Source organism: Syngnathoides biaculeatus, chromosome 17 (assembly GCF_019802595.1).
Source record: "Syngnathoides biaculeatus isolate LvHL_M chromosome 17, ASM1980259v1, whole genome shotgun sequence".
NCBI classification, from domain to species: domain Eukaryota; kingdom Metazoa; phylum Chordata; class Actinopteri; order Syngnathiformes; family Syngnathidae; genus Syngnathoides; species Syngnathoides biaculeatus.
The window spans coordinates 15315633-15860181 of record NC_084656.1 but is presented as its reverse complement, the minus strand read 5'-3'; the positions used below and the strand labels follow the sequence as shown (position 1 = coordinate 15860181).

General features: G+C 41.3%; 18 protein-coding genes, 2 long non-coding RNA genes and 1 pseudogene across 47 annotated transcripts in view; 9 read left to right on the top strand and 12 right to left on the bottom strand.

Moving 5' to 3' along the window:
- Positions 1-4946: 4946 nt before the first annotated feature.
- On the bottom strand, positions 4947-7595 carry cldn23.1 (claudin 23.1). The gene has a single exon (XM_061801457.1). It carries the CDS (start codon positions 7551-7553, stop codon positions 6720-6722), a length of 834 nt encoding a protein of 277 aa, XP_061657441.1. The 5' UTR covers positions 7554-7595; the 3' UTR covers positions 4947-6719.
- Positions 7596-12057: 4462 nt separating this feature from the next.
- tnksa (tankyrase, TRF1-interacting ankyrin-related ADP-ribose polymerase a) lies at positions 12058-82394 on the top strand. Its single transcript, XM_061800639.1, has 29 exons — positions 12058-12691; positions 13495-13610; positions 16235-16343; positions 22801-22896; positions 41675-41711; positions 45386-45461; positions 54118-54212; positions 55665-55731; positions 55836-56022; positions 57851-57972; positions 58062-58153; positions 58548-58626; positions 59216-59387; positions 60602-60681; positions 61473-61618; positions 61728-61893; positions 64302-64521; positions 66762-66871; positions 67367-67555; positions 68697-68777; positions 69413-69602; positions 70593-70672; positions 72893-73013; positions 73590-73687; positions 74766-74840; positions 74967-75072; positions 77052-77238; positions 77328-77484; positions 77756-82394. The coding sequence occupies exons 1-29, from the start codon at positions 12235-12237 to the stop codon at positions 77840-77842; spliced, it is 3798 nt and encodes a 1265-aa protein (XP_061656623.1). The 5' UTR covers positions 12058-12234; the 3' UTR covers positions 77843-82394.
- A 125-nt stretch (positions 82395-82519) lies between these two features.
- dusp4 (dual specificity phosphatase 4) lies at positions 82520-95002 on the bottom strand. The gene is made up of 4 exons (XM_061800640.1): positions 94166-95002; positions 92870-92997; positions 90100-90319; positions 82520-86326 (listed from the first exon to the last, which is right to left on the bottom strand). Exons 1-4 carry the CDS (start codon positions 94533-94535, stop codon positions 85938-85940), a joined length of 1107 nt encoding a protein of 368 aa, XP_061656624.1. The 5' UTR covers positions 94536-95002; the 3' UTR covers positions 82520-85937.
- Positions 85040-85157, top strand: LOC133491295 (5S ribosomal RNA; annotated as a pseudogene).
- A 16214-nt stretch (positions 95003-111216) lies between the features above and the next one.
- LOC133491224 (putative cytochrome P450 120) lies at positions 111217-131600 on the bottom strand. Its single transcript, XM_061802174.1, has 11 exons — positions 131163-131600; positions 128682-128759; positions 128391-128475; positions 127534-127569; positions 126903-127042; positions 126320-126443; positions 126086-126230; positions 125377-125487; positions 120995-121122; positions 116876-116963; positions 111217-114700 (listed from the first exon to the last, which is right to left on the bottom strand). The coding sequence occupies exons 1-11, from the start codon at positions 131347-131349 to the stop codon at positions 114539-114541; spliced, it is 1284 nt and encodes a 427-aa protein (XP_061658158.1). The 5' UTR covers positions 131350-131600; the 3' UTR covers positions 111217-114538.
- A 3438-nt stretch (positions 131601-135038) lies between these two features.
- LOC133490901 (sorting nexin-18-like) lies at positions 135039-155775 on the top strand. Of its 3 annotated transcripts, none has more exons than XM_061801586.1 (5): positions 135039-136318; positions 138179-138472; positions 138884-139103; positions 139171-139266; positions 145101-145242. In XM_061801586.1, the coding sequence occupies exons 1-5, from the start codon at positions 135579-135581 to the stop codon at positions 145107-145109; spliced, it is 1359 nt and encodes a 452-aa protein (XP_061657570.1). In that variant the 5' UTR covers positions 135039-135578; the 3' UTR covers positions 145110-145242. The 3 variants fall into 3 exon arrangements, with proteins under 3 accessions (XP_061657570.1, XP_061657569.1, XP_061657568.1); XM_061801585.1 differs by adding an exon at positions 155715-155775 and having other exon boundaries at positions 135040-136318; positions 138884-139266; positions 145101-145308; XM_061801584.1 differs by having other exon boundaries at positions 135041-136318; positions 138884-139266; positions 145101-148777.
- LOC133490900 (chondroitin sulfate proteoglycan 4-like) lies at positions 150486-168606 on the bottom strand. The gene is made up of 22 exons (XM_061801582.1): positions 168414-168606; positions 164804-164967; positions 162420-163526; positions 161952-162347; positions 161718-161836; positions 161512-161620; positions 160084-161409; positions 159661-159753; positions 158869-159360; positions 158661-158795; positions 158262-158450; positions 158007-158189; positions 157261-157437; positions 156557-156755; positions 156348-156479; positions 155937-156112; positions 155656-155848; positions 155069-155240; positions 154590-154968; positions 154361-154513; positions 152902-153483; positions 150486-151613 (listed from the first exon to the last, which is right to left on the bottom strand). The coding sequence occupies exons 1-22, from the start codon at positions 168475-168477 to the stop codon at positions 150486-150488; spliced, it is 7668 nt and encodes a 2555-aa protein (XP_061657566.1). The 5' UTR covers positions 168478-168606.
- A 10550-nt stretch (positions 168607-179156) lies between these two features.
- LOC133490400 (uncharacterized) lies at positions 179157-189659 on the top strand. The gene is made up of 3 exons (XR_009792197.1): positions 179157-179282; positions 182143-182208; positions 189103-189659. It is a non-coding gene; the product is annotated as an uncharacterized LOC133490400 (long non-coding RNA).
- A 572-nt stretch (positions 189660-190231) lies between these two features.
- On the top strand, positions 190232-211678 carry LOC133515317 (ras-GEF domain-containing family member 1B-B-like). Of its 2 annotated transcripts, none has more exons than XM_061847774.1 (13): positions 190232-190360; positions 200570-201072; positions 201159-201281; positions 202593-202730; positions 202838-203053; positions 203408-203482; positions 206244-206336; positions 206414-206516; positions 208101-208180; positions 208304-208495; positions 209222-209345; positions 209770-209842; positions 209940-211678. In XM_061847774.1, exons 1-13 carry the CDS (start codon positions 190282-190284, stop codon positions 209971-209973), a joined length of 1833 nt encoding a protein of 610 aa, XP_061703758.1. In that variant the 5' UTR covers positions 190232-190281; the 3' UTR covers positions 209974-211678. The 2 variants fall into 2 exon arrangements, with proteins under 2 accessions (XP_061703758.1, XP_061703759.1); XM_061847775.1 differs by lacking the exon at positions 190232-190360 and adding an exon at positions 192826-193087.
- Positions 211679-212049: 371 nt separating this feature from the next.
- Positions 212050-212959, bottom strand: LOC133490398 (uncharacterized). Its single transcript, XR_009792195.1, has 2 exons — positions 212343-212959; positions 212050-212256 (listed from the first exon to the last, which is right to left on the bottom strand). It is a non-coding gene; the product is annotated as an uncharacterized LOC133490398 (long non-coding RNA).
- On the bottom strand, positions 212958-233416 carry LOC133490392 (anthrax toxin receptor 2-like). Of its 8 annotated transcripts, XM_061800397.1 has the most exons (18): positions 231885-231972; positions 224684-224950; positions 223105-223176; positions 222410-222481; positions 222193-222274; positions 221705-221809; positions 220756-220824; positions 219219-219299; positions 219071-219131; positions 218906-219001; positions 216755-216824; positions 215843-215921; positions 214542-214637; positions 214407-214457; positions 213604-213699; positions 213355-213525; positions 213201-213281; positions 212958-213075 (listed from the first exon to the last, which is right to left on the bottom strand). In XM_061800397.1, exons 2-18 carry the CDS (start codon positions 224806-224808, stop codon positions 213043-213045), a joined length of 1440 nt encoding a protein of 479 aa, XP_061656381.1. In that variant the 5' UTR covers positions 224809-224950; positions 231885-231972; the 3' UTR covers positions 212958-213042. The 8 variants fall into 8 exon arrangements, 7 of the variants coding, with proteins under 7 accessions (XP_061656381.1, XP_061656380.1, XP_061656376.1 ...); XM_061800396.1 differs by lacking the exon at positions 224684-224950 and adding an exon at positions 232567-233416 and having other exon boundaries at positions 222193-222481; XM_061800392.1 differs by having other exon boundaries at positions 222193-222481.
- On the top strand, positions 227143-235592 carry LOC133490393 (progestin and adipoQ receptor family member 3-like). The gene is made up of 7 exons (XM_061800400.1): positions 227143-227608; positions 228145-228382; positions 228463-228625; positions 230205-230360; positions 230453-230650; positions 231820-231910; positions 233428-235592. Exons 2-7 carry the CDS (start codon positions 228210-228212, stop codon positions 233550-233552), a joined length of 906 nt encoding a protein of 301 aa, XP_061656384.1. The 5' UTR covers positions 227143-227608; positions 228145-228209; the 3' UTR covers positions 233553-235592.
- A 3368-nt stretch (positions 235593-238960) lies between these two features.
- slc26a1 (solute carrier family 26 member 1) lies at positions 238961-248013 on the bottom strand. 5 transcript variants are annotated; one of them, XM_061801241.1, is made up of 8 exons: positions 247771-248013; positions 243740-244223; positions 242995-243195; positions 242497-242743; positions 242178-242409; positions 241518-241701; positions 241139-241426; positions 238961-240672 (listed from the first exon to the last, which is right to left on the bottom strand). In XM_061801241.1, exons 1-8 carry the CDS (start codon positions 247842-247844, stop codon positions 240097-240099), a joined length of 2286 nt encoding a protein of 761 aa, XP_061657225.1. In that variant the 5' UTR covers positions 247845-248013; the 3' UTR covers positions 238961-240096. The 5 variants fall into 5 exon arrangements, with proteins under 5 accessions (XP_061657225.1, XP_061657228.1, XP_061657226.1 ...); XM_061801244.1 differs by having other exon boundaries at positions 241139-241351; XM_061801242.1 differs by having other exon boundaries at positions 243740-244220.
- Positions 248014-252254: 4241 nt separating this feature from the next.
- Positions 252255-294172, bottom strand: si:dkey-247m21.3 (5-hydroxytryptamine receptor 4). Of its 2 annotated transcripts, none has more exons than XM_061801856.1 (7): positions 293874-294172; positions 280743-280824; positions 280137-280310; positions 279053-279253; positions 278817-278970; positions 274729-275396; positions 252255-254222 (listed from the first exon to the last, which is right to left on the bottom strand). In XM_061801856.1, exons 2-7 carry the CDS (start codon positions 280763-280765, stop codon positions 254129-254131), a joined length of 1314 nt encoding a protein of 437 aa, XP_061657840.1. In that variant the 5' UTR covers positions 280766-280824; positions 293874-294172; the 3' UTR covers positions 252255-254128. The 2 variants fall into 2 exon arrangements, with proteins under 2 accessions (XP_061657840.1, XP_061657841.1); XM_061801857.1 differs by lacking the exon at positions 293874-294172 and adding an exon at positions 292787-292910.
- A 2426-nt stretch (positions 294173-296598) lies between these two features.
- Positions 296599-300208, bottom strand: LOC133490728 (SOSS complex subunit C-like). 2 transcript variants are annotated; one of them, XM_061801152.1, is made up of 6 exons: positions 300160-300208; positions 299834-299921; positions 299733-299773; positions 298622-298718; positions 297101-297188; positions 296599-297004 (listed from the first exon to the last, which is right to left on the bottom strand). In XM_061801152.1, the coding sequence occupies exons 3-6, from the start codon at positions 299755-299757 to the stop codon at positions 296906-296908; spliced, it is 309 nt and encodes a 102-aa protein (XP_061657136.1). In that variant the 5' UTR covers positions 299758-299773; positions 299834-299921; positions 300160-300208; the 3' UTR covers positions 296599-296905. The 2 variants fall into 2 exon arrangements, with proteins under 2 accessions (XP_061657136.1, XP_061657135.1); XM_061801151.1 differs by lacking the exon at positions 300160-300208 and having other exon boundaries at positions 299733-299902.
- A 186-nt stretch (positions 300209-300394) lies between these two features.
- Positions 300395-316746, bottom strand: LOC133490726 (solute carrier family 46 member 2). Of its 2 annotated transcripts, XM_061801147.1 has the most exons (9): positions 316114-316746; positions 315221-315391; positions 314871-315083; positions 314510-314681; positions 313531-313614; positions 313270-313426; positions 312660-312811; positions 304981-305059; positions 303443-304798 (listed from the first exon to the last, which is right to left on the bottom strand). In XM_061801147.1, the coding sequence occupies exons 1-7, from the start codon at positions 316591-316593 to the stop codon at positions 312724-312726; spliced, it is 1365 nt and encodes a 454-aa protein (XP_061657131.1). In that variant the 5' UTR covers positions 316594-316746; the 3' UTR covers positions 303443-304798; positions 304981-305059; positions 312660-312723. The 2 variants fall into 2 exon arrangements, with proteins under 2 accessions (XP_061657132.1, XP_061657131.1); XM_061801148.1 differs by lacking the exons at positions 303443-304798; positions 304981-305059 and adding an exon at positions 300395-300529.
- On the top strand, positions 300409-312416 carry snx30 (sorting nexin family member 30). The gene is made up of 9 exons (XM_061801150.1): positions 300409-300543; positions 303220-303432; positions 305495-305605; positions 305683-305841; positions 306375-306564; positions 307528-307727; positions 308463-308552; positions 308728-308880; positions 309971-312416. Exons 1-9 carry the CDS (start codon positions 300409-300411, stop codon positions 310046-310048), a joined length of 1329 nt encoding a protein of 442 aa, XP_061657134.1. The 3' UTR covers positions 310049-312416.
- A 2126-nt stretch (positions 316747-318872) lies between the features above and the next one.
- On the bottom strand, positions 318873-444286 carry LOC133490490 (PALM2-AKAP2 fusion protein). 9 transcript variants are annotated; one of them, XM_061800628.1, is made up of 20 exons: positions 443992-444129; positions 437697-437782; positions 394010-394175; positions 393555-393832; positions 385351-385402; positions 375841-375921; positions 370139-370260; positions 359318-359432; positions 358878-358899; positions 358038-358166; positions 355300-356127; positions 347892-347965; positions 330065-330286; positions 326313-326675; positions 325687-325785; positions 325495-325587; positions 323846-325295; positions 323122-323300; positions 322563-322601; positions 318873-320421 (listed from the first exon to the last, which is right to left on the bottom strand). In XM_061800628.1, the coding sequence occupies exons 4-20, from the start codon at positions 393635-393637 to the stop codon at positions 320308-320310; spliced, it is 4065 nt and encodes a 1354-aa protein (XP_061656612.1). In that variant the 5' UTR covers positions 393638-393832; positions 394010-394175; positions 437697-437782; positions 443992-444129; the 3' UTR covers positions 318873-320307. The 9 variants fall into 9 exon arrangements, with proteins under 9 accessions (XP_061656612.1, XP_061656614.1, XP_061656613.1 ...); XM_061800630.1 differs by having other exon boundaries at positions 394070-394175; XM_061800629.1 differs by lacking the exon at positions 437697-437782 and having other exon boundaries at positions 443992-444116.
- Positions 430577-459294, top strand: plppr1 (phospholipid phosphatase related 1). 3 transcript variants are annotated; one of them, XM_061800636.1, is made up of 7 exons: positions 430577-430643; positions 441005-441193; positions 448834-448966; positions 451747-451997; positions 453230-453406; positions 456597-456728; positions 458908-459294. In XM_061800636.1, exons 1-7 carry the CDS (start codon positions 430584-430586, stop codon positions 458950-458952), a joined length of 987 nt encoding a protein of 328 aa, XP_061656620.1. In that variant the 5' UTR covers positions 430577-430583; the 3' UTR covers positions 458953-459294. The 3 variants fall into 3 exon arrangements, with proteins under 3 accessions (XP_061656620.1, XP_061656619.1, XP_061656621.1); XM_061800635.1 differs by having other exon boundaries at positions 457514-459294; XM_061800637.1 differs by having other exon boundaries at positions 457100-459294.
- Positions 459295-461099: 1805 nt separating this feature from the next.
- Positions 461100-497492, bottom strand: grin3a (glutamate receptor, ionotropic, N-methyl-D-aspartate 3A). The gene is made up of 10 exons (XM_061802019.1): positions 496770-497492; positions 490644-491362; positions 479023-479692; positions 478009-478392; positions 475697-475842; positions 474752-474867; positions 471494-471645; positions 466120-466281; positions 465785-465855; positions 461100-463001 (listed from the first exon to the last, which is right to left on the bottom strand). Exons 1-10 carry the CDS (start codon positions 497475-497477, stop codon positions 462425-462427), a joined length of 3705 nt encoding a protein of 1234 aa, XP_061658003.1. The 5' UTR covers positions 497478-497492; the 3' UTR covers positions 461100-462424.
- Positions 497493-524992: 27500 nt separating this feature from the next.
- LOC133490696 (ephrin type-A receptor 5) overlaps positions 524993-544549 on the top strand; it is a 125743-nt gene continuing 106186 nt past the window's right edge. The window contains exon 1 of the mRNA XM_061801083.1: positions 524993-525252. The gene's annotated coding sequence lies outside the window, so the exon portion shown is untranslated. The remainder of the gene's footprint in view (positions 525253-544549) is intronic.

Below are 544549 nucleotides of genomic sequence, written 5' to 3'. Positions count from 1 at the left end.
TCTCTCACGGTACAGTAATGGTGGTTTACAATGACAGCACTAATAGATGCCGTCACACAATTAGTTTCCGGGTGTGTCATTTACTTTCAACGCCTCCTAGCCAGAAAAAAATAAAATAGCGTAAGTGTAATTATCTTCACGCATAAATGCAACTTTTAACTCCCAGATTACTGAGTTAAGTGCTCAGCATGTTTGAACATGGCAGCAGCCTTACTGTCAACATAAGTGGCCAAATATTTTCCGGATTCATTCCTTTTTATCTTAATCCAAACCCGGATTTATTTTTATTTTTTCATTTTATTTATTTTAAGTTTCCCACTGGGGCCTCCACTCCCTGAGAAGGGTTGCGTCAGGAAGGGCATCCGGCGTAAAAATTGTGCCAAACATATATGTGCGTTCATCTGAGATGACACGCTGTGGCGACCCCGAAAGGGACAAGCCGAAAGAAACCCATTTATTTTAAGTTTAGCCAGCCCAGCTGATATACAGGTAGTTGGCAGCCTACTCAGTGTGGCCGCCATTTGTTTACGTCACAAATGGTAGAGGTGCCTTCAGGGACACTGCGTAAATAGTAGTGACTTCTATTGTACATTTGTATCGGAATGTTTTAGTTATAAGGCTCTACAACAGTGTGGATGTTGTAATATGATTTGCTTTTGTTATAAGACTAGATGAATATTTATATTTTGTCAGTATAGTCAACCAGCGCTGTGAGAAATTCTCATTATTCTATCGCCATCGTTCCTGGTATAGTGTGCTCGTATTTTATTTCCCCATTTAAAAAAAAAAAAAAAAAAAAAAAATCCTTATGTTTTTGAGATTGAGTGAAAGTTCCAGTTGGCTACTGCTGTGGCCCGGATGGGTTGCAACATTGGAGAAATTCGGATAATAGCCTGTCAAAGCAACATATTGAGGTAAAAGAACTGTGATCTTAGTTCCAAATTTAGAATTATAAGATATGAACTGAACCAGGCGGCACGGTGTCTTAGCTGGTAAAGCGTTGGCCTCACAGTTCTGAGGTCCCAGGTTCAATCCCGGCCCCGCCTGTGTGGAGTTTGCATGTTCTCCCTGTGCCTGTGTGGGTTTCCTCCCACATCCCAAAAACATGCAACATTAATTGGACATTCTAAATTGCCCCTAGGTGTGATTGTGAGTGCGGCTGTTTCTCTGTGTGCCCTGCGATTGGCTGGCAACCAGTTTAGGATGTCCCTCGCCTCCTGCCCATTGACAGCTGTGGATAGGCTCAAGGACTCCCTGCGACCCTCGTGAGGATAAGCTGGATGGATGGATAGATGAATGGATGGAACTGAACCAGTTCAATTTTGGAACGAGGAACTGAACTTTGAAAGAGTTCCCATAGAAAAGCCGGTTTCCCCAACACTCGAAACTATTACTACTAAAAATACAAATAGTAGACACGGTGTCTGTAAGAAAGAAGTTAACAATGGTAAAAGTGACATCATTTGCCTTACAAATGAAATGTTGCATATGAACACCGTTAACCCAGACCTTGTTTTACTTCCTCAAATTCCTCCAGAATCGTGACATCATTGTGACAACACTCATCTATGTGCGATGAGCCTCTCTGAGTACACAAATACCACCTTATTTTCGCAATGGTTTCACGTCACCGCTGTAAATAAGGGCTTAGGCGAGTTGTGGAAAAGATGATTCACCCACGAGTTGACGTGCACTTGTCATGGATGCTTCAATTCAATTGTGCACACGTCTGTGCTTTTAGTTGTGCCTTTCTGATTGGGATTAATTTAGTTCCTTCTGAATTAACAGCTGTCTTAAAAAAAAGTACCGTAATTTCCGGCCTATAAACCACAAATTTTTTTCATACGCTTTCAACCCTGCAGTTTATGTGGTGATGTGGCTAATTTGTGCATTTTTTTCTAACTGCCACAAGTGGGCACTCGAGCAGAAAAGGTAAGAGTGAGACCGGTGGAATATATGTGGCGAGGAAGTAACTTTTGCCAGTCCAGCCTTGTTAGCGCTGTGCTAGCGTGTTACTCTCCGTGTCTCCGTGATTTTTACCAGTATGTTTTTTTAACCGGCCCTGTCGCGCGGTGGTGCTAGTGTTAAACTCTGTGTACTGTCTTTCTTTGTAAATAACTTGTTTCAATGTGGCCACTTGCGGCTTTTCCACGGCTACGGCCCATGTATGTACCAAATGGTATTTCTTTTACAAATATACTGCGTGAGGCTTATACACAGGTGCGCTCTTTATTCTTGGTTTGCATGTCAGAAGTCATGGAAATTTATGGCACACAAATATTAAGTATCTAGTTAGTGGGGTTTTTTTTTTTTTTCCCCCCCTTCTTAAGAAGGGATTGGGTGAGGAAATAAAGGCCTGGAATATCTGATAAAAGTGAGGAAAAATTACTTGAGAACGAAGCCATTACCAAGTAACTGAAGTCAACACTTCAATTGGTTTGGTGGGCTACATGGACCGGATGGCCCTAACCCAGATCTTGAGTCCGTGATTTAAAGTGACTCAAAATAAAGTTCTGAGGTATTAATAGGCTTTTCTTAAATTATTTATTTTATTTTTGCTTCTTAGCATAATCCTCAGGACACTGAGAATAGGCGCTGTAGAAAATTGAATAGATGTCAACTTTAAAAGATTTTACTCTCCTGTTAGGGGGGGGGAAAAATATTTGTGGGCCCTCTATTGTCTAATACTTTATGGAAATGAATGCATGACAGCAAGGTGAGGTGTGGTTACTTCAACGTGGCTGAAATTGCAGAATGACTTGCACTTTTTTTATGATAAATGGGAAGTGTTTACTCACTGATCCCAGTGCATAACGCCCATAATCATATAACACTTATCTTTTCCAGTTATTACCCCCCCCCCTCCACTTACCATACATCATTTTAATGGCAACAACGCCACCCATCTGGAAAAAATATGTATAAATAATTGCGAATCTCTATTAAGTGACTAAGGTAACGCGACTGTTTAATCAACATGGCAATACATGCGGTTATTTCAGAGATAATCAAAATGTTTATGGCGAAGTTAACCATTCCTTGTCACAACCCCAACCAATTTGTCCTGGGGTGACTTTAATGGGATGCATTACAGCTTTTGTCAAAGTGCTATTTTAAACCTCTTTCCAAACCTTATTCAGCTTTTTCTGACGTTCTGTGTGTTTGTTTGACACAGCGAAAAAGAACTTAATAGATTTCATTGGGTTGGGCGAGAGTGAAGAATGAAACAAAATGAAGTTCTGGGGTGGGGCTCATTCTGCCACTTATGGGCCAAAAATCTGAATTGGATCATTTCGACCTCACAGAGGCGAAGACTTGCTGTGTCCGTGATTTAAAAACCTCACTTGCTTTTCCCTTCAAGCATCTGCTCACCTTGGTTGCAACACCCTCACTTTACTGGTGTTTGTCATGGTAACCGCAAGCCATATTCTCCATTGACCATATTTGGACAGGATAGAATCGCCGATGGAAAATCGAGTGCTTCAACGAGGGTGTTATGACCCTGTAATATGAATTCTGTTTCTCAACCTTTGAAGAGGATTGCTGAAAACGGATTGAAAACTCCACTGTGCAGTATTCAATAGTAGATTTTCCAAAAATTTTCAGGCTGTGTGTGGCTAAAACAGCGTCCCACTCATATCTGTCAACTCGTACGGTTTAGCCATAGTTCATGCGGATTTTGTGGTGAATCTTACTTATACGGCCGTATATCACAAATCATACGGATTCTGAAAATTTCCGTTTGCTTTCGCCCAGAATGGCGCTAGTCTATTGTGGGGAAAACCCAAAGCTGGGGGAATCCAAACGTAGCTTGTATCAAAGATTTTTGTCGCAGCAGGCATGATGTTTAGCGCAGCGGCAAATGTTGATTTAGATTAGCAAAATACTTTCATTTCCGGTAACATTCCAGTAAATACTTGGCCCGGATCGAGCACCGCCGAGCCGGACACCTCACTACGGGAAACACGGAGGCTGCGGCCGAGGAGCTGCTGGCCGGCTCTTGGCTAAGTGTCACAATCTATCAAATCGTCTCATTATGGAGAGCTACAAATAAAAATAATTGAAAAACTGTTTTTTCCTTCCATTATTTTGACACATAATTTGCTTCGGTATGTTATACGGATTTTTTGCTCTCTCTAAGGATTTTATTGGTAATTTATACAGGTTGGCGCTCCAAAAGTTGACAGGTATGCCCACTTCAACTCTGGTATGAGTTGCCCCTCCCTCGCTGCATACAACTTGAGCACTCTCATCGAACCCATTTAGAATGTGCAGTTAGCCAGCTAGCTATGACGAGACTCAAAATGCATCTTACCTTCGGGTAGTCTGCCTTGATGGCCAATTTAGAGCGACTCGTTGATGGCCTTGAGTGCATCTATGTCACAGTGGGGAAATGTAGAATCCCAGAAAGGAAGAGGTAGAGGTAGGGGGAGACAAAAAAAAAAAAAAAAAAAAAAATCACATGAACATCACAGTGTGAATCAAGCTTTAGATATGAGTTGCTTAATTTGCATTCCACATCTTGAACGTCTTGGACGTTAACACGTTCTACAAAGGGGCTCGGAGGAACCACAGAGGATTGTACAAGATGGCGTAGTCTTGTTTGAGATGAGAAAAGAGTTTCAGCTGACGAGCCAATGTTGCCAGACGAGAAAGGAGCTATCCGGACCGGTTAGGTGACATTGTCTGTATTCTTAACTGCTCGCAAGTGAACAAACAGGGTGGCGTTCACGGGGAAATGTCAGGCGAGCCAAACCGGAGTGCCTCTTTGAATTGTCTGCTTTCCAAATTGTGGGTGACACTGCACAAATGTTTGACTCCTCTCTCTGGCTTTTTTTTTTTTTTTTTTTTTAACTCAATGATCAGCCTCGGCCGTTTGCTCGTCCATTTTCCACATGAGCCGTTAAAGCGGTCCACCCCCCAAAAAAAAGTCGGACTCAACCCAGTTGGCAAGAAACACAGTGGACAGTTTAATAAAGCTCTTGCACAGCAGTGAGAGTGTTCTTTGATCACATTATTCAAGTCATCGATGTAAAGTGCATATAGGAATATTTACATTGTTCGTTGTCCTAGTTAGTCATTCCCGAAAGGTTTAGTTAAGACTGTACAAGTTAATGTTTACAAGACAACAGCAATAACAACAAAAAAATTCACTTAGCTGATTTTCTTCACAAAAACCTCGATTCCCCTGCAATAAAATGTTTAATTGCATTGCTTTTTGGCGCATGTAGCTCCAAAAACCTGTAGATATATTAAGCGGCATTTAAAAAACAAAACAAAAAAAATGACTCCTTCATTGCAATAATACTCAAGCAACTTTGGCTTCAACGACATAAGCATATTTGATCTTTTAGACACTTTAACCATCATTTAGCATGAAAAAAAAAAAACAAGGCACTCTCAGTCGACCATGGTGATTCCCCCCCTCCCCCCGCCTTCTTCCAACATCTCCTAATATAACATTACAGAATGTTATCATGTGGCCATCACCAAGAATGTCCCGTTCCCAACCCATGTGCTGTGGTAATTGTTCAATGTCACTTAATTGGGTCAAAATAATATATATATATTTCTACTGTATCTATGCCAACTAATTATAGTTACAGACATCAAAATGGAATGCTTTTCAACTATAGATTTCAAATAAGCTGTGGAGCTTCTTTTTGACATTCATACAACAGAATACAGTACTGGCTTTACATCCAATGAAACACTAACAGAGCAACTTCATTTGTGAGTAAATGTATATAAAATGTATAATCTGGACAAAGTAGAAGTAGTTGTTCAACTCCGTTAAGTAAATGTGGTGGAAGTAATTATTTACCAAAGTTGATTCAAGGTAAATGGATTTTACTTGTCTGTTTTCTGAAAGCATTCAAAAGTAGTGTGTGGAGTTATTTGTAACTTACTAATAATTAAGCATTGTCTTTTTTTAATGAAAAAAAATTAAATACATTTTTTTTGTGTACTCCTCTCTGCATTTCTTTTTTTTTTACATTGCTTCCTCAGCACAGGTTTTTAAAAAGTACTACTTTTACAGTTACTTTCGACCAAGTAAGGAGCAAAACATACAAATATCTTTCAAATATAGTGTTCAAATTGAAAAAAATAATCCCACAAATTATTCCCCAAATAAAGCATAAATACACAAAAAGTCTGCATTGACACCTGAAAAATGTACTTGGATACAATAAGGAAGTATTTGTACTCGTGAGTTACTTCCCCAAAGGGGCCTATGTGACCAAAATAAGGAGCCAAATTGGTGCTAAGAGGAAGTTAAAGTAAAAAGCTGTCAGGAATAAAATACTCAAGTAGAGTACACACAAAAAAAACTTTGTTCTGTGTACAAAAGACTTGGCAAATCTACTTCTGTAGAGTTACATGTTGGTACTTCATAGGGAGTTTATGTAAAACATTATCCAAAAAGTACATAGATTCTCGTTCATAAATCTAATTCATTACAGTATTTGTACTTAGTTACTTCCCAAAAAGAATTTTTTTTGCCAAAATGTTGAAGTACAGATGCAGTCAATACGTGGGCGTTAGGGGAAATAAATACTGGGATAGGGAGAAAACTGCAAATCTACTTCAGTGGAGTAATGAAGTATTTGTAGTTGTAGTTTAAAGCTTTCTCTCGTGTAACATAATTTTGTGTCTTGGATCAACAAAGGTCGGGAAACACTGCGATTAGAAAGAAAAAGAAAACTTTTCCTCCGCCCTCACAAGTCCGCATCGTAGGGCCTCCCGCTGTACGACGTGTTGATGGAGCCGGGCCCGACGCTCTTGGCCCTGGGGAAGGACACGTCGTCGTCCAGGGAGTTCCGGGAGTAGGGCACGCTGCTGGGCGCGGGGCTGCGGTCCCGTCTCAGCGAGGGCACGTCCACGCGCCTGGGCTGCGCCTGCGGGCGGGCGCTGAAGCGGCTGCGCCCGGTCTCCTCGACCCGCACCTCGCCGCGGTTCTTCCCGCCGCAGCAGCGGCAGATGCCGATGAACATGACGAAACCGGCCAGGATCTCGAAGATCCCCCCGATGAAGCCTAACACGATGCAGTAGCCCACACGTATTTCCCCCAGCGGGGTCACCGTGCTGATGTCCTCCAGGATGTGAGTGTACCACGAGATGGGGATGATGGCCAACACTCCCGAGATGAAGATCAGGAGCCCCCCGAGGCCAGCCACCACCCAGTTGGGCCTCTCTTTCCAGCAGCGGATGCCCGGGATGGCCACGGCCAGGCCCACGAGGGTGACCACCAGCGAGGCCACCATCAGACCCTGGGCCACCTCGATGATGTCATTACCGAAGTACAAGGCGTCATCCAGGCCGCACGTGGACGACGTGGACGTGGTGACGGAACGGCAGATGTCCCAGATGCCTTGCTCGATGAACTCGTTGGTGGGCGTGTTGGGCACGTTCTCCACGGTCCTCCAGTTGGGGGCCACGGTGGCGGTCAGGTTGAGCACCCAGCCGCAGGGCGCCAAGACCAGGCCGAAGATGAAGATGCCCGGGGTGCGGAGGGACAGGCGCATCCATTCCTGCGCGTTTCGACTCGGCATCTTCCCGGTTGCTCTCTTTCCGCGGGTGTGTGCGTGCGTGCGTCTGCTGTGCTGTGCCGTGTGTTTGACTTGAAGAGTGGAACAACTGGCTCTTAACAACACGTCTGCTGTGGGCGTGGACTTGGGCCTTACCCGCCAGCAGATCTCCAAGCGAATCCCTGAGTTTCGACTTAACGGTGCTTTTCAAACTTTTTACACCAAGTAAGGCTGCCAAGTGGCAGTTCTGGGCGGGTACACTGTACTTGCCCCCACCCACAGTTTCCTTTCGTGCCAAGAAATGTCCACACCGACGTGGCTAAATTAAACTCTGTGAATTTTTGTAAAATATTAGATCGTTGTAATGTGAATAACTCTATAATAACTATGAAGGTGTGTTCAAGCCATATTTTTTTAGGGCGTGTTCAACAGTTTTATTAAAAATGTAAGCAATTGGCCAAAAACAAGTGCCAATAAAATAACCCATTTGCTCATATCTAATATTAAAAACGAATTCATGTGATATATTAGTGCATTTCAATAAATTTAAATATCATGGAACATAGAACATTTTGTTTTTCTTTTAAACACTTTTATTATGATAGCTTCCAGCTCAGAGAAATCCAAAATTGATAAACTGAAGAAGATGGAGTGTGAGGTAAATGATCCAATTGATCATTAGTCTATTGAAAAGTGTGTTACTGTGTGTTTAAGGAATTTGTAAATGTGAGTTTTTCTAGAACAATCTCATTTCAGATGCACCTGAAGAGTGTAAATATTACTATATATGTTTTCAGGTCAGAAAAAAAGTCCCCTCTGGGAAGGTCACTGATTTAACAGCAACAAAAAAAAGGAGATCAGTGAGAATCTAAGTGTGGATCAGATTTAGGAATTCCTTTTAAAGGCTGTTCCGAATGCCGTTCTGCCGGAAAGTTCTCCTCAAAAGCGTTTGCGGGCTGACTCCTCCTAAAAGGTTTGCGTTAGAATCTCTTCCGTACTCCAGTAATTCATTTCAGAAAACGGGAGCTATTGCAGAGAAAAAGTGGAGATGTTTGCAACCCCTGTGGTGTGGGAGTTGTATACAAGGCGGGGGGTGAGGTTGGGGTGGGTTTGGGGCGCACTTTCATGCTTTTGTATTACGGCCTTCAAACTAATTAGCCTAAAAAAGAAGACAGTCGACCGTTTTGTGAGGAAATAAACTGAGAAAAGCCGGTGAAACTCACACAAAACCTCGTCTCATTGCGAAAGTGGTTTCAGATGTGTGTGGGAGTTCAATAATGGTGACCCGAAGAGTTGTGGGGGGGGGGGGGCTATTCTGACCGCCGTTTGCCCATCTCGGGGTGGAGACGGGGGGAACTATTACAAGCCAAACAAAAAGCAAAACAAATCATTATGCTGGTACCTCATGTAACAACATACATGCAGGCAATTGAAATGCAGAATTTTTGGATGTCACATTTTTCCTTAAAATTTGCGTCACCTTGGGGACATTTCCCCGTTGTAGTTTTTCTTATACAGTATTTACATTGTGAGGCACTGAAAAAGAACTTACTGCTCATGTCGCTTTCCAGCCAGCATGTTTGTTTGTTTTTGTTTTTTTTAAAAACTTGTTTTTATTTGAACGGACTGATCTCCGACTGCGATTTGTTTTCATTTGAACTGGCACACAAAAGAAAGCGCTTCTAACAGGTATGACAATTATGTCAACCGACCAGACGCCATTGGGCGTCTTGACCCTGCCGATTTGTGATCACTTCCCGTCTATCCTGTCAACAGAAGTCACACGAGACCTGCTCTGGCCAAAAGGCAACTATCGTGATCAGAGGGTTTTCAAAGCGTTCTTTTTTTTTAAATTACCAAAATATGCTCACTAGTGCCCAAACATTAAATATGGTGGACCTTTTATTACAAATAACCACCTTTTTTTTTTCATAAAAACAATAGGCGGCATAGTGGATCAGCTGGTAAAGCGTTGCCTTCACAGTTCTGAGGACCCCGGTTGAATCCCGGCCCCGCCTCTGTGGAGTATGCATATTCTCCCCGTCCCTGCGTGGGTTATCTCCGGACACTCCTGTTTCCTCCCACATCCCAAAAACAAGGAAAATTAATTAGACACTCTAAATTGCCCCTAGGTGTGATTGTGAGTGCAGCCGTTTGTCTCTATGTGTCCTGAAATTGGCTGGCGACCAGTTCAGGGTGTACCCCCGTCTCCTGCCCATTGACAGCTGGGATAGGCTTCAACACTCCCCCCGACCCTGGTGAGGATAAGCGGCAAAGAAAATGGATGGATGGATGGTTTTACAGTGTAAGCTTTTGCTAGCAAATCCGTGTATTGTCTTCTTCTTCTTTTCCTTTCGGCTTGTCCCGTTAGGGGTCGCCACAGCGTGTCATCTTTTGCCATTTTAGCCTATCTCCTGCATCTTCCTCTCTAACCCCAACTGCCCTCATGTCTTCCCTCACCACATCCATAAACCTTCTCTTTGGTCTTCCTCTTGCTCTTATGCCTGGGAGCTCCATCCTCAGCATCCTTCTACCAATATACTCACTCTCTCGCCTCTGAACATGTCCAAACCATCGAAGTCTGCTCTCTCGAATCTTGTCTCCAAAACATCCAGCTTTGGCTGTCCCTCTAATGAGCTCATTTCTAATCCTATCCAACCTGGTCACTCCGAGCGAGAACCTCAACATCTTCATTTCTGCCACCTCCAGTTCAGCTTCCTGTTGTTTCTTCAGTGCCACCGTCTCTAATCCGTACATCATGGCCGGCCTCACCACTGTTTTGTAAACTTTGCCCTTCATCCTAGCAGACACTCTTCTGTCACATAACACACCAGACACCTTTCGCCAGCTGTTCCAACCTGGTTGGACCCGTTTCTTCACTTCCTGACCACACTCTCCATTGCTCTGTATTGTTGACCCCAAGTATTTGAAGTCGTCCACCCTCGCTATCTCTTCTCCCTGTAGCCTCACTCTTCCCCCTCCACTTTTCTCATTCACGCACATATATTCTGTTTTACTTCGGCTATTCTTCATTCCTCTCCTTTCCAGTGCATGTCTCCATATTTCTAATTGTTCCTCCGCTTGTTCCCTGCTTTCACTGCAGATCACAATATCATCTGCGAACATCATGGTCCAAGGGGATTCCAGTCTAACCTCATCTGTCAGCCTATCCATTACCACTGCAAACAGGAAGGGGCTCAGAGCTGATCCCTGATGCAGTCCCACCTCCACCTTAAATTCCTCTGTCAAACCTAAGGCACACCTCACCATTGTTCTGCTGCCATCATACATCTCCTGTACTATTTTAACATACTTCTCTGCCACACCAGACTTACGCATGCAGTACCACAGTTCCTCTCTTGGTACTCTGTCATAGGCTTTCTCTAGATCCACAAAGACACAATGTAGCTCCTTCTGACCTTCTCTGTACTTTTCCACGAGCATCCTCAAGGCAAATAATGCATCTTTGGTACTCTTTCTAGGCATGAAACCATACTGTTGCTCGCAGATACTTACTTCTGTCCTGAGTCTAGCCTCCACTACTCTTTCCCATAACTTCATTGTGTGGCTCATCAACTTTATTCCTCTATAGTTCCCACAGCTCTGAATTGTACATAAGATTAAATGACAAAACGATGCACGTTTATGTGGCGCTACAAGTCAAAGCTCCAACAGGCAGCACACATCCATTTATGTACTGCATTTATTGACATCCAGTTGAATTTGTCATTGTTGTCTTAAAAAAAAATACCTTCATGTGTAGGTGTATGTTTTGTTGCTCTTTGCTGATCTCTTACCGTGCCATCATGAATCAGCCTCTTTATTGTTTACATTCCTTACAATCAGCGTGTGACCCATTTAAGGTGCTGTATTTAGTTTCATGGTAATACATAGTTCACTAGTCTCATAAACACTGCCATCGCACATTGGTAGTAGCACTGCCTGCCTCAGTATCCCTGTCCTTTCCTGTCCTGCTCAGTCCCATCCGATCCCGTTTTCCACTTGTCACCCCTCTACTCTTACTGATACTGTTATGGATCTCTATTGTTTGTATTCTGCTTGCTCTCAAATCTTCATTGTGACCAACTGGACTTCCTGGGGGGAAGCCATCACTTTATACACTAAATCACAAGAGAAGGAATCTATTAAATCCAATTAAAAATTTGACCCTCTGAAAAGGTGAAAAAGTTTAAAATACTATATCTCCACAATTCAATACACCTGGTTGACACACACGCCCTTAGATGTGATTGTGGGTGCGACTGTTTTCCGTCTCTATGTTCCCTGCGATTGTCTGGCAACCAGTTCAGGGCGTACCCCGCCATCTACCCGCTGACAGCTGGGGTGGGAGGCTCCAGCACCCCCGCGACCCACGAGAGAATAAGCGGCTCAGAAAATCGTAGGGTAAATGGATATTTTATTTTATTTTGTAACAATTACTGTGATGACCACTGGAGGACAGTGTTGCTTTTTACTGTATTGTAATTTGTCTTGACAGTAATGTATGTACCGTATATATTATTTAAGGAGCAAATGTTACTCGGTCACTTTTGGGCCCCTATAAATAGATGCTTAAAAAAAGCAGTAGACCCAAATTAACTGTATAGTTGTGTGTTCATGTGATTAAAAAGAGCAACCGGAAGTTTGACTTGACAGGAAGTTGTCGGTAGTGTTTGTTGCTACTGGGTACTGTTGTGTTGTGAAAATGGCGATGCCTCGTCGCTCCCCTCAGCTTCTCTCTTCCCCACCCAGAGTTTCTTCGCTTCCCGTCACCACGTCAGGCTCCCCCCCGTCTCCGTCCGACGATGCCGCGCTTCTCCCTCGCGAAGCCGTCGCGGACGGTGAGGTTTCCCCGGCTTCTCCTCCGACCACCAACAGCACCCCAGCTTTGGCCCTTAGCAGCAGCGCTAGCAGCAGCGCTAGCTCCCCGACCACCACCGAGGGGAGCGGGACGAGTGCAGCATCGACGCCCGACACGGGTGATGATAACGCGGGCAGCAGCAGCGGCTGTGCCCTCGGTGGTCCGAACGGAGCGTTCAGGGAGTTGTTCGAAGCCTGTCGTAATGGAGATGTTGTGAGGGTGAAAAAGCTGGTGGACACGACGAATGTGAACGCTAAAGATATGGCCGGACGAAAATCCTCACCTTTACACTTTGCTGCAGGTAATTAAGATGACGTTTTCCTACAAAACTACAAAGTGTACAGTTTTTAAACTCCCCACCCCCACACCTGAAGTGTACAGTTTTTAAACTCCCCACCCCCACACCTGACAAATGGTGGAGGAAAAAAACCCCAACACATTTAAACACCTTGTCAGCTTTTAGTGGTTACTTGCTTTAATTTTGAAGCAACACTTTTAAATAACCATAATGTCTAAAGTACAATACTGTTCTGTATAGTGAGTGTAATTCTATAATGATTTCATTTCACACCTCTCATTTATTTTATTTCCCAAAAAATATGATAGTGCTTAAGTACTAGCAGTGTCAAAGGCATCCTAATTTTATATTTTACTAGACATTTTAGTGCCATAATAAAATTAAAAAAGGAAAGAAAAATGTATCACGGTGGTGGGTAGGTGTTAAGCTTGTCTGCCTCTCAGTTCTGAGGTCTGAGGTTTGAATCTTGAAGTGCGTTTTCCTTGTGTGGACTTTGCATGTTCTCACCATGCTTGTGTGTGTCTATTTATTTCCTACTTACATACACTTTTTTTCGACATTCTAGAACTGAAAGAACCTAAATTGTCCATAGTTGTGAATGATTGTGTATCAGCCCTGTGATTGGCTGTCTGCTCAACCCCCTATTTAGGAAAAGCGCTTAGAAAAATGGATGGCTGGATGGAGGTTCGAATAAAGAAAAGTTCTTCTCTCAGATTTTTCATTTGTCTTTTAATTTGCTGCAAGGGGAAAAAGTGTGAATTGTGTAATTTTCTCATTACTTTTGCTCTTCTTTGACCTCTTTTCAGGTTTTGGGCGTAAAGATGTGGTTGAGCATCTACTTCAGACTGGCGCCAACGTACACGCCAGGGATGACGGCGGCTTGATACCGCTACACAATGCATGCTCCTTTGGCCACTCGGAGGTGAGAATGGTCACATTTATTTGCGTACAAATTAGATGCTTCAGTTTCTGTGATTGTGGGAAGAAAAAGTACTGTTGAAGTTTGATTTCAGTCAGCATTTTAGGCTTTTAAATACCACTCTGTTGAAAGGAATAGGTCCACCACTTTTTATAGGCATGCCAGTATACGTTATTAATTGTTTGTAATTAAGACTTGGTTAGTGATAGACTATGGCACATTTCAATTGCCATAGAAATTCGAGTTACATTGTTGCCATAGTAAACACAAGAACCGCTTTATTAGTAGTTTCCACTGTGGCTTAAAAATTATTTACAGTTGACACATTTGGTTGTAGGGCGCGGCATCTTACATTTCCTTGATGTTTATTCATTTGGAAACTTTAGTATATTGAACAGGGCTGGCTTGCCCATTAGATGAGATTAGCTTAAGGTAAGGGGGCCATGGTCTCAATTGGGTGCCCAAAAATCAGGTGAAAATTCACCTTCAATTTAAACAATATTAAAATGAATTTTTATGATAAACTCTTATTTTCTGGTTGAAATGTTTCCAATGCAAGGGAAGGAGAGTACATTGAAATTAACATTAACAATTAAATAAAAGAAGAATAACATGTTGAAGTCCGTATGTAAGTAAGTATGTGTTTCTGATTGGAGCAAAAAAAGCATCAATCCTAGCTATAGCTGAAATCAAACGGGATGTGAACAAAAGAATGCTGTGAGCCCTGAGTGGGATAGCGAGGCAGCGCCTTTCTGAAGCCACTACAACAGAGCGCATTGTACAGGACTTGAGAAATTACACTAGCCGTAGAAAGACATTAATTGTAGAGGAAGGCAGAGCAGCGCTTCCACACTGTGCGCCAGCGCTGTGTTGAAGTTATTCTTGAGTAACTGGCTTAGTTGCTGTATATTTCTAAACTTGGGATGGTGGTTGTGCTGTCTTATAACTAACACAACTTTTTAAGTACTAATTTTGACCTTATGAAACATGGATGTCTTTTAACACAAAGACGGGGAGTGGTGGTAGTTATATTTTAAATGGTATTTGAAACTAAAATGACACTATGATTAAGCAATTCATGGGCAGGGTGGCAATTTTTTGCCTCATTGAGATAAAAGTCTCCTAACAGGCCACAATCAAGGAAATAAGTTATTTTTCGTTTATGGTTAACTTATATGATAACTTTACTAATTTGTAATCTTGTTCCAAAAATGGGACGCTGCGCGCGAGAGGGTACTTGGGTTTTCTTAGTAGATCGTTCCAAAAAACAGAATCAGATTAAAACACTTAAATATTTTGATATACCGAAGGATATAATGCACGAAAATTATGATGTCCCAAAAATGGGACTCTGCCCACAAATGGGTTAATACATTTAAAATCTATTTTTATATTAGCTTGAATATTTTAAAATTATTAATGTGATTAATACATTTCAAATGATCTATTTTTAAAAAATATTCAACAACAAACAGTGCAATAAGAACATGTAAATACAATACAAATACATGACAGCCTCATTTGTCCTGGAGAAATGTGAAAATATGAATAAATCTAAGGCTGGTGCTTGATATAGAAAATAGCCTAAGGTTAATACACAGTCCTACCCCTAATTGCATTTTTTACAAATACTGTAACTGGCATAATAATTTCTTTCGGTTTTTCAGTGTTCGGACTTTGTGTCCTCATTTCTGGTTTGGTTTCAAAGGATTACTGATGTTTCCTCCGCTAAAATCTTTTAAGTCCTCAACATTGGCATATAAAATGTATTATAAGTGGACCAGGATGACAAACTAAATGGTTAACCATGTTTCAGTCATTCGTTGAATATACATGTACAAATTCTTAAGTGTTTTATTTTGGGCAGCATTTAATTTTAAAATCCCTTAATTACACAACCCATGGTAAAACTGCAACAAAAGCCTGTAGTAGTTCGGATGTATTTGTCAAATGCTAGCCACATTAAGAGAATTTTGGTGGTTCGACACCGTTTTTTCGACACTATACGTATTTAGTCACTACAAATATGATTGAGTTGGAGCCTATCCCAGCTGTCTTCAGGGTAGAGGAGGGATACCCCCTAGATTGGTCGCTGCACCTTCTTCAATCAACCGAAGATTCATTTTCATGAAATGCCAGAGAAAACTAGATTAACCTCCAAAAACCCTTGCAAGCACATGGCGAACGTACAAACTCCACACAGGAAGGCCAGAGTTTGGGTCCCAACCCCAATGTCAGAACTGTGAGGCAGGTATTCTGGCCACTACATGACTCTTAACAATGCTATATTATTTCACCTGCAACAATATTTATCATTTGTATTTAGATGGAACTTTTTTTTTCGTTTATTATATTTACTTTGGTGCGATTGGCTGGCAACATCCTGCCCGATGGTAGCTGGGATAGGCTCCAGCACTCCCATGACCCATGTAAGGATAAGCGGCTCAGAAAATAGATTTTTAATTTGAATAATTACTTCAACGAATGGATTGCATTAGATATGAATGTATCCACAGTCTTGTCTTGTAATACCACGTGCGTCCTGTAGAGTGCATAGAAGCACATCTTTGTCTGCATTTCCTGTTTGTAGCTTGATATGGAGAGTAAAGAATACTCGTTTCTTTCAGGTGGTGTCGTTGCTGCTGTGTCAGGGTGCCGAGCCAAATGCTAGAGACAACTGGAATTATACACCTTTACACGAGGCGGCAATCAAGGGCAAGATAGACGTCTGCATAGGTAAGAACCCTCACAGTCACGGTTTGAATACTTTAATTTGAAGGTCAAATTTTTATGTGAAAGCCAATACAGAGAACAGAATACAAGCAAGGTCCTGTTATCCCCATTGGTGGGCCGTTTCTTGCATTGGAAAATGTTATCCAATACTGTGGCAAACTTGAACACATTTTGTATTCTGTTTGGGCTCAGAAGTGGCGGTGCACATAATCACACAGTAATTGTCTGCAATGAGCCACATGCTGCGAGCTATTATTTTTCAGTAAAAATAGAGGCAAGCAACGTATAATTAGCAATTATTGCATCACTGTTTATTACAGAACGTGGCAACATTACACTTTGAAACTGCAAGGATACTTGTTGCTCAGAGAGATTGTCTTTACGATTCCAATATAAAAGAGCTTCATACACTTTGTAATCACAAACGATAGTTTGTGTCACCTTGCTCTTAGTGCCAAGCAGTCATTTCGGGCAATAGCGTTCTGCAGACTCTCCGGCCATGACTGTCTGAGTAGCAGCTGCAGAGTTGAATGCAGAAGATCCCAAACAACAAAATGAAGGCTGCTTGCAGTCAATAGTCCCTGATAGACGTGTGAGTCAATGAGTTCTGAACTCTTTGGATTTTGTGACAAATAATTGCCATGACACCTGGCAAACAGAAATCCAATTACCATTCATTTCATTCAAGACCTCTTCACTTCTTTTACATACCCATTTTCCAATATATAAACATTGATGTTTTTTTGTTGGTAGAACTGTATCGCCCACATATCTAAATGTACTAAAACCTGTTTGGTGGATCCTAAACAATCTTCAATGAGTTCAACGTTTTGCCATATGAACTAGAAATGATCCATTCCAGGATCCAGCTGGGCCCATCATAAAACCTTTGTTAACTGTGCAGTCAGTGATTAAAATGACATGTTTAGTGTAAAAAAAAAAGGGAACGACTGTTGTTAATGTACATGTTTGCTTCATTTCTTTTTAACATTTTTATCACACATTCATATAAGTGATTGTATGTCTATTGCATAGAGAAAATACTGACAATGCAGTCTTGCTCCTTTGAATGGCAGTACATGGTTCTCCTCGTTTTTCCTCTCAACACACTTTGTTGGTTCTTCTGCTTGTTCAGTAAATGTTGCAAAAAGCCACATTAAAAAAGTTAATCCTGCAATGCCAAACATATCCACCCAAAAGTTGGTGGATATGCTGACTTCAGTCTTGCAGAAAGCCTGCCTGTCTTACAAAAATAAAAAGAAAAATTAAAATATACTCCAAAGTTACATTCAAATAACTTAATGGAAATATACTGTTACTGCACAAAAAATAGTATGTTCTAGACTCCAAAGATATGTGTTTTGTATTCCTCAGAGCCCTGCCAATCTCTTTCTGCCATTGTGCAATTAACAATTGATAGAACCATTATGACATGGCTGCCATTCAACATGGCCACCACACAGACATGGAATGGGATCTGGTCATATTGTATATTGGTGACCCAGAAATACATCAATCCAATTCTCTGACTGCATTCCCCCACTGTGCCAGTAAACAGCGGCCAATTCTGGAACTAACAGACATTGAAAGTGAGGAATCGAAACTATTTTTAGACACATTGTTCAGTCCCCATGGTCCTTTTTATCCGATAGCTGTTCTCCTGGAGTCTGTTTTATCAATCTTCCGTTGTTAAATCTTTCATTTTCTGTATCCAATGTCCTCCTTTGGGACACAGGTGAGCTGGATCTTATTCCAGTTTACTCTGGCCGAGAGGCATGCTGGACCATGGACTGGTTGCCAGTCAATCAAATCCCATTGACAAACAATTAGTCACACTCACAGTTATGTGCAATTTTATCTTCAATTAACCTACCATGGATTTTTCTGCAATGTGGGAGGAGGCTGGAGTAACTTGAGAAAATACACACCATTTTAGGAAACTCCACTTCTTAGCCCAGTAGCTCATCAAAAGCAAGGTCACATTTGTCAGAAAAAGATATTGGAAGACCTAAAGTATGATTGACAAAGATTTTTTTTCACATGTTGATGACAGTGAGGGCGGGATGTGATATTGCTGCTCACAAAATATAGTCCTAGCTATCAGGTTTGCTAAATGCCGTTAGAAGCCAAGCCTTTTCTATAAGCCACTAAGCCATTTTCTATAGTGCTTGTCCTCTCTGGGGTTGTAGATGAGCTGAAGCCTTTTCTAGTTGGCTGTGGCTGAGAGGTAGTAGACTCCTCACTAGTAGAGACAAAGGTATTTTTGACTGTTGTCTTCCTTTTTGTTGAGTCGTCAACCTTAACTCGGGCAAATGAGGCCTACAGTTCTTTTGAAGTTGTCCCGAGTTTCTTTGTGGCCTCCTGCTTGAGTCATTTCTGTTCTTTTGGGGTTATCTTTGAAGGCCGGCCACCCCTGCTTCAGAAGGTTCGCCACTGACCATGTCTTTTTTCTGTGAATAATGGCTCTTTCCACAGAAATGGCTTTGTAACCGCTTTCCAGACTGATACATTTCAACCACTTAATTTTTTCGTATTAACACGCTCACAGTTGAGTTTCTGGGTTTGAATGTTGTCTCAAGCTCCTTTCTGCAATGTGGATGTTGTGTGTACGCTTTCCTGTGGTATCTCTGGGTGCTTCCTCTTCCTTCCACATTCCAAAAACATGCATCTTAGATTAATTGAAGACACTAAACAGTCGGTATGTGTGAATGAGAGTTTGAATAGTTCTTTATCTGGGCCCTGTAATTGGCTGATGAGCAGTCTAAGGTGTAGCTTGCAGAAGGGTCCAACGCACCCTCGGGTAAAATTAGGAAAACCACAATAGAAAATGGATGGATGGGCTTAATTATTTATCCATCACCGTGGGTGTACTGTTCGTTGTTCGGTGGGTATCGATGTGTGTTTGAGTGGGATCTTTGCTATGCCAAAATAAAATTTTGTTGAGAGGTGAGTGGGTGATAGTAGGTGTGCGTCAGTGCCCGGCAAAGGCACGCATGCACATGCACACACACGCCTCAATGATTCTCTGCTACAGCTGAACTCGATAGGTTGGCGTGTACACTTGTCAAAGGGTGCTGGCTTTGGGAGCGCCTCAGCAGTCACAAGACTGGGAAGCGACTGAGGCCAAAAGGGTTGCAATATCGACTTTAGCACTTTGGGAAACAGTGTGCTCAGATCTTTGAGATTTGTTAGCTCATTTAGGAAGCAAATGACAGAAGCGTGTTTTCTGCTTTGTGAGTTGATTTGAATGTGGTGTACAAACGTATCGCATCACCGATTTCCCCCTTTGTGATAGCCTCAAAGCAAGAATTGCATTATGAACATTTGAATTCATTGATTAATTTTAAATTGGATGAAGATACCACATTTCCCCACATAATGCGCAATAGTTTGATCAAACACCAAACACAAATATGCCCCACCACCAACCTAGATGAAAATTTGCGTATGCGCTATTTATCAGAAGCTAATACTATTAACATTTTTATCTAATGCTACGTTAACACTGTGGTTCTGACTAGCCTTCAGCTTGACTGGACAGTGCGTCTATTTCGTCTGGCTCGGTCTGTAATGAATACTTGAATGTTTCAAGCACTTTAAATTCAAAAAGAGCTACAGGAATTTTCTCTGCCTCTGGGATCTGCTTTTTTAACCTATTCACTTTACACTGTATCTGTAATTATTTGTATATGCCTTCAAGAGGGTGGGCAGGGGTGAGTAGTGTGTCAGTCTGGGATAAGACGCTGTGGGCATAAGTATAGCCGGCAGCAACTCGTAACTTTGTGATGTTCTTATGTTGCCACGAGTTGGATAAAGGGATTTCTTCCTTGACCACTTCTTACATGGCATTACAATACTAGTGGTATACCGTCGCTGCCTGTTAATGGCAGGAAAGCATAAAAAAATGCTTATTGCAAGTGTCAAAGTTTGTTAAAAAAAATATTGAGATAATATTTGTTTAAATGTATTTATTTTCTTGCCTCACTTAAAATATTTGTAGAAAGGAAGGACTTAACAGACTGACAGACAGACTGAAAGGACTGTTCAGTGTGAAATTCAGATTATTTCAAAAAAGAAAAACAATTCCTCTTTATTTTTTGTGTGAAATATTTTTTTTTTCGTGTATTTATAATTGTCCCTTAACAAAGGAACAATATAATTCCTCCAAATACAAAGTACTTCCTTGGTTTTCTATTTGTTCACATGACAAATGAACTGGCAGGCACTCCACAGACAACTATTTTCAGCGAAGCAATAAAAGGTCGAATTTCCATAATAATCCCTCTTCAATAGTAACACCGTCTTTGGTTTCTTAGTTATTATAGGTTTCTTTCAATATTCTTATTTTTGCAGTTGAATTCACCAATCACCCTTTCAAGAAAGCAGCCATAAAACATTCTGCCTCACATTCTGCCTCACCCTGCAGAAGAACAGTTAGCAAGCCGTTAATTATAGCAACATGCTGAACATACAATTTAAAACCCTGCCACATTTAATGACGCACTAAACAGACTCCGAGTAAACAGTGCTGCAGAAACACAGACAAACAATGGAAAGGATGTTGACACCTTTCATTACCACTTACTTCTCACACCGTATTTGTTCATCCTAAATGTTTTGCTGTGAATAGTCATTGATTTGAAGCTCAGCTGATTTTAACATGAATGTAGTGCAAAACATCTACTGTGGTTTACAGTCTAGCCTGCATCATCAAAAAACAAATATTTTAATGAATCACTTATGTATTTATTAATGCAACTATGACTTGAATGTAACTCAATGAAGTTCCTTGCCAATTCGTTAATTATACATTGATTGTCTGATATTTACTACTTTTCTTGAGTATGTAATATTGTGCGCTTTGGTTTAATATAGCTTGCCAGCTATCAGTCACGATTCATCTACTATTCTTAAAAAAAAAAAAAAAAAAATTGACAACCAGGCACAGCATTATAGATCAACAGAGTTTTTCCAGATTCTTTTTCAGATTGTTGTTTTGTATTCAAGACATAGAAGATCATCGAGTTGAAGTCTCAGCTGCCTAACTTTGCACATCTTACATGACAACTCGTTTGGACTCCAAGTTTTGTCTGACTTGAAGCTTATCTTCCCGGAAAAGGTTGTGATTGAACTCCAAATTGTGCTGCTTTAGTGACATTTTGATTATCATTGCACAATGGAACTTTGGTTTAACGGACCCTAATTTAACGGACTAAAGATTTAATGGACATAAAATAGTATCCAATTGAAACTTAAAATGACCCCTCCAATGCATCAGCAAGCTAAATTTGAACAATTTTTAAATTTTGGAACATTTTAAAGCATTTGTAATATTTAATTTCCCGAGTATTTTAGAACATGAAACAACTGCTTAAAATTATTGAAAAGCTGATTTAATGGACCCCCTGATTGGTCTGTTAAATTTAGGTTCCGCTGATTCACGTTTTATCATTTTGTGTATGTTGTTATGTGAAAGGAGCTTGAGGGATGCATTTACAATCTTTCTTACTTTTTCCTTGGTTACATGACGGTTGTGAGGCCACTTGTTGCTAGGCAGACCTGATAGAAACCGGATGTCAGACAGGCACACTAGAGAAATGACTCCAAAAACAACACCATGAGGCATGTTTAATTATACACGTTGGTTTCTTCACAGCTCTACATTACATGTAAAGGTCCTCATAGCATTATGCAATTTTACCTGCCTTTGATCACATTTGTTCAACTCAATCAAAAATTATTCCATCAGTAGTTTCATTGTTATTTAACAATCTTAAAATCAACCTACACACGCACTGTTTACCCCATAAAACTGGCTTGTTTTGCTCTCTCTCCACTCTTCTCACCCTTCCTCTTCCATCCTCGCTGACTCGCAGCCCTCTCACCCCCCCCACCTCTTTCATCTTGCTCTCTGCTGCATCTCTCACACAGTCAACGAGAGCAAGAGTCTCTCCACTCGCGTAGCCTGCCTGCCTGCCTGCCTGCCTGCCTCCTTCATCACCACTGCCACCTCGATTAGTTGTAGCTGTGAGCTTTCTTCAACCGGACTTGTTTTTGCATTGGTTTGCTTCTTCTTCCCGGTCTACACGAGTGCGATGTGTTCCGTAGCTGATCGGGGAGCCTCTTTGTTTGGCCCGTTGTTTATGTTGCGTTGTGGCGTCCCCATGCCTCCGCTACATTTGTGGTGACATGTCTGTTTACATCACCAGCATGGCTCGTAGGACAGGGGCAGTTGGGGGCAGGCGAGGGAGCAGCGCTAGCAACAGAGGAGGAACAGCTGGAGGAGGAGAGAGATGCGAAGCAGGAGGGATAGTTCAGGAGCAACGGGGAGGTCCAAGGAGAGCAGTCCTTGGAGCAAGATATGGTTCAGGGGGAGGACTAGGTCGAAGTGTGTGTCAGGGGGTTTGCGTTTCAGTCCAGGAGCTGAGCTACTGTCTGTGTCTTCCCTGTTGTTGCACAGTCTTACTGCAGCATGGAGCTGACCCCAACATCCGCAACACCGACGGAAAGTCTGCCTTGGACCTGGCTGAACCTTCCGCCAAGGCCGTGCTCACAGGTCAGTGCCACTTTCCTCTCAGTCTGTTAAACGCCACACACTCTACTGACTTATTTTACACACTGTGTTTATTCTTGTTATTCTGGGGAAGCTTCCACCTTCATCACTATTTGACTTCAACAACCAGCACTCATTGTCCAGTCCTGTGGACAGTTTCCTTTCCTAGAGAACTTTGCCAAAGGCAGGTTTCTCCACCCCGATACAAAAATAAATAGTCCTCGGAGAGGATTTAGTGGCCAGATGGCTACATCGAATTTTGAGACTAATTGCTCGTTCCTTCTACGTTATTTGCTGTATGAGGTAGAGGGAACCAGAGGGCGGACGTAACGGCAAGTCCAAATGGCAAATTCCGATTTAATTGCTATCTCCGTTTTGACTGTGTTTCAAGTGACACATCCAGTATACTGCATGACAACACATGAAATAACCAACGTCCAAATTGCACTTAAATAACCACACTGGCATCGACACCAGACGCTGAAAACACTGAAGTAAACAAAAGAACATTCATTCATCATCCGAGCCGCTTATCCTCATGAGGGTCCCAGGAGTACTGCAGCCAATCTCAGCTGTCATTGGCGTGAGGCAAGGTACACCCCGAACCGGTTGCCCGCCAATTGCAGGGCACAGAGAAACAAAAAAGCATTCACACTCACAATCACACCTAAGGGTAATTTAGTCTCCAATTAATGCATGTTTTGGGGATGTGGGAGGAAACCGAGAACATGCAAATTCCACACAGGCAGTGCTGGGGTTTGAACCCTGGTCCTCAGAACTGTGAGGCTACCGCTCTAACCAGTTGCACCGTGCCGCCTACAAAAGAGCGTGTAATACAAATGTTAAATATTCTGTACTAAATAATTGACCTGGGCTAATTCTTACCCGTCATGAATTTGAGTGAGAATAACCTCAAGATATGTATCACTACTGTCTGCATGTATTTTGCTTTTTTTAATGATCGGCACACAAATAATGTGCATTTATATGTTGTTGTATATTTTGACCATATTTAAGTCTATATTTTGCTGTGTTTAGAGATACATGTTTTTGTTGTTTGGGCAGATGAATTGGTCTATATGTCAGCGATTTGGTGTATTTTGATAACATCAAGCTCGTGTTCATGGTATATTTGATCTTTGGGTTTATGCCTATTTTGTCTTAGCAGATGTATTAAATATTTGTCACATTTGTATTGATGTTTGAAAGAAATCTGATTCTTATTTGAAGATATCCAATACCATGTGGTTTTGTCTATTTTGCTACTATGACACATCCAGTAGTTGTAACAAAAGAATACAGGTTGTGTGCAGCCCTGTTTTCTAGGAGAACATATCTGAGTTTTTCTCCTTTGGTTATGTTCATCTGGAACTCTTCAACAAAAATTGGGTATTTTTTGCAACTGTGTTTTGGTGGAGTCCAATTGTACTGTATGTCCCTGAAGCGCTGTGTGACAAACTGTTATTGTTATTTGAACTACCTGTTTTTTGCAGCTCTCGAGCCAGAGCCTGTTACGCGCTGTGCCAAGGCTAGAACCTTAGTGGTCGGAATAACATGATAAATTATTCAATTGTATCCATCATCTGCAGATTTTGAAAGAAGGGAGGAGCATGATGTATGGATTTAACGTTTCACAAATAATTCTGCCTGAAATATTTTCTGCTGTCTAATCAGGTGACATAGGAAATCAAAATTGGAAATAAAAATGCATGCATGAGCTGTCACGGTAATGTACAACTAGAAATGCATGGTCGATGAACACAGAATAGTACACCGCCCATCTTCCAATTGTTTATGACTGATATGTACCTATTCAATAAACCACCAGACATTCAATTACACAAAATGTTGCTTTCTAATAATATTGTGAACTCAAATTACACTATCCTTTCAATGACATTGAATCTTTAAGGAAAAAATTCACAACTTGCTACAAAATGGAAAAAAAGAGATTCCATATGTAGTCCATGTTGCTATCTTATGTTATATTTATTTACAATTATTATATTTACAAAGTTTAATGCCGACTTATCTCAACGGACATGAATTCTGTGTTCAAAAACTCGAAAGACTTCACTGTGGAAGGACACAATGTATTTAACGTTCTTTCACAAAAAAATAAATATAAATAGTAACTTGGGCAAACAGATGAATAACAATCATTTTTCAGATTTATCAATCAATGAAATTTATATAATACCCATTCAAGACCAAAACAAAATGTAGTTTACAATAGCCATTTTTTGTCTTTTTTTTATTCTTTCCATTCACCAAGCTATTCTCACACATTTTTTTCCAGTTATTTCAGCGCTCACTTTCAATAAGCAATTTTTTTGATTTTGCTGTTCTCTCATAGCATGATTTTTTTTTTTTTTTTTCAAGATTTCATTTAAAATCTGCAAAAGTTGAATAGAGGCAACTCGATCTGTTAGTGTTTCACCTTTAATCTGAAAGGCTTCACCAGATCTCAGATGAACTTCCATGACCTTGATGACAGAGAATCTACACAGAGATGTTCATTTCAAATCCTCTCATCTGTTCATTTCCTCACTTTGTCTCCCTGGGAATTGATGCAGGCTCTATAACAGTTTTGACTGCCGCACCTCAATGTTAACACTGCCTTACATCATCAATTCCCCTCGTCAGGCTCTGTGGTTAATGAGATAAACTTTGATACATGGTGAGGAGGGACATTGTGTCAAAACCTTGAGGGTAATTTTACTGCTGCGGAAATAATAATGCCAGATGTGAATGCAGTGTATTTTGTTTGGCGGAGGATGGCTGCAACATGTATTCCTTTTGCTATATTCGTGTTTGTCTATCTTTGTGGTGAGGTGCCACTGAAATTATATTCTGTCCACATACGCAGCTTTCACACTTTGCATTTATTTATGAGTTTTCTGTCTTACCATGAGCCAAAGGTCGCAGCTCATCAGTGACCCGTTGAACCGTGGTTGATTTTAAAATTTGGAAAATAGGTCTGAAACAGATATGAGGCCCCCATTTGCCTGAATTGTTAACCCTCTATAGTGTGAAAATAGGATTGTGTGCTCATTTACATGAAGGTGGGGACTGTATTAGACAAATTTCAAGGCAGACAATTGCACTTACATGCTCTAATTAATATCCTGTATGGAGGCTAATAATATAATTCTTTAAGCAATGTCACATGACCGACATGCATAACACATTTTCCAAAAAAGATTTGAATTCTACCTCTTACTCTTCTGCTTTTGTTTTGCCTATTGTGAAAACACTTTAACTCAAAATAGTAAAACAAAATGTTTGTTGAACATTTTCCTGCATCCAGAATCACCATCATCATCATTTTCATCATTTTTTTTTAGCTTTTAGTTGTTTTATGATAAATGCACACACAATGTTAAAAAATATATGTATTTGTGGAACTGGAAAATGTTTGTAAATCGTGGATATTTTTGTGGATTTAAAAATGTGTAAATCATGGATGTATTTAAAGAGCTAAAAAATGTGTAAATTGAAGATATATTTGTGCAAATAATTTAGAGAGAATCTGTCTCCATAGAAAAATGGCTATTGTGTCCAAAATCATGGTCGTTCAACTAAGCCTCCGGTTGTAGCAAAACTGACTTTTTCCTCACTTCTGTATAGCCATTACACTTATTAACTACCACAATGAGACAGGTGCGAAAATAAAAGGTTTGCAATTGTGTGACCAAAGACGGGTTACAACTGGCAGTAAAGCAAAGGCACAGTTTGACAAATACCATGAATATGAATATGAGCATAACCTCAAAATCATACTTTTATCATTGCCAAACATCAAAATGAAGGAGAAAGAGGCAAAAATTGTGGGACTGAAATAGAGGTTCACGTAATTTTAGCTGCCTGTTTTTAAACTCATGTTATTAAAGTGACTTATCGCCAGGTCTGTAACACTGCCAAGCCAAGTTGCACCTTTTCTCCAGCCACGAACAAGATGCTGCTCTTCCCCCCTCTTATTGAAGTTTCAACACTCATAAACACCACTATGGCAAGCAGTGCACTTTGGCTCCTTGTCGTCATGACAACAACCCAAGGTGGACGCACACTGTTGACACGATGACGCTGGTTTTAGAACCTAAACGTAACTCATTCGTAGTGACGATTTAATGCATGTCCCATCCTATCATTTCCAACTAAACATTCATTAATAATCTACTGTTTCATATTTGCAGTATAGCTTAAACTTATACCTAAATAAGAAATGTAGAAGTAAAATACTTTAGATCATGCTGGAAAATTATGACAGTCTATCATTATTGCAATGTCTTTGTGTACTGTACCAGTTCTACTGGCAGTCAGACAAGCCCCACAGCATGATCCTACCACATCCTTGCTTCACAGTTTTTGTTTATTGTGGCCTGAGAAATCTCCATAAGCTCTATCTCATCATTAGTAATAGTATTTGGGCGCATTCACTCAGCTATAGACCTGTGTCATATCTGAAGGTGTCAGTGAGTCCCTTAGTTCATGATGTCGATTTGTGATTGTGTTTCAAGCGGCTTCCACTTTTTGGCTGGCCAGTTATTCTTGGAATAGTTGGGACCATCTGAGCTAATTTCCTTTTTTTCATGAGCTGGACCAGCGGGTTGTTTCTTTGGCTTCCCCAAATCCATGTTCTTCTGCTGATTAATTTTTTGGAAGAACTTCCCAACTTTCACAGGCATCCGGAAGGACCAGATGGCCATATTTACATTTGAACAAGTAAGATAATACTGACATATTTCCAAAATGACAGTAAGAAATTAAGCTTCTACGCTCAAGTCTACACACTCTTGTTTGAATGCCATCTTTTTCATGATATAATAAAATGATACCAAGCTAACGCAATTTCTCGTGTATAATGTGCACCCGTGGATAATACGCACACCTGACGTTGACCTCAAAATTCTAAAAAAACATTTTGCATTGTTTGTAATGCATTTTTACAATGCGTGATTTTGCTTCCACCCATATAATCAAACAAAGTACATTATTATCTGTATTCTGAAGTTGTTGGCACAGTTGGCGTCACGGTGGTTTAGCTGTAGAACGTTGGCCTCACAATTCTGAGGACCAGGGTTTAAATCACGGCCCTCCTGTGTAGAGTTTGCATGTTCTCCCCATGCCTGCATGGGTTTTCTCCGGGCACTCCGGTTTCCTCCCACATCCCAAAGACAAATGGTCTGTCAAATGCCAAATGGCTGTCTCCCCTCATGTGCCCTGCGATTGACTGGCAACCAATTCAGGTTGTACCCTGCCTCCTGCCCGATGACAGTTGGTATTGGGTCTAGCCCTCCCGTGACCCTTGTGAGGATAAGCGGCTCAGAAAACCACCAAGTTAACCACTTTGAACACTTAATAATTGCTTTTTATTCCTGCATTCATTTATTTAAGAAAAAACATTTATCGTGAAAAAAACATAACCCTGAAGAAATTAATGAGGGTTATTTTTCAGCAAATTACTCATTAAAAAAAAAAAAAAAATCACAAATTGTGTCCGGGTGTGTAAACTTATAAGCAAAACTATACATATATGCAGTCATACATTGTACATCTTTCAGATTGGAATGATAGTGTAGGCTCTTTTTTTTTTTTTTCTTTTTAAATCATAAAGTGGCATTGGCAGATTAGAATGAAAGTGCAAATCTCGCATGACCACTCGACTCATTTTCCTTTGAAAGTCATGTCACGTTATTATCCAAGCTGCTTATCCTCACAAGGGTTGTGGGAAAGCTGGAGCCTATCCCAGCTAGCTTTGGGTGAATGGCAGACTACACCCTGAACTGGTCGCCACTCAGTCGCAGTGCAGATATCGACACCATCACTGAGCGGGATCGATCCCACACTGCCCGCACCAAAGGCAGGCGTGTGTACCACTACACCATCAGCGACTCCTTGCTTTGAAAGTGCAAAGCTTTTTCCATAACCACTACATGTCGACATACATTTATAAAATGTGAGGTTTTTTTCCATTTGCCTCTATACCCATGTATAATGCTCACTAGTAACTTTCAACGATTATGGGGGGGGGAATTCTCATTGTACATGAGAAATTATGAAAAATTATTTCTCCACTATGAATGTGACCTATAACCTTTACAACTTAATTGAAACAAAACTGAAAAGTCAAAATAAACAACTGCAAAAACATAGCTGTTCAAATGCGCAGAGCTTTTTTAAATGAAAATATGGCTGTGTTCCAAATTATCCAACCACATTCAAATTAATGTTAAATATGAGTCAATGTATGTCACCATTTAAAGCACCTCTGTTTAACCCCAACTAAATTCACCTGTTGTAGTACGTTTTTCCTGTGATATTCTCATAGCCTCATTTTACAGCGCAAGCCATGGTCCACCAAGAGCTTCCACAGCGTCAAAGGGATCGTACTGCTTCAACATATTAGGAAAAGGCTTCATCATCAAGTTTAGAAAATATAATACAGCAGTGACATTACTAAGAGCACAATGCCTCGCTAAAATTAATGAAAAGACCAGAACACAACTGGTCAGGGAGGCTGCCAAGAGGCTGTCAGCAAATTGAAAGAGCTGCAAGAATTTCTTGCAAGTACCGGCTGCTGAGTAAATGTGACAACAATCTGTTGTCTTCATATGCCTATGCTATGGGACAGAGTGGTAAGATGGGAGGAAGCCTTATTGTGTTCCTAAGAGGGGTGTCCACAGTAGGTGCCTTCATGATCTGACAGACTTGGAGCATTTTTGCAAAGAAAAGTGGGCAAATACTGCCACATCAAAACATACTCCAGTGATACCCTCACCTAAAAAGACTGAATGCTGTAAGAAAAGCCATAGGTGCTACAACGTATTAATTGTGTGTAACGGTGTCCATGTTTTCAGAACCGTTATTGTATAATTTTCTTTTAATTTTTTTTTCTTTTTTTTCCTCAAAAGATTGACTATTACGGGTGATAGGTCTCATTCAAGGTGGAAAAAGTTAGAATTTCTTCTTTTCATTTTTTGCAAAACAAAAAAATGGCATTTGAATAGGGGTGTGCAGACTTATAGCCACTGTACATTTATATTTTAATCTACTACACAGGTTTCTCTGGTGACAGCCTGCAAAATTCTTTTCCCTCCATCCTTTATGTTCTACCACCTTGATTTAGAGGTTCAGCTCCTCGTCTTCATCTCTGCCGCAGGCTAGCACAGTTTTCAGCTCCTGTCAGTGGTGAGGGAAGCTTATATTGACCCATAAATTAGCTCTATGGCTCTGTCACATACAAACTGCTTTGATAAATGGTAGTCTGTTCTATGTTAGCTGGAGGAGAGAAAAGGAAACGCATTCCTTTTTCAAAAGATACACATTACAAAAGAAAAAAAACAATTTTATTGATGATAATTACGTGTGTAAATGGGTATTTACCCATTATAGGCTTTCTAAAGGGCTTTGAGCACTTGGAAGGTGATAAAGCACAGTAAAAAACCATTGAGGAAAATGTTAAACGGACAGTAGAAGTCAAAATGACTGCTTAAGGTTTTTTTTTCACATTTGCTTTTCAGAAATAACAGAAATAAAACAATCTTGTTTCAGTTCTTCATGAGATATTGCTCTTGATGACACAGCAGGGGGCACACATGCAACAGACACTCTGACAGCCGTTTCCATGAATGCATTATACGTACACTATATATAGCATGATTTTGAGCAGTTCTCACAAGAAATTGCCATCCACAAGGACTCTGAATTCAAACAGGTAAGCATCATTTTTTGGAAAAACTATCCACTTCTTTGCCTTTTTTGTTACAAGAGGTTCTAAAACACCTTGGGGCAGCAGTGTAAAGCTTATTATCAATGCATTGAACTTATAGTTTAAGTCTCCCTGTGCAGTTCAGTAAAACAAGTCTGCAGTGGATTGAAATGTTTTTATGTCCCCCTGTTTTTTTTTGGTACAGCTTCTGCTGCAAATAGCCAAGTGGGTTTGCAGGGAGCAATGGCCAAAATATCTACACTACAATTCTGACTTTTGGGAAGTTTTTGTATGAATAGCTCAAGATCATCATAAATCATATGAAGAAAATTAAGTTGTCACACTTATGCATTCATATTAATAATGTGTTACGATATCAATAGACAAAAGTACAGAAAAATGAGAAGTACTGAGGAGGAGTTAAATACATTTTAATGCTAAATAATTGCTCTCTATCGCTATAACGTTAGTCTAATATAAATTTTTTCAACAGGTGTAAATTGAGAGCTATGTTATTCAATTAGTCAAAATAATGATTTTTCTCATTTACTACTTAGTAGTAGAAATGAAACTGTTTTTTTCAATTCATATCACGATTATAGAACGCAATAACAATTTGTCACAATTGCCAATATCTCTAAAAGACAACATATATGCACCTAATGCATTAAAACGAGCAAGTAAGATATACTTTTTAAAAACAAAATTGTTTTGCTCATTAGTAATAGCAAACAATAACTACCATTTTCATGTACTGTATGCGAGACCAACAAAATGACGTTGAGAACAGTGATGACTCAAAACATTGAAGGCTGGCACCTTTTTCCATACCGGGAATTTTTTTCTCGAAAATTTCACCTACAAAGTAATTGTCTTTAAAACACCTTGTAAAGGGGAAATAAAATCTCGAAATGAATTCGTTCCGAAAGTCGTTTCGCAACATTAATTTTTTGTAAGTAGCTTTTTACATACATGCATTTTACATTTAAATAGCCTAATCCGTTTATAAACCCCCCACCCCCACTCGTATACAGTGTGTATACAGCTTTATATGTAGATATATACACACTCAGTCTTATTCTGTCAATTAAATATGTAGCTCAGTGTAGGCACAAATGAATATATATCCTGTCCCATTGTGCTAGTTTAAGGGAGACAAAAATGATAATGCATGGATTAATTACAAAAGACAATGAAAAAAAAAATAAACCAAACTCTACAATACTTTGATTTAGTACCTTAGATTTGTCTACTAAAGTTGACTGCAGCTAAGCAATGGGGGAAAAAAAATTACCCATGTAAAAATGTCTCCATAGCGAGTTGCTTTGTGGAACAAAACAATCACCATGAGTATTTTTTTCGTCTTCACCGTGGTTCGTGTCATTGCTCATTGATCCTGCTCCAGTCGCAAAGCACTTATTAGTTCACTTTCATCTGGTAGTGTGTGCCCTTGACTACTCTCACACACTGTTGTTTAATGAAATCGCAAGTGCAACCAGCTCACCATAATCCTTTAGTGTCACTCACCTGCCTTTAAACCCGTCATCTATACACGTTGTCCTCTTGCCCCCTGCTGTCACCCGTTCGTTTTTTTTCCCCTCTGTTTGTCACCACCTTTTCACTGACTCGTCTCAGTTATCTGCTTGAATTCACAGTTTGCATGCATACTTGTATATCTTTATCAATTAAAGGGAGAAATCTCATTTTAGCAACCTTAGTCATCGCATCATAAACGAAGATTTTCCATCCCTGTAACAAGCCCTGGAATGGAAGTACTAAAACAGATAAACATGAGCACAGTGAGTCAATTAACTATATTAATTACCTCTGATTGCTATTCGTAGACGAGCTTCTTGTGTCTCGGAGATCTTTTTTTACTGTGTAACCCAGTTAACACGTAATTTTGCATGAAACGTTTGTCTTTTTTTTCCCCGAAAAGTTGCGCATTTAGTCATGTTTGAAACTTTGTTTGACTTGAAACATTCATTAGCCGCTTATCCTCACAAGGGTCACGGGAGTGCCGGTGCCTATCCCAGCTGTCAACGTGCAGGAGGCAGGGTACACCCTGAACTGGTTGCCAGCCAATCGCGTAACTTGAAGCAATTTAAAGTATTAGTGATTGATGGATATTAGTGATGGCATTTGTGTTTGTTCTTGTACTATCCACATTACCTCGTGCCTTATTGTGTGATGTGCTTCAAGTTAAGCACCCAGGTTGCTGTGAATAAAAATAATGGATCCTCAGACATAATATCGTTAACTGTATCCTCTATTTTTTGTTTATTAATCAATATTTGAAAATTTCACACAATTTTTCATACAATTTAGTTTCTGATCAAATGGTACATTCACCCTATACTTAAAAAAAATACAATACACTGGCAATGTATAATGATTCAAGGCCTATATTTCAAGAAGATGGTGTTGGAAATGTCTATTTTTGTAAAACATTGTCATTCCAAATGCTTACCCCTCTGTACATCGCCACTGTAGCTCTCCTTACTACTGTGTGAATATTTTGCAAGGAAAGTATCATATGACTTTGCCCTTGAAAGAAATCTAAGTTGGGGAATTGGGAGTGAAGTTGGACTTCTTGGCGTTCAGATGGAAAGGCCTCTTTAGGGCTGGAGCATTGTGAGGCTTACCCTGACTACTTCTTACACGGCAATGGATGGTAACGCCGCATCAAACCACAGGGAAACCGCAGGGATCCAGTCAGAAGCTACAAAAATACAAAGAGATGACCACACATTGATGCACAAAAATGTCATCGTGTGTGTTCTCCAGCACATTTTCTTTTCTTTTGAGTATTCCTGAGTTCAGGTCAGAAAGTGCAAGGCAATCACTGTGTGACATTTTTAGCATTCTGCTGCTGATAGACTACTGAGTAAAGGTCACAGAAGCTCTGCTCGTCGAAATAGTAGGCCATAGAATAAAGTGAAATTGTTTAAATCCACATTGCAAATGTCCCAATAGGCCAGTTTAATAAGCAGTGGTTTGAGGAACAAACTATCGCTCCATCATTCTTTAGTAAAATATACACGCAATATTCCTGGAGCCTGTAAATAGACAAAGTCTGCATAATTCCTGTGATGGAAGGAAAATGGAAATTAAAAAGTACAGCAAATGCCCAATATTCACGGGGCATAGGAACTAAGCACTGATGTGACAAGCAAAAAAACTAAATTAATGGCCCCAATAGTTTTGTAATTGCCTTTATTAATATTTTAAACTAAGTATTTATCGTTTCAAATTTATCTCACATTTCCTTTAAAAGTTAAATGGTTCACAGACTTTTTTTTTTTAATGAAGCAGGAAAACATGCAACAAAAACTCAGTACTTCTGCTAACCCAGGCACCACCTCATAAAAAAAGATGGTAGAACACTTGAAATGTGAAACACACTTCATTGATACCCATCCTTTTCTTATTAGCTAGCGTTTTGGCTCTTGTCATTTTAATAGATTACAAAAAGAGCCCAGTAATGTACAAGATTCTGTAAATAGGTGAGTTTTTCCAGCAAATAACTGAGGTTTCAGAGAGGAAAAAAAACAATTATGAATTTGTGACGAGGATCATCTGGTATACTGTCGAGAATTTGTAAAATGTGTACACTGCTGCAGTAATGTTTTCTCAAAAACTTACTGGAAGCTATAATTACCGGTGTATTCTTTGTGAGATAAAGACTGGTTGGGGTAAAAGGATAACTTTTGGATCGCTAAAAAATGTGTTTCTCTCTTGGAGTCAGTTACTACTTTTCAAGTTACTGCTGCTCAACTGAAGCTTTGGGGTGACACACATTTACACATTGTTTGAAATATGTAAGTACAGTAAGTAAATACAGCGTTTTTGAGTTGTCTTCCAGAAAAATAATAAGTAGTGGGTAGTCTCTTTATTTTTAGACGGTTTTCTGAGTCAACATGCCGGAATTTGGAGCAAGTCTTCAATCCCACAAATCTTTTCTGGTGAATAGTTTTTGCATGATTTATTTATTTTTGTGCACTTGTTTTGGGCTCTAGAATTTTATATATAAAGCATTTTGTAATGTTTGTATTGTCTCTGCGCTAATGTTATTCTGTTTCACCAGATAAAAATGCAACTAGAATCAGGAAGATAACCAAGTTCTCATGTTTATGTGGGATTTTTTGACTTACTTAACCCTTCAAAGCAGTAGTAGCCTCTTAGCTGTGTGCATATTTTCTCTGTGATTAAAAAGTGAACATTTATTTTTCACCGGGGCACAGGCGAGTAACTGGCATCATTAGAAAGGTCAGGTCTTGTTTTTTTTGAATTGCTATGCAAGCTAACGGGCTCTAATGAATACTTCATGAGCCAGAGGGATAGGAATTTGGCCGCCATTCACATCTGTAGGGCACTCAGGCCTAAGAAGTGAGAGTTTTGGGATTATTGACATCCAGAAAAATTGGAATGGAGATGCTTTTACTGGTATACTCATTACAGAGGGGGCATTTACCACACATAGTTTTCAACCAAGAGTGCATTAAAAACTTCTTTTTCCTTGTGAAAGTTTTTGAAAATTAGCTAACGCACTTGGTAGCTCTGGAATGATGCATTATTTTTTCCTCCAGTCTTCAATTTACTGCAGCAACTTTTTTTTTTTATGGCTACTCTCAGTCTCCTCACGAATAAATGTACTTTCCTTACCATGGTTAACACACTATGAAGTAAATAAAGGAGATCCTTGTACTTTATATTGTTATCAGTACTGTAAAGTGGAGAGCAGCAAAACCGAAACGGAGTTTTCCAGTCGTTTTCTGTTTTTCGTGTCTATGATAAATGCAAAAGGACCGAAAACCTTGTACTTGTTGTGTAAATGTATTCTCAAGACTTGAGTGAATAATATACTAAAGAGGCAGAGGGGAGAGGATGTCATCAAGATAAAGGGTAACCAGTCTGAAGTCGTCTGTCTGATAACAGCAATGGTAGCAAATGGCAAGCTTTCACCTTTGCGGACCAGATTAAGTGTATTCCTGCATCCTCTAAAGGCCAAGTGTGCATCCTTCTTCGCCTAATCAGTGACACACTCATTGATTACCATTGTGACTGATATTCGATTAGTGTCTCGTGATGAATGAGTTGGACTTTGTTTCCGCTCAGACTCTCTCAGGCGCTCACACCTCAGGATCAATAGATTATTCGGATTTGTTGCTTTCTAATCTAAAACAAGATGAAATACCTGGGAAGAGAAGCTACATATTTATGTATGTACGCTGTGTGCAGATGTGATGCACTTCTGAGGTTGGTCACCATTTTAGCACATTTCCTACAGCTGAAATTGCCTAGTTTTCCACATGGATGCTCGGCTCCACAACACGATGGGATTTAGTGAAGGCAAGCGGCCACTCTGCAGTAGGCTGACAGAATTTGATTAATGAACTCAATCAAAACGGGAGGAAAAAGCAATGACTAATTTTGTTCACATCAAAATGGAAAAATGAAAGCAAATTGAATTACCATCTAAAATCAAACTCGGCCTTAAAATGAGTGTGCAAATCATTATTGGCTAAATCTGCTATTATGTTACTGTATGGCATATGTTGAAGAAATGTTTTCATGATTTTTAATCCGGATGAAAAGGTGAATATTTTTTTACTGTAGTGACGTCAGCGTGCTAAATCAAACAGAAGCCTATACCAGGTAAATCAAGTATTGCTCCTTTCATATGTTTTGTAGAGACTGTCAAGAGTCATTTGATTGTGCAGACTAGACCTAGCCTAACGATCTTACCACAGTAAGGTGTTTGGGTCTGCTGTCTCTTTTGTTTACTTCTGTGCATGCTTCATTCAGGACAGCAATATTATGTACTTATTTTAGCTGTAGTTGTTATCTGCAGTTAACATTTTCCATTTTATACAGCTGTCTGAAGTCCCAAGCTAATGATGTTTTGTTAAATGATATCACAGATTAATACATTTTTATGGTCCCCAAAAATTTCATGGCGGGTGCACTGCTTTAGGCATTAGAGGAAGGATCCCAGGGAAGAAAATGTTTCTAATCAAAGTATTCTAGATAAAGGCGCTCCGCAGCATGGCACTCTACTTCTAACTCATTATTGACTGTGTCACTATTATTGTTGTCATCCCATGGTAGTATTTCTTCTTTGGAGGGTGACTGGGCTGGGCTATGCTATATAAAGGTAATTGTGCAGATGCATACCCATCTACCTCATCTTAGTCACATGTGCTCTGTAGAATAAGACAGGGTAGGACTAGGTCCCCAGAACACACAATTATTCCCAGTAAATGTTTGATTTACTCAGAAATCATCCTGATATTTCAGAGAAAGGAGGGACCAACAGTCCAGCAAAACTAGAACAAGATCAGTTGTTATCTCTTACTTTCTAGTCTATTTCTCTACTAGTTACCAGTTATTGTTTTTTGCAGCTCTTTCAGAAGCACGGCGCTAATGAGACAAAGACGAAAATGGCAATGACTACTGTCGGTCTAAAAAAGAGCTAAAGACAGAGAAATTAACTAGTTACTTAGGTGTTTTTTATTCTCAGCAGTAGCAACGCTAAAAGGTTACATAAAACTGGGATGAGAATTTTCCGCCGATCGGCGGATTTCCGACTTTTCCAGACCAAAATGACCATTCTCGAGATAAGTGCAAATCCGTTGAGAAAATTTCATGGGGGGTATCGTGGGGCTGCCTGTCGGTGGTGGGCTCCGAGCTGCAAGTTCAGCTTAGTGGTAGCACAAGCACGACTATCATATGCCGTTCTAACTTGCTCGTTAGTGTAAATATTTGCATTTTGCGACATAAACATTAAAACTTGATTGCGGCAGATTACTCGATTGGACAACAGAGTTATACAGTATAACGATCCAATCGTTTTAGTGGTTAATCGAGTTTCACCATTGCCAAGTACATGTGTTCTCGGTTCTCAGAAATCGCAGTGTAACTTGTTAGTTAGCCAAGTAATGACGCGTGGGACTTAGCATGAATTGAGCGACGGTGTTCAAAGTTTTACGATGGCGAAAGTGTTAGAAAAAAAGGATGAAGATCGAGCGAGGGCAATTGCCAAGGATGCTGGAATCAAAAACTGTTTCAGACGGGCATGGCTTGAAAAAAGTGTAACTGTGCAGATAGGACCGAAAACGGTATCAACATGTCTAACCGAACACATACAATAATTGGACATTCCCGGCAAAGTGCTGTGCACTCTGTGTTCCAATAGGAGCATTAAATATCCAGGAGGAAACTCAACACCCCCCCCCCCCACCCACCTCCCCATCGACATCGACAGACATTTTCAGTGTTTTTCCAAATTGGTCATTCTCATCCCTGATAAAACATTCCCCTTACAGTGTTTCAACATTTTCTGATGCCAAATGATTAATTCCATTTTCTTTACTTCTCATGCTGAAAATTAATAAACAACAGACTACTCTCTTTTCAAGTTCCATAGGCCTAATATCATTTCCAGGATAGATGATAATACACGTTATTTTTTTCCCCTTTCTGTAAAACAGGAATATGTCGTAGATTGCACATATAGTAAAATGTTGTTTCTCCAAATACATTGATAATATGCCATGTGTGTATATGTTTATGTACAGTATATATTTGTAATAATACCAGTTACTTGCCTGTCACCTGCCGAAAAAGAAATGTTCTGGCTAAATGCAGAGGGGTTGCGTCAGGAAGGGCATCCGGCGTAAAAGATGACACGCTGTGGCGACTCTTAACGGGACAAGCCAAAATATATAATATAGTCACTGTCATTTGACAGGCGCGAATGCGCCCGCGAGCCATCGCACTTACAAATCTGCACAGTCGAGGATGAATAATCATGTGTGAAATTTGTTACAAGTAGAAATACATAGATATTGAAAGACGTCGCTTATTTTGTGTAGTCTTGATCAATGTTTCCTCTAAGCTGCGCCACTGCGCACTTGTCGCACACTCTCAGTGCACATGAAAACCGATGCAGCATAGTGAACCACAGCCTGACGTCTTTTTTTTAACATGGAAGCACACGGTCTCTCACAACGACCTGCTGCTCAGCCTACTTCTGCTTCCCAGTTTCCTGACACCGCCCTCCTCTGGTCTTAAAGGGGTACACTGATAATTACAAACAGAACAAACACCCGCAACTTTATATCTGCGGACATGACTGACCACACCTGTACGTTTTTCAAACATGAGTGACTCTATACACATAAATATACACACACAAAGGACAAAGGGAGAAAAATAACTTAAAAGACCCTGTGATTTTGCAAATTCTCCCATATAAGTGGGATAGTTTAAAATTCACATCCATTTTGCAGTTTTACTTTGTTACCTTCATCATTATGCATTATTCCTTTGCACTGTAAATGCAGAAACTCTTGCAGTCATTGGTCAGTCTGCATGTTAATAATTACAGATGGCTGACTGATTTATTCAGTCATCCAGTCATCATGCAGACATTGGTTAGTTTACATTTGATCGATGTAATTACCTTCGGCACCAGTACATAATTTAATGTAACAAGGTTTTCTTCTTAATACAACATATTGACATTATTTGGCCAAAAGGTAGGCTATGACAAAACATGTCAAAAGGAAAGAAAAGACTTATACTTTACACTTGTCCTAGAAAAATGTCTACTTTTTTTGATAACCCTGCTGTCTAACTAATGCAGCACTCTTTAAACCACATGGTCGTGTAATTGAAACAATGTTTTCAATACTAAATACAAATCAATGAATCGTCAGTTTCATAGAATGCAATTACCGATATTAAGTATATGAGAGAGACTAACTGTATCCCAACAGTATTATAGCCCAAGGAATAATCTGGATTCATATTCATTTGCCCTTTCCCTCTGCCAAAGTTTTTTTTCCTACACATAACATTCATCACAGTTGGACTTGAATTTTAAATTTTGCGTTTTTTATTTATTTATTTATTTTTTTGGGGGCTTGGCAACTTGAATTTTGATGGCTTGTGTAATGCAGTTGATTTCACATAAAGTGCGGTAATGCCCTGCTTGCAGTTGATTTGTGTGTAATCTCATAAACTGGTTAAAGAAAAGGGAAAGGCCCGTGTGACCAACCACTAGGTTGCACTCAGGTGCCTTAAGGAGATTGTCTCACTGTTCAAATGGCTTCCACACCATGTCATCTAATTTGGTTTCTTGATCTCTCGCTGTTAATTTCCTTTTTGTATTCGTAGTTTTCAATTTCTCCTCTTGCTTTCCCTTTCTCCCAGTCACACTGTTCCGCCCTTGCCTGGCTAACACCAATTATACTGTGTCAAATCCATGCATGTCAGTTTCCAGATCCCTAATCATCTCTTCTCTCTTTCATCTGCAAATCCTTTGTTCCCCTCCCACCTCCCCCTTTCCCTTCTCTATAACCTCGCGCTTCTGCTTTCCACCCTACCCCACCAGTCTGTCTGCTAGGTAAAGCTCATACTCCTCAATCTGTTCTAGTAGCTCCATTATATTTGCCTCTCTAGCTTTCTTTTTCTTTTTTTCTTTTAACTCACTTTTTCAGTTCTGTATTTTGTTCTGCAAATGTGACGGAAAGTTTGTTGTTTCTATCAAGCAGCATTTTGGAAAGATCACTAATAACTATGCCCAGTCTCAAACAGTAGAAGTAGTATCAATAAGTGATCATAAATGATTAAAATAATCAAATAAGGAAGAACGTGTGGTGGTCATCACCATTGCTCGAGAAAGGATGTTCAGTTACAGATTACTTGAGGTATATTCACATACCTTTAATATGATATGGCTCGCATGCAGGCAACAAAACTTTCTGTAGCCTAACACGCTAGTGCTAGCACTAACGGTTGTACATCGACATGACATTGTTCTGTCGAATCATGCTCTAAAGTTTCGGTGTGTGATGAGTAATTTAATTTCACTAAGTGAGCACCCATTATTTCTGTTGTGTTGTAAAATTGGTTTGACCTTAGGGAAAACTTAAACTTATGCCAGTGACCAATCCTTGACTGCCCCCTAGAAATAATCTTTTTTTTTCTCTCTAAAATGCTGTAGAATACTTTTAAGACACTCAGTATACAGTACACAAGTATATAAAGTAAATGAACAAGTCATTTAAATAGACTCATTTTGTGATCTGAGTGGTGATCAGCCCCAATACATCTTGATTGTGTACAGCTTATTTTAAAGCAGTGAGCCATAATTTTTGTTCGGTGCTAACTTTGTATTGATTTGTGGTACTCTTTGACACTTGAATACTAGTCAACTCGTATGATTTGTTATCGTGCCCTTTCCATATGGCTTTCTTTTGGCTTCCACACAGCTTAATCCTTCTGAGTTGACATTTTATGCTAAATCAAAACAGTCACATTAGCTTTAAAACTTTGGGGTACATTTTGATGCTCTCCCACACCCAAGGCTATTAGTATCAATTCTTTTGTAATTGCTGACAATGCATATTACAATAGTCAATCACAACAGGAGAGCTATTTGGTTCACACACAGATGAAGCAAGTGATGCTGCAGATTCCCTTGGACAAATCACATATGGGATGTCGATTATGTTATGACTGTCAGAACGGAGGGTGGGGGGGTGCATGGCTGCGAGGGAGCGCGAGCTGGAGAGAGGGTAAGGGAGGTAGGGGGAGGGGTTTGTTTATCTCTGTTGTGTTTCCTGACGGTAACGGCGCCTACGGAGCCCACGGGGGGGTTGAGACAAAAAGCAGGGAGACGACGCGTGCGAGGGGGATGATGGGGAGCTTTGGAAGACGGTTAGCGATACCAACGACCAAAGGGGACACGAGGGATGGATGGACGCACAGACGGATAGAGGCAGAGTGTGTGTCAGTCGGGTTCTCCTCGCCGAAACAATGAACACGCTGTGGTCCCTGCCGGCAACACATCGTCACGGCAACCGGAGCCAGAGGGGTGCGCACTAAGCGGGAATGTGGAAGTAGCAGAGAGCAAGAGCAGCTTCTTTCAGGAGATAGATAGATCCTTCCTATTTACGTGTGTCCGTGTGTGTATCTTTGTGTGCATGTTCCTAGCATGATCACACAGATTTGTGTGTTGGGAACCAGTTCATGACACCATGATCTTCTGTAATCATCTAGGTGAATACAAGAAGGATGAGCTGCTGGAGGCAGCGAGGTGAGTACCAAAGATCTTTTGTTTTCATTCCTCCTCCTCCACCTCCTCTTCTTCCCCTCCACCTCCTTCTGCTTCCACCAACTTTATGGCATCCATGCATGGTCTCCTCTCCTCTCTTTGAGTCTTTGCCGCCCACCCTCACATCCCTTCATCCGACTCATACTTTCTTCCCCACGGTTCTGTTGTTTGTCCCCCATCTTGTATCCTCCCTTTTCTCCTCCATCGTTAGCTTCTTTTTATGGCTTCCACTTTTCTCTATCGTATTGCATTTCTTCACATTTTTCCCTGTGTCCCTTCCATTGCTACACTGTTCCATTCTCTTCATTTATTACCTTACTCTGATTTGAGCGCTTGTTTTAACACCATCAAATGGCATGTCTTCTGTCATACGTAGGATATTTAGACCCACACAGAAAAGAAAAGAAAAAAATACAATTGTGTGAAAAGACTATAATCGTAATGAGACAAAAATAGTCTTAACAACTTGTGTTACCACACCAACGTGAATCCAACAGCCTGGACCAAAAACCTTTGTTCACTTTGGAGACCTTCGATATATATTTAGCGTTAATAATCAATATTTTTTTAAAGGCAGTTGAGTGGTTGATGATGGAACAAACCAGCAAAAAGAGGTAATTACTGTGCATGTTAGGTCTTTATCAGGAACAGGCACAAATCTTTACAATCACATAAAACTTTTCATATTCATAATACCGTTGATGTGACAAAACCTATACTAAAATATAGCATTGGATTTTCATCCCAAAGATTCTTTTCATCCTTGTGTGGATAAGCCACTTGGAAAATGGATGGAGGGATATTTGCACAATTTTTTTTTTGCGTGAACTTCTATACAAGCTATAGTTTCAGATGCTTACATCACATTTAGTCATAAACAATTAAATATCAGGAAGAACAAATTATAATTTTATTTTTTTGCTTTACCTATTTGGCAGCATGGCGGGCGACTGGTTAGCACATCTGCCTTACAGTTCTGAAAACCAGGATTCAAATCCCAGCCTCACCTGTGTGGAGTTTGCATGTTCTCTCCATGGCTGCATGGGTTTTCACTGGGTACTCTTATTTCCTACCACATCCCAATTACTGGCATGGTAGGTTGATTGAAAAATCTGAATTGTCATTAGGTGTGAATGTGAGTCCGAATGTTTGTTTGTTTATTATATGTACCCTGTTATTGGCTGGCAACCAGTTCAGTGTGTACCTTACCTCTTGCCCCAAAAATAGTTGGGATAGGCTCCAGCACACCCGTGACCCTAGTGACAGGATAAGCGGTATAGAAAATGGATGGATGGATAAATTTACATATTTGTGTGCCGCTACCATTGGTCGTCTCACACCATAGATAAAAGTAAAGGGGAATTGCCCCTTGGCAGGTTTCCAGTTTTCACATTAATTGGAAAGGGAAAGTGTTATTTTAGGAAAGAAGTGTAGCCCCGCATCAGTTTATAAAAGTAAAGAAAAACTAAAATATTGAACAACAAATGTTTGATTTTTGCGGCATGTTGTTGCAAACACAGTCCAAACTGTGAGTAGCCTTCCATTAAGAAAGAAAACCCACTATGGAGATGGGAAAAAAACTTAAAATTATAATAACTGTAATTTACCAAAATGCATATTGGCGAGCTTCATAGGTTCTGAGAAAAGGAATAGTGCAAAGAAAAGACTGCCTTTAATATGAAACATGGAGCACGCTTGTTTTTTTTGTTGGGGTGCTTTCATACATTCAACACAGGTTGTCTTGAATCGGTGCAGGGTTTAAGCCATTCTGGAATTAAATGTTCTGTCTAGTAGATAATGACCCAAAACACAAGAATGGCTCATTAAAACATCAAATTATTGTGAATGGTACTTCAATGAACCCTAATCTAAATGCTTTCGATCTTTGGAAGGATCTGAAACGTGCAGTCTTGAAAGGGAACATTTTAAACCCAAAACAGTTCAAGGTGTTAGATTGCTGTTATTAAATCAAAGGTTTGTTTTACAAAATATTACGTAAAGGGTATCTCACGTTTGTCAAGAGCGGTTTCATTCGTTTTCGTCAGTATTTCTGTTGTGCTACAAAAAGAAATGTCTTTTCATCAGTATATCCAGAAGAAGTGAAGCTGTCAAAATGTTTCTCTTGATACTGCAATGTATAATTTTTTTTTTTTTTAACCCTTTGATAGGAAATCCATTTATATTTAATTAAGGCTTCCATTTTCACGTTACTGTTGTTGATTTTTATGAATGCCGGCTTTAAGTATGTGTACGCATGTACATGCTTACATGTTTGCGGTTGTTCGTTTTGTACATCTGCATCCCAGTGTGGGTGAATGACCACTGTATTATGGTGTTAACAGGTTGTTTCAGGGTGTCATTCCAACAGCTGAGCCCCTAACTGGCCTCCCTAAATTTTTTTGAGTTTTCCAGAGGAACCTTTTTTGTTTGTTTGTTTGTTTGTTTTTAACTTTAATAGTTTTGGGAGCGTTGACTCCCACACATGCCTTATGGTATAACATTGTTTCTCCGCCTTTTTTGAGGATTGAGGTGGGCATGTACCATCACTGCACCAAAGCTTGGAAGTATATATGGCAACTCATAACATAATTCAGTTTAATCAGCTCACACAGTCAGGTCAGGCTGTTTTGTATCAGTTCCTCTGGAATGTATTAGCATACAAGACTACATAATAGCTTCAACACTTAAAATGTAAACTAAATGTAGATTTACATGATAGGAACACTGATAAGTGTAACTTTACAATGCCATATCATTCTTCTTTTTCTTTCTCTTTCGGCTTGTCCCATTAGGGGTCGCCACAGCGTGTCATCTTTTTCCGTTTAAGTCTATCTCGTGCATCTTCCTCTCGAACAGACACATGTCTTCCCTCACAACATCCATCAAATCTCATATTAAAATCCAGATCAAAAAGATTTTAACATTGATAATGTGATCATGTAATGTGTGGTTAAATAAAACAGGATGCCCAGTATATGATAAATCTAGAATAAATGTTGAATCAGATGTTCCTGATAATTATAACTGCTCATGTTGTGGGGGTGTTAAAATGTTGTAATTTGGCAAAAGAAGGAAGAGGCTAGAATAATAGCTTTCGTTTGCGGTGAATAAGAGGAGAGGGATTGAAAATTACATCAGATAATGCTGCGTGGAATGGTGGAGGAAAGCACGAGGAGTGAAACTTGGTTTTGAGATAATAACAACAAAGACAAGGTTGAAGGGTAAGGACAAAAATGATAAGGTTAAAAGAGTGATGCAAAAGTCATTTTCTTTCCTTCTGACAGCGTCGTCTTTCACAGCTGTCCAAGAAATCCTGGTTCAGTTGGTCGCTGCCATGGCAACTCTTCTCACTGGTTATCCAATGCCAGGGCAGTAAACCCACAAACCAGGAGACCCATCAAAAACAAGAACATACATCTTCAATTCTTCTAGGCTTGTCTTGTGGAGCAGGCTTTTTTTGCAGTCAGTTTCACACTAAAATACACACGCACACAAAGCATGTCAGTCTGCAAATGAAAATTCATCCCTTCATTCCTTCAGGCTTCTTATCTCATTGTTTCCACCCCTCCTACCCATCCCTCCTCTCCTGCTGGGGTACAGCACTAATCCTCTATTGTGGCAGATGCTTCCTAATATGTGCTCATGTACATTCACAGGAGTGGGAACGAGGAGAAGCTAATGGCTCTGCTTACACCACTTAACGTCAACTGCCACGCGAGTGACGGCCGCAAGGTAAGAACAAATCTTTGCCACGCACAACGAAAACACAGTGAAGCATCACAAGAAAAGTCATTAGGATGACTCGGAGATCTACCTGATGGACTATGCTTATTGGTGCAGGCCTTGGGTGTACCAATATTTCAATCATCAGTCAACTTTGGCAGGCTTTTTAGTAGCCAGGCATCATCAGACAACTAATTTTCTATCACTCTCCCGTTGAATGAATGTGAGCTGGAGCTGGAGATCAGATGACTTTAGCCAAAAGGCAGGAGACGTTGTGGACTGTGTCACCAGCATAACATTCACACCTATGGACAATTTAGTCTTGACTCCCACTCCCTCCTTACTCCCACAGAAAGTGATCAAACTTCCTCCCAATCCTGAGCGAGTTAAAAAAAAAAAAAATCCTGCTCGCCCCTCTCCCACAGTGATTAATCCCGCTGCCTCAAACTTTTGAATCTTTAAAAAAAATCCACTCACTCTCAGATCCACTGAGATCAATCCCTCTCCACCCCAATCTCGAGTGTTTAAAAAAAAAAAATAGTCCTGCCTCCTCCCACTCCCACCGAGATGAATCCCATTCTCTCCCAAACACTTTCCAGAATCCCACTCCCATCCTGCCTTCCTGCCCCCTTAACTTAAATGTTAGGTGTGTGCACTGGCAGTGTGTTAGATTTACATCCAAGGTGTGATTATTGTTTGTTGGAAATAATACCAAATCCCCACGTTTTGACAGTATTGAGGTATTTTAAGGTGTAGTATCAGAGTATGTGAACAATCTAACATAACCCTTTCTCTTATATAGCCTAAACACAAAAAATAAGCGAGTCCGGGATAATTTGCTTCATGAATTCATTTTAAGAGTAGCAGTGAAGGCTGGCAACAAGTATTTCTTGCCTAAATGAATGGTTCAAACACCACCAACATTTTTAAACACTTACTGTAAATAGAAACCAATTTAATGGTTCTCAGGAGTTCATTTTCAGTTGATAAGGAAAAAGAAACAACACGCACTCATTACTAGGTCAGAACCACAAAAGCCAAATCCTTTTATCTATCCCAAAAATCTAATGCACAAGACAGTAATGTGCTTGAAGTTTCAGTTCGTACTGAAAGTGTTACCATCAGGTTTAGACAATCTCACACAGGAATAAGGAAGTACACAGACTAAATACTCTGAAACTGGTGAGGATGATTGAGGTGAGGCGGGTCACATACGGGCAGGGTCAGATAATCATAAGGGTGGAACACACCCAAGCATACCTGAAATGAGGGGATAATTAAACACTAAATCGAGGAAATAATTATAGATCCAAAAATATTCCTTCAAAAATCTTCAGCCATTTCCAACCACATGGAACTGAGGTTTGATTTTCTTCTTCGTCTTCCCATCTTGAAACTCCCAGCCAATGACAAACAAGCTTGAGTACCTTCTTTTGATCTTGCATACTCTTCTGAACCCTGTCAACAGTAATGTTTCATTAAAACTGTTCACCAGTGGAGTTTAGAGACTTGACAGCCACTTTCTCTGACCTTGACTTTGTAGTAGGAAGACAAGAATTACATTAACCAAAGGATGCTTTTACACCTGTTACTGCTTTTCTGTGGTCTTTTGCTGATTAGGGGTTGCAAACTTAGTCCCCATCAGTTTGCTTTCTTTTCAAGTGGCAAAACAAACAGTGTGGGTACAACATATGAGAATACTCTCTTCACAAGGTAGATTGGTATCTAGGTAGGTGAGGAGGTAGACAGACAGATACAGGGCCACTGAGACAGAGACAGATAGCGGGACAGTCAGATAGATTTCTCGGAATATCATGAACTCCTGTTTTAATCTCAGTGTTGTATTGTACAGAATAATAATGTGACAGAGAAGTTCTGCATTGATATAGTTCAACTTCTCTTGAGTGGTGATGTGTTTTTCAGCAGAGTATAAGATAGTTCAGACTGAATCAGTAGTGCCTTTGCTGGTTTCACGAAAGTAGTGCACTTCATTTGCCCTTAATTGCTTCAAGGCATGCTTATTCAGCAACGAATTCCTCACTCTTTGGGCGAGAGGCGGCTTACACCCTGAACAGGTCGTTAGCCAATCGCAAGGCACATAGAAACAGATAACCATTCGCACTCACATTCAGACCTATGGCCATTTTAGCGTCTTCAATTAACACAATTGACAGAGTTCTTAATCCTCGAAGCAGTCGATTTTTCTCAATCCTTAGTAATCTCTTTCTCCACTGCCTGTTACAGTGAGTTCAGTTTTCAAGAGGTAGTAGTTATAACATGCATCTGTTTTGCAGTTAGAGTGGATATAAGGTGGAGCTTTCTCACTACAGCTGAACCACACTAGAGTTTGTATTTCACAGGGCTGAGACAACCAGGTAATTTGTTTCATTTATGTGTTCACAACTTCACATCTGACCAGACAAACCGCACCAAGAGGGAAAACAAGCAAGAGTTAGATGAAAATGAACTAAGGACTGCTAATGTGAACAGCCCCAATGAGTTGTCTCCTATAATTACAGGTACTTTAGAGCTCAGCAGAATGATCTTTAGCAACCCACTTGCGTGACATCACTGTCGTACCCTTATTTGTGTGAGAGGATCTCTGGCCATCATCCTTTGGGAAGTGAAGGCATTAGAGCCATAAAATTCTCTCAAAAATGCAAAACACAAACAAATGGGACCATGAGGTAAGGTGAAACTTAATGATGCTGAAATAGACTACTGAAGGATATTCAACATATCTATCCAGTCCAAGCTTGTTCTAAAGTGACCTCGTGGCGTTGTTTCCATTGCTCTTTAAATTACTCTGACTAAAAGCAGCCAGGCACGGTAGATGGAATATATTTTCACGCCAGTGCAATTTTATCCTTGTTATGGTCTTGTGGATGAAATTAATGTCTTGATGGGGATTACTTTCCACTGCTAACATGAATTAATGGACAAAATCCTCCTTAATGTCTATGGATACAGTGTTGAAAAAAAAAAGACACTTGTCATTCCACACTTTATTAGCAGTTGGTACGTACATGCAGCAGATACACACGTTCATAGATATATTTTTACATATACTGTAAATTTGATTTGCCAGAATTAAAAAGTTAGATAACAAATTGAGCAGTGGATCCTCGTCTTCGGTGCAGAGGAATTTTGTCCACTGTTTTGAGGTCGCTTGTGTTTATGTTGACTGGTGTGTCATTTGGGGCATTTCCCCAGATAAACAGAGCAACAGTTATGTCTTAAATATCTGTCATCTGAAAAACAGAAAATGGAATGACTATGATTTGGATCTTAAGTCTCAATTGCAAGAGAAATAAAGACCTAACTTGGATTAAAACTGTGAAGATTGATTAAAATTACACATTTATATTGCATATAGCAAAATACAGTAAGATTACACACATAATTTCCAGCCTGATTTCACATTGACGTTTTTAGCCGTTATAATTGAATTTGTTCTGGTTTCAAATTCCAGCTCCAAGTCTCATCACATTCCTTCAAACACAAGCATCTCCATAATGTAGAAAACAGACAAATAAGCAGCATTAATGAACCAAAGATTTTCACTGGAAGCTCTTGTTGAAAGACTCTTTGTCCTATTGATGCAATCGTATTTCTCTCATTGCTGGAAAAGTTATAGCTGCATTGAGCTATTGGACCATCAATATTGTGTACGTGTGTGAATATGTGACTGTGGGCACTCATGTGATTGAGGGCCTATAAGTGAGGATATTATTAACACAGCTGAGTAGAGAGTGTTGTGAAGTTGCCGCTCTTGAATTCACCCATATGCATACATACACCCATTGCTTCTTCTGGAAATAACCCTTTTGACTGAATAGTCATTGGGGTGCACACACACGCAATTTCATTAATATTTGTTTTGTACAATAGTTATATTCCTTTTGAAAAATGACACTGGTAGACTCTTTGCAGATTGTATTTAGTCATCATCAAATACATCCCATCTTAAAAATCAAATCTCTTGGAAAATAGAGATCTTGCTTTAGCGAAAAGTGTCTTTATGGCAGATGATTGACAGTCAGGTAGACAAAGAAAGAGAAAACGGGGTGATTGAAGACGTTTAAATGTTTATTATGAGAGATTAGAATATCTTCCAGAGACCACCAATCAGAAATTTAAGTTTGATCATCTTTATTGCCTGGGAAATTTTAGTATTTTTATTCAAGACGATGTGCAGTCTAATGATTTTTTCTTTTACTTTGGATAGGTTAATGTCATCACACGTGAGGTATTATGCACACAGTTAAACACAAAAACAATATTGTCCCAGTCATTGTTTACCTTCCAAGATACATCTTGTTGCATTGTTCTGACAACCACTGACAGCTAGCAGTCATTGTTGTCATGGGAACATCTTGACATGAATATTTAACAGAGCGAATGACGAGGGAGAGTAAGAACAATGCAGTGGCACTACAAAGCACGTAGTAACAGTGCAATAGTTTGTCATTTATATTTTCGGTAGCTGCCATTTTCAGTTGCGCTCTTGGAATTGTTGCACTTCTTTGCTTGTGTGAATCGTCACAATGGCTGCATGCACGTTTCTGTCGAGAGACAGCAAATGGCTAATTTTGCGCATAAAGGCAGAATGAGAAATTAGTCTTTTCAATTTGGCTGAAGCTTACCGTTCACATCGTTCTCCTGCTGCCTTTATTTCATCACTGTGTGTGCTTGCACAAAAGCTTTTAGATGATTAAAAACAACAAAGTTGCAGTATTACCTTTGTTCACTTGCAGTCTCACGATGTGTGTATTTAAAATGTAGCCACCAGGACATTGTAGAGTGGCAGTATGGCATTTAGGGTAGTTGAATCTTAGCAGTTTACTGTAGCTCAGACATTTCATTCCCCATAGACAATGTAGCCTTTCTCCCCCCACACAACATAACATAAGCACCAGCAAGAAAATGTCATCTGTAATTATTCAAATATCCGTTCAAAAGTAATTTATATCCAGGCTTGTTCTCCCGTATCATCTGTCATCCAGATTTTCCTCGTGTATTTTATTTCCTATCCACTTGTTCTAAAAATCCCTCTCAGGATGTTGTGTTACATATGTTTTTGCAGGATGAGCACACATTATGTGGTCTCATCATGCAAAAGAATTGTTAACAGCTTGAGCTGACCTTAATCTTGCCATCTGCATTGTTGTGGTGGCAAGGATACTGTGCTTATATAAACTAAACACACACACGGTCATCAAAAAAAAAAAAAAAAAAGCTTGTGGTTCCGATTTCTCGACCAACCCTAAAAATTCCCACTGACCCAAACATTTGTACACCACATAATAACCACAGCGGGAGCTGCTACGGAAGCAGAGACTTTAGTTGGGTGTTTGATAGCATCTGCACCGAGCGGCGGCTTTGCGGTGTGGCACTTCCTCGTGCACAGTGCTGCACCTTGATTACTATTGGTTGCCAGGTCGTTATTGCCAGATCGTTCTGTGTATGTGCATTCACGAGCGTCAGCTAGCATAACTGCTTCATCCCATGTTAGCGTTACTGAGCCATATCAAGTCAAGTCACATTTTCATGTTTTGCCATGTCCGATTTTTGACATTGTTTCATGTATTTTTGACCAAGCCTTTTGCCTTGTGATTTTTGTACCGCCGCACGGTTGGACTGCCTTCCCTTATATGACCTCTGCCTGGCAATAAAAATTCGTAATGCCTGCATCCGTGCGACAAAATCAAGTTTATTTATCATCTCTGCTAATATTCCGGTGTTTCGCAATGCGAGACGGCATCATGAATTTTGATCTCGTTATGCATGAGAGAACGTGAATTAACGAGAACTCCATGTCCTGGAGACGGACTAGAAATATTAAAAAAGAAAAATACCGACCCTAGTCATGAAATGTACGAAATCGGAACCACAACTTTTTTTGGGGCGGCCTAATGTTGCCTTTCAATTTGACATTTTCCTTTATTAAATAATCACTATGAACACAAGTAAGAGGCTGTTGCTATGAAGAAATGTATAATATTGGATGGTCCACCCAAGGCAGCTTTTCTTCATTTCAATACACATACATACTGTGTCCCACTCGTATGACAAGCTTATACTATTCATTCTGACATGGCCATGATCCAAGAGTACGTGTGTGTTGCTAGTATCTAACACAAAAATATGTACCGGTAGTATCTCAGAATCTCATTAAATCTTTACATGCATTTGTACATGCTTAGTTTACAACAAGGACATGGCAGGAAGGCGAATGCACAAGCTCACGCAATGACACTGCATTTACAATGAGGATGATGACTAACGTGCCCTGCTTCTTCCAAATGCTGCTGTCAGAGCTTGTACAAAAGGGCCTTAACCCAACTTCGCCTTACAGCGTGCAGTCACTAAACACGATGCATGTTTCAAGAAGTCACCAAAATATAAAATGCTTACCTGGACCATGTTCCAACAAAAAATGGCCAAGTTCGCATCAAGTGTTGTTATTGTCTGGTTAATTTAAATAAAGATGTACGGATACCTCTTTTTGCACAGACCAGGTGCGAGTACAAGTACTTAAATTTTGAGTACTTGCGAATACCAAGTACCAATACTTAATAATGCTGCAACTTGTCGGGTGACTGGCTCCTGAGCATCATCCATTTTTCAGAGCACTTGGCTTTATTGTGGTCATCCGGGTTCATATTTATAAATATCGTATACGGTATAAATGTCAGACTTATCACTCAAGTGAACTTAAAATGCATAGGTGTATATGTGAGTGAGTAATTTTTTCTTTTTTTTTTTTTTACATGTGCCCTTTGATTTGCTCGCAACCAGTTCAGGGTGTACCCCTCCACTCTCCCGAAGATAGCCGGTATAGGGTCCAGCAAACCCCCAACACCCCAGTGAGAATAACCTGTACATAAAATGGATGGCTGCATGGATTTCATTTATTAAGGGGAAAAAAGCTATTCAAAGTTATCTGTCCCTGTGTGAAAAAGTAATGGGCCGCTAAACTTAATAACTGGTCGGGCCATCCATAGAAGCAACAACTGAAATCAAGCGTTTTCTATTAATGGCAATGAGTCACACCTCTATGGAGATATTTTGGTCAACTCTTGCTTGCGGAATTGTTTGACTTCAGCGAAAATGGAGGGCTTTCACTCAGAAAACGTCCTGTTTAAGGTCATGCCACTGAATTTCAATTGGATTCAAGTCTGGACTTTGACTGGGCCTCTCGCAAAACTTCTTTTTTTTTTTTAATTTTTTTTTTTTTTAAGCCATTCAGAAGTTGACTTGCCGGTGTGTTTTGGATCATTATCCTGCTGCATAATCCAAAGGTGCTTCATCTTCAGGTGTACTAATGGCTGTGCATTCTCCTTCAGGCTTTTCTGTTAAAGAGCAGAATTCATGCTTTCATCATTCACAGCAAGTTGTCCAGTTCCTGAACGTGAGAGTCAACCCAAGATCATCACACTCCCACCGCCATATTTGACTCTTGGTGTGGTGTTCTTTTTCTTAAATGCCGTGCTACATTTATGCCAGATATAATGAGACACACATCATAAAAAAAGTCCAAAAAGTATTCTCACCAAAGTCTTGGGAATCATTTTCCAAAATTAAAGTCAGCATTCAATTTTAGCTAAAAAAAAGGTTAGATTTTTGTTCATTCTTGGTGGCTTGATAAACTCGCCAGTGTAATTTTTCAAAACTGTAAAAGTGACCACTGCAGTGATTATTGATTATTGCAAGACATGCGTATTTACAGAGAAACTGTGTGTGTGTGTGTGTGTGTGGGGGGGGGGGGGGGGGGGCTGAAAATAATTTCATCTCCAAAAGTTGGACGCTGTAAAATTGGGGAACCACTGCAGTAGTGACATAATAATAACTAATTTAGTAGTATAATGGTTAACCAACTTTACCATGTTTATTGTTCTCCTTTCACATGTTGTATAACACTTGTTGTCGATGGTCCGAAACTCTTGCAAAAAAAAAAAAAATGTCCACAAAAGGCAAGGAACAAATAAAACAGATTTTTAATCCTTGCTGAAATGAGAATGCTGACATTGTGCATTGGACCGTAGAGACAGACATGTTGATCAGAATCTGAATTGTACAACTTTATGGGTGTTTGACTTAAAGAGCCACCATAGAACAATAATCTCAGATACCTGGAACATTGCAGTGTGGAATTTTACAGAATAGCAGGATTATCAATTTAATAATTGAAGCAGTTTATAATCACTTTTTAGTCTTTGGGTACCTGTAAAATTTGTTTTATATGACTATTTTCATGACTTTTTACTTTGATTGAATCCTGGGTCTTGTTTTTTTCCCCCATAATTTCCAGTAGTGTCCTGTATAAGGGAAGAATGACTTTTAGTTACAAAATGCACAGCCAGTTGAAGTGTCTCATTTCCATGGCCTCTTAAAGCATTTATTACTGCAGCTTTACATCACTTTAATGACGGAAGTCTACTCTTTATTGCTGCAGTCTGGTTCAGGCATGGAATAATAACTTACTGGCTGCAGGATTTTGACATGAAAAAAACCTGACTGATAGTCCAAAAATCAGGAGTCTTTGCTGTTGTGTGCCAATGCACAAATCCTTGTGAACATTACCAAGTTATTTACAAAATATCCTTGTATGTTTCTAAACCCCTCCTCCTAGTGACCTTGCCCTCTCTTTGTGCCTCTCCAGTCGACTCCTCTCCACCTGGCAGCAGGCTACAACAGGGTGAGGATAGTTCAGCTGTTACTACAGCATGGAGCAGACGTTCACGCCAAGGACAAGGGGTACGTCCAGTACTGTGTATATGAGGCCAACAAAGCTGTGGAATGAACTACATTCAAATTAAAGAAACTCAAAACTGTCAAACTTGTCTCTCTTGCAATTGGTAATGCTGAATGAAGAGGATCTACGCCATTGAGGCCCCTCCAAAACTATGGGAACGGCAAGGTCAAGTCTGTGTTTGAACAAAAGTTCCTATGACCGAAGATGTTAAACACATTTAGATGTGAATACCATTAAATAAAAGCAGGTGTTCTGAACTTTTGTGTCATATTCATCTCTTGATCTGAAAGTTTCTTCAGTACGCAACAAAAACAAAGGAATTGACCTTGCAGTTCCAATACTTTTAGAGGGGACTCTATAGGGATAATTCATCACTGTAAGTCCTCCCAAGTTTCTATTTTGAGCCACCGTGGGCCAAAAATATTTTCAGCAACAATATCTAAAAATGTTACCTTTTAAAATATCAGTGTCACAGCCATGCAGATGGTAGGTAAGCTCGGAAAAATGAATAACTTCTCGGTCAACCTTGCTGTTCTGTAATATTGGTAGACTAGACATGACACATCGTGTGTTGTGTTAGCACAAGTATAAGACTCAGTGGGACTTGGACGAACCTTGCAGATTTTTAATGATAATGGTCAGACAACGTTAATTTTAGGACCTGATGATATTACACCGATACATTCGGTTACCTATATTAAAGGTCATGGAGCCTAAAAGCAATTAATTCCTTCCCGTTACTTTAATTATTCAACTAATTTTCCTGAAATGATTTGCCCATTGCTATATTTAATACATACACATCAGTCAAACCGCTAAGCACGTCTAAGATTGGCCACAGGAGTTGATATGCTAGTACATCTGCTATTAATTAGGAAACGCACTAACAATTATCTAACTAGTTCATGGATGTTAATGTTAAATGTATTGTGCGATTTAATGTGGACATCAACATGTATTTGAGCAGTGGAAAGAAATGTTTTTCCATCAAGAAAATTATTTTGCCTCATTGTACAGAGTCTCTTAGATTGCTTAATTTATGTTAACATTTTTAAAAATCATCTAGGAGCAGGGGGCGAGGGATCCTCTCAGCCCCCCATCCGCCTACAATCTTTCTTGTCTCTTCCCCCACCTGTTTCATACCTTTGAAGTTTGGATGTCTGTTTATTTTCCTGAATGATTGATTGTATACAAATACTAAAAGTACATGCGTCATTTACACATTCTGCCCTCATGGTGATTTTCACTGAAATTAATATAGTTATTGTAGTTATCTGCAAATTTCAATGTACAGTATGTGTGGCAGAATTGCTGCGTTATGAAACATGAGCCTGTCAAGCTTCATCATAGTCGTCATACAAATACATATTATAAATGATAAAAGAATGCCTTTTGGAATTGTGTATGACCATCCATATGTTACTTTGTTGAAGCAGTTGTTTTGTGTGTTTCAGTGGTCTGGTGCCACTACATAATGCTTGCTCCTATGGACACTATGAAGTTACAGAGCTGCTGCTAAAGGTGACATGAACACATGTCAAAGTAACCATCCTGTAGATGAACACGAAGCCCCCCAGATATAATGTATATTTAGAAAAACTCATATTCTTCCACCCATCTGCCAGCACGGTGCCTGTGTGAACGCTATGGACTTGTGGCAATTCACCCCGCTGCACGAGGCGGCATCCAAAAACCGCATAGAGGTTTGCTCCCTTCTGCTGAGCCATGGTGCCGACCCTACCCTGCTCAACTGCCACAGCAAGAGCTCCTTGGACATGGCGCCAACTCCTGAGCTCAAGGAGAGGCTCTCATGTGAGTGTGGAACTTCATTTACATTTAATGCCCAACGTTGTTGCTCTTACAAATATTTACTCAGCACTTTTGGGAAGGTTTTACTTATACAAGCCATTCGATAGGTGAGCACACGTGAGGCCAAAGGCACATTAAAAATGTATTGTGTGGTCCTGGATGAGTTTAAGCGGTCAAGATCAAGGTGCTTTTATTGCCAATTCTTCATTGTGCGTAACACATAAAGACGATTGAAGTTACGGTTTATAAGGGCTCGCTGTGCTCCAAAGACGGTACAAATTATATCAATATAAAAGGATAACTAAAACTATGGTATATAAAGTATAAAAAGTATTAATTGAATGTTCAATAAGTCTCCAGCTAAGTCATTTTTTTGCATTATAGTTTAAGATTAAGTTTTTTTTTTTTACATTGGTCAGGTGACTAATTGGAACAATACAAATTTTCTAATATTTTTACCGTCCTTGTGCATCTATATGTGACTTGTAGTTTAAGTTCATTTCTGTGCTACGTCTTTTTTTTGCATGCAGTACGAGTTGCAACAGTCAGACTGAATGTCTAGTTATTTTCATTTGGACATAATTTCCTTGTACGACTTGAAATTAATGAATCAGCTGTTCTTTCACATTTTTTTTAATTATAGATGGAAGTACATATTCAAAAATGTTTTTTTCAACATGGATTATTTAATTTGAAGAATATTTAGATTTATTTCATTTTATTGCACAAAAATGTAATAAACGATGCCTCTGCTGAGTCCAGTCAAGTCTTGCCCTTGTCATGACACAATCTACTGAGAACCAAGTTTAAACAATTGAAAGAAATCTTTACAATCAAGTAATTCACTTAATGATCTTATTCTCATCCATCTCATGTTATTGTTGTGTTATTAATGTTTCCTTGGCAACAAGGAGCTGTAGCTAATAATTATTTTGACGCATTAAGGTTTCACTTTGCTCACGCAGATGGTGACTGCACTTACGTCACTGCAGCTATTCCGTGTGCAGTTTCCTTTTATACTCGTGCGAAACCAGTCTGCCCAGTTTTGAGGTGTCACTACGGATGTTTTGGCTCAGACACCACTGCATTATTGGCCATTTCCATTAGCCATTTTGACTTCCCTTTCCAGAACAAGGAACAAAGCAAGAACAACACCGACCGTTGAACAGTGTCTGCTAGAACAAATTAACCTAGATGACCCGATGATACATTTAACTATGCTGCAAAATCTTTCTAGACGGCCAACACAGCATGTGACTAGAATGGCCCAAGCTACAGGCAGCAACAACCTTTGGCATGTGCGCGCCAATTGACGCATAGGGGCTCGGCGTCCCAATACCTCGGTCATGCGGTGCAATGCCAGCGCTGTCTGCTGTGTGAGCATGGCAGTATAAAGAGGCCTTTAACCTGTCATCGCCTCACTTTATTGATTGGTTAGAATGGTTTGACCCGGGCTTTACTCCATTTTATGTCAGTTGGAGTTCTTATATTGGTAATGTTTCGGGCCCGTGGGGATGATGACTTGTTTCCGCTCTTGTTGTTGGCTCTCGCACAAAACTTTGAAGTTATGTTTGTGAAATATGGGTACCCTGCAGGATCATTGCAATCCAAAAACATAGTGTTATGGTTTTGTTTGAACTCATTTTTTTCTGACGTTCTATTATGTAGTGCTACACTATTTTGCAGCCCTCTGCAGTCCACATTGCAATAAAGAGTTCAGATGAACTTGAAAGTTGCTCAGAGTTACAAGATGAAAACCTTCAGAGTTTTTTCTTTTATGCTGACATGTTGACATTTACTTCTGTGTGTGTGGATGTGCCTGCACGTGTAGATGAGTTTAAGGGCCATTCACTGCTTCAAGCCGCTCGGGAAGCTGACATGGCCAAGGCCAAGAGGAGCCTGGCGCTGGAGATCATCAACTTCAAACACCCTCACACACACGAGACAGCGCTAGTAAGACACGCAACAATTACACTGCACGGGCTGATCTTTACACCACTGCAGGGATGTTCAAGTCTCTGAGTGCTGGTGTGTGTTTTCAGCATTGTGCAGTAGCATCGCCACACCCCAAGAGGAAACAAGTGACAGAATTGTTACTGAGAAAGGGGGCCAATGTCAATGAAAAGAATAAAGAGTGAGTTCTGCACAATTACAAACAATTTATTTGATGATGTTGCTGGGAATAAACACATATATAGTCCCATGTTAAAAAGCAACCAGGTTTCTGGTGTTCACTAGATACCATTCCAACTGTTATCCGTTTGTGTGTGTGTAGAGGATGTAGGACGAGGAAAATAGCAACAGGCAAAGCACTCGCTAAAAAAACTTGCAATAAGACCTTGGGCTCAAACAACCTCAAGCACCTTAGGTGTAGTGTAATTCCTGATCCTGGACCATGATATTTTATCAAGGCAATTGGGAACTGTTCTAATTTGTAAAAAGAAATGCAGGATATGTATCTCATTGTTATTTTGAATGTGGTTGTTGCAACGACAACTGTAAGAAATCTTACTTGTCCCCTATTGTAGTTTCATGACACCTCTCCATGTGGCAGCAGAAAGAGCTCATAATGACATTATGGAGGTGCTACAGAAACATGGCGCGAAGGTACATTTTTATTTATCGGTCTGTTTATTTCATTACTCTTTTATTCACTTTACTTTACTTTACTTTCACTAAGACTGACTTCTGCTAATCTCAACACATGTAAAATGAGTATGAGAATTGTTTCTATTTTGGTGTTTAGTTACATGTCTGCAGCATGCACCCATTAGAAAATGATGGCTGTGGGGTGAATGATTTTCAGTGGATAGGAAATCTATACTGTTGTGCGACCTAAACACAGACGCATCTCAGACAAATGCAAGTTTGATCGTGCTGAAAATGTGTAATGATGTAAGATAATAAAATGGTTGCTTATGTATGAGAGGTATGGTTACTTTTGTGAGGTATTGAATGTTGTTCCCTATGATAATCCTCATGCCTAAATGTACCAGTTGCTTTAAACGCTGATGTTCTGTGTGTGTGTACATATATTAATGTAAATTCTGGAAGGAGCATTTGATGTCAATTGCTGGTAAATGTAGCAAAACAAAATATCCAACAAATGTCAGTTTTGTTTCCTTTGTGCTGACTCTTTTGCTAGGCTGTCTTAACTATGTTCATTAATCAAATCATAACACGGAGGTTTTTGCAGGTGAATGCTCTGGACACACTGGGTCAGACGGCATTGCACCGTGCCGCGCTGGCAGGCCATTTGCAGACCTGCCGGCTGTTGCTAGGATACGGGGCAGACGCCTCACTGGTGTCGCTGCAGGGCTTCACCGCTGCTCAGATGGGAAATGAGGCCGTTCAGCAGATACTCAATGGTATGCTGGTGAGATTGTGTTTTTGTTGCCATGCCAAAGTTCAATAAGAGATAAACTTGAAGGTCATTATTGTCATGAAACAAAAATAATAAGTTCTACGTATTGGTCTACTGCAGTTTTTGCATATAAGTACAAAAATATGCAGGGTTCATTGTTTTAAATATGAATATCTAGGGACGTACGTGTCCTAAGCCAGCAATTAATCAAGTAGGACTCGTGGTAGAAATATAAAGTATGAAAATGCCATGAACATATTCAAACCAACATAGCTTTTCTAATTGATTTTGCTACGCCGAACAAATGTTCAATATTCATGCGCCGCCTGTGGCACGACACACATTTTCCTTTTTTCCTTCCACTTCAAAATGTTTGTGCCACATCATATCTGATTTCCAGTTCGGTGTATTTCTTTTCAACTTTATTATCTTAGAGCATTTGCCTCGCAGTTCTGAGAATCAGAGCTCAAGCCCCCGGTCCCACCTGTGTGGAGTTCGCATTTTCTTCCCGTGCCTGCCTGGGTTTTCTCCAGGCACATCCCAAAAACATCTATTAATCGGGAACTTTCAATTCTCCTAAGCGGTGTTTGTGAGTGGGAATGGTTACTTGTTTCTCTGTGCCCTGGGATTGGCTGGCACTCCCTCAATGCTTGTGAGGATAAGCATCTTAGATACAGGATGTAAATTTTCTCTACATGTTCCTGTTTGGCTATATATGAGCATATTCTAACACAATGCTTTTCCCTTGCTACTTAATGGTATAGTTTGCCTTGGAGGAAAAAAAAAAAAGGAAAACATTAAGCATATAATGTAGTTTTGGACATCTCATTTAAATTTGAGATTATTTGAAGGACAGTTGTCTGTTATAGCACTGTATTTGGGGGGCGGGGAATATCTTATATATAATATAATGGGGAAGTTATACATTTTTCCTATAGATTAATTGTCAGTCAAAAGACAGTTATATTTATGTAAAGTATAATTCTTTTTGTACATGATATACACTTGTAAATAAGTGCAGGATTCCCTGAGGGATACATTTTGATTGTGAGAATCAAGTGTGGGTATTATTTTTGGTTTCTTTTCAGAATCAATGTCAATAGACTAGAGCAAAATAGATACACTCTCCATACTTGCATTCTTTCTAAGAAAATATCGTGTTGATTTCGTGACATTTTAAGTGTATGCAAATAATTCTTTTTTTATTCATCTTTGTAGAAAATGTCCCTGTCAGAAACTCAGATGTGGACTACAGACTTCTAGAAGCTGCAAAAGCGGGGGACTTGGACACTGTCAAGGTTACTCAGTTTGTGTTTAGTTTCAAATAGTGTCGCTTGCAAATTCATTTCAATTAGTAAGCATAAATTTATGTCTATAAAAGCCCAGGGCTATTATTATGTGTGAAATCCCCAAATCTGTTCAACTCAAACAAAATATTTGTAACATCACCTTATTTTCAATTTATATCTTTCTATATTTGCTAAACCGCTGCCAGTAGGGGTTAGCGCTGTATGATGAATGAATAAAATTTAAGGAAGATGTTTTCTTTTCAGATAGTATCAAATATGATGGTTACACAAAGGGAATCGTCACAACCCTTACTAAGTTGATTTGTAAATCAGTCAGTAAGATTTAAGAAGAATCCATAAGCAGTTGGGTTCCGTGATTTGGATGCTTTCCTTTAATTTGTTCTTCAAGATGGGTTTAAAACTTTCTGCACTCTCCAAATTTTCAATTTCATGGAATTGATTTTCCATCTCGAGGATTTGGCTATGGAACAAAGTAACTCTTTTGTGTGCATGACTTATTATCCGTTTGTACTGTTTGTCTGCTTTGATGTTAAATTAGGAAGTTATTTTTTTCGGGAAGGAGACAAAAATTCAAATTTATAATTCTGTGGCTGGTTACTGGGGTCAGTATGATTAAAGCATCAACGTTTCTTGTTCGAGACAAGTACTAATTATTCCGAGGAGAAAATAATGACTTGATTCTCTTCCCCCATTTTTCTATTGCTTAGATTTTAGCTTGTGACTTGGAGTAATAGTATTTACTTAGCATAAAATGATTTGTTTTCCTGCTCTCCCTGCAGTCACTGTGCACAGCTCAGAACGTGAACTGCAGAGATCTGGAAGGACGACACTCTACCCCTCTTCACTTTGCTGCTGGCTACAACAGAGTGCAGGTTGTGGAGTACCTGCTGCACCACGGCGCCGACGTGCATGCCAAGGACAAAGGGTCTGGCACCAAGTCATAAAAATAAAATAATAAATAATGGAATAATTGCCATGGATGAGATCGTAGCTATAAATTAAGATGAGCTCAATAATGTCTCTCCCTTTGGCAGCGGTCTAGTTCCTCTCCATAACGCTTGCTCATACGGTCACTATGAGGTGGCCGAACTTCTGGTCAGGCATGGCGCCTCGGTCAACGTGGCCGACCTGTGGAAGTTCTCACCGCTGCACGAAGCTGCTGCCAAGGGCAAATATGAAATCTGCAAACTGCTGCTTAAGGTAGATTCAAACTTAACACACTAAACCCACCTTCAGTTGCACGGTGATTAGGATTTAAGCCATTTTTCTGACATTTATATTACATGGCTCAGGTGACCCATTTTTTTCCCCTCATGTGGCCCAATTAGAAAATGCGTTAGGGCAGTGAGGGCAGCAAAACACATGGAATTGTCCCACCCGTCCATTTTCATTGCTATTGCCTTCATTAAGGTCGCAGGTGAGCTGGAGATTATCCCATCTGATTTTGGGAAAGAGGCGGGGTACATCTTAGACTGGTCACCAGCCAATCGTAGAGAACCTATAGACTAGAGTAAATGTAAGCACAGAGATATTGAGTTGACAAATCTCGATTAAACAAACGCAATAAAATTCAATACAGCCCATTCATCCATCCAGTTTCCACTGTTTTCTTGTTCCAGGTCACTGTTGAGCTTTTATCTAAGATGACTTTGAGTGAGAGGTGGTGTGCGCACTGTCAGCCAGTCAGACTGTATCCACAACCTGCTTTTCATGCAAACAAACAACAAAACATTAAATTAAATTAACCCAACTGCCATTTTTATTATTGTGGGAGGGAGACAGAGCACCTCGATAAAACCTATTCAAACATGGGGAGAACATCATCAGTTAAATGCATCACTGTTACTTTTACATTCTTGGGATAGAGTCTGTGATTCCTGACATTTAATCAATTTCAAGATTAATTTGTAAAGTGTACTTTGTTTCAAATTGCACACTGTTAAGCTTCCGCTCTCTGATCTAAGTTAGGGCAAACAGTTGTGTAATTTCTGGCAGCCATATCAGTCTGAATGAGTAATGCAAACAAGTGTGCAGTTTCCCATCCAAATGTGTTTTTTGTTGTTGCTTTCATAATCACCTCCAGACAAGCTTACATCACCACTGCAATGTTGCCATATGGAGCTGCATGAATTATTATTAGAGCAAGTGAATTCAAGCAGGGCAGACATGGCAAATACACTCTGAGCAAGTTTTGTGCCTCAAGACTTGTCGTTTTGGAATTGCTTCATTCTCCTAGAACTTGATGTTCTTGGTGAAATGTAACCAAACAAATATAAGATATCTGCAAAATTAGGTAACAATAGAGTTATTAAAAAAATATTTTTAAATATCCAGTGAAAATAAATAAAACTAATATTTTTACAAAAATAATAGAAAATAACGGGCAAACGTTAACATCTCTGTATGGTCTCGTGGGGCACATCTCCTCAGAAACGCATCAAGTATAACCTTATGTGAGCTTTGCGGTGTAATTCTACTTTCTAAATGACATTATTACAGACACATCAGATGCCTCTTTTCCCCGAAGCGCCAGGGTACGCACATATTCACGCTACAAGTGCTTGTGTTAATCCACTTGACTCTGGATGTTCTTTCTTTGAGTTCAGCGATGGGTTTTCCTTTGTCTCTTCTGTTTGTTGTGATTTTTTTTTTTTTTCATGTTCTCTTTTGTGTAGAAGTTTTGCTCGGAATAAAGCTGCTGCTTCCACTTGAATTACAAGTCCAGTCTTGGAAATTGCCCAAACACATTTGGGGATGTCACAGTTATGAAAAAACCTGGCAAAGTCCCAGACTCCAGAAATCCTGTTTTCCATGCCTGGAGATCAAATATAATCACAGACACCACCATAACTGACAAGCAGTCAGTAGAGTGCAGACCTCCACCAAGGACAAATTTGGAAAAAAACAGTGGCACTTAATTGATTGATCGTCAGCAGTTTGATAGGTCCACAGAGTCTGATTTTGGGTGTTTTAAATGGATGGTTGATGTCACTTTAATTCTGGGGTCCACTGTATATGTGATTATCATAAACCCGAAACATATTTAACTATCTATCTCATCATACATTTGTTGCCACAGTGTCACCCAGAAGCTGTCTACTGACAAGTGTATTGATTCATGCCGTTCTGTTTTTTTCCCCCCTATATAAAGTGAATCCTGAATGTTTTTCTTCTCAGACACCCTTAAATGTTAAATCCATAGTGGTGTTCCTGACTGCGTTTTAAATGTCTCTTCATATGTTCCCTAGACAGAGAATCAATATTAAGGAGCTAGTAAATTATCATGAAAGCAATCACAGAAAAGTAGGACAAAAACATTATAGCAAATACTACAATCGAAACCTTATTCATCAACATTTTACAGCTAGGCATGGATCCCAGAGGAAGTAATCCCATAACATCAGATTTAATGATCAGATTTCAAAGTGTACATATAAATGACAAATTCAAAGTGTCACGTTGGGGACGTTTGAACTATCTTCTTTCAACATCTACAGATGATGTGGTCCCTTCTGTCCTGTCTATTGGGGATGATCTTCATCCTCATGTTTTTCCTTGCCTAATTTAGGCATTAATTTTCACATTTTGTTTTTGCATTCTGTCCACAGCACGGCGCAGACCCCAGCAAAAAGAATAGAGATGGAAACACTCCCCTGGATCTGGTGAAGGACGGTGACACGGACATCCAGGACCTCTTGAGAGGAGATGCTGCCTTGTTGGATGCGGCCAAGAAGGGCTGCTTGGCCAGAGTGCAGAAGTTATGCAGCCCGGACAACATCAACTGTCGGGACACGCAGGGACGAAACTCCACCCCTCTGCACCTCGCAGGTAACAGACATTTCGTCAACGTCAGGCTTTTAACCTTGATGTTTTGCTTTGTGTTGAGTTGAGGGAGAGTTTTTGCTTATTGCCATATTTAAAATCTCTTAAGTACTGTATACGTCCTGGCAACAACAAAAATTAACCATCATATTAGAAACACCCTACGATTAAGGGCAAACTACAATCACAATATGAATCATATTGTTAAATTAATACCTCAAAATGTTGAATTACAGTCCAAATTGAGTGTCTTTGTAATGACAGAATTATTATTATTATTTTTTTGATACAGCTTTTGCATTGAATCACATTCGCATATGCATGTGTACGTACAGTAATATGTAACTGGTGATTATGTGCTCTAAGGTAGTGATAGCGATGTCCTTGGGGCTTGTATAAACCTTTTAGCAGAAATAATGCACACTCTGAAACACACATAGACAATCATCATATAATCTCCAAGTAGTCTTGAGAGGCACCACTCTGCTACAATACCTCAGAGGCACAAACACTTGTAAATCCCTATTTCATGCAGGGTGTTCTAATATATTCAGCAGTGTTCACTAAAACATGCTGTGCTAGGATCATATGAGGCAACATGGGCACTGCATTATCTTGCTCTGTACTTTCCTAGAAGCTTACCTTGAAATCTGATAGTTGGATTTACTTTTTATCTCTTTGGTTTCTGTTCTTATCATTATCTATCAAATCTGTAGGTGTTGGCCCGATTAGGTTTTACCTTATTCGCATTTTCATGTGTGACAAGATCAGGTTTTAATTTGGGCAAGAACACCGGAGCTCCGTCTCCTTCATCGATGTCAAGCAGTTTCTCACGATGACCCTTGTGAACCTGTTCTAATTTCTCAAGTAGCAGTCTGTCATCCATGCTACGACGAGCCTACGGCTGCATTGTTCATTATAGAAGTAGAACTCCATTGTGTTTAATATTAATTGTTAACCGAATGGGGTAGGAGAATTTTTCTGTATTTCAATGCCTGTGTCAAATGGAGCAAAGAAACAAAGCCTTGAGAGTAGTAAGAGGTCACACACTTAAATCTGTAAAATATCAGATCATTGTCCAAACAATCTGTCAGTATCATTCTGTGTTTTGCCCGCCGAGATGTGCACAGTTAGCAGATTCATATGAACTACTAACAAGGAAAGTTTCACTAAAACATTAAAGTGTATGCAGCGATTAGGTGTTGGCCACTAAAAGTGTAAATAAACACACATAGAGGTTGTAGGGAAAAGAACCCTGCAGACAAGTCCCAGGGCTGTAATGCGTTTCTGCTAGAAATTTTTTTTTTTTTTTTTTTGCAGTTTTTAATGTCTATTAGCATTATACCAGGCAGCCAAATTAATTGAGCAGGTTGCAGTACAAATCTTGGCGTAATGTTAATTTTTTCATGTTAATTTATTCTGTTTTTCGTAGTGTTCGTGCCACAGTAGCCAATGTGTTTCTACTGTTTCTACCATGCTTTGACATAACTTCATCTTGCTACTACATGTTTCCATAAAGACCAAACTAGATGCTGTTTAAATCCCGATTCACTATTCGCATTAACATGGATGAATGAATAGCAAATCAGAAAACAGGTTTTTACTCCTTGAACTATTCAACAAATTCAAAATGTAATTTATTTGAAAACTATATGTAGCCCTCTATTTAATCCCTGGCTTCATATTCCTGGGGTCCCATATTAAGTCAAAACAACGTAAAAGAAAGCATTTGCATGTGGAAAAGAAGTTGCCAAAACGCTATGATGCGTTGCTGCTTCATCTTGGGCTGTTTTGTGCTGGTCTCAGCTTAGTAAACTTTGTAAATCCATGCTGGCTTGCCAGGAACATCTGCTGACTTCAGATATTTAGCTAAGCTACTAGTTAGTAGCTGTCAGGAATCATTTGCCACGATATGGTGAGTGAATTTTCCTTAACTTTGTCTAATACAACTGCCGCGGTCGCAGTCTGGGGTGAACATTCGTGCAGCTCCTCCACATCAGACGCGTCGTTCCATGGGGATTCTCGTCTTGGGGGACGACTACGTGCGTCCAATACGATGCAGTGTCTACTATACAACTGTGTGGGCACAGTTAATCAAAATGACGGTGAAAGTCTGAAGGATGTGGCCTGATGACTTCACGTCATTGCAGCCCTTATCAAAATAAAATACACAATTTTAATTTGTTTCACCTTCATTTCTACTATCTGGCTAACTCCCTTTCTCTTTCTCCCGCTGTGGCTTCTAGCTGGCTACAACAACCTGGAGGTGGCAGAGTATCTCTTAGAACACGGAGCGGACGTGAATGCACAGGACAAAGGAGGTCTGATACCTTTGCACAATGCTGCTTCATATGGGGTAAGACGCATGAAATCACATTTTTAAAACTGAGCCAAGGAAAAGGAAAAATTTCATTTTTCAAATCTTCAACTGTGACGACTGACAAGACCGGGCTCTTCTCCAATAGGTTACAAATTGCAACTTAACTAACAATTAAGGGCCAAAGATGCCTCACCACAAAAAGTTATCTAATGTTGAGGAAATATTAAAGTTTTAAGTTAAAAACAGTTGTAATTACTTGCATTTAAAGTTATGTTATTTACATTCAATGTATTAGAATGTGTTTTTTTTAATCAGTGGAAGAGTGTTAAGAGAATTATTAAAATGATTTTTAAAAATTGAGGTATTTTAGGGGGCTGGATGGATTAAATCGATTTCTATTCATTTCAATGGAGAAAAATTACTTTAGATATGAGTTTTTAGTTATTTCCTCACTTACTTCCTCCCCTGTCAGTTTTATTTCCTGTGATTGTAATCTTTTCTGTCTTCTCTGTCTTTGTCCATCACATCCAGCATGTGGACATAGCTGCTCTTCTTATCAAGTACAACACATGCGTGAATGCCACCGACAAATGGGCATTTACGCCGCTCCACGAGGCGGCGCAGAAAGGGCGGACGCAGCTCTGCGCTCTCCTTTTGGCTCATGGAGCCGACCCTACCATGAAGAACCAGGAGGGACAGACACCGCTGGACTTGGCAACAGTACAAAATGCTTGCTTAAGCCACTTTTCCACCCAGCAATACAGTTTTGCTATCTATATTCTACAAGCTTTTGCCCTCTCTTGTTGAATGACTGACTTCACTGGTAGGATACATACATACATACATGCATGTTTTAGAAAAAGTTCAGGACTTGCGTCACAAAACATATTTTTAAAGTCCAAACTTAATCAAAATGGATATTGACGACCTGCTTTGAGCCTGTGTAAGAGGAAAAAATTCCCACAGAGCCAAGTCAGATGAGTAGTGAGGTTACTCAAGCATGGCAATGGCCTTCTCAGCAAGAAACTCTCTGATGCTCAGGGTATTGGTAGCAAGTTATCCTGCCACAATTCTCGCCACTTCTAGTGCACTGAACAAAGCAAACACCAAAGGATCTCTTTGTAGAGGTGCTGTTTGATCATCTGGCCCACATTGAAAGGAAGACCGTTTAGTTTGGGTTTGCGAAACGAGTCATAGAACGTTTTTGACATTGGCAAACATGGAGACACAGCTATCTTTTATTAATTTACAGAAAATTACGCAACAATTTGAAATTAATACAAAGAATGCATGCCCTGTGATTGGTAGTCCAGTCCAGGATTTAACCCGCCTCTTGCCCAAAGTCAACTAGGATAAGCTCCAGCTTGCCCATGTCCCTAGTGAGGACAAGTGAAATAGAAAACTGCCGGATGAACAGAAGGAACACAAATCTCTCTCAGACCTCGTCTGCCTTCTGTAATAAAGAGGCACATGCCAGCAACACAAAATGCTGGATATTTTCCATTATTGTCCTTTACTGCATCGGTGGGCTATTTAAATTTCTGAGGAAGCAATCACTTTAACAGCACAATAGCAAAACACAAACCAGATTATGTGTGTAGTTTTCCAAACTACACTATAGCAAACTGGACTGTGTCACTTGGTGGAAAGGTGCTAGTTTTTCATGCAATACTGATCCTGTTTACCTTATTTCTGTAAGATGCTGAGAAAAGCCCTGGATAGCTGAAATTCATTTTCTCCTAACCACTCAGAAGGAAAAAATGTGGAGGGAGGGAGAAAGAGAGGGATTGGATGGATTGAATGGATGGATGGAAGTTCATAGTACTGCACGAATGCCATTTCAAATGAATGTCGGTTGCAGGCCGATGACATCAGAGCATTGCTGATAGATGCCATGCCACCAGATGCCCTGCCCAGCTGTCTGAAACCACAGGCCACTGTGGTTAGTGTTATCTTTGATTAGCAGTGAACTCTTTCAAATACCACAGCAAAAGCTATATTGATTTTATATTTCATTTGACTTACCATAGCCTTTGGCAAAAGACTCATCCTGTGGTGCATGTTCATTGTCAGCAATCTGCCAGGGTCTTGAAATTATGCTTTAACAAAGCAAGATCCCTGTTGATATTAAATGTTATCTTATCTAGGTTTGTTGAGCTAGATAGGATTTGACATTTTCTGTTGGCTCGCTAAACACCTGAAAAAGTCAACTGATTTTCACTTGTACTTATGAGTGGGCTACTCACAGCATAGGGGTTTTCAATGTTCACAAGAGGTTAAAACGACACATATTTGTATGTGTTTATGTATCTTTTCTGTTTAAATAATGTCAAATGCACAATGTCGAATACAAAAACTAATGGTGCTCCTGTTTATGGAAATTTGTTTACAAAAATCCAAAACAGCAAAGTCTGCAGCATAGAATTGTATTTCAATCAGTGAAATGTAAACTGGAAGGAGTAGTTGAAGCAGCTGAGCAAAACTGTTTTAGTCGTTATGGATGTAGGTTTGGAAAAATATTATTAATTATCATTAATATAAATTCCTCAACCCAAATCCTGCAATTCCCACTTCCAGGTGAGTGCCAGTGTGGTGACAGGTGGCGCCACAGGGGGCGTGGTCATCTCTCCATCACCATCGCCGTCTTCTTGCCTGTCAGCCGCGAGCAGTATCGATAATTTGAGCACGCCCCTCGGGGACATCACGGTGGGCGGAGCCACTGGGACGGCAGATGGAGCGTCTGGCTCGGACAGGAAGGAAGGAGAGAGTATGTCTGCAAAAAAAAAAAAAAAATGGGGTCAGTTTGGGGCCTTTTGAATGCATCTACTATATCATGTTAAACTTTATGCACACACGATTTTTTTTTTTATCTGCTACAGTCCCCACACATAAAGATAAAGAATTGTCCATTCAACAGTTTTGGTCATCGTTCGTGGCATACTCCAAGAATCTCAACACCGCTCACCACCAACACAAAGAGTCTGTTCCACTGCAGTACAAATCTCACGTGATCTCACAAATCCAAAGAAGAAGAAACACTTCCAAATACGCGCTTTTGTTTCTCGGGTGTTCGCGAAGATTACTGGAGCCGAGAGCCGTCTAAAATGCAATGTTCTCAAAAAATTAGCTGCTCTGGAAAATACTTCCTGCCATCTGCGGAACCCACTTTTTACATAAAACCACTTTGCGTAAGATGCTTTTTTCATGCCAGTGTTTTTCCATGTTCTTCAGCCTTGGGTGCTTCTTTGATTGGATACGTCTTGTTCCACGTCACAGGTGTCATGGCTCATCTAGTCCGCGTTCAACACATACACATGAAAAGTTTTGTTTGTAAATGTTGAAAACTTACCTAAGATAGTTTGCCTCGACCTGTTTCAGACCTAAATATCAGGACTAATCCATTCTTATCAGACATCACAAACAGATAGGATAATCTTAATTACAGTGCAGTGGAAAAAGTATCGGCTCCCTACTCAAATTCCAATATATTTGTCTGGCTTCCCCACTTTAATCTTTAAAACCATCAAACAAATGGAGATATCAGCCATATATAACCCAAGTGAACTTAAATGTTGTTTTATTAAGGAAAAAAATATTCAGTTATAGTACTCTGTTTGGAAATACTATGTAAAAACGTATAGCATTTTCACGTCCTGAAACATTTGACGTGCGTAGTTGGGAAGGAGCACAATTGGCACAAAAACAGGCTGATTGTATTTGCGTGTACTGACCTTTACTGACACTTCACCTTTTCCAGCGCTACTGGACATGACCATCAACCATTTCTTAAAGAGTCTGGGACTGGAACACCTCCGAGACATCTTGCAGAGAGAACAGGTACACATCACGTTTGCTTCTCACAGAAGATCAAGGTGAAAGGAATACGTGAAGAATTGGTCAAGGGAGGGAGTGCAAAAGAGCAGAGAAAAAGTGTGGCATAGTCAACATCTGAAGACAACAGGGAGATGGCGAGAGAGAGAGAAGTCAAGAGAGAGGAGGAGGCAGACAGACAGAGAGAGGCAGAAAGACAAATTGAATGTGACAGCTGGCTCAAGTCCAAGCTCTGAAGTCAGGAGTGGATGCAATATGCAGCCTGTGTGTTTCTTCTAATTCCCCAAAAGGGAAGCATTGTCTGCATTGATATTCTAAGTGGTGAGATGGAGGAACATTTTCTCTGTGTGCGGAGAGAAAAGAATATTTTGAAGCATAAACAACCACTCTATTCAGGAAAAAATATATATAATTTCCACTCACTTCACACTATCTGTTCATTTCATATGGTTTTACACCACATTGATACTTGTTGTGGTTGGTTGAAACGGGACACAAGGAGCTTGTTTGCGCAATACAGAACTAAAGTCTTGACTTGCACGACTGATTTAATCCAGTGGTTCTCAAGATTTGTCCAAAAACTACCACTTTTAAAAAATACTTCTCCCCAAGTGCCTCCCTCATAGCCAACATTAAAATTCTCTTCCATAGTAATCTTAAAAAAAACAAGGCAATATAATTTTATTGTAATCCACTGTAACATTAAAATAAGTTGTGACTTGAACACCGCACATAAATGTATTCAAATGATAAAAATGTATTTCAGTAATGTTTCATTAAAACATAAATTAGATACAAATTGCAGCTAATGCTTGAAAACAAATCGTATTTCAAGATTAAATGCAAATGTATTCTACTTGAAAGGTACCAGTACAACAACTGAGCTGCACCTGGCAAATAAACTATACTGTATTTAAAAAAAATGTTTAGGTCACTGTAACATGATGTACAGTTTGATCATTTCATTCAGTGATCTTTGCTTATACAACTAGAGGGAGCCCACATAGCACGCTTTGGGAATCCCTGATTGAATCAATAGAATTCGAGTAAAATCTAAATGCATTTCATGAAGATCCAGCCATCCATTTTTACTCCACTCACCCTTTTCAGGGTCGCAGGGAGCCAGACCCCTAACCTGTTATGCCGACAGCCCACACGGGTCACCAATCAATCACAGGCCACGTATAGAAGACAGACAGCTCTTACCATATTTTGTAGGGTGCCTGTGGATGACATGAAAGGTGTCCCTCAATAAAATGTTTTTTTTTCCACAATATAACTGAGTGGGAAGTGAACCCACGCTCTCTATTCTTCTCAAAATATGATCCAAACTTAATTTAAAGGACTGCTGTGTCTGAATCAGACTTACTTTCTTCTCGAGTTTTTCTCAGCACATCTTTGTGCATTCAGGCCGCCGCTTTCAGCCCCCAAACTTCGATGACACCAACCCAGACAAGAGTAGATTAAGGTTACCATTTAAATTGGAGAGTTCACTTGCCTCCTTGCCGCTCTTCCGCTGAACAAACTTCCAAACCTCACTGCTATCGCTTTGATGAGTTGCTCCATGACCGTCGTGCATTCATTGACCTTTTCTTTGCGCCGTGCCGGACTGACTCTCATGAATAGTTGTCAGCCGTTGCCTCTCCGATAGGACTTCAATTACCTATCCAATTATCTACTGCTTGCTTCAGATGAGTTCTTGTTGTTGCGTGCCCACTTGTTTTAAACAAAATAAATTGTTGGCTTTTTCGTTCGCCGTTACATTATTATGGTTTGGTTATAGTTACAGCACAATAAAAAAATATATGCGACACAAGACCATATAGCGTTCTTCGACTTTGGCACTCACACCTTTCTTTATACCTGAGTCTATTGTCATCATTTGTCATTTTTTAACTAGAAAGGATTGATTTAGCATTCTACTTCTATGATTATTTTTTTAAGCTTTCTTTAGGACCAAGTTAAATCCAAGCCATAGTTTATTTTTAGTTTTAGTTGAAAAATTATTTATAACTAAAACACTAAAACTGTCATTTTTTATTTTGCCATAAGACTGAACAATAATACTATATTTGTGATTTTATGAAAAAACCCGTGATGTTGGAAGATGTCTGTTGGAATTTTTGGTGATATATTCTAACATACTTTATGTTTTTATATAACTTTGTACATGTCCAAATAAGGTTTATCAGAAAGGTGAGGATTTATGGTCTGTTGTCCGAACAGATATCGTTGGATGTGCTGGCAGACATGGGCCACGAGGAGCTCAAGGAGATCGGGATCAACGCCTACGGGCACAGACACAAACTCATTAAGGGCATCGAACGGCTCCTGGGAGGTCAGCAAGGTGAGACAATTTTGTACAAGTGTTCATTTGACTGTCGGGGAGGTTGCTAAAGTGATGAAGAAACGTTCCACATTACCACTACGACATCGCTTAGTTATTGTTACATGTCGTTACTCCTAAAATTCATTTGTCAACCCTAAAGATGCAGCCGATTTAAGTTTTAATACTAAATTGTAATTCGAAATGAAAGAACTTCCACAAAGCTTAATCCCGGACCCCCCACAAAAACTGTAGACTTTTTACCATAATGGATAAAATAAAAGGTCAGTTCCCTAAGGTTCCTGGAACTTTTGCGACTACTGCGCCCCGAGCAAGGTTTTCTATCAGCCAGGATGAATAACCTTAGAACTGTGTATCCATTCATTTTCTAGCACTCATCTTATTCAGGGTCATGGGTGAGCTGGAACCCATCCCAGTTTTCACTGGGTGACCACTCAATAATAGACCTTGGGACTAAATTTAGATACTATTTCTTGTGGTTAAATGTTCCTTGGTCCAAGTTAAAATTCCTGTGGTCCAAATAATATAGCATGTAGTTACGCTAACATTATAATGGGGTCTATGCTGTGTTTGCAGGTGCCAATCCATACCTGACGTTCCACTGCTCCAGCCAGGGCACGGTGCTAATCGACCTGGCCCCTGACGACAAGGAGTTCCAGTCGGTGGAGGAAGAAGTAGGCACACAGACACACCTTGACACTTAAAAATGCGGCTGAACCTACAGTAACGCCAACATTTATGTGCATGGGTCTGCGTGTTTGTTTGCACGTTCATCCATATAATCAATCCCACGCCACATTTTTTCGTATCTGATGACACTTCAAATTGTTGTAACTGCCCAAGTATCTGTCAATGAAGGCAGTAATTGAAGCAGACAGCAGCTTATCAGTGATAATGATTCTCATGGTAATGAGCCCAGTCAGATGTAAATGAAAATGTAATTATTCTGTCTGATCAGACAGATACCAGTCCTTTACCATTATTGGGTCAGTCTTTTGAAGAGATCAGTAATATACATTGTTTCATTTAAATGAAAGAAAAACATTTCAAAACATAGACTAAAATTTAAATATCCACTCATTCAGCCTTTATTCAATTAACGTAAACCAATTTTAAAATGTAACATTACAGAGTGTGTTTGTACTACGTAATGTACTAAAGATAACGAGCACAGCACAAATAAATGTCTTGTAGTACCAAGACTGATCTGTGAGGGGCAGAATTGTGTAACAGCCTATTCAGATTGCATAGTTGCTAACTGAACTGGTGTGGTCATTTCTATTGCGGTGATTGGCTTGGGAATTATACAAAGTCTTCCAACCAGGCCTTTTTGGACCTTGCTTTGTGCGTTCGGTCGTCCATTCCCAGTCATGCAGGAACCTTCCCCATATAATTTACCACTGCCACATTGTAGTCACTCAAAATCATTCAGGTTTTTGCATTCCTCTAGCAACAAAGGAGACATCTCGGATAGTATGGATAATAGGAAATGTTATTTTTTGATTTTGTTCATTAATACCAGCACAATAGATTTTTTTTCAGTCAAGACTCTTTGAAAGGACTCTTTTAACTTGTAGTGTTGCCTTTTAATTAGAAATTCAAATGACATTTCTGCTGTCTCTAAAGGAAAACACAGGGGTACTCAGACACAAAGAAAACAGTTTTGAATTTCATCAGCATGGTTTTTTTTTTTTTTTTTTTGGTCCCAACAGCCTCCTTTTTAATATCTAAAAAGCTTTGTCGTCTTCTCAGCTCCAGAGCACCATCAGAGAGCACCGTGACGGCGGCAATGCCGGCGGCGTCTTCAGCCAGTACAACATCATCAAGGTGACACCTCAAAAAACACACTCGCCCTAGGGACCTCATTAGCCCAACAGCGATACCACTTTAAAGTACCGGTCCCTAATATAAAATACATGTAACGTTTCATTTTTGATCATGCTATATGTGCAGATTCAGAAGGTGGTGAACAAGAAGTTACGGGAGAGATACTCGCACAGACAGAAGGAGATTGTTGATGAAAATCACAATCACCACAACGAGCGCATGCTCTTTCATGGTAAAGGAAGAACATTAACTGCAGAGTACCATTTTGTGGCACCCTAATAGTCATTCGGAATATGATACCTGAAGCGCAGCGCTAGACACACTTCACTCCTTTGATTGGTCAGCAGACGACGGCCAGATTGGCGCGACATAAGGAAGGATAACCCCCAGAAGGAAGAATACAAATTGATAGATTTAATTGCAGTAGTCGTAGTGTAATCGTGTGAGAGCAAATTTGTCTTCCGCGTTGTTTTTCAGCCGTCTCATCTCTCCCATGCAGTTGTTGTTGTTTTTTCATTTAACTTTATTGGCTGTCAATTATTTACAGTTGTATGCCAAAAGACACCCGAGAATGCTAAAATAAAAATCACTTTTGTATTCAAATATACAGGGCACGATCACAATGCAGAGTAAATGAGTTTTGGGGAGCCAATCAATGATATCATTGGTCAGATCGACAAACTATGACAAAGTTGATCTACCGATCAACATAAAATGCTTATAACCGTGAGATCAGCCAATACTGATCCCACCAGTCAAATCAGCGTAAAGTCTAGTTCCAATGAATAACTCAGATTCAATATAATTCTTTATCCACCACTTATCGATTTAGAGAATATAGTGTGGCATAACCACAGCTCTCAATCAATGTCAAACCCCATACCCTAAAGTCTGATCACTTCCAGTTCTCCTGTTTCAAGATCTGGGGCTTTTTTCAGGCATTCATGACATAAAAGTCGGTTTCAATAACAAAATGAGACTGCAACATTTCGCCATTATTCTGTTGTACTACCGGTCACTTCTCTTTCTCTGCTTCTCTTCTCAGGCTTTTGTGTAGTACACTGCTGTCATGGTTGGGTCACGGTGTCTCTCTGCTTCTCATACAACTAGAGATGGTGAAAAATAGAGCAAAGAATCAATTTGAAATTTTCAGGTCAAGCCCAACAACTGAGTTTCTTATACCGCGGCCAATCTGTGACAACTCTGCATCAACTGGTTCACTCTGTCAGTGTTCACAATCGTTCTCATTGTGGACATCAGGCAGATAGGCCCATCCCCATTTTCACCGAAACTGATTGAATTTTGCACAGTGAGCGAGGTTCTCACATTAGCTTTCATGACTGGCTGACCATTGGCCACTGGATTACCTGTGATTTCAAATGTGAATTGCTGTCAAAAATATCACAATGTTGCTGATGTTTCAGACAATTTAAAAAATGCCCAAGCTTTTTTCAAGGAAAAAAACAACAAAAAACTGTCTGGATTATAAAGGTCCCATATTTGGGGTATTTAGCCATCCATAAAAGGGGGTCTTTAACATGGACTTCGTATAAAAATCTCAATTTCATTAAAAACAAAACAAAAACACCTGGGTTTTTTCATACAAGTGACCAGAAAAGGCCCCTCTGACAGCTAGTTGTGTTTGACCCAGTTTTCTGACCACTTTGTCCACATTTGCCTAAGTCCAAACAAAGTTTGAAACAAAGTTGGATGCGCCCTTTCAAGTTTATAGTTCATAGTTGGCTTGTTTTGGTTACCAATGTATTTTTTTGTTTGTTGACATTTTCATTGTAAGTTTGCAAAAACACAAAATTGTTCCTAAAAATGTTCTGAACGGAATGTAAATGCTGTAATCTGAATCTTTGAATGAGGCGTGTAACTTCAATGGATGACACTGATCTGACCACAGTGCATACGTCTGATGTTGCTCACAGTGGTCAAAGGAGGCGCTCACGGCCTTAGTGTGTTTGCTCAGACACGTAAAAAAATTAGAGGGAACGTTGCTGCTAAGTTGTGGTTTTGGAAAGATCATGCTAACGCCACATAGTTAGGTCCAGAGCTGAGATTCAAACCCCAAGCGTCAGAACTCTGAGGCAGACATGCTGCCCGCTAGCTAACCGTGCTGCCATCACTGACTGAGTTCGCCTTAGAATGCAATCGTATAAAATGGATCTTTCCAGCATCATCTGAGACTTTTTGGTCACCTGCCAGGTTCTCCCTTCATCAACGCCATCATCCACAAGGGCTTCGACGAGCGCCACGCCTACATCGGCGGTATGTTCGGCGCCGGCATCTACTTTGCAGAGAACTCCTCCAAAAGCAACCAGTACGTTTACGGGATAGGCGGAGGCACGGGTTGCCCCACCCACAAAGATCGCTCTTGCTACGTGTGTCACCGGTAAATTTCCGCCGAGTTCCTCCCACACAGGAAGTCCTTTCTCCGACGTGTAGACTCATTCTGTATTCGGCCCGCGTGTTGCCATTTAGGCAGATGTTGTTCTGCAGAGTGACGCTGGGTAAGTCCTTTCTTCAGTTTAGCGCCATGAAGATGGCCCACGCGCCCCCCGGACATCACTCGGTGATCGGCCGGCCTAGTGTCAATGGACTGGCTTATGCGGAGTACGTCATCTACAGAGGAGAACAGGTGTGCACGCATCTGATTTATTTTACATTTTGTCTCTGTATGTGCCCTGTGATAGGCTGATTCCCAGTCCAGGCTAGTAGTGTCCCCATACCAATATTCTGACTCTGTTACTGTACCTGCAAAGAGTACCTCAATACTTGGGCTTATATACTGTACATTGCTAACATACGTAAATATATTACAATAGAATATTTTGTATGACTGCCTCTCAGCATTTGTTGTGTTTAGATTATTTGACGCTAAAGAGGTATTGTGTGTTTGTTGTCATCAGGCTTACCCAGAATACTTGATCACGTATCAGATCGTCAAACCAGAGACCGCGGCAACGGCCGCCGCCCCGGCTGAGCAGAAGTCCTAACACGTGCTCGGGTCGCAGCTCGGATCCGGAAGGTCGAGACGTCTCTCGTAAGAACCCTCACCGAGCGAATGGTCTTTTTTTGGCAGTTGTGGCCCAAGTGAGTGTGGCGGACCGGGACGCTGACGACACGAGGCGACATTTTTCTAAAGGGCTGAGTCCGAAGGGGCCATTTGACTTTTACTCGTTTTTTGAGCAGAGGGTAAAAGCTTCTTATATGAATCATGACTCTTCAGATGAATGTCAGACCAGACTACAAGGGACCAAGACTTGAAACCCCAAAACAAACACAAGGACCACAACGCAGTGCTGCTGCTGACCTGCCACTCACTCTGGACCTGACATGTCCACGTGTAGATCAAGAACACAGAGAGGGACAAAATGGGCATTGATGTGTTCACAGTTAGAAACTTGGAACTGGCAGCACTGGTGCCAGAACATTTGCTGCCTCCTTACATCAGCAGTTGGTCCCTGGCGCCGTTTTTAAGCACCATTTTACAGCAGGAAACTAAAAAACGATCTAGGCTTGGCGTGAGACAAAGCGGGCCCTCATAGGCTGCAGTCATCCCCTGCAGATTGCAAACTGAGTCCTGCCACCAATTGAGAACTAACAAACACCCCAAATTGACAAGTTTTGACCATGAGTAATACTTCATTTCGCCACTTCAGTAATACGTCATTTCAACATGCAGTGGTGCCTTCAGATATCAGTTGAGTAAAAGTAGTACTTTATGATGGACCGTAATTTCTCGTGTATAATGCGAACCGATGTTTAATACGCACCCCACAGTTGACCTCATTACTCTGGAAAACACTTTAACCTATGTGTAATGCCTTTATACAGTACATGATTTTTAGTTTTTTCAAAGAATTCTTTTGAAGTGAAGCACTTTAATACCTACAGTAACGAACTAGTACAGGGAGTCCTCGGTGTACGACTGAGATCCGTTCCTACAGTAGCGACTTAACTCGAATTGCGACTTGAGTCGGATTCCACTAATAAAGTCAGAATTTACATCACAATACCAACAAATAATAAACAAGATGATTTACTTAGCATTAGTGCTGAGAGGTGGATGGAGAAGAAGAAGGGGCGGCTGTGCTTAGCTATTCCGAAGGAACCTGGTCTTCAACCCTCTCCATCTCAACAAGTACCAAAGAACCTTGTTTTGTGATCATTGTATCCGACAGAGGAACGGAAGCCTTCACATGCGCTGAAATACGGCTTTGTGTTTAATAATTGTCACTATGGTCGACCGACTGAAGCCTTGGTCGTGTTGGTGTCTCTCCTTTCTCCAATCTTTTTATGATCTTGAGATTCGTTTCCGTGGTAATGGATTTTCTTTTGGCTGCAGAAGCATTGCTAAAAGACGCAACTTTCTTCTTTGAGGCGATGATGTCTAAAAAGGAGGGCAAAAAATGCGAAGACACTCCCGGCGTACAAACACGGACAAGCATTAGCCAGACAAAATGGTTGACGGGGGACGGGTGTTGTAAAGTTGAAACGTCTTAGATCGAGAATGTTTTAACCCGAGGACTCCCTGTACTTATTTTTATTTACTTGCTCTTCTTTTATCATAAACACTTCTTAAGTGGAGTCAGTTGTATATCAAGGCACCATTGCAGTACTACCTTCCTATTTAGCCAGGGCATTGGTGCCATATTCTGTCATGTAAGAATTGGGACCCCCTCAAAAAAAATGCCGTGACTTTTACGCAAAATAGCACAGGATCGGTTCCACATAATAAAAAGCAAATGGGCGAGTTTGTGAATTGCGAAGCGTAAATGTGCAGGGGAAGGACGACGTCGCCTCGAAAGTTTTGTTACATGAGGTCGTGACTCCGTTCCAAAAGCTCCTCGTTTCTTTGTCGTCACTTGTGAGCGCTCGACTAGGTTGTTGTTTACAAGTGCTTCCTCACGGCACATTTCACACTCTGCTTCCTTTCTCTAACCTCATTGTGAGTTTCACAGAGGTTATTGCACATCCTTGTGCTCAACACTACACCACACAAGTATAGTGGGGCTATTTTTTTTTTATTCCATTTTTTTTCCACAATGGTCTATGGAAAGCCACGAGAGCATTCAATATTTCTTTTATATCCAGCTGAAGTATCCCAACACTGGCACAAGTATTGCAACTCCCGGCCTACGGAGCGCACCTGGTTAAAAGCCTCACCGAGTACATTTGTAAAGGAAATACCATTTGGTACATACATACGCCGCAGCTGTGTAAAAGCCGCAAATGCCCACATTGAAACACGAGATATTTACAAAGAAAGACGGTACACAGAGAGTTTATTGCTAGCGCGCTGGTAACGCTAGCGCTAATGCTAACAGGGCAGGTTAAAATACAACTTACCGGTAAATATCACTGAGGCGTGCCAGTAACACAGCAGCAACACGCGAACGCAGAGATAACCGGGCCGGTAAAAGTCACTTCCTTGGCACACATATTCCACCGGTCTCATTCTTACCTTTTCCGCTCAAGTGCCTCCCTTGCGGCCGTTGGAAAAAATAATGCACAAATTAGCCTGTCAAAGGGTTGAAAGCGTATGAAAAAAGTCGCGGCTTGTAGGCCGGAAATTACGGGAATCGAAAAAAACATTAAGCAGTCAGACAGCCGAGGGACTGTTTGCGAGTGCACCCGAAGTTGCTGAATTGTCGTACAAATGGGTATACTAGTGCATTAAAATCAAGGACCCAGTGCTGGAAATCAAGGATTTTGAATCGGTGGCTTTCCCTTTTCATGACACTGTTCTGACAAATTGGACCACATGAATTTCAAGTCCAAATTCTTTATGTTGCGCATTTACTAAATCCAATGATAAGCAAGCAGATAAAATATTATATATTTGTGTCTGTAAATGAAAGGAACTCACCATGATGGAAAATGCTAACACAGCAAGCGCATTTGGGAACATTGTGACTTGTCAATTCATACATTTCCTGTGAAATAGGCAGCTAAAAAAAATTTCATACAAATATTTGTGCCTCGTGTTGATTTTTTGTCACCTTTTTTTTTTCGATACACCTGACTGCAACCTATATGTATTATTCCTAAATTATTTAGATGTGGCAGACCACGGAAGAGCGAGTTAGTGTCTAAAATGGCCGTTATCAGAAAAAAATTGTGTAAATCTAAAAAAATCAAATAACTATCCTGACGTTTAACAGTAATACACAATTTTAAATGCTCACAGAATTAAAAAAGAAAAATGTTCAGAATGTCTAACTTCAAAGTGCATTTCATAACAAATTAAAGAAAAAAATGTACAATATTTCAGTTATCCAATTGACAAAAGTTAAACTAGTTTCTTATATAAATTCCTTACACACAGAGTGAGAATTTTCCTGATTACATTATGATGATATCTTAAAGGTAACAAAAGCCCCAAATTAACCATTATAATAAATCATGATTTTTTTTTGTCAGTTGCAATATGCCTGAACCCATATCACAACTGAATTTCATTTTTGGAATTGAGCTGCTGAAATATTCAAACTTTTGTATGATATTCAAATGTATTGAGACACCTGCATATCAATGAATTCCCTGTAAAGGAATGAGAAGTAATATTCATGTTCAACTGAAATGGAACATTAATTATATCTCTGTTGAATGAAGCCACCTGGATGAGACATTTCAAAAAATTTTGTTTCAACATATTCTCAATGTTTTGATTGGTCCGTTTTTCAAGTGCCAGAACCATTACACGTTTATAACCTCCACATAAATGTCTTTCTTAAGGATGCACCGATATCACTTTTTTTTCAGTTTCATTTAATCTTGTTATTTGGATGTAGTATATATTTTATTTTATTTTTTCAAACAGTTGTGTAAAACTATGGTTCCAAAACAGCAACTTCTCTTGAACATGGATGCCACAGGTGTCACTCAAGTGCAAAAGAATTGATGAGAGCAATTTAACAAATCAAAGTTTGAAGTTTGGGCTGAATGTTTTAAAAGTTCGTGTTTGTGTAAAGTACCTTCAAGTACTACATACAGTCACGTTTCTCCCTGGAAGGGATATGTCAGGCTGAGGCAGTGGTATCGGTGCATATTTACGGGTTCATGTACAGTATCGTACAGTATCTGCACCAATACAGTAGTCGTGTCCAGTCTTTCTGCGGCAGATTCAGGAAATGACGGCCACAGTGGAGAATGTACAACGTGTGACTTTTTAGTCTCACGCTTTGCTCCCGATGGAGGACTTTGCAACAAAATTTTGATATACGATATATATATTCAGTTTATGTTTGAGCTGGTATACGTGGAGGTCCAGCCGGCCTATTTGTTGTAAATAATTTGGAGCGCTGTTCAATTTTGAGCTGCTTCATTGAAAGAAAGAAAGGAAGGAAGAAAGAGAGAAAAAAAACATGTAAAATGAAGTGATTTCTTATTGGTTGTGTTTGTTTGACTTCCTGTTGTAGAACTGGTTGTACATAACTGCTATCCACTCACGTTGTTGTACAGACCCCCACCCCCCCAACCCCGCAAAAAAATGGAATTAAAGAACTCCACAAAACCTCTGTTGGTTTTGTATTACAAGTCAAACCATCACTTATTTTTAATTTTGCAATTATTGTTTTCCCCACATACTGGGAGACATTTCAGCACAACGAGACAACTTTGCAAAGCTAGTATGACAACTGCGTGTTAATTGTGAAGCAAAACTATAATTGTGAATTTGAGTGCTGCTAGAAGTCTCACTGAGGCTACTAGTGGAAGACTCATGCCTAGAATAACAGTACTTGGCCCATCTACCTTATACTAATGCTACAATCCATTGTTACAAACATAATGATTGTGGTACGCATTGTTGAAGCCAGTTGTGTACTGGACCTCTTTTTAATCCTTTTGGGCAGCTGGTATATAGGCTCCAGCACTCCCTGCGACCCTTGTGAGGATAAGCGGCTAAGAAATGATTGATGGATGGATGGAGTTCAATCTTAATTCCGATTAGTCTCGCACGGGGGTAATTCACTAGGTATCCACTAGAGGGCGCGCACTACACATTTACAAATGGATCCGACACAAGTGCTACGGTTATAAATTATTTAAACCGTAACACCAATAATATAGATATAATAGTAGATTAAAAGGTCATTTTTGAGGTCGGTAATGACATTTGTCTCGAGGAATAAGTGAATACAGACCACTGGTCTGTGCTGTAAACCTGCAATTCGTTGTCGCAACCAATTTATTGAAGTGTAACAAATGTTTTTTTTTTTTTATCTAATTATCAAATGCCATATTTAATTTGACCAGAAACCTGGTTCTGAAAAAAAGAGACTACAATTTTTTTTATTTTCGTTTTGACAATTTTTAATTTTCAAATACACACTAATTGGCAATATTTTATTTGGTTAATCTTTGGAATTTGGGGGATATGTTGTCAGACAACAAAAAGTTTATTTTACTCAATCATATACTTAAGAAAATATGAGCTATTCCAGAGCTATAAATATATGTTAATATTTACCAAGGAATAAACTACTGAATGTATTATTTTTTATGTCCCTACTTTGTTTGTAGTTCAATTCAAATGTATTTTTTAAAAAATGCAGTGAATGTACATATTATAGCTTATTTCATGTATTTTTATACAGTTTTGACATTCTGTCACCATAGCTAATTAGAATTACTAAAAATGTACAGATTCAACAGAGGCTTAAATCATCATTTCACCCCACTGTCTTATAATTATTATAACTATAATAATTTTGTTTTAGACACCATTGTGCAGGAAAAAAAAAGTCAGTTTGCTTAAGAACAAGTTTTATTCAACAGTGTGTTTTTTTCCATAATAAATAAATGCACAGTTCATTCATTCTACACAATATGACTGAAGGGAAGTCGATGGACACACACGCGAATGTTTGCTATTGCCATATACAGTAACGGGTCGACTGCATGGAGCCGGCAGAGTAGAAAGAGATGAACTCACACAGACAAAAGTATTGCAGTTTTTTTTTCCCGCCTCCGCTGATTGGTTCTCACTTTCCATCCTTCCTCTCCACGTTCGATAAAGAATAAAAAATAATAATAATCTACTGTTACTGTGATGAGCAGAGCCAGCGTCAATTACAAATACAGTATTGCATCACTTCAAAGTGCTACGGAAATAGGTGTCGACAATCTTTGAAAAACGGGAAAAATGTACTTTGCAGAAGAGCGTGGAGTGCAGTCTAAAAAAAAAAAAAAAAAAAAAAGACACCATTGTGACGTTAAAGAACCGAAAAACTCCTATCTATTGCCGCCATCTTGAAAGGATTCATAGTTCGGGCGCAGGGCTCACGTGCCTGACTGAAGCGAAAACGGGCCTTCCTCGGTCGTGACAGCAGCAGCGTTGGGGGAAAAAAAAGATCAACAAATGAACAAAGTAACCTGAGTTTATATCCTTGCTGAGGAAAAGTAGATGAAATATTTTATTATGAGATATTGGTCATCGAAAACGAAATGCGCAACTATTGCATGTGGCGAATCGGGAATATGTCGCCGTGCTCTAAACAAGCAGACCCGGCGAGTGTTTCCTGTCCTCTTGTCGGTGTCTTATTATTCCGATTATTATTTTGCTCCTGCCACCTCCAAGGGAGGAGATGAGCAACTGAGAAGCGGCAAAGATGAGAAGAGGAGATTAAGAGGAGGGTGGGGGGGGGGGGACATGAAAGGAGATGAGAGAGGCCTGTTTTTGTGTCAGCGCGTGTGAGGAAGAGGTTAGACAGGAAACTCTGGTCGGCCTGGCAGCGGAGCACCTGTCACCGACGAGGGTCTGCTTTCTATCCCCCCCAACCCCCTTCCCCGCATCCACGTCTTTTGTGTGGCGGCGGGATGAGCGCCAAAAGGAGGAAGGAGCGGGTGCTTTGAATTCCGGATCCCTTCCTGTGTCCATCTCCTCGGCCTCAAGAGTTGTCATCTCCGTGGCAACCAGGGCTTCAACATTATGGGTCGTTTTTAAAGATGGGAACTTTTGAAGGGAATTGACGGGAAATTGATTGGGGGGGATTGAAAGTTCATTTGCATACCAAATTTTTGGAACTGGAGTGTATTTTTGTGTTTTTTTTTAAAAAGCGTTCGAAAGAATTAAGTTCTACATACAAATACATTTACTGTAATTTCGTTTCCATGTCATGCTTTTTAATGGTATCATTCTTTATGTTTTCTTATGTTGGAAAAAGTATTTATATTTACGGTTGAATGCTTACGGCCACGCTACCCTGAGAACGCCCAGTCTCGTCAGATCTCGGAAGCTAAGCGGGTTTGGCCCTGGTTAGTAGTTGGATGGGAGACCGCCTGGGAATACCGATGCTGTAAGATTCTCTCCCCCGGCTAGGAAGGGCATCCGGCGTAAAACTGTGCCGAACAAATTCGCGTTCATCAAAGATGACACGCTGTGGCAACCCCTACTGGGACAAGCCGAAAGGAAAAGAAGATTTCATATATATCATACCATCCGTCCATTTCTTATACCGCTCAACCTTGTGCTGTAGTAAAGGTGCGGTACACCTTGGACTGGTCTCCAGCCAATCACTGTTGACAAAATGTCTGATTCTTACTACATTTTCGCTGGTATTCCTCAGGGGTCAATCTTGGGGCCCATGTTATTGCCCCTTTCACAAGGTAACCAGACTACAACGGTCAATTTAGGATCTTCAATTAAATTAGAAATGTATGTGGAATGCGAGAAGAAGTACACAGTAAAACCCCACACAAGTATGTGAAGGACATGCAAACAACGTTAGAAAACTGGAGCAGATGTGCTAATCACTTATCCACAAGAAACTGAATGATTGTTTTCCCCCCATTTAATTTACCTTAGTTTTCGTAAATCCCATGGAAAATATTTTCAAAACTCACCAACTTAACTGTTCGTGTACATTTTCAACCCCTTTGGAAACCTGATGGCAATAGAACCCATCTTCACACCAAGCGTGCTCACTCGTTAGTTGTGCGTGTTGTCAGTGTGTATCTCACCCGCAAGTCCAACACACAAACCTGCTCGAAAGTCCTGTGGTATTTTTTTTTTTTTTTTTGGTCACTTATTGGAAGAAGCTGGTTTTTGAGCCAGGAAGCGTTCAGAGCGTCACCGCGTCACCATCAGCAGCCTGGCGAGGTGGTGAGGGGGCTGTGGTGCAAGTAGGCGGAGTTCACCACTGACACGGGGAAGTTGAAGATGAAGGGCGAGGTGGGCGTGGCCGCGGCCGAGGCCACGCCCGACGACGTCTTGGGCGCCAGCAGCGGGCTGGCGGTGGCGGCGGCCTCGGCTGAGCACGAGGTGGCGAGCAGCTGGGACTCGAACTGCAGCAGCTGGCCCATGAAGCTGAAGTTGGGCGAGATGATGGAGCGGCGCCGCCGCACGAACTCGAACGCCTCGTCCAGGCGCACGCGCTTCCTCTTCATCAGGTAGGCCAGGCAGATGGTGGCCGAACGGGAAATGCCCGCCTGGCAGTGGACCAGGACGCGACCGCTCGAGTCCCGAACGGAGTCTGAACACGCACACAAAGAAAAATAGCACTGCAGTGAATGAAAACATAAATACAGTACAGTACAACGCAAATGAATACATTGCTCTTATATATTGAAATTACTGTATATTGGGACAAGCTGAAAGTCACAATTACTATGGTCTATGTATATCTAAGGGGCGTGGCCTAGTAAGTGCGAGTCCAGTTGGCCCAACTTGGGCCTCCATTTACAGTATGAAAATCTGAGCCTAAATTCTACACAACAGCAGCTCCTTACAAATGTTTTCATTTCATATTTTCGACTGACTGAAAATTCATCAGCGAGTGTTGCCGAACCTCGTGACTTCATTTTGATGTCGCAAAATAAACGCCGCATAAATATTATTTTCTGTACATTTTATGCTTGCAATCTGTTTTTGTGCTCAAATGGATCTAAAAAGTGAGGTTATTAAGTTGAAATGTGTTTAAACCACTTGAGGTGGCAAAAGGATATCATGAAAAGTGTTTTCAAACGGTCCCTTCAGAGCAGCATATTCCACGTGGGTAAAAAAAAATGTACTCCCTGCAATAAATGGGGGAGTCTTTCTGTGTATGTTTACTTTTTATGTTCACATTTTCCAGCGGTATTCCTCAAGGGTCAACCTCAGGGCCAATCCTTTTTGTGCTCCGCATGCTTCCTGTCAGAGCTGTACTGAATCATATTGATTGATGCCCCGTAGTAAAATGAAGTAGTGGGTTCTTACACCCACGTAACCAAGAATTTTTTTAAAAATTCCGTTCTCTTAGTCAGAATACCCTCAGATTGTTAGTTGTTTATATAAACGAGAATTTGAAGTACAAAGGATAAAGTAGTACAGGGCTCAGCAACCTTTTTAACGCTAAGAGCACCGATCGTATGAAGGGCTCTATGACCTGTTTGCGGCAAATTTCAGACTTAGTTCATTACACGTGCATAAAATATTTTTGTTTGAATTTATTGTAGTAAATGACATTACAGGTATTTAAAATTTTTCATTAACGTCAGCAAGTCAGATTCAGAATTTAAAGCACAAAAAATGGTAACAATTTGCGGCCTATGGTATTTTTAGAACATACCTCGCGGGCGCCTTATACGGTCCTCGCGGGCTACCGTTTGCCCGCGGGCACCGTGTTGGTGACCCCTGAAGTAGTAACCGAAACACTAAATTAAGAAAAATAGCAGCTAGCAAATGTCTTTTCGGGGTTCAGCTATTCTATTCATCTACAAAACACAACCCCTAACTCACTACTGAAATATTAATGTTTGTATGGAGGAAACAACCGTTTGCTCATATTAGCTTGCGCAATATTTGCTTCGCTACTTAAGAATTCGATTTTTGGCCGAGCTTATGTGGGCAAACACAGGAAACGGCCATATTTGAGTATTTCTTCACACTTCCTTCCTCCTTCATCTCTCCTTCTTTCAGCGAGGGTGCTTGCTCTCGCTCGGCTCCCGCCGGTAACCCCGTTTGAATAATAGCCCGATTAAAGTGTTTACGCAAAATTCAATCCCCCCCCCCCAACCTCCCCGACGGCGTCACCGCTCGGACGCTCGTGTTAAATATCCCGCGGCACGTGAGGGCGCCTGCCACCAAATTAAAAGCCGCAAATGAAATTGGGTGCTTTACTTCCCTGCGCCGATTGTGTCCCAATTTTTAACGACACTCATGTGGAGGAACACTAGTTCGTTTATTAATTTTAATAGGTGTAATCAGTACACTGTGTGTTATTTAGAATGGAATAGTATATTGTGACTAGTTATCAGTGCGTTGAGATCATTTCTTTCTTGGATTGATTCATTTTTCATGACCACAACGTTCGCTTGGGATTGTTCACTCTCGACGCGAGCAGCGATGTCAGGTAACAGAGTGTGTGTTCGCCCGGTAACAGCGCGGATGAGTCACGATCCGCTCCCACGGCAGCCAACTATGACACATACCAGAATCTCCACACACACGCGTACCCGGCGCAGTGCATGACGCAAACCCGCAAAGCGCCACCGCGCTGAAAATGTATGCAAAGCTCAAACGGGGAAATCTTTGCAAAGATGTTTTTTTTTTTTACTTCTTTTTGATTTTTTTTTTTTTTTTTTAATGAAGAGTAGGAAGAGGTCCCTTTGATGCGTGACTGCGACGCATTGCTCCAAATCAATGTCTGATCCGATATCATCTCGCAGCAAAAAGTGCGACTTATATCTTCTGTCCCAAATTATTAATACATTGCCTCCCGCTCATTGATGATGATGTGAGATTCCACACTGAGGCTGTTTTATGGGCAATATCTTGAAAAACATTCAAAAGGATTTTTTTTTTAAACCCAGTATCTCATAAGCAAAAAATAATGCCTTTGTTTATCCATCTACGCCAGTGACATACAGTGAACTGGTGTTAATGAATTAATTAACAATAAATAAACCATGTTGTAGCCTATTAAATTTGATATAGAGCCGCAAAAGGTGCAAATAAATTAACTTTCACCTCATGTTGGAGTTTGTTTTTTGAAATTGTCCGTGAGTGTACCGTAATTTCCGGCCTATAAGCCGCGACCTTTTTCACACGCTTTCAATCCTGCGACTTATGCGGTGATGCGGCTAATTTGTGCATTTCTTTTTTGTAACGGCCGCAAGGGGGCACTCAAGCGTGACGCTGGTGGAATATATGGGCCAGGGAAGTGACTTTTACCGGTATGTTTTTTTTTTTAAACCAGCCCTGTTAGCGCTGTGCTAGGGTGTTGCTGCTGTGTAACTGCCGTGTCTCAGTGAATTTTACCGGTATGTTTTTTTTTTAACCGACCCTGTTAGCGCCACGCTAGAGTTAGCAGCGTGCTGGCACTAGCGTGTTGCTGCTGTGATACTGCCGCGTCTCAGTGATTTAGGTATGTTTTTTTGTAAACCGGCCCTGTTAGCGCTGTGCTAGCGTGTTACTGCCGTTTCTCAGTCATTTTTACCGATATTTTTTTGTTTTGTTTTGTTTTTTAACCAGCCAGGTTAGCGCCACGTTAGAGTTAATGACATGCTAGTGTTGCTGCTGTGTTACTGCCGCGTCTCAGTGATTTAGGTGTGTTTTTTTTCTACACCGGCCCTGTTAGCGCTGTGCTAGTGTGTTGCTGCTATGTTACTGCCGTGTCTCAGTGATTCAGGTATGTTTTTTTTTTTCTTTAACCAGCCCTGTTCGTGCTGTGCTATCGTGTTGCTGCTGTGGCTGTTTTTTTTTTTTTTTTTTTTACCGGTAAAGTAAGTTTCTTTCGCCTTGTCCCGTTTGCGAGTCGCCACAGCGTGACATCTCAGATGAACGCTCATATTTGTTTGGCACAGTTTTTACGCCGGATCCCCTTCCTGACGCAACCATTCTTGGGGATTACAGGGCCCCAGTGAGATACGAACTCACCTGTTTGTGTATGTTAAGCTAAGATAAGATGTTAAAACTTTGAAAACTCTTTCTGTACACGTCTTTTTTTTTTGTAAATATCTCGTGTTTCAATGTGGGCGCTTGCGGCTTTTACACAGGTGCAGCTTATGCATGTACCAAATGGTACTGGGTGAGGCTTATAATCAGGTGCGCTCTGTAGGCCGGAAATTACGGTAAATGTTTTATTGTCTATATGTACACTCCGATAGGGTGGCTACGAGTCCAGCTGAGACCGGTTCGCGTCCGCTGTCATTGGGACCAATTGGTGCTGGACCACAAGGAAGTGGAAAAAAATCCAAAAATAAAGCCACAAGTGGCTCTTTGGATTTGAGTATGACCTATTTAAAAAAAATAAAGTACTGTACTCACCGATGAACTCAATGGCCTCCAGAAACCAGCAGCTGATGTCCTCTTTGTGGTTGTCCTCCACGGGGATGCATTTGTACTGGTACGCGCCTTCGAAGTGGTTGGGACAGTCGGACGACACGTTGAGCAGCGCCGAGATGCCGATGGCGTCCAGGACTTCCTTTTTGGAGGCGTGCAGGGCGCTGCCCAGGTAGAGGAACGGGAGGATCTCGACGGGCCCGGCCTGGGGGAAAAAAAAAAAAAGGTTTCATTAGGTTCACCCGTCCAATCATTTTACAAGCCGCTTATCCTCACAAGGGTCGCAAGAGTGCAAGAGCCTTTCCCAGCTGTCATTTGGTCGCCACCCGATCGCAGGGCACATGGAGACAGACAACAATCACATTTACATGCCTCCACAGGCGTGAGGATAGGATTAGAGTGTCCAATTAATGTTGCGTGTTTTTAGGATAGTGCGGGAAACACCTGGTCCACCAACACACACACGATTTAGGCACGCAATCCATAATTGGCACAGCAATTGCAAATATTGCTGCCGTCATACGCAGGTGCATCCAAGTGAATTTCAAGATGGTATTTCACGATTAAATTTGTACATATTGTAACTTTTAACGCTAAGGAACATGCCGTCTTAAAGGGGGGGGGGGGGGGCTGAGTGCGACGACAAAGAACTCTTTGTGTGTGACTTGGGCCATCTCGAGTACAAGGGTGACTCCACTTAATGTATTGGGGGTAATCGAATTAGTTCCGGCAGTCCAACAACTCGTGCTTGGGGTCACCGGGTGTGTTGGTTTTATCGCCGTGAAGGAGCATAAAGGAAATGTTAGTGGACTTAATAACGATCCATTTGAGGGAAATGGGAAATTATATGGGCACCGCATGTGAAAGTCACTTTTGGTAGTTATGAATTTGTGTGCCACTCCAGTCATGTCATGTTAACTGTTAAACTCGGTTATGATTAAAAAAAAAATGACTGCGATGATGGAAAATGATTATTTTGGATGTGCTGGCCTTTTCATATAACGCTTATCTTATAAAATATGCACAATTTTCCAACTGAGTGTACTCGTTGCACCCGAAACAATGAATAATATTTGGTAATCTAATTTTAAGTGAAAATGTCCACTGCACACAAAACCATGTGATTTTGCCAGCCAATCAGCTAAAAGAGGCAATGACGACAATTCAAATGTCATATCATACTGGTAACGCTAAACCTATTATGATTATACATGCATCCATTTTCTTAGCTGCTTATCCTCACAAGGTGTGATTGTTAGTGCGGCTGTTTGTCTCCATGTTCCCTGGGATTGGCTGGCGACCAGTTCAGGGTGTACCCCGCCACCTGCCCGTTGACATCTGGGTTAGGCTCCAGCACTTCCGCGACCCTTGTGAGGAGAAGCGGCAGAGAAATTGGATGGATGGATGGATGGATGGATAAACATAACATGGATGAAAATTATTGCCATCCTTATTGTAGCGAAATTTCAGCATTGCATAGCGCAATGTATGCAGAGAACCGCACGACTTCATCTTTGCTACAATACTCATCCATCCATCCATTTTCTTTGCCGCTTATCCTCACAAGGGTCGCAGGGAGTGCTGGACCCTATCCCACCTGTCAACGGGCAGGAGGTTACGTGCCGCCCGGTTACGATTAAATAATTTTAATTAAAAAACAAGTAGAAACGAGTATTCTGCAGTGTCATGTGACATCTACAGAAATTCATTAGCAATAGTGGTTAGCGTTTTATAACCACCGTGTGAGAGCGGAAGAGTCCCCCCCCCCTCCCCCAACCCACCATTTATCAGCAGATCGGTGGTTCCTATTGACGAGGCTTCTGTTGGTTTATGTCACTGCTGTCAGAGTCAGGAAGTGATCAATACTGTTAAGAGATGTAACGTGAGGAGGGGGACGACGGCGGGGGTGGGTGTGTGTGTGTGGGGGGGGGGCGCTAAATTATCTTATCCTGTCTGCGGTTTGTACGCCGCCACCGGAAGTTCCGAGACGCCTTCCAGTGTCCACCTGACAGCGCGGCCATGACTATCTCTTTTCTTCAAAACGGCACAGAGGCCCGATTGTCCCCCCCCCCCGGCCCCCATCCGCTGGACACGCTCGCGTTCCGGGCTGAGCCGCATGTGACTGCGAGAGTGGCGTGAAATCGACACAGATAAACAAAACGAGCTCACAGGAAGTGACGGCGGCCGGCGAGGAGAAGAAGCGGCCGAGTGTGGCCGGGGCCCACGCCGTCATCAGGCAAATACCTCGGCGGAACCCAAAAAAACAAGGCGCCGGGGCTCTGGGCGCTTTCTTGTTGCCACGCAGCTGGGACAAATTAACTCGGGATAAATGTGGGAAACCAAATAGTGGTTGAGATGCCCTTGAGCAAGGCAAATAGACAACAGCTGCTGGTGTGTTTGAATTCAACTGTCACTTAAATGGTGTGTTTGTCTAAGTACTGGTCGCTGCTATTAATGTTGTCATGTTGTCATCTTTTTTTCAGTTTTTTATCCTCGGGTCACGCCGTAGCGGCAAAATAAAACGTGCAAGAACAGGGAGCGGATCCATTTTTTTTTTTTTTTTTTGCCACTGGGGCCAAGCGAGCACTGAAAGTCCAAAGTAAAAACTGAAGTGAAATCAGTATTTCCAATTGAAATGAACTAAAACTGCATCAACCCGTTCCACCGTGACCCAAATTTTTCAAGCTAGGACCGAAATTTCAGTTTTGCAAGACTGTAAAATCCGGAATTCAAGCACCCCTGCGATGACCCTTACCTGGTCGTGGTGCGGCGTCCCGCAGGACGAGCAGGACGAGTCCACGCTGGACTGGCTCGTGAGCGGCGGCAAGGATTTTGCCTTCAAACAGAACTCGGGGTACTCGGAGAAGAACCTGTCGTAGCCGCCTGGGGAAAAAAAAAAAGAAGAAAAGCGAGAGAAGATTAGTACAAATTTGGGTGCTTCGTGGAGTCGGCACAATTCTTCCAGGAATGTTTTTTTTTTAAGTGGTCATTTGAAGATGTGTGGCGACCCCAGCTCGAAATGATCCGAACTTACTGCCGTAGTGGATCTGAAACCATTTCATCAAGTCGTACCCCACCCGCCCATTCTACCCCCTTTCTTTTACACCCGACCACGCGACCCTGCACCCTGTTCCCAATCAGATTGACTGGAAAATGTCATCTTCAAAACTCCCCCCCCCCCCCCTCCCACGGGGAAATGTCGATTTTCCACGTTCGCGCTTCCCTTCTGTCATTTACCCGACTGATCCCTGCTTCGGAAGTGATCCTGCGAGTATTCTGGAAGTCCCTCTGGCTTTGCGTAGCGTTAACGCGACAGCATTAGTACCTCATGTACCCGGATGCGGGCGGCCATTGCAGTGTGTGTCTCGTGTACTGTAATACAGTAGCGAAAACACATATAGCAGAGGCACAGCCGGCGATCTTACTTCTGCAAGCGTGTCAAATATTCCAAGATTACATTTTTTAACAAAAAATATGTGCGCTGTCATTTCACACAAATCCAATTGAAGATGATATATAATGAAACTATAAACCAAGAGTGTGTTGTACATTAATTCTGCAACAAACTTAGCAATTGCATTTTATCGAAGTACATATTAAAGTATATTAATTCAGATCCATCGTCCAAAAAAATTATTTTATGTGTATCGACAGCAATCTAATAACGGCAGTGTCGCCTATTTGCGCATCAGTTCAGATTATATTTTTTAATTATGCATTTGGCAAGTGCAAATGTTAACGTATCAATGTAAAAATCAGACCGATAAATGCTTTTAATCGTCATTAACGTCAAACGGAAATTATCGCAACAAATCGCTTTATATTAAAAAAAAATTACCCCAACAAAATTGTTGATTGAATGAATTAGTAATCCATTTAAGAACATCAAAGTCATAATGTATTTCCACGTTATCGCTCCCCGTTTATGTATCAATGGTACCGCTCGAGTGGAAGTAGTCGTGATAATATTGCAGTAAAAAGGCTTTTTCAATTTGTATTGATTTGTCTATTTTTTGGGCTGGATTCGGGAGAGGAGGCAGAATCTTTTCACCTTTGAGAAAGTAGATGCGCGTGGCCGTGGCGTCCCCGCACAGCGCGTGCAGCACCAGGCTGGCGGTGCTGTCCTCCTTCACCGCGTCCGGGTCGGGCGTCCTCTCGTCGTACAGCACGACCGCCGAGTACATCCCCGAGCGCAGGCGGGCCCGCACCTCGTCGTCCCCGGCCAGGACCTGGTCCAGGCTCAGCACGGAGCCCTTGGCTCTGCGGCGCACGATGGTGTTGCAGCGGGCGTTGACTGCCCCGCGGATGTGCCCCGAGCTGTAGGCGAGGAAGGAGCGGCAGTCGAGCAGCAGGCACCGGGCGTCGTCCTCCTTCAGGAGCCGCTTGAGCACCGGACACTCCATCTCGCACACGTCCTCCATAGCGGCTCGCTCGTCTCGTCTCGGGGCTGCAGTGCAACTGTTCTTCGGCGGACTCGGCTGTGGCTGCACGGCTCGCCTCCGGATCCCGCGTGGATTGCCGCCCACCCCCAGCACCCGCAGCGCCTCTCCTCTATGCGCGCATCTCGCTCATTGTTGCCGCTCTCACTCCGGCGTTCTCCTCGCGATTGTTTCCACTCGTTTCCTTTCTCCTTTTTTTTTTTTTTCCTGATGAATGAAGAGTATGGCGTCACGGCGGACGTGACGCCACCGTCATCGTCCAATCACAGGCCGGGCAGTCCCGCGCCCCCTTCCTCCCCTGCTGTCCATTCATAAAAAAAGCAACACGTCAATGGAAGCGCGCTGAATGGCTCCAGTCGGACTTCGACGTTGACCCGAACACGTTTTAAAACAACAACATAATCATAATCATAATAATAACGCTCATTTCAGATTGGCACCGTCACAGAGCTTTTCATTGAACAATTACTGTATGTTCATTATTGTGCTCAGGGGTGTTTCTACACCCCCCTGGGGATCCCGAGGCAGGAAGAAATTCCCTCCCCCAACAAAAAAGATCATTAAATACAGTCATAAAAAATATATCTATATATATTTTTTTTTTTTTCGTGGGTGACAGGGCTGCTGATCGCCCCAGAGTGTGTTTTATATCACCTTTAACAGGAATCTCTGCTTTTGGGGTTTTTGATAAATGATTAAAAGCAATATATAATTGCTTGGTGGATTGTTTTTTTTTTAACAATTTTTAATAAAGGGAAAGAATTTTAACGTCACCATTGCATCCTTGGATTTTTCTGTTTGGCAAAAATATGGATGACTCTGAGCTAAACTGACCAAAAAATTACAAGCATCTCCAATTGTACACCACAGTCATGAATAAATTAACACTTCAATGATGTGTTAATCAAGAATATTCATTTTTATCTGTTTATGGCATTTTTCTTTTCATTCAGCTCTTGTATTGGCTCTCATTAGATTGTGCAGTTGCACCAATTAGTGTGCGTCTACACGGCATTACAATATCATTATCCGGCTTATGATGCAATACATAAAAAATAATAATAACAGTCAATCTAAATGTATCTTCCAAGACATTAAAAAAGCAATACTCTCACATTAAAGGTATAAGTTCAACTACGACACATCATTGGAGTGAGGTTGTGCGCAATACGGAAAGTAGGAGTGCTTTTTTTGCATGTGGACACGTTTGTGCGTGTGTTTGTACAAGCGGAAAAGCAATTTGCATCTTCTATCACGCAGCCTTCGTTGCGTATGCGCAGGTATTTGCATGTTGTGCTCATTTCCATGGTGACAAGACCAAATAGCGCAGCAGAAGAGAGAGAGAGAGAAAGAGAAAAAGGCAGATTAAGACTGTTTGTACACAAACGACATTCGTGCTTATCACACAAACAATACTCAAATTGCAACATGGTGCGTATAAAAAGTCTACACACCCCAGTTCAAATGCCAGCATCGTTTTAACTTTGACCTATCATCCGTACAACTCAAGTGAAATTAAACAAAAAAGAAGAAGAAAGTTCTTTTACTTCCCTGTTTCCAAAGATTTAAATTTGTCTTTTTTTTTTTTTGCTTTTCAATTGAGCTGTACAGGATACAAGTCTCATTAAGGGTAGAAAAACTTGAAACGATGTATCTTGCTTTCACTTTTCTATCATAAAAAAAGCTGGAATTTGAACATGGCTGTGGACTGTCAAACTCAAGACCCGAGGCCCAGATGTGGCCCGTCACATGATTTTATGTGGCCCACAAAGACAAATCATGCGCATCAACTCCCATGATTTTTCTTAAAATATGGACCAAAATTTAAAATTGCCATATCATAAATGTTGACATTGAGCTATTGCGAGCATTTTTTTTCTGTGTAACCAAACATCAACAGCAGTTGAAAAACCCATTACCCTTGATTTCTGATTCCAAAACTAGTTTGATAAATCTAATGTATAAATATGATGGATTTTCTCGGTTTCAGTCACACTATAATGTGATGTGATAGATAGATAGATAGATAGATAGATAGATAGATAGATAGATAGATAGATAGATAGATAGATAGATAGATAGATAGATAGATAGATAGATAGATAGATAGATAGATAGATAGATAGATAGATAGATAGATAGATAGATAGATAGATAGATAGATAGATGGAAACTGGTTTGACACCCCTGGTGTAGACTTTTAATATGTATTTAATCTCATGGAAAATCAATTTATGAGGATCAAGTGTGGATAGTTTTGGATTTGCAGTAAAAAGAATATAAGATGTCCTCGATGAAACTGTTCCCCGGGGGGCCGGGGGGGTGGGGGGGGGCACATGCATCATTCTTTGAACATTTTGACGATGCTTTTGAAGGCCAGCGTTTAATTCTGCGGCCGACCTGCGGCGCCTTCAAATGGCCCCCGGCATTGACCCCGGAGATGATGTGACACGCTTACGTCAAGGCAGCATCAGTCACTTTTAAAGCGTCGGCGCGATCGGCCATAAACTCGCCCCGAAATCCTGTTTATGCGGCCCAATTGGATTTTGATTGACCTTGTATGGCGCATTAACTGGTTATGCAGTTTACGGTTGTGGAAAAGACTGAGCGAGCGATGATGAAGAGCGGGCAGGCCTGGGGTGAGCGGGGAGGGGCGGGGGCAGATGACATAGTAAGCAGCCATCACGTGTGCTGAATTTGTCGCTTCACGTAAACACACGAAAGCACCACAGCGTATTACTACCAAGCCCAAACAATGGACCGCACAGGCGGGATGATACAGCTGCCGTAGCAACAAGGGAGAGGTGAGGGGTGGGGGGAAGGAGGGGCGTAGACGGCGGGTAGCCAGATCAGAGCCGATTGGTCCGGGGTGGACTCTGCGCTGATGTCATCCATCCCTCTCCCCTCCCGTTCATTCATTCATCCCCTCACGTCTGGAGCCCGCACGCATGCCGTCATCCGTCAACACGAGTGGGGAGGAGTTCATTTAGTAGACGCACGTCACTATTGATAAATATCTCTTATAGTCCCTCAGCTTTCCGTCTTTCTGTGCACCCCACCAGCATATTTTATGCTGCATTTCTAGCTTTGCAAATCTTTTCCACCTAAAGTCGCCTGGCAGTGCACTTTACTTAGTATAGAGCTCGTGCACCGACGTCACCGAAATCCCGTTCTTGGCCATATTGACAGTCTAGCAAAGCATTCTTCAAATCTAAGTCGGTCTTATAGCACGACGCCCAGAGTTTTGTCCGATAGCGTTAAACATTTAGAAGGTGATAATAGACAAAGGTAAAGTAGTAAGAAGGTAAAATGAGAGACACTTGGCATAGAGGACTCATATTTAATGCCGAAGTCGATATTTTCGCCGATAAGAAATTGGACCGTTAACCTGCTTCCGCTCGTCTTGGACAACTGGAATTACGCATGCATCTGGTGAGTAAGTCGTTGAGATATACACGGAAGAGTTTGAAAGGGTAGAAAAGTCTGAACACATACAAAAACTTCGTTGCTGGATCTGTTCTCAATCAAGAATAAATCCCACATAGTGATGGAGCCACTCAGATTTTTTTCAATACAAATAGCAATATTTAAATAAATGACCCCTGGTTTTACATAAACTCGCATTCAGTAACTATGGAAAAAAAAAAAAGACAGCGAGTCGGCTCCTCCGTACACGGAAGCGTGTTGCGGCCACACGTTAACCTACGTAATCATCACTGTGACCGACGGTTTATTTTATTTTTTTAAATACGCATTGGACTCATTTTAGAACAATGTATCTGTCGGGGAGAGGTTTACCAAAGTTTAATGTGTGGCTACAACACGCTTCCGTGTAGATTGCAGATGATTCCCTGCCTTTTTTTTTTTTCACGCGTTGTTCTCAAATGAGCCAACTTGGTCGTGTGTATTTGGTTGGGCACCATCCATCGCGTTTAATTGCCGAAATCCATCAATCTTTTCTCATCTTTTCAGCTGCTATTTTATAGAATGATCTCTTTGAATATCTGTCTTGTCTGTTGTAACAACCAACAGTAGAACAAGTCTCAGGCATTGTGAATATCCTGCTCCGGTTCAATGTCCCCCGCACTGTCGAGCAGCTCTTTTTGACCGGCAATATGGCGCCGTGAAAATGGTGACGTCACATGCACGATCTCTATAGCATGGAAGCAGCCGGCCGGCGTTTATTACCAGAGTGTATTTTGAATGTATTCTGAGATATTGCGATGATTGCCATTTACCTTTTGCACGATGATGTAAAACTACACAAAACTACTACCACTTTTGGCTCGGAAACCACCCGCCCAACCACCTCAGCTTTTGCTTATTATTGATTACAATCAATTGATTTCGCCACACACCACAATCAAACAGTGGGAAAGTTCCAACATATTACATCATCCTCACAACCCCGCACATTACGATTTCCGTGATTGAGTTAGGCTTGCCGCTACTTGTGCTTTAATTACTTATAAGAGAGTGAGAAAAAAAAAATCATTTTAAGCGCTTCCTTCTTGTCTTTTCATTCAACCCAAATGTCTCTGGGCTTCAGCTTCTTTCACAAAGAAATGTGAACACAGCCAACTTTTGTTACATAATTCTTACATAATGGTCCATATTGTTAGACAGGCAACAAACAGCCCACATCTTCTTACAAGTGAGTTGCTTGTTGGTGGTTTGCCATGAAAAAATGATTGCGGAGCTCATCCTGTGCCGCCACCGGTGCTGGTTTGTACGCTGATTTTCAACGACCTGTTAGTAATGAAGATAATTATACATAAAAGGATGTCGCATCTCCATCCTGGGAGCTTCGTGCGATCTGACTAAGTCAACAATTGCAGTAAAAGAACGCAACGTACAGTAAAAAGTGAGCAAACACAATTTCTCATCTTTATGGGGCGTGAGCCAACTCCCGAGCACAAACTGTCATTTTCCTCCTCTGCATGTTCGCTGCCTCGACGGGCAATTGACAACAAAGTTAATGTTGCGTGTACAATTAATTGCGAATTGCTATTGTTAAGTTTTCATTTCGAGGGCTTTTACACTTGCGTGAATGTCAACCTGTTCCTTCAAATTTGGCCTGCACAATTAACATTAGTCACATGGCAGATTTTATTTCACGAAAGAGAAACACGAAATATAATAAATGTTTAATCACTATAATATGTGCATATATTGTGCATACAAAATACAATCTATATAATAACATACTGTATACAGTATGGGCCGCATGGCGGAACAGATGGTAAAGCGTTGGCCTCACAATTCTGAGGACCCAGGTTTGATCCCGGCCCCTCCTGTGTGGAGTTTACATGTTCTCCCCGTGCCTGCGTAGGTTTCTTCCGGCCACTCCGGTTTCCTCCCACGTCCCAAAAACATGCAACATTAATTGGACACTAAATTCCCCCAAGGTGTGATTATGAGTGCGGCTGTTTGTCTCCATTTGCCCTGCGATTGGCTGGCAACCAGTTCAGGGTGTACACCGCCCCCTGCTCGTTGACAGCTGGGATAGACTCCGGCACTCCCGCGACCCTTGTGAGGATAAGCAGCTAAGAAAATGGATGGATGTATACAGTATCATGAAAAACGACACAGATTGGTACGATGGTACATGTGCATATAGGCACTCAATCTGTGTTACCTGCTAATCCCATAATCCACTGATTAAACATTGAGCGGGTACCGCTGCGATTCCAGCACTTCTGTGGCGTCCGTGTCAACATATGCACTCGTGTGCAGAATACGGTAGAAGGAGATGCAGTGAGAACTAAGAGGTGACGCGTTTGTGGCAATAAAGAGGGAGGGCGAGGGCAAGAGGGCAAATGAAGCAGCGGAAATGAACAAGCGCCGTAGTGAGGACGCATCCATATTTTCTCCGTGACGTGGCCGGTGACTCGTCATCTGCGATTCACGGCGCAACAGGAAGAGAGACAAAGCAGATTAGTACCAGCCACCCGGCGATCAAAACGACGGAAAGCGGCGAAAAACGTACTGAACTTCAAAATGATGACCCAAACCTGCGTCCGCTGCTTATTTTAAGATCTATAACGTATCGCGCTTGTCTCTGCTGTGTGGTTTAATCAGTAATAAATACCGACAAGAGGAAATCAACGGAGCCGTGGAACAAAAACACGTGCGAGGTCATCGAATTGATGCCCTCATCGTCCGCCATACGATGACTACACACACTCGCATGATTTACAAGTTAGTGTGAATTGTCAGCCTCATATATTGTGTCACTTCCTACCCCCCCACTGAAAAAACTTGGAAATACACAAAACACATTTACTACAGCTGCATGTCTAGAAATCAAAATTTGTTGGACTCGAAGACAAATAAGTGAGAAATAAAAATGACTATAACAAACTGCATGTCAACAGATCATAGCTTCGTGTGGCAATCTATGATGGAAAAATCTGGAAAAACTAAGGCCCAGCTCTGATGAACTTTAACCTTTAGCCATCAAACGCACGTACCGTAATGTCCGGCCTACAAGCCGCAACTTTTTTTACCCGCTTTCAACCCTGAGAGTTATGCGGTGATGCGGCTAATTTGTGCATTTTTTTTCTAACGGCCGCCAGGGGGCACTCGAGCGGAAAAGGTAAGAATAAGACCGGTGGAATATATGTGCCGAGGAAGTGACTTATACTGGCGCTGTTAGCGCTTTGCTAGCATTAGCGGTGTGCTAACCTGTCTCAGTGATATTTATTGGTAAGTTTTCTTTTAATCTGCCCTGTTAGCATTAGCAGTAGCATTAGCGCCACACTAAAATTAAACTCTTTATATGTACTGTCTTTCTTTGTAAATATCTCGTGTTTCAATGTGGGCACTTGCGACTTTTACTCAGCTGTATGTACCAAATGGTATTTTCTTTGCAAAAGTACTCGGTGAGGCTTGTAACCAGGTGTGCGCTGTAGCCCGGGAATTATGGTAATGCATGACTCTGATGTTCCTAATGAACTTAACCACAAAAAGCAGAATATGTGCTCCGAATGAAAGCAACCGAAGCAAATCTCAAAGTGACCTTTAAAGTTATATCTGGGGTCGTTTGAGCCCAGTCTCTTTGATCAAGTGCCATTCTAAGAATAGTTGGCACGGGAATTTCCCCTCAGTCTCTTTTGGCTGATATTTTTCTCTTATGTACTGTTTCAGTGTTGATGTTTTTTTTTCTTTTTTGCAAGTCATTCACAGTTTCAGGATTGAGATGGCAAGAGATGTGTTGAGACAGCCCGTTAGCCAATCATACGTCAAAAAAGTAATATCCAGCCAACTATTGTCTCCCGTGAAAGGTGAGGAAAAGGTCTTTTAACCATCGGATGTCGATGTCACTTACTCTTGTTATTTAATGTTAATGTTAAACTGCTTGCACTGTACTTGCATGTACGTGACTTTGTCAGACTATGAATCATTGAAAACAAGAGACATTGCATTCTAAATTTAAAAATGTAGGACATCCATAAAGTTAAAATGAACTTTTTTTATTTCCATTTTCTTTCAGGTTTCACTGTGACAGACACGGGGCCAGCAGAATTTGATGTCTTTGGCCTTGCGGTGTTTGTCGAAGCGTGCTCACGACTCACCAAATTCCCATTTGGGTACTGTTGAAAAATTGCTGCCTGGCAGCGTTAGTGCTAGCTTTAGTGCGGTGCTAGCGTTAGCACTAGCGTTAGCGCTGCGCTAGCGTTAGCACCGCGCTAGCGTTAAACTCTTTCTGGTCCCGCCTTTCTTTGTAAATATCTCGCGTTTCAATGTGGGTTTCAATGTGGCCACTTGCGGCTTTTACACAGCTGCAGCCTATGTATGTACCAAATTGTATCTCCTTTACAAATGTACTTGGTGAGGCTTGTCGGCCGGGAATAAGGGAATATAGACTTTTATGTAAAGTCCCACAAAACTGGGCCCACAGGTGCTTGTGCAAAACGGTGAACACACACTATGTATTCATAACCTCACACTACTCTCTTAACAATCAGGAATTTATGTGTTGACAAAAACAGACACACACACAGGCACGTGACTTACACACACGGCCTCACACTCTCCTGTTCAGTCAGACATTTCGCCAGAAACTGTTGAAGTGGTGGCTATAACACAGCATGCACGGCTAATTTCACAACAGACACACAACACAAACACATGTGCTGCGCACACGTTTGCGTAGACAACAACAAGCAGGCTCGAACTCAAAGATGACCTTTCTCTCTTGTCTGTTCTTATCCCTGAGGGGGAAGAAAACAAAAAAACCCCAATAATTAAACGACCAGTGATGAAGTGTGCAAGGAGGGGTAGGGGTCATGAGGGAAAGCTATGGTGAGGAGGAAGGAGGTGGGGGGTGCAATGGAAGGAAGGAAACGGAATGTCCTTGTTAATGAGACACGGTCACATTTTAAGTGATTGAATTTCCTCCGTGTAGTGTGTCGCTATTAGTCAATTGCCCAATAGACTGACAAGCCACAAGAACGTACGCGACACTAAAGTGAAAAGTCTGCTTGCTTCCTCGCCTAACCCCCCCTCGCAGCTCCCCCGCCCTTCGCTGGGCGCTCGCTCAGAGGCGCACAACAACGCACAAGCCTTGAAGTATTATCACAATCTGCCACATTCTCAACGCTTCTTAAAAAAATATAATGAAATCTGCTGCAACTTGGCATCTTCCTCGCAACACTTCCTGCTTACGAGTCACGCTGCGTTTGCGAAAGTGAGAAGTCGGAAGGGCGCTTTCAAACCCGATTAGAAACAAACCATCTCAAAATGACTGTTTATGGCCGCTTTGGAGCGAAATCAATACAGCTAGCATGAAAGGAGCTCGGAGCCACTCTGAATTTGGACAAAGTAGAAAAAGGTGGCAGTGCTGCTTTGATTTCCCTCCAATTAATTTCATATTTAATACAGAGTAGTCCTACTTTTACATTGAAGAATATAAACGAATAAAATGTACTTTATTTCAATTCGATTTTTTGCCTTCTAACATTCTAGTGAGCATAACTGGAAAACATCCATCCAGGGGTCGTGGGCGTGCTGAACTGGTTGCCAGCCAATCGCAGGGCACATATAAACAAACAATCAATCGCACACACATTCACACCTACGGGCAATTTAGAGGCGCCAATGAATGTTGCATGTCTTTGGGATGTGGGAGGGAACCGGAGAGCCCGGAGAAAACCCACACAGGCATGGGGAGAATGCAACCACCACATAAGGGAGGCCAGGATTTGAACTCCGGTCCTCAAAGGTGTGATGCGGATGTGCTAACTAGTCGGGCGCCGTGCCGCCAACTGGAAAACATTTTGTGGAAAGGTTTCACTAAAACTTACAATTTCATTATATTGGATATTAGTAGGCTAACTCAAATGATGAACCCCAAATAATTTCAACTGTTCCAGTAGGCTTTTCTTGACAAGAGGCCGACCGCAACAGGAGCTGGAGGAACTCCCGGCAAGTACTGACTATTTAGTACAGGGGTGCTCAATGCGTCGATCGCGGGACGGTGTACCAAAAAAATTTTTTAAAAAGATGTCAGTCAACGTTCCCTCTAAACTGCCCGTGTGCGCAATTGTGCACTGCTGATGCAGTCTCTTCGCAGATATTCTGCGTTGCGCCCAACAAAAGAAAATAATAAGTTATTCAGTTTGTGGCATTTTGAAATGTGATTCAATGAGTGAGGGATGACCGGTTGTTACAGCCAATGGCACAATTCACATACATACTGTAAAAAATGAAAAGAAAAAGCCACTGGTTTCTTTTAGGCAGCACACGGAACTCTCTAGAACAACGACCGCTGCTCCGCTACACTCATTTTCCTAGTTTACCTTAGACCCCCCCCCCCGTTCTTAAAGACGTACACTCATAATTACAAACGTTACAGTACTTACGCAGCCCATCAATGTGTTTTATAATGACATCGTCAACCACCGCTGCTTTAGTTAGCAACACAGTCTGGGCAACATAGAGCAAAAACGAGCTAGACATGCTGCTTATGTTTACTTTCGATATTAATGGAGAAAGTTAAAAAAAGAAATGCTGTTGTTTTAAGATGCAATGACTGTCGGAGTATGTGAATTATCGAAGAAAAAGTGGTTAAGATGGATGAGATTTTCTCTTTTCCGAGTGGGAAAGGTCTGGTCTGAAGCCAAAGTAGAAAATGCAGAATGAGATGGTGTATAATTTTAAAATTACACCTTGGCACAGTGCACAAAAAGCTAATTCTGTATTTTAAATATAGGAGGCAACATAACATTAACCTTAAAATGGTTTGGGGGCATCATCATCATCTCCCGCCCGCCGTCGTCAGTAGCTCGCGAGAGCCTGGCTGCTTGAAAACTAGATCTTGGGGTAAAAAAAAGTCTGGGCACCCCTGATTTAGTACATGCGAGAAAAATCACCCGACTTCTTGTAATGCCGCGGGCAAGTGTGGCAAGGTTTATCTTATGAAGAAAATCATCCGAGTCTGTCTGTATTTGGCAAAAACACACTAGAAATCTGTCATGGTCCGATTAAACCCAGATTAAATATTTTGTTTAACTTCTTGTAAGATTTCCCTGCTTCAGCTCCACAGTACACGGACTGTTACATGTCATTATGTCTCGACATTAACGGGTCGGGTTTGCGGACCTCTCATTGTTTCCTGGCTGATGTGGCGTGATGTCTTGCTCTTTTAAAGTTCATTTTTTTCTTCATCCTAATCGACTATGCCACAGATACTCATCATGTTTGTCCTAAAGCACTCCAGACTGCGCCCTTTGCTTTCAAAACAAGTGAGCCGGGGCCTAGCCAAGCAGACGGTGCGCGAGAGGTAGGAAACCCGAATTGGTCGTTGTTTAGTCATCCTCGATTCCTAAACTGAGATGTTGACGGATTAAAGTGTGTTACTTTGCAGTTTTAAGGTTGGATCCTACTTTGTAAGGGTGAAAGTCATGAAAAATGCAAACTCCCAGCCTCATCTATATTAGATGTGGCCGACTAACCGGCACTCGGTGTGTCTGGGCCAGGCCTCCTCATTCGCAGTAATTATTCTGATAGCCTGTCACATAATTGCAGCAGTAAAACCTGCCAAAAAAAAAACTAGAACAGCGCACAGAAGATCGCAGACTGTTAACAAAGCTGGTTTGTGTCCATCTGTATGTCGCTGCGTACTTCCTGGCAGGAACGCTGGAAGGGAGGAAAATGCGAGGGCAATTCTAAGGGTTCAGCGCTAAAGACTTCGAGCCCCCTTAGGCCTTGACGTGGATTAGCACGGAGGGGCCCTTCCTTTGTTTTCCCAAAACCAGATCAGTTCAGTCACTTGGGATAAGATTTACGGCGTTTCGGAAACGAGCTCCTGCTCATCCCCGTAACAAAGAACTAAATTCCAACTAGGCTATATTAGACTGCCCCACAAATATAGCATCATGATAACTAGATAGCAACCATAGGTACCACATATATCTAGATATATTTGATTTTGCAGCCTAGCTGCTACCTACCCTATTACGGTCGTTCATACACAATTGAAGGGCTTTGGACCCTCTGGGTCACTTTTTGAGTTCATCTTGCATCATCTTGTTCTCTCCTGCTAGCGTGTAGCGTGGTGTGCGACAAAAATACACAACATGAGGTAAATTGATTTTGTATAGTATAGAAAAAGACGACAAAAAACAGTTTACATTTAAATCATATTTTGTAACTCTTGTGTGATCTTGCTCTCAGGGGAACGGGGAAAGTATGGTGAATTTACTTGTCCAAGTTGGGTCGTATTTATAATTGTTTTGAAGATATCAATTAAGGCAGTTTTATTTCATTTTTATGTTTAAAAAGCATCATCAGTTTTAAAGGCAGCATCCACAACCTTGTAGCCGATTGCATCTGATGGCAATACTCGCTCACTGCCAGTTTTCTTATTGCCGTACTGTATCTGGTCCAACTCCCTACGCGTGAGTCATGCTTTCAATAAAGGTCACTTGGCCATTCCAAATTTGTGAGCACGAGGAAAAAGCTACGTACAGACAGCTCCGAATGTTAGATACTCTTTTTCGATTTCAAGAAATGCATTACAAAAGCTCTTCACAAAGACAACGCTTTCATTTTAATTATTTTAATTGACGAGTCCAAAGACGGATTCATTTAACAAAAAGGTTTAGTTGTAGCTTTGTTGCTATCAGTGTTATAGACTTTAACGCATCGAAACAGGAGCTGTTCTGATCTTTTGCCTATAATGACCATTATATTTTATATTCGACTCCATAAGAAGGGGCAGAATGTACACTTTATGTATTTACCGAGCACCACATAACTTTCTCTGGAAAAAGTCCAATATCTTAATTCTAACAAAACACAATAGAGAATAAACCATAATCGGGCTACGGAGCTAGCATCAATGTCACGGTGTAATAATCCCTTGAGAAAAAGATGCAGGACTACATGTTGGGAGACAAAAATAATAATCACAGCCGTATATCATTTCTCCTTTCACGAAAAACGACCGATGTTACTGCAGCTTACTGAGAACTTGTGACCGTCTTTTTCTGCATATATATGTACTACATTGCCTCCTAGCGGCTGAGGCACAAACACCAGAAGGTGTTACACGATGAATGCATGAACTCATGATACACAATGTTTAATCCTTTACACTCTATTTTTTTTTCGTGTTTTTACTTTATAGAGTACTATTTTCTCAATAAAAAAATTAATGGGGGTGTTTTAGAGACATGCGATCATCTGGTAATGGACAACACGTCATGTACATCATCAAAAATCGAGCTTTACCTTGAATGACGGTGAGGAGGCAGTTTGTCAGTCAAATGAAAGTCACGATCCAACCGCAGTCGGCCGAGTTGAGCAATGCAGGAAAGTGTGGTCGTGCTGCACAGGAAGATAAATGAGACAATTAAACCAGGCTTGATGGTACCTCAGTAACTAATGATGTTTCCTTCCTCGCCGTCTGAGGACACACAAACACACTTGCGAGCGAGTAACCACCGAGAAGACTTTCACGGCTTCACTTGCTATTGAGACAAATGGGCCGAGGCATCTGCGCAATAAGCCCAATAATAGTGCCGATGACTAATATACTTTCTTATCCGCTTTCTCAATAGTAAGTGAAGACATTCGCGAAGTTGATGTATTAATCGTTTATTGAAGGTTATTTGAAGACTTTAAATTGCCTGGCGGTGTGAATGTGAGTTTGAATGGTTGTTTGTCGATGTGCCCTGGGATTCTGTGGCGACCAGTCCAGGGTGTACTGCTTAGATAGCAGGGAGAGGCTCCAGCATGTCCACGAGCCTAGTGAGGATAAGCTCTGTGGAAAATATATTAATGGATGATTAATGACTGATGAAGCGCCACGGCGGATCAGCTGGTGTTCAATCCCGGCCCCGCCTGTGTGGAGTTTGTATGTTTTCCCCATGCCTGCGTGTTTTTTCCCCCGGGCACGCCGGTTTCCTCCCACATCCCAAAAACATGTAACATTAATTGCAGACTCTAAATTGCCCCTAGATGTGATTGTGAGTGCAGTTGTGCCCTGCGATTGGCTGGCAACCAGTTCAGGGTGTACCCTGCCAACCTGCCCGTTGTCAGCTGCGATAGGCTCCAGCATTCCCCACGACCCTTGTGAGGATAAGCGGCAAAAGAAAATGGATGGATGGATAAATTTCCCATAGGTGTGATCGTGAGTGCGGCTGTTTGCCTCCATCTGCACTTCGATTGGCTGGCAACCAGTTCAGGGTGTACCCTGCCTCCTGCCCGTTGTCAGCTGCGATAGGATCCAGCAGTCCCCACGACCCTTGTGAGGATAAGTGGCTAAGAAAATGGATGGATGGATAAATTTCCCATAGGTGTGATTGTGAGTGTGGCTGTTTGCCTCCATCTGCCCTTCGATTGGCTGCCAACCAGTTCAGGGTGTACCCTGCCTCCTGCCCATTGACAGCTGCGATAGGCTCCAGCACTCTCTGTGATCCTTGTGAGGATAAGCGTCGAAGAAAAATGATGGATGGATAGATAATAAAGGTGAATGAAGGTTATTAGTATCTATGTTCACAAAGGGGATCATTTACAGGACAGGACTTCATTGCAGGAAAAGAAAAATGCCTATTAAGATAAATATGACTCAGTCCCAAAATGTACACTCCATCCAAAAATACCAACATAATCCCATCCAAAATGTTAAATAACAAGACTTCAAAAAATAGTTGTGTTGTTATCCAGACACGAGCCATGAAGAAAATAAACTTTCAGCAAATTTGTCTTTAAACTGACGACAAATGTACTATACATTTATTACACGTTCACAGGTACCCACAGAGCCAAATGTAGCACACGTGACGTGTTGGCTATGTATTTTTCTAACTTCCTGTTGTGATAAACGTGGGAAGGAATGGAGGCCCACGTGTTCATTAGCTTCCCTCATTAAAATAGACATCAAGCGTTGTTGTGCCATCTGGAGCCGCTGCCCTACCTCCTGTTGACTCGTCTCGTCCTTGTTTCTGCACGCCACACCTTTATAGCGGCGTGTGTGTTGCCAAGTACCGGAAAAACTGGATGTCCCCGAGCGCCCACAAAAATAGACTTTTAATTCCTGTCTTCTAATCTTGTCGATACTACACCCCCCAAAAAATCGATTTAGTGATCATTCCGACATTTTGGACATTTTTAATGTTTAACACAGTACATAAAAAAAAAACAACTTTCAATTGTTCACAGTCATCTCGTCAATGAATGAATGCGTCCATAAATGAATGATGATGTGCACAAAAATGAACACTTGCACTTTCACTTGCTTTTCAACGAGTCGCATTATGTTGCTGTAATTCATGCGTGTGCAAGTTAAATATGACCTAAACCACCTCTGCTCGCCACATTTTTCGCATAATTGCATTGTACGCCAGTCACAAGGAAGCTCACACATAAATAACGGTTTGTATATTTACATGAATGCTGATGTCGAAATCACACGCCTTGAGGGGTTTCAATTTGAAATGCTCTCCTGATGGATGGGGCCACGGTGCCACAGCTATATATGTGGCTTTTGAAGAGATTGAAATTCAATATTATAATAATATTATGACAGTGGTGATTCATGCTTGAAAACAGTTCATTTGATTCAAAGAAGCTGAAAGCAGTTTCCAGGAAGGAGTTCTCGATCTTCGTCAGCTGGTGAGTCACCAGGTAGCGCTCAGCCACGTGTCGGCGAGGCTGGGTGCTGAACTGTCCGGGATGTCTTTGTACCACACACAAGCAACCGTCAGGGTTTCACAACCACAAAGTATGGTCACAAGCCAGCGGCACGGAGGTGGACCCAAAATGCAGGACTCCGAGGCGAGGGCATGATATTAAGAGTGGTTTTATTTCCAGAAGGAGGTCGAACACGAAAAGGCCGTCCAAAACAGGTGGAAGCACAAAAACGCTAGGCAACAGGCAAGATTCTAAACCGTGCACAAGGTCCGATGACTATGAGGCAAACTAAGAAACTGTCATGAGGAAGATTTGGCCACCGCCAAGGGTGGCGTGGCCACGCCACCGCTCTGGGCGGTGACACCTGTCACTGCTCACAGCTGTTTCACATTGGGAATGTAATTACGCAGGTATTTAAGTTGGAGTTTTTGTCACTGGCATTTGCCAGTTCGTTGTGCCATCAGTTAGTGAGTTGTATTCGCTGACAGTAGGAATCGCCACCACTGGGAATAGTGTAGTGTTGAGTTATCCTCATCACAGCATTTCTGTGCCACCACAGTTTAGTCCTGTTTTAGTTTATGTTTCATAGTCATAGTCAAGTTGTAGTTCATGTTTCCTAGTTTGTTTCCTCGTCATCAGACCTCGCTGCATGTCTTTTGGATCCTGCCTAGCGTTTCTGTACCTCCGCTTTCTCGGACTGCTTACACCGTGTATGACCTCAGCTTTGAATAAAACTACGCCTAACATCATGCCCTCGTCTCGAAGTCCAGCATTTGGATCCAGCCCATACCAGAGGTTCGTAACAGAAACGTGGACAAGACGGGGTCATACTAAAGAGGCACAGGCTCGCTGTGGCAAAGGATTGCTCGACACTAGACTTGTGAACTTACACACAGAAGCGGAGTATCCCAGGATGCAGTAAAGCATACGCGACGAACTGGCAAATGCCGACGACACATTTAGTACTTAAGTGCTTGGTTCATTAGTTTCCCAAATGTGACACAGCTGTGACACCTGTCCGAGGTGGCATCGTCCAGAGCAGTGATCTGGCCACGCCCCTCACAGGAAGCGCCGCCCACGGCAGTGACCAGACCATGCCCATGACAAGTGTAAGTGTAAAATGTTACGCGATTGTTAATAAGACACACAATGAACTACTGTTAACAAACGCGCACATAGATGAAAATAACGTAAGATGAGAGTTCAGCATTGCATGGCGCAAGACAAGCTGGGAACCGTGCGGTTTGACCATCACAACAATAACTTACTTTTCAATTGTTTTTTTTTTTTTTTTACGGTTGTTAGAGTTCCAAATGTAATTCTAAATTGAAAGATTATGGTCATGTTGTAAAAATACTCAATTTTACAAGTGTGATAAGAATCACACTTCACAATGTATGTAATTACATTGTAATTGTATGGAATGAGTACGTTTTCATTTAAAAAAAAAAAAAAGGCTTGTGCTGTAAAAACATGGTAGGCAAGAAAGTACAAAGAAAGGAAAATCACGTTTTGTGTCCACACAATGTTTTATTTGGTCATCAAATTAGAAAATTATTCAGTCAGACGGCTTTGTATTGTGAAAGAAAAAAAACATTCACACTTCATTGTGAAGTCACACTTTTCAAACAAACTGCAAACGTTCTTTTTGCCCATCAATGGCTATGATTCACCCAAGTCCAAATCTCACTGAAGCTTCCCTTACAACACTTATGACAAAGTGTCGAATGTTTTACCCGCCATTGTGCTCGCCCTCTTTTAAATCGATCCAGCAGGATGAAAGAAACAAAGGAAAAAGGCATGATAAAAAGGAAAGGGGGGGGGCAAAAGGAAGAGTGGCTGTGGCCCGCTGTCGTCAACCGTCGTGGGGAGATGCTGCTGGTGGACGGAGGGCAGTGAGTCATCCTACTCTTAACAAGCGGCCCATTTCTGAGGCGGACGCAGCGTGATGTGCGACGTCTGCGAGCACGTGTCCACGGGTTCGTGTCTGCAGTGATGTGGTCGCGCAGAGCGCAAGATAGGGCCACTGAAGCGGCAAAGCGCAGGACAAAAATCACGTTTTTGACAGTGGAAGATGTTTAATATTGCTGTTCGGTTCTTTTCTTCCAGTCTTTACTGTTCTAATTTTGAAAAAAATAATCTTGATGAAGAAAATATCACAGCCATTATATAAATATATATATTTTAGGATCCAAATCCCAAATGAAAACAACTCGACCAATTCAGTGATAATTAAATAACTTAAAACAATATTAAAAAAAAAACTAAACATCTATACAAAATAATTTCACATCATGTTATAATGAAACAATAAGTAAGTGACAGAGTGATGGATGTTGTGAGTGAAAGGCATGTAACTTGACCCGCAAATTGAAGTTTAATTATTGATTCTTAATCCCTAACTGGTGGACCATCTACACAAGCGGAAAGGTTTGGAGTCTACGCGTTTCCTATATCTATATTTTTTTTCCTGGTACTGATAGAAACACAACATTATGCTTTATAATGTGTGCTAACGTGCGGTTGTATTATAGGAATATGTACTCAACAGTTCAAGAAACTCTTGAGCCATGACAACATCGAACCTGTGAGTTTTATATGCTTATGCATGCTGTTATATGATATATATATCTTTTTTATGATTATTTAACTGTTTCTAAAACCGTAATTTTGTTGTGTCTGCACCTAACAATTACAATAAAAACAATTCTAGGTTTAGCGCTTTTACAGGTTCAGTTGTTTTTCAAAGTGCTCAAAGATAAAGCCGCGGAAATCTACTTGTGAGTACACACAAACCTACACGTATGTACTGTGAAACTGCATTTGGCTTGATAAATTAGTTCAGGATCTTTTTTTTGCATTGCTGATACTTGGATGACTATATCATTTATAATGGTATTACCTGCACGTCATTCGCTGTAACCTCGTGTACAGTGAATAAAATGAGTATTTGAACACCCTGTTATATTGCAAGTTCTGCCACTTAGGAATCATGGAGGGGTCTGAAATTTTCATCGTAGGTGCATGTCCACTGTGAGAGAGATGACCTAAAAAGAAAAATCCAGAAATCTCAATATATTATTTTTAACGAACTTTTTGTGTGATACAGCTGGAAATAAATATTTAAACACCTGAGAAATCCAATGTTAATATTTGGTACAGTAGCCTTTGTTTGCAATTACAGACGTCAAACGTTTCCTGTCGTTGTTCACCAGGTTTGCACACACTGCAGGAGGGATTTTGGTCCACTCCTCCACACAGATCTTCTCTAGATCAGACAGGTTTCTGGGCTGTCACTGAGAAAAACGGAGTTTCAGCTCCCTCCAAAGATTTTCTATTGGGTTTAGGTCTGGAGACTGGCTAGGCCACGCCAGAACCTTGATATGCTTCTTACGGAGCCACTCCTTGAGTGCTTTGGGTCATTGTCATATTGAAAGACCCAGCCACGACCCATCTTCAATGCTCTGACTGAGGCAAAGAGCTTGTTCCCCCAAATCTCACAATACATGGCCGCGGTCATCCTCTCCTTAATACAGTGTGGTCATCCTGTCCCATGTGCAGAAAAAGACCCCCAAAGCATATCTTCACAGTAGGGATGGTGTTCTTGGGGTGGAACTCATAATTCCTCTTCCTCCAAACACGTTTAGTGGAATTATGACCAAAAGGTTGCATTTTGGTCTCATCTGACCACAAACATTTCTCCCATGACTCCTCTGCATCATCCAAATGGTCATTTGGCAAACTTAAGACGGGGTTGACGTGGTGGTTTAAGCAGAGGAACCTTCTGTGCCATGCAGGTCTCTGATGGTCAGAATTCTAGCCGATAGACAGGTGTTCAAATACTTATCTGCAACTGTATCACATAAATAAATTGTTAAAAAAAAAATCATACATTGGGATTTCTGGATTTTTCTATTTAGATTATCGCTCTCACAGTGGACATGCACCTCCGATGAAAATTTCAGACACCTCCATGATTTCTAAGTGGGAGAACCTGCAATATAGCAGGGTGTTCAAATACTTACTTTCTTCACTGTATTTCCAGCAAACAGTGAGTATACATTGAGTTTGATGTTGTCATATTTATCACTACACAATATTCTGGGGACTGGAAGTTACCACACCTACTGACCCCAAACATGGAAGAGCTGCGTGGAAAGTTAATTTTTCTTTTTTTGCTAATTGTCAGTATGAAATATGGATTGCATTGATCTCACTCGGGCGATGATTCATGAGCTGAAAATAATCTGTTTTCTTTTTTCTTCCAGGTCATTTCATTTGCAACTGTGAAACACATTCTGGCATCTTTAGCATGTGATTCACAATACCAGCACCTGAATCATTAAAAAAAAAAAAAAAAAAAAAAAATCAGGTTAGTGTGTTTGTACGTGTGTGTGTGTGTGTGTGCATACTAAAAGGAAGCAAGTCCGTGTCGGTATGACGAACTGTTGCTAAGCAGCGCTGGTTGCTAGGTGGTGAAGCGTGGAGAAAAGGAGGGGCCGTTGGGGGGGACACTTTTGCAGTCACTGATGGAATCTGAGGGTTTACCCTCAATGTGCATGTGTGTTTCTTTTTTTAAAATGATTTTTTATGGACTACTACACTACTGCGAAAGGATACGTGAAACAAAGTCTACGGTGACTATCTCTGGTGGCAACTATAGTTTGGATTATTTTTGTAACCTTATTATTAAATAGTGACATGTACCAGTCAACGTTGTATCGATCTTATTGCACACCCTTGAGAGGGTAACAGCGAGCGAGAACTTTCCCATGACGCTTCAGGGGAAAGCTCTTTCGGGTTGGCTTTTGTCCTACACTGTGTGATGGAGATTTTACAACACTCTACGGGGCGTTGTTCCCGTCGGTTCTGGCCTGGTCCGTTCGAGTGAAGGAGACCGTGGGAGGGTTGGCGGGCCGAGACACGGGCAGCCATTTGTAGTCCAGGTTTTGAGATGGCGGGTCCAGACACCAGTCATAGTGAGTTAAGAGGAACGTGCATGCTTCCTACATGAAAACACACAACAACACGATACGTTCGTTCACATAGCTTGTCTTGATTTTCTGACTGTGTTCTTAAAATAGGAATGCATTTCAATACATTTTCTGACAGGACTTTTCTCCAATGCATGATCCCCTTTTCACAGTGATGTCATATTTATGCCCGACATCACAAGAACCCGCTTGAGCTAGTTTTCTTCCCCGCACAAAGTGCACGCCGAGTATCACGGCTGCCGATATCAAAGCCACGACTGCCTACTGATTCATATTCAACCACATCAAGATGCTACACTGTGCAGACAAACACAGTTGGCCCATCACCCTCTGATTTATGAATGAAGATTATCCCTGATAGAGGGGGAGGGGTGGGACGGACACGCCGGGGGAAGACGAAGGGGGCGAAAGAAGTGATGGAATGGAAGATGAGGACGAGGGAGGATGGGGGAAGGCGATGAGTCACATCCATGACCTAGATCCCTGCGGTCTACTTTTCATACTGGTCACGCCCTCGCACACACGCGTGTGTGTGTGTGTGTGTACGTGTAGGGATTCTGTCTGTTTTATCGCCACGACCTAATAGTGAGAAACAAGTGCCACATTAGTGCCGTTCAAGCTTAAACAGCGTACACACGTCAAATAATCTGGCCAAATTTGATAATGAACCTTTGAAATTACAGTCATAAAAGGATTTTTTTTTAAAAGATGATCCTAAGATATTATGCTTATCCTGCGGTGTAAGATGTGTTAATTTTTTTTCCCCTTCCCAATCCGCTTGGAAAATTGTCAGGGTTGACAATCACAAGTGTTAAACCTGTTCAACCACAATAAAAATGAAAAGGACAAGCGTGTGAAACTGCAGTTACCAGATGATCTAAAACACAGGCCAGATCCGCCCCGCCACGGGATTTTGCGTAGCCCGTGAAGGCAGCTCATTTGTGTCGACTTTCATGATTCTTGTCAAGATTTTTACAAAAATTTGAAATTGTCATGAATCATAAATAATAATGTTGAGATATTATAAGTATTTTTGTGTTATCAAACATGAACAATAGTTTAAAAACCATTAGGCTTGATTTCTGATTTTAAAACTCGTTCAAAACTTTAATGTGTAAATATGATGAGGCGGTTTCACAGTCGGCAACGGCCCTCTAAGGGAAACTGGAACAACAATGTGGCCCGCGACAAAAATTAGTTTGATACCCCTGATCTAACAGTTCAATCCTCCCCCCTTCATATGAGGGGTTTGTCACATTTTGAAAAATTGGTTGAGATGTTCATAAAAATGTATACAGTATTCCCCTGTTCTTATAAGGAAAGTCCGCAAATAATGGATGCAGTATTAATACTTGCTGGTTACACTGTCAGCATACATAACCGCATGTGTTTTAGTGTGTATGTAAGCTAGCATACGATAGCGCTCACGGGGCAGTGAGGAACAATCTGTAAGCAGAAGAAGCTTACATGGCCCCACACAACTGCCTGTGTACGTAGGTCATTACTGACGATGTTGTACACACACACACTGTGTCACATTGAAACTAAAATGATCACACCGCAGCAACAAAATCTCATAACTGGCAAATGATAAAACAGATAAAAGAATGACTCGCAAATAATTGATACAAAACATGCGCTACTGGCACTAAGCGTGCCGCAAAGCATGCTGAATATGTGAGGCCCCGAATGCACACACAGACGCACAGTTTTTCTATAAATACGCAGAGGCTTAGCTTGTATTAATAATCACTGCAGTGGTCAGTTTTACAGTTAAAAAAATTACACTGGAGAGTTTATCAAGCTGCTACAAATAAACAAAAGTGTAAACTTTTTTTTCTACTAAAATGTAACATCTTTCATCCTTTTATTTAACATCATTTCAGTGCCTGGTGTTTGCGTAGTATTGTGTACATGTTGCTACATCTCCTGAGTATACAGTCACTGTGGCGATGGTGAATGCACCCTTTGGGATTGGTTGGGTGATTTTAACTGGAAATTGTACACCCGGGAATTCGGCCTTGCGGCCTGATATCGACGGCACACACAATTTCATCAGTCCCATTAACTAAAGGACAAATCACTCTCGGGGTTCCCAGGAGCCTCACAATAAAACATCAATTTGTTTTTCAGTCCCCGTGATCAAATTAAGAAACAGAATCTGGTGCATTTTCGGCTCTCGCTCACCTTCAGGAAGACATTCGTAAGTTTAGCACCAATGCAGTTTCGAGATCCGCTGCCGAAAGAACAAAGGAAGTGCTTGTGGTCTGCATTCCTATGTAAAAAAAAAAAAAAAACATGTTAAATGGTTGCACAAAAATGCAAAATATGTGCAGAGAGGGTTAAAGGACAAAGAATTCAACAGTTTTCAAGACACGAATGCCCACGCCGGAATTGTGTTCGTGGCAAAGGACAGAACAATGATCGCTTCACACTTTGTGACCGTTTGTAACAAAATAATTACTAAATCACATATTTCATTTCATATTTGAAACATCACTGAACAAGATCATATTGGGTACCACATCTGTAACACAAATGTACACTACAACTTTTTTTTTTTTTTTTTTTTGGTCAAAAATGCATTTAACATAAACAGCTGCTAACAGCAGGTTTGTCAACAACATGCTGATACAGACCACCCCCACCCACCTCCCCACCCCGATCCCTACTAATGCATCCTGAAACCTGAGCTCTGATTAAAGGAAAACAGGAAGCATTAGTGGGTCCTGTGTGTGTGTGTGAGGAGGCGTGAGTGTTCATTGCTGCAACCCTCAATAAGAGTTTTAATGTGCCAAAAGGCTGATCGTGAAGCAGCACCGTGGGCAGCCAACAAATCTGAGAGCCTGAGAAGAAGCGATCAAACGTGCCGCAAGGGGCGGAAGTGATAGACGCCTATTCTCTTGTAAATTATAAATATCCTGAACGCTGACAAGGGTATAATATACTGTATGAACAAAAGCATGACTGTGCAAGGTTCATAAACTTGGGTGTTATTTGACAAGTATGGTGGACCTTTAAGGTCAACTGTCTTCCCTATAAACGTTCTAAAATAGATATTGTAATGAAAAACACATATAACATTATTCACTTCAATGTGTATACCAGAAAATAAATATGAGTGGAGAGGGCGTTATCCGTGCGCAAAGTTGCGGAAGTCTCATTCGACATCCAAGTGGTCGCCATATTGGCTTCATCTTCTGTCCGTGACGTCACACCGCGACATTTGCCATTGACAACACGCTATGCCACCTACTATGGGAGACGAACACACCCTTTCTGACATAGAAGCTCTTTTCGAAGAAGAGAACATCTCACAACCCTGTGAAGTGACTGGGGCAATATTACCCCTTCGTTTCGAGCCATATTTAGATGATATGAGGATCACGGCCAAACTGCATGCAGCTAAGCCACTTCCCCGCCCGATCCACCTCCGTGTGGGAATGATAAAAACAATGCCACCCGTGAGCGACGACGACGGCGTAACCAAACCGCCTCCCTGTCCAATCCACCTCCACGGCGGAGATGAGCCACCACGTCCGCCGATCACGGCTTCGGCCGGGGTGGCACATCGACATATATAGCACCCCGAACTTACGGATTACGTCCGCCCCCAACAATTATTTTTTTTTGTAGCTGTATACACACCTACCTGTCATTTGGAACCCACGAAGCTCTCATCCTTTGCACCTGTGCAAACCATTTTTCACGACGAACCGGGTCTTTGGAAAAGTATGGAGAGGGAATCCATCCTCCCGAGTGTTCGAGCAATATCCACCAATACAACGAGCCGGCATTTTGGATAACACAACGAGCTACCTTCCAGCAGGGAAAACTACTAGAAACAGCCGAGAGCACTTGAGTGCGCTACTGCCCTGTACGTCACTTCCTGTTTCTTGTCGAAAACAAATCCCTCGAGAGGATTTTCATGGCAGGAGTTTCAAAAAGCCCTATTCGTCAAAGTGAAAAAATGGATGTGTCCATACAGAGGGCCGTTTTTCCATTAATAACATCCTAAAAGTCATCCATTTTATGACAGTGGACCTTTAAGAGACATCAAAAATCCGTGGGTTGAAAAGCCAGGTCAACTCTCAGTTTCAAATTTGTGGTTTTATCCATAATTCGAAAAGGTTTGTTTGTTTCAGTTTTTTACTTTTGCTTCCCATCTCAAAAAAAAAAAAGTTTTAGGTCACAGCAAAGGTGGAAAAAGATTTGGTGTCTAATTTCTATATCACAAAAAGTTAGCATTTGAACAGGGGTGGGCAGACTTTTGATATCCGCTGAATGCATATGAGGTGTTCTTTTTAATATCCTTTTTTTATTGAAGGGAGGCATGTGACTACCTACTTAGAGGAAACTTCCTGTTCTAAGATCTAAAGTAGATCCCCAGCTGCAGTAGCTCGATTTCTTATCAGCGTATGGCAGCATTTCCGACTCTTGTATCTACGTACGGCGTCTGCGTGGGCGTCCGCCTGATAGGACGATAATGCAGCGACTCTTCTTTTTGCTTCAGACTGGAAAAGCACATCTACACAAGCCGATGATGCATACAGGGACACACAATACGCGCGCCCATCTTACTCAACGCAAAATGTGGCTCGGGTGAGTTCTAGTAGGTGGGCTCGTTATGTAAGATGACTGCAGTCGCTCAAGCAAACGGGCAGGTGGCAAGAAAAGGAGCCTGGCAACTATCGGGGCAGACGAGCAAATAGTCTCCCGGGACGACTGACAGATGGACAAGCATAGACGGCGCACAGTGGGAGGAGGAGAGCGAACTAGACGGCGAGAACAATGGAAGGATAACTGCATCAGTCATGCTGTTTTGAGCCGATTCATATGAATATCTCGCTGTTGTTGTCAATCATTGCTGATCATTGTTCTTTTTAGCAAAGGAGGAATTTGCTCGTTGCAGGGCCCTTGAATGTAATTGCGTAATACTTTCATTCGCTCTTGCTTTTGATGGTCTTTAAAGTATGTGGTATGATGAAGAGCGCCACCAATCATCATCATCACAGGTGTCTTAGACGTTGACCAAATAATAATGTGAAAAGGATACATTTTCTGCCAGAATACACACAGAGAACTCGGGGAAATCCCCGTTGGTAAAAGCTGTTATAAAGTGGCCAGTTACTATGGCAGCTGTATTCATTCCATTTTTCCTTCCCGTGCAACCCAAAAAAAAAGTACATTCATACTATGAAATGAACTGAAATTTTGGTTTGCATTTACACCTCACAATTACAAATACTGGTGCATATAAAACCTCAAAAAGATCATGATCAATTGTCTGAACAAAAAATGGTCTGGACCTTGGATTATTCACATTAGGATGGGGGTTTATTAACAGATAAGGGAAATCCCAAATTAATGGAGGACATTTTGCAGAAATTACCCTATTTTCATTCTAAGCTGTGCTCACAAAAGGGGGAAAAAATGAGATAAGATCAGCTCTGACTCATTTTTCTGTATCCCATCCCATTCCACAAGCCATTATGGGAGAGAAAATGAGAAATGGCTTCTCCCCCTACACCCTGTGAGCACACACACACACACACACACACACACACACACACACACACACACACACACACACACACACACACGCACGCACGCACGCACGCACGCACACACTGGGGGCATCCCTATTGGAGGACACCGTCAGGTGATCTGCTACCATGGCAGCGGGTCCCTGCACTGACACATTCATAGCTTTTGCCCCTTTGCTGCGGCTGAATGAAGCCGTATGAATGAAAATAAACAGGTGAATGGCGGCAAAGAATGAATGGAAGCGCTGCAGACGGAGACGCTGAAGCGCCTAACGCAGCGGACCAGCTGCGGATGGATGCCGCTGTCTCTTTGTGTTTCTTGCCTTTATTCGGCATGCGAGTGCATTATTGTGAGGCAATCTAATTTGAAGTCTGTCTGCACGGATGATGACTGGGTCAAATTTGTGTGTGCTCGGGCGATGTTAATCTATCTGCGCTGGTTCCCATGGAAACTATGTCGTTTAACCGGCGTTCGAGACAGTTTTAAGACGTTGAGCGTTGGAGCTTTGATTACTGCCGGAGAGGTATGAATTTCACGCATATTGTAGTTTGTTCTGAAGAACTGCCCTGCGTCACACAGAGTGGTGTAAGAGAAAAGAATCACAACAGGCCCCACTTTCATCTGTCACATGCACATGCTTTAGGACTTCAAATACCAGTAACCGCTATTCACATGTATTCCCTGGCTTCAATGTGCTTTTTAATAAAATACTAATGTCGTCTATGAGATCAAACTCTTACTACTACTGCTAATACTAACCTCCCGCTCCATCTCTCCGGCAGGAAGCTGTCGGGCTGCTCAAACACCTGCGGGTCCCGGTGGACGGCGTGACTGATATAGATAGCACCATATCCCTTTGGGACGTGAAAACCTGCAAGGGTCGTGTCCTGCACAAACACACATGCACAAGCACACTGAAACAGGCATTGCGCTTTATCATTTACAGAGAAATATAGGATGTTTGTATACATCGACTATACCGTACTTTCCACACTATAAGGCGCACCGGATTATAAAGCGCACCTTCAATGAATGGCCAATTTTAAAACTTTTTTTCATATGTAAGCCGCACCCCATTATAAGGTGCATGGAATTGATGCTACAGTAGAGGCTGGGGTTACATTATGGGTCCGTTATACGAAGCTGCGCTAAAGGGAATGTCAACAAAACAGTCAGGTCAGTCAAACTTTATTAATAGATTTTACAAACCAGCGTTCTGACAACTCCATTCACTCCCAAAATGAATAAAAAGCTGTTTTATTATTTTCCCAGAGGTAAAGTCAGTGACGTAGTATTTTATTATTAGTAGTAGTAGTGGTTTCGGAGTCATTTTGGGTTCTTTATACAAACACGCAAATGGAAATGAAAGGGCACGCTTCGCGCAGTCATATATCCCAGCATGCACTGTTGCGGCTCAATACTGATCCATATATAAGGCGCACTGGATTATAAGGCGCACTGTCAACTTTTCAGAAAATTAAAGGCTCTGAGGTGCGGAAAATACGGTACAATATTGTATATTGTATACTGTTAAGGTCATACTTCATATTTCTAATTGATATATAGGAGCACATGATTAGACAAGTCACATTTATCTGATCGGACAATTATATTCATCTCATCAAGTTCATCTTTAATGGGAGACCATGAAAAAGAGAACTTAGCACATGACAAATTCTGTAAAAGAAAGGAGACTTTTTATGTATAATTGAACTCCCATTTTTCGACAAACTTTCCTGAGGCCCTTTTTTTTTGCACTGGGCTCTATTGAAGAGTCGCCATGAGGCAAAAAGTCCCCTCACCCGGTTTTTTACCCTCCACATTCACCTTTTCACTGCATCCATTAGTTGCTTCACTAATGGACTGCCACCCGATATAATCACTTTCCTTTTTTTCTCCTCGCCCCTTTTCTCATTTCTGCCCTCGCCTCTCTCTGCTGGAGTGGAAAATCGGCTACAAATCTGTTTCTTTCTCCTTGTTCTCGCTGCGATATGACTGCCCTTGTGGTGTTCATTCACTTTCCCTCCACGCACGCACACACACACGCATTCTTTCAAGTTTGGATAAACTGTCGCATATTTTAGTTCCAGCTGATGGTACTTCTACTTTTTCCACGTGATAGTGAATACTAATCGTCACTTAGCCACCTGCGCCACCACGACAAAAGCTCATCATTTCACTTCTGATGCCTCTATGAGTTTATAAGACACTTCCCTGATGTACTGTAGTGAGAGGGCTTGCTGAATGTTATAAATTATGATTTGACAGTTAATGCAGCTAACAAATAGAATGCTGGTGTTTTTCATGTACAGTATTTAATCCTTAATTCCCTAAATCATCACTGTAGGAATGAATACATTTTTTATATACAGTGAAGAAAATAAGTATTTGAACAAGCTCCTATATTGCAAGTTCTCCCACTGGAGGGGTCTGAAATTTTCCTTGTAGGTGGATGTCCACTGAGAGAGAGAGAATCTAAAAAGAAAAATCCAGAAATCACAGTGTATGATTTTTTTAACAATTAATTTGTGTGATACAGCTGCAAATAAGTATTTGAACACCTGAGGAAACCAATGTTAATATTTGGTACAGTAGACTATGTATGCAATTACAGAGGTCAAACTTTTCCTGTAGTTGTTCACCAGGTTTGCACACACTGCAGGAGGGATTTTGACCCCCTCCTCCACACAGATCTTCTCGAGATCAGACAGGTTTCTGGGCTGTCACTGAGAAACATGGAGTTTCAGCTCCCTCCAAAGATTTTCCATTGGGTCTAGATCTGGAGACTAGCGAGGACACACCAGAACCTTAATATGCTTCTTACGGAGCCACTCTTTGGTTTTCCTGGCTGTGCGCTTCTGGTCATTGCCATGTTGAAAGACCCAGCCACAACCCATCTTCAATGCTCTGACTGAGGGAAAGAGGTTGTTCCCCCAAATCTCACAATACATGGCTGCGGTCATCCTCTCCTTAATACAGTGCAGTCGTCCTGACCCATGTGCAGAAAATCACCCCCAAAGCATGATGCTACCACCACCACGCTTCACAGTAGGGATAGTGTTCTTGGGATGGAACTCATCATTTGTCTTCCTCCAAGTATGGTTATTGGAATTGTGACCAAAATGTTTCATTTGAGTCTTACTGATTGTATGGGGTGGACAGGTGTCTTTATGCAGCTAACGATTTCACACAGGTGCATTTCATTCAGGATAATACATAGAGTGGAGGTGGACTTTTAAAGGCGGGCTAACAGGTCTTTGAGGGTCAGAATTCGAGCTGATAGACAGGTGTTCAAATACTTATTTGCAGCTGTATCACACAAATAAATCGTTACAAAAAAATCATACATTGTGATTTCTGGATTTTTCTTTTTAGATGATGAGAACTTGCAATATAGTAGGGTGTTCAAATACTTATTTTCTTCACTGTAGCAACCTACAGTATGAAAAGATGTGAAGTGGATTTGGTTGTACATTAAAAGAAAAGGCCAAAGTCAACTGGAATCCTTAAACACTAATTGTGTCCTTTTTTTAACGACCAAGCAAAAAATACATTCTGCGTTTGTGCTTGATAACACGTAGTACACGTTTGTGCAAGTTCCTCCCCTCTCCAAAATGAACCCAAAGCCCTTACGTCACGAGTACGTGTTCCACAGAGGTCGCCAGCAATCAAAGAGTACTGAACCCTTTCCTAGAAGGGACAAATGACTTTCCGCTCGGCTTCACAGCATCGCTGGCGCAGATCAGCCCCACCAGCAACCGCTCTGACTTCCGTCCGGGGGAGCGTGCCCGATCAATCGCATGGACGGATCAATGCCTCGGATAGTATTGTTGGATAAACCCGCTTGATGAGGTCGTCAAAATCAAAATACAGCTGGTGCACGTACAAAAATGGTGAAAATTGTTTGACCACCATAAAATGGGTTATTAGTATTTGCATTAATTTCAAATCCAAAGAAATTACAGGTTGGTCACAACTTGGACCTTGGACTACAATGTACACTGACTGACAATAAAGATTCTGTCCAAATAATCCTTGTAAGGATAAGCGGCTCAGATAATGGATCGATGTCTGCATAGTGTATCACTTAAAACAGTATAAGCTACATATCGAACAATCAATGCTTCATAGTTTTTAAAAACAGTCGTCATGTAAAATTCCTTTGTATATTACGAGCATAAATGTGGAGCAACTAAGAGCCGGCACGGTGTTAAATTCACATTATGAGTGTTCTTCCTTGTTTGCTTTTTTTTTTTTTTTTTTTTTTAATTACAAGCTGGCACGGTAGGGAACTGGTTAGCACATCTACCTCACAGTTTTGAGGATTCAAATCCCGGCCTCGCCTGTGTGAAGTTTGCATGTTCTCCCCGTGCCTGCGTTGCTTTTCTCCAGGTACTACAATTTCCTGACATATCCCAAAAACATGCGTGGCAGCTAGATTTAAGACTCAAAATTCCCAGTAGGTCTCAATGTGAGTGCGAATGGTTGTTTGTTTTTGTGTGGCCTGTGACTGACTGGTGTACCCTGCCTCTCACCTAAGGATAAGCGGTACACAAAATGGATGAATATTATTACAAGTACTCCCCCTCATATTTTATCGGCTCTTGGAGGTTAAGCCCCCTGATAACTGCATTTTCTGCAGTAGTTCGCCATCTTCAGGACAGTAATGTAACAGCACAGTAGGGAGCCTAAATAATTGAAGTGACATATTACAGGAAAGAGACTTTTTAATTGCCTGTCTACAAGTTTGGAATCGTACAAGAATCCAAATCATTTTGTGAGCTGTCCACTTTAATTATGAGCATTATGTAAGGGTCTTCAAAGTTTTTACAACTTTTGGCTTGTCCCACCAGGGGTCACAAGAACGACTTCCTGGTTTTGCACAGTTTTTACGCCAGCTGTCCTTTCTTATACATTTTCATTTTCTGAGCCGCTTATCCTCACAAGGGTTGCAGGAGTGCTGGAGTCTGTCCCAGCTATCTTCGGGCAGGAAGCGGGGTACACCCTGAACTGGTCGGCAGTAAATCTCAGGGCACAATAGTTTTACAAAGAGGAGGCACCCCTATTTTCCCCACGTTAAAATACATTTAAAAAAAAACCACATTTTCCCAAATAAGAGTCAATATCTGGGTGATTCTTACCTTTTCTGCTATCCTGCGTCCCCCAATGAAAGGAGGCCAGAGTCTCTGCACCTCCAGCAGGACGCCTTGCAGATAATCAGCATCCTTCAACGCTCGTCGACGGGTTTCTTCCTGCAAAACGGAAGGTTACTGGAAGTATTTGGAAAAAGGAATATAAATAAAAGTTCATCTCTCAACACTTTACAAAGAACATTTGGCTGTGGCTTGAATTGCCACTGTGATGTGCGTAAGAAAATGGCAAGAGCTGACTTAATCACCTGACTTCTGCACAAGTAACACTATAAAAAAAGATAACAATGACAGACAGACATCCAGAATTGTGTTTGTTCTTCCTGATATGTGGCTATCTGTAGCTTTTTTTTGTTTTTCCCTATTCCATCCTGCACCAATGACAAAATTACCTGTTGACTCCTCAGTAGACTGCAAGATGTCTACCTCCACCCGGATACTACACTGATCAGATACTAGAGTTGATAGCCTTCGCAAAATGAAAACACCAAAATATGTGGGCCTTAATAAAGTGAATCAAACTACTGATTGGAAGAAACAGCCTTCATGATATAATTTCTATTACTATACTTAAATAGCTAAATAACAACAAAAATAGCTACATAGTAACGTGCATAAACTAAGCCCTAAGCATTGCGTGATCAACTTTTTTAAGACTATGCACGCTGTTTTTTTTTTTTTTCTTTTCATGTCAATGTACCTGCTCTTTTCCACTGAGAGCCACAGTGAACGAGGTGAGTAGTGATGCCAGAGCTTTGGGGATGAGGGCTGAGATGAACAGAAGGAGATGCTGGGAAGCACAGCTCGAGCCGGGCAGCGGCAGAGACCTCAGGGAGCCCACAAAACTGAAGAGAGAGAAGCGAGAGCAACCATGACGAGCAACATTCGGGCAAAAGTCACTTGCCTGGACTTGTTTTTGATACGTTCCACACACCCCTCTGTGTCATTCGCCAGTTTGTCTTTGATGATTTCCATCAGCTGGTCTCTGGCGTCCAAGGCCACGGAAAATCCAGATGACCATAAAGGGACCTTTACATTCACTGGAGCAGAGATCAAACCTGCAGGAGCAAACAGGTAGAAAGTGTTTTGTAATCAATATGAAAAACGTGGTTTTAGCAATACCGTAGACATGGCCAACGAAAGTGACGGACTAAATATGTCAGCCAGAGAATATAATTTTTAAAGACTAATTCATTCTCTTGAGCCCAGGTATTTTTTTTAGCTATAATTATTTACTTTACACTGCACAAACAACCAATCTGCGATTCATGATCAAACTAAACTAATACTTTGGAAAACAGTTGAAGTCTTGTGGGTCAACAAAATTACCGGTATATTCTATTTCCTATTCTTTGTCGCATCACACTTGTTGTCAGAATTCAGTCCAATAAAGATTTCACACCTATTGTAATCTTAAACAGTGCACCACTGTCCGATACACACAAAAAAATAGGAAGTCACAAACACGCAGGAAACGACTCCAAAAACAGCACTTTTAGGAGTTGATTTGTTCTAACCATGCCAGTGCTGAGTGCAGAGTTGTGTGATTTTCTGGAAAAGTTCCGGCTGCTCGTCTGCATGCACATTGAGAAAAAGACCCAAAACCAATTCCGTCCCAAGTTGCTTGAATGCAGTGTACACACACCGTGGCTCGTCGCTGCACAAAAACACACAAATCATGCATGTTTGGCATCAATGTGTTCTTTTTTGGGGGGAAAAAAAAGTGACGGGAAATTAAATTAAAATTAAAGTTTATAACCTGACAAAGGCAACAAATAAAGACTAGTGAGTTTTTGTCCGACAGTAGATTGCAGGGCACACTAACCGTAATGTTAAATTCCTCTATTCTCGTTGACTTCTTAGTGGCATAAATTATGCTTTTAATATTTCAATTTCACATACACAATGTAAAATCCATACATTGAAACTAAGCAGGTGATGGGCTTGATCTGAGCCCATCAGGGCAAAAAAAAAGATATGCAGGGTGAAGTGATTCATGCCAAGTACCTTAAATACAAGAGTAAGCGTGTCGTGTTATCATCGTGGTCTGTTTCAGATTCAGCCATATTATGTGACCCCATCAATAGTTTTATTCCCTGATTGGCTGTGCAGCATTTACTAAACATTCAAAATAAAATTACGGATTACCTGTGGATGAGATCCTTCAGACACTGTTCACACACCCTGGAAAAAAGGGGAGAAAATACATCTCTAACATGATCAAATTTCCCCTTTTCCTATATACACTTGCACCCAAAATGTGTAAATTATATGTATTCGCAAAGTACTGCAATTTCTCGAATATAATGCGTCCTGAAGTAAAATGCGCACCCCCAAAGTTGACCTAAAAAAAACATTAAAAAAATCAGGGAAACCCTTCTACGAGGAGGTCATAGAGTTCAGGTTGGGGGCGCATATTACTGTAATAAATATAAATGTGTAACATAAGACATCGAATACTACATCGAAATGTATATGTATACTTTTTTTAAAAACTCTATGTACCTGTATACGACTATACAATGTGATTGGATTTTTTTTGTTTTCATCCATACCAAATATAATGCACTCTATTAACTTTTTGAAAATATTTTTGGAAAAACATGCGCATTATTTTCAAGAAATTGCGGTAGCTTGATTGAAAGTGGCTGCCCATAAAAATGTTCGTTTAAACCATTTGAGTTGTTTTTATGACTCAGTCCAGTACGTTTGGATTCTTTGGAAATACATATCGACGAGGATGGCTGCAACATTCTGAATGAAAAAAAAAAAAAAAAAAAAACATTCCTGTTTCACCTTGGGACTAAAAGAGCAAGTCTTATGTTCCAAAACTTTTATGGACCGCTTCTTTAAAAATTAACCTTTGACTTGAATGACAAATAAATGCACTTTGGCCTTTTTTTTTTTTTTTTTGTCTTTTACCACAAATAAGCTATTCTCTCGCCACGGGAAAGCAATCAATACAAAAACTGCACTTTGTGTCTAGATGTAGAATTCTAACCTACCTGGTGATGTAACCAATTGCTGAGTGTAAACAACTTCCTGTAAACAACCTGGTGAGAGACAGACGGAGAAGACACGCTTCTTCGCCTGAAACATGCAAATATTTATGTCAGTCAACTTAATTAAACCACTGTTGTCCAGCTATAGTCGTAAAGTAATGTCGTCAAGTCATAAAACTGCACCATTAAAAAAACAGTGACTCATCAGAGCTTTCAAGGAAATGGGAAGCTGTTTCTTGATAAGAGTTGAGCTTTTACGTGTGCTTGTGAATGTGTGTGTGCAAAAATGTTTACCGTTTGTGGTAACAATGGTGTCACCGTACATATTGGTCATCAGATCGGTCGGATCCTTCAGAAACACATTGGACTTCTCTGAAACGAAGCAGAAATGATTACTGCACACGTTTATCGGCAAGGTCCAGCTCTCGTGAAATTAACTGCGACAAAGTCCAGTGACCTTCATTGACTTGATCGAGCACGACCTTTCTATGCGCTGACGTAAATGCTGCATATACATGCTCGGCACTTTATTAGGCACACCAATCCAATGTGATGAAGTCCAATTTAGTACTTTTTATTGTCTTTGTCTGGCAGCTAATTTAAGAACAACTGTATTGTTTGCGAAGCATCACGGTTAACTTGTGGTAAGTAGTTCTGAGGTACGGGCAGAGCTGCGTGGAATTTGAATGGTTGCCCAAATGTGAATGTGGACGCTTGTTTTGCATTTGCCCTGCAAGGATGTACAGTACACGGCAAACCAATATCAGCTTGGATAGACTACAGAACACATGTAATATAAAATGGAGCTGTATCTGCAACATGATTTTCATTGTGCATATTTTCATCATTTAAGTTAAGAGTGATTTTTTTGTTTTGGATATTAACAGTGACATATTTTTAAAAGGGGCAGCACGGTGGCTCAGCTGGTAAAGCGTTGGCCTCACAGTTCTAAGGGACCGGGTTCAATCCCGGCCCCGCCTGTGTGCAGTTTGCATGTTCACCCCGTACCTTCCTGGGTTTACAACGGGCACTACCGTTTCCTCCCACATCCCAAAAACATTAATTGGACACTCTAAAATGGCCCATAGGTGTGATTGTGAGTGCGACTGTTTGTCTCTATGTGCCCTGCGATTGGCCAACAACCAGTTCAGGGTGTACCTCGCCTCCTCCCCGTTGACAGCTGCGATAGGCTCCAGCACTCCCCACAACCCTCGTGCGGTGAAGAAAATCGATGGATGGTGAGGACTATTTTACTTTTATTGCACTTTCATTATTTGCTTAAATATGACCTTATACTGTACATTTAATCAACAGATAAAGTGTTGTCCATTTGCTAATGAGACAAGGATGTGTTGTGGAGCCGGTGGTTGTCCTTGATCTTTGTACGCAGAAAACCGGCTGGCGGCATCCTCCGCTCCCAGGCGTTGCCGTGGAGACGAACGACACCAGATAAAGAGCGGAAAGTTACCATCCCGGCCCAGGACCAGACTGCGGGGAGGCAGACACTTTTACCGTTGACCCATACATATAAAAAGTTTGTGTTACTGGGCAGCTTTTGTCTTCTTCTTGGAATATCCTGCCAGAAGACACGTCTCGTGTGCGGCAGATAAGACCCAGACGTCTGTATTGCACATTCCTTTGGAATAAATCAATTTGCTGTTAACTTTTTCTAATCATTGGTCATATCTTCCTCGACTCGTGAACACGCGTAGGGTCCAAACTCACAAATCCCTACAATGGATATTGACAGTGACATATTTTTAAATGTGTGTTCAATTCTGAAAGATTTGACAGTAGCAACTCTTACTTTAAAACATTTGACAGGAAACATTTGACAAGTCGGCTGATGTCATCCACAAGCCGCGCTTAAAAAAATAACAATCGGATGGGAAAGTTTGGTTTCTGAGTAAACTGAAGGTTGACTAGTGCCCGAGAACAACTGGAATTACTAATGTTAATGTATTCTACGTTCAGTAATTCTAAGATCACATTGGGCAGCATGCTGGTGGAGTTGTGACCATGTTTGTCTTGTAGTTCTCATATTGGCTCTGGTCTTTATCTGTGGAGTTTCCATGTACACGCCGTACTTGCATAGATTTTCTTGGTTACTTCGGCTTCCTCCCACATTCCATAAACACGCTTCTTGGGTTTATTGAACCCTCTGAATTGCTCATAGGTATGAATGCCTCTCTGGAATATTTTCCTCTTTCCCAAACACCAAGGGACCATCAAGGTCACCCGTTTAAAAGATCTGGATGACGTCAAGGTACGGAGGATTTCGGAAGAATCTTCGCAGCTGTGCCAGAGAAAGCTGGGAAACTGCACTAGACTCCAAGCGGATTACTTCAAATGGAAACACTTGTTGTTTGCAGTTCCAACACGCCTCATACATAAAATTCTATCAAACCTTATATCAAGGTGCTTCAGTTTGTGACAGGTTTAAGTTAGTTTGATTCTATATATGGGGAGTAACATCAATATAACAATAACAATAACGTCCTCTTCCCCCCTGCAGCAGCATCACGAGTTTCTCCCATGGAGGATCACGCTAATAAGTGGGGGCAACTGAATTTACATTTTTCTTGCCTCAATTTAAGAACGCCGAGATAGGAGATGTGGCGGGGAACGACACAAGGTCACCTGGTCACTCGCCTTCAAGTTAATACGACTCCCAAAGCACGTGTTCGATCGTATTACATCTTTATTACGGGAAATCAACTCTACTGTATCGTGTTCAATGGCATTACAGTAGATTGGCACGAAGGTAACACATACCGCACAGCAGCTCTCTCATGCCCTGCGCCGAGCACACGAAGGTGGTGGGTCTGTTCATCAGGCGGCTTTGAAACACCCTGCCGTGTTTATCTATCTTCTCCCGGCAGAAGAGTACCGGGTCCCGGTAGAAGTCCAGCGACTTGTCCCCGAGCAGCGACACACCTGCGTTGCCTGGTAGTTTGGACATAACGCAGACAACGGTGAACGCGGTTCTGTCGCCCAGGTGTTGTTTTTCCCCCCACGTCGCTCAGCCAGGACAGGGCAAGGTGCCCTCGCTCCAACTAGCGACTCTAAACTCCGTACAAGTCGTCACCGTTTAAAAAGTCGCCATTTTACCAAAGTGTTAAATTGCCGGTGCCACTATTTTCTCGTAAATGGCCAGCCAGCCAACCGTTGTACGCAAGACTGATGCGTTCAAGCACCCTGGGAAAAAATGCCAAATGGTTGGTGACGTTGTTCTTTCACAACCACTTCCGCAATGTACCCGACTCAAACTGTGCGATATTGAGAGGTTACAATCCGCGTCACAAATTAAAGGATGTATGTGTACTTTTTTATGTATCTTTCAATACAAATTGTTTTTGGTTTTTTTTGGGAGTTAAGTCATAGCAGAGAAACGAGTGGGGGGGGGTTGTAGATTACGTTGGTAATTTAATATCTGCAAGTCATGACTTACCTGCATACTTTCATTAAAACATGAAATGTTTCTCTGAAGGTTAATCTCTCCCTATACAGTCGGGCAAGGAATATTTCGAAATGTCAGGATGAGCCTAAAATGTATTTCAACCTTTAAAAGTGAAATAAACTCAGATTATTTGAGTCATCTGTCATCCACGGCAGAGAAAGAGTATTATAATCTGCGAAATGGAAAAAAAAAATCGACTTTCTCAAGACACATCTTGTGCCTCTAGTTCTACCAGTACTGTATACTGCACAGCATGAGAAACCATCACATCTAAGGAAAAACAGCGAATTAAACACAGAAGGCATGATTTAGGAGATGTCAAGTATTTGTCAAAGGTTCGTGGGGACACTCATCATGGGCACACCCCCGCAGCCTTGTGCTGGTTTGTCCCCGTTATTCCCAAAAAGCACCATATTCGTAAGCGTACTATAAAAGGTTTGAGGTTTCCTTTTTTTTTTTTTTGAGGGGGGGGGTACAAGGCCAAAGGGGTATGATTAGTGTGCACATGAGTGTGTGACAAATGACCAACACTTTACAAGTCGTGCATTTTTTTCCCCTGATTGGTTGTTTTTCCTCAGGTGCGGTGGTTTATTTGTATCAAATAGATAGATAGATAGATAGATAGATAGATAGATAGATAGATAGATAGATAGATAGATAGATAGATAGATAGATAGATAGATAGATAGATAGATAGATAGATAGATAGATAGATAGATAGATAGATAGATAGATAGATAGATAGATAGATAGATAGATAGATAGATAGATATAGATAGATAGATAGATAGATAGATATAGATAGATAGATAGATAGATGCTCCCACTAATGTTGTGTTCACAGGACTGCACACACAATGCCCTTGCTCGGCTGCATTTATGTACAACAAAAGGGTAGAGGTGATCTTGGAAGCAAAGTGGATATAAAAAGTCAACACACCCCTATGCCAGGTTTTTGCCATATGTATCAAAAATGAGATCAAGATACTTCCAATCATTTGAAAAAAATTTCCACCATTTATGAGTTCTGTAACATTTACATTGACTATAACTGTCAGAAAGGCAATTGATGGAGTTGGTAAAATTTGTAGATCTTGAAAAAAATTTAATATATCCTTTAAAATCCGAATCAGTACACGATGAACCACAGAGGGCGGCCGCGAGTGTGCTTCTGTAGATTGAATGAGATTGCAAATTCCCTTGGCTCTGAGCTCATCGCACAACCGGTTCCAAGGAGGAACAGAAAGTGATTTTATTCATTTCGAGTTTTGACAATTAAACAATTAGCTGTGGCTTTTATTTTGTGTTGTAGTTTCGATAAACCAAGCTTTTGAAAAATTGGTGTTAATACCGCTGTACAGAAGTGAATCTATTGTTGTCCCAAATTCCAAAAGGTGTCATTTGTAAGTGAATGGTCAAAAATGTGGAGGTGAATGGTTGCCCGTCGATACTTCTGGGAGGGATTCCATCCATTTCACATTTCAAAATGTGTTATTTTGTAAAACAATCAATTACGTGACTCTGTAGACTGTTTTCGACCACGTGACTACATCACCTGGCCACGTTGGATGGTTTCACTCTACTGACGCACTGTTCACTCCATGGCTTTTGCATACAGACCTGAGTTACACAAATGTTCGTACGACTGTTAAAAGTGATGCATGATGGCTAAAAAGACTTTGTAAAGTTATCGGGGCTCATGAGATGTTGCTTCAAGAAACCGTTACGAAAAGAAGCGTGCTTTGATCGACACTATTGACCCATATGCCTTGGAGACTCACAAATGGAGCACACAAATGTGGGCGTCGGTAACCTATCCAGACATCGTCAACTATCTCCTCTTCTCAACACGCGCTTATACCGTGGACCTACTAAAGAATTACAAGGGTCTGGAGGCCTACAACCAATTCATCAATGGCTGGGTTTGTCATGCGGCGGTATCCATTGTAAGCAACCTGTGTTTCCACGCTGTGTACCACACAATGCAATTTAAATATGTACGGCATGATTACAGTCAGCCTTGTATTAAATTATGTTGATTATTATTATTTTGGTTTTTGTTACTGAGAAGGAGTGAGAGAGAGGTTCAACCCGGACTAGTCACAAGTGGAGCCGCCACTTTTTTCTCCACTTCCATGGCCACATTTTTAGCTCAACTCACGAGACAGCCCTGCTAAAAAAAATTCTATAGAACATTTCCAAAGAATTCCTAAAGAACTATAGAACTTTAGGACCCAAGTCCTATAGAATTTCTATAGAAATGATATTGTTCTGTGGAAATTCTATAGAAAATCACAGCCAAAGTTCTGTAGAACAAGTTGTTCTGTACAAATTCTATAGAATTCTATAGATTTCTGTAGAATTTCCATAGAAAATTTTTAGTAGGGAGCTAGCAGTGCGCTAACTCATTTTTGCAAATTTATTATAATAAATCCGAAAATACAGATTTTGGAGACATGCTTCGCATTCACACAAGAGTATTGTGCTTGGCTGCTAAATCGGCTCTGCTGATACGGGACACCCACAGTTGTCGCCGTTTGGTTGCTAACTGCTCTGTTTTCTCGCACTGGTTCTTGATCACAGCTGGCCGTCGAAAGAAAGACGCTTTACAACGCCCACTTTCATTTGAGCGACCGATAACATAGCAGTGCGCCCCCATTCATACGCCTTTCTGAAATGATTCATGCTTAGTTACGGTTTGCTTACTCGAATTCACCCCACCAAAATGGGGACCACCGGAAGGTGTGTGACGTCAGTCGAACACAGTCCACTGACACCCGGAGAACGCAAACATCAACTCCAACTGTGATGCTCACTTTAAAAAGCGTTATGTGACACTGGCCTCTAGCGTCCTAACTTTGTCATTACATATGCAACATGTCTTCCTGTAAAATACTTCACATTACGCTATTCTACAACGCAGTGCGTATAACCATGTACCCATTTTAAGTATATATGTGATAGATAGATAGATAGATAGATAGATAGATAGATAGATAGATAGATAGATAGATAGATAGATAGATAGATAGATAGATAGATAGATAGATAGATAGATAGATAGATAGATAGATAGATAGATAGATAGATAGATAGATAGATAGATAGATAGATAGATAGATAGATAGATAGATAGATAGATAGATGGGTATGCTGCTGATGTAATGTGTCTCCGCCTCCGTTAGTTCTGTAGCTGGTCCAAACTTGTAGCAGGCTCCGCCCCTACCAATGCTTCGACGTGTTGGGACTTCGCGTCTTTAACTTTACAAGCATCTCGAAGAGTGGAAGGGGGGAAAGGAGCGAAAGACGAGAGGGAGCTTTAAAACAAAAAATCAGGAGTCGCACGGTGAATAAAAGCTGCTGTGCAGCCACCGCAGGTCTGTCAAGCTTCTTTTTAAAAAAAAGTCCGTCGGATGTCTATTAGTTTTTTTTTTTTTTTTACGGATGAAGTTGTACGTGGAAAGCGAATGATTGTTGAAACGAGAGTTACCAGAGAGGGGAGGAGGTTGCTGTTGGATATCTGATAGGGTTCCTGGTCTGCTTTCCTTGTTTTTTCTTCCGTTTCACGCACGGATTAAACGGACAGAAAAGTTTGGCGGTCTACGTCACGAACTCGAGTCGAGTTTTCCCCAAAGATCTTTATGTCGGGAATGTGTTGTTGAGCAGCCGAAGAGAGAGAGAGAGAGAGAGAGAGAGAGAGAGAAGTGTTGTACTGTAATCTTGGTGCGAGAATGGCGCTGAAGGCCAGGGTGTTGTACGACTTCCACTCGGAGAACCCAGGGGAGATCTCCATTAGTGAGAACGAGCTGGTGAGCCTGTTCAGCGAGGAGGAGCTGGAGGGCTGGTTGGAGGGGAAGAACAGCAGAGGGGACGTCGGTCTCATCCCGGCCTCCTACGTGGAGATCATCAGGGACAACAAAACCTCCAAGAACAACAACGGTTTGTCCTCTCCCAAAGTTGTCACCCCGACCCACACCACCTATTCTCAGCGAGGACCCGAGGCGGGCAGCGTCGGCAGCGGCGGGGGCAGCTTCCACACCAGCCAGGGCAGCGATGACGACTGGGACGACGACTGGGATGACGGCTCCCCGGCCACTGAAGCCCCACGGGGTCTGGGTACCTCGCCCCCTTCTCTGTACCCGGTGACCACCTCCCTGCCGGCCCGGCGCAGCAGCTCCATGCAACCTCAGGCCAAGAGCTCGGCCACCGTGGGGAGGAACCTGAACAGGTTCTCCACTTTCGTCAAATCTGGAGGGGAGGCCTTCCTCCTTGGGGAGGCGGCCGCTTTCGTCAAAGACGGGGACAGGATCTGCGTGGTGACGGGCAAGCACGGGCCCGAGTGGCAGGACGACCCCTACCCCTTCACGTGCACCATTGACGACCCAACCAAGCAGACCAAGTTCAAAGGCATGAAGAGCTACATGTCCTACGGCCTGACCCCCACGCACACTAATGTTCAAGTCAACCGCAGGTATGAAACTCTCCTTTTTTCTTCTACTCCCGGGTGAACCGGTGATGGTTCTGTGGCTTGTGGCCTCTTCCCACTGTTGTTCTCAGCAAATGGCTAAACCAGAGCCAAGTATGGCCTTTTGGCCTCAGGAATAGCGGGCTTCCTCTGGATTTCCTCAGTTGCCTTTTCTCATTGTTTCTTTGTCTTTAGTTTTTTTTCCCCCAAAAAAACATTTTTTAGTCTGTTACTGGTTGTGTAGCAGTACATTTCCCTGACTTCACTGCAGCCAAGATGGGTCCAGTTCTTGCTCAGTGATGGTGTGAATGTAATAGTGAATTGAATGAAAGATGTTAATAGTTATTTGCTTCATGCCATATCTGTAACTTTATGTCCCACTGTTTATGGTCTTATTATGTTCAAAAGTACTGCTGTGGGGAAAAAAAATAATAGCAAAGCTAAGACATTTTTCACACGAATGTGTTTTCATCTGCTTTGAATGAACTTTATTCATATAGCAACCAGGCTTTTTTGTTATTGTCGGGCTGCATCAACAGATGTTCCCAATAAATTTTGGTGGAACTGCATACGTGGATGACATCATCAAAAACATTCCACAATATCTGTGTCATTTGCGAAATGTTAGAAAATCACAAATTCCAAGTCAAGTCGAGTACATTTTTAGTGAACAGTGTACACAGTTTGGTCCAAACGTACAGGCTTTAGACAATGACAGAGAGTACTTTTTTTTTAATCCACCGCCACAATGGATCTGAAATTAAACAATGGAAATGTCTAGTTAGCAAGTCTGCCTCACAGTCAAGGGAGTCTGGGATTGAATATTGCCTCAGGTTTACTAATGTGTGAGTGCACGTGTTGTTCTATGTATGCTTACATGTGTTTTCACAGATTACTTTCACCTCCCCCCAGCATTAAAAACTATTGGGTTAAATAAAGACAATAAGTATAGTCAGCCACATCAGACGCGTGCACAGACATTTTGGGAGGAAGGTGCTCAAGACAAGAATAGGGCAGCTATTTCCCCAATTATTCATACACTTAAAAAAAACGCAGTATAATTATTATCTATGGATTTCTTTTAACACAGTCAACACTTTCAAACGACTAGCACAAGTGACTGGAAGTTGCAGCGTGTATAAAGTCGACACATCACTTGTTCAAATACCATTTTTTGTGATGTACTGTACAAAATGAGACTAGTTTTTTTTATATTTGGAGGAGAAGAAAAGCAGTTTCAATCAATCAAACAAAAGCCTTTAATGTCATTATATGCTGTGCATACAATGAAATGACGAGTGCTTCTCCACAAGGTGCAAGGTGCAAAATAACAGAATAAAAATCGAACAACATCTTGGGTAAAAAAAAACAATAGATAAAACATCAAGGCACAGTTATGCACCTCGCCATTGATGAACAGTGGAACCGGGTCGACGCTGCATTTCCGGAAGTTCAGGATGATTTCCTTTTGTATTTGTGGTCTTCAGTGTAAGGTTGTTTGCATAACGCCACTTTGACAATTTTGATTGGTGTCATGCCAGACTCCCTATGTATATATCACCATCAGGGACCACAGGACCTCCAACTGTACAACTCAATCTAAAAATTTGAATATTTGATGGAGGGAAAATAAAAATAAATAACTGTGATAACGTAGTTGCACAAGGCCTCTTATAAATGGGGGATGTGCCTGTGTTCAGGATTGAGCAACCACATTCAAACTCATGTTAGTGAGGTTGGGAGTCACCACACAACTGCCACCATGAGTCAATGTGTACACGTACGTGGCTGATCCACCAAATTCAGATAAGCACATGGTCTGAATGCCGTTTATTATGCATTTATTCATTTCCTCATCCCCTTCAGGTACAAACACTTCGATTGGCTGTACGCTCGGCTGGTGGAGCGTTTCCCGGTCATCTCGGTGCCGCATCTGCCGGAGAAGCAGGCCACTGGCCGCTTCGAGGAGGACTTCATCTCCAAGCGACGGAAAGGCCTCATTTGGTGGATGAACCACATGACAAGCCACCCTGTGCTGGCCCGCTGTGACGTCTTCCAACATTTCCTCACGTGCGGGGCGGACGAAAAGGCCTGGAAACAGGGCAAGAGGAAGGCAGAGAGGGATGAGCTGGTTGGGGCTAATTTCTTTCTCACCATCAGGTATGAAGAGCGAGTTGTTGATTTGACAAAGTACGCTTGCCTTGCCAACTTCGTTCCAAGTTATTTTTGATCATTCACAACAGCTTCTTGCTGATACTGTCTTCAAATGTACACTTGCAGTGTTGTATTTTGTCATGGTCATTATGTGACAGATATTCAAGTTACTAACAGTACTTGTGTCAAGTTTCAGTGGATGGTTGTTGCCCTTAAGCAAGGTTATTTTATTTGTTTTCCTTGAGTAAATGTGCCGAATCGACGCTTTTATCACGGGGTGAGGCAGATGTGAGAGAGCTCAGCATGTTTGTGATGATGATGTCATGTGTTTTCAAATAAAGCTGCAACGTTTCCCTCTCAAAGATGTTTGCAAGAATACGGCATCATTCCTAAAAAATGTCTCTTCCCCCCGTTAAGCACACCCGCCGTCCCACTTGACCTTCAGGAAGTGGAGAGCAAGATCGAAGGCTTTAAGTCCTTCACGAAACGGATGGACGAGAACATCGTGGTTGTAAACACCACCATCAATGACTTTGCACGCAAGCAGATGTCGGGATTCAAGAAGGAGTACCACAAAGTCGGACAGTCCTTCAAACTTCTCTCACAGGCGTTCGAGCTGGACCAGCAGGCCTACTCGGTAGGTCTGAACAAGGCCATTTCTTATACTGGTGATGCCTACGAGGCCATCGGGGATTATTTCGCAGATCAGCCACGCCAGGACCTGGATCCTATTTCTGATCTGCTGGATCTCTACAGAGGACATCTGGCCAACTTTCCTGACATCATCCATGTGCAGAAAGGTCAGGAAATGAATTTTCGTTTTTTCATTTTTTTTGTTGTTGTTTTTTTTTTTAAATGTGAGATCTGATCTTGCGGTCCAATTTAGTTTGCTCTGTCACATCTGCGTTATAAGGTGAGCAGGAAGAGAAAAACTACATTTCTTTCTCCTTTGTCATCAACCATATTTGTTAAATGACACTTTGCTTTCTCCCCCTCTTGACACATTATTCAATGTCATCCAATCAACAGCTCGCAGCATGTCCAGCTGCACTCTGTGCAATAAAATCATAAGATATGACTGTTAACCCAAAGCTCAAGTGATAAAAAGTGTGACACTAGGGTCAGATATTTTCAGACCCTACAATACTGTAATTTTACATGTGGTTTATTGAAATCTGAAGCTTTTAGTGTCACAAGTCACATGGATTTGAAATGCTTAGCTTTTAGTGGGATCTATAGAGGCTCAGGTATCAAGTTTTTGGAATGATTTGAATTGATGAGTACGTAATCTTACATATTTTTTTCGTGACCTATCCTGTTCAGATGCACGGCCATGCGGAATGGTGAATCTGTATGCCTTTTGCACTGGAACAGTTTTGCTGTGCAACAGGAGTTTGAAAGGCTCCCTCTGCTAACTTTTGTAGTTTTTAATAGCTGACATTAATCGAAAATGCACCTGGACATAACAGGGTTTTGGGGAACAGACAGAGGGATAGAATGGACAAGAGAATGGGGGAATAGGGAGTGTGTAAGCTTATAAAAAGTCAACCGCCAGGCTCTGAAATTCATTGTTGCATTTTCATTTTTGGGGGCGATCGTGTATGCCGTCGAAAATAACGAAACGTAAAGTTGCCCAAGAAATCTGTAAATGTATGCTCATACATGTTGAGCAATGTAACTGTCACGGTGACCTGGGACTAAAATTGCTTGGAACAATCAGTCAGCCCCAATTCTTGTTCAATCTAGGAGTCAGGAAAATGATGATGAGAATTTAGTCTTTTAACTCAACCTAAGAGAAATGAATGGTACCGATGTGAGCACCGTCTGGCCCGTAGGCTGCATTATTCGCCTGTGAAACAATTTAAAGGCAACACTCACGAACTCTGCGACCCCGAACCAAGCGCTTCATCTGTTTACACTTACGGAATTGCAAAGTCAGTGTGAGGGGAAAACTGATACCCACATTGAGAATTTTTTTTTTTATACCCTTGGTACTGACAGAGTCTGAAGTGAGTCACTTGAAAATACACTACAAACACAACAAACAGGAGTTAGCTTGTTGGTTCCCTGCAGCATGGGAGGAGGGAGACACTGTTGGCATGAAAAATCCTGACGTTTGCCAAACCTGGAGGCACTGTTTCTATAGTGGACTGAGCTCCGTTTGCTAAATACAATTGCAGTCTGAATGCCAATGGTCTCTGTGACTGACAGTTTTTTCTACCCTTTGTGGCAAATAACACATTTTCTCATGCTTTCTGCAAAAATATTTAAGAACATAATGCACGACAACACAGATGTTGACCTCATTTAAGTCCAGGAATGTGGTCTCTGTCATTTTCTCCTGTCTCTGCTGCCAAGTAGTGTACATTCATCAAACCATGACAACGTAGATGGAAGTCTATTCAGAAGAGTGCAGACCTTTGTCAACCTCAGACGGTAATCGGTAGATTAATGCAAACTAGAGAAAGGGAGCAGAATACATCCGATTATGATTGTTTCAAACTTTGAGAGTTTGGTTGTCAATTAAAACAGTTGTAAGTTGTAGTCGATAAAGTACCATTCCTGTCTCGTTGGTTGTGGTAGTCCACAAGACAAAGTACCTGACAACGAAAGGAGCATTTGCAAGCAAAATTAAAAAAATAAGTGGTCCTCGGTTTACAACAATCCCGACAACGTTGCACGGCTGCGATGTAAGAGTGAGTACATCATCACATGGCCCCAGACTGTCTGTAACTTTGTGAGCCAACGTTAATATTAAAACATCACAGGGAAATGGACCTTTCTGATGGCGATCTTAAGCTCCTCCCCCTTTGCCATGTCCCACAAGCTTCCAAAATGGCGATCGAACGGAACATGTTTGAAGTCGATTCTCTATCGCGGATTCCAGATAATATTGGGGTATGTTTTTTGCCAAATGCGTCAGACTTGTCCAAGAGAGTTCGAGAGAGGTCTCAACTATTTCACGCAAGGATATGAACACGGAATAAAAATTTTGGACGGAGCAGGATGTAATGTCAAAGTTGCAGAGAAACGTTGGCGATCGATGCAAAAGCGCCTCACAAACTTCATATTGAAATCCAACAGGATAAAATAGCGGAATCGTACTGCGCATGTAAAGCAGGGTGAGTACTTTTTCCTTGGAAAGCTCACGGGTAATATCATTGTAGTCTTTATAAGTGAGTCGGTGTATTCATTTGACTTGGCTCGTAATCGAACCCAGTCCTCTGTCTTAAAAGCCTGATGTGATGCAAATAGACATTTCTCTAGCATGACATCGCACATTTACGTATCCCTAACCCAACTCTTCGGCATGAAACATTACACTCTTCATTCAGCAGGTCAGTGATACACTAACGAAGTGAAACTTGTTCTCCTGCAATGTATAAAGCACTGATAATAATTCAATTAAACTCAGAGAAGATACTTCTCCGTCACTTACCTTCGAACATACAAACAACAGCCTTGTGTTTGTTGATATTGTTCACATTTAGTTGTACGTGCGCTCTTCTGCAAGCCTTAATCCATCGTAGACACTTCGTCAACTGTGTTTTAGGCTTTGGAAAATGAATCAACCGGGCCCCTTGTAAGGATATCTTTTATCAAAATTGCACATTCCCCAAGCGCATATGAGGACCATTTTCTTCGTAACATTAACTTTTCCAAGCGCGCGCTACTGACAACCTGCATTGCTTGTGGGACAATATGGCGAGAGCGGCGTGTCAAGCCAGGGGTTAAGACAACACGGCTATCTGATTGGCTATTATTGTACGAGTGATTGACAGGTCGGAAAGGTCCATTGTAGTACAGTAAACAAAGTACTACAATTCACATTACAGTCACCTTGCATCATGATGTAACTTGAAGGGTCTTGTTACCAGGAATGGACAGTTCCTGGTAAAGTTAGACCATTCCATTTAGCACGGATTGATGTTGTTTCAAGGTGCCTCCAAAGGCATTGTTCCTTGACATCTGGACACAGCTAAGGATCATCAAATACATTCCCAAGTGTACAATTTTGGATCCCCTCTGAATTCCTCAGCCAGTAACACAGCCCCCAAAGTTATGTTCATTAAGAGATTTCTGAGTTTTGCTCTTCACAATCAAGCAATCAAACATTTCACCCATATAAAATTTTCTTGTACAAATTTTCCAGTAATCGAACATGTTCATTTTTCTCAGAAGGATACCTTAAAATAATTCAAGCATTAGATTTGTCGCCCCAAGTATGCTGTTCAATGAGGAAAGTCACCCATTTCTGCTTTCTTGTTGTTTTTGAGAAGCTTCTGCTGACTTACACCGATGACCTCGTCCGCGCATTGCAAAGTCGGCACTTTTTTACGACTTCCAAAAAATGACAGATGGTTTTAGTCACGATGAAAGAAATGACGTGAAACATTTGCATTGCAACACATCTGCGATAATAGCATCCCCATCCCTCGGTATCTTCCGCGGAACAAGATTGGGAAAACATCAAAACCTATGTAAAACCTCGTTGACCTAAATATAGCTATGTAGCATCAACCCACAGGTCTAAAGCCTCACATCTGATTTGAATGAGGACAGATTCCTGGGCCTCTTGTCCAGCGTTACCCTGGGACTGCAAGAATGCAAAATAGAGCAGTCTCTGGATTAGTTTTCCCCTCCTCCTCCTCCCACTCTGTTTTTTTCCTCCCTTTTTTTCCCCCTTTTCCTCTTGGTTCTTTAATTTGAAGAGAAGAGATACAGACATTTCCCACCGTCATTACAAAGAACATACTTCGGCCTACCGGCTGCTAATCGCTTCGGCAGCCAGGGGTGCAAAGTCCAAGTTTGTTTCATTTCCTTGCTATAGATATAAAGTCATTTTGTGTGTGTGGAGAAAAAAGATTAGCCGTTCTTTCTCTTACATCACCAGGTCACAAAGGTCAGCGTGGCACTGAGCGATCTTACTTGTAATTTCTCTTTAGTTAGCGCTTAACTTCACAGTTCCTCTTGTGTTTTCCATCCTTCATGTCTGTCAAAAATGTTTTACTTCCCTCCTTAAAAGTTGAGTCACTCGACATTTTAAGGCATTACTCAGCGTCGGGTAAGGAAGGATGTCTGGGGTGTTTTTTTTTTTTGGGGGGGGGGGTGTTTAAAAACAGTGGTGTCAACAAACAGCTCTTTTCTTTCTATAGCTGCTTCATGGTCAACATATGCTCAATTAGCTGCTGGACCAGAAACAGCTCTCCATCTATCCATTTTCTGAGCTGCTTATTCTCACAAGGGTCGCTAGAGTGCTGAGGCCTATCCAAAACAACAGTCACAATCATACCTTGGAGCAATTCAGAGTCCCCAATTAATGCATGTTTTTGGGATGTGGGAGGAAACCGGAGTGCCCAGAGAAAAACCACGCAAACATGGGGAGAACATGCAAACGCCACACAAACTGGGCTGAGACTTGAACCCTGGTCCTCAGAACTGTGAGCCCAATGCTTTAACCAGTTACTCCGCCGTGCCGCACAAAAACGGCTCATTCTTTTTTTTTTTTTAAATCACAGAGCTGCTTCATGGTTAGTTGTTTGCATAACTGGAAGCAGTTAATTCATATGATAGTAACAGAGATTCCACTAGCTCTTGCTAGCTAGCCTATGGACTAGGATCAGGTCTGTTAGGATCTGTGGTGCACATATAGTTAATTACATCACCTTGTCCCTGTCCTGTCCAGTCCTATCCTGCCTGTACTGTCCTGTCCTTCAATCACAGGATGTAGCAAAACTGACCCATACAACACTCGAATCCAATGTGTCGCTGTACTAGATATGTCATGCTTTACTTTCCTAATCTTGTTTTCTCGTGCCTTGTTTTTGTTGTCTTCTCATCCTATATTACTTAACTAAATTGTTACACCCCTTTAAAAACTTGGTTCTGTTTAATTCTCAATAAACATCCATCAGAATAAAAGAAAGAAACCAAAGTGGCATTTTAAAAAGTCCACTGTTCCGGCATAAAAGGGATACAGATCTTCCTTTCTGCTTAACCTAACAGCTGAAGAGTACAAAAAAAAAAAAAAGCCTAAATGAACAAAATCAGGTGGCTGGTAAAGCGTTGGCCTCACAGTTCTGAGGTCCCGGGTTCAATCCCGGACCCGCTTGTGTGGAGTTTGCATTTTTTCCGTGCACTCCGCGTCCTGCCCGTTGACAGCTGAGATAGGCTCCAGCATTCCCCGCAACCCTTGTGAGGATAAGCGGCTAAGAAAATGGATGGATGGATGAACAAAATCCATCCATTTTATGCAACTTACCCTTATTAAAGTCATGGATTGGCAAAAGTAATTTTAATTTTCCTGCTTTGACTGAATCCGGTAACAAGAGTGATGATGGGAAAAAAAAAACCCCACTGTAATTATGTTTTTGTAAGTGTTGTGGTAATTGTTAGGTTTCTATTCAATTCACATTTCCACTAGTGTTCAAAATGCCAGTTTGAATGAGTTTTTCATTAAAATGCATCTTTCTGCCTCTCTTTTCATCTCGAGCCAAGCACACATTTTTAATTTCCTCATAGATTCCGCCCATATGTAGGCTCATATTCACGTGAATTCATTTCTTGTCCAAATTATCTTTGCATTTGCAGCAAAGGATTAACGGTACCGCCCTTCTCCTTTGTGTCGTCCAAGGTGCGCTGACCAAGGTGAAGGACTGTCCCGCGCAGGAGGGCGACCTCCACGACCGCTGCAACATCATCTCGTGCGCCACGCTGGCCGAGATCCAGCATTTTCACCGCACGCGCGTACGGGACTTTCGTGCGCAGATGCAGCACCACCTCCGAGAGCAGATTGGCTTCTTCCAGAAAATCACAGCCAAGCTGGAGGATGCGCTCCAGAGGTATGACAGTGAGCAGTAGGATAAAAACAAAATCCTGGAGCGTTTAAAAAAAAAAAAAAAAAAAAAAAAAAAAAGAGGAGGCTGAATTTAGAATAGACTGAAGAGCAGATGAATGACTGATAAAGCTTCTGTAATGGAGCATATGTCATGAAACACATGTTATGACTCCTGGACTATAATGTGATGTATGTATCCACACACATTTGACATTTCAGTGGGATTTGCAATGTTCTCAATATGGTGGCCACAAGCTCTCGCCTGCTATTTCCATAAATCATCTGAACTTCAAATGGACACTTCGCCCGTTTAAAGACTAGATTAATGGTGCTTTCTATCACCAGGTGAAAAAGCGCAAAGGACACAGTATTGGATTACGCGACCAAATGGCACATGGATAAAAGTACTGATGAATACTTATTTTCTGTTTCCAAAAACTGATAAGTCACCTACTAAGATGAACAAATGTTTTTTTTTTTTTAAATCTTGTGTTAGGAGAATTCCACATATGTTTTTGACGTTTGAGTCTTTATGGAATTGCATGAAGATAAGATGCTTCTCTTAAACCAGGGGTCGGCAACCCGTGGTTCTCGAGCCGTGGGGCTCTTTCATCCTTCTGTTGTGGCTCTCTGGTGACTTTGAAATGAAATACTGTGACAGTGATAAGTTGTACAAGAAAACCAAAGTCCCAGATGTAGAATCACCATGTAATTCTTAGCTCAACGTCATGTTGCTTACTGCGGACATGACTGTGATGTCATTGTAGTGCAACGTTATTGTAATCCGACAGATAAATAAGACACACACTAAACAAATTGCTGGTTACACAAACATAACATGGCGGCACAGGTAAAGCGTTGGTCTCACAGTTCTGATGTCCCGGGTTCAATCCCGCGGACCCGGCTGTGGGGTTTTCCTTCCACATCCCAAAAACATGCAACATTAATTGGACACTCTAAATTGACCCGAGGTGTGATTGTGAGGGTGGCTGTTTGTGCCCTGCAATTGGCTGGCAACCAGTTCAGGGTGTACCCCGCTTCCTGCACGTTAACAGCTGGGATAGGGTCCAGCACTCCCCGCGACCCTCGTGAGGATAAGCGGCAAAGAAAATGGATGGATGGATGAACATAAGATGGATGAAAATTGTTGTCATCCTTATTGTAACGAAATTTCAGCATTGCATTGCACAATGTATGCAGAGAACCACATGACTTCACCTTTGCAATAATACTCATAATATCCATCCATCCATTTTCTTCGCCGCTTATCCTCACAAGGGTCGCGCGGAGTGCTGGAGCCTATCCCAGTTGTCAACGGCCAGGAGGCAGGGTACATCCAGAACTGGTTGCCAGCCAATTGCAGGGGAAATACAGACAGACAACGATCACACTCACAATCACAACTAGGGGCAATTTTGAGTGTCCAATTAATGTTGCATGTTTTTGGGATGTGGGAGGAAACCCGGAGAAAACCCAAACAGGCACTGGGAGAACATGCAAACTCCACACAGCTGGGGGTGAGATCGAACCTGGGTCCTCAAAACTGTGAGGCCAACGCTTTACCAGCTGATCCACTGTCCTACCTACTCATAATATTTTCCAACTTATTTTACTTTGTTCCTTTTTTACTTGTAATTCTAAATTTGATACAGATATCATTTTTACTTATTTATTGTTGCACAAAACATGCGTCACATATGGTGATGTGGGACACTTCACAGCAAGATTTATTGAGCTATATTTCATATGTCAAACGGGTCTTGTGGCTCCTGGTGTTTTTTTTTTCCCATGGGAAGTAATCAAAACAGCTCTTTGAGTATTTAAGATTGCCGACCCCTGTCTTAACCAGCCTTCTTGAACCAAAACTGCAAGTGTGGAAACCGCCTACAGTCACTAGCGGCGTGGTAGTTTCCCCGGTCTGACTTCTGCGCAAGAAGTGTGGGTTCAAATTCCGCTCAGTGACTGCGTAAACGTGAGAGTGAAAGGTCGTCTAGCGATTAGCCCCGAGTGACGCAGCCCTGTGACGTACGTCAGATCCCCGTCACCCTGGACTGGATAAGCGGCGTAGAAAAAATGGATGGATGGATGTAAACCATCTGAAGTGACTGTCATTATACAAATGACCTTTGCATGTCATCGACATCCAATAAAAACACATTATAAAACTTTTTTTTTCTGAATGGAAATACAAAGACATTTTGGTGATGCACGCTTTTTATTGGCCAGTTATGTCATTTTTCTTTCATTGACAGAGCAGCGCACGCTCGGACTGACTTCTCGTTTTAAAAAGCACACGTACGATGTGGAGGTTGAATCATATGATATCGTTTTTGCTTTTACGCACGCCGGTGAGGTCAGAGTAGGAATTTTTGAAACTTTGTCTGCCACTTTGTTTTATCATTCCACTGGAATTTACCAGTTAAACATTTATGCTATTCGAAATAACCGGCGTCATTATTGTTTGCTTCTTACATTGTTTTTTTTTTTTTTTGTGTGATACTGTATTTTATTATTTCAGGTTTGTGTTCACATTCCTGGGAATTAACCCGTTGATGTTTGTTAAAGGGGCCATTGCAGTTGTTCATGGGGTGCACATGTGTTCCATGTATTACAAGACACTATTTCCATAAATAAATGGATATAGAACATAGCTCAATCATGTCTTTGTCTCTACACTTACACAGCTTTTGTGCTTATCACCATCCCCCCATCAGTCTTTATAAATTATTCTTTTAATACCAATGCTGAACTTTCTGGTGTTGTTATAAATCTAAAATTATAACAACAGGAGAACTCACGTTCGAAATTCTCCGTGGTAAAAAAATCAAACATTGTGGGTCTCTTGGCTTGTAAGTGACACCAGCATTCAGAAAGTGCAGGTCACGTTACTCTTTATTATTTACTTTGCTTTCTTTCTCCTTCGTGCTTCCTTTTCTTTTTCCTGCGTTGAATAATAAGCCATTCTTTAATCAGGCTACTGCACATACTCCTTTTCCTCTACTATAGTTGTCGAAAATGTCTGGTTTCTGAGATGGAATTGTTTTTCTGACTGGTTTCTAACATTTACCAAACCCAAACGGAAGCCTGTAGAACCGGGTCGAACGTACACTCGTTGATTCGTTTTGAAACAAATTAATCATGTTTAACAGGCCTGCAGTAAAACCTTGTGTTTTTCCAAGCAGAAAAAAAAGGAAAAACAGATATGCAAACAAAGTCAAGATAAACTTATGGGAAAATGTTGCCCTCTGACTAAAAGCAGAACATCGAGGATCAACAAAGCCCATTCCGGGATGATAGTTGACATCCAATTTGTTAAAAAGTGCTTTTTTTTATAGTAAGCAATGGAGTCATAAAACCTTTACATAACAATACAAGTGTTGTTTATAGAAGATATTTGTGTTTTTTATTTTATTTTGTACACAAATTGAATCATTTTTTTGTCTTAATAAATGCTTTGGTCAAATATTACAAGAATCATGAATTGCTAAATCTTTCTTACCCTCTTTTCTACAGCCCTATTCATATTAGTGTATTTTGAAGTTTCTGTATTATAATATGCACTGCTTCCCCTCCTCCCCCTCAACTGTGAGGTTTGACTTTGCGTTGCCAAGGTGACCGAAGCCCATAAAGACAGTACAAACATCCAGTCTTATTTTCTCATGCAGAGGCAGCGCGTTGTCACCATGCCGCAAAATTAAACTCATCAATCAGTGTTTGTATCCCAGCGTGTCGCCAACATAAATAGTCAAAAATTACTTACAGACACATTTTTGGGGCAAAGACGGTGTAATGATTTGGTCGTGTAGTTTCATGTTTGATGATTGGGGCATGGACTCCAAACATCCAGAACTACTTGGATAGATATACATGTAAATTAAAGTCTTTTCCACAATCGCATGTTTTTTAGTAAAAATTTAACACTGTTCATTTGTCATAGCAGTGTAAAAATGTGTTAACTACAATGTCCTAGTTTGAATGACCCTTCTATCTTTATACCTGTATGTCTCAATATTTTTGTCAATACATATAATATCTATGGCTGGAAAAAAAAAAGTAAAACTGTCCGAACACTGGACTGGTTTTTCAAAATACATGGTCTAATGGAAAAGGCCTAATGAAGTATTAATGACTTTAAAAGAGTCAGGGACTCAACAAAACAAAGCAAAGTACTCTTTGCACATAAAATCAGCATTTACATGTTTAATTATTCCTGAAAACATCTTTTTATTGAAAAATAAATCTTTTACAGCACAGAGTAACAGACACAGGCATTAAAAGAAACTATTAAGGAAGAAGCTCTTAACATTTGACCATTGTTAAAATATTTGAACTAGCAAGGGAGATCAGATCAGAATATAAAACCAAAAAACCTTTACACCAAGTAAATGTGCTGAATTTAAAGTAGGGTAGACACAAAAAATGTTTGTTACTGCATATCATTAGGATCATTTTAGCTCTAAAATAAACTACGCCCAGAATGTATTTAATCTCAATGTATTGATTGTAAGGTTTTATTTTACTGAATTGAACCAGCATCATTTTGACTTGAAAATGTACAGAAAATACAATAAACGTGAAACAATGAAAACCTTGTGCTTGAGAAAAATGCTTAAATAATAAATAAATTAAGTTACAGTGTATTACAGAATCTTTATTATTGTGGTTGTAGTTTGTTGTCGTGGTTAGGATCCAACATAGTAATACAAACCTGTAGATTAGTTGGTCGTTACGGTATAGAAGTCTATTTTTAAACAAAATACAATGAATAAAGGAACCCATTTTTTTTAACGCATGCACAATAAATTAGGTGTGCGTCCTTCAGTAATACATAGTGTACACCTGTAAGGCACAGTTTGCATTTGAGTTATAACACAGCGTTACCTTGCTATTAACATGGGGTAGAAACCGAGGCCTGTCACGAGTAGCAAAAATCCACAAGTAAATAACACCAAAAGGTGGTGCAAAAGCACTACTTTTCTATTAAACAGGGCTATGGCCTGACTAAGTGACTATGACTATATCAATGATAACATAGTTCCATGTCGAAATAATGACAGAAATGCCGCCTACTCAGGACTGCACTTTTATGTTATAAAGGGCAGATTTCTTAAGTGAAACGCAAAAACATGACCCCCTCCCCCCCAAAAAATGGCGAGTATATGTGGGAATACTGTACTTTAATCAAACCCAATACTGGTTGTCTTTAAGCGCTGGTGTGGGGGATTTACATCTACAAGCGGTCTTGAATTCTACAGAGATGGCTGGTAATGAATTTCTACCTGCAGCTTTCTCTCTCTTGTTAGTTTCATAACCGCTCAGATTCTCATCACTGTTTGTAGTTTCAGCATCAAAGGGGCCCCAAAAGGTCATTCCGGGGGCCAGACTCCGCCTCCTGGGGCCTTCTGGCGTCCTAGGTGAGGCAGGACAGCTGGCCGCACCGAGCGGGGTGACCACCACGGACGGCATGGCCACGCTTCGCTCCGGCCGGCCCAAGTACGGGCTGCCCTCGGCGGGTAAGTGCACCGCGGCCAGCTCCTGGAGGAGACGCATCCTGGCCTGCTTCTCCTTTCGGTGTCGGAACACAAGGATCAACACCACCAGGATGACAATGAGGAGCAAACAGGCCAAAAGTGGCAGGATGATGAGCAGGGGGTCTGAAGCAGGTCTCGGCAGGACCTCTACGTGAAATGGACGGGTGTCAGGAGGCTTTGCCGGATTGTGTTCTGACTCGGAGGGAGGGTGAGGCTGTGGGAGCGATCCATGCCCCCATCTAGGTGCGTCCCCACCACTCCCTGACCGGCTGCCGTGACTCACACCGCGAGTGTGGTTGGCCGTGCGGTGGTGAGGTCTCTGCTTATGGTGTGTCTTATTGTGGTTCTTGTGAGTCAGGATGTGAGGGTGCAAATCCAATTCCACCCCGTTGGATGCGTGGGCTCCCTTTCGCCACCCTTCTCTTCCCCCACCCGCGGTGGTCTCGTTCCGTGTCGGCAGGCGGGTCCCCTCGTGTTCGTTGCTCACACCGTCCACTTTTTTCGAGCTAGGCAACCCATGACGCATTTGGTGGTGAGGTAAGATGGTGAAGTGAAGCTCACCTTTGGCCGGTTGGACGTTGCCGGCCTTCAACATGAAGATAAAGGAATCGTTGAGAGGCCTGGCGGGGGTGTGGCCTCGGGTTGTCGCAAGCTCGGATTTGTTACTCGGGAGTTGACCGTCGCTCAGGGTCTCCTCAATGGCAACGCGTCCTTGCACCACGTCGCGGAAAGTAAAGGACTTCAGGACTTCTGGGTCTCCGTTGGGATCGTAGGTCATCTGCATACATGAAGGCACAGCAAAAACGGTTCCCCTTATTACGCTATCAAAAATTAATATCCATCAATTTATTTTGTTTTAGTAATACTATATGATGAGGCAATTATACATCTATATGGTTTTACAGTTATAATGGCCCTCTGAGGGAAATCATGAATCACCATCATTACCGTCACACTGCCACTCTAATATCTTATCTCTTTATTAATCCCACATTGGGGTAATAAAATCCTGTGAGGTGACCAGTCCAGGGTGTATCCCACCTCTCGCCCAAAGTCAGCCAGGATAGACCCCAGCTCACTGGCGACCCTAATGTCCTTAATCAGTATTAAGGGTTTAATAAAACTGGTTTTACACAACTTCGATTCACAACAGAAGTTGTCCAAAGCACATTCCCGTCACTTGCTAGTTAGTCTGAAACGGCTGGAGGGAGGCGGAAGAGGCATTAGGAGGAAGGAATTGGGAAAGGTCTGAAGACTGCATATATCAAAAATTGTACCAATAACAGTAATAATCTGGTTCTGATTAGCAATGCTGATGAGGTACATGTTTAAATCTAACTATTAATGGTAAAGTATTACGACAAATAGAATAACTAGCAGAGGTCCAGGCACTATTGTATTTTGCACAGTAAGCACTGTATGTTAAAATTAAGTACTTAGTGTACAAAATACAATATTGTACAGTACTTTTGCGGTCTCACAGTACTTAGCTGCCTTTGCTGACCTATAGTTAACCCCCTCTTGTCCTGATTACTGTAGATTCATGAAGAAGGGAAAAAACGTTCAACGACAAGAATCTTGCTTTGGCATCATCAAATCATCATTTATCATCGTTGGGACCTGAAAACTCAAAGACTGATAATCTTGCTTTCATAAAAATTTGTGGTCTTTTTGTTCAGGCATGAAAAAAAATACATTGTTGAATGCATGAAGACTAATTCATAAGAGTCACTCGGAGCGAAGTTTCATCTGCAAATTTCGAACTTGTCCTATATTATGTCAAATACAATTCCTATTTTCACACTGAATTACAGTGGATTTTGCATGTTATTGATACAGGGATTTTTTTAATGTAAGATAGCTTGATAAAAGCAGCATTATATATGACTAAGGACAGTACCATACAATAATCGGGCAGAATTGTTATCAGAACTAACTATAATTTGGGCCGACAACTGCAAATCTCTTTTTCATCTTTTTTTTTTCAGTGCTCTTGTTTATACAGCCACGTTTTGAGCAATTATGAAATGAGAAATTGACAACAAAGATGATCAAAGGATCCATACCTTGACTAGTTTTCCATGTTTTGGCGGAGACAGAACCTCAAAGACCGGATTGACTCTGCTGATCCTCGCCAGCTCAGAGGCATCCATCATGGCTTTTCCCAGTTTCACAGCGATGCCGCTGGGGACTCTCACTGGTTCTCGCAGATAGATGAGAGGCCGCACTACTACCTTCACCGTCTGCGCAGTCACGTTTCCGTATTCGACACCTGGCGCCGAGGCCGACGCTGAGATTTGAAAGCTGTCCTCTGATTCGCTGAGGTCAGTCATGTGATAGACAACGCGGCCATATTGGAGATCCTCGTGGAAGAAGGTCATGACCTCCTGGTCGTTTATGGCAATGCGCCCGTGACGAGGGTGTGTGGTGACCGTGTAGGTGATGTTGGCCTGGTTGCGACTGTTTGTTTGAGCTGCGAGCTGGTTGGTCGTCAGGATCACTGCTGTCCTGCCTTGAACCAATGATAGGCCGGTGTTGTTCACAATGAACAAAGAGGGCTTAATCACCTCCAAACTGAAGAGTTTGTAGAGCGGACGATGGTGTCCGTCGGTGATATTAAAGTAGAAAACGCCAGTTGAAGGCTCGCCCTGGTGGATCCAAATCAAAAAGGAGGTAAAATTAAAGATAGAAATTAATTTTTAAAAAAGTAGGGACAGAAAAAAAAAACAAGTTCAATAGTATATTTTAGGGAAAGTTAGTTTTAATTTCTTGGCTGCAAAGAGTTTAGCCTCTGTAAGGGGCTGGTCACCCATCAAATAGAAGAAGAGTTGAATGTTATCAAGCTATTTAAAAAAAAAAGAGATGTTCGGGACTTCTGCCCGCTTGTTACGCAACACTGGGGCTAATGTACAAAGTAATTACCCCATGCGAAGATTATCCACCAATGACTTGGCAGATAAGATGAGCAAACATCAGAGTCCGGCCGTGAGACAACTTTGTGAAACACTATCATCAAAATCTGAAACTAAAATGTGAGCAGAGCTTCACTAAATATTGGTGGATGCCCGGATTAGCATAATTAGCGTTAGCTTCTTTTTAGCGGAAAAAACTCAAGTTGTGAAGTGCTGCCTCAGTGAGTATTTTTTTTTTGTTGGCAGGCACTCACTTTTTTCCACTTCTGCAGGTAGAGCCATTTGCCTCTTCAACTGCCTTACCTCGCTCCACCCCCGACCATCATGCTAATGAAAGCTATACTCACCATTAGTTGCTCATTAGACAGTTTGGAGAGCCTTAGAAAAAATGGTTTGTTCAGTGATCTGTAATTCTTTTGTCCTTGGGGTAGAATTTCACTTGAAAAATTTTGTCAAACCCCCTGGGAACAATTTTTTGGATTCAAAAATTGTCTCCTTTGAATCTTGATATTTGCTAACTTGGGAAAATGGTTTGCAAATAATGACTCTAAGGTTTTTAAAGCACACAAATGGGCAAACATAATTAAAGATGGAAATTGTTTGACTTTTTCACCTGCTGGATAAAATGCAGCCGGCCGTGATTGACATCGTACTGGGTGAAAGACGTCACTGGTTCAGGTCTTTCGCCGAGAGTCAAGTAGCCGTTGTTGGGCTCACTGATCACAAGATAATGCAGTTCTTCTGGAGGGGTGTCATGATCTTCAACCTGTTCTTGGAGATGAAAACAGATTGTTAGGAAAAGCAACAAGTTAAATTTTGCAGCAGTTCATCCACCCACCCACCTGTAGATTGTCTGGTCCAATTATTACTCTCTCCCCAGCTACAACCTTCATACTTGGAGTTCTGTTCCTTATCAGTGGTGGCTGGTCGTTGACCGGCATCACGGTTATGTTAAAAGTCTCTGTCACCATCAAACTATCCTCGATGTGGCGATAAGACTCTGTGTCTACTGATGAAAGGGAAGATGACGCTGCGTAGAATGGCGATGAGAAGGAATCCGAGGAAAAGGCGGACACGTGAGATGGAGATGAAGATAGGGGGGCATCCATAGGAGCCACCCAAGCCTGGAAAGTGAAGCTGTCACTTGTGGTCTCAGAATCATCATGAATGTATGTGATGCCAAACTTGTTCAGAGCGATCTGAGAAAAATCTGCTTGGTCCCTTGAAGAAAAAACAAAGCATTTTTGAACAAATTCTCTGCACCCAACCTACTCAATTACAACAGATGCTATAAGGAGGAGGGAGGAAGGAATTAAGAAACCTGGTGAGGTTAAATCCTTGGATTGACAAAGATCCGTGGTTCGGCAGGGAAATAACACGGTAAACAACATGGTGGTCTGTGTGGAGGGACTTGGGCACTCTACCCAGGAGATTAGAAGCATCAAGTTTGGATCGGTCAATTGTAACACTGCCACCCTCTGACACCACTGCACCTGAGGGACACAAAGAGTAAAGTTAATCCGTCTAAAATCAAAAGATTCGTTTTAGAGCACCGTCTGGACCATTACAATTCTACTTGGCACATTTCTGCCAAACAGTACAAAAAACAGTGGATGTGATCGCTGTGTCAAATACCATTGACAACTTCACTTGTTTGTGACATACCTGTGACATACAGTTGGTTTCATTCCAACATACCCAGTTTCAAGAGTGCTACAATGCCCACTTAGGTGCCATACTCATTTGATTGTTTTATATTTATGGCTTGGAAGTTATTTTCATCCAAAGTTTTACATTTCTATACTGAGTAATCCAAGGATCCCTTGTATAAACAACCACATTAACTGTTTAATTAGCTGGATTACTTCGATATACAGTATATAAGAAGTTATTTTGTACAGTGTATACCTGCGTTGTTGGAGAGTCTGCTGTCATGTTGTTGATCATGATGTTTGTTTGCCTGGTAGGAGATCAAGATGGTGAAGGTGGTTGGTGGAAGGAAAGCAGGCGGAGAAGACACAGTGAAAGAAAACGTATCTGCAGCCAACCATCCCACCGACTCTGGCTTGTTCTGATCATACAAAATAACCCCGGAATTCACCTAAAGCATAAAAAGGAACTGAAATTTACCAGATTTCTTCATTAAAATGAATTACAGTCATGGATTAAGACACATAAATGGTGGCCACCATGCTCTGTGTGAATGTAGAAATGTCCTGAGTTGAGTTGTCAGGCATATGACGGACCAAGCGGCCACGTTTTGGAGGAACAGTCACTGTAAACGCCACAGTGTGGTTTCTTCCATTAGCAGAGGGCTCGTTGGTCACCACCTGAAGCTCCTGCTCTGAAATTGCCGTCACTGAACCTTTAAAGTGGGGAAAAAAAAGAGTTTCAGACTAGATTTTGTACTCTTGCTTGGACATACAAATAATACAGATTTGTTCGACTGTAATCTTGTTTACGATGTTTGGGTGAAAATTTTAACTGACAGAGCACTGGCAAGGAACATTTCAAGACTTGAAGGACTCCATTATTCAATGATCATCATCTTAAATCAGTCTAGATTTCAATCGCTGTAGTGTATTTACAAGTTTATATACCTGGGTAGACCTCAATTGGATGGTTTCTCTGTAGTGTAAGAACAAGAGAATGAGCTGTCGTGCTGAAGATCTGGCGAGGGGCAAAATTTACGCCATCATTAACTTGAAAGTGGAAACCACCAGACAAAGCACCTAAAACAGAGAAAAGAGAGTGGCGGCACGAATAAAATAATGTGAATTAACCAACTCTCGGATTTTTGATGTCTCACCACTGTGTGCAAAGAGCAGCTGGCCATTTTTAATGTGATTCTGTGTGAAGTTCAGGATTTGCCTGGAAGGGGAACTCCTCAGAGCTAGGTAGCCATTACTGGGTGGTGTGACAATGAACTCGAGTGACTCTGGTGGAGTGTCTGAATCCTCGGCGCATAGATCATCCACAGAGATTTCTGTCACCGAACCCACCCAAACCTGAGGGGAATAATGACTGGATTTACAAGCGCAAATAATCTGAAATCTCTGGGGAGTACTGTAAACACATCCGTGGAACTCAAGGCCAATCTGTGCCTCACCTTTGATGAGTTCCACTTTAAAATATTTCCAATCTTACTTCTGTTATTTTCCTATTTAGGCTGACTTTGAGTAAAAGGGGGACTACACCCTCTCTGAATCACATTCACACTCTCACGAAGTGAGGACTGAACCCATGCACCTGCACCAAACTCGGGTGAATGTACCAGTTTTCCGCCAATAACATGTTCAAGGTCTTCCCTTATCAAGGCCAAAAAAAAAAACTTTGAAAAGAAAGATCACTTGATGCAAGATTCTTTGCCCCATCTATCTCTGTTTTGTCTAGATTCTGGTTTCTCGTTGAAGTCCCAACCAGAGATTTATTTCAAAAGGACCAATGTAACTGTATTGGGCAATATCTCCTACTCAATTCCCAAAATATTTTTTGGCGGTTCCTTGGTCCTACCTTCAGCCCCTTGTTGTTTGTAACAATGGGTGTCTCATCGTTGACAGGTGTGACATTGATGTGGACAACACACGGCAAACTGATCTTCTGGTTCTCTGTCTGGTTAGCTATGATGGTGAAGTTGTCTCTCACTGTGTCACTGCCGTCATGGATATAGGAAATATGTTCCCGTTCCACCTGGAAAATGCAAATTCGTTATGTTAAACAAAAATAACCCTGAAGCGGTGTACACACATACTGAGAATGTATTATGCCCTAACGTTTAAGGTTAGCAAAGGCCCTATTATCCGATGTCTCTAAAAGATTAACCGGATGAACTATCTGGTGGTTTGGTGTGTGTTAAGAGGGTTTCTCCTTCCTGATCTCCACAGAAAACATCCAAGATTTATAATTGTAAATGCTAAATTTGTTCAATAATTATCATCTATACAATTACCATACATCCTTACGTGTCTGGTCAAGACCAAGCTTCTTCTATTTCTTCTATTACTCTCTTTCCTGTGTATTTTTCCAGCAGTAAGGATACTGTGGTGCTGTGCTATGTCACTAATCTTTGATAGTATGACAGACATCATTATGTGTATGGTGTGTCGCTTTAGTCATCTGAAACACGCCACACACTTTCAGACGGTAAAACGTCAGATACCGGTTTTCTCTCACATTTTAAATATCGGTTATGCGTGTACCCCATTTAAACAAAACAAGACCCATTCAGAAAATTCAATTTAGAGGAGACTTGCGTGCACCTCGGTCTGCGTGAATGCAGTGATGGGCATCCCCGGGATCCGGCTGTGCTCCAGGTGGCCGTGTCGGGGGGGAACAACAATTTGAAAGAGGAAATTCATTCCTGAAAAGTGATGACTGTCAAACATGATGATGTCAGGTGTGAGTGGCAGTGACGACCCCTCATCCAAGTTTAAGTCTGACACCTAAAGAAATAAACACGACTTCAATATTTTGAAGTTTCTTCAAAACCTGGCTATTCTTCCATTTGGTTTAACCTTAAGAGGCAGCAGTGTGGGAATAATGTCAATCTCCAGTCTGATGGGTCCAACCTTGGTGAACCCATTGGTTGCCTCCAGCAGAGCAGAGTCATTGGTCCTGCTTCCTGTACCTGTTTGACGGTAAACAACGAAACCCTTGTTGATGTCCTCCTGGGTGAAAGAGGTTGTTGGCTGCCATTTGAATTCCTGTAAATTCCAGAAGGACAAGTCCAATTAAAGTTCTTCAATTCGCCGACCCTATTATCTGCTGGAAGATGTTGGTCATATTTGGAGTGTAAATTTCAAGACCCAATGGATCACCAAGTTTAAAACCAAGTTTGGTAGTGGCTGGTAAGTATAGTTGATGTAAGGTTAATTTTAAAAACTCAAATTAAGATTAGGTAAAAGGTTATGCACCCGGAAGAGACGCCGGTGTCCACCATTTTTTGTTCGCCACTTTTTCTCAGGGGAAAATGTCTCGATCAAGCCCAGCGTCGGAAGATTTTGGATGGTGAAGATTATCTCTGAAGGCTGACTGTCCTCATGGACCACCTGTAGGTAAGTAGTTAAGTTATAGTGTGAAAAATATTAGGTTTTCTTTCAACCTCAAAATCTACTGGTTTACCTCTATATGGTCCTTGTTTAAGGTGACATTGTGCCCCTCTGCCACCACAACCGGATGGTTACTTATGACTGTTGATGGCCTCTGATGACTCTCGAGACAGACTTTTATATGTATTCCAATGTCCAGATGCACCTCCCTCCTCCTACCATCTGTCCATCCCTCTCTGGTTTTCTCCCTTGCGCTTGCCGTGATATTAAACATATCGAACAATTCCTGGCTGCCGTCATGATGATAGACCAAACGCTCCATCTCCAGGTCCTCTTGCGTGAACAACGAAACGGCACCTGGCACTGCTGCAGCGTCACTTCCATTAAAGCGGAGGATGCCGTGTTTTGGTGGAATAAAGACCTCAAACGTGACTTGCCGTGGGTCTCGGATGTCCAGGTTGCTGTTGACACTGAGGTTATATGAGGTCAGATTTGTTATCCCACCCTGCTGGACCATAAGGCCTGTGTTGGTGTTCACGTCAAGGTAAGGATCTTGTGCCTTCACCTACATCAGAGGAAGAGATTAATGCCACAGAAAAAAACATTATGTCCCAAATTTAGAGTTTGTAGATCAAGTGTCAGATTAAAATGTGATGTGCAATTTAACTGACTAATATAGTCATCATCTAGAAGGTATACATTTTCTTTTTTGGTTTCATGTTTGATGTAATTCTCGTGTACTGTGTTCGTGATGATAGGACATCGCATTCAGGTCCACAGGTGAATAGAAAATTACTGTTTTGGGTCTGAAGTTTCAAAATTGGGAACACTCTACTTTTAGGATGGATAAATGAAAATATTTTACCTCCATTAGGGTAGAAACGTAATGTTTCCCATCTGAGACAAAAAAGACAAAACGACCAAAGCTGACTCCACTGTGTACAAACAGTACATTTTTCTGTGGGAAAAAGTGAAAATTGAAACAGTTGAGGTGGGGGGGAATCAAATACATTCCAATTAAATTCAGTTTTATAAATTGTTATAACGTTTAGATCTAGAACCATGCTTCTAGTATCAAGATAGAGCCCAAGAAAATCCCCTTTGATTAATAAAACACACTATACACACTACCAATCAAAGTTTGGATAGTTTCTCAATTGATAGCATGATAAAGTGGGACCAAACATTCAAGTGACAGCGTATTTAATATTCTTCTATTTCTTATTATTCATAAATCTCATACATTGGCACATTTGAACAAGGCGCATTAAAAAAATGTTCAAAAAACCTGCTTGAGATCCCGCTGGGTGAACTCATAGAGTTTGTGATTGGGCGCACTAGCCAAGACCAGCTCCCCCATTGGAATTCCCCTCCGTGTGTACACCAACCAGTCATCTTCAAAGTCTGAGTCATCGTCCCGGTAACAGAGGTCATCCAAAGTCACTAACCTCTGGCCATCTCGGGCCACATGGAAAACTTTATCGACCACCCTGACAGGTCGCTGATCGTTGATGAGTTGGATGGAAACGTTTACAATGTGCTCCACCGTGTTTCTTTCCTCCTTTCTGCCGTTGAGTTTGGTTGGTTTGTAAACCACAATTTGAAAAGCGAATAAGTCCTGCTTGGTCTCACTGTCATCATGAACGTACATCACACTTTCTTCAATGATATCCTGATTGGTGAAGGCTACTATGTTGTTGTTTATGGAGGTCGCGTTGGAGAGGTTGATCCTCCTTAACTGGCCGTGCTTTGGCTGCACCGTAATTCTGTAGTGGACCTCGCGGTTGCTCACTGTGTGAGTGAAGAGAATACTTTTCGTAATGAGTTTACTTCCTCCTTCGATGACTGAAAGGCCTTTGTTTACGACGGTGAAGTCGGTTGACTCGGGTCTTATGTGGATTCTGAAATCGTGACTTGTTGAGTCGGCGAAGGTGGAAAACGCCCGAAAGCCACAAATGTCTCTGGTGTCATCGGGTGGTTTCTCAAACAGCTCATATGTCACTAAACCGTCTGTGATATTCTTCTGGCTGAAAGTGGAGTTTCTTTTTAGAACTGTATCAATGAGTAGTAGCTGACCTTTCTTGGGCTCAGTTAGAAGTCTGAAATACAGGTCACTGTCATTGAGTTTAACACCCTTGCTGATGACATGAAGGTCTTCAGGAGTGACTACAATTTTCAGAACACCGTTGACCTCCATCTTGCTTCTTGTAACCTTAAAATGAATCCATCTTACCACAATGGGAAACACAAACTTCTCTGTTGCAAAAGAACCAATGCTGACTTGGCATTGCACCTGGTCAGTGACATTCTGAGTCTGGATGCCACGGTAATTGCTCAGGTACCTGATCTGTTCTTTTTCTAGAAGTTTCTGAGAGAAGACTGTTGTCAGTTTCCAAATGCCACTCGAGTGCCAACATTGGACTTCGCCGTACTGAGGCCCCTCTGTGACATTATAGAGAATTTCCAGTGGCTGATCAACTACATTAACTTGTACTGCAAGATGATTGGTGGTGATGAGTGACGCTCCGCCCTGGTTCACTACCAGTCCAGTGTTGTTCACCAGTTTGTGCTCGAGCTCCACTGCAAGAATCTTCAAAATGACTGTGGTGCTGTACTGAAAAGGAAAAGAAACAGATCAAATGCAAAGGATATTTATCGTAAAATCACATAATCTCAATTATCATAGTCATTCTGTTTTAGTTACCGCAAGTCTTACCTTCTGACCATCGCTGACCCTGACTGCCATTCTTGAGGTAGAGACCCCTGTGTGGACAAAGCTAATCTTACCCTCCACCAAATCATCGAGGGAGAACACTTTAATGGCCCTGGAGAAAAGATGCAATTATGTCATTCACTTCTTTATTATTGTGTGTGTCGGACTAATAATCAGGAACTGAAAGCATAACTGGCCATCCAACCAACCTGTGAGGGTGATCTTTGTGTTCAAGATGTCCGGCTCTGTTGAAGTTTCCCGTGGAGCTGAAGACCAAATCAGCATGACTGCTATCAGGGTCTGATGCGTTCAGCACACTTCTTGTCAGCTGGTGACATTGTCGATGTATACTTCAGTCTTTCATGTCTCATAAAACTCATGTTCTCACCGGAATGTAGTTTTTAGACATTGCATTTCTTGTCCATGAAATCGTTAAGACCTACCTGCCGTTTGGAGTTTTGAAGGAGCATAAAAACATTTCCCTGTGGCAAGCTAAGCATAGGTGCATCGTTAACGGGACTGATGCTGATGTCAAATTGGTACAGGCAGTGCTCCTTCAGATACACAGGAAGCTCCTTGTTGTGGTTTGAGAAGATGGAAAACATGAAGTTATCATGGAGATCCTCCGAGCCGCTGTGGACGTACATTACTCGGCCCTGCCAGAGGTCAAGCATACTAAACGCCAGGTCTCCCGGTTCCTCTCCCTGTACTGGCATGTTTCCCCCTTTGCGATCTTCAGGACCATGGTCAAGCTGGAGGTGGCCGTGAACTGCCTGTTCCTCAACGCGGAACATTAACTCAGATGGCTGCAAGCCCAACTTTACGAAATCAAGATTCACCTAGAAAATTAGACATTGTTTACTGAAAGATTAGATTACCTAGTGCATTAGTGAAAGACAGAAGTAAAGTACCTTTATATGTTTTGGCTCCAATGGTGCCCAGCTTCCTTCTGCTACCTCGAGGCTCTTCAGCAAAATGATGTTGGAGACGTTTCTATCACTTAACTCGTGTGCGGTCGTCATGTCAAATTCAGGAATATACATTGGGCTGGAAGTGGACACAGTATCTGACGTTTGGCCTATCTTACAGCCCACAGTGACGTCCTTGGAGATGACCACATGAGGGAGGCCAGTTCTTTGAGTGTTTACTTTAATTTCTTTGAGGCAGCCTCTAAAGGAATATCCACTGTCAGTCACCTTACGGTGAGCCTTGGGAGACACAAGTCCAGCTCGTTTTGCGTCATTCCAACTTTGTTCTTCTAAACCCCCCAGAAAAAGAGGTCCTCTGAGTTGGATGCGCTGCAATCCTGGCCTTAGACTGGCCTGTAGCAACTCATGACCTACCTTCAGCTGTACAATGTGGGGAAGTATTTGTAGCCGGATGGGATACCAGATGAGGTTGCTGTTGAGTTGTGTATGTGAATACAACTCAGTCTTATACCCCTCTTTGGTTCCAACTATTGCAACCAAATGACCGTTTCTGATCCCTAATATAACACCTCCCTGACCAGCAGCGGAATACAGCACTATACCATCCTCTGTCCCAGATGGGTGCAGTTCGCATTCAAACACACTTTCTCGTTTCGACTCCCAGGGTGGCAAAGAGATGAACGATTCTGAACTGTAAAAATGGACCGAATCATCTTCTGTTGCAGAAAACACCTGACTACACCCCAGAGACACCTCGTGGACACTCTTGTAGCCATTATAAGGACTCAAATTGGACAGTAGATTTAGTTCGTTGAAAACAGCTTCATTTAAACAACCTCTAAAACCGTTGGAGACATTCACAAAGTGAGTATGATTGAGCCCCGATGCACTGCCGACAAAAAGGAAGTCTACGTTGAGCTCCACATCTGGTCCTGGCATATGGACTGTTGTGTGAGAACTTCTGTCCACGGTCATGGAGACACGATGATGGTTGTGGGTGACCTCGACAGAGTGCCACACCAGATCACTGAGGCTGGTGTTGCTTTCTGAGCGCAGAATCTGCTCACCCAAGCCAAGGTCCACACGTACCTTGATGGGAAAGGTTGTGACAAAAAAGATTAGTAAGAGAGAGGAAAAACTTCCATTTTTATGTTCAAACTGTTTTGACATTAACACAAATAATTTGACTTTACATGCCATAGTCCTAATATATTGAATTCAAACACACCCATATAGGGAGAATTTTTTTCTTAGAATTATTTACACAAATATATCCGCGATGTACACATTTTTCAAATCCACAAATATTTCTGATGAAAGATGATTTAAAGCTAGCCCCTGTTATTATTTAAACCTGTAACAAGCTGTTTTTTTTTAATGTTGATGACTGATGATAAAGACGGAGCTGGGTAAAGTAAGTATCTTTCGGCTTGTCCCTTTCGGGGTCGCCACAGCGTGTCATCTCAGCTCAAGCTGCCAGTTGTCCAAAATGTTAAACTAGGCTGATTACACCCAGAATCATGTCGTGACTGAAGGAGAATTCCACCAAAGTCGGGTGAGTGGACCACGATACTGTCAGTGACATGAAATAATGCTTAAATCTTAAATAAATATCAAACACAGTTAGAATTGGCATACCAATATATATCACAAACGTTGTGCAGTTGGGTGTTGAGCGAATTATTTTCGACCATACCATATTTCTGAACTATAAGGCGCACTGCATTATAAGGCGCACCTTTAATGAATGGCGTATTTTAAGACTTTTTTTCATATATAAGGCAGACCGCATTATAAGTCACACAGAATAGACGCTACAGTACAGGCTAGGGTTACGTTATGCATCCATGAGATGGAGTTGCACTAAAGGCTCAATATTGATCGATATATAAGGCCCACCGGAATATAAGGCGGACTGTCGGCATTTGAGAAAATTAAAGGCTTTTAGGTGCGCCTTATAGTGCTGAAAATATGGTAATTTTATAAAAACAACAAACCACAACCCAAACAGCATAAAAGCTAAAAAAAAAAAAAAAAAAGTTCAAACTAACATGTTGTACGTCAAAATGAAGCCCTTTCATCAAAAAAAGTAAAAAGTAAGTAAAAAAATGTAAGTAGAATTTAGTGCACACTTTCATGTGATTTCAGACTAAATCATTGTGCGAGCATTAAGATTCTTTATTTTTTTTTCCCCCTAAATGTTACTCATAGGCAAACATGTCCCAAAAAGAAGTGAGTGAGGCCACTTTGCAACTCCTCACGAGCAATCTGACACCGAGTCGAGCGCAACTCCCCTCCTTTCACCCAGCTTCAGCATCGTAAACGTCAACACGTACTTCTTGAATCATGACCACATAGTAACTCACCTGTAGGCGCCCAGAGGTCACCTCCAACAGCAAGAAGTCTCTGGGCCCCGCCGCCAAAAATAACAGGCCCTGACGACTGGAAGTTCGAAACTGCAAGCGGAACAACGTTTGTAAGGAGGCTTTCGCTGTCTGCAGCTGGATGGAGCTGTTGCCGTAGAATGACACTGGAATGATGTCATAAAAAAAACCTTTAATGAGGTCAATTCATGAAACTTTGAAACTGACAAATTTTAGGATGAAAAAAAAAGCTAATTAATGCAACACGCTTGATACATTTTCTTGGTGGTCCAGATTCAAGAATCTCCTCTGCCTATCCCTAGCATATAGCTTTCTTACAACCTACCGCAGGATGTGCCAACACATTATTTCAAGTTATTTTTATTATCCACACAAACACACCACCAAGCTGTGCGTTAATGCCCTCAAGCCCTCTATTGACCGGCCTGTCAATGCGGTGTGTACTCTGCACTTTACACCTGCAATCCAAATTCAATAATGGGAGCTAATGCACTGTGGCGCTGGCCATCTAAATATTTTCGGATACTAATTAGACTTTGCCGTTGACCCTAATGACACGGCTTTTAGCAGTCAGAGGTCGTGGCTTCAATTGGACTCATTAATTGCTTTAAAGCTCCAAGGGAGAAGCAGACAGTCGAACTGGAATACTACGTACAGTGAAGAAAAGAAATATTTGAACACCCTGCTATATTACAAGATCTCCCACTTAGAAAAAATGGAGGTGTCTGAAATTTTCATCCTGGGTGCATGTCCACTGTGAGAGAGATAATCTAAAAAGAAACATCCAGAAATCACAATGTATCATTTTTTAACGATGTATTTGTGTGATACAGCTGCAAATAAGTTTTTGAACACCTGTCCATCAGCTAGAATTCTGACCCTTAAAGACCTGTTAGCCCGCCTTCAAATGTCCACCTCCACTCCATGTATTATCCTGAATCAGTTGCACCTGTGTGAGGTCATTAGCTGCATAAAGACACCTGTCCACCTCATAGAATCAGGAAGACTCAAACTTGTAACATGGGCAAGACCAAAGAACTGTCCAAAGACACAAGAGCCAAAATTTTACAATTCCACACGGCTGGAAAAGGCTGCGGAGAAATGGCCAAGCAGCTTGGTGTAAAAAGGTCCACAGTTGGACCAATCATTACAAAATGGACGGAGCTAAACATGATCGGCAATCTCAATCGGAGTGGAACCCCATGCAGGATATCACCTCTTGATCTCTCAAAGATCCTTACAAAGGTGAGGAATCAGCCCAGGACTACACGACAGGACTTGGTCAATAACCTGAAAAGAGCTGGGACCACCATTTCCAAGGTGACTGTTGGTAATACACTAAGATGTCATGGTTTGAAATCACGCATGGCACGGAAGGTTGCCCTGCTTAAACCAACACGTGTCAAGGCCCATCTTAAGTTTGCCGATGACCGTTTGGATGATACCGAGGAATCATGGGAGAAAGTTTTGTGGTCAGATTAGACCAAAATGGAACTTTTTGGTCATAATTCTACTGACCGTGTTTGGAAGAAGACGAATGATAGGTTCCATCCCAAGAACACCATCCCTACTGTGAAGCATGGGGGTGGTAGGATCATGCTTTGGGGGTGTTTTTCTTCACATGGGACATGACGACTGCACTGTATTAACATTGAATGACCGCGGCCATGTATTGTAAGATTTTGGGGAACCACCTCTTTCCCTCAGTCAGAGCATTAAAGATGGGTCGTGGCATGGTCTTTCAACATGACAATGACCCGAAGCGCACAGCCAGGAAAACCAAGGAGTGGCTCTGTAAGAAGCCTATCAAGGTTCTTGCGTGGCCTCGCCAGTCTCCAGACCTAAACCAAATAGAAAATCTTTGGAGGGAGCTGAAACTCCGTGTTTCTCAGCGACAGCCCAGAAACCCGTCTGATCTAGAGAAGATCTGTGTGGAGGAGTGGGCCAAAATCCCTCCTGCAGTGTGTGCAAACCTGCCGAACAACTACAGGAAACGTTTGACCTCTGTAATTCCAAAAAAAAAGGCTACTGTACCAAATATTGACATTGGTTTTCTCAGGTGTTCAAATACTTATTTGCAGCTGTATCACACAAATAAATCATTAAAAAAATCATACGTTTTCGATTTTTCTTTTTAGATGATCTCTCTCACAGTGGACATCCACCTACGATGAAAATTTCAGACCCCTCCGTGATTTCCAAGCGGGAGAACTTGCAATATAGCAGGGTGTTCAAATACTTATTTGTCTTCACTGTACACTATGGACAGTATGTTACTCATGTGGTTGTAGTGTAGGAAGGCGCTGCATCATACGGACACAAAACAAAAGAAAATATTAGACATAGTCCAGTTTTACACCAATACAATATATAGCCTTAATAAAACAGAATATGCTCTCTTAAGAGTTAATAATGATATACAGTATTTACATCACACCCCAACTGCTGAAACTTAGTATCGGCACGTACTATTCATATGCGCCTTACAATGGAACATGAAAACGTAACTAAAGTATACAGTCTATATCGCTTTTGGGTTGCAACTGTGTTTAACAACCACATATTTTTTAAACACTAATGCAGTTTTGAATGACATTGATTTGACCCAAAAAGCAACGGCATCGGCGCATCGCCATCCATTAGATGCCGAATGCAGGTCAGGAAGTACGCGTGAGTGGGTTCGGAAATACTAAAAGTCAAAGTGTGGAGAAATTAACTTTCCATCCCTCCATTTTACTACACTGTACTACGTGTCCTCATTAGGGTCTTGTATTATGTAGCCTATCCCGTCTGACTTTGAACAAGATGCACCCTGCACTTGGCGGCAGTCAAACGCAGAGCACAATTTAGTCTTCATTGAATGTGAAAATGTAAGTTTTTCAAATATGATAGAAAGCTGAAACCCACGCAAATACCGAGTGAACAAGCAAATTCCACACAGGTAAACAAAGACGCGTACACAGGACATGCCAACTGCGTGATAAACTTCCCAATCACCCATCCACAGTGCTAATTATTAATCAACCCATTTATACGTGTAACATAAAGCATGAAAAATTCAAAATAGATCATTCCTTATTGTGATACCAAAAAATAAAAATAAAAAATAAAAACATAATTTCAAAAATGATTACAGTGATGAAACAGAAATACTGAGTCAGCAGACCGAGTCGGCGTGCTCGTCATCATTAAGATGATCATCCATGCCTAATCTGCTTCATATTATGGATTACCCGATTAGTCATCTGCCAACACTCACACACCTCCAGTGCCTCCATGTTTTTTTTTTCTGATATGAGTAAAATAAATGAAAGCATGGGGAGTTTATTCAATGCAATCCTTTATAGTATCACAGTGGCATCAGATGTGTAGAAGTATTGTACTTGAATTTTTTGAATTAACCTGCACTGCTTACATTTAATGACTAAATGAGTCATGGGGAAATGACAACAAATTAACTTATATATAAAAAAAAAAAAAAAAAGTAGGGAAGGAAGAAATAGCCACACCGAAACATGAGAGCTATGCATTGATTTTCAAAGATTAACAGGGCGAAACATGAGACACGATACTTTTCTTACTCACACCTTACCTGCATAAAGTTGTCCTGTAGAAATGAGCAGAAGCAGCAGCAGCTCACCCACTAATCTCCCCATCGTTACTTATTGGGGCCTTGAAGAAAAAAAATCCCACTTATTTTTTTTTTAAATAAGAGCAACATCTGCATTCTGTGTACAAAATTCCATCAGTGATGTCTCTTAATGTTATTTACAGCAAGTGACAGGCTTCTCTTGGTCTGATGGATTTGGATTACAGTACAGTTTTGAAGTAAAGAAAAAAAAAAAAAAATACCTGTGCTTGTGGGCGTCACCCTGCTGCTCCACTGATCCTCCTCCTTCCAAGCAGCTCTGTAGCGCCACATACAACCGCATGAGGGCGCTGTCTTCCCAAATACCGAACGGTAAACAAATCCCGACAGAAAATAAGTTATTGTCGCCGTCGTTTTTATTTTTCGTAGTTTTGCCGTGTCAATAATAATTTAAAACTATACTCAAATACTGAGTAATGACTAATTTCCTATTTATTAAAAATAAAAATAGCACATGAATGTCAAATAGACAAAAAATATTAAATCGGAATTCAATTATGGCTCAACGATAGAACTTGAATTTTTTTTAAAAATAGAATAACAGAAACAGAGACAAATTCCGGCACAATAACTGTTGTTTAATGAACTATTTGTTTATGTGAAACAGAACAATAGGTTCATGAGGGAGAATTGACTATTTCTGTGTACTGCATGGCGGCACAGTGTCTCAGCTGGAAAGTGTCGGCCTCACAGTTCTGAGGTCCTGGGTTCTATCCCGGGCCCGCCTCTGTGGAGTTTGCATGTTCTCCCCGTGCCTGCGTGGGTTTCGTCCGGGCACTCTGGTTTCCTCCCACATCCCAAAAACATCCAACATTAATTGGACACTCTAAATTGCCCCGAGGTGTGATTGTGAGTGTGGCTGTTCAGGGTGTATGTCCATCTTTCTCTTCAGCGCTGTGCATACATTTTTGGATTGGTTTACTCAAGCTGCTTCTTTTGAACGCCCACAATCCTTCCACAGCGAGGAACAGAGCTTAATCGGATCCGAGTGGGTCGATCAAAGTGCAATTAGCAATTTGGTTTTATTCTGCAAAGCATTACGTTTGTACTCTTGTGTCTTAAATCCTAAATTGTTGTAGGCTGAAATGCAGACATTTTGGGTGATCCCCCCCCCTCCCCCCATATTCCATCCATTTTCCATACTCCATATCTTCACTTATATGTGAGCTTGAGCCTATCTGCAAGGTAAATATAGATCCATGCCATGTTTCATGTAAATACGTCTCTTTGGGTACTGCGTTTGTGAGAGGTTTTCTCGAGACCGGTCATCACCAATGATGCAAATAGCTTTTAAAGTGCATGTTTTGCGCCAATTATTTCTACTGTTTTATTATTTGCCAGTTATGCTATTCTGTTTGCTGAGGTGAGATCATTTTCGTTTCGATATAACACTGCGAGTGCGAACGACATGTTGACTAATGAGTTGCCTACACCCGTCATTTTTACCATGTTGTGCCCAACTATACGCCGCACCTCGTGTGCGATAAATACTAAAATAGCACTCATAACTGAGGCTGTGCCATTTGATACGGCGCGCCTTATGGTTCTGAAAATACTGTACATTAAGCAGAAAAGTCCGCACTTGGCCTGCTCTGGACCAGTCCCCACCCATTGTTAACTGGGAGAGCCTCCAACTGCCTCACTGTTCTGCCAAAGAACTGTGATTATAAATAAAGCCTCCCAGGATGCATTTGTGTCGTAATTAATAACTCTACCCTGGCCATAACATTAGGTACAGCTGCTTTGCTGATACAAAACAGTTATTTTATGTTATTTTCTATGCACATATTTTAAGTTTATAAGACTATAAGAATCACACACTGAATGCCTTGGACGTTTGATCCAAGATGGCAGCAGTGAACGGTTGTTTAAAAAAAGAGCCCAGGTGCTTGATTTAAGAGGTTTATTGCCAGTCCGTGTTGACGTTTACTGTCAAACAAAGAAACAACAACAACAAATAATTACACGTCGTGTATTTAACCTCACTCTGCTGACTGAAAGTCTGCTAGTGCCCTAATCACACATAATGGGGGGTACCATCGACATTGACAACAAGCATTGATGACGCTGTTGTTATGAACAAACAATATACAGTATTTGAACACAAATGGTGGCAATACATACCAGCAAACATATTATACCGCCACCTGGTGGCCATTGCTCACACATCCAAGACAGCCATATATGCATTTTAAAATAGATATTATGAAAGCTACATATAATATTATTCACTTCAATGTCTATACAAAAAGAAAATGAGCGTACAACGCGTCATTAATGCACATAGTTGCGGAAGTCTCACTCGACATCCCAGTGGTGGCCATATTTCCTGCAACGTCACACTGGGACAGTCGCCGTTGAAGACATGGAGTGGCACCTGTTATGGGAAAGGAACACCAGTGATTTTCAGATTTTTGAGACGCCCCTACTGACATGGAAGCTCTTTTCGAAGAGGAGAACATCGCACAATCGAGTGAAGTGACCGGGGCAATTTTACCCTATTTTTTCAAGCCACATTTAGATGATATGCGGAACACTTCTAACAAACAACAGACTCCCCGACAGTATGTAGCGTACTCAGGAGGACCCATGCCGGGTGAAGTAACTATTTCAGGGGTGCCCACACACCGGTGGCCGGTGGGGGGAGAGCTCCTTTCTCTTCCCGCACGCGGCCAAACCACCTTCCTGCCTCATCCACCTCCGCGTCAGGGCTAACGCCGGCCCCAGCGCTGACAACCACACAGCGGCCCCGGCACATCGACACATTTAGCACCCGTGATTTACGTACTTTATTACGTTATTATGACGTGGATCTTTTTTTATGTTCTTAGAGAAGGATTACGTCGTCCCGCACAACTATTTTTTTCAATAGCTTTATACACACCTACCTGTCAATTAGAACCCACAAAGCTCTTGTCCTTTGCACGGGTGCAATCCATTTTTCACGACAAACAGGATGTTGTGGAAAAGTGTGAAGAGTGAATCGATCCTTGCGAGTGTCCGAGCAAAATCCAGCAATACAACGTGCCGGCATTTTGGCTAACATGAAAAAAAACCAAGTAAATTTTCGTAGGTACAATAGGTATAAACCAATAGAAACTCTCGACCCCGCTACTGCAAAGACGTCACTTCCTGCTTCTTCTCCGACACAAATGCCTCGAGAGGATTTTCATGGCGGGAGATGCAAAAATCCTTACACGACAACATCCTGACGTGTGGTGAAAAAACAGATGGGTCCATTCTGGCTGCCTTTTTTTAAATAAAACAAAAACATACTAAAAATCATGCTATACGTGTCAGTTGACCTTTAAATAATGCATGAAATCATGATGCACGCACTGTGTAATTCTTTACATTCTCTTTATGCCTATTATACCCTGCAAAAAAATTTCTAACGAAATTCGATAAAAATCTACAGAATTCTATAGAATTTGTACAGAACAACTTGTTCTATACAACTTTGGCTGTGATTTTCGATAGAATTTGTAAAGAACAATATAATTTCTATAGAAATTCTACAGGGCTGGGGTCCTAAACTTCGATAGTTCTTTTGAAATTCTTTAGAAATGTTCTATTGAAAATTTTTAGCAGGGTAATATTTATGAAGTACATTCCCTTTTCTTTGTTGTTCTGTAGATATGTAATATTATTGAAGTACAGAATGGGTCACTTCCAGACACATAATGGAAATGGCCAGAAAATAAAAGATTCATTTGGTGGTTTAATTTCATACTTTACAGCCAACTATTTGTATAGAACAAAAGTACTTCGTCCTCCCATTCGGACTCTGGACACAAGTGGCTCATCCCCTTACTTATGGTTTGGGCGTGATGAGTCTGCATAGAATCAACAATTTAAACCTGTCTTTGTTTAGCCCAAAACAGCCTCCAACTGAAATGAATAAAAGCCAGTGACCTGCCAGGTGGAATGACCTCCACAAAAACTGTTGCTAAAATCCACAATCCAGGAGCCGACCAATTGAAAGTCAAAAGGAGGGCCCCGCAACACCTGACCTACAACGAGGCACGCTGTTAGGTTTCAGCTTGAAGGAGTCCCTTTTAAAGCTCTTGAAAGAAGACTTTTCTTCTTCTTCACATTCCGCTCGGCTCGCGCACGAGAGGAGCGTTTTTGTTTTTTTTTTTTTTGTCCACCCTCTCCCCGGCTCGAGTTCCCATGATGTTGAATAATAGAGTGCGCCGCCTGCTTTCTTAAACGGGGGAGGTCACGCCCAAAATGGGTCACAGCGGGCTGGTGTGTTTTAATGAGCGTGGCTCCCACACTGGGAGGATTAACGTCTTGTCCTTAAACGCTGCAAAGACAACACACTTAAAACAATGGCTTTCCGTTTCCATTTTACCTTTTTTTCAAAAAAAAAAAAAAAAAAAAAAGCTTTTCAAGGGAAATCCTGACGCGGGAGGGCAATTATTTTTCTTTTCTTGCAATGAAAATACTGTAAATGAAACACCTTTTAAAAGTAGCAACATCTTCTTGTACTCTGTCTTTCCTGTATTTGAGATGATTTGGGCATCAAGATATGAATTTTACATTTTAAGGAAACTTATAATCTGTCTTTTGTCTCTATATAAAGAGGAATCGCTGGATTTATTTCCACTCCTAAACCGTCTCTGATTATTTGAGTTGAATAGCAACGAGCAAGTACAGGAAGCACCAGGCTGTGGATGAGAGCAAGGAGATGACGCAACAAGCATCTATTTTAATGTAGCGGCAGCAGCTAAACCAACAACAACAAAAAACAATGCGCAGCTGGAAGGATGAAGCCGCATGTTAAAGTGCTTGAAATACAAAGCGGACTCGAGTGCGAGGAGGAGGCAAATAATGCATTGCTTCCTTTCTTCTTGACGCTTCCCATCCTTCCTTCCTCACCTTTGAAGATGGGGTCATTTGAGGATCCCCGTTTGAGAGGCTCAGCTCCTGAATTCCGAGTCAAGTATGCCGCCGCACATTCCAGCCAACCGAAACGCGGATTCACTTTGAAGCACTCTGATACCTTGATTTGATTACCGGCACGGTGGAACCTTCATTTTCGCTTGTAATGCGTTCAAAAAAAAAAAAGTCTGACTAAAACTAAATTGAGAAGACTCACAAAAATATTCTCAAAAAATACATTTGATAGGGAATAACTATAGTTTGACTCACAGAAAAAAAATTGCAACACTATTGGTCCTTAAGATATGAGTTTAACTCATTCCGTGACCACGCTCGTAACTCAACGCGTTCTGATCTCAAATCATCTTTCCCCATAGAAATGAATGGAAATACCGTTAATCCATTTCATCCTCTCCAGCGGCATCCCCAGACCACCTCCTCCTATCACCAATAGCCAAATGAATTCACGATATAATCAAAAGTAATGTAGATTTATGTCAAATTACACTGACAATACATTTTACTGTTTTAGAACTGTGGCGGCACGGTGGATCAGCTGGAAAAGCGATGGCCTCACAGTTCTGAGATCCCGGGTTCAATCGTGGACCCGCCTGTATGGAGTTTGTGCCTGCGTGGGTTTTCTCCAGGCACTCCGGCACCCCCCCCCCACATCCCAAAAACATGCAACATTAATTGGACACTCTAAATTGCCCCAAGATGTGATTGTAAGTGTGGCTATTTGTCTCTATGTGCCCTGCGATTGGCTGGCAACCACTTCAGGGTATACCCCGCCTCCTGCCTGTTGACAGCCGGGATAGGCTCCAGCACTCCCTGCGACTTTGTGAGGATAAGCGGCTAAGAAAATGGATGAATGGATGTTTTGGAACTGTGAAAATGTTTTTCTTTTTCTGCACCCCAAAGTTCCATTCTGTCATCTCAATTTTTTTCCTCCTTGCCATCACTGGAACACCCCCACGGTGGCATCACCAAAAACAAACAGATAGTAATGAAAAAAGCCCAAGAAAATGCTATACACATTTGCGTAGATAATAATTTAGATGCTATGTGCATTTAAGTCTCACAAAGTCTGGCTTGCTCCCCCTTTACATATACATGTATGTCTATATTGAGAGTGAAAGGTTATTTGTATATGTCCCGCAATTGGCTTGCAAGCACTCTGAGTTGTACTCGGCTTCCTGCCAAAAATTGGCTGGGATTGACCAGCTCACCCTTAACCCTGACCCAAAGGGTATAGAAAATAGATAAACCTTTAAATCCCACATGTTGGCCCATTTGACCAAACCTCCGCGCAGTTTTTGCTGAGCTGCTAAACAAAAAAAAAAAAAAAAACTAAACTAAACAAACAGAAACAAGAACAAGCCCACCTATGCTGCAGAAATGAATGAGTCACTCTGGAGGGAGAGAAAAAAAGAAAAAAAAAGTAATGGAATATGGATAAAATCATGCGTGGGCTCTTGCATAAACCTTGGCCTGAGCATGTCGTCCATTTCCAGCATAAATACTGTAATTGAGTGACACAAGTATATTCTATTTATGAAGTGGTTGCATAAGAGCGGAAAGAGAGAAAAGGCCCATATTTCAGATGGGTGTGGGGGGGATGGAGAAGAGCAGAAGGAGGTCAGAAACAGGCAGCCGAGTAAGCAGATAGTATTGTACCCGTACTCCCATACTGTGTGTGTGCTTGCTCGCGTGCACGAGGCGCCCTTTTCCGGGGAACTTTTCAGATATTTGATATACAGTAAGCAGTTCGCTCCCACAACGTGACGCAAGAAGCAGCTGCGAACTTTTGCTTGAGGGGGAAATTTTAGCCTTTGTTGAGTGTTCATGTGCATATTTTTTTTTTTTTTACGGGGGATTAAAAAAACTTTTTACAAAAGGAATGAGGAATGTACTTGCTATGTACACAAAAATAGTATGAAATTCAGATTTGATCCATCGCGGGTCAGATTGACATTCACATGACACATTGTTCTGGAAAATAACGTGAAAATGCACTTTTTAATTTCTGATGTACACATAATTGGACCTGGGGAAAAGCATGAAATTAAATAAGTACATATTATGGCATCTGCCTCATTCTGAAATTGTGTCTTTGAGCGTCTAAATTTTGCCAAATTCTGACAAAACATCTCTGCTAATTTACATAATAACCACCCCTGCATCTATCTGTTCTAGCCATGACTTGGGAGCTCGGATGGGCAGGGATCCGGATCCACTTTCGTGTGACCAAAGTGTGTGAAACACGATTCCACCAACGTAGGTAAGCAGAGCTGCAGCGAGTCATGTTGCATGCCAAGTTTAGCGTTAGCGTCCGATAACGCAGACTCAGCGTTCCTAGCGGAGCACGCTGTCACCTGTTGTCCCGTCACTTTTTCAGGACTTGGACGATTCTGCTGGAACGCTGCCCCTGAGGTCAGTTCCTGAACACAATGTTTGGCACCAGCTGCTGTCCTGACTCATCAGCAGGCCATCTGACCCGCGGCTTTCAGCTATAGTTAATGTGGTTAGAGAGAAACTTTGTCCGAGTCGCCGCGTCTGTCTGTAGTCATAACAAGAGATCCAACTAACAAAACAGAAAGGACATGCATGGTGCATCATCGCATTGACTTTCAGACTAGGCAAGTTTTTCCACTGCTCCATTTGGTGACCTTTTGAGTGGACTCTTTGTTCTTCCAGGACCCCAAAAAGCCACTTGTTTGTTTATTTAGCGACAGGAAATGCGTTAAAAATCACGTCCTTCTACTCAAAGCAAACGTCTGCGCTCCCATCGCAGAAGCTCTCCTCTGTTTTTTTTCCCAAGCAGCATCTAACTGGATTATGAACGGTGATACAATTTCCAGCGTCCGATTCACTCACTAAAAGCTATTTTTATAGACTGGGTGGCCCTTTTGTATTCCTGGGACAAAACCGCTTCCAGCTAATGTGGTCGGACAAAATTTGAAAGGGCGTGCGGGTGTCTGGAAAACACATTAAGAGGAGACTCCCTGGAAAATAGCCCATATAAGAAATGTTTGCTGGTTTTATTGCTTAGAACCACTCATTCAACTCACTCAAAAAATTATTCTAAATATCCTCGCGTAAGCCGGATTTAAAATGAAGACATTTTGATAGATAACTGCAGCATTCTCTCTATTATTTTGCTTAAAATTGTCAATGTCAATTTTGGTCTTGTTGGATCTCAGCGTGGGTTTTGATAAGGTAGATCACAATATACTGCTAAACTGGTTGGAAACCTGGGTAGGACTAAATGGAACAGTCCTCATATGGTTTCGGTCCTACCTGGAGGAAAGGAGCTACTTTGCGGCCATTGGAGGTGCTTGGTCTCAGTAAATGGCAATGATCTGGGTGATTGGGTACCTCAAGGGTCAGTTCTTGGACCTCTCCTGTTCAGCCAGTACATCCTACCCTTGGGTCAAATTCTTCAAAACTTTAATTTTGACTAACATACTATGCGGATGACACACAGTTATATTTAGCGGTGTCTCCAGATGACTACAATTCAATTGAGGTATTGTGCCACTCTCGAAATCAGATAAATAAGTGGATGAGCCAAATTTTTCTTCAAATCACAAAAAAAAAAACCCCAAGACAATTGTTTTTGGCAAAAAAGAAAAGAGAATTGGTGTTAGTAAACACCTGGACTCTCTATCTTTGAAAACCCAAGACCAAGTCCGAAACCTTGGTGTTCTGATTGATTCCAACCTGACTTTCAACAATCATATCAAATCAATGACATAAACTCCCTTCTACCATCTGAAGAACATATCCAGAGTGAAGGCTTGAATATGTTAATTCAACCGGGAGAAATTCATCCATGCTTTTATGTCAAGTTGACTTGACTATTTTAATGGTCTTCTGACTGGATTCCCCCCCCAAAAAAAACAACAACAAAAAAGAGTACTAAACAACTGCACCTCATTCAGAATCCTGCAGCTCACGTTCTGACCAAAACAAAGCGGTCAGAACATATAACTCCAATCCTAAAGTCCTTGCACTGGCTTCCAGTCAGCTTTAGAATAGATTTTAAAGTTCTGCCACTGGTATATAAATCACTAAACGATTTAGGCCCTGAATACATGAAACAAATGCTTACGGAATACAAACCCAGTAGAGCTCTCAGATGAACTGACTCCGGTCAAATAGTGGAGCCCAGAGTCCAAAGCAAACAAGGTGAAGCACCTTTTAGCTATGATGCTGCATACAAATGGAATAAGTTGCCAACAGAGGTGAGGTCAGCCCCAAATGTGAATATTTTTGAATCCAGGTTGAAAACTCTTCTTTTTTCTCATGCGTTTTAGAATATATTGACTTTTTGATCATATTACTTGCACTGTATGCGGTTTTAATTGTCTTTTTTGTAATATTTTGTTTGTCATTTTCATTTTTTTCATCCCGTTTAAATATTGTTTTGTTTTCAAATGCTTTTAATCATGTAAAGCACATTCAGTTAGTTGTATGAAATGCGCTATACGCATAAATTTGCTTTTCTTTTGGTCTTTAGTTCAATTCCATATAGCAACCCCCAACTAGTTTTGTCCTCTAAAACACTGAGGCCAAATATGGAAGGTGTTAGGGGGGTGGGGTGGGGGGGCTTAAGAAAGAGCCAATTGTACTGTTGAACTAATTAGGGGTCAGAGGTCACAAAAAACACATAAACAGGGTCTCGGGGCAAGCTTGTATTTTAGTCATCAAGTGAATTGATATGAATCAGCAATTGTTGGCAGTTTGTGTGGCTCTCAAATACAGGAACTGTGTCGGTGTTATATGTGCTATTTCTTCCTAAAAATGTGTCTTCCGCAGTTTACCGACATTGACGTGCTACGGCACGTTGTGATTATATTTTGCATTTGCATTTACTCTTTTATTGTACTGAAACCGTAAGAAAGTGGATCCAAGCAGCCAACATCAGGCGTGCCAAAAAAATGTCTCGCTCATATTAATGTTACTCAGCGGACTCACTCGGGATGTTGCCGCCAGTAATAACACATCCGACGCTTGCATAACACAAGTTTGCTTCCGCTCAGGAATACCTGGTGAAAAGTGTTGGAGTGCATCGGCAAGCAGACTCTCTGCGACGAGTCCGTCTTTTGCTTGAGGGATAAATCGCTCCCACGGGAGAACGGCGAGAGGCACTTCACTCTAAAAACAAGCAAGCGCCTTCCCTCGCGCTCGGCAGCGGCATCAACAGACGTGACGCCGGCGCCCCACGTTCACATCCCAGTCAGCACTGAACTCGGGTCATCCCTCGTACTGCGAAACACTTTCAAAAACAAGTTAGATACGAGGATAAATGCCCGTGTGGTAGAATCAAGGCAATATTTATTTCCCGTGAATCAAAAACAGTTCTGGACTGCAACATTTTGAGAGGTTAACCATAATGATAAAAAAATAACCCACTTGAGGGCTTAAACTACAAATTGTGTCTGCATTCCTTGAATATCAGTTGCAGAACATTCCGAAAAGCATCTGCAAAGACACTCAAGAGGACACCAGCCCCCCACCCCCGCCATAATAAACGGCAGGATTGAGTGGATCACATGCAATCACAGACGGGCAGGAATGTTTGTCGTCACTCGTTAGTGACGCACTATTTGTTGTTGTGCTTCGCTGCAGTGCACTTATTGTTGCAGAGGGACATTTTGCACTTTTCGAGAGGGGTGGGTGGTGGGAGAGGAGGGCGTGTAAGGGACAGAGAGAGGGGTTTTGTTTTGAGAATGAAAAAGTCGAGGGTGTTCTCTTTTCGTTTCCTCCTTTCCCTGAAAGACCCCACCAGCCCCACCCAACGCCTGATCTGTCTCCCTCTGCCGCAACACTCCCGCCGCTTCCAATGTCTTTCCTGTGCAGGCCTCGGACGTGTTCCCACACTGTGTGGGGGCATCCCCTGGAACACACACAAAAGCACACGTAAGCAAAACTCCGCTTGCTACCTGAGCACGTTGACACGCGTACAATACAAGTGAGTAACCCCAACTCAATTATAGAGATGATTATAAAGGGAATGCAATTTCAGTAAGAATTTTGACGGTCATAAAGCAATGTAATGTATGAGCAACATTTTTTATCCTATTATCTCTCAGTATGTTACTTTTAAGTCAAGTGTCGTCTATTTGGGTCGCGCAAAAAGCATCCCTAACATGTTCAGTATTTTTTTTCTTGTCATTGACTTAAATCTGAGCGGTACGGCGGATCAGCTGGTAAAGTGTTGGCTTCACAGTTCTGAGGTCCCGGGTTCAATCCCGGACCCGCTTGTGTGGATTTTGCATCTTCTCCCCGAGCCTGTCTGTCTCTATCTGCCCTGTGATTGGCTGGCAACCAGTTAAGGTTGTACCCCGCCTCCTGCCCGTTGACAGCTGGGGTAGGCTCCAGCACTCCTCGTGACCCTCGTGAGGATAAGCGGTGAATAAAATGGATGGATGGATGGATGGATGGATGGATGGATGGATGGATGGATGGATGGATGGATGGATGGATGGATGGATGGATGGACTAAAATCTGTCTTGGCACTGTTATCTTCTTAATGCTATTGACCTTCAGTGGTACCTATACCTACAAGTTTAACTCATTAAATGACCAAGCTCAAAGCTCAATTTACTATTATATCAAGTCAGTTTTCCCCAATGAAGTTAATTGAAAAGAGAAAGTGGGGTGAAAAAATAACTAAATAAATTGGTTTTCTGTCAAGCTTTTGTAGATATGGTCAGCGTAATAAACTACTAATTGTCCAAGTGATTTCCTCCTCCCCAAAAAAACAATAAAAAATAACACATTCATCAAACAACTCCAGTCCATCTGCCTCAATTCAAACTTTGCGTATTACGATGACCTGCATGACTGACAATCGACATAAAGACATAAAAAAATCTATAATAATAATAGCAAACACATTGGTATTTTATATTGATATTGTGACATAAGCATTCAATATTTCTGTATATGGCCCTTGCAGGAAAAGTTTTGGACACCCATGGAAAAGAGGCGCAAACATTCCCACTCCATCCATCCATCCATCCATCCATCCATCCATCCATCTATCCATCCATCCATTATCTACCACTTCTCCGGGTCGGGTCGCGGGGGAAGTAGCTTCAGCAGGGATACCCAGATTTCCCTTTCCCCGGCCACTTCTTCCAGCTCTTCTGGAAGGATCCCGAGGTGTTCTCAAGCCAGCCGAGAGACACAGTCTCTCCAGCGTGTCCTGGGTCGTCCTCGGGGTCTTTTTGGGACATGCTCGGAAGACCTCACCAGGGAGGCGTCCGGATCAAATGCACCAGCCACCTCATCTGGCGACTCTCAATGCGGAGGAGCAGCGGCTCGACACTGAGCCCCTCGCGGATCACTGAGCTTCTCACCATATCTCTAAGGGAGAGCCCGGACACCTTGTAGAGGAAACTCAATTCATCCGCTTGTATCCGGGATATTGTTCTCTCGTTAACGACCCACAGTTCGTGCCCTTAGGTGAAGGTAGTTTTGTTAACAACTTCTATGGACAGAATTTCGAGGGGCAGCCGAGGCGTAGAGGCTGTCCGGTTTGGTGACCTCAGCATCGCATCTCTGATCTTTGGAGATGATGTGGTTCTGTTGGCTTCATCAAGCCGTGATCTCCAACGCTCACTGGAGCGGTTCGCAGCCGAGTGTGAAGTGGCTGGGATGAGAATCAGCACCTCCAAATCTGAGACCATGGTCCTCAGTCGGAAAAGGGTGGCGTGCCCTCTCCAGCTCGGGGATGAGATCCTGCCCCAAGTGGAGGAGTCCAAGTATCTTGGGTCTTGTTTATGTTTTTGGTCTTGTTCAACAAGGAGGACAGATGGTCAATATTTTCAAAACCTAAACACGTGCAATAAACCATGTATTATTTCTGTTTCAGACCATTTGAGAGTCGTAAAAAAAGGAGTAATAACACTGATGAGTGTTTTGCAAGCTCACATTGTGTCGAAAAAGCCTTGAAAAGTGTGTGCTAAGATCGGAATCGCCACTGGGCGGGAGGGAACACAAAGCTTGTTTCCTGTTTGTGTCACATTCAAACTCCTCCCCTCCATTTCCATCCCAGGGGTTGGTGTGATTGTGCACCTGCAGCTAAACGGCCAGCATAAACAATTTGAAGGGGCTCGCCTCTTAACTCGCCGTTGAATGCTTCAGCTGGGCAACAACACGTGCACGCAAACAATACAGCTTGTGGCTGAAAACAAGTTTGTTTTCTCACACATATGTCAGTATGAATAGAAAGTACAGGATGCACATTCTTCTCTTTTCGTCGGGGATGTTTGCGTAATGTCATCGCAAAGCATATAGAAGTTGTATTCATCTTATTGTGAAGCGGAATGATAAGAATGTGAGTTCAGCTGCTGTTTGTGATAAGACAATGAGGCTGGGTGACAGTGATGATGTGGTTGAAAACAAAAAAATCCTGTCCTGATGATCTACTTTAAATACAAAACAAAATATCAAAACTTAACTTTGACAAAGTTTCTCATTACAATGAGAAACTTACTCATTACAATGAGAAACAAGTTATTTTTTTTTTCAATGTCCCTTGCGATATTGTGTTTAAAAATAAATGACCAAACCAAGCACTGCATATAAAACGATTAGACACTCTTGTTCAAATACGTTAAATAAGTTTTGAGGGATTTTTAAGAAAACATGATAAATTCAAAAGTCCATTTGTAACTTGTAGAACTCCTGACATTGTTTTTGTTCTCCAGCAGAGGCCTGAACGTTTTCTGCTATTTGGAAGTATTCATAATTCCCTCTACCTTGTCTCAGGCGCCAGTTCCAGCTGAAGAAGAAAAACAGCCGCACTGCACGATGCTGGCGGCGCCACAATTTACAGTAGGTGTGCTATTCTTTTGATGATGAGCACCAGACATACCTTGAAGAATTATGACCAGAAAGCTCAGCCTTGATTTCAGCGGACTGTAACAAAATCTTCCAAACGCACGTGGGAAAATGCGCTCTGGTCCGACCAAACCAAGGTTGAACTCCCCGTGATTGAATGGTGTACCTCGCCCCTCAGACAATGTCAGAAGGCATAGACTCCATTTTACCCACAACCTTGAACAGAATAAGTAATGGAAAATGGATTGACATGAACTACTTTTGTGATTCCATAAAATACCCGCACTTACTAACAATCATTTGTTCTCCATCGGATTCTCTCATTATTTCTGCGTGTTGAATTGCCTGTACTACATTCCTTGGCCCTTTCCCCAAACCTTAACCACCGCAGCTATGTCCAAACCACAGAATTTACACTAAAGTGAACCCAGACCGGATTGGTACTTTCAATCCCAAGACTCAACTGACATTTTAAGAATAACGTTTGATAGAAAGTGGGGAATCAACAAAACAAAACAAAAAAACAAACAAACAACTTCTGTCCTTGCAAACATAGCCGGTAAACACGCACCCTTGCAGGCTGTATACTGCTATGCACATATACAATTCCCTCCCAGTTCATCTTGAAGTACCACATCTGCAGACATGGTAGGAGTGGTTTACAGTAAAAACCACTCGAGCTCCAGTGAAATTACAGAACTAAATCAAAACACTTGCAGGCTACGCTCACCCCCAGATGGACTGTGGCCCGTGTTTTTACTAAGCATGTGGGCAGCTCACATCCTACCTCTGACCTCTGTTGCTTTTAACACTCTATTGGGAATCGGCATTGTGGGGTATTTAGACGCAGTCCACGGGAGGACCAACGCTTCTTTTTGCCTGCTGTTGTCTGAACAAAGTAATGTAATTAAATTTAATGTAAACAACAAACAACAACAATGTGAGTCAATCACTTCGCTATGATTTGTTGAAAGTACCGTAATTCCCGGCTGTAGCTGTATAGTGCTGTCTTATTACCGTAATTTCCGGCTTACGGAGCGCACCTGGTTATTAGCCTCAGACAGTACATTTGTAAAGGTAATACCATACATACGCTGCAGTTGTGTAAAAGCTGCAAGTGCCCACATTGAAACCCACATTGAAACCCAGATTGAAACGACGGTACACAGAGAGTTTAACGTTAGTGCCGCCGTGCTAATGCTAATGCTAGCAACACGCTAATAGGGCCGGTAAAAAAAAAAAAAAACATAACGGTAAAAATCAAACACGAGATATTTACAAAGAAAAACGTTACATAAAGAGTTTAACACTAACGCTAATGCTAGCACTGTGCTAACACTAGCTCCACTAACAGGGCCGGTTAAAAAAAAAATCACTGAGAACGGCATTAACACGGTAGCGCAACGCGAACAGGGATGGACCGGTAAAAGTCACTTCCTCGGCACTTATGTTCTCACTCTTACCTTTTCCGCTAGAGTACCCCGTTGCGGCTGTTGGGAAAAAAATGCACAAATTAGCAACATCACCGCATAAACCGCAGGGTTGAAAGCGTGTGAAAAAAGAGAAATTACGTTTTTTTTTTTGCTTTTTTACTGGTGAACTTTGAACATCATCCCTTCATATCACTTGTCACCACAAACAAAAAAAAAAAAAATCAAAGTGGCTATCAACCTGCTAAAACCAGTGAGTAAGATAAAAATGTGCTGATTTTGAGAGAGGAAAAAGCAATTTGTTGCCAACAAGCAAACCCGCAATGAAAATCTCACCTTGTTTGCACTTTGTTGAACAAAGAAAAAAAACAATAAGGTGAATATGAATTCAAAAGGCTGATGAGAGTGGACCGTGTCTCCTTTCAATTCAGTCTATGTTCAGCTCCATTTCAAGACATATCCTCTATAATTTGAAAACAATTCATATGAAATGGAAAGACAAAACATAAGTTGACCACGAGTAGCGGCAAAAGTCACTTACACATGTGAAAGGCCATTTCTGCACGGATACACAGCAGCAGATTTCCACTTAGACCGGGCCGGTAATGAATGTGGTGGCATTTGTTCAAAACTCGTAATTTTCTGTCAAGGATGTCGAATGTTTTTGTGCAGTTAGGAAAAGAGGAAAGCGAAGGTTTTCTTTCCGCAGAGGATGTAAGGTACGGTGTATTTTGAAAGTTTGCCAATGTAGGTCATGCATGTGAAAGTTTGCCCGTGTGTGTGTGTGCCACCCCCCCCCCCCCCACCCTCAGAGGATATCTGTGTGTGTGACATGGAAGTTAAGGGCACATGCAGGAAACGGGCCCTCTGTCCCCCCCCCAACCCCTCACCCCCTGTCATCCATCAATAGCAAACATGAGTGTAGTCCCACACAACGAGGTGGAGGAGTATAAACGGGAGGAGGAAGAAGAGGGCGATCCATCATTATCCAGAGAGCAGGAACAAGCAATTTGTTCTGGAAATGAACATTCTTAACAGTTTGTTCCAAGCCGAAGTGATTCAAGTCAAACGGGACTCTGCGTTTCAAAGCTCCCGAATCCAAACTCTCCTGTGCCAGTGTGGTGACAAAACGAACTATTTAGCGAGCTACGATTGATGTAATATATAGTGCGAGAGAGGATGAATGGCGTGAGCCAACATTGACTCTGTGCCTGTTGTTTGATTCCTATTTGGACCAGACATCCAGGGAAAATGAAAAGAATGCTTCTGAACCCAGTTTCCAGCTGAAGTTTGTCTGCAGCGTGACGGCCTTTCCCGCTTGTATATAATATATTGTTTGGTTTTATGTTCTTTCCCGTATGTTTTCCTCATAACCATGACAACCACGCGCTGATATTTCACCTACTTTAAGTATACTCCCTTGAGTTGTATTCTTACTCTGCATCTGGCCGTAACACTCAGAGTTGATTTGGGGTTTCTGTGCAAATTCTTCAAACCCAAAATCCGCCAATCGTTCCATTATGAGTCTTGCTTTGTGCACTGGGACGCAGTCATGCTGGAACCAAAAATGGCCTTCAACTAACTGCTCGAAACATTTGGATCCACACAATTGTCCTACATACACAACGGTAAAGAATTTAGCCTAATACCAGATTGATAAAGTTATTGATTCAGCGGTGTGTTTATATGAATTTATTCTGTTTTAGCAGTGACAATTATCACTCTGTCCAAGTGCAGAACAAGAAAGAAAAGATTGGAGATGTTTCAGTCCCACACCTTTAGGGCAAGACCTAATGGATCTTTCCGACCTGTCAATCACTCGTACAATAATAGCCAAACAGATAGCCGCATTGTCTTAACCCCTGGCTTGACACACCCCTCTCGCCATATTGTCCTACAAGGCATGCTGGTTTTCAGTAGCGTGCGCTTGGAAAAGTTAATGTTACGAAGAAAATGGTCCTTAGATGCGCTTGGGGAACGTGCAATTCTGATGAAAGATATCCTGCTAGGTTACAAGGGGTCCGGTTGATTCATTTTTCAAAGCCTGAAACACAGTTGACGAAGTGTCTACGATGGATTAAGGCTAGCGGAAGAGCGCACGTACAACTAAATGTGAACAATATCAACAAACACTAGGCTGTATGTTTGAAGGGAAGTCAGGTAGAAGTATCTTCTCTGAGTTTGATTGAATTATTATCAGTGCTTTATACATTACTGGAGAACAACTTTCACTTTGTTTGTGTATCCCTGACCTGCTGAATGAAGTCTGTAATGTTTTATGCCGAAAAGTCGGGTTAGTGATACGAATATGCGCAACGTCATGCAAGAGAAATGTCTGTTTGCCTATTTGGATCACATCAGAATTTCAAGACAGAGCACTGGGTTCCATTACGAGTCAAATGAATACACCCTCTCATTTATAAAGACTACAATGATATTCCTCGTGATCTTTCGAAGTAAAAAGTACTCACCCTGCTTTGCATGCACAGTACAAATCCAGTATTTTATCCTGTTGGATTTCAATATGAAGTTTGTGAGGCGTCAAATTTTTTTGCATCGATCGCCAACATTTCGCTTTAACTCTGACATTGCGTCCTGCTCGGTCCAAAATCTTAATTCCGTGCACATATTCTTGCGTGAAATAGTTGAGACCTCTCTATAGAACTCTCTTGGACAAGTCTGACGCATTTGGCAAATAACATATTATCTGAAATACGCAATGGAGAATCCACTTCAAACCTGTTCTGTTCGGTTACCATTTTGGAAGCTCATGGGACATGGCAAACGTCGGAAAGGTTCATTGTTTGCTTATCTGGCTAGTACATTTCAATTGCTGTTCCTTTTCATTTTTATTTCAAGACATGGGAGGCACGTTATTATACACTCACTTACGACTGTAATACTGAAATTCGGCAACAGCGCTTCCTTATGGTCATTTCATAAGTGGCTAATGTTCTGTTTCATGTCACAATCTCTAATCCGTGACTTGGTTGAACTCATTCTTCACCACATATAAAGATTTAACATTTGCCATTGTCCGGACTGACCGTTTTCAAAGTGGAGTGAGAGCAGATTGCACCTCCAACCCCTACCCCACCTCCAACACCACAGAATAACTGCTTAGGTTAATCTTTTCAAGACATCTGACAATCGGGCCTTTTGCCAATTGGACACTTTGAGGAAAATTTGTCAAAATATGTGATTTCTGTGCCCTGCTTCAGAAAATGAATTGTCACCAAACAAATCTGTATTTCCGTTTTTTATTTACCCCTTCCCCCCCAAAAAAAGTAAAAGACAGACTACCGTTGCCGCAGCAATGGTCATTTTTCCACGAATAGTCTTCAGTGGGTGAAAGTGATCCACTTTGCAGTCTTAAAGTTGCTATAGAAACTCACTTTGTAGGTCAAGGGGTCACACAGAGAGATGGGCCCATTCCAATAAAGAACAGAGCAGGCGGACAAATCGGTGAATGGTGCCCACTGTGCATGTGTTTGTGGCTATTTCTGTGGAAGAGAGGAGCGATGAGTGCGCACGCATGATTCATCTTTCTGCAAAAGCTATCTTTAAACCACTCTTTCCACAGACCAAAACACGTCAAGATTATACAGAAATACTGACAGCTTGCGACGTATCCACGGAAATTGTTTTGAATTGATGAACTTAATAGTTCCCGTGCGGACGTGTGCAATAAAATCCATTAGTCCGAGAAAAGTGGCTGCTGCCTACATAATTGACAGCTTCATATTTTTACGGCCTCCCTGCTATTCCAGCGCTGCAAAGTGAAAAACGCAGACGACTGGCCATGTATTGTCTCAGTGCAGGAGGGTCAGGGGGCTTCCAGTAGCTGAGACAGCTCTTACTGGAAGCCAGTGAGTCACCCGTCTTCCTCTCCCACCTCCCCCACCCCACCTAAACAACCCCGACCCAACCCCTCTAATCAGGACTATCCCCCCTCACTTGTCACACGATGCAGATCGGCTATGAAAATAATCACAAAGGGCGACTATAGTGAACAGATTTTTTACAAACCTTTCTTTTGATCCCACTTCCCTGAAATTGTGGGGGAACCTGCTGCTCCCATCACCCCCCACCACCCACAACCTTCCCACCTCGTAATGATCTCACCCACCCGTCATTGTGATCCCACTCAGGACAGCACAAGGGTGGCACGCAGATGACATTATTTGTTCTGTCAGTGTTTACCAGAAATGGAAAACGTAAACATTTGAACCAAAAGGCTCTCTTTTGGATAAGAGTCCCTCAGAATGAAATTGCAAATGTGTGATTTTTTTTCATGATCTCTTTGCAAATAAAATAATTGACAACAAGAACAAAATACAACTGCCTCTTAATCACATATCAGTAAGTGGTTAGAATGTCTGGCCTACAGTTCCAAGGTTCAAGGATCGTATCTTAGCTACGGCGTTCACTTATGGAGATTGCCTGTTCTCTGTGTTTATGTGGTATGCAGTATTAAAGTACATCCATCCATTCATTATCTACAACTTTTCCGGGTCGGGTCACGGGGGAAGTAGCTTCAGCAGGGATACCCAGACTTCCCTTTCCCCAGCCACTTCTTCCAGCTCTTCCGGAGAGATCCAAGGCGTTCCCAAGCCAGCTGAGAGACATTGTCTCTCCAGCGTGTCTTGCGTTGTCCTCGGGGTCTCTTTCCGGTGGGACATGACCGGAACACCTCACCAGGGAGGTGTCCAGGACGCATCCGGATCAGATGACCCAGCCACTTCATCTGGCTCCTCTCAATGTGGAGGAGCAGCGGCTCGACACTGAGACCTCACCCCATCTCTAAGGGAGAGCCCAGACACCCTGCGGAGGAAACTCATTTCGGCAGCTTGTATCCGGTATCTTGTTCTTTCGGTCACGACCCACAGCTCATGCCCATAGGTGAGAGTAGGAACGTAGAACGACTGATAAATTGAGAGCTTCGCCTTTCGACTTAGCACCCACAACGGACCGATACAAAGTCCGCATTACTGCAGACGCTGCACCGATCCGCCTGTCGATCTGCCGCTCCATTCTTCCCTCACTCGTGAACAAGACCCCAAGATACTTGAACTCCTCCACTTGGGGAAGGATCTCATCCCCAACCTGGAGAGGGCACTTATTATTAAAGTACAGTTATGTGAAATGTTGATGAAACTCATCTGATATTTTAAATATCGCAACACCAAACTTCAAATAGTTACCCAAATAGCACACTGTAATTGCCCAACTCATTTTTAACTTATTATCACCAAAAAAAACAACAACACCAAAGTACTTGCTCAAAATAGGTTATTCTTTAAGTCCACGTAGCTTCTCACTCATTGGGGTCATTGTAATCCATAAATATTAAATCAAGACAACTTGGTTCCTCTTCTTTGAATACGTGGTGTGTTTTTTTCGTGTTGTTGTTTTCCAAATGTACGCAATTAGGCTGATGATGTCCTTGATTTCACAGATTACTCTTACAAGAACTTCTCCCTCGAGAGAGCACTGCCGTCACAGTCAACAAGTCAAAACCCTCCAGGTGAAAACTGAACCGGAAGAGAGTCGTACTTTAAATGCGATGAATTCCCATATCACACACAGTGAGACCGGGTAGAAAAAAAAAAAGCCAGTGGAGTAGTAGTGTAGGTGTTAGTTTATTGTAATGAGAAACCCCCCCCCTCCCCCCCTGCAGCCCGGTTGAGTCAGAAACATCTATTATTGCCTGAAGAACCATGTGTCACATTGGAAGAGGCGTCAGCGATCAAAACCATGAATGCATCCCACAACTTCAGGGCTCGGCCATACTACCTAGAACTGTCCGTTTATGTAAGTTGAAGTTTATGCAATGGAAAAGAGAGGACTGGTCTGATCTTGTTTCATTACCATAATTTAGGCAAAATTAGGAATCTGATGTGATAAAGGTGTTAGATTTGGTTTGTGATATGTGTTTTGTACAATTCGGTGTCATTGAAACGGAACAACACTCGTGCTAATCGCGGTTTACCTGCCGTGGGACGAGCTCGATGCGAGAAAGCCACCATTACTGAACATATTCCTGTTGTTGGATACGTGAGAACCAATGTTCTGTTAGCTTTCCAATATGGAGTATTATTGGATTGACTCTACTTTGGCTATCAGCTCGCATGGCAACAAAATCCTAATAAAGCCCCACTGGATATTTGTAAAAGCCACTATAACAGCTTTCCTACCATTCACATAAAGATCAGTCCTGCAAATTTCGTTTTTACAATCACTGTCTGTTGTGTAAACTCAATTGAACTCATGATCGTAAACAATTGTGTTTGTTTGTGTATTTGCTAGACTTAATGTCTTCATTTCTGGACATCAGCAATGTGACAACAATCGAGAAGATTTACAGTAAAGAAAGTATTCCGGGGGCAACACGGTGGCAGACAAGAGGATAGCAAGTCAGCCTCGGGGAGGATTTAAATCTCAGTCTGTCCCTCATCATCTCCGCTCTGGCCCTCTTCTGTGGAATTTTCTTGTTCTCGAGATTTACGAGTTGAGAGGCTTTGCAGACTCCCTCTCGTCATCTTGCTGGCAAGTGTATGCGAACCGGCAGCTGGATCGAGCTGATGAGAGAATGTGTATTCGTAGCTGAATTACTGAATCTCATCAGCGAGTACGTATGTGCTTTCCGGGTGGCCCGGCTGGCTCTCGTGATATTACCGACGGGTTTAACCGTCGCAGCGGGCTGGATTTTTACGGTGAGTGTGTTCAATGTGATGGGCGTTTGGCTGTCTCCTTTCCAGCATCGCTTGGAAGACTGTCGGCTGCGCGCTTAGACCGGCGTCTAGCTTCTGCTTGCTTCCCAGAGTGTGGAAAAAAAAAAGACAGTAAAATACATTTTAACACATTGTTACTCGTGGAGGCAGCAGGTCATACACCACACTGTGTGTACGTGGTGCATGGACACATCACCAAACAAAACAGATGAGGGAGGTAACTTGAAAGTGGCTCTGGATCTTTGTGAGTGGAGAAACTAGGCTTAGGGAGTAGTTTTTATGTAAACATAGTAAACATAGACATATTTTAGAAATTTTGATGCAGGTATTCCAGAGACATAGCTGTTTGTATGCTTAGAATTAAAAAAAAAAAATCACCTCCCTATTACAATAAACTGTAGAGTATAGAGCTCGTGCACCTACGTCATCAAATCATGTCACTGGCCGGAAGTGTCGGTCAAGTGAAGCATTGTTCAGTGCTAAGTCGGTTGGAGACAACGGGAAATACGTCTTATAGCACGACACCCAGGGTTTTGTCCGATACCGTTAAACATTTACAAGGTGATAATAAACGAAGGTACGTGGAAAAATGAGAGCCACTTGGCACAGAGGACCCATATTTAATGCTGAAGTCAATGTTTTCGAAGATAAGAAATTGGACTATTACCCCGCTCGCGCTTGTCTTGGACAACTGGATCTACACATGGATCTGGTGAGTAAATCGTCGGGATTTACGTGGAAGAGTTTGAAAGCGTAGAAAAGTCTGGACGCATACAAATACTTCGTTGCTGGATCTGTTCTCAATGGGGACACGGCTCGTGAACGTGGAAGTGTGTTCGGCTACACGTTAAACTTTGCCAAAATTCATTGATCTTTTCAGATAGTATTCAATACAAATACCAATACTACCCCTGGTTTTACACAAACTCAAATTCATTAACTATGATTGGACAAAAAAAGAGGACAATCGAGTTGGCTCCTCCGTAACATTTCCCAAGAAGTACTTATAATGCCAAGTTGGCTCATTTGAGAACAATGCGTTAAAAAAATAAGACGGAGTCTGCTCGTCCGTACACGAAGCGTGTTGCAGCCACACGTTAACCTACGTAAACCTCTGTGTGACCGACGGTTTATTTTCTTTTTTTAAATACGCATTGGACTCATTTGAGAACAATGCATATACAAAAAAAAAAATAAAATGTCGGGGTCGTGTCTCTTGGAGAGTTTTTTTTTAATATGCATTGTTCTCAAATGAGCCAACTTGGCATTATAAATACTTCTTGAAAATTTGAGATTGAGAAGAAGAATTCCTACCTGAAGTGAAGTGATCGCTACAGCCGTGTGTATTTGGTTGGGCACCATCCATCATGTTTAATTCCCGAAATCGATCTATCTTTTCTCATCTTTTCAGCTGGTATTCCATAGAATGATCTCTTTTAATATCTATCTCATCTGATGTAACAACCAACAGCACAAGGAATCTCCGGCATTGTGTATATTCTGCTCCGGTTCAATGTCCCACACACTGTCAAGCAGCTCTTTTTGACCGGCAATATGGCGCCGTGAAAATTGTGACGTCACGTGCACGAGCTCTATTGTGGCACCTTGAGTTATGAGTGCCCCAACTTATGAGTTTTTTGTAAATGAGTTTCGAGGTATGAGCCGTCAATGTTTTGCTTTGTGTTACGGGCCAAACTTTATTTTACGGGCAGGCTTAAGATGTTCTGCCACTCGAGTAAAGAAAAAACAAAAACAAATGCAACAGTCCTCACTCTATAATCACGTGACTGATGTAGCAGACACTACCTCCGTGTAGTCAGAGCAACTTGCAGTAAATTCTCAGCCAAGACAGAAATCCCGTGATGCCGTCAAATAAAGAACCAAAACATCAGGTACGACAAGTTTATTTGTGGTTGCTTCCTCGCTTCTTGATTGGGTCATTTTTACATGACAACTCGTGACGTCACCAAAAAGTTTTTGTTCTTTACATTTTTATTTCAACCTGTTTTATACCCTAATAATAGTGACAACTTCACCCGTAAGACTTATCAGAGAACAGGATATTTTTTTTTTAATAAATTTGCGTTATAAGACATTTTTCATACTGGCGGAAAGGGGCTTCCAATGTGTGTCCTGTTTCTGAAAATTTCCAAATGTCTTCTGAGTTTGATTTGATCACGCTTTAACCTAAAAGATCCCCACGAAAAGGTTCATTGCATCCGAAAATCTTGCACCTTTCATTGAGCAGGCAGCCCCCCCCGCAACAAAAACACTGCTGCCTCGGGCTGTGGGTGAACAAGATGGACTGGCGGCCAGCAAGCCAATCAACACTCAGCTCGATTTCGATTTTTCGTCACGTTCCGCTGCGATTGGTCCGCCTAGCGCCCCGAGAGACCGCCTTCTTAACGGTGATTGGTCAGGTTTCGCGGCTCTGTGGGAGTCATTTGAATAGGCCTGGTTGCAAGAAACATTCCGAGTGGCCGCTGCTCGAAGGCGACTCAAATAACAGCGGAGGAGACGACGCACACAATGGAGCTCAGAGCAGCGTAGATAACCTACTGAAACACTTACCAGTACAGAACGCGCCGTTCCTACTTATCCGCGTGTGATAAGAGTGTCCGGGGGGAAAAAAAAGTACGAAGGGTTTGGCTTAATTCTGTCCTCGAACTTCTCTTCTTTTTCGGACGTTGAACCGCATCGCCTTACAAGGTAGGCAAGTGTTTAGTGTGCTTCGATAACGACACGAGCACGTTAAAATTAGCTTTTTTAAAATTCCAAAACCTATTTCGTGTGTGCTGTTAAGAACACTTAATTACTCTTTACAGTCCTCGTTACATTGTTTGAAGCCTTGCTTTCATTCTAGCACCCAGAAAGTGAGTGCAACTCAACTTCTTGATGTAATTTTAACTCTAAATGATGAACCTTTATGCACTTGTAGAACAGGCCCATGCTGTTTTATGCACTTGGCCAATTTTGTGATTTGTTTACCACTGCGTAGAGGCTATAATTAGGCTTGTAGTCCCACACAAACATTGCTTTGCAGCACCTGTGATGGGACTGTGGTTGCACAGCATGGCTTTTTTTTCCTCTTCCTCTCTTCTGACTTTGCTGTGCTCTGACTCACAAGCCCATAATGTGGACCAGGCATGTTGCCCGTGTGTGTGTGTGTGTGAGGGAGAAACAGAGAGAATAACAGATTGTGTGTGCCTCCAAGGAAAAGAAATGGGGGGAAAAATAAGTGTTCTCCAGGCCAAGTTGCAGTCCAAAAAACAAACAAAAAAAAAAAAAAAACGCTTAAAAGGCTTTCCCTCTCGCGTTCTTTTTTAACTTTTCATTTCAGCCTACCTGACAGACTCCACGTAAGCCCCTAAAATTACACCCCAACACTTAATAATTTACACAAAAGGTAGCCAGAAAGCATCCCTCGGTGCTCCATACCTGGTCTAAAAATAAGCTTTCACCTTTTAAAGTGACACATCCTCACTCGCTTTTGAGTATGTTGTTGCACTTTTAGTAGGAGTGAGAGGGGAAAAGCCAATGGGCTAAGCTTAGCTTTGTTATATCCTCATAGAAGAGGAGATAATTTGTCTTTATTCATCCCTGACTCGAGGTTAATACTGTACTAGCCTACTAGATCATTCAGGGGGGGGGGGTGTGAGTATGGATTGAGCACACACGGAGAAATAAGTGTGTGTGTGTGTGGGGGGCGGGCATTGGTTGGTTGATTATCTGCAGTTCCACTTCTGTGTTGTCCCTTCAGGTGATGATGACATTAAAACTGGTTGCATTTGTACAAAAGTGAGAAACCCCTCCAGGATAAATAAGTGAAATTGCTGATGTATTAAAATTGAGGTTGGTTCTCATTCTTGAGAAGACGAGAAGACAAAAATATCAGAAGTGAAGCTTGTGATCGAATTTAGAAACTTGCCTCGGCATCAATCAAACCACCCAAAACATGAAGCGATAAAGATATTTGATCATGTTTTTGATATATTGTCACAACCCAAATACATTTTTATTTCAATATGTCGGGACAAGGTGAAAGAAAAAGATGTTGGAATCTTCTTTTCCTTTCGGCTCGTCCCGTTTAGGGGTCGCCAGAGCGTGTCATCTTTTTCCATCTAAGCCTATCTCGTGCATCTTCCTCTCTAACACCCACTGTCTTCACGTCCTCCCTCACAACATCCATCAACCTTTTCTTTGGTCTTCCTCTCGCTCTTTTGCCTGGCACCTCCATCTTCAGCACCCTTCTACCAATATAGTCACTCTCTCGCCTCTGGACATGTCCAAACCATCAAAATCTGCTCTCTCTAACCTTGTCTCCAAAACATCCAACTTTGGCTGTCCTTCTAATAGGCTCTTTTCTAATCCTATCCGACCTGCTCACTCCGAGCAAGAACCTCAACATCTTCATTTCTGCTACCTCAAGTTCCGCTTCCTGTTTTTTCTTCAATGCCACCGTCTCTAATTCGTACATCATGGCCGGCCTCACCACTGTTTTAGAAACTTTGCCCTTCATCCTAGCGGAGACTCTATGTCACATAGAACACCAGACACCTTTCGCCAACTGTTCCACCCTGCTTGGACCCGTTTCTTCACTTCTTTACCACACTCACCATTGCTCTGTATTGTTAACCCCAAGTGTTTGAAGTCGTCCACCCTCGCTATCTCTTCTCCCTGGAGCTTCACTCTTCCTCCTCCGCCCCTCACATTCATGCACATATATTCTATTTTACTTCGGCTAATCTTCATTCCTCTCCTTTCCAGTGCGTGCCTCCATCTTTCTAATTGTTCCTCCGCCTGCTCCCTGGTTTCACTGCAGATCACAATATCATCTGCGAACATCATGGTCCAAGGGGAATCCAGTCTTACGAAGAAGATGTTGGAATAAAAGTTTTAATTGCAACTAAAAAGGCATCCATCACGTCATGCCCGTGTCCACATGTACTCTGTAATTAAAGAATATTTTTTTCCCCTCATGCATTAACTTATAATTAACGCTAAACATTCAAAAGTGGTTAGCCGAGAAAAGGGGGGCAATTTAGGTGTTTCTAATGTCACGTGAGAGGTGCAAAATATTACGACCATCTCTGAGAATATTGCAGTACAGTAAAAAAAAGTACTTATAACCATGACAATAAGAATCATAATTAAACAGGCACCAGTGAACAGTCAGTGTTAATCGTAGGTGAGCTTGTTATAAAGCGGACGATGGACTTTCCGCCTCATTCCTTAGCTTTTCTTTGGCAGGCAAGCTTGATAAAAGCGAGTGGTTTGTGCGCATTTCCACAGTCTGTTTTTAAAAAGGTTCGCCGCTCTGAGGAAACCACGAGTGCGCAATGTACTTGGACTTTAACCTCGTTTGTCGTCGCTAATAGGGCTGACCATAACGCTTTTTGCCTTGAGAAAAACAAGCCTCTCCTTTATGTGACTGCCACAGCTGATTACGGCCAAAGTACACGAGGTTCACCACACCTTGAGAAAATAAAGTATTTATCTTGTCTTTCATATTGGGATCATCCACATCTATAAACAACAGTTTATAGATTTAAGGGACACTCTGCAATAATGCTGCTCTTTGGGATTGACTTAATTAAGTGTGTAACTACTTCAAATGGTTAAACATCAGATCATTTGCATATTTGAGTGTCACAAAACACAGTATCAAAGAAAATATCCTGTCCTATGTCTTTCTTTAATGCAATCCTGTTAACTAATATGGGAAAAAACATAAATGAAGACCTCTGTAGTTATTTAATGGCTAATCCCAGTCTAAACAGCAGCAGTGTTATTGGGTCATGTGGATGTTCCAAGGAGTTAACTGGCCTCCTTCCATCGAGGCCAATTTACAGTTGAACAGCTGAGCCATCTGCTCATACTTAACATCATAATTGTAGCTGACCTTCACCCTTTAGAGTGCGCGCTCGTCATATCTGCTCCGATCTGTAAATGACTTTCAATAGGCGCATATTTCATTGGCACCAACACAAACACTCATTTGTTTATGGCCCTTTTGCAAATACAAGCGGGGCTTTGCACCCCGCGAGGTCAGCGCAGATGATATTTATGCAAGGATCGTAATCTATACTACTTGCGAGCGATGTGGTACCGATGATGGGAGCCTACAAACGGCACAGTGGCGTCACACAGCCTGACGGTGGCGGGTTGTGTGAAAGCCGCTGCGTGTGTGATCTCCTCTGATCTCTTCCCGTGGGTCTTTGTGCGATTGTTAGCACCGTGACAGGATAGATAATACCGCTATTGTCAGAAGACCACCCCACTTCATCCTCCAGGCCCCCCACCCTTCTACATAGTCCGGTCTACCTTTTTTTTTTCTTTTTAAATCTCATGTCATTTGGACAAAGTAGTATTATTTTCAAACTATCTGCAGTGAACTACAAGTCTAACTTAATCACATTTCAGTCATTCACAGCTCATAAGAAGTATTTACATACGCAGAACAATTTTAAAAAGAAAAAAAGAATTTGGGACTTTCCAAAAAACAAATCTGAAACCTTAAAACATCTGGAAAGAAGCTGACAGTTTTTTTTTTTTTTTAAACGACAGCATTACAGTTTTCATGTAAAACACGAAATGAGAGTCTGAAAATCGAATCAGTTTTTCTGTGACTGACACCTTAAAACAGGGGCGTCAAACTCATTTTTGTCAGGGGCCACATTGCAGTTACGATTTCTTTCAGAGGGCCGTGATGTTGAAACCATAGAAATCCTGAATCGCCTCATCATATTTACACACGAAATTTATGATCTAGTTTTGGAATCAGAAATCAAGCGTGACTGTTTTTTCAACCATTATTCATGTTTGGTAACACAAAAATGCTTATAATATCTCAACATTGTCATTTATGACATATGACAATTTGAAATGTTGGGACATATGTTCACAAGAATTACTGATTTTTGACACCAATGATTTTTCTTCGCAGGCCAGATCTGGCCCCTGGGCCTTGAGTTTGACACCTGTGCCTTAAAACATTTGGAAAAAGGTTGCAAGTTATTAAAAACAAGAGCATAACAGTTTTTGTGTTGCACACCAAACGCGCCCATGAAAATGGAAGCCATAGTTCTGTGTGTTAGCCTACAATTGACATAGCACTTAGCTATCTTGACTTCGTTTTGTGCTTGCGGAGTGGATTGGGTCCTCTTTTCCATTCGCAGGGCGGCAAAGTCATGCAAGTTTGCTCGTATACTATCAATAACCTAATCTCAGTTATTGCAATAATAAAGTCAAAACTATTTTTTATGAAAAACAGTTTTAGGCCATAAATTTGAAGCATGCCTATAGCTCAGCAGGCTGGTTTGGAAACTAGTTCTTGTACACATTTATAACCTTGGAACTATCGTACATTTCTTGTCTTGGTACCATCGCAGACATATTTAAGCTTTTTGGAGGTTACTGTGAATGGAGATCTTTTGATATTATTTTAAGGAAGTACATTTGAAAAGTTAATCATGAATTATGTTTTTTTTCCCTCCAAAATATTGGGTTCAAATTGATGGCGGACTCTCTTCAAATGTTCGGAAATGTGATGTTTAGAGCACAATAACACTGCCAACCAAGAGGATTAACCTCTAGGATGGATGCAGCTCAACTCCCGTATTGAATATCATATCGTTCTTTTTAGACCGCAAACTATTTGAGACAGAATCAGCAGCTCCTTTGCTGGTTCTAGCCAAGTGGTGCACCCGATTTTTCCAACAATCACCCCATCAATCAATCCATGAATGTCGGTGGCCTTAATGTGCAGCTTTCCCACAACACAAAGAAAAACACTGTCCTATCTACTTAGTGTTTTGCTCCACAAATGGCTTCAAAATATAATACACTGAAACCAGAACATTGTGTTGCACTGTTGCTGTGTTTCTTTGAAGCACTTCACAGTACACACACACTTGTTTAGCTCCATTAGCGGATGTTGACAGCATGTAGCTCCTACTTAACTTCACTTTTAACCTTTTGATGAACTGAGAGTGCTTCTTACTTTTTAGCCTGCTGCAAAGTTATTGTCTATAGTGTCGTGAAAATAAAGGATTCCAGATTGAAGGGTAAATGACCTTAAAACGCATAAATGAACATAGTCATTGACTAAGCAGAGACTCTGTGTACTTGTGGTTTTTAACTTTAGGCGTATTTTGTACTTTTATCCCTACATCAAATTACGTTTCAAAGGCCGTAGTGTTATGGAGTTTGGAATCATAGAGAATGCTAACTTTAAATTATACGCCCAATGTCATCATTAAGTTGCCCAACCTACAATTTAGTGTAAGATTTCAAGCTGCATTACGGAAGTACTAAATTTCACAAGGTCAACTTTTAAGGAATTCAGCCCGGAAGAGCCAAATGTTTTGGATGCTTCCCTCACCTCACTTACAAAGATGGTCAGCCCTTTGAAGAAGAAAAAAGTAAATATCGTTTTTGATTCTCATGTGCAGTTGACCGCTTTTAATCGGGCTTTCCAGATGCTTTATTGTAAGTTGAGCAAGTTGAAGCCGCAATAATCCTTTAACTCAGTTAGGAGGACGGCTGCAGATCCCAGAGTTCAGTAGACGAACTGCCGCTGGACTGGCTGGCAGTGGCGCGGCGCCAAGTCTGCACCCTCGTGTGTGTGTGTTGTGTGTGTGTGTGCGTGCGTGATGCTGGCTGAAGCGGGCCCTCCTTTGTCGGCCGTGTGACGGACAAACAAAAGCCTGCTGGATTCCTGCGGGCTTTTGTTTTCTGACACGTTGTATATGCACATCAGTGTTTGAGGTATGCGTTTTTGTCTGCGCGCGTGCGTGTAAACCCAGCTTGATTTACACTGGCATATGGTACTAAGACAGGATGAGGATGGCTCCAGAGTTAAAGCATGCCCGGGTGGTGATTTAGGATCAGCTTACCTTTCTCAGATCCAATTATCCCGACCATTAAGACAATAAAATCACTGCTGTCCCGAGACCGTGCGTCTGCCTGTTTGTTTTCCTCTCAGGTTGAACCAAGCTTAAAAAAAAAAAAGTGCAATTGCAGCATGAAGGGGGGTTGCATGTAGGATAAAAAGATGTAAAGCGGAGTGAATTTCCACATGGGGTGTCTTCACAAAGTTCAAAGCCTGAAAGGAATGCACAGAGGAGGGCTACAATTATATGACTTAAGCGTAATTACTTTGACATACTTCTGGGTCTCGACTTGGGGTGATCAGCTTTCACGTTATTTGCACAAGCCGCCAATGCTGCTTAAAGATTGACCACATTCCAAGCACGGTGTAGTCAACAGGTTGCACAAGAGTTTGATAGCGGGGTTTTGTAGTGTGGCTTTCTACTATACGATAGTTATGTTGAACAGAACTTCATACTCGGCACACCTTATTTATGGGTAAAAACCATGAAAAAACAGAAGCAAAGAAACAGTGAATAAATATGGTAATTGAGTGTCTTCCAGCAAATAAAATCTGTTAAAACCTTAAAGTATACAGAAAATCCTAGGTTCACGACAGTTTTACGTTCCCATGGTGGCTACGTAACCGTAATTGGTACGCACCCCCGTATGACCTGTAGTCTATCACTAAGATAATGCTAATGAAGTAGTAAAGCAACAGTAACTATTCATAAGAAAACATAGAAAAAAGAAAAACAGGAAGTTATGTCTTGCGCTGTTTTGCAAAAGAGTTTACAGTGAACTCCCGCTACTCTAGGCAAATGGTGACTGAACGCTGTGGCGAAAAGTGAAGATTCCTAATTGGAAAAAACCCCATTTGTAATCGCCTTTAGGTGCCACAACGTGGCAGCACGGCTCTTCACAAAGCTCCTCAATTCAATTCAACCTAGTCCCCTGAAACCAAAATGGCACCAAAAAATGCTCGTCTAAAATATGGGGCTTTGGCCTCAGTGGGAAAACAGCAAATAGGTGAGTTTTTCATCAAATAACATGATAGGTTCAAAGAAATGTGTGAATGTGAAACTGCAAATGTGCAGACGCTAATTCACTGTATTCATTTGTAACCTTAAAGGTTTTTATTTCAGATCTACTACATACAAAGCATAGGCAACATAACCTTACTACCATTCCATTGTGAAAACAATGTAACGATAATTGCAAAACACAACAAAGCAACCCTGAAAATGATGGAAAAAGTGATGAAGATGGAATGAAAGCTTTTGAGAATAATATTTTCATTATTTTTGGTCTCTCCCCAAGTGGCCATGCCTCCCACAACCCCATACGCCGGCAAGTTCAGCAACTGCGGCGTTTACAGCGGCAACAATAACAACTACCAGCAGCCACACAGCCCGTACCGCCACTGCGCCTCTGCGAAGACCACCAAGGAAAGTGTCTACAGCGGCGCGTACGAGAACCCATACGACATACCGCACGCGCACAGCGTGTATTGCGGCGGGACCACTAAAGAACGTCATTACAGCAGCAGGAGCACCGTTTCGGACAACCTGTGCTCCAACCCGCAGCCTCACAGCCCGCGCCAGCACAGCACAACCTGTCCCGCGCGAGTGCACCGACAAACCAGCACCAGCAGCGGCAGCGAACAGTCCTGTCGGAGCAGCGCCGCGGCCAAAAGTCGTCTGAACATCCACGGCGTCACCGCCAGCTATGGGGAAATGTGTTACCATGACAACAGTTTGGTTTCAGCATCTCTCGAGGCACTGATCCAACACTTGGTCCCGACCGTGGACTACTACCCCGATGTAAGTCACACGGCCACTCTTGTTTTTATTCACGCTGTACATCTCAGCCCTCGCTCATCCTTGTCTTTTGTGTCCTTCACGATCAGAGGTCGTACGTTTTCACCTTCCTGCTGAGCTCGCGCCTCTTCCTGCACCCCTACGAGCTCATGACCAGAGTTTGTCACCTGTGTGTGGAGCAGCAGCGGTCGGGAGACACCCTGCTGGATAAGGTGGGTGGATTATTTACACACGGTCTTCGGCGCACTCTTTGACGCCGGTCTCCAAATGTTGAGGTGTTCCCACGCTGTTGCCATCTGAACAGATTTGTTTTCCCGCTGCCACTCATGCACACATACAAACGCTGCATATGTGAACATTTTATAGGCCAGTTTCCTAATATTTGTTGATCCGAGGCACATATTTGACATGAGAAAAATCTCACACTAGGACACAAAAAAAAAAATGTCACAAAAATTATGTGCTTTATACTGAAATGATGATGATTCTTGGGTCTCATTATGAACCTTGAACTGAAAGCTGATGGACTGTGCTTGATTGTGGAATCATTAGCTCAGTACATTTCACTTGTATTCATCCATCCATTTTCTTAGCCGCTTATCCTCACGAGGGTTGCGGGGAGTGCTGGAGCCTATCCCAGCTGTCAACGGGCAGGAGGCGGGGTACACCCTGAACTGGTTGCTGGGCAATCGCAGGGCACAGAGAGACAAACAGCCGCACTCACTATCACACCTATGGGCAATTTTAGAGTGTCCAATTAATGTTGCATGTTTTTGGGATGTGGGCGGAATCCAAAGTTCCTGGAGAAAACCCACGCAGGCACGGGGAGAACATGCAAACTCCACACAGGTGAGTCTGGGATTGAACCTGAGACATCAGAACTGCGAGGCCAATGCTTTATCAGCTGATCCACCGTGTCCAATTCCTTTTATGATGAGGAAAAGTAAACATACCTCAGCATCTGAACATTATAAAACTATAAAGTTCGCATGTATTCAGGGTGCCTGGAGAAAACCCACACAGGCACGGGGAGAGCATGCTAACTCCACACAGGTGGGTCCGGGATTGAACCCGGGACCTCAGAACTATGAGGTCAACGCTTTAGCTTTTGAACAATTATTTACTTATTTGTATCTAACATTTATGTGGAAAACACAATAGAATCATTAAGTACGTTTTTTTTTTCACAATATGTTAGCCCAGTGTTTATGTTCAAGCTGTTCCCAATGTTACAATACAAAACAATATCTTACAATAGATAACACTAGATATCCTTTTTAGGAACAAAACCTCAGTCTCATTTTAGATAAACACTATGGGCTTCTGTGGTGCCGTATTTTAATGTTGGTCATGATAATGGTACTTGGACAGAAATTTTTTTAGGTGCTGTAAAAAAGTTTGAGAACCACTGGCCAGATGACTTGTTAAACAGATAAATGTAGAACAATGCCGATAAGAAGCAATTATTATGATTTTTGGAAAACAAACCACAAGTAAAATCCTGCCCTGCTATGTTTGCCCAGATCCGTTTCCGTGAAGTGGCGCCAAAGCTGGTGCAGCTGCTGACGGAGTGGACCGAGACCTTCCCGTACGACTTCAGGGACGATCGGATGATGCGTTGCCTCAAGGACATGACGCATCATGTGGCCAGAGGGGACGAGGTCAGTGTAAAACTTTCATTTGATCAATTGAAGTGATACATTTTTCGAAATGCACTCATTTTCTCACTTTTTTTTTTTTTTTACACTTTTTTTTTTTTTTGCACCAGTACTCTTGGCGGGCCATGCAGCAGATGACCCAGCGCCTTATAAAACGTCTCTCTGCCCTGGGCCAATACGAGGAAGCGGTGGCGGCGTTGAGCGCGGTGGCGACCGAGCGTCCCGCCTCCCTGAAGAGCAAAAGGGAATCGGCGCCAAGGAGCGACGTCCTGAGCGTGTGCGACGACCCCTTCGTCCTTGCTCAACAGCTGACCCACATTGAACTGGTCAGCACGTCTTGGTTCTTCGTGTGTGCATTTGGGGATTTACGAGCCTTTTTAAACATTTTTCGTTTTGTCTATAACTGCATTTAAGTAAGTAAACAATATATTTGGTTATGTTTACAAACATTTGATTCATGCTTCATGAGAAATTTAAACAGCTTTTATTTTATTTAGCTCTCTCACTTCATTTTTACAGTTGTTTTTTTTTGGCCGTTAAAACCATTTGCCAGGGCGGTGTCAGATCTGTGCGTTTTTTTTTTTTTTGTGGTCATCCTTTTATCTAACGTTATCAAGATTTCTATTCATCAGCATCTGTGGTGTTGTTGTTGTTAATATTTTTTTGCCTCCGCCTCACAGGACAGGCTGAGTTTTATCGGGCCTGAGGAGTTTATCCAGACCTTCGCCTTGAAGGACCCCCTTGAGAACCACAAGGTAGCGTACGCGCTGACTGTTATCGTGTATTACTGTGCGACAACTGCACTCAAAACACACATTACAGCCACACTTGCTTTATTTTATAGATATGTACGCTACGTACTCTCTTAAAGCAATGACTTGCTGCAATGTGGTTTGTTTGGTTTCTAATTAAAAGCCTCAAATATAGCCAACACTTAATGACAATGTTTTTGTCTATTTTTGACTTGGCGTGTAATTTGGAGAGATGAATTGCTTTAGAAAAACACATGAAGCCTTCCCCTGGCTAACGAGTGTGAATTTTCCCATCTTTTTTTTTTGTTTTGTTTTTTTTTAAATTTGAAGTAGCTTTTGAAAGCGCATCAAACACAATGGAAAAAGAGGCACTCTGCGGGCGTGTGATGTACGAGTGGCGTTGTGAGTCAAGTGAAAGCTGCCTTGCAATCAGGACTGTGGCGGACCAAAGCTCTGTGATTGCGTGTCAGGCCCTCTGCAGTTATATAAGTTCATTTTGTGCAAGGGTTAGCATGGGAAAGAGTCTTGAGGTATAGCACTGTGCCACCGCTGTTGTGTAAGCATGTCTGGGATTACGTCATCAAGTATATTTTTAGTGTTTGTTTTTTAATGTTTTTACTTTTTATGGATATACACTTGTGCTTGTGATAATCTGTGATTGACCAGAGTCCAATCTAGGGTGTACTTTGCCCGTGCAAAAGGTCATCTGGGATTGGGTGCAACTGAACTGCAACTCGTAACAATGTGTTAATACAAGTAAGGCTCTGCGTCAGGCAGTCTTGGTCGATCGTGGGACGGTGTGCAAAAAAAAAAAAAAAAAAAGACATCAGTCAATGTTCCCTCTAAACTGCGCGCGTGCGCAATTGTGCACCGCTGATGCAGTCTCTTTGCAGATATTCTCCGTTGCGCGTAAAAAAAAAATAAAAAATCCAATGCAAATTGAAAGTGCAACATACAGCTATTCAGTTTGTGGCATTTTGCAATGTGATTCAATGAGAGAGGGATGACTTTCACATCCAGTGGTACAATTCACATACATACTGTTAAAAAATGAAAAGAAGAACCCACTGGTTTCTTTTAGGCACCACACGGAACTTTCTATAACAACGACCGCTGCTCTGCCACATTTTCTTTTTCCTAGTTTACCTTACACCCCCCCCCCCCCCGTTCTTAAAGACGTACACTCATAATTACAAATGTTACAGTACTTACGCAGCCCATCTGTGTGTTTTACAATGACAGTGTCCACCACCCCTGCTTTAGTTAGCAACACAATCTGGGCAACGTAGAGCAAAGGCAAGCTACACATGCTGCTTATGTTTACTTTCGATATTAATGGAGAAAGTTAAAAAAAGAAATGCTGTTGTTTTAAGATGCAATGCCTGTCGGAGTATGTAAATAATCAAAGAAAAAGTGGTTAAACTGGATGAAATTTTCTCTTTTTGAGTGGGAAAGGTCTGGTCTGAAGCCAAAGTAGAAAGTGCAGGATGAGATGGTGTATAATGTCAAAATTCCACCTTGGCACAGCCTGATCCAGGATGAAAGCACAGACAATTCAGTGCACAAAATCTAACTCTGTATTGTAAATATAGGAGGCAATATATCATTAACCTTCAAACAGTTTGGGAGCATCATCGTCATCATCCCCACATCGTTGGTAGCTCGCGAGAGGCTCGCTGCTTGAAAAGTAGATCTTGGGGTAAAAAAGTCTGGGCACCCCTGTTCTACATCCTTTTTATAACGTTCCATTCACAAACTACACATTTTTTTTTGTAAATCGAAACATAAAGACTATACATGTGCCAGATACATATGTAGTATATTTGTACTAAAAGTGAATAAAAAAAGGAAGGCGTTATTAAAAATAGCTTCACCTTCCAGATTATGCAATGGCAAATCCTATTTCCCTTTCTTCCCATAAACTCGTGGGGTGCCATCAAAAATGCTGTTTTTCAGCTCTGGTGTCCCCCCGCCCCCCCCTTTTTTTTTAAGTACCTTTATTAAACAGATTCCCCACGCAAACAGCTCATATATCCCAGGTGATGCGAAGGCAGATGCAGATGAGATGGAAAAAAACAAAGCGCGCAGACGTCACAGATTTCCTTGCGTGGGAGTGAGGCCTCTCAAGATCCTGTCCAGCAGGAAGTGACAAATAGGCATACAGCCTTTCTTTGTCATTTATAGTTACCATAGACAAGTTAAAAAAAACAAAACATCATGACATTCAACTTAGTTAAGACAATAATTGTAATTGCGCAGAATACTGACAGATATGAAAGATTACTCAAGGGCTCAATAGATGGACGTCGCCTTGTTCTTTCATATTTTCAGGTTACAGTTATTGAGATCTCAAAACAACATCGCATTCTCCCTTTTTTTCACCTCATAGATTGACTTTATTGAAACGATAAGTGTAATATGACTAGAATGATCAATATTTGAAATAGAATATTAACGTGGGGGGGGTAGTTTTTGGAAAACGGTTAGTGATGATTCATTTGGCCGACTTCTGTGCAAGCGGTGTGGGTTCACTTGCCACTATGCAAAAGTGGGAATGTAAGTGTGAATGATTGTTTGTGTAGTCCAAATGTGCCCAGCATTTAACTGCCGATCGGTCCAGGATGTAGTCAGGCTTTCGCCCGGAGTCAGCTGGTGATAGGCCGCATCTGCACAAAGCGCTGCAGAAAATCGATTGATTAGTAGATCATTTTTAGACTCCACCAGTCCTTTCAACTTGTGTTTTGACCACGTTCTCTCTCTTCAGGGTTTCTTCCGAAAGCGCAAGACCAGCAATCTGGAGGCGTACGTGAACTGGTTCAACAGACTGAGTTACCTTGTGGCCACTGAAATCTGTATGGTACGTTCATTGTCAGTCCGCGTCGGGCGTTTGGGAGTATTTTTCTTGGGGTTGACTCTCGTATTCTCGCATTCTAGCCGGTGAAGAAGAAACAGAGAGCGCGGATCATCGAGTTCTTCATCGATGTGGCGCAGGAGTGTTTTAACATTGGCAACTTTAATTCCCTCATGGCCATAATCAGTGAGTAGTTAAGCCCTCATCCTGTTTATTATTCCTCCAACAAATGATGTCTTTTGCGCGGCTTAACATCCCTGAAAACTCACAAATTTTTCCCAGTGAGTGTATTCTGGTGAAAATGTACATATGGCAAGGATCCCCAACACAACCCTCCAAAAATCACTCTTGTAAAATATGAGACTGTGACAGTTTCCAATGGGCTGAACATTTCTGGCTAGTAAGATCCACAAAACGTTTTCAATGAAATTTTACAGGAAGTTGACATTTTTTCTTAGAAGCAGACATTTTGGCTGAATTCTAGTCCATGCAGTTCGAGTAACCCTCACTAGGCCGGAAGGTACCCAAGCGAGCCCCCCTTGAAAGCAGCTATCTTAGACAGACAGGCAGCATTCAATTGGAAAGCTTTTTTTTTTTGTGCGTGCCATCCAATTTCGGTCAAGTGGGGCGTCAAAGTCTGATGATCAAACGAGGATTCCCCACAAAAAGTGGGTCCGAGCGCCTGTTTGTTGCTGATGGATCTCACGTTTTTCATTTTTTTTAAATACTAATGTCGTATATGTAGCTGTCCAGTACTATCATATAACATATTATCATATGAATTCCTGGCATGCAGAGCGCACCTGCTAATAATCTGCACCCAGTACATTTGTAAAGGAAATACCATTTGGTACATACATAAGCCGCACCTGCGTAAAAGCCGCAAGTGCCCACATTGAAACACGAGATACAGACATAGAAAGACGGTACACAGAGTTTTCAAAGTTTTAATACCTTAGCTTATCCTAACATAGCAACGACACGGTAGCACGAACAGGGCTGGTAAAAACGAAACATACCTAAATCACTGAGACGCAGCAGTAAAACAACAGCAACATGCTAGCGCAACTCTAACGCTAGCATGGCGCTAACAGGGCTGGTTAAAAAGTGCCCCCTTGTGGTCGTTAGAAAAAAATGCACAAATTAGCCACATCACCGCATAAGCCGCAGGGTTGAAAGTGTGTGAAAAAAAGGTTATAGGCCGGAAATTACAGTTTATATATATTTTTTCTGTTAAACAGAAACCAAATAATTTGAGATGCAATAATTTTGGATGCTTTATTGGCAATGAACCTGAATGCTAATGTTGCAACGGTTACTTACGGCCATGCCGATGGTGTTTACTGAGACTGCATTCACACCCGCGCTCGATCTAATTAGCCTTTTAAACAACATCCATTTTGACGCCTCTGTTCCGCCGAGTTTCTTGTTTCCACTGAGCCAAACAAAGCAGGCACAACGCCACCTCGGGGCGGGATTTTTAAATAGCCATCGTTGGCGTGACAGAGTTTGCAAATATCACTTGGTTGCTACGGGGGCTTTTTGCGCCAAAGGCTTATCAGCAGAAGGTCTTTCCCAACGGTCCGTCTTTGCGTGATTTATGATTTAGTGTTGTGAAATGGAGGGCTTTGTGAGAGGAGATTTTGGTACTTTATTGTTGTTGTTTTTTTTTTTCCAATACAGTTAGACATGGTTGTGTAGCCCTTTTACCCTACAGAAAAACAGAAATGGACTCTCTGTGCTAAATCTGATCTTTTTGTGGCGCTTCAGCTGGGATGAACATGAGTCCCGTTGCCAGACTGAAAAAGACTTGGAGCAAAGTCAACACTGACAAGTTTGAAATCCTCGAGGTGAGAAAACCCACACACGCTCACTAAATGTCATCCTGGGCCGCCCCACTGTGCACTTTTATGGAAAAACGCTCGCGCTCCCCCGTCAAATGTCTCATGTGCCGCGCGTCTGTCCTAATTCAGCACCAGATGGACCCGTCCAGCAACTTCAGCAACTATCGCACCGCGCTCCGCGGCGCCACCCAGAGGTCCGAGACCGCGCACAGCGTCCAGGAGAAGATCGTGATACCTTTCTTCAGTCTGCTCATTAAGGACATTTACTTCCTGAATGAAGGCTGTGCCAGCAGGCTGCCCAATGGACACATCAACTTTGAGGTTGGTTCGATTTGACACAAAAAGCCCAAGTGCACAATTCCAATTGAATTTTATTTCCATGTGCGTTTCAAGCGACGTGTAATATGACAGCATGTACACTGACGGGACACAGAAGTCCACAAACGTCACCACCTAACAGTGACAAGTGTTTCAGTCCCAAGTAAATATTAAAACTGTACATAAAAAAATGAATATGAAACAGGCGTACTGTTCCTCTTACTTGATTTAGATGAAGCTAATTGCCGCATTACTCCACAGGCTGCAAGTTTGTATGATTATTTTGCATATTTAATAATAGACACACCTTGATGTGGATTTGTCTATTATTTAATGGTCAGTGAAATTTAGATTTACAGATTTATCGGTGTTGTTTTTATAATGTGCATGCTTATATTATTTAGGGAGACGCGTTGTGTATACATCACAGAAGGGTGCATCGCATTGATGGCATATATTTAATCCGTGTCAGATATCTGATATTTATCAGCCTTGCATTCACATTTGGATCAGATTCTGACATGAAAATATCAGTCCCATTTTTTTATTTTAAATATTTTCACTTCTGTGACAGATACTGAAGGTGTTCCACTTGAGAGACAAAAAGTGGAATTGTGTCAATAGCCCCAGAGTAAATAATGGCAACGAAGTGATGTAATACCGCCCCCTTGTGGCTAAATAAAGTGCCCATCTCCGGAGGTTACCCTCACACGTTAAATCTGTTTCCAGAAACTTTGGGAGCTGGCAAAGCAGGTGAGCGAGTTCCTAGTGTGGCGTCAGGTGATCTGCCCGTTCGATAGAGATCGTAGAATCCTGCAGTTCCTCGTCACCACGCCGGTCTTCGCCGAAGATGGTAGGTCAACGTGTTAAACTTCGTATTTTGTGCTTCTTCGTACACTTGCACAGGAATTTCAGTGATGTTACTTACTTTATCAAATAGATTTTCCCAGTTGAAATGAAATGTCATTAGAAGAAAACATTTTTTTTTCAAAGTTTATTATTAAGATGTCTTGCCGAGCAACTCATTGGCGAACAGTTACCACCGCACCCATTTCACTTTTCAGCGGATTATTTTACAGTCATGGCCTGGAATTATTTTCATACATTTTTACCATCTTTATTACTGCTGCACTAGCATAGGTAACATTCTGACTTCCATACAGTGCTTTGAACATGCGCGTCCCTGTCGTGTGTAACAATTGAATCTGACTGAAATCGATTTTGTTTTTTCTCCACGAGACAATAACCGAATATTGCGTGCTGATTTGTTTGTTCAGAGCTCCATCTTGCCTCTTACGAGAGCGAAGGGCCGGAGAACAACATGGAGAAGGACAGTCGTCGATCTCTCCGGTGAGTCCACGTACGCAGAAGCTTATTTCACACGAACGCTCAAACCTTTGGCCCTTTGAACGTCATGTTAAAGTTCAACTTTTTCTTCCCACTATAGATCCTCCCTGTTGCATCGAGAGAATCGATCATGAGGAAAATTTTGTCCACTCTGCGGGGTGTAAATAAACACGTCAAATAGCATGTTAAAGCTACATGCGCATCCATATGTAGAGCATACATTCCCTGGGCCAGACCTGGAAACAGCTGAGTCTGCATTTTACACATCAGCAGTTTACCATACAGACTTTTAATAACTGCAACTTTATCGTAGTTACAGTATACGTGACTCGAGCCCTCTGATGCTGAGGAATATGTTCCTGCGTGTTTTCATGACCTCATCTTTTTAGATCGTCACTTTTCTCTGAGGCACTTAAGCAGAAACTGTCGGAAAAGTTGGGCGGGCTCGGCTTATTTCTCGTTGTGGAAAGAAATGTGTGCAGCGATCACTTATAACACTCCAGCCACCTCACGCAAAAGGAGGAAACACTCAAGGACCAAACTTTTCATCGCAACACAATGGAGACTGGGAAGCGGGCGTTCTGCCTTTTCGTCATGGCAAAAATGAATTTTGGCCTGGACATGAACTCCTTTGTCGCACCTTCATTCGACGTACCCACTGGACGCGTTTCGGGCGTTTCATGCGTCGAGATTACACAGGAAGTCAACGTAGCCCGCGCGTAAAGGTGCAAAGCCGTACGGAGGCGGTGTGAATTACGCGGGCAATGTTCCCTCTAAGCTGTGCAACTACGCATTTACAATTGGTGTGTAATGTTAAAATTCCACCTTGGCACAGCCTGATTGAGGATGAAAGCACAGACGATACACTGGCCAAAAAGATAATTCAGTATTTTAAATATAGGGGGCATCATAACATGAACCCTAAAACTGTTCATTCCGCTTTCAACATGCATTGCCAAAGATATTCTGGAAGCAATAATTCAGTTTTACACCAAGAAAAACAGATGGGGATATCATTGTGGGTTAAAAAGTTAGAAGTGACATTTCAAATTTATAGTTCATAGTTGGCTTTGGTTTGGTTAGCAATATATTTTGTGGTTTGTTGACATTTTCAGTGTAAGTTTGCAAAAACACAATTGTTCTTAAAAATATTCTGATGGAAATGTAATCCGAACCTTTTAATCAGCCACGTTGACCACAGTGCGTACGTCTGTTGCTCACAGTGATCAAAGGGGGCGCTCACGGCCTTAGTGTGTTTGCTCAGACGCGTCAAAAAATTAGAGGGAACATCGGACGTGGGCATTCGCAAATTCGCCTCTTTCGTCCGAACGCTCAAAGCTAAGACAGCTGAACTTGTCGGCGAAGTAATCTTGTCGGGCAAACGTTGCACTTCATCTACATCTGTGTTTTCTTACTGGACTTTATGCCTTCTTTATCCCTACAGTATTAAGTCGTATTTTGTATCAGGAAGTATATTGAATGTTTATTTCTCAATGTAGTCACCGTGCTGCTTTGCAAAAAAAAAAAAGTTTTTTTTTTTTTTTAATCCAAACACACCAGCTAAGCTTTGACAGAATTGTGTTGACTTTAATGCCGCACAGCTTTAACACAAATATGAAAAAAGTCATCCTCAGTGTCTTTTTGTGATAAGGGGACATCTGTATCAATGTTTATATAGTAAAAAAAAAAAAAAAGCTCTTTTTATGTTATAAACGTTTTATAAAGTTTTTGTGTGCTTTGTCCAAACGTTGCTGTGTATTACGTGTTTCTTGGTACTTGTATTGAAGCCTTTGTGAAAAGATATTTTTTTTCCTTCCAAATAAACAAAGTAACATACTATGAATGATTTTTTTTTTTTTTTTAAATAAATAAATAAAAGTACTTGGCTATTTGGTCTAAAATTGCAATACTGTTGTACTGTCTTCCACTTGTTAGTGAGGATGGGACCTAACAGTCTGCATCAAAACTGGAGACAAAAAGTTGTGTTCACAGGTTTAATGTATCATCCTTTTTTTTTTCTTTTTTTCACATTTTTTTGTAAAAATATAGGCAAACATAAGCTTCACTCTGAATCTCTACAGAAAATTTCAATAGTTGTTCAAATAACTTTTTTCTGTTATGGCAGCAATATGCATCTGTACAATACCAATCATTAACTTAAAATATATTCTTAAAGGTCAAGTGTCATGAAATGGATGATTTTTAGTATGTTATTAATAAAAAAAAAAAAAAAAAAAAAGCAGCTGGTATGGACCCATCCGTTATTTTCACCATAAAACATGATTTTGACGCAGATGGCTTTTTGTAACTCCCGCCATGAAAATCCTCTTGTGGGTTTTGTTTTTGACAAGAAGCAGGAAGTGACATACGGGGCAGGAGCACCCTCAAGCGGACTCGTTTGTTTCTATTAGTTTTACCTGCAAGAAGATAGCTCGTTGTTCCTTCGTGTTAGCCAAAAATGCATTGCTGGATATTGCTCAAACACTCGGGAGGATGGATTTACCCTTCATAAGTTTCCAAGAGACCCGGTTCGTCGGAGGGCTTCCGTGTCGGGCTCGCCGGTGAAGGCTACCACGTCATGCCTCGCGGATGAGCACAGCTTCGGCCGGCCTGGCTTATACATACTGTCTGGGAGTCTGTTGTTAGTTAGAAGTGATCCGCATATCATCTAAATATGGCTTGAAACAATAGGGTAATATTGCCCCGGACACTTCACTCAATTGTGAGATGTTCTCTTCTTCGAAAAGAGCTTCCGTGTCAGAGGGGGCGTGTTCGTCTCCCACAGTGAATGTCGGGGGTGACGTCACGGGCAGTTAATGCAGCCAATATGGCGACCACTTGGATGTCGTAGAATGACACTTCTGCAACTTTGGGCATGGATGACGCGCTCTCTGCTCACATTTATTTTTTCATATGGACATTGAAGTGAATAATGTTATATGTATTTTTCATTTCAATATCTATTTTAGAATGGTTATAGGGATGACACTTAACCTTTAAAAATCAATGAGATAAAAAAACAAGGATGTTTGCTGAAATGAATGAAGCAAGCAAACTGACTTCCTGGTTTGACTGTCTGATTCCAAATGTACTGCAATTCACAAGTACAGGCACTGTACACTAAATGTCACCATTTTATATATATAAAAAAAAAAATAAAAATAATGCTAACGACAGCACAGCTGTAAATAGTAGTTTCATTTTCAGTGAACTCTGGTGAAGTTGATGCATCGGCCCTGAAGACAATGAAGACCAGTGCAGTTAAAAAAAAAAAAAAGTTTTCCAATGTATTAATTTCATATATTATTTCAATAGATTGAAATATAGCGTCGGTATGACTAAAACAGAATAAATGCTTTACCTTGTCACGAGGTGATGGCCTCATGATTGCCACCCTGTCGTACTGCCTTCTCAACAACGCCAAGAGGGCTTCAAAACGCCCCTGCAGGCCACATCCAAAAATCACACACCCGCCTCGCGTGGATGTTTTATTTCGTCGACGACGCTTCTCTCACCTTGATGGGAGTGTACCACTTGGGCTCCGCCGGTGCGCAAACGGGCGGAGGACTTCGCGGGGGTCGAGGTATGACATCCTCCTGGATTTCGTCTGGTATTGTGACCACCGCGTTCTTGGCCTTCTCTAGCTTGGACCCTTCCTCAGTGGACCCCTTCTGCCCCCAGCGGACCTACAGCACACAGACACCCCGGCTCAAATACCAGAATAACGTATTTGTGATTGACGTTATGAAGACATTTGAAATCACCTCCATACGTTTGATTCCACCAGGACCTCTCCCCCCGTAGTACGACGCGTCCACTGTGGGCCACTTGTGCTTGGGGGACAGGTCTTCTTCTACCGCCTTAAAGAGTAAAAAAAAAAAGAAGCTAAAATGCTCTCATGTATGTATCGATACTAAATATTGGATTGATCACATATATTCATTTCTATATTTTCCCCATTGTTAATGTAAGTATCAGTCACTCTTAAAGCTAATATGAAAACCACATGAAATAACGGCACAAATGTGAAAGATTTTTTTTGCTGTACTGCAGAACCAACAATAGTCGCTAGAGGTCAACGTTGCTCCTTTCTTTGATTGCAACGCACCCAGAAAGCCGAATAAGTGAGTACTTCCATCCAATTTCTTCGCCGCTTATCCTCACGAGGGTCGCGGGGAATGCTGGAGCCTATGCCAGCTGTCAATGGACAGGAGGCGGGGTACACCCTGAACTAGTCACCAGCAAATCACAGGGCACATAGAGACAAACAGCAGCACTCACAATCACACCTAGGGGCAATTTAGAGCATCTAATTAATGTTGCATGTTTTTGGGATGTGGGAGCAAACCGGAGTACCCGAAGAAAACCCACGCAGGCATGGGGAAAACATGCAAACTCCACCGGGATTGAACAAGGGACCTCAGAACTGTGAGGCCAACGCTTTACCAGCTGATCCACCGTGCCGCCCAAGTGAGTCCTGTACTCAATAATTATTTACCACAATCCATCCACTGATGTTTGCTGAATATGCAATTTATTATTCTTTTGTATTGTTTGACCTACTCACAAGTATGGGACGAGGAGGAGGAGGGCGAGAGGGCGGAGGGTCTCTGATCACCTGGAAGTGAAGAAAAGCAGCAGACACTTCGCATTGCAGTTTTTCGGGTTTTGTGCATATGTTTGCAAATGTGTGCACACTCACCACGGTGCAGCACAGAGGCCAGAACCACCAAAGCAGACCGAAGCTCAACAACAGCAAAAGAGCCAACAGTAGCCAGAGCACCCAACTCCCATCTGACTGTGACATGCACAAAATGGAACAACTCAAATCTACTTGGATTTGCCATTAATAGGACGATGTTCATGAGACAGTACAGTGTAAATAAAGTCTACACACCCCTGATCAAATGCCTTTTTTCCCAATGTATAGAAAATTGCAAAAGCCCACTGGAGCATACTTTATTTGGGGTTAAACTGTGTCAGGTGTGTGCTGACTCTCATTTAACGAGTTTAAATGTCGCTTAGTTCCAAAACTGCTACATTTCCATGTACGAGAGGGTGTGTGCACTTTTGCAACCACACGATTTCAGCTATTTCTTTAGTGATATACCGTAATTTCCGGCCTATAAGCCCCGACTTTTTGCCACACGCTTTCAACACTACGGTTTATGCGTTGATGGGGCTAATTTGTGCATTTTTTTTTTAATGGCCGTAAGGGGGCACTCGAGCGGAAAATGTAAGAGTGACACCAGTGGAATATATGTGCCGAGGAAGTGACTTACCACTCCAGCCCTGTTAGTGCTGCGCTAGCGTGTTACTGCCGTGTCTCAGTGATTTTTACCGGTATGTATTTTTTTTTAGCGTGGCGGTAGCGTTAGCACGGCGGCGCTAGCATTAAACTCTCTGCGTACCGTCTTTCTTTGTAAATATCTCGTGTTTCAATGTCGGTTTCAATGTGGGCACTTGCGGCTTTTACACAGCTGCGGCGTATGTATGTACCAAATGGTATTTCCTTTACAAATGTATGGAGTGAGACTTATAACCACGTGCGCTTGTAGGCCAGGAATTATACGGTACATATATGGATATAGTTACACATACCGAACCGAGTACAAAAACCACTACACCATGCGTGTATTTGGGACGTGGGAAGAAACCGGAGTACCCGGAAACACGTCCCAACTGCACACAGGCGATGCTGGGATTTGAACCCGGGTCCTCGGAACTGCGAGTCACCGGTGTAATCATCAAAATGGCTAAAATGTGAAAATATTTCACCGTGCAGTGAATCCAAATCATATGAGTTTCACGTTTTGAATGTAATTGCTGAATTACAGTAAGGTTACCAACTCATTAAAACATATCGAGATGCATCTATACGGCGGATACATGAGCAAAAATGTATCCATGAGAGTACATTTGACTGAAGGTCTTTGCATAAACGATGATTGATACTACTAACTGCAGGTGCATTTGTGTGTTTTACGTGAAACTGATACTCACACAGTTTGTGGCGTGGATGGTGATGGGGGCAGATATGTAAGACCATCCATTGTTTAAACTCACCAGCACCTCAACTGATCTGCAAAAACATCAAGGAAACCTTATCAAAAACAACAACAAAAAAGGTGCAGGTAGAATAATTCTTGCAATTTTTTCACTTTCTGCTACGATCACAGTCCCCTTTCATTGCGGCTCAAGTGGGTGGCACCTGGAACGCAACAATGTTCTTGCAAATCAGAGGCTGATCTCGGCTTGAGAGCACTTCTATATTTTTTTTTTTACTTTCACTGGAACCAACTGATTCTGGTCCCAGATATCCAGGTTCTTCCTGTACTAAACCGGTGGCAGCCCCATTAGCTACCGTTTGTTCAATCGTGACACGAAGAAAGACCTTCCGGGGGGGGGGTCATGCATCTTGGCGACCTTGCCCGCTTCCTACACCATTAGCGCGAGGACCACTGACTCATTGGTAAAGGGAAGTCATTGCCATTGTTGATTTCTTTAGATACGGGAAGCACATTTCCCCGCTTGGCGACAACACGGACACACACACGTGAGTAATTGCAATATATATTATTATTAATATTAAACAAACTATAATAAACTGCACTTAGTGTTATGTTTTGAATCCAACGTTACTGACATTAATGCACAATAAGATTGCACATAAAATCGCTTCTTTTTCGTTTTACTATTACTGCTATAATTTTGATATCGCTTATAGTAATGCCTTTAAATGAGTACAATATATAATAGATATGAGAACTTAACTCACATTGACTCACGCCATGACAGATTTATCCACTGAACAATATTTTTTTTCTCTCTATGGCTGTTGAATGTAGTGACATTTGTGTGTGCGCGCGCGCATGTCTGTTTTTATGTGTACATTTTTGGGTATTCAGTACTTACTGTCCAGCCTCATGCAGCACAGGGGCGGGACACAACAGAAGACCTTCTCTAACAAGCGTTGCCTTCTGTCCTATGAAGAAACAAATAAATGTCCCTTTTCACACATTTTGGATCTCCATATTCTGACACTCATTCCTTTGAAGTGCGTGAGGTGCTTAAAGTCCGTGTTTTGCGCGGTCGCGGGGCCAATCAACGGAAATAAACAGAAAGAAGTGAATTATGATCTAATCATTTCGTGCTATGTTCGCTATTCATGAAATAATTCCACTATTGTCTGTACATCTTATTTTAGAGTCTCGTTCTGCCCTTTCAGTCTCATAATGCCTCCTCTGTTCTGCGGCCGCAGTCGATATTAAGCAGCGACTGTTTGATTCTCCTTCGCAGAGCAGAGATCTCAACAGAGATCGGCACGCAATATCGTTTTCTAGATGCTGACAATGAGTGATTGCATATTAAAGAGACGACACGAGAACCTGGATGGATCCTCTGTAGTTAAAAGCCATGTTTGCAACAAAGGGTACTTTGCAGTGACTTTGCAAGAGTTGGTAACATGACCTGGCTTGTGTTTACATCTGTATGAACGTGAGGAGATGAGAGGAAGTTCATCTTTTTAAATAAAGTGACATTATGCCAAGATGAGACAGTGTAAAAGAACAGCGCTGCATTGCGGTGTTTTTTTTTTTTTTTTTTGGGGGGGGGGCAGTATACAGGAAGCACAAATTAATGATTTCCTTGGCCAAGGAGTAGCCTAAATGTCTGAAATTTTGTACTCGGAGAGGGCATAGTAATCAAGTTGTTTATTATTAGGTCATTAAATCTGACGTTATTTGAGTTACATTGCCTGTCTATTGTTTGTAATCGGTTTTTGATGACCAGTAATCGAGTCTTGAGGCTACTGAGGCAAAAAGGGGGCACACCACAGCAATTGGCTTTAAACAGCAGCACAGGACATGTTGTATATCGACATTTTTATGTACCATACCGTAATTTCCGGACAATAAGCTGCGAGTTTTGTCACACGCTTTCAACCCTGCAGCTTATGCAATGATGCGGCAGATTCATGATTTCTTTTCTAACGTCCGCCAGGGGGCGCTCGAGCAGAAAAGGCAAGAGTGAGACAGGTGGAATGTATGTGTCGAGGAAGACGCAAGTTTAATGTAACTATGAATAAAATTAGCATGAACAGACCCTTATTATGGGAAATGCAAGAACAAATGCATATGACGCAGCTTTCAAGTTAAAAGCAATCGTGCTGGCTGATAAAGAAAGAAACAGAGCTGCTGCACATAAACGTCGCATAAATGAATCCATGGTGAGACGCTAGAAACGGCAGCGGGAAGAACTGGAGCAATGTCAAAGATGAAAAAAAGCTTTCAGAGATAATATAAGCAGGTGGCCTGAACTGCATCTCAGTGATTTTTACCGATATGTTTTTTTTAACCCAGCCTTGTTAGTGCTGCGTTACTGCCGCGTCACAGGCACTGTTTGGAAAGAAAAGCTAAGGTAAATTATTAAAACTTTGAAAACACTTTCTGTGTAACGTCTTTCTTTGTCAATATCTCATGTTTCAATGTGGTCAGCTGCGGCTTATAGACAGGTGCGGCTTATGTATGTACAAAATTGTATTTCCTTTACAAATGTACTGGGTGAGGCTTATAACCAGGTGTGGCTTATAGTCCAGAAATTTCGGTATATTTGATTTTAAGCAAAGTGAAACGCTCGTTCCAAATTGGTACAATGTACAGTTATTATGGTCTTATTGTCAACTTGTGGATACCATACCATATGAAGCTAAACCAGATTCTACATTTAATTTCATGCAGATCCCCTTGAAAGTCACAATGTCATGATGAAAGGGGGAACAGTAGGAAAATTGTCTTTGGAATCGTTTGCATTGAAAGTGCGGGAAAAAAAATTCCTTAATTAGCCAGTATGCAGTCCTACTTCCCTCCTACCTCAAGTGTAAAACACAAATTAACACATGCCACAGCTCCGCAAGAGCTAGCACCACCCCAAAACAACGACAACTGGATGTTAAGCGTGCCATAATTCTCTATCCCCTCTGTAATTTGCCCAACTAACCTTTTATCAAGACCCCTAGGACATGATTAAAATCTCTAGTATGTGTCCTTGAATGCACATTTTACTCACTGTATGTGTCCTGACCGACTGTGAGGAAGCAGAGAATGTCGTCCGTCCTCTTCGAATCGCTGAAGCCACTGCCTCGCAGCATCACGTTGAAAGACTCTGCAGACAAACACCCACACTATTGTCGTAGGATGTTACTCCACACGTACTACAGGTCAGGTGACGTACCATTCACGCAAACACTTGACGGCTCTATTGTGAAGCCTTCCGAGCAGGACTCCCTCAGGATCTGAGTGAAGCATCAGGTGGAGTGAAAAATCTTCAACGTGGTCTCGCGCCACGTGAATGCTTTGCGGCGTTTGCGATCAAAGCTCACCGAGCCGACGACGTCTTTGAGAGCGTGAAAACCCAACAACACCGGGAAGACTTGTGCCGCGCTGTCGGCTATTTCAACAAGCTGCAGGACAAATCAATAAAAACACACACACACGCACAATTGACAGGTAATACCTAAGACTGTTCACTCAAAAGGTTTGTATGTATGGATGTTTACGTTTCAGCATTCATTCATTGCCTTTTTTCACCATTTTATCTACAACAGTAAGGAGGAAAATAACAAGAACCTTTCATCTCCTGCTTGTCAGGAAGCCTGTTTGTCTTTATTGAATTAAAGCACTCAAATGACTTCCTCCCCTAAAGCCACAAAGCACTCTGGGCCATCTGTTAGGCTCGAACATCCCAGCCGGGGAACCCGGTGAAGACGCCGTTCGTCGAAAGGACGTACAGTGGACTAAATGACTGACCTACAGTATCGCGGTTATGATGTCATAAACAGACCAAATACGAACTTCCAGTCCATGAACATTGAAAAATCGTAACGAGAGAGCTAAGGCGTACTCTCACGCTGCTTAGTCTTACCAGGCGCCACCTATCCATTTTTCTATTCCTCTGGACGAGAGGCTGGGAGACACCCTGGACTGGTCGTCAACCAATCGCAGGGCCCACAGAGACGCACAATGTTCACACTAAAATTCACCTTTCACAATTCATTTGATGCGGTCTTCAATCAGGCAAACGTGCGTGTGTCTGGAAAAGAACACCTGGAGAAAACCCCACACAAGTACTGTTGAAAGCCTGTGCTCTAGTTCAACGTTGTCACACCATCATTTCCCAATAAAATAAATTCAAATGTCATGAATTGTTACAACCTTAATTAGTTAGCGTATCGTGATTTCATGCATGTTTCAATGCCCATTGAGATTGTATTCCTTTTAGTGTATGTGCTTTGGACACTTGGGAGCACTCTAATACAGACGTCCATGATATAAATATAACCGATATAACCGTTTCACAGGTGAGTAATTGCAATCTTTGCAGTACTCTTTGAACGCATGACTACATATCAGGTAGAATACCGGAAAAGAACATCATTGCAGCTATTAAGTGTCCGACGTCAGCCCCTTCCAGTTTCACACTGTCTTTGCACAAATTTAGCATTCACTTGCATGTTCCTTTCATCCACCAAAGTGCACATTTTTCAAGTCTGCGTGCGTGTGCGTTTGGCTACTTTTCAAACGCTTAAAATCATGTGAAAGTGGCTTCAGATTGAAAATCAATAGTATTTGCTTTGCCACGTGAAGCGCTCAGTTAAACTTTATGACATAGCGTTGAAATTGATCCTTTCTTCTCTGTGGCAATTGGCACCCTGACAATCCAACACATGCACAGGGAGAAATCCAAGCATCCGAGTCAAAACATGTTGCCTAACGGTGTTTTCACAAAAAACACAGTCAGGCTTTAGCTTTAAAGCCTTTAAAGTCTTGTCCTCGGATTTGTATTCATCTTTTAGTGGGACCTCAGTCGACAATGCCAAAACACACACCGAGAGACAAATAAACGGCTCAGTGTACTACCTGCTTGTGATCAAAGCCCAGGACCCCGACACAGTACACCCGGGCTCCAAAGGTTCTGGCTTTGTTAGCCTGGAGGCGACACGAACGACGAGCCAGATCAAGTGGGGAAGGAATAATGGACAACTAATACATTTACTGTGTCTTACATCATGAGTGATTTATTAAACATAAACAATATTGTGGGTATTTTTAGATTGGTTAGAAGCCAAAACAAACCCGTAGAAAAGGGCTCTCTTGGTGCACTCGTATAATTGAATAAAGTTAAACAAAACTATTGTTGTGGTTAGTTTACGCCAGGGGTGTCAAATTCATTTCCCTCGGAGGGCCGTTATGACTGTGAAACCGTGAAAATCTTTGGCCTCATCACATTTACATATGAATTTATGAACTACTTTTGAATCACAAATCAAGCATAATGGGTTTTTCCAACTATTGTTCATGTTTGGTAGCATGAAAATGCTTGCAATAGCTCAACTTTATCATTTATTATTTGACTATTTGAAATTCTGTTAGAGATTCTCACAAAAATCATGGAAGTTGATATACATGGCTTGCCTTCGCGGGCCGCATAAAATCATGCGGCGGGCCGGATCTGGCCCCCGGGCCTTGAGTCTGACACCTGTGGTTTAACCCAAGAATGAATGAATATCACGACTTCACTTTTTTTGTTACAGGTGTGACTGGGACTGTCAGAAAGGGATTTATTTAACAAATATTTATCATGAACGTGTAGTGTGCAGTGATCTTTAAAAGCACTGCATCATCCTGAGAGGTGCTGTTAATAATATCATTAAAAATATGTGTGCATTACAATACCAGCAATGTAAGATCAATACAAAACAAGATCCAATCAATACTGTATACAGCAAAAACTTAACAAAATTTTACTACTCATGATGGAGTACACTTCCTCAAAGTACATGTGTGTGTGCGTGTGTGTGTGTGTCACCTCCTCCACACTCAGCTGGAAGGGGTACACGTCCAGCTCGCCATCGGTCAGAACGATGATGACGCTGCGAGACGGCGTCGTTTGTGACATCATCTGTTCCAACACCTTTCGGATCAAAGCCAACCAAACACGGCCACATTAAGCGTCTATGTTGCGTGACGTTGCATCACTTATTTGTTATCTTTTTAAGGGTGATGTGTGAGGTGCATTGCGTGCACAAGCCAGTAGTCGTTTTGGTACAGATATTAGCAAGAATCGTGGAAGTCGATGCCCACGTTTAGCTTTTCGGGGGCAAGATAAAATGATGCGGCGGGCTGGATCTGGCCCCCAGGCCTTGATTTTGACACCGGTGCTCTACTGAGGACTCCAGTACTATAGTTTAGGCTATGATTAGAACCCATTCAACATGGTAGATTCCCAAAGGGCTGCTTCCTTTCTAAGATGCAATGTAATAATAGTAATAATAATACAACAGAAATAATACGTACTGCTTTCAAGCCTTCATGCATAAATGTTAAACCGGTGGGTTTGATTTGGCTCAGTTCCGCCAAGCCCTCGTCTACCTTGGACCTGTCAAAGCCAGAAACCAGATTGTGGACAGCACGGGTTAAAATAAACACAACACTGATAAGAGAGAAGTTTCTGTGTAATCTGCTTATCTGCAGTTTCCCATTTTGGAAGAGGAGGAGGCGGAGGAGGAAGCACCTGTCTTCGGTTAATGGCAGGATTACAACCGCTCGGGTTGAAAATACAATATAGGAGACCCTCATCGTGGGACTGAAACACACAAATAGTTCTGCTGTGACTGGCCTAGTGTGCAAATTAGTCCAAAAAAGGCCTGCAGAAACAAGTTTTGGTCCATCTTTGTTGCCATTGCCAGCGTTCTCTCAGGTCCACAAATGTTTTCTCTGGATGAATGAACCAAAATTCCCACAGGCACATGCCAACATTTTTCCTTCACAAGGAAGCTTTTATAACCCAACCCATATTGTCCACCTTGTTTCTTCGTGTAGGTGTACCACATACTTTTAGAACCGTGAATTTAAACTCTCGGTAGTCTCCAGTTTTGCCAGCAGCATTCCCCGTGGCTGCCCCGCCGGTCAGCTACAGTCTACACCACTTTTGGTGTTTGTGTTTAAGAACCCGCTATGAGACCTAAATATATCTCACACACCCTGTCCACCATTAACCAGAAGAGCTTTGGATCCTTGCCTGAGGTGTCAGCTTCCCCAAATAGCTTCGCCCTACTTTTTTTTTTTCTTGCTTTCCCATTACTGTTGTACTTTAAAGCCCTATAATCATCATCCCTGGCTTTGTTTAGGAAATGTTTCTAAGAGGATGTACTTTGTTGTATGTGGAAGAGGACTTTGAAGTCACGAGAAAAGTGAAAAAGGTCCCACCTGACAAACTTCTTGGTCAGCTGCTCCACAAAACCGTAGATCTCATGCCAGTGTCCCAACACACTATGCGACCTGCAAAAAAAAAAACAAAAACAAAGGTGCAATAGTTACAACCTAATAAGTTTGAATATACGCAATACTGCCTTTAGTTTTGACGGACTGACATTTAACCCCATTTTTATCATTTCATTTGCACCGTAGTGTAAAAAAAAATTCTCTCCCTCTCATGTAGGTAAACAAGGAGCTCAAAATATTCCAAACACCTCTCAGTGTGACGCTGCAGTCTCGTTTTACACCACTACAAACCACAATAATAAACAACTTTTCAAATGGTTACCTCACAGAGGGGGTCAATCTAAAATATGCATTCCAATTACAATTGAGCAATAATGTTTGGACGCATGCTTGAACCAAATCCCCAATAAAATCCAATTTATTTTAGTTTGCAATTTGCAACCATCCAACTGGTTGACCAACCATTCTCCTTTACAAACTTTTTTTTCTTAATTTAGTTTTCAAGCATTTTTGGGTAAGAATCAAACCCAAAACCTTTCACAGTGAGGCAGCTACGCTCACCACGATTCACATCTGCTTCCCACCAATCCATCAATATTTGTTATATTTATTCAGTTAAATATCCATCCATCCATTTTCTTTGCCGCTTATCCTCACGAGGGTCGCGGGGAATGCTGGAGCCTATGCCAGCTGTCAATGGACAGGAGGCGGGGTACACCCTGAACTGGTCACCAGCCAATCACGGGGCACATCGAGACAAACAGCCGCACTCACAATCACACCTCGGGGCAATTTAGAGTGTCCAATTATTGTTGCATGTTTTTGGGATGTGGGAGGAAACCGGAGTGCCCACCCGGGGAAAACCCATGCAGGCACAGGGAGAACATGCAAACTCCACACAGGCTGGTCTGGGATCGAACCCGGGACCTCAGAACTGTGAGGCCAATGCTTTCCAGCTGATCCACTGTGCTGCCCCAGTTAAATATCAAAACATCCATCCATTTTCTTTTGCTGATTATCCTCATGAGGATCGCAGGGAGTGCTGGAGCTCATCCCAGCCGTCAACCGGCAGGAGGCGGGGTACACTGTGAACGGGTTGCCAGCCAATCGCAGGGCACAGAGAGACAAAGAGGCGCACTCACAATCACACCTACGGGCAATTTAGAGTGTCCAAATAATGTTTTATGTTTTGGGGATGTGGGAGGAAACCGGAGTGCCCACCCGGAGAAAACTCACGCAGGTACGGTGAGAACATGCAAACTCCACACAGGCGGGTTCGGGATCGAACCCGGGTCCTCAGAACCATGAGGTCAACGCTTTACCGTGTCGCTTATGAAAACATCAAACATGCAAACTTGCCAGTACAATAGCAAAACTTTTATATTAGTATATCAAACATAAAGGGTTGTTCGTGTCACTTTTTCCAATTAAAGTCAAGTTCAAGTTTGTGCTAAATTTGCAGAGGAGCAGTGGGGAACATGCAAACCAAACACAACCATACAAGGACAACCAGCATCCAGTGCACATTCTGCACAAAAAACTTCTGCATGCTCATATGTCTCACCTGTCCAAAACAAAATAAACATCCAACGCAGCACTGCAGGACTCTTCGTCGCCGTCCATCGACGTTGAGCTCACCAAAGTGGCCGTGAAAAAGATTGTGCAGCACATCCATAAATGAGCCATCATCCGCACACGTGCATGTTTTGCTGCCTGCCTGAAGCCCGAGGAAATGTTTTTTTTTTTTTTTTTTGGGTTGTTTGTTAAAAATGCTTGATCTTCATGGTGGGCTTCAATATCATCCCAGCTTCACATCCTGGAGAGCGCAGAACTGCACACATTGAAGGTTATTCATCCACTGTAGTCAGAACCGAGTGGTCACACCCATCCAGAACCACCCACTGTACATTTCAAAATTAAAGCACCACCACTTTTATTACTTAAAAAAAAAAAGAAGAAAAATGACAGCTTGACTTACTCCTGGTACATCTTTACTTGAGTTACTTATTCCCTTACAATACTCTCAGTGTGTGAAATTATACTCCATGCATGGCTTGTAAACTACAACTGCGCATTTCATTGAAATATGAATAAGAACTTTGGGAATAAAACACAGGCTCTATTGGTTAATTAAGCGGATTATTTTATATAAAGGATATTAATAGGGGCGGCACGGTGGCTCAGCTGGTAAAGCGTTGGCCTCACAGTTCTGAGGTCCCGGGTTCGATCCCGGACCCGCCTGTGTGGAGTTTGCATGTTCTCCCCGCGCCTGCGTGGGTTTTCTCCGGGTGGGCACTCCGGTTTCCTCCCACATCCCAAAAACATGCAACAAAAATTGGACACTCTAAATTGCCCCTAGGTGTGATTGTGAGTGTGGCTGTTTGTCTCGATGCGCCCCGCAATTGGCTGGCAACCAGTTCAGGGTGTATCCTGCCTCCTGTCCATTGACAGCTGGCATAGGCTCCAGCATTCCCCACGACCCTCGTGAGGATAAGCGGCAAAGAAAATGGATGGATGGATGGATGTTCTGAAAGATATAGTATGTATTGTTCACCACCTCTGAAGATAATGCAATGCTTATAGACCTAACGGGGTAAAACTGACAAACTATGAAATGAAGAAACTATTTCCATGTGAGTATGCCCAAATATTACCAATACTTTTATAAAATAATTCCCACCACTATCTGTACGCAGTGACTACCTTTAATAAGAGCGAGATAATATTCCCCATTTTGTAGCATCGAAGCAATGAGATATTGCTACAGTGAACATTTCATAATCATTTTTGGTTGAAAAAAAAAAAACAACCAATGTGAAAAGATTTTTTTTTTAAAACATTCAAACTATTCCCTGCTTTTATTTTGGAAGAGCCAGCATCACATTTCCTGTGATGCTTGTGAGCATCTGTTGAAGCCAAGACAGTTGGCACCGTTAGTAGCATAAATAGGCAATGACTGGGACAGGAAATATGCAAAGCATAGCTGGAGAATCATCTGCTTAATGTAATAACTTTTATCATGCATTATTATGGTCATATTTGGAATTCAAATATGTAAGATGTGCTGTGATCCTATCCTAGTCCGCTCAACTAATTCATAATCTGTTCTTGATGACAACCATAATATCCCTGGAGAGTTCATACGAACACAAAACCCTACACCCCAATGTCTCCAAGACAAACAAATACATAAAGTTCTTGCAAATCAATTCCAGAAGGCTAACAAAAGGCCATAAGACTATTTTAGTATTGAGTAAGAAATCATGGGGTTTTTTTTCATCCTTTGAGATTTGTGGAGTACATTTGCTGTTCTCAATTGGAGATCACGTCTGGTATACATTTATCCTAAAAAGACAGAAAACGGCCCAGCCCTATTAAAATTCCACATAATGATATCTTCATAATGCAGCATAAATGATGGAAGTGTCTTTTTTACACATCAGCTTCCAGAGTCTGAAGTCATGCATGTGAAATAATACATACCAATGTCCTTTTGTCAGGAAATTGAATCTTTGCCTGACGCAGGATCCCCTCGGCGATGTCCGTTATTCTATTTTATTTTATTTTTTGCTTCGCATGATTCCTCTTTTGTTTGTGGGTGTAACCATAATGTGGCAGGCCAAAAGCCCACCCTAGGCAACGTGCACTCCGCAATCTAGCTCTCCTCTATTTTTCAGCCAAATGATTTTATGTATCAAAGGTCCCATCTGGTAGGCAAAACTTTTAATGCACACTGAGCAGCTGAACATTTATGATTGTAAAATAAATACAATCATCTACTGAAAAAAGTATATATATATTGAAATGCGTCAACATTTTCTTGTCATCTGGTTCCATTGAAAGCATTATGTATTTTTTTGTGTATTTTTTACAAACTCAAGCGTTTATTTTCAATCACCATTTCTCATTTGTTCTGTCAAAATGAGCCAACTACGAGATGGGAATATTTTTGAATGAATGAATGAATTTTGAATGATTAATATCAGACTTTTTTGGGGGGGATGTGAGCCCGTGGTGTGTGCTGAACACAGCAATTACAGTCCAACCAAACAATTCAGCTTTGAGGTCACAAAATGACAAACAAAACTTATTATTTTGCTACTTTGACATCAAACAGGTTTTTTTTTCTTTTACTGTCACAAAAAGAGGTTGGGATATTCACTATTCAGCTTTGCTTTCGAAATCAACAGGGAATTGTTGAAACTCAGCCATAAATAATTTAACCCCCCCCCGACAATAGTGATTGATGAATGAGCTCCTGGTGAAATACTACAATTTGACCAGTGGGCGGCGGTAGAGCGCCGTGTCATTGTTTAGGAAAATGCAAAAAGAAAACAGGCTTTGTATTAGTTGCTGACGTTACCTTGCGCGTGCTGTTGAGCAATTATGAGCGATTCGGAAGGAGAAACGCGAGCGGCGTGACACATCGACGACATCATGGCTGAGTGGCGAGGTCGGCGTCGGTCGCACGGGGAATAGCGGCCCACTGGTCAGTTTGTTTGCAATTCATTTAGCTGCCCGAAATAATGCCTGTAAATGTTAGCATCGCGCTAACCAGCTTGATTTAAGCCTGTATATTTTCAAGCTACACTTACGCGTTTACGTGTGAATGTGGATGTGAGCCTGGGTGTCATTGTTAAATTTTACCTTGTTTTTTTTTTGTTTTGTTTTGCCAGTGTTGCGATGACCACGATACTGTAGGATGTCATTCAAAGGATGGCATGTTATAGGTTTATAAACCAGCTTCAATTTGGAGCTCGTAGTGTAGCTCCTCGAAATACAGATCAGCGTATATATATATTTTTTTGTCAGTGTTCTGTCTGTCATGTATAAATGTGACCTGGGATTTTCCCCCTTTCAGATATTTTTCTTCTTATGTCTGCCTGTCTTGGCATGTTAATTGATAATATACTTAACTGTCTATTTTAGGAATTAAAAAAAAATCTGTGCCAGAGTTTATTAGAAACAAAAAAAATATATAGTAATTGATTAATTGTGTTTGTTTATGTAATTGTCTCTTGTCAGATTTATTTTCCGGTCCCCCTCCGTCCCATCTTCATCAGTTCGAAGGAAAAGAAGCAAAGCTCAAGATGCTGAAGACGAGCCACTACATGGAGCTGGGCAGCTACACGTCATGGCCTGTGCTCTTACCGCAGAAGATAAGACTATACACCTTTGAGCAACTCCCCATGTACCTCAGAGAGAACCCCTACATCACGGACGGCTATCGGGCCCACCTGCCCTCCAAACTCTGCCTCAGGAGGTGAGACTGATGTAGAACACAACAGAATATTGATCAAGAATGTGCTAACTAATATGTCCATTTTGTGTTTCCTCCTCAAGTATTTTCATTCTGTCCAATGAGACTGTGAACATTTGGAGCCACCTGCTGGGCTTCCTTCTCTTCTTCTCCCTGTCGGTCAATGACTGCGTGAGGGTGTTGCCAGCTTCTGGAGCCGGCAGAGGGGACTACATCATCTATGCCATCGGACTGTTTTGCTTCCAGGTAGGTGTCCGATTAAGTCAATGATCACTCAAGAAGGCGTTGAACCCCGAGCGGTGGTTTGTTCGGAGGACGACACGCCCGGCAATTAACCATGTCACAGCCACTGATCTAAAAAGAAAATAAATGACTGGAGAGCGCATCAACATCTATCGGCATGTCGATTGGTTGAAGCCAGTTGACCGCCATCTTAGTACTCCCAAAACGTTTGGAGTACATGGTTTACAGGTTGGATTATGGCGGGGTTATTCTCAAAATTTGGCATGTAGAATTAAAAGTGGTCATGTGAGCTTGACATTTTTTTCAGTTCTGGTAACATGAAGGATTTTTAATTCGACTTGGTAAGCCAAAAAAGGGATAAGTGCAAAGAAACGACATAACACCGTAACTACTCGGGCCCGATTTCCGTGACATGTTAACTTTTCCCAAAATACGCTGTGAAGCACTATCATCATAATATAGCAAAAAAACTAAGCATTTTTTTTGTCATAGAAACATTAAATTTTTTACTTCAGTTAGATATATTTTTGGAAAAAAGGACTCGCAATGGGAAAATACATGCTAAAGTTTGCATTTGTTCATTTGTTTTCTCTGCGACGTCCTATTTCAGACAGAAAATTTCAACTTGTTTCATGACATTTGAAAATCAAATTCAATTTGCCGAATTCTGAAACGTGAAATTCATCAAAAATTTCACAGAAAATGTGTTTTCTTGCTTATCCACTGATGTAGTTTGGGAAAATGATTACATCGCTTTTTTGCGAAAAACCGTCGGCCTACAAAGGTGAAACAGAGAGCGAACAGTGAACAACAACAACCGTAAACAAAACTTTGTTCAAGTGGATTAAGCTCATTAGAAAATAAAAAAAAACCTTTACAAACAAACTTTAACAGTATGAAAGAAAATCTCACAGCCACGAAACTGGTGATTAACGCACAGGTCGGTGTGGTTGTTTTGGGAGTATCAAGATGGCGGATGGCGACTTCATTTTTTGTGGCCAATGAGCCATCCAGTCTTTTTTTTTAGATCAGTAATCACAGCATCTATATGTGCGTTTGTGCGTTCATCTGAGATGACACGCTGTGGCGACCCCGAAAGGGACAAGCCGAAAGTAACCACCAATCACAGCATCTACTTGAGCAGAGGCCCCGGCCCCTCTTTGAGGGAGTCTTGCATTTCAGTTTTGAGTCAGTACTGCGGCACGAACCAGTTTTGCCATTCAAGATATTCCCGTTTCCTAAAACAGGTTCATTCCACTCGGTCTCTCCTCATCAGGTGTGAAACTATTGTGTTCTAATACCTCACATAGGTGTGTTTTTTTTTCCAGCTCGACATGCCTACTGCGCATGTATGCACAATGTACAAACGGTTTTTATCCACACCCGATTTTCGCCGTTCACTGATAGACAAAAGTGAAGAGCCAATACGTCAAGTACAGTAATTAAAATTTATATTCATACTGTTAATTTTACAGAGGAACATATCTCAGGGCACTTTGCATACGGACAGTGAATCGCTGCAACATGGAATGATAACATGACCGCACTGCTTGTAAGCATTTTGCTCATGCGTCGCTTCTAGGTGTGCATGTTGTGTTCCGTCGGCTATCATCTGTTCCTGTGCCACCGATCGGAGAAGACGAGTCGTCGCTGGCTGGCGCTGGACTACGCGGGCATTTCCGTCGGCATCCTGGGTTGTTACGTGCCTGGCATCTATTATTCCTTTTATTGCAATCCTGTACGTGCCGCCCAGTATTTCCTCCAGCTCTGACAGCACTTCACTGCCGGTACTTAATCTATTTTTATCATTTTTAAAAATTTTCTTTCCAGTTTTGGCGTCAGGTCTACTCGCTGACGGTGCTGTGCATGATCCTGTTAGTCTTCGGCGCTCAGTTCCACCCACGGTACATGACCGCTGAGTGGCGCTGCCTAAGGGTGTCCATCTTCTTCGGCATCGCCGTTATCGGTGTGGTTCCGACGTGCCATTGGGTGTTGCTCAATGGGGGGCTAACGTGCGACGTCGTGAAGGTGAGGAAAAATCTGTAATCTTGAATGTTCCTCAAAAACAAGACGGAGCTTTCATTACTAAAAAGTCGACTTAATATTATTGTACTCAACCTGGGCCAAGAGGCTCGCAGGCACGTTGTAGGAGCTGCAGGAATTTTTGCGAGGTGCTGGGTATGTAGTACATGTGACAACACACTCCCATCTTAGTCATCTGTCTGGGGAGTGGGGGAGGGGGGCAAGACGGAAGGAAGCCTTATCTTTACAAAGGCAACATCCAAAGTTGGCTACAGTTTGTACAAAAGCACTGGAAATCTCCAAAGCGCTCGTGGGAAAATGTTATGGTTTGATAAAACCAAGATTGAAGATCAAAATGGAATTATAACTCAAGAATTATTTTCAAAAGAATCTTTAGATGTACGAGCACCATGCTGCTCATAAATGAGAGAATGGAGAGAAAGCAAAGAAAAGTTAGTTTGAACTTTATTTAGGATGAGTCAGAGGCACCTTTGACGTTCAATTAAATTAGAGATGAAGCTTAAAAGCCTTTTTTATTTGCTTTGATTAGCAATAAAATGTGAAGTTTGATCTTAAAAGTTTTACATATACTGTAAATCTGAGGCGAATGTCACTACTTCATTCAATCGCTGGGTTGCAATCACGTGATAATTGGCGCCATTTCTACAGACAAGGTAGGCGTTGCAGACGACAGCACCATGGCACTGTCACTCGATGGTGTCACCAAAGCTAAATATGTACAGAAGATCAAACTCCGAAGATATCGATCCGTATACTCTCCTCAACGATGTACTTTCAACGGATCTGAAAGACTTCCCTGTAGTAGAATATCCGGACACTAGAAATACATGTTTACCGCTTACAAAATGATCAGAACAGACTTTCAAATAACAACTTGCCTCGTGTACTTGAGCTTGGTTCAGATCTGCACGTCGTATATTTGCAAGCCACTTTTGTTGCCATTTTTTTTCGATAACGGCGTTGTATCTAATCTTTGGAACACGGGAAAAAAATCACTTCCTAATGTCTCTGTTTCCGTGATTTCCACATCCACAACTGGCATGTTGACGATGGACCGCTGACTGCTTGTCTGCAATAATGGCAGTCAAGTACCTGAACAAGTGTGACGTCACCTGCAACCCAGCCATATGAAATTGCTTTTGTCATTCGTCCAGATGTTCCTCCCCCGCCTGATTGTCATGTACCTCATCGGTGCGGCCGCTTTCGTGTTCTACATTACCAAGATGCCCGAGCGCTGCTTCCCCGGTGAGTCCGTTTCATCTCGCCTTTGTCTCTCACCAAGCGCCGCCTCCTCACCACCCGACGCACTAAGCAAGAAGACATGTTTCATGAATTCACTCGATTTTTAATGGAAAAGTACAGCGCAATAAGGTTGGCACAGTTGCGGCGAGCCAGGGGGAAAGAGTCCGTTAAGACGGAATGATTATTTTACACTTGGCAAAGATCATAACATTTCAATGTGTACAGCCAACTCTCCTTTGCCGACGCTGATAATGGGTAAAGGATACCTCGTGAAGTGTGTGGCGCACTTGCCCAGTTGTGTCCACACAGCGTGTTGTTGTGTTCTGTGTCATTGCACGGTGACATCAGGTGGATTTAAAAAATAATTGCAGGCTGGGTGGGGAGTGAATTGCACTGAATTTTGTATTCATTTAGGTAATTTGTATTTTTTATGTTAATTTGGGGATGACATTTTTTATTATCAACATGCTCCAGTATTGTGTTTGAGTACATTACATTTAAATATTTGTTTTTATTTGAAGTGTTTGGAACGGTGCACGTTGATGAGCGCATGAGCTGTTCGTGTTGAGATGTTAACTCAAAAATGCTATCTGAAGACTGTCCCGGAATGTCATGAAGTTCAATGAAAACTAGGATAAGGTGTAAAAGTGAGTTGTTACCTTATTTGGCGTTGTCAAATGAAAATGCTCCAGAAAGTGTCCTCTTTTTTGACTGCTCCATTGCATCCACAAACCGACACAGTGAAAATATGAATCCAAAAATAGCACGCAATAATACGATTCTCCTTTCAGCATGAAAGCAGATGTGTCGCTTGCTAATCAACACATTTTGGTACTTTTGCGCGACCAATCCAGTTGCTGTGTTGATCACGTGATGTTTGTCTGAAAGTGGTAATCGGACCAACACAAGTGTTTTGCTTTATGAGGTCGATACATGCGCTGATGCACCGGAGTTGCCGGACCCATGACTAGCCGACACCCATGCGGCTAGTCACACACACTCAACCACAGATACAAGAATAGAATGAGGATGGCGACCCCTAGTGGACAAAAATAATACCTGCACCTCGCATGGACTTGTTGTTATAACATGAAAGTTTCACATTATAACATGAAATGAATTACATTGTAATGTGAAACTTTTCACGCTATAATATGAAACTTCACATTATAACATGAAATGATTCACATTATAACGTGTAATTAACAACATTATAATGTGAAACATATGATGTTATAACATGAAACATCCACATTATAACGTGAAACATGCCACGTTATAACGTGATAGCGACCAATACTCTTCCATAGAATACTGAAGTCAGATATTTTAAATTTTAACATTGAAACTATCATACAAGTAGAGCATAGAAATAATTGTGTCCTCATTCTTAACTTTGATGAAAATCGATGCACACATCGTATTTCAGGAAGTTTCCTGGGAGAATTACTAAGGTGAGTTGTCTTGTATGACATGCTTACGTCGAGTATTTACACACCTTTTTGTTTTTTTTCTTTTAGGCCACGTGAACTACGTTGGCGCCAGCCATCAGGTGTGGCATGTTTTGGTGGTTGCCATGCTTTACTGGTGGCATCAGACCGCAGTGGACATCATGCAGTTCCGGCACAGCCAGCCCTGCAAATAATGCACTTTGGTAGAGTCGAACAGCCAGTCGCTTTTCATTAATGTTGAAAAACGTTTACATTTGTTCAAAACAAACAAGCACGTCAACGAGAGCCAATACGTGCCAGTAGCAAGTCGATTAAGACGACTGCAATCGCCAGTACAGTGGAACCTCAATTTAACCGACAGATTTAATCGATATCAGCTGTAACGGACAAAAAATTATGTCCAAAAATGTGCGTCGTTTGTCAGGTAATTCCAGAATCACCCATTGTTGTTTACGGGTGTTGGAAAACAGTCACTAGGCAGGACCGGGGCACACATTTCTGCTGCTCGTGTCAGTGCTGTAGCAAATATAGAGTTGCAAAACTAGGTCCGGCTAGCTGACGTGCCTACGTGGTGCCAAAGTGGAATGTGGCAATGTTTTAGTCTGTTAAATTGAAGTTTGCCAAAAAAAAAAAGAAAAGAGCCTTTTATTGAACAAAGCAGCACTGTCGACAACACGGTGCGTGTCACGGCCTAAAGTGTTCAAAAATATTTGCTGTAGGTAGGTGGGTATTAGCATGTTATTTATTTAGCATGACACAATTTGTGTTAAGAAACAGGAAACCTGAAACGTGACGGATGTACTGGATGCCAACAGGCAACAAACTGCATTGCTCTAATAATCATATATTTGGCTGTTAGGTATTTTAAGATTTCCAACAAATATTAAATGATAATCATTGCCATTTCTATTCCCTTATATGATTATGGAGTCCGATATTTATTGTAATGTGAAATGCAAACTTGTAGCAAAGCACTACAATTGCACGGGGCTCTGAAGAGAATATTTACTTGATTAAATCAAATAGCGGGCGCTACCTCAGCATTGCTTGTGGTTAACAATTAGATATTTTTTGGCATGTTTGCATCGTTAGTAGTTGAAAAAGCTTGGGGAAATCATGATCCATGCTGAATTTGTGAGTTTTTGTCACAAAAAAATGACCGTAATTTCCAGCCTACAAGCCGCGACTTTTTTCACACACTTTGCGGTTTATGCGGTGATGCTGCTTTAGCGTTAGCATGGTGCTAGCGTTAGCACGGCGCTAGCGTTAAATTTTCCGTGTACCGAAGCTTATAACCAGGTGTGCTCTGTCGGCCAGGAATTACGGTAACAATCTCCATCCATTATGGTAACGCGCACTGTATCGGTAAAAGTAGAAAAGTGGCACAATGTAAACGTGATGAAATGTTATGTATTTGAATAAGAAAACTTAAGTATTTGAGGGTTGAAAACGAGCTAGCACTGGGGTTGTTTTTCATCCATTTGTGACTCATGCCATATTATATACCGTACGTTCTAATCTTCAAACTTAAAAATTCAACAAGATCAAATGTCTCCCCCATGTTAAAACCAAACTATGCATGACATCTATTTTTATATACTTGTGTTGGAGTGTTTGCATGTTTTTGGCTCATTGGGTGATTAAATGGCTCTTTTTTTTATGAGTCCTGTTTTACAGGACAAATTAAGTCGGCCATCTTTGTAGGAAAGTATCTTCAAATGTGTGTTTAATGTGTGAATTGGGCCTTTGTGACGTGTTCAGGGAAGCTTGAAAGGTGTTTGTTGTGGCATTATATTCATTGTTATACAGCTCAACTTTTTTTTTTTTTTTTTTTGTCTTGTACCAGAACAAACGTATACAGTACATGCACTGACTTGATTTTTGCACCACGAGGCCACGGTCGCTGTCTTTTTATCTTTTCATTTTTATTCCGACATGCTGTTACTTGATGCAATGTTGCCTTTTGTAGTTCTTACTTTGGACTTCTCATCAATCGTCTTTGTATTTGTATCACACACAAGCAGGTGAACTGACCGTAAGTGTTCAAAGTGACATTACATCAGGGCCCAAGTGAAAAGAAATCTGTTGAATGAATAAAGAATGCTGGGATCTATTTTTTTTTTTATCAAGTCTGTAATGTTCCAACTTTTTAAATAACTAAGATGTTAAGTAACATTCTCACAAAGGGTATTGAGTTTATTTTTACCTTGAACAATAGAGGGCGGTGTTAACGCTCTTAAGCTTGAATGAATAAAGAATGGGATCTATTTTTCATCAAGTCTTTTACTGTTCCAACTTTTTAAATAACTTAGCTGGTAAGTAACATTCCCACAAATGTTGAGTTTACTTTTAGCTTGAACAATAGAGGGCGGTGTTGATGCTCTTAAGTCTAAAAAAAAAACCTGCAAGTTTATAGAGTACATTTTATGCACAAGGTAAAAAAAAAAATTATAAGCATTCCAAAAAGGGAAAAGAACAATTAAACAGCTTGCGGTGCAAAAAATATTTAAAGGTAAAAATGCTCTAAAAACACGAGGCAAGAGTTATTTATTTATTTAATATAATTTTACCTGGATTTTAAAAGATTCACACTTGGGGCTGAGATCACCTCTGTTGGCAAATCATTCCATTTGTGTGCTGCTTCACCATGTTTCCTTTGGACTCTGTGCTCCACTATTTGACCCGAGTGTTGATCTTAGAGACCTACTGGGTTTTTGGCATTTCTTTCATAAATTCAGGACCTAAACCATTTAGTGATCTATAGACCAGTAGCCGAACTTAAAAATACATTCTAAAAATGACTAGACGCCAATGTAAGGACTTGGAGTTATATGCTCTGAGCTGCAGCTTTTTAATTCTCTTTTTGGGAAGTCCATTCAGAAGACCTTTACAAAGGTCAAGTCTATTTGAGATAAAAGCATGGATGAGCTTCTCCTGGTCTAAATATAACTGTGTGTCATCCATATAGCAATGATAGTCAAAATTAGAGCTCTGAAGAATTTGATCAAAGTATACCAATATACAGACTGAAGAGGAGGGGTCCAAGAATGAGTCTGAGCACTTCTGCTGGTTACAAAATAACTCCTTTCCTCAAGGTAGGACCTGAATTATTTAGTGTTCTATTTACTCCTATCCATGTCCAACCTGTTCAGAGGTATATTTTTATTATAAAATATGAAAAGCTGCACTGAGGTCCAACAAGACTAGAATTGCCACCTAAAATGCAACCATATCACTTAAAAACAATGTACATTGCTGTGGAAAAGTATTGTTCCCCTTTTTAAATTCATATGTTTGTGCAAATTTTCCCCCACTTCAATGTTTCCCATCATCAAACAAATGTAAATATTGGCCAAATATAGCCAATGTGAAATAAAAATAAAGTTTTCAAATGGTGATTGTATTTGTCAAGGAAAAAAAACTTTGTCATCTGGCCAAAAATTGTGATAAGCCATATAACATTGGGTTTTATTTTGTTTAACCTTTTACCATAAAATATGAAATCACCATTTATTTATTTTTCTTCACTGAGGATATGTCTGATATTTAAATGTGATCTTAAACAAAGTGGGGGAAAATATGCAAAAATATAAAAAATTTGAGAAGGAGTGCAAGACGTTTTCTCACCACTGTATTTGAGGTTTTTTTTTCAATAAATGGAAAAATATGGAACAACATTTGTTCGGGCAAAACACTCAGCATACCCTACATCCACAATAAGTGACGAAGAGGCCTCTTCAAACTTCCAAAGAATGTAAAGGTGTAACTTTCATTGAATAACTCGAACATGCTGACACTCAAATTGATGTTTAACAAGTCACTCAGAGATTGTAAGAGTACTAATTACAGTTTGTTGGGAAATGGCGTCGCACATCTGGCGCAACACTTTGTTACTATTCATGTGAAATACTCCTCTTTTTGGCTAATGGTCAACTTGTCATTCTGCATGACTCAGCACATCCGGTGCACGCACAGTACAGAAGAAAAAATTAAAGTATTGAAATAGTATTAAAATAAACATCTCCAGGATCTTTGAATTTAGTGAGATGTTTCAAAGGGTGGTTTCAAATTTAACATCATGTTGATAGATGATTTCAGTGTTGTGATGGTATTGTTTATAATATGTACATATTTTTTATAATTATATTATTTCCATAATTGTGATGTCAAATACGTGCCTGCCAATTCTGATGTAGTAATACTAAGTGTACGTTGATCTGTTGGATGCCTTAAATTGCCTTTTGTTGTGCTTTTTTTAAATGTGAAATAAATAATAACCGTAAAGTTTTTCAGATTAAAAATACAAATAGTTAATTCACATCACAATCCAGTTTTAACCAATATTAATCATTTTTTTGCGTTCCAATTCTAAATAAAGTTCCTCCACATCCCACTTAATAATTGCAATACTGTAATTGCAGTTTTGTACCAGAATTACACTTAATATTGTCATTTGAAATGTTTGCCACAAATATAACAAATGAGCTCTCAGTCCAAATTTGTTTCCAACGGCTCGTTTACGTTAGTCCAATATTATAATTTATACAATGCATGATAGCGAGAAAAAGCCATATATGACAATCATGTAACATTTGCGATTGTTCACTAAAAAATACTTTTTCCCCCCAAAAGGACCCATGTTTTTTTAATTAAAAAAAAAATCCATTTCATCGAAAAACAAAACCTGGACAAAATGTGCCAATTTGGCATTTGATATATTTTATCATGACCACGTTCACATAGTCAACAAAACTGTTTCTCTAAAATAAATCGAGGAAATATCAAGTATTGAACATTAAGGCCAGGCTGACATGAACATTAAAAAAAAAAAAAACTACAATTAACAGTTTTATAAAATCAACTTTGATTGGTTGCATTCATTAGGTTAATTCAATTAAAAGTACAATCAAGATTGAGACAATGGCATTCAAACAAAGAAACTTACTATAAAAAAATAAACATTCTTTTAGTGAGATCCCACAAGTAAAATGATAGCAACAATAAAAAAAAAAATAAAAAAAGAATATTAAGTGTTCGGGTGGATGTGGTACTTGGCCATAGTACAAAGTAAAGTTTCTGAGGGGGACACAGTTGACAGTTTAATCCTTTTAAGAAATGATTTTTAGGCCTCAGGTAATCATTAACTTCGGTGAAATCATAGAATGCAGACTTGGGCCACTTTGGATTCTTGTGATAAACGAGCCGAGATCCAAATAATATTCCAATCATTTCAAGAAACAAGTGCCAGTGAATGAATTTATGAAATACTGCGAATTAGAACACACATCATGAAGAGTCCAGAAAAATAAGCATCATCAGCAGGCACGCAGATAATAAACGGACGAGAAGTAACTTGACGTGGTTGATTCCGAAATACAGGAATCTAAAACATTATTGCAAAAATATATATATTTTCTATTCATGAGAGGATATTCATCTCCTGTTTTATGGATACTGTTCTTCCTCTGAGGAAGACTAGTAGGCCATTTCCAAAGACTGGAAATGAAAAAATGTGTGTCCACAATATTGACAACGTAGCAGACATTTAAAAAAAATATATATATACATATGTATATTTTTATACAGCTTCTATTTCCCTTTGAATAATGTATGAATGTTACTTAGCGTATTATAGGTAATCTATGAACGTGTAGAATTTGGTGCTCATCTAAATTATGTCCTTTCGGCTCTGCGGCAGTGGCATAGGTGAAAAATAATTTGATTAAAATCCAAATTTCAAAATAATAAAAAAATATATAGATGTGGTCATTAAATAGGTAGTAATCATACTTGTTATATTTTCATCTCCAACACATTACTTTTATGGGGTTTGATATGCCTCTGATGATGTTGACATAATATAACAAACATAACTTATTTGTACCAGTCCACAAAATAAAAAAATGAAAAAAAAAAAAACAATTGTAAAATGTGGTGGCCCTAAAGGGTCAAATAGTGCGTTGACGAAGTGCTCCGCTGTAAAAGTGGCACTTCAAAATAAGACAGGAATAATATTACATTTGCTTGAAAGTGAATAATGCTTGGATCTTGGTCGTTCTTTTTCTACCTTCTGATCCATATTCTTGACTTGAGTTGCATGATTTCATCAAGGTCAGAGGAATAAGCGATATTTCTGCATGTTTCAGAAGAATTTGATGAAAAGCTATGTCAGAATGTGCACACTTTGGCAGGACCAAGCGCGAGTGACAAGTGCGGTGGTCTCAAAGGATAAAAAAAAGTGTTTTAGAAAAATGTGCCAACCCAAATGTGGAACTTGCAGCAACAATGCGATCATTAAATAAAATCAATAGTGACTGATGAGCTGACAGTTTTGCTTTGATTTTGGATTTTTTTTTCCTACCTTGAATTATTCAAATTGAAAAACACGTACACGATGCGTACCGTCCAAAGGTTAAAGAGTAGAAATACTTGTGAGCCTCGGTGGACGTTCAATTCTAGGGGCAACTTTGGTTGCGCTCTGAGTACAAATCTTGCCCCACAGCAAAATCAAAGCTGCCCACAGGCACTACAGTGTTCCTCTGCATATATACAATTTCACCTATTTGGACATTTTTTTTTGGAAAACTATCCTCAGTTATTGGCTCAGAATTTCACCTACAGTTTGTGCCGAGATACCAACCCAAGACCTCTTGACTCTGTGGCAGATGTAGTTACCACTGCCGACCATGCTGCCACGAGCCTACATATGTATTTACCCCATTTTGTTCATCTTTTGTTCTACAGGTCAGAGTCTTTGAAGCTGTTGTCCGTCTGCCGAACGTTTGTCTGCAGGACGGCGTGGTGGACTGTGTGGAACAGCATTTTGCTCATGTCTTTGCCCCCCTTGCCAAAAAACTCCCCCTTCTCCAAGGTATCAACGAGCCCAGTGTTACAGCAGGCAAGCACCACTCGCACGCCAATCTCCTCAAACTCCTTCAGCAGCCCTTTAAAGGCAGCCATGCCAGTGGAGTCTATGAACGGGATGGCAGAGCAGTCCAAAATGATGGCGTGGAAGTCCAGTTCTCTTGGAACAAGTGCCACGACGACATCTCCATTGTTGCGCTCCCCGTTTGCCTGGGCCTGCGTCATGGACACCGTTTTGGCCTTCTTCTCTGCCTTCTTCCTCCTGGTCAGCTCCAAGAAAGGCGTCACCCCGACAACTTTGTAGAGGGCTTTCAGGAACGTGTCCTTGTTGGCGTAGTACAGAGGAGCTTGGAAGCGGAAGACTCGCACTCGTGTTGGCAGGACCAGGTTTTGGTACTCCTCCGCATCCTCATAAAGATCAGAGTCACTCACCCGGCCCAGAAGGGAGACCTGATATTTGACATGGGAGTAGGGGAGGTTATGGGATTGACTTTCAATCTTTTACTCATTGGTAGTCAGTAAAACTGTATAGATAGGCAACAAGGAAGGTACAATATGAGTCTATTTCGGTCTTGGAAAGATATGGAGATGGTTGAGCCCACTTTCAAGACTTTATACTCTAGGTACAAATATGTTTCCAAGCTATACAGTGAATTGCTAAGAGCAGAAAACAGAATGGAACCCTCTCTTCAACGCATCTTAATGACTTGTTTTGTGTCCCAATAGGCCATGGCTCAAACTTTGGGGATGAATATTTAGGTTCCACACCAAGACTCAAGGTGGAGCTGTCCTATCTGGCATGTGTGAGTGAACTGATGACATCTGCTCCGATGAGAGGCGAAACGTCTTCTAAGGCAACCACTTGCGATCTGTTCAATGTCAACAAATGGACAGAAAATTGCACTCTATCACTCACCTTAGGGTTCTGGGTCTTGTAGATGATGCAGATCATAGAGAAGGTGATGCCAACCAGGAGGCCCAACTCGACGCTTATCAGAGCCGTGGCCGACATCGTGACCAGCCAGACCACGGCGTCGTTGCGGCTGGCTCGCCACTTAGCGGGGACGTCCTTGAACTTCCTGAGTGCCCCGCGGAGGCTGACGATGATGATGCAGGCGAGGACGCACTTCTGGAGAGCGTGGAAGAAAGGCGCGAAAAAGAGCAGGACGAGCAGGATGACCAAAGCGCTGATCAGACTTGATACCTGATGGTAGGTGACAGAAACACACTCAGGACTGCTCCTTTCCATGAAAACTGTGGTCTTCTGATGCACTTTTCGTAGGTACGGACTTCACCTGTGTCTGACAGCCCGTCGAGTCCTTCACCATAGTTTTTGCCAAAGCCGCACTGGTGGTGAAGCAATGGAAGAAGGACGGGATGACGTTACAGCAGCCAATGGCGAACATCTCTTGGTTGGGGCGAACCGTGTAGCCATTTTTCTTGGCAAACATCTCCGACAGTGACACGGTGAAGGCAAAGCTAGAAACGGAATGACAAAAATACAAAACAATAGCAATTATTTTTCTGTCACTGCTGTTCATATTTGTAGCTGACAGAAATGTTCAAATTCTTCACAATATGTCTTCCTAACTGAAAATTATAGAATAACACTTCAAATCTTGTTCATAATTTTGGCTTTTCACTTTTCTTCATTGTCATTATAGTTATATTTGAAAAGGCTTTCGATTGTTATAAATGCGATATGTTTTTAAACAAGATGCAACTTACTATGAATAACCAATGTGATGAATAATAACAGGAACACACAGGCAATGGATATATTGCCGACGCATTAGCATTATAAGATCAGATTTTGACATTTAGTGCATATAAATGCCAATTCTGCTGCCAGTGAGACGGTAAGCCGGTAGTTATATTGCATTGTAACAACCCATATGAAGAGATGCTGCTCCCACCAAGCAAAGACAGCACTCACTGGTTTTTAAAAAAATTACCTGATGACAGCAAGAGGAACGGCGTCCAGTGCCACTCTTGGCATCAGACTCAAGCTGGGCACTTGAGGAGCGATAAAGCCAGTGGGGATGTGACCTGAAACACTGGTGCCGTAATGATGGTTGAGATTCCCAAAATGACTGGCCAGCGTGGCACCGCCAACGACGACCAGCTCGGTGGGCAAAGGGATCTTCAAACGATCTTTGTACCGTTCCTGGAGCTCCTTCCCTGCAACTGCAGAGACCCAAAAAGCAGACAAATCAAAATGGCCTTACGGGACGTCGTTACGTTACGATCCAGAGAATTCTGGTTCGTATTTACCTAACACTGTGATACAGATGGCACTTGTGACGAGGTCGCACATGTTGGTCTTGTGGATGTTGGCGAAGATGTTGAACCAGGTTACAACAACTGTGCCGTAGCCCTGATGGCGAGGGATCTTCAGACCCAAGAGGTATTTGGCTTGCACGGTCAGGATAGTAAACGAGGCTCCTGTGGCAAAACCGTCCAGCATGGGGGCCGAAAGGTACACAGAGACAAAGCCCAGCCGAAACACGGCCATCATCACCTGTGGAGGGAATTGCGAGACCTGCTTCATACTTCAATAATAAAAAGACTGCAATGTACATAGATGTGGGAATTTGAAGTAAATAACAATACGGCTACACTGTCTGTTCCTAGATTATTCTTTACTTTGCCATCCTTGCATCCATTCTCTATACTGCTGATCAGCATTTGGGTTGTGGTTGAACTGGAGCCCATTCAATCTTGCGATCTGTGATACGTTTAGGCTAGGAAAGTTGAAAGTTGTTTGCTTACCTGGTAGATGCCGGCCAGGAACGTAAGAGCGGCTGCAATACTAATAGCGTAACACTCCTTCCCACACTGCACACCCATTATCTCCACACTCGGAGTTTGACTGGCTGTGTGGTTGATGCTGAATGAACCGTTGAACTCTGGGAGACCAGAAGAGTCCTCGTTGGGGTCAAATCCGGCAAGGAACACTTCTCTGTTGACCACCTGCAGAAAAAAAAAGGAAAAGTGGAGGCTGTTACTAACAGATCGTTCTGGAGCAGGTTGAAAAAATCCAGGACGAGTGTCATAAAGATATACTTCAGATCCCTGCTACAAAACTATGAGTTTTCCACTTTGACGTAATTCCCTTGAAGTCCAATGTGCTTTTCCAGTTATTGCTGCCAAGCCTCCATAAACTACTGGAATGATTCTTCCGGGATCCTCTGCAAGTTCATTGTTGTGGACATCTAGATGTCATCGTCCTCTGATGACATTCTTAGACCGGGGTGGGGGGGATCACGCAGAGCCAGGTTGGGTAAGTAGGAATGTTCCTCCAGACAAGCAACATTTTTCTTGGCCAGGAGCAGTCGGATGCTCAGCGTAGTTGCACGCAGGATCTCTTAGACGCAGGCGTGCTGGTTAATGGTCTGGCTGCCAGTTAAATGGAAAACTCACTAGCTTGTAGTTCAGGACTAAAACATCTTTGGTGAAAACAGTCCTGGATCTTTTCTGACACACATCATATGCAAGGTAGCTAGCCATAGCTTACCTGTCCAACCATGAGACTCATCAGGCTAAAGATGCCAACAGAAACATGTCTGGATGTCCCCATGAGGAAGTAGATGATGTTAGCATAAAATGATGTGTATAATCCGTAGATGGGCTCAACTCCAGCCAGCAGGCAGTAGGCGATGGCTTGCGGTACCAGTATGATTCCCACGATCAAGCCAGACATGGCGTCCCCCCACACGTACTCTCGCAGTTTGTACCTGGGCAGCCAGCGCAGCACAGGGAAGAAGCCGGACAAGGCGGAGCGTACTCGGGGCACGGAGCAGCTCACGCTTTGCTTCAGCTTGGACTTGAGGATCGTGACCGTGGGCTGAGGAGGACGAGCCCTCCGCTCCAGCAGCGGTGGTGGATGAGGTGGGGGGCATTTTTTCAGCTTGGTGGCCTCCTCCATGGTCTCGAATGGGGAGAGCGCAGGGCAGATGACGATAAGGGGGGCCTTGGTGGCTGAGTGGTCAGCTGCGCTCCTTGGACATCATCAGTAGGAAGAAACCAGGGAGAAAGGAACATAGACACTAAATATCAAATCTTATGACGGTGGAGCTGCTTAACCACGTTGATCACTCATCACACCAATTCTCTTATTTATCACTCGTCTCACCCATCCTTACACCGATGTACGGGCTTCGTTTTGAACCATAGAGTTAGTTCGGTTCTATTTTCATCCGGGACTTTATTATATTATTATCGTCACCATTATGTTGTGTCTGAGAGACATTTAAAAGAATTTTGAAGTCTTTGTGTCTGGTTCGGCGCAAAGAATACACCACTTTGGATCGTGTAATAAATTTTATCCAGACGTGCTCAAAGCAAGCTGCAGTTTAGAGGCTACCTGGACGCAGGAAGCTACCGCTAGCAGGTAAATAAGCTACAACCTCTAGGTAGCCGTTCTTCGACACTTTCTCATTGTAATGAGTTAACTTACTCATTATAATGAGAAACCAAATAGTCAGTTTTTTTTTCAATGGCCCTTTAGGGGCTTCGTACAAAATAAATCTAATCTAACCCTTCAAAGTTCACAAAGTACAAAGTTCACTCTACATTGTGAGCTCTAATAGGAATATAATTTATGGATATATTGTCATGTCACTTCATATCTTAGTGACTAGTTACCCTTAGTAACAGCTGACATGTTCCCTCTTATCAATATTTGTGGATTTGTAACCTCTTGTCAATTATTAATGGTTTGCCATAACTTTCGCTTATAAAAAGACTGCGCCCGGAAATTTCGTTTGTTGTAGTGATTGTAAGTATTTAGCTTTAAAGAGAGAAAATGGAATTGCACACACACAACGTTTGTCCCACGGTTTAGGCAGCGGATCACGAAACCTTGTGCTGTAAAACAATAAATGTCATCCATTATCATCCCCATCAGCGGTGCGTTTCAGAACTCTTAACGGCCGATAAGCCACTGAGGTAGTCAGTAATAAACTACTAACATCTGTATTTTCGCAGTTGTTTTTCGCTCGGTCTTATTAATGGTGTTTACTGCAATATGCGACAACTTGTACAAATTCACCAGTCCCTTCACAGGGTTTATGTGTGTTCTCTCACATCTTAGAACAGCAAGGAAAAAACCCTGAAAAGAAAGCATTAGTCTTGCTCTGAAGCCATCTTGACTTTATATGGGGGGAGGAAGCCATAGGACACAAATTATGAGACAGTTTCGGTTTGTGATCTGACACAAGCAAGGTTACAAACTTCTCTCACAGAGCCAGAGGACAAAGGTCCGTCAACAAACTTCGTAGTGGTTCATTTCCAGCCAAACTTGGGCTCTGTTCTTCAATACTGAAAGCACTTGATAAATGGCTGAATGGGGGGTGGGGGGTTGACACCCCAATGATCCTTTGGAAGCGCCGGTCAGATTGATCGTTGCGTCACCCACTAAAACAATGGCCTGACTTTGTTCTTTGACAAATCAATGTGTTCTGCTTTTCATCACGCGGCATCAAGCGAGCGAGTAGTGCGAAGAAGAACTTCTGTGCAAGGGTCCTGTGTGGACAGAGCATGATTTATGATATACACACTGATTATTAGTGATCAAAGGGACCAGTATGGAGCTGATATTGGTTTGTAGTAAAAGGCAAATTATTGACACCAAATATTTGAATACAAATTCCAAAACCTCCCGTTTGTGGAGGGAGTTCCTCGGGTTCAGGAGCACCTCTGAGAAAGTTGACAGTAAATTTAACAAAAGATAAATAGTTGCACAAAGTTTGCCCGGTTTTAAATTGAACACTTATTGTTTGTCTGATGGGGGAAAAAAAATTATGAGCTGATACGCATCACAATACAGAATTTCTGGTATTATATTATTTTTTTATGATGTTTTAAGTTTCAATGAGAAGAAATGACAATAAGATTTTTTATGTTTAGCTATTTGCATGAAGGAAAATAATTTTACTTCACTGGAACAATTCTTTTTCATTTTTATTTTTTTTTAACTAATCCAAAATATGATAAATCATTGAGAACGTGGAACAAGTAAATAATATTGGTGAAATTTTGGTCCCACTTGGCAATATCTCTCCCTTGCTGTAATAATAAGCCATTTGTGTTTTGCAATGTGTTGTAGCAGGTTAATAAAAAATTATAAACCGTTAATAGCATTTCAATAATGCAGTACTGCAAAAAAATAAAGCCCTCACACTCGCACTCACCTGGTGAAGATGAACCACAACACAGTCCGATGTCGTCCGTGTTGACTGAGTGAGTCTCGATAGTGAATTAAGAGCAGCCTTTTGAGCAAACATTTTCAACTGGGTCGTCAGCCTACAGTGGGTGTGGCTTCATTTGCATCAAGTATTACATTTGTACATTCGGTTAACCCGAGTCAATTTTTCACCCTACTGCACTTTATCTACTTGTAGCTCACACAGATTTATTGATTACATGCAGATTAACGTGCTTGACCTGAGCTGCAACCAGTCAGAACCTTAACAAACCAATCAAACGTCACCAACAATACCCTTTTTTTTAAAATATCATTTATGTTTAATTGATTTACGCCAAACATTTCAAATAATTCTGCCATGTATTGATCTATCATTTTTAGTTAGTGTAAAACGATCCTAATTATGACATATTTTACAGTGTTTACCTTTATGTACACCGACCAGCCGGATCATTCGGACTATTTGCCCAGCATTGTTGCCTTGACACCCGATACACTTTTTCCGTTTTGAGGTGTTACCGTATTTGAACAATCCATATATTATTATACTGCATCATAATAAGCGCTGCATCTACTGTTTTAGTTACACTTTCTGGTTTCCCTGAAACAATCGGTCACGTTCCAAATTTTACAACCGCAGTGCGATTCACTTCAGAGGCTACGTGCGCAGGGCACGACAATACTGAATGAAGTACAACAAATGCTGACAATTGACAATTTTGGAGCCCTTAATTCAAATATTTGGACTTTAATAAGTATATTGACAAATAATAACATTTCTAGAGCACCTTTAAAGAAAGGTTCTCAAAGTGTTTTGACAGACAGGGTGGAAGACAGTACAAGCTCAACATCCCTTTCATATATCATAAAGATAAAATAGGTTTTAGTGACAGCTTCTGTCCCCCCCCCCCCCATCCTCACAACTGTCTTGGTGAAGCTATTCATCAACAATAATCAACATTATGTCCACCCTCCCAAGATAGTAATACATCCAATCCTTTCACAGGGATTTTTAAAGTGATGATGATGCTGATGTTGGTCAGAGGGAGGAGATGCTCCATCCTAAATGCATATGAATGACACACATATCGAAATAGATAGTTACGTTTTACGTGGAACTTCATCTATTTTGAGATGGAGGACACGCCCTCCCGGTGACAAACAAACACGAGACGTTAGGATCATTATTGAAATGATTATTGCAAAATGACAACATCAAGACTCGTCCCATCTCCCGGGAGACAATCAGTGCTCTGTTTCTTTAAATCCTTCTGCTGCCGGTGTGGACAAACTCCATCGGTCAGCGCGATGTGAGGAAGACGCAAGAGGGGAAGACTCACCGCGACCACGAGAGGAGGCCAAGCTCGGATGCCACATGGACGACGTTCCGCCTCCTGGACCGGCATGAGTTCATCCATCATCTTTTAAGCTGCTGCTCGCTGGCTTCTTCCTGCTTCCGAGTGCAAGGCATGATGGGAGCTGCTGGTCACCCCCCCTGCTATTTGCCATCTGGAGCAGAGCAAGAGGGGGAGGTGGTTGCCATGGTGATGCAGATTCAAGAGGGTGTATTGCTACATTTGTTGATGTCAGCTGGTGAGAAATTGTATACATTTTGCAACTTTTTTTTTTTTTTTTTATAGCCGTTGCTGTGTTGTGTTTTCCACTTATCTTTTTCAGGGTACCGGGGAACTGGAGCCTATCCCGTCTGAATTTGGACAACACCCCGGACTGGTCAGTTGTAGGACACATCCAGTATGGATCAGTCCTTCTCAAAGTGCGGTACAAGTACCACTAACGGTACACAGGATTACAGTTCAATATAACTTTGTGGTGCATTTGCATTAAATCTTTAAAGGTCCACTGTCATGAAGTGCATGATTTTTAGTATGTTATTAATGAAAAAAAAATAAGGTCACAGAGGCCTTGAGTGAGTTCTACTCCCCAAGAAGGGTTGCATCAGGAAGGGCATCCAGCGGAAAAACTGTGCCAAACAAATATGAGCGTTCATCTGAGATGTCACGCTGTGGTGACACCTAACGGGACAAACCGAAAGAAACTTCCTATTAATGAAAAAAAGGCAGCCGGAATGGACCCATCCATTTTTTTCACCACACGACATGATTTTGACGTATATGGCTTTTTGTCACTCCCGCCATGAAAATCCTCTCGAGGGATTTGTTTTTGAGAAGAAGCAGGAAGTGACGTACAGGACAGTAGCCCACTCAGGCTGTCTCATATGTTTCTAGTAGTTTTACCTGCTGAAAGTTAGCTCTTCGTTCCTTCGTGTTAGCCAAAATGACGGCTCGTCATATTTCTGGATATTGCGCGAACACTCAGGAGGATGGATTCATTCTTCATACTTTTCAAAAAGACCTGGTTTATCGTGAAAAATGGATTGCACGGGTGCAAAGGATGAGAGCCCAGATGACAGGCAGGTGTGTATAAATCTACCAAAAAAATAAATAGTATGGAGGGGGGGCATAATCCTCTTAGAATGTAACAAAAGATCCGCGCATGTAAATCAGGAGTGCTCAATGCGTCGATGTACCCATCGGCGCAGAGTACGGCTTCGGACGAGGGGCATGGCTTCATCCGGGCTGCCTCATACATTCTGTCTGGGAATCTGTTGTGAGTTAGAAGTGATCCGCATATCATCTCAATATGACTCGAAACAAAATGATAGGACAATACCTCCCCGGACACTTCACGCGATTGTGTCCGCGGCTGACTGCTTCGGTGACGCCTCGTCTGCAGCGGACGGCTTCGGCTGGGCTAGCTCATACATTCTGTCTGGGAGTCTGTTGTTAGTTAGAAGTGATCCGCATATCATCTAAATATGGCTCGAAACGATAGGGTACTATTGCTCCAGTCACTTCACTTGATTGTGTGATGTTCTCTTCTTTGACAAGAGCTTCCGTGTCCCACAGTAGGTGGCACAGCGTGTTTTCAATAGGGAATGTGCCGGTGTGATGTAATGAACAGACGATGCAGGCAATATGTCTACCACTTGGATGTCGAATGAGACTTCCGCAACTTTGCGCTCATATTTATTTTTTCATATGGACATTGAAGTGAATAATGTTATGTGTATTTTTCATTCCAATATCTACTTTAGAATGTTTATAGGCATGACACTTGATCTTTAAGAACTGTTTGAACTTGTATTTAGGTGCAATTCATTTCAATCAAATCATTATGTAATGGATTTTTTCCACCTCGCCCATGTTAGCCTTCATAAACTGTGTAATATTGGATTGGCTACTACTAGTCAAAAATATTTTCTCATGCTAATCAATAGAGAAGTGTCTTGAAACTTTTGACTGGTAGTGTGAAAACGTTAGTTTTGTTTTAAATGAACATCTAGGCCTATTACGTTGCAATATTTTAATGTTGGTGTTGCATATATGTTTTTGAAAAATGAGGGCAGGCTGGAGTAACTGGAGAAAACCCCAACAAAACATACAAATTGGCCACAGGAAGGACAAAAAGGAAGCAAATATTGGTTCAAATATTGACTCTTCAGATAGTGACGAGCTAATTGCAGGTATGCTCAATATGTTTAAGGACCCTCGCAATCCCACAGTCCTGCCCCGATGACCCGAAAAGTTCCTCCGGTGAACCTCCTCAACGATTGCAACACCGTCCCAGACACTTCCTTAACTTATTAACCTTGCTTGAGAGCAAGCGCATTCATGTTTTTGTATTAAGTGTGACAAAGGTGAGAGAGGAATGATATTGGGAAAATGTCAATAAAGTTTCATGGATGACCTATTGACCCAAGAGGTCACCCATCGGCATGATACTAGCGCATGTATGGAAACAAAAGGGGTCACAACAACAATGTGAGATCATATTTTTGTGGCACGACATTATGTTTAGGGACGCCATATGGAACAAAAGGAAATAAAGGGGTGTGTGGGGGTTAGGGTCACAAAAAGGTCATTTGTGATCATACCTGCGAATGGGACGTGTAAATGCCTCTGGAGGGCTTTGCTGAGACCGATGCAACGAATGTGTTCATCACATGACTTGGGCAGGTCAAATCAGGTGCTTGAGATGTTCGGGGGTCATGTCCAGAGGTCACACAACAATGGCGGGGAAATGGGGGTACTCACGTGACTTGGGGAGGTGAAATTGGGTGTCCGAGGTCTGAGAAGATATGGGGGAGGTGGGGGGGGGGATGACGATTGCGCCAAGACAATGTGGTACTGACCGCAGTCAGTACAAAAAGAGTGTTAGCGTGACTGTACACATTGCTTTGCAATGATTGCCATGGAAATGACAGATTTATGTCATCAAAATGGAAATATATATATATATATATATATATATATATATATATATATATATATATATAAACTATAGTTGGAGACACATGAAATTGACAATTTAGAGCAGACTTGACACACCAAATAGCCACCGTAGATATAGATAGGTATTTGCAAATAGCCACATAGATAATGATAGATAGACGTTGCAATAGTTGAGGAGGTTAAGTGCTGGAACTTTTAGGGTCATCGGGGCATGACCGTGGGATTGCGAGGGTCCTTAAAACATGTCAAGTATATGTGGAATTAACTTGTATCTTTTTTTAAATGTTTGACTGCATTTTCTCTTGTGCTAAAATTGTAAGTTCTTCCCTGCTAAAAAAATTTCTATAGAACGTTTCTAAAGAATTTCTAAAGAACTATAGAACTTTAGGACCCAAGTCCTACAGAATTTCTATTGTTCTGTAGAAATTCGCTAGAAAATCACAGCCAAAGTACTATAAACAAGTTGTTCTGTACAAATTCAATAGAATTCTATAGAGATCTATAGAATTTCTATAGAAAATGTTTAGCGGCCGTAGCATTATGGTAATATACTTGCAATTCATAATTTCTTCTCCTTTATTATTATGATTTTCTTCTTTTACTTCTGTACTGGTGCGTGTCCTAGCAAAGAGTTGTTAAACTTTGCAGATGGCCTGGTTCTTTGCGAGCGTAACCTACTTGAAAAGACACAAACAGTATATATATATTCAGAAACAAAAAAGGAGGGAAAAAAATTCACTCTTGAATTCCTAGTGATAGAAAGGGATATAAAGCATATAAATAAGCTTTTTTTTTCTTACAATTTCCAAGCAAAGGTTGTGTTATATTAACATTTTATATATACATATATAAAAACATGATATTAACATTACATTACATTATAACATTGCTCCATAAATTGTCTTTCAATAATCACGTACTGTAATGTTGCTCTTATTTGCTCATTTTTCAAAGGAAATCCATTTTCTGAGGTATAGTTTAACCTCTTGCAAGGTAATTTCTGCTTTTGATGGCGAGTGAGACCAGACCAGAAGCTAATTCAGGAAATCCCTTGGACTTTCTTCACAAAACAGTCGAAAATCCCACAGCAAATTGCTTTCCGCAGACACCTCTTTTGGGGGAAAGCGGATTATGATTATTATATTTTAGGAACATCATCGATGTGGGAACGGGGCCTTGAAATAATTTTTTGACGGGAAGCAGAACATTTCGGGCGGCTTCACAAAACAACAAAATTCCTCCAGTGATTGGTTAATGATAGACTCAATCACTGATTGTTGATTGTAGCGCTGCCGTCGCTAAATATAGCGCCTGATGACACCGATTGTTAAAAAATGGCTCAAGTCGACGGAACAATTTATTCCTCCCGTGAAGACTAATTTGAAGTTGTTAATGCTGTTTTAAAAGAAAGCCGCAATGACCACAACACAAGTGACGTGACCCGATCCAGAACTTGAGCAAAACGTGAGCAAAAACAGTCACTTTACTCCAATCTTCTACAAATGGTCAGTTTATTTTTCAAGACATTTGTCTGCAGTTTGTAGCAGCCTACGTTTCTCCATTGTTTCCACTCAAGTAGGCAAAGGTGCAGTACAGTATATGACAAAATACATAAGAGAGGATGATGAACCCAATATATTGTGAAACAAAATGAGGTCCAGAAAAAGTGGTATTCAAAACGTGTCCTTAAAATGAATAACAATTACTTGGTTGCAGTCCTCTGCCAAGCTTTTGCTTTTTCTTCTTCTTCTTCTTCCCCAATGCCGGAATTATAATACACGTCTTCCATAGACAAATGTAAATATGTAAACAAAAGTGAAAAGGCTCCACAACTTGATCAGGATGAACACCAACACAATTCTTCACTCCTCAAAGTTTGGCTAAAATATGTTGTGTTTTCATGTAATGTTTAAAAACAAACATGTTTAGACACATTTTAACATTTTTATTACTTACTATTATTATTTAGCTGTTCAAGAGGGGAGGTCATTTTATTAGAACCAGCTTTGTTTTAGTTTGAATCCAACCTACAAGCAGAACAACCATCCATCCATTTTCTTTGCCGCTTATCCTCACGAGGGTCGCAGGGAGTGGTGGAGCCTATTCCAGCTGTCAAGGGGCAGGAGGCGTGGTACACCCTGAACCGATTTCCAGCCAATCGCAGGGCATATGGAGACAAACAGCCGCACTCACAATCACACCAAGGGGCCATTTAGACCGTCCAATTGTTGTTGCATGTTTTTGGGATGTTGGAGGAAACCGGAGTGCCCAGAGAAAACATGTTAAGTCCACACAGGCGGGTCTGGGATTGAACTCGGGCCCTTAGAACTGTGAGGCCAATACTTTATCAGCTGAATCACCGTGCCACTACAAGAACAGAACAATGTTACATAAATATGTATCCTTGTTAAAGAGGTTTTTTTTTGTGTGCATTGGATCTCAGATTGTGGAAGTTTAAGTAATGGTTTGCCAATCTGCCCTCTAGTGGTCAAGATAAGACAATGCACTTGAACAATGGTGTTCAATAAGTTACATTAACAATATTAGCAATACTAAAAAAAATTTGTGCGACTAATAAAGTATTGACAAATTGATGAATATTAAATGCTTCACTTTGTCACTTTTTTTCCACTTTTAAAGCCAAAATGTCTTTGCAACAAAATTATCATGGAACCTCCACGTGCGCTGCGATTGGCTGGTGACTTGTCCAAGATCACTCACTCACTCATGAAAAAAAAAAAAAAAAGATACATAGGTTTTATGACAAATAGTAAGAGGGAAATCATGAATGGAAATTTTTGATTAAGTAGCGCTGTCAAGCATTCTAATCACTTTTATCACAAATCTTTTTTTTTTTTGCTTGTGGCGCCTTTTCCTGGCGTATGAGGGACCTTTCTGCTTTCAAAAGACACAAACAAACATGAAGGTATTACATAGTCATAAATATTTGCAGAACGTACAATTTCAAAACAATAGAAAATGACCTGTTGCAGTACAATATGAACTAAACACTGCCTTACTGGAGTCAGTTAAAGTGCAACATGATTGTATTTATACAGGAAAGGGATCCAGGTTAATGAATGTTGTGCGCGTTGATGAGTTTCTGTTCAAAGTCAACGGGAAAGTGTTTCAGGTGAGGCCAATTAAAAAAAACACAAAAAATTGGACCCGCAGTTGACTCGGATGATGAAAAACTATATTAAAACCAGGAAGCACCTTGCAGTCTTTACATCTGCTGGTCCAGATGTTTTCTGAACAACTGGAACGTGGGACCCGCGCGCGTTAAATATCCTGGGATGGCGACGCCACTGACCGCTGCAGTACAATTGGACGGTCACAGAGGAAACTCAGCATCGCGGCAAGCCCCCAACCGGGGAAGTCCTCCTCACAGAGGTCCGAGGGAGTCCTGCGACTCCTGCTCGTTGGACAGTATGGTTCTTCGGTTGTCGCAGTAGCTTCGATTGGGCAAGAAGGACAATCTGAAAAAGACACACAAACATACGTACCGTCATTTCCGGCTTATGAGCCGTGACTTTTTTCACATGCTTTCAACCCTGTGGTTTATGCGCTGATGCGGCTAATTTGTGCATTTTTTTCTAACGTCTGCAAGGGGGCACTCAAGCAGAAAATCTAAGAGTGAGACCGGTGGAATGTATCTGCCGAGGAAGTGACTTTTACCGGTCTGGTGTGATGGTCGGAGCGCTCCCGGTGTCTTCTTGTGATTAACGTGCACGCCCAATCAACTTTTCACCGAGTGTTCATCCTGGCTATTGTTATGTGTGTGAAATGTTTCGAAACTACGCTGCCTGGAACGCTAGCTACACGGACACCTTCTGCCTTTTGTTTTTTGGAGCGGCTGGAACTTTTGCTAACTTGGAATACCCATCGGGATGGACATTTTCTCGTTGGGGAACGGAGTTCCCCTGTTAGCAACGCATGCGCATTATTCACAAGGAGACTTTTCAGCACGGTGGAGCTCTGTTAGCGCTGCCATAGCGCGTTACTGCCAATCAGTGATTCTTACCAGTATGTTTTTTTTAATTGCCCCTGCTAGCATTAAACTCTGTGTACCGTCTTTCTTTGTAAATATCTCGTGTTTAATTGTCGGTTTCAATTTGGCACTTGCGGCTTTTAAACTGCTGCGGCCTATGTATGTACCAAACGGTATTTCCTTTACAAATATACTGGTTGAGGCTTATACCCAGGTGGGCTCTGTAGGCCGGGAATTACGGTAGACACCCCCCCCCCATTAATATGTGCCAAAGGCATGGCTGAGACTTGAGGAATTACCGTAACATCTTTTCCCATTTTAGAACGAACATTTCCATCCTTCACTCGAGTGACCGCGTGCACAAAACTCGCTTGGGTTTTGACAAGCAAAACAGAAATGTTCTTCAACTCGCCCACCCCCCCAATCCTCCCTCCCTCTGTGTTTTCTGTACGAGGAGTGTGTTTGCTGTCCAAACAAAGCCCCCCGTCTCTGTCCTCCTCTCAACAAGTGGAGACCTCCAGCAGTACGAGATTTGGAGGATTTAGTGTCCGACAAGACGACGCCCAGCTAGTTTCGCGAGCCAAATTGTGGAAACGGGAAACTGGATTACAGATAAACGAGGAATGAGTCTAACGCCAGAGCGCTCCTCAACACAAATTCCAACAAGTGCCTTATGGGATATTATAGACAAGTAAGCAATAAAGCATCTAACCTCACCTGACACGTCAGATGCGGCATTTAGGTCAATGAAATATTCATTTATGAGCTCATTTGACAAGAACACAGCTCATAAATAAAACATATCAGTGACTGTACCCCAATGATGCCAAAATACTGGACAAAAAAAAGAAAAAAAAATAAAGTAGGGAATGTAAAATTAGTATCAATATTAGGTTTATGTGCGCTCATCCTCTCTTAAGTATACTTTTCTTATTTTGTTGACGGATTCCTGCTGAACAGTCCGAAGGTCACAGCAAACTTATGCCAGTTGATTATTACATATAATGGATCAAGCTCACGTGAATAAATTGAGCTTTCTTGCAAAGTTTTCTCCTCGTTTTATTATCGGCGTTGCACACATTATCAAGTATGAATACTATGTGAATCGTTAATAACTGAATAATAACATCCATCCCTCCGCTTTCCTTCCATATTTCTGCACTGCTTATTCCATTCAGGGTCGTAGGGAGCTGGAGGTCAACTCATTTGATTGAGGCCCAATTGGGGCCCAATTTCCCAAACGTGGTTGCACAGGCGAGCGGACTTCGATTTACTAACTGGGCAGAATCAAGACTGAGTCTGCTGAATGTGCAACGCTGCCGTGTGTTCATTTCAGGCATATCGGGAGGAGTCGAATTATGCAAATAGAAACATTTACAATTCACAACGTGATTGATCCAATCTGCAACGGTTGGCACGGGCTGATTTCACATCTTTAAATAACGCGTCTGAAAGGCGGGTGTGAAATGAGAGGCTCCTGTAAACATTTCTGAAACGCCAAGAAAGATGATCATGACATATTCAGCCATGCAATTTTGGACTTTCCGAATGATTCTCGGGGCTGACGTGGAACCAGGTCACAAGAAGGAACCATTCCACCTGCGATGGATCTCCTTTTCAACTCACTTCCATGCATTTTGGCCCCTGGCGATTGATTTCAGCCTTTTATTTCAGGTCTGCAATCCCAAGTTTTAAAAGCAATGTTACTTAAGATGGGTACATACATTTACATCTAATTGCCAAATACTTTTTGCACGTTAAATCAAACAAAACATGGCTTTTGTGTGGTTGCTGCTTTTCCCGCAATTGTGAGATCGAGAAGATTTATCTTCAGTAATTCAGTAAAATGTTCTTGTTCCAATAACGCTTCCAATTCCATCAGTTCAAACTCCCTGTTGCATCAGCCCGTCCAACAATGCATTGCAAAACAAACAAACAATTGCAACTGCTCATAATTCTATGGAAAGCTTCAGATTCTCTCATATGTATTCAAGCCTGATTCACTCGTGTGTGTTGCTGCTGCTGCTGCTGCTGCTGCTGCTGCTGAACTCAACAGTTTTCTTATCAGTATAAATTCATTCAGGTTGAGTTGAGATCCAGGTCAGTGTAGTGAACATACATATATGGTATGATTCTTGGCTAGACTTGGCTAACATCTTGTGCCTTTAAGGCCTAAGCAGATGTTTTGAGTAGGAGCCATATCAAATGAAACATCATTACTTCACACATTGAATATTTGAGTGTAATGCGTCACGTACTGTATATCGTTGCTGGGGATTTAAGTGATTTTTTGTTCTCTACAAGCATCTTCATGATGACAAGTCGGAGCAGCAAAGACATCACAACTGTATAACATTCCCAAAGTTAAACGGGGCTGTTTTTCCCATGACTTCCCACTACACGAAACCAAAAACACAAGACCACATAGTTTGACTATTTTGTGCCACTTGGTCTCTTATGCCCCTTCGGGGCTTTTTTTTTTTGACTAATCTTCTTTTTCTGTGCCCTGGTGGGAAAAAAAGGTATGTGAGAGCATTTTCACATTTAGCACGGGAACTTCTTGAGCTTTTCCACCAGTTTTTGTATTTTAAGAGCAGTCAGTGGTCATGACAAAACACTCGCTGTCAGGTTTAATAGAAACAAGAGATGCGGAACGCCGGTGTTGCATGGTTCTGCTGAATTGTTCTGTAGGAATGTGAAAAACAAGTATGCAAAATATATTCATTCTGACAGCGCTGGTACATTAGCTAGCTTTAGTGATAGCTAGCTAGCGATAGATTAGATAGATAGATAGATAGATAGATAGATAGATAGATAGATAGATAGATAGATAGATAGATAGATAGATAGATAGATAGATAGATAGATAGATAGATAGATAGATAGATAGATAGATAGATAGATAGATAGATAGATAGATAGATAGATAGATTATTTTAACACGCCGAGTAGCTTCAATACAAAAGATTGGGCGAAGGTAGGGTGCCAATTGTCACCGTCCGATCCCATCCCGCTCCCCAGAGATGGATCCGAGTCGTTCAAAGTCATTTTCGGTCGTGCTCTTGCTCATCGGCTAGCGCAGGTCCGTTAAATTGGTAGGGTGGTCTCTGGGCAAGTACAATCAATTTTTCTGCCTTATTTGGTCATTCGCGTACAGTAGCCGTGTTGTCTAAACAAGCTCGTCTTGGGTCTTGCTGTTTTCCATGTAAATGTCCCATAGTGGCCATTTGGGTGGCTGCCATGTCGAGTATATCATGAAGATGAAATGCGACATCGATGGGTCTTTCTTCAAGTTATCCAGTTTTGTTTGAACTTCAGTTAGCTCGAGTCCAGAGACTCGTTACTTTTTTTTGTGCCTGCATCAACACTGAAGGGGAACACAAATTTGTCTCCCCAGTTGAAGTACATGTGGCTTGTTTTGATACATCTCAAATACTGCAAGCCATTATTTGACTGAAATAACGTGGCCCAAGAGAGATCCACACAAGACACATGAAACGTGTGTGTGTGTTCCTTTCATTTGCGTCTAATATGCTTCAAAGACGTTAAATAATCAAATGACGCTCTTATCTCTTTTGATTTTGCAGCTACAGAAGTGAGGAAGCTGCGGCGCTGATGAGGATGGGGGATAAGACGAGTTTTCCCACAGGAATGTTTATGAGGGAAGTTGCAAGTTCAAATCTCGTTAGCTGGGCTTGATGGAAGCGGTATAAACTGGTTAACGACAAACTCTTGCATTATTGTCTCCTTTAGAATCCAAATTAATTCATTTAGGGAAATTCACAGGTCATAACCCCCAACATTTTATTTTGTTTTTTTTCAAATGACACGTTAGTTTTCTTCTGATTTTGAGGCATCCTCAAGTAGTGGGCTAGGATGGAAGTCTTGGTTAAAAGCAGGGCCTGCATGGTCACTGGCGTGGTCTTGCAGCAACAAATCCAAACAATTTTTAATCCGATGAAGCATAACGCAGACAAAAAGTACAACCTGTCCAAGGCAAAGTGTAGAGCAAAGTAAAGTCAATATGATGCTCGTGGAGTTTCCTCTTTCACAAGCAACGGAATTCAGATTTTCCCGTTCACACACACACACACACACACACACAACACACACACACACACACACACACACACACACCACACACACACACACACACACACACACACAGATGCCAAAAATAGAACAGACAGAAGAATCATTTGGCCATTTCTCAATGTAAGAAAAATGCTGGACGGACCAACAGGGAGTTGAAGCCTCATCTCGTCTTGCTCAAAGATAGTAAACAACTGAATGATTGGCGCCGAAAGGCATTTCTTCACTTGTTTCAAGTATAGAGGTGAAGCCGCTCAAAACGCGGATTCCCATCGAACTTTACACACTCACCAGCCACAGCTGAACTCGAGCCTCCCCTTTACTTATTTATACAACACAAGTTTTACCTTGACGCTGTTGGTTAGTAGCTGATTGAGCATGACGACATGATTAATTAAAACATGTCACAAAACACCTCCCAAATAAGATTTTATAACTGAGCATGAATATAAAACAGAAAAAGGCCCACATAAGCAAAACAAAGATAAAACGAAAAAAAAATATCAATGTGGTAATGTAATAATAGAAAGCGCTGAAAAATCTTACAGGAATATTTTGGACGGTTTAGTAAAAGTAGGTCATCTTTATGAGAAATTGACCCGTGCATGGTCTAAGAAGGGGAAAAAAAAAAAGAACAAATTAGCTGTGATAACGCGTGAGTGTGCAAATGTCTCAAGCTCTGATGTTTGGATTAAAAAGCAAATAAGCCCATTGTGAAAGTCAAGTGCTTTATATCCAGCCATCTTTCCATCCAATTAGACATTGGGAAGGATTAAAACATCCAATTCTGAAGAACACACGTCCGGCCAACGGAACGACGCAGTCTTCTATGGAAGTAGATTAGTGCCACCAGGATATGATATAAAGTGAAATAGGATTTGAATTTGAAATGTAAAGTGATCACATTTTCAATCGTTGCTACAATTCGCTGTCTAAAATCCACTGTCTGTGCCACCAGGCTGAACACCCCACCAATCACAGTAACGCTTTCTTAGTCACATGACGTCACATACTCAGAAAGCGTAACTGCGATTTGTTGGGTGTTCGGTTCTGACCTGAAGTAACCCTGCCTGGTGGCACAGACGGTGAATTTTAAACAGTGAATTGTAGCCAGTTGAATTTCAGACAGCGAATTGTAGCCAGTTGAATTAACTTTGAAAAGTTACACTGAAATACAACTATTGAAAATGTGATCACTTTACATTTCAAATTCAAATCCTGGTGGCACTAACCTACTTCCATATCTTCTAACATCACTGCGGGATCAATGAGTCCAAAAACGAACTGGTTGTGGATGAGAACAGCGCTCAGCTTTGCTAGCTTGGGCTATTCCGCTCGCCACTAGCCTCGCGATATTCATGCCAGTGGGCTTGAGAGAGCGGCCGCGTTCCCCAGCGCCAAAACGTTACGTCCGATACTGCGCAGACGACTGTGTGTTAACGGCAATTCTATACAGCCGACAAGATCGCGACACAACGATATTGTGCTGTAACACTTAAGCTAATACAGCTATGTGATGCTAAAAGCGTGTGGAAAAATGACAGCAATAGACGGTCACTTTCAAAATATGAAAGTCTATCCTCAAATTAAGTGGAATGCAGACAATAAAAGAGAGAAATGCTTTATATTTTGGAGCCTGGCAAAATACTACCTTTGTCCCCATTCACTTACTTCACTTCACTTACTTTCTTATATTCCTGTATGGTTGCAATTGACATCTGCATACTTAGTATTTCTTATTCATGTATAGTTGCCACATTCGCTGCTGCTCACATTTGGCTCCGACTCCTTTCCTGATGATTTTCGTTTACATTTCTCTTATTATTCTTGTTTGTTGCCACTCTGAAATCGGAACATCTCAACTGCACGACTAATAACGGCATATTCCATTCCATTCACAATCAATTCTGTTCTATAACTGTAAATAGATAGCTTCCAATTTTGCTACTAATCAGCTTTTCCCACTGGCGAAAAACAATTTGGTGACACTATCCATAAGGGAGAAAAATGTATTTTTATTTATTTTTGTGTCTCAAATGTGCAAGAAGAATATTTCTACAAGTTCTCCCTTCTTCAGTTAAAATGATATTTCAACATATTAGAGGATTCCTATGTATCCGTTACAAAAATTTGTCATTATTCAGTGAACAAAGTCAAGTCACAGTGCAAAGTTATTATTTTGTGGGCTAAGAAAATTGCATCGAAAATGACTTTTTTTTTTCCTTTTGCCAAATCTTATGAGAAAGTTTTCTTCTCTGCAAAACTGGAAATGTTTTATTGTGGCTTCAACTGCCAACAAAAGCTATTTCAGGAACTTCCATATGAATACAAATGCAGTATAAACAAAGTCAGATCTTATTACTTGTGTATACGAGTATATGAATAAAACACTGTACATACACCGTATCACCACTTATAAGCTCCTCTTAAAATCCCAAAGCCATATGAAGTCTTTCAAATGAAAGTGTTGTTTCCAATATGGCGACAAACGTGACAACGGCAGTCATAGAGCATGACAGCCAGTGGACCGGAACTTTAATATTAACATAATACACTAATATGCAGGTAATCCTTCTTATCCGAGTCATCTGGGTAAAATAACCACAGGGCAAATGCTGTTTAAAAAATACCCAAAACAATAAAACAAACATGCTGTTGTGAACACACTTGACTATGTGTGTGTGTGAAGTCCAAAGTGCATATTTATACAACTTTTCTGCAGCCTTTTCAGGAGTTTTTTTCTGGGTTTCTGGGACATGAAGTCCCCCAAGTGTCATGTTTGCTTCTTTTCAAGGATGAACTCGCCATTAGGTGGCTCAATCATTGCAAAGAAAGCTCTGTGTGTGTGTGTGTGTGTTTTGTCGTTATTTTAAAATTACACACTTGCACAAATGATGGACAGATGCTTCAAGCTATTTCCGACCTGAGAAATGATCCGTCATTTTCCTTTTGTCATCCAGTGCTTGAGACCAGCTCGTCCAAACGCCATAATTTCTGATTCTGTACATTTGTGATTTATTTAATCCATCCATCCAGCCATTTTCTTTGCTGCTTATCCTCACGAGGGTCACAGGGAGTGCAGGAGCCTATCTCAGCTGTCCACAGGCAGGAGGCAGGTGACACTCTAAACTGGTTGCCAGGCAATCGCAGGGCACAAAGAGACAAACAGCCGCACTCCCAATCACACCTAGGGGCAATTTAGAGTGTCCAATTAATGTTGCATGTTTTTTTTTTTTTTTTGGAATGTGGGAAGAAAACCCACGCAGGCACAGGAAGAACATGCAAACTACACACAGGCGGGTCCGGAATCGAACCGGTGACCGCAGAACTGTGAGGCCAACGCTTTACAACTGATCCACCGTGGCGGCTGATTTATTTAATAATCAAACAAAATTTAATTCATTGGAATTTTAGATTTGGTAGAATTAGTGACCGATCAAATTTTGGTGGCTTCACCTTCATGTTAGAACTTGTGGTGCATTCAAAGACGCCTTGCAGTGACGGTACATCACTGTACTGTAGACTTTGTTCACATGACTTGTCTGGACTGAACACATTTAGTTGGCACACTGTCTTATTGAATTATTTTACGTGCGCTTTTCTATATAAAAGCGGCCATGTGGCTGTTTTGTATGAGAAATATTTTATTCAGGCATGTTTTTTAACATTTGGATATTTGTGATTAAAAATTGGTTGCTTTTCATCTCAACCCAAAAGCTATTTGCCACATCTTCAAAACCTAAACCCAAGACCAAGACCGTTTATTGTTTTTACTGAATAATCCTCATTTATAGTGAATTTGAGCAATCCACTTGCAGTTCCAGTTTTGCACTTCAAACTTTTTTATATAATTACCAGATTAGGAAATTATAGGTTATCGTTTATAATTTATAGATATATGTCTGAAAGTGGACTATTTTTTTGAACGACCTGATTGGTTTTGTAACAAATATTGATTTTCCTCGTCAACTGGCAAGTCCAAGGAATAAAATTCTCCGCAAAGATGGCCAACGTGCCGTGCCAAAAATATTTTGCAACAAAACCCGCACTGTATGCAAATCGGGTGATTGATATTTATAGAAATAATAGTCGTAATGTTATTATGACGTGAAAAACTGTAGTAACATTTTGGAGGTGTGGGGTTTATTTAGTCAAATGGGGAGACATGCTCAACGATTTAATTGGGACAAATGTGTGTTTTGGACAAATGACGGCGCAAATCCCTCGAGGCTCAGAAGTGTGCCAACTCCGGAGGGCCGATGACAAAAAGATACGCTTGCACGCGAATAAACAAGCAAACGGCAAGAGTTGGGGAACGGCTGGCTCGTGGTGTGATGAAGGAAGTGTGACACATGCTAATCACATTCGGGATGAGGGGTGGCCCCGTTTGGCCTCTGCCGCGGTTTAATTTCATCTCCCGACGTCCGACGCGCTCTCTTTCCTTGAAGCTTTTTGCTTCAATTTAGATCCCAGGAAAAGGATAATTCAATCCAACAAGAATCTAGCAGGCAAATCTTATTCATGACATTTATACCCGAAAACATGTATCTCCTCACTTGAAACCTAATTTGCGAGATGCCCTCAAGGCGAAACATTAGCGTTTACACTTAAACATAATTGATCAAATACTGTGTGCGCGTGGGAATCAAGGGCCTCCCAAAAAATGTTGTGAAGGTTTGTAAGAGGTTTGTTTTACAAAATGGGAAAGAGCGAGCAGCAACTTGAAGGGGACAGACTTATGACATATACAGTTTGTGTGAATTCCAGAAATGGACCCAAACATTTTAAAAGCCATTAAAATGTTCATGTTTGGCATCTAATGAGAAGCCACTGAAGCACTCGCACAATATTCAGCTGCTTTCAAAACAAACAGAGTCAAATCCAACAGAATCGTTTTACCATTACTTCATGGATTTGGTACAAAAAGGGGGAAAAAAGGCAAAAATGATACAAACAACCATGCAAAAGCCCAGATTTGATCTCTAAATGTAATAAAGATCTCCAAAGAGTGCATGCACCAGACATGAAGAGTCCAAATATAAACTTCACCAGAAATTCCAACAACATCGCTCCTCTAATATTGAACAAAATCCTTTGGCAACATCGTTGCCACTCAAACCTATGAAATTTTATTATTTGTACATTTGATAGAGCTTTGTCATTCTTCACTCAAACCATTAATCATTTTGACACTTACAGTAAAACTAGAAAAACACACACACACACACACACACACACACACACACACACACACACACACGTCATGGGATGTTGATTGACTGGAGTTGTTCTGACTAGCAACGTAAACGCACACGAGAACTTGACTTACAGTGAAGAAAATAAATATTGTGGTCAGATGATGAGACCAAAATGGAACTTTTTGGTCATAATTCCACTAACCGTTTTTGGAGGAAGACAAATTATGAGTTCCATTCCAAGAGCACCATCCCTACGATGAAGCATAGGGGGTGGTAGCATCATGCTTTGGGGGTGTTTTTCTGCACATGGGACAGGACGACTGCACTGTATTGAGGATGACCGCGGCCATGTATTGGGAGATTTTGGGGAACAACCTCTTTCCCTCAGTCAGAGCATTGAAGATGGGTCGTGGCTGGGTCTTTCAATATGACAATGACCAGAAGGACACGGCCAGGAAAACCAAGGAGTGGCTCCGTAAGAAGCATATCAAGGTTCTGGTGTGGCCTTGCCAGGCTCCAGACCTAAACCCAATGGAAAATCTTTGGAGGGAGCTGAAACTCCGTGTTTCTCAACGACAGCCCATAAATCTGTCTGATCTGGCGAAGATCTCTGTGGAGGAGTGGGCCAAAATCCCTCCTGCAGTGTGTGCAAACCTGGTGAACAACGAAAGTACACGTTTGACCTCTGTAATTGGAAACACAGGCTACTGTACCAAATATTAACATTGGTTTTCTCAGGTCTTCAAATACCTTTTTGCAGCTGTATCAGACAAATAAATTCTATAAATAAAAAAATATCATACATTGTGATTTCTGGATTTTTCTTTTTAGATGATCTCTCTCACAGTGGACATCCAACGACAATGAAAATTTCTAAGTGGAAGAACTTGCAATATAGCAGAGTGTTCAAATACTTATTTTCTTCACTGTATACAAGGGAACCTTGAAATATTTTAATTAATTAAGAGACAAAAACAGTCAAAATAGGTATGGCGAATGTACCTTTTTGACTAAAGCAAAACTAGTGTACTCTGCCTTGGTATCAAATCAAAATTGAGGATCTAAAGCGCGAAATACAATGTGAAAAACTAATAAATTTATAACAAATTAGAGTGATTTGTAAAATGTTCAGTGGGGATTTAATCCACCATGCCACTGTATGTAGGTCATCCACAAAATCCCAAATTGCACGTATGACTGCGCTATTTATTATGTCTCCTAATGTACAGACATCAAACGTTGCGTTGAAATTGGTCACACGTTTTTTATTTTTTTTTCCCCTGCTCATTCCGCTTGTGTTCTTAATGAGATTATCCGCCAGAAACGAACGGCGTAGCGGCGTCGGTAATTCTAGCCGCTGTCCGAACGATGGGAAAGCGCGATAGCGCAAACCCCTCTGAGCCCCCGTCAGGAGCCTGGCAAGAGATGTGACGCAACGGGCGAGCTTTCAACAGGCTGAAATGAAGTAAGGATTTATTTTGGAGCTACGTGTTGTTCTCGGCTGTGTATCTCCCGGGCCATCGGTCAGCTGAGGCAAAAAGTCCTCGGGCTGCGTTCACAGAGGCTATAGCTTAGATCCAATTAATCACGAGGCTCCAGAGAAACATCTAAGGTCGTTTCAAACGTACCGAAATGGCTCAGCTTGGTTTTGCGCGGTGGAAAACGGTCATCCTATTGGAGGTGGGGGGGGGGGGGGGGGTGAAAAATCGTTTTATAGACTTGTTAGAGCTTGATAAGTATTTTTGATGAATCACTACAAAAAATAAAAAAGGTACAATTCTATTGTGAAATGGTCAAATGTGTTCAAAACTTCCCATAGGTGTGAAAGTGACTTTGCGACTGACAGCAAGTTAGCGGCAATTCACCCTCATGAGGACATGCGCTATACGAAATGAATGGATGGATGCAATCGTATACAGACGATCAATTAAACGATTCAGCCTTGGCTGTGTCAAAAAAAGTTCCAGGATTGGTCTAGTTTTCCTCTTCAATGTGGCCCAAATGATCAACCATCATGTCTAAAAAAAAAAAAAAAAAAAAAAGATCCTGTGGCGTTAAGATTTATTCACCATGTGAGAAGGAGCGAATATTGTGGCAGGGCAACTCATGACGGCGCGTCTGCTCACATGCCCTCAACATCCGAGAAGAAGACCGCATGAAATCAAGATGGCTGTCGGGTTCCTGGAACCTTTCTGACACACCTCAAGGACTATTTGGAATCCTCGTTGAAAATAACACATATGGTTTTAGAAAGGGGCGGCACGGTGGCTCAGCTGGAAAGCGTTGCCCTCCCAGTTCTTAAGCCCTGCCTCCTGCCCATTATCAGCTAGATAGGCTCCAACACTCTCCGCTACGCTCGTGAGCATAAGGGGCTAAGAAAATGGATGGATGGATAACACAACAATGCTTGGAATAATCTCAACTTTATCATTGATATGACAATTTGAAATTTTGGTACAGATTTTTACAAAAATCACAGAAATTCACACTCTAGATTTGGCTTTGCGGGCCACATAAAATCATGTGGTGGGCCAGATTTGGCCCCCGAGCTCTGAGTTTGACACCTGTGTCTTAGAGCGACTGTTTTGTGATTCACCTTGTCTGTCTTTGCCAAGTTAAGACTGAATTGGTTGAATTTCTTAATTTTTACTCAACTGTACAGGCTACTACTATGTAATGTACCTTGTCAGTAACTTACTATATATATTGCAGTATTTCACTGTACATTACTTGGAGTGGAGTTTGCATGTTCTCCCCGTGCCTGTGTGGGTTTTCTCTGGGCACTCTGGTTTCCTCCTACATCCCAAAAAACATGCAACATTAATTGGACACTCTAAATTGCCTCTATGTGTGATTGTGAGTGCAGCTGTTTGTCTCTATGTGCCCTGCGATTGGCTGGCAACCAATTCAGGGTGTACCCAGCCTATTGCCCGTTGACAGCTGGGATAGGCTCCAGCACTCCCCGCGACCCACGTGAGGATAAGCGGCTAAGAAAATTGATGGATGGTTTTAGAAAGTGTGAGGAAACCAGAGTTCCTGGAGAAATCCCATGCAAGCAGTGAAGAAAAAAAAAGAAGTTTGTTTTCAAAACGAGACAGAGGCATTTTTTTCAGATTTACGAAACTCGCGCCAAAATGGATAATTTTGGCGCGAGTTTCGTAAATCTGAAAAAAATGCCTCTGTCTCGTTTTGAAAACAAACTCTTCAAATGCAAACTCGAAGCTTCAACCTCAGAACTGTGAGATGGATTCACTAATCCCTTCTGCTCTTATAACTAGTAGATGAAGTTGAAAAAAAATTGAAAAATGATCACAACTCCAAAATTAACAAGGGAATCCGACCCACATATTTTGAAAACTAATCATAGCTGCAACACTTTCAAAATATTTCAGCAGAAGGAGAAAAGGATGACGAAATCCAAGCAAGAGGGAAAAAGATTTACAGTGGAAGAGCAGGAGGATTTTGGTTTCAATTGAAACAACAATAAATTCTACATGTCTCATAATAAATCACCGACCGCGAGGTTTACACTAGCTCAGGCCGGTGGGTTTTATGTGCTTCACAAAGCGGGAGAGGTTAACCGCCTCTCCATCGCACGGTCACACGCTTGCAAATTCACCATGGCCCAATCCGGTGATCCGTGGCGTGGAAATGCTCAAATGCGAGGGTGGACTCTTCAATGGAAGGCTTGTATTATTTTCATTTTTTTCGCACAGCGTCATCGTATCACAAGAGCCGTCACTGCACTTCACAAAGACGTGGGGTCAGTAGCGTGTCTTTAGCGTGTCGTCACGTGACGCCGCCGCCACACTCCATTTTCTACTGTTGTGTCCTGCAGTCCCCGCACGTTGCTGGAAGTAACTCAGCAGTTATATTTATTTATGACATTATTATGACATTTTGATGACGAGTGACAGCGTTTTGTCTCTTTTATTCAAAAAAAAAAAAAAAAACACTAAAGAGCAGACAGGAAGTCCACGGACGTGGCTGATGATGTCACTGCGAGGCTAAAGTTAAATTCAGGATGCAAGCCCCTGAAGCAGATTTAGTGTTACAGGAAAACTTTGACACGCTGAGTTGTAGTTTGTTATGTTTCCACACAGAAATGTGACACACTCCGGGGAAAGCCAACGCTCCGCGTTGCCTTTTGGCTTACTTTTACATGTTTAAACTTCCAATTTCCTTTTTATTGTGCACCGAGCATTCCTGTGCTTTCGTCGTCGAGTTGGGGCTCACACGTTCCCACTCTTTTCGGTTCTCGTGGCGGAAGACGTTGATAAATATCCCAGAGATAACACGCAGTGCCCGGGGTGGGGGGCAGATTTAAATGGGTTACGAGCGTTTATGAAACAAATGGGCTGCATTTAAAGCGCATTGAAGCCATTAGCAGCAGTCGTCTTACATCGATTCATCATTAACTCTACAAGCAACCAATTTATCTGCGTTAAGTTCACTTCATGTTGAAAGTTCTACACGATTGCCATGAATTTGAAGCACTGACTACATGCTTTTTACATGCAGTACCTCAGGCGGCCTATAGACTGTTTCCAACTGACACCACACACCTTCCGGTGTTGAACGTGGTCGCCATTTTGGTTGGGTGAATTCGAGTAAACAAACCGAAACCAAGCAGAAATAATTTCAGAAAGGCGTATGAATCGGGGCGCACTGCTATGTTATCGGTTGCTCAAATGAAAGTGGGCGTTGTAAAGCGTCTTTCTCTCGACGGCCAGCTGTGATCAAGAACCAGTGCGAGAAAACGGAGCAGTTAACATCCAAACGGCGACAACTGCGGCTGTCTCGTATCAATAGAGCCGATCTAACAGCAAAGCAATTCCCTTATGTCCGAGTTTGCTCGGAGCATTTTGTTCTTGGTAAGTATTGGATACCTTTTAGAATTTCCTACCTACTTAGCAATAACCAAGTTCTGTTAAGTCTAAGTATTCTTTAGGGCCAAGGGCCTACACAATACTCGTGGGTGAATGCAATGCATGTCTCAAAAATCTGTATTTTCTGTTTTATTATCATAAGTTTGCAAAAACGAGTTACCACACGGCTAGCTGTTTCGTGCGTTGAGTTAAAAATGTAGCCGTGGAAGTGGAGAAAGAGGTGTGGACTCCGCTTGGGACTCGTCCCAGTCGAACCTCTCTCTCTTCCTCTCGGTAATAAAAACAAAAATAACAATCTACACCTCTTTCTTAGGTATAGTCAACATAATTTAACACAATGCTGACTGTAATCACGCAGTACATATTTAAATTGCATTGTCCTGTACACAATGTGGAGAGACAGGTTGCTTACAATGAATAATGTAGGCCTCCAGACGTTTGTAATTCTTTAGCTGGTTCATGGTATAAGCGCTTGTCGAGACGAGGTGAAAGTTGACGATGTCTGGATAGGTTACCGACCGCCACAGTTGTGTGCTCCATTTGTGTCTCTCCAAGGCATATGGGTCGATATTGTTGATCAAAGCACACTTCTTGTCATAACGGTTTCTTGAAACAACATCTCATGACCCCCAATAACTTTCCAAAGTCTTTTTAGCCACCATACGTCACTTTTAACAGTCGTACGAACATTTGTGTAACTCCGGTCTGTATGCACAAGTGATAGAGTGAACGGCGCGTCAGTAGAGTGAACCCATCCAACATGGCCGTATGCCCTGGATGTAGTCACATGGTCGACAACAGTCTATATACTACGTCAAGCCAAGTCCACCGTAGACAGAAAACAAGAACCTTGTGATAAACTGATGACAAACGAGTGTAGCGTGTCATCCACTGGCCTCCCCTGCTAAGATTCTTTTGTTTTTCGGATTCTCAACTAATATTTTGCCACAACCAGGCGAACTGAAGTTCTAGTACTGAGAAAGTGAGAGCGATTAACACTCGATCTAAGCAACCGGGTCCCCATTTGTGTCACATAACACTGGGGAGGAAAAAATGGCTAATTGGATTTTGTGAGATACAGAATAAGCCGCACAAAGATCACATCAAGGGTCCCTGTGGAATTTGTGACCATGAGAACGTTCTGGTGGGATGTTATCAGAGATGGTCACTGTTTGGATTCCTCGAGCTTAACGCGTGATAGTGCAGACTACTCCTGAATGAATGAAGACTACTAACATGTGAGTTGACGTTATGTCGTTAAACAAGGCTGATAGATCAAGCGGATTACAATTCCTCCCAGTACCCATATGATACAAATTGATATAATAAAAAAAAAGATTAAATTACATACCAGACCTACCGTCCATATACTTTGATTTAATTTTACTAATTGCACAGATACCTCTTTGTTATGATAACACAGAAGATACGACAGAAACTGGCATGAAGCTTTTTCCGTGTTCTGATTTTAACTACATCAAATTAAATTTCAAATTAAACAAAAATGAGATTATAGATTTAATCATGATCATTTTCTCCAAAAATAAGTACAGTATTTTCTGCACTATAAGGCACACCTTCAATGAGTGGCTTATTTTAAGACTTTTTTCCATGTATAAGGCGCACCGCATTATAAGGCGCATAGAATAGATGCTACAGTACAGGCTGGGGTTACGTTATGCATCCATTAGTTGGGCTTCGCTAAAGGCTCAATATTGATTATAAGGCGCACCTGATTATAAGGCGCACCGTCAGCTTTTGAGAAAATTAAAGGCTCTTAGGTGCGCCTTATAGTGCGGAAAATACCGTAGTTTGTGCAGGTAGTGTTGCCATCACATCTTCAGCAAGATTAAAGTTTGCTCGTTATGACAGTAGACTTTTTAATTGCTTGTATACAGATAGTTGAGTCCCCGGGATGCTTGCCCACAAATCAAAGTTGAAGTTCAACATTTAAGTAAATATTTGTCCAATGCCTATTTCTGAAAATGTGTAAGTCAACTGCTATGCACGGCGAGTGGGGGCAGGCGTGCATAAGCGGCGCAGTCACACCAAGTTTTAAGTCAAGTAGGGAACTCCTACCACTGCCATTTTCAAGAGACTCTGCAGGATGGCTAAATGATATATTTAATGATGGGGTTTAGGTTCAATGATGAGACGCGACGTTCATTTGCTGTTTGGATGCGGAGCCGTGAACAGCCTGCCCACGCAAATACAGCAACAAACACTAACAACTTAAAGCTGTGTTGGCAACACTAAACAAGGGCCTTCATCGAAATTCACCCGACGCATTTTGGCCAGCAGTCGCTCTGGCAACCAAAGGTGTACTCGACATTTGCATGAGGCAGAATAGTGGACAAGTGGATGTTAAGTATGCTGTCATTCTTTTTTGCCAATTTAGAATAACAGTAAGTGTTAAAATTGTGTGTGTGTGTGTGTGGGGGGGGGGAGTACAATATGTTGCTTTTAACGCGTACATAAAGAGTGACATAATAACCAGCTGCTATAATGATTGACTTGTAGACTTTCCAGTGAACAGTGATTGAAAATCACCGACTTAAAACAGAAACTCGAGTCACAGTACAGGGGAGGAATGCACGTAGACTGTTTGAACCCGGTTCGTGTTTCCAAAAAGAAATGACAACGTGATATCCTGCATGATTCGCCAATTTAGAGTTGTTTCCTTTTCCTGTCATGAGAATGAAGGAACTAATTAAAAGAAGGATGTGCGCTCTAGGAAAAAAACACACACCAGTTTCTTACCCTCCAGTAACTTCAGTATGAGGTTTTCCACGATCTGAGTCTGTTTTCTGTCTCATTTTAAGAGAAGAGCTTGGAGGTAATCGTTCACCTTACCATTTCCTACACGCGCTGTCCCCAAAATACACTATTTATCATTATTTATATTGACGTTGTCAGTTTTTAAAACATTTATCGTTATTTCCTTATTGCTTAGTAGAGGTCGCTACAGCGGGCAACTAGTTAGCACATCTGCCTCACAGTTCTGAGGAGCCGGGGCTCAAACCCCCGGCCTGGCCTGTGTGGCCCTTTGTTATCTGTGTATTTTTATTCTTTGTTCTTTATTTTCCCATTATGCGTTCAAGTTGTTATAATGCGAATCTGTGACACTGATTCCTTTCATATTTTTATGTCCTTATGATGTGATGCGGTTTCCTCTAACGCTTCTGGGTCGGTGTGACGCGAACTCTTTGTGTCCTTTGTGACACGGAAGTCTGAAATGTTTCAAGGATTACCTATATAAGGACGAGAAAGACGGACAACAAGGCTTCTTCTCACGACCTCACCGCTCCTCTGGGAAACGACGCTGCTCGGAACGCTAACTACACGGACGCCTGCCACCTTTCCTTTTTGGACCGGCTGGAACTTTCGCTAACTTGGAATACCCGCTGGGACGAACATTTGCTTGTTTGTGAAGACTCATTCAACATTGGGGACTGTTCGCCGTTGTGGCTCAACTAGTCTGTTCTTGAACGCCCATTTTGTGTTAGCTAGTCTTATCGTGTTTGTGAAGTGTTGATGTCTGAGATTAAATTGTCAGAATACAACTGCCTTGTTGCATTTTGCTGGTTGGAACAAAGGGGACGATAGTCTAAATTCATACGTAACAACTTTGCACAGTTGGTGTGACGGAAAATGGATGGATGGATGCTTGTTGACATGGTGTGGCCCATTTTGCGCTTGCCGATTTGTCAAAGAGCCCAGTGCGCTGCTGCCTCCACTAGTTAAAATTCTTTCTAAGCCTTACCACACTTTCACCACTGAAGAAGAGATAGCCAGATCCAGACACTCATCCAGCAAAATACCCCCTGCTCCCAGTCTCCCACAACACACACACACACTGGGATAGTTTAACAAAGCAGGTGGAAAAATGCATACTGTCACATTTTATCCAAATTACATTATGTTTTCCTTCATTTGTTGAGTTCACGGGATGTGTTACAAAGCCTAAAAAGCCATCCCTGTGACATACTGCAACACGCACCCTAAATCCCATTTTAATGAACCTCAACTGTGATTTTTGGCCTCGCCGTACGATCCGTAACAATCCAACGTGTCGTGCTTCCATCCAAATATTTGCACTCATACATGTTGTGCATGACCGCGTTCTTCTCGAGTAATGCGCAAGTGTACATGCGTTTGCTTTTGTCTCTTCCGCGTCGGCCGAGTGCGAGTATTAAAGTTAAACAATCCAGACGCGAGCGAGCGGCTCGCCTCCTCCATCATCCTCTCCACTTGAAGAAGGGAACGCAAACACAGCTGTCAACTGAGCCGACGCCACGAACATTCATAATAAACCTGTGCTGAAAAGGAGCATTTGATAGCCATTATCGTCATGAAAAATGCAATCTTTCCTCTCCTAAATGTTCTCTAAATAGTAAAAGAGTGACATAGCTAATTTATAGAAAGTGGTTTCCAATCAATATGAAGGTATACTGGGTTACAAAAAGGCGAGAATAGCATCACTCTTGTTGCCATGGTGACCCAACTTCAGTGGTCAATCAGACAGGTGGCTGAGCCTGGACACCTATCATACTGTATTAGCGTTAAAGACAGAGCTAATCTTACTACGTACTCAAGTGGAAGTATTTGGAAGTGAAGTAGCAGCACACTGACATGAAATGATGGAAAGACAGGAGGAAAACTGATCGGGAAGTCTACCAAGACGCCCAAAGCAACATTAAAGGAGCTGCAGAAATATCTGGCCACTGCTGGCTCTTTTAGCACTTCAGACAACAATTTCCCGTCTTCTTCACGTGTCATCTATGAGGTAGGGTGGCAAAATGGAAACACATTGGAAAACTCCCATATGCACAAAGGGAAAATGTGTTCTGATCCAATGATAGTAATATAGATAAATATAACTACATATAATATAAATAAATATGAGCGTTCAAAGATAACTATAAATAATATAAATAAATATGAGCGTTCATCTGAGATGACACGCTGTGGCGACCCCTAACGGGACAAGCCGAAAGAAACTCGATAGTAATGACAAGTATTACTTTGTACTATCATACCTCTCGTCTCATTGGGTACTGGCTCTTTCAGTGTTAACAGAACCAGAACAGAATGAGGTAAAGCAGAATTCATTTTCAAAACATATTTAAATGCAATTTCTCTGAATTTGGATTTTCTTTTGTATCGGGCTTGATTTGAATCAAGATTTGTGTTTGGCTTTGATCACCGGTTGTCAATTTTTTTTTTACATCAAGTGCCACCTAAAAAAAAAATCTAACTTTAAAAAGTACTACCATAATAAAAACGTGAAACATGAAAATACTGTGTAGCTTAGGAGGCCTAAAGATTCATAAAAAAATGCGACAGATTTTTAAATCCAAAAACATAAAATCTATATGACAAACCACTTAATTCTGGGTTTTCATATATATATATATATATATATATATATATATATATATATAATAACTATATATAAATAATAATCCAATGAAAATGTAGTAAAATGCAGCAAAATAAACAAAAACAGTTAAAAAATAGTGCCTAATACAACGGAATGGTACTTAGCATGTCGTGTCATGGATTAAAAAAAAAAAGTTAACTGCAACATTATGCACAGTTTGAACACTCAATTGAGGGATACTTTTGCCTGCCGCTAACAGGACCTCGCAGACCACGAGTGGTATTTGCGGCACGCTTTGAGAACCACTGATTTAAATCATTTCTGACCCCGCAACCGAATTAGAACATGGTTTGAGAATGAAACAGGTTACGTCACCCCGAGTGGATGACTAAACAGTGTTTGTCAAACACGAACAGATACCGGCATGTTTACCTCAGTGCCATAGACGTCCCATTGACTGATGTTGGCGAGCACACTCTGCGGCTCGGTCCGTAGGAATAGCTCCCTTGCCGTACAAAGCGCTCATCCCCACAGCAAAGAATGACTAGGAAGGCCCTCCGAAAAGCCCGGTTCAGGAAGGCGTACAGGAATGGATTAAGGCCGGAGTTAATGTAGCCGAGCCACAGCCACGCTGTCCACAGCTGCCAGGGCACAGAGTAGTGGATGAAGGGGTCCACCACATTGGTGATGAAGAACGGTGCCCAGCACAGGCAGAAACAGCCCATTATGACCGCAAGTGTCTTTGCCGCCTTCGTCTCAACGCGCAAACGGCTGTTGGCTATAGGAGCCGGCTCTGGGAAGGAAACGTCCCCAGCTGTCCTGAGGTGGAAGTGGTCCGCCAAATCAGAGCACGTGGATGACCTCGCGGTGACCGCGGGGGTCGCCGTCCCGGTGACCGGCGCTGAGCCGGCACGTTGCAGGGTCTCAATCTGCCGCACGTGGCTCATGGCGGTCACGTAGATGCGTTGGTAGGCCAGGATCATCAGGGCCAGCGGAACGTAGAAGGCCACTGTGGAGCAGATGAGCGCGTACGGCCGATTGACCAGAAACACGCAGCTCGTGTCATTGGAGCCACCTGCTGAGATCCGCCTCTCTTTGATCTGGAAGAAATATGAAAATTACATGCAGGACAAGCTAATCTGCACTTGAACTCAATTTATTTTTTATTCCACTACTTTGGAGTTGCTAAGTACAAGTCAGTTTTATTTAACTTTTACATACAATACAGTCCCATTTAATGTCTTACATCCATTTGTTTTCAGGCATTTATTTTGCAGTTCCCTGAACCCATGTTTTAATTAGTCATTATTAAATTGCAGTTTTTCATTTTTCTAAATTGAAGCACTGTGTTCAAACTGTGAATAACGTTATAATGGCTTCCAAAAATATTACAAATTGCTGGTTTTGGGCGGAATCTTTGTACATTCAGAACCATTACTTTTCAGAAATCCAAATAAAAGTTGGGCCATTAATATTGTCTCGTCAAAGAAAGAAAGCGTTACATAATGATCTTAGGCCAATATTTTTTCGCTGATGTAAAAAAAAAAGGGTCAGCGAAATATTAGGAAGCATTCTTATTATGAAGCAGGATTTTGAGAACTACACAACCACATTAAGGAAACTATTGGTCTTTTTTTGTTTAAACTGCCATTACATAATTACAGTCCCTTTTAAAACCAGATTAATAGATCCAAGTCATTTTTATTCACAAGTCGTCATAATTTATTCGCTGTTCTTGGGATTAGATGGAACCAAGTGGCAAATGTCTCACTTGCAGGTTTAAACCGCAATTAAAAATGTGTTATTCCCGTCTAAACCAATCAGATTTCGTGAAAATTTTGTTTAATTTCCACCTCACAGGGTACTTCCCTCATTCTTAGCGCACATAGTTCAATATTTACTGCAATCCTATTGAGGCCATATCCCTTGGATACCCTTTTTTGGTTAGATGTGATTATAACGAATATTTGTTTCAGTCATGGACGTTTAATGCAAAAAAAAAAAAAAATAATAAGTCAAGGCAGCATGCATATTTGCCAAGGAAAAAACAAAATACAGAATTTATTTGGCTCGATATAGTCCTTTAATTCATTCCCTTGGAAAGTATCCAACTTGGAACATTTCCAAAATTTCCCACCCCCGGTAAACTGCACATTGGATTCTTCTGGAACGTTTGCAGAAATTAAGTGTCAATTTTCCGCCCTTTCACAAGGCTGCATTTTCCCCCAAAAAGGTTTGTTATGATCTTTTGTGCGTGTTCATTGACTGACAAGAGGTACAGCATGTCCTCAGAAAGTAAAGGTGAAACGTTTGCACATCTTTTACATTCTGCGGGTGCACTCAAGCCCAAAAGCGAATTTTGCCACCCATAAATCTCAGCGTGTGGTGAGGTACTGAGGGGCTGTGGTTCTGATGGATGATTAAATCAGGCCTCTCCATGGCATGTAACTTTGCAATTCATATCCAGTATTGTGGTGACTCAATTCCAGCATTTTCCTTTCTCATGATCGGGTACGCAGTTTGTACCCCGTCGTTGCAAGTATGAGCGCAGTATTCACTTGAACTTGTGTCTGAGCAAATTAACAGAAGTGGAAAATTAAAGAGCAAAAGACAAAAACAGAAAATAAACGTTATACGTACAGTATGTCTGAGTCTGACCTAATTCATCTCCGTATTGCTGACACATATGTTATTCGGGAGAAGGCCTTGGCTTAGGGAAAAAGCAAAGAGATGTCTATTTCATTAAACGTGGCTGAATGAGTAAGTCCATCTCTGCCCCCCCCTGGGATTTGTGCAGCTCATTTCAAGGTAGCTCTGAAATAACCCGACCACAAAAACATTGGCTGACCAGGAGAAAATGTCTGCTCAAGTGCTGTCATTGCTCGCAGCAAGTGAGCCTCTGCTGAGGACGAAATTGTTTGGTGATCACTGCATTACCGAATCATTGTTGGAGAGATGGAAAATGTTATGAGAAAAAACACAATATGAGGGCATGGAGCTTTATGCACTGTTTGTCCTCACCAGAAGAACACAGTACTCTTTAAGGAAGGAGGAAGTACAGTGAAGAAAATAAGTATCTGAACACCTGTCTATCAGCTAGAATTCTGCTCTCAAAGATCTGTGAGTCCGCCTTTAAAAGTCCACCCCCACTCCATGTATTATCCTGAATCAGATGCGCCTGTGTGAGGTCGTTAGATGCATAAAGACACCTGTCCACCCCATACAATCACGAAGACTCAAACTTGTAACGTGGCCAAGACCAAAGAGCTGCCCAAAGACAAAAATTGTACAACTCCACACGACTGGAAAGGGCTACGGAGAAATTGCCAAGCAGCTTGGTGGAAAAAAGGTCCACAGTTGGAGCAATCATTAGAAAATGGAAAAAGCTAAAGATGACGGTCAATCTCAATCGAGTGGAGCCCCATGCAAGATATCACCTTGTGGGGTCTCAATGATCCTTAGAAAGGTGAGGAATCAGCCCAGAACTACGTGACAGGACTTGGTCAATGACCAGAAAAGAGCTGGGACCACCGTTTCCAAGGTGACTGGTGGTAATAGACTAAGACGTCATCGTTTGAATTCATGCATGGCACGAAAGGTTCCCCTACTTAAACCAGCACATGTCAAGGCCCATCTTAAATTTGGCAATGACCATTTGGATGATACAGAGGAGTCATGGGAGAAAGTTTTGTGGTCAGATGAGACCAAAATTGAACTTTTTGGTCATAATTCTACTAAATGTGTTTGGAGGAAGATGAATGATGAGTTCCATTCCCTAGAACACCATCCCTACTGTGAAACATGGGGGAGGTAGCATCATGCACATGCACGACTGCACTGTATTAAGGAAAAGACGACCGTGGCCATGTATTGTGTGAGATTTTGGGGAAGAACCTCTTTCCCTCAGTCAGAGCATTGAAGATGGGTCGTGGCTGGGTCTTTCAACATGGCAATGACCCGAATCACACAGCCAGGAAAACCAAGGAGTGGCTCCGTAAGAAGCATATCATGGTTCTGCCAAGTCTCCAGATCTAAAACCAATGGAAAATCTTTGGAGGGAGCTGAAACTCAGTCTTTCTCAGAAACCTCCCAAAAACCTGTCTGATCTAGAGAAGATCTGTGAGGAGGAGTGGGCCAAAATCCCTCCTGCAGTGTGTGCAAACCTGGTGAACAACGACAGGAAACGTTTGACGTCTGTAATTGCAAACAAAGGCTACTGTACCAAATATTAACATTGGTTTTCTCAGGTGTTCAAATACTTATTTGCAGCTCTATCACACAAATAAATCATTAAAAAAAATCATACATTTTTCTCTTTAGATTATCTCTCTCACAGTGGACATGCACCTACAAAGAAAATTTTAGACCCCTCCATAATTTCTAAGTGGGAGAACTTGCAATATAGCAGGGTGTTCAAATACTTATTTACTTCACTGTATTTGCTTGACCTTGCTTTTACTTTCTCTTGGTGAGTCGATTACCTCATCCTTGGCGACGGTGCCGAGCGAGTGAGGACTTACTATATCCTCGATGCCAATGGCGTTCCAGCTTTGCATGATAGGCAGGAAGGAAATGAACGTGGGGATGAGCCAGCAGCCACTGAGCATCACTGCCACTCGGAGAGGGGTCATCTTGTGTCTGTACACAAGAGGCTGGCAGCAGATAGCGTAGTACCTAAAACACGCACACAAGTGTCAGCCCACTCTTTTTCAATTAGTTGAGACACACATACACACACACCCACGCACACACAGACCTGTCCAGTGCAATGCAGCACAGATGCAGGATGGACGCGGTGGTCAACAGGACGTCCAGCGACGTTCGCACCAGACAGAAAATCTCGCCGTATTTCCACACACCCGTGGTCAGCTCGATGGCCGCAAAGGGCATCACCACCAGCGCCACCAACAGGTCAGCAAAGGCCAGCGACACAATGAAGTAGTTGGTCTTTTTCTTCCTGCGACATCAGGGGGAAGAGAAAAATGAAACGACTACGAGCCGCTGGGTACATAACATTCATATTTTAGCTCTTTAAAATGTGTAAGATCCCACAAACATGGGAAAAAAATGGTGTACAGGTGCTTAACTCTTTTATGCTATGATGTAGCAAACACAGCACACCACACAGTACACGTGATTTGCTGAAATTAGTATATTTTACTATTATTTCTCTAGTGGCTAATTTCATGATCGTCCACGGAGATTTTGTAGGGCAGGTTCTCGATGGCCATAAAGAGGTATCCAAAGATATTTAGTAGTAAAATTATTTGTCGATTGGGAGTTCCTGGCCACTGCTTTCTGCCAGCAAAATATAAATATATAATAATAGCACCAAGAAGGGGACTTTTTTTTCGCAAAAGGGCCGCGGCTTGAGTACCACTTTGGGTCTAGCTGTGCACAACCCGGGTTAATGTGTGAAAATCCAAGTAAAAACTCGCTCGAAATTACAAGGAGGGGAAAAAATGGCTTTTTTAATTCTGTGAAGTACTAGATTGCTATGTCAACAGGGCACAGTAAAATGATTACATATTATCAAAGTTGTGGAGAATGAGATTTTTTTTTTTTTCAACTTTTTCCCTTCCAGACCGTACTCTGGGTACGATTTAAAAAATTATGCCCAAGTACTAAAAAGATTGTTTTAGTATTTGACAAATGGAGAAACACAAATGCTGTGGTCCAGGATTGCTACGTATGACTTACTTGTGTGTCCTCACTGTTCCTAACTTGTTATTTATTGTCAGTGTTTGTGTGTATTGTCACAGAAGAACAAGGCTGCGGTGTCCAAAAACTTCAGAGTTTGAGAACAGTTCAAGCGGATCCTTGCGTTTCAAAAGTCTCACCGTAAATGTCGATCCTTGCACAAGGCCACCATGACCAGCAGGTTGCCGAACACCGTCATGATGATAATGACGGAGAGCGCAATGGTGAGCAGGATGTTCTCCAACGACCTCAGGAACTCCTGCTGCTCTTGCTCCTGTTGTTGATGTTCTGGATTTATCACACCGTCCTTCAAACTGCCAGAAACGGAATAAACCACGGGTGAGCTCGCACTTTCAAGTTTCACATACGATATGGCCATCATTTTCTTGACCTCCTTTTGTTTTTTTCTTTTAATGAAATAACACGAATTTGGTGTAAGAGTTTTCTGAGCTCGCACAACACAAGTTTCAGTATTTGTCGCTTGAAAGTGATTCTGGGGCGTCAAGTTGATCACGTCAAGGGAAGAGAGACTTGGTGTTGGTTAATGGGGCAGAAGTGCGAAACGGATTGCTCACAGACACATTTTCGGAGATACGGAACTGACAAAAGATGTAATCGGGTGTTTAGTTTCACACTTCATGAGTAGGCAGTCATTCCACAGACCCAACTTTTCGTGTCCAAACAAATCCCCTCTAAAACTACAGATTTTGTTGATCGTTTTGGTTACATTTGGACTCGCGACTTACAGTGGAGGTGATGCTGTGGCCATCACTGGTCATCTGCCTTCAGGTCAGCTGAGGAGAGCCCCCTTCACCCCATGCTCCTGACCTGTCAAGATATTATATGACGGTATTTATTTATCACATTACCAAAGGAATGCCAGTGTGTAACAAGTATTATACATATAAGCTCCATGGTGATTGGGGCCACAGATGTCTACACCAGAATGCAAAAACAATGCAAATATATATATTTAGGTGACATCACAGTTTAGCTGGTGAACAAGGACTTCCTGGTGGATGAATAAAGTAGTATTGATGTAACTGGTAAACATAAATTTACACCAATAACTTCAACTATTAGTCTACTTATACAATCATGATCCATAATATTAGGTGCACAAGCATCTATACGCGTACAAATAATACAACAAACACCAATCGAACAGTATAAATGAATGATTTTTGACTCAAATGTGGCAAAATAAGATCAAAATATTTGAAACATAAGTCAATATAATGGAGGGCAGTTCTACACCAATATATAGTCATTTTATACACAAATATAATGTAAATGTTAAAATTATAGTAAAAGAAAAAAAAAGGTAATAAATTATGGTTTTGTGTCATGACCTTCACCCAAACAAGATTCTCGGTCCAGCACACCCAACTAGGACAAAGGAATCCTTTTTTTACTACACCACCAGTCGAGTTTCGTGTCAGTGTTTCCTCTTCTGTTGACAAAATAGATTACACCTCTGAGAGAGAATGAGGAAGTCCGAAAAAAATCAACAGCTTGGAAAGACGGAACAGACACCCACAGCACAAGATAATCAGATCATGCCCCTCCCCCTTCCCCCGTAACCCTAAATAAAGTTCTCCGTTTATGTGCATATTTGTGTCACTGGTGAGTTCAAGCTAGATTTTCTCCTAAAGTGTGTTTTGGCATTGTGCTCCATTCCCCTGTCTCGAATAACAGCAGCAGAGGGTTTGGTCATCTGTCTTATCGGTTTTAAATACCGATTTTGACTTCATCTGTGTCTTTTTTATGACCCCTGTGAGGTGTTATTGCACTCGAGTGTCAACACAATGCCCGCAAAGTGACAGACGGTGATCCTGCCAATAACTACTTCCTGCAACGAGAGCACGAGAGCACTCTATCGTAATATCATCATCATCACCATCCTCTACCTGTGACGTGTTAGGCCTTACAGCAGGGGTGTCAGACTCATTTTTCTCGCGGGCCCACATTGTTGTTCCGGTTTCCCTCAGTTTTGGAATCAGAAATCAATGGTAATGTGTTTTTCAAATATTCATGTTTGGTAACACAAAAAGGCGGCAGGGTTGATCAGCTGGAAAGCGTTGGCCTCACAGTTCTGAGGTCCCGGGTTCAATCCTGGACTCGCCTGTGCGGAGTTTGCATGGTTCTCCTCGTGCCTGCGTGGGTTTTCTCCGGGTTTCCTCCCACATCCCAAAAACATGCAACATTAATTGGACACCCTAAATTGCCCCTAGGTGTGATTTTGAGTGCGAAGGTTGTTTATTCCTATGTGCCCTGCGACTGGCTGGCAACCAGTACAGGGTGTACCCTGCTTCCTGCCCGTTGACAGCTGGTATAGGCTCCAGAACTCCTGCGACCCTCATGAGGATAAGCAGCTAAGAAAATGGATGGCTGGATGGATAACACAAAAATCCTTGTAATATCTCCAATTTATCATTTATGATAGATGACAATCAGAAATTTTGGTACAGATTTTTACAAGAATCACGGAAATTGACACTCTGGATTTGGCTTCGCGGGCCACATAAAATCATGTGGCGGGCCAGATCTGGCCCCCGGCCTTTGAGTTTGACACCTGTGCGTTAAAGTGACACTCTTGTTATTCAACCTGTCCATATCCTCAAGTTAAGACAGAATTGGTTGAATTTCTTAATTTTTACTCTACTGTACGGGCTACTACTCTGTTAAACTGTAACTTACTATATACGTTGCAGTATTTCACTGTACACTACTTTGTCTTCTCTTTGTGTACACCACTTTGTCAATGATATTCAACATTGTAAATCAGAGATGTCTACTGGTCTAAATTGAGAAATGTTACTATAATGTGGCAATACCTTACATTCATCTGACTTACTTTTGATCATTGGACTCCTTTAATCAGTCATTGTATCACTGACTTCTATTTACACATGCAATCAGGTGCTAAAGAAAAAAAAAATGTCCGAAAAAAAATGTGCGCGCTAGAGAATGACGAGAAGGAGAAAGTGAGATTTCTCGTGGGATGTCCAGAGAAGGAGGTGTCGTTTCACATCTCGCCATTTCGGTTTTATGTGTGACTGGCACAAAATTGAGGTGAGGAGAGCAGTGAGAGAGAACAAAACAAGGGCTTCTTTCTATCCATATTGGACTGGATGTCACTACATTTCTTTTCTGAACACGGCACCTTTGATTCATAGCAATGTTGGTCAGCCGTTGCATTATTCAAGGCAAAATTGAACTCCTGTCGATGCGACAAATTACAACGACTCGTTGTGCGGCTGCAGGTTCAGTGGAATCAACACGAGAAAAAACAGCATGCCCGGTCTGTAGACTATCACTTTTGAGTTATTCTTCCCAACATTTTACCTTCATCTTTAAATTGACAGAAAATACACTAAATGGAAAAAATGAGATTTGCTCAGTGCTTACACTTCCTACAGGGCCATTGTAAGAAACAGTCTTGTGTTTGTGATAAAAATAAGGAAATTCAAAATGGAATTGTGGGTGTCCAGGAGTATAAGTACAGTCTGTGCTGAACTCAAGAGTTTGACAGTGCCTGACCCATTTCTTTTCAACCACGTGTCGCAATTGTGGAAGAGAGAAGAGGCTTGTGGCTCCGATTCAATGCCCATTTGATACTCATCAAGACAAATCCATGCAACCGAGATCACTTAAAGGGAGTTCCACTGGTTTGCATTAACAATGTATCCAATAGGTCATGTAATATGCACTCTATTTTGACAATGTGATGTTAAATCCTCTCTTATGTAATAGTGTTTTGAGAAGATTTTTATCGACAATTATGAATTTTCAGGGGCGCTGCCATTTTTGCACGGGCGTATGTGACGTGTTACGTGGGGTTCCAAACGCTCGATTACATGGCACACCATTATGCCCAGCGCTGATTTGTCAGATGTATCCTCATCTGAGGAAGAAATAGCAGTATCGCTTGATCGGCCGAGTGGCGGAGCCGCTCATGGCTGTGTATGGAAGTATTCCTCCGTCTTCCCGATCAACTGATACTGTTATTTCTTCATCAGATGATGATAAATCAGAGAAATCAGTGCTGGGCATAAATGGTGTCCCATGTAATCAAGCCTTTGTTGAGGTATGTAACACGTCAAATCTGCGCACGTGGGTCATGTGACTCGCGAAAATGGCAGCGCCCCTGAAAATTCGTAATTGTTGATAAAAATCTTCTGAAAACACTTAAATGAGAGTGGATTTAGCATCACATTGTCAAAATAGAGTATGTATTAGAGGAACTATTGGATACATTGTTAATGCAAACCAGCGGAATTCCCCTTTAAGGATTTTTTGGGGGGTCACATGGCACGATAATGCTGCAGGCAACATTCCATGACTTCCGAGGTACAAACAACATTTACAGCAAATGTTCCCTGAAAGGTCCAAATTAGTATTTGTAAACATGGGAGGACCTGCATGTACAGCATCAATCTCTAGAGTATTGATTCCATATCAACATTGCATAAAATTGAAGTTTTGTCCATGTTTTCTTGGGCCCACGCAACCAACTTACTTAAAATGTCAGCACTAACCCTGAAAAGATGTCACTATATCCAACGCACATTATCATCTTCTCACAGCTCACATTATGATAAGCGAAATCTGACCTCCGTGTTTGTACTCACGAAACAGTTGCTGATCCTCATGTGGGAGAGATTCTGATTCCGTTGCCAAGGAGACTGCGCGGTGTCGTGCTCAACATTTTATCCCTCTGCAATCTTAAATGTTTGTCACAAGAACTGACTCTTAAAATACAGCTAGGACTGATGATGCAGATGGAAACGGCGATTTGTGTATGCGTCGTAAAGTGTGCAATGTCAAATAATTAAGTGTGCAAGAACTTGTGTGAGTGCCTACGTGCTGGAAAATAAGTCAAAATGTTGTGAAGCAAGGGTTCTTAAACCATTTTGACCTCGGGGCCCAACTTTTCATATACAAAGAAGCCTGGGCCCCATTCAAATATTTATGTATAATTAATTTATTAAGCTGATTATCACCCCTTAAGGGGAAATTCAACTAAGGCTCTACTGTCTATTTGTGTTGCAGAGAACCAAATCGCACACATGCAGAGAGTTAAAGGGGCCTGCGGACAGTGCCGCACCTCTTGAACTTGGAGGTTGTGGGAGAGGGGGAGGGGGTGATACCTTGCTGCTCAAGGGCACCTTGACAGTAGTCAGGAAGCCTAATAGCATCTTTCTGACAACTATAGTAGTTGCCATTTTACATTTGGTCCACAACAGGACTCGAACCGAAAGGCTCCAGTTCCAAAGGTTGAGTGGAATAAATTTACAAAGTGATTGCAGAATGACATTTATGGTATGTACTCTATATAAACATATACATGACATATACAACCAAATCGTGCTGTATGACACGTTGCGATTTTTTGTCTCCAGTCATTTTTTCCATCAATTACATTTAGAAGGTTGTACTCTATGTGCTATGCACGAGACATTATTCCATCCATCCATCCATTCATTTTTGTTGCCACTTATCCACACGAGGGTTGTGGGGAGTGCTGGAGCCTATCCCAGCTGTCAACGGGCAGGAGGAGGCGGGGTACACCCTGAACTGGTTGCCAGCCAATTGCAGGGCAGAGACAGACAGCTGCACTCACAATCACACCTCGGGGCAATTTAGAGTGTCTTATTAATGTTGCATGTTTTTGGGACGTGAAAGGAAACCGAAGTGCCCACCCAGGGGATACCCACGCAGGCACGGGGAGAACATGCAAACTCCACACAGGTGGGGCCGGGATTGAACCCAGGTGCTCAGAATTGTGAGGCCAACGCTTTACTAGCTTATCCACCGTGCCGCCCAGACAGTATTTGAGTACAATAATAATTGGAATTTAACGATTGAAATTCACAACTGTGGGCGGTTCACCGAGTTCAATTAACCTCCTGTGCGTGCTTTGGGAATATGGCAGCAAGCCGGAGTACCTGGAGAAGACCTCAACGAGGCAAAGGGGGGGGGTGGGGGGGGGAACATGCAAACGCTACACGGGAAGGCCGCGGCCCGGATTCAAACCCCAAACTCAGAATTAGTTCATGTCAAAAGATGTTTGATGCTATGTTTCCAAACCATTCCCCACAAACCATTTAGTAAACTGAACAATGAAGACTCAGACTCTAATTAAACCGCCAATTAGTGAAATCACTGATAAAGTGTGTTCCAAGACTTTTGTCAAGCCATTGGATGACTTAATTCAGGCAAAACTCCAAGCTAGTTTTTTGTACTCATGATTAAGGCTCGAATATGCATTAAAACAATCACAATATATGGTTTTGTTTGGGTTAGGGTTACTGGTGGAAGAAGAACGTAGTGTAAACAGTCAATCCTCAGAGGACAACTGGTCCGGATTGGCCAGGACAGATATTACATTCCGTGGCAGAGGAGCATCTGCGGGGAATATACGGTATTCATTATCGGACACAGAGGTCCACAGCTGGCTGGAAAAGAGATTCAAAATCCAAAACGCAGCACACGAACTGGGGGGGTGGAGGCTGCAGGGGGGGTCGTGTGTGTGTGTGTGTGTGTGTGTGTGTGTGTGTGAGCCCACGTAAGCTCTGTAGATGCAGCGTGTGATGTGTGAACAGGACAGTTAATGCCCGTGTAACAAGCAGCTGAATAAGCAGGCTGCATTTGGAGACACTTTAGTCAGCTTAAAGACCATTTTTGGCAGCTGTCATACTAGTGATCCCCCCCCCCCCCCCTCCCCTCCCAGTGAGCCTATACAACGGATTGCATTCTCCGGTGGGACGGGATTTTGTAAAGCGCAATTCTGTAAATGTTCCCTGGGTTATAAATCTCTAAACTAATCTTAGCATCTGCTAAAATTAAACCAGTCAAAATGTGATCCATTAATTACGGTTCTGTTCCTCCCTGATCCTGTTGCTGCGCTGATTTTAGACAAGACGCGAGGCCCGAGATCAGCCAGGGGCAAGGTGGAGTGGACACTCACCGGTCACTATTTTAGGTACACTTGCACTACCTAATGAGCTGATGCAAAAAAAAAAAAAAAAAAAAAACAACAACAACAACCTCTGCCCTGTCTTTCAAAATAAGACAACCTAAATATTAGAAAGACTTGCCAATAGAATTTACAAGTAATTTAATTGAAACTACTGGCACTCAAATCTTTCAGGGATTTAATACCCGCAGGACTCTTTCTTTGGTAAGGTAAAAATGTGAATAAAGAGATTTGTTTGTTTTTGATGAATGCAATGCATTTTTTTAACTGGGTAGGGAAGAGTAGTGAAAAGCAAGCGTACCACTTTGTGTTTGCGTTGGCATTGTGCATCAGAAAAGTGGCATCTGGCCGATTTTCTTCCACTTGCTCTAATTTGCCACGCATGCGCGGCGCTCTAAAATACATTTTGACATTTGGGGAAAACAAATATGGGGACATGTTGAGATGCCGCGTTATATCAGATCTCCGAAGTCCTGTATTTTCAGTGGCTGATACGCAGAGATATTGAAATTAATAAAGCTGGTGGAGGCAGAAACAGACAAAAAGAAAAGGGTAGTAATTTTAAAAGAATGGCTCTGATTTGAGAGATTTTGTTAATTACAAGCAATTATCTTGAATTCTGAGTTACGATTATTTTTTCTAGTTATAGAAGTCTCTCTCATACCTAAATAAAGTATCATGTTTGGTTTTCCACAAGACTGTACTATCAGAAACGCTTCTACAATAAAATGATTGGACATTAATTGTTTCAAGACACAATCTTGTTGTGGTTTGACTATTCGGCACGTACATCAGAAGCGTCTTGAAATGTCTTTTTTTTTTTTTTAATTCTACGGACATATTCGTCTAATCACAAAATCATGTTTACTATGTTGATTTGTATTTGCAGCACTGTGTTAGAGGTAAATGTCACTCGCACGCTTAGAGGGAGTGACTTTCTTTTATTCAAGTCCCAAAAAGCAACAACTCAAAGAAAGTCACGCAGGCAATAAAAAAAATATTGCCAAGCAACTTACGGCAAAACAATTTCAAAGGTGAAATAAATCCGTCTTCAAATACGTTCACAAAAGTGATATTCTTCAGGTCTTGTTTTTTTGTTGTTGTTCATAGGGGCCGATTTTTCCATGCTTTCAACACGACACAGTCATTACCGTGCAGATGTACACATACATTGTACTGTGTTACACATGCATGAATGCAGCGACATGAAACCCGCTCTCAGTGAAAGGAGCATGGCTAGCGAATAAAGGTTGCAGGTATAATGTCAAGTGAGAGGGTAATTGAGTGTGCAGAGCTTGTCACATTACAGTGACCGCCACACTGCACGACCGGAAAATAATGATGGCACAGATACACGCTGTCGGAAGGAAAGCGTGCAGCCAGTCGTCGTCCGTTTGGGCGAAGAAGTACTCCTGGTCTACATGACGCTCTCAGTTCTCAACACGGGCTGTTGCAGGACCAAACAATACACTGCACTTACTGCATCTTCCATAAAACTGGTAGCAACAATGCCAGTTTTATTTCTGATGTATCAAATATCCATCCATCCATTATCCAAGCCGCTTATCCTCACAAGGGTCTTGGGAGGGATGGAGCTTAACCCAGCCAGTGTAAGGCGAACTACACGCTGAACTGGTCGCCAGTCAGTCGCTGGGCAGATATCAACCCCATCATTGAGCGGGACTCGATCCCACACTGCCTGCACCAAAGTCAGGCGTGCGTACCACTACAGTCAGTGACTCTATGTCGCAAATAATGAAAACAATTGAGTTTGACATTAAGAGACAAAGATAAAAAGATACCAAATCTTCTCATTTTATCTCCAGGTATTTACAGCAAAGAAAATAAGTATTTGAACACCCTGCTATATTGCAAGTTCTCCAACTTGGAAATCATGTACGGGTCTGAAATTTTCATCGTAGGTGCATGTCCACTGTGAGAGAGGTGATCTAAAAAGAAATATCCAGAAATCACAACGTATGCTTTTTTTAACGATTTATTTGATATGGCTGCAAATAAGTATTTTAACCCCTGCTGTATTGCAAGTTCTCCTACTTAGAAATCCTTGAAATTTTCATCCTGTGTGCATGTCCACTGTGAGAGAGATCATCTAAAAAGAAAAATCCAGAATGTATGATTTTTTAATGATTTATTTGATACAGCTGCAAATAAGTTTTTGAACACCTGTCCATCAGCTAGAATTTTGACCCTTAAAGACCTGTTATTCCGCCTTTAAAAGTCCACTTCCACTCCATGTATTATCCTGAATCAGATGCACCCGTGTGAGGTCATTAGCTGCATAAAAACACCTGTCCATCCCATACAATCAGTAAGACTCAAACTTGTAAAATGGCCGAGCCCAAAGAGCTGTCCAAAGACACCAGAGACAAAATTGTACAACTCCACACGGCTGGAAAGGGCTATGGAGAAATTGCCAAGCAAGTTGGTGAAAAAAGGTCCATTGTTGGAGCAATCATTAGAAAATCCAAGAAGCTAAACATGATGGTCAATCTCAATCGGAGTGGAGCCTCATGCAAGATATCACCTCGTGCAGTCTCAAAGATCCTTAGAAAGGTGAGGAATCAGCCCAGGACTACACGACAGGACTTGGTCAATGACCTGAAAAGAGATGGGACCACCCTTTCCAAGGTGACTGTTGGTCATACACGAATACGTCATCGTTTGAAATCATGCATGGCAAGGAAGGTTCCCCTACTTAAACCAGCACATGTACAGGCCCATCTTAAATTTGCCAATGACCATTTGAATGATACAGACGAGTCATGGGAGAAAGGTTTGTGGTCAGATGAGACCAAAATGGAACTTTGTGGTCATAATTCCACTAACGGTGTTTGGAGGAAGACGAATGATAAATTCCATCCCAAGAACACCATCCCTACTGTGAAGCATGGGGGTGGTAGCATCATGCTTTGGGGGCGTTTTTCTGCACATGGGACAGGACGACTGCACTGTATTAAGGAGAGGATGACCGCGGCCATGTATTGTGAGATTTTGGGAAACGACCTCTTTCCCTCAGTCAGAGCATTGAAGATGGGTCACGGCTGGGTCTTTCAACTTGACAATGACCCGAACCACACAGCCAGTAAAACCAAGGAGGGGCTCCGTAAAAAGCATATCAAGGTTCTTTCGTGGCCTAGCCAGTCTCTAGAACTAAACCCAATAGAAAATCTTTGGAAGGAGCTGAAACTCCATTTTTCTCAGTGACAGCCCAGAAACCTGTCTGATCTAGAGAAGATCTGTGTGGAGGAGTGGGCCAAAATCCCTCCTGCAGTGTGTGCAAACCTGGTGAACAACGACAGGAAACGTTTGACATCTGTAATTGCAAACAAAGGCTACTGTACCAAATATTAACATTGGTTTTCTCAGGTGTTCAAATACTTATTTGCAGCTCTATCACACAAATAATTCATTAAAAAAAAAATCATACACTGTGACTTCTACATTTTTCTCTTTAGATTATCTCTCTCACAGTGGACATGCACCTACAATGAAAATTTCAGACCCCTCCATGATTTCTAAGTGGGAGAACTTGCAATATCGCAGGGTGTTCAAATACTTATTTTCTTCACTGTACATCTGCATCGGGCAGATGAATAACTTTGAAGATACAGTAGTACCTTTTGCTTGAAGTAATTTATTTGTGCAATGGGGCTTTCGTTGCTCAGGTGTGTCCTATTTCAACTTCAAAAAGCAATAAATGTCCAGGCTCAACTCCAGTGATTTTGCCTTTGAACCATTTTACAGAGCGATCCGAGCGTGCATCCGAAGCCAACACAAAGCACGATTTCCTCACACCACTGCTAATTACCGGTAATCATTCCTCACAGGTATTGATTCTGCCCGGCGGCATTCGAATACATTCAATTAAACTCGTTCTGCCAATGAGATGCAAAGAAAACTTTACATCTTGCTTGAGCCCGAGGTGAGAGAATAAATTGGGCTATTTTTGTTTGATCAAATATCCACAACACGTAATTAGACACACCTAGAAAGTTAACTGAATGCGAAACGCAAACAAATTCATCACGTGAAAGACTGGCAACGAGTCGAGTACTTTACTACGTAAATGTATGGTTTATTGTTTTTCCCAAGTGCTGTCATGTGTTACAGTAAATTATCTTATCTAGTTAATAATAATTGCCATACTTCCTCATATAGTGATGAGAAGATAGTTGAAAATAACATTTGCGGGAGGCATTTTTAATTTATTAGCCCCCAAAAAAATCTTTTAGGTCAGTGGTGAAATCTGAAGGAGCTTTTCTCGGGGATGCTCCAATGCAGTGCGATACTTTTAACACTGTCAGCATCAGCTTTACAGATGCCACTTGTGGTGTGTTGTGTTATCAGTCACAGTCAAAGTGACAACACACAACTTGGGTTTCCTCCTAATGCTGCAATTTCAATTAATTACTCTTTTCAGTTCTTTAAAACCTGCCAATAACCTTCAAACTCTATTGTGCTTACCAATTTGGAACAATGTTTTTTAAGTCATCTTTACCTTTCATGAAACTAAAGTCTCATTTATTGCTAATATTTATATGTAGCTGTGGATGGCAACTGGCGAGGTACCAATGATACTGACTACACCAGGTCAGAGAGCTGCAGTTGGGACCCAAATTAAAAGAAAGTAGTTCTCTCCCAAGTGCCTAAGAACCCTGAACTATTTCTTGTAAATTAATAGTATATCCTTTACATAAGCTTTTTTTTTTTTTTTTGTCCTGAAAACATGGGCCACATAGACACAAAGCATCCTCTTTATTAATTTTGCAGCGTGTGCTTCAGCGGGATCTGGGCGATTTGTTCTTGAATCGTTTTCCTTTACATGATTATAATTTTACATTTATGTTTGCCCGGCAGAACAGAATACGATAAAGATAGCTAAACTTGGCAATGCCTCGCAGGACGTCCATAAGCATCTAAAAAATAGGACACGCACGTCATAACTCATCAATTAACCATTAGGGGTTTGTGCCTTGCTTAAGGGCATCTTGGAAATTGTCTTTTTTGCTGTCAACGACCTACCGCTGGATTTTTTTGCAATTACTGGGCACATATAGAAAAACAATTATTCACATTCACGCCGATGGAAAATTCAGTTTCAATTATCTGAAGCGGACATTTGGCGAGAAAAATGGGTTGACGGCCACTCTGGGAATCATATTGAAGTTCCCTTTTACTTCAAATTAAAAATTGGCCTATGCCGAGATTTCAATACACAACCTTGGAATTTCGAGATGGACAAGCTAACAAAGGCTCAGAACTTTGTGTTTTTTCCTGTGTTGCGTAAACATCACTGGCTACGTGCTTCAGGCATCTTTGTTTTTGTTTTTAGCTCTGGGAGCTCTGCTGCATTGTGGGAAGCCGAGGCCATTTAGGGCCAACAGTAAATACACGGACATCTCCGTGATTTTGCTAGCGAACCCACTCATCATCAGAATTTTTTTTTTCTCAACTATTTCTACATTGCACAGCATTGATTTTTAACGACACGACAATCAAGCTAAGGTAAACGACATTGTTCTGCGGCTGCAACGGACAAGTTGCATTTCACCTCATTTCAACATAAACATGACCTCGGTTTGACGGTGGCGTCACGGAACAAATTCAATTTGTAACTCGAGGTTCGACCATTTTTAAAAAATGATTCACAAAGACAATCCTTTGTACTAGTTCAAAGGATCCTAGTCACTTCTAGCAGACATTTCCCAATGTCTCAACATTATTAGCTAGAAAAGCATTACGTAAATGTAATGTGAATAAATCAATATGAAAAATATGGATCTTAACTTTACACTGCATCATGGTTATCATAGTTGGCGTGGGCATTTTCATTTCAACGGACTCCATCCAGTGAGTATATTTCTGTGCTGGGGGAACATTCAAATGTTACTACCCCTTGCTTCTGCTCATGACATCACCTCTGTCTTTATGGGACCTTTTGTGATCTTGTGAATATGATTTGACAGCCTTTCCCGCTTTCCTTCATCAACCAAAGCACGCGTCTTATATAAAGTCATAAACGGCGTTTGTATAAGATCAACGGGTCACGCTGGCGATCAAAGCGGACCAAAAAAATGTGACAAACACACATCCCGTCCGATTTCTCAGAAAAACAAAGAGACGCTAAGGCCTCACCAAAGATCGTCTGGGTTCTCTTTTCCACCCCCTCACACAAAACTTTCACGTCCTCCTGTTGTGCACATGGTTACCCATCCAAACATCTGCTGATAGAAGTCTATAACGCAAGTAAACCAGCATAAGGTCAGCTCGAGTTCAAGCACGTCATGCGCGGAAAACTTTATGAAGGCGTCTCTTATAAACTGAAAAAGCCTTTCCAGTTTTTTTTTTTTTTTTTATGAAAGCGTCTCCCCTCGGAGTCCATTAATCTCTTCTCATATGGACCACTGCACTTTACTTTCTTAAGAGCTATCTACTACCTGCACGACAAATATAGAGCGCGCTTCTCGTCTGTTTGAAAAGCATCTTTGCCCTACATTAATGAAGTACAATGGACACTACAACAATGCAAATAATGCTTAAGCACTGAATAAATATGATGCCTTGTGTCTACACATACAGGGGTACATCAAGTCAACGACATAAGCCAAACTGTATTTTCAACATCATGCATCATCTGTATAAAAAAAAACCTGCAATAAATATGTACAAGAGTGGAGAGTTTAAACACCTACATGAAGAACACCTGTAGAACCATTCTAAGGTGACAAGACTACACAGGGGGTCAGCTATGAAAGTCGTACTGGATATTAAAATTTCAATGATTTATTTGGAAATGATTGACTTTTCCCTCATCTGATTTGCCTAACTTTTTTTTTTTTCTTCCTTCTTCTAGAATCTCAGGTTAATCACTAACCTGCTTCAAGCGCCTCGCCTCCCTTCCTCCAATCCACTTGTGTTGTGATGCTCTCATACTCCAGCTGGGTCCCCCAGAACCAGCAGCCCCGCCGAAGGACTGACTCTTGCCAGGAAAACAGATAGACAGGAAAAGAGAGAGAGACAGAACAGAGAGGGGGGGAGAAAAAGGAGTGGTGTGAATTCACAGTGAGGTGGGCATGATGCTGCTATCTAGTGGTCATTTACCGGTATGACCACGTTCGTCGTCGCAGCACGAGACCCTCAAATGTCCCATCCATCCATTTTCTGAGCCACTTATCCTCAGAAGGGTCGTAAAAGTGCTGGAGCCCATCTCAGCTATCTTCAGGTAGGAGCCGTGGTACACCCTGAACCATTCACACCTCTCGGTGCACAGTATTACTTTTAATTTATCCAATTTTTTTTACACCAAGTACTCCTAAAAAAAGCTTTCTAATACCACCGTGAACTAAAATTAAAACACAGTTGCATGATCGGTTGATCAAAAACAGCAAAAAAAAAAATTATTTAAAAAAATACCACTAATATTCTTTTAAGACAGTGTAAAACAACGCAGTTTAAATGTTAATTCCAATTAAACTCGCAAATTAGCACTGCACACACACACACACACACACACTCCCCGCCTGGAGCCATTTTTGAAAGATTAATAAATCGCCATTTCATGACTAAGTGCACTGCTGACCTCTTGTGGCCACGATCCGCAGCAAGCGCGGCACGACGGACTGGTTCGAAATTGAAGTTGTCAGTCCATTTTTTCCTCACTTCCTGTGTCACACAAAAGAAGACAATAAGATGGAATATGTTGCTTGATGCATTATAAAGCAGGCCCAACGAAATATTACGGGTACCAGGGACTTAGACAAAATAAACACTCGGGGAAGAAGTTGAAAAAATTAGAGTTAGTTGTAAATCTTTTCATTCATCCAGGTCATTGAATCGATCGCAACTGGTCTGTTCTGGTTCTTAAGTGGGAGATATGTGGTCCAGTAACCCACCTTCTTTGTTTAGAGACAGTGTATGTACAGTCACATATATGTCTTCCCTGTCCAGAATATGCACGTTTGTCCCAAAAGGTGCTGCTTCTCTTGGAGTTGCAGGTATACGTCTAAGTCTTGACCCACGTGTGTTGTGTTGTACACCAGATTGCTTTTCTGGTTATGGAGCATCCACTCTGAACCTTTGTCTCAGGGTGTTACCAGGTTTGAAGTTCGTCGATTGGAAGCGTCACTCTTTCCTTTCTCATCCACCTTGTTCTTATCGGTCCCTTCTGAAATCAGATGAACCTTTCACAAATCAGCAGCTGGGTTTTCGGGGCTTTCCTTCTGTGTCTGTTCAGTTTCTCTTGGCCTGTGGACTGGTTACTTTGTGTTCCAGTGGGTGGTGTGAATCAAACAGTAAATATTGGTCAGTGTGGGATCCTCTTCCAAAGGTTATGCCAGAGGTTTTATTTCTTTTCCATTAGATCCATTTTACAATTTTACCAAGACCCTATTTGACTACCATAATTTCTGGACTATAAGCCGCACCCAGTACATTTTCAAAGGAAAAAACATTTTGTACATAAATAAGCCACACCTGTCTATAAGGCGCATGTGCCCACATTGAAACATGAGATACTTACAAAGAAAGACGGCACGCAAAAAGTGTTTTCAACGTTTTAATAATATACCTTAGCTCAGGGGTGTCAAACTCATTTTTGTTGTCACGGGCCACATTGTAGTTTCGGTTTCCCTCAGAGGGCCGTTATGACTGTGAAATCAGAAATATCTCTGACCGCCTAATCATATTTACACGTGGAATTTATGAAGTGGTTTTGGAATCGTAAATCAAGGGAAGGGTTTTTCAACTATTGTTTATGTTTGGCAACACAAAAATGCTTGCAATATCTCAATATTATCATTTAGGATATGACAATAGGACATTTTGGTGCAGATTTTGGCAAAAATCGAGGAAGTTGTTTCACATGATTTGCCTCCGCGGGCCACATAAAATCACGTGGCGGGCCAGATCTGGCCCGGGCCCTGAGTTTGACACCAGTGCCTGAGCTTTTCTTTCCAAACTGTGCCTGTGACGTGGCAGTAACGCAGCAGCAATAAGGTAGTAAAGCAGCACTAACAGGGCTTGGTAAAAAAAAAAAGCATGTTGGTAAAAGTGGCAGTAACACAGCAGCAACACGGTTTAGGCCACCTGTTTTTATTACCTCTGAAAGTTTTTTTCCCATCTTTTTACATTGCTCCAGTTCTTCCCGCTGCTGTTTCCAGCATCTCAATGATTCATTTTTGCCAAGTTTACGTGCAGTCATTTTGTTTCCTTCTTTATCGGCCAGCTCGATTACATTTAACTTGAAAGCTGCCCAAATGCACTCCTTCTTGCATTTTCTAGGATGAGGTTCTGTTCAAGTTAACTTTATTCATGCACAAAGCATAAAGTTACATTAAATTTGCGTCTTCCTCGACACATATATTCCACCTGTCTCACTCTTACCTTTTCAGCCTGAGCGCCCCTAGCGGCTGTGAGGAAAAAAACGTATAGATTAGCCGCACCATTGTATAAGCCGCAGGGTTGAAAGCGTGTGACAAAAGTCCCGGCTTATAGTCGGGAAATTACAGTAATAATGTTCATCGATTCAATCTACATCATTTTATATCTAAGATGTAGCTGGTGTGTTCAGTTCATTCTTTTTAGAAAACAAAATGAGTCAATTGAGTGCGACAATTTAATATTTGAAACAGTATTACAAACAATTCAGTTGAGATGAAAGAAAAGAGTCCCACATATAAAAATAATGATTAGTGCCATGGAAGGTGTCACATATATGCATACACAGTATACAGCATGGAATCCCAGTGTTAAATGTGTCGAGCAAGATTTTTTTTTTAAATAACTGAAATGCAGTCCAGCTTCCCTGAGATCGTTGCAAGGATAAAGAGGTGTCCACACCCGACACAGCCCAAAGACGAAACTTGGAAGTGAGATCTGAGCTTGTGTGCACACATTGTGTAAAAAGGGTTACGACGCGGGCTCCAGGCGTGGCAGCACAGGGAGGATGAGGTTACCGAATGACGAGTCCTGAGTGATGAAGAAGCCTGACGAGTGTGCGTGTGCGTGCTATGGGAAAAGACAGAGAAATAGACATCAGACGACTGTACATCCATCCGGCGTTTTCAGCATTCTACACATAAGCTTCCTGACATATTGCTTTACCTGCAAGGCTGCTTTTTGCTGGGCAACAATGTGCTGCTGCTCTGCACTGTCTCGGAAGTCCTTTGCGTTGTGACGAGATATTGCGATGCTATGGAATAAACGGAAGACAGTCTCACATATGGGTCATTACAGTACTTCAATTTGCTGTCGTACAGTGAAGAAAATAAGTATTTGAACACCCTGGTATATTGCAAGGACCTCCCACTTAGAAAACCAATGTTGATATTTGGTACAGAAGCCTTTTGTTTGCAATTACAGAGGTCAAACATTTCCCGTAGTTGTTCACCAGGTACATTTCCTGTAGTTGTTCACCAGGTTTGCACACACTGCAGGAGGGATTTTGGCCCACTCCTCCACACAGACCTTCTCTAGATCAGACAGGTTTCTGGGCTGTTGTTGAGAAACACGGAGTTTCAGCTCCCTCCAAAGATTTTCCTATTGGGTTTAGGTCTGGAGACTGGCGAGGCCACGCCAGAACCTTGATATGCTTCTTACGGAGCCACTCCTTGGTTTTCCTGGCTGTGTGCTTTGGGTCATTGTCATGTTGAAAGACCCAGCCACGAGCCATCCTCAATGCTCTAACTCAGGGAAAGAGGTTGCTCCCCAAAATCTCACAATACATGGCTGTGGTCATTCTCTCCTTAATACAGTGCGGTCGTCCTGTCCCATGTGCAGAAAAACGCCCCCAAAGGATGACGCTACCACCCCCATGCTTCACAGTAGGGATGGTGGTGGAATTATGACCAAAAAGTTCCATTTGGGTCTCATCTGACTACAAGATTTTCTCCCATGATTCCTCTGTATCATCCAAATGGTTATTGGGAAACTTAAGACGGGCCTTGACATGTTATGGTTTAAGCAAGGGAACCGTCCGTGCCATGGATGATTTCAAACCATGACTGATTGTATGGTGTCTTTAAGACGCCAACGATCTCACACAAGTGCATCTGATTCAGGATAATACATAGAGTGGAGGTGGACTTTAAAAGGCAGGCTAACAGGTCTTTGAGGGTCAGAATTCTAGCTGATAGACAGGTGTTCAAATACTTATTTGCAGCTGTATCATACAAATAAATCGTTAAAAAAAAATCATACATTGTGATTTCTGGATTTTTCTTTTTAGATTATCTCAGTGGACATGCACCTACGATGAAAATTTCAGACCCCTCCATTATTTCTAAGTGGGAGAACTTGCAATATAGCAGGGTGTTCAAATACTTATTTTCTTCACTGTTTATCTTATGTTTTGTTCACAACCATCTGGTATTTTGTTAATTAAAATTATATGTATTAAAAGTACTAGTGGTATTGGTAATCTCTATCATGAAGTACTCAAGAATGAATACTTGCACTGGTATTGGTTTTCAAAAAAAAAAGTGGTAATGAACATTCATACATTTTATTATTGAACATTCAAGATTCTACCAGTACCCATTTCCTGGTCAATTTTGTCTTCCGGTCCTAAGTACTGCAGTAAAACTTCCATGATTGTGACTTTGGTGGGGAAAAACTTCCTGCTACCTGGCTCCTGGAGTGCTGATGGACTGACTCTGCATTAAACGCTTCCGCTCTTTAGCCAGCTCGGCCAGGATTTGGACTCGGGCCTTGTTTGGGAAGACTGCGTCAAAGGACATAAAAAAAAAGAAAAAAAGAATTTGCACTAATGAGCATCCCTCAAACACAGAGAGCACCACAAGACTTTCATAAAACACTGATTTTTGACAAGATATTTAAAATACCCGCAAATATTAAACCAGGAACACTTTAAAAATAGACTGAACAATAAAATTAGCATATTTTTTCATTATTTAAAACAGTGCGCAGCTGTCTTAAGAAAAGATCCCTAACATTCTTAGAATGTTACAATACAGCATACACAATAAATACCAGTTTTTGTCATACTCTGGTTCAAATTATACAATTTTGCAGCGTGGTTCTGTCTGCTGGCTGGTAAATATAAAACCAAAAAACAATTCTTGTGACTTTCCGTGGTGTAATTAAATGAACAATTTTCTTGATGCAACTAAATGTATTCAAGAAAATTTACAGCCACATTACAGACTTCCCACTGCGTAATAACCATAAACCTGTTATTAATAGAGATGCACTGATACGACTTTTTTTTTTTTTTTTTTTAAAGATTGACAGACTACTTGTACTACAAGCACGTCAGGACCACCCCATCAAAACAGAGTGATTTCAACCATCTTAAATGTACAGTATCTTGACAAAAGACACACGGGAAGTGTTTTAAATTGTGACAAACAGCATAATAACTTATTTAACAAAATTGGTAAGGACATATTTAGCAAATTTATACGGCAAAGTAAATAAAACTGGCAAATACCACAGAGGACCTATATGACATCATTATTAACCACACGTGTACGCTGATTAGCTAAGTAATGTCAAAAATGTACAAAAAAAAAATAGTTGCAATGCACAACAATCGCGTTAAAAATTTACCGTATTATTTTAATAGCGGATTGAATGTTTTATTGAGTTTATCGGTTCAAAGACAATTTAGGTCAAGATAGTAACCCTACGCCTCGGAGGCAGGCAAAGTAACGACAACGAACTACCGCGGTCAAGAGGTGTATTGTCATCGTGCTCGCCAAAATGGTCAACATACCTGGCCCGGAATTGTTGGTTGCCATATCGTTGACTATAAACCTGAGGAAAAATCTAAATAAGAAACATATACTAGCGGATTTACGTGGTACTTTCCCCTACCCAACCGGCGTTCCTCGTTGTCTGATCGACGACCGTAAAATGTTCAGGGTGAACTCAGGACGCCTCAGTTAGGTGTCTATGCTGATGCCTTATCAAAATACGGAACATTTAAAATGAAAACTTAACAATCATAACAAAATGAAATGGTAGTATATCTTTATATCGCGGATATCATCAAACAATCATATAAAAGTAGTGTACATTAGAAATAATTATTTGAAAATACATTCATTACAGTCCAAGCCTTTATGTTAAAGTTTTAATGTGCACCAATACGTCTTGCCTGGAAAGTTGTCTTTACTGCACATTTATAATTGTTAGCGTACGGTTTTGTCAGTTTTTCAGACGCCTCGTTGTCACCCGCGATGTTTACTTCCGGGTTTAGGCAGTTTTAACCTCCGCAGCTGCGCCGTCGGGGTCAGCTGACAGTGATGACCAAATAGCGGCTCCGAATCTCTGTTCCGTACAAGCGGAGCAACAAAATCTTTTCGCCCGTAGGTGAAGACGCCAGGAGCAGCCGTAAACTGGATAGCCGCTAACCTCGACTTCCAGGCGAGCTCCGCGCCTGCCGCACGATGAGCGTCGGCGCCCAGCGAGGCCTGGCCAGCTCGGGGCAGAAGCACATCGCGGACATTCTCCACCCGCTATCCGCCGCCGACGAGCCGCTGTCCCCGGGGCAAGATGTCAGCGTCAGCACTGTGGAGGACAAGGTAAACTGAAACGGTGCTTTTAAAAAAAAAAAAACCCAAAACACTGAAAAACAAAATAAACAAGCAAAAACAAGCAGCGAGGATGTTTTTCCGCCCTAACATGTTTGTACTGACTGCGCGGAAAATTTTCAAACTGATGCATTCGGAATACCAATCAATTATTGCCAAGTAAAACAAACAACGGTCTCGGTTCAGGTTAGGTGACGAAGACGAGGTTTTACTGAAGCCAACAGCGAAGTAACTTTAAGCATAACGGGACACGTTACGCTTGACGACATCCAGCTACGCATATAATCAAGTGTAAACATTTACTCTTCACTAACCAGTGTTGCAGCCTCTTTGGTATATATATAAAAAATGCATGTTATATGGCACCGAAAACATGACAGTGTGGACAGTAAATTCAGGGACACATGCCAAATCGTAAATATGATTGAAAATGGAATAGAAATAAAGACTAAATCAAAACGACTCAGTTTATTAAATAACTCGTGGTCAATAAAAAAAAAATCAGGTATCATTTAACCACTTATTACAGATGTAGTGTATTTGTAGTTAGAGAAGTGTGTCACATACATGCAATCAAGAATTGGATGACATGAAAGATGTGCACTTTTAGAAAATGGTAAACAGACTCTACTTGCATAGCGCTCCATCTACGCCATCACAGTGCCCAAAGCGCTTTACAAAGCCTCACATTCACCCATTCACACCATGGGCGGCTGCTGCCATGCAAGTCGCTGCCGGGGCCACTGGGAGCAAATTTTGGTTCAGTGTCTTGCCCAAGTTACGATTCAACATCCAGACACTTGGAGCCAGCCTTCAAACCATCGACCTACTCTACCAAATGACCTACAGGCGCCAAAAAAACTCGTACTCATTTGTCTTTGTACAACTAGATGGCCACTTATAAAGATGAGTTTCATTATTCTGTAATATTTTCACAACTCAGTGATTCTGATGAGGCCAGTGATGAAGACCCTTGCAAGAACAAAGACTGAAAAAGTTTTTCATTTAATGAGATTTTTAAGTCGGGCTATCGTATAAGTGTCATTTAATTACTGGTTTACAGTCACACGAGACAAGGATGTATTCCATGGTGCAAAAGGTCATCCATCTGTTTTGTATAGTGCTTTTCCTCTTTTGGGTCCTCTTTTAGCTGACTTCAGGCGAATAGTGAACGAAACCCTGGACTGGTCATTTAGTAAGGGCGCAGATAAGATGATCATTCAAACTAGTTGTGTGTGAGTGTGTGTGTGAGTGAGAAAGAGAGAGAGAGAGACCACTCTGCTGCTTGCACCAAAGTGAGGCGAGTGTACACGGCACCATCAGGGCCAAAATCAAATTCCAATACCGTCTAACAAACTGGGAGGCATTCACAGATCTGTCAGCCTTTAAAAGGAGCAACCCCGGATCAGGATCATATTGTTAGCGTGACTCCTTTTGCAATGGGCGACTTGCATGCTTGTTCATTGACTGCGATGCAATGATGCAACCCAATGCAATTATGTGAGCTGTGATTACAAGTTAGGCTTTGCACCGCGGCGTGGAAAAAGACCGAGCTCGGACTGGCGCTGAGAGGGGGGGAGGAGAGCGAGCACGTGTGATGGCGTGGGAGACAGCCGACACGGATTGCATTTTTTTGAAAATCATTTTCCCAAACAGTCAAAGTCATTATGATGATGAAATCAAGCTCTCAATGATGTGGTATGCTCGATCTGTGGATTTACGCTGCACTCGCATTTGCAGATCGCCGATAAGAAGCCCGAATACGATGAAAAGATATCTAATACCATGCAGGTTTTTTTTTCCTCTACTCTGCCATTGATGCATATCCAAATTCAAGATTATTTACACTTCCTGTGCTAGTTTCCCTCCACCGAAACAAAGAAGATAAAAAGAAAATAACTGACGAATTAATGTTAGTTCTTGGCATTGTAGATGAATTTTACAATTTAAAAAGAGAATAATACAAATTTTAAAAATCAAGTTTGCTAGGACTGTAGCTAATGTACAAATATACTGTATTGTACAAAGATGTACAGTATATATTCACGTATTACAGTATAGTGTAGACATTCAAGTATGCTCAGGATTATGGTGTGGTTCCCCAATCGATCGAGATTTGAGGTTCTTTTTTTTTAACAAATCTGATGGCTTTGTGGTAGAAACTATTTTTAAAAAAATTATTATTTTCACAATGTTGTTGTGGCTGCGATGCTCCTGTAGCATCTCCCAAATGGAAATGTGGAATTGAGCCACTTGAGAGCCAAAAATTGGAATTGTGTCACTTCAACCGTGCAGCATAAAGCCAGCCTTAAATAAAGCATTAGCAAGAATATCTGGTGCTGTACTCCTCAAAGAGGATTGATTACCTTTTGGGCCTTATTAAGCAAGTCCAACAAAAGGTTTTATCCTTTGGTACAAAATGGATGCTGTTTTCAGTGTACAGTGCAAATGTTTGGTCCATTCCTGTCGCATTGTCCTTCTTTCAGATCAGTTTATGCAGAAATAGTGTCACATGATGATGGGAGGGGAGGGCAAGCACAGTGCCACGACCTCAACAAGAGCCTCATTCAGAGCGACAAACAACTGTTTCAATCTATTCCCTCTTTGTTTGCACTTCCTCTTGATTATAAGTATTTATTTACTTCTTTTGAAATCTTTTCCCTTCAGGAGACGGGGCTGTCCAATGGCACGCCGGTGGACACGCCCAGTCCCGCCTCTGGATCGTCGCTTTTCAACAGGCTGCAGCTGGACGACATCGAGTCAGATCCCCAGGACTGCTACGGCTTCACCGAAACGCGTGACCTGTTTGTCACGGTGGATGACCCAAAGAAGCACGTCTCTACCATGGAGACTTACATCACCTACAGAGTGTCCACAAAGGTCTGCTTACGGCCCTTGTCATGTGCGTAACGTGCATCCATCCATTTTCTGGAGCGAGTGTCCTCATTAGGGTTGCGGGTGAGATAAAGTCTATCTCAGGTTCAAGGGGAGAAGGGGGCACCTTGGACAAGTCTCCAATTGATGCTGACTGAGGGTGCACCCTATTTAAGCATATTTACTGGAACACACTATGGCCTACAGCGAGCTGCATATGTTTTCATTTGTTCCATCTTTTCGATTTGTTCGCTTTTGACTCAATGTTGGCCATAAAAAAACAATGTAAATTGAGTTCTACAGTTCAAGAGTGGCGATTTCTTGACATCAAAATGGTTTTAAATGAAATGCGAATAATCTTTTTGAGGGTTTAGCTTTATTTTCCACCTATTTTGGGTTATTGTTTGAATATTGAACTATCTTTCCCTCAAACCTGAGGAAGGAATCTGAGTTGTTCCACCACTGGTTCGAAGGTTCAATGAATAATACAAAAGTAACGACTCGAATAGAATTAGCTATTAGTTAGATATTGTAGATAATATATCCAAATAAGTGTAACAAGTGTTTTAAAATTATATATCATATACTGTTATAGGGCGGCACACACATACACATCCCAAAAACATGCAACATTAATTGGACACTGTAAATTGGCCCACAGTGTAATTGTGAGTGCGGGTGTTTGTTTCGATGTGCCTTGTGATTGGCTGGCAACCAGTTCAGGGTGTACCCCGCCTCCTGCCCATTGACAGCTAGGATAGGCTCCAGCACTCCCCGCAACCCCAGTAAGGATAAGCAGCAAAGAAAATGGATGGATGGATGGATGTTCATGTATTAAAGACTGCAAAAAAAAAAAAAAAATACAAATCTCAAATGATCGTAAATCTGACCAAATACATTCAAATATTCTTACTTAGTAAAGACATTACTGGTGGAGGGTTTTAGTTCGTGATTTTGCGAGTGCATTTGGGTCATTGTCTGCCTTTGTTTTCATTAGTCACATTTACCTGTAAAGAATAATTGAACATCAAGACACATTTAATCTATAAATAGGAAAGCTGGCTCATCTTTACTACATAAACAGATCACGCAGCATCAAAATGCGGTAAACTAATGCTGTTTTCTCGGCTGACAGAACACATTAATTCCATTTTGGGGAAATGAAAAACGATCCGAGGATAAATTCAGTCACTTTGATTTGCCGCACTGACACTCTGCTTGTATTCGCTTCTTCTTAGTGGTGACTTTGAGAGCGCCATTGCCGCGCAGGCCATTTCCACCACGTGATGAAGGATAGAGTCAGGGAGAGACACCGCCTGCTGGCGTCATGGCGACTGTTGCTAAGTGCACTGGGGTGCTCAGGTTGAAAGGCCTTATACAAATATCACAGTCAAATATGAAGGCATAGTGTTAATTAAGAAAGCTTACGCGAGGTCTTTTAACAGTGACCTGTCATGTACATCCATAAAGGGGAGTAAACATACAGTACCCCTGTTAAAAATAACTTTTGTGTTTACTCATGTAAAGTAGGCTAATAGTTTAAAATATACTCACACTGAGAGCTAATAATAATAGCTGGATTCAATGCCATTTTAGATGAGGTGATTGGTGGGGTACATCGTGAACTGGTTGCCTGTCAATTGCAGGGCACATACACAAACAGCAACACAGTAACAATGTAATACTTTGTAGTGTAGAACTATAATACTTTTTACAACTATAATGCAGTTTCACAATTGAAAAGAAATAGACATCTTGTGGTGTCGTCACCAAGTTAACAGGTTGTAAGTAGGGTTTATTACTAAGCACAGACCTAAAATTTCGTGACAAACGGGAAAATATGTTCTGGTTCTGGTCAAAACTAGGGTTTGGACTTTTTGGCCTTAATTCCATTAAAATAATAAAGCTTGTTTGGTGCAAAAACAACACTGCTCATCACCAAAAGAATCATAGTTCCACACTCTACATCCACTGCATTGAACATTTAAGGATCAACACAATTAATGAAAATCTGAATGTACAAATCACACAACCAATGATGCAAATCTTGCGTATATGTTCTGTCAAGACAACGCGGATCGAGTTCGCCCTGCCGGAATACTGCGTGCGACGCCGCTATCAAGACTTTGATTGGCTGAGGATCAAACTGGAGGACAGCCAGCCCACCCACCTCATCCCTGTAAGTGACCATGACAACCACACTGCTTGTCGCATACGAAACAATTTAATTCACCCTCTCCACCTTCTTCCTTTTAGCCCTTACCAGAGAAGTTCGTTATGAAGGGCGTGGTGGATCGTTTTTCAGAAGAGTTTGTGGAAACGCGCATGAAAGCGCTGGACAAGTTCTTGAAGCGTGTTGCGGACCACCCAGTCCTCTCTTTCAACTCGCATCTCAACGCTTTTCTGTCCGCAAAGGTGTGACAACGAGACGGCGGGAAACATTTTAATCCAACAAAAAGTTTTGCCGACACCAGCCATTCAACAACCCTAATAAATCAGAGTGAAATGCAAAGTAGAACTGGTGATGCAAGAGGGGGAAAAAAAGTACAACGGCTACAAATCCAGAATAAATGCTGTTTACTTTTTCCATCACAAGTAGACAAATAGCCTCTCTCTGAATGCTATAATGAGGTCATCTATCAAGTCCATCAGGGCAATCTTCTATTTTCATACCACATGGTCACATGCAATTTAGGTTGTGGCTCGTGGTCAAATTGGCGCATTGGGAAGAGCCCTCGTGGGTCAGGATGTACAAAGCACGAGAAACTACAAGAGCCAATGCAAGTGAATGAAACCAGATATCAGATTCATTCCAAAAAAATGATGGCATTGTTTGTTGAGAGGGAGACATTATTCAAACCGGTGGATTCAAAATGTATTAAATTCTAACTAAAACAGATGAATGTGACCGATGATAACTAGGAATTTCTGAACGTGTCCATCTGCAGGACCTGAACAAGCGTCAGGGTCTGGCACTTCTCACCAAGGTGGGTGAGTCGGTGAAGCATGTGGCTGGAGGCTACAAGCTGCGGGCGCGGCCGCCCGAGTTCTGCGCCATGGGAGAGTACCTGGACACCTTCAGCCAGAAACTGGGCACCATCGACCGCATCGCCCAGAGGATCCTCAAAGAGCAGTCAGGTGACAGACTGATTTTGGCGAATGATCATCAAAAGTCATTTTTCCATCAAGTGATCTCATTATTTTCATCTTAACACCATACAATTTGGAGCAGTGAATGCTCATCTGTTTTAGAGCTCCATAATTCTGTTTATTTCTGAAATCCCAATGCATCTATAAGTGGGGTACACAAATAATGATTTTTAAAATGTAAGCCACCACACATGGGAGCGAAGCATAAAGGCAATGCAAGGCACCCTGACATTGGGTTTCGGAAAGTTTCATGATGCAGGTTTTTGTTTTTCTTTACAATGCTTGGCAGTGCAAAAGCAATAGGCACCACACTGAACTGCAAATAATGTTTAAATGGGACTTAAACGAGGAATTTAAGCAGAAAGCATTTATCAGTACACATTGCAGGTTGATGGTACATCTCAAATTAGAATATTCTAACGGGACAAGCCGAAAGGAAAAGAAGATGATTGGGATGAGATACCTAAATAAACTGCAACAGAAGCCTGCAGATGACTATGGCTATAGTTTATTCAATTTTTTTTTAATGGAACTGTGTGAAGACTCAGGCTATGTCGCAATTGCGTTTTTGAGCGAACGGCAAATCCCATCTGTAGTCCTCTGCGGGCTTCTGTTGCACTATTCCTTTTGGTGTATTGTAAATAATACAATCTATTTCTACTAAGATTCACCTGCAAGATTTAGAGTCCAGCAATATTAGCTGGGCTGTCAGTGGCTGCTGTGAGGAAGTCAGATAGTCAAAGCTTCGTCTTTCCCCACATTTGACGTTGTGAAACAGGAAACGACACAAAGATACCACAACCTTTTTCCTGTCGTTTGTCTTGTTTTAAACTGAAGTCAGCTATTAGGTTTACAACCTTTGGACCTCATCATCCTCTACATACAATGATGTTTACCTCTGCAGTAAAAGGATGATCAGACTCTTTTATGTTCTTCTCTCCCATCCACTAGAGTACCTAGCGGAGCTGCGCGAGTACGGCACAGTCTACTCCGGCTGGACCAGCTCGGAAGAGGAGCTGCAGCGCCCCCTGGAGGGGGTGGGGAGCTCCGTTTCCACGTGTTGCGGGGCTGTGGACGAGCTGTGTGAGAACATGGGCCAGGACTTCCTGCCTGTTCTCAGAGAGTATATGCTCTACATCGAGTCAATGAAGGTGAGACCGATGGGAACGATTTTCTCAAGCCAGATTTGAGAGTAAGGCCCACCGCACACCGAGTGAAATGCCCGAACATATCTGAACAGGCCAGTTGCAATCGAACAAATTACCGTGTGCAACCCACATTCGTTCACCTGGCAAACACACGCACACACACATGCCAAATTGATGCATTGGAAAAACAGCGACGCCTGTTGTTTCTATCTGGAAATGTTTTTCCACATACTGTGCCGTTATTTTTATATTGGACAAGAAAGATTATTTGTCGAGGAAGGAGTAGATCAGGGGTGTAAAACTCATTTTTGGCGCGGGCCACATTGTAGTTGCGGTTTCCCTCAGAGGGCCGTTATGATTGTGAAACAATCAAAATTTTGAATCGCCTCATTATATTTACACTGATGTGGAATTAGAAATCAAGGTAAGTGGGTTTTTTGACTATAGTTCATGTTTGGTAACACAAAAAATGCTTGCAATATCTCCAACTTGTCATTTATGACGTGGCAATTTGAAATTTATATCCAAAATCCTGGAAGTTGACACACACGGTTTGCCTTTGCGGGCCACACAAAGACCATATGGCGGGCCAGATCTGGCCCCCGGGCCTTGAGTTTGACACCTGTGGAGTAGATCATCCCAGCCACGAGAGAAAATGGAAGTGAAATAGTGTATTTTTTTTGTATCAAATCCCTAAAATTTAAGGCCCTGTATCAACTTCATGTATTGAATTCACAGAATGTTTTGAAGAAGCGTGACCAAAGTCAGGCAGAGTACGAGGGTCGCTTGGAAGCCGCCGTGCTACGCAAACAGGAGGACAGAACGCCAGTAAGCATCATTTTTGGTCAGCATGTTGCTAGAGCCCACCTTTGTGGCCAGATCAACTGTCATTCTGAAAGCGCCAGTTAGCATTCATCTGCGGTGACGGCAAAAAGTGGCTTTTCTCCTTTACGCTGTAGCATTTAGGACCCTGTAGCAGTAGTGCTTTTGTGTGTCCTGCTAGATGCCACCCGAGGTGGAGCGATGCCAGGACAAGGTGGAATGTTTCAATGCCGACTTGAAGGCCGACTGGGAGCGTTGGCAGAGCAACAAGCGACACGACTTCAAGCAGCTTCTTAGTGGCATGGCTGACAAAAACATAAATTACTATGAGAAGGTACACCATTTAGGCTGTAACTGACTGGGACGCTTTATATCTTTTTATGTTGTATTCAGATTAGGTTTGCAATGTTGCAGAGCTTAGGTACTGTTCATTTTTTTGTATTAACAGGGTTTCTCATGCAGTTTTGTAATTTTTTTCATGGTTTAAAGCATTGAGAAATCCCTATTTGATCAAGGGGGCTGTGATTTTCTGGTATGATGTAAAAAAAAAAAAAAGCCTTGTCAGGGAGTGACGATTGCTTCCAGTACAACATGAAGTGTTAAGTGATGTAAAATGTCACTTGGTTTTGGCTTGTCGCTGTTCCTATTTCACACAAGCTTCGCTTTGGCTCTGAAATGATTGATAGTACCTCAGAAGCTGTGAAATTCCATGCTGCGAGCAGAGTTCACATGGATATTTGACTTCTAAAGTTGTCAATGGCAGTGAATTTAAGACTGGAAATATATACAGCAGGGTCCAAGTGATAGTTTCCTTCCATATCCCAAAAGCACGCATTTGTGGTTAATTGAAGACTCGAAATTGCCCATAGGTGTGAATATGCGTGCGAATGGTTGTTTATATGTGCCCTACAATCGGTTGGCGACCAGTTCAGGGTGTGCCCCACCTCTCGCTCGAAGATAGCTGGGACAGGCTCCAGCATGCCCGTGACCCTAGTGAGGATAAGTGGTACAGAAAATGGATGGATGGATATTTTTCTTCAGCGTTATCTGCATGCAATTTGAGTAAATGGTGTAACTCCAGACTTCAAAATTGTCTTTCGTATTGCATAAAACTGAGAAAAATGACCATGTTTCATTATCTAGATATTCCATCCATCCATTTTTTTTTTTTTTTTTTTTTTTTTTGCCACTTATCCTTAAGAGGGTCACGGGGAGTGCTGGAGCCTATCCCAGCTGTCAATGGTCAGGAGGCGGGGTACACCCTGAACTGGTTACCAGCCAGTTGCAGGGCACATAGAAACAGACAACAGTCGCACTTACAATCACACCTAGGGGCAATTTAGAGCGTCCAATTAATATTGGATATTACTTGGTTTATTTTAATCATTGTCACACTCAGACGTGTTGTTTCCACTCCGTTGCAGTGCCAAGCAGCCTGGGAGTCACTGCTAAGTGTCCTGCAGGACAAACAGACTGAGGACCAAACCAGTGAGACGGACTGAAGCATCTGGTCAGGCTGGCCTGTTGGCTTTCATCCATCACACTTTTTCACGCCAAGAACCAGACGGGCCTTTGGCCCCCAACTGAAGGACCGTGTCCCCGTTCTCCTGACTTGACTGTCATTATCGGACTTTTCCAGGAGTCTGTGAACGCAGCATACAGTATGTGTATGTGACCAGCGGCGACCTCCTAGCTACAGACATTCTTTTTGTCACTGCTCTTTTTCTACTTCATATCACCTGATAACAGTTTCCAATGCTGCTTATTTCACCACGCACTAAAGAGGCGTGTTTCATTTTTTTTCCCTCATCATATTTACAGTTTGAGACAAGGGTACTCTTCTTCCCCCGCCTCCTTGGCCAGATACTATCATTCAGATTCCAGTCAGCAACCTGCAGATAAAGCCACAAACACATTCCTCCTCGTTTACCTGTTAAGGTTGTTTTCCAAAGGTTTTTAAATGTGGTTTTTGTCCTTCCACTTGAGTCGAATCACTTAAAAAAAAAATCAATTTGCAGAAAGCTGAACCTTGGCGCAGTGTCTGCGTTTCACATCGTGGCCTTGGAAGTGCTGCAGCATCTTTGCGCAACAGCCTCAGGCGAGCCTGTTCGCCGTCTGCTTCCCATTTGATTCACATCCTTCAAGTCAAACAGAGCTCTCACAGTGGAAGGCTGAGCTCCATTGGATCGATCTCAGTAACGATTAGCTTGCCACTAAATCACTCTGACTAATTACAACACACTTTCTAGCTCATCATCTCCACTGTAGCGCAAGGGAAATGATTTGAAAGAGAAACTGTACGGCAGCTTTAGCGGGTGGCATCTTCTTGTCTTTAAATGTTTCTTAAATTACCTTGATTTTAAAAAAAAAAAAAAAAAAAAAAAAAAAGTCCACTTATCCAAACGTGGAGACCTCACACTTGATAGATTGCTTGGAACAATATGAAAACACTGCAGTGGATTAACAGCGTACTGGATGACATCTAGTGGTAAACAAGGATTTATCCATTTTATATTGCAAATCTCTGCGACCGCTTCCCAGTCATTTGCATTTATTTTGTAGTTATTACCTCGTTTACAGTGGAAATGACCTCTCAGTTCAGTTTCAAATAACTCAATAATTTGACAGTCATTCAAAACTGTGCATTATTGTTGCAAGTGCAGATTGTTTTGCTACAGATACTGTATAGTACAGTTATACAAAGTGATTCAACCACTATTGTAAATTACATTTATTTGCTTTCAATAGATGGCCACTTCTAAATAAACAATTGCCACTTGCAATGTTAGCTATCTTGAGCTATTTAAGTTTTTTGGTTGAAGTTTGTCACTATTTTAAATGCAATTTCAATGGGGATTTTAATGTATGACTAATTTGCAGTGCAACAGGATGTTCCTAATACTAAAAGTCTGGTCTGGTCCTGTTCAGAGGCTACAGTAACTTAGATGTGAAGTTGAAAAGCACAAGTATGAGGGGATTGTAATTCTCAGTCATGTTCTGATCAGATTTCAGCTTGCCTTCTGAGCAAATGCTCTGCTGTACTTTGGCTTGAATCTAATTACGAGCGTACGTTTGCTGAAGTGTGACAGTAATTGATCTGTTGATACTTTGGACTGAATGTCACATTAATTAATATTTAAGAATAAATGATTAAAACTGTCACATTTAGGTAGAATTCTCCTTTGTGTAATCTAACCCAAATGTACAGCTGAGAATTTTCTCGGTGGGTACAATTTAATGTGAAAGTGTAACCGTTATAGAAGGGTTGAAACATTGTCGTTTACAATATTAAGCTAATATACTGAAAGAATTGACTTTGTTGTTGATTGAATCAGTGATGCTAATTTGAACCTCAACAGCATATCTTGTGTTTTTGTTATAGCTTCACGTTAGAGTTTGCCTGCTGATTCCTGCCTGATTTTTTTTTTTTTAAATTTCTGTTCATCATGTATGTGTTGCCAAAAGTTACAATGCTGGTGGAAATTTTCCTTTGGATTTTGATCATGCAGAATGTTGAAACCCCAAATGACGACAAAATGATGACTGCCAAGATTTCTTTGAATCTGCAAATCTTTAAAAAAAATGAAATTACTAAGCCCTAATTTCCTCATCATTTCCTTCATGACATCACAGGAATAATATTATCACGTTAATTATTTTTCAAAAAGCTAAGTGCTAATGACTTCAATTCTTTTCTGCCTTTTTACCCCCTGATGTTTACATTATGCTTTTGGTCCATTTTGTACACTTGAACATCTTGTAATTACATATAAATATAAAGCCTGTATATTGATGTTGTTTTGATGCAATTATCTTTATGTCAAACTATTTTGGAATATATTGGAACAATATTAAAATAAATTGATTTGATATTCATCTGTGCAGCTTTTTTTTTCAAATTCTAAATGAAGTGTAATAAAAAAACAGCTTTTCAGTCATCATAATTTAATAAAATACTAATGTCATGTAAATATACTGTATTAAAAAATAATGCCAGCTTGGCCATAGCTTTAGAGTTATTAAATGTTTACAATCTGTGTTGTCGTCATATCTCCGTCCACAAATATTCCAAAAGACTGCATATGCTACATGAGTGCTTGTGTAAACACACACCTCATTGTTTCCTGCACTTCCTTTTCAGCAGTGTTTGCGATTCTATCTTTTTAGGATGTGCTTTTTAGTCGTCCTCATCCGCATTGCGCACCTCAGTCGTCGCCCCTGTCTCTTCGGAATCTCTGTGCCTAGACCACCTGCATCCCACGACGCTGCAGGGAAGAAAACAATTATTTTAAAATGCCAATCAGCATGTATGCAGTTTACAAAAAGTTTGTGAAATTCTGCTTTAGGTTGAAATTTGAGGATGAGCCAAAAAAAAGTAACCAAAGGTGAACTCAATTTGACCTTTTTAAAACATTTAAATTCACATCCATTTTCTTTCCATAACTTAATGTTCTATAACAAGAAGCTGAACGACAAAATTCACATTCATAAATGGACAAATACATTTCCTGATTCTGTTACAATTACAGTGCCCGGAGGAAACCCACGCAGGCACCGAGAGAACATGCAAACTCCACACAGGTGGGTCCGGGATTGAACCCGGGCCCTCAGAACTGTGAGGCCAACGCTTTCCAGCTGATCCACCGTGCTGCCCATATAAATACCACAATATATAATTAAATACATATATATGTACAATATGGACAGATGATGTGAAAAGCACCTGATGGGTATCATTCCCAGAACGGCCACAACGCTCGAGAGCGTGAAGACGAAGCCTGGAAACCAGCCTAGTGTTCTCTGGTAGAGTTTAGTGAAGACAGGGATGTACGCGAGCGCTGCAAGCCTCAGAGCCAGCTGGAGGGTGGTCAGAGTGATGCCTGAAGATAATGACAACGATCACAAAGGGGGCACAGAAGTAAACTCGGCCACGTGTACACACTTGTTTCTGAGAGTTTGAATCGTAAACTAGTTTGTTCCTCACCACACAGGGATGACGGAACCTGCTGCGAGAGTAGTGATCTGATTGTAGGCAGAGGGATGAGACCAAAGAGGCCAAGTGAGCGAGCTGTAGAAAAGGCAATATTTTGTTTAAGTGTTTTTATATCGTCTTGCTACTATCTCCCCAAAAAGTAATCATAATAATCAGCTAACTATGCTGCTTTAACAATACAATTAAAAGATTGATCAGGAAGTGACTATGGGAGCTTTAAAAAAAATCTGCAATCTCTACTATACAGACTTAACGTTTCTTAATTTTCAAATTTTCACCCAAACATATTTTTAAATATGGGTTTTGGCGTATCAAATTAACAAACATGAATGAAAGTGGGGGAAAAAACAGGTACAGAGATAGTCTACTATAAATCTAATTTATCGCGAGGGTTATGTTGCATAACAACCTGCAACAGACATAACATCCATCAATTTTCTTAGCCGCTTATCCTCACATGGGTCGCGGGGAGTGCTGGAGCCTATCCCAGCTGTCAACGGGCAGGAGGTGGGGTACACCCCGAACTGGTTCCCAGCCAATCGCAAGGCACATCGAGACAAACAGCCGCACCCATGATCACACCTAAAGGCAATTTAGAGTGTCCAATTAATGTTGCATGTTTTTGGGATGTGGGAGGAAACCTGAGTGCCCGGAGAAAATCCACGCAGGCACTAAATTTTTATGCTTATAGTGTAATATCATCATAAAGTGTATGAATGTGAGGTGCAATGAGCTAACAATATTTGCTTTACTCGGAACAACTTAAGTCACTTATATTTTGTTTAGGCACCCTGTAGTTGCGTGTTTTTTAATACATGTGAAATGATCCTAATATTTAGACATTGTGTCCTTAACAGTCTATGTGTAAAGATAATCACCAGAAAATCCTGCCAAAGAGACAATTCCCGGGAAAAAAAAAAAAAAAAAATCAGCAACCCACCGCATGAAATCAACCGCAATGCAGGCTTACCGATGTAGAACATGTAGGATGCGATGACGAAGGACATGAAGTAGATTCCAGTCGCGAACGAAAGCATGCCGATGAGGATGAGCGCCACATCGCTCACGCAGCGGCGAAATGCAACGGCGCCAAGGAAACTGGTAAGGAAGATCACAAAGCCCGCTGCATTCCCATAACCCACCTGCAGGAGCAAACTAGTATGTTATGCCCATGTATACTGCCACCAAGAGTTAGTTCAGTTCAACATGGTACGATTTGGAACAGTAAATCTGAATTGGGACTTTGTTTCCATTAAGTCAGGATGGTTACAGTTGTACCACTTGGTGGAAGCGCAACACAAATATGAAATCCCAAGACAAGCACGTCACACCTGGGCAGCGTTCCATTGGAGCGGCTCTTTTATCACAAAGATGGCCAGGATCTCAACGGCTCCGCCCACGGCCGACCCGTACAAGATAGCAGCGGAGAAGAGCAGAACCACGTTCACGGTGTTCTTCCTTGAAGACGTTTCGGAGGGAACACCGTTGGAGGCGTGAGGGAGGAGGGCGCTGCTCTCATCGGGCTGACTTGATGCTTCCCTTACCTTCAGAAAGTCAATGGAGTCGAATATTAGCTGGTAAAAGTACTCATACTGGATTCAGTTCATTTAGTGTCAAGCTGTTATGAGTAGATGTTGTGTTTGATTATTTCTTTTATGTAAAAGTCCAAATACACACACACCTGCAACAGCACAGTGGAATGCATGAGGCTCAGCAAGTGGAGAAGCGTGCAGACACAGAGTAGGACAGTACCGTGTCCAACTCTGGAACTGTACAGCAGGAACACATGACCGGACAGCAGACTGCCCAGCAGACCTGCCGCTCCGTACATCAGCTCCACTCTCATCATTACCTGTGACACACACACACACACACACACACTACTGCCACACTCTTGTACAAATTGGAGGTTTTATTGTTTCATTGTGTTTTTCTTTCAAATATGCAGAGCGACACCAAGGCATAAGTGGACGAAGCACCTGTTTACTCACTTAAACCTGGGATTTGAACAAGGGTGTGTAGAGTTTTTATATCCATGGTAGAGTTACAGTTGTTCCTGTTTTTCCCCCCCCATCTCTACCTTGTGAGCCTATTGTGTTGTTTAGCAACCATAAACAAGATAGAGGAAGATAATTCTGAAAGCTGAATTTGCCTATGTAATAATGATTTTATCACCTCGTACTTACTCTTCCAGAATTATTTAAATGTACTTTATTCTTACTTGAGTCCTATTATTATTCCATGTTATTTTACTACATATTGTATTATATTATTAAAAAGTAACTTATTTGAGTAACATTTTTGACTACCCACCTTTTTTCAGTTCTGTCATTAACTTGCAGGATGTTTTTCATACTGTACATCATTTGATACTTTATTTTGTAGATGTGAAAATTATTTTAGATTATTTTTGAATGTTATTGCACATTTTTTTTCTAATCTAAAATTTTGCAGTGCATTTATGCACCACATTTTTTTTTACAATTCTAAAACCAAATGAGACTTTTGCAGTAAATTTGGAATTGTGTAAATGAACCCTTGTGAGGACCCTTAATACTAATCAAGTTCTCTGACCTGAGAGCGATTCTCCGTGTTGGAAGCGAGGGACGCCAATGTCATGACGCCGGGCCAGTAAGCGCAGAACCCGCCGGTGATCCCCAGGATACCCGCCGCCCCGAACATCACCTGGATGGGCAGCCCTAACAGAACCACCAGGAGGAGGGCGACGCTAGACAGCAGGTACCCGCACAAGGGCACTACGACGGGGACTCGCCTCCACCCGCGGTCCCCCGCCTTGGCGAGAAGGAGAGCGGGCACGATGGGCGTCAGCTGGGCGATGAGGTTGGTGACCATGTAGAAATCCGATATGGCTTTCTGCTGCTCGTCCTCCCCGGAGAGACGAGCACCAGTTCCGGGGTGAGTGGGGTCGGCGTACCGGTCCTTGACCACCATGAGCAGAGCTGTGTCGAACAACGAGGTGCCCAGCTGCTCGAGCACGACGAGCGGCTCGACTCGACCGACTACCCCGAAGGCGCTCCGACACCAGCTCGACATCGCCGAGCTTCTTTCCACAAGTGTTTACGATTACAAAGGCAAATTTGAAGAAGTGAAAGTAGTTCTATCATGTTAGCCGGGAAGTCCAAAAGAAACAAGTTTGGAAGTTCCACTTCCTCATCCTGGTACTGGCGCCCGCCCGGTTTAATACTAGCTTCGAGTGATACATAATCATTTATAGGTTTAAAGTTTATAAAAGCTCAAAAACTACACATTGATATACAGTAGACTCACGGGTCATAATAGATACAGCTGATATATAAGCTGAATTAAACAATGTGCCAAGATAGAGAAAGATAAAAAATACCTCCATACAGGTATTACAGTAAACTGCACTGTAATAACTACAGTAAATTAACATGCAATTTAGAGGTATAATAAATAAATTACTGAATGAAAATACATCTTAACAAGGTAACTAAGACTTTTTAGAAAGAGCTCAGTAGTCCACCAAAGTGCATTCACAAAGTTGATGAACAACTATTATTATTGTAAAGTCTAGCGCAATTTATGAGTCAGATTAAGTCAAATCTACTCACCAATGAAATAAAAAATGAACGCTTATTTAGAATTTTCACTTTAAGATCACAACAAAATCACAGAACAAGAGTACGGCAACTTTTCTGACAAGTTGCCAATGTTGCATTTAAGTAAGAACATATTCAAAATTGTGGTATTGATGGTAGCTGCCATTTTTCAGTTAGTGCACATCGTTTCTGTGCATGTACACATTGTAGCTTCGCTGAATTCTTGAGCTCCCAGTCGAGGACGCTTCCCTTGGACTAGTGTTGAGGAACAGCACAGAGCATGCCAGACTGCATTTCAGAACGTTTATCTAAAACAGTGTGATAATTATGAGAGCTTGCAAACAGTTTAAGTAGCAAGGTGGCTACTTGGAAAGGTGACAAAACTTGTTCTGAAGCACAAAGGCACCAGGCGTCAAAGATTTATGGTGCAAACAGCCAAAATAGATGCAAACTTCTACTTTGGACAAGATACGGTGAGGGATCCTGGTTAAAGCAAGCCATTTTTAAACGTAAAGAAATTTCCTTTGGGAAATGTGCCAGCGGAGACTATTTTTTGGGAATTGTACAAGGAGTAACAAATCCATTGTGATCCGCTAGTCATTTGTTCCTGTCAATACAAAAAAATATATTGGTTGGTTTGACCTGTAAAATCATGAAAGAATTACACTAGATATCTCATTCATAAATCATCCCGAATATTTTTAATGCAATATCTGATTATTCAGGTAATTGTCAGTGATATCACCAAATCGACACTAGAGAAGCAGCTGAAGTATTCAATCGGTTTTAAATCAAAAGCCCTGAAGAAGTCCTGGCGCACACAAATGATCACTCAGAAAATAGTCAAGTTTTATATTTAATGAGAAAATATTTATAATATATATAACAGTCGAATAATTGTGAGCCGTACAAGTGCTATAAAGTGGAGCACAATATGAACAAAGGAGTGGTTAAGATAAGGACAAAGGTTACAATCTGGAAATGACTGCATCGTCACACAATGTAGCAACCTGGAGGGTAAAAACCAAGCTACCAGCGTTTCAAAAGATAAATAAATCATCTCCGGATTTAGAATTCAAACAAAAACGGCGTATATTTGTGTTAGCCATGTTGTCGTTGGCAATTCCAATCACATTTAATACAGCTCGTGTGAACCAGATTCAAAGACACTATGTGTTTGTATGATGTGACAATGGGTGGCTTTAGCTTCAATAAACACACCAAAAATTGCTTTTGCTACTGAAAGTTTTAAAAGTCAAGCATAAGAAGCAACTACTAATGCTCTGATGGCATCTTAATAAGCCACTGAAATGAGCATAAATTGCAAATTATTCATCCTGGTTTGCGTTTTTAAATACAAAATATCCCACAGCAACTCCACAAGTGTTTTAGATACCTTTAAAGTCGCTTATTATTATTTTTTATTTTTATTTTTTTTTGAAGAAACCTCAAAACTGATTTGTCAAAATTTGTCTTGTCTTAACTTTGTCATTTGTCCTGGACCTGTGTCACATAACATTATTGGCATTACATTAGATGGGACAAGTCATTTAAACATTTGTTATTTAATACATTATTATATGTGTATAAAGGCAATAATGGGGAGTCTGTGAATTAGGGTCATTCTTTCCTAAATTATTGGAGATCCTGGTTTCTTTGACATAAGAGATTTGAAATAAAAAGATTAATTTGAAGCTAGGCGAACATCTTAATAAATACAATCAGGGCTTGTTGTGTGTAAGATTACTACAACTCTTACCATAGCACGCACACTTTACCTCAGGTTGTGTTTGCATCGCATTGCCGCTGAGGATTTAGTTGCGCGAGTCGAGGGGCAGACAGGTCAGTGTCTATCTGAAGGACACTTGGACAAGACACTCCGGCAGATCAAAATGTTGACCTTTGGTTTAAAACCCACTCTCACCATCCTCTTGGACATTCCCATGCCGAGAAAAATAAAATACAATCTGGAAAAAAGACCAAAGAGTAGAATATTCTTGCTACTTTTCAGTCCAAGTGGTATTGAAACATGCTTCCAAGTACAAAGACTCTTAATTAGGATAAATTCCTTGTGCTCCTGTTTGCTGTTTTGAACAAGAATCTGGGTTTTACATTCATTGCAGATGTCCACATCCAATCATTGTCGATTAGGTTTCATTAGCTGTTGTCGGGAAGGTAGAAAAAAAAATGCAGCTACTGATGACTAGAATTTTCTTAAATAGGCAAACTGGCTCTCCTCCAACCTTTTATAAAAAGTTTTTTTTTTTTTTCCAAAACATGTCTTCACACCACGGTCAGCTATGAAGTATAGTAGGTCCACTGGAATACATGTGCATCAGGCCTACTTCCCAGTATAATACAACAACCACCGCTTACAAAATATACCGTCAACAAACCAATGTTACAATAAGTGACTTTAGACTATATATATATATATATATATATATATATACGGTTTATACTGTTATACAGCCCGCTCAGAAACACGTGATACACAAACATGGCCTTGCCTCTTTCCTATGTAAAACTTCACAAAGATGACGTCACCAAAGTGATGATTTAAAAACCGTTACATCTAGTGTTGCTGCTTGTTCTCTCGACAAATCAAAGTGTGGCGATACGAGATAGGGCATTTAATTATCATACGCATCATGCATTCGAGAGTCTGCAGCAAAAGTGGGCCCCAAGCTGGTGCCGTCCAAAATGGAACATAGACGCCTGAAGCGTTGGAGAAAGCTCGGAATCTTGGGAAAAACATCAATGGCTGCCTTTTGATTGACGCCGAATTATGTGGAGCCTCACTGACATGCTGGACTCAACTTTTGACTCATTCAGTGGATGATTGGTGGCTGTCAAGCACGCAAGACCTTCAGTGACTTTCAGGCGACCCTTCAAAATAAAACCTCCAGTATATATATTCAAGTTACTGCCTACGAATACTTAGCATCCACAACTCTGAATCTTGCATCGTCAATGCAAATTGTCTCTTACGTCCCCTTCCTTTTTGTGTCACATACTAGCGTCACCTCTCTTCTGTTACACTTGCAGAATCCAAGTTCAAAAGTCACTAATTGATACACTTCCTTGTTGAGCTCCATTGGTCAGACCAGAGGGTCATGTGATCATCAGAACACTAATAGTAAAATAAATACTGTTTCCTCGGCCTGTCCTCTTTTCTATCATATTTTCACTCTTCCTCCTCTTCTTCCTCTTCTTCCCCATCCTCATTGGCATAGATTCCGGCTTCCCACTTCAGTGCCATGTCACTTTTCCTCCTGGTGATGCGAGTGGCCTCCAACACCTGTTAAAAAGAAACACATTGAGTATAATCACTTCTTGTTCACTTCTGTGCTTTCCATTGGCGGCGTCATCACACCACTGCACATGCCTCTTTGATTTCAACATGCACAGTCCACCACAGAGGGAGCTCTAGGTTCACTGGAGAAGCCTTCGCTAGCGATCGCTTGGGACTAGTGGGAGCCAGTGGACCTTTCTGACCTGTCAATCACTCGTACAATAATAGCCAATCAGATAGCTACATTGTCTTAACCCCTGGTTTAACACGGCCCTCTCGCCAGATTGTCCCACAAGCAATGCTGGTTGTCACTAGCGTGCGCTTGGAAAAGTTAATGTTACGAAGAAAACGGTCCTCAGATGCGCTTGGGGAACGTGCAATTCTGATGAAAGATATCCGACTTGATTCATTTTCCAAAGCCTAAAACACAGTTGACGAAGTGTCTACAATGGATTAAGGCTAGCGGAAGAGCGCATGTACAACTAAATGTGGACAATATCAACAAACACATGGCCATATGTTCCAAGGTAAGTGAGGGAGAAGTACCTACTCTGAGTTTGAGTGAATTGTTATCAGAGCTTTATACATTGCAGGAGAACAACTTTCACTTTGTTAGTGTATCACTGACCTGCTGAATGAAATCTGTTAAGTTTTATGGCGAAGAGTCGGGTTAGTGATACGTAAATGCGCGTTGCCATGCAAGAGAAATGTCTATTTGTCTTATTGTATCACTGCAGTGCTGACTGAGTTAATCACCATTGTTTAAATTCACTTGTAGAAAAACGAACCTAACTCACTTATTAAGACTACAATGATATTACTCATGATCTTTCCAAGTAAAAAGTTCTCACGCTGCTTTACATGCGCAGTATGATTCCACTATTTTATCCTGTTGGACTTCAATATGAAGTTTGTGAGGCGTCAAACTTTTTTGCATCGATCTCCAACATTGCGCTGTAACTCTTGACATTGCGTCCTGCTCCGTCCAAAATCTTAATTCTGTGTACATATCCTTGCGTGAAATAGTTGAGATCTCTCTGTAGAACTCTCTTGGACAAGTCTGACACATTTGGCAAAAAACATACCCCAATATTATCTGGAATACGTGATAGAGAATCCACTTCAAACATGTTCTGTTCAATTGCCATTTTGGAAGCTTGTGGGACATGGCTAAGGGGGAGGAGCTCAAGATCGCCATTGGAAAGGTCCACTGCAAGGCACATGTAGACAAACACCGTCCACACTACATTCACATAAGGAAAATTTAGGGCCTTCAATGAACCTATCGTGCATTTTTTTGAAATCTGTGAGGAAGCCGGAGAACTCGGCGAAAACAAAGGCAAGCGTGGGGGGAATATGTAAACTTCATATAAGATGGCCGGAGCCCAGTATTGATCTCAGTACTGTGATGCAATTGGGTCTTGAATCTACAACAAAAGACGTTCACCTTTTGATTAAATCGATTTGGTGATTAACAGTTCGGTCTTTGGCTATGATCCAACTCCTAGCTAAAATTGATAGTCCCTATTAAAGTAATCCAGGTAAGATGGTTTAATAAATATTAAACATTGTATATCTAACTAAAAAGGTACTGATACAAAGCCTATATTGTGAGATTCCCTCCCAAAGCACCAACTCCGTTTTATGAATTATTGGTAATTTAGATTACTAACAAGCAAGCATGTGATGATTGATACCTGATATTATTGATTGCTTAAATCATCTTCTACTGTGAATTCAGTGGGGTGAGTGAAAGGTTATAAAAAAATCCAAGTACAAGCACATGCACCATCACCACCCTTGTACACAATAGCACTGAGACCACACACAGACCTGGGACACACTTTTTAGATCGACTTATTAACTAAAAGACAATTAAGAAGATTAAAAAAAGACTCAAAACAATCATGTAAAGGAAACCTGTGGAGGACAATAAAGATAATCAGTTTTTTTTGGCTACACTTATGGAGTTAAGGCATTAAAACACTCATTGTACGTATGGTACTACATTCATGTTTATCATGAAATAAAGTATCTTGGCCAAAACAATGCAAATAAAGTACTTATAAAACTGTATAGATACAGTTGAGTCTGTCTCAGGTCTGCCAGGAAAGTTAGTGATCAGGTTTTGGGTGTGCATTAGGTACCTCAGTGGTTACCTCATTAGCCAGCAGCAAACGGGCATACTGAGCGACCAGCAGAAGGGAAGTAACAGTACACAGAGTCAACACACGTGATGTCACAATGCACAAAAAAAAAAAAAAAGATAAACAACATTTTACATATCTAATAAATGGGATATCAGCCGTTTTATTGAAAACTCTGGACAAAAATCCCCTATGTCTCCTACTTTTACTTTCATTTCCTGCGTCAAGGTTGGATTTTTCCTTTGGTCTGCAAACATATTGAGTCATGCTGACTGGAAATGAAAGTAAAGACAGTGAAATGACAAATCCTCATAAATCCCAACACATTCCAGTGTGCGTAAGCCATTTGGCTTGTTGCCTAAAATACCCCAATGTTTATGAACACAAAAAAAAAAAAAACAAGCATTTTTTAGACCAAGCATACATGAACTAACTACGTACAATGGTACACTGTATCATTTTCGACAGTTGACGGCAGTGAATATTAACTTTCAACAGAAAACTATTTTCACTTGGTTTTGCATGTTAATATAACTGAATACAGGCTATGAATACTTACACTGTTGTCCTCCATTTTCTCCCGCCTCTTCACTTTGTGCGTTTCATAGTCTTCCATGAGCGTCTGCATGAAGTTTTTGGCTCGAGATCCTGCAGAGTCCTCACTGCCGGCGTCAGACAAGGCCCCTTCCGACGGCGAAGGCGAGACAGGCGGAGCGGGTCGAACCTTCTCGATTGTTCCTGCGGTGCAACAATTAAGCGGTTAGGTAAAGAAAATTCAGAGCACACAAACAGGTGCATACTTTAATTTGAACTTCCAATATGGATAGCAATCATACAGATACGACACATATACACCCACCTACCTACCACTATGAAACCATGTTCTTTAACTTTGACTTAAACGCTATTTGGGGTTCGACACGGGAAATAACAGTCTTTGATTTCCCCCCCAACCACTCCATCTTCTCCACTAACTCCAACTATCTGCATACTGCGGGTATAGCTTTTACTTGCATCAAACTACACCGTATCATGCAAATATCTGTTTCCAATTGTTTGGCATGTAGCTAAATGAGGGAAACACAATATTAAAAAAGATATAGCTATGTAACATCTCTTTGCTATTGTTAGTCAAAACTTCCCAGTAGTACTATCATTGTAAAAAAGTGATAAATTGAAATGACCACTTTATGATATTGCTAAACTTAAAACCTTAATGTGAATGCCATATATTCGACAACAATGTTGGAGCAGGTCTCACAACAGGAAGTGAGTGAACTAACCTGGTGCTGTCCTTGTTGTCATAGTGAGTCTGGTGGGCAGGCTGTTAGTCTTCAATTTGTCTGCCGGGGATATTGTGGTTTTACGTATCCCTGTTCGTGCAGGAACTTGACTGCTGCTGGAAGTGCTACTAACGCGAGGAATAACTGCAGGTTGTCCCTCTCTCTGTTTCTTTAGTTCTTCCTCTCTCTGCTGAGCCGCTCGGATCTCTTCTTCAATCATCGATAATGTACGCTGTTTTTTGGAGCGAAGGCGGAATGGACCGCTTGTCACTTCCACCTCAGGGCCTTTTGTTGCAGCTGCTGTGCTACGCAGTTCAGCCGCTTCAGAGTACTTACTGAAGTAGCTGAACTCTGATTTTTCTGGGCTTGGGGGGGAAGGGGGACGGCAGACTGTGGATGGCCTAGGTACATTTGCTGTGCTCACAGGACCAGAAGCCGGAGCAGCAACTGAGGCTGAGGAAGCAAGTGCTCGAGTATAAGAAGACTGGATTTTGATCCTTGGTCCTCCCTCTTTTGGTCTCTGAGGGGGAGAAATTGCATGAGGAGTTTGAGACGGTTGTGATGGCGGGGTTGGGCTGGATAACTGTTTCTGCTGCAGATCATTTTGTGTTTCTGTAGGTTTCCCTTCGAAACCAACCTGCACCTCTGGCAGCCGGTCTGGCTGTGGGGATGGGTTGGATCTAGCACTGCTGGAGGACACAGCTGACTGCAGATGGTCAGCTTCTCCAAAAGACAGAGGGGAGGAAGATACTGGCACTGGGCTACTTGTTGAAGCAGAAGATGGAGACACAGGGCTGCTCATTTGTGAAGAATCCAAATTCGGGAGAGATGACTGCCAGTCATCTCTGTTTGCTGAGAGGGCATTTTGAATGACATTTTGGACAAGGACTTCTGCCTGGTATTCCAGCTCGTCTTCTGCTGCACTGCCAGTGGTTCGCCCGTTAACTGGCGTAGTGGGCTGGGGGGTAGATGGTGACACTGGGGTAAGTGGTAGTGGCGTCGGGGGAAGTGAGGCTCCACTGTCTGAAACACTATCCAAGCTAAACACCGTTGTATCCTGAGAGCGGACCGATAGCTCTTCCAATCCCGAGTCAGACTCCTCGGGGAGATAGCCTAGGTGGAACTGGCTCTTCCCTTCCTCATCATCACTCAGATTTGTCATTACGGCGCGAACACTGGTAAATTCTCCCCCAACACCTTCGTCAGACCAGGTCACATGACACTCTCCGGTTTCTGGTACAGTGTTGCTGCTCCCAAGGTTCCCCCTGAGCACAGACTTGGAAAAGGGTCTGGCAGAGTATATGTGAGGAGCTACGGAATTTTTTGTGACGTCAGCTTGCAGGAATTGCTTCCTGGCAGACGAGAAGTCAATCTTTTTTTCCACAATGTCTTCCTTCCTGATTAACTCTGGGTCAGAGGTGACCAGGGTGGGAGGTCCAGTAACTTGGGGCTGACATTGGGAACGAGAAGAGTGAAAGTCAGAGATCCATCAGCATCAAATTAAACACAAAAGGTGAACAAATCCTTCATGATCGGCAATCACTTCCCATATATTCAATAATACATAATACTCAGCAAACCATTTATTATTTTACACCTGGAAAGTGCATGTGCTATGGTGTTTTCAATTTGTGTGTGCAGTCTGCTACCTGTGAGTAGGTATACTGCTTCTGCGTTTTTCTCTCTTGGTATTTTCGGAGAGACTCAAGCTGTTCAGGGTCCAGCTGCTCCTCTAAAGGAACCTTCAATAATTGGAAATAAAAAAAAAAAAAATCAATAAAAGATCCCATCAATGAGGAGTTTAAGATTACATATTCATCAAAAGTTTGACAATTCACCACCTCCTGGGGAGGGTTCCACCAACGTTGAGCAATGCCAGGGTTTTTCTTGACTGCCTGGTCTCGGATCAGCTCCTGACGCTCACGTTCCAACTCCTGGGCCTGTTGGACCGGTAATCAATGAGTCCTTGATGCAATATTGATGACAAATGATGTACAATCATCAATTCTTTATAGCCTCATATGGGGAATGTGTATTTCTTGAAATGCATCACATAACACTATATTGGCACTGCTGCATTCCTAAAGACCATTTTGCAAGATGGCTCAGTTTGCTTTCCACTCACAAAATTGTAAAGAGTACCGAAATATTCAATCTCATTGCAGTTCGATAACATCTACCAACAACTGCGCTAAGACAGAATGAGAGTATGGTTTGGTTTGTTGAATTACTATAAGGTTTATAAGATTTATCATTGGAATGAAAAGAACACAAATCTGACATATTACAAAAAAAACCCAAAAACATTGGTTGTGATGAAGAGGAGCTGTCAGGACACAGCAATGCAAAGATTTTGCATTCCTCTCGAGAACTAATTTCTCAATGGAAATGCAACCTGGGTTGGACTTTTGGACTCTGCACCCTTGTGGTTTCTTAACCATTAGAGTGGATTATATGACCCAAGTACCTCTTCTGGATTTCGTTTCATAGTCACTCTGACGTGTCGATCTTCTCCTGGAGTGAAGAGTTTTGCCGGCCGTCTGTCCTCCTGAAAAGCTCTCAGCTCAAACTTTGCACTGCTCTGGCTCGATTCCTCCCTGGGCATATGCCCATTGGTTTTTACAGTGGATTCATCCTGATGTACGAAGGTGGTTTGTCTTTGCCCCTCCACAATTATTGGTTGGTGATTATCAGGAGATGAATTGGATACACACACAGATGAATACTTTCCATCTATGCTGATTGGTTTGGTGTATGCCGATGGGGAGGAGTTTCCATTAGTGGGCGTGTCTGAGGCCGCATCCAGCACCTGATCCAGGTAGCGGATCTCCTGAGAGGAGAGTCGATAATTAAAATTAGTTGTACATTATCAGCATTTTACATCACGAGCAGAATTTCTTAAATTGTTTTGTCATTTAACAGCTCATCAACACAATATACAAATGAGAATTACACCCTGTTTTGTGTTTTACAGTCTTAAAGTAAGAGGTGACTAGAAATTTGGTAGGTGGAAATTTATTGTAGTTGTCTTATTGGCTTTATTTTTCTCAATGAGTTGCTGCGCGATGTGCTTCACTCATGTTTTGAAGATAAACCAAAAAGTGTGTCGGTAAAATGTTCTAAACAAGTGACATTGATGGAAATGGTAGTATCAAATATGTCTGATAAAGGGATTGCCATGGTAATTGTGAAATTATGGGGCTGTGAAGTTCTGACTTCACAAAGGATTGGAACATAAAAGAATGTCTTCTCTTAGTGGAAGGAGCTCACAGGTCTTCCAGTATTTCTGCAATTGTATGTGGTACAATCATTTCAAACAATTAACCTGGTAAAAGCCTTCTTTATCAAATCAACATGCTGTCACGAATGAGGGAGTCAGCATTTGGGAGATACCACCTGGCAAAGCAGAAGTTACTCAATGCTTTCTTTGAGGAGAACAACACGCTGAAGAATCAAGTAAAGGACCTGAGTACTCAGCTCCAGTTGGCAAAGGAACTGATAAACTGTCAAGGACAAAAATTAGCAGACTTGTCTGCCAAGCTGAAGTCTGAAGGGAAAGAGAACAAGATTCTCTGGGACCAGGTGGAATATTTGACCAATGAGGTCAAAGCTGGAAGTAAAAAGGAGAACGAGGCTAGACTGCCTCCCAAATTACAGGAAACGGGGAGTTTTATGAAAAACCATCAGAGGATCCCCAAAGAAGACAGCGAAAACATACTTCAACAGCCCCAGAGAAAACAGAGCCAAACGGGATCCAGGTTTTTTGTGGATTCAAGCAATGCGTTTTTTGAGGACACACATCTGTTCTTCAAGGATAAATACTTGTGGGCCGAATTACAAAAAGTCACAGAAACGCGGCAAGACGTTAAACAGATGGTTCCGGTCGAGTGATCAAAAGAACTTGGATGAACAGTTTGTGACAAAGAAGAGATGTATTGCTTTTTTACATTTTCCATATCCTGCCAAGTGTTTGTGGGCGAGGTGAAGTTATTATAGATGCAATTTTTGAAAAAAAAAATTGTATTTGCAGATGAAGCTTAATGATAAAAACCATTAAATAGAGTTTATAAGTATTTGGCAAAATCCCTGTATCAGCTCCAGGTTGTCATGGTGATGAACGTCTGACTTCATAAAGGTTTGGAATGTCCTTTGTACGATGACATCACAGCTCTGTGTGCGTTCCCCCTCCCACTTTTTAGTACTTTATCAGTAATGGCGGACACATCAAAATTTGTTCATCCGAGGCACTTTCAATTCAACGTCTTCATGTGAGCTCAATACAAAATGTTGTCGCGAGTGAGGGAATTGGCCTGTGGCAGGTATAACTCGGCCAAGCAGAAGATCCTCGGTGTTTTCAGCGAGGACAGAAAGAAAGCGCTGGAGAATCAAGTTAAAGACCTGACAGCTCAGCTCAGAATGGCAAAGGAACAAATTAACTGTCAAGGACAAAAATTAGCCGATTTGTCCGCCAAGCTGAAGTCGGAGGGGAATGAGAACAAGATTCTCTGGGACCAGGTGGAGTATTTGACCAATGAGGTCCAATCGGAGAGTAAAAAGAAAGACTGTGAGGCCAACCTGCTTGCAAAACCACAAGAAACAGGATACAGCAGCTTTTGGGAAAAGCGCCTGAGGACCAACATTGTCATGGAAAATGATGGCGGGATCTCGCTCAATAGCGTAACGCGGCAGCATGTCAACAATGCGTTTCAAGTAGGTTGCAGGTTCTTGATGAACTGCAGCGATACGATTTCCACAGGCCCGTGTGACGCATTTTCCTCAAGTGATACATTATCCGACAACACGAGCGTTTCGTTGTGCGGCGGCAGTGATGAAAGTTACAGTGATACGTTATCGGAGGACACATACGATCTGGTCTTCAACGAGACAATGTGGGGGGACCTAAAGAAAGAATTTATAGAAATACGACAGGACAATAATCAAATGGTTCCGGTTGAGTAGTTCTTTAGAGCAAAGGAAAAGGACATTGAGACCAAATCATGACATTCATGTTATATCTTCTATGCAACTTGTAGAAATATGAAAACAGTTGTGATGAAATTGCTGCTAAATGTGAGATTTCTCTTCCAATGAGGTGCAAAAAAGTTTTGGGGGGGGAATTTGGAGGATCAGAAAAAAAGCTTCTGACATAAGTGGTCACACACAAGATCGCAGTGGTAAATTACATTTTTTTTAAAAAATGTATTTAGTGCAGTTTGTTTAAACAGAAGAAGTTGAAGTACATTCTTTTCATACAACTATTCAGTGCGTCACATGCATTGTTGTAGTATATCCTTTTGTTTTTAGAATGAAATTATTGCATATATATCAATGTATACCGTGTATATAAAAAGTCTAAACATGTGTGGGACCGTCAAGTGGAGAAAAGTATGGCACAACAGTTAACATTTCTCAGAGCTCCCAAAATGCTTGAAAATTGAGACAAAAATTCCTGGCAAGTACTGGCTGTTGCGTACAAGTGAAAAACGTCTCCTGTTTTGATACAGTATTTCTTTGCTATGCTGTCGGATGGTAAAACGGAAGAAAGCCATCCATGCTTAGCTACATTCTTGAAAAAAAAAAAAAAAAAAAAAAAAAAAAACAACAACTTGCCACCCCCCTGATAGATTTGGATAGTTTTTGTTCAAACCGAGCAAATATTGGCATCAAGATGTGCCAATTCATGTACAACACAAATTGAGTTTTACAATTTAGAAGTCATATCTGAACAAAGTTTCTTGTTTTTTTTTTTACATCATTAAAAATCCGGTATTTGAACAGGGGTATGTAGCCCTTCTCTATCAACTATGTAAAAAAATGTAAGAGTTGATGGAATAAGGAAAGTCATGCTTATCACTTGTCTAAATTCCAAAGACGGAAACCCAGTGTACATTTTTAAACCTTGCGGTTTTGTATTGTTTGTGAGAATCTTAACTTACTGTTGGACTATTTTTTAGTTTTGCCAAGTCAAAATGACTGTTGTGAGAAACAAAATGACTTTTTAATCCTTTTTTTTTCCCCAAAATCTCAGCTGTACAATTTGTTCCAGATGCAATTCGTTTCAACAGAAGCAATTTTATTAATTCAGCAAACTTTCACTTTGCTTTTGCACTCATTATTTTAAGGGATTGACATTTGATGGACCCTAACGACGTTGTTACAGTACTAACACAGAAATATACCGTACATACACGTATGCCCATCTTGTAAGATTTCGCCTACCTGCTCTACTTCGCCGTCGGATGTCTCTACCTTTAGCTCGAGCGCGCTGTGGCCTTGCATGCCAGATCTGCTGAGGCAGCCATGCTGGACCTGCTGGCTCTCCACCTCCATGATTAGCGGCCCGTCAGTGATGATGCTGACTGACTCCTGGAAAGTGACACTCTTCAAGGCTCGCTCCTTGGGTAGTGTGCCACTGACATCCTCGGGTGCCTGCCACGAGTTCTGTGAAATGAAAAAAAAAAAAAAAAAAAAAGAATCAAAAGCTGTCGACTCCAAGTCAAATCATTTTTTTAAAGGCTGTTAATTGTGAGAGGTCAGGGTTGTTGATGAAGGATTGATTTCTAACTACAAAGACCTCACTTGCGTTAACTGTGTCTGCATTGCAGTGGTATCTATGGTAAATACAAGCAGCGTGCCTTTGCTTAGTTCAACCACTGAGTGGAGCCAGGTCCAATCAATTTTGTCCTTGATGTAGGACAGACCAGAATAACCCATCCCCCAAAATTGGGGAGTTTTCACAATGATGATTTCATGGTCAATAGATAGTGCCTGGAAATGAGTCCGTACATTGAAGTGGTCTGTTCTAGTAATTGGCCCCGCTAAATTTTAAATATAGTATAACATACTATATTGTGTCTTCACAGCAATTTGTGAAAATACTGTATATTCATTTGAAAATAACTCATGTGCATTATCCAGACATTGTGTCTTTATTGTTTTACAACTAATAATCGGAATTAACCACCACAGTGACAAAAGAGTTAACATTCAAATCCACAAATATTCATACATTCTGTAGATGACACCCAAATCAAAACTCAAGGGAAGAGCAACTTAAGGAAATTGTAGAAATGTGTTCTTCATGTTATATCAATAAATAAAGGAAAACTGATATATCTGGTGACCCTACGGTTTTGTACGCACTACATTCCAGACTTCACAGAAGCCCAATGGTGGACCTTTATTATTTACCACAAGCCACCAACAAAAAGCTCTGTTGGCTTTCTTGTTTTACAGCTTTGTATCTTTACACTAGATGTTTAGTGTATGTTGACTTTCACAATGAATCAAATGGTAAAACGTTGGACTCACAGTTCTGAGGACCCGCGTTCGATCCCGGCCCCACCTGTGTGGAGTTTGCATGTTCTCCCCATGCTTGTACGGGTTTTCTCCGGGCACTCCGGTTTCCTCCCACATCCCAAAAACATGCAACATTAATTGGACACTCTAAATTGCCCCGAGGTGTGATTGTGAGTGCGGCTGTTTGTCTCGATGTGCCCTGCGATAGGCTGGCAACTAGTTCAGGGTGTACCCTGCCTCCTGGCCGTTGACAGCTTGGATAGGCTCCAGCACTCCCCACGAACCTTGTGAGGATAAGCAGCAAATGGATAGATGGGTTGAATTACACAAGCAATCTTGGTCTTGTGTGTGTACACAGCTTTAACGATCACTGATGATGTAGTGGTACACTCGTCTGACTCAGTGTTGGTGCGAAGGTATGTGCGGATGGTTGTCTATACGTGTCCTGCGACTGAGTGGCGACCAGTTCTGAGTGTAGTCTACCTTTTGCCCTAAGCCAGCTGGGATAGGCTCCAACGCACCATGACCCTGGATGGAATAAGGTGTGTTGCAAATAGATGCATGGATGGATGGATGGATGGACAGCTTTAATGACTTCACTTTAGTGAATTGGCTCATTGCTCGATGGAAATTCCCTGTTGCACTTAAAGTTGTGCTCACATGACGACATTGGTTGTGTCGTGTTAAGACACACGTCATTCGCACATTGTGGAGTTGTTGAGAGCAATTTTTCCCAACTTTGGTTTAGGACCCAAAACAAGTCCATCATAGATTCCTGTTTTTGTAGTTGTTGTCATGGCACGGTGGTACAACTGGTTAGAGGTTTGGCCTAACATTTTCTGAGGACGAGGGTTCAAATCCCGGCCCCGCCTGTGTGGAGTTTGCATGCTTTCCCCGTGCCTCCGTGGGTTTTCTCCGGGCACTGCAATTTCCTCCCACAACTCAAAAACATACATTAATTGTAGAATCTAAATTGTCCCCAAGTGTGATTGTGAGTGCGCCCGTCTCTATGTGTCCTGTGATTGGCTGGCAACCAATTCAGGGTGTAACCTGCTTCCTCCCTGATGACAGCTCCAATATGCTGCGGCACTCCCGAGACCCTTGTGAGGATAAGTGGCTCAGAAAATAGTTGGATGGATGTACTCTTCAATGTTTGAGTGAATGTTTGAGAACTGGGGAGGAACCAAATTTCCATTGTCGTGCTTGAACTGAAAATTGAAAAGTGCTGGAAGCACAATGAAAGGGCATCCCATAAGATAAAAGGAAAATCCCTTTAAAAGGGAGGTTCAGATTTGCTTTAAGCAAGTGGCTTATTCGTTCCCTTTCTGTTATTTGCCTCTATTCCGCTCTCCCGCTGAGGTCATTCTTCTCCTTCCTTCCTTTTTACTGGGATTATTAAGGAAACCGTGCAGTCACATGGTGGATTATTAACAGTGCCTTTCCACAAAAAGATTTCACTTTCATAAACTTAACGCTCTCCTGTGAAAGTTGCTTCTTGTTCTCACCCCTTCTAAGGACAAACGAATCCCCTCGGGACATCTTGGTGACCAGTTTTGATCAGTCATGTGAAATTTCATGCTGTCAATGAATTGACCCCTCCGTACAGGCCACTTAACCACGCCTCCTGAAGCACGTCACCCCACTGTTGCTAACCTCAGACAAACATTAGACAAAATGGCGTCGCAGGAAGAAAAGTTGAGAGCGAAATTGTCCGATTTACCAGCTGATTTTTTACTCGCATTCTTACCGAATAGTGAAATATCGTTGAAGAGCAGACAGGAGGGCTTCAAGTATTTCAGCGAGGGGTATTTCAATGGTATTTCCATGCATATCGACGGAGAAACCTTTGATATTAGCGCAAGATCTTTCCGTAATCAGAGGAAGACCGAGAAGCCACATAATATCATATATTATAACCCAAAAAACGAATTTGTCATTGAGAGTTTCCTATTTTCGTGTAACCTATCACACTTGTGTGCAGAATCTGTATCATGTGTATCTGTATAACCGTTTGTGAACCGCCATATGAAGGAAAAGAAGAAGGCGAGCCTTGATTTATGAGTTGTTTCTCTCGTTTTCTTTGTGTAACGTCACGCGCTCCCCTCAATAATTATTCTTGAATTAGTGCCGAACCTTCGTAAGTCCCGACCGAGTACGACAATCACTACTTTAGTGTCCTCAAACATCCTTCCTTCAGTCTTGGTGTCTCGGTGCACGTCGAAGGCTTTTAGGACTCGCTAATCCGGGTTAGCGTAGCTCGCTAGCTGCCAACAAAGAGACACGTTTGTGCAATCAGGTCCTCGCAAAGTATCGCTCAACACAGATCAAGTGTGTCAATCATTCACACGTAGCTATGTTATGCAAGCGAAGAACTGCTAATTAATTTATATGAGGCATGTATTGAAAATCAAAAATATAGTAGTAAAGTATAGTAGCAATACTGAGGTCACTCTGGTGTATCAAGAGTTATGTTTACTTGATTTTTATGGCTTATAATGGGAACAAATGTTGATGTGTTTCCTAGGTCTGTTTTTCCTTCTGTGCTTAACAGCGTTAAAGCACATAATGGGCAGTCAGAACTGAGGTGCAACCACACCCAAGGGTTCACCGACACTGTAGGGTGCACAGCGCCGTAGTGATGGAAACTTTTAAAATAAACGGAGTGCTTTGAGAAGCATAAAACTGTACACTGATAAGCTATTTCAAAAGAAGTGTCGTCACTCTCTTGCATAGCGTCAGGTCAAATGATTTTACAGTTATTTTTTCAAAAAATCCGTTGATCTTGTTGTGGTTGACCACTTGTATACTTTGGGAATTTGTGTGTAGGAGGAGTGCGTATCCATCCGACAGGACCAAGCAGAAGAGGGAGGATATCCTGCCACTCACTGCCTGAGGAAAAAGAATACAACCAGGATGACTCCTATGGAATTTTGCCAGACAAAGCTGAGCAAAAAAAGGAATTGATTGGGGGTAGGATGTACGCTTGTGTATGTGCGTCACTGCACGGTAGGTGTGTGTCCATGTGTATTTGTGTCTCCATGAGGTGAGCTTACATTCCAGACATACTGTGGCCAGCTCAAACCTCCGACACTAATGAATGTGATGAAGGACACTGTGCTGCTTGCAAAGTGAAAGGTGCAAAGCGTACTTTTTCACGAGCGTAGGAATGCGGGAAGAAAGGAATTATGAATTAAGTCAAACACTTACACCTAAATAACTTACTGTTAATTATTTAAAAACATGGCAAATGTAAAAAAAAAAAAAAAAAAAAAAAAAAAAGAGAGAGGTTAAAAGTCAGGAGATGGCGTTGCCAGATCATGTTTTAGTTTGCTCACCAGAGAAAGTTATGGAATATTGTATTATAGAATTGGGTGAAATCACAGGCCAAATAAAGACACACATGGACAGTGTGTGTGTGCGTGTGTGAGTCAGCTGTTACAGACTAAATGCTGTTTCTTGCCCTGACTGTCACCATCCCAAACACATCTGGAAACTCTTACGCTCCTTTACTGTGACGCACACTGGTCGCAATCACAAACATGTACATGTAGACTTTGTTTTTTTAAAATCATTAAAACTCGGCACATCATGTCTAATTACATTAGCCCTGTCTTAACCACATGTACTGCACAGACAATTTTTCAATATATTAATACGGCTGTACTCAGTTGTAGTTTTCACATACCTCAAAAGCGCGCCTATCTCGGTGAGTCTTAATCCATTAATCTTCAAAAGGTTCAGTGTTAATAAGTCTTCCTTGTACTAGTTTCAATAACGGATTATTATGAATAACAGCTAGCCTTCTAAGATCTGCTCGCGCCAGCCTTGCTTCATTCCTCCTTCAGATTGTGGGAGTGCCAGACTTTTCCCCGGCCAAGCCTTTTCCTCCTCTTCTGCCCCTCCTTTTCCTCCCCTCCCATCTCTTTCCTCTCCTCCACAAAGCCTCCCCTCTCTCAGCAGCATTCCTTCTGGCCGCTCACTGAGCTGTGATGTCATAGCGCACGCGTGTCGGAGGGCGCGCATATGTGCACGGGCACTTTTCCATATGCCCTCACGCACAAAGATGCCTTGTGTTCCGACGGCCCGGCAAACATCCATCCACCCTATTGCTGGCCACTTCTCCCTTCCTGTTTTAAAGCCAACCCCTCCCAATTTTTGCTCATTAACAGATGATGAGTGAAGAAAGGTGGAGGACATGATCAGAAGATAATGACATTTCATTCTGTCATTGTCACTTGCGGGCTGTTGACTCAGTCCCATAAGAAATTTAGAAGGATGTGGCATGTTTCCCATATTCGTCCTTTATTTAAAGTCGAATGAAATACATCCTGGTGCCTCATCCTTCTCTTAGAGCTCTTGAACTTTCATTTAAGCTTTAAGGAAGAGAGTAATGCTGGAATGCATTTCATAATCAGGATTTTTTTCCATGAGGCTGGGGGCTACATGCTGACTCATAAGAACTTCCACCATAATTAATCAACCACTTGTGATGATAAAATCAAGGGGTTAAACACGGATATGAGTCAGATTTGTCAAGGCAACGTTCCTTACATGAGTCCATGTGTACTTGGTAACAGGATCGGAGCAAGGGAAACCAGAGATACAGAGTCACAGTAAACTTTCTCTGCTGCTCACAAGCATTGGCTCAACATGGAAATACTTTCCTTGAATGTACAACAGCAATTAGCAATGTCATTAGCCTTACATAACATCAGCTATAGACTGTTTTCGACCACGTGACTACATCTGGGGCACCTGGCCGTGTTGGATGGGTTCACTCTCCTCACGCGCTGTTCACTCTAATGCTTTTGCATATAGACTGGAGTTACACAAATGTTCGTACAACTGTTAAAAGTGACACATGATGGCTAAAAAGACTTTGTAAAGTTATCGGGCCTCATTAGATGTTTTTTCAAGAAACCGTTACGACAAGAAGTGTGCTTTGATCGATAATATTGACCCATATGCCTTGGAGAAACACAAATGGAGCACACAACGGTGGGCGTCGGTAACCATCCAGACATCGTCAACTATCTCCTCTTCTCGACAAGCGCTTATACCGTGGTCCAACTAAAGAATTACAAACGTCTGGAGGCCTACAACCAACTCATCAATGGCTGGGTTCGTCATGTGGCGGTATCCATTGGAAGCACACTGCTAAGGTTGGTGTACCGCACAATGCAATTTAAATATGTGCCGCATCAGCGTAGTGTTAAATTATGTTGATCATACCAACGAAAGAAGTGTAGATTATTATTTCCCTTTTTGTTACTGAGAGGGGGAGAGAGAGAGGTTCAACCGGTAGGTGTCCCAAGTGGAGCCTCCACCTTTTTCTCCACTTCCACAGGTACAATTTTAACTCAACTCACGAAACATATAGCGGTGCGGTAACTCGTTTTGCTAACTTATTATAATAAAGTAGAAAATACAGATTTGGGAGACATGCATTGCATTCACACACAAGTATTGTGCTTGGCTGCTCGTTCAGCTCTGCTAATATGAGACAGCCACACCTGTCGCTGTTTGGTTGATAACTGCTCGGTGTTCTCGCACTGGTTCTTGATCACAGCTGGCAGTCAAAAGAAAGGCGCTTTACAAGGCGCGTTTGAGCAACAGATGACATAGCAATGCGCACCCATTCATACATCTTTCTGAAACAATTCCTGTTTAACTACCTGTGTTTATCCGAATTCACCAAACCAAGATGGCGCCCGCGTTCTAAATCGGAGTTGAAACCAGTCTATACTGCCTTAAGTGAGGCAGAAATAGCAGTGCCAAAGCCAGTGGCGTGCAAAAGTTAGCAACCTCGATAGATGTGCCATCAAAGCAACAAACGCCAATGAATCCAAAATAAACGCAATGTGTCAATATTGACTCCAAAAAATAATAAAAGCTCATTTATGCTTAAGCCCTCTAACTCTGGCACAAACAATGTTGACGGTGATCCAAAGAGTCATCTTTATCAGCCCTCCAAAAACACAGCCATTGTTTTGTTTTACAAATGACAAACAATATCCTTCCTTGCCAAACCTGCCTTTAACTCTCTGAAAATAACCCAAATACACACATACACACACACGCACAAATCCAACTAAAAAACGGAACTGTGTTACTAGAGGCAAATCCTTACACTCTCGTGCATTTGAAGTGCACCTTTTCCTGAGATGGCTGGCTAAAAATAAGCTAATCAGAAAATAGGACAGTAACCTAATTATTGTATCGGCAAGAGAGAGTCGTGGATAGGTGGTTCAACACGCTGCTGATATTCAGCAAGTATCTGACAGCAGACACACAGTAAAGGAAGACAACAGGAGCACGTGTGATGTTTAATTCATGTGCGTGTTTGTGCAACTGGGTCAGGCCTGACGGGTCAATACACGGCAGCAGTCTGGTGTCATGGAATTTGGTCACGATTGATCGGAAGCACACCAAGCGACTGGTTTAACGAGTTTTTTTTTCTTTTCTCTAAGTGGTGAGACCTGAATTTGGTGCCTCTATTCATTTTCAAGCTGGTCGGGTTCTTTTCAAGTTCTCATCTGTCCCTTTAGTCAGTTTATCAAATTGTTTCCAGTACTCTTTTAAAGAGGCAAGTAGAACTAGATTAAAATATATTGCATATTATTCTTTGTGGACAGTACAAGGCCAGTTTCAAACTATAAATTGCAGTCACACTTAAAGTGTTTGAATAGGGGCTTAGAAGAATTATCCTTTGTTATATGACAAGGACAATAAAATCTATTCAAGGTTTAGCACAGAATGGATTAAAGCTTATTCCAGATCACATGTACTCCAAACAGGAAACCTGCGCTAACTTGTATCCACGGATATGGCCCCCTAACATCGGAATTGCAACCAAAAACAAAAGGCCAGCTGCACTACATCACAACACACGCAAACAATGCCCCGACGGGCTCAAATTTATCAGGTCACCCCAAAATAAACCACAAGGAAGCCCCCGTTATTCGATTTATGAAATGCACCAATTGTATAGATTATCTGGATATATGCATTGGGATACCCGCAAGTGAAAAATATTTCCCACCTCTTATGTGTACAATGATAGTAATGAGGACTACAAATAAGTTAGGTTGGATTTTTCAGTTGTATGACAGAAAAATGGACTGCATGTCTGAGCTCATAGCTTACTGTCCCCAAACCCCCTGAAGACCCATTGGCAAAACAACAACAAAGGGCCCAACATGCAGGCATAGAGTGAGACGCTACATGCTGAATACTAATGCTACATTTGAACACTTGAAGCGATGGAGAGCTTTTTTCAAGCAGAGAGGCCTGTTGCCACACAGGGTGGTGACCAGCTGGGTACGCAAGCACCGGACAGAGATCCACTGTACTGTAATGAGCAGTGCACGAATAACTGCGACAAAGCACAGTCTAGGATAACTCTGAAGAGCCATATAAATTATGTCTTGGACCCGAGCAGAATTATTGTCTGTTTTGCATTTTGCAGCTGGAGACCAGATGTGTCTGCAAAAGTAATAATTTATCTTGGGAATAAACTTTGGAAGCTTGCAAAGTGACATTGTGTACTGTCTGTGTTATTTATGATGTACACTGGTTCAAGAAAGATAGCAAAACTGGTATTTGAATCTTTATGAATAGATAATAGTATACTGGCCCTTGATGGCTTAGGGTACAGCATCAATACACCAACATACAGTATGAAAACGATAATATAACTGCCCAATGGAAAACAGCATTTTGTTCCTCTTAGTTCCAAGTGCAAAAAACATACACTGAGGCTACCTGGCGAGTAGGCTTCTGGGCTAAATCTTCTTTTCCTTTGGACTTGTCGCGATGAGGGGTCGCCACAGCGTGTCATCTTTTTCCATCTAAGGCTATCTTGTACATTTTCCTCTCTAACACCCACTGTCCTCATGTCCTCCCTCACAACATCCAACAACCTTTTCTTTGGTCTTCCTCTCACTTTTTTGCCTGGCAGCTCCATCCTCACCACCCTTCTACCAATATACTCACTGTCTCATCTCTGAACATGTCCAAACCATCGAAGTCTGCTCCCTCTAACCTTGTCTCCAAAACATCCAACTTTGGCTGTCCCTCTAATGAGCTCATTTCTAATCCTATCCAACTTGCTTTCTCAGAGCGAGAACCTCAGCATCTTAATTTCTGCTACCTCCAATTCTGCTTCCTGTTGTTTCCTCAGTGCCACCATCTCTAAGCTGTACATTGTGGCTGGCCTCACCACTGTTTTATAGACTTTGCCCTTCATCCTAGTGGAGACTCTTCTGTCATTGAAAAAAACAGACACCTTCCGCCAACTGTTCCACCCCGCTTGGACCCGTTTCTTCATTTCCTTACCACACTCTTCATTGCTCTGTATTGTTGACCCCAAGTATTTGAAGTCATACATCTTCGCTATCTCTTCTCCCTGGAGCTTCACTGTCCCCCCACCACCCCTCTCATTCATACACATATATTCTGTTTTACTTTGGGTAATCTTCATTCCTCTCCTTTCCAGTGCGTGCCTCCATCTTTCTAATCGTTCCTCCACCTGCTCCCTGCTTTCACTGCAGATCACAATATCATCTGCAAACATTATGGTCCAAGGGGAATCCAGTCTAACCTCATCTGTCAGCCTATCCATTACTACCTTCTGGGCTGAATATTAGTGGCAATTGGGTCAAATCAAGATTCTCGAATGAAATAATTTTTTTGGGCTCGGTGGCCAAATCTGTAATAGCACACGAGTGCATTTTCACTGCTTGAGATGAGTCAGTAAGGTGAACACAAACAGCCACTTTAACCCAATCCCCAATGTTGATTCACTTGGTAGCGCTCATTAAACTCTAATTAGCTGCTTGGCATCAGCCTCGTCTTAAATGAACTACTTGATGCTGCAAGATTAGATGAGTGACCACAGGGATAGCAGCTATGTTTAGACCGCTTAATGCACCCGGCAAAACACACCGCAGGCTCCTCTTATCAGGACTGGCAAGGTGGGCATTGCAAACATCTCAGACGCCACAGAAAACAAGATTTGAGTACCCTAATTCATGTTGTTATCTTGGAAATCTTGAGCTAAGCTTGTTAGTTTATGGAAAGTTCTCACAAACCTTCAAACAAACTATTGCTCAATATCCTTTCATTCGGAAGTCTAGAATCCGACATATTAGTAAGTCATAGTATACGTAACTGGAGAGGCATGATAAGCTCAAGGAAAATTAGCGTGTTTCACCTTAGCTGTCTTGGCCTTGACATGCAGTGTTTAACAAATGAATAAGATCACCATCAAACCCCCCAACAACCTCCAATGTCATGAAGTTCTGAAATCCAGACACTTTCAATTACAGCGAGCTAACATCTTGAAAAGGAAGGAGAAATTTCAAACTGAATTGGCCTTTTTCCACCCAACATAAATTTTACCCGGCCTAACGAGAGCACTCTGAGAAATCAAGAATGAATCAACAATAACATTCGCCATTAAATGGAATGGTGCAGACAACCATTTTGAGTATTTTAGTTTTTAACGTCACGTCAAGAGCGAAACAGACGCTCACAACAATGCAGAAATTTGATTGCTGATATTTGAATCTGGAATCTGACCTGTGCATCCATCCAAAACGTGCTCTTCTTCTACGGCGGGAAAGAAACGTGATCCGATTCTAGATTGAACCTCCTGATCTATCCATACTGTTTGATAGCGTCTTGGTCCCAGGTAAACATGTTCAACACCAACTTCTTCCCAGTGCTAGCTCGCTGTACGAAGTCACATTGCTGTGGCGTACACTGAGAGCAGCATTGTGCTAATCACTTGTCTATTTCAGGAAACTAGCTCATAAGCCTGCAAAATTTAGATAGAGGAAAGAGGCTCCACACAGGAAGAAAACAGTTTGTGAGCCAGCAGGTCTGAGCTGCAGATTTACGGTATTCCTGTTTTATTTAAATGGAACTGTTCTTCCATCTGCCTGAATATTCTAGAAAAAAAAAAAAAAACGAGATTTATTTTCAAAAGCAATCTTCAAATTGGTAAAGCACTGTGTCTATTGTATGTACTGGGTGTACTGTTATCTACTGTATAGTTGGTTTATATGGCCACAGATGAGGTTGTATTACAGTGACAACATGCTGATACTTAACCCTATGACCCTGTTTGCCTGACCTATTTTTAACCTCAACCCAAGGATAAATCCTGACCTGTGGCTAATCTGTGTGGGAAACCGCCACACATTTAGCGCTGTATAGAATAAAAGCAGTTTAAAAAAATAAAAAAAAAGGGGGGGAATCAAAAAAAATCAGCCAAGTCACCTAAAATGGCCCACACAATTATAAACATCCAGCCATTTTCTTCGCCGCTTATCCTCATGAGGTGCGTGGGGAGTGCTGGAGCCTATCCCAGCTGTCATTGGGCAGGAGACAGGGTACACCCTGAACTGGTTGCCAGCCAATCGCAGGGCACATTGAGACAAACATCCACACTCACAATCACACCTAGGTGCAATTTAGAGTGTCCAATTAATGTTGCATGTTTTTGGGATGTGGGAGGAAACCAGAGTGCCCGGAGGAAACCCACGCAGGCACGGAGAGAACATGCAAACTCCACACAGGCGGGGCCGAGATCGAACCCGGGTCCTCACAACTGTGAGGTCAACGCTTTTATCAGCTGTTCCACCGTAAAGATTTGCTGGTGTCACCCCCCACTGACAACTGAATGGGACACATTCTATTAGGCCACAACCTCCCATATTCCAACAAATTTTGATAACATGACCATCAAAAACAAAAGGTCAGACTCACGTTTGTTGTTTTCATATGACATTTGGTCTGATTCAATCTGTAAATATTTCCAACTATATTGTCCACTGTACTGTACAGTATATTCTTTGTGGCTTGTTCAATGTCATGCAAGCTTGTGTTTGCACTTTGCTTTGTGTTAAATCAATGAATTGTGCCAATAGCAGCTGGATGCCGCGGACAATAGCGTCCAATGGCATTGTGTAATGTTGGCAGTCACGTGTTCAGCTTGCATTGTTTGATTTCCCGCATCGCTCTTGTTCTTTTGCTTCAATTGATCATAAATGGCAACACACTGGACAAAAAAGCATTCTCCAACGGAATCCAAAACAAATGACTGTTGCTTCCAATTCGATAAGCTAAATAGCAAAATAGAGCCTTTCTAGTCCTAAAATCATCCATAAACTCAAATAATATTTTCCATGACTGCGAGACAATTGATATAAATTTTTGTGTGTGTGATTTTCATTTGTCTTTATTTGGGGTAAATACAAGTGCAGGATTTTTATTTTGATAATTACAGACGTGTTTCATGATTTAAGTCAATGTCAAGTAGACAGTACTAATTGTACCTTTTGACTTTTTGTACTTTGTGTGTGTGTGTGTATATATATATATGTATATATATATATATATCCATCCATCCATTTTCTTTGCTGCTTATCCTCACGAGGGTCGCGGGGAGTGCTGGAGCCTTACCTAGCTGTCAACAGGCAGGAGGCGGGGCACACCGTGAACTGGTTGCCAGCCTATCGCAGGGCACATGGTGACAAACAGCCACACTCATATTTAATATTATTATTTAAAAACAATTACACCCAGGGGCATTTTTTTTAAAGACAAAGAATAATATGTTTCTCATCAACATAATTAAAAGTTATCATTAGAGTGCAACGTTGAAATATGCATGTATGCTTTGACAGCTCATGATTGCAGTGGCTCCTCTTTATCTCTGACACGATGTGACATTTTTGTTTCGATGATGTGACAAGAGCCAGTAACGGGAACCGTATGGGGGGAAAAAATTATATATAGCCACAGAAAAAATATATATAAAAATGGACAGAGCGTGACAATGACTCTTTGATGATCTACTTAAAATAGCAGCTTCTTTAAACTCACACAAAAAACAAACACTGAGAAAATGACGTTCAAGCTTCTGCTTTGCCCGAGGAGCTCTCACATGCTTTCTGGTAAGCCATTTTGTGATCAGCTGACAGTACTTTGGTGAGCCAAGCCCATCCGAGGCCAGTTCTAGTTAAAATCCGCCACAAAGCCCATCAATCAAGCAACATCAATGGCGTTAAAAGTGTGAAGGCAATCTCTTCCTGGAAGGGGGCCAGCGGCGGCACATCAACAGACGGGCCATTGAAAGGCCAGCGGGCTGTTGGTGTCGACAACACTCAGAGCTCTTTGAGCCTGAGCAGACTTCCTTCTTGCATACCCCACAGCAGGGACCCCCGCCCTCCCGTTTCCCTCACCCGCCTTGCAGTTCACTGCTGCGACTACGCCCTTCTCGCACCTGGACCGCCCTTTAGTTTCTCCTCGGAGCTTTGCGTGTTATTGTCATCGTGTCCGCCCTTCGCATCCGTTCCCCTTCAGAACCTCGTTTCACCCCTTGACCTTCAGCCCTATCCACCAAACAGCTGTTGTATAACCTACGATTATGTCGGTGTGAATCTTTCTGGGAAGAGGGAGGAGTTTGGAAGGAAGAAGACAACACTGATTAAATTCTTGCTGCTGTTTGTGTTCTTGCAGCGAGGGCTGGAAAGGGAAATGTATTTGAAGCTACCCTCAAAACAAACAATTACTATAACTTTAAGTGTACAATGGCTTGTCACTTAGGTGCTACCTTATGGATACCAAGTATATTAAGTACTTGCACATCTCTGGGAAGGTGCAAAGGCTAATCCAGTATGGAGGATGTGCTGCTCAACGTGGTAGCCTCACATAATTTACTCCAGTGGTCCTTTGACAGAGTGATGTACAAACTAGGGAGGCACCGTTATTGATCCTGATGCCGTACATCTCTAACTTGTACTCGGACTCAGAAAAAAATGCTCCGATACCAATACAGGGAGTCCTCGGTCTACGACTGAGATCCGTTCCGACAGTAGCGATTTAACTAGAATTTTGACTTAAGTCGGATTTCTGCATTAAAGTCAGAATTCACATCAAAATACTTTGTATAAACAAATACATTGAAATAAACTAGATGATGTACTTAGCATTACTGCTGAGAGGTGGATGGGGAAGAAGAAGGAGAGGCTGTGCTTAGCTATTGCGAAGGAACCTGGTCCTCAATCCTCTCCGTCTCCACAAGTACCACAGAACCTTGTTTTGAGATCATTGTATCTGACATAGGAACGGAATCCTTCACATGTGCTAAAATACGGGCTTTGTCTTTAATAATTGTCACCACGGTCGACCGACTGAAGCCTTGGTCGTGTTGGTGTCTCTCCTTTCTCCAATCTTTTTATGATCTTGAGATTCGTTTCCATGGTAATGGATTTTTTTTTTTTTAATTTTGGGGGCTGAAGAAGCATTCGGAGAAGACATAGCTTTCTTTTTTGGAGCGATCATGTCTAAAAAGGAAGGCGAAAAATGCATAGATACTCTCGGCGCACAAACACGGACAAGCATTGGCCAGACAAAATGGCGGACGGGGGATGGGCATTGTCAAGTCAAAACGTTTTAGGTCGAGACCGTTTTAACCAGAGGACTCCTTGTATAGCAGCCAGACATAACTTATGACATTGGGGCGTGTGACGCTGGTGGTGGTGGTGGTGGGGGGGGGATTCGTGTGACCCCGGGGAACATGCTTTTTTTTTTTTTTTTTTGCCGAACTAGAAAAGTGTAATTGCATATCCACTACAGTAGCTGGCAGTGGCGCTCTCATTGTCAGAGTGTGTGCAGGGATATGGAAGTAGATTAGTGCCACCGGGCTTTTAATTTGAATAGGATTTGAATTTGAAATGTTACATGGATTTGAATTTGAAATGGTAAGTGGATTTTAATTTGAAATGGGATTTGAATTTGAAATGTTAAAATCCAATAATTCGCTGTAAGAAATTTCACTTCGTTGTTAAAAGTCAACTTCGTTGTTAAAATTCAGTTACTAAATTGGCTGGCTGGTTCGTGTTGGGTTCTGAAATCCTTTGCTAATGTCTGTGGCCAAAAGTAACCCTGTCTTCTTAACAATGAAGTTGAATTTTAACAACGAAGTTGAATTTTAGACGGCGAATTATTGAATTTTAACATTTCTAATTCAAATCCTATTTCAAATTCAAATCCACTTACCATTTCAAATTCAAATCCTACGACAAATCCTAATTCACTAATCTACTTCCATAGATGGAGTATTATCTTATGGTGCAGTTTTTTTTTTTATTGCACCGAGCAGGCGATCTGAAGTACAGAAAACGAACCCATAAGAGACAACATGAAAAGGGTTTTAACAGAGATGAAAAGAAAGGCGGAGAGAGACGAAGACAATAAAGACAAAAGAAAGTCACCCAAAAGCTAAGACGAGGAAATATGATGAAGTGTATGTAGCGATTGCATTCATTGTGGCAGGGGACAGCGTGCAGCCAAATAAATTAATGCGCCACTTAAAGACATTACACACCAGTCGTGCTGATGAGACGGTGGATTATTTTCAGCGAAAACATGCCGAATCTTGCCAACTTTGTGAAAGCTACTTCAGTAAACTAGACACATACAGACTCTAGACAGATATAATGTAGCATACCAAATTGCTCAGTGCTAAAAACCCCACACCATAGCAGATTTATTCATTTTTGTTTTGTAAGTGAACATGTTTTATATATCGGCACCTGAGTTAATGTTGCTGAACTGAATTTGAAGTTATTATTATTTATTGATTGTTCATGATCAAATGGAGCAATAAGTTGGCCAAAACGTTTTACAGTTCAGAAAAAAAAATAAAATTAAATTTCAGGCAAATTGATGAGCTTAAAATCTTTTCTGTTAAAGACTAAAAAACAATGTTTAATATTTATTCTTTGTTGTCAGTTGAACAATTTCTAATTTATTTTGTTTTCTTTGATGTTAATAAGGATACAATGTTATGCAAAGCTGTAAATATAACAATCTTATAGACAAATGATAATATTTATAGTTGTGGGGGAGAGTGGGTGGGCGCAGTTTTTTTTCTTGCTGGGGGGGCATAATGAAACAATAATTGAGAAGCACTGACTTACGGACGGGTGAAGTAGAAAACGTGTCAGCTGTGTTGGGATACTTTCAGGTTAGCGTGCATATGGCTTACATTTATTTAAGATGCAATAAATCTACAATCACACTATTGATCAATTCTTCTCAATCGAGTAATCCATATCTGCAAGTTACACCACTGCATATGGTATTCTGAGGTAAAGGCAATCTACTGCGACTGATTTTGCATACTCACTGCGCCATGGTCAGTAGGATAATGACTTTGTGAAGGTTACTCCTTATCATATAGAGAGGATGATAATAAACCGGTAATGGACGCGCAATACATCTCAATGCAAACGCAGATGATACGAATACACGACAAATACATGCTGCATAAGGATACCGGATCGCACACCAAAATGACGGCCTGCCACATGCAGTAACGTCTCGTCTGTAACTATTTGGTGCGAGTTGAAAAGTGGGTTAAGGTCATTCCGAATGTGGGTTAAAGTGATGTGGCGAAGAAGTACCGGAGGCGGTCCGTGAGATGAGTCCATTTTTCATTTTCAATTGTCAATCAAAAATGAAAAATTGCCAGGTTACTTTGCTTAATGCAACAGGGACAGATTCTTCACATTTTGACGTTACGCTCAAATTAAAAAAAAAAAAAAAAAAAGGAACACAAAGAGTGAGGAAAAAACTGCAGTGAGGCTTCGATTGCCCCGCTGACCTCCCCCAGCTCTCACCGGCTGCAGTTCCAGTGCCCTGCGCCCCTTGAAGCCAATCAGCGTTATTGTAGGCTTCTTCTTTTTGATATATTCACCCCGTCGTCTCGCCCTATTTACTCATCGCTTCTCATGTCTATGTTTAAGCACTTCAACCATACTATAGCTACAGTCCAGGCTTTGGCGGCATTCAGTCGGCGGCGAGGACACCGAAGAGGCAAACAATGACCGGGATACAATGACAGAGATGTGAAGCTTACCCACCGGCTGTTGACTTCTTCTTTCTCCTTTGTTTTGCTGTGCTTCACTGATGCTCTAAAATGTGGCAGAAAAGTGTTTACCAGCCCGGTCCGGGATGTTGCGCTGCCTGTCCAGCATTAACAGCAAGTGACACGCTCCAGTTTTGAGCATTGGGCTGTTCTCTGTTGTGCTCTTCTGCTCACTCGCCCTCCCTCTGCTGCTGCTGCCCCCCCCCCCTTCTCTCTCTCTCTCTCTTGCTCTCTCGGCACGTGTGCTGAATAATGAATGCATTTGGCGGGAGCGTGTTCGGAGGCCTTCCAGAAACAATCAGAGCGGCAGCGGCCGTCGAGCACAATGGAGGCCGACCGTGAGCGGATCAGGTTGCTTCTGTTTAGGACCTTCGTTTTCATTTATTCAGTTGCACAACGAGTTCTGGACAGGGGCGTAGCTAGTCATTCGGGGGCCCGGGGCAAATTCAGTCCTCGGGACCTCCATTTTATGTTAAATTTTTCAAAATGGGTGAGAATGAAAAGGAACCAGCACTGAGGAAGTGCGAAGGGAATTCAAAACCCGCGTTAAGCTACGTAACTGAAACGCCTTACAGTTTTGTTTATTTGATATAAAAATGGTTTTTCAACAATAAAACATTACTTGGAAAAACAAGCACAGCCAAAATGTCAAGTGAGCTTTGCTGAGTAAATATTTTTGCATGTTCGCTGACTTGAAGCACACACGATCCTAATGGGGTTAGCCAGTGCTTAAAAAGTTAAAAACGACTTATAAATGATGAAATAAAATATTTCATAACTACACACAAACAAATTTGTACTCACCATGGTAGTGTGAGGATTTCTGCCTGGCATCACGGCTTGATGTCCATTAGTTGTTGTCCCGAGAACCCCGTAGTCTGTGAAAGATATATATTTGTAAACATTTGCACAGAAAATATAAAAAAGAGCACTTTTCTGCAATCTTCTCCTCGATCATCTTTTATCAGAATCCTTAGACTTTCAAATTTGGAGAAAAAAAAAATAGATGAGTAAATGTGACCAGTCTGTCATTTCCACATAAGGAAATGAAAGTGACATCATCCTCACGTACTCTCATTCAATTAGATGTGGCCTCGAGAAGTGCGCTATTATCTTTGCTTCCGTAGAAATACTGTATCACGTGATGATGTACAGTCATATGTTACATTGTCGTTGTCCCAAGATAATTTGATTGGTGTGCTTATTACCACACGACCGGAAATAGAATGTCTGTGTGTGGCCTGGATCTGGTTGTCATCAATGTAAACTGAATTATTACTGATTTAGAATACAAAAAAAAAACTTAATCATGATTCATCTTCATGCAAATATAAAAGGTTTCTTCTTCCCAAGTCCTCTTCCTTGTCACTTACCTACACTCATGTTTTGTAAAATTTACAGTAGGCTCGTAAAAGGTCTCTCTCTGGTTGTCTTTTATAGCACAATGTAGTGTAAATATAGAATAAAAAGGCTGCCTCGGTGTATTGACATAATTCTAATTATTTTCTAGAGGTATAGTTTAATACATAAATTAATTCATATGCTAGGTATCATTTTTACTGCATTTAAAATACTACTGAACCTTTGTACCTTTTACATTACTAACATGGCGTGCGAGACTTTTGAAGAGTGATCTTAAAATGAAGTCCGGAGCTTAATCATATAACCACTATTGTGGGAAGGTATAAAAAAATTACAGCCATTGAAAATATTATTTTTACATTAACAAAAGAGGTGTTGATATATTACAAATGTAATTAACTTCATTTTGTCGCCTTTATGAAAAACTAACACTACTCACTATGATAGTGTAGTGCAGGGGTGCTCAATGCATCGATCGCGGGACGGCATGCCAAATACTAATAATAATAATAAAAAAAATATATATATAAGATATTCGCAGATACATGTGTGCAAAAAAAATAATCCAATGCAAATTGAAAGTATAAGATACAGCTATTCAGTTTGTGGCATTTTGTCATATGATTCAATGAGTGAGGAATGACTGGTCGTTCCATCCAATGGCACAATTCATGTACGTACTGTAAAAAATGAAAAGAAGCCGCCACTGGTTTCTTTTAGGCAGCACATGGAACTTTCTCTCACAACGACCGCTGCTCCGCCACACTCTCTTTTTCCTAGTTTACCTTACACCCCCCCCCCCCGTTTTTAAAGACGTACACTCATAATCACAAATGTTACAGTACTTACGCAGCCCATCAACGTGTTTTATAATGACATCGTCCACCACCGCTGCTTTAGTTAGCAACACAGTCTGGGCAATGGAGAGCAAAGACGAGCTAGACATGCTGCTTATGTTTACTTTCGATATTAATGGAGAAAGTTAAAAAAAAAAGAAATGCTGTTGTTTTAAGATGCAATGACTGCCGGAGTATGTGAATAATTGAAGAAAAAGTGGTTAAACTGGACAAGATTTTCTCTTTTCCGAGTGGGAAAGGTCTGGTCTGAAGCCAAAGTAGAAAGTGCAGGATGAGATGGTGTGTAATTTTAAAATTCCATTAATCTTAAAACGGTTTGGGAGCATCATCATCATCTCCCGCCCCCCGTTGACGGTAGCTCGCAAGAGGCTGGCTGCTTGAAAAGTAGATCTTGGGGTAAAAAAAAAGTCTGGGCACCCCTGGTGTAGTGCATTTTTGTTTTACCGCTTTTGCATTCTCCCTATTAATGTTACACACAATAGTCCATGAGAATAAAAAAAGTTTTGTTTTTTTCTTGAAAAATCCATCCTTTTTCTCCCTACCCCTGTTTTTCTTTTCAGTGTAGCCCCTACTTTGGTATGCTTTTAGTGTGGCCAGAGCCAGTGCACTTGTTAGTGGCAGTGCTTATTATCGGAGGAGCGATGGGTGCAGTGAGGAGAGCTTGTTCTCTTATTTTGAGAGCAGCCAATGAAACGGTGAGTGTTAAATAGAGAGACAGATGGAAGGAACAACAGGCAAGAGACAGCTGGGGCTGAACTGGAGAAACTCAGCTTTATTTGTCCAAAGATAGTGAGAGGATACAAACGTCGGAGAGAGATGGGGGAGGATGTGATCGTGAGACTGAAGAACCATAGAGAAAGAGAGGTGTGCACAATAGAAAATGGCCCCCTTTTTTTTAATAAAACAAGTCCGTAAACCATAAGGGCAGGCAGAGGGGATGATAGGGCGCCCCTTAGAGCGTTAAAGTAGTACTTCAGAGTGGCAGTGGAACTGAAAGCGGACCAAACTTTTATAACACACGAGCAAACCCAAACAGTCAAACAGCTCATCAACTCAGCTCTCCATTTTTTTAATTTTTATTATTGGCGGCCTAATTCATTGGTAATGGTTATTAGATTTCCTTTCGTTAGCGCTTTTTGACGATAAATCTCTGCACAGTCTGCACTGTTTCAGAAGGCAAACTTTGAATATGCTGTGATACAGAAGAAAATAGATGTATTTTGCTTGATGCAAATGTTTCAACATCAGGTAGCACAATCGTAACCATCCATCCAACCAATTTTTGTTCCGCTTATCCTCACAAGGATCACGGGTGAGAGGCGGGGTCGACCTTGAAGTGATGGCTAACCAATCGCAGGGCAGATAAAAGACAACCATTAACATTCACGTTCGCATTTACGGGCAATTTAGAGTCTACCCAATCACACATGTTTTCCGGGTGTGGGAAACCGGAGTACCCGGTGAAAACCCAAGCAGGCAAGGGGAGAACATGTGAGGCAGATGTGCCAACTGGTCGCGCACCGTGCCGCCCAATCATAACCACTCAAATGTTCAAAAATCTCCCCATCAATCTGTTTTCTATTGCACATGTTCTCATTAAGGTCCGAGTGTGAGCTGGAGTCTATCCCACGGGTGTCAAACTCAAGGCCCGGGTGCCAGATCTGGCCCGCCACATGATTTTATTTGGCCCGCGAAGGCAAATCATCGGTGTCGAAATGCGTGATTCTTGTGAAAATGTGACCCAACCTTTCAAATTGTCAAATATTTTAAATGCTAATGTTGATATATTATAAGCATTTTCGCATTACCAGATGTGAACAATGGTTGAAAAACCCCATTACGCTCGATTTCTGATTCCAAAACTAGTTCATAAATGGAATGTGTAAATATGATGAGGCGATTCAGGATTTCTATGGTTTCACCAATCATAACTACAATGTGGCCCACGACAAAAATGGGTTTGACACCACTGGTCTATCCCAATTGACTTTAGGCGTGAAGTGGGATACACCCTGGACTGGTCGCCAGCCAATCACAGGAATTCCAACCCTTTATACTACTAAAACGGCAACGGCTTCTACCCCTGAATTGCATTCCCATGGGTGGCCACAATATCTCATCTAGAAATGTTGGTGGTCTGCGTGGGAGGGAAATGAAAGACTTGCTTAGCATGCAGTTAATGGGCGAGCATGCACAACTATTGCGATAGTTAGCATCTCGCTTCTGAAAAGTTTTTTTTTTTTTTTTTTTTTAAACATCCTGCCATGCCTTCGGGAGTCAGCGTGACACATCTGCAGAAGGAATTAGATGGGAGGAGTTCTCATGAGCTTGTGTGTCAAAGGGAGCAAAAACAAAAGTTGGGTGTGTTTTAAAGAAGCGCGAAAAGAAATATAAGTGACGAAGGAAGATGAAAACATAGAACTATCTTGTCGTACTGCATCATAGGACATTAAAAATGGCTATAATAAGTGTATCTGGTGTACTATAGAAGTGAAAAATAAAATGCTGGATTGGATATAGTGGCTGGAGTATTTACATTATTATTATTATTATTTTTTTTTTATCTACACAAGAAGGCGTGCTATTGGCCGCTCGCTCATCAGCAGTGGCCAGTCGCACTAAATAAAGCATGATTATTTTAAGGCAAACTATTATTCACCAGAACCATTTAGAGAAGAAATAGTTTAGATTTTTTTGTCACATCGTAAACTCTTTAATCTTTGTTTTCTTCCAAGATATGCTATTTTATTGAATAATGATTAAATGTGGCAAACGTACATGACACAAGCACCACTCAATGTATTTTGTCGATTTGATTTGGATCTTTAAACTGCTTGTAATGCTCACATATTGACAATGTTTTGGTGATTTTCTCACTGCAGAGGGTACTAAGCCTCTGCTATATGTAAGGCATTCATTGGGGGATTAGACCTTTATTGATACCAATGCATTTATATAATTGCAAAATAATAATAATGTAATTTTATATGCATTCTTTACAGCTTTACAGATGCCATGTCTTCTGTACAGGCATCTGTGTGTTCTGGTGAATATGTCAACCGAATAAAATGAAGTGCAGCCACATAGTCCTCCCTACCCAATATCATACCTGATAGGCGCATGTGTAAATTGTGGTGTTTATTTATATTGACAAAGCCCCCACCAAATAATTGGTGCTGGTCATCTACTAATCCGCAGGTGTCAAACTCAAGGCCAGAGGGCCAGATCCGGCCCGCGGAGGCAAATGACGCGTATCAACTTCCATGATTTTTGTTAAAATCTGTCCCCAAATTTCAAATTGTCATGTCATAAATGATAACGTTGAGCTATTACAAGCATTTTTGTGTTACCAAACAACGATAGTTGGAAACTCATGACCCTTGATTTCTGATTCCAAACCTAGTTCATAAATTTCATGTGTAAATATGATGAGGCTGTTAAAGATTTTTATGGTTTTACAGTCATAATGGCCCTTTGAGGGAAACCCGAAGTAAAATGTGCCCCGTGACAAAAATGAGTTTGACACTCCTGTACTAGTCTCTATTTGAGGATATATGCAATGCAGAGAGTATGGATGCGACATTATTGCATTATTGACACATTAATTCATGAAACCTAAATCGGTTGTGGGGGATTGCCACCAACCAAGAAAATTAGCCGTACAGTGTGGCGTGTACTGTATATAAATACAAAAGATGTCATCATGTTATCCAGGCCCCAATATTGTAGCACCTTTGTAAACGAGGGCCTGGTAGAGCACAACGAGAGCTGGCAGTGTTTTGGTGGACCCCTGCAGCACTGACAGACAATGTGAGTTACATTGAAAATTGTCTTTCACAATGGCGGTTTGGCTTGGCTATGCATCCATTTTCTATAGCGCTTGTTCTCATTAGGATTGCGGGAAACTGGAGCCTACCCCAGTACACCACGGATTGCCACTCAATCAAAAACAGAAAAAACAACTAGGGCTGTCACTTTTGAATGTATTGAGAAACGATCCCCCCCACCCAACTGATACTATCTTATTTATTTATTTTTTTTTTTTTATCTTGGTACTAACTGCATGGTATGAATTTTGTGTGCAGAATTTGAGACAGAAAAATGCTGTATGCTAAACCACAAGTGTCAAACTCAAGGCCCGGGGGCCAGATCCGGCCCGCCAGATGATTGTATGTGGCCTGCAAAGGCAAATCATACGTGTCAACCTCCATGATTTTTGTACAAACCTGGACCAAAATTTCAAATTGCCATCTCATTAATGATGACAGTGAGCTATTGTAGTCATTTTTTTGTCTTCCCAAATAACTATAATTGAAAAACACATTCCGATTGATTTCTGATTCCAAACCTAGTTCATAAATTACATGTTATATTTCCAATATGATGAGGCGGTCAAAGATTTTTATGGTTTCACAGTCCTAATGGCCCAATGAGGCAAACTGGAACTCCAATGTGGCCCACGACAAAAACGAGTTTGACACCCTTGTGCTAAATGGTTCACAGTACCGATTAGAATTAGGGCGCTAGTGATGACCATTTTATGTCAAAAAAATGATTACCATCAGATAACTCAGAGATATTCAAACTGGGGAGTGGGGATTGTTTCACCCCACCAGTTTAATTTTCAGTGGTCCCCCTTGAAAAAAATTCAGTGCGGGGAAAGGGGGGCGTGCGTCTAAAACCACTGAGCTAAGTTATCCTAATGTCCCATTTACACTAAACGTGTACATTTAAAAAATTGTCTAAAAAATGTTTCGACATTACTTTTTTTTTGGTGGGGGGGTCTAAATTTATCATGAGACAACACTGCAGGTATCTGTCAGAAATGTTCATATGAAACTTGGAAACGTAGTTTCGAGAAGAAATTTTTTTAGCCCATTCAAATCCGCATTCACACCTATGAACAATTTAGTCTCCACTTACAACATGCATGTTTCTGCTAAACATATCTCAGATCTCTTGACCGATGGAGACCACCATATTACCGTACTGATGGTTGGAAATTTATATTAATATTTGTTGTGTCCAACGTGCTTGTAAATGTGTGGTTTTAGATACAAAGGTAAAATAGTTGCACAATTTCCCCAATGTGATTCATGGCTTCTTTTTGGCTGCTGAGTTACAAAGTGACTGAATAGGAAGAAATGACTTAATTGGTGAGTTGATGCACAAAACAAGAACCGATGATGATGATGATGTTAAAGCTAATTTTTCAATGAAAGGAAAGTACAATCCTGACAATTATCTGGATTTTTTTTTTTTTTACCCCCTAAACAGAACCATTTTCTAATAAAAAAAAAAAAAAACAAAAAATAAACAAATAAAAGTGTACTAGAAAATCTTCCTGTTCAGCTGTTTTGTTATGACTATTCAGGTCGAAGAATAATTGAGGCACATGAAGAAACCAAGGCAACAAGGACCCTCCCCATCTTCCCTGGTAAGACACACTTTCCCCACACTCCAAACTTTAAGTTGTGTCTGTTTTTGTGTGTATGGAATTGATGGTACATGAGACTAGGAAAGACAATTGATATATAGATAAACTATAATTTTTTTAAAAGTCTTTTATGACCTGTTTTACTGAAGGTGTTAGTGTGGTTCCTGCTCAGAAACAAACATGGCTGTTTCTCCTGCTATCTGTCTTTCTTGGCCACGAGTGCGGCAGAATTATTATATATAAGTTCCTGTTGATTGATTTTAATTTGTTGAACTAAACTGCTTGGAAGTCAGAGCCACGGTGCAGGCACAAGGGGGGGAAAAAAAGCAGAAATGCACGGCTAAACGAAGGTGTAACAGAGTAGAGTCAAAAGGTGAGTGCGCGTGTGCAGTCGTGAGTGTGGCAGCCGTTCAGAGTCCAGAGGAGGAGGGGCTTCAGTTAGTAATCATCCAAAGACAGAGGGAAAAGAGGGGTGTTGTGAATTATAACAAAAAAGGAAGCGGAAGATTCAGTCACATGACTATGCAGCACTTGCAGCGTTTCCTCTTGTCTGTACCTGTGGCAGGGGTGAGACCAGGAGGCGGGGCTTTGTTGGCGTCGGGATTTGGCGGGGGCGAGACGGCGCTGTCGGGCTCGCGGCCGTCGGACGAGAGTTCGGTGCTGACGGCCTCAGACGTGACCGGTCGGCCCGACACGAGGTCGGCCGCCGTGCCGTCGATGATAGACAAGTCGGTGACCGTCTTCTCCCGCAGGGACTTCTCGTCGTCTTCATCGATCAGCACCACCTCGGCTTTGACGGCGCCGTCAAAGCCCAGCAGCCGTCTGCTCTCGCTGGTGTCTTCCAGGTCCTGGTAGCCCAGGAACACCATGGTGACTGGGTGCTCGGCGTCGATTTGGGGCACGGAACCGATCTCTGGTCCGGGGCCAACGGAAGGGCCGGGCTGCGTCACGATGGGACCCGAGGATGGGGGCACCATGCCTAGCCGGGTCTCCCTCTGCAGCGTGACTTGAGCAGGCGGGCTTGATGGGATGGATGGTGGGGCGCAGGATGGCGGGGAGAGATCATCTGCAGGTGCTGGCAACAAGGAGGCCTGGGGGGCAGCCGGGGTAACCAACACATGGCCACCCCTGTGATCTCCCCTTCCACCGGGTCTAGCTGCTCTCTGGATTAGCTGGTCAACTTGCGAGGAGCTCCACCCGTTCTCTAACGAGGTCGTGGACACACCCCCAGAGGACGTGACTTCGTAGACAACCTTCCTGCCATCGTCGTAGACCTTGACGCCGCGCGAGCCGGCTTCTGTGGGGCTCACGCGGCTCGCCGACAGGATGCGCTGTTCGCCGGTCTGAGCGTCGCGCTCGACGTTGATCTCCATGGCAAACATTGCTGTTACAAAGGGAGGGGGGAGGGGGGTGGGGGTAATGCAGAAGGGAGTGGGGTGTGAAGGAAGAGTGAGTGGGGGGTAGAGAAGGTTGGAAGGAGTGAAGCGTGAAGTAGGAGACAAAAACCTTCAAGTCAGTAACAGGATTACAAAGCTTTATGCCTGTAGGCCACAACATCATATGCGGGAATACGTGTGAAGATGAGTATGAAATATTGTACTTTCACAAAGAGAATTTTCAGTTTTGATTGAAAATGTCAGAGAGGTGTTAATATAACAATGACCTCTTATGCTGATAATTCATCTTGTTAAACTTGTTGACTCATTCATTTGCTGTACTGCTTATCCTCACTAGGGTCATAGGCATACCGAAGCCTATCCTCACTGTCTCGGGGTACACCCTGAACTGGTCACTAGCCAATCGCAGGGAAACAACAATTCTCACTCACATACACACCGATGGGCGATTTAGAGTCTTCAATTAATCTACTATGTGTGATTTTGGGATGTGGTAGGAAACCGGAGTACTGGGAGAATACTCCCCAAGTCACGAGGAGAATGCAGGCAAGGCTGGATTTGATCTTGGGTTCTCATAACTGTGAGACAGATGTGCTAACCAGTCATCCACTGTGCCGTGCTGCAATGTCACCACAACTGGCTGTGTTGAGAATTTCTATGACGTCTGCCAAGTTGTTCCAGTTCTTGTTCTAGTACTCCAACTTTTGTGCCAATACTGTATTGTTTTATGTGTGGAGTGCCTTTTTTGTCAAGTACACCAAATACTAGAAGAGTATGAAGCACATACTGATTTTCCCCTCATCATGTCTGGAGTCTCACATGTTTTAAAAATCAATTAAAATGTTACAAAAAGGCAAGCATGCACCCCACTTTATATATTTGACTCATGTAACAACCAAAATATAAGATGTATTTGAAAGAGCTCTTGTATCGGATATGAATGAGCCTTGTCTGGAAGATGTTTTTATACTAATTATCCTCATATCAAACAATTTTGCTGATATAAAATGGGCTTTATTTTGTTTAGTATTTTTTGTTTTAACATTTGATTATTATTATTATTACAATTGATCCCACATCAAAAACATGCCTTCATGGACTGGCTTTGTACACTGCGGCACCAGCCACGGTGGAAGAGAAATGTGATTTTCCAAAATGTTGGAAGCATAGATTTGTTCCACACCAGTCTCAAATTAACGGTTGTCCATCTAATGTACTTTTTTTTTTTAATCAAACAATTTAATCATTTTAATCAGTCTGATCCAGGTTGCACTATTCATGATATTTGTTCATTTCTATCATACATACTTGATTCTCAAAATATTGACAGAATTAATAATAATTCTTTGATAATTTATTTTGCATCATTTAACCAAATAAGGCAGTTGAGAATAGATTCTTATTTTCAATAGCGACTTGGCAGAGTCACCGTCGAATTCAACAGACTTGTAAGTCAAATAACTAAACAACAGTTTAGACCACATTCCGTTCCCCCAGCATCGTAAAACTACAAAAAACGCACACGACCCACCAGTACAAAACCCACCTCCTGCATATGCTTGAATTTTCTCATACAGGATTATGTATTATTTATAGAGAAAGCTTTACATTACTTAAAATATTAATGAAAAGCAGCCAATAGTAAACATTTGAAATGACTAGGAATGTGTCCTCTACTGAGCATGTATTTCAAAATCTATTTAGCATATACTGTATTGATGTGTGATGTTAATTAAGCATGTACAATGAAGTACTAACCTGTTTATGTCTTTGCGCTCTGTGTGTAATCCAAATTGGCCACGTCCCAAACCCTTGACGACCTTCCGTCCTCGCTCACCGAACCCCCTCCCCTCCCTCACCCTTCTCCCCTCTCCCTTCTCATCATCTCCATCCTTACCGGGTCTTGGCGCTGCCTTCTCCCCAGGCGCAGGTGGGCAGGTCTGGCACGGCGTGGCCAGGGCGAGCGGTCCGGGATTGAGCTCGGCGCCGTCCGAGAGAGAAGCGGCCGTGCAGCCGGTGGCCTCTACTGGACACGAGAAAAGGGGGAGGGGGAGGTGGAGGGAGGTCAGCGGGAAAGACAGCGAGTAATGTTGGAGGCAGAAAATGACAACACAAAGCAATGACACACACACGCATTGGGTGCAGAAATAAATACAAAGTGATTAAATGAAGCATTCACTTTCACTCTCTCTCTCTCACACACACACCGTCTAACTGTGCTTGTCTCACTTCTTTGTCCACAGCAACTGTAGCACCCCAGAGATTCAAGTGCTTATGCAGCAAAACACTGTGTGTGTGCGTGTGTGTGACTGCTTTGTGTGTTTTTGCATGTGCGTGTTTTGGGAGGAACAAAGCAGCATGAGCTTACGGAGCTTTTTGGAGAATAGTTAGGGGGATAAAGCTGGCGACTGCAGGCTGCAGAGTCATGGCCTTGTGCGAGTGTGAGCGTCAATAGTCTTGCTGAGCATGGTGTGTGTGTTTTAGAGCTAGTGTGCGGGGTTAGTTTGTCTGTGTGCTCTGTCCATGGCAATCAGAGTGTGTGTTTGAAGGCTCATGGGCGCGTTCTGGCCTGAATCACTCCTGCCTCAGCGAGATTATCGGCCAAACAAACACAGTGATACATGCACACACATTAGGAGACAACAATAGCACATGTGGGGAGAACAACTATCCTATTGAGTTCAACTGTCTTTGTGCATTTAATGTGTATTGTGTGTGTGTGTCTGATTGCTCATACCTCCATCATGGGCCATCAGACTCTGAAAAACAAACAATGACCTCATCAATCCTGGTGATTTCTTTCCTTTCATTAATTTGGTTGCTATTACACACACATACACGCGCACACAGTGGAATTTATGCCTATATAAAGTCACACAAAACTTTCATTCAGAAGGAACAACATCATTGATGAGCATTAAGATATGAATAAAGATGAGAAGCAGAATATACTTATTACGTTATTATCACCGTTATTTACAATTGTTAAAACTGTAAATAAATCAAATCCCTGGGCGAGCTTTGTTTGACTTTGGAGGTATTAATTTTTCAAAAGGAGCATTTTGGCCACTGGATGTTGTTAAGATTGAATTATTGTACAAGTTGTGCTCTATTGTTTGTCCAGTGCTTCAATTGAAATTGATTTTTTTTTTCATATTTCAGGTTCATATTTTGTACCTTCTGCAGGTCTTCTATAGAGCGTTCAGTCTCCTTCAGGCGTTCCCGTAAAACCTGCTCTTTGGCAGAGATCTGAGATTCTTCGTTCTCGAGAGCGCTGATTTCAGATTCCAGCCTGCAATGACACAAATGACACACTTTAGTCTGCTGCTGTTGGCCCGCATCCTTGTGGCTCCTCAAATCAGACTGTCTAAAGACAACTCAACACAATTGGAAACAGATTTGTGTGACAGTAGGACTCGGTACTACATTAATTTACAAAGAGAGTCAACTATGTTAATTAGAATTAGAACTGCCTGCAATAGTGGCTTGGACCTGAGTTCATTGTCAACATTTTTTTTTCTTTAGTTCTGATTGATGATGTGGCGTTAAAAGATGTACTTGTAACGTGCGGTTGGGACATCTGGAAAAATGGTCGTCACGTGTTAGACAGAGCCGCCATGTATCACTTGCTGGAATTGTACTGCTTACTTTGTACAAGACAGAAGAATAGAAGAAGTTCATTCTCACATTTCTTCGTTTTCCCACCCATCACATATCATTTAGTGGGTGTTGAAACATTTCATCAGGTACGTTGCCCCTGGCTATTGCTACTAACTTCACCTATGTCGATATTTCATTACTTAAACACACGAAAGGTAAGACATGTCAGTAGCTCTTGACATCCTTCAATTTTTCTGTATGTGATGTCAATCCAAACCAGAACAATTCTGCCTGACAGCTTGCATCGATGGCAACACGGCATTTATCGCACATGCTCAGGAAGACGGACTAATTTGATGCAAAGTAGCAATGCTGAGCCAGGTGTTGGCAGCAGCTGGTTATGGTAGAAAAAAAAATCGTTATTGTAAAGACTCAAAGCAGTTTATCCTGAGTGAGATGTTAAATAATCCATCATGAAGGCTCAACAATAAACATGATCCACCAAAGCATCCTGGTGTACTAATCCTATTTACGGTCTTTCCAAGTAATAGCTTAAGTCCCAGTGTAAATTATGTGAAACTCCCATTATAACCTCTCAAGTCGAATAAATATGCTTTAAAAGACACGCAGTGCAATGAACTGCAATCACATACATGTCATGTCATCGTAGCCGCATCTTCCTTCTTTTTCTTTCGGCTTGTCCCATGTGGGGTCGCCACACCATGTCATCTTTTTCCATCTAAGCCTATCTCGTGCATCCTCCTCTCTCACACCCACTGTTCTCACGTCCTCCCTCACAACATCCATCAACCTTTTCTTTGGTCTTCCTCTCACTCTTTCTCCTGGCACCTCCATCTTCAGCACCCTTCTACCAATAGTCACTCTCTCGCCTCTGGACATGTCCAAACCATCAAAATCTGCTCTCTCTAACCTTGTCTCCAAAACATCCAACTTTGGCTGTCCTTCTAATGAGCTCATTTCTAACCGTATCCAACCTGCTCACTCTGAGCGAGAACCTCAACATCTTCATTTCTGCCACCTCCAGTTCTGCTTCCTGTTTCTTCAGAGCCACCGTCTCTAATCCGAACATCATGGCTGGCCTCACCACTGTTTGAGAAACTTTTCCCTTCATCCTAGCGGAGTCTCTTCTGTAACATAGAACACCAGACACCTTCCGCCAGCGGTTCCACCCCACTTGGACTAGTTTCTTCACTTCCTTACCACACTCACCAATGCTCTGTATTGTTGACCCCAAGTATTTGAAGTCGTCCACCCTCGCTATCTCTTCTCCCTGGAGCTTCACTCTTCGCCCACCGTCCCTCTCACGCACATATATTCTGTTTTACTTTGGCTAATCTTCATTCCTCTCCTTTCCAGTGCGTACCTCCATCTTTCTAATTGTTCCTCCACCTGCTTCCTCCTTTAACTGCAGATCACAATATCATCTGCGGACAACATGGTCCAAGGGGATTCCAGTCTAACCTCGTCTGTCAGCCTACCCATTACTACCACAAACAGGAAGGGGCTCAGAGTGGATCCCTGATGCAGTTGCACCTCCACCTTAAATTCTTCTGACACACCAATGGCATATCTGACCGCTGTTATGCTGCCCTCACACATGTCCTGTACTATTCTAACATATTTTTCCGCCACACCAGACTTGCGCATGCAGTACCACAGTTGGTACCACTTGGTACTCTGTCATGGGCTTTCTCTAGGTCTACATCTTATTTAAAAACCCTATTAAAAAAAAAAAACCCAAGGGATTAAACTCTGTGTGCTTATTAGATGTTCTTGAAATATTTTTCTTTTTTTGATGTGATGATGAACTCACACAATATTTGATCAAATCTCATGTGTGCAAACATGAGACGACAAGCAAGCCAAGAGTCGAACCAGGAGCCTCTCGACTGTGAGGCACATACGATGACCACAATGCTTTTCTTTTCTCTCGGGGGGTAAAATAAAAAAAGTTTACAAAAGAATGGATTGTGTCCCAGAACTGATTTGTGCTTGACCTCAGAGGTTCTAATGCATGTTGCAGCATTTCAAGTGCGCCAAAATCTTGAAAAGAGACAATGTGCAATTACATTTAGGACACAGCATGATGATACCACAATGGTCCACACTTCAGTCCTCATCAGTTCTCAGACGCTGACGTGAGAGGGATACACACTCAAACACTCTCCCACACAAGGGCATTAAGAGATGGATGTAACAACAATAGTAGGAAGCAGTCAGGGAGGAGAACCGCGGTTGCTTCCTCACAGCCTGCCAGCACTTGCAACAGTGTAGTACACCCCTCTGGGATGCAAAGAATGTGTGCGCCATATTATCTGCGAAGAAAGAAGCCTTTCAGCTCATAAACCTTTGTACACAGTTTTCCAAAACAGAGGTCATTTTTGCATTTGAAGACGTTTTTGCTGTATTCATTGTTGATTTGAAAGGCGCTCTAATCAGGGAACATTTTATTTTTATGGCATCAGGGAGATGGGCTAGCAGTCACTCAACAAACATTTCTGTCTGTGATGCTTAATTGACAGGCTATCCTGAAATGTGGTATTCCACATCACTTCAAAAAAGGGGTAGGTCTTCTTTTCAGTTGATTCTGCCTTGAGACAATGGTTCCAATGCCAATTCTGTTCAACGGTGGCACTATAAACTAACTAACCAACCTTGGAACCCCGAATAAGGACAATGAGCAGCATACAAATCTTTCCGACTACAGCAGGATTATAACCACTTCAAGCACTTGAGCCATTTGACCTTGGTCCTCATTATCTTGTTTCCTTATTTAACCCAAAGATTTATGCTTTCTCCTCGACAAGTTGGCTTATCAGTAGTACAACCGCAAGTCTCAGCCGGGGTCTCTGCTCTCCCAGGTGTTTTTCCTCATCTTTAAATGTAGACACTTTATTTCCTCAGAGAACAATAATGATCTTGTTTCAACTGGATCTGTTTAAATGAACACAAAGATAATAGACGGCTGATACACTGCCGTATGAATGGCTAATGGTTTCTTGTAACTTCTTTCAACTAACGGAAGAGCCTTTAATTGTTCTGCCTGTCACTATAGAGCTCGTGCACCTACGTCATCAAATCACGTCACTGGCCATATTGACAGTCTAGCAAAGCATTCTTCAAACCTAAGTCGGTTGGAGATGACACAAAAATCTGTCTTACAGCACGACGCCCAGAGTTTTGTCCGATACCGTTAAACACTTAGAAGGTGATAATAAACGAAGGTACGTGGAAAAATGAGAGAGACTTGGCATAAATGACCCATATTTAGTCAATGTTTTCGCCGATAAGAAATTGGACCATTAACCCACTTCTGCTCATCTTGGACAACTGGATCTACACATGTATCTGGTGAGTAAGTCATTGAGATTTACATGGAAGAGTTTGAAAGCAAAAATTCGGGACGCATACAAATACTTAGTTGCTGGATCTGTTCTCAATCAAGAATAAGTCCCACATAGTGATGGAGCCACTCAGATTTTTTCAATACAAATACGAATATTTAAATAAATGACTCCTGGTTTTACACAGAGGCCCCATAGCTCAGTGGTTAGAGCACTGGTTTGGTAAACCAGGGGTTGTCAGGAAAGGGATCCGGCGTAAAAATGGTGCCAAACATATATGTGCGTTCTTCTGAGATGACACGCTGTGGCGACGCTGAAAGAAACTTACTTTTTACTCCTGGTTTTACACAAACTTGCATTCATTAAGTATGAATGGAAAAAAAAAAAAAAAGACCGAGTTGGCTCCTCCGTACACGGAAGCACTTTACACTTGGGTACACCTATGTGTGACCGAAGGTTTATTGATTTATTTTTTTTAAATACGCATTGAACTCATTTAAGAACAACGCATATTTAAAAACCAAACAATACAAAACAAAACAAAAAAGTCTGTCGGGGAGAGGTTTACTGAAGATTAATGTGTGGCCACAACACGCTTCGTGTACGTTGGAGACGATGCCCTGTCTTTTTTTTTTTTTAAACGCATTATTCTCAAATGAGCCAGTTTGGCATTATAATTACTTTTTGGGAATTTGAGATTGAGAAGAATAATTCCTACCTGAAATGATCACTACACAGTCGTGTGTATTTGGTTGGGCACCATCCATCACGTTTAATTGCCGAAATCCATTGATATTTTCTGATCTTTTCAGCTGCTATTCTATAGAATGACCTCTTTGAATATCTGTCTTGTCTGGTGTCACAAACAACAGCACAACATGTCTCGGGTATTGTGAATATTCTGCTCCACTTCAATGTCCCCCACACTGTCGAGCAGCTCTTTTTGACCAGCAATATGGCGCCGTGAAAATCGTCACCTCACGTACACCACCTCTATAGGTAGATGAAATAGATAGATGCACAAATACGTTATTCGTATTTATCAAATAATCATTTTCACACAAATTAAGTGATACTAGGTCACTTCCTGTGACCCAACACCCACACATAAGGCCTCAAGTTACCAAAAATGAAGTGCACAAAAAAAAAAAAGCTTCAAGTCTCCATCTGGCAGTTTGTCACATGTAATGGACACCTGTATGGTTTTTAACTATGCATACAGTCTTACATGTGACTGGCACCCTCTAGTGTCCATTAAAGACTGATGATTTGATCCCTTTATCTAGGTGGGTAAATGTCTGGCGGCAGCGATTCTGAAAAAAAAGCCAGTGTCAATGTCACTCTTCAACCTGTAAGCCAACCGCAGGCCAGTTGCCATGGATACGCCTGGGTTTCCACATCAATACAGGACAGGCAGGAGACCAGGACTGATTTTATGTGTGGTGGTGGGACCGTGCGCATATGCCCACATGCCTTGGAGATTCAGAGGCGATCCAAATGACTGATGCTGTGGAGTAAGAAGATGATCTAACCACACGGTAAAGACGAGAGTATTTTTACACCGTAATTCATGTGTACTCGTTTGTGAACTTTCCTTCTGGGATGTGCTTCTTCTCTTAGGAGCCCATTTCGCAGATGCAGAGCTGCTGGAAAGATCACACTGGTTGAGGTCGGCCGTAGCGGGCGGTGCCAGCGAGCCACCATTTTCCCAAGGATTTTACGGGTGAACAAAAATTACTTCTACGCTCTTATAACACCTCAAATGTATTTACCTTTCATGAATATAGCTTAAATTTTAGATCTCACTGCTGCGGTACATGTTTCCATCCATTTGCTATATCACTTGTGTTCATTTGGATGATGGGTGAGCTGAACCTATTCCAGATGACTTTGGGATAGAGGCGGGCTATACAACATGACTTAAAATGCATTCCTCATGAATCTTGATGTCACCGACAAGAAGCGCACTGCAGCAGCACATTTTTTTTTTTTTAAACGTCTGATATAGCTATGTTTATGGCTCTGTGTTTGTTTCTGCATCCAGTTAAGATAATTCCTTTCTCAGATGAAGCCGTCAGCTCTTGGCATATTAGTTGACGCGCATTAGGTCTGCACTGTTTTTCTAATGTACTCGAAGTGAGGGCATCACTTTGCCTAAATTACATGGCTGTAAATTCAACCAAGAAGTCATGCATGGATGAAAGCAAAACCAGAGACCACTTAATAAAAAACATGATTTGGGTTTTGTTTGAGCAACTGGTGGTGGTGGAGAAACAACTTAATTGCTCTGCACTTGAGGCAAACTGTATTGGTTTGATTTGGGCAGTATGCAATGTACATAAGGCATAGTTTCCCTAATGAGAGTTGATATAAGCTATCCACATATTCACAAATTTAATAATGCTCAAGTTTGTTTAATGGCCTTCCTGCGTTGTGTCAACCTCATTTATTTAACTATTGGTATTTGTTTTGAAAAAAATCTGAGTGGGTCCATCACTACGTGGGATTTAATCCTGAATGAGAACAGATCCAGAAACTAAGTATTTGTATGTGTCCCAACTCTTTGCTTTCAAACTCTTCCATGTAAATCTCGATGACTTACTCACCAGATACATGTGTAGATCCAGTTGTCCAAGACAAGCGGAAGCGGGTTAACAGTCCAATTTCTTATCGGCGAAAACATCGACTTCGGCCTTAAATATGGGTCCTCTATGTCAAGTGTCTCTCATTTTTCCACGTACCTTCGTTTATAATACCTTCTAAATGTTTAACGATAGACAAAACTCGAGATGCTAAAAGAGGTATTTATGTTTCGTCTCAATGGAATTAACTTGCAACAGTGCTTTGTTTGACCGGTGTGGCGGTCTGAGCGCTCCCCCGTACTGAAAAGTCTCCTTGTGATTAATGCTATGCGTTACTAACAGGGGAACTCTGTGTATGTAGCGGACGCTTAGTGGGAAATCCCCCGGTGTCATAGTTCCCGTTCTTCTACATTTAGGGAGATGAAATACGTTATATCCTAACCCTAACCTAACCTTAAAACAAAAGTTGATAAAAAGATATGCACATATACATATATATATATATATATATATATATATATATATATATATATATACACGTTCGCTGTGTTTGTCTTTCTGAGACATCTAAGCGAACATGAATACTTTTTGACAAGTTGTCGACTGGCACACGTTGAAGCATGGATGAGGGTCTTTCAGACTGGCCGGAAGTTTACAAAATATACGTGCATGTGCGTTAATCACTGGGAGACTTTTCAGCACCAGGAGCGCTCAGACCATCACACCGGCAATACGGCGAGTCATGTGATTTTAATGACGTAGGTGGACGAGCTCTATAGTGGAAGGATCACCTGATAAAGAGGCCACTTAAGAACCACTTTATAGTCCACTGTTTGAATCTGCTGTTTGTTTTCCTTTCTGTTATGTCGAGTCAGAGTTTTGCATGTGCTGTGTTGCACGAGAAAACAAAATGCAGTTCCCCCACCCCAGAAACATTTACATTTGGAAGCCGTTAACCAGTCCTGACCACGTCATAAATCTACATGGAGTAAAGGTTTCACGGTTGACAATCTCAGTTCCCAAATGTTATGTTCATGGAAGCGGCAACCATACATAGAAATGATCTCAACACCAGTGCTTCACACAGAGGCCAAAGACCATTATTTTCAAAGCCTTACGTAACGTGGAGCAGGTATTTTCAGTGTTATTTCCTGCAGTAAGTATAGTTTTTCTCTGCCAAACACATACAGTATATCCCAGAGGTTCAATTTGTCTCATTTGGCAATACTTGGTCGAAGTTAATGGTTCTTTATTCTGTTAAATGACTGACCGTATGGTCAGATAAAATAAAACATCTGTCTTTCCGTGTCTATGTAATAGCAGGATTGGTTGAAACATTTCAACGACAGAACGTAATCAGCAAAAACCTGAAATATAACCGCATCATAATACAGCTTTATGGAAGCCGTGTTTCATAGTGTGGATACCTCAGTGAGTTTTACCCGACATAGTAAAATATTTGGAACTTAGTATGATGCAGTATGTTTTTACACCACTGTAAACTACAAAAAAAAAAAAAAAAAAAAAAAAAAAAAAACATTTCCAGACTGTCAATCAAAACCAAACATGATGAGGATCTTGGTAACGGCAGAATATTTCATACTGTAAAACACTTGCATTGGATATGTTTTGTGCAATATTCTCTCAAATCAAAGAGACAACAAATACAAAGTATTTGTATCCACCATTTGCATGAGAGCATAAACCGTCTGCTCCTCTATAATAGTGTCTAAATATGTCTGTGTAATGTGAAATACATAGCAGCAGTCCAAAAGTAGCACTGCATGGGTATATGTCAGGTCAGTGCCACATTGTGAAAGGGCCTTTTACGGCGTATTCCCCTCTCTCTCTTGTTTACTTAGCTCGGCCATGTAATGATAGGGATATTTGTAAAACTCTCACAGCTCACTCAGTGTTTGTCCTTCAGCCGACGTGAGCGTCCTCTGCTGCACACAATGGCTCCTCTTTCTTCAGCACTCTGACGCTTTGTATGCTTCTAAAGTTTTGGTTTATGACCAAAAAAAAAAAAAAAATCTTGCTAAAGAAACTGTTGGGGCTGAGGGGGTACAGAGTTTTCCGTGAGTGTACAGCACAAAGATCTTGCTGTTCCTCTTGCTCTATGTTATTTCCAGTTTAAGTAATATAATCACACAAAGATGTCGTTTTCCTCTGATATTTTTTTTCCTTGCTCAGAATTTTGGTAAAAAGATATGGTTTGTCTCTTCCTATTGAAAATCTCAAGGTCACCTTTCTTTTATCAATTTGTTTGAAACTCTGTGCCACTTTAACACTCTTTGCGCTTAGGCGCTCAGCAGATCGTAAAGAAAAAAAAAAAAAAAAGACACAAGAGCCCGTAAAAGAGCTTTTGGTTTTGTCTTGGTCACTTTCTATCATTAAAGTGTCCGCTGGTGTGCGTTCCGGATTTAACAGTTGTAAAGAGGAGATGGGAAAGGATGCCTCCCGGGCTTCTGTGCATTTACGAAGACGACAGTGGAGCCAAATTTGGAAAGGTTTACAGGGGGAAAGATGGTGTAAGTGGTCCTACCTTATCTCTTGCACCTAATCCCTCACACCACTATGTCCAATCTGTAGTGTTTACTGAGGTTATTTTGAGGTCGTAAAATTTTAGACATCATCGCATTAACTTTCATGGTGTCTACTGGGATTGTCTTTCTAACAGAATCTGTCAACATTACATTTTTTTTTTTTTTTTTTAAATCATAACTGTGGTTACTCTTTGTGCTTTAAATATGAAAATACTGTTTTTTCCCAAGGAACTACAATGCATCATGGGATGGAGCTAAAAGGCTCCTGAGATGAGTAAATAGCTACTGGTCGCATATGACCTTTAATGGTCATTTATGCAAAGCTAGTTATGTATCGGGGTTTTCATGTTCCCATTAGTTTATTTGATGCTACATGAAAAAAATGTCAACTTGATGCACCCTCATCGGTGGTTTGGCTGGTAAAACGTTAGCCTCACAGTTCTGGAGACCCGTGTTCGATTCCGGCCCTGCCTGTGTGGAGTTTTCATGTTCTCCTCGTGCCTGCCTGTATTTTCTCCGGGCACTCCGGTTTCCTCCCACATCCTAAAAACATGCAACATTAATTGGACACTCTAAATTGCCCCTAGATGTGATTGTGAGTGCGGCTGTTTGTCTCGATGTGCCCTGCGGTTGGCTGGCGACCAGTTCAGGGTGTACCCGTTGACAGCTGGGATAGGCTCCAGCACTCCCCGCGACTGTCGTGAGGATAAGTGGCAAAGAAAATGGATGGATATCTATGAATTCTGAATTAGGTTGATATATTTTTGGTACTGTTTTACGTTGATTATGCTGTTGCTCTCTGTAATCCGTGCACGTTTGGATTGCTGCATCTCTAACCCCCTTTGTGACACCATATAAATTTGAAAACAGCACTTTTGAATAAAAACGAGCAAATGCCTAAATCACGAGAGTAGGAAAGTAAAACATTATGCTAAGTATCCTCTCAGTGAGGAAACAAAACTTCTGAGACAACAAGGCTATTCAGCTAAATGCTCCGCAGTGCTTTGACCACTCATGCTGGTGTTTACCTTTTAGCGCTCATGTTATCCTAGTGTACGTGACCTCCAATGGCGTTTCTGTTATTTCAGCATTGACGATAAACTATAGTAGATGGTGCCTAACACAGCCTCTTTCATGTCAAGCCACACACGCTGCAAAAAAAGTTCAGTCGGTTTTGGTCACAATTGACGAGCTACTAATGACTCACATAAAAGAGAAAAGTGTGCTCGTCCACCGACTTCATCTGGAAATAAATCACAATCCCACAATAATGGGTGGAGGGAAGCAGGAAGCTCCTCCCAAAGACACAAATGTAAAACGTGCGCACAGTATTACATCATTTTCTCCCTTTTGTTCAGTGTCCTCAACTTCTCCCTGCATTGTCAGTTCCTGAACATCCCATGATAACCTCCCTCTCTCTGGGATGAGGTAGCTGTTTTGGCATTAGGAGCAAGTGCTTGCTCTATTTTTTTTTTTTCATCCGTCAGCTCATGTGGGTCCCGTTTTAAAAGCTGTTACTAAAATACCCAGCAGCTATTTTCTACACTTAATTAGAGCTCTATTTTAAGACCCTAGTTGACACTTCAAATGCGAATGATGTAAGCAAAGTATCGCACGTAGACTGAATTTTTAGAGTTGATGCACAACTGTATGAAGAGGAAAAAAAAAATGTGATTGAGTCATTGTGAGTCACTGGGTAGGCAGATTTGACTTTGGCTGCAGAAATGAGAACTGGACAGAACACCGAATGACTACATTCATTTAAAAGTGAAAGATTACATCGAGATCTTATTCTCATCACTCTTCTATTTGAATTGGTTCTGCATCACTTCCTAATCCAACTAAACAAAGAAACATAAAATATTCAAAGTACTGTAAGATACAGGGAAGCAACAACAATAATACCTCTGTATCTTGTCTTCCAGCACCTTCCCGTGTTCCTCGTCCAGTTCCAGCTGTTTCCGCCGTGGCTCCTCTTGTTCGGGTGCCATTCCCTGGAGGAGCCATCGTTCCCGCGTGGCTTTGGACTGCAAAAAAAACATCTCAGGTGACAATGTTGCAAAATATTGAGATCCTAATCAGCTTGACAGCAGGGAGAACATGGCTCGCTTGTCTTTGCTAAACTCGGAATGATCTAAATAAAACCATGCTTCAAACTCCTTTGACATCCCAGAAATAATTAAGAGAACTACCTTTCTCGCATTGCCCCATGTTCATTCACAAATCCTGTTCCCACTCAACAACATCCATGCATTCATTTTAGAATGCACGCTGCATGTTCAGGAGCCAATAAAAACAAAACAAAGGATGGATTACAACATGGAATTCAGTCGTGAGTTTATGAATGGAGCATGGGAAATTACACACCACACCCATCACGCTAATCTCCAGCTCATCTATGACCTTTAGGAGGACAATGGACCTTTCCGATGGCGATCTTACGCTCCGCCTTTCTTAGCCATGTCCCACAAGCTTCCAAAATGGAGAGTGAACAGAACATGTTTGAAGTCGATTCTCTATCGCATATTCCAGATAATATTGGAGTATGTTTGTTGCCAAATGCATCAGACTTTTCCAAGAGAGTTCTACAGAGAGGTCTCAACTATTTCACACAAGGATGTGTATACGGAATTAAGATTTTGGACGGAGCAGGACGCAATGTCAGCGTTACAGCAAAAAAAAAATTGATGCCTCACAAAATTCATATTAAAATCCAACAGGATAAAATAGTGGAATCGTACTGTGCATGTAAAGGGGAGTACTTTTTACTTGGAAAGATCACGAGTAATATCATCGTAGTCTTTATAAGTGAGTTAGGTTCGATTTTGTACATTTAAACATTGCTGATTAACTCAGTTAGTATCGTAGTCACCCGATGAAAAAGTTTAACTTGGCTCGTAATGAAACCCAGTCTTAAAAGTCCGATGTGATACAAATAGGCAAATAGACATTTCTCTTGCATGACATCGCGCATTTTCGTCTTTGGCATAAAACATTACACACTTCATCCAGCAGGTCAGTGATACACGAACAAAGTGAAAGTTGTTCTCCTGCAATGTATAAAGCACTGATAATAATTCAATCAAACTCAGAGAAGATACTTCTTCCTCACTTACCTTTGAACATACAGCCTTGTGTTTGTTATTGCTCACATTTAGTTGTATGTGCGGTCTTCCACAAGCAATAATCTATCGTAGACACTTTGTCAACTGTGTTTTAGGCTTTGGAAAATTAATCAAGGGGGCCCCTTGTAACATAGCAGGATATCTTTCATCAGAATTGGACATTTCCCAAGCGCATCTGAGGGCCATTTTCTTCGTAACATTAACATTTCCCAGCGCACGCTACTGACAACCAGCATTGCTTGTGGGAAAAATACAGCGAGAGGGACGTGTCAAGCCAGGGGTTAAGACAATGTGGCAATCTGATTGACTATTATTGTACGAGTGATTGACATGTCGGAAAGGTCCATTGCTCTAGAAAATGGGTGGTGCTAAATAATATATTACAAGGTGGCCTGACCAGCGCTCAGAAATAAGTACAGTTGACAGGCATCAGGGCAACATCAGATAAATACAAAGCAGATGGCCCAAAGTTGCAATTGTGGTGACTCATTTCATGTTTAAAACATGAAAGCTCAAGTTGTTTCTATCCCTCTTTAACTTAAGCGTCTTGGTTTCTGTCTCTGTTACCACAAAACAGTCCACCAAGAAAACTCCAACAATAGATGTTTACTGTCACAATCAATTTGCTTGTCTACCAATGTCAGAAATGAAAACGCCAGTCACAAGACAATGCGATGTGACAAAATGATTCTACAGTATTTTACCACCTGTTGTCACAATGTGGCAGCTGAGCTTTTTTATTTGTGTGTGTGGTTGTTTGTTTCCTTTCGAGATAACCAAGCAAACCTCACATACTGTATGTCAGTTGCGTGCACCACGTACCGTAATTTAAATTGGAAACCTCAGTTCTAATGAAGTTGCGACTGTGTAATACGTAAATAAAAACGCAACACAATGCTTTGCAAATCCTTTTCAATAAGATACTATTAAAGAAAAAGATGTTCAATGTTCAAACTGATGAACATACATTTACTGTATGTCAATATTCACTCATTTTGAATTTGACTCCTGAAACAAAGCTGGGTTAAGGGCAACTAAAGACTTGAGATGTTGATGGAAATAAAAACGTCTTTGGAACATTCCAGAGCTGAACAGATTAATGTGAAGATCATGTTTGGTATAAAAGGAGCATCCCCAAAAGGATCAGCTGTTCATAAAAAGGAAATGTGATGTAACACAGTGGTAAAAATTCTGCTCACAGCTTTTTTAGAACTTGTTGCAGGCAACAAATTCAGAATGAGTGAATACTTGCCCACAAAAACAACATAACTGTATCCATTTGAACATGAAATATGAATGTAAATATGAAATAGCACCTTTTTATGTGAATTCAGTGGAATGTAGGTTGAAAAAGGATTTGCAAATCTGTTTACTGCTTTTATTTAACATCCCAAGGATCTGAATTTCAATAAAGAACCGGGCCACTGCCAAAATATTTAAGCTTGTCCTCTTCCTGTCCGCCATCTTGGAAATGACATCATTGCTGGATGGCCATCAGAAGCAGAGACATGGGACTGAATTTCTTACTTTGAAAGGGGAACATTTTCAAAAGGGTTTAAAATGGCCACAAAAGCCTACGGAACAGTCAAAGAGTGGCGCTCCCGCATCAAAGGTCGAAGAACAAGAGCCTGGCGCCTAAATCCCAGGATTAACAGTGTCTTCGCCTTTGATTCAGGAAAACCGCTTTTTGACTGAGCTGCAGCCTATTGCTGCTTATCCATACACATTTTGCAACCTCATTGTGGAGGGGCGGTTCCAAAGCTGACACGCAATCACAGCTCTCTGCTTCCGACCAGCGTCCAACAATGACATCATTTCCAAAATGGCTGACAGGAAGAGGACAGGCTAAATAAAACTATTACAATATAGTAAAATAAATCTTTAAACAATTTTAATTAGTAGTAAGTTAAATTTAATTGGGCTCATTACTTTTTAACTGCCCCTCGTAAAACTCATCAGTGACAATGGTGAAAGAAAAAAAAAAAAAAACAGGGAATATTTGACTTAAAATTCACTCTGATGTTGAATTTGCATCCCATCTGAGAGGCCCAGCTGTTGTTATCAAATCACTGAGTTCTAGACTCCTTTTCCTCTCTCAGGGCAGCAGGTCCCCGGGGGGCATACTACAAAGCCCGCTTCATGCTGCTTGACCGCGTGGCACTCAGACGTAACAGCCATTTAATGGGACTATGTGACCAGATGCTGATTACATCAAGTCCACCGGTGGGGCATGCCTGAAAAGTAAACACGGCAGTGTGCTGACTCCAAGCGGGGTGGGCCCTCAATAAAGCAAGCTATCCAATACTGCTGGTTGTGCGGTCACAACACTATTGATTATTTCATCAATTGGTTTAATAAGATAAGATTGTGCTGCTGCACTCTATGCCTTTACATAACGCAAAAATCATTAAAAAATAGTCGGTTCCTATCGGTCACACCTTTTTTAACTCAAGCAGCACATATTGAAGACTGACCATACTTAAATGTTGCAGCTATGCCCTTGTTTATGTTGGCAGAGTGGTACTAAGCAGCAGTAATAACATCAGGCAGCAAAGTGAAAATATATATTGCTAGAGCAGGGGTCAGGAACCTAAGCCTCGCGAGCCATACCTGGCTCTTTTGATGGTTGCATATGGCTCGCGGAGCCCTCATAACGACATACTGTACATGTGATTTCTGTCGTGAAGAGAAGGTTTGTCCCAGTGGGGTTGCCGTAGTTAGGTGTGGGAGCCAACGCAAATGACATCAGGACAGTTTGGCCTAGTGGGTTGCAGTAATTTTTGCATGGTAGTTGATGTCCAGAGGTGCAGAAGTGTCTAATGCTGATTGTGTCTGAACAAATAATTATGGAAACACATTTGACAAAGGTCGCTCAAAGAAAAAATATGAGTACCGAAGTTTTCAACAAGAATCGACAGCCTTTGTGGAGTGGGAGGGTTTTGCTGTATGTTTAAATTCACAGATGGTAGTATGCCAAAGCATTCATACTCGACGCCAATCAACATTTTGCCAACTTCACAAAAAGATTAAACGAATAAAAGACATGCCTTTGTCGGCAAGAACCATTCACTATCCTACCAGCGTGATGGAAAACCAAATTGAATTACGTTCAAGTACTTTTGTCATCATTGGTTAGCAACATCAAAAGAATTCAGAAACTTTATTCTATTCTAAAAGTGTTGGTTCAGCATTAATGCGCAAATACACCTGTATTAGATTAGTTTTTTAAATTATTGCATTGCTCTTTTAAAATTACGTTTTCAAATATTTGGCATTTATGGCTCTCTCAGTCAAAAAGGTTCCCGACGCCTATGCTCGAGTGACAGAGGAAGACCTGCAACTACACAACCTGCTTCCTCTGTTTTAGTGGAAGAAGTAAGAACTTTAAAACAAAGCAACACAAGGATCAATTAAGCACTGTTTATGTAACAAACAGGCATTCGATAAAGTAGTGTCACACTGTATGAAATATTTGAGAACACAAAAGTGAAATAAAAACATTGGCCTGGAAAAACTAGCAATAGAGTGTTAAAAATCAGCATATTTTGTGTAACCTGAAAAAGCTATGTTGTAGAAATGGGGAGACGTTCCTCAATTCTTTCGAATTATTTATGCAATGCTAAAACAATGTGACGTGTGAGAGGCACCATATTGGGATATCCCTCTGAGGGTTTTATGCTCATGTTGCTGGAAAATAGTAACATTATAGAATTAATGTTTCATCCAACGTCATCCTACGTCCTTACTCTCTTGTTGTGAGATCACATTGCTTGTATGCGTGGATCAGTATGAACGCTTTAATGGGCAGAAACTTAAAAGGTGTGCGTAGCTTTAAGCACCACTTGAATCACTTTTGTCAATGTTTCCATCAGTGGGTGTTTATAGATGGAAAACAACAGTAGTCAGGATTGAAGCGCACTTAATAGAGGAATTTTTTCATTCATTCAAGTGTTTAAAGGCCTTTAATTAGCCAAAGGAATTTATTTGATTTCTACTGGCTAGATATTTATAGGCAAACAGGAACCCGCGGACATTTTCCCACGCATATCTCTGGCAGCATTTGCAATCAATTCACAGAGGGGGAGCCTGATCCCAATGTCCGCTTGATGATATCATAAATTAACATACATTCTGAAAAGAGTACTATAAGCAGGAATGCTATCAAGGGTTACATTTATGACACTTCACATGACTTTGCATGATGGTTGTAGCTCTACTTTTAACGTTAATAACTTTTTCACCATCTCGTTCCCATATTTAAAAGCCGCTTTTAAATGGTGAAGCAAAGCTTTCCCGGCAGCCCACGGTTGTAATTTCTTGTGTGTTATGTCCATGGGATGTAATCATAAAACAATTTAATAGAAAGATACCACGAATTGTGATCTGTTTTGATCTTTATGCCCTGCCCCTGGACTCAGTTGTGCTAGGTTGCACTGAAGACTTTCTGTTTAAAAAAAACAAAAAAAAAAAGCACACACAAACCTTGAGATGTTGTAGCTGTAAAACCAAATCATCGAGTTGACTCCTCTTGTCATCAATCTCAGTTTGACGTTTTCGCTTTTCCTGCGGGACACAAAACGGAGATTGATAAACACCTACCATTATTATTTTTTTTTTATAGAGGTGGAGCCTCTCCCAGCTGACCTTGGGCAAGTTCAGGTACACCCTGAACTGGTCACCAGTTAATCAGAAATAAAAATTCACACTCACATTCACACGAGGACAGCTTAGATTCTTAAATTAACCTTTTGAAATGTGGGCGGAAGCCTGCATACCCAAAGAAAATCTACACAAGCACTGAGAGAACATGCAAACTCAACACCGGAAAGGCCAGGGCTTGAATTCAAACCCCAAACCTCGAACCTTGCTACTGCAATTGTTTGTGCAGAAGTAGCCACAACTCTAACCAGTGGGTGAAACAATATAGCACAGGGAAACAATGATAGCAAAATTACACAACTTTCCATTGGAAAAAGTAGTGGGGAAAAGATTACAGGAAGGAAGGAAGGAAGGAAGGATTAGTGCAGTTCTAGGTCAAACTATCAAGGTGTGAGAGGGCTAAGGATTCACTTGTTATAGCTCAAGAGGAATAAGCCACTTCAGGTGTCGAAAGAGACAAAATAAGAGGTTGACCTTGAACTGGGGAGAACGGTGATTAACTGAAGGGGGTGAGGACAAAAAAAAGAAAGAAACAAACGGAGCAATCATCAGTAATGTGAAGTAGCCGTGGACAAAAATACAGTACATGGGAATGTAAACAAGACACTATTGCCCTGCGTGGGATTCTGTGGCCGTCTCTCTCACATTCACACACTTCCTGTTTGTTTTAAATAACCACAGAAAACCGCCAAAATGCGGATGAGCATTGGACCCTTTCTCAGATAAATTTTTTGAGGGGGAGGGTTGAGAAATAAAACGAAATGAAGAGAAACACTTTTTGGAGAAGAACCAAAGGTGGTGGGAAATAATAATGAGAAGCCACAGATTATACACAAAAATAAGAGTAAAATTCAAACTGTTTGGGCACTACTACAACTCCACAAAGATTTCTGGTAAAGGCACCAGAAAAAATGTTTGTACGAAACCATTTAGTGCTGACTCTGCTGTTCCCACCCTTTCATTTTCCACCTAAATTGAACGTTTTGTCACGCCACTGACATACTACATTTTTGGTCCCTTGCCCTCGCTTGCCCTTTTGCCAACATAACAGTGACGGACGTGAGTCGCTGTTGTCTCCCTGTCTGTTGCAAAACTTAACCGAAATCAGCGAGGGGAGCAAAAACAACTTGGCTTTATCAGGTTTGCTGGAAGAATAGGCCATGATGTCATGGAATGGAAGTAAAGAGGGTAGGTGGAGGCGGGAGGGCACAGGAGGGTAGTCTTGTTGGAAAAGTTGACAGCGCGTCTACATTGGCTCCAGTACAATGCAACAAAATCTCCACCAAACCACACACACACACACACATACACACACACGCGCACACTCACACACCACACACACCACACACCACACACACACACACACACACACACACACACAACACACACACACACACACACACACACACACACCACACACACACACACACACACACACAAGACACATCCAAGTGGCAGGGAAATCTACTTTGTGGTTATGATGGTAGCAAAAATAGCAGTAGCACTTCTACTGTGTGCGGGGGGGAAGGTTGTTGGGAGACTCATCTGAAGTATTTGAACGCGTACCCTCATACGCGGTGATCTCTGGACACATGAAACAACATTCATTCACTAATTTTGAACACAAACACAAATAGTACGATGTAATGTTTTGTGTTTTCGACCTTCGATTCAATTCACAACATTCACAGTGGTGAATGAGTGGTGAGCGTCCTCCTCCTCGTCAAGAAAATATGTTGACATTCTTGAAGACACATTAATAGCTACCCACATTCTGACTCACTGAGTATTTGACCAAACCTTGCTTGCAGCTAGACCCTCATACACAATCACTTGTTAATGCAACTTCAATTCATCAAGAACAGGGGAGTGGAGACTCCCAAACCAGTTCAAAAGTCACAGATATCGCAGGATTTTACCAGGAATTAGAATTTTCTTTTCCTTTATTTTTTTTTACTGTGGAAAGTGACTGCTACTGCGTAATATTTGCTTTGCTTATTTTGACATCACAGTGATCTTGTATTAATCCGGCTGTCCCCTCACCCCCAAAAAATAGCATGACATACTTTTTCTGACAGGGACAGCTCAAAAAAAGTACTTGATTGTGAAATGTCAAACTCCAGGCGGTCAAGAGGCCCCAACATGTATACACGACCAGTTAAAAAGTCAATTTTTGATATGTTCTCTTCAAAGAGCTTTTACAAGGTTGCCTCTTTAACACCCATCATTCGTATAGTGATAGTTTATTTAGCCACGGAGGAGAATAAAATGTCTCATTCATACATTGATGATACAACAATCAATCATTAAAGTGTTTGCCAAGTAAAGTGCCTAAAGTGAAGCAAAAGCACTCTGCCGACGGTGGCATATCGGATTATAGGACCCATCAAGCGAGGCATGGGGAAGATTGATGGAAGAAAAGAAGAATACACCTACAGTTATGGATTTAGTGAGAGTCCAGATAACTACATGCTATGAAGAAAATCGTAAAAAAAAAAAAAAAAAAAAAAAAAAAAATCAGACGTCGAGCAATATCTCCATAAGGATTTTGTGTGTGTCGATTGTGTCTTCAAGCAAACCAAAGGTTAACACGGAGTCATTTCAATGTGAAACCAAACTAGGAACAGGCTGGGTCACACTCACAAACCAAGTATAACATCACTCAAAATGAGGTACAGAATTTACGCAAAGATCTGCTGATGCATTGACGAGGGGTACAACATGGATGTTTCACATTCTGAACATTCCAACACACCCAAAAGAAACATCTCCCTGACGAAGATCATCTTTCCGTTCAGCCAACTGCCACAGAGTGCAGAACCCGAAATGGACCTTGCAAGATCCTGATTATTTTCTCTCACATAATGCAACTTTGTTTCGTAACCTGAACGAAGGCAAACTCAGCAGCTTCTCTGCAAGTCGGCTCGGGAAACGCAAATCTGGGACATGACTGAAATACCTTGCATGCCATTGTCATCGGATAGCAGCAGGAGTCTTCTGCATTCATCGTGTCCATGCTGGGATGGCATATGTGTACAAACTGTGCACGTCTTCAGTTTCCTGGAACAAAAATGTGGACGTACAAAGTCCTCCCACCTCCAAGTGAAACCAGAAAACCAGAGTGAAATCAAATCAAATCTTAGGGTGCTAAATTGTTTTTCACATGGTTGAAACTTTACTGCTTATATCAAAAAAAGGTAAATCGTACCCGTAATAAAAAAAAAAAAAATAAACATTCAATAGGCACTATACTTTTTGCAAAATCTGAGATTACAGACGTAAGAGGGCTGCCATTTTGACGGTGCGTAGTTCACTTAGGAGTGATGACTCTGTGGTGAATTAATTTGATAATTGCATCTACATCTCCAGCCAGAAGAGGCACTCTTGGTTCAGATCACACTCCAGGGCATTCAAAAAGTCACTAAAGTATCCATTGTTTTCAGTTTCAGGTATCATTCGGCAAGATGTGAGGCTATCATTTGCAGTTTTTGTCGGCATGTCACCGAACCGGCAAGAAGTTGCTCTGCCTCGAGCTGCAGTTCGGCGCCAGTTTGAGAAGCTCGATGGTGGTCACACTACTCCAATGCATAATATGATATCCAAGGCAAGTTTGTCGAAACAGGTTCTGTTCTTCCCAAACCACGCAGCGGAAACCCTGCTAGTATCACCATGGATGAAAACACTAAACTCCGAGAGCAGTCAGTCGTGCCAAGCAAGGGATAGTCAATGCCGAGGGCTGCACTGGAACTCAACAGGCAGAAATTTTGCAACACTGCTCCAAAGTCAACGAACGAACAATGTTCGAAATAAAATATTTTGGATAATTTAGGAGCGTGTTTTCTATTATCAACAGCCTTTCAAACATATTTAGCGCTCACAATATATTATATGCCAACAAGATTGTTACTGACAGTTTTTTAGCTTAAGCTAATTGGTAGCATTTAGGTAACATTTTAGGCCATATTTACAAAAGCAGTTAGGGATGCTTCGACTTTTGTTGTAATACTTTGCTGTCACTCGGTGTAGCTCAAAACTTCATGGAAATAACTTTAAAACAACTCGGCGAATTCTGTCAGCATCCCACACTCGCCTGTGTAATTACAAGGATGTCCAATCGCATTCACAGACATGACTATTTGGTAGGTCCCAAACAGCTGCTGCTAATTTTGGATAGCATGTCATGCCTGTGGTCCCCGAGACCCCCTACTACCACTCAGCCCTTCTCCATTCCCTGTACCATAGCCAGTGCCTTTTTATCCAGTATCATTTTTACCTTTTTGGCTCTGCAGATTGAATCAAAGGCATTATTATTATTATTTTTGCACAATGTGAACTAACAAAAATCCTTACACACATATGTGCAGTATTTATATCATGATACTGAGTACAGTGGAACCCCGATATATGCAGGACTATAATTATATACCATTATACTATAATTGACGCCCACTATAATTGAGCTGGAAAAAAAAAAAAAATTCTGGAACAGGCAACGATAAAATACCACTGAAAAATGTTACACCTTATTAAAATACAATATTTGAAATGCCTTTCAGTATTACAGCGAAAACTGAAAAAAAAAAATCAAATTCGTTGCACTTTTTTTCCTTTTTAAATCATCTTTGTAAAGGCGGCTATTTTGTTTCATCATACTTGCAATATATGAGTAACAAAATGTTCTTGGTACATTTTGAGATTTTTTTATCCTAAGAAATATTGAACAGTTCATTAACGATCAAGTGACTTATTGTTACTGTAGGACAAAATAGTGGCTCCATTCCATGTATTGGGTCAACTGCACAGTGCTGCTGACAGCAAAACGCTTCCGTCCATTTACTACTTTTGACTCAGTCCGTTCCTCCCGCCTTTCCACAGCACAGCAGTCACAAATCTCCGCACATGCCAATGTCTAGCGATTGCAGCCCCCTCTTTCTCACTCTGTCCCACTCACTTCCCGCCGTAAGACCCTCAACTAAGTGGATCCAGAAAGTCCCCAGCATCCGTTACGATCACTACTTCGGACTGGGAGCAATCTGCGGTTGGACGGGGGGCTTTAGCAGTTAAAACGTCATTACTTTTACAAGACTGCAAATATGAGTCTTAAAGAGGTTGGGTGCTTTATCTAGAACTTTGATCTGCTGCAGTTCCTGTCTCGTGGTCAGTGTCTGCAGATGTCTTCTCCCCAACACACACACAAAGATATATTGGAAAAGCGATTCTGGCGTGTTTGGGGGCATCTGAAAGTCCAAAGTGCTGAGATCATCTGTGTAAACATGTCCCAGACACAGCAGTATGACCTGCGTGTTCACACGTTGGACACGGATTTGGAGGGTAAACTCCCATTCCGCTACTTGTACCACATGCAACGGCTAATTAAAAAGATGCTGCGCTCGTCATTCATTGGTTGATTTTCAAACCACACGTGCAGAGCCCCACACCCTCGCACGCAAACATACACTGAACCACACGTGTAATCAGTTCTTTAGGAAACCCAGACCAGACTCTACTCCCCCCCCAACTAGTATAATTTCATGTTAGGACCGTAACAATTACAGGCCTGAATTTAAAAGCATGACATCAACGTAATCCGACTAATTAGTAACCGCAGAAACTGGCACCACTGGCATCAGTAGGAACCCCCTTCTGTGTATTTGACAGCCAAAAGACCGATGAAGAAACATGAAACCGCTGGGTTAAAAGAATATTAGTCTCAACATGGCCCTGACAATGTTTGATTCGTTTACAAACCTTCTTAGTGTTGTACTTGGATAATTTTTTTTCTTTTTACAATGTGTAACATATGTCTATGAAATCAAGTTATTAAAATACTCATGTGATCATGATTAAGGGCGGCAGTAGTTCCGGCACCATAGAATTAGCATTTTGTGGACAAGGCGCGACCCCCAACTGCTTAGGGCACTGTTTGTGTGCAATGCTCTAATTCTGACATCTTTCCATTGAGTGCATGTCTGTATTATCCAAATAGTGCATGTCTAAATCTCTGGCATTGTTCCGGACATGCTGGTTCTGTGGTCTTTAAAAGAGGGCATATTATGGAAATTGAGTTTGTCTGTAACGAGACCAATTAGCCATCCGCAAGCGCCACCCCTAGATACCCAGCGGACGTGTTTCAAGCATTTGGTGGGGTGTGATTACACAGTCAATGCAGTTTGTGCGGCTACACACAAATCCATGCAGGGCGGCGCAAATAACGCTGATGACGTTGCGCGAAAAACGCAGGAAGGCCCCGCCCCTTGCCGAGCTCACAGCGCTGATGAAACGCATGCGCTTTCATTGTGTCCAAATGTGTCACGTGGGCAAACTCAAGCGAAGGATGCAAGCCGAAGTGATCTTTTGGATCCGGTGGGTAGATTGCACGAGACAGGCTGATCTCAGCGGGGGTCTGAATAAAACTTGTGAGCTATGGAGTGGAAAACCTAAAGCTAAGGACGTCATCTTTTCTCATTGCTTCCAGTTGTATTTAACTTTCTAGTACTATCCTGGAGCATGAAATGTGAACCATGAACTTTTTCAGGTGGCCTACTTATTATGCCTTTGAAGTCTTGCAATGACATAATAGTGATGACAGTCTTATGAATGTGGGAGAGTAAAAGCAACTATTAGCTCACTGCTTCATCCATGAGTAACCCTCCTTGAGATACCGTCTGTGCTCCGTGTGCATTATGCTTGCAGCTGTCTGCTACCACACAGGCTTTCTATTTAAATATGAAATATGACAAGGGCCTGATAGCACAGTGGTCCAAGTGGTTAGCGCATTTGCCTGGCACTAGTGCAAATCTTGGCTCGGGCCTTGCTGTGCTCTCCTCATGCTTTTGCGGGTGTTGGGTGTTCTATCAGTACGCCATTGTCTGTAGGCGTCAATGAGAGTTTGACGAGTTGCTTGTCTGCGTGCTCTTTGACTGACTGACGACCGGTGCAGGGTGGATCCTGTCACTATCCTTAATTCAGCTAGGATAGTCTCAAGCTAACCTGAGAGGCTCAATTGTCTTAGTGGGAGTAAATTGTTTTCATTTGTTTTCTTCAGACACAGACAGATTGATCTGGAGCATGTGTGATAGAAAGCTCAATAGAGCTGATTGGTGTTGGCGGTTGGCTCGGACTCAAGGTAAGTCTTCCAGCTGGCTAAAGATGTGGCGAAAACAGACAATGATGTGAACGATAATTACATTTTGGACTATGAATTATTGATGCGATCTTTGGCTCGTCAGCTGTGGAGCGCTCACACACTGTAAAGCTCCATTCGAGGGTGCTCTGATGCTCAGTCAAACAAAAGAAGATTATTTTAAAAAGCTAGAAAAATAACATAATCGGTGGAAGTTTAAAGCACAGATCCAGTTTTAAACATTTCTCAAATTCCAGTATGCATTTGGGCATGCTTGCCTTTTATGAATATTATCTTTCCTCTATCTCTTGATTGGCTCCTGTATCAACATTGGACCTGCAATGCTTTTCACACTTTAAAGCTTACAGAAAGAGCGCTTAGCTTCGCGCTTAGAGAATTGTAACCCTCTGGGGAAAAAAAAAAAAAAAAAAAAAGTAACCCTCTGGTGGGTTTTCTCGGGAGCCATTAGTGCTCTGCCCAAATGATTTACTCTCATCTAAGTGCAATGTTCGTTATTTCACAGCTTTTGGAAGCCCAAGTAGGATATTTCTACTATGAGTACATGGCGCAATTCTTTGTTGGGGAAAGTTTACAACAGCTGCCACCATAATCTGCACGCTTTGCAAAAACGCCTTGTTTTTCTTGGACATGCGTACTGTATCACCCCAAAGTATAAAACGACAAGATGTGTCCACCTCTTTTCCACCAATGGGAACTTTCCACTTGATTTCTTAATGTAGCAAGCTGGTGGACATAAATGAGGCCTGCTACGGCTGCCGTGTTTCATTGTGGCTAAAATAGTTTCTCCATGTGCCGCAGCCGCTGTTGCTGCTGCTGCTGCTGTTCCCCTCACTTGTGTGCTTTGGGAATGTGTGTGTTCCTCTGCGCCTTGAGCGTGTGTGGTATGCTTTGGTTATAGCTGGCGCCAAATTTAGTCACAGGCAGTCGACCCAGGCCTGACTGTTGCTCTGAAGTCCTATCAGCAGATAACCCAACACTTCCACAGATACCTCGACCGCACAGGGTGTCGTTTAGTAAAGACCTTTAGTTCATCGTTAGCAAGCAACTAAAAAAAAAAAAATAATAATAATGCACATTGACCGCAGGGCCTACCCCGAAAGACACAGAAAAACGACAGAAGCCACGAAGTACAGGAGAAAGACATAGACTCCATTTTACCATTTTGCTTTTGCCTTATTTTGTCATTGTTCAGTGCCTCTCAGTCAAGTTAATTTATTTTCAAAATGTTGCCCTACCATAATAACATTTTGAATGGTGTCCTGCATGTCCAATTCTCAGAATTTAGCTGAACAATCAATTGAAACATGCTTTGCAATGCCAGGTTTTAAACAAGTACATCCATTGGCTGACAAACCTGAATGATCAGAAACATGATCAAAACTTCCCCGCTCAAAATAAGGAATATTTGACAATTTGTTTGAATGACTCAAGCGCTTTTATTTTTAATGAATCATTTGTGTTGGATGCTATATATCAGAATCAGGTGGCGGCAAATTTTTATGAAAAATCATTACAACGATAACATCATGGAATGTGTCATTATATGTATTCATTAGTCACTGGAGGGCACATATTTCAGATATTTTCCCCTTACGGGGCATTTACACCATTTCCAGACTGAACATCAAATCATGAATATACATGTAAATCGTACATTGATATTCATATCAAATACTTTGTAGTAAAACTGTTCTTGCACTGATAAAACCTTCAAACATGACATATTTACAAGGATGTTATTTGACAGTCACAATATGTAGCTTCCGATAGAAATTACAACTAAATACTGCTCACTTAAAGCCATGTTTTAGCACACACACACACACACAACACACACACACACACACACACACACCATCTCGACTATTTTAAACACACACACAAACACAAACGCATGTTGATCTGTTCTTTGGAATGAATAGTTGCATGAAACTGAAGCAGACGAAATGCGAGAATGAATGTTGCAGTAGATGAGACACAGGCAAGTGAAATAGACTGCGGGACTTCGAAGGTCCTCCATAGATGGCAAAGTTTATAAAAACACAAGTAGATGAAAAGTGGCTCATGTGCCCGTCAGTCGATGACTTAGAGCCCCCCGTGGGGAAACAGACAGATGAGCGAGGCAACACAAAAAGGTGAGCGGAGACAAAAAAGGTGAGTGGAGACAGTTTGAAGACACTGTGACTTACCGCCAAGGCCTGCAGCCTCTCTTTGTGGAGCTGAGCCTCCTCACACGACATCCTGAGAGGGGAAAGCAGGGGAGAGGGGAGGTGGGGAGGGTGAAAGGAGAATGAGAGGTGAGACTTTGGGAGAGCTGGGGTCCTAAATGTCAGAGACTCTAATGGAAAGGGTCAGGGGGTTGAACAGAGAGGGCACAACAGGTATCAGGATGAGGTCCTTGCTCAGGAATAATCCAACAGGCAGGAGACAGCTACGCAAAGATCTTTCAGTCACCGGCCACAAGTCTCCTACTCTCTGTCGCGATCAGCCACTCTTTCTTTTGGCCCGCCGTCTCTCCTCCCATTCGCCCCGCTTCCCTCCCTCTCTCTTTTTTAGGCAAGAGCCATGTATGACTAAACAGCTGGGAGGAGCAGCCGAGGCAGAGGGAGAGAAGTGACGGCGTGAGGGATGGAGTGAGACCGGAGGGAGACGGACAAGCAATAAGGATAAAGAGTTAGTGGGGAAAAAGTTGGCATTACTTTTGCTTTGTGTCCAAACTCATACAGGGCCAATAGATCAGTTGCTCTCATCATATGGCATGTAAAAGCGTCATCCGCCACACATTTTTCAGCCAGAATCCACTTTCCGGTGTGCACGGTATCTTTTCTGCTCTTTGAACGGTTTTGACGAGCGGGTCTCGGCCGAGAGGAATCAAAAACTACATCATCATCAATCTGGTTGCCATCTCTTGGCAATATTCTTGGCTTGCAACACTGGAAAGACTAAACACAAAACCCTCCTGACTCTGTGTGCTGTGCATAAAAGAAGCATTCAGCATGCCATGAATCGGGTTACAAAAATAATTTTAAATAATTACAGTGAGATCTGAGAGGTCAGATCCCCTGAAATCACCCAAACCAGTGATTGACTGACATTTCCTGCTACTGTTTCCCAAAACCTTGTTCAGTTGTTGTCTTTGAACTGCTGTAACACAAGTTATGTGGTGAGGGACCTTATCCCAACAAACGTTACCAAATTGATTCCATCCATTCAGTCATTTTCTTTGCCGCTGATCCTCACAAGGGTCGCGGGGAGTGCTGGAGCCTATCCCAGCTGTCAACGGGCGGGAGGCAGGGTACACCCTGAATTGGTTGCCCAAACACTTTTTACAGCAGACTCCTCAGCTTCTATTTCTCTACCTTTTCGACTTCCTCCTCCGCTCACCTTCCCTCCTTTCTGGCAATACCTGTCTCCTCCCAAACATTTGTTTCCTAGCATTCTTTTTTCCACCCTCTCTCTCTGCCTCCTTCCACAGGCGAACATCCTTATAAGGGAAAAAAAACAGCAGCAGTGGCGGAAGACTCAGAGGGGAATACAGAAGCATGTAACACACACGCACGCAGTACAATGTACATGCAAACATACCAGACTTTGGCGAGAATAACAAAACAAAGCGTGACTGCATGTGGCGAGTCATTTTCCCGTTACTTGGCTGCTGCTATGGACCAATAAATGAAATGCTGCATTTTGGGATTAGGAAATCCAGAGATGTAGCGTATTCAGTGAATTCAGATACGATTGACCCTACTTGCGGGGGCTTTATTTTTAGATTTGCGCTGCCGTAATAACTGCCGATTTCAAGTGAACACAAATCAACTGACTTTCTGTCAGCCAGCACACTAAAAGCACCCTCGATGAATTAGTCATGATACGCAACCTTTTTAATTATTTACATACAGTTTAATTGTGTTCCTACAATTTTTTTTAACAACGCAAAATAAAGTGGGCGGCACGTTAGCATGTTCTCCCCGTGCCTGCGTGGGTTTTCTCTGGGCACTCCGGTTTCCTCCCACATCCCAAAAAACATGCAACATTAATCGGACACTCAAAATTGCCCCAAGGTGTAATTGTGAGTGCGGCTGTTTGTCTCCATGTGCCCTGGGATTGGCTGGCAACTAGTTCAGGGGTGTACCATGCCTCCTGCCCATTGACAGCTGGGATAGGCTCCACCCTCGTGACAATAAGTGGCTAAGGAAATGCATGGATGGAAAATAGAGTGCTACTTGAAGGAACAATTGTATTTGAAAGATGATTTAACCAGTGAAAGACGAGACTGTTTGCCTGATCACCACATCGTTGTTCAAAGGAGAAAGTCAAGTGTGAGTGGCAACGACAGTCACAAAGTAGTGCTAAAGCCTTTTATTTGCTTAACTGCAGCAGTTACTACGAAGTCTATTTGAGGGAACCCGTTTATTGGGCTGGGGGGTTAGTATGCTGTATTTAAATAGTCACACTTCGTAAAAAGACCTAATTTTACATTCGCTTTTAACTCCGAGCTGATGTTCCATTCTGCATAACTATGAATTCCAAGTTCACTTTCACAAATGTGTGGGCCATTTGCCAGGGAGTAAAGACGACACGTGGTGATGTCATATATTAGAATAAAGGTCAATAAATCCACCTTGTGATATCACGTTTTTTTTTTTTTTTAAACCAGTGGTTAAAAAAGGAGCCAAATATTTAAAGTATGCTATTCATTTGTTAAAGATGACATTTTAATCGAGATACATATAAGCCAACAAGCGCCATGACATACTGTGAAGTACTTTTTCTGATTATTTTTATTTTGCTCTGGCTTCCTTTCTGATCATATTGTGCTAATGTCATGCCTACTGGTGTGTTGTACATTGTATTTGGAAACTGGTATTTGACAAGGTATACTGTGATGCAAAAAGTCACGTTGGTGTTGGGCATTTGGGCTGTACATCTCTTACATTCATTGTAATTTCCAATTTCTCCAACACGTTCACTTCCCCAGTTTTACAATGTGATCGTATCAAGTTCTGCAGTTCACTGTTGATGGCATCTGTACTAAGACATGCACACCCAGACTATTAATGTCTCATAACCAGACTGAGTCGTACTGTACAGCTGTCTGCTTTGAGAAGGCGGACCAGTCACAGACGGGTCTGGCTTTTCTCTGCGACCTGGATTAACACCAATCACATCATGAGTCCATGTTGGCCTGCGCTTGCTGTCGTTCTTCACATGCTTCTTCTATTTATCACAACCTCTCTGAATTGTCAGACCGCATTGTTCTGGTCCGATACAGTCACGCACCCTTCTTCTTTCACCTCCTAAGATTCTGCCAGCTTTCCCCGACCCACACCATTCTGGCGTCAGTTTCGTATATGCCCACCTCCGGAGACAACGGCGTCATTGTTCGCCTACATCGCCACGACGACACAATGACTTCACTGCAGAGTCAGCCCAGCTCCGCCCACCCTCAATCCCGACTCAGACGTAATAGCCTCCAGATGTGGAACTACAAGGAGGATAACACACACGCACACACACACACACACACCACACACACACACACACACAAACACAGGAAAATAACAACATACAGAGTGTAATGGAGGAAGCGGGACTTAGTAAATATCTACAAATAAAGTAAATTGGAAAAGCTTGCACGAGTCTGAGTGAATGCCTAACCTCAAGAAACAATTTTTCTCCTAATGGGACTGCCAGAGCTTGATCCCATGCATATTTTATACATCGGGGAGGTCGACTTGTTTACATGTGACACCGCCTGCATGTCATCTTCCCTGCTTGCATCGTATATCGGAACACAATCAAAACGTTTAAACAAATCTGGAAGCATTTATTTGATTGATGTTTTGTGTAACCGTTGGCTCGCAATGTATGCAACGTAAAACTGGCTGCTCTCAATCATGCAGGTCAGGCTGAAAGCATCTGATAGTGAGCCACCAGACCCGGACGCAAGCCTGTAAAATGGACTATTCTTGATAGAGAACATTGATTTCAATGTAAAACTGTACCTTGCATTCAATTATGGATAATGTCGACAGCCATGAAGTTATTGTCATCCACATACCAAAGTTTTTCTGTAGTATGAGAAATCAAGTTGTATATTCATGCGTGCTCAGTTAGATAGACTTCGTAATATCATGTTATGCTGTTCTACACCACAGCAAAGTACCGTAATTTCCCCACTATAAGCCGTGACTTTTTTCACATGCTTTCAACGTTTGCGGTTTATGCTGTGATGCGGCTAATTTGTGCATCTTTTCTAAAGGCTGGAAGGGGCATTTGAGTGGAAAAGGTAAGAGTGAGACTGGTGGAATATATGTGCCGGGGAAGTGACTTTTACCAGTCCGGCCCTGTTAGCGCTGCGCTAGCGTGTTACTGCCATGTCTCAATTATTTTTACCATTATTTTTATTTTTAAACGGCTCTGTTAGCGTGGTGGCGCTATCGTTAAACTCTCTGTGTAAAGTCCTTCTTTGTAAATAGCTCGTGTTTCAATGTCGGTTTCAATGTGGGCACTTTTGCGGCTTTTGCACAGCTGCGGTGTATGTATGTACCAAATGGTATTTCCTTTACAAATGTACTGGGTGAGATTTATAACCAGGTGTGCTCTGCAGGCCGGGAATTACGGTACCAAAAAAAAAAAAACAACTCCCCCCGATTACTGCTGTTAGTTGCTTTTGATTTGATAGTGTTTAACTTTTTAAGTACCCCCATAGACACATTCAGCTATTTTTGGGGGTAAAAAGACATCAAATTAGAGGCTATTGGCTGCAAATGTTTTGCGACTCACCCAAAGGCATTTGGGATGGACGCTATCTTACCCCTGACCTTAATGGATGAAGGTTCATGACAGAAAACAGAAAATGGACGACTGGATATCAATTTAGACTGACATGATCAAAATAAATTATTCTTTGCCCATTGTTAGCAAAGCATGCTAAATTAAGCAGTGTTAAGTCTGCAGAGATGATTGTGTAAAACATTGCTTTTATGACTGTATGTCATCAGTCACGCAAGAAATTTATAGTATTTTTTAAAGTAAAGTAAGCTGTGGGTGTATTATACAAAAATAAAATTGTGTTACATTGTAACTAATGCTTACATTAACGTCTAATACTCACAGTTCTGAGGACCTGGGTTCAATCCCGGCCCCACCTGTGCAGAGTTTGCATTATCTCTCCGTGCCTGCATGGGTTTTCTCTGGGCACTCCGGTTTCCTCCCTAATCCCAAAACCATGCAACATTAATTGAACATTCTAAATTGCACCTAGGTGTGATTGAGAGTGCGGCTGTTTGTCTCTATCTACCCTCCGATTGGCTGGTGACCAGTTCAGGGTGTTCCCCGTGTCCTGCCCGTTGACAGCTGGGATAGGCTCCAGCATTCCCCACAACCTTTGTGAGGATAAGCGGCTAAGAAAATGGATGGATGGATGAACAAAATCATCCATCCATTTTATGCAATTTACCCTTATTAAACTCATGGATTGGCAAAAGTAATTTAAATTTTCCAGCTTTGATTGAATCCGGTAACAAGAGTGATGGAAAAAAAAAAAACCCACTAATTATGTTTATGTAAGTGTTGTGGTGGTTGTTGTACCCTGTCTCCTGCCTGTTGACAACTGGGATAGGCTTCAGCATTCCCGCGACCCTTGTAAGGATAAGCGGCTAAGGAAATGGATTGATAGATGAATGAACAGGTGGAACTCAAAAAGCGCACATAAGAGTGAAGACCTCCTTCAAGCCAAAACAAATGTGATTGATCAGCATAAAACTTGTATTATGCATTATTTATTAAGAAATTAATTATCTCGTGAAGGGATCTGTGTTATCCAAGGCCCGTTCCTTACTGCCTTCACAACATTTTATGCAATCCCTTAAAATGTTATCGTAAGTAAGTATAAAAGGCCCTCTCTAATGGTGTGTACATTCACAACTATTCCATGGTTTTGGACTTCATAATCTCTGCATAAATAAATTCCCCCAAAATGGACTCAGTAGTCAATTTAGGCTTATGTTCTGATGACGTTTTATATTCATATATATATATATATATATTCATATATTATATTCATATATAACTTTGGGCCGCCCACATTCAGGTTGAAATCCTGCACGAGCCTGCTGACGTCAGCAGTAGAAGATGATCACATTTACAAAACTAGCACAGGTTCTGCAGTGCAATTGTTGCCTATATTGAAAGTCTGGATTTTTTATTATTATTCTTTTTTTTTCCAATCATGTTTAAAACAATGAGGTAAAATACATTGGGGTAGGCTGGTTTTGTTAAAATCAAAGAAAGGCAAATGTGTGAGCATGAGCTGAAAAGTTGTCACTATAGAGATGGGGGCATTGTGGCCAAGAGTGACAATGTATAAAATTAATAATTTTTTTTAACAATTTAATAAAAATTGTTTGTTAAAAGACACAAATGGCAATTAATTATAATCGCCCTTATTGCTATAATGATCACAAACCAAACAATCATGGTACACCACTTCTGCAGACCAAGCATACCAAGTCATGAGGCCCTCCACATGTGTGTATTCTAAAGGTTTTTAATATTTAATGAACTATATAGACCTTAAAATTCTTTCAGGGTATTGTTATATATCACGTGAATCATCTTCGTGCTCAACTATAATTGATATGAAGATGAATCAACATTGAATGTTTACAATTTGGATGAAAAGCTTCTCTCGTGTCAATCTCCACTTCCCCATTGCTTTCTCCTTGGTTGACACCGACAGCAGCGCTACTGCAACTGGAAAGCACGTGTAGCTCTTGCTTTTGTTGCTTCCATACATTTAGTGTCACTGTGAAAAAGGTGGACTTTGTTTTACTCGCGCCTCCTCCTCTAATTGAAATCGACGATCAGCACCATCCTGAAACACAAGGATGCCCTCAAAGGAAGTGATGTTGCTCAAGGAGCCACCGTGTTGACCAAGCAGAGGCCACAGATCTTGGAAGAAGTCGAAAAGTTGCTTCTTATTTTCTTAAACGAGCAGCAGTTAGCTGGGGATAGTGTTGGCGAGGAAGGGAGGAGATGTCATCTGATGAGCCTGAAGGCAGGATGGATGTCTCAAGTGCTGATATAAAAGCTATCTGCGCCAAATGGAACGACATCCATAATTTTGTAGAAACCCATCACCCTAACAAACCAGAATGTTGCAGAGCGCTGCAAAATTTTAATGACGTTGTCAGGAGCCACCTCAGGAAGGTGCTCAAAAGATAGCAGAAACAGTCTACATTAGATACTTTGTTTAAAAAAGGGCGAGTCACCCCCACCGCAGACATTTGAAACAGTTGTTTTGCAATGCTTTTTTCTTTTGTTCCATTAACCCTACCTCTAGTTGCAAGTAAAAAATTTTGTACATTACTTTTTGTGCAAATAAAAACCAGTTTGTCCGTTTCTTTTCCCCCTTATTATTGCTTGTTTAAAGTTATTCTGCACTTTTGTCAATAATACAAGGTTTACAAGGCTGGGGGCCGAGTCCCTACAGATATGGCAATGCACTCCCAGCCTAGCATACAGTACTGCTAAAGCATACATTTTAAGCAGAAAATAAATATATTTCATAAATTATTTAATTATATAAAGTATTTAAACTATACATGTAATTCGACTATGCAGTTTCTTATCAGGAAAAGTGCAAAAAGAAGCTTTAAAAAAATATTTTTTTTAGGTTTGGAACGCATTATTTCATTTCCCATCCATTGTAATGGAAAAACGCGCTTCGGTTTTTGTACTTTCCGGTTCTCAACTGGCTTTCCGTAACGGATTGTGTTCGAGAACCGAGGCACCACAGTAATTGTTTTAAATTAGGAGGGAAAAAAACAATTTGTTTTGATGAGGCATTTGGGCATCAGTAGAAGTCTTGGCAATTGTCTTCCTTGTGGTTATGGTAAATCTGTCCCTGACTGCAGAGAATGATCCATACACCTGCAGTAAAACATATTGAATCGAATGGCCTGCAAAATGGCTCACACAAGCAGGTTGGACCGGGACTGCAGCCTGCACATCGTCAATGCTGAACATGCAATATTACACACTCACGCCACTGCACTGTATTATCGTGTTCAAGGTGTGGATCAAAATATCCGCAAAAAGGAGGACACATCCATGACAGACTGGATGGACAGATAATATGTGACACATTTCTGATTGCCCGGTGCTCTGCAAAGGGAGTGCGAGGGTGCGTGAGGCCAAGCGAGGAAGGAGTGTACAGTGTGTTCCGCGTGCTCCAGTCATGACTGAGCAGCAGCCTCCCCATGACAGGGTGCTGGTTCCCATGACAACGCCTGTCAAATGGAAGGGTGAGAGATGGAGGAGTACATGCAGGGAGAGGCGAGACGGAGGGAAGCGACTGATCGGGATGAACGCCCAAGTGTTTACTCACCGCACTGCCGCCGTGCCGTTCCGCTGCAACGGTGTGTCCGACATCATGGCCGCAACACCCTCTGCTCTTCTTCTCTTCTCCATTCCTCCCTCCCGTCTGCCACCCACAGACTTGTCTTCCTTCTTCCTCTCCTCCTCTTGCCCTCTCCTTCTCCCCTTCCTTCTCCTCCTCCTTCCTCTTGCCTTTTTGGTGAGTGCTCGTCACGCTACGTGTCGGGGAAGCTGCCGCAGCTCCTACGTCCCTGCATCATCCTGCTCTCCAAGGGATGGAGGGGAGCACTGCGTGTGTGTGTGTGTGTGTGTGTGCATGTAGGAGATAGAAAATATTAGTAGGGTCACTAATATGTCAAAATATGCAGGATGCGCAGAAAATACTCCTCTGTTGGTCAATGCCTTGATTTCAAAAGTGCACTAACATAAGGGATGCGTACACTAAGACTAATTCTACACGATTACCTGCAGATTAATAAATTTGTATTAGTAGAGGGAGGGGCGGCACGGTGGCATTGGCCTCACAGTTCTGAGGTCTCGGGATCAATTCCGGACGCGCCTGTGTGTAGTTTGCATTTTCTCCCCGTGCCTGCGTGGGTTTTCTCCAGGCACTCCGGTTTCCTCCCACATCCTTAAAAAAAAAAAAACATGCAACCTTAATTGGACACTCTAAATTGCCCCTAGGTGTGATTGTGAGTGCAGCTGTTTGTCTCCATGTGACGTGATTGGCTGGCAACCAGTTCAGGGTGTGCCCCGCCTCCTGCCCGTTGAGAGCCGGGATAGGCTCCAGCACTCCCCGTGACCTTTGTTAAGATAAGCAGCTAAGAAAATGAACGGATGGATAGTAAATGATGGATGGTTAGCAGACACCACATGGTCACCTTCAGGCAAACATTTCAAGCTACAAGAATGTGACCACTTCTGCCAGATGTAGCCAATTTGAAAAGGGACACACATAATCTGCAGATGATTTTCAGCTTGCCTCACACTTGGCATTGTAGTGCAAAAATGTCTGGTGGTCTAGACATGAGTGCACATAACTAAGACAAAGCTTCACTTATCGTGTATTTGTTTACTTGTTTTGTTACATTTCATTTTGACTTAAACTGAATGAAATCATCTTTCGATGTAATCTGGTCTGAAAAGCATTTTTTTCCTCCCCATCATAACTTAAGTAAACATTCATAATGTTAAACAGACAGTTAGCAGTTGTTTTTTTAAATGATGAATGAAGAAAAATAGGGGCTGAAGCAAAAAGGGCTCTTCTTTAATAAAGGGCATAAAGAGCAGATGCTTAAGCACTACCTTGTGGCTATGTGTGCGGGTGCCTGCAGTGGAGTGGGGGGAAAAAAAACTGCCAATTTTAGATGTTATTAACACGTGTACATCATAAGACAATGTGGTGAACATGAACAAAAATCTGCTGACACTTGCTGGCCACAACATTATGTATCCTTGAACAGTCTAATGAGATCCGTCCATCTTTTATCACTTATCCTCACAAAGGTCGCGGGAGGGCTGGAGCCTATCCCAGCTATCTTTGAACAGGGCGGCTAGGTACACCTGGTACCGGTTGCCAGCCAGTCAGAGGGCCCATAGAATCAAATTCTCATTTTATTTAGATAACGCTTCCCCATTTCCCTACAGCGATGTTTTAATCAAAGCCTCATCGGAGGGTCTAGTGTGCCAAAATGTTTCACATTCTTGACTGACACACTCCATATGAAATCTTGTGGAAGCTTTTTCTTCTTCTTGTCTAATCTGCCTTGTCTCTGTGCCCTCCGTGGCTTTCTTTTTGTGGACTTGGTGGTTCTCATGTTTATGTTTCTCATACTAATTAAGGGACTGACCTTACGTGGATAGCACACATGCACATGCTCATCTTTTTATGCACACATACAGAAAGACAATGACTGCAGTTTTAGAGACTGCAGTTTTAATCACTGATTGTTATACTGTTGACTATGTTACTTAACTGTACTACAGAAACTAGTCATTCATTAAAAAAAAATAATCTGTATTGTTCGTTTATGTCACTTAAATTTGGAAAAACTCACAACAGTGAGAGATACATAATTGCCAGTCCAGTACTGTTGGTGGTTCTTTTGAAAAAGGGAGAACACTGTCCTCTTGTGGAATAGTGGATGCTATTACAACATGACAACCCTATTTGTAAAATGCGAACTACTTGGGCAATGTTTAATAACGGCTAAAAGTTTGATAGACACTTCAAAAAAATAGATAAATAAATAAATAAATGTAAAAAAATCTAAATCAAACTCCACCTAATTATTCCATGTTATCAATCATTAATGATTGGGTATATTAATAATTACCAACAATGATTTAATATGATGGACGGATTTAACAAAATAGGAAAGACAAATATACTGTAAATATGCAACTTATTTTTCCAATCCATCTCAGCAAATGTTTACATTTACAAATGATCACTTCTTCAACACTCCTAGATAATCACAACGTCCCATCACTAAATTACTCATGTAGTCTTTGACAGCGACCACGCACCATAGACGTAGCATAATGTGTGGTGCAGTATATACAAGTTCAACTTGCATTTTGACAACAATCAAAATATTAGGCAGCCTACATCGGCACAATCGAATGACATCCACAACTTAAACAGCCTCAAATTTACATTGAGGACAATGCATTATATTGATACAAGACAGAATGGTATAATTTCATTTATTTTTTTTTTCAGGAAGGACCACCATATATAGCTAATGAGAATCAATTCTTAAAAAAAAAAAAGTTTATACAAGCTTGTTAGAGTTCAATTCAGTACATATTAACTGTACTTTTGTGCATTTATTTATTTTAGCAACAACTGTGCCTTGACGTTTTATCTATTGTTTTTTCACCCAAGATGTTCTTCGATTTTTATTCTATTTTATTGCACTTTGTGGAGAAGCACTCATCCTTTCATTGTATGCACAGCACATAATGACAATAAAGGCTTTGGATTTTATATTAAACCGGCAGTCACCATTAAAAGAACGTTAGGGGGCGCTGTCTTTCAGAATTTGAGGTCCATGCAAGAGTAAAGTGCAAAGCAAATTATCGAGTGTAGCTATTCAAATCTATTGGCCTCTGATGTCACAATAAGGAATATGTCTCAATGATAAGCACGAATGTGTTACAAAAGAACTGGGTTAACCTTGCTTTTTGTTAATCTTAAACCAAAATTACTGTCTACAAAAGCTTTATTTTTATTTTTTCCCAACAGGAAAACAACAGATAAGATGCAATTTTATCTTTTTACTTGTCTTTAGGGATTGATCAACTTTCCCTTGTATTCATTTTCATCACAGGAAGTTCAATCGAGCCATTTGAGCAATTTTTCTTGTGGCCGTGTGAAAAGTCCGTTCGACTGCAGTTTAAGAACTAATGAGGACAAAAACATCGAATGTGAGTAACAGTTTTATATGGTGTAAAATTTGAATATATTATCCATCCATTTTGTAAAGGGCTCATCCTCATTTAGGGTGACTTTGGACAGGGATTCCAACCCTTAACCATAGAACAGTCTCATGCGGTGCCACTTCAGGTTTATAAACGGTCTAATTCTTCACAGCGAAACAGCCAATAAACTTGCATGTGGCAGTTTACTGACCAACAGCAACAATCACCCAATTGACCCCTCCGTACAGGGCACTTAACCACGCCTCCTGAAGTGACATCAGACGTAAGACAAACAGTAAAAATGGCAAATACAATACAATACATTCTGAACTGAGACAGACTCCATGCTTCTGATTTCAGTCAAATCAACGAAATATTATAGATTCTAAATACAATACATTCTTAACTGAGAGAGACGCCATGCTTCTGATTTAATTCAATCATTCACACGTAGCAATGTTATGCTAGCGGAGAACGTCTCATTCATTTATACGAGACGTGTATTAAAAATCAAATTTAGGGCATATCTTCGTGCAAACACAATCTGGTTAAGCTTCGGCCGCGAGCCAGCAAGAGATCAATACGTTTGTGCAGGCCGATCATCGCTAAATATCGCTCAACAAAGAATAAGTGTGTCAATTGTTCACACGCAGCAGTGTTATGCTAGCGAAGAACTTCGAATTCATTTATACGAGACATGTATTGAAAATCAAATATAGGGCATACCTTCGTGCAAACATATGTGTTCCGGTTGATATTAGCTGGATTTAGTTGATGACGCGGTCTTCCACAAAGTTTGATCCATTGAAGGCATTTTTCGTACTGGGTCTTCGGTTTTGGAAAGGGTACGAATCGAACTCCACCAACTAGCCTTTCAGGATACCTGTCGTCACTATTACAAAGTCCGTGACTACACTTCTTAACCATATTTTTTGTTAAATAACCCAAATACGCGATAAAACGCTAACTAACCCTATACTGGACCATGCAATGTTATCTGAGAAAATGGCGGGAGCAAAAACGGGCTTTGGTCTATGCAGATCTCTGGCCTCCGATTGGTCAGTGACGCGGATTGCGCAATATCCACGGAGGGGTCAATTACAAAACGGCAGCTTGTCAGTGGCATGCCAGTGCGCAGCTTTGTCTTCCACAAAGCCATTTATCTCAACAGATTCAAACATCCCACAAGCGGTGAAGCTGTGCGACCCACTTCAGCTGAGCAAATATGTGGTGATGAAAAATTCACCAACATCCCGGGAAGAATTTGAGAGAAGATAAAGCCTGATGACTTTCCTCTTATCAGTGCAAAGTCATTGAAACAACTGAAAGATTGAACGTCTTAGCGCCATTTTATTTTGAACAGGAAAACATCAGCAATTTAAAAAAATAATAATTTTAATTAATATGACGTCCCTATTCAAATCCCTTTCCCAGCTGGGAAAAGCTCCTTGTTTTGTTCTGTTGGGTTTGAGGTGACATGAGGTGAAGTTGGAATTAAATCAGATGATGATTAGTCATCATGACTGTCCAAATGCTTTTTCTGCATCTTTAGAAAGCCACATTACAGAGGCAACTTTTGATATTTCATTCAGGACCAATGCTGCTTTTCTGGCCGAATTGGACAGACACATACACAAACATGCCAAAGGCTCAATTAGGCATGCATAAATGTGGCATAGGAGGGATTCCAGATAAGGACAAAATCGCTGGAAAGGCCCTTGAAGCGACTGACTCAGAAATCCCAAGCACTGGTTTGGAGGAGGGGAAGTCTTGAATCATTTTAGGGAGAGTGCTGTTCGCAAAGGTTGCAGAGGGTGTGAGTGCATACAGTATGAGGTCGCGTGTATGAGGATAAATGTTTATTTTGTCACAGAACAGATCGATAATTGGGATTCCTGCAGGTCTAGTTGGGGTAAATATGAGCATGTGTATCCTGGAATGTGTTCAAGTGTGTGTGTGCGTATGCGTAGCCGTGGCACGTTAAAGAAGGCCAAGGCCCCCGGGACAAACGTGGCCGCTTACCCGCTTGGTTGCCATGGTGATGAGGAGATGGGAAAGGCTCTGTCGGAATTGCCATTAAAATGGAGAGTAGCGAACGTGCGTATACACACACCACACACACACACACACACACACCACACACACACACACACACACACACCACATTAAACCAGACTGCATTCAATCTTACATGCACATACAATGTCCCTGGGGAATCGTATCAATGTCATTAAGAGTGGTCCGGGCCAATCAGAGAACTTAGTTACAAAAAAAAAAAGAAAAAAAATGTCACGATGACCCTCATGTGGAGAAAGCCCACATCACGCCAACTCATGAGTGTGTGTGTTCGTTTTCTTTGTTTGTGTGTATCCACCACAAGTTAATTGTTTCTTTTAATTTGAACATTTTATCAAATGCTGCTAAAGGTCAGCCAATAATGAAGTGATTAAGTCAAGGTTTTTGGCCAAGACTGGAGAATTGCAGCGTGTAAAGATAATTGAGCAAAGTTAGGAACTAACAAAGCAAACCAACTTGCTTACCATTTAAAAATATCAAGCAAAAAAGGACGTATGAAAAAGCGGTGAGTCAATATCAAATTATGTGAGGTTAACATTTTAGACGTGCTAAAATTACAGTGATATGTCACTATTGTATCGCACTGTTATGTTCATCCAACCTTCCATTTTCAATTTCATTCTCCTGATTCGCACCGCATGGAGCCGGAACTTATCCCAGCTAACTTGTAATGCAGAAGACACCTTCCACTGGTCGCTAGTCAATCCTATCGCGTACACACAATTCCGCCCGGGGACTGACATGAAACTGAAAGACTGCACAGATTCCATCTGTCACCATAATAACAAGAACATGACGACTTATCGTAGTATTGCAGGCTGACAACAACCTGCCGATGCAGTGTATGTTGTTGTTTCACAGCAGTCCTTCAATAAACTTGGACAGAACTACACGTTTCAGTAATACTGTCACTTTGCTTGGCAATGTTTTCTACCCCTACCCCCCCTCATTTTTGGATACCCTGCCCCCACCCCCTTATCTACTCTTCCTTAATTCACTTCAGTCTCTCCATAATTTAGTCAGCACTTTCCACTCTCTCGTCCTTGTTGCAAATCCCCTCTGACACAATGGTGTGACTGTGTGTCTGTCTCCCTTTGCTGACATTCTGCTTTAAATGCAACCATTTACTTTCAATCCACTCTGTCGTTCCAAACCTATTCTGGAAGAAGTTTGTGCAAATAATCTAAATCAAATCTTTTTAGAGGATTATTACATATTATAGCTCACTATATAGAATGAAATATAAAAATATAGCAGTTTGAGCACTTAGTAACAGGGCAGGTATCTTACTTGTGATTGGTTGATACTTATTTGTGCAAATATAAACATAAACTTTCTGCCAAATGTCACATTATATTATCCATCCATCCATCCGTTTTCTTAGCCACTCATCCTCACATGGGGTCACGGGAGAGCTGGAGCCTATCCAGCTGTCAACGGGCAGGAGGAGGGGTACACCCTGAAATGGTCGCCAGCCAATCGCAGGGCACATTGAGACAAACAGCCATACTCACAATCACACCTAGGGGCAACTTAGTGTCTGCACTTAATGCGAATCATGTTATATAATTTAAAAACTATACTACTTTTGATGCCCTACCCCATACAGGGGGTGGTAGAGTAAGAAGGGGGCGTTCCCATCTGCCAATACAGAAACCCTCATGAATCCCATTCCCCTAATTTTAACCACTTTGAGGGATATGTTTGTTGTTGTTATGCCGACAGAATGTCATCATGACAGTAAGTGTCATCCAAGTGAAAAAGGCCAGCGTTACTAGAAATTTCTTTCTGGTGTAGATTATATCATTTTTATTACTGTCAATTTGGGACTATACTGAGCAACCAGAACAGAGACCCTTGTTCGGCTCACGTTGTGATAAGTTCCATTTTTGGTTCGAAGATTGTCATCTTTTTTTTCCATTTTCCTATCGCTGGTACCCGTGGTGACATTTTGAATTCGAAAAATAATAATAATAATAATAATAAATCAAAGAAAATGCAAAACCCGTTTTATCCACAATGCCCACTGAACAGAGGCATTCATCCAATGACTTTCTACATTCCGTGGCAACAGGCAATAAAAGCCATGCGTTATTTAAATCACAGGTGTCAAACTCAAGGCTTGGGGGCCATATGTGGCCCGCCACATGATTTTATGTGGCCCACAAAACCAAATCTAGTTTGTCAACTTCCATTGTTTTTGTGAAAATCTGTTACCAAAATTTCAAATTGTCATATACTGTAAATGATAACGTTGAGATATTACAAGCATTTTTGCATTACCAAACAAAAAATAGTTGCAAAACTCATTACTTTCGATTTCCCATTCCAAAAATAGTTAATAAATTGATGTAAATGTAAGGAGGCAATTACAAATTTTTAGGGTTTCACGGTCATAATGGCCCTCTGAGGGAAACCATAACTATAATGTGGCCCTCGACAAAAATGAGTTTGACACCCTTGATTTAAACGAGTTTGTTTCTACATGTTCAGTCATAGTATGATCTGGAATTTTTATGTCACACGATTTATCCCAGCCCCTTCCTCTCCATAGACTGCGCCGAGACAGATGCCACTTCCGACCTATTGCCTCCATCTGCCTTCCACAATCACCCTCACACAACAGCCACACTCCTTGAAATGTAGCGCATCTGATCCCAGTGCGCAGAGACACTCGTGTTGACATAAATCTTAACAATCACATCACATCACGTTCACAGAAAAGGGAATGGTTCAATGCTGGGATGCTGAGGGGTGAAAGGGGGGGGGGCAGGACTGATGAGCAAGGGTGTTAAAATGGAACCACAGGGGAAGGGTTGAAAGGTTGAAGTTGATGGGGGGTAGAGGTGCAGTGAGAAGAGTCAGCTCAGAGATGAAATAAGGATGGAAACGCACAAATCAGAGATGCAGCAGAGAATTAGACAAAAAAAAAGCACAAAGGTGGAAGTCTGCCCTATTTTTTGTTCTAATTGAACTCCCCCCCCCCCCAACTCCTATATTTTCATGACACTGGATCCATACAGAGATGATTCACACTCATCCTTTTGGAGAACAACTCGCGCTTCGTAGGAACAGATGTCAATAAGAAAGAACCCCGAGATGTGTGAATGGGATTTTGTCACCAGGGGAGGGTTTCCAATGGTTGCTATGGCAACTGCAATTAAAGCATGTTTCTTTTCTGTCCCAATTTGGGAAAAGATTACCTTCATTTTCATTTTACTGGTGTATGTGTAATACTGCATGTATTTGGTGATGCTACTTTATAACCAGAGCAGCTCATTCTAATGAGTTTTCAAAGACAGTATTCCGCAGCCTTGCCTTATAGGTAGGCCTCGAAAAGAGGTCGGTGCTCAAAAATGCTGGTTTGTTTCATACTACTAGGACATGTACAAGTTAAAAGGTACACAAATGTGCATATTATAAAGTTCCACACGTGAGGCCAAATTCATATGCAGGCCTCCTAGTGGTCTTGGAGCATTTTGTTTGCATGGAACGGAAGAGGAAAAAGGTGAGCGTGGCAGCTAATTTGTGTGATTAAATCAGCGATTAAGGTGGAGGTGACGTTCATCTCCACTACTGACTCGGAAGGCTAAATGCCTACAGAGGATACGTGAGTACACAAACACACACAGAAAGAAGAGAGAGAGAGAGAGAGTAGAGAGAGAGAGAGAGAGAGAGAGAAGGAGAGAAGAGAGATAGAGAGCACAGAGTGGAGAGAGAGAGAGATACAGAAGGACAACCAGAGAGACAGGTTTGAGAAAGAGAGAGACAGAAAGACAGAGAGAGAGAGAGAGAGAGAGACAGACAGACAGACACAGGCACAGCGTGAGAGAGAGGAGAGAGAGAGAGATACAGAAAGACAACCAGAGAGAGAGACAGAAAGACAGAGAGAGAGAGACAGACAGACGGGCACAGAGTGAGAGAGAGAGAGGAGAGAGATACAGAAAGACAACCAGAGAGACAGAGTTTGAGAAAGAGAGAGAGAGACAGAAAGACACAGAGGGAGATACAGAAAGACAACCAGAGAGAGAGCAAGAGAGAGAGCAAGAGAGAGAGAGAGAGAGAGACAGAGACAGACAAACAGGCAGAAAGGGAGATACAGAAAGACAACCAGAGAGAGAGAGAGAGAGAGAGAGAGAGAACCAAAGACAGAGAGAGAGAGAGAGAGGAAAGAAAGAGACAGGGACTGCCAGAGAGGGTCATACAGAGAAATACAGAGGGAAAGAGAGAGACAGAGAGAGAGAGACATACAACACACCAGAAGAACAGAGAGAGAGAGAGAGAGGAGAGAGAGAGAGAGAGAGAGAGGAGAGAGAGAGAGAGAGAGAGAGAGAGATAGATAGAGAAAGAGAGAGAGAGAGAGACCGAGACATACAGACAAGAAAGACAGAGAAAAGAGAGAGCGAGAGAGATTCCTCAAGGCAGTGAAGTGTCAGACTGATACAAATGGAAGTTCCGAGCGGACTTATGTTATGATTTGAATGGAAACAGTGATGTAAGGGGGGGCTGGGGGGGCGGGGGTGATTGACTTTGGTATCAAGGAGATATACAGTGACCTCAACAATAAATCATGTAGGTTCACATGTGTAGAATATGAATAATAAAAAACGACAGCCGTGTTTGCCTCTTTCCGCTTCTCTCTCTACAAGCGTCCTCTCAGATCTCGCCGCTCTCACTCTCTGATTTTGTCTCCTCTCCTCCCTCACAGCCCTTTTATAGGTCAGTGAACACAGCACAGGCACAAATGTAAATGCAAATGTAATAGCACAACTGAAAAATCCTTGTAAGAAACTCATTCCAGCAGAGAGAAATGATAAATCCTCTTCATAAAAGGACTCTATAGCTTGTGTTTTACAAGTTGTGTGCTTGATTACTGCTTGAAAGGTCAAGGATGTCTCATCACCGCAACTCGGACATCATTTATGTCGTACAATCCTGTGAACATGAACCGTTCGGTACTGACCAGCCACAATATTATGACGTGAGAACATTGAACCTGCGTCCTCAGAACTGTGAGGGCTATGTGTTAACTGGTAGACTACAGTGTCACCCTCTAATGCAACTACTTGAGATAGCAAATAAACTCCCTCCAATGTTTTACGGTTCTTCACCAATCCAAACTACAACCACAACAAACATTGTTGGAATAAAAACATCCTGTGTCAGATTATAATGGTAAAACTTCAGAATCGCAAATGACATTCTGTGCGATCATGGAAAATATTTTATTTTCAAACATAACATAGGATAGCTGTGACTAATAATCTGTAGGTTGTGTTGCGCTGCTGTTGCAAGAGCTTAGCAGTGACAGTGAAATCATTATGCTCCCAGATAAATATGACATCAAAACATCTCAATGTGTCATGTGCATGATATTAATGTGATCTTACTCATAAAGTAGGATGACCTCACCAGATACTGGCAACCCATGCATCTTGGCATTTCCATTTTCCATCCACCCATTAACTGAGCTGCTTATCCTCACAAGGCTCGCGGGAGTGCAGGGATTTATGTATAAAGCTGGTGCGTGACGTCACCATTTTCACAGCGACATATTGCTGGTTAAAAAGAGCTGCTCGACAGTGTGGGGGACATTGAACCGGAGCAGAATATACACAATGGCGGAGACTTGTTGTGCTGTTGGTTGTTACAACAGACGAGACAGATTTTCACAGAGGTCATTTTATAGAACAAGAGCTGAAAAGACAAGAAAAGATCGATAGATTTCAGCAATTAAACATGACGGATGGTGCCCAACCAAATACACACGACTGTGTAGCGATCACTTCACTAAAGGATGGACTACATGGAAGAGTGTTGCGGCCACACATTAAACTTTGGTAAACCTCTCCCTGACAGATGTTTTTTTTTTTCCCCTAATATGCATTGTACTCAAATGACTCCAATGCGTATTCAAAAAAAGAAAATAAATCGTCAGTCACACAGAGGTTTACTGTAGTTCAACGTGTGGCCGCAACACGCTTCCATGTACAGGGGCTGAAGCCTATCCAAGCTGTTTATTTTTGTTTTCTAAATACGCGTTGGACTCATTTGAAAACAATGCATATTAAAAATGTCACGGAGAAGTTTACCAAAGTTTAACGTGTGGCCGCGACACGCTTTGTGTACGGAGGAGCTTACTCGCTGTCTTTTTTTTCCCCAATCATAGTTAATGAATGCGAGTTTATGTAAAACCAGGGGTCATTTATTTAAATATTGGTATTTGTATTGAAAAAATCTGAGTGGCTCCATCACTATGTGGGACAGCAACGAAGTATTTGTATGTGTTCAGACTTTTATACGCTTTCAAACTTTTCTGTGTAAATCTCGACGACTTACTCACCAGATACATGTGTTGATCCAGTTGTCCAAGACAAGCGCAAGCAGGGTCATAGTCCAATTTCTTATCGGCGAAAACATCGACTTCTGCATTAAATAAGGGTTCTCTATGCCAAGTGTCTCTCATTTTTCCACATACCTTCATTTATTATCACTTTCTAGATGTTTAATGGTATCGGACAAAACTCTGGGTGCCGTGCTACAAGACGTATCCAACTGACTTAGCATTGAAGAATGGTTTGTTTGACCAGCGCTTCCAGCCAGTGACGTGATTTGATGACGTAGGTACACGAGCTCTGTATTGATTGTCCCAGTTTGTCATCCTTACACATCGCAAAACCATTGAAGACTTTAAATCTGTCCTTAGGTGTGAATGTGTGAATGGTCGTTTGTCTGTATGCACTCTGCGATTTACTTGCAACTGCTCTCGGGTGTCACTCACCTCTTGCACATTCAGTGTAGATCTACGGGTCAACCTGACCGTGACCTTAATGAGGACAAACAGTATACATGATAGATAGATGATTGTCTGATTGTGCCTTGTCATCTTGTAGGAAACCCACCTTTTTCTGGATTGCAACGTGTGCTTACACTTCATTAAAAAGATCTGCGAATGTTCAATTGGGTGTTTGTTTATCTCTTGTTTATCTCAGCCAAGGCTTTGCTTTTTATCACCGCACATTCTTCAGCGAAAAACAAAATAACTTTCAATGTTGTTGCTATAAAAAAATAGCATGGTTTACACATTAGAATTCGTTCAGTAATACAACAGAGGAAGATACAAAGGATGAATGTATAATGAATAATTATAGAAACCTAAACATAGGGCTTCAGATTCTTTAGCAGATGCCATTTAATTTCTTGAGTGCAGAAGTTGAATATAGGGTGGGAAGGTGAAACATGCTACCTACTCAAAAACAGTAAAAACATTTTTTACAGTCTTTACATCTTTCTACAATATGCAGCAATCAGAGTGGGACAGGTCTCTTCTCGTTAGAAATGCAGTTCTAAGTGTGTCTCACTGCCATACTTTAAACATATCACTCACTGGCCACAATATGAAGTACGCCTACACAGTCAAATGAGATCCAATTCAAGAATTGCATCAACAATTTCCCCCAACAAAATCCAGCTGTGGCCACAAATGGACACTACCACGCTACGCTGGGGTGTTTCTCATTTTGGCAGAAGAGAATGCAACCTCCTTATTGGATCACACTATTCTGTACGGAGTAGCTAAATGAAAACAGCTTCGTTTTTAAATTCCGTTGACATAGTTGGCAGTAATAAGTTCACTTTTTCAGTGTTGTCTTATTTATTTTTGTATACGTCGAGCTATAACGCCGTAGCGGATTGCATTATACTGGTGGGAATAGCTCACATCAGCCAATAAAAAATAAATTTACTCCACGCTGGTACCCACAAGACGCCTGCTCTCCGATATCAAGTGCTCAACAATGGCTTAGATTTTGTATTTTGTTGAAGTTGTGAACAATTATACACAATAGGTACCTTCAAATCATGTTTAATATATGTACAGGGGACACAGTTGTTCATTTGCGGCCCCAAGACAAACCCAATTATGGAGAGATACGAGCCACAACCGTGTAGCTATTGTATAATTGATTTAGAATAATGTTTACCATCAAATAAGAAGTGTGAATTTGGGGCAGTTCTCCTTTTTCCTAAGCTATGTTGTCTTTTTTTTTTTTTTTTTTTTAAGAATAGTCCTGTTTTGAATAATGTATGGAATAGAATAACATATGGGCGATTGTACAGTTCCAATTTGCTGACCGGGCACTTTGTGACAGCTCAAACAGTGTGTTGTATGACTCCAAGTGCTGTCATACTTTTTTTCCCCTCATACTATTACGTTTTGCATGCGTTTTTTTTTTTTTAAAGACATACTCTAAAAACAATTTACTTTTGAACATTTTATAAAAAGAATAAAACCACACGTTGTAGGCACACTGTGGGAACACTATCAGACAAGCAAACATTTATTAGCATGCAAAAAGGGATTACTGCCAAGAATAAAAGCAAAAGACACTGTGAGGATACTGGAAAAACCATGAATGCAGACGCATCCTCCAAGGTTGCAGGTACAAAAAAAAAAAAAAAAAAAGCTTCTTTTTTTCTTCTGTCCTCAGAAAAACTTGAGTTTCTTAAATTTTTTGCTGCAAGGAATGCAGATAACATTGTACAGGGTCCAGTACCACCTCAAAGAAACTGTCCCCAAAAATGTAGTCTTTCTGGAAGTCTGTCCGCGTTCTAAAACTTTATTCTGAGACTCTTTGGGGGGAGCTTTTTAAACATTGTTCAGAATATGGGGAAAAAAAAATGCAAATTCCAAAAACAAAATTTTATGTTGAACAAGATATTACCTACCCCCCAAAAAGTTTAAAGCTTGCAGAAAGAAAAAAGATTTCTTAGTGTTTCACAAAACTCCAGTAAGTCAATGGCCCTAGTGAGGATAATAAATGAGAACCACAGTAGGCTACACAACCAACACATGATTAAGACTTCAGATTTCAGTGAATCGGCTATGGATTCTTTCAGTTGTTTTACGGCTTCCCTCGCTCTAGCCACCTCTCTCTTATGTCTTCACATTCCTCCCTTTGTCACTGCCTGTCCCTTAACTGAATGTTCTTTTCTGAAGGAGCCGAGCATTCCCACCCCAAGCATTATCAGTTTGTTGGTTGCTCTGACAACCGTGTGGCTCAGCTATTTATAGCAGAAGATCGGCACGACTCCCACAAGATAATGCAAACTGTGAAGGGGTCTTTTTTTTTTTTTTCATAATTTGTCAATTTACCTGAGAACAAAACTTGTGCATAGATTCATTATTATTTTTTACATTTGTGGAGAAAATAAGTATTTGAACACCTGTCAAGACCAAAGAGCTGCCCAAAGACACCAGAGACAAAATTGTACAACTCCACCTGGCTGGAAAGGCCTACGGTGAAATTGCCAAGCAGCTTGGTGAAAAAAGGTCCACTGTTGGACCAATCATTGGAAAATGGAAGAAGCTAAACATGACGGTCAATCTCAATCAGAGTGGAGCCCCATGAAAGATATCAACTCGTGGGGTCTCAATGATCCTGGGTGAGGAATCAGCCCAGGACTATGCGACAGGACTTAGTCAATGACCTGAATAGAACTGGGACTGCCGTTTCCAAGGTGACTGTTGGTAATACACTAAGACATCGTGGTTTCAAATCATGCATGGCACGGAAGGTTCCCCTGCTTAAACCAGCACGTCACCCCCCGTCTTGAGTTTTCCAATGAACATTTGGATGATACAGAGGAGTCATGAAGGAGGAGTCAAGAACATGAGTGTGTTAGCATCATGTTTTGGGGGTGTTTTCTGCACATGGGACAGGACAACTGCAGTGTATTAAGGAGAGGATGATCGCGGCCATGTATTGTGAGATTTTGGGGAACGACCTCTTTCCGTCAGTCAGAGCATTGAAGATGGCTTGTGGCTGGGTCTTTCAACATGACAATGACCCAAAGCACACAGCCAGGAAAACCAAGGAGTGGCTCCATAAGAACCATATCAGGGTTCTGGCGTGGCTTAGCCAGTCTCCAGACCTAAACCCAGTAGAAAATATTTGGAGGGAGCTGAAACTCAGTGTTTCTCAGCGACAAAAGACCCTTCCATGATTTCGAAGTGGGAAAATTTGCAATATAGCGTGTTCAAATACTTATTTTCTTCACTGTAGAACAGCAACCAACAATATTCCTACCAGGGCCCATGGACAAATCATTAATGTGAAAGTCAACTATGTCAATAGCTCTGCAATTTAACAAGGTAGCTCTCATTAGACACTTTGGGACAGAGAAGATTGGCAACAACTGGACTGAATGGACACAAGATGGCAAAGGAAGTCAGTTAATTGCATTGGAAGTAGTTGGCAGGACTATAAAGCATCAGGAGAGAAAAAACAATAATGAGCAGAACCGGTCTACCGGCATTGTTCAAAAGGAATGCAAAGCAGTTGTGACCCGAACTCAAGAGGGTACGTCGTTCAGAGCCGAGCCGGTGCTAAATAGAGTGCTGTTGTTTCAGTGGCTCAACAGTCGCTGAGCAGTATGAAAACAGCCCCTGGAGGAGAAGGCAGTTGGCACTGTGAGAGATGCTTATTTGTAAGCATTTAGTCACAAGTATAAAATTGTTGATTAAATAATGCACACTTGTAATCACAAATTACTGCCCCTGTCATGCAATTACAGGACATCCCTGCTATGTATTGTCTACATGTTTGTGCGTGTTATTTATTTGAATAAGTATTTGCTAGTCCCTCCAGGAACACCGATCACAGTCAAGGCCGGCACGTCATCATAGGCAGTCTGTTCCGTCGCCATGGAAATGGGGTGCTCGCAAGCTTAGGAGCCTCTGAGAAACCAAACACTGTCTGATCAATACCCCTTCTCCAATAATGAGGCCACGGACAAAGCCCAGATGAGCGTGGTGCCGTTCAGCAGTCCCGGTTTTGTGCAACTGCGTCTGTGGATTCAAGCTCATCTTGAGTAAACTACTCAAACAGTGTACAGAGAGCCTTTTGAAACGTGTGCAATTATTTCACCCCAAAATAATAAAAATGGGAAAAAAAACATGGTGAAGATAAAATTCCGCTGAAAAAAAAGCTAAATTCCATCCATCCATCCATTTTCTTTGACGCTTATCCTCACAAGGTTTGGGGGGAGTGCTGGGGCCTATCCCAGCTATCAACGGGCAGGAGGCGGGGTACACCCTGAACTGGTTGCTAGCCAATCGCTGGGCACATGGAGACAAACAGCTGCACTCACAATCCCACCTTGGGACAATTTAGAGTGTCCAATTATTGTTTCATGTTTTTGGGATGTGGGAGGAAACCGGAGTGACCGGAGAAAACCCATGCAGGGATTGGGAGAACATGCAAATGCCACACAAGCAGGGCCAGGATTGAACCCGGGTCCTCAGAACTGTGAGGCCAGCACTTTCCAGCTGTTCCACCATGCTGCCAAATGCTGTAGTGTAATTGATTAAAGGTCCCCTTCCACCAAAATCCATTTTTTCCCCGTTTTATGCATATCATAGGTCAAAATAAGTCTGCAAACTGGGTTAAGTTTCACATCTTTCCAGTTTTTCCGATTGAGACGATTAGGCTTTAAAAAAACGCCCGCATCATATTTCTGTATATTTATTCATTTTAATTATTTACTTCTACAGGGACAAGGCACGATTCAAAGAAATTGGACCAGCTCAAGGTCTTTATAGTAAAAGAAAACAAACAGAATAACAGCAAAATTTAAAAAAGACTTTCGCAAGACTATAAAACGGTAAGTTATTTTTAGATAACATGTCACGTCACGAAAGTCAGATGCGAAAGCACAAATGGAGTTTGTCTTGCTGACGCGACTAACTATTGCAACAACAGGATGTTTTAACAACACTACTTGACTAGATTGAAAACTTGAAAAGCTGTGTCACAATAATCACAACCTCAAAACAAACTGTCAACTAAAATCATCAGGTGGAAACTCGTTTAATGAATACTCCAATTGAAAAGTGGTAGTGGTACTGCCAAAGAGGTTTTGTTTTTATGTGGTGGAGATAGAAATATATTTGTTTTGATGGAAGGGGACTGACATTATTGTTTCTTTCTGAGGCCAATACATTTACAAATATACAAGATCAGATGATTTATGCATCGTTTGCTTACATTCATCCCCACCCACTCTGTGTTTTGATATGCTAGTCATCATAATACAGGAACTCTACATGAGGTTGTTCAGTCTGACGGAAGCTTTGTTAGCAGATTAAAAGACTAATGCCAAGCTTCCAGTGTATGGCATGACAAGCTCCAAGATGAGGTGTAAGCTTATATTTCTACACGACAGTATAGTGTGTAGTCTCCAGAGATTCTGATAATACAACAGCTCCTGGAGTGGTGCATGCACATCATTGGGAAATTTGTCAAAATACAGATACTGTGAAGAAAAAAAAGTATTTGAACACCCTGCTATATTGCAAGTTCTCCCACTTAGAAATCATGGAGGGGTCTGAAATTTTCATCGTAGGTGCATGTCCACTGTGAGAGAGATAATCTGTAAAGAAAAATCCAGAAATCACAATGTATGATTTTATTTAACGATTTATTTGTGTGATACAGCAGCAAATAATTATTTGAACACCTGTCTATCAGCTAGAATTCTGACTTCAAAGACCTATTAGTCTGCCTTTAAAAGTCCACCTCCACTCCATGTATTATCCTGAATCAGATGCACCTGAGTGAGGTCGTTAGCTGCATAAAGACACCTGTCCTCCCCATACAATCAGTAAGACTCAAATTAAACTTTTTGGTCATAATTCCACTAACCATGTTTGGAGGAAGACGACTGATGAGTTCCATTCCAAGAACACCATCCCTACTGTGAAGCGTGGGGGTGGTAGCATCGTATTTTGGGGGTGTTTTTCTGTACATGAGAGAGGACTAAGGATTAAGTTGTATTAAGGAGACGATGACTGCGGCCATGTATTGTGAGATTTTGGGGAAGAACCTCTTTCCCTCAGTCAGAGCATTGAAGATGGGTCGTGGCTGGGTCTTTCAACATGACAATGACCCGAAGCACACAGCCAGGAAAACCAAGGAGTGGCTCCGTATAAAAGCATCTCAAGGTTATGGCGTGGCCTAGCCAGTCTCCAGACCTAAACCCAATAGAAAATCTTTGGAGGGAGCTTAAACTCCGTGTTTCTCAGCGACAGCCCAGAAACCTGCCTGATCTAGAGAAGATGTGTATGGAGGAGTGGGCCAAAATCCCTTCTGCAGTGTGTGCAAACCTGGTGAACAACTACAGGAAACGTTTCATCTCTGTAAATGCAAACAAAGGCTACTGTACCAAATATTAACATTGGTTTTCTCAGGCGTTCAAATACGTATTTGCAGCTGTAGCACACAAATCATTAAAAAAAATCATACATTGTGATTTCTCGATTTTTCTTTTTAGATTATCTCTCTCACAGTGGACATGCACCTATGATGAAAATTTCAGACCCCTCCATGATTTCTGAGTGGGAGAACTTGCAAAATAGCATTGTGTTCAAATACTTATTTTCTTTACTGTATACTGTACTGTCAATAGACTTTACACAATGTGCAACGTGTTCTTTTACTAGTAGTGGTAGTCCTACAGTCGTACTACTGTGCAAAAAGAGTCTCTCTATAGGGTACGCACACTGGCTATATTTGCTTTGACCAGTTTTTTAACATTCATTTAAAAACAATGTAAAAACAGAACTTATAATGCATACAAGTGAAGCTGGACTCATACAACCCTGCACCAGAGTGGAGATATTTCGTGCAACTGTAATTCTTTATTCTTCATTGAATCTTAACAGCCCTTGCTCAGGGCTGGGATAAGTGACAGAAAAAGCCACAAAAAGCCAAACAGTTAAAAAAAAATAAATGTGAGGTTCACTTGAACAGAAAACTTACTGTCATGCATATTCTAACTGAAAACTCTAAAGTTTTGGGCATCTTTAAACGATTGTTTTTTTGTTTTTTTCCACTTTTATAGTTTTGTTAAGACTGTACACTATGACTTTTGGAACTGCACTTTGGAAGTTATATTCTACAGTACTCATCTGTTAGAGGCCATTTTTGCTGCGTTTTCACCTATTTTTTGGCATGTTTTCCTCTTATGAAGAACAAACAAAAGCACATTCACGCTTAGTTTTTGCACATGATAAAAATATCTAACTTGTCTTAATGCTCTAAACATGATTGTACTGATGCATAATCAGACAAAGTGGATGGCTGACAAGCTACCGGGCCAGACAAGCACCGGATTGCTCCTCTGTATCATCTGCTGTATTTGGACAAACCCCCATGTGACCATCCTCTTCCAAACAAATGTCTTAAAGCCGCACATGAGTGCAGATGACCTTTCTTATTTTTTTTTTAGGAAGAGCAGAAAAATAAAGCATCAGAAGCATTGCAACTGAACAAATTATGAGATTCAAATGTATTCTTCTTACTACCTGCTGAGCTATTTGGACAAAAATGGCTCAGTCTTCAAGCTATCTTGCAAAAATGTGCTGCATGTACACGAAAGGAATAATGCTTGTATCCAATAGAATAAATATAATAAATTGCTTCTTCTGAGGGTGCCATCAAAATGTTTGCAAATAATTCAGAATGATTTTGCTGTGGTAGTGTGCAAGATAATAAAGATGGTCCGGTAAAAAATCCTATAAAGTTGGATTTTCGAGGCATCTTTTTATTACTTCATTAGATTGTTGGAGTACACCCAGGGGTACCCACTGTGGTACCTCACCCACAATCTCTACCAAATCTGATATCCAAACCAATTTTAAAGTACAGACAGCACACATCATGTTCTGACGTCATTCTCAAAATGTTTCTGCCCCGTTTAGTTAATATGACAGGAGGCCTCGGAGAAGTGAGCCGGGCAAGAAAAGAAGACTGAGGAGGGGTAGACAGAGGACAGGAGTGTAATGTAGCATGCCATCTAGAATCTAGATCACTGAACACACCAATGTTTTCTTCACTTGCTTCTTGTAACATCAACGTGGATGACGGTCTTCCATGCGTCTGTACCGCCGCAGATCTGTTTCAGTGCTAAATGAGATTTAAAAAAAAAAAAAAAAAATCTCCTATTATGGGTTTTATATGTATATCAATATAAATAACCACCATGCTGGATTGTAACTGCTGTAGGTCGAAAACCTCAACAACCAATGGATGCAATGCTGCTTAGCGAAATCAAACTATTTTAGCTAAACTGTGCAGCCACAAAATGAATGTACAGTATTGCGTTTGCGTGGTACTGTTTTGGACGGTGCAGTCCGGCGATCGGAAAGTGGCAGATCTTAGTCCAAACGAGCTTTTAATTCACTGGCACAGAATCTCTGTGAGGGGCTGTGTATGTGTATGTGTTCATTATGATGAAGTTCACTTCTACAATAGTGTAAATTACAACTAGACTAAACCAACGGCAAGAGCCTGGCCACCACATCGGGTGGATCGATCCATGCATCTGCTTTGCATGCATGGGGAGAACACGTAAACTGAACCCAAATTTTAACTCTCAGAGAGAGGATATTAGAAATAGAAGCAAGATTGTCTGATATAGAGCTCGTCCATCTGACGTCGCCAATCTCACGGCACCATATTGCCGGTCAAAAACAGCTGCTCGACAGTGTGGGGGACAATGAACCGGAACAGAATATTCACAATGTCCGAGACTTGTTGTGCTGTTGGTTGTTACAACAGATGAGACAGATATTCAAAGAGATCATTCTATGGAATACCAGCTGAAAAGACCAGAAAAGATTGATGGATTTCGGAAATTAAACATGATGGATGGTGCCCAACCAAATACTCATATTCAATACGATCATTTCATTTTAGGTGGGAATGGCAAGTTGCCTCATCTGAGAACAATGTGTTAACAACAACAACAAAAAAAAAGAGACAGGGAGCAGTCTCCAATGTACATGGAAGCGTGTTGCGGCCACACGTTACACTTTGGTAAACCTCTCCCCGACAGACGTTTTTCTTTTCTTTTTTTTTTAATATGCATTGTTCTCAAATGATCCCAATGCGTATTTAGAAAAAAGAAAAACCAGCGGTCACACAGATGTTTATGTAGGTTAACGTGTGGCTGCAACATGCTTCCGTGTACAGGGGCTGAAGCCTATCCCAGTGGTTATTAAAAAAATCTGAGTGACTCTATCACTATGGGGGATTTATTCTGGATTGAGAACAGATTCACGAACAAAGTATTTATATGCGTACAGACTTTTATACGCTTTCAAACTCTTCCGTGTAAATCTTGACGACTTACTCACCAGATACATGTGGAGATCCAGTTGTCCGAGACAAGGGCAAGCGGGGTAATGGTCCAATTTCTTATCAGCGAAAACATCGACTTTGGCATTAAATATGGGTCCTCTATGCCAAGTGTCTCTCATTTTTCCACGTATCTTTGTTCATTATCACCTTCTAAATGTTTAACGGTATTGGACAAAACTTTGGGTGTCGTGCTATAAGACATATTTTCGTATTGTCTCCAACCGGCTTAGCATTGAGACATGTTAGCCTTGATGGCCGGTAACATCACTTCGGTGACGGAGGTGCACGAGCTCTATTGTCTCTTCATCTTCTGTCTCGAGCTTTGGTCTTTTATTCTTTCTCAAGGAGCTTTTTTTTTTTGTGGTGTACAGTTTGACATGCCTACATAGATTTCCCCCTGTCAGCCTGGTGAGTGATAACATATTTGTTGAGCTCTGTGACAAATGCACCACATATATTGGGACGGCACTGTCCATAACGGACTCGGAACCAACTAAATTTGGGTAGTTTTGGGCTCTGCATTGGCTACTGTTGATGTAATCAGTTTCATGTTCATGTCATTTTGGGACAATCTGCAGTATTTCTGATTATTCTCCAGAATCACACTCATCCACCGTGTAAATCCACATGAATATGGATAAGCACTGGACAAACCCCAACGGAATAAAAACAAGGAACATTCGTGGGGTTGTAAAGGGCAGCCTGGCTGTGAATAGACAGACGAGACAGCCCACTTGCACGGAACACAAGGTCCCTCCAGCGAGTTACGCACGCTCCACTGGAGCCCACTGTGCGTCTTGTCCCCGCCCTCTGACAAAGCGCAGCATCCGTCCTCATCCACGCCGCGTGATGCCCCTCACATCCACGCAGAGCAGCCCGTGGAATAGTAGTAGTTGGAGTCGTAGGAGTATACGAGTGCTCTTCACCCCTTTCATGGATTCGCCTTTTTTCCGGAATATTGCTCCATCCCATCGCGGTAAGCGTGCGCGTGTTAGTGTGCGTGATGTCGTGGCTGCCGTGGGGGAGAAACACACGCGCGCGCACACACACACACACACACACACAAACACCGAGGGGTTGGTGTGGCGCTATTGTGTGATACCGAGGCAAGTTTGGTTTTCCAACGCGAGGGTCTCGTTTGGTTGCGATGAAAACGCCTCAATGCGTGAAAACGCGTTCAACCGCAGTAAAGACGGTGTTATATATAAAAATAATAATAAGGGGTTGAATTATTGTTATGATCGTGTTGGTATTTCAGGGGGAAGACACCTGTCTCTCCACTAGCAACAGTGATCGTGGACGCGTGCACCACAACACGCCCTACTCACTTACGTGCATTAGAGGAGACTCGACATATTCCTACAGCCTGCGTTTTCTTTCCTATATTCCACATATTCGGTGCACATTTGTCGCTTTGCTTGCACGACAAATGCTGCTAAATGAATATTATGTGGCCCTTTTCCCCGCCCCCATTACTGGAGCGCCCCCCACCCACCCCCTTTTGTGGAGTCAAGGCGCAGTTGATGCCTCTCGGATCACTCAAAGGCTGAAATCTCACGCTTGTTAAAGATGAATCCATGAGCGGTAACCTTGGAATTAATTCAGGGCATTGCCCTCTTTGGCATGTTCACAGCTGTAAGTGCACCGCATTGGGGTTCCTCTTCTAAAAGAGCCGACTCCAATGTGGAGGAACGCCACATCCTCTGATTGTTTTTTACGTTTTTTTTTTTTAATATCTCTCTCATGCACATGTTCACATTCTGTATTCCCAAGACGATGCACATGTATGTATTATCAATGTGCTCTGCAAGCATTTTCCTTTAAGTGGACATAAAAGGTTGCTAATTAAATGAGTACTAGGAACACTGTGAAGCCCCCCAAATAATTACACAACGGCAGTTGTACGTGAAAGAATTACCGCCTAATTACAGTTCAGTTGTATTTAACTTTTAAGGTAAAAAATATTTGCATCTTTAACAACTGTTTGTTTTCAAATATTAATTGATTTAATATGGTATTTTAATTGCATTTATAAGTACACTTTTGGTGTTTTTTTTTTTTTATATATATTTAACCACAACAACAATTTCAAGGCGGCACACTGGAACAGCTGGAAAGCGTTGGCCTCACAGTTCTGAGGTTCCGGGGTCGATCTCGGCCCCGCCTGTGTGGAGTTTGCATGTTCTCCCCGTGCCTGTGTGGGTTTTCTCCGGGCACTCCGGTTTCCTCCCACATCCCAAAAACATGCAACATTCATTGGACACTCTAAATTGCCCCTGGGTCTGATTGTGACTGCAGCTGTTTTTCTCAATGTGCCCTGCGATTGGCTGGCAACCAGTTCAAGGTGTACCCCACTTCCTGCCCGGTGACAGCTGGAAAGATGCATTTTCAATTAAAACAAGGGTGTATATTGTGGAGACAAAAAGTACAGTGAACCTTTGCAAAAATCTGTGAGAAATTGAAAGAAATAGAAGTTTCCATATTCTGACATCACCCTTAAAAATAAATTTCTTCTCGGTGAAGGGGGCATACACCGTCACTTCAGTCTGTAAAAATAGCAATTACCGCTGTCCTAAGAGACATTACTTTTTTTTTTTTTTAACAGTATGAATCATTATCAATACATAAACTGGAATAAAAACTCTTTAGTCTGACACTGGCTGTACCTAACGAGTAGCTCACGATTACCATCCATCAGTTGTTAACGGGAGTGTAATTATCGGTAGCAAATGCAATTAATGAGAGTAGAGAGGTGTTGCTTTGATTCTATTCTATTGATTAGAGGTCGGATGGTTGGTCAACAGGATTATACAAAACCCATTTACCCGATCTAAAAGCCTTTTGAGACGAGATAGCCAGGGGCCCTTCCAATTTCAGTGCAGACTTAGTTCTTTCTTTCTTTTGGCTTGTCAAATTAGGGGCCGCCACGTGACATTTGAGCAATTTCTGTGCAGTTTGCTTGACCCACCAGATTTAAAAAATGTAGCAGAGATTGAAAACAATTGTAATTCATATTTACACTACGCACATAAACAAGTTTACAATTTGTGATAGTTGGACCTGAGCAGACAAAGGACAAGAAAAAACAAAATCACGCCCGAAACCCTTTATACCATTAGATACTTCGTCAAGAACATTCAATCGTCTGTTCTCAGTTGAGTGACATTCTAGCTATCTTTCCAAAGTCATCATTTTATAAAGGAACTCTGGTATCAAATAATTTCATTTGAATCTGCAAGTGTACTAAATTAAATAATGAGTGAAAGTGCAGAGCAAATGTGCCTTAATAGTGTGTTGCTGGAAAATCTGCCTGTGCCAAATCAATATGCATCCCTAAAAGTCAGTAAATGACATCAAATAGAAGCATGATTTGCCAATTTATCTGCAAAGAAATAAGATCACTCAGCAGATTATAGGGGGTGATGGAGACGTTATGCAAATTTGTACATAAATCAAAATACAAACGTTCCCAAGACAATAGTAAATTGTAAAGACAATTACGGTACATGGAATAACCCTTCCAGGGCAACCATTTACATCGACAAGTAAAAATTGCTTCTTGAAATGTACATATCTGCCTCACAGTCATGAGATCTGGGTTTGAATCCCCATTACCGCTTCTCTATAGAGCTCGTGCACCTACGTTATAAAATCACGTGCCTTTTGTTTACGTCGCCATATTGCCGGTCTAACAAAGCATTGTTCATTGTTAAGTTGGTTAGAGACGAAACGAAAATATATCTTATAGCACGACGCCCAGAGTCTTGCCCGATATCATTAAACATTTACAAGGTGATAATAAACGAATGTACGTGGAAAAATTAGATAAACCCGGCATAGAGAACCTGTATTTAATACCGAAGTCGATGTTTTCGCTGATAAGAAATTGGACTGTTGGACAACTGGATCTACACATGTATCTGATGAGTAAATCGTCGAAATTTACACTGAAAAGTTTGAAAGTGTATATAAAAGTCTGGATGCATACAAACACTTAGTTGCTGGATCTGTTCTCAAGCAGGAATAAAACCCACATAGTGATGGGTTGACGGCTCGCGAACGCGGAAGCATGTTTGGCCACACATTAACCTTTGCCGGAATCCATCCATCTTTTCAGCTAATATTCAATACAAATATCAAAAATTTAAATACATGTCCCCTGGTTTTACACAAAGGCATTCATTAACTATGATTGGAGAAAAAAAAAAAGGACCGGGAGTCGGTCCTCTGTACATGGAAGCGTATTGCGGCCATACGCACACACACCTCTAAACCTCCCTGCGACAGAGGTTTTTTTTTTTTTTTTTTTAATACGCATTGTTGTCAAATGAGTCAACTTGGCATTATAAATACTTCGTAACTTGAGATTAAGAATAATTCCTACCTGAAATGAAGTGATCACTACACAGGCGTGTATATTTGGTTGTGTACCAGCCATCACGTTTAAATGCCGGAATCCATCGATCTTTTCTGGTCTTTTCACCTGGTATACAATAGAATGACCTCTTTGAATATCTGTCTCGTCTGTTGTGACAACCAACAGCACAACAGGTCTCGGGTATTGTAAATATTCTCCTCCGGTCTCCGGTTCAACGTCTCCCACAAAGTTGAGCAGCTCTGTTTGACCGGCAATATGGCGTCATGAAAATGGTGACATTAGGAGCACCAGTTCTATATTGCATGTGTCATTTGAATGTTCACCCCATGCTTACATGGATTTTCTCCACCCCCCTTCTCCCTCACATAAAGCACTTCTGGGGTTAACTGATTTATCTAAAAGTGTAAATTGCCAAGACATGTGAATTGGTGGTCTCTGTGATTCGCATTTGACTGGTGACCAGTCTGGGTTTTTTGGTCAAATTCACCTGGGTTAGAATTCAGCACACCTGCATTCCTAATCTGCAGAAGCGTTTGAGAAAATGGATGAATTCTTAGATGCTATGCATTTATTTGCATGTAGATTTGTGAATTGTGTGTGCTTGGCAAAGGTTATAATTCATCAGACAGATGGCAGGTGGTTGGGCATCAGGTGAGCCAGTCAGCAAGACAAACTAATACGAGACACTTCATGGCATGCACCCACCACTGCTGTTCTCGTTCTTTTATACGCTATGTTTATAAAACAATTCCTCACATTTTCTAAATATCCGTTTTGGCATCTGATGTCACAATGACATCACCACCATACCAACGTTGTAAATATTTTATGGTGAGGTTTGTTTGTAAAGTTGTAAATAGTATGAACAGAAGTGAAATGCCAGCAGGTTTTTGTGTAGGATTGTTTTACTCATTATTATGATTTTGGGGGCACAGTGCACGACTAGCCCGCCTGTGTGGAGTTTGCATGTTCTCCCCATGCCTGCATGTTTCCTCCCACATCCCAAAAACATGCACTAGATTGAGACTCTAAATTGCCCCGAGGTGTGATTGTGAGTGCGACTGTTGTCTGTCTCTATGTGCCCTGCGATTGGCTGGCAACCAGCTCAGGCTGTACTCCGCCTCCTGGCTGATGATAGCTGGGAAAGGCTCCAGTACTCCCCAAACCCTGTGAGGATAAGCAGCTCAGAAAACGGATGGCTATAATGATTTTATGTTTCGCACTGATAATCGTTAAGTCATATTTAATTAAGGATTCTAATGATGGCTGGGATCACCCGCTAGAATTCGTTTCATGCCTGGGACAAAACTTCATTTTTTGTTGTTCAATACATGGCGTGTTTAATATGTAGCCATATGTGTGCATTTTATCCTCTCCTTGACTGAGATTGCATAAGTAATTTATTTTAACGACGCTCTAGATGACCAAGGTAAAACGTCATTAGTGAAATTGCTGTGTTACTCCAGATTTTGTGCCTTAAAAATCACCAGACACATGCATTGTATTGAGAGTGCAGGAAGGAGTGGCTTCTGACCTCAGGCTGGTTATTGATCACACAAACATCACACACACACGCACACAACTGATTTAGTGATAGCAGGTATTTGATTACCTCTGGATATGCGTGTGGGGGTTGGCAGCGGGATTTGGGCAGTGGAGTTTCCCTTGATTGGATCTGTCAGTGGTCCCTGAGGGGATTGATAGGCCCTATGGTGAGATAAGAACTGCTGGTGGAGAATGAGTCTTCCCTCTCCCCATACATCATCTACTACTTTAATGTTTTTGTTTTTTTGAGAGAGGAAAGGAAGAACACATTAAGAATGGTTTAGTTGCTCGAGCAGATTCCATTAGGCTCGACTGATTTGACGCTAATTCTGTGGATAGTTCAGGCTGGAATCTTAAAATCCTAAGATTAACATCCTCGAGTAATCTATACAATTAATCAGAATGTTATAGAATACTACAAAGACTTTGAATACTATTGTAACAGCACACTAGAGCAGAGATGGAAATTCAATTCATTTAGAACGTTTGTAACAACGGTTTAGGCAGAATGCTGCATTGTGGTGATGACAATTTCCTCGCAGTTCTGAGTTTGAATCTCATCCTCCATTATGAGAAAAAAAAATCTGGGTGCTCTGGCTTCCTCCAAGATTTACAAAACATGAAAGACAAGTACTATCGAAAATTAACGGAGGAATGGTAACAACTGCAGCTACTTGAGAATGAATCCATGTTAACTGCACAGTTTTAACAATCCAAACCCAGTGTAGCAATTGAACAGTGATTAGATCAAATATCTTTCTCAGCTCACTGAGCAATGATCATTTCTATTTTGCTTTTTTGCAATGGTTATTCCCCAAATGTGTCCCCTGTGATATCAGCACATCTTGCCAGACCTCAGCGTAACTCAAGAGCTCAGTTCAGCCTTAGACGAGAGTTTTGCTTTTTCATTGGCTCTCGTGCAGCAACAAGAGAAAAAGACTGGATTTAACAAGGTGTTGAGAGAACAAAAATGTAAGAAGATAAATGATGACTGGAAGTCAAATAAAGTTGTAAGACTCCAGCTGTGCCCCAATTCTTTTGCCAATGTGAATAAATTGTACATAGTCATATATTAGCTCTGTCATCCAGGAGGGGCTCAGTGTCAAGCCGCTGCTCCTCCGCATTGAGAGGAGGCAGATGAGGTGGCTGGGGCATCTGATTCGGATGCCTCCTGGACACCTCTTTGGTGAGGTCTTCCGGGCACGTCCCACCGGAAAGAAACCCCGAGGACGACCCAGGACACGCTGGAGAGACTATGTCTCTCGGCTGGCTTGGGAACGCCTCGGGATCCCTCCGGAAGAGCTGGCCTGGGAAAGGGAAGTCTGGGTATCCCTGCTGAAGCTACTTCCCCCGCGACCCGATCCGGAAAAGCGGTAAAGAATGGATGCATGGTCTTAAAAGTATGTCTGTATTGTAACCCTCAAGAGGTTAATCAAGTCTATGTATTGGAGAGGATATAAGTCTTTATCTCTTGCAGGCATGAGGGTGCAGCGGTGGTTCTGTTGTTGACGAGCTGACAACTAGCCGAGTTTGATAGATCTTCTTGACAGAAGTGCCAGGGCATCTTGTGAATAATCTGCTCCCCACCGAGGAAAGACGTAAACAACGGGACTTTTGAGCACTAGAGGAAATGCATTTTCCCCATTTTCACTTTCATTTCCAAATTATGCAAACGTACCTGCAGCTGTTTACCAGTGATGCAGCACAACCCCCTTCTGATTTATTTGACTGCACATGCCACAAAATTTGACAGTATACAACGAAAGGCAAAAGCCTTATTTAATCCTAATTTGAAATGTTAAATGATTGCATTTCTCACTTCCATCTAATGCACCTTTGGTAAACCCCCCCTTAATATCTGATTGTGGCCAATGCTATTAACAGCCACTTTAATGTTCCTGTGAGACTCAGTGTTGCCATGTATTTTTCATGTGCTGCATTCACGTCTTCTAAACTGAAACTCAAAGCACTTTACGTGAGTCTTTCTCACACACACACACACACACACACACACACACACACACACACACACACACACACACACTCAGATGGTAGAATGAATGAGAGCTTCTGTGCCACTGTTCTTCCCCTCGAAGTACAAATAACTCCTAAATGTTTCTTTCTTTCCATTTTCTCTCACAAAAGACACTGTGGTCAAATCCCTGTTCACACATACCTGCAGAAATAACTGAAAATGCTTCAATATGCTTGCCAAGAGACTATGCGTATAGCAACAAATATGCCAACCAATCCAAGGGTGCTGATAGACAAACTACCACTCACAGACCCACCTATGGGTTATTTATAGTGCTGAATGACGTAACAGGCATCTTTTGGGGATGTGCGGAAAATCAAGGGGAGAACATGGAAACGCCACACGGGAAGGCTATAATTGAAAGTTGAAGTCCAAAAACTCGGAACTGTGAGGCAGACATGCTTGCGACAGCACAAAAATGACCACCACTGCCGGGAGCCTTTATGATATGGGGCTGTCACATATAAAGATGTTTCTAATGCTCAAATATCTGAAATTTGAGGGCATTTCAACGCAAAACTACCAATGTCACTGAAATCCTCAAAGTGTCCTTCAACAGAACTCCCAGTGATTTTTTTTTTAAGTATGATAGTTAGCAAAGTTTTCTTTTTTGCCTGATGGCGTGAGAAAAAGCAAAATGCTCAAACGTGAATCAGCCTCAGAAAAGCGCAGGGGAGGAATGAATACTATTTATAGCAGCAAAGATGCTCCATTGGCAAGAGAGGCAGCCATGGGACAGTTCTGTCGGCACTGGAGTGTGTGAAGTGCAAATGAGGAATGCTAAAGAACTTGTGGATATTTCTCTCCCATTTAATTATTTCACACTGAACGTACAGTGTAGCCTAAAGAATAAATACCCTTTTGTTGCACTATTTTTAGCATCCAATAATTGTATGGTTAAATTACCCAGTGGTAGCATTCCCAGGCTGCATACATTCTGGGCGGAGAGTGGTAAAACCTTGCCAATTGGTAGGCAGAGCTGCGCTGAATTTTGATGGACACAATGATAAGTGTTAGCCAACACACTAGGAAGGTAATGGACAAGAAAGCAATAAGATGGCATTGCTTTGAAATTATACATATAATTAAAAAAAAAAGATCCCACTTTCCAACTTTCCTTCTTCCACCAATACTAGTTGAAATTCCACAAGCGCCCCGTTGTTAACCCGACCATGTGAAGTAAATGAAAATTGTTACTAAGCGGCACATACTTCTTATTCCTTGATGAAAGCCTTCTTTGGTATACGCTGTTATTCATTGACTTGAGGAAACGCTGCCTTGATGACTGAAAATTGAATACATGCTATCTTTGTGGGGCCTTATGTCAACTTTGAAGTCCGCCATTACATTTGTTCACGGTCGGGGCGCTATGACCCACCACCTTTACCTCAGTCGTCAGGGTTACGGAATCCTTACTTGCCATTGGTCCTGCAATATGGAGCACTGAATTAGGACTGGCTCACTCGCATAAAGCAGGGCTGGCCAATCAAATGAGTCGTTCGAACAAGACAAAAAATAGACTGCGCAAACTAAGTGAGGTATAACTTTCGATCATTGGGGTAGTTTGGCAAGAGCATGTCAGAGAAATGTTATTAAGTCATCAGGGAATTGTTTTAGGGGGAACGGTGGAGCACCTGTAGAGTGTTGGCGTCACAGTTCTGAGGACCGGGGTTCAAATCCTGCCCCCTGCCTGTGTGGAGTTTGCATGTTCTCCCCTTGTTTTAAATGGTGAAACAAATGCATAATATGGATCTTTAAAAGAGCTGGCGGCACCTTACAAAGAAACAACTGCCACCTTTGTGGGATTTTATCTTCGTCGGGAGAAGATGTCAGCACAAGGCGAGATGTTGAACCCGATAATTTTCGCACTCTATATTTTACAGGCAGTTCTCGCCTACTCTCACAGGGAGGCAGCAACGTTATGACAAAGTTGTCACAGCTTAGCTGAGCGTAGAGGACAAAACTGATAAAACGTGACAGTGCCTGTAGGCTTCTAGTTTGATGAACTCGCCCCCAGGACGACTGACTGTCTTATCACCTTTCGGCCCCGGCGATTTGAAGAAAAGGGGCTCTCGTTTTTAATCCTCGTTATGCCCTGAAGGTTAGATGAAGGGTAGAAAATACTTATTTCAGTCAAGTCGGACGGTGCCACACTGTGATCTTATCAGAGGCCGAGGGTCGATCTTGTGTGTAATATGTGATTGGATTTAGTGTAAACTCACTCACGATTCGCTCACCCTCACTACAAGTTCTTTGAATTAAGTAATTTGTCACATACCCTCCAGTCAAAGCATACTGTTCAACTTTTAAATTGCCATTTAAAAAAATGCTCTCTTAACCATTTGTCATTTGATGTAACAGCACCCGAGGATATACACTGCAGATATATATATATATATAAAAAAAAAAAAAAAAAAAAAGAGTTTGAAGCAGACCACGTAATCGGTCTCTCATAACGTAACAAAAGATCCGCGTATGAAATATGTTGATGTGCGAGTCGGACGGCGTCGGGCCGCTGCGCTGACGGCGGTGAATCGGAAGAACCCAGCCAAGAATGCCTCACTCAGCCGCGTGCGCGCAGTAATGAGCCCCGGTTCGACGGTGTTCATTGAGTACTGCGGCGGGTATGAACATCCCCCTAAAAGCAGTACTGCTCAGCTCCATTATATGTCACCAAGGCGCCAAAAATCAGCCACACCAGCTGAGGCGCCGCATTCGGCGTTCACGGCTTCTCCGAAGGCTGCACGTCGGGCTTTGTGGACGGGGGCGGCTCTGAAGAACCCAGCCGAGAACTCCTCACTCAGGCACGTGCGCTCGGTAAAGCGCCCTGGCTTGACTGTGTTGTTTATCGCGTGCAGCGGCGTCTATGAACAACCTCCGAAAGCAGCACCACTCGGCTCCGTCATAAGCCACACTGGCCGGCTGCGATGAGCCGCGATGGCTCATCCCCACTGCGGAAGTGGATCGGACGGGGATGCGGTTTGGCTGTGATCGCATATAATCTGAATATGGCTCGAAACAATGGTGTAATATTGCCCCGAGGGCTCAAAACAAAAGTGTAATATTGCCCCGGCAACTTCACTCGATTGTGTGGTGTTGTCCTTTTCGAAAAGAGCTTCCGTTTCAGAAGGGGCACGTTTGTCTCCCATAGTTAGGGTGCACCGCGTGTTTTCATTGGCGAATGTCTGGGTGGCAGAGGATGCAGCCAATATGGAGACCACTTGGATATCGTAGAATTCTTCTGCAACTTTGCGCATGGATGACGCGCTCTCCGCTCACATTAATTTTTTCGTTTAGACATTGAAGTGAATAATGTTATATGTATTTTTCATTACAATATCTATTTTAGAATGTTTATAGGGATGACACTTGGGCTTTAAGAACATTCTTCTCTGTAGTGTGTCAAATAATACTTTTCTATATACTTTAAACCAATGTTAAGTTTGGGTAATGATATTTTCTTCTCTTAAATGAATAGCCTTCTTCCAAAACTGAAGACACACACACACACACACACACACACACACACACACACACACACACACTTGGTAACTAAATTGTTCAAAAACGGTGCTTGATTTCCAAGTGTAATGTCAACTTGACTGAGAACATTAATATTTCAACGAATATTTTAACAAGAAATTCAAATGAATACAGGGGGCAAAAAATGAAGCATCCAGGCGCATTTCAAGTAGGTTGAGAAGACTTTTCCCAAAGCATGAGAGGCACTCCTACTCAACTAGCTACCTGCCATAATGCAAACAGACACTGAGCCACTCGAGGCCGATTACACTGTTGAAGTGCGCTGAGGCGGATCCAATGAACGTCTAGCAGGAGCATTTTCTAAGAATTTGCAGAGTGCAATTCAATTTACATGTCATTTGAGGCAAATGCTTGCTGTTTTAGTGGACTGGGAGAAAATGATTGCTTGGTTACAGATAAAGCACTCTTGATCAGGAAACAAGCTCTGCACTGCTGCCACATTAAAACTGAAACGACGCCTTGTTTCCACACATAATAAGGTGATGTTTCAAGTCTGCAAAGCTACTTGGATAGGTGTGAGAATAAGTGTGACGTGGCCAGATGTTTTGTATCTGCGGGTGTTTGGTACACTGACATCAGCAGATGTTTGTGTCCATGACGCTTTGTCTTTCCGAATGAGGCATCGGGACAGATGTGAGAGTGACTGTCAGGTTGCCGCCATCCAATGTCAGCGTGCTTTTCCAGGGTTTAGTGTTGCAATGAGATGGGACAAGGACTTAGGGACTGATTAAGCCTCATCATCATCACTGTCTCGCCTGCGTCTAATGACTCAATTTGGGAGGAGAGTTGCGGCTGCGTGTTTTCTATTGTTTGCGGAACTCTGACTAGTGTTCAGCGGTGCAAGGGAACCGTTTTTACAAATTTGGTTCTCTATCAATGGCAAAAAGTAACATTTAAGTTGATTATACTCTATGTTATATTTTCAATTGTAGCTATCAAGAAAAACAAGCAGAATTAGGAACTCTTCACTTGGGCTTTCCTTTCTAAGAAGGGTAACAACAAACCTCATGCTGTAAAAAGAGGCTCATACCAAGGAAAAAATAAAAATCTCTGACAGGCAACCAAGAGTGATTACATAATTCCTTTGGCTGCAGGATTTAAATGAAACAATGCCAGGCTGACACTTTTCAGTTTATGCTGCAATCCTATTAGTAATTTTGCTACTCTACATACTGCTACGTCTACCAGTGAGTTCTGTTTTCTGCTGTATTTGCATATATGATAAACAATAGTATGTAGCTATGCAATTAGAAAAAAATAAAGTGCATAATAAAGAAAGCAAGTCATAAACTCTGGAGTTATGGCAGTGATGATTGCAAACGCCATCAAGGCAGTGCATAAACAAAGCAGTAAAAAAAAAAAGAAAGACATGATACTTATAGTATTGCTCATAAATGTATAGAAGCCTTAGCGGTGAGAAGTGTGGTGAACATGTCTGGCTCACAGTTGAGAGGTTTGTAGGTTTGCCCAGGTTTTCTGAGAGAACCGCAGCCTACTCCTATATTCAGAAAACATTAACATGCGGAGAAGGACATGAAGTCTTTCCCATAATGAGATAACTCCATTTCCAACCATTTTCTTAGCCTCACGAGTCTCACGGGACTGCTGGAACCAATAGACTCACCCATCCATCCATCCATTTTCTTAGCTGCCTATCCTCACAAGGGTCGCGGGAATGCCGGAGCCTATCCCAGCTATCATCGGGGAGGAGGCAGGGTACACCCTGAATTGGTTACAGTACACGCATGCAGTACGTCATAATATAGTTAGAAAATTACCAAACCATTGTGTCTGTCAGACTGATGTACAGCTGTATAGTATGAATATTTTAAATGAAATCAACATTCCACATGATGTAGTAGCAAATGCTCAGATTGATTGACAAGTCAATGTTATCCAAATTTTTGTGTCTACACATCATTTTTGTTCTGCAGTGGTTTTGTATTTTGTTCTTTCACATACATGTCCATTCACTGACAAAATGACCATTTTTTTTTTTTCCTCAGTGTAAATTTAATATGGGGCCAAAAGATCAGGGCAAATCAAATCCCTAAAATATAAATGTATTGTGATATTTTATAAGGCTGTACAGTGATTTATAGATGAAGTGTTGGAACGACTAATGTAATTTGGCTTGTCGTCAGCAGCAAAGCTTTAACTTTATTCATGGGGACCTGCCAAGCCTGATGTCCACGGCTGCTTTTTGAGCCGTGCTGTGAAAAGCTATGGGACCTGGCTCTGGGCTATTTGGAACCATTATTATGTCTGTTTGCCACAGATATGAATTCAAACCCCCAGCTTGCCCCAAGTGGCGTTGATTTTTTTCGTTTTTTTTTTTTTTTTTTTTTTTTTTTTTTTTAAGAAGGGTGCTCATCATAGTATCCTAGTGAGAGGTGACCCAAGTGGATGGCCCTCGGGTCAACTACGAGACGGTTGCAAGACGACATCTTCCAGCTGTCCGGGCAGCTCTTGAGAGTCCCCAGAAGGAAATTAGTTCGGTCCAAAGGACATTTGAGCTGCTCTGTTTGTTCTTTTGTGCCACTGAGGCCAAGGAGAAGGAGCTCGAATGTGAATGCGCAGCTGTTCGGTTGGGCCTCTTAGGATGTTTCAAGGTCACCTTAAATTTTGCTTTGCATCAATCATATATGCAATAGACACAATAATGTGCCTCTGAAGCCAGTTGTGCACACATCAATTTTGAAAATAAGACACACTATAAACCAACAGGAGGAAAATTATTTGTGTTCTTACTAATAGTCTGTGTCCACAAAGCTTGAATCAAGGTAATTAAACTATTCTTGTTTGTTAAAGAGAACAGTCCAGTTGCGTTAATTCACCCTATGCGGATCACCATAACCTGGATAACTGAGAATCTCTACAGATTTATAGTGTGTAGTATAGTCAAAATGAACAATCCACCACAACACACGCAACAATCTTTCCACTGACATCACAAGTCTACTCTTTTTTTTTTCCCCTGATGTGTGTCATCGTACTAAGACAGTTGATAGTATGAGGCATGGCATCCAAACTTCCAGCAATTAAAGAAAGAGTATAAGTAGTAAAAAGAAAGCAGAACCAAAGCTTCTATTATCTTATTTGGTAACTACAAACTCATCATTCTGATTGCGGTGAATGATCTATGAAACATTATATAAACACGCACTTTAGTTTCTTCTATATTTGCAAGTCGAGCAGCAGCACGAGTCTCAGTCAACTTCCTAACTGGCTATCGTTTCCGTTTTAACGCTTCAAGCATTCAAGCCGTAGATCAGCAGACCTCAGTGTTGGTCACATTGATAAATTCTAAATTGATTTTTGATTTCCAAATTGAGCTTTTTGAAACATCAGTCCATCAGGTCTGCTGACTTTGCAATACCTTCTGGGACATTGATTTTTTTTTTTTTTTTAAATAGGAAATAGGATTATGACTGTAAGGGTCAAAGTAACATTTAAGTAAACCTCACCGAGTAGTGGTCTATTTGCGAAACCCTGCATGTCTATTCAGCAACTAAAATCGTATTTAATTTGAAGAACATATTGCATTAATATGCAATTAATTGAGATTCATTCATTTGACTTACTTCAAAACTATATTGGGATTCCTCAAACAGACCCATCAGAAGTCTTTGAACTCTGTATTAAAGAAGCCTCTTTACTATTCTAGTGATGTAAAAATCAAGGGTGATTTTCTGTATTAGTCCAACCAAACAACAGCTGAACCTAGTTGTGAGAATCTTATTTTCTTAAAAAGATTAGGTTTGATGTGTGATGTGTTTTACAGAGTGAGGAGTCGTGAATCTTGAGAGGGGAGGTCTCCTGACAGGAGCCAAGATGGCGTCCAACCACATCCTGCGCAGCTACTCCATCATCCCGTGTTTCATCTTCGTTGAGGTGAGAAGTGTGATGTGTGCACGGACCGTGAAAATGAACGTGAACAGATTCTAATCTTGGCTTGGAGGATGCAGATGAGATTTTGTGTGCATGAGAGAGATATTCAACCATTACCAAAATGACCTTGTCTGGTAAATTTCAAATGGATAAGTGGGCCACGAAGTGTTGGGATGAGTGGAAAGCAGAATGTGTGTGTGCCATCCTCCATATTTAATTACCTTGTCAGCAGAGGGTCTTAAATTAGGGGGATGTCTCAGGGCACCCACACAACTCTGATTTTTTTCCTCTGGCCTGCTACAGCCTCTACATTCATTTTTTGCAAGACAGAAATCCTCTTTAAATTGAAGTATTTCAGTAGTTTGGCATCACCATTTAACCTCATGCTTCTCCTCGACTGACCTCCCTCTACCCTCCTGACACGCGGCATGATATGTAGTATGCATCTCGTGTGTATTTTAATTTCTCTCCTTATTCGCAGATCTCCACCTTGCATTCGGGGCAGCCTCATGCCTTTCACTTATGTAATAATCACATGACAATTCTGCATCTTTTCATCCCCCAGAAATGGACCAAAGGACCAAAAGTGTTTAAACTTGTGGTTGTATATGTTCTACACTATTTTAACGTTTTCTCTAGTAGTTTATCTTGTTACCCATGACCATTTATTCATATATTTTGCCTTAATTTTGAGGTGCTTCGGTTATTATTTCAATTTCATGAGCTAACTACAAGCTAGAGGTGTAACAGGATGTCTAAAAACTACAGTTGTCCCTTGGTTTAAGTCACGGTTCTGCGTAGTTTGTGTAGTAGTTTGCCACAATCATTTCTTTACACAGTCACAACCGCATGTTTCCATTTCAAGTTAGTCAAGTTTGACATACTTCTATGATGTCAAGATGTTGAGCTGAACCACATTTTTACAGAGCATGAAGCAACTAAATTTCCTGTGTCTGACCTACTATGTTTTTTTGTGGAATCATGGGATAACACATATACTGTTATATCACTGTGAGGAAATGCACAAGTTGTTTAACAGATTAGTCAGGCCCAACCATTGTCTACAATGTACAGTAAAGCCTCAGTTCACGAACGTCCCCAGTTTCGAACAAATCGGTTTTCAAACGAAACTTTCTGGATTTTTTTGCCTCTGTTTTCGGATGAAAATTGGTACTTAAACGCCCCCACAAAACCCGGAAATAAATTGCACGCGGCCAGACCAGCTGACCCACGACCCGCTTTGTTGTGAATCCCCACACTGCCGAAAAAACACAGAAATAACATTACGTGCGGCGCAAGGAGTTAACCCACCCACGACGCATTTTGTTATTGTCAATTCGAACGCCCTCCAAAAAAAATCCAAAAAAACGGAAATGACATAACGCGCACGGCGCAACCAGCGCACTTTAGTTATTCTGTATAATGCGGCCCCTGTACACAGACGTGTCCCGGTAGTCACGGTTGTTTTTCTTCTTATCGTGGACTACCATATTAACCCCCAATCATGGCTCCAAAGAAGGCAAGTTGCTTGTTTAAAGTTATTCTGCACTTTTGTTAATAAAAAAAGGTTACAAGGCTGGGGGGCAAGTTGCTACAGATACGGCAATGCACTCCCAGCCTAGCGTACTCTACCATTAAAGCATACATTTTAAGAAAAAAAAATAAATAAATAAAAATTATTTTATTATATAAAGTAAACTATTTGTGTATTTCTACTATGCAGTTTATTATAAACAAAAGCTAAAAAAATGCTTTAAAAAAGCCAGTTTTTTTAGGCTTGGAATTCATTATTTCTTCGTCCATTCATTGTAATGGGAAACGTTGATTGAGATTTCGAACAAATCACTTCTCGAACCGTTTTCTGGAACGGATTGTGGTCAAGAACTGAGGCATCACCGTAATTCAACTGTATTGCCTTTGATCATTCTTCCGGTGTACTGCTAAAAGATGTACCGCTCTGACTGCAGCGGTGCCGTTGTTTAAATGCCATTGCAGACAAGTGACAACACAGACAGATTGAGTCAAACCATGTGTGACATTTCTCTGCAGCTTGCATTGACATTAGAAGTGAACACAGACACATTTTAAGCGCTGTTGCCCCCCAAAAAATGTTTTGCAGTCCGATTCACAGCTTGGCTTCCCTGCACAACATTTTGCTCAATCCGCAGCTTTCAAGTGTCTTGGCTTCAACCCAGTGTGTTCTGTTCATTTGGACATTCCTAATTACGGATAGACAATTAGTTTAATTAGGGTATTTGATAACAAGAGGAAGTCAATAAGTGACTTAATTGTGTTGTTGACAACATCCTCGGATTTACATAATGTAGGTGGCAAAGCTCGCCAAAAGCTCGAAATTATTCACTGTTGAACAACAAACATTCACATCATACAGACAGAGGTGCTTGTAAAACATGTGCCAATATTGCCTTTTAAATCACATATTTGACAACACTATATTCTTTTATGAAGACATTTTTTCCACCCGTAAGAGCTCTGGGGTGTTTAACGAACACGTCTCTCATAAACTTTTGTCAAAATGTAAAAAAAAAAAAAAAAAAAAAAAAAAAAAAACAAGAATGATCCATCCATCCATCCATCCATCAATTACCTGAGCCGCTTATCCTCACAAGGGTTGCAGGCCTATCTTTGGGTAGGATGCCGGGCACATAGAAATAAATAGTCATCCACACTCACAATCACACCTAGGGACAATTTAGTCTTGAATCTATTGATGTTTTTGGGATGCGGGAGGAGACCAGAGTGCCTCGAAAAACTAGTGAACGTGCAGACTCCACACAGGCGGGGCCGGATTTAGGATCAAGAATTAAAGTTCTCCAAATAAGACAAAGCTGTTTGTCAGTCCCAGTTAAAACTAAAATGTTTACTCAGCACATGTACTTTCTATGTTTCTATTCAGAACACCGAAGATGAGCAAACAGGTTAGCATCAATGTTATGGAGTTATAAAGCTTCAACCCTAATTATAAACCTCCACAAAAAAAAAAAAATACTTTAATACACACAGAGCAGCATGCAACAAGACTCACATTTATGTATTCGCTCTGCTCTTTGGGAAGAATGACTAATACTGCAGTTGAGCTGGGGACCTTCTATGAATCTACTTCTTGCTCTCATTTATGGTGCATCTACATCAGATTAGCACCGCCGTTGTCGTATATTGAAGGCACACAAGTCAGACTTGCCCTTATATCGTACTGCAAATACCCATAGAAAACTGCAATATAATGGGGAGGACTAACGATTAATTGCAATTTAAAGCTCACTGTGCTTTTATTGGGTTTTATTTTTCATTGAAAACATTTTAGGGTTTGGCCTCAACCCTAATCCTACTTCTCGACCAATGGCAAGCCCAGCTTTTGTCATAATGACGACTCATGGGCTGAAACTTGAGTCGGCATGTCCCTTTTTCTGTAGAAAGATGGATAGATGATGGACTCTGCTGCAATTTGCTGTGAATTTTGCTCACTCAAGCAGTCTGTCACCAACATGTCGACGGAATTGGAGTCCCCCACCCCCCCGCAATCACATGAGAGAGACAAAAACCCCATCCAGAGTGGAGCAGCTGGCCTGTGAAGTTTTGCCCCAAAGGCAAGTGTTGGCAGCTTATGGCCATTTGTCACTTCCTCCCTTTCTTGAACCTCAAGTGCTTGTTGCCACCTTTTGACACGACCCTTTTGCAGAAAAATAATATAAGATGAAAGAGGCAAACACATTCTAACAAGAAATGAGAATAAGCACCACAAGGGAAGTGGGATGAAAGAAAATGAGGATGAGTCAGGTGTAATGACATGAGGTGGAAGGCAGAGAGAGTAAATTAATTAAAGGAGCCGCTGTACTGTGGAAAAGTGAAGCAGATGAGTGCTGAATTTCCCTCTGGGTGTAGTTATGCAATAATGGGATTTACAGTGAAACGATATATACATATACACTCATATAATATATATATATATATATATATATATATATATACATAGTGATAACTAGTATATTTCCATATCTCTTCCTATTTGTCACTGCCTGATAAAAACCATCACGTGCAATTACAAACTGAGGGTTTTTAGCAGTATTTAGAAGATGACAGCAGCACGGTGGATCAGCTGGAAAACGTTGGCCTCACAGTTCTGAGGTCCTGGGTGCAATCCCAGACCTGGCTGTGTGGAGTTTGTGTGTTCTCCCCGTGCTTGCGTGGGTTTTCTCCGGGCACTCTGGTTTTCTCCCACATCTCAAAAACATGCAACATGAATTGGCCACTCTAAATTGCCCCGAGGTATGATTGTGAGTGCAGCTGTTTGTCTCTATGTGCCCTGCGATTGGCTGGCAACCAGTTCAAGGTGTACCCTGCCTCCTGCCCGTTGACAGCTGGGATAGGCTCCAGCACTCCCGCAACCCTCGTGAGGATAAGCGGCTAAGAAAATGGATGGATGGACAGATAGATAGAAGATGACAAACATAATTTAGAGTTGCCGTTCCCAATAACCCGATTATGTGTCTTAATTCCTCCTTGAAAGCTCACCTATGACCAAAAAGAGGACAAATGCTAAATGGAAGATAGATGCTTTTTGTCCCGAATTCTTCAAAACTATCCCAAGAACAATTAATATCATACAAAAAGGGTTTCAGGCTTTCATCAATTTACCCAACAATCAGCTTTGAAATGTAGGTTGTTTGTTCAATATTACTGAGGCTTCACGAAACGCCAGAAATAGCAACGGCACCTTCTCATGAAGGAGCCAACCTGTTGGCTAAAGATCACACTCCGTAAACGTTGCCAGCATGCATGCGGCCTGGATAATGGAAAAAAACATCATGTTCTCCATCTTTCTTTTTCTTTTTCAAGCAAGTTATTCTCACGGACACCTGACTCACTCTTGGTTTAGCTCATGCAATGTGACTTCTTCTACCCACAGGATTGTAACAAATAAATCACAGACATTCATTTTTGGACTAATTAAATCTGTTTATTGTTTTGATACTGTATGAATCCGTGCTGAAGCACCCTGCTAGTTTGAATGTGTATGGCGTATTTTTTTTTTTTAACTCACTGATCGGTGACTGGCACCAAAAATCCTGATTGTCTAAAGCCCAATTATTATTTTTTTCAATAGCCAGCTTTTATAACTATAGCCCGATAACTTATATAGAGCACCTCAAGTAAAAAAAAAAAAACTATTTTTCTATGATATACGCACTGAACACGTGCAACCCAATTTAATTTGATTGCACACGTGTCGCATTTCTCTCCGTCATGTCTGAAAATGCATTACAGCTGATAAATTATTTAAATCAACGAGCGCCTTTTTGTCTTTGCTTTCATCCACTAGTGTTGGTTCTTAAGCAGGTCATGCATTTATCCTGCTGATTGTATTTGACAGTCCTAAAATCAGCAGGCATACCTTTGTAACTCTAACTCCCCACACACTTGCCTGGGTTTTCTGTGGCTTCTTCCCAAATTCTCAAAGCCACACACTCGAGGTTAAAGGTCAAGTGCCATGCCTATAAACATTCTAAAATAGATATTGTCATGAAAAATACATACAACATTTGTCACTTCAATGTCCATACGAAAAAATAAATATGAGAGCGCGTCATCCACGCGCAAATTTGTGGAAGTCTCATTCGACATCCAAGGGGGAGCAATATTGCCTGCAACGTCTGTTCATCATCGCGACATTTGCCATTGAAAATACGCTGTGCCACCTACTATGGGACACGGAAGCTCTTTTCAAAGAAGAGAACATCTCACAATCGAGTGAAGTGACCGGGGCAATATTACCCTATCGTTGTGAGCCATATTTAGATGATATGCGGATCACTTCTAACTAACAACAGACTCCCGGACAGTATGTATGAACTAGCCTGGCCGAAGCTGTGCCCCTCGTCCGAAGCCATGCTCGGCCCCAACTGGTACATCAACACATTTAGTACCGCTGACTTATGTGCATGGATCTTTTGTTAAATTCTGAGAGGATTACGCCCCCCATCACTCCAACTTTGTTTTTTTAGGAGATTTATACACACCTATGTGTCATTAGGAACTCGCGAAGCTCTCAATCTTTGCACCCGTGCAATCCATTTTTAACAACAAACGGGGTCTTTTTGAAAAGTAGGAAAAATTAATCCATCCTCCCGAGTGTTTGAACAATATCTAGCATTTTGGGTAACATGAAGGAACAACGACTACCTTCCAGCAGGTAAAAAAGTAGGAACATACGAGACTGCTTGAGTGGGCATCTGCTACAAACGTCACTTCCTATTTCTTCTCGAAAACAAATCCCTCGAGAGGATTTTTATGGCGGGAGTGACAAAAAAGCCATATGTCAAAATCATGTTCTGTGGTGAAAACCGGATGGGTCCATTCTGGCTGCCTCTTCCCCCCCCATTAATAACATACTAAAAATCATGACAGTGGACCCTTAATTAAAGATTAGGTTCCATCATCTCTTGAGACGATGTACTCACTATATTAATACAGACTTTGATGGTTTGGCCATGTTTTACAGATGCGTGACAATCTCTTCCCAAAGATTGTTCTGTACATGTCAGAACTTCACGATGGCTATTGCCCACATGGTCCTCAAAAAAAAAAAAAAAAAAAAAAAAAAAAAAAAAAAAAAAAAAAAAACAAGAAATCACTGAATGCATGAAAAAATAAGTGGTATTGATCCTAAAACGATCAACCCTCTGCTGCCGACTGAGCTCAATGGAGATACCTGATACAAATCCTGACAAACAACAGTATTTAATTTTGGTTTGGAATTGTATGAAGCACTGCCGCCACAGGAAAAATATAATTTGATGTACTCTGTTGAGTTTACCCTTCAAGGTAGGCTGGTATAATGTAACTTTTTACCTTCCATTTATGAGCACCAATGCCATTACTCTGCCCTTCTCACAGTTGAGGTAGCATGACAATGGCAGCAGAGGAGCGCACAGAAGAGAGCCAACAATTTTCATAAAACAAGGACCCGTGTTCAGGTATAAAAATGTCACATAAATAAGTGATATGAACTCACCTGACAACAAGTCAGCCACATACCTCTCAATGACTGTACCACTGAGTAGTTGGTCCTTCAATGTGCAGCTCACATGTCCTTGTACTTGCGTTGGGGCGCACCAGTTTACCTTCATTGATGCCGAAACATGCAAATTAGGGTCAACGTAAAATACCCCGTTGGGTTGTCCACTAGACTCACCCACAATAGGGTCGTTCTCAGCATGACCAGACACAGATTAGCCACTATAGCAAGTGGAAATTAAAAAAAAAAAAAAAAAGAAAAAATCTAAATAATGTTGAAATCATGCCTTGGGAATGTTGTGGTCTATTTGCATATATAATTTGGTGGAAGGTCAAGAGTAAATGCAATCACACTAATGATACTAAACATGCCTGACAGTCAGTGATCTAAATTTCAAGCTGGTTTTAGGCTTTTGTTGGGAAAGACGACATTACAAGCGATCTCATAATGGTATCACATGACCGAAAACTCTTTGAGGTGGCAGCACCAGCTTCAGTCGCTCACTTTTTGGTAGAACCCCCGCCCTAAAAAAAAAAACTTAACAAAAAAAGTTAAGTAGAAATGTTCATTTAAGAATGTGATGCATACAAGCATGCACAGCGTATCAAAATGGCCATCTGGAGAAGGAGTATAATTGCCAAAATATCAAGCTTTCTTGTGTTGTTATTCTGCAGCCTGCTGGTCATTTTGTCCAGTCTGGTTCACACAACATGATGAACAACATGCTGTAAAATCCCATTCTATGAAAGAAGAATTTTAAGTTAAAGTTTCACTAACTAATCTTGAGAAGGGATTCTGGTCCCATTGGAGGTGTAGTATTAATTTGGAAAGTACACAAATTCATTTTCTATAGCATTCATTCTGCAACGTATTATATCCAAAATAGACACTTGAGAACAAAATCAAAAGAAAAAATAATAAGTTGTAAATACATATGCACATACTGTAACTCTAGTGAAGACTCAGGGTAGTTGTAAAGTACAGGATCAAATGAAATATTCACGATTGCATGCTTTATCTAATTGGGGCTCCTATATGATTGATGAAAACGTGAAAAGCAAGTTGAAAATGTATTAACCATGTTGTTCTTTGTAAAATGAAGGCCTCCATGAAACGCAGTTTGAGGAGTCTTCTTGTTGAAGCTGAAGTAATCCTACAGAAGTCACTTAGTGACATCAAGTGTTACAAAACGGTACTACATGGATTTGGCATTCTAAAAGAAACTGATAGAACGTGTCACACCATTGCACAAGGACTACATATTACCACAGATACATCTATAATCTTAGTCTTCCATTTAACATCTTATCTCCAGTAAGTGTCTTCTTCCTGTCATGGACACCTTATCATATGTAACAATAGCTATTAAAAGGGTTTTCAACAGTTGTCACGATGGGAATCATTTTTCCGTTACTAAATTGCGACCCATTTTTACTGAAGTTAAAAACAATAAAAATGATGCATAGCTCAAAAATAGCCTTTGAAAACAAATCGTTAAAAAAAATAACTCCTCATGCTTACATGTTTAAAATGCTTTTCACAGCACCTTATTAGTATGTCCACAATTGATAAAGCACATTTCTTGAAACCTCCCTCCATTTTCTCAAATCCCTAAATCCAAATCCAAAACTTTTAACTCCATTTCACAAAACCCCTGAAGTTTCTGTCACAACTCAAATTTCCATCCCAAAACCAGATAGCACGTTCAAAACCAACCAATGTGTAGCGATCATCCACCACAGAGGATTCATTTAACACGACATACAGTAGAATATTTCACAAGACACCATCCAGAAAATCTGGACTGTGAATGCATTGAGCAAAACCATATCATAGTTAAATTAATGCCTCCATGCAGGTAAACAAAGCACATTACAATCAACATTGTGATCTATGTTTGGAGTCTGGTCAGAGAACTCCATCCACCCCATTTCTACAAATTAGAAAATGTACTTAGACACATACAGCAAATATTAATAGTACTGTAATGAGAATCAAAGTATGGTATTCTGAATGTCAAATTAAAAACAGGAAACAATTACCTAATAACTACTTTTGAAGGGGGCGGCACGGTGGTTTAGCTGGAAAGCGATGGCCTCACATTTCTGAGGTCCTGGGTTCAATCCCGGACCCGCCTGTGTGGAGTTTGCATATTCTCACTGTGCCTGCGTGGGTTTCCTCTGGGCACTCTGGTTTCCTCCCACATCTCAAAAACATGCAACATGAATTGGGCACTCTAAATAGCCCCAAGGTGTGATTGTGAGTGCGGCTGTTTGTCTCGATGTGCCCTGCGATTGGCTGGCAATCGGTTCAGGTTGTACCCTGCCTCCCTCCCGTTGAGAGCTGGGAAAGGCTCCAGCATGCCCCGTGACCCTTGTGAGGATAAGCGGCTAAGAAAATGGATGGATAGTAAATGCAGGGTGTGTAGCAAACAGCACATGGTCACTTTTAGGCAAACATTTCAAGCTACAAGAATGTGACCACTTCTGCCAGATGTAACCAGCTGAGAAAATGAATGGATGGATACTTTTGAAGGAATAGTTTGATTGTGATAGAACGGTTTGCGGTTTCATATTTAGTTAAAAATGTTTGATTGGTATTTAAGGTTTTGACAAAATGGGAGAGAGGTTTCAATGATTGTGTTTAACCAAATGTGAAAAAATTCCTGAAATACACCCAATGTTTGTACTGCATTTGTCTCTATCAAGACTTTCTCAGACTGCATATATTTATATTACTGGAACGTTCTAGTTTGACCAAATTGTTTCCTTGCAAATGTGAACTCTTCTCATCACACTGCTTTGCTATATAAAACCACCACAGATTGCCTGTAGGTTGCCAGCAAATCTTGGTGCATTAATGGGTGAAAGATACAAATGCAAAAAGATTCTTCACTGAGCCACTTAAAAACGCTTCGATACGCCTTACATTTTTGCATTGTAGCCTTGGTTCGTCATCACAGACTAAATATACCATACTTTATAAAAAGAAGCTGCAGCTGATTCTGGAAAGAGTGGGGTAAAAGAGCAGAGACAAAAGCTTCACGTTGGAGGGATGAAAAGGATGAGGGGGTGTAGGAGGACGAGAGATGGTGGGGGGAGCGAGAGAGAGAGAGAGAGAGAGAGAGAGAGAGAGAGAGAGAGAGAGAGAGAGACAGAGAGAGAGAGAGAGAGAGCTAGCTTTATGTGCGTGTTGTGCGTCGTTAAAAGCTGCTAGACAAGCATAGTCGAGGAGAGGAAAAAGATGAATCCAGTTTTGAGGAAATGAACTTTTTAAAAGACTACTCCTTCAATCTTCCCCGTCTGACTTGAACATGTTCTTCTTCCAGCTCGTCATCATGTCCGGCACAGTGTTGCTGGCCTACTACATGGAATGCACGGACCTTTTCAGCGTGCACGTGCAGGGCTTCTTCTGCAACGACGCCGAGCTAATGAAGCCGTACCCTGGGACGGAGGAGGCCAGCTTTGTGCCCCCCCTCATCTTGTACTGTGTGGTGGCCGCTGCTCCAACCGCTATTGTGAGTAAAACCGCTTCGCTGACTAAAATGTTTTGCTCGGTGCTCGCTACTATTCGGGTTTCCACCTGCATTTATACATCCATTTTAGAAACATATCTGATGTAGCCAGGTATCAGAAATATGCAGCTGTATAACAAAAAACATTTGTTGATGACAATTTTGTGCTACTGCTCAATGGCAAGATGTGTAAAACGAATATGGGCAGTTTTTCAAGTGTGATCATTAAAAAAAAAACAAAAAAAACAGTTGAAACCTTTAGTGTGTGTCATAGTGGTGAGTGGGGGCATTTTTGCATTTGTACAGCTTTGATAGTGTGTGCACTTTTCTTAGTCAGCTTAGTCATTTTCTAGCTTGTGCGCGCTCCAGATACTACCGTATATGCAACAAGTACATAAAACTGTTGGTACCCTTCCATTAATGAAAGAGAAAACAACAATTGTCACTAAAATAACTTAAAACTGCCAAGGCTGTAATTTGCAAAAATTATGACATGACGAATTCAGGGTGTATCCCGCCTCTCAACCAGTCATCTGATACTTACGCCAGCCCACCCGCGACCCTAGTGAGGATAAGCGAAAGTATGGAAACTGGATGGAACGTCTGGGACTACATCCTTTGCAAAGAGGCGACAAAACTGGAGGGTTTTTTTGGGCAGCTCACAAGTTGCTCCACTATTACAGATACAAAAATGAGCGGGTACAAAGACTAGACTTAATTTACTGTGATTTTATTACTCCTATTGTAGTATACTTGTCATGTCAAAGGCCAGTTAAAACCCTTCAACTGAAGGACACAAAGTTTAAAATAGTGTATAATGTATTTGATAACATACTGTGTACCTTAATTTTCGTTTTAAAATGTGCCCCCAAAAAAAGTTGGTGGCCGGTGGATGAAACTGTGCCCTCTGCTGTTGGTTGAGAGCAACCTACAGTATGTAAAGGCTTATACGGTACCTGAGATTTGAACTTCAATATGACTGTCTGTACTATACAACAATCTTCTTCTTTTCCTTTCGGCTTGTCCCATTAGGGGTCGCCACAGCGTGTCATCTTTTTCCATCTTAGCCTATCTCCTGCATCTTCCTCTCTAACCCCAACTGCCCTCAGGTCTTCCCTCACCACATCCATAAACCTTCTCTTTGGTCTTCCTCTCACCCTTTTGCCTGGCAGCTCCATCCTCACCACCCTTTCACCAATTTACTCACTCTGTTGCCTTTGAACATGTCCAAACCATCGAAGTATGTCTTCTCGAATCTTGTCTCCAAAACATCCGACTTTGACTGTCCCTCTAATGAGCTCATTTCTATTCCGATTCAACCTGTTCACTCCAAGCGAGAACCTCTGCATCTTCATTTCTGCTACCTCCAGTTCTGCTTCCTGTTGTCTCTTCAGTGCCACCATCTCTAATCCGTACAACATGGCTGGCCTCACCACAGTTTTATAAATGTTACCCTTCATCCTTGCGGAGACTCTTCTGTCACATAGAACACCAGACACCTTCTGCCAACTGTTCCACCCTGCTTGGACCCGTTTCTTCACGTCCTTACCACACTCACCATTGCTCTGGATTGTTGACCACAAGTATTTGAAGTCTTCCACCCCCCCTATCTCTTCTCCCTGTAGCCTCACTCTTCCCCCTCCACCTTTCTCAGTCACGCACATATATTCTGTTTTACTTCATTCCTTTCCTTTCCTTTCCAGTGCATACCTCCATCTTTCTAATTGTTCCTCTGCATGCTCCCTGCTTTCACTGCATATCACAATATCATCTGCGAACATCATCGTCCAAGGGGATTCCAGTCTAACCTCATCTGTCAGCCTATCCATTACCACTGCAAACAGGAAGGGGCTCAGAGCTGATCCCTGATGCAGTCCCACCTCCACCTTAAATTCTTCTGTCACACCTGAGGCACACCTCACCATTGTTCTGCTGCCATCATACATGTCCTGTACTATTTTAACATATTTCTCCGCCACACCAGACTTGTGCATGCAGTACCACAGTTCCTCTCTTGGTACTCTGTCATAGGCTTTCTCTAGATCCACAAAGACACAATGTAGCTCCTTCCGATCTTCTCTGTACTTTTTCCACTAGCATCCTCAAGGCAAATAATGCATCTGTGGTACTCTTTCTAGGCATGAAACCATACTGTTGCTTGCTGTTCTGTATTTTACAATGTTCTATTCCAGGAAAAGTAGATTTGTCACATAAAAGTAAAAAAAAAAAAAACATAACATAAGATGGTGCATAGTGTAGTTGTGGTTGACAGTCTGCTTTATACTTCTGAGGTGCAGGGATTAAAGTTTGGCTTGCTTTTTTAAGTATCGATGTATTTTTAACAACTGCTACTTCCAATCAGAAATATTTGCATTCATAATTTGCATCTTAGCATAAATTGGAATAATAGAATGTGCAGTTCAAAATAAAATCGGTAATTGCAATTTTTTAAAATAAAATTACATTTAATCATAAATACTCATCGGTATTTTGCTGTACATTAAGGATAAGTGATCAGCAGTTGGTTTTAAAGTTTTCAGAAAACGTTCCCAAAACTAATACTTGGGAAGAAAAATCAGGTGTGCAAAAAGGCAACAAGTGTTTTTAAACTTTTCAGAGCATTTTCACAACACTCACCGAGGAAAGAAAATCCAGTCTGTCGTGTGCCTGAACAAGTGCCTTAAAATCTAAGATCAATATTAACTTTTATTGTCTTCAATCAAAGTGGAGTGAACTCTCCGTCGATGAAAAAGACAAGATCATTTTCTGTTTTGAGAGAGATTTTGTGAGATATGACGTACCGGCAAGTTGTCTTTGCAGCTGCTTCTCTGGATGTGCAAAGTATTTTCTTGCTGTAGTGTTTAAATCCACCTGTCTTATTTGCCAGTTTGGCAAGCAACGCCTTTGACTCCATTGCCGGCTGTCAGTCCAATTCTTGCCTTTTTCCTCATGTTTGGTTGTAGTCCATGAACAAAGCTAAACATACCACAAACCTAGCACTTGATTTTATCTTGCTCTCCAGTAATTACACATTTTGCAGTCGATATCTTTTCAAAAACCCGGCATTCCTTCTCAAGGTTTCTTCCTGGCCGACATTTTTCGGCAAGTGGTACCTTTTTCATCACTTGCAGCCACCTGTAGCGAGTACATGCGGGACATATCCGGTTTTTCAAAATAAAATCAACACACTTATTGCCTGTACAGATTAACTACTGTCAAGAATTTATTTTGGTGGCGACGCCAAATGTGCCGGATGTGGCGTAAGACGTAAAATAACTGACTTAACTGATGGTTAATTTGTCCACAGATGCTAGTGGTTGTCTTGCGTTTAATTGGTAAACACGAAACAGTACGTATTGTGCAAGTTGTGGAAATGCAGCACGAACATGTATATATATTTATACATATATAAATAATGTTTAATAAAATTGCATTTTACCTCCAATCCTAATGAGGACGAAGAATTAAATAAAATGGACGGTTGATCGATAACATGAAACAGGAGAAATTGGGGCTGTCCTTTGGATTATTATTATAATTTTTTTTACTCCTTTTCCATTATATAACTTTTATTTAAAGTCCAAACGATGTTTTAACTAACTTTTTAACATTCTAATTTACCATATAGGTACACGTATGGTGACGTCACCACCCAGTAGAGGCGAACATCTCATAACTAATGACAACCTCTGAAGGACATCCCAGAAAGCCATTATTATTGGGAATACAAACTAATGCTCAAATTGCTCTCATAGGGAACTTGTTGTCATTCTTTACTGCCACTTTGTCTCACTCTGCTGCAAGCTACTGACAGTTAAACTGCGTTAAATTTCGGTTTTAATGCAGTCTGGACGCAGTTAGTCACACTTACACGTTGAGCAGATGAAGTGAGGATGGAATTATGTTTTTATTGCTTTCCGTGACCGGGCGTGACCGCGTCAAAAATGGATTTGAAGTGCAGAAACTCCTCGTAAAGAGCCTCATTCAATTTAATGATATGTCGGGCAATGTCCGACATGCTTCAAACGCCTGACAAGAAGTGACAAGATTCTGCCGCTAGATGTCAGTGTTTCACCGTTCATGGTTGTCTAACGATCAGAGGACTTTTTTACATTTCAAATCTCGACTGCAGTTTTTGTGTGGACAAATTGTCATTTTTGCGTGAGTTTTCTCCGTGCACTCCTCCCACACAACCCAGTGAGCAGTAGTGAGTGCATCTGCCTCGCAGTTCTGACTTGAGGGGGTGCATCTTGTGCCAGTGTGGCTTTGTACTATTTTCCAAAAGCACGCTTCTTCTGTAAAAAAAAAAAAAAAAAAAAAAAAAAAAAGACTAAATTATTCGTAGGTTTGATTGTGAGCTTGTTTATGTGGCCAGGATTTGCATGGCGACAAGCGCAAGATACAAAAAAATCAGTGGATGATGTGTTCAAAGATTCAGAATCATTTTAATATCTTTACATTTTGGTATTCAAAGTGCTGCCATTCATCTCAAGGTCACATTGACTGATCAAATATATACTCTTTGTCATGTACAAAATTATACACCGCATATATGTTAAGTCATTGTAATTCTATCCATTATCTGAGCCGGTTCTCCTCACATGCCTTTGTTATCAAATTCATGAATCACATTCTGCTGCATGCAATTTGTAACTGTGTCTAATTAGTGTGCATGATCAGTCCTCTGCGTCACTCACCGCAAATCCAGAAGAGCGCTGTGATTGGCCAGGATACGTGCCAGACAACGTTATTTTCGGCTGATTAGTGGCGTGCACGTGTGTGCACATTGCTGACAGAATTGCACAGTGATGGGATGCCTCAAATCAGATGTCTAATCATGTTTAGCATTTCTCTCTGAAGGGATTGGATTAATTTTTTTCCCATACCCCTAATTTCATTTTTCATGTAATGTATTATTTACATGAACCTATTTATAACATTACAAATCCTTTTAGCCGCTTGTCCCTGATCACACTTCAGCCCCGTGAGGAGTGCTGTGTCAGCTCCTCGAGTTTGTTTTAACACTACTCATCACTTCCCCTGTTTTACACAGAACACGCGTGTATTTTCTCCGCTTCTTAATTGTGCCCTCTGAGAGTGCTTTGTCAGGTGTTATAGTTGACTCTGCACATCACTCCTCTCCTCACGCGTCATAAGCCGAGCAAGCAGCCAATCAGAATTAATGATGGCAAGGCCGGGATGTTAGCCAACTAGCAAACAACCTGTAAATTATGTACAGAATGTGCTCCACTGCTTCTTGTCTGCGGGTAGAAGCCCCACCGTGTTGTTGCAAGAATTTGGTTGGAAATCATTGTGTACAAATGTACATACATTTCACATAAAAGCCGGCTACATTTCCATTTTCAATATGACAAAATTGTCTTTGAGGTATTCCAATGGACCTTTTCGATGGCGATCTTAAGCTCCCCCCCCCCTTAGCCATGTCCCACAAGCTCCCAAAATGGCGATTGAAAAGAACATGTTTGAAGTCGATTCTCTATCGTGTATTCCAGATAATATTGGGGTATGTTTTTTGCCAAATGCGTCAGACATGTCCAAGAGAATTCTACAGAGAGGTCTAAACGATTTCACGCAAGGATATGTACACGGAATTAAGATTTTGGACGGAGCAGGGCGCAATGTCAGAGTTACAGTGAAACATTGGCGATCAACGCAAAAAAAGTTTGACGCCTCACAAACTTCATATTGAAATCCAACAGGATAAAATAGTGGAATTGTACTGCCCATATAAAGCAGGGTGAGTACTTTTTACTTGGAAAGATCACAAGTCATATGATTGTCGTCTTTATTAGTGAGTGGGTGGATTCATTTGACTTGGCTCGTAATAGAACCCAGTCTATGTCTGAAAAGTCCGTTGTGAAACAAATACGCAAACAGACATTTCTCTTGCATCACATTGCGCATTTACGTATCATTAACCCGACTCTTCAGCATAAAACATTACACATTTCGTTCAGCAAGTCAGTGATACACTAACAAAGTGAAAGTTCTTCTCCTGCAAAGTATAAAGCACTGATAATAGTTAAATCTTCTCCCTCAATTACCTTCGAACATACAGCGTTGTGTTTGTTGATATTGTCCACATTTAGTTGTACACGCACTCTTCCGCCGAGCCTTAATCCGTCGTAGACACTTACAGACAACTGTGTTTTAGGTCTTTGGAAAATGAATCAACCGGCCCCCTTGTAGCCTAGCAGGATATCATTCATCAGAATTACGCGTTCCCCAAGCGCATCTGAGGACCATTTTCTTCATAACATTAACTTTTCCAAGCGCACGCTCCTGACAACCAGTGTTGCTTTAGGGACAATACGGCGGCAGGGGCGTGGCAAGCCAGGGGTTAAGACAATGCGGCTATCTGATTGGCTATTATTGTACAAGTAATTGACAAGTCGGAAAGGTCCATTGTGAAAATCATCACCATAACAGGTAGAAATTGCTATGAAGAACCACAATAATTATAATGTTAGATAAGACATAGACATAATGCCAATAATAGTGGTCACATTCATGTTGTCGGCACGCCGCATTTATTGAGGATCTGTCTTGGTGAACATTAGTATTGATTTGAGTATGAATCACACACCAGATAAATTAAGTGTATTTTTCGAGCGGTCCATTAAGAGCTTTGCAAAGTGATGGTACAAATTGCAAGCTTATTCTTGGAAACATAGCGGTCTTTGTGATGAAATGGTGTTGACCGAAGATGTAAAGATTAATTTCTAAAAGCTCACTCTAGAAAATGCGAAAAAAATGAGCCTTAATGACTCCGTAACTGATTTATGTTTTCAGTTATTTGTTTCTTCCTCGAAGGGAAATATATTCGTTTCACAGTTTGGCATTATCTTGCAAGAGATGGCAAGAGTAAGCAAAAATGCCGCAGTGGAAGAAATCAAATAAAGCGCGCAATTGATTAGTTGCATCAGCAGATACAGAAATGCTGTTACGCAACAATCTTTTCCATTGGATTCCATTTTTATTATTATTATTTTTGGTTTTTAAATCCAGCTTTCTGCAGCCCTGCAAAGGCTTTAACAGTCAAGCTAATGTAAAGATGATGATGTAGACAGGATCTAAACCTGCTCAAAGCCTTTGACAACATTCAAAACCAAAATGCACATCACTCAGTTACCTTTTCTCAAAACTGGCGGCATGTTGGTGTTGCTGTTGGCTCACAAGCATTTCAACAAGAAAATAAAAAAAATCCTCCTCTTAAACACCATCAAATAAATACCCGGTGGTGTCTGCAGCGGAGTAAAAAACAGAGCATGGCAGTATTTCAACTGAATGATACTGCTAACCGAAATGCAGACAAATTTGCTTGTAGGTGGTTGCATTCAAGAGAAAACCTTTATGAAGTGCATCGTGAGGGTCAGAGCAAAGTCGGTTACGAGCACACACACGCACGCAGACACTGCAGCCAGCCTCACAGTCGGAATTTCATTTTGTGTGTCCAGCAGCAGTTTTTCCATCAGAGGTAATGAAATGTCACCACTGTAATAGAGCCGAGCAAAGACTACCTAAAGAAACAATATGTACTTGTGTACAGAAGAGCCACACACGACTTCAATGTTATCTCTCTTGGACGTTTTAACGCGTCTCTTTTCTGTGTCCGTTTCTAGATTTTCGTCGGGGAGGTGTCCATGTACGCCATGAAATCCACAAGGGAATCTCTCTTGGCCCAGGAGAAGACCATCGTAACTGGCGACTGCTGTTACCTCAACCCTCTCATTCGTCGGGTCATACGCTTCATAGGTAAGGATCTTCCCAATCCTGCCCAATTGGAAGTCATAAAGTCATTATAGATTCACGATTCATGTTCAAGATTCTGTGATCAGAGGAAAGTGCCTTGTAGAAGTCAAACTGATGGATTATATATAGTAATCATACAATTCAATTAATAGTTGGCAGTAATGAATACTTTCTCTCGCTCTACTGCAGCTCTTGTGGCAATATTTACATATTTATGTCATGAGCAAGGCTTGGCCACTGCCAAGAGGGGCATGGCCAGGCCACTGCGCTGGCCGATGACACCTGTCACCGGTCACAGCTGATTCACACTGTTTAAGTTGGAGTTTTCGTCACTGGCATTTGCCAGTTCGTTGCTTCTGTTAGTGAGTTGCATTCACTGCCTGTGGGACTCTCCGCCTCTATGCATAAGTTAGAGTAACTCTAGTCACAGCGATTGTGTGCCCTTTTGTTTGATCCTGTCCTGTTGTCCCGCCTAGCCTAGCGTTTCTGTGCCTCTGCCTTGTCGGACTGCTACACTATGTATGACCCAGTTTCCGGAATAAACCACATTGAACCTTGTGCCTCTGCCTCGAAGTCCTGCATTTGGGTCCGCCCCTCGTACCGGAGGCTCTTGACAATTCATAATGAAGCAAAAGCTGTTTATATATATTTCAAGCTTGTTTGTCACACTAAATTGTCTCTAAACCATTTACAAAGTACATGTTTTCGAATGTTCTGAAAGACATTTGTCAACAAATACAGTAAATACATCTGAATATACAGTAATGTGAGTGGACTTTAGACTCCTCTAAATGTTTTCGTGAGCAACATTAGTCAAGCAATATTCCAATAAACACGGTGACCAAGCAAGTACCGTCTCCATGACCTTTGTGTGGCATGATGCATGACAATATGGGTTATTTCTCTCTGGTGGCACATGGCCAGTCGATGCAGTGACGGATGTAATGCAAGCGATGCCAGCGGGAAACTATACAGTATATGTGATATGTTCTTAACAATAAAAAACTACATTGAAAATTCTTACTTGCCGTTTTTGTTTTGTTCAACTCGAGAGTTAACCCGATTTACAATGGACTCGTTTGTACCTCTACATGCTGCGTAACTTTACAACTATTTCGATTTAATTTCTTCCCTTGCTGGTTTTGCTGATGTTGTTTTTGTAAAAAAAAAAAAAAAAAAAACTTTCAACATGAATATGAAATAAAATTGATACTATCATAAAATATGCAGGGAACAAGTACAAAAAAATAACATAAGGAATAAAATAATGAAAATATGGCTGCGTTGCATGTTGTGTACCCTTTTTTAGAAATCATTTTGTTTGTATGCAACACCGCAGTCTGTTTGCACACATGCGTCATTAAATGTTTTACAATTAGCATGTTTTAATTCTGACACTTTGGTCATTTGTGCTCTGTACCTTAGATTTAAAATCTTTTTGTCATGCTGTTTAAGATGAAAAAAAAAAGTCATATTCCACTTCATCCTTTGAGAATGTTAATTTTGTTTGGAGTGTGTTTGTATTCTTATTTTTAATATTATTTTTTTGAATTTTGTAAAGAATTTGCTTACTGCTTTACCCTATACTGTTTAAAACACCTGAATCTCCTATCATTAAATGACAGCTCCTAGCTCTATGTAAAACACTGAATATCCCAAACACAATTAAACAAAATAAAAAAAATACAAGTTCCATAAATATAATGTCACCGCTACACAGCAAATACTGTACTGTTTAGTTTTACTTCAATTCATTTTATGTAAGAAATTTAGAGGGACCAATAACAGAATATTTTTACAAATTGTGGATTTATAAATGACAGTCATAGAAACATTGATGCACTAAAGGCCTATTTTGTTTGTCCCTCATACATTGCCGAAGCCGTGCAGCCGTCCCTCTGCATCACCACAACTTCCCCGCAGTAGATGAGAATACAAATCATTTCATGGCTAAGCAAGCCAGATAATCATTAGTCATATTTCAGAGTGAAATCAATGCAGACGCTGGTCAGATTCACTGGGCTGAAGATACCGACGCAAATATGCATATGAAGCATTATTTGGTTTGTTATCCTCCACCGTCCTTCCCTACCATTTTAATTTGTTTTTCTTTTTTTGTCTCTCTGCTATTGATTCATGTCATGACTTTCAATAATATGCAATCTATAATCTATATATTTTTTTTCTCCCCCCACCCCGCCCACCCTCAACAACAGTGTAAGGAGCCACATCATTCTAAAAGAACTCAACACCAAGTACAAACCCCACTTTCGTAATATATAAAATGACATCGGGATAGAACATTTATGATAAACTACAAAAACATTAACTCACACAAGAATTATAGCCACTCACATTGCCAGTTGAAGCTTGATTGAGAATATTACACAGCTGTTTAGTTTTCATGAGCACTAAACTAATAAGCATTTATTTATACACTTGTGTAATAAGTGACTACCATCTGTGGGGCACAGACTTTCTCGTTACATCACTGCATCACAGTCACTGGTGTAAAGTACATTTATTTGAGTGTATATCATCCAGGGTCTTACTTTTAATTAAGTAAAGGTGTTTATTACTTTTAATTAACTATAGGTGTTGAAATAGTGGTGGTTTCTGCAGTGTAAATGATGATTTTGACCAAAGCACAGAGCGCGTAGGATAATTTCACACTAAATGTCAACCATCACATTCACTATCATTACATATTGCGGTCCAGTGCTTTTCTGCAGCATTTGCAGGATTCCATCATCTGAATGTGCACATTCTTTGTCTGTCTGCAGGTGTGTTTGCATTCGGCCTGTTTGCCACAGACATCTTTGTCAATGCGGGCCAGGTGGTCACGGGCGGTCTCTCGCCCTACTTTCTATCAGTGTGCAAACCCAACTACACCGGCACCGAGTGCCGTTTGAACCACCAGTTTATCACCAACGGCAACATCTGCACCGGAAACCCCATCATCGTCAGGAACGCCCGCCGCTCATTTCCGTCCAAAGACGCCTCCCTAAGCGTTTACTCTGCTGTTTACCTAACGGTGAGGCATTTTGTATTATTATGATTTACTATCATGTCAGTGTGGCCAGTATAAATACTGACTGTTCAATGATGAGGAAAGTTCTACACTACTATATTAGGAACATTTCATTTTACACATTTAAACCCAGTTAAAGTGTATTTAACTCAATGGCATGACTTAGCCTTAAAGTTTGTTACCTTGATGCTGACGCATAAAAGGAAATGCCATGGACATGCTAAAGAATTTAATCAATGTCGTGGTGTTTCAAACCTTTAAGCAATAAACATTGGAACACAGAGCAACACACAGAGATAATATAGCAAACCTCACAGGGATACTTTATGGTCTTTATCCTCTGTGAAGAACTAATATTATGGCGACTTACTGAGGAGCTCAGACTGTCTCCACATACAAATATCTGTAAGGCAGTATATTATTGGGCCCAGGTGACAAAAGGAGTAGCACAATGTTTAATAAAATGAAGCAAACGGAGTGGCAAAACTCAACTTCTTTATGAATGATCTAACTACATAATTGCTCTATGGTTTTATAAGAATGCACAGACTGCCACACGACAGCATTGAAAATGGATGGATGCAAAGTTTAATTTCCTAATTATAATTTTTTGGTATACCTGAAAAAGTTACAGCGCACACAGGATGCCAGTGTTGCTCATTCCTCTGAACAATTTTTCTTTAAGCAATCTCTACTTTCAAGATGGTAAAATATTGAACTCCCCTCACAGTTGTTCTAAATAGAGTTGTCTAGATAAGAGAGATAAGCCTCTATTTACGTGACAAGTTTAAATCCGGCGTAGTGGATGCCATTAGTGTTGGTAATTTCGTGGACCGAGGCAACTGCAATTTGAAAGAGGGTCAGAGTGATCACACCTGACCTCACAGTAACAGTGGAAGAAGAAGTGCATAATTCCGATGATCTGTGGTGCTCTTGGCCAGCGTGGCGAAAGACAAAATGATTTGGGACCATAAATAAATACAGAATGAGCTGATGATCACTGCTAGTGACTGAAATAAGTTTAGACTGACCCTCTGCCACCAAATTCTTACACTGTTGGGCTCATCTTCAAGGACACACCCTAACTGCGCCGAAACGCCCATATCGGTGCACAACAACACGATACAGAAGATATTGTATGCCCATTTTTGTGCTCTGTAGTGGTTGGACCATCTACAAAAACAGAGCACATAGGGTAAAACTGTAGTCTAAACAACATATTTCTACTTTTCCAGATGTACATCACCAGTACCATTAAGACCAAGTCCAGTCGCTTGGCCAAGCCTGTACTCTGTCTTGGCACTCTCTGTTCAGCCTTCCTCACCGGGCTCAACCGGGTCTCAGAGTACCGAAACCACTGTTCAGACGTCGTGGCTGGATTCATATTGGGATCAGCGGTTGCCATTTTTCTGGTAAGAAGAATGGAAATTCGAGATATCGAAAGAGATTGTGTTTGCAAATTATTTATTTAGATTTTTCATTTTTTTAATCATCTGTAACCTTTTTTAAGTAAGCACCTGAATGACTAATGAAATTATTATTTCAGAGAACAAAGCTTATCAAGCTTCTTTCTCAGGTTTAAACGTTGTGTTTAAGATCTTTGTTTTGAACATAAGACAGATTGCAGTTGGTTAAAATTAAAAGGTTGTGTACCTGACGACAAAAAGGGAATCCAAAACAATTTATTCCATAGTCTCATGGGATTTATTATGTGAAATCGCTTGGTTCTCAAGTGACACTGTAGGAGAGAGTACTGGGGGGAAAAGAAGGAAAGAGAAGAGAAGAGAAGAGAAGAGAAGAGGGAAAAAGAGAGAAGAAAAGAGGGAATACCGACACTGTAGTGGAACAGGAGCCCTACTGGCACAGGGCATCGTTTTAATCAGGGGATTGGATTGTTCCCTCTGCCAAGGTTTTAACCCGTATCCGTCTGTTTGTTCGTCCGTCTGTCAGCAAGTTCCTGCAAAAACTATCAGGCTGATTTCCCTCATGGGGAGCTTCCAGTGGGCTCCTGTCAGTCTGCACTTCAAGTTAATCAAAAAGATTTTTTTTTTTAGCTGTTGATGTCCAACTCATTGCTTAGGAGAGAAGTAAAGTAATGGGGGGTCTTCCTTTGTCCAATTTCTGGTCTTTTGTCTTTTCCCAATATGGTGAGCATGTTGTTAAGTCCATCGGAATGTACTTACAAAAGCATCTGCACAACTACACTCTAGAAAAGATAGATAGATAGATAGATAGATAGATAGATAGATAGATAGATAGATAGATAGATAGATAGATAGATAGATAGATAGATAGATAGATAGATAGATAGATAGATAGATAGATAGATAGATAGATAGATAGATAGATTTATAAAGAGTGACAGTCATCTCCAGGTGAATGTGGTCGCAAAAAAGTCAATCATCTCAGGGTGCTTATTTCCAGACTATTAACTGAGGAGAGCAGAATTTCCTTTCCACATTGGACTAATGGTTCTGATATAGCTCTTCACTTATCATCTGATAAAATATGAAGGTTGTGGAAGGTGGCGTAAGGGGAATCTAGGTTACATTCCTGCACTAGCCATGCTCTCACAGCAGACGAGTTGAATGGAGTCATACCGTCAAACACCAACCCCATTCAGACATTAAATGAATGTGTATACTGACTGAGTGAAAACTCATTAAATGTGTCACAGTTTCTGTGTGAGTGCCAAAATGGCACCCCCGCACTAGTAGCTAAGTCACTAAATCAACAGACTTCTATTCAAGGTATGGACAATTTGGAGCATTCAACCAACCCGATACAGATGTTTTTTGGAATGTGGGTAGAAGCCCAGAGTCAAAGCCCAACAAGTGCACCAAAAAAACTACAATACATTCTAATTGGGAAAAAACAAAAACATTAACAAAGCTGGACAAGGAGATGCTAGAAAAGCCTTCTAGATGATCTAAGCAAAAGTTACACCCATCATGGAGAAAGTGATCAATAGGACACCAATGAATTCTCCAAAGAAAAGAGCCGTGGAGGACTCCCAGGCATTGCTTCGGTACTTGATAGGAGCTGTAGTGACATTCTGGAGTCCAGTAATTTAAAAAAAAAAGTGAGCGGTTTTGACACACAACTTCGTCTGCTTAATGTCCTCGTAAAGACTTCCAATCGCTATGCAAGGTACTTCAGATCAGCCATTAAGAGATTTTCCTGCTTCCGGCTGCAAATGAAAACCTCGAGTCTCTGCCAAGTCTGTCTCTGAGGTAAAGTCATAAGGAAGCTATTCTGGACATCCAATTGTGCAGCATGAGGGGGAATCTTGTCTTGGTCAGAATTCCAGAGCAAACAGAAGATCTCGTAAGAAGATCTCAAGACAACCATGAGATAATTCCTCCACAAACAATGTAAAATTGCTGAGAAACGCAATAAAGAGCTTCATCGACTTTGGAGGCAAGAGAGGAGATGGCCTTCATCCAAGATCTATCATGGCAAAATTCTATAGTTCAAACAAAATGAACTGACTTTTGGTACACCCCAACTGCAATCGACTGCAGCCCACCAGTGACCCCAAATTAGGAAAAGCATTTAAATATAGTTGGATGGAAGGACTGGAAGGCAAGCGAGTAAGCGAGTTCTGCTCAAAAAGAGCCGCATTTTCTCATCTTTCTCCATTTGTATACGGGTTGTTGAGTTTTGTTTGTTTTCTTCCTTAATTTGTATAAAAAATGAGAAGTTTTTTGACTGCAGAGTTGTTTATGGCCTTAGGGCCCTGTTGTTGGTGTAATAGACAAAGATCTAGAAGATCCTGTATCCACGATGCAGACGACATATCTCCTAGTCTGCACACAACGTCTTGAGATTGTAAATTTGATTTTCCACGTTGCTGCCCAATAAGCAATGCAGCTGAGCCGGGGTGAAAGGAAAAATGAAATTGGAAATAAGATTCTCCCTCACTGTATGGAGAGGTTTAAAACAAGACATCAGATACGGTGTGTCATAAACAAAATGTGAACACCATGATTAATATAAACACACCAGCCTGTGTGAGTCGATAAAGTATTTTTTTTTAGGGGAGTACCGGTAAAGCTCTTTTGATGTCTTGTATCACACATTAATTTTCAGATCTTATGCAGAGCAAAGGTGGTGTGTAACTTATGAATTTTCCTGCTTCATACTCTGAGACGAGAATCTTCTTTTACAGAATATATTGCATAAAAAGATAAATCCTCCTTCTATTTCTACGAATAATAATAATCGTAAAAAGTATTATTTTCTCATTAACATCTATCATAAGAGCGCGTTCACATTGGCATTTCGTTTTAAGGGATGCAGTTTTCTTTCCTCATGTTGCACAGTCCACATTTATGAAAAAAAAGCTAGTGTAGACCTTGAAGCTGGCTACTGTGAACCTTACTTTTTTCGACAAAAAATATTTCCATTCAAACACAGAAGACAGCATTTTTTTTACACATCAATCTCTGGCAAGCAATGTTAAAAAAACAAAGCAAAAGTAAGCAATGCAATCATCAAACCAAACTGAACTGCTCTAAAATGGTGGATGTGTGGCTATTTGAGTGTGTCGCCATGAACATCCGGTCTTATCGTGTACTCGTTTTTGTCCCAACACTACAGGGTGTGTGCGTGGTGAACAACTTCAAAGGTGTCCACGGCGCAATACCAAAACAGAAGAGTGAAGATTACTGCGGTCTCCCCCTGATGACTTTCCCTCGCGTTGAGAGTCCTCTGGAGACTCTTAGTGCACAGGTACAACCTCAACGTATTGTTTTCAATAATTGGCAGAATTCCCTCAAGGCTTTCAGGCTCTTTCTGGATCCAGCGCTGCAATTTGTCATCATTTAGTGTGGATTATTTTTCTTTTAACCAAAGAGTGCTTTTCTTTCTTTCTTTACAAATGACTCATCAACAAAGCACAGGCATGAGTGTTTGCATGCACCTTGTCCTCGTCTCCCTAATGAAACACGAACAGAAGCTCAACCGGAGCATTCCTGACACTCTCTTGACAATGTTTTCCTCTTTCCATTCACCACACCCCCGCCTGTCCCCTCCTTTCCCACACTTCTCCCAATCTCCGTCCTCATCCCTCTTTACCCTCCCACTACCACCTTCATTTTCAGAACCACTCGGCATCAATGACGGAGGTGACATGACTAAGGGGGCAGCACCGGGTCACGTTTGCGTCTCCGCAGCACTTCCAGACACAATGACAAGGACGCATGTCACGTGGCTTCGATTGCTTACCAAAATCAAACACTGATATATCTGTCTCGCTCACCTCCGGGGGGGACGAAATCCACCATGTTTGTAATGGGCCATCCGTATGACAAAAACAAACTCAAGCACAGATTTTTTTCATAATAACTCATTGCAACATGGGGCATTTATATTCCTCCAAGGTGTTCTGTTTTTTTTTTTTTTTTTTTTTTCCGTTCGAGGATGGTGTTTTGCACATTTTGTATGAGCGATTGCTGTTCAACCTACCCTGACAGTGTTCCACCTGCACACTTTTGTGTTGCATCTCATCCTGTCAGGTGACTTCCCTCCGTTCGCCACGTCCCGTCCTGTCCCGTCCCCCTTCAGTCTGAAAATGTGCTATGGAAACTAGCAATGTTAATGTTGTCATTCGGTGATGTTTGTCATTTGTACAGAAAAAAAAGATAGAATCATTTTTTTTATTATTATGGCTGAATATGAATTGACCACGTGGGGTTGAATTTTGTAAAGATTTTTGTTAATCTGTACTATTACTATCCTTTTGGACCTGTATGCCTGCTGTAAACGTTGATATGTTTTGGTATCAGTCAGACACATTCACGGTGTATTATCAGCAACATGTATGAACATGCACAGGGTCCCCAACAATTTGATATCATTGCATAGTCTAACATAACCAATTCCTGCTCAAATTGAATGAGATGTATAAAAAGTAACTTTCGATGAGACATCTGATGGATTTTATTTTCAATTAATTCCTAGGTGTCTCATTTTACGTACCTTTGCCAAAATACCCCAATGATTAAAAAAATAATAATCAAAAATTGGCTGTAAAATCTATATTCATTTTAATATGTTTGAACTTTGATAATTGTTTTTTTTAAACATGAAGCCAATATCATTTTATTTGCATAGGACAGTGTTTGATTTCTGTTTTATTTTTTTTTAAAAAAAGAAAAACTTAAACTAACTGCAACCATAATGAGCAACATTAAAATACAGTAATAGAATAGGATTCAAGTATATTATACTATGCCACTGTATATACCATTGTACAAGCCACATACAAAGTTTGACCATTAACACCAAGCTTAAATATAGGAAGATAAATACAAAAAAATCAAACAGCTTGAATAAAGATTGTTGAACAAGTATTGCACTTTAGGTTTGAATAAAACTTGTACTTAAATATTTATAAAAATGGTTAAAGATTGAAATCAAATTTACTTAAAAGTTAAATAAAACTCAACTGCTTGTTGTACAGTACTTGAGTAAAAAAAATGTACTGCACCTCATTAAAAAAACATTTTATGTTTTAATAGTGATTAATTGTATTTATATTTAATCCAGTGATTCTTTTGTGAACCACAACAAGAAGCCCACCTAGCACTGATGGTACAGGGACTATCCAGATTCAGTGGCCTACATTAGACATTCATATTTCAAATGATGTCATTTTTTTGGGACACCTTGGATGTTCATCTGCAACTACTGTACAATCTCTCTATGTCTACTGTATCTGAATTCATTGATTTATTCGTTGGAATTTCTTTTCAGAGGGGTTCTGTTGGGCTAGCCCGTGCCAGACCACTCCAAAACCAAAATCCCAGTCTTGAAACTGTAAAAACAACATGGCTTGCTATAAGGCCTGGCTAGCCCTTTTAATAATGTGTGCACCGGGCTAATAACCACTTCACCTTTCCTCCTTGAGGTTTCCCTCCCCCACCCGCCAGTGGATTGTGATGCAATGTTGTGACTCCATTTCCTATTGGAAGAAAACACCCAGCATGAAGAGAGAAGTCAAGATGTTTTATAAATATTCATTATTTTAATTCTACTCTTTAACATTGTGACTATAATTGTATTTTATGATAGGTTTGGAAAGAACTGTTTTCATTTCAAATGCTGCATTTATTTTTTATTTTCACGGTTTGTTCTCAAATTAAATAGTCGGTAGCAACATGTACTTTTGTGTGTGTGCGCATTATTTCATAATTAAAGAGTTTCTACATCCTGGATCATAATGATTATAGATGTCATGACCTGGGCTGCTGTGACCAAAAGACTGGATGTTGGTCTAATCAATGGGTTGTTTTCATGTGACATCACCCGTTGTGCTGCCTCGAACAGCGGCCATTTTCGATCCCTAAGCTCCCATTACTCATACATAGGCAAGGTGGACGACATCATGTTTCTAACTGCATTTATTGAAGACGCGACTGACAGCACATCAAGCCTAGTCTGAGTATTAGGCTATCTGACATACACACATCATGGGACTCAGGACTGCGTAACAAAGGTGCAGTATTGTACCCTTGATCTTTTACTCTATGTGACAGAAATTACAAAGGAGGAGCACTTACCTGTATGCTAACACGGAAAACGAAAGAATGGGATATTTTTTTTTTAATATCGAGGCAAACTCCATTTATTCCATTTTTTTTCCAAAAAGTAAAACCAGTATACTAGTTCACCACAACCAAAGCGAAATATTTATTATTTGTTTAAAATTTGATGACAATGGCAGAAAGACAAAAGAATAAACAAATCCAGTATGGCACAAAATTCTCGGATCTTTCAAGTGACTAACAAAAATCGATCTTAACTGTAATGTTGGCCTTCTGAAAAGAGTATCTATTGAGCTTGTTAGCTTAGCTCGGCGACACATCACCACAATGGAGGTTGAGACCGGGCAGCGGGATAGGTGCGTCAGGCAATCGTCCGCAAAGTCAAGTCTTTGTGAAGCACAGAGCCGCAGAACGTCCAAAGACTTTTGTCAGAAGCGTTAGACGATGTCCCCCCCCCCGCTTACGCAGCTGGACTTGTGTACCGGATCACAAGGCTTTGAAGAGCACGACGACTAGTAACTCTGGAAAAAGCTTCAGCGAATTGGCGAGAGTTGTCGAAAAAAAAGTCAGAAGAAGGCTCTCTGATGGTTAGCAAGTCCTATATTGTCTACTTGAGTCCCGAGAAACACAAAAACACAAAACAGTAACCGAAAGTATTCCGTATACTTCCACACCGGGTAGGCCTTAGGTAGAGATGTTAAATGGTGGCGCACAGTGGTGTGTGGCTAATTCAGCAAAAAATGTGACGTCAGTGAAAACAACCCATTGCTTAAACCAATTTTGATAGTTAAAGGGTAGAGTTTCAATTGGCGGCACTGCTCCAATGGAGCAGAGATTGCTGGTTCAATGCAAGCAAATGGACAGAGTGGATAACGGCAGAAGGAACATATAGTGCGACTGTGTTGACGAATTTACAGCTTTACAGAGAGGAACAAGACATAGAAAGACAATCTTGTATCGGAACAGAGTGCCAACTTGTTTTGTTAGCAAACAAAACCTCGTCTCCATTTTCCTTGTGTACCAATGTTGCAAGATGGGACGCAACGCTTTCCTTTTCAATCGATGTTCAGACAGGGGATTAGAAGGAGCACAAGATTGGCTAAAACCTGACACTTTGTTTTGTTTTTAGTTAAGTCATTCTGTCAAGACCTTATCAACCCTGGTGGCAAACTTGTCAGTATGAAGCAGCACCCTCTCTCTTCCTCTCTCTCACTCTCGTTCTCAGTCTGTCAGATCCACAAAGAACGCTGGCTGCTGTGCCAGAGCGGTTGGCCTTCTGCTCTGTCAGTTATTCATTCCAATGGTGACAGCCTGCCTGCAGACACACTGACAAAAAATAAGAACCTGTTTGTGTGCATCGCAGTCCTTGGCTTTTCGAAGACTGCTTGCCTCCTTGTCCATATTGTTCTCTCCAAGCAATATATGAGGGATAGTCCAACAACCAAACGTCAGTTCAAGGATGAAAGCGGTATGGGCGTTGGTTGTGTAGCCATTGGCATTGTTTTAACCTATAATGTTTTTTTTTTTTGTTTTGTTTTATGATGGGAAAGTATGCGTTGCTATAGGTGAATTTTATTGGCACCTCAGAGAAATAAAGCAATCCTCACAAAAATTACAAGAACTGGCAAACTCCAACTGCTTGAAGCCAGTCCCACTACAGTAAATGTCTACAGTGCAAAACTTGGTCCGTTCAAGGTGAAGATTGTGGAAATCATTTCGGAAATCATTGTAAGTGCAAACGAGAGAGGTCAGTCTTTAATGACAGAAGCCAAAATTTGAACAGGAAACGTAAGAAAAATGTTTTTAATCACAGAGGGACTGAATGAATTGTGAATCTTCAAGATTTATAAAAAGAATTTTGAGCAGTTGAATGATGATCTTTGGGTCATGTAATATTCAATTAACAATGGGCAAAATGCTTGCTGTCCCGTTATTCTTTTTTTTAGTATGAGAAAGATTTTAAAAAATCTATTTGCTGTGATCCTGAACCCTTATACTAAATCATTAGACTGGAGAAGTATCTTAGAACCTGATGCAAGCTCTGCTGGGGTAAATCTTTTTTTTTTTTTTGGGGGGGGGCTTTACTTAAGAAACAAATAAGTTCTTCACAAATGCTGAGGTCTTTTTAAACTGCATTCATGTTAACAGATACACTTACAGTACAACATGATGACCACAAAATAAAAGACCCAGGTCAAACTAACAGATATATCAAGCTCATAAATCATTGGCAAACATGATCAATATCATTTGATCCCAAAAACTCAAGGTTTCATTAAGGTGTAGGGGATGCCAAGACTTAACGGCTGGGTTCAAGCTCAGGTCATCAACACTTTCAGTGAGCCGTGACATAAGACTCGGGTGATTTGGCCCAGCAGGCTTAAATACCTATGGGTCTTCATATCTGGGATCAGGCTTATCATCACTGTAAAGCAAATCTTTTCCCTTGAAGAGGCAAGGCTTAGTGGGGAAGGTGTAAGAGAGAGAAGCAGTCAAGAAGCGATGAAAGAAAATGAAGTCAATGAGCGATGGGAGGTGGTGAAGAGGTAGTGAGGGAATGCTTTTCACAGCTCACCACAAACAGTAACAAGCAAGGAAGGACTGACTTGGTGCTTAGTGCATTGTCCACTACTTCCTGCCAAATGCATGTCACATACCAAGAAATGATTGACTGATTCTTTTGGGAACGGTCACAGGATATGACCAAAAACAAAACATTTCAGTCCAGCTTCTCCTGACCCTTAAAACATCATTCATCAATGAATGAGTTGCATCCATCAGGGGTGTATCCTCTTCCAGGAACACCACATTGAGGAGGTTTTCCCTGGACAAACTGGGGAAATGTTTTAGAACTCTGAGAGTTCTAGAACTCTCAAAGTTCTAAAACATTTTGGAGTTTGGGTGTTGGTTAGTCTGTTGGTGGGATCGTGCATCCTGTGAAAACTGGTTAGACTGGTGCACAGTAGCTTGACTGGGTGTAGTCTGATTTGGTAGTGGGTTTTCTGACTGGTACTTTTCAAGCTCTCTCTTTCTCCTCATGGCTGATTGCAGCTGTTGCTTGATCACAGCGATTTGACTCTCCAGTTCTGACAGCTCCTGGGCCAGTGGACTCTGATTTACACCGAGCCCAGGGCCACAGTCCCCCACACCTAAACCCACACACTGTCCTGAGGCCATGATCGGTGTGGCGCTCCCCTGCCCTTGCCCCAGTCCTTGGGGATACAAGCGGGCTAAAAGGTTAGTGCGACCGTTTGGGGTGGACAAAATAGGCAGGTGTTTATCCAGTAGAGGGAGAGAATGGTGAAGAGGAAGAGCAGAAACTGGTGGTGGTAGCGGAAGATCCCGGGACGGGCAATCCAAGTCATTGTGCGCCTCGTTTGGGAGAACCCTACGTCTGGTACACAGAGAGGACTCCGTGGGATTCCAGGATGCCGACTGGTTGTTTCCTTCATTGCACCTGGAGATGCAGACACAGGGAAATGTAAGGTTCCACTTTTTGACCATATTTAGTATATGGTCCATGTATTGATTCTTGGAAGCGTCTCGCCAGGGATGCAGTGGTTTAAAAATGTCAATCAATAAACTGACAATTTATACAGCCGACAAAACCACATCTTTTTACTTAGCCCTGAAATCAGTAATATTATTATAATATATAAGACCCACTCTCACTCTGACATCCCTCCAAAAAAAAAAAAAAAAAAAACATGAGAGAATTTTCCTTTGTGGCTCAATGCAAAGTATATACAGATATATTATCTAACATACAAACGGCTTTTAGTGATCCATTAAAAATAACATCTTTTTGTTGCATTATTATGGCATAAGCTTACCAAGTCCTCAGGACAGACAGAGAAAAATATGAGAAGATGCATGTATTGTAAAAATGAAAGAGAATTTTGGAGAGAGGCCACATTTTAGGCCAGCACTGAAGGTCTTACCAGGCCTGACAGACGCAAATGTCAGCCGGTTGAAGATCCTTTGTGACTGAAGCTGCTGCAGCCCCTGACAAAACAGTGACTCCTCTTCGTCTAAGTCGCTTCCATCCTCACCATCTTGATCCAAAATCAAGACGAATTGGGCTTGCTCAGCATTTTAGATGGCACTTGCAACAATTCTGCTACATATGGATTTATATTCATCTTGTCTCTGGATAATGGACTGAGAAGTTTAACCAAGTTAAAAAATAAAAACACGGTGGTGCGCTATGTTTCAATATTCTATGTAACAGGATGCTTGGAGCCACTATGCACAACCACGTGAGCCACGACCCTTGTGAGGATAGGTGGCTCAGAAAATGGATGGATGGATAATATTTGTAATATTCAAAGTTCCATATATACACTGTATTATAGTTCTGTTCAAATATTTTAAAATGTTTGCATTGAACATTATTTTAATTGTTTAGAAAGTGAAAAATCCCATTTTAAAATGAAAATCTCTCGAGGTGATGACTTTACATTTTTACTCACATTAGGGAATAAGCGCCAAATTAAAAAAAATAATTTTTACAATATAAGTGACTTTTCAAACTGAGCTGCTAAAATATTAAAAAATTATACATATATATATATACATACATATATATATATAATTTTTCCAACAGATTGAACAGTCTATTAACTTCCCGGCTAAAATGGGTCCCTTAACTATATATATATATATATATATATATATATATATATATATATATAGTAATATTCTTGGACAGGTTTTGTACAAAACGACATCTTCAAATGTAAAGTCCAAAAATATAAAGTAAGGCGAACCTTCTTATGTGATCGTGCTGATCAGCATCAGCCCTCCGTCTGTTATTGTTCAAAGCTTTTATGGCACAAAGTTCTTAATATTTTCTAAACAAAGGTTGTAAGCTGATAGTATTTATAACCTAAAAGCTCAAGGGTGTCATTGAAAACGTTTTTCATCTTTATTCACTCTAGTTTTAGCAAAATACAGAGGCCCATTATTCCTGTAATACACTGACAGGTTGACAGGTATAATTTCAACTGGAAGGACACAGTGCAGAAGGCCCCGAATGAATGAACTGAACTCCACAGGCAGAGCGATCTATCCTCATTACTCAGACACAGCTCGTGATTTGGAGTGTCCTCTCTGCTTGTAGGCTAAGCCAGGACAAATTTGAAACAGCAGCACAAAAGAGGCTTTTTTTTTAAAAAAAGAACAAAACAGAACTCTTGCTCAGCAAAAGCTCAATGGATACTTTAACCTTCTCTTTCAAGCATATAGATACTCGTGTCGGACATGAATCATGCTTATCTGATAATCTCCAGTCATACTGACTCATGAGAAAATTGACCCATTCTGAGTCAGACAGCTACAGCGGCTGCCGTGACAGAATCATGACTTTTTCTCCTTTTTCTAACCCCGAGAGGTTTATAGAGCGTGAACCTCTGCCAAGGTGAAAACAATGAGGTCTAAATTGTAACGCAAAGAATTCGGGGAATTTATGGATCGGTGTAAACGTGATCTTTGGTTTATGATGGGGCTCATTTTTGCATGCAAGTAAAACCGTAGTCCATAGTCCATCACGAACCTAAAGTCATGAAGACTAACAGGACAATAAAAACTTGTATGAAAAAAACCTACTTCTAGACCATAAACATAAAAAAATGAAATGGTAAGTACATCAATAACTAAGCCTGCCTTTTTCTACCTTGTGACAATTTACAATATTCTTTCACTTCTGCATAAACTAATTAATTTTGCACAGTTTGTTCCCCCCAAAAGTCATTAAATAAAACTATATGACGCCTCTCTTCCATGTCTCATGGGGGATTATGAAATAAGTACTCTACTCACACCAAAAGCTAAATTACCATGAACAGAAACTCAAGTAATATACCTCAAGCCGCAAATCAGCCAATGGGGCTGAAAACAAAACCTTTTGTCATTACACTTAGTTGAGGAAAGAATTCATCAGAACAAAAGACGTGTCGAAACAATATTTTGTGATATCAACATGACAACTTATTACCTCAATTTTCATTCCAGATAATTACCTTCCAACAGATTGAACAGTCTATTTACTTCCTCGCTAAAATGGGTCCCTTAACTCCAACATGGATGTTAATTGGTGTCACTTATTCTCAGCCTAATACCTCAGTGATCCACTCCTGAAGGATTTAGGAAAGTGACTTCCTTTATAAAGCATATTTGTTTTCTGCATTGATAGAGTTCTCTCCCTTCTCAACATTTCCACAAAATATTTCTGTACGGTACCTCTTCTCAGGCTTGGTGACAGTCTGCAGCTTGTCATCAGCAAATACAGAGTTCAGGGCTCGGTGTAATCTCTGGAGAAGAAGAGGCATGTAAAATCACACATCGACCTTGAAAAAAAAAAATTAGGTGGCATTGTGCATACTGTAATTCAAAGAAAACATGCAGTATTTTATTTCAGTATGTCTCTGAGCTTTGTGATGTACTGTATGTAAGAATCTTTTGAAAGGACATCTTATGGATCCAAAAAAGGTCAATCTCTAAACAAAATATACAGTGTTTACATTTTATACAATAGCCTCCTAAATTTGCATTTTGTAGACAGATTGTAGTAGTACCTGGCTTGTGTGCAGCCAATATTTGAAGCGTGGCTCTTTGACCCTCGGGATCACCAGCTTGTACACAATGTGTTCCGCAATGGTGGTCAGCAGAGATAAGGCCACACCCACACACAGCATCACAAAGAGCCCGGAGAAATGCTTTATACCCATCTGTAAGGTCTGGATGGAAAAACAGAGAAGCACCTGAATTCATGATGGTAAAAAAAAAAAAAATCTTAGTGTCTCCAATGAATGGAGACACTGTAATTGTCCCAAAAATCAACTGTGCAGCTTGGAGTCTCTGACCATAACTAACTTTATTACAAAAAAAAAAAAAAACAAAGAAAACTTAAATTCAGTCTTTTTAATGTGATGTCAACGGACTGCACAGTGAAACAGAACATGGGTTCATTGTTCAAGCATTGGATAGTATTATTATTACACTCATCATAACTCAACAATTCAAAGCAATTTAATATTTATCTATTGCCAGTCATATGCTTCAGGCTATGGCCGGCCATTGTCCCTCCTAACAATTGGTCACAGTGAAACCAAGTCGGACATCAGGAGATATAACATCTTAGTTAGGCTGTCCATCCCCAATTCCTCTGTTGCTTTGTGGAAACATGGTGTCCCACAGGGCATGATACCGGGCACCCTAGCAGATTCCTCTACATGCCGGATGGGGCATTAGTACGTCGCGATCTGGCTTTTTTTTTTTTTTGGAGGGGGTTGGGGGACGGAAATCTGTGATGGACTCAATCTGTGATAGGTGATCCGCGAAGTAGAGAGGGATTACTGATTTCATGATTCCTCTCTCTGTACAACCAGTTTTGGCCAATACTTTCACAGTCATCTTAAGTTACTGTTCTCAAGATGAAATGTGTCACTGCTCCTGAGGAAGTGTACAATGAATGTGCGAGTACTAATCAACAAATGTGATCTCGCACTTTTCTTAATGGAGTTCTTGCTCCAGTTACTGCTGATGAACATCCTTTTATGAATCTTTTTTTTTTTTTTTACTGCCTCGTATGGAGCGGCTCTCAATATGGCTACAGTGGGCGCATTATCAAGTGATGTGGAATGTAAATAAAATGATGGATTAAATTGGCAATATGCCATACAATGACTCACTAAATGGCTGTAATGACATTCCAGGTGGAGCCATTTACTCCTAAAGATGGGTAAATTTGTCTGAATGCCTGTCATCAAGTCGGCCACCAGAACAGTTGCTCAGAAGTCGGAAATCTTTTATGCTAGGATACTCTGAACAATCGGATGTGCTTATAATAAATTGGAAGATAAACAGTTGAACAGCTCTTCATCTGACACCAATTTTAAAAATGTAAGACAGCCCACATAGGACAAGGAAAAAAAAGAATGTGTTTATTGCACTCTTAAAGTGTGATGTAGGTGCGCCGAATCAAAACAGGACAATTCTGTAATATCTTTACCAAAGATTGCGAATCTTTGCCCTCAAACCAGTTTCTGGCATAGAACTAAGACTGATCTGTGAGAGGAAGCCTGGTGCTACAGAGTTTCAGTACTTACTGGAATTGTTATCTTATGTGGTAACGACATTGCATGGCAAAGTGATTGGAAACTCTTAGTTGTCATTTTCATTGTTGAGAATGACTTGGGAGGAATTACAGAGCGGGGTCTCAGGTTGCTTCCTAATTGGCTAGTACCTTCTATATTCCAATTTACTTCACCATTTTTTGGCCACATACACGCACACGCAATATTTGATTGCAAATACTGAATGGGATTTTAATTTATGATTGTCAGCCTCTACCTTTTTCAGCACTGACTCTTAATACATCACAGGACAAAATCAGTTGGAATAATGTTCACATCTGATTATCGGACCTCTGCTGACTTTTATCAGAGGGGAGTGCGGGTGTTGTCAAATTAGACATCATTAACATAAGATTAACATGTGATTATGATGATTGAATGGGAAATTAAACTTTCCGTGTCCTTGCTGTTCAGTAAAATGTTGACCACGTATTAGTCCGTCTAAGAGGAGCTTTCAAGGAGTGTTTCTTTAATTCTCACTGATTTTGTGGGGCTCGTCACTCGTAAAAACGTATTTGTTTTTCTCATTATGTTCACATGGACATATTACTTGGTTTACGCACATAGTTCTCTGCATTGTTCAGACTTTTCTGTGAAGTCCAGGTTTATTTGCATCGAGTGAAATTTAATTTTGGCATTTGTAAAGCTTCAGTAAGTGGTGACAATAACATGTCAAACCCCTCGTGTTGCAAAGAGCTTGATCTCATCATGAAAGACGATCTACCAAGTTGATCTTTTTTAGCAGAACATGTTGGTTTTGATAATTTGGCATCCGTTTGTTAGAATAATTGCTTTGAAAATGGTGAGCATGTCCAAAACACGGCAGCAGGGTCAATATTTTACTGGCAGTGTCACATGAATTTCTGCTGAAGGTTTCTTATGTTCACTTTGACAGCAGCTTTGTAAGGCTGCTGAAAATGATGTTAATGTCAAGGCTGTAACAAGGGTTCATATGAAATGAAACTGGAGTAAGGTTACTTAAATCAACTTTTGTTGCAAGCCTTTCATCGTACAATGTTCTATATATCTCTCAGCCCACTGCACGGGACACCATTATCTGTGATCTGCCTGCTGGGCTTCTGACGGGTAAAGAGGGTAAAATTTGAATGGCATCAAGCAAAATGTGTGCAGTTGTCATGGTACGGGCCATGATGGTGCAAAACCAAATGAACCGACAACAACCTGAATGTCTGCAACAACTGACACCCTCTGCAAAAAAGACGCAGCGGGAACTAGCTTGTGACTTTTGTCGAGACTCACAATGCAAGCGTCACTGCCTGTTGCTGTGGTAATTTTTTCATTACGGTGCTTCCAACTTTAAATATCAATGGTATATGTGATGACTTACACTAAAACTAGCCGAAATTATGAGGTTAAATCGCACGATAAAGAACTAATCGGGATAATTTCAATACATAATCAATACAATGTTGTCAAACTTTTTTTTTTTGTGAATTTTTAACAACAGTATGGAAGCGTATTGTTGCCACATCAAAAAAAAAAAGGTCACTATCTCGTTAAATCTTGATATGTTTCACGTTATAATGTGGATGTTTCATACTATAACATGATATGTTTCACATTATAATGTGGTTAATTATACATTATAATGTGAATCATTTCATGTTATAACATAATTCACTTCACATTGTAACGTGAAAAGTTTCATGTCATAACGTGAAATGAACCGCCTTATAACATGTCATTTATCACATTACAACATGAAACATATCACGAAAAAAACCTAATAAGTTGAAAATTTTCACGTTCTAACGTAATCCATTTCATGTTATAGTGTGAAACTTTCATGTTATAACATGATATGCTCTACGTTATAATGTGATTCATTTCATGTTATAACGTCAATTCATTTCACGTTATAATGTAGTAAATAATAAATAAACACATTTCACCCCTCTTCACCCTGCCCCCCAAAATTACTTCCGGTTCTACTACATTACTACCCAATGCCAGCCCAATGCGTTAGAGGCAATCTTCGGGTACACCACGACGCCGTAAAAAGCTCACCAAATCCATGTTTTGTGCAACACCCAATGAGATTCCACTTGTCGCTGTGTCTTCCTGCATGCCATCTTGGAAGGATGTGAGTGACCACAGGGTTGCAACAAGTTGATGCCAACTTTTTGGGTTATAACGTAAAATTTATCAGGTTTTACCATGATATGTTTCATATTATAATGTGATAAATTACATAACGTGGTTCATTTCACATAACATGAAAAATTTCACGTTATAATGTGAACCAAATTATGTTATAACATGAAATGATTCACATTACAACGTGAAACATGTTATAACATAAAACATCCACATTATAATGTGAAAAATATCACGTTATAATGTGATAGCGACCTTTTTTTTGGTGTGGCAGGAATATGTTTCTGTACAACAGCAGTATTTTTCATAGATTTTTAAAAAGCCCACTCACATTTTGGCACCGTATTTAGAGTGACACTATGCTGTAACACAACCGTGGCGAAACACTGACACACAACGTTAAACGCTAATGTGAAGAGAAATAAATTACAAGTCTTGAATCGACATTTTGAAGGCATTGTAAGGTTGTATCACCCAATCTGAGCAAGGAGACACTTTACGAGATCCCAAATCGCAGCTGCTAGTGAAAAATGAGCACCTTGATGGATGTCAGAGGGCTTTTTGACTGCTAAGGACAAAGTAAAGTAATGGACAGACAGCTTGGTTAGCAACTGGAGGGCCAGAGAGGAGATTTTGAATGTCACGTTATAGTACACAGGATGGTTGGTAGTGGACATTTTTACAAGAAAATGACCTTAAAAGGACGGCAAAGTCAACAGTCTGGAGGAGCTCAACTGTGGAATAAACTAACAATCCAACAATTAAAGGAACTCAAACACTTAACTTCCGATTTCATTTTTCATAGCAGATAGTGACAGGGCTTATCAATTAACATTTTAAATGATTTATGCCCAAATGATAACAATAATAAGTAAACCTTGGCTCTTTATTAGGCAGTACTTATTATTTCTTCTTCTTTTTGGAATAAACTGGATTTCCTGAAAAATATTGTCCATGATGACCTTATTTACTCAAGTGCGTCTTGAACCAGGTGGAGATGAGAGATTTTATTATTTTTTTACTGGTATGTATAAAACAATGTATAGTCAATCAACTAGATAAAAAAAGGCAGTCTCATTTCCTGGATACATTTTGAGAGAGACTGTTGAGTGCCTTTACTGTGACGAACTTTGGCCCCTTCTTTCACCCCCTGGAGTAAATTCAACAGATTAATAGCTATACCTTATCCTAGCCTTGAGGCAAATAAAAAAATAAAAAAAAGAAAAATCAACAATTAGGAAGGAATTAGGTGTAAAAGCCAACCGTTAATGATCTTGATAGCCATGCCCCAAGCACCTACTAATTAAACATTAAAGATGCATTAGGATGATAAGAATTGGTTGATTGTTTCAAAGTGAGTTGCTATTTTTCTGACAAGGGAAATGACTTCTTCACATTAATAACCGCAAGAACATACTGGAGCTCTTATCAAAAAAAGAGCTCAGCAGAAATTCCAAATTAAAAAAAGCAATTTGGTGTTCCGCTTATCATTTCCGCAGGTCACCGTGTTAACCAGTGGAGATATCGTACACAGACAAACTGATTCACAATCTCGTGCTTGGTGGCGTGAGTCAACAGTACAGCCAGTAAATAAAGAGAGAGGAAAAAAAAAGAAAAATATAACACAAAGATCAACAAGCTTTAATTGTAATGCTGGCAACACCACCACCCAAGGTTAAGGTGGCTGTGTTCTTACCTCAGTAACAGCAAAGCTGCGCTTCCCACATGGCACCACCTTGTACCATTTGTCATGCAGCATGTCCATGAAGCCATCGGACTTGTACTGACTAACAAGCTCAGAGAAGTTGGAGGTGAGGGGAGAGTTCTGAGGGAGCCCAATCCCATATCCTGTCGATGGGGACAGACACATACACATATTTTTCTTCCCTTTCATTTCTATTGATTTGGCTTTATATAAGCCAGTCATCTACTTCTATAGTTCTTGTCCTCATGGGGGTCTTGAGTTAGCTCCAAACTATCCTAGCTGACTTGTTGAGAGGTTGCCAGCTAATTGGAGGGCACACACACTGTGATTATACAATGATGTTTTGCAAATCTAACTTTGTCAATAATGTGAATAAAAGTGATCATTTAGTCTGTATTGTTTAATTGAGGTTTGCACATTTTTACATTCTTTTCTTAAGGATTGTTTTCCCATCTCTTGGCAAATACAATCGAGTCAGTATTCCTTTGTATATGTGGCAGTTTAGTGTACTCACTGGTGTCCCTCAAGGGTAAATCTAACTGATGTGTGCTTTGGAATGCACACCGCACATAGAACCAGATGACAGATATGGAGGAACGTGAGGAGAAGTTCAGAGTCAAAGTGGTGCAGAGAGAATGCTGCATCACAGTACAGCTGGGGTGTTAGCAACGATGCCTTGCTCAAGGTCGCCTTGTCAGTCACCAGAAAGCACACTAACATTTCCCCAATAGAGAGTTGTTCTCTCTTTTTTATTTGTACAAGTTCTCCAACTTATGTCATTGCTACTCTTTAACATAGCAGACTTTGTTACGAGCAGCGTGGGATCACTTCCTGCTGAGCGATGGTGTTATGTGCCCTGCGACTGACCGGCCAACAGTTCAAGGTGTCGTCGGCCTTTTGCAGGAAGTTAGCTGAGATAGACTCCGGGACTCCTGCGACCCTTGTGAGAATAAGCAGCTTGGAAAACGGATGTCAATAACAGCAAACAAAGTACTGTACTAAGCACTACTGGCCTCTTGTAGAAAGGGTGCATATGCACGTTAAATGTGTCAAGAGTGAAATGACTGGAAATGTCTGGCACCTCACGTCAACTTCATGGCTAACCTACGCACATTTCTGCAGCTGTTGGTGCTTTGGAGACAATTACAGGTGATGGTGGGAAACTTTTATAATAAATCTGCTCATCAAAGAGATGAACAATTAGCGCTGATGAATGATTCATGCCCAGCAACATGCACTGTAACAAAAAATCTTTGGAAATTATTTAATTTCAACATGTACATTGGTTGCACATGAGTCAAATATGTCAAAATGGCAATCCAGCCCTTTTCACCACCAAAAGTGTCAAAGATTTGAATCATGTTCAATTGAAGTAAATTCAAGGGACTCCCCCCCAAACGTGCATGTCTTCTCCCGTGCCTGACCACTTCTTTTTAGCTCAGCATGTGCGCTGTTCTGACTCAACAGCTTTAACAGCCACACACAAGGTGTCCCATTCACTCCTCTTTCGCTTGTCCGTAACGCCGGAGGACAGCTTGCAAAAAGCGGATTTTCTCGCGCACCTCCACTTTATTGAGCAAACTTCACATTCATAAAAAAATATTTTTCTTCATTACCTTGCTCATTTTCTTTTTCTGATCATGCAGAGATCGGGATCTAAGGTGAAGGGTTCATTTAAATATGATTTATGTATTTAAATGTTGGTGTGGACAGGCAGGGGTCTGCTACGCCAACCTGTGCTCAATTCTACATTGATTGGGGATGTATGAAGGAAATGTGCTCAGATTCATGTGTACGGACAATTTTATACATCGGGATAATTTTTGCCATATGACATGATATGATATATTATATATGATATGATTTGAGCGTACGCCATAATTCTGTAGGAAAGCCATACAAGTCTTTGTACATAAGGCCCCAGGTGAATCGAAGTGAATTGACATGGAGGCAGTATTAAGTAATTAAAAGCAGAGATGGTATGTGGGACTATGGAGGCCTGTAATGGACATTAGTCACCATGGGGAAGTTTTCACTGTGGGTGAATGGTGCTTTTTAAATGGGCCTGAGATTAACGCAACACTGTGTGGAATTTAAGCCTTTGAAAGACAGAAAATGAACACTGCTAAATGCTGGCTGATTAGGGCCGGCTTCTGGACTCCTGTGGTGACACCTTTGAAAAATTGATGGAGTGAAAGTGGGGGAGAAAAACCTTGCAAAGTGCTGTTCTAGAATTAGCACATTTGATTTGTTGTCAGGCGGCACGGTGATGCGACTGGTTAGCGCGTCTCCCTCACAGTTCTGAGGACTTGGTTTCAAATCCCGGCCTCGTCTGTGTGGAGTTTGCATGGTCTCCCCATGCCTGCGTGGATTTTCTCTGGGCTCTCTGGTTTCCTCTCACGTCCCCAAAAACATGCAATAACTAAATTGCTCTTAGGCGTGATTGTGAATGGGAATGGTTGTTTCTCTCTATGTGCCCTGCCATTGGCTGGCAACCAGTTCAGGATGTACCCCGCCTCCTGCCCGAAGATTGCTTGGATAAGCTCCAACACTCCTATGACCCATGTGAGGATAAGTGGCTCAGAAAATTGATGGATTTGTTGTCACATGAAAGCTACATTTTTTTCAAATTAAATCCTAGCGACTATTTTCAAAAGATATACGGTATTTTCCGGACGACAAGCAAATCAGGCGCTCTGAACCCTGCACCGTATGTACTCAGGTTTGGGTGTGAGCATATGCTTCCAATGTAGAGAAGAAAAAGGAGACTTTACTTTCAGCAGGCATAGAAGAAGAATGTACCTCAACTGGCAATAGAAAACGACGTTACTTTTTAGTGCCCTGAAAGCAGGATGCTGCATGACACTTACGAATGCAATATATATATTTCTAATGTAATTCATTTAAAGATTTCACAAAAAGGAGCCACATACGAAGCTCTTACTGTAAATTTTATTACGTGGAGCAGCATGAAAGAATCTATCATCACTAAGGCATTAAAAGGCTGGACATGAGGAGAACAGCATGCAAGACTTTCTGAAGCTGCTCAACCCCGCTGCTTTAGGGATTTAAGTGAACAGGAGGTCCATGAATAAAACCAGACTTTTTTTTGTTATGTTTAAGCCATTTTACGTCTGTTACAAAACAAAACAAAAAACTCCATGCAAAATGGGCTCAGCCTATTAACCAGTGCACGCCGTCGTCCGGAGAATATGGTATACCATAAATCAATAAGTGAGGTTTCCTTACCTTCTATGGCAAATGGTTTGCCAACAGTCAGTGTCTTGCAGTCTGCATCAATTGAGACTTCATAGTCCAGCAGAGCTTTGTCCATGATGAACGCATCAAGTTTCTGGGGATCGGCCCTTCAAACACAAGACAACAAAATACAGTAAATACCAGGTTGTCCCGTCACCATTTTTAAATGAACACTTTCACACACTGTTTTCTCAGTTTGTTGGGGAAGAGGAATTAAAAAAAAAATGCATAAAAATAAGTTCCAACAGATCTATTTTGTATCACAAAAAAATAAACAACACTAAACAATCAAAGTAACTGCAATAAGACTACTCTAATAGAAAAAGTAATGCGTTAGATTATTTTCATCCACCAAAACACATTTTTTACGATACTGCCATCACTGGTTTTATTAATATGCATGTGACTGATAAGAATGTCTCGTCATCTGGGGTGTGAATCTTTGAGTTGCGCATTTCTGGCTCCTGAGCTGTAATTTTCCAAGGCTGACATTTTCCTTGAACCTTCTAATCAGCATTTTAGAGGCTCAGGTTTAAAAAAATAAAAAACAACACTTGTTTTATCCATTTAAATTGTGTTCTCTCAACCTCTGTTTGTATCCAAGCTGCAATTTTTTTACTTTGCTCAGTGGGACGCCTGTGGAATGTCCAAGTAGTTTAGGATGACAGCGATGGTGGTGTTTGGTGCCCAAGAAGATGGAGATGTGAACTGAATGTGAAGTGAATGCTGACTTGAAGTAGAAAATGACAGCAGCATTGTTTTTTTCCCAGTCTTTTCACTCCAAATCACTTGACATTTATGTGATATTTCTCAAAACAATAAACTATCTCCTGAAAAAGATCCTGGATCATAACTTGTTGAATATTACCCTTGCATACATGAATAATATGCCCGAGTGCCATTAGTGATAGTACGTAAAAAATAGAATTACAGTACTTGAGATTGTGTATGCCATCCGGTGTTGCTGGAACATTGTATCGTCGCATGTACTCGTGCATCTCGGGAAAACTCTTTTTGACGTAGTCCTCAGCGCTGCTTTCTCTCACTGTAGCAAACCGGAATCCCTGGGAGGGATGGTGCAACTGCAAGAAACATTGAGGAGACATTCAAGCTTTAATTTCAATACCCCACCCAATTCTGTCTGCTATAAATTTTCTATCGTCACGCAACTAAATTATTAGAATACCTGCATTTGGTATTAAAATGTAAATAAATGGTCTATTCAATGTCAAAAAGTCTAGTTATTCTGTTTTTTAGAACATGCCAAGTCACTGATGAAATTGTGTGACCTTATTAATCTAATAGTAAGAGATACACCTACAGATAGTTGTTTTGACCATGTGATCAATATTTGTTGGTCCACCATGTTTGCTGGTCAAGATCATGAGGATTCTCTTTTCAAACACTCAATCAGCACTGGAACCAAACAATGTACTGACCTCTGTATTGTCATGATCCTGCCGCTTCAGCACGAGCTGTGCGGCTGCGCTGATTGGGAGGCACACACCTGTGCCTCATGCGGCCTGATCATCCCCCGTATATATAGGACCCGGTGACGACTGGTCTGGGCCAGTTAGTTGAGCTTTATGTCCCGTTCCAGCACTCTCGTACTCCTGATTGATCCTGTGTGTACCGACCTTCGTCCGTTCTCCGACCAACCTTGCAAGCCTGACTCCTTGATCCCTCTGCCTGCGTTGATTGTTTCCCCGTGTCCCGGCTCCTGCCTGTCCGCTCATCTGTTCTCTTTCCCCGACGTCACAACTATCGCTGCTGCACCGGACTGCCTGCTCGATCCCCGACCTCTGCATACAATAAACGTGTCTCTTCTTGAACTACCTTGCGTCTTCCGAGTTCCTGCATTTGGGTCCTACCTCTCGTTCCGATGGGACGTGACATGTATGTCTGAGCTTTGTGTAAAGAGAGAAATATCAATATTGGAGGGCGGGGGGGAGGGGAGCACCACACCTGTGACTGAGGACACTTTTTTTTCCCAAATAACGTTTCTCTTACCCATAACACTACATGTCTTTACCAGAACCCAAAGTGCACAGCACACAGCATCTGTAAAGCAAAACTACTCACTCCCACGTAAAGCGAAGAAAGTGCTGCGGTGTGCATCATGGAGCATTACACAGTTGGTAAACACTTCAACACTGGCCTAAAAACAATTTGGGATGGAAAAAAAAAATCAAAACAAAAGATGATTGGATTTTGGCTTACAAGTTGAGAGCAGCTGCAGGGCAGAAAAACAAAATAAAAGTTGTTATAGCGGAAGTAATACCGTGATGGTACAAAACCCCAACTAAATACTTGAATTAAAAAAAATTACTTAATGAACACCTTACAATCAATAGGCACCTAGTCCTTTTGTAAGCCACACTATACATATGTATTTTGATGGAAATTATTTTTACTATATTAGTCTAAGACTGCATCAGTATCATATGAACACTGCCCCAGTCAATTTTAATTTTGACAAAAATGAAACAATTCTGTCTTAATCTGTGGGACAGCAGTGGACTATAATGGCAGAGCAAAACAAAGTTGTCGTGGGCGTCGTTCTCCCCATGCCATGTTCGCACATCCCCACCTATGTCTTGTCTGCCCCGAATTACACCCTGCATTTCACCCCCGTGTCACATTCGATCAGGTTGCCAGTGTGCTATTCCTTGTCAAGTTCTTGGGTTCCTTGCTTCCACATTACAGACTCATAGTAAGACAAAGACCCTGTTTGATAGTTGACCTTGCCTTTGTCCTCACATTTTGGGATACTGTTGTCTTTTCGGACCGTCTGCCTGTGTACCGACCTCGAACTGTGATTAAAATTCTCTTCTTGAACAGTATCTTGCAATGGAGTTGTGCTTTTTGGGTCCTGTTCTTGGCTATGGTCATGACACAAAACATTTTTTAAGCAAATCATACGTTAGAAAACCTTAAAGTACTAAATTGCGGCAAGAGACACGAAAAAAAAAATGTTGATGTAATCAATAATCATTGGATTTTCTATACCATTAATTCTGTTGATGGTTCTAAGAAGCTTTAACCCATCACTTCAGCCAAAAATGAAGACCAGACTGGATGGTAACCAGTCAATCTCAGGGCATACATGGAGAAAGACATGCAATCACCCTCACATTCACACTCTCACTGAGTGGGAACTGAAGCCATGCTGCCTGCACCGAACTCAGGCGAGTGTGCCAATGATGACATGTCACTCAACCTGTCTGTCATCTTAATGTGACTGATACCTTCGGGTCATGGATCCCTGACAGCTGCTCATAGGTCTTCTCACCAACCATGACTGCCGCCAGGTTAGCTGTGTAGGTGGACAGGCAGAAGAGACAAAAAATGGCCCAAAGGTTCATCAGCAGACGGCCTGTCCAGCACTTCGGGGGCTTGATGGCAACGGTTCTCCCGAAAAGGATTGCGTAGCACACGTTCAAAGCTGAGGAGAAGGAGAAGACCCGGTCTCTGTTGCGTCCGCGTGGCGTCATACCAAACGGACTGTGCCACTCGTACAGGGTGAGGAAGATTGCTGTGACGTGGAGAGAGACGAAGATGCCAAGCCACATGGACCAGTGCAGTGGCCACATGAAGGCCCCGATAGGTGCTGCGGTGTCGCGGGTACGAACCTAAACACACATACAGAACTGTAAAATAAACAAGGTCGAAAATACATTTCAGGGCATACTCACACCAAGGGGTTTAAATTGGATTACCTTTCCTCTGTTATGAAAGGTGCTGGTTATCGATAATAACTGGATAGAGGAGCTATCACATTATTTACGACATGCATGTGTCAATTTTTCCAATGATGCCAGAAGAGGATACATGTATTGAATTTGAGCATGCATCAATGTACTCACACTAGCCAAATGCACTGGACTTAAAGTGTTGTCTAAAAAAAGATCACAGTTCAACAATTCTATAGTAGTAATTTAACCGCGTTATTCCAATGAATTGTGTAAAATGGTAAATTGATGTCACATCTTAATCAAACTGTCAAAATGTAACTTAATATCATGGTTGATGTGTAATTAATCTCACTGAATGATATATTCTACAATAAAATTCTGAAGAACACATAAAAGTAATTATTTATGCTATTAGTTCTCAAAACCAAGTACAGTATCTGGAAAATAAGCAGCATCGTGATCACAGTGGCTGAGGTGAGCTCAATGACAGATGATTGAACAAAGTCTAAAAGCAATGCGAAAGAACAGGACTGGAAAAATGTGAGCAATCAAAAGAAGCGAACTCACTAGAATTCCCAGGCTGGTGGAGAAGAAGGGCGAGGTGAAGTCAATGACTTGGCTTCTTGCTGAATTAATGCTAAAAGACGTCACAGCTAGATGAGCAGCACCACTAAGGAGGTCACCCACCAATCCCGTCCAGCGACCGTTCTTAAAGCCGCCGTACTTCCCATCTCCAACAATGTAGAGGTCGAAGGTGAATCCCATATCCTCTGCGAGTTTCTCCAGCAAGTCAATGCAGTAACCGTAGCAGCATTTTTTAGAGTCAGAGGGGACGGATCCATTTGGTCCTGCAAGATTTTGGAAAAAACTCTGTAAAACTGACGAATCGTTGGTGAGCGGGTCGAGGCACAACTGGCCAGCAGGACACAGCCCATCTCCGTCCACGTCCCGGGTGAATACAAACGGATGCTCCACCAGTGTCACCACCCGTAAATGCAGCCTTGTGGGTCTGCGCCAGTCACCTCCGCCTCCAGAGGCCTGGCGGCTCGTCCAGGCCCCCTGATCCATCAGAACTTTCCCTCTGCGCCATCGTCCTAGTCTTGTCCAGGTTGGCTGGCCCAGAGGGTCCAGCTGGAGGGACCAGATGTAGTGATGGGCCTCTGAAATGACGTTTTGGCTCTGACGCTCTCTGGATATAAAGCCGCTCTGGCCCTCAAAGGCTATGTTGGAAAGAAATCTGTAGGGGACGAAACAAACATGAATAAATTGCAGAAAGACAAACTTTAATGAGTGTTACAATCTACAATATTAAATCAAACTTGGATCGTCAATGGCCAGTGTGAAAGCAGCTTCTCATCTGTTTACTTTAAGCATGTCACTTCATTGCAACAGCGCAAAAAAAATCAATCCACTCATGAGGACAATGTGAAAAGGTTACAAGGAAATAATTGAACAACGACTTCAGATTAACTATGTTTCAGGTGGTAGAGGGTGTGTGAGATTAAGATAAAAGTGTATTGTATTCTTTCAATTGAAAATAACTTAAAAACAAAATGTTGATGGCATGTAGTTCAAAAACTGGCTGGCTTCATAGATTACCAGTACGTTTAGACAATTCATTATGTGGAAAATTGTCACGAACCAACGGTGCACGGGCGGACCCAAATGCAGGACTCCAAGACGAGGACATGAGGTTCAGTGGGTTTTATTACAAAAGAAAGTTCTACATGACAACACAGTCCAAGAAGGCAGGATCCGAAACACACGAAAAAATGTCCGATAACTACGAGTCAACTAAAGAGCATAACCAAAAGGGTGACTGGGCTGTAACGGCACAGTGGCAGAGTAACCCTGGATGTGGGAAAGCATACTCAACGAACTGGCAAAAACCGGCGACAAAACTGCAACTTAAAAACATTGTCTAATCATAGTGCCTCATGTGACACAGCTGTGACTGGCGACAGGTGACGTAGATGAAACCACTAGGAGGGGCCACGCCCCTCTTGGCTGTGGTCCAGCCTTGCTCATGGCAGAAAATATGGCGATTAATAAGTTAAAATCTTGAATGAATCTACTCCTTTCTTTTGATTAGATATTTTCTCAACAGAATCAGCTTTCTTGGAGTCTTATGTTTAGGGTCAAGCTTCCATCAACCCATCCAAACAGCCAATGAAGCACATGATCGAGCGCTATCAATTTTGCCCTAGCAACAAGTGGCTGGTTTGAAAACGTGATGAGACTTCAACAGTTGCTTGATCTACACTGCTCCATCTGATTGGTATTTTCGATTTTCGTTTTTTTTTTTTTATATGAAATTCGTTCTGCTGCAGAGGTGTGGTATCCTGATGTTCCCAGGGCGTTTGTGTGCGTATGAAGGCGAGGGTTACATCAGAGGACACAGCATGGCCTCATGATCACGCCATTTCTCTCAGTGAGCTGTGCTACTGGCTGTCCGAGAGTGTCATGAAATAGAGCAGACACGCACGCTAACACACATGTGCCGTCATGTATTCCCATCACATCAGCGGACATAACAACGAAGTCAATTTCCTGCTTGCCTAAACCCACACACAAGCTGGCTCAGTTAAATATGCGGATTTCACCTAAAATGCAGAGCGTGCACATCAGTACATGCACCTTTCGGCACTTGTCGTAATGGAGGTGAGAAGAAATGCAGTCACGCGTTGTGAAAATGCCAGCTCACACCTCGACAGCGCACAGATCAGCACTTGATGATGTAAAGAGGAATGTTGGCCATTTGGTACAGAGAGATTAAAACAATATTTTGACAAGAAGTTTTATAAAAGAAAATCAGGTGTATCCAACTGTGCTTCTGTCAAAGCGCTTAGCTCAGTCATGCGCTGAGTAAACCCACTACCACCTAGTAACACCAATTTGGAGAACTTATTTGAAAAAGGGAACAGACATACCTTATATGGGCAAAAAAAATCCAAGTAAAACTTTGTCAAATGTTTTTCTTTTAATTTGGGGCAGGGGGCCACCCAATTTTGTGTCGCTCAGTCAAACACGTAGATGGACATTTTTTTTTATCTTTCTAGGGATTGGGATTTATGCCTGAAGACCCCCCCACCCACCCCAATCCAATTCAGTCTGTGATATTGGACTCCATTTTACCAATCAACTGTAGCCAGGCAGTTCCATGACCAAAAATGTCTCCGCGACCTCACAGAGAAGCAAAGTTTTTGAAGTGACATGCAAAACGACGCACCACTTAGAAGAGGCACACCCCTCCGGCCTCACATTTAATATATTCACTTTATAGCCTTTGAAAAATAATCTGTCATGCACAGAGTTGCCTCCTTCCAGGTTTTATCTATCACCATCCTTGTGAGTCTTTTGTGCTGTATCATGTGAGGAAAGACACAAGACCTTTTGTTGTGAGTGAATTTATCTTGACTTACTTTACATTATGAAGACTGAATTTGATATTGGGTCAGTTGAATTGATAATCTTGTGAAATTTGGACATTCTTCCTCAATATTTTTGTTTTCATGACACCCATCATCTGACAAAAAATAAATTTCTAGAAATCACTCAGTAGTGAGTACTTTTTTTCCACTGGATTATCTGCTTTTACTTTTCAGTCATGTTTGTCTAAAACAACAGTACTCCATTACTCAATTTTGGGCTACTCCAATCATATCATGGAGATAATTTCTCCACATGGTTTTCTCAGGCAAATGGATGAAAGCACAACTGACATCATTAAGAGGGATATTGATAAAATTATAGTTTTGTGAACCTCTAAACCCTCGGACAAAAACTGAATATGCATCACTTTGATGTTACAAATTAAAAAATTGTGCTGTCCTTGATATTGCTCAGGGATGTTTTAGTAAGATTTAATTGATACTGAGTATCAAGAGAGCGTCTACTTGCAGACTATGAGAATAGAAAGGAGCTGAGTTGGAAGACTGTCTGCAACGCACAGTCACGATTTTGGAAGATGGCCTCTCACGGTTGTCTCTTTCATCTCCGACGCCTGTCCTGATGTCGCAGTCTCACATGACTACAACACGCAACGTGGAATATAAAAAGAAAATATGACTCCAACAATCAAGAGTCTCTCTGACAAGTGTAACGAGCGTCCATGCTTATATTCCGAATCTAGGGGAACCTGAAACCTGACCTTATCAAATTGTGCCCATTCTCCCATTTCCAAGTGAACAAGGTACACAGTTTGCAAATTTTTCTAACTTCAGAGGGACAAATTTGGCAACACAACAAACAAAAAGCTAAGCAACCTTAACCATCTACTCCCAAAACAATGACAAAAATAATCTCAACCCATTCATGGGCAGGGTGGCAATTTTTTGCCTTATTGAGATAAAAGTCTCCTAACAGGCCACAATCAAGGAAATAACACTTCTTTTTCATTTATATGATAACTTTACTAATTTATAATCTCACCCCAAAAATGGGACGCTGCCCGCGAGAGGGTACTTGGCTTTTCTTAGTAGACTGTCCCAAAAACCAGAATCAGAATCCGATTAAAACACTTATATATTTTGATATACTGAAGGATATAATGCGTGAAAATCATGATGTCCCAAAAATGGGACGGTGCCCACGAATGGGTTAACCTTACATAATGGCTGGCTCCCCCCCGAACCAATAAACAATGGAACCCACAAGGATGAAATCAGTGGATGGCCACATTGGAAAATGGAAGAAAAGCCCCCCCTTACTGCAGGCCCTGCTGGTTAAAAGGACCTTACGGCCCTCCTCTAGCCAATCACCTCTTCACAGTCACACAAATATCTCTGCATCCACTTCCACACCAAAAGGGAACAATACATATAAAAAAACAACCACACACGTTTGCAACATCCGCCATGATTATCACACCTCCCCACTTACAAATCAAACAAGTATCTGCTAATATGTGTTTAAGTCAACAGGAACAGGATCGGACAGGACAGAACAGGACAGAACAATCATTCAACTTAGCATCACTAACATGATATGAGGATGGCATAAAGGTCACAGAAGCTCCAGGTGCAACTTATGGAACAGTTTTTGACACAATTATCTCGACGAGTATATTTTTCCAACATGTTAATGTGACAAACCTGAGTTTTGTTTTTGCTATCCAGAGTTTGAATTACATAATCTGTTTCGCTGAGTTTGCAATCAACTAAATATGGCCCCCAAAATCTCACCTGCACCAGTGACTGGTAATAAAACCAGCACCCGATTACTGGGTTGGAAAACCTGTGCTATGGATTTTTTTTAATCAAATCTCGTTTTAATTTTAGTTTGGGCGACTGCCAGTGAGGATTGTGCCAATTTTCAGGCATGGTGCAGACGCTCTCAGAAGGTGGTGGGGGGTGTCTTTGACTTCAGTCACAAAAATCAAAGAATCCACTCAATCTGGTTATTAGATATAATAAATTGTTGTACGTAAAAGTCAATTTCCTCTTGTACTGTGCAAATGATTGGATCAACGTTCCCGTTTCTGGGTATTCACATTAAAGCAGCTCATAATCAAATCCAAACATTTGGTGGTGTTCCATGTCATAAAGCAGATTTATTTTGTGTGTAAATGCTGCGCTCGTGGAATTTTAGTGTGAATATATTATTTTGCTTCACTTCACTCATTTGCAAGGAAGCTGGTTTTATCACTAAGGGGCGCTTCGCCCTTTAAACACAACTCAACTCCAAAGTTCACAAGTAATAATAAAGTGTAACTTTGTTTTCAGGGTCGTCGACGGCTCCTACACGGCACATAAATGTGACTTTTTTTTTATTTCCCCGTGTGATTCATAAATGGAAGACTGATGGCATTTGTAGTGGAGCGGTGAAGTTGGTATTTGACAGTGAGGTGAATTAAATCTTTTTCCTCACCATCACGACCTCATTGGCTGCCATGTCAGCTCTGCGTTCTCGATGCCAGAAGATACATAAGGAAGGAAGCGCGGGTGCTTTTATGGCGGCTTTAAAACAATCTCACACCCCCAGAGCAAACAGTAAAGTGTTTTACTTATACAGGCTTGTTTAAGCCATCCCGCAGAGGGGGAAGATTTATTATGTATGATTTTCTATCTTTGTAACTCAGCTAGCTAGCTTCTTTAGCCTATTTAATTTAATCCAATTTTTGATATTTTTGTTTTCGTTTCACCATTTTTTTTCATGAAAATAGTTTGCAACCCAACTGTGGAAGATTTCAGGACAGCACTTTGCTTGCTGTGACTTGAAATCAGTAACAGAAAAACAGAGGTACCCAAAAGTACACACACATACCTTTAAACACAGCTATTGTTTGAATAAAAACTATGTCAATTGTGCCAACTTCCACAGCTCTGACAAAAACACACACGGTATGATGTGCAAACAAGTTATTAAGAGAGCCAGTGCACACGATCGGCTTAAATCATTGACATTTGCTTGGAAAAAGTCAATCTTAAATGGCAGGAACAATGTGGTGTGCACGTTCAAGCTATCAGTTGGGAAAATGACAAGCGCTGCATTTTTGCCGTTTGTTTTAACGTGGACATAAATCAATGAGCTTGTTTCGTTTAAAAAGGTCACGATAACCTTTCAGCATTCTTCTGTAAAGTTGAGCATAGTCTATGCAAATGAAGTACATGTGCAGCATGATTTTGAGTTGTTGACCCTCTTTTGAAAAGGACATCATTTCAGATGTCGGCTGGGGCGATGAGCGCCTAATATCGTTATGATCAATATCCCACTCTTTAAAATTTTGACATGTTGTGGTGTCTTGAATGCATGAAAATGTATTCAAGTTGTTCCACTTTATAATATGCAAAATATATACAGTATAGGCGGCACGGTCGACCAGCCAGTAAAGCGTTGGCCTCACAGTTCTGAAGGCCCGCGTTTGATGCCCTCCCCACCTGTGTCGAGTTTGCATGTTCTCCCCGTGCCTGCGAGGGTTTCCTCCGGGCACTCTGGTTTCCTTCCACATATTAAAAAAATGCAACATTAATTCAACACTCTAAATTGTCCCGAGGTGTGATTGTGAGTGCAACTGTTGTCTGTCTCGATATGCCCTGCGATTGGCTGGCAACCAGTTCAGGGTGTACCCCGCCTCCTGCTCGTTAACAGCTGGGATAAGCTCCAGCATTCCCTGCGACTCTCATGAGGATAAGTGGCAAAGAAAATTGGATGGATGGATATACAGTATAGAGTTACTTATTTTATAGTTTGTTGGGAGGGAAGTAGATTGGCAATAAGCATGTGGATCAAAAATTATCAGTTAAAATGGATTAAAGTAACAACAAATAAAACTTTAAGCAGCAGCTTTAATGTCCAAAGTGTTGTTTGTAGTTTTGACTGTTACATTTATTCCAAACGAGTCCTGCCTCACATATCTTAAACATGCTGTGTGAATGTAAATCTGATTTATGAATAATGCATTTGACACAGCTTCTTTCTGCAACCTAAAGCACAAATCAATCACATTCACAAATGTTGAATTCATCAGTTAACATCGCCTTTAACCAAACTAAAGAATTCATCGGTAAGCTGTATCGCTCAAGTATTTTGTTTACTGTCATTTATCAAGTTTCTTACCATTCAAATACGATTATGTCCTTCAGTGAGGACAAAACATTGTGTCAGCTGTTGAAATTATATTTAGAAATGTAAGCGAAACAAATTGTGTCTTGACTTTATTTAATTTGAACATTTAAATGGAAAAACGGCAACATAGCTTGTGCCAGATGGAATCAAAGGGGACACGCAGTACATACACACACACACACACACACACACAAACACACACAAACACACACACTCTCTTTCTCTGAAAGAATCTTGGGTTAATAAATGTATATCTTAGGACTGGCGGCGGTAAGATGAGAGTCTTTGCCTTTGCTGATGGTGGTATACAATGTCCCTTTTGAGCTATTTTTCCTCATCGTAATGCTAAGTGATGTGCCTTGAAAGAATCTTCCCACAGGACCAAATGAATTAACGTCCAATGATGCAGCACTTGGTGCTCAGCCATCAGATCAGAGAGGTACTAGAAGGAAATACAAAGTGGCTTCTCTTTGAAGACTTGGGAACACTTGCTGCTCAAAGCCCATGAAGGTAAACCAATAGACTGGAGTACAAGTAATAAGAAGAAAAGAATAAAAAGCAAAGGAAAAGAAAAAAAATCAGGGCCATGAGTTGGTGGGATTTCATCATTGATTGCGGACAATGAGAGTATGTGATAAACTGCAATAAGGCAAGATACAACGCGAGGACAAAAATGTCCTCAGATCCACTCTCACTCCCCAGCTGTCCAGGCAAATGCAAGAAAAATTGTAATTGGATAATTCGGAACTGTATTGTTCTCTTATCTCCCTCTCATACAACCGACCTTATTAATTGATTGACTCCTGCTTATCACGGCTCCAATCATGCGTTCCAGGCACCATAAATTAGTATCTACATTTCCTACTTTTAATCCACACACACATTGCATTATTTTTGGTGGCTGGGATTTCAACCGACTTGCCACCTTCCTTCTACTACAGTCGTCTTTTTGTATTTCATCACAACGGAAAATACTGCAGGCACAACTTAGCTGATAATTTTTTTTAAAGACAAGGCACCAATAAAGAAAGTGGCCAGACATCATCAGTCATACCCAAGTATGTGGACCATTAATATCCATCGTGTTTTCATTCATTTTCTTCATCTTGTGACCGTAATTTGCATACTGGTGCTTATTAAGGCCCGAACGCCAAGCTGTGCTAATTTGGGCCAAGCATGGTGGCATAAAAGTTTGTTAATCATTTCAAAGATTCGCCATTAAGAATGGGGCGTGAGGGCCTGTTCGCCGTTGCTTGCGGTTTCAATATAGTACTTATATTTATTCTCCATTTTTCTCCTCCCGAAAGTGATTTTTGTGTGTCAAGCTTGAGAGCAGCCAAAGCCTCTTTGCTGCTCATCTGTCACACTCTCTCCTTTCAGCATGAGTGCAGTGTCAACAGTTGCCTTTGGGTCACTTCCCCCACCCTTTGGAACACCTGATACCTTGACACCATCATGTAGAAAGAAAACACTCCCTCTCCCCATTCCAACAGTGATGGACATGACTGTATGATCTTGACTCTTCTTTCTGAGAAAACAAGCAAACTGCATCACTTCGACACGCGTCTGGTCTACAGATTAAACACTGTGTAGACTTATGATTGCTTTACTTCTTTGTCCAATACGGACACTTCTTCTTTTCCTTCCAGCTTGTCCTGTTAGGGGTCGCCACATGTCATCTTTTTCCATCTAAGCGTATCTCGTGCATTTTCCTCTCTAACACCCACTGTCCTCATGTCCTCCCTCACCACATCCATCAATCTCTTCTTTGGTCTTCCTCTCGCTCTTTTGCCTGGCACCTCCATCTTCAGCACCCTTCTACCAATATAGTCACTCTCTCGCCTCTGGACATGTCCAAACCATCCAAATCTGCTCTCTCTAACCTTGTCTCCAAAACATCCAACTTTGGCTGTCCCTCTAATGAGCTCATTTCTAATCCTATTTCAACCTGTTCACTCCAAGCGAGAACCTCAGCATCTTCATTTCTGTTACCTCCAGTTCTGCTTCCTGCTGTCTCTTCAGTGCCACCGTCTCTAATCCGTACAACATGGCCGGCCTCACCACTGTTTTATAGACTTTGCCCTTCATCCTTCCGGAGACTCTTCTGTCACATAGAACACCAGACAACTTCTGCCAACTGTTCCACCCCGCTTGGACCCGTTTCTTCACTTCCTTATCACACTCATCATTGCTCTGTATTGTTGACCCCAAATATTTGAAGTCGTCCACCTTCGCTATCTCTTCTCCCTGGAGCTTCACTCTTCCCCCTCCACCCCTCTCATTCACGCACATATGCAACTTCAATTAATCTTCATTCCTTTCCTTTCCAGTGCGTACCTCCATTTTTCCAATTGTTCCTCTGCCTGTTCCCTGCTTTCACTGCAGATCACAATATCATCTGCGAACCTTATGGTCCAAGGGGATTCCAGTCGAACCTCATATGTCAGCCTATCAATTACTACCGCAAACAGGAAGTGGCTCAGTGTGGAACCGTGATGCAGTCCCACCTCCACCTTAAATTCTTCTGACACACCTACGGCACACCTCACCACTGTTCTGCTGCCCTCATACATGTCCTGTGCTATTCTAACATATTTCTCCGCCACAGCAGACTTGCCCATGCAATACCACAGTTCCTCTCTTGGTACTCTGTCATAGGCTTTCTCTAGGTCTACAAAGATACAATGCAGCTCCTTCTGACCTTCTCTGTACTTTTCCAGGAGCATCCTCATGGCAAATAATGCATCTGTGTTACTCTTCCTAGGCATGAAACCATACTGTTGCTCGCAGATACTTACTTCCGTCCTGAGTCTAGCTTCCACTACTCTTTCCCATAACTTCATTGTGGAGGAAATTGGCATGGCTTTATATCTTTTAAAATAACCGACAATCACTGAGGGGGAACTGAACCCATATTTCCTGCACCGAAGTCAGAAAATCTTACCACTACACCCTAGATGGCTTTCTACCTCATAAATCATTATTTCATTGCAAGGAGCTATTCCGTCAATAGATTTATATATTATTATTATTATTGTTGTAGTAGCAGTAGGTGTAGTAATAAATCCTTCTGTCCCACTTGAAAATGGGCTTGGGGACAATGTTAACTCCTCAGGTGGCATTCCAGACAGGGCTCTACTTAACTTGCCTGTTCTTTGTCTAGTGCTATATAAATCAAAGAGAGACTAATCAATAATTCATAGGCTGCTATAACCAAAGTAATGTTAATACAAGCCTAATTCCCCGGCCTTTTTTTTTTTTTTTTGCCCTGAGCTGATCACTCTGCTGATTCAGTTGTTTTGAGGTGAATCTCAGCAGGAAAGGCAAACTGTAATTATAATGCAGCAACTTGTTCACTTCACCTTCTCATCAAAGTGATATGAAGTTGTGTGGTGTGGATTACCACCTGATGCTCTTGCAAATTTATACAGTTGCTGTTTTTTCTTTTTTTTTCCTAGTCTATTGTAATGTGGAACATCCAAGGGCAGGAGCGAGGCTTTGCCAAGTTGTATCAGTTAAAAGATAAGCGCTTCCTTTGGCTTTTTATTTATGTTAGGACCACAAAAGGCTGCTTGTGATGATGGCAAGGAATAAATGCATGATTATGATGAGAAATGGCACTTACATGGGAAAAATTATGACTGCGCAGTTAAACAGGATCAACATCAGAAGCAGCATCTCGGACTGTGCGCAAATTAAAGTTTCATCGTATTTGTTTCCACCTGCCATTCATACTAAACACGCTGACAGCCAAGGCTATTTATTTATTTTTTTGGGCTCCATTGAACAGCTCTTGCCCCAAAGTCCAATGGTTTCCCTCAACAATTGCCAGGGTCTTCTTCCAACAAAAGCGAGCAGTTAAAAAAAGGTCCAAACAACCCAGCGCAGCCACACTGCACCTCTGCCAGGCACTAAATAGCAACATAGAATGTGATGAAGTCGAGCGAGTGGAAACGACATACCTACATTAATTCCTGGAGGAACATTAATCAATGATGTTCTGCTTTCACCATTAACTCGACACATCTGCTTTGACTTTCTTGTTAAACAAAATATCAATAGGCTTAAATATTGAGTTTGTCTTTAGTTTTAAGTACAAAATTGTGTATAAAAACTTCAAACCAGTTGTGATTCTACATTACACGTGGAGAACTTAATGGCTCTGTTTCTCACACTTCCTAAATATTTTACATTTTATCATATGATTCAATTGCAAACTTCCTCTACTTAAATACTTTTTTTGCTTAATCCTAAAGGGAGCCATTTCCATAAATTCCTGTTCCTGCCAACTCTCCGTCTCGAGGCACACATCGTCATCGGGGTTTGGGATTCCAACAGCCTTGGGTGTCTGGTGCATCTCAAATGTTGTGTCTGGGTTCCAGGGCACATAGCGGAAGTGTACTTCACAAATTGGTCACCTCTACGGGCCCAAAATGGGTCACATTTTATTTACTATAGATAATGTATATGATAATATAGTAAATGTCTAAATTTTACTTTTACGAGGATGACACCGTTTTGTATTGTTCAGCGTGATCATTAGGTAGTTAGGAAGTGCCGTAGAACAGTTTGATTTCATGAAAGTGAGGAGAAAAAAAATCTGCATGGGAATCGTCGCTTACCTTGTCAAATATTCCCCTGAGCTTCCATTGCTCTGCTGTACATCCATACAATTTGTAGTTCCAGGAATGAGCGCCATTGCTGGATTCTCTTGGGCTGCACTTCCAATCGCCCGTGTCACCAGCTCCAATCCGTCTTGGACATATTGATCCAGAGAGGGGGCCGCCATAACCCCGTGCGCCAAGAGTCCAAGAGGTAATCCCTCGGTTCGCAATTCAGCCACGTTCTGGCCATCCCCCAAGATCCAATGGAATTCCGGAAGCGTCATCCTCGTAACCATCGCCCACAGGCGACGCACCTCACGTATCTCACACCCGAACGTCACCACTCCAACCGTGGATGAAGGCTCTCTGAGGGCCTCCAACTGTTGCAAGAGAGCTTGCTGCTGGTCCATTTTGGCGGAGGAAGCCGAAGCCGATGAAGGCAAATGGTGGGAAAATGATGATGATGACCGCCCTGCTCCCGTCGAAACACTTAGTGCACCTCCTGAGTTTGGTAAAGAAGATGAAAGCAGTGCGGAGGTTGAACCTGTCAGGTTGACAAGCGTGCCCAAGTGGAAACGGCTGTTATTTTTGATGAGCAAAATAAATTCACTTATGTCCCATTCCTGGCAGAGCAACACGCTTATGTCCCACCAGCCATTGATCATCAAAAGGGAGTAGAGGAGATGGGCCGCTGGGGCCTCCGCTGTCCGCATGGCCATTTGGAAATGAAGAGGATTCTGTTTAAAGAGAAGGATGTCAATTGACATGAACTAGCAGTATTAAAGGACCTGTACGGTGTGGCAATGTGTTATCAGAGGGCCATGTGAGGTAAAGGTTAGTTTTTTATGGGTGGAAAAAACAGGGGGAAGTGGATTCTTGCAGGGAGAGAGTTTTTTTTTTTTTAACAGATTAGGAAAATTGACAGAAAGATGAGGAATGAATGCAAATGACAATATGACGATGACAGCAGTGATAAACAAATGGTAATGAGGCTGATAAAATATTGCAAGGGGTCATTTGGATTTCATAGAGGGCAAGAAGATGGGAGAGACACTGGGGAGGAAATGAAACAGAATTAGATAAAGGGAAAACACGGGTAGCGAAAGGAGAACGCCACAGAATGGAAAATGGGATAGCCAGCGATGGGTGGAAGATGAGGTCTCAAAAACAGATGGAGTTAAGTGGAAGAGGAAATAAAAAATGCTTTATGAATGAATCCAGCATTAGAATTACTTTCTCCCTTTGAATTCAATTTGTTCCTTGAGACCAGACAGAGAGGTGAAGACAATGGATTTCAACCTCCACTTACCTGCTCCCATGAATATCATTACTCACATCACAAGTTACACTACATTTATTTAAGGCAACAACAACAAAAGAATATTTATTGGAAATATTGGTCGCAAAATGTATATCTGCTAATTGTTTATCAAACGGAAAGTTTGCCACATAAAAAATTAATACTTTTGCCATGTTTGTTAGAACAATAACTATGACAACCAACAACAACCAAAGACAAAAGTCACAATTTACAGTGAGTCAGTAATTTGTTTTATTTTGGGCACACCGTTGCAACCGTGAAAAAAAACAAAACAAAACTAAATATGGTTGTTTTACCATTGGGCGTGGTCGTTTTTTTCCATCAATAAAAATCATGAGATTGGGCCAGAGATTTCCGATTTATAATATAATACAAATATTGTATAATATATCTATAATATAAATATAAATAATATATATATATATCCTATATTTCCTACATTTATTTAATTGAGGCTTTTATTTATTTTATTTTTTTTTACCTGATGAAAAATATCTTGGAACACACTGAGTCCTGTTTAGTAGGATTTTTTTTTAGATTCCGTGCCCTATATTCCGTAGGGTTAATCATCTTTTCACGACCTGTGAAGCTAAAAACCTATCTAGAGCCCCCCAAAGCTTTTAATCACATTAGTTGCTCCATATGCATGTAATGATTCTTATCTGCTTTCTGAACATATGGAGATGGATGGCTGTGCCAATGAAAGCATCAGCTAAATGAAATAAATAAGCCATTTCCCAATCGGAAACAATATTTGAAAATAAATATTGCAGTTCAGATTCTCAAAACACTCTCCCCTAAAAAAAATTCTGGGTCCCAAATTTAGTCCGTGGTTGTACTGAGAGTGATAAAATCTGTTGATGTCAAGAAAATAAGATGGGGAGAGGAAGAAAATATCTCCAGTTGATATACCTGTTAACATCTTTGGATGACACGCCTGTAAAATTTCCAACTATGGTGTCACTCAGATATCTTCCGTCAATTTGCACAGACAGTGCATCCATCAGCGGTGAAGTGATGTGAGAGGAACACTGCGTAGATTGCCCGACCTCAGGAACTGTTATTACCAGAAGCCAGCTGACAAAACAAACTGCTAATTACTTGGAGTGATCGTCCCCACATTAGATGATTAGCTGCTGAAAGTGTCACAAATGATTACATTTGATGTCTTCATGCTTGATTGGTTTCCTAATGCTTGGTGCATGCAAAGTATAAAAAAAAAAAAAAAAAAAATTCCCCTCCAAAAAAGAGTGCCTATGTTTAAAATGGTGATGAGAAAGATAAACATTGCGAGGGAGACTTGCATTTCAATGTTTTACATGACATTAGATTCCGTCTATTGTGTTTGCCTTAATATTAAACTTTGTATTTTTATGATGGCCAAAGATGATCCTTAAATTGGGATTCAGCTGGCTTTCTGACATTTTATAAAAGAGTGACAAATGGACAAAAAAAAAATGTCTTTCACCATAAGATAGATTCCTTTTTTGTGCCAGCTACTATTTCTCAGCTTTATTCTCTCGCTCTGTTTCAATTACGCTGTTCCTACATGACACAAAACGATAGGTCCTTTCTTCCTCCTGAGGTTACTTTATTATTTTCTCCCCAAACCAAAAGATTTCAAAAATGTTTTTGCAACTTGTTCTGGATAAGTAGCGTAAGAAACTAACTTTGCACATCTGCATCACTCGTCAATGCATAATATTCTTGCACTATCCAGGCAGCATCCATTCATCCATCCACGTCCCATTCATCCATTAAGACATCTTTCCACTGTTCAGCCACTATGCGTTTATCATTGCTGATATTTACCAATTCCACTCTATCCATTAATACTGCCAGATCCATCTATCATCAATTTTCTACCCATCATCCCATCTCCTGTCATTCATCCTTCTAGGCATCATTTCTCTACCCATCTCCTGTCAACTCATGATCTATCCACCGCTTCATCCATTCAAAATCTATCCACCCTTCCACTGTCATCCAGTCATCTCCCATTCAAACATTTAATTTACATCTATCTATCTATCTCTATCTATCTATCTATCTATCTATCTATCTATCTATCTATCTATCTATCTATCTATCTATCTATCTATCTATCTATCTATCTATCTATCTATCTATCTATATCTATCTATCTATCTATCTATCTCTATCTATCTATCTATCTATCTATCTATCTATCTATCTCTATCTATCTATCTATCTATCTATCTATCTATCTATCTATCTATCTATCATCTATCTATCTATCTATCTATCTATCTATCTATCTATCTATCTATCCTCCATCCACCTTTCCTCGATGCATTTCCCAACTGTCCATCAATCTATTATCCAGAGACCAATTCATCCACTCATCAGTTATCGTGCTTCTGTCATCATCCGTTTAGCCATCAACCACCCATGCATCATTAGACCTACGATCAACATTCCAGCAATTCATGCATGTCACCTCCCAGCCATTTCATGAATCCACCGTCCATCATCATCCTTTCACTGGGAGTACAACATTTATCCATTAAATGGCTGCCCATTGACCCTACCATCCAGGCACTGTCCAGCCATCACCCATCCATCCATCTTTCCATTGATCCTTTTCATGCCTACTGTCCACCCATCAACCATACACTTGTAATATGTCCATCCAACTCCCCAACACTCATCATCCACGGTCAAGATTTCATCCATTCACCTATGGTATGGTATGGTCTCAAACTATCTCTTAAACCAGCTTTGGTCATGAGCAAGGCTAGACCACAGCCAAGAGGGGCGTGGCTTGGCCACAGCACCAAGCGGTTTTATCTCTGACACCTGTCGCCGGTCACAGCTGTGTCACATGAGGCAATGTGATTAGACAATGTATTTAAGTTGGAGTTTTGTCACTGGCATTCGCCAGTTTGTTGAGTATGCTTTCCCGCATCCAGGGTTACTCAGCCACTGTGCCATTATGGTCCAGTCACGCTTTTGTTATGGTCTTTAGTTCTGTTATAGTTATCAGACATTGTTTCTTGTTTTTTGGATCTTGCCTTTTGGACTCTGTTGTCGTGCACAACTTTAGTTTACAATAAAAACCCATCAAACATCATGTCCTCATCTTGGAGTCCTGCATTTGGGTCCGCCCATGCATCGTTGGTTCGTGACAGCTTCTGTTTCTCCATCCAACCATCACTGACTATAGAGCAAACACCCAGGGTTCCTTTTGCCCATCCACTATCCAGATATTAGCCATCCCTCTCCCAAGGTACACTCTCAGGACCAACATCAATTACCGATGACCGCACAAATCTTCTTTTGATGAATGGACACAAATACCCATGCAAGAACAATTCCAAGAAAAGTGATGGTTTTACACAAAAATCGAACCAACACTTTTTGTGAAGTGAGTTGAGTCACCTGTCATACAGCATTCGTATCTCAAGTTTAAGTTTACAAGAAAAAAAATAGTTTAAAAAAAAATCAGCCAGTCAACAGCTAAAAAAATAAACTCATAAATGAGGTCAGTTGTATCTCAATGCATGAGTGTAATCTTATCCTGGGTTCATATTTATACAAAACACTAACAAATAATCATCTAGCAATGTGATTAATAGTCTCAGATGAAATATCACAAATACAGGAGAATAATTGCTTATGGAAAGTTCCACTTGGTGGATTGTCCAATTTGTTTCCCTCAACTAAAAAAAAAATACACACACATTACATAAATTATCTTTCTAATGAGCTGCACAGTGGATCACTTGGTAAAGCGTTGGCCACACAGTTCTGAGGTCGCAGGGTTCTATCCCGGACCCGCCTGTGTGGAGTTTGTTCTCCCCGTGCCTGCGTGGGCTTCCTCCGGGCACTCTGGTTTCCTCCCACATTCACATTCAACATTAATTGGACAGTCTAAATTGCCCCTAGGTGTGATTGTGAGTGCGGCTGTTTGTCTCTATGTGCCCCGCGATTGGCTGCCAAACAGTTCAGAGTGTTGCCTGCCTCCTTTCCGTTAACAGCTAGGATAGGGTCCAGCACTCGCGCGACCCTTGTGAGGATAAGCGGCAAAGAAAATGGATGGATGGATCTTTCTAATGTACAAAAATCAACAAATTGCTTGAGCCTGAAACACATTCCTGAGAGGAAAGGTACCAGATCAATATTGTAGATGAAAGACAATACTCAGGCGATATAACAGAGTGTAGAATGTGTGTATGTGGGCATGTATTCATCTTCCACAGACTTGGCAGCTTTATAATAGCACAACAGTGGAATAACTGCCTTTTGGGTGATTTCCTTCTTTTTTTTTGGGGGGGGGGGGCAGAAAGAACACTCCTTCCTCTACCTGTAAGTGTTATATGTGAACCAAGGACAGCTGTGTGCCTTCATTATACTGTTTAGTTCAATTTCCACAGTACAACCACTTACACTCGCATTCAGATCTATGGACCATTTAGACTTCTGTGCATGATTTTGGAATAAAGAAGGAAGATGGAGACCATGGAGAAATCCAATCATGAGGAGAACATGCAAACTCCACACAGGAAAGCCAGTGCTCGTATTCAAACCCTCAACCTCTGTGTGGCTGATGCGCTAACCATTACCTCCATTTTCGTTCTGGTCACTGCAATCTAAAATACAGTAGTTTAGATCCTGTTATATACAATAACGTGCACGAATGTATCATGAATATAAAGACAGATTTATCATGTTTTTCTCTGGAGATTAACATGTCGATCAATGTGATCTGATATGGATTATTTTTTTTTGCTCAGGGTGATGCAGTTCGGCGACCATCTAGAATACAGCCAGCAACAAGTTATTATTATTATAATTTTTACCTCACTTTGGCGCTTAAACTCTCTGGGAAGAATGCTGAGCACCGGCACCCGTAGAGCTTGAGATATAAATTCCAACTTGACAAACTCGTCACGGTTTCGTGGGAACGACACCACGGCGGAGACCCCTTGCACGACCACCGTGTGGCACACGCTCTCCACAAAGGACAGCGGGTCCTCGTCCTCGGGGCTACCCGGGGACTTGAAGGAGAAGGCGGGCAGCTCGCCGAGTCCCGAGCCAACCGCCATGACGAGCTCCAGCGACAAATTGAAGGGAAGAATCCCGGCTCGGTTCACAGCCTCCACGGCGAGGAGGACAGACTCTCTGGGGGCGAACGTGCGACTATCCCACGACGTGTTCTCTTCCCGCTGCCGTGCGTGAATTTTCCCCCTACTTCCACCCCGCTGGCTGGGCGCAGAAGCTCGATTCCGGAGGCTTGCGAACTCCGCGCCGGGACTTTTTGGGGGCCGCTTGTCCGCCTGCGCTCGCCCATATCTGCTCTCGGGCGCAGCCCCCACGTTACTGGTGTCGGGGAGTAAACGAGGATGCACGTGCAGAACTCCCACCCGAACCGTATGGCCGATGCGCTTGAGAACCTGGCACGGCTGCGGGTGCGAGTGCGAGCACGCCGGGAATAAAACTACCGCGCACACAAGTAAACACAGTGAGGATGCGCTACCATTCAGCATCATCAGCCCCATCTTCATCATCTCCAAACCGCAGTCCTTGAACCGGATGGCCGGTCCGGCCGCTCCTGCGGTGCCCCTCCTGGGCCCCGGAGTGTGGCCCTCTCGAGCAGCTCAGACCACCCGCAGCCCCGGATCCAGCTCTCGGCAAAGTTGCGCCTTCCTCCACACAATCGGACAACAAGCAGGAGCCGCGCGCAGGCAAGCAAATCCCCCCCCAAAGTGTCCTTTTTCATCTCAAAATATTTGACATCATTCAAGCCTTAAGGCGAGTGAACGGCTTGTGCCATCAAATAACATCTTCACATTCTAGATAGACGACGGGAAGAACACGCAGGCGAAAGAGGAGCGTAAGAAGACAAAATATGTGCACTGCGCATTAATAAACATATTCCAAAAAGAGTGGAAGCCCTCTTTCCACTTGGTTGCACAGAAAGGAAAATTCCCCATCATCATCCAAAGCGCCGCAGCTTTTAGTGCTTCAACAGGTATTCAAATGTGCACACGTAAAACAAAACAACAACGGGGGAAAAAACAAAACAAAAACAAAACAAAACACATTTTGCACTAGGCAGCGCGCGTGCTGACAGATTCGAGTCCACGTCAAACACTGACACCGGTGCCGGCACTGGAGCGGGGTGGGTTGGCTCATTGCAAGGAGGTTTTAACCCTCTACTGCCTTCCACCCCCGCTGATGTCACAGAATATAAAAATTACTAGATATGTCTGGACAAAAGTATTGGGACACCTGGCCGTTACGCATTCAGTTGCTTTACAGCTACAAGTACTTCCTCTCTTCAGGAAAGAACTGTTGGCTTATTGACTACATTAATAGATTTAATTAATAGATTTAATTACCATTGCAATTTAGTTTCCATCCAGCCATTTTCTTTGCCGCTTATCCTCACGAGGGTCACGGGGAGTGCTGGAGCCTATCCAAGCTGTCAACGAGCAGGAGGCGGGGTACGCCCTGAACTGGTTGCCAGCCAATCGCAGGGCACATAGAGACAAACAGCCACACTCGCGATCACACCTATGGGCAATTTAGAGTGTCCAATTAATGTTGCATGTTTTTGGGAAGTGGGAGGAAATTGGAGTCCCCGGAGAAAAACCCACACAGGCATGGGGAGGACATGCAAACTCCACACAAGCAGGTCCTGTGAGGCCAACCCTTTACCAGCTGATCCATCGTGCCGCCCAATTTAGTTTCCTAGAGATATAAATTAGTTGATTATTGACTTTTTAACAGACGCTTCTATGTCAACTACAAAATAAACACACTCTTGGTTGGGGGTCCAACTTCAGCACCGTCAACGTCGGCCAGCCTGAGTTTGAGTGTTCAACAGCCAAAAAGAATAATTACACCAGTACTTATGTTAAAAGTATAAATTTTGAGCTGTTATGAATGGCGGCCAATGCAGACCTCCGCCAAAGTGGAACTGATTTTGTGTGTGTTAATTTGTGACCAATCTACTTAATGGTTCAGCTAATTTGATTGTAACAGGTGGCCACCAAAATTATGCCACAGTGAACGTATTTTTTGATTTTCCTAAGGTCATCCAGCGCAAACATTTTGTGCAAATTGTTTCGGTATTTTTAAATTGCCTTGCTATTTACCGGTTTACTGCTTTGAAATGACTACTGTGAAATTAGAAGAACACAATTCAAAAGAAGTAACACGACCTACATCGTTTAACTACATTACACAACTCCGTTTTCTCCTCATGGTGGCCAGACGAGAAGAGAATAAGAAATTCCTTTTCGTTCCTCATAGCCTCCTTTTGTACAATTTGCACATCATTCAGTGAGACGCGCTCCAAAATTGTCATTGTTTGCTTTGCTTTCTGCTATGCAACGAGGTAATTTTAGTTCAGATTGCTTTTGTTTTCAGTTCTATCTTGAAAGATGCCCTCCATGAGACCCGCTTTAGGAGTCTTAACTGGATCTGGCACCCTGTGGTGCAGCTGAACATATTACACATACGAAAAACTTCTGCTGTTAGGGGGATACAGGCTGCCTAAAAGTTCAGAAAAATTCATGATTTTTTTTCACTTTATTCCCTAGATTTTTTTTAAAAAATATTAATTTATTGACTTTTGTATCCTTTGATTTTTCAGTGTATTGCACTTTGGTATAAAAGTTTGGACAGCCGTGCTCTAGGCTATAAAATGGGAAGGCTAATTTCTAATTCAAGAAGTCACAATTAAGCTAATCAGAAGCCTCAAAAGTTAAACTGTGACACAGATTAATTCTCACTTAAAGTCCTGATGGAGATTAATGATCTGTTAGTGGTCTGTCTTGAAATTTATGCCACTACTGCTATGATAGCGAAGAATCAGCGAGATTGATGAATCCCCTACACGTGACCCCAAAGGAAAGGCAGGTGGGATGGAGCAGTAAGGATATTTTTGACCTCTAATTAAAAGTTTGATTTGCAGAAGCGGTAAACTGATTAAATTTTTTTTTAAATTGTCAATCAAAATAAAAGTCAACTGTATGCATCATGTTTGCAAGGCAGTCAGCCAGTGACTTTTTGGGCAAGAGGTGAGGTGGAATGGGTGCACACCAAGGACATCCATGTCAAATGGTTTGTCATGTCTAGTGGGGGGAGTGACATGTTATGTCACACAATAAGCCCTGCTGCAGGCCCCGAACAGACCCGCTAACCTCTACTCATAATGCAAAATCTGGACTCAAGCAGTGGGTGCTCTCGGGCCCACCAAGAACCTCCGCGTATCGGACCAGATCCTGAACTACATTAACGGTCATCTGTAAACTGGATGTACAGGTGCATAGGCTATCACAGAGTAGTAAAATGTTGTTTTATACTTCCATAAGCTTCATGACAAATAAACCGAAACGAAACATTTTAAAGAACATGCACAGTGGACTGACTGAGAATCACGACGTAACTGATACGTTTCAGTTTTGTGCAGATCGAAAACTTCGATTTTAGCATGACACAAAAAGGCGTCATAACTTCGCTGTGATGCTCTAATACAGTTTTTGTGTTGTGCAGAGGAAACCATGTTGTTCATGACTCCATGCATCTTTGTCTTCGTTTCATTTTATTTTTCTTTTGTTTCCATGTTATTTTTCACCCTTTTGTGGTGCAATTACCCCTCATGCTAATTTGCATTTCAGTGCACCCGCCATTCTTGTTTACGGTCTTGACGTTCAGGTACACTTTGTAAAAGAAAGTAACTGTGTTTCTTTCTTTCTGTATTATTAATACAAATTATGTAGGGAATTAACTTTTGTATCGGAATCCTTTATATCCGTTATATGATCAGATTTGTAACGATGCATTTTGTTTCATGATATGGGTTCTTTTCGGTTAGTGCTGCGATGTTGTAATGATGAGTTATTACCCAGTACTCTGAAAAGTGTTATATTTGAGTGAAACGTATGCCAAAATTTCGTGTTTTTGAGCAATATTTGATTGTAAATTTCTTTCGGCTTGTCCCGTTAGGGGTCGCCACAGCGTAAAATCTCAGATGAACGCTCATATTTGTTTGGCACAGTTGTTACACCGGACGCCCTTCCTGTTGAAACTCCTCTTGGGGAGTAAAGGTCCAAGTGAGATACAAACTCACGACCCCTGGTTTACCAAACCAATGTTCTAACCACTGAGCTACGGGGCCCCTTTTTACTTACTTTTTGATTGAAATAAAACACATTTTCATCACAGTTGCAAAGATATAATGGCTTTATCATTTCTTGGTACTCAACATCGACGACTACTCCTACTACCTACTCCACCTGTACTGGATATCGAGCCTTGGCGACACTACCAATAGCTACAACAACCCAGAATATGTGAGAGTTCCTGGCGTCCAGCCAGATTTGACAGTTGTCGCCGGTGGAAGAGTTTTATGTCAGACTGTCAGAACCAGCCTAGGGGCAGCCATTCTGGTGGCCGCTGAGGGATACGACCAATCGTTGTTGGCACTGGCGTTAATGGTTTAAGACCATCTGGAGCAGGCTTACGGAGGGAAGAACACCAAGCAGAAAAAACTGGCCTGCCGACTGCTGCGAAGATCGAGGGCGATATGAATGTACATTTTAGGAGCATCTACAGAGCACTGATTGTCACAGGTATTACTTCGATTGGGAAAGAAAACATTCAAGCAGCCGAAGAGGTCGAGAGATAATTCTAGATGCGTGTGGAATAGTGAAGGACACACAAATGAGTCAAGGCCTGGTCAACCATGACTGGTTTTCTTAGGTGAGGGTGGTTAATGTTGCAGGAAGTGAAATGATTCACTCATCACTCACAATATAATCACGGACATAGAAGAGGTTCTGCGAGGCAATAGAATGTCCTATGATCATATAACATTTTATCACAATACTTGAGGAGGAAAACATAAAAGTAAACGATTATTTTCCACAAATGTCAGACAGTGTTTACGGTTATATATTTTCTTGTAAAAATGGTGTAAAAGGAAAGATTATGTGCATGAGCGACAACGGAATTCCAAACGGGGAACAAAAAGTGTCAAAATGTGTGTCACCGTTATCTGTTCACTGCCTTACTCTTTGTTTTCCCTGTTAATCCTTTAAAACTTCCTGCTCCCCCCATGTCTGTCTTTGGTGTAGCGGGCACCAATTTTAATCCCGTCACCACCCATTTTAATCTCGCCCCCTTGTAGGTAGCCCTCTTTATCTTTTTATCCTTATCTAAAGTTTTAGACATTTTTTTTTTCTTTGCAAATATTCTGTCATCCATCCACAGTAGATGTTGCCTTTGTCTAATCTTCTGGCCTTTTTCCTCCTCTGTGAGATTTTATACTCTTTCTCCAATGTGTCTGCCATCTCCCCCCACCATATCTCTTCATGGTCTATGGTGGGATCTTTTTTTGAGAACCTGCTTGACAGCCGATTCAGATATTGAAACAGTATTCCCATCGGAAAATGTCGCTAAAAACACCAGACAAACATAAAAAAGTGTTAAGTAAAATAACCAGTGCTGGAATTAAAGAAAAATAATGAAACAATATTTAACTGGAATGCAAAGGACAAGGCTGTCATGCTTGGATGACCACCTATTTTTTTGTGCCCCTGTTTTTTACGGATATGAAGTTCTGAATTAAAATTAAAGTTTAAAACGAAAACACCTGACCATAAATTTAGGAGCAAGCGACAACGAGCAGCCAAAATTCCAGTTCAAAGGTTCCACTGTTTCTTGTAATGGTTTGCTTGTCTTGTCCCGGGGTCCGCCATCTCTCCGTCAGTCCTCTTGTTTTATCGTGACTCCATTGACCTTTACACCTGCCATCCTAATTCTTCCATGGCTCATTTCGCTCTCCATTGTCAGAGCTCGTGAGCAGATGAAACTTGAAGGCGCATACGAGGATAAACTTCAAGGTCAAAGCACTAATGGGATGCGCATCTCCACATTTGATCACAGCATAGGTCACCAGAGCAGTTGCACGCGCACACAGATCTTTCCGTGGAGGATTCCTTTATAAGAACAAAGACGGGTCACTGAGTTCTTGGAAAGTTCAATAATCATCTATTTGAGTTCCATTCATCCATCTATTATCTGAACTGCTTATCCTCATAAGGGTCACAGGAGTGCTGGAGTTTATCCCAGCTGACTTCGGGTAGGAGGCAGGGTACACCCTGACCAGGTTGCCAGCTAATCGCAGGGCACTTGGAGACAGACAACAGTCGCACTCACAATCACACCTAGGAGCAATTTAGAGTCTCCAATTAATGTTTTTGGGAGGTGGGAGGAAACCGGAGTGCCAGGAGGAAACCCACGCAGGCACGGGGGCAACATGCAAACTCCACACAAGCAGGATTTGAACCCTGGTCCTCAGAATTCTGAAGCAGATACTTTAACCAGTTGCTCCACCGTGTCCCCTGTTTGAGTTCCACACCCCATAAATAAAGTGACATCTACAACATCTTTTTTAGAATCTGTGAAAGTCAAATTCAGTTTAGTGCATTTGTCTTTGCAGATTAGGTGTAAATTAAGATCTTGCACAACTATTTGGACAAATCTGCTCTGCATGGAAGCCCTTAACCAGTCGAGTCATCAGTCAACATGCAGTTTTAATTGCTTAATCCTTCTAATTTGTTTGCGTTGCATCCGTAACTTTAAAACGACTTTCCGCCTTTTAAATGTGTTTTTTTTTTTTTTTGTGACTGGCAACTGTTATGTAAAACAAACTCTTTTAGTTTTTCCGCTCTTTAAATTCAAAATGATATTTTGTGAACATCAATTTGGACGGATGCAGTTCAATAAGGAGCAATTAGGTTTTCCTTGTGAATACAAATGTTCATTTTGACATTTTGTTTTGCTGTCTTTGCCAAAAACATTTACTCGGACAAAAAAAAAAAAAAAACACATCCAATTCACCAGTCTACTGGAAGGTGATAATTGAAGATCAAATTGACATCCAAAAATGAGAAGTACATTTGTTTTTAGAGGATGATGAAGCAGATTTGTATTTACAGATAATTTGAAGGTACAAACTATTTACAACTTTTGTTGTTTTTTTTTAATTGCATTTGCTTAGCTATCCTACTTCAATCACTAATCTTACATTTTTATTTAAATGCTAAGTGAGTTATGATGTAGTTTGTCAATGTGAGTATTCAATATTGATGACAAGGAAATCTCGAAAGTTGAATATCTCAAAACATTTTTTTAAAGGTTTTCCATAATAGGCCATTTTACGACATTACAATTATTAAAATATGCAACTATAAAATCCAGTTATCTTTTGTCTTGAGGAGAGTTATTTTTTTTCATTTTGTTTTTATTATTGTCCCTGAAAACAAATCAAAATGATACCATATACCGCTGACAATTGTGCATGTTAAGCATTAAATATTGCCAAAGAGAGATCTAAGGACTGTGTGATTGTGCTGTGGATTGGAAGTGAAGTGAGTGGATATGTATATATTAATGTAAAGCATTGTGGGGTTTTCAAAAAGAATTTTTTTTTATCCAATTTCAAGAGAATATGGCCATCTGATTGTCATCATAGCAACCAAATCACAAAGCTCAGGATTAGTCAGCGATGGTCTAACCTTCAGCTCATTCTTCTGCTGCTGAGTGGAAGATATTTGACAAATCAAAATACGTGACTTGATCTCGATGAAGCCAGGAGCCACTTGAGCTCAGGTCATCATGATTATTATGATTATGCATAGCAGAGTAAGTAATATTCCTGCCTAAGAGATTAAAACTGTGCTTATAAATGTGCTATTACTGGGACATGTCATGTCATTTTGTGTGACTTGGGTTTACTTTACCATTAGCCACACAACCACCAGGAATTCCCCGACAGTTTTGGTTGCTACTGCTACATACATATAAATAACTCAAATAAATGTGCTGCAGACCTGCAATGTCAGCTGGTCCAACGACATTGTGGAGTCTCGTATTCCAAACGAGCCACGGAGTCAGCACATACTTCATTTCTCTGGATTTTTGTATTTTTTGTTTTGTCAAGGCAGGGGATTACTGGGCCGGGAGGATTGCTCCCCCGCTGAGATAGCTGACCTGAAATGATCACATACACAGTTTCCTTTTTGGAATCCCAATTTCAACATTTCTCTATCACCAGCAGGCTGTGTCAGCCCTTCTCAAAAATATTCATCCTTTTTCTTTGTGATTTAACTATTTTATGTCAATACAGTGATGATTTTCTTTCCCTGTATTATTCTCAAACATTTCCACCCCATTATGAAAAACTCTTCTGTGGCAATTATCTTCATCCTTTCATTCACTAAAGCATCCAGTCAACAACTAGACAGCCATTCAAAGAAATATCCACACTCAGTCTTCATTCATTTGTTGAACTCCCCACAAATCAATTCAAACTACCCAGCGGTCCATTATTGTCCAGTCATCCACTAGACTAGCTACAAATCGAACCATCTAGCCAGCCAAAGTGCATACTAATTGCACACCCATTCCGTTGTTTAATCAAGCACACATTTTAGTAATTCATCGACCAACTCAATTGTTGAGCTCCCCACACAACCCTCATTCTTCCATTGCTGCATCTACAGCACGACTGCACCATCCATTCTTATGAAAAAAAAAAAAAGCAATAAAAATAGATGAGGGCGGCACAGTGGCACGGCCTCACAGTTCTGAGGTCCTGGTTTCAATCCCAGACCCACCTGTGTGGAGTTTGCATGCTCTCCCCGTGCCTGCATGGGTTTCCTCCGGGCACTCCGGTTTCCTCCCACATTCCAAAAACATGCAGCATTAATTGGACACTCTAAATTGCCCCTAGGCGCGTGATTGTGTGTGTGGCTGTTTGTTTCTATGTGCTCTGCGATTGGCTGCCAAACCAGTTCAGGGTGTACCCCGCCTCCTGCCCGTTGACAGCTGTGATAGGCTCCAGCACTCCTCACAACCCTCGTGAGGATAAGCGGTGAAGAAAATAGATGGAAAAATAGATGAGCCATACACTCAATCACCCAACTATTAATGCATCCATTCCTCAATTGTCACAACAAATTCCATTCATTTATGTATCCTCTCTTCAGCCCCTCCATTCATAAAACAACCCACCATTTGAACCAACTATCAACTGAATTACTCAAGTAAATCACCCATCTATTCGCTGGACTACCAATGCAACCTATTCATCTATTTATGCATCAGCTCAGCTCTTGATCCATCCAATCAACGACTCATCCATGTATCCCGCTTTATTAGGGTTCCCACGTAGTTTACAGGGAGGACACGCCCCTCTACAACATGATTGGCTCCTGTGTCGTTAACAAGCTGACCAATCCAAACATATATCACACATGTACGAAATCAAAACAATTTGTTATGGTTAGGTTTAAGGCTAGGGTTGGAGCAGTTTACGATGGGTTAAGGTTAGTATTAGGCTGGATTAGGGGGTAACATTAACTGCGCTACACTGAAATCACAATCTTTTTTCATTTCGAAACAGTCAGGCATATTCTGCTGGGATACAGAAGCGAAACATAACGCAGCAACGCATATCCTGGAGCCAGTAATATCGCAGTAGGGCCTGTCCTACCTGGAAACAATGTGGGGATCCTACTAACACGTTTATCCCGCTGCCCCCGTATAAATCTATTCATTTATTGATCCATTCATACTTCTAACAGTCACACCCGGAGAGGGAAGCAGAGAACATAATTAGTTTCCAGAAAACTAACACCATGATATAAAGATCACAACACATTTTCACATGCCATCGGAGGGCAAATAAGTATTGATCGCTTTCCATTTAATTTTTTTTTTTATTGCTCAGTGAGTTTACACATTGCAAACAAGAACAACCAGATTCCAATTTGCCACCTCAATCATGCATTCCTCACAAAGAAAACCAAAAGGGCAATAACTCTTTTTGTCATTAGAGCCTTGGTGTCTAACCCTTATACTAAAAGAGTAATCAGGAATGCGGCATCTGAGGATCTTTTTGTGAGAAACATTTTGATTCAAATTGGCAAAAAGATCCCATTCCATTCTGTTATTGACTCTTAGCGTGAAACAAAATGTAATGTTTATGAAACAACAAACATTGTTATTCCCATCTCTTCTTCAAAATCTGTGTATTTTGTTCTCATTTAAAGCTAAATGAATGGTGGCGAGTGCTCAATATAACAACAAATGGCTTTTACTTTAGATTTCTAAAAATACAGACATTGCAGCAAGACATCTTTTCCAATATGCACTCTGTCTTGATTTCCTAAATTGTTTGGAAAAACAGCGCACTGAAAACGTCACATGCCATTACAAATATTGAGAGGTGTGTGAATAAAACTACCCTTGAATAACTGCAAAAGAGCAACGTAACAGAGACACTTTTATGTAACAGAACAAGTCTTGCTTTGAAAAGTCCATGTTGTGCAAAGTGTTTTACCAGATGGTGTTTGTTTTTCTTTCAAATATATACTCTATATTTAATAATGAGAAGTGATTCAACCGTGAAATCAGTGAGTACAAGTTAGGTATGCACAGATACTTATACCAATATCAGCATGGGTGAACTTCTGTAAAGGAGTCATACTTGAATGCACCGATACTACACATCGATACCACTTAACCGGTCTGGCATAGAATACGCTATCCAGGTAGGAGCGACATCAGCAGTGTGGAAGTATTTTAAGGTAATTGACAACATTAATAGCTGACTGCAAATTTATGATTTAAGCGTGGGACGGCCCCATGTTTCAAGTCATGTCGTCATCTTGGCTCTGTTCTGCTAATGACGGATCACTCGCCACGCTATCTTCACAAAGCTAAGGTGCAGTTAGCAAAGAGAAGGATGGTTTCATAAATTGTCACTGAAATAAGTACTTATAGTTGGTCATAAGTAAAAGTGGTATCAGTTGCATCCGATCCCTATCTGTCCACTGCCCTGCGGCACAGCGCAATCAGGACCAGTTTGCCGTTCAAATCGTGGCATGATTGACACGTGCCAATTATTTCAAAGTTTTAAAAATGAAGTCATGAACAAAACTTTTCTGTCCCAACAGATAGGGAAACTTTGTCTCTCCCTGGATGTTAGCAGTTTAATTATGAGAGAAAAAGTTAATTCATTCACCATCTTCACCTTCAGTCTGTTCAATACCCAATTGGGTTTTGTAATGCGTTCTCATTGGAACTTTAACTGTCCAGATTTTCTCATTTGCGCAAGGAATCAAATGAAATTTTACGAGTGCTGTGGTGGGCTCATTGAACTGTTCATTGGACCACCGGGGCTGTAATCATCATCTCCTCAGTCAATGTATTCTACTAGCTTGCGAAAGAAAGGTACAGGCAGCCACTAGAAAAGATGGAGGATGTCTGCTGTATTTTGGTCTATGCAAGAGCGCCAACATGATAACATGGCAAGATGATAGGGAGGATAAAAGACAAAACGACAGACACCTTCTTGTTCAATCTACCATAGTTGATTGTCTGACATTTCCATGAAGTACACAGGGGACACGGTTAGAGGGCCTCGATGGCGACAAGTCCAATTACAATATGGAGCAGGTGCTCCTAGTGATACAAAAATACCTTGCTGATGTTAATATGGTGGGTGAATCGGTATCTGCAGTGACAATTTAACAATTTAATGAATATATCTGCATCATTAACTTGTATCTCACTTTCTCAAGATTAAAAAATATGATAATATATAAAAGTGAAATACCAGTAAATTGAGTTATGCCAGAAGTGCACTGCACTGTGGTATAAATGACACTCATTTTCTACATCTGGGGATAATCTACTTTTACCTCAATCATAATGTTGATGATATAAAAACACAGTCATGTACAATGTGTAAGGATCCCAAAGTGTTGAGTGTCGCATGGAATCAAATTGCTGTCCAATTAAAAGTATGTAGGCACAGTTTCAGTTTTATTTTTTCCCATCTATTCTTTAACAGCAACATAAAGAACAATCTTTTTTGCTGGAAATGCTGCTCTTAAAAGCTATATTTTGATCCCACTCAGCGTTCAGGCTACGGCATATTACTTTCATCACTTCCATTCATGAATAATAATTAAAAAAAAGCTTTTTCTTGTAATCCAAAAACCTGTCCATTGTCTTTTAATGGATTGCAGGGCATTAGCAGGGTTAAAACGTTTGCCAGACGACCAGCCTAAAACTCCACAGACAAAAGAATCCAATACCAAGTTCATTTCACTGCCAAATTATCAAAGCAACAGTGTGTATTTTTTAAAGGCAGACTCTATTACTATGATCATTTTAATAACATATCAATGCAACTTTAAAGTTTTTGCAAACAATTATTCATACTGTAAGATATGTACATTAAATCATAAATACAGTAAGTGGGGAAACTCACCAGGTCTCAGGCCTAAAGTGTATTTTAAACAAAAAATATCACCAAAATATGTCATCAGTTTAAAAAGAAATTGTAGTCAAGGCTGCTACCAAATACCATAGCTACAGTACACTTTGGTCCGTTGAAAAACTGTAAATTAGTGAGTGAGTCATTGACCATTGACGTCGTAGGTTAAAAACCAGTCTTTAGCTGTGTGGCTACGGCGTTGCTAAGCTATTGAGGACAAAGGTTTTGGGGCATTCCATGTCGCTGATCTATTGGGCGTGTCGTGTCGGCACATTCCATGTTTCTGGACGGCACGGTCAGAAACCAAAACATTATTGTGCTCCATGCAGTTGTCCAAAAGTTGTACAGTAGAACAAGAAAACTCTTAACTGGAAATATGTGAGAACGAGAATATCTCTTGGCTCTTTTTTCAAATGGCCCTGCAATGAATGAACCACGTTGAGAAAGCCAGCTTATTGAAGTCTAGTTTGCTGGCAGTAAATTGTCACATTTGAGCTTATTTTGCTTCCAAAAGATTTATCTGTTTATGACCAAAAAGAAAAAATAAATGGGCAAAAAATTGAAGTTAGCGTTAATTTGCTTATTACAATTTTACTTTTTGTGAGTGGAATGACCATGTGTATCCATTTAATTTTCTTTTCATTTCCCATCCCCCAAAAACTGATCAGAATCTTATTCACCAGCGTTCTCATTAGGCTTTTAAATGACTTGATTAGGCTGACAGTTTTTTTTTTCTTGCAAGACACACACACACACACATCTGTGATAGTACTGTCTGGCTGCAGATTTCCTCGAGGGCAAACTGAAACATGTGTCGTCAGAACTAAAGAGAGGGCAACAGATGGTGTATGCACGCGCGCACACACACACACACACACACACACACAATTCACATGAGATCACGTCTCACAGGGGAACGAGCGCAGGCTCTGTCTGTCAACATGAGCGATCAGACAAATGACGGAGACTGTATCTGATCTCATGGGCATATTTTAATAAATATAATATTTACTCCTTTGACATTTGTGCCTTTAAGTGTACAAGTCATGCATGTCAGTTCCAGTCCAGACCCCTTCTGAAAAATTTGAGCGTCATGGAAAAGTCACATTAATGTAAGTGGCAATTATCTTGGCGTTATGGAAGCCCAGATTTTCTTCATGCTTGCTGTCTGTTCTTTATTTCCGGGCCTGATGCCCCTCATTTTCCTTTTGATAATATGCAATAAATTCTCAATGGGTTTAGATCCGTCGAGATGGAATGGGCATCAAACCAGGTTTTGGTGCTTCTGGCGGTCTTGGCCGGGGGCAGGTCCTGCTGGGGGACGAAGTCTGCATTTCCATACAGACCCTTAGCAGGAGAAATCTTGACGTCCTCTAAAACATTCTTGATGACGTTTGATTTCGGAAAGTTCACCAACCCCTGCACTGGACATTGCACCCGAAATCATGATTGACCATGGATATTTCACAGTGGACTTCAAGCAGCTTGGGTTCTGTTCTTCAACCATCTTCTTCCAAACCCTTCGAGCTTGATTCCAGAAGGAAAGGCAGACTTTGATTTCAATGGAAAAGCAGACCTTGGACCACCGGCCAAGAGTCCAGTCTTTTTTTCTCCTTGGCTGACCGAACTGTTAGCCTCCTGAGCTATGAACTTTTGTGGCTTACCCGCACTAAGGAGGGTATCAGTGATGGTCTTCTGGCCAGATGTCAAGTCTGCAGCCGAGGACAGGAAGCTGGGAAAAAGCTGTGGAAACGTCATCTTAGATAGCAAGTGCATGTATGTTTATTGGCATGAGTATAATTATAATGCAGATGTTTCTCAGGCACTGCATGTGTGCATGCGATTTCATGGCATGGTCAGGCGTATTTATACTTTGTGTTTGTGTCTTGGTCTTGTTCGTGTGCCTGTTAGTGTGACGTTTTATAACTCCCAAGTGGCTGGTCTGCTGTCTATCATGGTGATGCAGCGTGACAGCATGTTTTCCTGGGCCGAAATCAGCCAAGAACCTTCTCTCTTTCTTTGAATGCCTCATTCTCAGTTTGATTTTCTTGTTGCACTCATGTTCCCCATTCTTTTCATCTCTCATTTACATTCCATTTTCCACAGTTTTTTTTTTCCTTCACAGGTTTTCAACTTCATGCATAATCAGAGAGGAAACTCGGGAGGAAAAGCCATTTGTTTGTTTCCTGTGTCTTTGCCACACAATGTCATGATATATAAAAGCTATTCTGGTGAAAGACACCGATATGTGACATCAGCTAAACGCTGGAATATACCAGCAGAGTGACATGATTTATGAAGGTAAAAATATATGCTTGCACAGATACCATGTCTGCAACCTGCCGACTGTGGTTATTGAATGGTTTGTAATCGGAAAATGTTAGCTTGATTTCAAGTCACCACTTAAAGTATTTATTACCTGTGTATTTGTTTTTTTTTTTTCAACACAAAGCTGAAATCATAAAAAAAATAATGGCTTGTTTTACAAATACTGATTCCCAAATCCAAAATGAAAAAAAAAAAAAAAACAATGACCAATTTTTTCCCCAGTTCCGATTTTGTGTGCAAAAATGTAAAGCCCAAAATACAGGTAATGGGCAATTTGTTTGCTTCATCCAATATAGAAGAGTCCGCCCATGGATGTCTGCTTGCAGTTCCGTACGTTCCTGTAGATGCACTGATCTACGAAATTATCAACACTAAGTGCAACGTGCCTTCGCGCGGAGTGACATCACACGTTGCACCGGATTTTTATGCTAGTTACAAAGAGACCCTCAAGAAACTTGGTTGTTATGGAGGATAAATTAATTTCAAACAACGTTTTATTTCTCTCAGGATATTTTGTTGAAAATTGTTGGAGTTTGTGAGTGATGAAATGATGAGCCATATGCCTTTGTAAATATACATAGTGCCAGAGGGTGTTTACGAACCCCCAAATCACAGAATATAGTTACTAACTGGCATCACATTCCCAGGAGATGTCATAAATATGTCATGTGACACCAGAGGGCTTCAATTACATGGTCACAACAGATTTGATGGGCTTGCAATGTTTTTCCCTACTAATGGCTTTACTCTTGCTGGATTGCTAGGATTAGTATAAAATTGGTTCATATCATTCAGATTAGCATTTGTTTGTTCAAATATAGCACCATAGCAGAGCGAGAGCGGACAGTGAGATACACTTACGCATCTTAGACACAGAATTATGGTAAACCATTTACATGTTCTATGCATATCATTACATTGACAATATCTTGTGCATATGGCTTTTTCAACCCAAGCAAGGGTGGCCAGACTCTAGTTCCACTAGCGATAATAAAAGCACTTCCTGGCGAGCAGTGAGACTTTGTTTCTCGAATACATCTTCCTCTTCACAGTTGAAAATGCCTGCAAGACATGCATAGGGAATAGTCCAAGAGGAATGTGAACTAACGTCATTTCTCGGAAATAATGTGTAAAGTTTTCCAAAAATATTTTTAAAAAGTAATAGAGGGCATTATATTTAGGTATGGATGAAAAAAAAATACAATCACATTGTGTAGTCATATACAGGTACATAGCGGTAAAAAATGTATACATATAATTTTCGATATGATATTTGATGTCTTATGTTACACATTTAGATATATTACGGTAATCTGTGCCCCCAACCTGAGGCTCTCTGAGCTCCTCGGGGAGCTTGAATTTTACGATCGTTAGCGTAGCATGTTTGTTGCTACTGCACTAAAGATCAGAAACGACTGTCCGTGAGTTTGTTTTAACTTAAACAAAGACAAAAAAAATGTCAACTATAACAGCTAGTTGTGCAGCTGCTGTTAAAAGAAATGTGTCATGAGTCCGACTGATGACGCTGCCAACCTGGAAGTGGCGCAGCAGTCCAAAACAACGATAGCTTGCCTCAATGGCTTCCGGTGGCTATCAAAACAACGGGAGCTCAAACTACATAATATGAGCGTCTTCGGCACATTTAAAAAAAAAAAAAAAAAAAACGGGAGAGCACACACAAATTAAATGCTCGCTGCCTAGATGTTGCTTTTGAAGTCTTGGCCATGGATGTGTAATGTAGAGGATAAACTGCACTATGCACAAATGTTTTATGCACAAATATTTAATGAAAAAAAGTTTACGTCAAACAGTGTTAAATATTTATTTAAGACTAGTATGTGTTAAACAGTATTAAAATGTTATGCCATCATTAAGCATTTATTTTAGTTGGTAGAGGGATTCTGTTCTGACAGGGACCAGCACGTGCACAATAATTATTATTAGGACAGTTTTTTGAAAAACAATACAAGTACAAACCTAACAAAATCTAAATACAGATAATTCCCAATATTTTGAGCATATGGGTAGCAGCAAATTGGTGGTGAGCATTGTACATTGGTAGAAGGGTTTTCTTGATATTTTTAGGTCAACTTTGGGGGTGCGCATTATACTCGAGAAATTACGGGATGCGTTTCCAGGCAAAGTCCACTGCAACTGGATCGTCTCACCACAGAGAACCGATAGCGCTCCCACATGACCAAGGTCCTCTTCCTGTTGTATTGCAAAATCCTACTCTGCATTGTATGATTTTTGCCAGTCAAATAAGGCAAAAATCAAGGGAGACTTCACAAGATATAGATATGTATTCCTTACAGCATCAGTCAGAGGCGGAGACAATGAGATGACTTGTCTGAAATTTCTGATAAAATCTTGATACTTGTTCCAGTCTATCTCAGCTCCTCTCAAATTTTGAGATGTACTGTATGTACATTGGCTTATTAGTCGCATGATTTGCTCTGACACAGCCAAAAATCATACAATGTATAATGGGCTCAAAGGCTATCCTTAAGATACTTTATTTACACCACTTGCATCCACAACCTTTTCAGCTCCTGCTCATAGTGAAAATGTAACTCAGTATATTGGGAGCTTTGGTTTTTGGCCCGTTCGGCAACGACTCTTCTCTCTGTAGACATTGTCCCAATACCCTTGTCAATCCTGTACTACATCTGTAGGATGACTCAAATGAATCTCGTGAGCCAGATCGCTTGATCAGAGTCCCAAATTCCTTTTTTTTTTTTTTTTTTTTTCAAATCATTTGTGCTTCCGTTACTGGGAGTAGACAAAGTACCAGGCAAGGATCTGACAAGAACTGAGCAAACCAAAATTAGATCATGAGAAAAAGAAAGCACACAAAAGGCAAAGATATTAAAAATGTTGAGCTGTGAAACAAAAATGTCTTTTTAGTGTTGTCACCACATGCAAATAAATAAATAAATTATCCTCTGTGGATTTACGATGTTTTTACTGGTTAGTGGCGCAGCATCAGCACTAAGTCTGAGACACTTGACAAATTTACACTCATGATGGCATAACTTTAATGATTTATTTTCTCTATCGAGATGCTGACCTAAACAGTCAAGGCTGTGGTAATTACCATTCTTTTAAACATCCACAGGTCACAGTAGTAGCAAGGCTGCTTTCATTGCTATTCCTGCAGTTAGGTCCATGCGGTGATTATGCCATCAACATCCTAAATAGTTCATTGCAGTATGGCAACCCAGAGACTACCACGCATTGTGTCGCCAGAGCTTCGGGAACAATACTGGGGTAGAGCTTGCTGTTCAAGGACACTGCTCACCTCTGGAGGGCTGAGGTGGGGGAGGGGTGAGGGGCAGATACCGCGTGGATCACAGTCCCACAAGTTAAAGCTTTTGACAGGTAAGGTGGAAGAGAATTGAACTTTCAGCCTAAAAAAATATTCTTTGAGACAGGGGAGAGTCTGCTTTCCTTTGGAGAACAGCACAGAATCGGAAATTGAAATAGCAAACTTCAAAGTTGTGAGTGCACATGGCTGTGACGTGGAACCGGGGGGAAACATTAACTAAATGTTCCGACCACAGCTACAGCTAATATTCACGACCTGACAGACCTGTCTAGTTTTAATGGGTTGCATTATTTATCCATCCATCCCTTATCTTAGCCACTTATCCTTACAAGGGTCGCTGGAGTGCTGTATCTGTCATGTGCAAAGCTGGACCATGGCCAGGATGGGCTCCGAGCGGTTTCATCTCTTACACCTGTCGTCGCTCACAGCTTTTTCACATGAGGCACAGTGATTTGACCATGTATTTAAGTTGGAGTTTTGTCACTGGCATTTGCCAGTTCATTGAGTATGCTTTATGCATCCTGGATTACTCCGCCACTGCGCCATTTTAGGCCAGTCATGCTTTTGTTATGCCCTTTAGTTGTCTCATCGTTATCGGGCCTTGTTTCTTTTGTGGATCCTGGCTTCTTGGACTGTGTTGTCGTGCACAACTTAGTTTATAATAAAGCCCATTGAACATCATGCCTTTGCCTGAGAGTCCTGCATTTTTGTCAACCCCCGCACCGCTGGTTCATGACAGGAGCCTATTGCAGCTTTGTTTGAGCAGGAGGTGGTGTAAAACAATTACAAATGAAAGATTATGGACTTATTCCTCAATTCAAATTCATAAGTCTACTATTACGCACTTGTTTGTGAATGATTGAAGTCAGTTTCAACAATTTTACAAAGAAGTGGATGTAGAACATTCATACTCGAAAATTTAAAATCCTCTTCACTGAGCGAATACCATCCAAAATGTATTATGACATACCACACAATTTTCATTTTACCTGGAGCCTTTTCAGCACAGATGTGAGAGTGCAAAACCACCGTCGAGTGCACAGCATAGCAAGCGTGTGTCCCAAGGGTCAGGCATGAAGGTTAAAGAGGCTGCGAGGAGAAGAGGGAGGTCACTGTCACTTATCTTTTGGGTGTCATTTTGCCTGCTTCCTCTGGAGGCTCAACAACACACTTGATGTGCAAAACCCATGTAGATAAGCATACATGCTTCTGGCACTTAGCATGATCTGCAAGGACGCATTAAAATTTAAACAAGATAGATTAATATCCCTGCTACAAGACAGTAAAGTCATTCATGTTATCCAGGCATAAAGGGCCCACTTTAGTTGAGAGGCCACCATATAATTGGCAACTATATTTGCTTGACATAATAAAGAGGGTGATTAGAGTTGTGAATAAAACGGCTTCCACAAACAGATAATTGGACTGAACTTCAACTTGTTTTCTTTTTTTTTTTGTTGGGTCACTCATATTTTAAAAGCAGTTAACATGTTACAAAGGGTCAACTTAACTAGAATACACTTTAAGATGTAAAACAGTAGCACTGAACAAGCAGACAATGAACTGGACAAATCATATAATAAGGCACAGATGGCAAAACATGAGGGAGTGCAAAGTCAACTGGTGCAGCCCACATGACCAACAGCAAACAATGTTCATATTTACCTAGATACCCAGGGGGTTTTCATATCTGCCATTTGCTTTCGTTTAGCTAATTACCATATTTTCACAACCATAAAGTGCACCGTATTAAAAGACTCAGTCTCAGTTACAGGCGCTACTTTTGTATGTAACACATACAAAAGGAGAATTGTATTACTGGGCCCAGGGACAGTAAAACATGCGCTAGCTTAATATGTATTGAAGTGCTTGTGAGGCAGTGAGGAACAACTGCAATTTTGATGTTGCAAGCAGAAGAATAGACTTGCCAATGACATCGGCTCCGGGCTGTCCAAAACAAAATCTGGCTTCATCTGGCTTCAGTCGAATACGACGAGCTCATGAAGTTTAAGCACTCCTCCACTTCCCCAATAACCTGCGAGACAATTTTTATTGAAAAATGTTCTAACAGGCAGAGGTTAGTTGTAGTTAGTAGTACCTTTTGGTTCCAAAAAGTAAACAGTATGAAAAAAAAAAAAAAACATGAGGCAAAGTCATAAAAACAAGGAAGCTAATCTTACGTTGAGTGACTGACATGGACAAGTACCACTGTAACATGACAAAAAGATCCAGCAAACTGTGAACAGGCACAATGTATATATGCATGCTGAAATTAGGCTAAACGAGGCCCAGGTAGATGACCACGCCCATGACATATTATCAGAGTTTCCCAGCATCACCTCTAAGAGTCGCCAAAGCGCCAACAGCTGCAGAAATGTGCATCCAGCAGCCATGAAGTTGGTGTCAGGCCCCGCACATTTCCGCAGTCAATTCACTCTTGACACATCTGAACTTGGCTGAGCAGAAGAACTTAGCCCACATTTTTGTGCATATGCATCCCATTTCAGTTGTGAGCTAAGAATTGCAACTAAACTCAACCAATCTTCAGGAAACAACATTGTGTTGGGTAATGTAAACTTGTTTTGGGGCTTATAAAATTAAAAGTGACATTTACACAATGTAAACTTGAAATGTACACATGCCCTGAATTTTACAAACCCCAACAGAAGTTTGATTATTACTTCAATCCTGGTCTCTCTTTCATTATAAGTCAGTGGTTGATGTATTCACGTAAGGATAGTTGGAAAGAAAAGCTGCTGTACAAACTTTATGATCGGATGTTTGCATCTGTCAAATAGATAAATATGCATAGCATTTGGTTTTGCCCCTTCTCAGAGAAGAAAGTGCAAACAAATTAATTAACCTCATGCAACTGATTTATGAAACCTGAGATGAGTTACGTTGGCTGATTTAGCATCTTTAAATCATCTTGGCTCTCCCTTTAGTTGAGGATGATGGTTTGTAGTTAATTCCAAGGGGATTTCATTGAAGACGCCGATGAGTGACTTTGTTGCACCCTGAAAATCCCATGACATTAACAGCCACTAAATGGCTAAAAGGTACGATGGCTGGAGGGTCCAAATGATTGGGGTTCAGGGACTATGGCAGCTTTTGTCCTCCTTCACAGTCACTGGATTGCAGAACTGCCACCTCTTTTGCCTGATAAACCGTTGATGTCTTTTTCAGGAAAGGTCGGGTTCAGAGCCCTCTTTTGACAGATTCCAAGCGGGGTTGAGATGGTTGCACTGCAGAAACAACAGGAAGCAGAATTGGAAGTAACAGAAATGAAAATGCTGAGGTTCTCGCTTGGAGTGAACAGGTTGAATAGGATTAGAAATGAGCTCAGAGGGACAGTCAAAGTTGGATGTTTTGGAGACAAGATTTGAGAAGGCAGACTTCGACGGTTTGGACATGTCCAGAGGCGAGAGAGTGAGTATATTGGTAGAAGGGTGCTGAGGATGGAGCTGCCAGGCAAAAGAGCGAAAGGAAGACCAAAGAAAACATTGATCGATGTTGTGAGGGAGGACATGAGAACAGTGGGTGTGAGAGAGGAGGATGCACAAGATAAGCTTAGACGGAAAAAGATGACATGGTGTGGCGACCCCTAATGGGACAAGCTGAAAGGAAAAGAAGATGAAAAAGAAGGGTGACAATTCACCTTCCAGAAGAGATGAAGTTCTCGGCAGGACTGCTTTAGTTGATGTCGAGCTCCCCTTGGCCCTGAAGGGATGGTTTTACATAGTTACACATTCAGATCCCATTGATAGAGTCAGCTCAGACCCAGACAGATTAAATGAGCGCACTGAATGTGATTTATCCAACCTGAGTTGAATTGTGCTGGCTGAGTTTGCATTCTGCAAAAACGAGTCTGAATGGCCGAGTCTAATTATCATTGCTATGCATAACGACGACTGCAATCCTTTTCTGCAGCATTTTTGAAATACCAGAAACAGAAATGATGGTGATATCCTCCATTTAGCAATACGTTGGAGATTCTCGATAATCTAAATGATCTGATTTGAAGTCAGTCACAAGATTCAGCCCGCCGGTTGTCATTCTTATAAAAGCCTGGCTCAACGTTGGTCGAGAAGTATGTATGGCAGCACTGGCACCCACAATATGGGCCAATTTCATCATGGCAATAAAGTTCTCATGTATGTAAGTAATTTTTTATCCTTGGCTTTTTTTGTTCCAACCATGCTACAGACATGTTTGTAAAACACCTGGGAACAGTTTTTAATTGTGAAAAAATGCAAATTTGGTAGAGTTTATTCAATAGATTCAATGTTTTTTTTTTAAAAAAAAACATCTTCATTTCATTTCTTCCACCTAACAAATAATGTATTGATTTTTTCGTAAGAGGACAAACATTTGAGACTATAATGATAGGGCCCAGTGTTTAGTAAAGTTTATTTCTTGTTGGGTATAGGCTCACCTTCTCTGCATCCTCATGTTGGTTGTGTCTGGTTCTCTTTTTGGTAATCAGTCTTCATGTAGAAGCATCTCTTTCGCTTTCTGCCCCCATCGCTCTCTTGCTTGCTTGCTCTTACCTGCAGCATCAGCACGATTTGCCACAATGGGTCAGGTGTTAATGTGATTTCCTTCCTTGCATAATCTGCACTCTCCATAATCTCGCAGAGGCACAGGCCAACTCGGTGGACTCACTCTGCTATTTTGCAGACTCGTCCTCATCTGGTAGCCAGAGTCTGTAACCCCAAGAAAAACTCGGCCAACAATAGGAGTAGATGCAATCTCCTCCTGCAATTTGTTTGTTTTCTTTTAGTTCACTGAAATGAAAATCAGAGAGACTACATTTGCTGGAGATTTATTTATTTCCTTTATCTCTAACAATTTGCTTGGATTGAGGCAACATTCTCTGTTGGCTTCTCCTGATAACTGAGAAGCGCCCAAGGACCTTTATGACTCCCCACGCCCAATATTTGAGATTCTGCTTCCTGGTGAGAGTGGATGTCAGTAGAGTTGTCAGCAGCAAATTCAAAGACTTTAAATATGGTCCAAACACATTAGTGATATCTCAAACCTTTAGTCAGAAAAACTATGGGCTACGGTAGTCTCCAGATTAATGCTGATGTTATCTGCCTTTCAATCACTCCGGTAACATGACATATTAACCAAAAGCATCCTTTCGTATTTGCATTATTGCTTTGTTTCATACTGAATGTACTTGAAATCTTTTATATAAATGCAGCACGGTGGAACACTGGCGATCATATTTGCCTCATAGTTCATAGTTTTGGGGCTTAAATCTTTACTTGGCTCTTCTGGAATTTGTATGTCCTCTTCTGCATTCATGGGTTTTCCTCAGGTACTCCAACTTCTTTCTACATTCTAAAAACATGTACACATATGTTAGGTTCAGTTAAGACTCTAAATTATACTTAACCCTTTTAAGACAACGGAGCTCATCGGTGACACCGCAGCGCATGTTCATTTCAAATTTATGTTCTATTTAGTGCAATTTCAATCATTCAAACTGCTCTTGAAAGCCGTGAAAGTAATAAATATATCTATTGGTATGGTGCCAAAAGGGTCAAGTGTGAATCTAAGTGTGAAGGATTGTTTGTCGACACTATGACCCTTGCGATTGTCTGGTGACTAGTTGATGGTGAACCCCACCTCTTGCCCAAACAGATTGGCTCCATGAGGACAAGCGTTGTAGAAAATGGATGGATGGATATTTTTTGTGACTGACAGCTATTTGGTTCACTTGCCTGACTTACAGGCAATGGGAGTTCTGTTCCAACTCAGTGACCGTGTGAATGTCAGTGTAAATGTGTGTCTGTCTCTATGTGGCCTTTGATGGACTGACGGCCAGTCCAGTGGGTGGACTGCCTCTCACATGGGGTCAGCTGGAATAGGCTCCAGCTCCCTGCAACCCTCAACAGGATAAATCCTTTAGGTAATAGTTGGATAAATCGATCCATTTTATTTTATACAGCAAATGCTCATTATGGTTCTAGATGACAGAGCACATAAAGACAAACAACCATTCACATTTACATGAACATAATAAAACTAATATGCATGTTTTGAAATATGAGATCCTTGTTCATCTTATATTTCACGGCACGGTGGAGCAGCTGGAAAGCGTTGGCCTCACAGTTTTGAGGACCCGGGTTCGATCCCAGTCCTCCCTGTGTGGAGTTTGTACGTTCTCCCTCTGCTTGCGTGGGTTTTCTCCGCGCACTCTGGTTTTTCTCCCACCTCCCAAAAACATGTAACATCTCAATTGCCCCTAGGTGTGATTGTCGGTATGATTGTTGTTTGTCTCGAGGTGCCCTGCGATTGGCTGGCAACCAGTTCAGGGTGTACCCCGCCTCCTGCCCGGTGCCAGCTGGGATAGGCTCAAGCGCTTCAGTGACCCTTGTGAGGATAAGCGGAAAAGAAAATGGATAGATGGATGAGACGAACGCACACAAGAGCAGGAAGAGGTTGCAAATGCCACATCAGAAGGCTGGAGCTAAGACTCAAACCCCATACCGTGCTGCCTGAATGCTTGCACATTTTATATACATGATTGACAAGCACATGTAAAACAGTATTTCTGAAAAAGAAACAAAATATATTTTTACCCAATCAGCAAACCACTGTCCAACATACTCTTCCGAAGGGAGTCTGGTCGGAGACTGGATTAGACCCACACAACAACCAAATTAGTTTGACAGAGTTGAGGACAGATCTCTGCCGCTCCCAATATGTTCATAAGTGGGAAAAAAATAATACTGGATTGATGTGTGTATTTCTTGGACCCTACGTACAGTATTCCAAAGGTTTTATGCAGAAAAAGTGAAGTCCAATAATGTTTGTTTCTAAGTGACCTGCGATTGGCTGGCGATCATTTCAGGGTGTACCCCGCCTCTCACCCAAATTCAGCCGGGATAGGCTGAGGACAAGCAGAACAGAAGATGAATGAATGAATGAATGCTGTCATTTGTCAGTCAGTGTATCAGTCACATCAGACGACATGACTTCAGGCCTCATGTAATCTTATTCTTTCTGACGGTCAGCCGTCGGGACGTTACAACATACACACACGAAGGCACACACGTGGGAGACAGTGTTTGCCTTCAGCTTCATCGTGCACTCATGTTAAGTCTGTAAGAGATGACAAGGGCATATGCTGTTGTCATTAACACTCTGTAATTACAAAGATACGTGCAAAGATATGATTGTTGTGGCAGGTGATGAGTTCAGATGATATCAGACTTCCAAAACTTATCTTCTAATTTGTCGCAAACTAAGTTTACCTATCATTTTCCTCGACGATCCCGCTGAAAATTTAAGGCTGTGATAATAATTACATTTAACAGCAAACTAAATGATCAGCACGATGACTTAAATGTATGCAGGTTCTATTTAAGAAGTATCACATAAAATTACATTTACCGGTCAGCTATTACAGCCATTGGCGGCACGGTGGCGGTGCTGGTAAAGCCTCACATTTCTGAGGACCCGGGTTCAATCCTGGCCACTCTTGTGTGGAGTTTGCATGTTCTCCCCGTGCACGCGTGTGTCCCTCCGGGCACTCCGGTTTCCTCCCACATCCCAAAGCCATGCAACATTAATTGGACACTAAATTGCCCCGAGGTGTGATTTTGAGTTCGACTGTTTGTCTCTATGTGCCCTGCGATTGGCTGGTGAACAGTTCAGGGTGTACCCCGCCTCCTACCCGTTGACAGCTGGGATAGGTTCCAGCACTTCCCATGACCCTCGTGAGTATAAGCAGCAAAATAAATAGATGGATGGATATTGCAGCCCTTTTATGCAGTACTTCATTCTAAGTCAATGGTTGCTGGCAACCAGTTCAGGGTGTAGTCCACTTTTCGCCTGAAGTTTGCTGGGATAGGCTCCAGCACTCCCACAACTCTTGTGAGGATAAGCAGCTTTCAAAATGGATGGATGGATGTTGCCCTCATCTGTCTTTATTTTGGGGAGACGCGCCACACGCATTCAGATAACGTAATGCCCCATTCACAAAAATGCCAAGTGCTCAGCTGCGAGGATCCCCTTCTCTCATAAATTTCTCACAGTGAAAAAGTTTATCGAGGCCATCCCAATAAAAGTTTATGATTCATTAGAGAGGTGAGCCAGGTGGTCTTAAATGTTCTCATTTTTATTTCCTGTGGACATTCCAGCTGCTTCTTTTCTTCAGAATAATTGCATGAGTCTCACGTGTGGGTTTTCGTTTCTTCGTGAATTAATTTTCAGACTATGTATCCTTCATTTTTGTCCGACATCGCTGCATTTTTGTCCCAAAATATAAAATAATTTCATGCATCCATTTTCCAAGCCACTTATCCTCTCAAGGGATGCATTTTGGTTAGTCTACATTTATCTACATCCTGCACCCATCTTTCTATCTCTACCGCCGCTGCCTCCAGTCGTGTAGAGCAGAGGGACTTTCGAGTCTTGGATTGGTGATCAGTGGAAAAGTTACATTTTTATTGTCAACCAAAATTGATTAAGTTGATATAGGTTAGAGTGGTGATGAAGCTGATCGCTGTAAGACAGGACTGAGTCCAAATCAATAACACTCTAAACTTTATTACGGCCATAAAGTGAACGCATACACACCAACAAGTGTGCGTTTCAAAAAATGACGCTGTTATAAAAATGTCGGTACAAATAGATGTGAGATGTTGTTTGTCATTTCTTGAACAGAATCCTAAAAAAAAGGCTTGTCAGCAAACTGAGAACACAAGAAAGATATTTTGCTCCCTGTACGTAATTCCATCTTGCAAACGTGTTCTAAGTAAAACCGAATTAATCCATTATTGGGACAGCAATTGACAAAAGACTCCGTTTATGTTGACAAATTTCTTTCACAGCAACCTTTCTACTTAAATCACTTCAGGCCAAGACCTTTAAAGTGCATGTCCTGAAGACACAAACAGATAGAGTATCGTGAATCGAAACTGCGGTGGCTTTTAAGTGAGGCGTTAGACACATTTTATATAGTACTTAAATAAATATTCATGACTTCAAAGGGGGCTTCGTACATCAACAATATCCGTGTTTAGCTGTGAGGCTTAATTTAAAGTTGAGGTGAGAATCCAAGGACTGCTTGAATTTTGACATGTAAAAGAGCTTCAAGACCTCATCCAAGGCTTAAACATTTAACACCTGCAAAATCTTGTCTTGTCTACTTCTTAGCACATACAGCAATAGTGACACACCAAATGATAGATTTACTTATTTTTCACTTCTCCAAAGTGTTCCAGCTTCCCACAAATATACAGCATTTTATTTTATAAAAACTTACAGTAATATCGTCAATAATGTCAATGAAAATTTAAATAGAATGGTAACAAGTGCTTTATGGCAGTTTAATTGTGCTGCTCCCTCTAGTTTGAAAATCCTGACCACCAGGGGACAGCATAATACTGGCATGTAGATCTAGATGCAGAAGGGCATAACTTCCCAGTAAGGTGAAGTACCAGAAGTAGATCTTGTAGAGGACAAAAATGTAAGCGTGAGTATTGTCTGTCCACATGTGTTTCTGCACCGTTGTTCTTACACATGTTGCTCAAAGATTTTTGACACTGACAGCTTTGTTCGCCAGTCTGTGGCCTTCTACATTGTGTGTTAGTATTAAGTGAGCAACCATTCAGTCATGTGGATGTTTGAAGTATGTACACATTTATGTTACTGTATGTTTGACAATAAACTTCAGCTGGGAGTGGCGTGCATGCGTGCGTTCGCGGTGTGCTAAGTGATGGACTGCGAGGTCCTTGTGACGCATCAGAGGGCACCTCACTTATGACAGCCAGTGATGAAAAAGCGTTTGTCTGCAGTTACTTGTTATTGACAGCGCCCTTTTGCCGTGATTTCTTGTGGCAAGTCAAACATTGCTCACAGTTGAAGACACAGTCGGTCGGTGTCAGCGGGGTCACTGATGAACATAGGTGGCCTTCCCTTTTGTGACTTTTTTTCCTGGTTCTTTCCACCTGTGTCTCATTTCTTAATCAGTCCTTCATGGCCCTCAGCCAATCATCTGCCTGCTTTCTTCTTTGCATTCCCACCTGTCAGGTTGTGATTTGTTCTTTTTGTATTGGGGTTGTTGGAATTATCAGTTGCTTTGTTCTCTGCACCGTCAAATGTGTTTGTATTTTTCTCCCACAAGGTTTTCGAAACGCTTATTCTTTTTCACGTTTTTTTTTTTCCACTCTGGCTGGCAGCAATGTTTTTCTGCTGCAAACAGGAATATACAAATGAAGACAATCGTCTTTACCTCACAAAGAGAACATGCCCCGTCCCAGTTTTGACATGGTGGATGACCATTGTAACACAGAACGCAACTTTGGTATGTATCCCCAGTTTCCTCCCCAATCATCAGATCGATATCCTGTAAATATCCAATGGGATCATGCAAAAATATCTCAAAAGTGAAGTCAAATGACTTCTATTGAGAAACTGGGTGAACATGGTCCTTTTATGCTGCATGCTTATGTGATGTGAAACTGGCTCGCTGTGTTGTCAGTAGATCTAAATGACCACATTACCTACGTTGAAAGGTGCCATGATTAGGAAGATTTCATGGATGAGTGACTGTGAAATGTGGTTTACCTCAATTAGAGCCAATCAGATGAGTGGCTCGTGTGTCTTTTTGCACGCAATGCACGTGTTTTTGTTGTTGAGCACACTCCAGCCCTAATCCCACGATGAGGGAACCAGCCACATATTTTAAATTGAAAAGATACCCAGTGGGCTCCGTTAGGCTTTGATTTCTGCATTGTGACTGGGCTGCATGCATACAGGATTTTGAAGCTGCAGAATGAACGCTAGAGTCAGATATTTGGGGAACCCACTTGCTTATCACAGAATGATAATGAATGTCAGAGCTTTGGAATTTTCAGTTTAATTTTTGCCACTTATTTGCATAATGTGTTGCTTTTAATTTAGGTGTGCATTTCATCTTAAATGTTTAGAATGTGAATATCAGAAAATATTTCATCCAAACAGTCTTTGCCATTTCATTTGTGTTTTTAGACACTATTCAAATATGCAATTTAGAGTTTTTTTCAACAAGTATAGAAGTGTACAATTACATCCTCTGCCCTTCTACTGAATGAGTTTATTAATTTTAAAATGCATGTTTACATGCGGTGTTTATTTTCTTAACAATACTGTCATTTGAAATACACTTAAAAAAATTTTTGCTTGTTTGACCATGAAGCATTACTTGTTGCTACCTCCATCATAACAATAGTGGCGTTTAGATTGGGCCAAATCATCAGAGATCAGTTTGATTACATAATTTGTGGTCCTGTAGAACACAATTTACAGGAAGGAGTTTGGACCTCGAGTTGTGAGGTCAATAAAATGGCAGTGTGTTGGGCCGTAGCCAACCCGTTAGGTTGCAATTATCAATTATCCAGGTTGCATAGCTGACCTCCAATCCACAAAAAAAAGTACATTGCTGATTAACTATTGCATAGTGGATATGAATGACATTTAAAGATCTGTTGTACACCAACAGTATGTGGCGATGACCTTAAACACTTCCCAAATGCCCCTCTGGCTTCTTGTAGGTGCATTTGAGCGAATTTAAAAATATATGGGTCTAAAAATTGGGTTTGCTTCTACCCTGTCTATAAATTTCACCTCACTCTAAAAGGAAAAAGAAATTATCCTCTGATAGATACTAGCTAGACCTGCCAACATAGATCAAGGACATGAGTAAGAAATAAGTACAAAGTGTCAACATTTTTAAAGTTCACTGTTCATTGTACCTGCTCCTAATGTGCTCAACTTACAAAAGTGTGTGACTTTTGTATGTTTGGCTATCTGTCCATCCATCAAAAAAGAGTCAGTAATCCTTTTTCTAAATTATGTAGCCTTATTGGTGGTTTCCCATTGGTGATTCTGGAGAAATAGTCATGTTCAAACAAAGTGATCACATTATGGGGAACTGGAGAATTCTGTAAAGGGAAAAAAAATCTGTGACTAATGTATATATACGGTATGCTAACCTAAATAAGTTAATGCAGAATATCAAGCAAAAGGGAAATTAGTTTGTAAAGTATACATAATTTTCCAAAGTGTAGAATACTAATAACTAAACTGCAATGTCATTATGAATTTCAACGTATGACAAATTATCATTTATGTTACAGTGATCCAAAGTTGTTTCAAACCATCTTTAACAGCCACACTAAGAGCTTTCCAATAAAAGCTGACACTGAGTACGGTACTGCCAATTGACTTGGCTCTTTTACTACGGCAATTACACAAAGTGGTGACATACATTCAGTATATATCTATAGATTAGCCTCACATAACCTCATATGGTAGTGTGAAATCAGTCTGTTTCCACATCATAAAACTAGCAGTGCAACTAACCTGTCCTTGTGGCCCTAGCAATCAGACCTCGTGAGAGTGTCTACTAGATAAGGGCTCAGGTCTTGATGGAAAAACTGTGAAAAGGAATCGGAAAACAGACCGCACAGCATCTGTGGCGGGTACGTTGGGCTTGCAACCAGCTGCTCAGCTTCAGCGAGAATTGACTCAGGAGGGAAAGTCCACAGCAGTCAAGGAGAGTGCACGGTGTGGAGGAATTCACAAACAAACTTGAAAGTGAGGACAAGGCAAGCACGGGTCCCAAGATGTTGTGAGATTGGGGAGACGGACAAAATGAAGGCGGCGGTGTACATGGAAATGGAGCTTGACCGAAACGATAAACGATGCTGATGTAGGGAGACAAGGGAGAGAGGCGGTGGAAGAGACAGATGCTCAAGGACACACACACACAAAAAAAATACTGCGCGAGCATGTGTCGACAGAGTTATAATTGCCATCTCGTGGTTGGAAGTGAAGAAGGGCCAGAGGCAGAGATAACATGGTGAAATACTCAGTTGGACATCTTATGACATGAGCCATGTTGACTTAACAAGTAGACTAAGCTCGACCCATTGGCTATAACTTCGAACTTGTCGAAACATTGCATATATGATCAAATGTCGTATGCATACTGAATGTACAACTCAACCATATGGAAAGGTCAAGCAGTGTGTATAAAAAAAAAAAAAAAAAAAAAGTACCAGTACTGCTCTAACATGTGCTGTCAAATTTGGTCACAGTGTGACTAAAGTTAGTCTTCTGTTATGTGGTCTCGTTTGCTTTCACAGTGTAGTGATCTTGGAAAAGCGTTTGCTTAGAAGCACTGTGATTAGCATTGACACAATCATCTTATTAGATTTATGGCTCGGTATCAATCTTGATCTTCTTATTCCCTCCGAAGAAGTACATGGTCAGATGATTTATCATCGTACATTGCTTTTGATTTGTCTTTATAAGGGGTTGTAAATTAACAATAGCCTGGAATGCAAATGTTTTAACAGACATGCCCTTAAGCAGTAGATAACCATGTCTGGTAGCATTTGTTTTTTTTTTTTTTTCCTGGCTGGGCGTTTCTGCCTTGTGTGGCTGCACATGTCGCACATCCCAAAGTCTGCCACAGTTTCATGGGCACAGTTGGAAGAGTAAATATTGCTGCCAAGGTAGCTGAACTTGTGTACAATTAAAATTTATGCATTACCCACAAACAGGATGAGGAAGAGCACTTCAAATGCCATCTACATTTATGTTGCTGCAATTCCAAAATCCCCAATACGTTGACACATAAAACAACACATACAAAATCATTTGGTGGATATGAGGTAGAATTGTTTGGATTGCGCCATGTTACATTAGACTGGCGTATGAGGAGAGCTGAATATTGCTTAGTAAAGATTAGCAGCTGCTGAACGATTAGTGGAAAATCCAGTTCCACACAACATGAACTGCCGGTTTCCTCACTGGCTCTTTTTATTTAAAAAAAAATAATAATTACTCAATGGGTTGTGGTAGAACTAAATTTTGAAAATCAAGTGGGGGGGGGGGGGGTGTCAAATTTTCATCACTTATTTCAAATATGAAATAAGCATATGTCCTTGTTCAATAATCACACTTTCAATTTGACATCAAATAAAAGCTCAAATCTCCTTAAAAGACCAAAAGCCGTAGGGCAATGAGTCCCTCATTCTCATCTAAGTAATGCAGCAATTTTACTTTTTCCAAGCAATTTCTCTCGATCCATTTTAGCCTGCAGGAAGAAAACTTATGAAACACTTTCCACACCTCATGCCGACTCTACTCTGCACTTAACATCTGCATCGATTTCCCCCCACCCCTTCCCCACCTCCCTCCATGTCTTCATGTCCCATCTCTTTCTTGTACTCAGCTGGCATCAAAGGCCGAGTGTGAGGAAAGGAGGGAGGGAGTGAGGCTGCCAACGCAGTTGGATAGTGATCCACAATGTGTTCGGCATACTAAAAGCTGAAACGGGACTTTAATTCAGGATCCGGCTGTTCTTCAGAAGTTATGATTCACTTGTGCCTTTTCATTTTACCCATTTATGTATTATAGATAAGCCTGAGTGACATGCGCACAAGAGCTCTTTGCTCCCAGAGCATGCACCTTCACAAACTTTATCGCTACGGTAATGAGTGATGACTAATAAGCCAAACAGAAGGGGTCTGAGGTGGATTTCCTCCACTATACAATCACTGGCTATTTTAACATGTTTAATAAGCACATTTTCATATTTTTTAAGGTTTAATTTGGTGTGAGGGCTCCAGTACCATAGCGTGTGCATAGTGGAATACATTTTACTTTAGTTGAAAACACAAAGGACAAATGTATAGTAGTAAAATTGTTGTCAGGACCTAGCGGCCACAGCTCTCAAGTAAAGTAAACTTGTAGTTTGGGTTTGAAGTCAATCTTGTCCTGGAACTTTTCTGAACTACTTCATATGAAACACGTTAACTCGTATGAATAATATACAATATACAGAAAATGGTCATTTTGATTTGTTAGACTAACATTTCTTTTCTATTTTGTGAGAAAAGTATTAACGTAATGAGCCTCTCTAGAGAACAAAATGTTGAAATGTAGACCATCCCAGCTGTAATACCAAGAAATGAGTACTGTAATTTCTTGAGTATAATGCGTGCCCCCAAAGTTGACCTAAAAAAATATCAGGAAAACCTATGTACAATGCGCATCACAAATTTTCTGCTACCCATATGCTCAAAATATTGGGAATTATCTGTTTGTACTTGTATTGATTTTCATAAAAACTATCTGAACAACAATCATTGTGCACGTGCTGATGTAGCCGTAATATCATCTCGGGACAGGTCACAGGACACACTTGTCCTGGTTCCTGTAATTGTCAGAACAGAAGCCCTCAACCAACTAAAATAAATGCTCAATGATGGCATAACATTTTAATAATACTGTTGATAACACGTATTACAGTCTTAAATATTTAACACTGTTTGATGGAAACATTTTTTTGCATTAAATATTTGTGCATAAAATGTTTGTGCATAGTGCAGTTTATCCTCTACATTACACATCCTTGGCCAGGACTTCAAAAGCAACATCTGCCTTATCTCCAATCTGAAATTATCCATCGGAGCTACCTTTGGTGACTTGGTCCAGTTCTGGTGCCTCCTGAATTCCTGTACAGCGATCCTATTTTGCTCCCACAGCATGTCATCCTCTGTGCCATCCATGGCGTTTGTGGGGAAACATTTTTGAATGGTTTGGTTCTGCAGCCCAGCCTCTAGCCCACCTGCCGCCATAGCATTCCTATGGCGTCAGGTGGCTACCAAAACAAAGTGAGCTCAAACTACGTAGAAACAAGGGTAATGGGCACAATTAAAAAAAATAATAATAAATAAATAATAAAGCAACCATTTAAAATGTGTGTGTGCTCTCCCCCCTTTTTTTTTTTTTTTTTTTTAATTGTGCCCATGACACTCGTATTACCTAGTTTGAGCTTACGTTTTTATATCCACCTGAAGCCATTGATGCGAGCTATCCTTGTTTTGGACTGGGGCGCTACTTCCGGGTTGGTGGCGTCATCGGCACAAGTGATGACACATTTCTTTTAAAAGCAGCTCCTCAACTAGCCGTTGCAGTCGACATTTTTTTGTCTTGGTTTAAGTTAAAACAAACTCATGAATGGTCGTTTCTGATCTTTGGTGCAGTAGCAACGAACATGCTACGCTAACGATCGTAAAATGCAAGCTCCCGAGGAGGTCATAGAGTTCAGGTTATGGGGCGCACTTTACCGTAATAAATATGAATGTGTAACATAAGACATTGAATATCATCAAAATCTATATGTATACTTTTTTTTTTTTTTTTACCACTATGTACCTGTATACAACTATACAATGTGATTGTATTTTTTATTTTTCATCCATACCTAAATATAATGCGCTCTTAACTTTTTGGAAAAATGTGTGCATCATTTTTGAGAAATTATGGTACATGCTTCAGACCACATGAATGTGACTACTCTTCTCTCACCATCAGCATCATGCAGAATGTCATCAGATTTACTTTTAATATTAAAAGAAAATACATAATGGTGCTTTAACGTGCCTCTTGAAATCAATTAAGTCATTCCATTAGAGGAGATTGCGACTCATATTATAAGAGTAGAGTAAAAATATCTGCACTGTCATGGATAAGGCCACATGATTGGGACTGCCTGCGACAATTTGAAATCCAATTCAGCGGGCGGGCCAAATTGGCTTTTGTTCAAATACACAAATCATGACGCAGCAAAATATTGATGAAGTGTATTTTGTGTAACCTTTTTCATATTTTTACTCATGGTTACATTGTCCAAATTACTGGAGTTTGTGCATATTTGCATGTAGGCAGATGAACTCTGTAACCCACCATCTTTGAAATTAGTTATGGCTTTTATTTTCTCTCACTCAGCCTGTCCTGTGTTGAGAATTCCTGGTAGGACGTGGTGGTAACAGCACTCAAAAGAGCTTTTCAGAGTTCCAAACCAAATGGGACGTCTTAAAGAGGTGTATTTGAGGCAGAGTGAGAAAATGAAAATCCAGGACGTTCAAGGTGAGCGTGAATAAGGTATTTTACTTGAGGATTCATGTCTGGATTTCTGATAGGAAAACAAATTAAGGGGAGGTCAATATAGCAGGACGTAGGAGTAGACCTCAAACATTGCAATGGCAAATGAAATTTCAACTTGTCATGCATGTGTTCAGTGCAACTAAAATGTGATTGAAAATATAAATGCTGGTTTGTTGTGTAATGCACTATAGAATGGAAAAAGGCCACCAAACCTGATGGCAACCTTAAATGGGGGGGTGGGGGTGTCACTCAGGCACAAATGTAAATCTCTGCAGTTGTGGGACTTGGAGTAACATGTTCGCACTAAAAAGAAGTAATGCATTCAGTAGCACACTAATGCATTTGTATTTCTGCTTTATTGTACCACACAAGAGCTGAAGCTTCCATTTTGTTGCCAATTTACTTCTTGTGGAGTTGTTGAATGTTGCTGTCTAGAGAAACTGGCTTTTATCATTGTGGCTCATAATGAAGCTCAATTGTGACTTTTAAGGAACATTTAATGTAAAAATGATCATTCAATGACAAAGATACTAGAAAATGTCACCCTTCCCCCAAGGACCCCACCCCCCCCACCCAGGAAGTCAAGTGACATCCCTTTGGATGGTGGGGGTTAAAATCACATGCTGCCCATGGAGCTCGGCATCAAAGTGACATCTCAGTTGGTCCGAGAGAGCACAGGAAAGCTCAAGAGGAACAAAAAGTCATTTTTGCCATTTCCATGTTTTTCGTTTCTGTTGATGGTGCATATGGGGCAGCAATTTCCGGACAGCACTTTTCCCCAAAGATGTTTCAGTCTGACACATCCAGAACTTTACTTTTGTTGTTAAAGTGTGCCAGTGCTTCATCATACCTTGAACAAACTACTTGTCAATTAACTTCTCAGTTACTGCGTTGTATTCTACCATAAACAGGAAGCAAATTGAAATGTTTACATATTCTGATGGAAATGAGAGGCTGTGCAGTAGGTGAAAGTATGAAAACATCAAGAAGAGGTGGCTGAAGAAAATAGGTGGGTGCGAAGATGCCTGAGGAATGGAGGAACAGTATCTACTGTAATTCCCAGCCGAAAGAGCACACCTGGTTACAATCCTCACCCAGTACTTTTGGAAAGGAAATACCATTCGGTACATACATACGCTGCAACCACATTAAAACCCACAGAGTTTAATGCTGCGCTAAATCTAGTGCTAATGGTAGGACCGCGCTAAAGCTAACATAGCTGGTAAAAATCACTTCCTCGGGACATATATTCCACTGGTCTCATTCTTACCTTTTCCACTATAGTGCCCCCTTGTGACGTTAGAAGAAAAATGCACAAATAAGATTCATCACCGCATAAACCGCAGGGTTGTCGGCCAGAAATTACAGTACCTACACCTAAAAAATAAGGGTGCTGTGCAGAAATTGAACTATTGCGGAATGAAGTGAATCCGCCACACAATGGGAGAGAATTATCTCAAATACCCTCTCTGTTCAAATATTTCTATAAACAAAGTGTAAATGTACAGTATGTGTAAATGCAAAGGTGTCAGCCAATTGGTGGTACTTTTCATTACTTTCATTTTCTTTGGTTCCATGGAGGTTTCGTTAAGCTATATCGCCTCTGATGCACATGAAGAAGCCGTTTATTTTCACCTGATGGTCTGAAGTGTCCCTAGGAGAATAGGACTCGTGCAAGAGCGCAATGTATCCCAACGGTCCCTGTCACGCTCCCACAGGTGCCTCGGGCCGCCACCTGAAGTTGTCACAGCGCTGTGACAAGGTCGTGACCCCTTCATCAGTTTCCAAACTGTCAACTCTGCCAGTTGCGTGTAATGCAAACGGACCTAATGAGCCGCAAGAGACTGTGCTGAAGAGGTCAAAGTTCTCTGGTTATTTTTGGAATTAGTATTTTTTTATTTTTTTTATTTACAAATTACAACCTGGCAGACAAAAGCATGCACACACAGTTTTGGCTTTGATGAACCTCTGGAAAGTATCAGCATTTGCAGGACTTGTATTGTTATGCGTTGCATAAATTGTGAAGCAGTTGTGTACATATTTTTGTCACACACAATACAGACCACACCTTGTGGGCAAAGCTGTCAGAGGGAGGAGATGTTGCTAAAGGGCACCTTAATAGTAGCCAGGGTGCAGACTTCCTTTTAAATAGTAATCACATTTCGGCTGCTGTGTAAATTCATATTCTGAAACCTTCTCAAAAGTCTGTACTCATCATCTGGCTTCTCTGTGGAAAAAATGTTAATGATATTCATGTCATACTTTGACCAAAGAGATAGGTGGAGCCAATTTTGTGCACTGTATTTGTTGGCCAAAAAACAAAAATGTACTTTTCATAAGAAGGGTGGGGAATTCCATGCATGCAGCAGTTTTACATAATTACCCTGGATTGTGCATTAAATTGGAATCGGGAACAAGACAAAGTCGGAATTAGTTCAATGTCCCTCTGGCTAAAATGGATGTGAATAAAATAGTCCGTAATTTCACGTTTCAAATATAAAAGTGAAGGGGGACATTATGCTCCAGCCCTGCCTTAATTAATGTAAATACTTACTAAATTGATTGGTTCAGGCATAGGCGATATCGACATGTAACGTTCTCCTCGGTTTTTTCTCGGCTTTTGGTTGAAATTCCCAATAGAGTCCGAGACGACTGCTCGTGCTTCCACTAAAACTGTTCCATGGAAGTAGATAACAGAAAAGGAAATTATATGAACTCTTGACCCTTCCATTTCTGTTTAAGCTTATTGGCTCTCCATAGTTGAGATCCATGAAATAGGGGTAATGAAAAAAAAAGAAAAGTTTTGTTTGTTTGTCTTTTAAGCATTCTGAGGAGTGAAGTTTCTCTAACGTTTCCTTGCACAGGCAACTGGACCAACTGGCATCCATTTCATCCAGTCTGTGTAGAATTTTATTAAACAGTACCCAACTACATCGTACCCTTTTTACACAACTGCCCATTACACATCGAAAGTACAACACTGGATGTAACTACTGTATTACTGTCCTGTAATAAATTACTTATGAGGCACTATTCAGTTCTCCTATATTGCACTATTTCTCCCGGGGCACTATTTTTGCACAGAATTATACCCATTGCACTGTTTTATCGCTGGCTGTTGCTGTGCCCTCACTTAATTGTTATTAGAAGCGTGGATGTATTTGTATTAGAATAATAAATACCTTTAATTCTTGAAAGAGAATTCTGTTGAACTGTTCCTCCATCACAAAACGCATTGTAATGCTCGTCTCCAATTTGAAACCTCAATCCGTAATACCAGAGTAAAATAGATTTGATGATTACCTGATGAGAGAAACTGAGGTTAAAAACATATGGTCTAAGATTCTTGACACGTCAAGAAACTTTGTTCTTTTCGTAAAGGAAAAATATGCAAATTTATATCCCCAAGCAATTTGAATGTAGCTTCGCTCTCTACTCACGTCCCCTTAAATTTGCCATGCATAATTACGGTTTTCAAATATGGCAATTCCTAATGGCATGATTATGAAAGTGCATAGTCCTGATAAATTGTCAGAACATTGTCCAGCTTCAACAAAATATTAGTGCTATGCTAGCATTAGGACTGTACACAAGGTGATGTCAGGCATGGCTGCCACATTGGTAGTCACACTGATTCATAATATATATATATATATTTTTGGTACATAGAATCAAATAAAAACCAAAAAGGTGATAAACTTACTTGTTTACCAGAAATGTTGCTGATCCTGCATCACTCCAGAATCATCTCCTTTGCCTGAGGTCTCTGGCTCTGCTTCACTTTGCTTGTCTTACACCCAGGTTTTAGCAAACTTTGGACGGTCTTGTCTTGTTTTGTTTTCTAGAGGCGGATATTCCAACATAGGTCCAGAAAACCCTGGAAACCCAAGCTAACAGGTCACGATGTGGCTGTGGGAGAGTGCTGGAGACCGGCTAAGAGTGCACAGACAATGATTGACACTTGTCAGGCCTTCTGTCTCTGATTGTTCTTCCTCAGGTGTTTTTCATCAAATTAGAGGGACAAGATGGGACCAGATAGGGATGGATGTATTGCACCGTATTACTGTCAGGTTTATGCTTACAGTTTGAACAAATGTTTTTTTTTTTTTTTTTAAACCTCCCCTGTAGAGGCTGCTTCTTCTGATTATTGTGAGATTTCAGCATTTCTCATCTGAAATTAAATTCCTAGAATCGAAAGAACCATCACCTGACTGTTTGAGCCCCGTTCTGACTGACTGACTACATTTCTGTCAGGCTGCACATCAGCTGTTCTATCGTCCTTTCAGCTATCTTATCTTCTCGCCTTGCGGGCTGTGTGGGAGAGCAGGTTTGTCTGGCATTGGGAGCTGGTCGTTTTGTCTTTTGGGTTCTTCGGCTGGCGGCTTGCTGAAAGACACTGTTACAGAATCAAAGCGTTAACGCTGAGGCAGGATGATATACGAACAGTTGTTAGTGCTGCCGTCTGCCTTCTAGGGCTGTACATCAAAGAAGGACTTTTTTTTTCTTTTTTTTTTTTTTTTAAATTTCCACACTTTAGACTCGTATACTTCCACATTTTCCCCTTTTATGAGAGCTTCATGGTGTAATCGTTAATGTTCAAGTAAGGGACCGCTAGAAAAATGGGTTCTTTCCCCGTTACTCTTTGTTATAGCGCATGACATTTTGATGAAGTGACTTGTTTTGGTTAGTTAGGTTTTATCAATGGCTCAATAGCTTTTTGACCGGGAATGATTCTCTTTATAGCAGAAGTGGGGTTGGGGGGGGACCAATCATGTACAGATAAATCTGAATTTCTTCCAAAAGTATTAGTTGGTCCAAAAAGAAAAAATAAATAGAACAGGGTCAAATATTAGTTTACTTTCAATCAATGAGCCTTTCTTTGCAAATGTGGGTAAATTTTAACATTCCATGAGTGGTTCAATCCTGAATAAGTGAAAGGCAAAGTTGCTTTATTTGTCAGCAAAATGCTACTATTATACAAAAGTTAATTTTGAGAAACACTGCAACAACCGCTATAAGTTTAGCAAATTGAAGAAAAAAAAAAAAAAAAAAGCAAAACCAAGTCAACACATGAGTATATTGGATTTTCTTACTGTGAGCATGCCTCAAAAAAATCCACTAAAAGACAGCAAAACTTTGTCCCACATAAGTGACCTGAAAACACAGCTGGAGAGAGAGAAATGTGACATAAATCCTGACCATAAGCATATGATTAAAAGGACACGCATGCAAATTTAAGCAAACTGTAACACACACATACACACTGGTACAGTTATCCATGCTATTCAAAACCCCTTTTAAATTAATTGGTTCTACAGCATGCAAAGCTCATTACAGGTGGATGGACATTTAATGGACTGCACTGTTTGGATATAAATTTGAATAGAATCTTATGTTTTAGTCACTTGCAACACACCTTCGAATATGCACATTATTAAATTAACCGATGCACGTGTGTAGCAGCTAAGTATTCAACCTTTTCATTCTGCAACTGATATTTCCAAAAATTGCAAGCTGAATAATTTCACTGAATTGTGTCAAATTAAAAATATAAAATTTAGTTGTGGTTGATTGTGAGCAGTTCATGGTGAGCACTGCAACGTTGATTCTGTCAAAGTCACTTAAAAACCAGACATGTTGAATCCTTTCGCCAGGGGTATTTCATTCTTTGCTTTTTATTAATTTCAGAAAAGGGACCTCATAAAAGTCCTTTATTGACATCATTGTGATTTGATCATTTATTTTCTGACCATTTTCTTTCATTACTTTGTGCTCTCCTGAGATCCGATGGTTCAATTGCTGGACTGCTATTTCCATAATCAAGTGCTTCTTTTCATGGGCACGATATTAAACAACCAGAAAGAGATGAATTAAGGACTGTAAAGCTGGTTTATACATCACAGCATCTCATAGCAAACCCTATTTCTGATGCAAATTTGCGTCATAGCTGCTGTAAAGAATATTGGGATGACGTCACAGCAATATGTTTGACTGTTGAGGGACTTTGAAACGGGCTCTATATTGATTTGTGACTGTTTGGCAACATCGCTAAGGCAGCGAATGGAGGACACACATGGTTATCAACATCCCAGGATTATTATCAAACATCTGTGGGGTTTTTTTTTTTTCATTCAATTTTTGTCAAAAGTGTACAGGAAGCCATGATTTATTCTGCTATCTGAATGGCAACGGGTGGAGATGGTTTATTGTACCTTCTGCCATCTAAAATCGAATATTTTTTTTTTTTTTTTTTTTTTGCCTCACTGGTATAGATGAACAACAATGTACAATATTTCTATCTAAGCAGCAATGTGTGATGTGAATAAATGCCACAGCACCCTGCTTGAGAATCACTGGTCAGTCTTATAGGACCATAAATGGAACAGCAAGGTCACCCTTGACCATTTTTCTGCATACAGAGGTTTACCACCTATGGCTGACCCCACCAGCTCACCCCATTATTGGATCTAGTGGCTCTATTATGCTCTCTTGTTACTTGAATGAGTTTGGGCAAACACATTATTTTGAAAGATGACTTCGGCATATTTGGCAATGACCTTAATTCTCATATAATATATATATATATATATATATATATATATATATATATATATATATATATATAATATATATATATATATATAATCCACAGGGGGCGTGTTCATTGGTCTAATTGACAAATTGATGCAATAAAAAAAGGCTCAAAAAGACTGTCGTTAAAAAACATTTTTTATTCTCGTAAAACGTACGTTTGCTTCCCTGTGCAGAAGCATTGAGTTTAGTAGGGGATTAGTGTGACACCGTTTAAAACATAAAAGGTCAAATGTCATGAAATGCATGAATTTTAGTATGTTATTAATGAAAAAACGGTAGCCGATATGGACCCATGTGTTTTTTTTCACCACAAAACATGATTTTTGACGTATATGGCTTTTTGTAACTCACGCCATGAAAATCCTCTCGAGGGATTTGTTTTCAAGAAGAAGAAGAAGGAGGAAGCGACGTTGGAGGCAGTAGCGCGCTCAAGCGGACTCGTTTCTTGCTATTAGTTTTACCTGCGGGAAGATAGCTCATGGTTCCTTCGTGTTAGCCAAAATTGCATTGCTGGATATTGCTCAAACACTCGGGAGGATGGATTTACCCTTCATAAGTTTCCAAGAGACCCGGTTTGTCGTGAAAAATGGATTGGACGGGTGCAAAGGACGAGAGCTTTGTGGGTTCCAAATGATAGGTAGGTGTGTATACACCTACTAAAAAAAAAATAGTTTGGGGGGACCACGTAATCCGTCTCTCATAATGTAACAAAAGATCCCAGTACGTATGGCAGGGGTGCTAAATGTGTCGATGTGCGCGTCTGACAGCTTCTGCGCAGGGCTCCCCGGTGAAGGCTTCCACGTCGTGCCTCACGGACGACCACGGCTTTGGCCGGGCTGGCTCATACATACTGTCTGTGAGTCTGTTGTTAGTTAGAAGTGATCCGCATATCATCTAAATATGGCTAGAAACAATAGAGTAATATTGCCCCGGTCGGTAACTTCACTCTGTTGTGAGATGTTTTCTTCAAGAAGAGCTTCCATGTGTGTCCCATAGTACGTGCCACAGCGTTTTTTCCATGGCGAATGTCTCAGTGTGATGTCACTGACAGAAGATACAGCTTGAAGGTCGACTGACACTTCCGCAACTTTGCGCATGGATGACTTGCTCTCCACTCATTTTTTCGTATAGACATTGAAGTGAATAATGTGATGTATTTTTCATTTGAATATCTATTTTAGAATGTTTATCGGGATGACACTTGACCTTTAAAGGCCTGCAATATTTGGTCTATCTTCACAGTAAATTTTGAATTATTGACTTTCTATGAATGGAATTATGCAAATAAACCTTTTCCATGATATTCAGTCATTTGGAACAGGTCTGTATCCATTTCAGAGTGGTCAAAGATAATACCTTTCCTAGCCCCCATCATTGTGTTCAGAGTAGTTTTGATGAATGGTACAATTACATTTACAGGTAAATTAAATGTGCCAAGGCAATGTGTTAATACACAGCATAACTTTGCCAGTCATAAATCAATCTCAACCTATGAAGCTATATGTTGTGCTCACTATAATCTGTCATGTGGAAGTCTCACTTGCTTTATTCTAACAGTCTTAGTGGTTTGCTCAGGGGGTGGGAGGTTATTGTTTCACCCATTGTATTTAGTCTTGCCCTCACTTTGAAAGGCTCTGTACAGTATTGTTATAAATCATCGAAGAAACCCGGCGAGAGGAGTGTCATTCAACTGAACCTCTCTGCGCGAGATTGCTTTTCAACAGCTAGCATTTTTCAGAGCGGGCACGTGGATGGTCCCTTGCAGTCTTGGGCCTGCCTGAGCGTAGCTCAGTGCTCCAAATGAGGGGTCATTAGATGCTTCTCCCAGTCAAACGGTCATCAGCTCGATCCCGAGCTAATCACTTAATGGCTGGAAAGGCTGGCAGGGGGTGGGGGGGAGTGAGAGCACGCAATGCCGCTCGGCCTGTTACCATCTGGATGATGAATAATGAACTCCCTGTTCCACCAGGAAAATTGTTAGTTTGCAATCACGGTAATTTGATTTTTGAAAGCGGACACTTTAACAAATACAGCATGAGTCGCTTTTGCTGATGCACACTGGACCATTGTAGGCGCTAGTCTGCTTCAAAAGATGCCAAATAATAGGTTTTCCTATTTGGGTCACCACTCTTGTTGGTTGTAGGCGATGTGGACTTTTGAAAACTGTGACTTTGAACCTGTGACTTTGTATGTTTTATTATTTATACATGCTAATGTGTTTTTGGATATTCCTGAGAGATGTAGCAATCAGTCAGTTTCACAAGTACGGTTCGTATGTGATGTGCACAGATCTCTCCTTTCTGGTTCAAGGGGAATAAATTCTCTGATTTCAATTAGGTCATTATACCATTTCCTTTATGAGGTTACTTTCCTTTTTGCAAACTCTCCACTTTATTTAGGTCAGTCAGCTACTAGTTGTACCCTCCGCTTGTCTGTACATGCCCCAGCAAAGTCAGTTGGGATAGCTTAAAGCTTACCCTTGACCCGATTGAGGACATAGGCTTCAGAAAATAAATGGTCTTCTAATATTCTCAAATAATTGCAATGAAAACAAGCATCACTGTTATTTATTCATGAATTATCTCCCATTCATCCCGCTCAGGGTCTCTGACTTTATTTTATACATAATTCCAAATTTTACAATCTTAGCTCTTTCATGTCATGGTGAAATTATTTTTATACTCACTTTGATTTTACAAAAATAATGCTACGGTTTAACTGACATCAGAGAAGGATATTCATTTTTGCAAGATTTTCAACTTTATTGGAATTTAGTTAGAAGTTTTATATTTTACCTTTTTCATGTAGCTAAATATAAAAGGTAACAAATTTGTAAGGCTACAAATGTATATATTCAAGATTAAATTTGTGATGATACAAGAGTTTTACTTATTTCAGCTTTGGTGGGAAAAGTAATTAAAAAAATGTATATTTTGAAGTGTAAAGCCTTTTTCTTTGGAGAAAAGGGTTTTTTTTTTCCTTTTTTTTTTTTTTTAACCATCTGTATTCATGAGTTCCCTGGAAGCCCTCAAAGACTGCAGTCATTTTTAGGCTCTCGTTGAACAGATTCTTTGGTCAATGTATTAAGCTTGTGAGCATGCAGACTCGCTGGGTTTCAGCACCATTCCTTCACGTCATGAGTGAGTTTTATAACAGATTCTCCGCAGATGCAGGTCCAATTGCGATATTCAATGATTGTGTGATTGGTTATATATTTGTTTAGCTCTCACGTTACACCTGGCAATAAAGAGAAACTCAATTATTGGAACTAATCTTTGGGCTGGTGCTGCTTTTTTTCCAGCTAAAAATTGTAAAGTGGTAAAATTGTTAGTGCAAATATTTGCAAGCATCTTTAAATTACTTTGAAGTCAGTGAAAAGTGATTCAGGCCACCGTTTTGTATACCTGCTGGATATTGCACATTGGAGGATTTTGGTAAAATTCATCTACCAGGATAATGCGGAATAATACTGGAACATCCCCCAGTTGGATTACTTACATCCTCTGGGCTGCAATGGGGAAAAACCCCAGTACATTGCTGGAGGAAAGGAAAAGTTCAGATTACAATTTTCAGTCGGACACCAAAAAAAAATGATTCCTAGGGGAAAAAAAATTATGGACTTTCACATTGTGATGATAAAGGTTAGAGTTAGATGGTTCGATAAATAGTCAATGGAATGGCAAGGTCAATGACTGTTCAGAATGCAGAGGGAAGGAAGGAACAAAAACAAGCAAAGAATATGTTCTATATGAGGATCCTCAAGGGTAAATTGAGCCTCCAGTCACTCTTAAAATGCGTTGAGGATAAGCGGCCCAATCTGTCAGACGTATCCCCAATGTTCATTTTATCTTGACTAGTAGAACAATGGATGAGGGAGCAGTGATAAGGGGAAACCCAAAGGGGGAGCTGAATGAGGACGAGGGATCAGATGTGAGGAGGGAAGGGACTGAAGAAGGTTGTGTTGGGTGAGGTGATGGATGAGTGGGGGGGTGGAGGACTGGGGTTGGTGAATGGAGAGGCCTCCAAAGAGGAGGGATTTAGTGACTGCAGGGGATAGGATGAGGAGGGATGTTTTTAAAAAGTAGGTGTCCCTGAGGAAATATAAACCAGGGGAGAAGTGTTTTACTTTTTTTTTTTTTTTTTTTTTTTTTTTTTTAATCTCACTCTGTCTCGACATAATGAACACAAACACACACACAGCAACAAGAAGTAGACTGTAAATAATTGCCTCTTCGGACTAAATAAACCCTCAGCAATGGATTGACATTTGGACTGGTGAGCAGAGCATAAGGGGCTGATTTAGAGGGCATATACACATGTACCCTTGTAATGTTTTTACATGCCCTGATGTTGTAGTTAAACCAATTTGTATGGTGATCTGTGCCAAAAAAAAAGCTCATTTTTTCATTACATATTTTCAAAACAATCAACAATATGGCATGTAGTGATGAGGAAAAATACTTGCCAGATTTGTCAATGTAACATTTTGCCTGGGCTACAGAGCAAAAGTATTGGAGCATAAATGCAGAGCTCTTGTTTAATTTTATTACTGTTGTCCCGAGAGACCTAAAGATGCCTATTACTAGTCCGTACAGTACACTGATGGAAGGTTGATGGGGATGGAGCTGCCAGGCAAAAAACAGCATCACACTTTAAGAGGTTGCTCAATGTACTGAGGGATGCAGAAAATAGATCCTGTAGATGGGAAAAGGGTGACACGCTGTGGCGACCACTAATACTTGTACCAGACCATCCATCCATCCATCCATCCATCCATTTTCTTTGTCGCTTATCCTCCCGAGGGTCGCGGGAGTGCTGGAGCCTATCCCAGTTTTCAACGGGCAGGAAGCGGGATACACAATGAACTGGTTGCCAGCAAATTGCAGGGCACATCAAGACAAACAGCCGCACTCACAATCAGACCTCGGGGGAAATTTAGAGTGTCCAATTTATGTTGCATGTTTCTGGGATGTGGGAGGAAACCGGAGTGCCCGGAGAAAACCCACGCAGGCATGGGGAGAACATGCAAACTCCACACAGGATGACCCGGGATTGAACCCTGGACCTCAGAACTGTGAGGCCAACACTTTCCAGTTGCTCCACCATGCCGCCCTGTATCAGACTATAAGATAAATTAATGTTATTCTTTCATAATAGCACTGAGTCAGACAACTGACATAAAAACTTTCCGTATCTCAGTCAGACAATAGAAACGCTATGCAATGTATTCCGATACCACCATGTCCCCGTCTTTTACAATCACTGGGCTTTTATCACGTTAAATCAAATATTGTCGGAGTGGGGAAACTTAAAAATATTGCCGTTTCAACCACTTACCAAGACCATGACGACAAATATGGATGTAAGGGAAATGCATTGTATCGGGGGATTGGAGACTGGCTTGTGGTGGTCTCCATTAGTTCTAGAGAAAGGATTTTCACTCAATCATTGTTGGATGTCTGTTCACGTACTTTTAATACGTTATGGCGGGCAATGCTCAATCCCGTTGGTCGACGTCAAGGTCTGCTTTTGGGAAGTTGTAATGGATATGTCAGACTACATAAAACTACAAATAACCATACTACACTTGATTTTGACGCCATCGGGCTATCGAAGGACCAAATCGTCGGTCGTCACACTATATTTTTGTTGTTCACAACAAAATGTCTGGTTTGTGCAGGGGAAATCACCGGCGATAGCTGATTGAGCCACTATCAGGAATAACATCCTGTAGTCTGATCTAGGAATTACGAGACATGCCAACAGGGAAAATAAACATAATGAGAACTCTTTTATGACGAAATAATATGGCTTATTAAAAGACTTGAATGTCACGAGTGTATATCACTGTTCGCCATTCCCGCAGATACCCTGCTGTCCTCAGGATGGCAAAAGTAGTAAGATTACATTGCAGCACAAACAAGTGACGCGCATGCACACACACACACACAGTATAACAACTGATCCTGGAAAATGTCAAATCAGTAAAGCAGTCCATGGTAATGAGTGACAATGAATTGCTCCAAGCCAGTTAGAGGTTAAGGTTGGTAGTTGGTGTATATTTT

What these genes read in the sequence shown, in the direction of transcription:
- dusp4 (XM_061800640.1), bottom strand. Translation starts at nt 94,535, where the DNA reads ATGGAGGACGTGTGCGAGATGGAGTGTCCGGTGCTCAAGCGGCTCCTG. An exon ending in GGACGCCGCACCACGACCAG is followed by an intron (nt 90,320 to 92,869) that starts GTAAGGGTCATC and finishes TTTTTCCCCCAG; the next exon opens with GCCGGGCCCGTCGAGATCCT. An exon ending in GGAGGCCATTGAGTTCATCG is followed by an intron (nt 86,327 to 90,099) that starts GTGAGTACAGTA and finishes GTGCGTGTTCAG; the next exon opens with ACTCCGTTCGGGACTCGAGC.
- LOC133490726 (XM_061801148.1), bottom strand. Translation starts at nt 316,593, where the DNA reads ATGTCGAGCTGGTGTCGGAGCGCCTTCGGGGTAGTCGGTCGAGTCGAG. An exon ending in TCCAATGGAACGCTGCCCAG is followed by an intron (nt 314,682 to 314,870) that starts GTGTGACGTGCT and finishes TTGCTCCTGCAG; the next exon opens with GTGGGTTATGGGAATGCAGC. An exon ending in CTGGGAATGATACCCATCAG is followed by an intron (nt 312,812 to 313,269) that starts GTGCTTTTCACA and finishes TCTTCCCTGCAG; the next exon opens with CGTCGTGGGATGCAGGTGGT.
- plppr1 (XM_061800635.1), top strand. Translation starts at nt 430,584, where the DNA reads ATGGCGTCCAACCACATCCTGCGCAGCTACTCCATCATCCCGTGTTTC. An exon ending in CCGCTGCTCCAACCGCTATT is followed by an intron (nt 441,194 to 448,833) that starts GTGAGTAAAACC and finishes GTCCGTTTCTAG; the next exon opens with ATTTTCGTCGGGGAGGTGTC. An exon ending in TGGAGACTCTTAGTGCACAG is followed by an intron (nt 456,729 to 457,513) that starts GTACAACCTCAA and finishes TCATCCTGTCAG; the next exon opens with GTGACTTCCCTCCGTTCGCC.
- LOC133515317 (XM_061847774.1), top strand. Translation starts at nt 190,282, where the DNA reads ATGTGCTTTCCGGGTGGCCCGGCTGGCTCTCGTGATATTACCGACGGG. An exon ending in TTCCCTCATGGCCATAATCA is followed by an intron (nt 206,517 to 208,100) that starts GTGAGTAGTTAA and finishes GTGGCGCTTCAG; the next exon opens with CTGGGATGAACATGAGTCCC. An exon ending in GCCGGTCTTCGCCGAAGATG is followed by an intron (nt 209,346 to 209,769) that starts GTAGGTCAACGT and finishes TTGTTTGTTCAG; the next exon opens with AGCTCCATCTTGCCTCTTAC.
- snx30 (XM_061801150.1), top strand. Translation starts at nt 300,409, where the DNA reads ATGAGCGTCGGCGCCCAGCGAGGCCTGGCCAGCTCGGGGCAGAAGCAC. An exon ending in TCAGCACTGTGGAGGACAAG is followed by an intron (nt 300,544 to 303,219) that starts GTAAACTGAAAC and finishes TTTTCCCTTCAG; the next exon opens with GAGACGGGGCTGTCCAATGG. An exon ending in GATCCTCAAAGAGCAGTCAG is followed by an intron (nt 306,565 to 307,527) that starts GTGACAGACTGA and finishes CCCATCCACTAG; the next exon opens with AGTACCTAGCGGAGCTGCGC.
- LOC133490900 (XM_061801582.1), bottom strand. Translation starts at nt 168,477, where the DNA reads ATGGGGAGATTAGTGGGTGAGCTGCTGCTGCTTCTGCTCATTTCTACA. An exon ending in TGACCTCTGGGCGCCTACAG is followed by an intron (nt 163,527 to 164,803) that starts GTGAGTTACTAT and finishes TTTCCCATCAAG; the next exon opens with GTACGTGTGGACCTTGGCTT. An exon ending in CAAACAACAAGGGGCTGAAG is followed by an intron (nt 156,756 to 157,260) that starts GTAGGACCAAGG and finishes TATTCCCCTCAG; the next exon opens with GTTTGGGTGGGTTCGGTGAC.
- LOC133490490 (XM_061800625.1), bottom strand. Translation starts at nt 444,104, where the DNA reads ATGGAGTCAAAGGCGTTGCTTGCCAAACTGGCAAATAAGACAGGTGGA. An exon ending in AGAGGCTGCAGGCCTTGGCG is followed by an intron (nt 375,922 to 385,350) that starts GTAAGTCACAGT and finishes TGTGTCCCGCAG; the next exon opens with GAAAAGCGAAAACGTCAAAC. An exon ending in GACAACAAGGACAGCACCAG is followed by an intron (nt 323,301 to 323,845) that starts GTTAGTTCACTC and finishes GTTGCACCGCAG; the next exon opens with GAACAATCGAGAAGGTTCGA.
- cldn23.1 (XM_061801457.1), bottom strand. Translation starts at nt 7,553, where the DNA reads ATGCCGAGTCGAAACGCGCAGGAATGGATGCGCCTGTCCCTCCGCACC.
- LOC133490901 (XM_061801584.1), top strand. Translation starts at nt 135,579, where the DNA reads ATGGCGCTGAAGGCCAGGGTGTTGTACGACTTCCACTCGGAGAACCCA. An exon ending in AATTTCTTTCTCACCATCAG is followed by an intron (nt 138,473 to 138,883) that starts GTATGAAGAGCG and finishes CCCCCCGTTAAG; the next exon opens with CACACCCGCCGTCCCACTTG. An exon ending in CATCATCCATGTGCAGAAAG is followed by an intron (nt 139,267 to 145,100) that starts GTCAGGAAATGA and finishes GTGTCGTCCAAG; the next exon opens with GTGCGCTGACCAAGGTGAAG.
- LOC133490393 (XM_061800400.1), top strand. Translation starts at nt 228,210, where the DNA reads ATGCTGAAGACGAGCCACTACATGGAGCTGGGCAGCTACACGTCATGG. An exon ending in TCGGACTGTTTTGCTTCCAG is followed by an intron (nt 228,626 to 230,204) that starts GTAGGTGTCCGA and finishes CGTCGCTTCTAG; the next exon opens with GTGTGCATGTTGTGTTCCGT. An exon ending in ATTCCTTTTATTGCAATCCT is followed by an intron (nt 230,361 to 230,452) that starts GTACGTGCCGCC and finishes TTTTCTTTCCAG; the next exon opens with TTTTGGCGTCAGGTCTACTC.
- LOC133490728 (XM_061801152.1), bottom strand. Translation starts at nt 299,757, where the DNA reads ATGGCAACCAACAATTCCGGGCCAG. An exon ending in AACCAACAATTCCGGGCCAG is followed by an intron (nt 298,719 to 299,732) that starts GTATGTTGACCA and finishes CCTTTGACGCAG; the next exon opens with TCTTCCCAAACAAGGCCCGA. An exon ending in ATCAGCACTCCAGGAGCCAG is followed by an intron (nt 297,189 to 298,621) that starts GTAGCAGGAAGT and finishes TTTATTCCATAG; the next exon opens with CATCGCAATATCTCGTCACA.
- LOC133490392 (XM_061800392.1), bottom strand. Translation starts at nt 224,808, where the DNA reads ATGATGGCTCATTTATGGATGTGCTGCACAATCTTTTTCACGGCCACT. An exon ending in TCAAAGACGTCGTCGGCTCG is followed by an intron (nt 219,132 to 219,218) that starts GTGAGCTTTGAT and finishes TGCTTCACTCAG; the next exon opens with ATCCTGAGGGAGTCCTGCTC. An exon ending in CCATCCACGCCACAAACTGT is followed by an intron (nt 214,638 to 215,842) that starts GTGAGTATCAGT and finishes TGCATGTCACAG; the next exon opens with TCAGATGGGAGTTGGGTGCT.
- tnksa (XM_061800639.1), top strand. Translation starts at nt 12,235, where the DNA reads ATGGCGATGCCTCGTCGCTCCCCTCAGCTTCTCTCTTCCCCACCCAGA. An exon ending in GCTCCTGGGAGGTCAGCAAG is followed by an intron (nt 73,014 to 73,589) that starts GTGAGACAATTT and finishes CTGTGTTTGCAG; the next exon opens with GTGCCAATCCATACCTGACG. An exon ending in TCCAGTCGGTGGAGGAAGAA is followed by an intron (nt 73,688 to 74,765) that starts GTAGGCACACAG and finishes TCGTCTTCTCAG; the next exon opens with CTCCAGAGCACCATCAGAGA.
- slc26a1 (XM_061801241.1), bottom strand. Translation starts at nt 247,844, where the DNA reads ATGAACTCATGCCGGTCCAGGAGGCGGAACGTCGTCCATGTGGCATCC. An exon ending in TGAGTCTCATGGTTGGACAG is followed by an intron (nt 243,196 to 243,739) that starts GTAAGCTATGGC and finishes TTTTTTCTGCAG; the next exon opens with GTGGTCAACAGAGAAGTGTT. An exon ending in CATCTGTATCACAGTGTTAG is followed by an intron (nt 242,410 to 242,496) that starts GTAAATACGAAC and finishes GGGTCTCTGCAG; the next exon opens with TTGCAGGGAAGGAGCTCCAG.
- LOC133491224 (XM_061802174.1), bottom strand. Translation starts at nt 131,349, where the DNA reads ATGTCCAAACTACCAGGCAACGCAGGTGTGTCGCTGCTCGGGGACAAG. An exon ending in CTCTCAGTGGAAAAGAGCAG is followed by an intron (nt 125,488 to 126,085) that starts GTACATTGACAT and finishes TCCGTTTTGCAG; the next exon opens with GAAGAAACCCGTCGACGAGC. An exon ending in CCGGAGAGATGGAGCGGGAG is followed by an intron (nt 116,964 to 120,994) that starts GTTAGTATTAGC and finishes TTTTTTACATAG; the next exon opens with GAATGCAGACCACAAGCACT.
- grin3a (XM_061802019.1), bottom strand. Translation starts at nt 497,477, where the DNA reads ATGATGAAGATGGGGCTGATGATGCTGAATGGTAGCGCATCCTCACTG. An exon ending in AGTTTAAGCGCCAAAGTGAG is followed by an intron (nt 491,363 to 496,769) that starts GTAAAAATTATA and finishes CTCTTTAAACAG; the next exon opens with AATCCTCTTCATTTCCAAAT. An exon ending in ATTGGCTGCACACAAGCCAG is followed by an intron (nt 465,856 to 466,119) that starts GTACTACTACAA and finishes CTTCTTCTCCAG; the next exon opens with AGATTACACCGAGCCCTGAA.
- si:dkey-247m21.3 (XM_061801856.1), bottom strand. Translation starts at nt 280,765, where the DNA reads ATGGCCACAGCATCACCTCCACT. An exon ending in GCCACAGCATCACCTCCACT is followed by an intron (nt 280,311 to 280,742) that starts GTAAGTCGCGAG and finishes CGTTTCTGGCAG; the next exon opens with TTTGAAGGACGGTGTGATAA. An exon ending in TGCTGCATTGCACTGGACAG is followed by an intron (nt 278,971 to 279,052) that starts GTCTGTGTGTGC and finishes TGCGTGTTTTAG; the next exon opens with GTACTACGCTATCTGCTGCC.